The sequence below is a fragment of the Microcaecilia unicolor genome, chromosome 3 (genome assembly GCF_901765095.1).
Source record: "Microcaecilia unicolor chromosome 3, aMicUni1.1, whole genome shotgun sequence".
NCBI classification, from domain to species: domain Eukaryota; kingdom Metazoa; phylum Chordata; class Amphibia; order Gymnophiona; family Siphonopidae; genus Microcaecilia; species Microcaecilia unicolor.
The window spans coordinates 155,924,024-156,406,034 of record NC_044033.1 but is presented as its reverse complement, the minus strand read 5'-3'; the positions used below and the strand labels follow the sequence as shown (position 1 = coordinate 156,406,034).

General features: G+C 44.6%; 2 protein-coding genes across 2 annotated transcripts; one reads left to right on the top strand and one right to left on the bottom strand.

Moving 5' to 3' along the window:
• Nucleotides 1–21,614: 21,614 nt before the first annotated feature.
• Nucleotides 21,615–367,160, bottom strand: MTR (5-methyltetrahydrofolate-homocysteine methyltransferase). The gene is given in 37 exon segments (XM_030196515.1): nucleotides 21,615–21,783; nucleotides 23,824–23,936; nucleotides 34,908–35,100; nucleotides 52,106–52,306; nucleotides 59,207–59,396; nucleotides 64,741–64,747; nucleotides 76,959–77,114; nucleotides 92,207–92,214; nucleotides 96,995–97,062; nucleotides 113,008–113,106; nucleotides 127,882–127,963; nucleotides 135,674–135,794; nucleotides 139,987–140,054; nucleotides 142,637–142,715; nucleotides 142,718–142,736; nucleotides 154,850–154,861; nucleotides 157,630–157,725; nucleotides 171,492–171,644; nucleotides 188,100–188,189; nucleotides 194,332–194,472; nucleotides 197,598–197,714; nucleotides 201,264–201,443; nucleotides 213,794–213,979; nucleotides 224,730–224,870; nucleotides 244,118–244,230; nucleotides 245,475–245,554; nucleotides 251,443–251,510; nucleotides 252,297–252,358; nucleotides 260,150–260,250; nucleotides 275,679–275,773; nucleotides 283,185–283,244; nucleotides 295,778–295,884; nucleotides 297,492–297,584; nucleotides 312,048–312,117; nucleotides 331,631–331,720; nucleotides 347,400–347,614; nucleotides 366,957–367,160. Coding segments are annotated over 37 exon segments (3,804 nt in total). The 5' UTR covers nucleotides 367,000–367,160; the 3' UTR covers nucleotides 21,615–21,696.
• A 327-nt stretch (nucleotides 367,161–367,487) lies between these two features.
• Nucleotides 367,488–455,616, top strand: YIPF4 (Yip1 domain family member 4). Its single transcript, XM_030196514.1, is given in 7 exon segments — nucleotides 367,488–367,995; nucleotides 374,308–374,361; nucleotides 374,364–374,460; nucleotides 402,626–402,797; nucleotides 416,688–416,765; nucleotides 430,423–430,536; nucleotides 454,278–455,616. Coding segments are annotated over 7 exon segments (744 nt in total). The 5' UTR covers nucleotides 367,488–367,904; the 3' UTR covers nucleotides 454,416–455,616.
• Nucleotides 455,617–482,011: the final 26,395 nt, after the last annotated feature.

Below are 482,011 nucleotides of genomic sequence, written 5' to 3'. Positions count from 1 at the left end.
TGGGAGGCATAGGTCCCCAAAGGATCCTCCTCCTATTGTCCAGCATCTCTCCCTCCCCTCTACCCCAGGTGCATTATCTCTCTTCCATCTCTCGCATCACCCCCCCCCACCCGAGTCTAACGCCTTTCTTTCTTCTTTCCCTCCACCCTCTTCACTCCCAATTCCATTATTTTTCTTCCCTTCCTCCCTCCGAATCCAGCATCTCTTCCTCTCTCTACTTGTCCCTCCATCCTTCTGTCAGTCAGTTTGGTATCACTCCCTCCCTCTCTCCTCCCTCTGCCCCCCCCCATGCACAGTCTAGCATCTCTCTCTCCCCAGTCCTGCCCGTGGTTCCGTAAAACTCAATCCCCCCCATTAAAAATCAAGTGTTCATTCCGGCAGCACCATCTGCAGCAATATCATAGGTGGCCAGCACCAGGCCTTTTCCTCTGACCCCTCCCACCCTTGCATAAACAGGAAGTTGCATCAGAAGGGGCAGGATGGATCAGAGGGAAAGGCCTGGTGCAGGCCAAAGGCAGTCTATGAGTATTGGTGCTGCTGGAGCAAAGACTTGATTTTTATCAAGTGCGCTGGAGGGAAGGGGGAGTGAGAGAGTTTTACGGAATCATGGGTAAGGCTGAGAGGGAAGGGAGAGATACTAGACTATGCATGAGTGATGAGTGAGAGAAGGGAGGGAAACGTGCAGAGATTAATTTTTGTAATCGTGACTATTAATCATCACATTGATTGAGGTGTTAATCGCAATTAATGTGCAGCCCTGCTTACTGAGATTAATTATCAAACTTTTAAGAAGTTGCTTAAGATGAAGCTATTTAAAATATTTTTCACTTGACTGAAAATGTTTATATTTGTTTTGCTATGTTAGGAATGTTAACATTTTCACTTTTGTAACCCCCCCCCCCCCCCCAAGCCACTTTTCGCTAGAAGCGGTATAGAAATTCTCATATTATATTATGCTATAAACATGACTGCAGCCAGGGTCCCCCCTGTCCCCCTGGTTTCCCAGGAATCTGCAGCTCTAGTAAGTGCTGCAGAAATTTTTGCTTCCTACAAAGTGGCAGGAAATGGTTACACTGTCCTGCTTCCTCCAGCCACTGTTCTTGCCTGTGCCATAAGCATCTAGCATTTGCAGCTTTCCCATCCTCAGGACATGCTTTCCTCAGTTTCTCCAAGCATCCTGGACTGCTATTTTCTGATGTGTTTCCCATCCCATGCCCTCACTCTGGTTGATCGTCTGCTCTCACCAGGTAAATGAGCATTGCATCCTGCCCAGCCTGCAGTAGTTGCTGCTCCAGCCTTACCAGCAACCATTGATTGTTGTTGATATACTGTTCTGTTCAACACCATGGTGTTACAAAGGGATGTGGAAAGTGCCTTGGGGGTAATTCTAGAACAACTTGCCTATATTTAGGTGCTTATGTGGCACCTATTCTATAGAGAAAAGTAAGCACCTATTTTCCTTTATGGAGCATTAGCCTAATAGATGAAATACATGCCTATAATTTAAGGCTTGGTCACTTATTCTAGTCCTAGAGCTGGTGTAAGCACTTGTACCTAAATGCCAGAGATCTATAATTTATATACATGTGGGTTGCACCCATATTCCACCACCTGTAAAGTGCATGCTATGTAAGATTATGCATAATTACAGAATAGAGCTTAAGCAGATTTTTGGCATTTTGTGTGTCATTCTAAAGGGGTGTAGCCAGGAAACAGATTTTGAGTGGGCCTAGACATATCTCAGCTGGCGGGAAAACGCTTCTTTCCACCTTGGCAGTCTGCAGCAGGCATATGCTGAAAAGTGAGCATGCACAGGTGCCGGTATCGTGGACAGTAGTGTTTTTATTACCGTCAGAGGGAAGTCTTCATCTGGTGGAGCTTGGGATCCCCACCAGTTACCACTAAATGTGTGCTACGGTTGGGTGGGCCTGAGCCCTAAATGTGTGGGGCCCATCTCTATTTGTTCACACCGGAGCTTGCAAAGGCCTCTCCGGTACTATGTAAGCCACATTGAGCCTACAAATAGGTGGGAAAATGTGGGATACAAATGTAACAAATAAATAAACTACTACATTCATAATTGATGCATCAGTGTTAGCACCCATTTTATAAAACTGCCCTCCTTGTGTAGAAGGAGGAGAAGAGATGCAGGTGTAAGAGGTGGGAGATATGATTAACGGTGTGAAAAGGAGAGGGTAGAAAGATGAGCAGTGAAATGGTGGTTTGAGAATGGATGTGGAAGGAGGAAATTAGATTTGTTTATTTATTAGTATTTACTGCCTTTTTGAAAGAATTCACTCAAGGCGGTGTACAGTAAGAATAGATCAAACATGAGCAATAAGCAATTACAGCAGATGAAAGGGAGGGTATGGAGAGGCAAAAGTGAACAAATCTTTATGGAGTGGGAAGAAATATAGGAGGGAAGAGATGGAAGGGCAAGAAGAACAAGGGATGAAAGACTGGAGGGGCAGGTCGCAACCAAAAAAGTAGCTAAAAGGGGAGGGGGAACTCTGCCGGTGCAAGGGTTTCTGGCGCTCCCCTGCAAACCTATAAATTGGCACTCTCAGAAGATCATAGGGGATGACACAGGGACAAAGTTTGTCCCTGCTCCTGTGAGCTCTGGCCCCGTCAGCTCTGACCCCATCTGCACAAACCTCAAAACAGTATGTTGTACAACACCAGAGGTATAGAAAGACGTGCATTTATTCCTGTATTGTGAAAAATATAAAGATCGCACATGCCAGGAATGGTGTTAGGGGAGTGCAACTAGGGCATCTGCCCTTGACCAGGGAGAGCCCCAAGCTTCCTGGAAGCTGAAGAAACTGCAGCTTGTTAGTGGGCTTTGGGTTCCCCTCCCAAATTTCTGCCCTGGGTCCCAGCCATGTCTAACACTAACCCTGGCAGGATGTGCATTTCAAATCTGACATACTCTAAATCACAAAATAGAAAAAAAATAAATATATTTTTTTTTCTACCTTTTGATATCTGGTCATTTTATTTTTTAAATCATGTTGGTCTCAGGTTCTGGTGTCTGCTTCCAGAGGTCTTCTCTTAACTCACTCATCAGGTTCTCCTGTCCATTTGACATCTCTTCTCTCTCCATGTCCACCATCCATCTTCCATTTCTGTCCCTCTCGTTCCCCCCTCCCCTACATTCACCATCTCCCTTCTGTGTCCCTAAACTTTCCTGTTCAGTATTTCCGCTGTGTTCATATCCCTGCATCCATCATCACCTGTCTATCTCCCTATCCTCTCCCCATCTGTTGAACAAAATCTCCCTTCTGTGTCTGCGTTGCCTCTCTGTGTCCATATACCATCCCCACACAGCATCTCCCCTTTGTGTCCCTGTTCCTGTTGCTCACCCCTCATGCACATAATTTCTTCTCTGTTTTTTTTACCTCCCTGTGTTCAGCTTCTCTCTCTCTCTCTTCCCCCACCCCTTTCAGCATCTGGCTCACCTGCCTGCCCTCTTTCACTTTCTCCTTCGCACTGTGTGTTCAGTATTTGACTCCCATTTCTTTCATCCCCTTGGTCCTGCATTTCTTTCCCTTCATCCCCTTGGTCCTGCATTTCTTTCTCTTCCCTCTAGGAACAGCCCCTCTTCCCATGGGTCCAGCCAGCACTTCTCTCCTTTCCCTACAGCTGCCCCTCCTCCTCCTCCCATGGGTCCAGCCAGCACCTCTTTCATTTCCCTCCAGCCACTCCCCCTCCTCCTCCTCCTCCTCTCCCTCCCCTCATGGATCCAGCCAGCACCTCTCTCCTTTCCATCCCCCTCCCATGGATCCAGTCAGGATGAGACTCCTTTCTCTCCAGTCCTCCTTCTCTCTCTTCGTCCTCCTCCTCCCATGGGTCCAGCCAGCACCTCTCTCCCTCTTCTCCCCCTCTCATGGATCCAGCCAGCACCTCTCTCCTTTCCCTCCAGCTGCCCCTTCTCCCTTTCCCTCTCCTATGGGTCCAGCCAACACCTCTCTCCCCTCCAGTCCCAGCCCTAACCCGACCCCCTCCTCCCATGAGTCTAGTCCAGCCTACCCACCTCTCCTTTCCCTTCCATGGGTCCAGCCAGTACTTTTCTCCCCTCCTTTCTTCCTCTCCAGAGGTCTTGCTTACAGGTTCCTGCAGCTGACAGCGATTCACAGAGGCGGTCTCCATGGCCTTCCTCCTACCACGTCCCATCCTCTCTACTGCAACTTTCTGTGTTGACGCTAAATAGGACGTTGCAGTAGAGAGGGTGGGATTCAGCAAGAGAAGGGTCACGGAGACAGCCTCTTATAGTGAATTGCTGCAGGCTCCTGTACATGAGACCTGTAGGGAGGAAGATAGGAAGGGAGGAAAGGATTTTTACTGAGGGAACAAAACCTCTTACCGTTCCTGCAGGGTGGTAAAAAGTTTTGTTCCCACATCTACAGTGACTGTCATGTGACAGCACCCTCTGAAGGCCAGCACCCCCCCCCCCCCGCCATGTTTACTGCACTTTCTGGGTTGCACCAGCTCTGGGGGTATTTGTTGGGGGGGGGGGAGAGAAGTAGACTGTATTGAGAGTGGGGTAAGAGAAAAGTAGAAAGAATAAGAAAGAAAAGAATGAACTAATTTAGATTGTAAGCTGCCTCGATGGTTCCTCCCGTATGCAGGATAGAAAGTCTTAAATAAACTTGAAGAAGTAAGTCAGACAAGCATCAGCTTGATCTTTTTAGCATTTTAAAAAAGGAACATTTTAAACACAAGTTTTAAATAATTGTATACAAATATGTACAGATGTGCCACAAAAGTATTACAGAATCTTCCCATGAGCTGCCCACAAGAAACAAACTTTACTGTAGAAATTCTAGGTCTTTAATTCTCAGACAGCTATGGGATGTGGCAGTGAATATGTCAGGTCAAGCCATGGGTAAGATTAACAGCTAAGAATGTATGATAGAATAATAAATCCATGGTCAACACTCAATATTTAAAAGATGTGAATCTACCATAACAATCCTTTTAAGGTAATATAGTCCATTGGGTATGTTCTCCAAAGATAAGGGGTCATTGATACTTGATTACAAGTGCTTAATCTTGCACGGTGTTGACATCAACTCAATCTTAATTATATAGGCATGTTTCAACTTGCATAAGAACCCGGTATCAAGAACACACTACAGTTAAGTTGCAGAGGAGTATTTGAGATGAGATTCACCTTGGTTTTGCATGAGATGAGAGATATTTGTTGATCTCAGATTAGCAGAATTTGATACTGCTGTTCATGGATTGTTGCTTGGGTGACTTTATTCATTTGGTATCGTGGGTAATATTCTAGCTTGGTTTTGGTCTTTTTTGATGGATTGTACTTTTCAAGTGGTTCAATGTGCTTCTATCTCACAGAGGGCATCAGTTTTATCAAGGGTACCTCAGGTTGCTTTCTTGTCATCACTATTGCTTAATTTGTTCATGCATCCTGTGTGTACGGTATTAGCTGATCTAGAGGTCAGCTGTCATCTTTGTGTGGATGAGTTTCAACTTTATTTTGCTCTTCCCCCAGTGGTAGGGGATAGTGTTGAATTGGTGGGGGCCTATTTCTGGGCAGTGCAAATCCTGGATGCGGGGAAATGGATTGTCTTTGAATATGGCAAAGACGCACATCTTATGGTTCAACCCGAACAGTTGAACCATGTCCAGTTTCTGGGTTTCACTTTGAGTCGACGTCACCACTGGAATCTATGTTTGGGAGTGATTTTGGATACCATGTTGTCTTTTAAACACAGACCAAGAAAGGGATCTAGGTGTTGTCGTTGATGGTATGTTGAAACCTTCTGTTCAGTGTGCTGCTGTGGCTAAGAAAGCAAATAGAATGTTAGGTATTATTAGGAAAGGAATGGAAAACAAAAATGAGGAAGTTATAATGCCTTTGTATCGCTCCATGCTGCGACCGCACCTCGAATATTGTGTTTAATTCTGGTCACCGCATCTCAAAAAAAGATGTAGTGGAATTAGAAAAGGTGCAGAGAAGGGCAACGAAAATGATAAAGGGGATGGGACGACTTCCCTATGAGGAAAGGCTAAAGCGGCTACGGCTCTTCAGCTTGGAGAAAAGGTGGCTGAGGGGAGATATGATAGAGTCCTATAAAATTATGAGTGGAGTTGAACGGGTAGACGTGAAGCATCTGTTTATGCTTTCCAAAAATATTAGGACTAGGGGGCATGTGATGAAGCTACAAAGTAGTAAATTTAAATGAATCAGAGAAAAAATTTCTTCACTCAACGTGTAATTAAACTCTGGAATTCGTTGCCAGAGAATGTAGTTAGCTTAGCTGGGTTTAAAAAAGGTTTGGACGGCTTCCTAAAGGAAAAGTCTATAGACCTTTATTGAAATGGACTAGGGGAAAATCCACTGCTTATTTCTGGGATAAGCAGCATAAAATGTTTTGTACTTTTTTGGGTTCTTGCCAGGTATTTTTTACCTGGATTAGCCACTGTTGGAAACAGAATGTTGGGCTTGATGGACCTTTGGTCTGTCCCAGTATGGCAATACTTATGTAGTTACTAGTAAAAAAGGCCCGTTTCGGACACAAATGAAACAGACGCTAGCAAGGTTTTCCTCGGAGTGTGTATGTTTGAGAGAGTGTATGTGAGAGTGACTGTGTGTGAGAGAGTGAATGTGCGAGTGTGTGTGTGAGAGAGAGAGAGAGAGAGTGAGGGTGCAAGTGTGTGTGTGAGAGAGTGAGTATGTGTGTGAGAATGAGAGTGTGTGCAAGTGCGTATGTGAGACACAGTGTGTGAGAGAAAGAGTGTGTTTCACACAGATACAGTTTGTGCGAGAGAGAGAGTGTGTGAGACACAGACTCTCTATGAGACTGAGTGTATGAGACCTAGAGAGTGTGTGTGTGAGTGAGTGTGTGACAGAGAGAGTGAATGTGATACAGTGTGAGACATAGAGTGTGTGAGAGACAGTGTGTGAGAGTGAGAGAGAGAAAGACATTGACTGTGAGAGAGAGAGAGAGAGAGAGAGTGTGTGTGAGAGAGTGTGTGTGTGACAGAGATGCCTCCCCCCCTCTGGTGTCAGCCCCCCCCCCCTCTCTCTCTCTCTGGTGTCTGAGCGTTACTGTGCAGGACGCTGAGCTCTGGCTGTGCTTCAAATAACTGACCAATCCTATTTAATAGAATGCACCTCCAACATTCTGAAGCCAAGAAACCTCGTGTGGTTGCTCACTTCTGCTTGTGACGAACCCGGAAGTACGTGATGTCAATTCAGGAGATGGATACAGAGAGCAGGAATGCCTCAGCCATGCAGTCAGCTTCAGAATGTTGGAGGTGCGTTTTATTATATAGGATGTAGCTATGATAGTTAAAACTGTTTTGTTTTGTTTTTAATTGGGTTTAATGTTTCAGTTTAGACATTTTTTTCTCCCCAGAGAATTTTCTTACTGTGCTGCAGTTATGTGCTTTGCTTTCTCATTTTGATTATTGTAATATTCTTTTGTGTGATCTTACACGTTCAACATTGCAGGTAGCACAGAACTCCGCAGCACAGCTCCTCACAGGTGCATATTACATGGAGGTGCATATTACACCACAGTTGAAGATGTTGCATGGGCTACCTATAGCATTGTGCATTGAGTTTAAGCTCTTGGTGGTGGTTTTGGGCACTTCATGAAGATGCTCCATTGGCCTTGGTCCGAAGCTTGCAGACATATTGTCCTTCAAGGGCCTTGAGGTCTCAGGATCTGGATCTGTTGGTTGTTCCCTCATTTTGTCAAGTGCATTTAGAAGAAATTCAGGTGCAAGTTTTTGCTGTTACTGGTCCTCATTTATAGAATTCTATTCCTTTTGTTATGTGTCATAATTCTTCTGTCTCTCAGTTTAAGAAGCAGTTGAAAACTTTATTGTTTTGTAAAGCTTTTGCCTGATGGGAGAGGGGTTTGGAATCTTTTGGGCACTGGGTGTTGTACGTTCTATGTGTTATTTTTATGAGGTTTTTTTTGTACTCCACTCAGATGTTTGGATGGACGGGCTCTAAATGTATTAAATAAAATAAATAAATTACACAGCACCTTTTCTTTCCTGTTTCTCAGTTTTTTCCTTCACTATGTTTCTGCACTTACAACACACAGGGGACCAAAATCTAGCAGCTTTCACACTGGTTGCGTCAAACTACAGCTGAAATGCTCTGTTTCACTTAGTGAACAATGTCCTTCATCTTAAATGTCCTACATCCTTAAAAATAATCCACTGAGGGAACAAACACTTCAACTAAGATAAATCTGAGAAACACATAACTTCCCCACCCCCCCGCCCTTCGTGACAAGAAGTGCATAGGGTTTGATAAGCAGAGGTTATCAATGTGGGCTACTGTTAAGTTGGGTTATTTTACCACAAGTTTGAGACCTTGTGCTAAAATAACCCAACTTGTAGTAAAATAACCTTACTTAACGGAAGCCTATGTTGAGAACTTCCTCCTCACCCCCCTCCCCCAAATGCAAGTAATTGTCAGACAGTTTTACATACCCAGTCACATTTGGAAGTCTTTGCACATCATTCATAGTAAATTCTATCAATGAGAATCTTGTGTACAATGGCCTCCTGGTGGAGGTGATGGAGAAGAATACCATCCTCTAAGAGAGAGGAAGGGATAGTAGATAGTATGGACTATGGATGGGCAAACGATAGGTCATATGGCTTTTAGCTACTGTCATTTTCTATATCTATTAATGAGTCCCTATGTTGTAAACCACCACCTTCATATCTGAGCTAATTTTGAACTGCTTTTCCAAACTTGAATTCAAGGTGGTAATTCCAGTACAGCAGCTATTTCTATTCCCCAGAAGGCTTGCATTCTTAGGGCCCTGTTTACTTAGGCGTGCTAGTGTTTTTAGCACATGCTAAAATTTAGTGCGCATGCTGCTAAAAACACTAGTATGTCTACGATGCAGCTTAGTAAACAGAGCCCTTTGTTTGTAGCCAAGGCAATGGAGGTTGAAGTGACTTGGTGGTTAATGTGACATTGTCAATGGAAAAACCAGGATTAAAACCCTGGTTTCCCTTTTCTAATCACTAGGCCAGTCCAGCTTGCTGCTGGAGAAAAATTGTCTTTTTTTTACCCTTGATGCAGGTGTTTGCCGGAACAGCTAAGAGGGTTTTTAAATTGTGATATTTCTAATCAAGGGGGTTGGTAGCTGGCACATCCTCCCCTGGACTACATTATGTACCAATTCTATACACCTTCTGGCCAATATTCATAGTTATTTCAGTGGCCAGGAATGGCTCCTGGCTGGTCAAATAGCACTAAGTTGGCTAAGGGCTAATATTCAGCATGAGATAGATGGTTATCTCCTCTGAATATTAATGCTTAGCAGCTAACTGGCTATATCACTTGCTTTATAGCAGGCTACCATGTATGTTCAAACTCTGGCTGGCTAAATTTAACTGCCAAATCGGACTACCTAAATAGCAGTCTTATCTTTGGCCGCTATAAGCTTAGCCACTCGGCACTGAATATTGACTTAGCCGGTTAAGTTTGAGCCGGCCAAAAATACCCTGGATATTTAATGCCTGTCACAGAAAATGGTCCAGCATTGAATATCCCAGGTCAGTGCCAATCGTGGCCCTTATGCGGGCTACCTCCCATGGTTTGAATATTGGGCCCATTGCCTTTATTGACCACTATTCTAGTGTCCTTTAAGGTTATTACATGGAATATAGGGGGTATCAAGATTCTGCAGATTTTAAATAAACAGCATGAATAGCTTTCTTACAGGAGACACATTTGGATGCAGTAGAACACAGTAAACTCCGCCAATGGTGGGTGGGAGCCTATTTTGAATCCTCTGCACAGGAAAAGAAGGCAGGAGTGATCATATTACTCAAAAAGAGCACCCATCTAATCATTAAGTTCTCCAGGACAATGAGAGTAGATTTGTCATTGCTCATGTAACATTGGATCGAGAACAACTTATTCTGTGTAACGTATATGCTCCTAATACTTTTGATAGGCATTTCTATAATCACATATCACAGATAATTGCACAATTTGGGGAACACACCAATTCTGATGGGGGGGGGGGGGGAGAGAATCTTCAATGAAGACACTGATCCTTCCCTAGACAGATCGCATCCCTTAGGAAGGGAGCGGTTGAGAACTACAGGGGGAGTGTCAATGTTATACACCTTACTGGACAAGGTGGATTGATGGATGTGTGGAGAATTCTACATCCTACCAAGAGGGATTATACTCATCACTCCAGTGCACACTCCACCATGTCTAGAATTGACTATATACTGATGTCAAGGAATATTTTCACTGCAATGGTAGATTCAACTAAACTCAAGCGTGATCCGATATTTCTATCGGGCCTGTGTCTGTATCTAAGTTTTGATTCATCTGAATCAACAATTTTGCAATGGAGATTCCCTTCCCATCTATACAAAGATGCACATTTTAGTGCATTTTTGCTATCAAAATGGAAGAGTTATGTTGAATGTAATCAGGAACATCTGTCTGACCCCATTCTTTACTGGGAGGCTGCTAAAGCAGTTTTAAGGGGAGAAATACTAGTGTATTCTAGTCATAAGAAAAAGTCTAGAGCCCAAAGAATACTGTGGTTAGAGAGCAAAGTCACACATCTGTGGTGCCTATATGGGCGTCATCATTACTTAATTTCTAAACCCAACTCTTGAAATCTCAGCAAGCTTTAAATGAACTTTTTTACATTAAAATTGCATATTATAAAGTATCAATTATATAAATATAGAAATGGGCAGTACATTATTAGCCAAACAAAACTGAGGCCTGGATAAGATTACCACTCTGAGGGATTCGAAAGGAAAGTTGGCGCAATCGATGTAGATATTAATATCATTCTTACAACATTTTTTACGGTTATATTCTATAGCCAGAGACTGCCCCGCTAGATAGTAAAATCTCTTTATCTAGTCTGAATCTACCTAAAATATCAAAATTATTTAGATATGCTAAATGCTAGGATTCAACAGGAAGAAGTACACTGGGCTTTTCAACAGAGAAAAGCCCCCAGAACAGATGGGTTTCAGAGTGAATTTTATAAGTTGTTAAAAGATGAGCTTGCATTCTCTCTCACATCTGTATTTAACAGATTCCCTCAATAGTGCCTTGATTAGAGCCTGCAAATAGGTGCTAGCCCTCCAGGAATGGCTCTTGGTCGGTTAAATAGCACTTAACCGACTATTCACGAGTATTAAGTGGGAGAGAGTTGGTTATCTCCTGCTGAATATTCCTGGTAAGCGCTTAGGACCTTATTCTATGAAGATTATGCTCCTAAATTAACGCTCCAAAATAGATTAGGCTCACAATTTAGGAGTATAGACTTTAAAGAATAACGCCCTTAGGGCCTTAAAAGGTTACAGTGGTGGAAATAAGTATTTGATCCCTTGCTGATTTTGTAAGTTTGCCCACTGACAAAGACATGAGCAGCCCATAATTGAAGGGTAGGTTATTGGTAACAGTGAGAGATAGCACATCACAAATTAAATCCGGAAAATCACATTGTGGAAAGTATATGAATTTATTTGCATTCTGCAGAGGGAAATAAGTATTTGATCCCCCACCAACCAGTAAGAGATCTGGCCCCTACAGACCAGGTAGATGCTCCAAATCAACTCGTTACCTGCATGACAGACAGCTGTCGGCAATGGTCACCTGTATGAAAGACACCTGTCCACAGACTCAGTGAATCAGTCAGACTCTAACCTCTACAAAATGGCCAAGAGCAAGGAGCTGTCTAAGGATGTCAGGGACAAGATCATACACCTGCACAAGGCTGGAATGGGCTACAAAACCATCAGTAAGACGCTGGGCGAGAAGGAGACAACTGTTGGTGCCATAGTAAGAAAATGGAAGAAGTACAAAATGACTGTCAATCGACAAAGATCTGGGGCTCCACGCAAAATCTCACCTCGTGGGGTATCCTTGATCATGAGGAAGGTTAGAAATCAGCCTACAACTACAAGGGGGGAACTTGTCAATGATCTCAAGGCAGCTGGGACCACTGTCACCACGAAAACCATTGGTAACACATTACGACATAACGGATTGCAATCCTGCAGTGCCCGCAAGGTCCCCCTGCTCCGGAAGGCACATGTGACGGCCCGTCTGAAGTTTGCCAGTGAACACCTGGATGATGCCGAGAGTGATTGGGAGAAGGTGCTGTGGTCAGATGAGACAAAAATTGAGCTCTTTGGCATGAACTCAACTCGCCGTGTTTGGAGGAAGAGAAATGCTGCCTATGACCCAAAGAACACCGTCCCCACTGTCAAGCATGGAGGTGGAAATGTTATGTTTTGGGGGTGTTTCTCTGCTAAGGGCACAGGACTACTTTACCGCATCAATGGGAGAATGGATGGGGCCATGTACCGTACAATTCTGAGTGACAACCTCCTTCCCTCCGCCAGGGCCTTAAAAATGGGTCGTGGCTGGGTCTTCCAGCACGACAATGACCCAAAACATACAGCCAAGGCAACAAAGGAGTGGCTCAGGAAGAAGCACATTAGGGTCATGGAGTGGCCTAGCCAGTCACCAGACCTTAATCCCATTGAAAACTTATGGAGGGAGCTGAAGCTGCGAGTTGCCAAGCGACAGCCCAGAACTCTTAATGATTTAGAGATGATCTGCAAAGAGGAGTGGACCAAAATTCCTCCTGACATGTGTGCAAACCTCATCATCAACTACAGAAGACGTCTGACCGCTGTGCTTGCCAACAAGGGTTTTGCCACCAAGTATTAGGTCTTGTTTGCCAGAGGGATTAAATACTTTTTTCCCTCTGCAGAATGCAAATAAATTCATATACTTTCCACAATGTGATTTTCCGGATTTAATTTGTGATGTGCTATCTCTCACTGTTACCAATAACCTACCCTTCAATTATGGGCTGCTCATGTCTTTGTCAGTGGGCAAACTTACAAAATCAGCAAGGGATCAAATACTTATTTCCACCACTGTATGCTCCTAAATTTATGAGCAAATTTTATGCTCCTAAATTACAAGCATAATCTATTCTCCAAAATAATTATGCTCGTAATTTATGAGCATAAATTATAATCATAAATTTAGAAGCATAACCTTTATAGGGCCTTATTCTATAAAGACTATGCTCCTAATTTATGAGCATAATTTACGCTCCAAAATTACGAGCATAATCTATTTTGAAGCATAAAGTATGTTTGTAATTTAGGAGCATAACCTTTATAGAATAAAGCCCTTAGCGACTAACTGGCTACATCACGCAATATAACCGGCTATCCTCTAATATTCAGTGCATCACCAGCTAAGTTTGGCGGATAAATCTGGCTGCCCAAATAGCAGGCCTTTCTTTGGCTGGTTTAAACTTAACTGGCCGGCACCGAGTATTGGCTTGGCCAGTTAAGTTTAAAACAGCCAAAATTAAACCAGATATTCAATGCTGGTCACCAGAAACAGCTCAGAATTGAATATCTGGTCTCACCTCTGACCGCGGGAGTTAACTGGTCTGCCTCCTGTGGTCTGAATATCAGCTCCGCTGTGTTTTAGCTATGTCTTGGTGTAGATCAGTGCTTCTCAACTCTTTCCTTGAGGCACACCCAGCCAGTCAGATTTTCAGGATTACCACAATGAATATGCGTCGCATATAATGATGTTGCTTAGTTTGATCATATTATATCTGTACTGAAAGACTTACTTTGAACCCACCAATGAATTGGAGCCAATTTAAGATATTGATGTTGGTCTTCAAGGCTTTATGTAATGCAGTACCTCTAAATATTGTCTCCTCATTATGGATTTATAGACCATCTTGACAATTATAGCCACTGAACAGGGGAAAGCTCGTAGTGCTTTTATTTCAACATATATGCAAGAATTCTTTTAATAGCAGGGCCTGAGTTATGGAACTCCTTGCTGCAGGAGTTGAGAGCAATTACATCACAATTACTGTTTCAGAAACGTTTAAGAAAGCTTTTCCTGAGTGAAGAAATGGCAGTCCTATTATGCAGAGGCAGTTGGATAGTATGTTTTTTATGTTGAACTGTGTTTTATAATTAGTGATTTTGTTATATAGGTTATTTGTACTCCACATAGAAGGGAATTCATCAAGCAGGGTTATGGCTTTATTGCACTTTAATGTGTTAAGAAAATTAGCACCCACTAAATGCTAAAAGCCCATAGGTATAGATTTAGCACACGCTAATTTCTTTAATGAACATGTAGGCCATAACGCCGCTTGATGAATTCTGCCCCTTAGATTTTTAGATAATGTGAACTATAAATCTTGTAAATAAATAAATATACACAATTATCTCATGCATATTCATTGTAGCAATTCTGAAAACCTGACTGGTTAGGTGTGATTCCAGGAGCACACTGAGAAGCACTAATGTAGACAACATGGCATGAAAAGTAGTAGTAGGAATTTTGTACGATAGAGACACTTACATTATTATAAGTACAGCTGATGTTTTGGGGGGATATTTTAATTTGGAAGCCACAGAGCTCTACAGGGGTATTAAGCTGCCAGCAATACTGGCTTCCTGTTGCTGGTAGCTGTCAAATCATGGTGGTTTCAGAATCAAGACGGCTCCGCTGCTACAGAAGGAATTCCGGTCAGACTCTTTGGTTTATGAATTTAAAATCCCCATAGAATATCAGCTTGACTTGTAAGGAAAGCCAGAAAAATAGAAGCTGGAAGATCAATCATCATGGCAACTGTAAGAGAAAGGAGAGTCACAAATATGTGGATGTATCTGTCTAATGAAAATGATTTCAAGTGTTGAAGGCATTTAATTGATTTAGTCCAACAGTTTTGTCCTCTTTGGGGTTCCTGATGGAGGCCGCTTCCATGAGCTTTCATTTACAGCTATCCAGGGGTTTCCCTCTTGTTTTTATATCCACCGTAGCCCAAACCATTACCACAATAGCTCTAGGCCGGGGTCTACAAAGACCGGAAGCTACCTTTTGAACTCAGCTAACACGGTCCTCAATCTAGCCTTTAAGCATCAATGCTGAGCAATGGCCAAGACATCCTCCAGCTAATAGCTGTGAATTATCCCTCCATAACATCCCCAGCCAACATGGAGAACAGAAGCCTGACTTGGTAACTGAACCCATGTTTTCTGCATGTCAATGTGTAGCACTCCCAGTGGGCTACCTGGGCAGCCCTATTGAATGGATATTTTAGTGTTGACACTGGTGCACAATAATAAGTTGTTTTTTTTGTTCACTGCCACATTTGTTTGAGCTGTAGGAAGCTCCGCTCCGTGTACTAGATATCTTATCACTGAGATTGTGGAACTGATATAAGAAGCTTTGAACAGCGCTTACGTTTTTATGACCCTTGATGCAGGCATTAGCCTAAACACGGACCGTGTTGGGTCCTCCAATAAAATCTGCTTCCTCAGAGCCTTGGCTTTGCCTTGTTGTTTCATCTGTGGCCTTCTACACTATTCACTGCTTCAAGGTTATTTTTGTTGTTGTTTCCCTCTGGTCTGCTTGCAGTACAACAACATGTAAAACATTTTGTTTGGTATATATATATATATCCAAACTAAGAAAATGGAGAGTATATGGCAGAATAATGCCTTTGGAAGGTCTCTGCAAAACTTGGCAATGGTATGTATATAACTCTGCCAGTATACATCACGGAAGTCGCTTGCAAAACAGACCGGAATTGTGCTTTCATAATTTGTCTAGGTCATTTATACATCTCTTTTCCTGAAATCACTCTTCAGTCATTTATTTTTGGTCATACTTGAGATTTACTAGAGCTCATTTATTTGTTACATTTATATCCCACATTTTCCCACCTATTTGTAGGCTCAATGTGGCTTACATAGTACCAGAGACGTGTTACAAACTCCGGTGTAAACAAATACAAAGTGATCCTGTGGTAAGATAAAGTTCATGTGACACAGCCACACTAGGGAATCGTACAACGGAAGAGTTGTGTTATGTCCATTACGTTCTTTAGTTTTGCTGTGTTGCAGAGATCAGGCATTTATGTTGGATCGGTAGGGTATGCCTTTTTAAACAGGTTAGTTTTTAGTGTTTTCCGGAAGTTTAGGTGGTCGTTCGTAGTTTTCAAGGCTTTTGGTAATGCGTTCTGACATCAATCAGCTCTCTAACTTCAATCCACATTGCAGGGCAATTTGAACCAGTTGAAGTGATGGCATAAGTAAACAGGATTAAAACAGAACTGAGGAACTGTGTTTTTAGTTTGTATTTTAATTATATTCTGTTTGTGAATTATATAACACTAGTAAAAAAAAGGCCCGTTTCTGCCTTTGATGAAACGGGCCCTAGCCGGCACCGGACTCCCTTCCCCTCCCCTTACGGTTGTGTCCCTGGTGGTCTAGAGATACCTGTTTGGTTGGGGCAGGAAAGAAAGACCCCCTCTTTCCTGCCCGTAGCGGTGCTGGTAGGTGCCTTGCTGCATCGTGTTGGATTCCGGCTGTCGGCGTTTCAAAATGGCTGCCGAGAGTTGAAGTCTCGCGAGGCAGCTTCAACTCTCGGCAGCCATTTTGAATCGCCGAGAGCCAGACTCAGGCACATCGTTGCCTGGCAGCTAGCAGCAGCGCTCCAGGCCAGGAAACCGGGGGTTCCTTCGTTCCTGGCCGTGCGAACAGGTACTGCTAGACCACCAGGGATACTGGCGTAAGGGGAGGGGAGGTGAAGGGGGGCGGGGAGGTGATGAGTGGAAGAGTTTGCTACTGGGTGCGGGGCGGTACGTTGAAAGGGGCGGTGCAATGGGGCGAAAGGGGGCGGGGTGATGGGCACGTCGTCGGCTGCAGGTATTTTTTGGAAGGGGAGGAGTAGGGAAACATGCTCGCCCTCGATGTCATCACGTGTGACGCGAGGGCGGGGCATGCAGACATGGTGAGTGCTGTGGCTTCATCACCATGAAGTTATGAACCGGTGTGAGTGCCTGCAGTGACGTCAGTGTCCTCAGAACGTTGAGGGTGCGTTTTATTATAGTAGATATAAACAATTAAACATAACAGTACACTGCCTGGAGCTAGAAGGGTTGGGCACTCATGCAAATTGAATTATAAGTGTAAGTAGAGATTTTAGAAAAGGGGCTACATCAATGTGGCAGTATGCTGAGATTTAAATGAGACCTATTCTGGACATGGTATTCTGTACTTTAGAATGGCAACCGATATATATCTCGAGAATTTCCACATTGGCATTAACACTTGTTCCAAGTCACGCATAACCCCTGGCAAACTTATTGTTTTGACTTCAGGTTTGAAGGGATACTTGAGGGGGAATTGTACTCATCTGTCTGGTACTGAAAACTATCTTCATTTGCCAAAAGTAAATGTTTTAACCCTGGCTTCTTAAAAATCCATCACATGTGTAAGAACCAAAATCAAGTGGTAGATATGCAAATACCGTTAATTACACCTACAAATCTCCAATGATGTGGTGTTTCATAACATGCCCTCTCCTGTGTGACACCATATGGTAGAAATATACATGCAAAGTGGTGATGAGATATGTATTTTATAAAGGCTCTCTCTATGTTTGCTAAGGCTTTTATAAAATACTAGCATCTTTCTGAAGCATAGACTTAAACATCCATTTTACAACCTAGATGACATATACAAAGTTATCACCTACATGTAATACATTTTACGCCAAACACTACAGTTGTGCTTCAAAAGCCACACAAAGAGTTTGTATTAGATTTTATTCTAAAATCAGCAGCATCTCAAAAAGAATTGAACAGTAAAGAGTAAACATTGCTATAAGAACTGGAGAAATCAAGGCACAAATGATGGCAAAGGAGATAGAGGACACATTTCCAGTGGCCTTCTGTGATCCACCAGTTTCAGGTCTGTGAGCATCTACATGACCAATGACTCATTACGGCAAACTGATTCTACACAAACAGATCAAACTTCAAACATATTAGGAAAGACTGAAAACTTGTCCTTATTAAAAGAAAACATTTTAATTGCACTAGTAATAAATGCTGTGCTTTATCATCAGGCTGAACAGCACGTGCAGGGAAAAAAGACAATTAAGATATTAACAAAATATAGCAAAGACTGGCATAGCAGCTCAGCAGTACAGCTGTGATCTGTTCAGCAAATTTGGGTTCACAGCCTTGCTCTTTGGACTGGAAGAAACCAAGAGCTAGTGTTTTGAGAAGGACGCAGACACTGTTCTTTAACACTACCTACTAATCAAAAGGTGCAGCTTAAGATAATGGCAACCTGAAAGATTTCTAAGTGTACTGCTGTTCTTAAGCTCTAGAGCCCTGATCACTAGAGCCCCTGTCCATGATCAGTACAGTAGAGGAAAAGAATTAGATAACACACAATATGTATTTACATACTGGTCTTTGTCAGGAGTGGTCAAGGGATTAAGCAGAGATTTTCAACCCAGTCCTTGGGCCACACCTAGTCAGTCGAGGATTTCAGGATAACCCCATTGAATTCAACCCTGACTGGCTAGGTGTGCCCCAAGGACTGGGTTGAAAACCTCTGGATTAGAGAACCACCAGCAATACCAACCCATGCTGGTGTGACATATTTCAGCTACCATCTAAGCTGAACTGTACTGCACCAGTATTAACCAACTGATGGGCAGATGATCAAAAGCCCCGTGCTGTTCCAAACAGCACTCTAAAAACAGCGCTGGAACAGCGCGGGGCTTTACCATACCTATGATCAGAGTTAACTGCATGCAAATTTAACCACGCAATTCTCTCTGATCATGGGGTAGAAGTGCGAGAGGATTGTGCCTGAGCACGAGCATTTTCCAGGTGGCACCGTTGGAAAAAGTAGGCGGTCATCTCCCTCCTCCAACAAGGTAGGGTGTGAGGAAGGGCCGCTAGACCACCAGGTGGGGAGTGGGCATTGACCTGCGGCCCACTGGGCCACCAGGGACATCTAAGGGATGCTGGGGAGGGGTAAGGGGGGCTGGAGAACCATTGAATCTCCAGCCCCCCAAACCTGTGTCTGGGGGGGGGGGAGGGGTCGGGGGGACAGGTCAGGATTCCTGTGGGGGGCTGCTTCATTGGGGGGGGGGGGGGGGGAATGGGGGCCTGCTAGCATGCAAATGCATGCTGGACAGGGCTCACTATTCCTCCCCAATGGTCTGCAAACTCTAATGCCAGCTCTGAGCTAGTGTAGGGTTTGCCACAGCCAGCGAGCCAATCTTTGGCTCGCTGATCATTGGGGATGAATAGGTTTAGCATGCATTTGCATGTGCTAAGAGCCCTGTTTTGCATGCATTTGCATGCTAGTTACATTCAGAACCCACGAGTGCATTGTTTCACGTGCTCAGGGGCTCTGATCATGGAGTGGTAGCAAATGCAGGCGCTAGTATAGTGCTAACAGCCTCTAGCGCCTGCGTTTGCATCTGATCATCAGCCCATGAGTGTTATCCAGCAGTACTCAACGCTAACAGGTGAAGTATAAGATACCTGTTAATATTTATAGAGAATTTCATAGGAAAAGCCATGCTTGGTCAGACCAAGGTCCACTGAGTCCTACATCATGTCTCTGATTCTAGCTAGTCTGAATCACAAGTACCTGTAGATCCCAAAAAGCAAATCAACTCTCTCATAGCAAATCAAATTTCCCCATAGCAATGCCAGAGAAAAAAGTACTAGAGTTGAAAACATTGTTCCACCATTAAAATCTATTGCAAAATGTACGCAGACCTCAGCGGTGCAACTCCAAGATTAGGGTTTTAGCTTCAAGAATCAAGCACTCAATTTGTCATCAGTCTTGTTATTTATCTTGTTTCTAACTAATTCAAACTGCACATTTATATTCTCTTAAAGATGTTATCAAATAAAGTTTTAAATAACGACTTAGCATTTTTCGGCTCAGGGGCAAGCAGTTTGACATGGTATATGTTTCGCATAAAGCTGTTTCAAGGACATACTACCATTAAATCTTGCTCCTTCTCTTGCTGACCAGTGATACTTTGGCAAGAGGAGGAGCAAGATTTAACGGGAGTATGTCCTTAAAACAGATCTATACGAAATATGTGCCATGTCAGACTGCTTGCCACTGAGCCGACAAAAGCTAAGTCTTTATTTAAAACTTTATTTGATAAGTTCATTAAGAGTTTGCAGTTCGAATTCGTTAAAAACAAGAACAACATTGATGACATATTGAGTGCTTGATTCTTGAAGCTAAAACCCTAAGCTTTGAGTTGAACCATCGAGGTCTGCATACATTTTGCAATAGATTTTAATGGTGGAACAATGTTTTGAATTCTATGATATAACGTCATTGCTAAAGTTGGGAAATTTCATTGCCATAACCACTGGAGTTTAAGAGAAAAAAGTACAGCATAAAAAAAACAGTATCTTAGAAACAACAAACATGCATAATAAACAAAACACACAACTTTCATAAGAAAAAGCAAGGCTGTATACCTATTTAATCTACAAAATCAAAATTATTTGGGGTAATATTTCTAAATATCCACTTGCTGAATGAAACAAACTCCTACTTAAATGTATTTTGGATTGTATTTTTTAGACAGCAGCATGTAAAAAATGGATAAGGGTGTGAAGAATTCTACAAGGCACTGTATATTTCTGACATTTTTGTATTACAGTTTTATTATTTAGAACAAATAGGCTGAAAACTAGTGAACATGCTAAGAAATTTCTTATGCCAGAATTTAGTTGCTGTATCAATTCCTGTACAGCCAAAAATTTGTTTGAGAGAGGAACAAGAGCAAGACTTTCATAGTGCTGTAACTCCATATTCTGTTCAGATAGAAGCAGATCACTGAATTTTATTTGCTAGTCCTTAAGGGTGTATTTCATATTATTGCAAACCCTGGACCCTTCTGCTCCATTGGTGCCAAGATTTCAATATGAAACCTCTGTACTCCTACGGAATTTCATGGTACTACCATTAGGTGTCAAACTATCATCACCTCCAGCTGTACAATCATTTATGTCTCTGGAAGTGATTTTGTTTTACACATCACTTGGCTTAGAAGCACCCACTTTTGACTACCCTGTAGCTATAGTCAATTATAGCGGTGCTGAATATATTTATTAAGTTACATATCAGTGCTAGCATTTAAATTAATAGAGCCACCGCAGCAGCTCAATATCGGGCCCATTGAAGCATATGCCCTTCCTTTTCAAGGATGAAAAACCTATGTACTACTTTTTACACCAATGTTTTTATGCTTGTCACACATTTTTAGCACCTATTTGTGTCACTGCTAGAACACCTGTTGGTCACAATAAGTTTTCTAACCACAGATGACAAGGTGTATCCTTTTTGTGCACTTGTCTGGCAGCAAAGAGATCATGCTGAAAGACAGCGTTACAAAACAAGTAATCTGATAACATTTAACCAATGAAATACAGTTCCAGGCTTAACACAGTTGCAGTGGTTTCGCTCACTGACTATGCAGATTTGTGCCAGTTATCTGCAGGAAGGCCCACAGGAATAAGATAAGTCCTATGGCAGATAACTTGTGCTTACCTCTAGTAAAAGACCCCCTGTGAGAGCTGTACAGTATTTTAGTACCATCAGGTAAATAAATAAGTAAAGGATAAATTAAGTAGAAAATTATTTTGTCAGCATTTATAGAACTACCTGCAATTTCTGCAAGGTAGAGTCTTTAGCTGATTCAAATTACATGTTTTCTGTTTTTTTTTTTAATAATATACAACAAACATTATCTGTAGTGTTCTCTTAGAAATCTAACACTCCCATCGCACTGGAAAGCTGTTACTCTGTGTCATAGCTCAAGATGGGTCCCAGCCACTTTTCAACCTCTGCAACTGGCATCTTTTTCCTGTGTGCATAATCTTCAACCTGGATAACAACCATGACAAAATAAAGCATTAATATGCAACAGGTCTGCATACCACTTACAAAGCCCCAACTAATAGGAAGAGACAGTACACATAGAAACATTGAGACTTTCCTACCAGGATAAGAGTTATTGAAAGATGTTGCTGGACATAAGATTTTGGGACCATCTAGGCTACTTTTAAATGAGCTTTGGTCAGTTCATGCCACAGTGGAAAAAGATCTCTAAGTAGCCTCAAAGCTTATGCACATCACTGCCTTTGGACAGTTTTCATGTTCTTTGTCTAATACAAACTTCAGTACAGCCTGTGCAGAATCCAGATTTTTCCAGAACTGGTAACATGTGCAGTGACTATGGAGTTTTAATGCCTAAGAGTAAACACACTGAATATTACATTTCAAACATGAAAACAATTTAGTAGTTGAGAAAATCTAAATCTCCCTCCTCTTGCCTCTCAACGGAGCATCTGTGCAATGCATGTTGGGATTAATTGGTTCTCTGTTCTAAAGTTCAGGTTCTGAAATCTGCTCTGAAAGAGCACCACAGCCTGTTCAGTTTTCAGGGTAACTACAATAAATATGTATGAGACATATTTGCATATATTGCATTCACTGCAAGAAAATGTGGGTTCTGTTTACTAAGGTGCGTTAGTGTTTTTAGCACGTCTACACTTCGCATGTGCGCTAACCATATAGGTGCCTACAGGGATATTGTAGGCACATACATGGTTAATGCGTGTTAAAAATGTTAACGCACCTATTATGTTGCTTAGTAAACAGGGCCCTGCATCTCATGCATATTCATAATGGATATCCTGAGAATTTGACAGGCTGGTGCTTTTCCAGGACAGTTCTGAGAATCACTGTTCTATGCGAGAATTTATGGTACTACCACTTTAAGATGTGAAAAATTATGGACCCTGTGTTCAAAGGAAATTAACCAGTGAACATTTAGCTTCTTTATCCATAACAAGATACCGCCCAAAGTCTAATAACCTGTTAAGGCCCTTGAGTGTTGCATAGCATCTGTTAATGGCTACCTGGAAATTCAGTTCTAGTGTTTCTAATGTTCTTCCAATTGGGGGAATTTGGATTTTCCTTCATGTATAACAAATGTGGTGTTTCGGACATTGGCTGAAAGCAGAATTACTATTCTAGTACATGTTCTACAAGCCGATGGGATTATTGAGCCTTTTCAGGTCTTCTGCAGTACTCTCTAATACATCAATGTGATTTATACGCTTATATACAAATTGCTCATTATGTACAAGTGTTAAAAAGGGGCAGGTCCTGGCTACAGGAGTACTTCCTACTTCACCAGGGTGATGCTCTCCTTTTAGGAGACCTCCCTCCTCCAAGGTAGCATAGGGGCTACCAGACTGGAGGTGGGACTTCACTACAACATCCCTGTAGGTCTCCTCTATGTACCTCTCAGTCTCCCTCAGCTCCACCAAGTCTGCTACTCTAGCCTCAAGAGATATTTGCAGCAGATATTTCTCAGAGGTGTTTTTAGAACTAACACCTATGTGCAAGATCTGCTACTGGAGCTGCTGTAGATACTGATACTATGGTAGGGTGTGAAGAGAAATCAGAATTCTAATGCCCAAAGCTTAATTTGTAGACAAAACAGCACTGTGGAACAGGAGGAGTGGAGGGGAGAGGGAAGGCCAGGGGTGGAAGTAACAGGAGGAGAGGGGTTGGATTAGGGAATAGAGTAACTATTCTATGCTGTGCTCCAGGCTCACCCCTCCCCCTCCCCCTCCTCTTCCTTGCCGGCTAGCTGGAGGGAGGGGCTGGAGCAGAACACCCCTACTGAAGAAATAAAAAGGAAGAGGCGGAATTGCGCTTCAGGCTGTCCCCCCAGAAATTAAATCCTACGATAACATCATATTTTCTGGTTCCAGTACAGGAGCAAGTCTACCACAACCATTCAGAGTAACAAGTTCTTGATGCAGATCACGAATCCCTACACCACACTTTCTGACAGTGTTATGATCCTGATTCCTGCTCCATACAAAGTTCATTACACCAAACAGCCAGTACCTGATCCTTGGAGATTTTACCAACTGCAAAGTATTTGGACTTTTGGCTGGAAAAGTAAAGCCCAGAAACCGCAGCAGCAGGGGACATAGCCAGGGATTCTGTTAACTTAATGCCTGGAGAAACGATAAAGAATAAAAGCACAATGACTAAGAGTTTTGTTTTTGCTTGGGCCCTTTTATTTAACCCCCCCCTGCTGGTTTTAAAGCCACTAACTGCCATGGGCTCAATGATCTAACCTGGATATTCGGTTCTGGGACCATGTCTGGGCACCTGCAGTGAACTCGGAAGTTATACAGCTGCCAGTTGATATTCCAGTGCCAGCACCCACATAGCTAATCTGGCAAAGATAAGATTGCCTTTTCTGTAGTTCTATCTGCAGGGCCGGCTCAACCTACAGACCAGGTGAAGCACTGGCCCAGGGCGCCTGTGATGAAGGGTGCAAAAATCCCAGTCTGGTCTACCTTCAAACTCCTAAAGGGGTAGATGCTTGACTGAGATTTTGGCACCCTTAACGTTGGTGACCTGAGCTACTACCTCACATGGTCCAGCAGGAAAGGAGGACTTGAGGAAGGGGAGATACTGGATCACAGGCAGGTGGATGGGGGAGTGGAGAGAGAGTATCGCTACTACCTCACATGATCCAGCAGGAAAGGAGGAGTTGAGGAGGGGGAGATACTGGATCACAGGCGGGGGAGCGGAGAGAGAGACACTGTGGGGGTGGGGCAGGCACCAATGCAAAATTTGGCTCAGGGCGCCACAGTTGCTTGAGCCGGCCCTGCCTATCTGCCTGGTTAGCTATACGGCCTGGCACTGAATGTTGCACTGCCACTTCCTCACCAACTTCACCCACAGACTGTCCCCGGCACTAATCACATAGTACTATGCCAGTCTGAGGTGATATTCAGTGGCACTGTGTGGTTAAGTACTGCTGAATATTCTTAAACCCATTTCAATATCTACCCCTATGCTGTCATATCTCTTTAGGCAGTGCGGAAGGCTAGACAGCTACTTGTGAAGGTTTTGTGTGCATCGCTAGCCAGAAGAGCTAGAGGAGGTAACTTCACATGTACAGTTCAAGGCTCAGAGGATCCAATGCCTTTAAGACTAGGCTGCCTCCTCACTTCCCAACACAGAACAGGTGATGAATTAGGAAGACAAGAGATTACAAAAGCTAAGACAGCAAACTCTGCTGAATGTTATAAAACATACTAGAAAGAAAGAATGCAACTTCTCCAAATGCCTTCTGTTGAAAGAACATATGTTACCAGTCCCCAGTTCACGTTTGGATGCTAAATCTTGCCCTAAATTAGCAGCATGTTATATTTTGTTTCTCTGTCCATGTGATTAAGGCAAAGATACTTACCTGAAGCTGATATACTCTGTGGACAGCAGGCCTTATATTCTCACAAGTGGGTAACGCGATCCCGTGTTGCACGCTCCGGAGATTAACTGAGCTTTGTGGAGCGCGAGACACGTTCCACCATGCATGCAGACCTGCCAAGTCTCCTGCATTCAGCGGAAGACTCCCCGCTTTGGCGGATCATCTCCCGCACTTCAGTCAAAGCAGGAAAGTCTCTAACTGAGAAACACTGTACGCCAGGGGATCTACTGCTCCTCTTGATGAGCAGCAGCAGCGGCGGCAAAACAAGAAAAGAAAGCACAAGGCCATAACAGCCTTCAGGCATGCACTGTCGGCTCTGCCGGTCCTCTGTCCCCAGAACGGGAAGTTGGCATCTGAGGGGAGAAGAGGACGAAGTCAACATTGCATGCCTGAAGGCTGCTGCAGCTCATCGGGAGAAGCAGCAGTGGCCAGGAAACACTGCATACTGGGTGGAAAGGGGAAGAGGGAAAAGGCACAAAGAGGGAGCCAGGAGGTTCTAAATGGAGATCAGAGGGGAGAAAATGAAAGAAAAGTGAGAACAGAGTGCTGGATGGAAGAGGGGTACAGAGAAAGAGATGAGTGGAAAGATGGGAGAGAAAGAGGGGACATGGAAAAGGGCAGAGAGAAGCTGCTGGGGCGTGGAGAAAGGGGGAGACCCTGGTTGGTCAGATGGAGAAAGAGGAGAAATGCCGGATGAAAGGAGGGAGAGAAAGAGGAAAAATGCTGGAAGGAGGGGGCAGAAAGAGGAAAAATGCTGGAAGGAGGGGGCAGAAAGAGGGAAGATGCTGGATGGAAGGGTAGGGAGAGAAAGAGAAAAGACACTGGAAGGATGGGGAAAGAGAGAGGGAACATGATGAATGGAAAAGGGTGGGGAGAGAGACACTGGATGGAAGTATTGGGAGAGAGGGTAGATATTGGATAGAAGTGCTGGGAGAAAGAGGGGAGACACTGGATAGAAGGATGCAGAGAGAAAGGGAGACAATGGAAGGATAGGGAGAGGGGACAAGCTGAATGGAAAAGGGTAGAGAGACAGAACTGGCTAGAAGAAAGGGGAGATAGAGGGAGACACTGGATGGAAGGACTGGGAGTGGGTAGATGGGTAGAAGGATGGAGAGAGAAAGAAAGAAAGAAAGAGGGAAAACACTGGATGGAAGGATGCAGAGAGAAAGAGGGGGAGAGACACTGGAAGGATAGGGAGAGAACAAGGGGAGATGCTAGATGGAAGGGTAGGGAGAAAAAGAGGGGAGCTGCTGGATGGAAATGGGTAGAGTTAGTGAAAGACTGGAGAATAAGAGGAAGGCACGGGAAGAACAAGGGTGAGGAAAAGATGAAAAGCCATAGGTAAATGAAGTAAAAAGAGGGAAATTATGACAAATGGACAGGAAACTCTGGCAAGAGAGATAAGAGAAAACAAGGAAAGCAGAATCAAGAGAAACACAAACAGAAAAAGTAAATGGCCAGACAACAAAGGTACAGAAAATAATTTTATTTTTAATTTAGGATAACATAATGTGGTAGCTGTGTTAATAAAGGTTAATAAATGCAAATAAAACACAAAATAGAAAATAAGGTGATATCTTTATATTGGACTGATTTTAATAAAAGAGCAGAGGACCTGAGGAATTGTGAGACAGTTTTGAGTGGCTTCAATACTATTATGTGAGACCCTTAGTTCTCTCTTCCAAAGGCCTTTTGATTAGTATATACTTTATCTTGTGTGTGTTTGTGTTTTATTTCTCTTGATCTCTCCGGGAACAAGAATAAAGAACTGGTAGGTCCTCTACCTGGTGGGGGAGGGCACAGAAATCAGCTTGGCCCAAACTAAACGCTTTCACTCACTGACTCTATGAGCTGAAGTAACAGTCACCAAGAAAATGACCTTCCAGGTCAAGTAATTCAGATGACAGGAATTCAGTGTCTCAAAAGGAGCTTTTATCAGCTGGGTGAGAATGACATTGAGGTCCCATGACACAGGCGGAGGCTTGACAAAGGCTTTGAGAAAAGCAGCCCTCTCATGAAGTGAACAACTAGAGGCTATCCAGAGATGGGCTTACCCTCTACACTGTGATGATTAGCACTAATTGCACTGATGTGAACCCTTATGGAGTTGGTCTTGAGACCAGACTCTGAGAAGTGTAGAAGGTATTCAAGCAGGGTCTGTGTAGGACAAGAAAGAGGATCTAGGGCCTTGCTGTCACACCAGACAGCAAACCTCCTCCATTTAAAAGAATAACACTTCTTCTTGGAATCTTTCCTAGAAGCAAGTAAAACCTGGGAGACACCCTCTGAAAGACTCAAGGAGGCAAATTCTAAACTCTCAACATCCAGGCCGTGAGTGCCAGAGACTGGAGGTTGGGATGTAGAAGCGACCCCTCGTTCTGGGTGATGAGGGTTGTAAAACACTCCAATCTCCACGGTTCTTCGGAGGACAACTCCAGAAGAAAAGGGAACCAAATCTGGCATGGTCAGAAGGCAACAATCAGAATCATGGTTCCACGGTCTTGCTCGAGTTTCAGCAAAATCTTCCCTAATAGAGGTATGAGAGGATACGCATATAGAAGGCCTGTTCCCCAATGAAGGAGAAAGGCATCTGACAATAGTCTGTCATGGGCCTGAAGTCTGGAATAGAACTGAGGGGCCTTGTGATTGAACTGAGTGGCAAAAAGATCCACCAAGGGGGTTCCCACGCTTGGAAGATCTTGTGGACTACACCCATGTTCAGTGACCACTCGTGAGGTTGCATTACCCTGCTCAGTCTGTCGGCCAGACTGTTGTTTACGCCTGCCAGATAAGTGGCTTGGAGAAACATGCCATGATGGCATGCCCAAAGCCACATCTGAACGGCTTCCTGACGCAGAGGGCGAGATCCGGTGCCCCCCTGCTTGTTGGTGTAATACATGGCAACCTGATTGTCCGTTTGAATCAAGATGATTTGGTTGGACAGCTGATCTCTGAAAGCGTTCCAGATCGCTTGCAATTCCAGGAGATTGATCTGAAGACCTTTTCCTGAAAGGACCAGGCTCCTTGAGTGTGAAGCCCACCTACATGAGCTCTCCACCCCAGGAGGGATGCATCCGTCATCAGCACTTTCTGAGGCTGATGAATTTGGAATGGCCGTCCCATTATCAAATTGGATCGGTTCGCCCACCACTGAAGAGAATTCCGAAAGTCGGTGGACAGTTGGATCAAATCCTCTAGAGCCCCTGCAGCTTGACACCACTGGGAAGCTAGGGTGCATTGAGCTGATCTCGTTTGTAGATATGCCATGGGAGTAACATGAACTGTGGAGGCCATGTGCCCCAGAAGTCTCAACATCTGCCGAGCCGTGATCTTCTGAGACGCTTGAATTATGGACACCAGGGACAGGAGACTGTCTGCCCTTGTCTCGGGGAGATAAGCTCGAGCTGGTTTTGTGTCCAGCAGAGCTCCAATAAATTCCAATTTTTGGAGTGGGGTGACGTGGGACTTGGAGTAATTTACTACGAACCCCAGTAGCTCTAGCTCCTGAATAGTTATTCGCATGGACTCCAGAGCACCTGCTTCCTAGGCGCTCTTTACCAGCCAATTGTCAAGATAAGGGAACACATGCACTCCCAGTCTGCGTAGAGACGCTGCAACTACCGCAAGGCACTCTGTAAACACCCTGGGCACAGATGCTAGACCGAAAGGCAGTACACGGTTCTGAAAGTGTTGTTTCCAGGCGAAATCGAAGATACCTCTTGTGAGCTGGAAGTATCGAGATGTGAGCGTAAGCATCCTTTAAGTCCAGAAAGCACAGCCAACCGTTTTTCTAAATCATAAAAAGAAGGATGCCTAGGGAAACCATCTTGAACTTTTCTCGATCTATGAATTTGTTCAGGGCCCTTAGGTCTATGACGGGACGCATCGCCCCTGTTTTCTTTTGAACAAGCAAGTGCCTGGAACAGAATCCCAGCCCTTCTTCCCCTGGTGGAACGGGTTCGACTGAATTGGCATGTAGAAGGGCGGAGAGATCCTCTGCAAGTACCTGCTTGTGCTGGGAACTGTAAGAATGAGCTCCCGGTGGGCAATTTGGAGGTCTGTAGTCCATATTGAGGGTGTATCATAACCGGACTATTTGAAGAACCCACCAATCGGAGGTTATGAGAGGACGCTTTTGGTGAAAAAATATTAACCTCCCTCCAACCGGCAAGTCGCCCGGCACGGACACTTTTACTGTGAATATGCGCAACTGAAGCCAGTCAAAAGCCCGTCCCTTGCTTTTGCTGGGGAGCAGCTGGGGCCTTAGGCGCATGCTGTTAACAAGAACGAGCACATTGGGACTGAGCCTGGGCGGGCTGCTGAGAAACTGGAGTGTACCTACACCTAGCATAAGAATAGGGAGCACTCCTCTTCCCTCCAAAATACCTCCTAGTTGAGGAGGTTGTAGCAAAAGAAGCCTGGCGGGAGAGAGAATCCATAGCATCATTGTGCTTCTTGATCTGGTCAACAAGATCCTCTACTTTCTCACCAAAAACGTTATCCTCCCAGCAAGGAACATCTGCCATTCGCTGCTGGACTGAATGATCCAGGTCAGAGACACGCAGCCATGAGAGTCTGCGCATCACTATACCTTGGGCAGTGATTCTGGATGCTACATCGTAAGTGTTGAACGTACCCCTGGCCAGGAATTTTCAACACACCTTCTGCTGCCTGACCAACTGGTGAAAGAGTTTGGCCTGCTCCGGAAGGAGGGCATCAACCAAGCTGGACAGCTGCCTCACCAAGTTCTGCAAATGAATGCTCGTGAAGAGCTGGTATGACTGAATCCTGGCGGCGAGCATAGTGGCCTGATACGTCTTTCTCCCAAAAGAGTGCAAAGTCCTAGCTTCTCTGCCTGGGGGCGCCGAGGCATAGTCCATAGTGCTTTTGGCTCTCTTGAGGGCGGAGTCCACCACCACAGAATTGTGGGGTTACTGAGACCTCATCAATCCAGGTTCACCGTGGATCCGATACTAGGATTCGGCTTTCTTCGGGATCACGGGGCCAGACAGAAGGAACGACCAGTTCTGCATAAGGACTTCCTTCAGTACCTTATGCAGAGGAGCCGTTACAGCCTCTTTAGGTGAAGAAGAATAGTCCAGGACTTTGAGCATCGCAGCCCTGGGCTCATCCTCAACCTCCATAGGGAAGGGAATAGCCGTAGTGTGACAAGGCTACTGCCAGGGTGGCTAGGATGAAGCATTTAGACCCTGAAATACAAGTACCAGAAGCCATTGCAAGGAGGGAGGCAGAGAGTAATCTGGAAACAAGGGAATGGATTCCCAGCTCCAGCAGAGGGAGCCATGGGAATAGCCAGGCTGAGCCTATAATTTCGTCCCCCACTAGGGGGAGGCGGAGGGAAGAAGCTCAGTTCCCCTGGATATGCAATCAATATACCATGCGGCCCTGCTGGAATAGAGAGGGGCCCATGGAGAGGGAAGAAGATGATTGGCTGGATTATATGGAAAGGAGGGGTAGATCAGGGGGGATAGGAATCCCAGGAAGGGGGAGAAGGCTCTATGGAGTGGGAGAGTTCCAAGGCAGGGATGGCCAGCTCCTGAGGGTTTGGAAGGGTGCTGGAGGTGAGAGTAACCTGCTTTACTGAAAGCCTGATGTACTTGGAAACCTGCTTTATTGAAAGCCTGATGTATTTGGAAGCCTGCTTTATTTACTTGCTTTACTGGAAACCTATGTGGTTGGAACCTGTTTGTTTGGGGATAACCTATGTACTGAAGTTTGTGACAGCTGTTATTGGCTTGATAATAAAAATCGTTTGACCAAGCCACTGTCTGCAATTGTGGTGAGATTTGGAAAAACAGCTGGTGGACGGCTCCACCTTGCTGAGAAGCAGTAGACCCTTTTCACAGTAGCCATTTTTCAGACAAAGGAGGCAAAGGACAGATTCTCCAGTGGAGATAGTCTCCTTTCTGGTGGAGGGGAAGGTTCAGAGGGAATCCCATACGACTCATCAGAAGAAAAGTACCTGGGATCTTCCTCTGACTCCCACGAACGCTCCTCTTCAGTATCAGATAAGACCTCTCTCAGGGCACTCCGAGACTGAGCCTGACGCTGAAGAATGATGTCCTTGATGGGGATGTCGAGAGGCCGACGCCCGCCTGGACTGCGGCAAAGCTTCCTCCACCGACGTCAAAGGGGAGTCGACCTGGGTGGTAGTAGAGGCCGGGGACCTCACCGCAGGAGAAGGGCCAAATGCCGCTGCAGCAGATGCTACGGATGGCGCAAGCACCCCCGACACCGAAGCAGACTTGCGCAGCAATCCTTCCAGAAGTTCTGGAAGCAGGGCCCAGATGTGCTCTTCGAGAGCCGCCATTGAAGAAGGCTGCAGGGACGATGGAACAGCCAGTGGCAGAATCTGCCGAAGCTCGGGAGCAGGTACCGAGCTGCCAGAAGACCGATGCATCGGCACCTCCTGTATAGAGGGGGAGCGGTCCTCTCGGCGCCGACGCTTCTCGGGTGCAGATTCTCTCAACGCCCCGGAGTACTCGGCACCGTGTGTCGAAGGAGAATGCTGACTGTGCTTCTTCGCTCAACGCCTGTCATCGAGACTCCTCGGTACCAATGAGGATGTGGAATCCTCACTTCTCCTCGGGATCGGGTTCGAGTCGGTCTCGGGGGGCCTTACAGAACAGGAGGCCTTGAGGCAGGTGGAGACCCACTCGACGCCTCACTGCTCCCAGCACGGATTGTTCTCTCGGCAGCCATTACCCTCTGCTCCCGACGTTGATGCTTCCCTCGCCGCCGACCTCGGTACTGAAGTCGATGTTGAAGGACCAGACAGATCCAAAAAGCTGTTCACGTCGAACTTCTCGAGACACTTCAGTCCGTTTCTTCATATGAAGACACAGACAAGCGGCTGGGCTATGATCAGGCCCAAGGCACTGGATACACCAGGCATGGGTATCAGTAACTGAGATGGTCTGGTTGCACCGAGTACAACGTTTGAAGCTGCTGGATGTCCTCGATGACATGGAAGGAAAAACGGCTTTGCCGAAACTGAAAGACGCAATTGTGCCTACCAAAAGAAAAAAAGGGCACAAAAGAAAAAGGGAAGGAAACAACGGGAGATGTTTGTTTGTTTTTTTTAAAGAAAAAAAATGAAGAAAAAATAGAAAAAATGGACTATAAGTCATCAGACTCTTTCCTGGGCCGTACGAGGAGAACAGGGAAAACCCTGTAACCTTGTCGCGGAAAAGAAAGAACTGAAGGGGCACGCTCATGTGATGGGCGGGAAGTTGTCTGCGCATGCGTGGTGCGCGCTGCACAAGCACCAGAAGACTCTGACAAAACTTTAGTGTGTTTTGCTTGCAAAATTTGCCGCTTCCTGGGCTGACGCGGACGTCAACCCACATGTGAGAACAAGCAGCCTGCTTGTCCTCGGAGAAAGCTTATATCAAGCATTGTGTATTATTACGCAATAGTATGCACTATTAGCAAAACTGAACCAAAAATATTTTCAAAAACTAAACAACCTCCCCCTCCCCAAATCAGCAAAACCACCGCTAATAGCACATGTACATTGACTTTTTTCATTGCCTTTCTACTTAGAATGATTTTATATACCATTCATTGCTGGCACACAGCAGCGAAGTCTATATAGAAGAACTTAGATGTAGGTGCCCTGATGCAGCACAGGGTGCATCTATAATGGCATCTGGGTGCCCAGATTCAATTACAGAATGCTAGCGTAAACCTGCATCATTGCACTTAAATGTATGCATGTCCACTTATGCCATGTTTCAGGCATATATGGGTGAACCTAAGTGTGGCAAGAAGCACGCACCACTTATTCTATGAGTTAGGGTAAAAGGTCATGGATTATATGCTGCCTTTCTGTAGTACAACCAAAGTGGTTTACATTTATTATATTGCCACGTCCCTTACCTCAACGACGTCCTTTAGGGTCGCGGGGCTCCGCTGCAGTGCCGCCGTAACCAGTGCAGCACACTTCCAGCCTCCTCGGGCAGCGCTGCCCTTTGCCTGCTTGGCATCTCTGTGTCATGATGCACTGCGCGTTACTTAGCTCCGCCCTATCATCCCGCGTGGCCTTTCAGGGTGCTCCTTTCCTATTGGCTACTGCTTGTGCCCTCCTCCTGCTCTCTCTCTATGGCTGCTCTCTCTCACCCTGCTAGGCTCCTGTTGACGTCAGATGCCAGCAATTTATCTGCTGATCTTCCCATGCTTTGGCTTCTACTCTGGGAGGTGTTTGTTTTGCGATTTTTGCCTTGTTTGCTTGATTACTCATTGCTGATCTCTGTCTGTACCCTGACTACTCTTCGTGTTTGCTGCCTGCCTATTGACACAGCGTGTTCCCTGACTACTCTCTGTGCTTGCTGTCTGCCGATTGACCCAGCATGTACCCTGATTACTTTCTGAACCTGCTGCCTGCCTATTGACTCAGCGTGTTCCTTGACTACTCTCTGTGCCTGCTGCCTGTCTTTTGACCCAGCGTGTTCCCTGACGACTCTCTGTGCCTACTGCCTGCCTATTGACTTAGTGTGTACCCAGACTCCTCTCTGTGCCTGCTGTCCGCCTTTTGACCCTCTCAGTGCCTGTTCTCTAAGTCCAGTTAGTCGCCTCCACTTGGGGACTCAACCTCCGGGAAACGGTGGTCATCGCAGGTGAAGCCTCAGGCTTGTCCAACAGCCTAGTCAGGACCTGGGTCCTCCTCTTCTCCAGGAAGCATGAGTGTTCTACTCAGCCCAAGGACTCACGAGTCTGACATATATGAAGGTACTTTCTCTATCCCTACTGAGTTCGCAAAAGGTTTTCTACCTGGTTGTGTGCGTAAGTGGGAGACATACCCATGTACTGCCTTCCTGATAAGTTGCATGCTATGCCACTTACACATGCTCTTATCGAATAGCACTTAGGCATTTGTGCAAGTAAGTGATACTTTTTGCTTCATTTACACGCACAAAGTGCATATAACTTCATACACATAGTTACAGAATTGCCCTGACTATTCTATTCTCAGGCACAGCTGCCAAGAATGTCCCTGTCCAGAAATTGAGTCCTGTGGCAGTTCTGCCGGTGGGAAATGTTAGATAGGATTCTGTTAACATTTTTTAATCAATAAAAATGACAAAAATCTTGCACCTGCTAATCCTTACTATACTCATTATCACCTCGCTTTTGTACAGTGATGGCACACCACTCTGATATTTGAGAAATTACATTTTCTGAAGATGTGTTGCTTGGGTGGAAAACTATGCCAGGCCACTATACAAATATAGATGCACTACCCTAAGAGTCCTGATTTGAAAGTTTTTCTTCAGATTAATCAGACATGTAATATTTAGGTATCCAGAAATATTCAAGAAGGACAGAAAAGCACATGGACCCAAATATCAGGATTTTTTTTACATGTTTGTTCATGAGTCATTGATTCATTTCCTATTAGTCTATGGCAGTGCTTCTCAAACCAGTCCTCAGGGCACACCAAGACAATCAGTTTTTCATGATATCCACAATACATATACAAGAGAGAGATTTACATACTAAAGAGGCAGTGTATGCAAATCTCTCTCATGCATATTCATTGTGGGTATCCTAAAAATCTGACTGACTCAGTGTGCCCCGAGGACTAGCATGAGAAGCACTGGTCAATGAAGCCAACTCAGTAAGTATCTTTGCCACAGTTAAAACACAGAAGCACGCTTTAGAGACTGTCCTCCACACATACCTGTTTTTTCCTCAATGTTTGCTAGGCGCCACATGGTTAGTTTCTCAGTGTGGTCAGGTTGGCTTGGGTATCCTGGAGCTGGCCGTATCCCCTCATAGTGGATCTTGCGTAAGTCCGAAACATCCAATTCTTCATCAGCGCAGTATCCCCAGAATTCTTTGCGAACTCTTTCATGGAGTTCTTCTGCAAACGCCTTGAAATTAAAGCATAAACACTTGTTTCAATGTTAAGTTAGGACTGTATATACTAGCTAAACTGTACTTCACTTCAAGGCCACCTAGTCATGTGTCTACTTCAAGGCCACTCCTGACTGCATATCGAGTTGTAAAATGCCTCCTTCAATTTTAAGTCAAATCAGCTCTGTTTTATTCTGTTATACTCTAAAAATCATCACATACCTCCCCAGTTAAGGTTGAGTATTAGAAACTTAAGACGCTGCTTCTTAATCAGCTGACTCTCAGAAATATGTTCTTTAAATCATTTCTTCACTGTCCAAGGTAAAAATGAAAGGCTTGTGTTCCATACAGTGGGGGAAATAAGTATTTGATCCCTTGCTGATTTTGTAAGTTTGCCCACTGACAAAGACATGAGCAGCCCATAATTGAAGGGTAGGTTATTGGTAACAGTGAGAGATAGCACATCACAAATTAAATCCGGAAAATCACATTGTGGAAAGTATATGAATTTATTTGCATTCTGCAGAGGGAAATAAGTATTTGATCCCCCACCAACCAGTAAGAGATCTGGCCCCTACAGACCAGGTAGATGCTCCAAATCAACTCGTTACCTGCATGACAGACAGCTGTCGGCAATGGTCACCTGTATGAAAGACACCTGTCCACAGACTCAGTGAATCAGTCAGACTCTAACCTCTACAAAATGGCCAAGAGCAAGGAGCTGTCTAAGGATGTCAGGGACAAGATCATACACCTGCACAAGGCTGGAATGGGCTACAAAACCATCAGTAAGACGCTGGGCGAGAAGGAGACAACTGTTGGTGCCATAGTAAGAAAATGGAAGAAGTACAAAATGACTGTCAATCGACAAAGATCTGGGGCTCCACGCAAAATCTCACCTCGTGGGGTATCCTTGATCATGAGGAAGGTTAGAAATCAGCCTACAACTACAAGGGGGGAACTTGTCAATGATCTCAAGGCAGCTGGGACCGCTGTCACCACGAAAACCATTGGTAACACATTACGACATAACGGATTGCAATCCTGCAGTGCCCGCAAGGTCCCCCTGCTCCGGAAGGCACATGTGACGGCCCGTCTGAAGTTTGCCAGTGAACACCTGGATGATGCCGAGAGTGATTGGGAGAAGGTGCTGTGGTCAGATGAGACAAAAATTGAGCTCTTTGGCATGAACTCAACTAGCCGTGTTTGGAGGAAGAGAAATGCTGCCTATGACCCAAAGAACACCGTCCCCACTGTCAAGCATGGAGGTGGAAATGTTATGTTTTGGGGGTGTTTCTCTGCTAAGGGCACAGGACTACTTCACCGCATCAATGGGAGAATGGATGGGGCCATGTACCGTACAATTCTGAGTGACAACCTCCTTCCCTCCGCCAGGGCCTTAAAAATGGGTCGTGGCTGGGTCTTCCAGCACGACAATGACCCAAAACATACAGCCAAGGCAACAAAGGAGTGGCTCAGGAAGAAGCACATTAGGGTCATGGAGTGGCCTAGCCAGTCACCAGACCTTAATCCCATTGAAACTTATGGAGGGAGCTGAAGCTGCGAGTTGCCAAGCGACAGCCCAGAACTCTTAATGATTTAGAGATGATCTGCAAAGAGGAGTGGACCAAAATTCCTCCTGACATGTGTGCAAACCTCATCATCAACTACAGAAGACGTCTGACCGCTGTGCTTGCCAACAAGGGTTTTGCCACCAAGTATTAGGTCTTGTTTGCCAGAGGGATTAAATACTTATTTCCCTCTGCAGAATGCAAATAAATTCATATACTTTCCACAATGTGATTTTCCGGATTTAATTTGTGATGTGCTATCTCTCACTGTTACCAATAACCTACCCTTCAATTATGGGCTGCTCATGTCTTTGTCAGTGGGCAAACTTACAAAATCAGCAAGGGATCAAATACTTATTTCCCCCACTGTATGTAAGTGCATATTTTAAGCCAGATACATCCAGTGTTTTATGTGAATGGACCTTTAACACTGTTATTAGTGGGTGCTGATTTTCTACTTATGGAGGTCATTTTAGAGGTAATGTGGTGCCATGAAGCAGAGAGGAGGCTAATTGATCTGCTCCTAATCTACACCACAGTTATCAGCTAAAACAATGGCAATGTTAGGCTCACTTCCCATTGAAGCTGATAGAGGTCAGTATCGCTGATCCTCTCCCACTGTATTTTGGCGACAGTGAGGTCCAATGGTAACAAAATCGGTGAAGAAGAAAGAAAAAAAAAAAAAAAAGTGCTGCCCTGGAGAAAACAAGATGGCAGAGAAAGGCATGCCTCCTTTGCTGACACCTGGCTCGGAATGGGCCATGGAAGTGAAAGCGGCCATGGAACACACTATTGGGACCAAAGGCTTCCAGGAGCCAGTTGCAGGTGTATAAATAATTATTAGCTAAAGCACCTTATAGGATGGGACCTGACATAGAACCGTGTTTTGGCGGGGTAAACGCCTGCCTCAGGGATCACAAACACCGATTCCATAGTGATATCCAGAGGATTTATCTTGACAGATGAAGCAGGGCTCGTAAACACGAGGGGCGGGGGGGAAGGAGGATTTGGGACCAACTCCTCAGAACTTGTACTCTGCGTTTCAATTGCAAACTCACAATGAATGCGGTTATGGAGCAAATAGCTTGCAGGTGCAGTCAACTGTAACAGTGCTCAAATAATAGTCTTGTCAAAGTCAGGGAAAGATCCAGAACTGCTGGAATCCTATTGCCCAATTTTGCTGCTTGAATATGAAGCTAAGGTGTTCGCAAAACTTCTGGCTAACAGATTTTCCCATGTATTGCCCTCTGTGATAATGGAGCCTCAGCTGGGCTTCGTGAGTGGGCATTACATGGTTAAAAATATATGCAAGATACTGGTTATGTGGAGATGGCTAAAAATAGACAGCTAAACAGTGGCAGTGACCAAATAAGGAGGAGGCAGTCCACAGTAACGGTGCTGCAATCTTCAATAGACTCAACACAAATCGTGTTTCAGCCCAGGAAGGCCTCTGAAGACCCAAGAGGTTTGTGAACTTACTATATCTTGTCCGCAAATATTTCTTCAAGAAACCCTACATCCTTGTGGTTTCTTGAAGGAATATCTGAGGACATTTTGTTAAAGAACTATTGATACTGGTTTCGTACAAGATATAATGAGTTCACAAACCTTTGTTAGGTCTTCAGACTCCTCATGAAGGTCTTCCTAGGCTGAAACACGATTTGTGTCGAGTCTATTGAAGATCAATAAAGATTTTACAGTTGAACGGGTAGATGTGAAGCGTCTGTTTACGCTTTCCAAAAATACTAGGACTAGGGGGCATGTGATGAAGCTACAATGTAGTAAATTTAAAACGAATTGGAGAAAATTTTTCTTCACTCAAGGTGTAATTAAACTCTGGAATTCGTTGCCAGAGAATGTGGTAAAGGCGGTTAGCTTAGCAGAGTTTAAAAAAGGTTTGGACGGCTTCCTAAAGGAAAAGTCCATAGACTGTTATTAAATGGATTTGGGGAAAATCCACTATTTCTGGGATAAGCAGTATAAAATGTTTTGTATTTGTGACCTGGATTGGCCACTGTTGGAAACAGGATGCTGGGCTTGATGGACCTTTGGTCTTTCCCAGTACGGCAATACTTATGTACTTATGCACACTTGATGTGGACTGCATCCTCTCTTGTTTGGTAAATCCACTGTTTTACTTTTTCTGTATGATCCCTGTGGAGGGTAGTTCTTCTGTTTTTATTGCTAAAAATAGACAGCTATCTTCAATGTTAATAAGCTTGGATGCTGAAAAGGCGTTTGACAGGATCATTTGGAATTTTCTCTAAGGGGTTTTGGACGCTTGTATGATAAGAGGCTTTTCCTGGATGCTATTAGAGTGCTATATCATGACCTCAAGGCAAGGATATGGTCAATTGGGATTCTCTCGGATTTTTTCTCTATACTTTGGGGGGCCCAGTAGGGTTGCCTGGCCTCTTTCCCTTACTTTTTGTCCTAACCTTAGATCCCCTAATCAGGGAGATTCAGAGCAATCCTGAAATATGGGTTTTTAATATTGGACAAACAGTATTCAAAATTTCTGTGTTTGCAGACAATTTGTTGGTACATGTCATGGAACGTTGCAGACCTTTTCCAGTACTTTTAGAAAGTTTTCAGGAATTTGGAGACTTCTCAGGATTTAAATGAAATGTGTCAAAATCAGACGCTTTGGATGGAACCAAGTCCCTATGGAGAGCATGGAGAGAAAAGGAGAAAAGGGCAGACAGCAGGAGTCGGCAGAGTCAGGTTCAGGCCAAGGTTCAGGCAGGCGGCAATCAGAAGGCAGAGTCAGGCTCAGGCCAAGGTTCAGGCAGGTGGCAATCAGAAGGCAGAGTCAGGTTCAGGTAGGCGGCAATCAGAAGGCAGTCAGGTTCAGGCAGGTAAGACAACAAGAGTAAATGCACCAGTGCTATCCAATGAAGTAGTAGCTGAGAAAAAAAAACACTGAATGATTCGTTCCTTAACAGCCGAAGGTGTCTGATGTCAAAGGAGGACCGTGCCCTATCTGCGCGCGCCGCAACCTGAAGCTGCACCAGGATGACATGCTTTAGCCTGAGGGTGTGCCGAGATGACGCACCTAGAGAAGGCAGAGCTACGCGTGTTGTGTCCAGCGCATCTGAATCAGGAATGCCATGACCACACATGCCTGACACCTTGTGTCTGATTCCAGGTTTGTGACACTCTGTATGAGAAATGCAGATATTCGTTCGCCATTTACTAAAATTTGCACCTAGGCTGGTGATACAAGGTCTTAATGGCATCCAAAAACCACCCACTATCCCAGACAGCACTGTGTACATATAATACCAGCTCACTTTGTCAAATGCTTTCTCTGAATATAGGCTTACTTGCTAACGCTAGTAATCCCTGAAGTTTACTTCTTGACATAGCCAATATTATTTTCCTGACATTGCGTACTGATGGTCTATCTCTGACAAATCCAGCTTGTTCATCCCTTATCAGGTTAGGAAGCTGTGCCGCCAAGCAATTAACCAGCAGCTTGGCCAATATCTGCATTAATAAGTAATATCCGACTGTAAGAATCTGCTGCGTCTCTAGATTTCCCAGGTTTTGGTAATAATGTAATTAAAGCTGTATTAGCATGCAATGGAAATTCTTTATGATCTACCACTGATTGAAAATATGCTAGCAGAGGAGCCAATAGTGAGATCTGCAATATTTTATAGAAGGCCCCAGAGAACTCACCAACTCCAGATGCCGACAGGGGTTGCAGGGACCTAAGTGCTGTTTGAAGTTCTTGTGCCTGAAAGGGTGCATTCAATAGCTCTACTTCAGCTTGTGTTAGTTTGGGAAGGTGTGCCTAGTCAAAGAATTCATGCATGGAGGAGGCATTTAAATTGCCTTCCTCCGTGTAAAGGGTGTGAAAGTGAGCTTGGAAGATTGATGCTATTCGATCACTGCAATTGGGTATACCTCCCCTTTTGGTCTTTCAATGCAGATACCATTCAGAGTACCTCCCCAAGTTTTAATCAACCTTGCTAGCGAGCGTCCAGGTTTGCTACCAAAACGATAACGTTTTTTACCGGCAATAAATCAAACTTCTAGTGGTTTGCTCATGGATGTAACTATTCAATGCCACCTGAATCACTACCAGATTATCTTTATTGGCCATGCTGTGGTTCTATGTATATAGTTTCTGTGCTTTCTTCAACTGACGTTCCAACCTCACAATCTCTGATGATGCTACTTGTTTCTTCCTGTGACTTGTATAGGCTATAATTTTACCCTTTAATACTGTCTTTGCCATTTCCCAAAACAACTGCAGCTGTTCTAGGTGGTAAGAGTTAAGATGAAAGTAGCCATCCCATTGTTATTGCAAGTAATTCTGAAACTCTTTAGAGTGAAAGAGGTATGAAGGAAAGCGCCACCCTGGTGTGTAATGAGTAGGCGCAGACAACTCAATCCATGTCACTGCATGGTCTGAGACAGACTCTGTCCCAATGTCCACTTTTTGTATATCGGTGAAGATGCCTTGAGACACTAATATATATTCTAAGCGTGATGATGTATTTATTATGTGCCCTAGATCTGTGTGTAAAATTTAGCTCAGATGGGTGTAGAAATATCCAGGCATCGACCAACCCGAGAGCTTGTGCAAAAGATTCTAATATTCCTTTGATTGGTCAGGACTCCAAATGTAGTGCTGTACTATCTCGTTCAGGGTCCATCACTAAATTCATATCTCCCACTACCAACATTGGCAGATCCATGTAAGATAGTAATTTACTAAGGAGATCAGGGTAAAAGCAAAAGGCGTGAGTCTACAGATCCCCAAAAGATTTAGTTTTAGAAAGATATATTGTCCCCCAGTGTCGGTAAACAGTACTTTAGATGTACATGCCAGTGTTTTCCTAATTAAAACCGCAATGCCCCCTTTCCGTGTTCCCAGATGATAATGTTCTTCCCCTACCCACTCTCTACTAAGTTTCTGGTGATCGGCATTGGTGAGCCTAGTTTCTTGGAGGCAAATTATATCACTCTTCCTCCTCTGAAGTGCTGCCAATATTTTTGATCTCTTAATTGGGAAGTTATCCCTCCCGCATTCCAGGAGGTGATCTTGCATGTTGGTGCTATCTTATGTGATTGTATGAGAGATTCACCCCTGGTTCAGAACCTGATCTTTGCTCTCCAGGAGCACCCAGCCTCACCCCAATGAGACACACAATTGTAAATTTTCCATATTCCACATAGTATTCTGCACATACAAACTTTTTCTTCCTTTTTGTCTCCTCCTCTCTTGTCTGAAAAAAAACAAAAAAACAAAAACCACACACCAGTTCACTATCACTAACTTTGCTGCAAAGTTGCATTCCCCATTTTCACTCCATGACTTCCTCCATGAGTATGCACCATCCCCCTCCCCTTCCCACCCATCCCCAAACAGCCAACAGAAAAGTAACCATGTTATCATGTGGCCAAGTCTCTGAGAACATAGGACGTGCTGGGAGCCTTCCCTTAACCTTTAGATAAATGTGTTTTTTCCTTGCTGAGTGTTCAGAGAATATGGTTGCTAGGCGTGCTCAACCTTTGAGGACGCCAATACTAATATGCACTTTAGGAGGAGATTACTGCACACTAGCGTGCAAAATATCTTAAATGTATGTCTTCCTCTTTTCATGGATATTATTTGTGGAAGACATACCCCCCCCCCCAAGGCAACATCTTAATCACTTAAAGTTGTGCACTGCTCTCCCTTGTTGCATTGGTGGGTGGCTCTAAGTCAATATGTACTAGACTATAACATCCCGCTCCCAACAATCTCCAAAGTTTAGTATCACAATATAGTGAATACACGAAATTATACAGAACATTGAACATGAAAACAGTTCCAGTGAGGCCTCAAGTACTTACTAAGACTGCGAGTTATTCCCAAGCGGCACATGCCAATTATCAATTCAATTATAGTCAACTGCTAGATTCTACCTCACTCCCCACTTCTGTGAATACCTCAAACAAGACCATGTTCTTTGTCATCAATATGTGAGATGTTTAAGCTCCTTCATAGTATTCACTCTCACATAGTACGGTGACCAGATGTAAGTAAGCCTGCCCATAGCTTTACTCTGTAGTAAGGGTTCCCCTCTTATTCTAGTGTACTGAGTAGCTGTCCATTCTGTGCTGTTACCATCAATCTAGAAAATAGTATCGCTGTGGGGATGTCTCAAGTAACACAAAATATAGGTCACTTTCCTTCTTCTGCCCTTGCATAATCGAGGTTAGGATTTATATTTTATGATGATGTGGCCTTTCTGATCAATTGCCATCGTTTACAGTCTCCTCTATACTAGATACAAACTCTTGTACCGCTGCGAGGGTCTTAAACGATTGCCAGCGGCCATTTACATAAACTTTCAGCATCACTGGATAAGTCAGCATGAAGTGGTAATGTTTCTCATGTAATATGGCGCATAGCAGTGTACAGCGCCGTCTCTTCTCTTGCAGCAAAATTGAGTAGTCTTGAAATATTTGTATGGGTTCCCCCATGTACTGTAAGATATCTCTCTTTAGCCTGTACCCCCGGAGTATCTCTGTGCACGTAATTGTGTACTTTTATGAGCACTACTCGGGGCCTTCATCTGCCATCTTGTTGTCTCCCAATGCGATGGACCCCCTCCAAGCACAAGGGCCCCAGGCTGTCCTTCAGTGCAAACTCCTTTGAAATCAATTTTTCTAGTTCGGACGCAAGCACTCTGTCCCCCACTGTTTCAGGGATTCCCATGATCCTCAGGTTTTGCTGGCGGGACCTGTTTTTGAGGTCCTCCAACTTCTCCGCATGTTCTTTGATGTATTTTTCAAGGGCCGCAACCAGTGCAGAGGTTTATGGGACCTGGTCCTCAAGCACCGACACTCATCTCTAATTCTCCTGCCCGGCACGTGGTATCTACTAGAAGTGACTCCATACTGGATAACTGTTTGGGTATTTGGCTGAATATGTGTTCCGGGGTATATTAAATGATGGTTATTTCCAAATTCCGTGCGGAGGGCTCCCTGAGAAGAAAACACATCCTTATCCTCTCATGGCATCATATGATCTCCTTTAGTTAATTTATTTTCTTTAGAATTTTATTGGTCTCGTTTTGAACAGTTCTCTGCTCTTTTTTTCAGACAGGACTTTCTCCTTATATTTTTTATATTTCCCCATTCATTGTTACAGATGCTAGAACCAGTACTTTTTATCTCACGTCTTGTTTTGCTATTTGCAGTACCTTGCTTTCACTGACATTGCTTGGAGACTCACTGTTGCTGCTTGCATTATCCTTCTGCTGTTACCTGGTATGTTTACTAGAATCTCTACACATACGGTGTTTTTGTTCACTTTATCATACCATTTATGATTGCACAATATACTGATTTAAACTTACTTTTGATCATCCCTTGAGCACTATATACTGTTTACACTCATATTAATGTGAAAATGCACCTTTTATTTACTGATGTCTATACTTTTATCAGCACCTTCACTGCATGCACCTTTTATTCACTGAGATTTATATTTATGAGCACCTTCACCATATTCACTTTTTTACACCACACTTATAGGTTATCCACATGTGCTATTTTACTCCTCGGTAGTGGCATACTGAGGGTGGGGTGGTGGAGGCGGCCTGCCCTGGGTACAGATCGTGAGGGGGTGCTACCTTGGAGGTACGTCTAGTAGCGCTATAGAAATGATAAGTAGTAGTAGTAGTCTTTCTCCTGCCCCGACTGGTGCGGTGCTGCATGGGTGTCCCCGTCCCCCCGACTGGTGCGGTCCTGCATGGGTGTCCCATCCCAACCCCAACTAGTGCGGTATCACTCTCCCCCTTCCTCGCTCCATGCCCGCCCCACTATGCAGGTCTTTAAACTTCGAGGCTTCCGACAGCATCAGCAATGTAAGCGCTGCCTTCGGCCAACCCTGGAAGCCTTCTCTGGACAGCGTCCCGCCTACGCGGGAAGCTGTATAGAGGAGGCTTCCGGGGCAGGCCAAAGGCAGCACTTTCATCGCTGAGACGCTGCTGGCGGGCCTGAAAGCTTGGAGGCATGCAGGAGCAGAGCAGGCGTGGAGGGAGGAGGGGGGAAGCGATGCCAGCCAGACCATAGGGAAAGGGAAAGGAGGTGGAGAAAGGAGGATGTGATGTGATGCCAGATCTAAGGGGAAGAAGGGGTAGAGAGAGCGATGCCAGACCTAAGGGGAAAGGGTGGTAGAGAGAGGAAGGAAAGCAATGGCAGGGGAATGGGAAAAGTGGGTGGAGAAAGGAGTGAGAGTGATGCAAGATCAAAGGGAAGAAAGAGGGGGAGGGAAGAGAAAGATGGGATGCATGAGGGAGAGGAGACTGGATAAAAGCTGGATCTGGGGAGGGGGAGAACGAGATGCAGTACTATGAAGACGAGGAGAGAGATACTGGCCCTGGGTTTGGAGTGCAGGAGAGAAGGAAGGGCGAGGAACATGGGAAGGGATAGGGCCACAGATGCTGAACATGGGGGGAAGAGGGATGAGAACACAGAGAGCAGATGCTGAACATGGGACTAGGGACAGGGACACAGAGGGGAGGTTATGGATAGGAGAGATAGCGAGTCAGAGGGACATGGAGAGAAAAAGTCAAATAGACAGAAGATGGATATGGATGGGGAACAGAGAGATGAGAGATAAAGATGGAGAGAGGAGAAAATGCTGGAATGCATCGTGTAAAAAGGAGAGAGGGAAGGGGCAGAGAAAGCTGGCAGACACCATATGGAAAGGGGGAGAGGGCAGACAGTGGATGGAAGGGGCAGAGACAACAGACAGATGCTGGATGGAAGGGAGAGAGTGAAGAGAAGACGAGAAAAGCAGAAACCAGAGACGACAAAGGTAGAAAAAAAAGTGATTTATTTATTTGCTTTAGAATAAAGTAGTACTGTAGCTGTGGTGATAAATAGAAAATGAAATAAGGTGATCTTTTTGTTGGACTAATTTTAATACATTGTTGACTAACTTTCAGAGACCAAAACCTCCATCCTTAGGTCAGGACAGAACCGTAACAGCAGTATACTGTACTGACCTGAGGAAAAAGGTTTTGGCCTCTGAAAGCTAATTGAAAATGTATTAGTCCAATAAAATGGTATTATCTTCTTTCTATTTTTGTTTTATTTCTATTTGTTAATTTGTAAAGTGGTGATTGGTATTTGTCGTTTTTTTTTCAAATTTACGCCTGCTATCTTTATATTTTGCACAGTACTAGGGGACATGCATCACTGTTTCTGTGGTGTTGCATGGTATGCGGAATCTGGCCTCTTGGGGGTTCAGTTTTCTGTTTGCAGGATCATTTTTACTAATGTCTTGTTAAGTTTTACAATGGGTGTATTGATGTTCTAGTGCTCACTGCAGTGTTTAAGATGCTGCCTTTCCTAGGTACACCCTTGTTGTGTGACTCGTGGATTTTACTAAAAATAATATTTTCATATAGAGGAGGGGGGTGTTAAAAAGTGATCGGCCCGTGAGTGTCAAATACGCTAGGTACGCCACTGCTCCTCGGTTCTTTTTTCCTCTGCTTTTTATTAAGGTTTTAAGGGCTGCTCATTTGGTCTTATTATTTGCACTTTTCATTGGTATTTATTTATTCATTTATTTACTGTTTTATCACTCTTCCATCATTTTTATGGATAGCCACATCTGTCTCTTTATACACTTTTAATTCTACACACATTTTATATAATATTATTTTAATTTGACTGCTTTTAATTCACTGCAGAGAGTAGCATATATTCTTATATTTATTTTATGTCTGTTAAGGACTCCTGACAAAGGCACTAGCTGAACACGAACCGTATAGAGTCCTTTCCTCCAGTGACTGTTGTAACCTGGCTTGATTGCTCTATACTGAAGCGAAATATATAATTAAAACCAAGACAAAAAAAAAAAAAAAGACATATCAACTTTTCTTGTTTCTTCGTCCTTGGTCTTTCCCACTCTGTGACCTGCTTTTGCTGACCACGACTGTTTTTAATCGCATGATCCAGGGTATTTAATTTTATAAAACTCAATTTGCAAACAGCTCTGATGTCATCAAGCACTGTTAAAATTGGCGCCCTTTAAATAAGCGTGACAAACGACTGTTCTGTTTACAATTTCCGATCCGGGTCTACCCTCGAGATTAGAAAGTAGACAAGAGGTAAGGTTTGTGTTCCCCCTCTCCATGCTGTTCAAGATAACATACGATGGAACTTGTGCAGAGTTTGCTACTCTCTCAGTAGATAGCCGGGCGTTATTTTTGCTGAAGCGCTAACCTTGACAAGTGCAAGGCAATCCAGATATCTGATGTGGACCAGAAGCACTTTAAACATCATATAAAAGTAAAACGCAACTGGTGCACAATGCAGCCATTTTATCTGAAGCATTATTTTTGTTCAATTAGGCGCCATTCAAAATAATTCATGCATATTTCAATACACAGTACTTTTTTATTCTGACGCAATAGATGTTGCAGCTCCATTACAAGTTCCACTATTGTATGACTAGTAAGTTCATCTCTATCCTCTCTTCTATCTTACAAACACTTACCGCTTCCTGTCTAATTTTGGGTACTATCAAGTTTAAACACCACACAATTTAAGATTGGGTACTAGGATGATTGTGGACTCACAGAACCTCTTTTTTCACATATCCTTTTTGTCATTACACTATATTATGAGATATCAATTGTTTTTGTTTCACTCATTTGTTTGGATGTCAAACCATTGTAAATCTTAACTAATACAAGCACATATGTTTTTGATTAGACACAAGGATTGATTGTTCTGATCGCAAAAGGTTAATAGTGCATTTAATTATATTTTCCATAGTAGTACACACATACATTTATATCCAGTCTATAGCTTCTGATAACAGTAGTATATACACATAGAAGCGATTTGTATAAATTCTAAAAGATGCAACTGGTATAAATACATGCTTTTTTTCAGACTAATATCGATGTTTTTTATGACACCATTTAAAAATGGTCTTATATGACCTTCCTTTGCAAGCTTTTTATCTATTCAAATATTTTATTAATTATTATTTTTATTGTACTATTATTTAATTTTATATTCTACTTATAATGTTTTGATCTCTTACATCTGTATTTTATGTCACTTATTGTCTATGTTGTTTTTAAAAATAGACTCCTGATGCAGTCCCTTTAGGTCATAACACGGCTGTGTCGAGTCTTGTTCATCGATTGGGTTTTTATCTGGAGCATCGTCCATTTACTTTTAGTCATCTTCGCTGTTTTGTTTATCTTACATACTGATGTGAACATTGACAGCAGCTCAGTAAAGTACATTAAGCCACAACATGGCTGCAGTTTCAGGGGATCCGACTAGGCATCACATATCACCTGCATGTTCATAGAGTGATATGATTTTCTGTTCCTATAGGTCTCTTTGTGTGCCCAGGAGGGAGGGTGTCTAAGTGCAGTTGATGCCAATAACTGAGGGGAAGTGGGTTATGACATAGAACAGAGCCATATTTTTTTGGAGGGCTTGGGCAGTAGTGGGGAAGGTAATATAGTTTGAGGTGGGGGTAAAGAAGGCATCAAGAAACTGGATAATGCAGTTGGAAATGGCAGGCTGGGTAAGGCCTACATTGACTGCTAGCACTGACTGAACAGTGTTGGTGGCAAGAAAGGCAAGCGAGGCAGTGACTTTAAGGTGTGCTGGCACTGGATTATTCCTGTGTGTCCTGTTCTGGAGGAGGGATTGTAGCTGGTCACCGAGGTGCTGAATGGCAGCCTTATCAAAGCGGTACCTAGTAAGGCACTGCTGGTCAGTGAGGTCCATGAAGCCTAAATACTCTGGGATTGGGGTATCTCCTCCCGGGCCTCCCCTCCAAACTCTCATTCACATCCAGCAAAGTGTCAGTCTCCAAGAAGTAATCTGGCTTCCCATCAGAGTCCCATGACCGGTCCGACTCTGACTCAAGGAACTCTTCCTAGAAGAAATTAATCCTCACCTGCCTCGGTCTACTGCAGGAATGTCCAGGCCGGTCAGGGCACCAAGGTACGGCTCTGCCACCTGACCCCGAGGAAGCTTCCTCCCCTGACATCGAGCAGGAAACTGCATAGGCTGGCCCAGACTCTGAGGAAGGCTGGAGTTGTGCTGTGGTTGGTGCAAGCGCCCTCAATGCCAATGCAATGTGCTGCTGCAGGAAGACCACCAGCTCCTCCCCAAGCATGGCCCGGAAATGATCATCGAGGATAGCCATTAGCAAAAGCAGGACCAGTGCTGGTGTGGTGACAGCCTACGAAGGTGTTGGTGGCAAATCGGAAACCTGAGCCCGGCTGCAAGGCGGTAGCACTGGCACCTCTTCAAAAGAGGGGGAGTGCTCCTCTTAACGCCAACGCTTCTTGGGTACCGGCAATGCTGATGACCCAGTGCTCCTGGTACCAAGCTTCATGGGGGATTGATGCTTACTCTTCTTGGGTTTGCCTCAATGTTAAGCATTGGAATCCCGCAGTACTGACAGTAATGTCACTGAACCCTCATGTCGCCTCAGTATTGGGTCCAATGCAGACTGGTCCTGGAGCCCTAATGCAGTGCCTGACATCGAGGCAGGGGGAGACCTTCTCAATGTCAGTGCACTCACATTGTCAGAATGAACCACCTCAGCCATCGGAGTTGATGCTTCCAATGTCGACGTCAATGGACCGGACTTGGTGCCAAATAGATTTTCGCGCTGGATCTCTCTGGCTCTGAGGGTCCTCTTTTGCATGTGTAACTAGAGGATACAGGTATGAGTGTTGTTGTCCAGCCCCAAGCACTGGAGACACCAGTTGTGGGGATCAGTCCCAGAGATGACTCGATTACACTGGGAACAGTGTTTGAAGCCACTGAGAACCTTCTGGGACATGGAAGGAAAACAGCTAATGCCAAATCAAACAGCTCAGTTGTGAGAGATAATAAAGTCCACTCATCCCTGAAAAATGTTGATGCAATCTGGCCAGAGCTCAGGTCTAAGGAGGCCTTTGGAGCTGAAAAAAAAGAAAATTAAAACAGGGCATAAATGACTAAGGACACTAAGGGAGGCAAAAAAGGAATTTAATGAGGAAAATAAAGCAAAAAAAAAAAAAAAAAAACCTCACAGGGAAGGCACTAATACAAAAGTGAAACCAAACTCGCTCTCTTATCTGTGGAAAAAGGAAGACTGCTGGCCCTGTGCTCACACATTAGGTGGGATGGCACCTGTGCATGTGTAGTGGGATGCTGCCAAAGGCCTCTTAAAGAGACAGTGCACTGGGCAGCATCCACACTGGGCTGCGTCGGATGACATCACCCAGTTGTGAGATGATATGGCCTGTTTGTCTTTGGACCCGTTTCGGGTCGTACCTCTGATTGCACCATATTTGTGATGTATTTGGAATAAATGGAAGGGACCAATGACTGATCTCATTGGTTTTTTCTTCACTTTTTCCTCACTTTGCTTACTGTGTATTACACACCCATGAGGAATTTCTTCTCCTATTCTGCGATGATGTCACAAAGGAACAGCACAGTATGCACATACAATTCCTTCCCAATAAGTGGAACTGTGAGGCTGAAAACCAGACTTTATTGGGAAATCTAAAACATGAGATGGAATTCATGCAGCAGGCATACTGTGGACAACTTACTTTCACAGTATAGAGAAACTTTAAAGAAGAGTTAAAGAGACTGTGTATTCACATGTAGCCAAAGGAAACAAACATCTACATATTGTACTAGGCTGCGCAATTTGGTTTGCTATCCGCTACAACACTTATGAACTATCACAAAATAAAACAGAAATATTTACATGAATTAAAGAGAATTAAAAGTCTTTGTTAATTCCTCACCCACCAGCACAGCATCACACATCAGTTTCAAGTTATAACAAAATTACAAAATCTAACATCAGTACCTCTGGTAATTTATTTATTTCTGTTACATTTGTAACCCGCGCTTTCCCACCCATAGCAGGCTCAATGCAGCTTACATATTGTATACAGGTACTTATTGTACCTGGGGCAATGGAGGGTTAAGTGACTTGCCCATTATAATTAGACTAATTAGATAAAGAAGGAAGAAATGTTTGTTCCTCATACAAAGGTCACAGAACAGAAAGAAAGCAAGCAAGCAAGCAGAGAAAAGGCAGAAAGAATGATGAATGAAAGAAAAGATTCATAGCTATAGAGAATTCGTTTCTATCGGGGGGGGGGGGGGGGGGGGGGGGGGGGGGGGAAGTAAAACCCCCTTGGGAAAAACCATAGGTCATTGGACGGATCTGAAACTCTCTCCCTCCAAGCATGCCTGGTTTTTCAGAGTTCCTTTGTCTGCAGCAGGGTTTGTAGGCTGTTGTGAGCATCCACCTCTCCTCTACCCTGGACCAATCATAGGTGCTGCACATGGGCTGGAGACTTGTAATTGGGACTTTCATATATGCTGGAAGCCTGCAGTTTGTCCTTGCCACACTTCTAACTCACTTTAGTAACAGGGTATACCAGGCATCTGAATTGCCTTAGCAACATGAGACCCCATCAGAGCATGTGACCAGCCAGAAATTCCTTCATGTGGCTGATAGGAAAAAGAGTTTGGGGGATGGGAAATAGTGCAGTATACCTGAAATAAGTTAAATAGTGCAGTATACCTGAAATAAAACTTAATTATAGACAATATCTCATCATGTCCTCTTGGAGCACTACACTGCTTTTTGAGAACTGAGACAATTTCATCTAATTTTGCAAATTTTGGACTTTGTGAGTGTAGTACCAATATTTATTTTTCGGCAAGACGACCGCTGATGCAGGGTCAGTCAATAAAGAAATTCCATTCATCTTGTGGTTTTGTCTTTGTTTATTGGCCACCTCCACTCTTTTTGGGTTCTATGTATATCCTCTACTCTGTGTTATGCCTAAAAATAATCAATTTCAAGAAATTGCCCCAGCAGAGAACTTTGCTATTTTTCAAGCAGGGGCAAATTTATAAAAAAAAAAATTACAGCCAACTTCTGAACAGCTGTTCTGTTTTTTTCCAGGACCACATAGCTTACAGTGAGTCTGAACTACATAGTGTAATTTCCATCTTACAATAGAGGTGGGATTTTGGGGAGCACATAACAAACTCAATGAGAGCTGTGTGGTACGGGTATTGAACAGAATAAAGGATATGGAGGTACAATATGTCAAAAGAAAGTCTGAGGTAAAGGTGAGCTAGTACTGAAAAAGGTGAGAGCAAAATTAATTAATTAATTAACTAACCAACCAACCAGGGAAAGAGTCAAAAGGGCCATACTTAGGATCAATGGGGGGAGCACTAGACCCCCAGCCCTTCCAATAAACAGCACTGCCATTGAACATAAGGAGATTCCTGAATACAGGATGCAGACTGATAAAGCCCACTGTAAAATAAGCTTAGGCAACTAAGATGAATAGATGCCAACACATGGGACACATGAAAATTGCTGAGTTCTTCCTGTAGTACAAACACCTGCTTGTGACCTTACCTCTGCTAATCTGTCTCCCAGTGCTTTAACCATGATGCTACTATAGTCATCACACTCTCTCTCATAAGCCTTGCTCATTTCCTCAACTCCAAAGCAAGCAACAGCAAAGAGACCCAAGTAATCACGAACACCAGAGTCCTTTGGGGCTATGAAGTCAGAAAGGCAGAAATACGGATCTGTACTGGAAGAGTCTTTTTCTGCCTATAAATTAAGGAGAAAAAAAAACAGGAATAGAATACATAATATACCAAAAGAAGCTGAAGTTGAAATGACCAGGAAGAGTGCATTTTCTTACGCTTTGGAACCAACTCCCTAAAGAAGCCCAACTGACCAATAATTTACTGCACATTCAGAACCTAAGAATTTTGTTGTTTTTGCCAGCTTTTAGTCCAGAAACTTTTTTTTTAATTTATGCATTTTCAAAAATATATTACAAGATAAGCACTTCAGAAATAATAGAATTGCTCAGGAAAGATTAACAAATGAAGAATCAAAAACAGAAGAAGAAATCATCATTAAGCATATTCTGTTGTTAAATTTCACAAAAAGAGGGATTAAGCATATATTAAAGAACTATAATATCAGTACTAGAGAGCTTAAACCAGGGGCGTAGCCAGACCGGCGGGAGGGGGGTCCAGAGCCCGAGGTGAGGGGGCACATTTTAGCCCCCCCCCCCGGCACCGCTGTCCCCCTGCCATTGCTGACCCCCCCACCCTGCCGCCACCCCTCTTGACCCCCCCTCCCGCTGCCAACCCATGCTTTGTGGGGGCCCCCAAAACCCCGCCAGCTGAGCTGAGGTCCTCTTCTTCCTAATCCCGCACAAGGCTTCGTTCTAGTCTGACGTCCTGCACGATGTCAGACTCACAGAAACAAAATGACGCCTTGCAGGCTTCGTTCTGTTTCTGTGAGTCTGACGTTGGAAGCCTTGCGCGGGATTGGGAAGAAGAGGACCTCGGCTCGGCTGGCGGAGGTTAGGGTCCCCCGCCAGCAAAGGTAGGCGAAGGCGGGTTGGTGGCGGGAGAGGGGGGGGATCGAGAGGGTCATCAGCAGGAGGGTCCAGGGGCAAATCAATGGGGGCCCAGGCCCCCGTGGCCCCATACTGGCTACGCCACTGGCTTAAACAGAATCTGAGCCTCTATTGGCAACCAATGCAACTGTACATAGAGTGAGGATATACTATCATATTTACAAGGAGAGTATATCAGACAAACTGAAGTATTTTGCACAGTTAATAGTTTATTTTGTAATTGCTTTGAACAACTTAAAAAAACAATATTGCAGTAGTCCAATTGTGATAGTAACAAGGCTTAGAGGGGTATAATCGAAAGGGGCGCCCAAATTTTCCTGAGGACGTCCTCGTAGGATGTCCCGGCGAAGGGGCGGGGAAACCCGTATTATTGAAACAAGATGGGCGTCCATCTTTCGTTTCGATAATACAGTCAGGGACGGCCAAATCACGAAATTTAAGTCGACCTTAGAGATGGTCATCCCCGATCTTTGGCGATAATGGAAACCACGAACGCCCATCTCAGAAATGACCAAATCCACGCCCTTTGGTCCTGGGAGGAGTGAGCATTCGTAGTGCACTGGTCCCCCTCACATGCCAAGACACCAACCGGGCACCCTAGGGGGCACTGCAGTGGACTCAGAAATTGCTCCCAGGTGCATAACTCCCTTACCTTGTGTGCTGAGCCCACCAAACCCCACTCCCCACAACTGTACACCACTACCATAGCCCTTATGGGTGAATGGGGGCACCTACATGTGGGTACAGTGGGTTTGTGGTGGGTTTTGAAGGGCTCACATTTACCATCACAAGTGTAACAGGTGGGGGGGGGGGGGGGGGGGGATGGGCCTGGGTCCACCTGCCTGAAGTGCATTGTACCCACTAAAACTGCTCCAGGGACCTGCATACTGCTGTCATGGAGCTGGGTATGATATTTGAGGCTGGAAAAATATTTTTTACATTTCTTTTAGGGTGGGAGGGGGTTAGTGACCACTGGGGGAGTAAGAGGAGGTCATCTGGTCATTTAGGACACATTTTTGTGGCTTGCTCGTAAGAAAAAAAGGACCAGGTAAAGTCGTCCAAGTGTTCATCAGGGACGCCCTTCTTTTTTCCATTATTGATCGAGAATACCCATGTGTTAGGCACGCCCCAGTCCCGCCTTTGCTACGCCTCCAACATGCCCCCGTGAACTTTGGTCGTCCCCAAAAAGGAAAGCAGTTGAGGACGCCCAAAATCAGCTTTCGATTATGCCGATTTGGGCAACCCTATGAGGACACCCATCTTGCGATTTGTGTCGAAAGATGGGCACCCTTCGCTTTCGAAAATAAGCCTGTTAGACTACCAATTTAAATTGGTCTAACTAAATGTATGTTTGGAGTCTCCTTAACTTCTGTAGTATTATAAATGATTTTTTAATCAGTGAGTTAAACTTGCAGTTCCATTGACTGACTACTGTCAAATGTTATCACTAATATTTTCAATGTAGGTTCAAATTTGTACGACAAACAGAATCTAAACCATCTTTAGCCCCTACCAACAGAACTTTGGTTTCATCCTTGTTTAATTTTAGAAGATGGCTTGCCATTCTGGTTTCTATTAAAGCAAAATATTGGTTGATCACAGATTTAGTATCGCTGATTGTATGAAAAACCAGGATCAGTATAGTGATATTGTCTGCATATACAAAGGCTTGGAATCCTATATCTCTAATGAATGCATTAAAATATTAAATAGAATTGGTGATGAGCGAGCCCTAAGGGATGCCACAAGGGCCTTGCCATACCTCAGTCAAATTTGCATCCATTTTAACTTTATAAGACCTATTTTTGAGAAAACCTTTGAATCAATTCCATGCATTCCTAACAATTCCAATGTCATTTAATATATGCAATAGCAATCCATGGTCTACGAAATCAAAAGCACTCAATAAATTGAGTTGCATAATGATTGCCTCAGGGTGAGTACAATGAGGAAACACTTCAGAATGAACTTGAGGAGATTTATCACACAGAAAGTTTGCTAAATAGGAAGTTCAAAAATATATATATGAAACAGGCGCTAGCAAGGTTTTCCTCGGAGTGTGCATGTTTGAGAGAGTGTGTGTGAGTGACTCTGTGAGAGAAAGTGAATGTGTAAGTGTAACAGAGAGAGAGTGAGACTGGGTGCGAGTGTGTCTGTGAGAGAGAGTGTGTGTGTGTGTGTGTGTGAGAATGAGAGTGTGTGCCAGGGCCCCCCCCCTCCCTCCCAGTTCCAGGGTCCCCCTCCCCACCCCCCCACCCCCCGTTGGGTGCCAGGGTCATCCGCTCCCTCCCTCCGAGTTTCAGGGTCCCCCCTCCCTCCCTCCGAGGTTCAGGGTCTTCCTCCCTCCCTCCCAGTTTCAGGGTCCCTTCCTCCCTCCGAGTTTCAGGGTCCCTCCCTCCCTCTCTCTTCCCCATCCCAATTCAGCATCACCCTTCTGTCACCCTACTTCCACCATGTCTACTATCTACCCTTCTCTCCCTAAGCAAGCATATTTCCTTTCTTTCCATCCTTCCTTGATCCAGTATCTCCTGTCTTTCCTATCCTCTCTACTCCTCTATCCAGCATCTTCTCCTTGACCAGTGGCGTAGCAAGGGCGGGGCGGTGGGGGCAGTCCGCCCCCGAGTGCACGCTGCTGGGGGGGGGGGGGGGGGGGGGGGGGGTGTCGGCTCCGCTTTTTCCTGCTCCCTCTGCCCCGGAACAGGTTACTTCCTGTTCTGGGGCAGAGGGAGTAGGGAACCAGTGGAACCGACACCCCCCCAGCGGTGTGTACACAGCAGGCAAGAATGCACTCGTGGGGGGGCTTGGATGATGCGCCGAGGGGGGGGGGGGGGTTGATGCACCGAGGGGCAGTGTCATGCTGCACCCCCCCCCCCAGGTGTTTCGGGAGGGCGGCTATTGAGCGTTTCAGTGGCGTCAGGCAGGCTCAAGCCTTTTTTTTTTTGTGCTGCTGTCAAGCTGTATGGCAATTTGGGAGGGGGAGGGGGGGTTGGATCAGCTGTGAGGCATGGTTTTTTTTTTAACCTCAGGTTCTGATGTTGATATCACAATGCGTTTGCTGACGTCAGCCTGTGCTATGGAGCCTAGCAGACCAAATCCGAAGAAGTCACGAACACAGGCAGCAAGACCAATAGAACGTTGGAGGTGAGAATTATTATATAGGATTATGAAACCAAATGGTACATTTACGGGGAAATTTCAAAAGGAAATGGGCATGCACCCTAGGTGCAGGTAAATCGCTCTTATCTGTACCCTTCTCCTCCACTGCCAATTCCAGGCTCCTTTCCTTTTATCTTGCTACACCATATGCCAGGAATAGACTTCCTGAGCCAGTACACTAAGCTCCATCTCTGGCAGTCTTCAAATCTAGGCTAAAAGCCCAACTTTTTGAGGCTGCTTTTAACTTCTAAACCCTATTCACTTGTTCAGTATCCATGTATGTTTTATCATTCCCACCTTAAGTAATTCCCTTATCCGTTCTGTTTGTCCTGATTAGACTGTAAGCTCTGTCGAGCAGGGACTGTCTGTTCATGTTCAAGTGTACAGCGCTGCATACACCTAGTAATGCTATAGAAATGACAAATAGTAGTAGTACTTCTCTCCTTAGTGATCACTCACCTCGATTACTGTAATTCTTTGTATGCAGGACTTCCACTTTACTCCTTAAAGAGACTTCAACTATTGCAATCCACTACAGCCCATCTTCTTCACTATGCCAAGCCCTTTGATCATATCACTCCTTTACTTTCTCAGGAACATTGATTGCCTTTGTCAGCATGAATTCAATTCAAACTCCTAGTTCTGGTTTTCAAATCCCATCTCCCCGCAGCCTCAGATTACCTCTCCCACCTTATCATACCCTACTACTAATAATAATTTCTATAGCACTACTAGATGTATGTAGCGCTGTACACACTACATGCAGGTACTTTCTCTGTCCTTAGAGGGCTCACAATCTAAGTTTTGTACCTGGGGCAATTGAGGGTTAAGTGACTTGCCCAAGGTCACAAGGAGCTGCACTGGGAATCAAACCCAGGTTGTCAGGATCAAAGCCTGCTGCACTAACAATTAGGCCATCCTCCACTCCCCCACCCATTTTCTCTGCTCAGCCAACATTGGACTATTACAGCTTCCACCTCCTACTATTGTCTGACTTGACTCCACATGGGTGTCTGCCTTTAGCTATATTGGTCCCAAGCTATGGAACTTACTCCCCCCCCCCCCCAGTCTCTGGTCTGAACCCTCCTACAGCTCTTTCAAATCTGCCTTGAAGACTCACCTTTTTACCCTTGCTTATGCTGCTCCCCATTAGTCTCTGTTTCATTCCCTTCCTCTAGCGCTCCTATAATTGTTAATTACTTTTCTGCTTTCTCTAGCATATCTTGCATTTGTAAAATCGCTCTAAAGCTATTTCTTGGCAACTGGCAGTATATCAAGCCTTGTAGATAAATAAATAAATAAGTTATTATAAGAAGTCAAATCATGTTTATAAAGACAATGGGGAGATGCCGCAGGAGATACATCCACTTTGGCAGGAGCACTATTTTCACAAGAGCTATTTTGCCCCAGAGAGAAACAGGTAGCTGCTGCAAACGATTGCATAAAGATTTTGTGATACTCAAAAGTCTAGTTATATTAGCAGTGTTTAGGTGAGGCATATAAAGGCCCAAATATTTCAAGTGAGTACCCGCCCAACAAAGAGGAAAACACCCTTATATCGACAGTCCAGACCCTCTGTCAAAGGGCCTCTGATTTACCTGTGTTAATCCACAAACCTGAGATCCTCTATTAATAACTCTAGGATCCTAGGTAGAGATGTCTCTGGTGAGATGAATGCCATCAATAGGTCATCAGCAAAGAGAGATAACCTAAATTCCTTATTCCCCACAGGAATACCCTGGATCCCCCCCATCTCCCAAGATCTTCAAGGCTAGGAGCTCTATGCAGAGTACAGAATGCGGGAAAAGGGGGAACCCCTGTCTTGCCCCCTTCTTAATGTGAAACCAGGAGGGGGGGGGGGGGGGAGAATGCCATTCAGCAACACCTGTGCCCATGGATCAGTAAAAAGTATGCAGATCATTTGAAGAATGGGTCCATGGGAGCTGAGCCTTTGAAGAACCTCCCACAAAAAGGTCCCAGTATATAGAAAAAGCTTTTGACACTATATCAAAGATGACTAGTATGGATTATAGGCATTTGGCACACACTTTTGCCATGCAATAGCATATCTCTCACATAAGTTGCTGTATTATGCCCCTTAATGAAGCCTAGCTGGGGGGAACCCACAAATTTAGGGACAATATCTATCAGCAGATTCATGATTTTAGCATACAGCTTAAGGTCTACATTCAGTAACGAGATGGGCCAATAGGAGCTGATCAAGAAAGGATTCTTACTAGGCTTCAGGAATTGGTAAGACCCTAGCTCCCCGTATAATATTAGGGAATTGCCCGGAGAGTAAAGCTTCATTATATACCTCCAGAAGCGCAGGAATCACATGAGGCCCCAATAGCTTAGAAAAGTCAAGAGGCAGACCATCAGGGCCAGAAGCTTTCAAGGATGCAGAGGTTTTAATTACATACTGAATATCCCCTGGGTGAAAAAGGGCATTCAAGAGTGCCAGGTCATTTAATAATTGTTTTTATTGTTGTACTATGTTAATATATTATTCTCCACTGAGATTAATTTAGGTTATATCAACTGGAATATAAACACTGATTTAAAAAATTTAAATAAAAAATTCCCCCACTTCTTTGGCTGAATCAAGACAGCCATCTTTTCTCCCTTGACTGTGAAGCTAATAGGACCCCCCCCTACTTAGCACTGTTAAAAAAGTATTATTTTCTGTTCATTTTAACCTGTTGTGTGGCTTCACTTTGTCCAGGCTCTGGATCCACCCTCGTTCATGTTACCACAGCAGGCTTTAATGAAGTACTGTTGAATGAAACACTGCAGCTCAACAATGAACAGTAACTTTAGGTTTAAGAATACAAGCAGAGGCAAAAGAACTACAAAGAGTTTTAGGTCATGTTTCTATGGACTGAGCTAACATCTGTACTCTAATTCCTTTTTCTCACCTGCTGCCTTAGGCCATAAAATGTAGCAATAGGTGCTGCAGATTGTGGCAGGGCCTCCATAGTGTAGACATGAATGTCATCCTGCTCACTCTGAGCAGGCCAGAACCCCAGGATGCCTCTAGCTTGAAGTTTCCTTTGAGTAATCAGAGCAGTAAGTAGTCTCTGGGCATCATCATACACTTTTTAGCTTCTTTGCCTGTCAACAAAACAGTAGAGAGCAGAATCATTTCTTATTATGACAACTTCAAAACAAACCCTTGCTTAAAATTTGTTCCCAACTCAACTGCTCGGTAGAGAGTTCGTCCCCTCAATATTACTTTGAATAGCAGAACTAAGAAAATGCAATCATCACATGTATGGATAAGTGCTGGGGTGGATTATCCTATATAATAATTCTCACCTCCAACGTTCTGAAGCTGCCTGGGATCCTGGCTTCCGCCGTGGTCTGCTAGGTGCTGTAGATCAAAATGACGTCATGAATCCCACTGATTGGCTGCGCCTCGGGTGACGTCACCAGCCGGACGCATAGCAACAAACTGCGACCCGGTCAGCAGTAAACAGCGACCAAGGCAGGGGGAGGAGTAGGGAAACATCCTACTCCTCCCCCTGTCTAGGAATCACTCGAGACTGGCTGTTAACATCCCGAAACACCCGAGCGCAGAAACCGCCATCAAAAAACTGCCGCTGCCCTCCCTCTCCAAGTCTGGATTCGGACTGTCGGAGAGGACGAAGAGGAAGGAGAGTGCCTGCGACGACTGTCCAATGTGGAGGAGGCGGGTGAGGGCTCAGGGCGGCCGTCGGGGTCCAGTGTCGAATCGGAAGAGGGGGGACGGACAGAGCAGCGGGTTCGACCCCAGCGCAGCCGTCATTCACATTCACTCAAAACAAACGAAGCAAACCTACGAGATGCTGCAGTACGTTTAATGCACAAGAGTGGAAGTGAGCAACGCAAGTCTACGGTAAGCAAGGAAGCCCATTGGTTAATCTCTGTTTCCACTCCCCTACACAGCCGTCATTGGTATACATTCAAAACCAAGCAAACCTAAGAGCTGCTGTTTCACATTGGCATTTTAAAATTGTTGTTCCATCTGAAACAAGTCTAAAGCTGTTTCAACTGGATAGACAGTGCCTTAAAACGTGGAGGACAAAAGGAGGGAGGGAGACCCTGCAACTGGGAAAAAGGTAGGAAGGAAGGGAGGAGGGGACCCCCTTGCAACAGGGAGGGAGGGGGAGACCCCCCTGCAACTGGGAGACAGACCGGGGGGGGGGGGGGGGGGACGACCCTGGAACTGGGGGGGAGGGGGGACCCTGGCACGTACTCTCATTCTCACACACACACTCGCACCCAGTCTCACTCTCTCTCTGTCACACACACACTCGCACATTCACTCTGTCACACACAGTCAATCTCACACACACTCTCTCAAACATACACACTCCGAGGAATACCTTGCTAGTGCCCGTTTCCTTTAAAACAGAAATGGGCCTTTTTTACTAGTAATTAATATATAGAAATTGATATAGGGGTCCTTTTACCAAGTGACAGTAAAAGGACCCCCACGGTGAGAAACCAGCGTGCCAAGGCCTCCTTTTACCTCCACCGGTAAAAGGACTTTTTTTTGTTTTAAATGGAAATGGTGGTGTGTTAAGTATAACACTTGCTGCGTGACCATTTCCAGGAGCAGCCCTTACCGCCTCCTATTTAGGAGGCAGTCAAGGCTCCAGTGACAAAAAATTTAAAAAACATTTTTGGTGCCAGAAATGCTGCACAGTGGGAGTTGGCACTACCATTGGGCTTCTGCGGTAGCTGGTGGTAGGGACGAATTGCTGCATGCTTGGTAAAAGGGCTCCATAGAGAGTTTGATCTGGATAGGATTTATTACCTTAGATGACGGGGATAAGCAGCCTTCACATGTTTATTCAGTGCAAGAGAAAAACAAGTTATTCTTCCCCATTCTTGATCCACTTCGTGGCCTATTTCCTAATCTGACTTTCTCTGGTCTAGAGTCCTGTTTTTTGTCTTCACAGGAAACATTTTCTTCCACCTGCTGAACATGCCTAATCTCCTTATGAAATAAATTACTGACAGGAACAACTTTTTGTCCCACAGACTTATTTCTTCACCCATTATCCTTAATACTATCATTCCCTATGACGAAAGGCTAAAGTGGCTAGGGCTCTTCAGCTTGGAGAAAAGACGACTGAGGGGAGATATGTTAGAGGTCTATAAAATAATGAGTGGAGTGGAAAGGGTAGACGAGAAGCGTCTGTTTACTCTTTCCAAAAATACTAGGACTAGGGGGCATGCAATGAAGCTACAAAGCAGTAAATTTAAAACAAATCGGAGAAACTTTTTTTTCACTCAACATATAATTAAACTCTGTTATTCGTTGTCAGAGAATGTGGTAAAGGCAGTTAGCTTAGCAGAGTTTAAAAAAAAAAAGGTTTGGACGGCTTCCTAAAGGAAACGTCCATAGACCATTATTAAAATGGACTTGGGGAAAATCCACTGCTTATTTCTGGGATCAGCAACATAAAATGTTTTGCATTTTTGGGGGATTTTGCCAGGTATTTGTGACCTGGATTGTCCACTGTTGAAAACAGGATGCTGGGCTTGATGGACCTTTGGTCTGTCCCAGTATGGCAATAGTTATATACTTATTTCTCTATCCTGAAAGTAATCCTGGTCCTCGCTCTGTCTGAGGTTGTGTTACATTTTGATTAACACTGCTTGTACTTGTGGATGAGTACAGCGAAAATCTAACTAATCTTGGTACCACACTTTTGCCAGTGGATGTTGCTATATTAGCTTTTCTTTTCAGTAGTGCTGCATTCTCAGATTTTGTATCTAGCAATTATTCTTACTTTCTCCATAAGTTCCTCAAATTCTGCAAGCTCCCTTCTTCCCAAGGAAGGAACGGATTCAAAATTTCTGAATTCAATCATTTGCTCTCTCTCTCCACGCCACATAAGCCCTTAATTCACCATAATAACTAGCAAACTCATACTGATCATCATCATCTTCCTCACTTCTTACTGGTACTTTAGCAGAAATTGAACCAGTCGTTAGGCCTGTATAATTATGGTACAGCTAGAGACCCCCCCACTGGAATGGTGGTGGGCCCAGTCATAGAGCTCAGGCCATTACAGACCTTGGCTGAGTCAGAAATCTGATGGCTGACATAACTGGGAGCTTACTGGAAAAGTATGGCCTAGTTTGTAGCCCGGATTGAGGCCTAAATAAGCTAAATTAGGAAAAGTTAGGTCAATAGATATGGAAACAAAATGGAGGATTTCAGCACAAAATGGAAGCCGTGTCTGTTGCAAAGTGGAATTTTCTCTAATGTAAGTTAGAAAAACAAGTTGAGAAATGAGACTTTCCTGTGAGCAGGATTGTGGTCAGCCATGGTGTGAGAAAGGAAAGGTGTAGCTGGATGCAGGGTCTTGCTTAAGATTTGTGGTCAAGTGAGCTAAAGACAAAACCATGTTAGCAAGATAGAAGCTACTCATTAGCATGAGCCAATCAGTGACAACCATGACATTAGCATAGATCCAATCAGTTATATCTACTGTCATATTATCCATATCCTGAGGGCACCTATAAAAATCAGGGTATTTCCTGGTTTAAGAGAGAGAAAAGGGTTGCCACTCTCTCTCTCCAAGGGAAACCAATGTGTCTAGCAGAATTGACAAACTACCTAATTGCTTTCCCTTGTAAAACCTTTAATTGGTAAGAGAAATTATAAAAGATTAGGAACTAATTAACACCTGTTTGCAGCTGGATTATTATATTCCTATAACTAATTGATTTTACGTGCCTGTTGTCAATCACTGATTTGACTTGTACCTTGGCAAATAAACTCCTCATTCCAAATGATGATCTGTGGGCTTCACTTAATGATGAAAGGCTGTAAGTATAAATGCTTTTGCTGTATCAGGCTATCTTTCTCTGCATTGTATAACTTGTAATCTAAATCCAGTTTGTCATAAAGCTGGTATCTTTTCCTTAGACCTAACATCTCTCTTAGTGGCAATTCCTTTTAGAACTTCACAGCTCCTTGATTACCCCAGTACTAGTGCTATTTAGAGATGGAGTCAGATTTAAGGTCTCTCCAGCCTTCTTGGGGGTCTCTGTACCCCAAAATTTACAACAGGCCCCACATAACTGCTATTTTTAGATATTTTTCAGGATCTAAATCACCTTGTTTAAATATGACTGCCTGGCCTCAACGTTGCCTGAAGCCTGGACTCAGAAACAAGACTGGTCATTTTTCTGGATAGGACAATCTCTTCCATTTAACTCATCCTCATTGGTAGATATTTCTACTGCTTTGATCAGACTGTAATGCTATGCCACCTTGAAAATTCTTATACCCAGTGAGATCTTCAGCTTGGGCAACAGCTGCTAGGAAGGATAGGAATAACCCTGTATCCTCAAAGCTTTCCATGGGGAAAGAGTTGTAATTAATGCCTTAATTTCACTAGAACTTAAGGGTACTAAGGTTATCTGAGCTCCATCTTGGACCCTGGGCCTACTTAATTGTTGTAGTGCTGCTACAGACTTATGATTTAATTTCTCATTCACTTTATTATTCTCTACAATAAGATCAATTACTGTCTCATTCTTTTTTCTCTGTGCTATGCTGCATGATGGCAATACTGAAGTGACTACCGCTTTTCCCAGCCTACACTCAGCAGCATGCTCCTTATCTTTACAGTCAAGCTGTCGGATAAAGCGAAGATACTTACCTGTAGCAGGTATTCTCCGAGGACAGCAGGCTGATTATTTTCACATGTGGGTCGACGTCCGCGGCAGCCCGGGATTCAGCATTTTGCAATACCAAAAACAAACATTTTTGTTGCCAGAGTCTTCTGGAGTGCGTGCAGTGCACACTGCACATGCACGGAGTAACTTCCCACCCGCCGCGTGAGCGAGTACCTCAGTTAAATTAAAAAGCATAACAATAACAACTCCAAAGGGGAAGTGGGAGGGATTGTGAGAATAACAGCCTGGTGTCCTCAGAGAATACTTGCTACAGGTAAGTATCTTCGTTTTCTCCGAGGACAAGCAAGCTGCTTATTCTCACATGTTGGGTATCCCTAGCATCCAGGCTCACTCAAAACAATGAACATTGGTCAATTGGGCCTCGCAACAGCGAGAACATAACATAGGTTAACCTGAAAGTATATACAGCTAGCTGAGAGTGCAGCCTGGTACAGAATAAAAAAGGGCCTAGGGGGGCTGGAGTTGGATTCTAAATCCCAAACAGATTCTGCAGCACTGACTGCACAAAACGACTGTCGCATCGGTTATCCTGCTGAAGGAAGTAGTGTGATGTGAATGTGTGGACTGATGACCACGTTGCAGCTTGCAAATCTTTTCAATGGAGGCTGACTAAGTGAGCCACCGATGTAGCCATGGCTCTAACATTATGAGCCGTGACATGGCCCTCCAGAGTCAGCCCAGCTTGGGCATAAGCGAAGGAAATTTAATCTGCTAGCCAACTGGAGACTGTGCGTTTTCCGATGGTGACTCCCCTCCTGTTGGGATTGAAAGCAACAAACAACTGGGCGGACTGTCTGAAGGGCTTTGTCTGCTCCACGTAAAAGGCCAATGCTCTCTTGCAGTCCAAGGTGTGCAAGCTGCTATCGCCAGGGTGGGCATGAGGTTGGAGAAAAAATGTTAGCAAGACAATTGACTGGTTCTGATGGAACTCTGAAACCACCTTCAGCAGGAACTTAGGGTGCGTGCGGAGGACTACTCTGTTGTGATGAAACTTAGTATAAGGTGCATCCATCACTAAGGCCTGAAGTTCACTGACCCTACGAGCTGAAGTAATAGCCACCAAGAAAATGACCTTCCAGGTCAAGCTTTCATCAGCTGGGTGAGAACGACTTTGAGATCCCATGACACTGGCGGAGGTTTGACAGGGGGCTTTGACAAAAGCAAATCTCTCATGAAGCGAACAACTAAAGGCTGTCCAGAGACAGAATTACCCTCTACACGCTGATAAGCACTAATTGCACTGAGGTGAACCCTTATTGAGTTGGTTTTGAGACCAGTGTAGAAGGTATTCAAGCAGGGTCTGTGTAGGACAAGAGAGAGGATATAGGGCCTTGCTGTCAGGCCAGATGGCAAACCTCCTCCATTTGAAAGAGTAAAACCTCTTAGTGGAATCTTTCCTGGAAGCAAGCAAGACCCAAGGAGGTGAATTCTAAACTCTCAACATCCAGGCCGTGAGAGCCAGAGACTGGCGGTTGGGATGTAGAAGCAACCCCTCGTTCTGAGTGATGAGGGTTGGAAAACACTCCAATCTCCACGGTTCCTCGGAGGAGAACTCCAGAAGAAGAGGGAACCAAATCTGACGCGGCCAGAAGGGTGCGATCAGGATTATGGTTTCGCGGTCTTGCTTGAGTTTCAGCAAAGTCTTCCCTACTACAGGTTTGGGAGGATGCGCACACAGAAGGCTTGTTCCCCAATGAAGGAGAAAGGCATCTGATGCTAGTCTGTCGTGGGCTTGAAGCCTGGAACAGAACTGAGGGACCTTGTGATTGATCTGAGTGGCAAAAAGAACCACCGAGGGGGTGCCCCAAGCTCGGAAGATCTATGCTCATATTCAGTGACCACTCGTGAAGTTGCAATATCCTGCTCAGCCTGTCGGACAGACTGTTGTTTACGCCTGTCAGATAAGTGGCTTGGAGAAACATGCCATGACGGCGCACACAAAGCCTCATTTTGATGGCTTCCTGACACAGAGGACGAGATCCGGTGCCCCCTTGCTTGTTGGTGTAGTACATTGCAACCTGATTGCCCATTTGAATCACGATAATTTGGTAGGCCAGCCGATCTCTGAAAGCCTTCAGAGCGTACCAGATTGCTCGTAGTTCTAGGAGATTGATATGAACACCTTTTTCCTGGAAGGACCAGGCTCCCTGACTGTGAAGCCCATCTACATGAGCTCTCCACCCCAGGAGGGATGCATCCGTCATCAGCACTTTTTGTGGATGAGGAATTTAGAATGGTTGTCCCATGATCAAATTGGATCAGATTGTCCACCACTGAAGCGAATTTCAAAATTCGATGGACAGTTGGATCATATCCTCCAGATTCCCTGTAGCTTGATACCATTGGGAAGTGTAGGGGTATTTCCCTGTGATCTAGCCTGAGCTGGTCTTGGCCTATACAAGCCTATGACATCTTGGTATAGTAAGATGGCTGCTGCAACATCTCTGTGTCAGCAAGATCCAGCTTCAGCTTGTGGAAAATCACTGACAGGCTTGCTGAAGCCAAGGACATTCTGTGTTCCAACCATCCCCCTTCTATCTCTGAGACGCCGGGAAGGGAGTCATACTCATGGCACCAGAAGTTACCAACTCCAAGGTCACAAAACAAAGAACTCTTCTTACCCATGCACTGTACTGTATGAGAGGGGAATTGGTCCAGGCTATCACCCGAGCGAGAGGTCTGGAAGAACGCGGGGAGAGTGAGAGAAAAAGTTAGTTGGAGACCCTAGGAGGAGGAGTACCTGGTAAGGACCTGAGAAATCCAGCAAGGCTTGGGGTGAGCTAGAGACTGTATGATACCAACCTTGTGACCTGCATAACTGGTGCAAATACCTGTGGCAGAGATTTTGGCTCTGAGAACCAAAGGAGAGACGGGAACCTGCTTGTTTGCTGAGAAAGACCTGCACTACATAAGACACAGACAGCTGAGATATCGTCTGGGGAGATTCTGCTCCGGTCTTACCTGAAGCCGTCATCAGGACAGAGTGGTAAGATCACAGTGATATATTTCCAAGTCTGGGGTTAGGCAGTGGTTTTATCTAAGTACGACTGGTTTACGTCAGCTCTTGGTCAGGGAAAGCTGCTAATGTGTATTTTGCATAAGATGTGATAAGTTTTCATAAGGATCATTAGGATATCATTTGTACTGTTCTAATCATTACTGTACGTAGTCTCAGGAAAATCAGAGTGTAGTTAGACAATATATTTTATTAGTGTGCACATCAGTAAGACATGCCTTCTGCTGCCTGACCACCTGGCGAAAAGGCTTGGCCTGCTCCAGAGGGAGGGCACTGACCAAGACTGACAGCTGCCTCACCGAGTTCCGCAAATGGACGCTCGTGAAGAGCTGGTAGGACTGGATACGGGCAGTGAGAATTGCGGCCTGACATGTCTTCCTCCCAAAAGAATCCACGGTCCTAGCTTCTCTGCCTGGGGGTGCCAAGGCATAGTCCCTAGTACTCTTGGCTCTTTTGAGGGTGGAGCCACCACCTTGGAATTGTGGGGTAACTGAGACCTCATCAATCCAGGTTCACTGTGGATCCGATACTGGGAATCAGCTTTCTTCGGGATCATGGGGTCAGATAGAGGGAACGACCAGTTCTGCATAAGGACTTCCTTCAGTACCTTATGTAGAGGAGCTGTCACAGTCTCCTTAGGTGGAGAAGGATAGTCCAGGACCTCAAAAGCATCTCAGCCCTGGGCTCATCCTCAACCTCCATAGGGAATGGAATAGCTGTAGCCATTTACTGGACAAAAGATGTAAAGGAAAGACTCTCAGGAGAAGACAGTCTCCTTTCAGGTGGAGGGGAAGGTTCAGAGGGAATCCCATATGACTTATCAGAAGAAAAGTATCTAGGATCTCCCTCTGACTCCCACAAACGCTCCTCCTCAGTATCAGATAATACTTCCCTCAGGGAACTCTGAGACTGAGACTGCCTTGAAGCCGAAGATCGACATCCTTGATGGCGATGTTGAGAGGCTGACGCCCAAATGAACTGCGGCGAAGCTTCCTCCACCAACGTTGAAGGGGAGTCGACCTGCCGAGGACAGGGACCGCACCACAGGTGAAGGGCCAGATGCCACTGCAGCAGACGGTATGGAAGGCGCAAGCATCCCCGACACTGAAGCAGACTGGCCCAGCAGTCCTTCCAGAAGCTCTGGAAGCAGGACCCGGATGCTCTCGTCGAGTGCCGCCATTGGAGAAGGCTGTGGGGTTGGTGGAACAGCCGGTGGCAGAATCTGCTGAGGCTCAGGAGCAGGTACCGGGCTGCTAGGAGACCAACGCATTGGCACCTCCTGTATAGAGGGGGAGTGGTCCTCTCAGTGCTGACACTTCTCGGGTGCCGAATCCCTCGACACCCTGAAGCTCCCGGCACAGCGTGTAGGTGATCGATGACATAGACTACAAGCATCTGGGCTGTGGGCGGGCCCAAGGCGCTGGATACACCAGGAATGGGTATCGGTACCTGAGATGGTCCGGTTGCACCGAGTACAATGTTTGAAGCCGCTGGGTGTCTTTGATGACATGGAAGGAAAAACAGCTTCGGCCAAAATGAAAGGGCATAAAAAGGGGAGAAACCTGACTGCGTAAAAAAGAAAGAAAACTTAAAATTAGGAAAAAATACTAAGAGGGAACTAAAAGGATAAAGTTCTTTTTTTTTTTTTAAAGAAACCAATGATGAACAGCGAAAAAAGTTGCGAAAAAACAAGACTCCTTTCCTGGGCCTCAACGAGGAGCACAAGAGGAACCTGCCACAACTCGTCGAAGAAGAAGAAAAACTGAGGTACTCGCTTGCACGGCGGGCGGGAAGTTACTCCGCGCATGCGCACCATTGGACTCTGGCAAAACGTTTTCTGTTTTTGCTATTGCAAAATGCCGATTCCCGGGCAGACGTCGACCCACATGTGAGAATAAGCAGCTTGCTTGTCCTCGGAGAATAGCTAGCAATCCTGGCATCTTTTTTGCTTCCTGATTCATTTCTGCCATAGCTTTTTCAGACGGTTCAAGTATCTCATTTTGTATTTCGTGCTGTTCTATCAATCTAGCATGTTGTCCTTTCAAAAAAAAAAAAAAAAAAAAAAGATTTAAAGATAAATGCCTCTTCAGTTATCTTTCTCAGATCATTTACCTGGTTATTTAAATCTTGTTCTAGCATATCAATTTCCCCCCCCCCCCCCCCACTCTTTTATTATATTTAAAAGTGTTCTGTCCTCTGACAGCCTTTCCCTGATTGTAATGTGGCTCTGGGGTGAGTGTGACACTTTTTCTGTCATTCTCACTGCAGAGCCACATGAGCAATGCATTGTGGGGGGTGTAGTTATCAGAAAATGTGACTTCACTAGGAGAACATCTAGGAAGCTCAGTGTTCCAGACCACCAAAGATGATGACAAACCTGCTTTCTCCATAGAAGATAAAGAATTCTTGAACATTATGAACAAAGAGCTCAGAAAAGATGAGTCAAACAGCTGGGTAGCACCCCTACCATTCCATAAGCCCAGGTTTCAACTCCCAAACAACAGAAGCTATGCTCTCTCCCGACTTGTCTCGTTGAGGAAAACCTTGAGGAGGAAACCAGAGATGAGGCAGCATTTCATAACCTTCATGCAGAACATGCTCATCAATGGTCACGCAGAGCTGGCCCACCACTGAAAGAGAACGAAGAGTGCTGGTGGTATCTACCTATCTTTGGGGTATACCACCCTCAGAAGCCACAGCAAATCCGAATCGTGTTTGATTCTAGCGCGCAGTTCCATGGCATCTCACTTAACAATGTGCTGCTCACTGGGCCCGACCTAACCAATAGCCTACTAGGGATCCTAATCCGCTTCAGGAAAGAACCCATTGCCATGACGGCTGACATTCAGCAAATGTTCTACTGCTTCACTGTCCATGAATATCACAGAAATTATTTAAGGTTCCTGTGGTTCCGCCGTGATGACGTCAACGGAGATGTGGTTGAATACAGGATGCGAGTCCATGTCTTTGGGAACAGCCCATCACCAGCAGTGGCCACCTATGGCCTTAGACAAACTGCAAGAGAAGGAGGGAAAGAACACGGGGCTGATGCCAGACAGTTTGTAGAGAGAGATTTCTATGTGGATGATGGGTTGAAGTCCTTGCCTACTGAAACAGAAGCCATTGACCTGCTGAAAAGGACGCAGATGATGTTAGCGGAAGCTAATTTGAGGCTCCACAAAATTGCATCCAACAGCGCAAATGTAATGAAAGTGTTTCCTACAGTAGATCATGCCACAAACTTGAAAGATCTAGACTTAGGAGTGGATACACCCCCACTACAATGCAGCCTTGGCCTGAATTGGGACCTGAAGAGAGACACCTCCATCTTCCGGGTCTGTATGCAAGAGAAACCGTACACCCGACGAGGGATCTTGTCTACAGTGAATAGCCTCTATGACCCACTAGGATTTGTGGCACCAGTCACCATCCAAGGGAAAACATTGCTTCGTGAACTTTCTTCAAGCTCAAATGAATGGGATGTTCTACTACCACAAGAAAAGATGAAAGAGTGGAACGCATGGAGAAACTCCCTAAAGACACTTGAAGAACTTCACATGCCTCCATGTCCCTCATGAATGCTTGCCACAAGGAGGTTTGCAGCTTCTCTGATGCCTCAGAGAAAGCCATAGCTGCAGTGTCACACCTTATAACCAAAGATGCCTGCGGCAATGTCCATATGGGATTCATCTTCGGCAAAGCCAAGTTAGTCCCGCAACCTAGTCAGACTGTACCACGCCTAGAACTATGTGGAGCAGTCCTGGCAGTAGAAATAGCAGAACTGGTTGTGAGTGAAATGGACACCCACTTAGATTCAGTTAAGTTCTATACAGATAGCAAGGTTGTACTTGGCTATATATATATAACCAGAGTAGAAGATTCTATGTATACGTGAGTAACCGAGTACAACGCATCTGAAGATCTACCAGACCTAACCAATGGCACTACGTGTCTTCTGACCAGAACCCAGCAGACCATGCCACAAGAGTTGTCTCAGCAGTGCACCCAGTGCAAATGACATGATTAACAGGGCCAACTTTACTCACAGAACCAGCGACCCTCTAACTACAGCAAACTCCTTTGAACTAGTGAACCCTGAAGACGAGGATGAAGTTTGCTCAGTTGTAACTACCCTTGCCACAAGTATTTCAACTGATAACCTGGGGGCTCACCGCTTTAAGTGATTTTCGCGATGGGTGACACTGAAAAAAGCCATAGCCCATCTTATCCACATCATACGTTCTTTCCAGCAAAGACCAGAGTAAACAGGTGTCACCACTGGCACCTTTGCACCAAGCCCTAGGCAGTAGAAGAGTTTGTGCAAGCAGAGAAGGTAGTCCTGCATTGTGTGCAGCGGGAAGCATATGCTACAGAGTTTCAGTGCATCAGTAAAGGGGAAGTTTCATTGTTATATTGGAGGGTTGCTATGTGCTGCTACCCTCCCCCCTCCCCAAACATAAAGAACAGGCTTCCAGTATAGTATAGGGTTCAGTTTAAAATCTTGACTTAGCAAGGGACGTGGGTCACGTGGTGCTATGCAGGAGGGAAGTCGCGTCTGAGCGGAGCTCCTGCGTTTTCCCCTTAACTTTGTCAATTATCTGACCTCCCCGGGATCCTAAACTCTTAGGGAGTACCTGGATTGAAGTGCTGGTTGGAGCGAAAAGAGTTGTCGAGTGGAAACGAATCGCAACTGGGAGATGGCGGCGAAACTCCAAAAAAAGGACAAAAACAAAGTAGCGGAGCCCAAGATGGCGCCCGCTCCGCAGTCGCCGAACACGAGCGTCTGCTCAGTGTGGACTGCCGAAATTACAGCAGAAGTAACGGCGGCTGTGGAGGCGGCATTGGATAAAAAACTACAGGCGATTTTGACAGAGCAGACTCGGCTCATGAACGCCTAGACGGATTTCACCTGGACTTAGATCATGTTCAACAAAGGGTCAGCGATATCGAAGACCGCATGGTGAACACCGCACAACCTACTGAAGCCTTACAAAAAAAAATAACAGACCTGGAAAATAAAATTGACGACTTGGAGAACAGATCTAGACGCAACAATTTGCGATTGATTGGGCTATCAGAACAGATTAAAGAATCGGAGCTGGGCAGATTCCTCGAGTCCTGGATCCCAACGGTGTTGAAAATGAATAATCAGTCAGGACCTATGCGAATTGAACGCGCACACCGATTGGGACCGAAAAATCAAGGCCAGAACCGACCAAGGGCGGTGATTATGAAGCTTCTTAATTATGGGCATAAACAAGCTATTTTACAGGCCCTGCGTACAGGAGCGGAACTTAAGCATGATGGTCAACGTGTCCTGTGCTTCCAAGATTACTCGGCGAGGGTGGCAGCGGCAAGGAAAGAATTCGCGCCGGTTTGTGCGGCACTTCATGGAAAAAGATTAGATTTGCTCTAATTTACCCGGCGAACTGAGGGTGCAGCATGGAGGTACCGAGAAGTATTTTGTGGACGTACCAACAGCTAAAGATTTTATTCGAAACCTAACACCGGTGACAACAGACTGACGGAGGCTGAAAGGACAGAACATAAATTACTGAGGTTTGACGTACATTTGTATGTACATGCCTGAGGCAGACATGCAAGAGAACTGGCTACCCTTGTTGGAGCTTGGGGGTAAAACTGTTAACTGTATGAAATTGAAAATGTTTTTCTTTTTCTCTTTCCTTCTCTTTAATGGGTTTATACAGTATGTTGTTTCTACATTGTATTAATATAGAAGGTAGACAATGGATGTGGAAGGTCTCCTGGAAGGCCTTGGTTTAGATCTTGATAGGGGATCCCCGGAAAGGGGTTAAAGGATCATGCAAAGGGGATCAAGCACCTTTACGTGACGAGTTCAAAGGTGAACTCAGGGATGGGGGAGGGGGTTGGGAGGGGGGGAGGGAGGGTAGAGAAAGAGCTTTGGAGAAGCAGGGGATTGGAGGGGAAGGGAAAGAGAGGGTGGGCGAGGGTGGGGGGAGGGGAGATGATATACCAAAGTGCTTTAGACCTAGAACTCAGAAGTAGGAATGGGAGAACACGGGAAGATGAGGAGGAAAGAAGGGAGAGGTGGAGGCTGGGTCACCTTTCCCTTGATATAAGTGGTATCAGCCTAATTGGAGTAATGCTCAATGACCATGGTTAAAGTGGTTTCTTGGAATGTTGGGGAGTGACATCTCCGGTAAAACGCAGTAAGATATTACAGACCTTAAATAGGAAACGGGTCCATATAGCCATGCTGCAGGAAACGCATCTAACTGCCAAGGAACACAAAAAACTATGTAGGTGGTGGGTGGGAGATTATGTGGACAGCCCCTCCCCAAACAGGAAAGCGGGTGTGATTATTTTGTTCCGTAAAGGGCTTACATTAGTAAAGAAAAAGGTGGTTGTGGACCCTAAGGGTAGATTTGTTATGGCAGAAGTAAGGGTGCACAATCGGAATGTACTTTTGGTAAATGTATATGCACCGAATCAATACGACAAGCGATTTTAACCGAGAGTTGATGAGGCGGGTGCACTCTTTGATCACATGCCCATTATTATGTGTGGTGACTTCAACTCAGTTGTTGATCCTCTGATTGATAGCACAGGTACCTCGAGGGTGGGGCCCATAGACCTTTCAAGGGGGATCCCGAGGCTGTGTTCTTCAATGGATTTGGTGGACACGTGGCGTTTGTTCCACCCGGGGGAGAGGGATTACACTCACCTTTCTAGGGCGCATGGTACACTATCGCGTATTGATTATATTCTGATATCAGCTAGTGAAGTTAGCTCATTGCTTCAGGCGGAGATAGGAGCGACCCAGGTGTCAGATCATGCCATGGTGTGGGTGCTCCTGTCCCTTGGGGGAGGGGGGAGTCGGAGACCTGGATGGCGCTTCCCCAGGGAACTTTACTATGATAGACAATTTTTGCCCTACATACAGGCCCAATGGAAGGAATATACTGAATTTAATGAGGACACATATCTGAGCGACCCGGTGCTGTTTTGGGAAGCAGCCAAGGCGGTACTGAGAGGCTCCATTATATCATATCATGTACATAAGAGAAGGTCTAGGGACGCAGAGATCCTCCGTATGGAGAAAACAGTAAGACATGCTAGACAGAGGTTTGGGGCCATGCCTTCCAGCTTACACAAGACACAACTGTTGGAGGCTCGGGCTTCCCTGAACCAATTAATACATGCCAAGGCACAAAAATCAAATCAATTCTATCGCTTCCAGTTATATAAATATGCCAACAAGCAGGGGAAAATGTTGGGCCGCTTAGTGAAACAAATAGGGGGCTCGCGATTTATATCTCAAATAAAAGATACAGAGGGAGGGCTTCATCACACTTCTGCAGAGGTGAATGAAGTCTTTAAACAATTTTATGAACAGCTGTACTCAGTCCCTGAGGAACAGGGTTTGCAGGCGGAAGGGTATATAGAGGGTCAACAGTTGCCCCAAATTACTGACCAGCAGCAAGAAAGTCTAAATGCAGACATTTCGGAAGAGGAGGTAAGCTGGGGTATACGAAACAGCCCATTGCATAAATCACCGGGAGGGGACGGACTTACGGCTGAATTTTACAAACTTCTCAGCCAAGAGGTTGTGCCTTGCCTAACGGAAGTGTTTAACCGATACGTACAGACAGGAATTCTGCCCGAGTCCTTGCGAAAGGCACAAATCGTGGTGCTGTTAAAAGCAGGTAAAGATCCTCTACAAGCTGGTTCGTACAGACCTATTTCCCTTCTGCCGTTTGAGACCAAACTGTTTGCCAAGATCTTGGCAAACAGATTAGGAAGAATTCTCCCAAGCATAGTAGAGGAATCTCAAGTGGGTTTTGTGCGGGGGAGAACAGTGATACGAAATATGAGAAAAATCTTGGGGGCTTTGGAGACATTGCACCGATATTCAACCCCAGCTTTAATAATAAGTTTTGACGCCGAAAAGGCTTTTGACCATGTCAACTGGGATTTTATGTTCGCTATATTGAGGGCCTATGGGGTGATGGGATTTTTCCATGCAGCAATAAAAGCCCTATACCAAGATAATACTGCTGAAGTTCTAGTTAATGACCAGATGTCAGAACCATTTGAAATATCTCGGGGAACTAGACAGGGCTGTCCTCTTTCACCCCTCCTTTTTGTAATGGTGATAGACCCCCTGATTAGGGATATTAAAGGAATGGAGGAGGTGAAGGGGGTACAGATAGGGGAGGAATCCTTTAAGATTTCTGCGTTTGCGGATGACCTATTGGTGATAATCGAAAATCCACAGGTGTCCTTGCCAGCTCTCATGGAAATATTTGCCGAGTTCAGAGATTTTTCTGGGTTTAGTCTTAATCTAGATAAAACAGAGGTAATGTCTCTATTTATGAGGGATCACCAATGGGAGAGCTTACATTGCCCCTTTAGGAGGCAGGCTGAGGCGTTTAAATATTTGGGAATATTACTTACTAAGGATCCTAGACAACTAGGCGAATATAATATAGCGCAGCTGCTGAAGAGTACCAGGGAAATATTGGAGAGATGGGATGGATTGCCGTTGTCGTTGATGGGGCGGATTGCTCTGTTTAATATGGTGTTGTTTCCCAAGTGGCTTTATTGCATGCAGACGATCCCACTTTACCTCAAACAACGGGACTTAAGAGCACTTCAAAATATGCTTTCCAGATTCTTTTGGGCTAGGAAAAGGCCTCAGGTCAAGTTTGAATTTCTCAAGGGAAAAGCGGGGAGGGAGGATTTGGAGTCCCAGATATTAAACTTTATAATATGGCTTGTCTCTTGCGTCACTTGGGGGACTGGTATCAGCAGACGGAGAGTTTCACTCCCCTGGCTATGGAAGTGGAGCTGTGTGGTCCCCTACATATTTTTTATGTACTGCAGGCACTGCGGAAAGATCTGCCCACATACATACGGTCTAGTGTCTTGATAGAGCCCTTAAGAGGAGTATGGAGAGATTTGGCGAAGATCTGGTCTTTTGACTGCAGATGTAGTGGCTTGCTCCCCCTGCAGGGCAATGAGGCATTTCGTCCGGGCATGGATAACCAAGTGGTGAGGTCCTGGGGTGAGAGGGGGATACTGTTCCTGCACCATGTGTTGGGACCAAATGGCGAGATGAAGTCCATGGAAGACCTTGGGTTAAATTCATTAGACTGGGGTAACCGTTTCGCATATGAACAGATACGACACTATGTGACTTCTCTTACGCGCAGGGCATTGGGTGTTGATTTGACCACCAAATTGGATGCCCTGTTAGAGATGCCGACGGGAGATCCTGTTTCCATCTCCATGTTATATAAGAGACTGATTATGACCAGGCCGCAAAGAGACCTGGGCTTGTTTAAAATCTTGACTTAGCTCATAAAGTCTTGCATGCTGGTGTTCCCTCTTATTTTGTCCCTGCAATTTTATATACTCCCACCTGTGCACCTGGCTCTTTATACCTGCCATATCTCAAGATAGATTAGAATCTACAAGGCACTATGCCTACTTTTTTTTTTTTTTTTTACAGCATCTTCTTTATGGAAGGAACTGTCTTTCCCCTAGCGAGCAGAACTTTCCTACAACTAGTTTAAGGTGGCCCGCAAAACCCATTTTCTTGCTGAACTACACAGGGTACCCACAAAGACAAGCTTCCATCTACAGGTCAAATACCTATAGATTTGCAGCTCAGTGCATGCTTTTTTCTTCATACTGCAAAAGAGACACTCAGGGGGATACTAGATTCTGGCCCATGCAGCTCTAATGCTGTGCATGTTATTCTAAAAAGTAAAAGTCACAGACAATACAAATGCATCTTTCACTTGAAATTTCTCCAGTGCCATTCCCCAATGAAAGGATCTAGGAGGTTCTGTCATATTCCATCATTAAATCTAATTAAAATGTAACGATAGAACCTATTTCACCTCTCCCAAAAGATAGTTCAGATAATGTTAATCTAGAGAAGAAATAAATCCTTTACTTACCCACTGTCTTGTCATTGAAAATCTTGGGAAATCCTCGGTTGGGATATTTTCCTCTCAGCTGCCAAACATCAAAGAAAGGTTTCCAATCAATGTAACTCCGCAGACGCTCAAGATCATAGTCCTCAAAGACATGTGTACCGATAAATTTAGGTGCAACTGCATAACAGGAGAAAGCATGATTAAAGGCAGTATTCTTAACATACCATATGTATTTATACACCACATAAAAAACAAAAGCACACAGCAGATTACAAAAGAAAAGATACAATCTTCATAAAACATATTAACTAGAAAACACAATTCTCAAGATTTCAACACATAAGCTACCTCACTAATATTACATTATATTATCAATACAGGTAATGCTTAATCAGGCATCTATAAGAAGGAGCCCATATTTCTACATGTCTACCTTGCAACTGTATAACATGCATAGTAATGATACTGTAGTGCATATTAATGAAAATTAATACTATATAACCTTGCTTTCAGAGCCCTACTTTGAATTGCTTAGGAGAGGCTTTTCTCACAGTAGGCCTACTCTATATATTAATAAACAGTGATAGAACACTCTTGCTTTGGAGTCCACTATTTCCAGTTTCTGGTCACAACAACGGCACAGACTGTTTATCATAGAGGGCATGAAAAGGTTGCAAACAGCAAACCATACATATTTCTAGCTTTTCTTTTAGCTATTTTGCTTTTCTTGAGCTGGGAGCAGACTTAAGAGTTGCAAGAGAGCTATAATGTGTTTTTTCTGAAAGCTACCCTTCTAAGGTTGTGGTTTGACAATGCTATGCTAACTTGTGATAAGTTGCTGGTTAGCAACTAAGACAGAGACTCCTATGACTAAGGACATCTGCTGTATCCAGATAAACAATCAAAAGAAGAAGTAAGTGGGTGTGAGTAAAATTTTACCCTTAGCAAGTGGGTGGGGGTAGTAACAGAGTAACTTTACTCATTTTCTAATGAAAACTTACATGACAGGCCCTAACTGTCAATTTAAGGGAATAAATGATAGCATTTGATGGAACATGATTCATAACAGAAAACAGAATATTCTGGAAAGATGCATATTCATTAGGTAGGAAAGGTAATTATAATTAAGATAATGAAGAAAGGAAGAAAAAATATTTAAGAGGAAACAAAACTGAGGATGGCGAGCCTCAATTTATCCACTAGCAGGTGGACATATTGACAGCTCCCAGGGAAAACTCTGTTTTTATTTGCTACATATTATACTGAATTGGGAGTTTATTTGTTACTATTTCAATAATTACTGATTGACTTCTTTGACAATTTAAATAAACATTTATTATGTCCAATACTTATTTAGTAGCCACAGCTTTTCTTGCCTGGAATTCTGCCTGGGGGAGTAAAGATTTACTCGAGGGTCCACACCTCCCCCCCCCCCCCCCCAGGAGACCTCCAGAAGGTTACTTCTGTCTCAGAGGCAAGACAGAAAGTAGATAAAACCCACTCAGTTTATGTCAACAAGGTATTTACAAAGGGATCAATGTTCAAGTGAGTTAACTGGATAAGAGGCACTTATCTGATTAACTCACTTACTTGGATAGTGCCACTGAATATGCCCTCTGACCACTAAAGCTCAAACCATCTATTTTAAGGTGATATGGGGGCACAGTCGACACGACACTTTACTGGGTAAGTACCAATACTCAGCCCTTAACCGGATATATTAACCAGGCAAATAGTCTGGGAAAAATAGAAGTCTTGTGTTTGTCCAGTTTAACTTATCTGGTTAAGCGCTGAATTTCTGGACTTATCTACTTACGTGCTGGCCATCAGCACATACCCAGATATTTAATGCCAGAACCCAGACATGGCCCAGCACTGAATATTCAGGAATAATTTTGGTGGTGGCAATCAGCGCTTAAAAAAACGCTGACCTCCACCTGTTGATTATTACCCCCTTGGTATTTTAGTTTCAATAATTTATGAAACTGTAAATATGATGCCACCAACTTAAGTTAAATTGGAAGACGATTCCAGTAACTAGAGGCATAGCCCCAGGGAGTCCAGATTTCTATGCAGGCTATAATCTGAAGCAGTAGGAAAATTCAACATAAAAGAAGTATATAAGAACACAAGAGTAGCCATACTGGGTCAGACCAATGGTCCATCTACCCTGTTTTCCAAACAGTGGCCAATCCAGGTCACAAATACCTGGCAGAAACCCAAATCGTGGCAACACTCCATACTATAAATCCCAGGGCAAGCAGTTGCTTCCCATGTCTGTTTCAATAGCAGACTATGGACTTTTCCTCCACGAATTTGTCCAAACCTTTTTTTAAACCCAGATACACTAACCGCTGTTATCACGTCCTCTGGCAAAGAGTTCCAGAGCTTAACTATTGTTGAGTGAAAAATATTTCCTCCTATTTGTTTTAAAAGTATTTCCATGTAACTTCCTCGAGTGTCCCCTAGTCTTTGAACTTTTGGAACGAGTAAAAAATCGATTTACTTCTACTCGTTCTACATCACTTAGGTAGAGTTATGTAAATTTCTTGTAAAAGTCTGTATCTCTACTTGAGATCAGTTGTGTAGCCAGAAGGCATTTTTGGGTGGACCACTGGGTAAGCTGGGTGGACATGCATTTCCTCTTCCTTCCCCCTAGGACTTTAAAAATTAAATACCTTAGCTAGTGAAGATCCCCCCCTCCCCCCAGCTTAAGATATCCACAACCCATCAGCTCTTGTAAAATGCAGAAGTCAAAGGCAGTGCTCTGAGCTACTGAGAGCAGCACCCCAGGCATGCTCAGTTCTCATGAATGAACTGAACAGGAATGAGAATATTCTCATGATGCCAGTGTCAGTGGTTTGGAGCAGCACCACTGACTGCCATGGTTTTTTGATTGGGGGGGGGGGGGGGGGGTTGTTGGGCTGTAGATGTCTTCAGTTTGTGGGGTTTGGAGATCCCTACCAGCTACATGAATCGTATGCCTAGATTTGCTAACTTTTTGAAAATTTAAACTTGACACCTGCCACTTCTCTGCTCCTTGCCGCACCCCGTTCTGCTCCCAACAGTGAGGACAGTAATACAGGACTGAGTGCCTGCAGGCCACATTGAGGGCTGGGTATCTGCCCTCCAAGGGCAAAACGCATTAACTCCTCATTACGTGAGATGGAATTCATGCATTTTACCTTTGAAGGGTAGATATTCTTCCTTCATACAGTATTAAATCCATACATACTGCATTCATAGAAGCACTTGGCATCTCCTCCAACATTTGGTGTACAACAGAGCTAAGACATTTCCCCATAAAATATGCTATACACAAAATATTTGTTTCTAACACAATCCCTATAATAGCAACATAAACTCTGTCAGTACCAGTCATATTGTAAAGTAATACAAAACTATACAAAATTCACTCAGGACCTAGAGCAAATCTACCACTTTGCCATAACTTTTAAAACTCACATAACAAGGACCTAATCTAGGGGAAGGGGAGGGAGAGGTAGTTGCAACCAGGGCAATTACTCTGGGTCCCCAGGTCAGACAGGGCCTCAAGTCTGCCTGAAGCTGAAGAAGGCACAGCTCCCAGAGTTTAATGTTCAAGCTCAAACTTAACAAGGAAAAAATGCACTGCCTGATACACACATCAACACACAACACCGATCACTTCCCAATCATCAATGCCATGGGCACATCTCTCCCAATATCTGACAATCTAAAACAGGGGCATAGTCAGACCTGGGCTGGAGGGAGAGGATCCAGAGCCCAAGATGGGGGGCTGTCTATGGTGACTCCTAGGATTTTTAGATCAGGGGCGTAGGTAGGTGGGGCCACGGTGGCATAGGCCCCCCACAGATTTAGCCCTGGCCCCCACTACTTTCGAACCCCCGCCGCCGGCCCGACCCTCTCCCGCCACTTTCGCCCCCCCCTCCCGCCACCAATCCTCCCCCGTCACCGCCAGGTACCTTTGCTGACGGGGATCCCCAACCCCCGCCAGCTGAAGTCTTCTTCAGCGCCGGTCTCCAGCGCGTTCGCTGATCTGTTTCTGTGAGTCCTGATGTCCTGCATGTGTGCATGCAGGACGTCAGGACTCACAGAAACAGATCACTGAACGCGCCGGAGACAGCGCTGAGAAGACCGGCTGGCGGGGGTTGGGGACCCCCACCAGCAAAGGTACCTGGCGGCGATGGTGGGGAGGGCCGGTGGTGGCAGGGGGTCAAAAGTAGCGGAGGAGGGTTGGCGGCGGGTGGGGGTCGAAAGTAGAGGGGGCCAGGGCTAAATCTGTGGGGGGGCCTATGCCACCGTGGCCCCACCTACCTACGCCCCTGATCTAAAAATCCTAGGAGTCACCATAGACAGCATCTCATTACTATGCAAATACCCTAACACAACTTGCAGTGAAACACTGCAAGTCCTGTTAGGAACAAAAAATAATGGTAAAATAACCCCAGCTTTTTACTGAGGTTATTTAAATGTCTGGTAGCATCAGGCTGGAAAGATGAAGCCCTATGATCCTTGGCCGGCACAAGCAGAGTCGCCCCAGCTTACTGTCCCCCTTCCAAAGGCCATACTGGTACCCCCTTAGCTCAAGAATCTCTAGCTGAGGCTCTGCCTATCCCCCACAAAATGCAAGCCCCCCACTCTCCCCACCACGCATATGGTGCCAAACCCCTAAAGAGGCTATCTTTGAAGTACTGGTGGTCCAAGAATTTTCAGGCATTTTACAGATAGTGCCACACTGGGCAGGTAGTAACTGGACCACTAGTGCTTCAAAACATAGCCTCTTTAAGGGTATGGCACCATAGGGGGAGTGGGGGTGTGTGTGGGTAGGCAGGGCCTTGCCGAGGGTGTGTGTGTCTTGAGCTGAGGAGAGGGGCTTTATAGCATTTGGGGGGGGAGGGCGTAGGCCGAGGAGGACCCTGCTCTGCCGGCTCGGTCCAAAATAATGCTGCTTGTGAAGTGGCTTGCAAGCAGCATTATTCTTTTAAAACAGTAATCAGCAATCTGCAGAGTTGAGAACCAGCAGGTTGCTTAATCCGGCAATAACTCAAAGTACGGTCAAGGTGCTCTTTTAACACACCTCGATAACTAGCCCCCTTAAACCACCATAATAACCTGTAATGAAATACAAAATTGTTAACCAACCAAATTACAGAGAACTCAAAAATAGTTTATTGTATGTTTATAAATATTATGTAACAAACTATCCATTTAACATTACAAAATAAAATCATTTTTGTGAGCTCAGAATTGTAACAAGTGTATAAAATAATGAGTGGAATAGATCGGGTGGATGTGAAGCGACTGTTCACGCTATCCAAAAATACTAGGACTAGAGGGCATGAGTTGAAGCTACAGTGTGTAAATTTAAAACGCATCGGAGAAAATTTTTCTTCACCCAACGTGTAATTAGACTCTGGAATTCGTTGCCGGAGAACGTGGTACGGGCGGTTAGCTTGACGGAGTTTAAAAAGGGGTTAGATAGATTCCTAAAGGACAAGTCCATAGACCGCTATTAAATGGACTTGGAAAAATTCCGCATTTTTAGGTATAACTTGTCTGGAATGTTTTTACGTTTGGGGAGCGTGCCAGGTGCCCTTGACCTGGATTGGCCACTGTCGGTGACAGGATGCTGGGCTAGATGGACCTTTGGTCTTTCCCAGTATGGCACTACTTATGTACTTATGTACTTATGGGTATCCAATTCAAGCACTGTGCATAGAAAAAATACAAATCAAAGAACATATAACCATCTTAATAGTTGGCACTTGAATATGATCACAATATAAAAAGAGTACTTGAATATGGTCACAAAATATCAAAATGGTATCCACAATCCAAATTCAAAAATCAATTCAGTCATTTCAGGACCAGTAAAGTAGTGTCATATGTGCTCCAACCCAGATAATCCATTGGATGCAGTTCAACACTTGCTTTCAAATTGTACGCTCCACTTCTTCACAAACTTTCTTGTCTCTCAATAAACTTTCATTAAGTCTCCAAAACCCTGTTAGATTTTGTCTCTCCATATCTCTCTAAAGAGATCCAAATGTGTGCATGATCATAGAGTATGAATAACCTCAAAACCATATCTCTCAATTCCCCCCACAGATTTTCTATGGCACCACGATCAATTCTACTAGTGTGTGTGTCATATAGGGTGGAATAACTAGGTACAATTTCACTGAGTTCCATGTTGAGGTGCCACACATCTAACAAGTCCAACGATTCAATCATATTCATAAGCACCTTGTGGTATGTTTTCCTATAGTCCTCCTCCCTCCCTTAGCATATGGTGCCATGTTAAAATTCCCACCTAATATAACTTCTCCCTATAAAGAGAATTCAATTACTTCTTTATTTATTAAAAAAAAAAAAAAAAAAGAACCCCCCCCCCCCCCCCCCCCCCCCACCCACCCCCCCCCCCCCCCCCCCCCCCCCCCCCCCGCCCCCCCCCACCACCCCCCCCCACCCCCCCCCCACAACCCCCCCACCCCCCCCCGAGCCGGTTGCTGTTTTGGCCATAAAGATCAACAATTAGTGAGATCACCACCCCTTGCAGCTGTTCCCTTAACCACCTAAACAGCAAACTGCAAGATCTTTATAAACTTCCTCTATAAAGAAAAGTTAAGAAAACTGCAACTCCTCTCATCTTACTCCCTCCAGAGCTGATGTGTGCCAAAACTTGATCATATTGAATAATATTAAGGTGATGTTGATCCCTCTTTTGCAAGTGAGTCACAAATTGACATGGGATACCATTCTGTTACAATGATATCCCATGTCAATTTGTGTAACTCGTTAAATATAATGCTCCTCTTACACAAATCACTAATTCCATACACATTCCAGGATCTTATGATCAGTGAATGCGTAGAGAAATCACCTAAATCCCCCCTCCAACTCCCTACTGTACAGCCCATTATAACCTCCACTCCCACTCACACGCAGAATCCTCTGTCCCCCTCCTCCCCACTCCTGCCCCTTCCCATTTAACCTCTGACCAATTAACAGATTAGCCAGGACTTTCCAGAGAGGATGTTACCCATCGCAGGAATGGTTTACCCACTACTATATCTCATAGTAACATAGTAGATGACGGCAGAAAAAGACCTGCACGGTCCATCCAGTCTACCCAACAAGATAACTCACATGTGCCACATTTTGTGTATACCTTACCTTGATTTGTACCTGTCTTTTTCAGGGCACAGACCGTATAAAAGTCTGCCCAACACTATCCCGCCCCCCCAACCACTAGCCCCGTTTCCCACCACCGGCTCTGGCACACACCATACAAGTCTGCCCAGCACTATCCCCGTCTCCCAACCACCAGTCTCACCTCCCACCACCGGCTCTGGCACAGACCCCCATACTCACCCCCATTTGGGAATCTGCTTCCAGAGGCAAGTTTGAGCCTCACCACCACAGTGCTAATGAGGTCGTGAGGTGCTTGCTTGCTTTTATTTATTTTTATAAAAGGCAGGAGAGAGCCAGAACAATTAACAGAGCTGGTGCGGACACTGCCAAGTTCACTGTCACTTTAAATCTTTGAGACAGTGCCCTAACTGCACATGCGTGGATGCCTTTCTGCCCAACCAGCAGAACAGTACTAAAGGTAAGAATAACACTCCAAAGGGAGATAGGAAGGATGTGAGAATAGATGCCTGCTGTCCTCTGAGAAAACCTACTACAGGTAAGAAACTACTTCCCCTCATGCAAAGTAGTCTATTCAGGGCAAACCCATATCCACAGTAACCAGCTTTATTAACTCCACTTCCCAAGGCTCCCTATTAACACATATGAAGTTGAACCCTAAAGCCCCCCTTTCCTTCCTCAACTCACAAAACATTTACTATATTGACTATTAGCACAACAGGTCAGAACTTCTTCCACGTTCCTGAATTTCCTCCATGAATTCCTCCTTCCAGTTTTGACTCACTGCCATGCGTGGTCTACCACTGGTCCTCATGAAGACACTGTCAGCTGGCTTCTCAGTGGGAGATTAGTGAACTCCTGTCTTCTAAAATTTTTCAAGCTTCGTGATTGAACTTTTTTTGGAGGTCCCAGAAACTGTGATCCACAAACCAAACGGAAATAACCATTTGTACTGTAGATTAGCTTGCTGCATATAGCAGGTGACGGTCATGGAAGCTCCTTCTTTTTCTAAGGATTTTCTCACCAAGTCCTGATAAACTGTTGTTTTACAGTTTTCCTATACGACTTCCTTCATCACTCTAGCTTTATGAAGCATTGCTTCTTTGGTAACAAAATCAGTAAAGCATGCAATCATATCCCATGGTGCTGAGTCCTTATGTTGTCCCAAGCTACAATGTGCATGATCAGCTTAACTGGGTTTACTATACCATTTGCAGGACTGTTATGTTTCAGGGTAGTGAACCCTTGCTACGTAGTGGAAGTCTACGATAGACTGAAGCCCAGTAGCAGAATTGTAACAGGCCCATAATAGGGTAAATATCTGGAATTGGAGAAGACTAGAGATGACTGAGCAAGCAAGCCAGGAACTCAAAGACACACAAAGCAAAGCACAGGGCTGCAGGAACCCATACTACAATGAAGTGTAGGCTAATGAAACCCACACACACAATGCAGCGAAAGACTACTGGAACCCACACATACAATGAAGAGAAAGGCTACTGGAACCCACACATACAAAGAAGCGAAAGGCTACTGGAACCCACACATACAAGAAGCAAAAGACTACTGGAACCCACACACACAATGAAGCGTAATGCTACTGAAACCCACACATACAATGAAGCGAAAGGCTGCTGGAGCACACACACACATGAAGCGAAAGGCTGCTGGAGCCTACTCACAAACAGATGCTGGAAGCGTTTACAGGAACCCACTCACACAGACAGACGCTGGAATACATCACAGTGGGAACCCACACATACAGTGAGGTCAGCTGTTCACTGGAATCTGTTGCACAGTGAGAGGTACAGAACGACAGCTGTTGGGCAGGCCAGAAGGAATGGTGTCTCAGGACCCACAGGAGCAAGAAAACAAGAAGGGAGGCAAGGTAGGATCGTGACACAGACAAGTCCATGTGCACCTTGTGAAGTATGGCTGCACAAATTTCCTGTATCACACAGACACACAATTCTTATATTGATCAAGTTGGGGGCTCTGGAAACTCAAGTTATTGCGCCAAGATCTATTTTCTAAATCTACATGGGAATCCCGAAGAACCTAATGTTCAGTTTCGTCATGCTTCAATTTCACCTGCCAATCTTTTATTTTGAGATCATGCACATCAGCGTGCTCTTCCACCCGATTCCCAGTATCTCTGAGTTCATGCTGAATTTCTCCCAATTAATTCTGCAAATCTGCTCTGACTGCTCCCATTTCAGCTTTTAGTCCTTAACCAATTTGCAACTTCACATTTTGGAGACATCATAGTCACTAACCGTGCTTTCCATCTATTCATCTTCCAAAATCGGAGGGCTCTGGCACCATCTTATTGTGATCCATCACTTCCATACTTAAACTGGAGCCTTGGCGAGCCATATATTTAAACTTTACCAAGCATTTTCGAGTCACCATAAGATAACCCACTCTCTCATCTACAGGTAGTCAGCTCATGAGGCAAATAAATGGGGAGATTCTTCAGAGAGTGTCAAAATAAATGTGGTACTTTATTTCACATCCTGAGGAAAATATTGCATTTTTTCCAAATAAGAAAAACTATTCTAAGCACCAACAAATTATTTTATTTTACTTTTTAAATGCTTTGCTATGCTATTAGGGTTTTATATCCCACAAAATCCCTAAAATACATGTTCAGAGAAGGTAATTAGACCACAAAAATAAACAATAAACATGCACAGCACTATATTCATAATATCACCACACATTCTAATCAAAGAATTTTCAAAAAAACATGTTTTCAATCTCTTCCTAAAAATATTATATGCTGGACTTTGACATACAAAGTAATAAATTACAAAACTCAGCTACATAATAATAATATGACCCTAAATGGACCCTCTTATACATATACTCTTAAGAGATGGAAAAGATAAAATCAAATGCTCAATGACAATGAGCTTCAGATTGACCACTCAACAAACAAATTAAAAAAAGACAATTATCAGGAACATCGCCACATAATGTCTTAAATACCAAACAACATAATTTGAATTTAACACGTACTTCAACTGGCAGCCAATGTAGCTCCAGCAACAAAGGGGTCACATGATCAAACCTAGATTTTCGATGTATTAATCTTCCTGCCGTATCTGAATCAAACACAACTTCCTCATAAGCAGGAAAGATCAGAATAGGGTGGTGTGGACTTCAACCAGCAACTCCAGTAGTTGAAAATAAAGCCCAGTGCTGTGTGGACTTCTATATTAGATGGCCATCCAAATCTCAAATTCACAAAGGCAGTATATAGCATATAGCTCCATATAGCGAGGGAGCATGGTTTAAGCCGTGTTTTGGCTGGATTAGGGAGGGCCCAAATACAGACGTCCAATTCTGATCACAGAAGGGGAGGAAATGTCAAGTGTCAAACGATGGATGTTGTTATTTAGCCTGGAACTTCCCAATCCAGGTTACAAAAGGAGCTCTGATTGATCAGCTGTCCACTGGAAGTATTACGACACAACATCTCCTTAATCCATTAGTGCCCAATGTTCCCATAATAAGCCATATTAACCAGTGGGTTAATCCTCAGTGGTTGCTGCTCTCCTCCCTCTTCCCTGAATGTGAAACCAACAAGAGATACCAGGCTCTGTGACAGTTTTAGTTTAGGGACATTCTTACCATCTGTGGATTAGCCTAATAGTTCGGCAGTGGACTGAGCATCCAGGGACCAGGTTCAAATCGCACTTCATCCTCTCTCTCTCTCTCTTGTTTCTTAAATTGTGAGCCCCCCCAAGGGTCAGAGAAATATCTACTGTACCCGGACTATATAAGACATTTGCAAGCATGAAGGCTTTTGAAACTGGTGTATGTTCAGGTACAGTAGGAATCTTCTGTTCTTGAAAGCCTCACAATTAAAAAACACCTAAACAAATTACAAACAGCTGAAGTTGGATTTGAACCGGGTCTCCTGATTCTCAATCCCACAGCTCTAACCATTAGGCTACCTCTCAGCTCTTCATGAACATCTTTTTGGCCATTTTATAAGATGGATGTTCCTATTCTATCACACAGACATCCATGTCCCTGTTCAGGCCTGTTCTAAATACATGTGATCTGGATGTCCATTTGTGACACACTGACTTAGACGTTGTTGAACAAAGTATGAAGATTTGTTGAATAAAAGTATGAAAAATGCGGAGTGGAAGGCTCCATGATTACAACCAGCTGTTTTAACACTAACCCTCCTGAGGCATGAAAAGGAATGTGGCAACACATTAGCCAAAGGCAGGCTCCAGAAAGTCTGTGGGCTAAAAGGTAGGGGGGTAATAGAAAGCAGATGTTCTGCACATGATTAACAGTTTGTGGTATTCAGAGACTTGCACAGGAATGTTGTATGACGAGAATTAGGTCAGAGGCCCGGTATAAAAACTAGAGGGGAACAAAGAGGTAGTAAGCATTTTGAATTTTTCTTCTGTCTGTCTAGAGCATTTTTGATTTGCCTTAAGCTTGCTGTATATTGCTTGTGTGTGTAGATGTGTTTTGAGTAGAAATGCTTCCTGACTACCCCTATTGATGGTAATCAGCTTGTACACTAAACAAATGAGTAAATTTTTTATATTAAATACGAAATTCGTCTAGCCGTCTCTTCAAGTGGCGAGCCAGCCAGGAGTAGGCCGCACACGGAAAAGAGAAGGCGAGACGAAGGACAAATTAAGTTGTTGTTAATGAAGTTTTTTACAGGATTCTGAGAGAGAGCAAGCGTTGTTTACGCCTGATTTCTGTGCTCCACTGATGTGGGATTGATCAAACTACTGACGTGGACATACAGGTGATAACTCCTGGGCTTGCTAAAAAGAGAAATAAGAAGACGCGTGAGTAAGCTTACACTGTGGCCTTATTACCGATATATTTGTTTAGCTTTGTAGTTTTCTTTTTTGTATATTTTCTTTGTTTAAGTGCATTAGTATATTTTTGTAGATTTGGCTTTATAGGAGAAATGTAATAGTCAGAATAAAATGAAAGGGAAAGGGGCAGATAAGAAAGGAAAAGCCTCCTGTAATGCTATGTATTTAGATTTAGATAGTTCAAAAAAATGCTCCCCTTTGCAGCATATCATAGAATTATTCCCATTAGAAAAAAAACAGCATTGAAAAGATACATGAGAAATGGATCAACTATGATGCAAAAGATTCTGTTTTGAGCTTGGTCTCAGGATGGGTCGTTTGATCGTCCAAAATTATATCTCTCCGAGCTACTTACACGAAAATAAAATAAAACTAGGCAGAAGAAAAGTTAGAAACGCATCTTACAATTTGGAATTTTATTTCTTTAGCAGCAGATCTGTTTCATGCTGATGTAGATAGGATACAAAAAGAGGCAGAAAGAAAATAATCCCCCGTCATATGAATCTAGCAGGGACACGTTGTGCCCCCTAAGGGCGACTGATAAAATGAAGGAATCCAAGGCAAGCGCTCTGTGCCATGCGCTGGGTATTCGGCTCTTGATGACCCCCCCAGTGATTCAGAAAGTGAAAAGGGAGGGGATAATGAGGACAGTGATGTGGGGACTAGGGAACAGAAAAAGGAGAAAAAACGGGTGAGACAGAAAGAAAAAGGAAAATCTAGTGCAGAATCAGGCACTTACCCTGATTTGAAAACCCTAATTACATCAGAACAATATGACTTGGCAACACAATTTGAAATTGAGGGACGACTGCGGATGTACTCCGAGCCTCCCATGACCATGTCAACCCCAACTCATAAGCGAACAAAAACTATGCCAACATCTTTAACCCCAGGGCCCCCCAGGCCAATTTTTCGAGGCACGCATGTGGCTGCAGAGCTTATGAGACTGAATAATACTAGATATGGTGAGGAATGGTGGGGGGCTACTAGACACTTGTTAGATGTAAAACGGCTCCCCTTGCCGTGCGATGAAAATGGTCCTAGTACACATGAGGACATTCAGGAATTATTAAAGGCTGTCCACAAAAATTGCCCGGGGTATAGGGACTGGAACATTTGTAAAGAGGGATTGGAATTCTGGGATAATGGTTCCACAAATATAAAACGTGATTGGAAGAAGAGGTGGAAGAGGAAGGTAAACAGGAGATTTGCAGCGCTCTTAGATAGTAGTGCTTTACACATGCCAGTTATGACGCGCTTAGACGCAGCTGGCAATCGAATACGTCATTACAAACCATACACCCCGTAGATGTTACAACTTTAGTTGCAAAAATTCCCAGTATAGTGAAAGGAGTCGTATGTGGTTAGATGGGATAGAACAGGCAACTGCAGGGACTCAATTGACTATTGGAGATTTTAAAGCCCTGTGTGCAAGCGTCAGGTATTAGTATTTCTCAACTGGCAGTGCAGTGTGGATATCAGCGCCTGCCATCACATACTGTGGATGGGGATGTATACGCAGGGAATAGTAAGGCTGCTCTTTTCTGCAGCTCTGCATGTGATGTATCCAACACGATTGATTTTTCAGCCATAACGGCAACATAAATGGGACCCTAAAACTGATTTTTCGGCACATTGACAAAATGTATACATTGTATAAGGCTCAAAACAGGGCAAGTGCAGATGTGGTCATAAGTAGCAGTATTTTTACACCTATTTATGTCCACACTGCCTGATAATATGCGTAAAACTTAGACGCTGTCATTGCCCTGTCCTCAAAGCCATGGCCAGAAATAAGAGAGACATTGATGCCATTTTGTTAATGTGCATCGTAAACTGATAGAGACCCCACAGAACAAGAACAGGCTAAATTAACTTCTAAGTTAATGGACTATGCAGTTAAAGGATCTGGAAAACAAGGAACCGGAAGAAACAAAAACAGGAAAACAATGGTGATGCCCTCTGCCTCACCTCCATAGGTCATTTACTATGTACAACCGGGATATAGCCGGCCGTACCCACAAGGGGACGAGGTATGGTTAGAGGCAGGGGTAGAGGTCGAGGGATGCAAGGATCAGAACTATCACCTAACAGGAGGGCACATGTACAATGTTGGGGCTGTAATCAATTTGGTCACTATGCCTCAGAATGTTATCAGAATGCAGGAATGCCCCAAGTACAAATGCAGACGCAGCAAGGATTAATGCCACAAGTAGTAGGGATACCTGCGAGTGCCCTGCAGACTGCAATACAGCAGCCAGCGACGCAATCACAGGGACCAGGAGCGGCAGTACAGAGACAGGGTACTGTAAATGCTTTTCCAACTTGGCAGAATACTCCAGACCAATGCTATTGACTGGAAGCAGACCAGTGTCAGGAAGAGGGAATGATTTTCAGATTAGACACAAGGGAACCCTTTATTACATTGACAATTGGCAAATATGGAACTCCTGTGAGATTTTTGATAGATACAGGGGCGAGTACCTCTGTATTGTGTGCAAAACCACAGGGAGTTAAACTTTCAAATCAGTATAGAACAACAGTGGGATTTACGGGGATAGATCAAAGAAAAAGGCTAACAGAACCAACTCTGGTGCGATTGGAATGCCAACCGCACGGTTCAAGGGAGGCTGTGGTACCCTTCTTAGTGGCACCTGATTGCCCAGTAAATTTGTGTGGTAGAGACTTATTGTCTCAATTAGGATTGTGTTTAGATTTTGGAAATAAAGAAATACCAAGTTTGCTCACCATGGTTCAACAGTTGAATAATGAAAATAAAGTAAGGGTTATGGAAGAATTACCGCAACATATTTGGAGTACAAGTGAGTCACCATATGGACTAGCCGTAAATGCAAAACCCCATAAGATAGAATTAATAGAAGGGGCAAAGGGGCCGAAGCAAGACCCTTACCCCATACGACCTAAATTAGTATCCAAAACCTTGGAACACATTGATAAATTATTGAAATGTGGTATTATTGAACCTTCAGTATCCCCGTACAATACCCCATTGTTTCCGGTCCCGAAAGGGGAAAACAATGTAAGGATAGTACATGATTTAAGAGAGCTAAATGAGATTACAAGAAATCAATTTCCGATTTGTGCAAATCCTGCTACACTTTTGCATACCCAGAATATATATGCATATAACACTGTTATTGACTTGTCTAATGCATTCTTTTCAATACCTCTTCATCCAGAGTCTAGGGATTTGACGTCATTTATAGTACAGAATGAGGCATACAGGTGGACTAGGATGCCTCAAGGCTTTACTGATAGTCCATCGGTATTCTCAAAACAACTAATGATGGATTTAAAGGATTTCAGGAGTCAATTGCCTGACACGGTGTCATTGTTTGTCTATGTAGATGATATTCTACTGTCTGCTGAGACTGAAGCAGAATGCCTAGATTGGACTAGAAAATTATTTTTGTTATTAGGAGAGTTAGGATATAAATGTAACAGGGAAAAATGTGTTATAGCTCAGTCTACTGTCACCTTTTTAGGACAAAATGTTTCAGCAGAACATAAGGTCATTATACCTGAAGTTATATCTATTTTAAATGAGACTCCGGTACCGCAAACAGTTACCCAGTTACGTGCTGTTTTGGGAATGTTAAATTACTGCAGACAATGGATACCAAATTATACACAAAAAGTAATGAGACTTTATAAACATTTGAAACTGCCCGCAGCCACACCAAAGAATACACTAATTGTGTTGGAAGAACAGGATAAAATAGTGCTGGCTAAGATTGTGAGGGATTTGTTATCCCCAGGACCCTTAGCAGTAATAGATATCCAATCACCTGTGCATTTGTGGGTAAAAGACATGGGAAACAGTTGGGCAGCTATGATTAATCAAAACAATGAAGTAAATGCACCAGTAGCTTTTTTGTCAGGCTCTTTTAATCATGTGGAAAAGGGAATGAAAGAAATACCAAAGTTACTGACAGCTATAGTGGCTGCAGTAGGCAAATGGAGAGCACAAATGCCTTTTGTTCCTATTGTAATACATACTAACCACACGATTAAAACGCTGTTGAGCCCTAGCCAAACAGCATTGACAGCCACTAGATTTGGAAAATATCAAGCAGTACTTTTAGGACAAGATATAAGAATAATACCATTAACTAAAGAACAGAGAAATAAGATAGATCTGCTTTTTCCTGTCGATCAAGAGGGTGAGATTGATACTATAGAAATCCCTACATTTCACTGTCTTACTTTTGAACCCTTATCTGATGGATTAATATGGTTTACAGATGGAGCTTGTGAAAGGACTGTTGCAGGCTTTGCCTGCGTGCAGGTAGATGAGAATCTAAGAAAGATAATGCAAGTACAATATAAAACCCCTCCTGACCATACTGCACAGCATGCTGAACTTTTAGCCGTTATTACGGCCTTACAACACACTGATATGATTCAAAATGTCACTATATATACTGATAGTGGTTACGTTGCAAGTTCACTACAGTATCATATATTAAAATGGCAGCGTAGGGGGATGATAACCAGTGCAGGTAAAAATCTACAACATTACACATATTGGAAATTGCTGTTTGAAATTTTGGCAAGAAGGGAACGTGAAGGTAGAAAAACTGCAGTTGTGTGGACCCCGGCCCACACTGAAAGGCCAACCTTTGAAGCACTAGGTAATGCAATGGCTGATGCAGCAGCAACGGAGGTGGTTAAGCAAAGTGAAAAGATTTTGTATAATACTAGACAGACACAGGAAGGGCCACTTACGAATGTAGATAAGATTGAAATGTGGCAGCCAGAGGGACAGGAAAGTGAAAAATGGTTGAAGAGAGGATGTATGAAATTGGGAAGTGAATGGTTTAATGCAGAAGAAGGATTACCTTGTATGCCAATGAGCCAGGCGATTAAGGTATTGGCTGGTTGGCATGCAACCATGCATTGGAATAAGGAAACAATGAGACAACAGTTTGAACAAAGGTTTTGGACCTTGAAAATTGATAACTTGATTCAACAGGTTGTGCAAAATTGCATGGTATGCAATATTAACATACCTAAACGAGGTCCTAAAATATCACCTGGGACACTTCCAATACCAGAAGGCCCAGCAAAAGAATGGTATATCGATTTCACTGATATGATTGTTCCAGTGCAGGGAAAAAGATATTTGTTAGTTTGGGTGGATGCTTTTTCAAGGTGGATAGAAGCATTTCCATGTAAAAGGGAGACAGCACATGAAGTGGTACAATGCCTGGTAACTCATATTATGCCAAGACATGGGTGTCCGTCTAGAATAATTTCTGATAACGGGACACATTTTAATAACAGTGTTTTGAAAGAAATGGAAACAATTATGGGTTTAACACACAGAAAAGTATCAGTGTATCGCCCCACCTCCAATGGTTTGGTGGAGCGCTACAATGGTATTTTAAAAACTAAATTGAGAGTATTACTGAAGGCTTTAAACAAGGAAACAGCAGGTAAACCATATACCTGGCTTGATTTGTTACCATTAGCTTTGATGGTTATAAGGGCCCAACCTAATGGGCGTACTAAATTGACCCCATTCCAAATTCAGACAGGACGTCATTTCTTCCCGATGCAGACAGCAAGTACTGATAGCACAGCTCAGTACTGGCAAAAGCTACAACCTATGTTGAACCTGACAAGTGATATGATCCGAACAAATGTAGCATCACAGGCAGGGACTACTAATGATGTTTGTGCTTTTAAAGTAGGTGATCTAGTACTGCGAAAGAACTTTACACATAAAACATGGAAAGATCCTGAGTATGTAGGGCCTTTTGCTATCACGGCCCTTACTCAGACCGCTGCCCGTCTGGAAGGTCATACTTCTTGGATACATTTAGCAGATATTCGACGAATTAATAACATTGAAATGGACAAAGAATAAACAAACATCATGTCCCTAAACATGATGGTATTGGACTGTTGTTGTTTGTTAATGGACAATGAACACATATGAGAATAGACTTGTTACAGTGGCCAAAATGTTGAATTTGACTGATTGTATCATATGTGCCCACTGATTGACATCATCCTTGTCCTTGCCAGCTATGATGAATGGGACTACAATGATAAAATTGAGTGGGCACCATGACTGTGATCCCAATAATACCTGTGTAAGAGATGATGAAAACCTTCATTGGACAAATGAGACTATTTATAAGCAAGCCTTGCTTATGGACAAGTACCCACAGACATCATGTTGGTGTCTGATTAATAGTATGACAACTAAACACATTCCCCCGATAAAGTGCACTTACATACAGAATGTTGTAACAACTGATTTAATGAATGTTATGCTTTTAATTTGTGTAATTTTTAATGCCACATCAGCTAATGAAAAGTAAGAATGAATGACAGTGTATTCCCCTGTGATGAAGCTCACTGTCCTATAAATTATATACCTCAAGAGATATAAAGTTTGTACCCTAGTACACTGATCGTTTAATGCTGTGTAACATGTGTATTAGCATGTTTGCAATGATGTGCCAGGAGCTTTTAAAATAAACAATGATAACTGAAATCAAGAATAAATAAAACTTTAATATGTCAGCCCAAAATATTGAAAAAGCGTGCAGAAACTGAATGCCCAAACAAAGGGGGAGGAAATTTAGAAGGGAGGTAAGGAAACAGACTGGAGCTAAAACAGATGTTTGAGGTCCTGGAATACCAGGCCTCAAAGGGAGAATTTGTTGAACAAAAGTATGAAAGATTTGTTGAATAAAAGTATGAAAAATGCGGAGTGGAAGGCTCCATGATTACAACAAGCTGTTTTACACTAACCCTCCTGAGGCATGAAAAGAATGTGGCAAACACATTAGCCAAAGGCAGGCTCCAGAAAGTCTGTGGGCTAAAGGTAGGGGGTAATAGAAAGCAAATGTTCTGCACATGATTAACAGTTTGTGGTATTGCAGAGACTTGCACAGGAATGTTGTATGAGAGAATTAGTCAGAGGCCCGGTATAAACTAGAGGGGAACAAAGAGGTAGTAAGCATTTGAATTTTTCTTTGTCTGTCTAGAGCATTTTTGATTTGCCTTAAGCTTGCTGTATATTGCTTGTGTGTGTAGATGTGTTTGAGTAGAAATGCTTCCTGACTACCCTATGATGGTAATCAGCTTGTACACTAAACAAATGAGTAAATTTTTTTATATTAAATAACGAAATTCGTCTAGCCGTCTCTTCAACGTCCATCTAGAGTTGCATGTCCTTTCTAAAACGCCACTCCACATTACGTGACTAGTTTGTTAAAATGTAGCTTCTTACATGCTCATCTATTTTGGAGAAACAGGCCAGATGCTTAAGACAAGATTCTATCTGCCACAGACATCACATTGAAAATAGCCAGTGCCAGTCAGGCTCCCACCCCTGTGGGCCAACACTTTACAAGGCCAGAACACTGTACCAGTGATTTCACAGTAAGAATACTGAAAGGTTAATTTTTAAAACAATACAGGAACGTAAGACCTTTGAAGTAAGAATGATGAATATTTTGACACCCAACAGACAGGACTTCATAAGAGATCTGGGTTTTTCTAGCCCATTATAAACCATTAAAGTTGCATTTCTCTATTTCTCTGTTTAAACACCCTCCTCTCACCTACCACACCCATCCTGTTAGAATACAATGAAAGCTTTGATGTACCCTTGCATACCCCCACCCTCCCACTGTCAGACTGTCAAAGTAATGCTTTGATGTTTCTCTTATATGTACTGCTACCACATTTGCTTATTTCCGATCTGACGAAGGGCAACCTTCGAAAGCTAATCAAAAAACGTATTAAGTTATGTCCAATAAAAAAGGTATCATCTTATTTTCTTTTCCATGTTTTATTTTGTTTGATTTCTATTGATAACATTTAAGAGTGGCACTAACACGGCCCACACACTCTCTATAAAACATATACTTAAATTATATTTGAGTTCCTGTACTTTGGTAGTTAAAAAAAAAAAAAAGATGAACCCACACACATATAACAACTTAAAAAAAATTGAGAGACAGAAATGACATTTTATCTGAACACCTAACCTGGTACCGGACAGACAGCCAGTCAATATGGAACCCTTTTTTCCTGGCTTGATCTAGCGTCAGATACCGCCTTTCCTATTCAGAAAAATTGCAGTGTTTATGGTTTGGAATCAATTTTATCCTGAGCTATTGCACACATAGTCCTACCTTTGTTAGAGACCCAGGGTGAGGGGTAGTGACAGTGGTAACAAAGATCTCCTTTCAGAACAGACTAAAATTAAATAACTTTAAACAGAGACTTAGATAAGGATAACAGAATGTTGGATGCAATTTTATGGGGTTGTTTTTACTCACTGTACTAGTTACTTATGCTGCTGGTTTGGTCTCCTGACATTATTTTTGTGCTATGTCTGTGGTGAAATGGGAAGTACATATACTTTTTAAAAGTCCACCCAGAACATGCCCCCTTGAAAGCTTTGTAGTTTTTAGAAAATTGCTATAGTAGCTTTTTATGGGTCTGATTTTATAATAGTATGCATATGTGAAGTCCTAAAAGGCATCTGTTTGAAACCTACTTATAAAGACTATATAAAGTGCCTTTATAAAACAGACTCCAGAACCAGCCCAGTAGAGTATAAATGCCAATGCGCACCATTACACCTGCATTGAAGTAGGTGTAAAGTATGCCTGTGATCTAGGCATATACTTGTATATTTTAGAACATGCTTGGGAACACTGCAATTCTATCCCATTCCAATCAAAATGCATTCCCAAGAACACACCTACATGCGAGGTGTATATAAGTACATGCTGTCTTGTCGCCATGTGTGCTATACATGCCCAAGTATAGCATGTATGTCACCTGATACACTAATACTCTATTTAAAAAAATTAGGTGCCCAGTTATAGAATTGCCCTGTGTGCATATAGTATACACATTCTTTTTGGCACATGCATATGGCCGGCAATATTATAAACTCACTTTCCTACATTTAAAACCAAGCTTGACACATAGAAAACCTTTATAGATTACCTCATAAATTAGTAAAATAGTACCATGGAGAAAAAAAGACACTTGTGTAACGTAAAATGCACTAAATCGCATTAACATACATTAGAAAATTGAGTTGTGTGTTTGAACAGGTATTGCTACTTTAAAAACATTTCCTCAAAAGAAGTGACATCATTGTTGTGAAAGGCGGTCTGAGAGGGTAAGCTCCTGAGCAACCCTAATAAAATATCCACCGACCTCCAAATTCACAAGCCCCAAGTGAGATTGAAAGGGCTGAAGAGAATAGTCAAACTGAGATTTGTTAATTGTCTATGAAGCATTAGATCAATCAACTTGGGAGCACTCACATTTGCACGGAACGAACCAGATTGGTATACTGGCTCCAAAATGGTGGCAACTGAGCCAAAAACCACGACACTTGAGGGACCTGGGCACAGTGAGGATTGCATGAGGGATGAAATGCTAAATTAGCCACCAGGGTGAATCAAGTTAGAGGAGTAATTTGGTAAGCTTAAAAATGAATTTGGGACCATCAAAAAGGAGATACAACTGTGGGGCCAGAGTTGCACGATAACATACTGGAAAGAGGAAACTGGATAAATGAGATGGAAAAGAGGGTGGAGGAGTGTGGTGAAGACATGAACACATTACAGTTCTTTCGAGAATGAACTGCCTCTTCATGTTCAAGTGTACAGCGCTGTGTACGTCTAGTAGCGCTATTGAAATAACAAATAGTAGTAGTAGTAGTAGTAGCATTACAGTTGAAAATAAGAGAACTAGGAAAGAGAACTGAGGATATGCAATTACAAAATAGGAGGATCTGGAGAACTGCTCCAGAAGAAATAATTTCTGATTAAGAGACATACCTGAGACAGAGAAAACAGTGGATTAAGAAGGACTGGTCTGGAGGATTTGTACATTGAGAGCAGCTGAACAGGAAGAACAACCCTCAGAGACGAAAATGGAAAGAGCACATCAAGCATTGGGTCCAAAGTTAAATAAGAAACCACAGGATATCAAAGTGCATCTCCACGAGTATGTGGATAGAGACAGGGTGCTCCGTGAAGCATGCAAATTGGGCTGAGGTCAACGGAAGAGTAATCAGATTGAAATATTTGAGGACATTTCCTCTGGCACAATTAGGCAGAGAAGAGAACATAAAGAAATAACTAAGCATCCACAAGCAGAAAATATACAGTAAAGATGGCTGTACTCAATTGGCCTGTCTACAACTACTACTACTATTACTATTCATCATTTCTAACATAGTAAATGTTGGCAGACCTGCATGGTCCATCCAGTCTGCCCAATAAGATGGCCAGAGTTGAGTGCACAGGTTCCACTTCTTCATGATCAAACACTAGTTTTCTTAATCTCTCTCTCCATCTCTCCCTGCCAATTTTGGGGCACAGATCATAGAAGCCTGGTTGGCACTGGTCCTACTTCCAACTACTGGAATTGCCACTGAAGCCCACTCTAGCCCTGATCCTGATCTGTTTACGTCATTTATGAGACCCAGACTGTAGAAGTCTGCCGGCAGGGACACTGAGGAAGAAGGAGGAGGAAGGAAACAACAAATGACAGCGGACACCATTAAAACAGCCACAATGGTCACGTGATGCTCTTTAGCTGAGTAGACGTCTCTATTCCCGGCTCCACTCCTACTACCCCCAATATTTTAAATTGCCTGCATAAAAACTCCTAGGGAGATTCCACAGTTACCCAATCGAGGAGCGTGGGGAGCATGGATCCCTTTCGCCAGATCTGAACGGCTCTTGGAGCTGTGGACGGTTGTTATGCACGCAAAGACCCCGCGCGCATCAAGAAGCCCCGCGCACAGGGACTCACGTTTTAAATGGCAGCGATGCAGGAGAGTCCCCAAGGCAGCAGGCTTGCCTGCGGAGGCCATCCAAGAGCTGTCCAAAGATTTCAACAATCCTAGAAGAAAAATTGTCTAAACTTCAGGCTTCCTTAGATCAGATTCGAGAATCAGTGGAAAGGCAGGGTGCGCGTTTGCAAGCAAGCTGTAAACCGCATCTCGTGCCAAGAGGACCGTACTGAGGCAGCAGATGTGAGGATCGCAGCACTGGAGCAGAGGTACCCGCACCTAGAACAGCAGGTCAATGACCAGGAAATAGAAGTAGAAGGAACAACCCTCATGAATTATAGGGGTTCCAGAAACAGTGAAGGAAAAAGATCTATGCAGTTAGTTTATGGCTGGTTGCCGGATCAATTGGGCCTGCAGTTCCCAGGCAGTGTGCTGCAGGTTGAAAGAGGTCATAGAGTAGGCATGTTGCGTGAGGGTGAAAAATGGCCAAGACCAGTGTTGGCCAAGATTCTTAATTACGCAGATAAGGACAAAACCTTACAAGCATTCAGAGGAAAGAAGCAGATGGAATATGAAGGCAATAAGTTTCTGCTCTTTCAGGATTACTCAGCGCTTGTTCAGACCAACGAAAGTAGATGGGGTGCCATTGTAAGCACCTTTTTGACAAGGAGTGTGCTTTGTGCTGTTGTATCCAGCTAAAGTGCGAGTTCTGCAAGATAACAAAGCTCTGTATTTCACAGACCCCAAGGATCTTGGTGCCTTTTTGGATAAACTACAATGATTTTCACTGTTACAAACTTTGATTTTGGAGAGTCCTCAGTGGAAGCTGTAAGTGCTGCTAATGGGTTTGCGGTTTACATACTTTGTGTGTCAGCTACTAAGTTTGTGTGTGCACTGCTAGGATCCCAATATCGCGGGTCCTTGGGGGGCTGGAGGCCTTTGAACGGTGCCCGAACCCTGAGAACTGCGTAGTGCACTAAAGTCTTAAAGCCAGGATATCGATGAGGGAGTGGAGCTCCCAAGAAGCCCTAGTGGCATGGCACGATGACTTGTGTCCCCAAACTCGGCGTGGTGACCCAGAGGACCCCGACTTTCTCGGTTTGCAACATCAGTGACATTGACGGATTCAGGGCTGACCAATAGGTAGCCAGTTGGTTTGGAACTCTTTACTGTTTGACTAATTAATGTTGCCATAAGGTTATGGGGGCGGGACAGTGGCATTTAGGGTTGGGGAGTCTTCCTTGTGGAGTGGTATCTGGGAGTTAGGGGGTTGGGTGGTAGGCAGCAAGGAGTACGGGGGGGGGGGGGGGGGGGGGGTTTGTGGGGGGAGTAAAGGGGGATGAATGTGGTGAGCTGGTTGTGCGTGTGTACTGAGACTATTTTCAGGTTGCCATAACTAGTAGTGGGCGGGAGGGAGGAATAAGGGTTGTTTGTTTCTTCTGGGGGAGGGAGGGGGTGGGGAGTTGGGAAGGATCGTCTAGTTTACTCCTACTACTACTACTACTACTATTTAGCATTTCTACTAGCGCAACAAGGCATACGCAGCGCTGCACAAACATAGAAGAAAGACAGTCCTGCTCAAAGAGCTTACAATCTAATAGTGTCCGGGTCTTCCAAGAGGCCACGAAAGGCCATGCTCCTCACTGTCATAAAGGGAATAATTTCTTTATGCTACACCTTGATGGTTATAAGCCTGTCTGGAGGGTCCAGCTGGGAGACCCCCTGGGCATTTTAAAGTTTTCGATACCTTGTTCAGCATTTCATCATCAATGTTACTGTATGGGTAGCCTCAAATTGTCTCCCTTAATGTTGATGGCACCCACTCCCCCATAAAGAGGACCAGGGTGTTGCAGACACTCAAAAGGCAGCATGCTGATCTAGCACTGTATCAGGAAACCCACTTAGGGAAATCAGAGCATCTCAAATTAAAGCAGGATTGGGTGGGAGATCTATATTTTGCTACTTTCAATAGCAGGCAGAGGGAAGTAGCCATATTAATAAGAAAGAATAGCGTTTTGAGATGCATAGGCTTTACCAAGACCCAGAGGGCCGCTTTGTGATTGTCGCGGGACTCCTGCAAAGGGTCAAAGTGGCTCTGTGCAGCATATATGTGCCTAACATTTACTCACACAAGTGACTTTTGACGAATACCCACTCATATTAGGAGGCGATTGTAACATCACAGGTGACCCACTGATAGATTGCCGACCTCCAAAGCAGCCAGGCAAATATCATGAAGGGCTGGGTGGGGGGGGGGGGGGGGGTGAATTTCATGTCGAAGGAATTGGATGTGATAAATATCTGGAGGCTCCAGCATATAGATGAACGGACTATACCTTTTTCTCCCAGCTTGAGGGGAGCTGGCAGGCGGGAGATAAGACCTTGGCCAGCTTGGATGCGGAGAAAGCCTTTGATAAAGTAGTGTGGGACTATCTGTTTTGGGTGCTGCAGTGCTTTGGTATTGAAGGGGAGTTCCTAGAGTGGATTCGGGTGCTCTATAGTAACCCCACGGCCCAGATCATCCTGGGGGGAGGCACTAGGCAGGGGTGTCCCCTGTCCCCTCTCTTATTCATTCTTACCCTGGAACCTTTGGCATCCAGAATACGGCAAGACTCGACTCTGAAGGGAATCTTTGCTGAGGGGTGGGGGTGTGGGGGGGGGGAAGGCGTACCGTATAAACTTATTTGCAGATGACATGTTGTTACTGCTTGATAATGCGTCTTCAAATATACCTTTGGTGATGAATATATTCGAGACTTTGGCACTTTCTCAGGCCTTTGTATAAATTCTGGGAATCGGAGGCCTTACCTATAAGTAATCCTTGTGCTAGCACTTCGATGCCCAACTTTCCTCTGACCTGCGCTAGGACTGGTATCAAATATTTAGGAGTGTACCTTAGTGTGGATCACGTATGGGTTTATAGGAAAAATGTACTGGATAGACTGGAGGAGGTGAAGTGGCTTTGCCATCGGTGGACAGATCTCCCAGTAAGTTTTATGGGGAGAATCGTTCTAGTGAAAATGGTATTACCTCCAAAATTATTGTACCCTCTGCAGATGCTACCTCTCTGGGTGTGCAAGCAGGAGGATAATTTGTTTCGAAGTATAATCAGTTCTTTTATTTGGCATGCTAAACGTCCTAGAATCTCCTTTGCTAAATTAACGTTAGACAGGGCCCGGGGGGGGGGGGGGGGGGGGGGACTTTGATTACCTGATTTACGGTCTTACAATGTTGCTGTGCTCCTGTACTGGATCCATGAGGCACATACGGGGGCCAGTTTCTTTTCCCCTGTCGTTTTTTGGGCAAGTTGGTGCGCACCCCTACGATCCATTTGTCGTATTAGAATTTAAGTATCTCCGGAGGTTGGGGGAGCTGGGGGGAACCCTTTCTTAATCGCGCTGAAACGCGTTTGGAGGTGGTGGAGAGAACATGGCGGAGCGGTCAGAGGGTTGGGACCCTTCTTAACTTTGACGGGCAATATTGACTTCCTCGCTGGTATGGAGGCATCCGTGTTCAGACAGTGGAGGGGAAGCAGGTGTAGGTACCTGGAGCACTTTAGACAGTTGGGAGGCGATAATTTTCATTCAGTTGAGCAAGTCAAGCGTGCATGGAAAATCCCCAACTCACAATTTTTTAAATTCCTTCAGGTGAGAGACTATATTTTGGTCGCTGAGCGCCAGCAACGAGGGACAAGCGATTTTTACTCAACTGGATTCTCTATTTTTACAAATTCTCCTGGGTTTAAATAAACTGGCACAATGGCATCAGCTGATTTTGAGCCACCAGGAAAGGGCCCCTACTTGGCGCAGTTGGCTGAGGCTTGGAGCACAGGACACAGCAGATCCTGTATCAACAGAAACACTAGAGGGCTGCATTTGGGAGCCTTCACTCTGCGACTCCTAACGTGGCGCTACAGGACATTCAATTCCGCCATTATACATAGAGTACACATCACCAGACAAAAAGGGAGAGCCATGGGGTTATGGGCAGATGATACCTGTGTTAAATGTAGGGTACATGTAGGCACTGTCTTACATTCTTCATGGACTGCCGCACTTTGTTGCCACTCTGGTCGGATGCTTTGGGGGACCATTGAGAAAACTTGCAATGCACAATCGAGCCGGTCATATTCCCGGTAGTGCTGTTGGGTTGTGCAGCTCCACTCAGAGAGCAGGGGCTGGGAGATGCGCAATGCAAGTTCATTTTGGTAGCCACCTCGCTTGTCAAAAAGTGCATTTGCAGGCCTGGCAGACAGCACACCCCCATCAATAGCTGCTTGGTATGGCCTTTCGAGAGAAATGGCTATGCTGGTTACTTATATCCCTTAGGTTTTCCACTGCTTTAGGGCAACGTCAGTAGCGAGACCTGTGGAGCAGAGTCTCTTCCGCGCTTATGACAGAGCAACAGAATGAAGATGCTGCTCCCTAATAGTCATTCCAATAGTTGGTGGGGGTAGAAGGGGGGATGATCGTGATCTCGGCAATAACTCATGTGGAAGGGGCTGCCTCCTAAGGTTGTTGTAGATGGACAGTGGGGGGAAGGGTAGGATGGGGGGGGGGGGGAAGTTTCAACTCAAAACTGAGTCAGGGGCGAATCTGTTTCTAGTTTATTTGCATAGTGTGCTGTATACATAGGCTAAGCAACCATTTGTAAACAAAAACTCTTCTGCAATGCCTGTGATGTAATAATTTTGATATACCCTTTGTGTACGTCAGTGTTTTTTGCTTCTCACTTAAGATATAAAAAAAAAAAAAAACCAGCCACATTTAATGTTAAGTGGCTAAATACACAGAGAAAACAATTTATATTATTTTCTATTTTTTGTAATTGAAATTTAAACATATACCATGAGAAAACATTATAAAACCGAAACCCCTATACCCACATTTACCCTCCCCCCTGACATCTAAACAATACAAAATGTCTATACCATACACTGTAGAAGCAGATCCATCGTTTGGAAGCCAACGCGGGAGCTGGATCTCGGCTGATAGGATGCAGGCGCATCAGTACCTCCAGTATGGAGGGGGAGTGGAACCTCCTGGTGCCAACGCTTCTCGGTGCCGAGGTCCTTTGATGATCCGGAGCTCCCCGCACCATGTGTTGAAGGAGACTGATGACGATGCTTCTGGCCTTCGCCCCGAAGCGGTTGTCACAAAGGCTCTTCGGTGCCAACGAGGATGACGTTGAATCCTCATGTTGCCTTGGGTAGAGTCCGGACAAGGACTGTCCCGGGGGCCCTACAAGCAAGAGGTCTCGAGGCAAGTGGAGACCCACTCGATGCTTCACTGCTCCTAGTGTCTACGGGTCTAGTAGCAGCCATGTTTACCAACATTCCCGATGCTGGTGTGATGCCCAAAGTTGATGCCGATTCCTCCGACCGGCTCCAAAAATCCTCTCTCATTGAGCCTCTCTGGAAAGCTGGGTCCTCTTCACGCAAAAGAAGAGAATACAGTTAGCAGAGCTATGGTCGGGTCCAAGACACTGCAGACACTATAAATGAGTGTCCTTCCCAGAGATTGTCAAATTGCACCAGGTACAGCACTTGAAGCCACTGGGAATCTTCGTGACATGGATGGAAAAATTCTGTTGGCTAAATTAAATGATGCGATGGTGCCTGAAAAAGGGGCATGGAACTGAAAAGGAAAGAGAAGATCCCGGTCCGAAGTCAGGGCCTAAAAGCGGCCTGATGACGGCACGAAAAACTATAATGAAATTAAAAGAAAGGAAAATGGAGGTTCCAACAACAGGAACACAATTAAGAAACGAAAAATAGCACAAAGGCACAAAAAATAGCTAAGACCAAGAAATGAAGAGATGGTAAGAAAAAGTACCTTCTCCTCACGTGGAAAAAGAAGACCATGTTCATGCAACAGGCAGGAAGGCGAACACGCTACACAAAGCTCTCATTAGCTTTGGTAAATGCCGGACTGGGCGATGCGGATCAGCGTCACCCATTTGTGAGAATACAGAAGCCTGCTTGTCCTTGGAGAAAAGGTCTCCATACAGCCACCATGTCCAACAACAAGTATCAATATTCCCCTCTGGGTCCTAGCCAGCTCTCTCCCCGATGGACTGGACCTACCTATAGTAGGCTCTGGAGCCACGTTTAGGTCTCTACCCAATAAAATAGGAAGATTCCCAAAGTCACATATCTAACAAATAAGTTCCTGAAAAAATGCCTTCTCAAAAATGTTAGGCGCATAGACATACAGAACAGAAAAGGTATGCAAACCAATAGCATGGAAAGCAAGAATATACCTACCTGCTGGGTCCCTGAACTACCCTATGAGTCTCCAGCTGAGTACCCTTCCTGATTAGGATAATTACTCCTCCCTTATTCCCAGAAGCAGGAGAATTAAAAACATTGCCCACCAGCCAACGATGTAACTAAAGCGAATGCTACATACCTGTAGAAGTATTCTCCGAGGACAGCAGGCTGATTGTTCTCACTGATGGGTGACATCCACGGCAGCCCCTCCAATCGGAATCTTCACTAGCAAAAGCCTTTGCTAGCCCTCCGCGCGCCGATGCGCACCGCGCATGCGCGGCCGTCTTCCCGCCCCGAAACCGGCTCGTGCCGGCCAGTTTCATATGTAGCCAAGACAAAGAGAAGGGAAGACACACTCCAAAGGGGAGGCGGGCGGGTTTGTGAGAACAATCAGCCTGCTGTCCTCGGAGAATACCTTCTACAGGTATGTAGCATTCGCTTTCTCCCGAGGAAAAGCAGGGCTGCTTGTTCTCACTGATGGGGTATCCCTAGCCCCCAGGCTCACTCAAAACAACAACCATGGTCAATTGGGCCTCGCAACGGCGAGGACATAACTGAGATTGACCTAAAAAATTTACCAACTAACTGAGAGTGCAGCCTGGAACAGAACAAACAGGGCCCTCGGGGGTGGAGTTGGATCCTAAAGCCCAAACAGGTTCTGAAGAACTGACTGCCTGAACCGACTGTTGCGTCGGGTATCCTGCTGCAGGCAGTAATGAGATGTGAATGTGTGGACAGATGACCACGTCGCAGCTTTGCAAATTTCTTCAATAGAGGCTGACTTCAAGTGGGCTACCGACGCAGCCATGGCTCTAACATTATGAGCTCGTGACATGACCCTCAAGAGCCAGCCCAGCCTGGGCGTAAGTGAAGGAATGCAATCTGCTAGCCAATTGGATATGGTGCGTTTTCCTACAGCCACTTCCCCTCCTGTTGGGAATCAAAAGAAACAAACAATTGGGCGGACTGTCTGTTGGGCTGTGTCCGCTCCAATAGAAGGCCAATGCTCTTTTGCAGTCCAATGTGTGCAGCTGACGTTCAGCAGGGCGGATATGAGGACGGGGAAAGAATGTTGGCAAGACAATGATGGTTAAGAATGGAAACTCCGGACACAAACCTTTGGCAAGAACTATAGGGTGAGTGCGCGGAGGACTTACTCTGTATGATGAAATTTTGGTGTAAGGGGCCTGGGGTATTCCAAGGCCTGAAGCTCACTGACTCTACGAGCTGATAGTAACTGCCACCAAGAAAATGAACCTTCCAGGTCAGTACTTCAAATGGCAGGAGTTCAGTGGCTGAAAAGGAGGTTTCATCAGCTGGGTGAGAACGACATTGAGATCCCATGACACTGTAGGAGGCTTGACAGGGGGCTTTGACAAAAGCAAACCTCTCATGAAGCGAACAACTAAAGGCTGTCCTGAGATCGGCTTACCTTCCACACGGTAATGGTATGCACTGATCGCACTAAGGTGAACCCTTACAGAGTTAGTCTTGAGACCGGACTCAGACAAGTGCAGAAGGTATTCAAGCAGGGTCTGTGTAGGACAAGAGCGAGGATCTAGGGCCTTGCTGTCACACCAGACGGCAAACCTCCTCCATAAAAAGAAGTAACTCCTCTTAGTGGAATCTTTCCTGGAAGCAAGCAAGATGCGGGAGACACCTTCTGACAGACCCAAAGAGGCAAAGTCTACGCTCTCAACATCCAGGCCGTGAGAGCCAGGGACCGGAGGCTGGGATGCAGAAGCGCCCCTTCGTCCTGTGTGATGAGGGTCGGAAAACACTCCAATCTCCACGGTTCTTCGGAGGACAACTCCAGAAGAAGAAGGAACCAGATCTGACGCGGCCAAAAAGGAGCAATCAGAATCATGGTGCCTCGGTCTTGCTTGAGTTTCAACAAAGTCTTCCCCCCCAGAGGTATGGGAGGATAGGCATACAGCAGACCCTCCCCCCAGTCCAGGAGGAAGGCATCCGATGCCAGTCTGCCGTGGGCCTGAAGCCTGGAACAGAACTGAGGGACTTTGTGGTTGGCTCGAGATGCGAAGAGATCCACCAAGGGGGTGCCCCACACCTGGAAGATCTGTCGCACTACACGAGAATTGAGCGACCACTCGTGAGGTTGCATAATCCTGCTCAACCTGTCGGCCAGACTGTTGTTTACGCCTGCCAGATATGTGGCTTGGAGCACCATGCCGTGACGGCGAGCCCAGAGCCACATGCTGACGGCTTCCTGACACAGGGGGCGAGATCCGGTGCCCCCCTGCTTGTTGACGTAATACATGGCAACCTGGTTGTCTGTCTGAATTTGGATAATTTGGTGGGACAGCCGATCTCTGAAAGCCTTCAGAGCGTTCCAGATCGCTCGCAACTCCAGGAGATTGATCTGCAGATCGCGTTCCTGGAGGGACCAGCTGCCTTGGGTGTGAAGCCCAATCGACATGAGCTCCCCATCCCAGGAGAGACGCATCCGTGGTCAGCACTTTTTGTGGCTGAGGAATTTGGAAGGACGTCCCAGAGGCAAATTGGACCAAATCGTCCACCAATACAGGGATTTGAGAAAACTCGTGGACAGGTGGATCACGTCTTCTAGATCCCCAGCAGCCTGAAACCACTGGGAAGCTAGGGTCCATTGAGCAGATCTCATGTGAAGGCGGGCCATGGGGTGTCACATGAACTGTGGAGGCCATGTGGCCAAGCAATCTCAACATCTGCCGAGCTGTGATGCTGTGACGCTCGCACCCGCGAGACGAGGGACAACAAGTTGTTGGTTCTCGCCTCTGGAGATAGGCACGAGCTGTCCGAGAATCAGCAGAGCTCCTATGAATTCGAGATTCTGCACTGGGAGAAGATGGGACTATTGGGTAATTTATCACAAATCCCAGTAGCTCCAGGAGGCGAATAGTCATCTGCATGGACTGCAGGGCTCCTGCCTCGGATTTGTTCTTCACCAGCAATCGTCGAGATATAGGAACACGTGTACCCCCAGTCTGCGAAGTGACGCTGCTACTACAGCCAAGCACTTTGTGAACACCCTGGGCGCAGAGGCGAGTGCGCCCAGCTGAAATCGCAGATACTGTCTGTGAAGCTGGCAGTATCGGGATGTGCATGTAGGCATCCTTCAAGTCCAGAGAGCATAGCCAATCGTTTTCCTGAATCATGGAAGGAAGGTGCCCAGGGAAAGCATCCTGAACTTTTCTTTTACGAGATATTTGTTCAGGGCCCTTAGGTCTAGGATGGGACGCATCCCCGTTTTCTTTTCCACAAGGAAGTACCTGGAATAGAATCCCAGCCCTTCTTCCCCGGGTGGTACGGGCTCGACCGCATTGGCGTTGAGAAGGGCGGGAGAGTTCCTCTGCAAGTACCTGCTTGTGCTGGAAGCTGTAAGACTGAGCTCCCGGTGGACAATTTGGAGGTTTTGAGGCCAAATTGAGGGTATATCCTTGCCGGACTATTTGAAGAACCCACTGATCGGAGGTTACGAGAGGCCCACTTTGGTGGAAAAGCTTTCAACCTCCCTCCGACTGGCAGGTCGCCCGGCACTGACACTTGGATGTCGGCTATGCTCTGCTGGAGCCAGTCAAAAGCTCGTCCCTTGCTTTTGCTGGGAACCGAGGGGCCTTGCTGAGTCGCACGCTGCTGACGAGAGCGAGCGCGTGGGGCTTAGCCTGGGCCACAGGCTGTCGAGAAGGAGGATTGTACCTACGCTTGCCAGAAGAGTAGGGGAACAGTCTTCCTTCCCCAAAAAAATCTTCTACCTGTAGAGGTAGATGCTGAAGGCTGCAGGCGGGAGAACTTGTAGAATGCGTATCCCGCTGGTGGAGCTGCTCTACCACCTGTTCGACTTTCTCTCCAAAAATGTTATCCGCACGGCAAGGCGAGTCCGCAATCGCTGCTGGAGTCTGTTCTCCAGGTCGGAGGCACGCAGCCATGAGAGCCTGCGCATCACCACACCTTGAGCAGCGGCCCTGGACGCAACATCAAAGGTGTCATACACCCCTCTGGCAGGAATTTTCTGCACGCCTTCAGCTGCCTGACCACCTCCTGAAAAGGCTTGGCTTGCTCAGGGGGGAGCGCATCCACCAAGCCCGCCACTGCCCGCACATTGTTCCGCATATGTATGCTCGTGTAGAGCTGGTAGGACTGAATTTTGGCCACGAGCATAGAAGAATGGTAGGCCTTCCTCCCAAAGGAGTCTAAGGTTCTAGAGTCTTTGCCCGGGGCGCCGAAGCATGCTCCCTAGAACTCTTAGCCTTCTTTAGGGCCAAATCCACAACTCCAGAGTCATGAGGCAACTGGGTGCGCATCAGCTCTGGGTCCCCATGGATCCGGTACTGGGACTCGATCTTCTTGGGAATGTGGGATAGTTAGAGGCTTGGTCCAGTTCGCCAGCAATGTCTTTTTCAGGGCATGGTGCATGGGTACTGTGGACGCTTCCTTAGGCGGAGAAGGATAGTCCAGGAGCTCAAACATTTCAGCCCTGGCTCGTCCTCCACAACCACCGGGAAGGGGATGGCCGTAGACATCTCCCGGACAAAGGAAGCGAAAAGACAGACTCTCAGGAGGAGAAAAGCTGTCTTTCAGGAGAGGGAGTGGGATCAGAGGGAAGGCCCTCAGACTCCTCGTCAGAGAAATATCTGATGTCTTCCTCTTCCTCCCACGAGGCCTCACCCTCGGTGTCAGACACAAGTTCACGAACCTGTGTCTGCAACCGCGCCCGGCTCGACTCTGTGGAACCACGTCCACAATGGGGGCGTCGAGAGGTAGACTCCCTGGCCCGCATCGGCGAAGCTCCCTCCGCGACATAGTCGGGGAGCCTTCCTGGGAGGTGACGGCAGTCGGTACCGCAAGCGGCACCGACGCCGGCGACCCTCACCACGGGCGATGGACCAGCCGGCGCCACGCTCGACTGGTACCCGGTGGCGCAAGCAACGCCAGTACCGGAGGGGTAGGGCGCAGCAGCTCTCCCAGAATCTCTGGGAGAACGGCCCGGAGGCTCTCGTTCAGAGCGGACTGCAGAAAAAGGCAGGGAAGTCGATTAAGGCGTCGACGTCAGAACCTGTTCCGGGCGTGGAGGCTGTTCCGGCCTGTCCAGAGTGGAGCGCATCGACACCTCTGAACAGAGGGTGAGCGGTCCTCTCGGTGCCGATGCTGCTGGGTGCCGACTCCCTCGGCGACCCAGAGCTCTCGGTGCCGACGCGGGAAGGGGACCGGTGTCGATGCTTCTTCGACTTCTTCCGAAGCATGTCACCGGAGCTTCCCGGCACCGACGAGGAGGACGTAGAATCCAGCCGTCTCTTCCTCGGGGCCGAGACAAAGAGGGTCGGTCTCGGGGGGGCTGTACCGCAGGAGCCCTCAGGGTAGGGGGAGACCCACCCGAAGGCTCACCGCCACCAGCAGGGGAATGGACAGCCCTCACCTGCACTCCAGACGAAGCACCACCGTCCGACGACATCAGCAGACGATGGTCCCGGTACCACCGACGTCGATACAGTCGTCCGATGTCTCAGCGCCGATGCAGAGGGTCGATGCCTCGATGCACTCGATGCACTGGCAGCCGAGGATGAAGGTCTGGACGCTGAAGACGTCGATGCACTCGATACCCCCAGTGCCGATGCCGACGAAGAGCTCGAGAACAAAATGTTCCACTGGGCTAACCTCGCTACCTGAGTCCGCTTTTGTAAAAGGGAACACAGACTACAGGCCTGAGGGCGGTGCCCAGCCCCCAGACACTGAAGACACGACGCGTGCCTGTCAGTGAGCGAGATTACCCGGGCGCACTGGGTGCACTTCTTGAAGCTGCTGGAAGGCTTCGATGTCATGGGCGGAAAAATCACGCCGGCGAGATCAAAAGTCGAAATTGCGAAATTTGGCACCAGAAAAATAGCGGAAAGGAAATTTCGACCGGGGCCTAATAAAGGCCTACCCCACGACGAAAGAAAACTTACCGGGGCGAAAAACACGAAGTACAGGAAGGGAAAACCAAAAGAGGTCTTTCCGAAACAATTTACAAAGTTTCTCACGGAAACGAGTCGAAAACGCCACGCGGGTCGACTTTTCGGGGCACGAACGGCAAACACAACCGTACCGAGCGCGGAGAAAAGAAGACTGGCCGGCACGAGCCGGTTTCGGGCGGGAAGACGGCCACGCATGCGCGGTGCGCATCGGCGCGCGAGGGCTAGCAAGGCTTTTGCTAGTGAAGATTCCGATTGGAGGGGCTGCCGTGGACGTCACCCATCAGTGAGAACAAGCAGCCTGCTTGTCCTCGGAGAACACCCCATACTTAAGATGTTTACTGACACTTAGTAAACCACATTATAATGAATGTTTCAATTTTTATGGTCAGTGTGCTAATATCAGAGTACAGCAGATGTCTAGTGTGATGGTGCAGGATAGACACTGATGTCGGGAGGAAAGGGAGGCTACAGAACTTGTCTAGTTTCTACAACTGAAGTCATCATGAATGCTATGTTCAGACTCGTAAGCCTGCTTTGGTAATAGTTATTTTATTGTCTACTCCAATTATTGCTTGTCTGCTCTCCTTGTCCATCTTGTCCTCTAGATTGTAAGCTCCTTTGAGCAGGGACCGTCATTCTTTGTTTATTGTACAGCGCTGCGTAACCCTAGTAGCGCTCTATAAATGTCAAATAGTAGTAGAAGTAGTATGAAAGAAAAACAGTTTGTAATGTGTTCAATGAAATACCTTTTAGGCATGTTGTCTTGCTGAATCTCTCTGGTCAATTTTATTCTCATTTCTAGCACATAAAAATTATGAATTCCAGGTTATTTTGTCAAAATAAAGTATAAGGACTTGGTGCTGGAACAAATCCTCCATATATATGAATATTTTTATGCGACAGTCAGTTTTGAGTTACAATTTGATTTAAAGACAAGTTTTCAGGAACCAGTTTGTCATAGGGCTTCCTATACTTGAATAAAACCCAAGAGCAAAAGGTCACCACTCATCACATCTACCTTGAGAGTCTCATAGTGGTCTTGGCGAATGTCCTCGTACTCCTCTGATATCTCTTCAAAGAAGTCTTCTTTCAGGTTGTCATCAAGCAACTGAGAGCACTGCAGTGGAACAAAAGGTTTAACCATCACTATCAGTTGCTGCAGCCTTTTATTATTATTTATACATTGAGTTTCATGGCACAGGGAATTCGTTTCCAAAATTATAAACTACCAGCAGCTGACAAAATAGCAAAAGAAATGTCTCCTTGATCCTAAAATCTGCCTGCTCACTGGCAACTCACTATCCTAAAGATCAGCATGCTGAAACATATTCTGAGAGGATATTTCAAAGAATCCTTTCCATATAATTGTATCCCAAAATGCTGTTAGAAGCGCATTAAAATACCATGATAGGGTTTCCAGTGAAGGAGGACACTTTGAGAGGAGAAAAAGGTAATGACTAAGACCATCATTTTAGAAACATATCCATATACAAATAGCAGCATCTACTCACGTATATTGAATACATATGTTATTAGTGATTTCAGAAAGCTGCTATGTATACATGGAGATCCACTGCATGCAGAGAGTTCAAGGGATTACATGTGTATGGAAAACAATTTCTACATAGAAGGGTAGTTAGTGGGGTCCCTCAGGGGTCTGTGCTGGGACCGCTGCTTTTTAACATATTTATAAATGACCTTGAGATGGGAGTAACTAGTGAGGTAATTCAATTCGCAGATGACACAAAGTTATCCAGGGTCGTCTCGTTGCGGGAGGAGTGTGAAGATTACAAGAAGACCTCATGAGACTGGGGGATTGGCCGTCCAAATGGCAGATGAAGTTCAACGTTGACAAGTGCAAAGTGATGCATGTGGGAAGGAGGAACCCGAATTACAGCTATGTTATGCAAGGTTCCGCTTTAGGAGTTACGGACCAAGAAAGGGATCTGGGAGTCATTGTGGATAGGACATTGAAATCTTCAGCTCAATGTGCTGCGGTGGCTAAGAAGGCAAACAGAATGTTGAGTATTATTAGAAAAGGGATGGAAAACAAACATGAGGATGTTATAATGCCTTTATATCGCTCCATGGTGCGACCGCACCTGGAGTATTGTGTTCAGTTCTGGTCGCCTCAACTCAAAAAAGATATAAAGGAATTGGAGAAGGTGCAGAGAAGGGCGACAAAAATGATAAAAGGGATGGGATGACTACCCTATGAGGAGAGGTTAAGACGGCTAGGACTCTTTAGCCTAGAGAAAATGTGGCTGAGGGGTGATATGATAGAGGTCCACAAAATAATGAGTGGGGTAGAGCGGACTGATGTGAAGTGTTTGTTTACACTTTCTAACAATAATAGAACCAGGGGACACAAGATGAAATTAGAATGTGGTAGGTTTAAAACAAATTGGAGAAAGTTTTTCTTTACTCAGCGCGTAGACAGACTCTGGAACTCATTGCTGGAGAAGGTAGTGATGGCAGCTGGTCTTGCTGAGTTTAAAGGGGGTTCTGGATAGATTCCTGAAGGAAAGTCCATTGATCGTTATTAAATTTTGGGTTTTTGCCAGGTTCTTGGGGCCTGGATTGGCCGCTGTCGGGGACAGAGTGCTGGGCTTGATGGACCTTTAGTCTTTTCCCAGCATGGCGGTGCTTATGTGTGCTTGTTTCTATCACAGTTTTACTTGAGGGATTAAGGGAGTCATCTTTCTTAATCCCTTCTAGTTTATTTCCTCCTCCAAAATGAAACCAAATTAAAATTGCAGCCTCACTACTTAATAGGTGGCACTTACACTTGTGGGTTTGTATAATGGAGCAGCTACAAGCGGAGTGGTGCCACTTCCCCTCTATTTTGCGTTTAATATTTCAATAGTTTTTATTGAAGAACAAACGAATAAACACCAATTAAACTGTTGTATAAGAACATTTGAGTAATTCCTCGTTTGTACCCTTCTATACATTTCGTCTGTCTTGTTGTCAAGGTTTTATACTTCTCCCTCCCCCCTCTTTCTCGAACCATCTTCAGTTTGATTGATGATTATCAAAAGTAGGGCAATCCACCCTTAGCTTGCACAAAAACCTTGAAAGTCTGCAGACTAATGACATCATCAACCTTTTTTCAAAGACTCGTGTTGTAAATCCCGTTCCTTCCCCTTCCCAAACCTCCCTTTCCCTCCCAGTTCTCCCCTCTCTGATCTTCCTTGTCCTTCCATCCCTCCCCTCCCCCTTGTTAGCTCTGCCTCATCCAATCCTCCGTGATTCTCTGGACTCACTCCAGGCAGTGTCGACCGTGCCATCTGGGCTTCTTTGTCCCTCCTATGTCCTCTGTTCCCCGCTTACCTGTACATTAAACGAATTCAATACTTGACTACGGGCTTTGTGTGACAAGAATTGGATATATTTATCCCAAATAGCCAGAAATGTTTTCTTTCGTTTAAAAGTTAGACTGGCATATCTTTGTTCTAGTAGCATTAGCGCATTGTAGCTTATTCCTCCAGTGCCAATATGAGGGGATTTGATCACTAATCCATTTTCCTAGTATAGTTCGCTTACCTAACATCGCTGCCTTCCTAATTAGCATTTTAAAATATTTTTTGGGGGGACCAAAATATTCATATTTATCCAGAAGGAATCTTTTAATCGTTCTGCCCCCCAGGTTCTCCATATAAGAAATCACTGAGTTCCAGAAAGCTTGGACTTGCGTACACTCCCACATCCCATGCATAAATGAATTTATTGTTAATTGACAATTCCTACAAATCGGGGAATCAATTCCTCCTATTTTGAATAGGCGTTCTTGTGTAAAATAAGCTCTGTGTGTCACTCTAAAATTACTTTCACGAAGTTCAGCGCTAATCGTCCCCGACATAGTGCGTCCTGTCAATTGGGCTATCTTTATCATGTCAATTGGTATCCCTAAATCTTTACTCCACCTCTGTTGTATCTCTTGAAAGCTTGCAGCGACATAGGGGTTCTGAGAGAGAAAGGGAGGGAGTTCCAAAGCTTTGGGCCAAGGAAACTGAAAGCAGAATCTCGAGTGGAGGACAGTTACAAGACCAAAAGAGAAGAAATACAGAGAAGATTATCAGAAGCAGAGCACAGCGCATGTGCAGGGGAATAAGGGATCAGAATGCTGTCTAAGAAAGCAGGGGATGCAGGAAGCTGATATTTAAAGACCAACAACAGTAATTTATAATGGATATGTGATGAAACCAGAAGCTAGTGCTCGAGATACAGCATAAAGAGTCCAGCATACAAAGAATTACAGTAGTCAATGCGGGAGATTACTAAAGCCAAGATAGGGGCATGGACAGAGAAGGGAGAAAGGAAGGGATGAATGGATCTGATGTGGTGAAGTGAGTAGAAGGCAGATGTAGAGCATTCTGAGCCTGAAGCAACGTAGCAATGACTGAACCAGAATAACCTTTTAGTCTCAACTGAGCCCTTTCAATGGCCAAGCCATAAGACCAAAGGGGCACGGATCCTCCATGAGAACTGCATGTTGCTTCAGTAGGCCATGTAGCCACGGAAGACAGAGAGGACCCCTGTACAGCAGTTGAATTAGGTCGACATACCATGGCCTCCATGGACAATTTGGGGCTACTAGAATTTTTCAAGCCCAGTATAATGCAATCCTGAAGAACTTGGGCATTCCTTTTCATTGCCATTAAGCCCAGAAGCAGAGAACCTCATCAGTCCATCATCAGCTGAAACGCCTGGCTGGATATTTCCCATTCTCCCGTGTCCAAGGAGTGCCTGCTGAGAAAGTCCATCTCCACATTCATAGACCCCGCAATGTGAGCTGCCGACAAGCAGAGGTCTTTATCCAACTCATGAGGAAGGCTGCCTCCACCGCCATCATACAACTGTGGGTCCCACCTTGTTTGTTGATATATGCCACTGCTGTCGCACTGTCGAAGAAAACTCGGACCGGGGCCCCCACCAGAAATGGAGCGTTCACTTAAGTCATTCTGCACTGCTCTGAGCTCCAAGTGATTTATTGACCAGTCCTTCCAGGTGACCTGTGCCAGATGGAACTTGTAATGCACTCCCCAGCCTGACTTGCTGGCATCCATTGTCACCACCTCCCATTGTGCTATCGGACCGGGAGTTCAGACAGTTAAATTCCTGGCGACAACCACCACTGCAAACTCTGTCAGGCAACCAGCATCCAAGATGAAGGTTGTACTTCTGTGACACCGGAGACCAGCAGCTGAGAAGAGATTCTGTAATGGCTGCATAGGAGCCCTTGCCCATGGCACCACTTCCATTGCCAATCTCACTGACCACGGGCCTGCCTTGATTGAGGAGAAGACGAATCTGTTGAATCAGCTTCTACCTCCTGCACTCCGCGAGGAAGATCCTCTCCCAGGCTGTGTCAAATAGAACAACCAGATACGCCAGCATCTGCAATGGAGTTAGTCTACTCTTCTCAAAATTGATCACCCAACCCAACTGCAGAAGATGGACAACTTTGTCTGTTGCTGCCACACTGTCCGAATAGGACGACGCATGAATGAGCCAATAGCCAAGATATGGGTGATTCCCTGGTGCCGAAGGAATGATGATGTTGCCGCCACCACCACCATTTTTATTTATTTGTTTATTTTTATTACATTTGTACGCCGTGCTTTCCCACTCATGGCAGGCAATGGAGGGTTAAGTGACTTGCCCAGAGTCACAAGGAGCTGCCTGTGCCGGGAATCGAACTCAGTTCCTCAGTTCCCCATGACCAAAGTCCACCACCCTAACCACTAGGCCACTCCTCCACCATAACCTTGGTAAACATTCTTGGAGCCATGGTGAGACCAAAAAGGGCAAAACCCTGAACTGGAAGTACAAGCCATGAACCTACAGTGGTCTGAACCTCAACTGTCTTGGTTCCTTTTTGACAAGGAGACTGCAAGAAGAGAAGAACAACCAGGCAGGAGAACTCCAAATTGTAAGCTTCTGCAAGAATATCCAGAATACACTGGTCTGATGTGATTTTGTCCCACTCCTCCCAAAACTCCTTAAGATGCCTCCCTCTGAAGGAAGAGAAGAGTGGACCCAGCCATGCATCACTGCGAAGCTCTGGATACATTGGGCACTCCAGCTGACTGAAAGGAGAACTTCCTGTCCGCACAAAAGGAAGACTGGCGTGCCGGAAAGCAGGACTTCTTTTCTGACCATATTGTTGACGACGAATACGGTACCTTCTGCTGTCTCGAAATTAAGATTGACGACCAGAGGTTTTCAGCTTATCCTCCAGCACCCGATGTGGCTTATTTTCTCCCAGTTCTTTCACCAAGTTAGTGAGAAAGGCTGAAGACTGATACTCTGTTCCAGCTCTCCAGCAAACCTCTTTCATTCTCCTTCTTTCTTTTTTTTTAAAGGTTGTTGTGCTGGAAAAGGAGAGCTCCATAGGAAACAGGGGAGAGATGAAGGAAGAGAGGAAGTAAATTTGCAGGAATCAGCTGACCAACTGGACAAGGAGTAAAGCACTCAGAACCAGAGGCTAAAAAGTGTTTCCATCCAGCTGTTGGAGACAAAATATACCAAGGAGCTGTACTGGATGCCAAGAGAGATAATGCCTCAGCTCAGTTTTCAGTTCTCTATCTCTATCTGCTGGTTGATGGACACAGTTATACCACAGGTTCTGGAATAGTGGGAAGCTACATAATGGAAAACATATTGCTCTTGTGCCTGAAGTCCAATTGTCAAAAGGACCACTGTGTACTCCTTATGCCTCTGCTGAAATCTCTCCAGGATCAAAACTATAAGACAGAAAGGAAACATGTTGAACAAGAAGACCTCTCTTGTATGGATGCCACAACTATCTCCCATCCTGAACATGACCAAGTCCATGTACCACAGCTCTTGGATGAATCTGGTATTACCCAAACAATCTGTGCCTAGTGCGATGCAATTTGGCAAGAAGCTTGCTGAAGAAGTTATCAAACATATAAACGGCGAGTGACCGAACTCACTCGCAAAATGCGCAGTAGAGACTTCCCTCTTTGTCCCGCCCTCATGTCAATACGTGATGACGAGGGCGGGACAGAGAGGGAAACTGCGCTCCCCCCCACCGAGGTCGCCGCCACCAGTAATCCCCCCCCCCCCCCGCCCGAGTTGCCGCCGCCACCCCTCCACCCGGCCCGGGCCCTCTGATCGCAATTAATTCAACTTACATCTCGGCAGCACGCAGATCAGCTGAGCTCCGGTCGGCCTTCCTTCCCTGCCTGTGTCCCGCCCTCGCCGACGGTACGTCACAAGAGGGCAGAGAAGGAAGGTCAGGCCGACGGGGGCTCAGCTGATCTGCGTGCTGCGGCGATGTAAGTTGAATTAATAGCGAACAGAGGGCCCGGGCCGGATGGAGGGGTGGCGGCGACCTCGGGGGGGGGGGGGGGGCCTTGAAAAACCCCCATTCCAATAGTAGCCCGTTTTAACGGGCTCAACGGCTAGTCATGACAGAAAACATACAGAGGACCCCCCTTCCAGGGGGTTTGTGCCCTTTTGCTGCAACAAAGCATCCAGGCCAGTGGAACGCCACTCATTTGACTAAAATTTACTATCAATTAAAATGTTCTATTACGTATTGTGTTGACATTGTAAGTAGTATACTATCTAGCTTATAATCGAAAAAGAAAAACACTTATATTTCGACCCAAATCGGGAGATGGGCGTTTTTCTCGCAAAAGCGCCCAAATCGGTATAATCGAAAGCCGATTTTGAGCGTTTCCAACTGCACTCCGTCGCGGAAATGAATAAAGTTGATGGGGGCATGTCGGAGGCGTGGTGGAGGCGGGACTGGGGCGTGGCTATCAGCTGAGGAGAGATGGGCGTCTTTAGCTGATAATCGGAAAAAAAAAGGCGTTTTGACCTCGATTTTGGGTCACTTTTTTTGGACCCTTTTTTCTCACAAACAAGTCCCAAAAAAGTGCCCGAACTGCCCAGATGACCACTGGAGGGAATCGGGGATGACCTCCCCGGACTCCCCCAGTGGTCACTAACCCCCTCCCACCAAAAAAACCCCACTTTAAAAACTTTTTTCCAGCCTGTATGCCAGCCTCAAATGCTGTACCCACCTCCATGACAGCAGAATGTGTTCGATCCTGTCACAGCCTTTCCCTGGGTCAGATGTGGCTCTCGGGTGCAGTACAGGGTCACATCAACATTGCATTGTGGTGGGTGTAGGGTATTGGGCTCCGTGATTTCATTAGCTTGTGTTACAGTCTCACGATGTTGGTAGGCTCTTCTCCCATGGTGCTTTTCCCCCTGCCTACTGGGTCAGAGTGTGCCCTGTTGTGTTTCCTGTTGTAGTCCATGCGGTAGTGGCCATTTTTGTAAGCCAGTTTTAGTTCCCTTTCCTGTGGTAGCCACGTTAGAGAACTTAGTTCTTACCTTGAATGTGGCTGAAAGAGGGCATTGTACAGCATTCTGCCAGCTCTGACCTACTGCTAATCTCAGTACCAGGGAGACTCGTTGCCAGTGGGGCAAAACCTCTGATCTGCAGTTAACTGAGTAAACGCGGTTATTCCAATAAAGGACGTTTTTGGAGAGATTAGTCTTCAGGTGTCAACTGGTGTGCCAATGTTATACAGCAGCAACAAGTCCTAGAGGCCTGCGTATATGCAGGTCCCTGGAGCACTTTTAGTGGGTACCGCAGTGCACTTCAGCCAGGTGAACACAGGCCCATCCCCCCCTACCTGTAACACTTGTGCTGGTAAATGGGAGGCCTCCAAAACCCACTGTACCCACATGTAGGTGCCCCCTTCACCGCTAAGAGCTATGATAGTGTTCTACATTTGTGGGTAGTGGGTTTTGGGGGAGGGGGGTTGGGAGCTCAGCACCCGTGGTAAGGGAGCTATGCATGTGGGAGCTTTTTCTGAAGCCCACTGCACTGACCTAGGGTGCCCAGTTGGTGTCCTGGCATATCAGGGGGGCCAGTGTACTACGAATCCTGGCCCCTCCCACGACCAAATGGCTCGGATTAGGATGTTTTTGAGCTGGGCGTTTTTAATTTCCATTATCGCTAAAAAAAAACAAACGCCCAGCTCAAAAACGTCCATTTTTCAAAAATACGGTTTGGCCCGCCCCTTCACGGACCCGTTCTCGGAGATAAACGCCCATGGAGATAGGCGTTTGCATTCGACTATGCCCCCCCACGCCATACTTTGTGTTATTTGAATATTTTTACTGCTATAACTGCCTATTGCTCATGTTTGATCTATTCTTACTGTACACCACTTTGAGTGAATTCCTTCAAAAAGGCGGTAAATAAATCTTAATAAATAAATAAAAATAAATTTAAAAATTGAGGGGACTATGTCTTCTTCTTTGTTGCCACAAAGTCTCAAGTTGGACTGTCCCCCACTGGCAGAGGAGGAAAAAAACACCTTCTTTGACAATTCACTGCCATTCCTCCCTGCAGTGGTGATCCAGGAAACTCCAGTTTCCAATCTCTTTTTAGGATCTGGAACCCAGAACACTAAGCTAGATTAGCCAAAATAACACTCTTTATATCCAAACTTGGAGTAGCCTAGTGGTTAGTGCAGTGGACTTTGATCCTGGGGAACTGAGTTCAATTCCCACTGCAGCTCCTTGTGACTCTGGGCAAGTCACTTAACCCTTCATTGCCCCTGGTACAAAATAAGTACCTGAATATATGTAAACCGCTTTGAATGTAGTTGCAAAAACCTCAGAAAGGCGGTATATCAAGTCCCATTTCCCTTTTTCCGTGGACCCCTGAGGCATCAGAAGCATCTGCCCTTGCCTTACACCTTTGGCATAGGAGGAACTGCTTACAATTACAGTAATCTATCCAGCGGGATCTCCAATGACTCCCTTTTTGGAGGAATCATAGCAGGAAAGACAAGGCAGTTGCTATAGGGCATATGCAAACTTGCTTTCGTCCTGGCACTATCACTGTGTGCCCTGAAACCTGCTTTGCTTGATCCAGAACATGAGCCACCCCTGAGCCTACTCAGGCATCTTTGAGGCTTAATCTCATCCAAACCATTACCAGTTTCTCCAGGTCTTCTCTCAGGCGCAGCCTGCTCACAAACAAAACCTGCTGTCTAGCTCTCTGCATCCACAGCCCCAAGAGCTGTCTGGCCAATGCCGTGATCACCAAGTCCCCAGCGGAGGTTCTAAAGAGGTAATAAATGGGCTCTGCCCTGTACTTTTTCCCTGGCCCTCAAACACTGCCCCATAACAAAAGCTAATTCTACTGAGGTTTTACTTTCTAGACATCACACTCCTCAAAAAGCCATACCACCTTCAACAAGGACATCAGTCTTCCTTTATACTGTTGCAGGAATGGATGCATGAATTTATGATACTTCAGGAGTCAGACAGCACACCAGAATGAGAGAGAAATCTTCTTTATTTGCCAGCAAACAAAGTAGAACATCAGCATTAAGTCTCTTCTTCTCTTTCTCAGCTCTCTTTGTCTCTCTCTCAGCTCTCTGTGTCTCTCTCTCAGCTCTCTGTGTCTCTCTCTCAGCTCTCTGTGTCTTTGTGGCTTCTGTCTCAGCTGCTTCTCTTCTTATGCTGTCTTCTCCTTCTTCTGTCTGTTCCTTCTGTCCTTCTTTTTCTTCTGAGCTCCTTCTGACGTAAACTGCTTCTTCTCCCACTTAAATACAGTTCTATCTAGCCTAGCCTAGCCCCCTTACTCTCCAATTGGTTAAGGAATAGATTGATTATCTTGCCTCAGCCAATCAGCTCTATACAAATATCAGTTACATAGGTTCCAGACATCCTAAACTGACCTATGACCTGGGGGCCCCTCAAGCTAGACATTTGGGCTCCAGAACTCCTACATGTTATTATGATTGATTTCTCATCTATAGCTTAACCTGGGTTCACTTAGAGGATAATGGATATTCTTACATTTATTATTCTCATATTCCTAGTACTAACTGCTAACTAAACTCTGGCATTCATTAAAGGGGTCAAGGGCCAGTCTTACTTAATGGCATACATATCAGTTATTACTTTCAAGACCATTCCTACATTTTACCTATAATTAATCAAGGAGAAGAGAGCTGACTAGTCCTGACCTCTTTTCACCTATCAGCTCCATACATCAAATCAGCCAGAACTATGGCTAAGTCAAACCATATGTTGATCTCTTCAACTACAGTTTTGCTTAGAAAGTCAGACAAAGAGTAATACAGAATTTAAAAAGGTTTCCTACATATTAACTACACAGAATACATATTCTAAAATAAGCATAATCAAATTCCCTATAAAACAAATCTAAACATCAGGAATATCTACATATTAAGCACTTCTAAATAGTATTTCAGCCTATTCCTTAAACTACAATATGTCATATGTCTGGCTCATGCCTGCTTGCAAAACTATTCAGTATGCCTAATAGTATACAAATGTTGAGCTAGCCTTCATCATTCACAAGGGACAGAGTTTCATTTCTCACTGACCTTTCTAACCTTTGGCTTAGCCAAGCTAGACATTGAAAATAATCTGAACCATCTGGCATTCCTTCACTTTAGTTGCAAGGTAAAAAATTGAACTTTTTAAACACCAGACTTTTAATATCATTTCTTTGTCCACTGCCTCAATACCACTGCTCCCAAGGCATCCATCTTGAGAATTTTTAGTTTCCTACTGCTTCCTGTTCTGAGGCCTGCCTCTGAAGTATACTTGATAAGCAGGGAAAGCATTCCTGGTTTGAACATCTTAGCTCCTGCAGGTCTACCCTTACCAGGTCTCACTGTCTGCTGAGCCACAGAGGCCCCCTTTGTAAGCCCTCTAAAATAGGGTCCCCAGACACCAACTCCTATCTTAGCCATTTTGAAGTGCCAAGAATCTTCCCAACTTGTGCAATTATGAAGGACATCTCCCTCCAGAGGAGAATCAACACCTAAGGAGCACTGCCTTCTAAACCAGGAAACTTGCTCCTCTCCTAAGGCTGCTGAGGGGATCACACCCCCACCACCGCCCCCTAGGGCAAGAGGACTGAACCATATTCAGTCTCTGTTTTGCAGTGGCCTGAGCTGAATCCCTCCAAAAATAGAAAACCAAAACTCACGAAACAAGTCCCCTGAACACTGAACTTCTGTATCACCCCCTCCCCCCTTAAAGAGATTGTTCAATTCCCTGCAAAACTCCAGGCATGATGGGAGATGGGGGGTGGGGGGGAACAGAGAGATCAAGAGAGAGGAGAGAGGAGAGAAAGTCTCAGAGGAAGACACAGCTTTTACATTTGAAAAGGCTACAAATGTCTGTCTTACATACTTTAGCTGGTCTCTGAGACCAAGTGACATGGGATTACATATAACATATAGTAACATAGTAAATTACGACAGATAAAGACCTATACGGTCCATCCAGTCTGCCCAACAAGATAAACTCATTTTACATGGTATGTGATACTTTATACCCGAGTTTGATTGATTTGTCCTTGCCATTCTCAGGGCGCAGACCGTAGAAGTCTGCCCAGCACTTTTCTTGTACTAAGCTTTGAAGCTAACATCGAAATTCCTTAATATTTACACTCAAGCCCATCCATATCTATTCAGTCACGATCAAGATGTAGACCGTAGAAGTCTGCCCAGCACCAGTTTCACTTCCCAATTACAAGCGTTGTCATCTAATCTCTGCTAAGATTCCGTGGATCCATTCCTTCTAAAAAGGATTCCTTTGTGTTTATCCCACGCACGTTTGAATTCCACTACTGTTTTCATCTTCACCACCTCCCGTGGGAGGGCATTCCGCATTTCCACCACCCTCTCTGTGACATTACTCCTGAGTCTGCCCCCCTTCAACCTCAACTCATGTCCTCTAGTTCTACCACCTTCCCATCTCCAAAAAAAGATTCATTTGCAGATTAACACCTTTCAAATATTTGAACATCTATATCATATCACTCCTGTTTCTCCTTTCCTCCAAGGTATACATGTTCAGGTCGGCAAGTCTCTCCTTGTATGAATTGCAACACAAATCCCATACCATTTTTGTAGCTTTTCTTTGCACCACTTCCAGTCTTGTTACATCTTTTGCAAGATATGGCCTCCAAAACTGAACACAATAATCTAAGTTGGGCCTCACCAACGACTTGTACAGAGGTAACAACACCTCCTTTCTTCTGCTGGTTATACCCCTCTCTATGCAGCCTAGCATCCTTCTGACTACGGCTGTCGACTTGTCGCATTGTTTCTTCACCTTTAGATCCTCAGACACCAACACCCCAAGGTCTCTCTCCTGAGTTGAGCTTACTAATCTCTCCCCTCCTATTCAGTATCTCTCTTTTGGGTTTCTGCACCCCCAAGTGCATCACTCTACACTTCTTGGCATTAAATTTTAATTGTATCTTCTGGGATGTTGATGTCTAGTAGTGCTTAGTTATGCTAGTAGTGCTTAGTATCTGGGTATGCCACATGCAAACTGACTAGCAGTGTTATTGTGAGTCATGCCCAACCAGCCATCATCGCACCAGTACCTCCTCCCTACCCACAATGATGAAGTAAAAGTAATTGATGAGACAATATCGTGCATAAAAATGCTCACAAAACAGATCAATGGTAAGATCACTACTCCGCCTTCACCCTTACAGTATATCAAACCATACAGTGTGATAATCACTATTACATAGGTGGGCACCCACCCGGATATTGGAAACACTTCTTCCATTTGTGAGCACTAGATCCAGCATCGACCCTTCCTTCGTCGGTTCCGTCACCATATGTCTGAGCAAGGCACTTTGACAGGCATCCACAATCTCCCTACTTCTTTCCGATTCTGCAGATGGGACATTCTGATCCACATCAAACTGAAATCTCCCTTTTCATACCAATCTTTTGAATATCTTCCATCAGATCCTTGTCTAACTTCTCTGTTTGTGCTGGAGGTCTGTAGATAACCCATGTGTGGATACAGGTTCTGTCTTTTCTTTCCAGGACGATCATAAAACTTCTTCCTTTCCCTAGGTTCCCCGCATTTCAACCGCTCTGATATTGTCTCTCACATACAGCGCCACTCCTCCACCTCTTCGGCCCTCTCTATCTTTCCTAAAAAGATTATAGCCCGGTACGGTCACATCCCATTCATGGGAATCGTTGAGCCACGTCTCCGTAATAGCAACAATATCCAAGTTTTCTTCAAACATCAGGGCTTGCAAGTCTTGAACCTTTTTACTTAGAATATGAGCATTTGTACTCATTGCTTTCCATATGCTTAATGATTGCTACTTTGTGTCCCATCCCTGGCAAGAAGAGCCTCTGGCAATACTGTCATGGAAAGGACCACACTCTTTGAACTGGCTCTGTGTCTCCTGCATCGAGAGCCACAACTCTCGCTTGACCTCAGGAGGTGCCCGATATGACCACTTGCTCCTATGGATATCGATCACTGTGGGAAAGCAATAAAATGCTGCTCATGGCACACCATACACAGCACTCTCCTGCATACTATTCTGTTGTGCATCCCTATACCTCCTGGCTCTCCCAACAAATCAGGCCTGACTTCCACTGACAAGTGCTGAAGCACTGCTCCCAATGCGCACATGTGTGCTCACACACATACACACAGGCCTCCCTTCTATTCCCAGCTGGCCTGCAGCAGCTAACTTCCACTCACAAATCTGCTGCTACACACAGTGCTGCTCCTCTCAGCTCCTGACCATTACTGTAAAGTGCTGAAGTATCAGTCCCAGCCCACACAAACATATGCTTCCTTAAGCTCCATGAAGCAGCTACTTCATACTTTCTGACATGCCACTACCTATATAGCATTGTACCTCCCAGCTCCCTCAGAAGATCTGAATTGAGCACTTCCGAAAGTGTTAACGCACTGCTTTTGGTGTGCACAAACACTGGCTTACTTTCAGTTTCTCAAATAGCTTTGAGCAGCTGCCTCCAGTTTACTATTTTGGTTACTACACACAGCACTGCTCCTCAGCTAGCTCTGGCTCAATGGCTTCCCTAGAGCATGTCCTGCCCCTTAAGACAAAGGCTTCAAAATGCTGCAGGGAGGGGAGGGAAAAGGGGAAGAGAAGGGGGATGTAGAAAAATTAGCAAAGAAAAACAGAAAGAATTATCTTGGGGTCTGCTAGGAGAAGGACTTGGACGCCTTCAGCTATCTTCCCAGGAAGCTTGCGACAGAAACCCTTTGAGCCAGAATCCTTCTGTTTGCTTATTCTCAACTGGGCAACCAGTTCTCTGAGACCAGAAGTACACTTCTGTCTGGAAGTGTATCCCGTGAAAATGCATTTGGAATTCACAGGATACACTATCTACTGGAGGCGAAAAACTGAGGGTCATGGCTGCATGATGCCCTATATAGAGCAGGGCTCACAAGTGTTCAATCTCTGCCTCCATCTGCTGGCTGGAAGGCATAATTCATGCATCTGGACATCTGGACTGGTCAAGTCTGGTAGACCATAAGGAAACTGTTAATTTAGAAACAATAATTAAGGGGACCTCCTAAAAATGTATAAAGATTAGGGCAAGAGCAAATGATATTAAAGCACCAAGTGATTAAGGGGAGGGTGGTAGGCTCTGCAATACTGGATTACGAATGGGTAAACTAGATAGGTACTGTAGTCCTTACATATACATACACACATGCATCTCTGTTGAGAAAATCTACCAAACACCATTCTGTTCACAGCTGGCATTTATGCTTCTCTTTCCCAATACTGATCACAAAGATTTGTAGCAGCAGTAGTAGTAATAACTTTCATTAGCATCAGAACCTCACCCTTTATAATTAGCCACTCTCTCCTTCGGGTCACAAAGCAATGTTTTTTTACATCCTTCATTACATGTCTTTGATGCCAATGGACTATAACATCATCAAACAAACCAAGCAGCACCCATAAGGAGATTATGTATCCCAGAGTACTTTAAGCAAGTTGCAGATTCTTAGCTAATAAAAAAAAGTGAGCACTCACAACCACCACACTCTTGGATGCATCCAGCACATGGATCACTGGTGCACTGTAGCGTGGTGCAATCTTGACAGCAGTGTGTGTTCTGAAAAGCATAAATAGGAATACTCATTAGTCCATCTGCTAGGCAGTGGAAATTAGAAACCAGCAATCAAGGGCAAGTTTCAAGTTACAGCCTGATATACTGCCTAATTATAGACTACCTAAGAGGTACACTTTAGCCTCCCCAAATAGCTGTCACTGACCACCTATGTTTCTATGCCTCTGCAATGGAAATACACCTATACATCTAAAAATTTTAAATGTGTGCATTTACAACTACTTCAAAGCACGAATACATATCAGGAAACCACTAGTTTGCACTTGGGATCTGAAGAAGTAATTAAAGAGACAATTGTTCTTACCTCTCTGGCACCTAAAAAACACCTTACAAATCCAAAAATTTTAGTTTTGGAGCTTGACTCCACAACTGTTACCTGTGGAATGTGCAATCTTGTAGAATCTGCTACTTACATGTGTAATTGCTGGCTTTTCAAAAATATAGATTTTTTGAAAAATAGCTGCTCCTGATGTACATGCCACCAAATGTACATGTTTTTCCTGTAGCCTTATATGTATTTTACAATAGGCTATTGACTTCAACATCTCTTTTCCTACCTATATGACTTTTGCAAGGTTGGGCTTCAAACTGGTCATCTTGAACTGGAGCACTGAATATCGGTGCTAGAGAAAAGATAACCAGTCACCCACCACACATCCGATCCCTCCTCTTTTCAACTGGTTATATTTTTGCTGGACATTGAGTTGTATGTAATTGGGCTGTTTTGGCAGGAAATTTTAAACTAAAGATTTGTCAGGTTAACTCTGAGAAGTAACTGGACAAATATTTTGAATACTGACCCCATGATTCTCTACCGGTGTTTAGGGACATTGTAAAATTTTAGAGTAAGCAATGTCTTTAGAACAAAGATAATTATTTAGAAAAATTATTAGCCTTCCCAGTCAAGTACCATTTCACCTTCTTTGCTCCACCCTGACCCTATATAAGAAAAGTTTAGTGGGTATGAGGATACAGATTTAGTAATGCAGCAATTTTATGGCAATCACTGCACCTGGAGTTAGCAAGGAGGGTTTTAGTTTTTTTTTTCTTCACTATTACAGATTTGAAGGAGGATGTGCAGTACTTTACTTCTTCCCAAGAGTATCATGTGGAGAGAGCAGTTAGGCAAGAAGAAAAAGGCTGAGCTCCATAAGTCTTCGTTTTTTTCTCAACCTAAACCTAATAGATAAGGTAAAATTATGTATAACCATACCTGATAATTTTCTTTCCATTAATCATAGCTGATCAATCCATAGACTGGTGGGTTGTGTCCATCTACCAGCAGGTGGAGATAGAGAGCAAACTTTTGCCTCCCTATATGTGGTCATGTGCTGCCGGAAACTCCTCAGTATGTCGATATCAAAGCTCCATCCGCAGGACTCAGCACTTAGAGAATTACACCCACGAAGGGACACTCTGCCCAGCTCACCACCGCCGAAACGGGGGAGGGGAATTAACCCAGCTCATCCCCACACAAGTGGGGGAGGGGAATCCGTCCAGCTCATCCCCGCGGAGCGGGGGAGGAACACCACACCCGCCGATGCGGGGGGATCTGGCTTATCCTGCAACCGCAACCGCGGGAGGAGCTGACTGACCCTAACACCGCCGAAGCGGGAGGGGTACAAAGCTGCCCTACAGCCGCACGAAGCGGGAGGGAGTGCCGGCAGAATTTATGTCTCAATCCAGCCCCGTAAAACGGAGGGGAGAGGAATGCAGCAGCTCACTGTAACACAAACTCGTCTCAACTCTTGAAGAATCCAAGTGAAAGAACTTGAACACGAAGTCTTTCTGAAATAACTGAAGACTAAACTTGAACCTGAAATGCAACCAGAATAAAAACAGAACAGATATCTGGGAGGGGCTATGGATTGATCAGCTATGATTAATGGAAAGAAAATTATCAGGTATGGTTATACATAATTTTACCTTCCATATCATCAAGCTGATCAATCCATAGACTGGTGGGATGTACCGAAGCAGTACTCACCCAGGGCGGGACATTGAAATCCCTGACCTCAACACTGAAGCTCCAAACCGGGCCTCCGCCCATGCAGCCACAGTCAAACGGTAATGCTTGGAGAATGTATGAGCCGAAGCCCAAGTTGCCGCCTTGCATATCTCTTCCAAGGAGACGGATCCGGCCTCTGCCATCGAGGCCGCCTGAGCTCTCGTGGAGTGAGCCTTCAGCTGGATAGGCGGCACCTTCCCCGCGGCCACATAAGCCGCTGCAATGGCTTCCTTGACCCATCTTGCCACTGTAGGCTTAGCAGCCTGCAGACCCTTACGAGGACCTGCAAACAGGACAAACAGATGATCCGATTTCCGGAAATCATTGGTCACTTCCAAGTATCTGAAGATGACTCGTCTCACATCCAGATATTTAAGAGCAGAGTACTCCTCTGGGTAGTCCTCCCTACGAAAGGAAGGGAGACAGAGCTGCTGATTCACATGGAAGCGAGAAACAATCTTGGGCAGGAAGGAAGGCACTGTGCGAATAGTCACTCCTGCCTCAGTGAACTGCAGAAAAGGCTCTCGACATGAGAGCGCCTGGAGCTCGGAAACTCTTCTGGCTGAAGTGATAGCCACCAAAAAGACTGCTTTCAACGTCAGGTCTTTCAGAGATGCCCTCGACAAGGCTTCAAAAGGCGGCTTCTGCAATGCTCTTAGCACCAGGTTGAGATTCCACGCAGGCACCACTGAGTGCAGAGGAGGGCGCAGGTGATTAACTCCCTTGAGAAAGCGCACCACATCTGGCTGCGAAGCCAGGAAAGCACCCTTCAGGCGGCCCCTGAAGCAAGCCAAAGCCGCTACCTGGACTTTAAGGGAACTGAGCGACAGGCCTTTCTCCAGACCTTCTTGCAGGAACGTCAACACTGAAGAAATTGGAGCAGTGAAGGGAGAAAGTGAGCCTGCTTCACACCACGCTGCAAAGATACGCCAAACCCTGGCGTAAGCAGTAGAAGTAGAGCGTTTCCCTCGCTCTCAGCATAGTGGCGATGACCTTGTCTGAGAAGCCCTTCTTCCTCAGACGCTGCCGCTCAATAGCCAGGCCGTAAGACCAAAGGGAGAGGGATCCTCCATCACCACGGGACCCTGATGTAACCGGCCCTGCTCCACTGACAGCCGCAGAGGATCGTCGACTGAGAGCCTGATCAAGTCCGCATACCAGGGACGTCTGGGCCAATCCGGACCCACCAGGATTACCCTGCCGGGATGCTTTGCCACCCGGTCTAGCACCCTGCCCAACATGGGCCAGGGCGGGAACACATAGAGGAGCTCTTGTGTCGGCCACTGTTGGAGAAGAGCATCTACTCCCAGGGATCGAGGGTCCCGTCCTCTGCTGAAAAAGCGCGGCACTTGGCCATTGGCCGATGACGCCATCAGATCTAGGCTCGGCTGGCCCCAGCGCTTCGTGATGTCCAAGAACGCCTGAGCAGATAGTTGCCACTCTCCGGGCTCCAAGGTATGGCGACTGAGAAAGTCCGCCTTGACATTCATGACTCCGGCAATGTGGGCCGCTGAAAGCTGCTCCAGGTTCGCTTCCGCCCACTGGCAAAGACTCATAGCCTCCTTGGCTAGAGGGGCGCTCTTGGTACCCTCCCTGGCGGTTGATATAGGCCACAGCCGTGGCATTGTCCGACAGGACCCGTACAGGCTACAACACCAGTACCGGGATGAACTCCAATAACACCAACCGAATGGCTCTGAGTTCCAGGAGGTTGATAGACCACTTGCCTCTGCAGGAGACTAGAGCCCCTGTGCTGTCCTTCCCAAGCAGTGGGCTCCCCAGCCCATCAAAGAGGCGTCTGTCGTGACGACAATCCACTTCGGGGTCACCAGAGGCAATCCTGCAGACAACTTGTCTGTCTGCGTCCACCAGCTCAGCGCCTTGCGCACTGCTGGGTCCACGGGAAGGCGCACAGCATAATCCTCCGACATCGGAGTCCAGCGCAGCAGCAGAGATAGCTGTAGTGGTCTCATATGAGCCCTGGCCCAGGGCACTACTTCCATCGTGGCCGTCATAGAGCCCAACAGCTGCACGTAGTCCCAAGCCCGAATAGGAGAGGCTACTAGGAACTAGTCCACCTGAGCCTGAAGCTTGACAATCCGATTGTCTGGCAGGAACACTCTGCCCACTTGGGTGTCGAATCGAACTCCCAGATACTCCAGGGACTGAGTCGGGCGCAGCTGGCTCTTCTTCCAGTTGATGATCCATCCCAGGGAGCTCACAAGAGCAACTACCCGGTCCATAGCTTTGCCGCACTCTGCATAAGAGGGGGCTCGGATCAACCAGTCGTCCAGATAAGGATGGACTTGTACTCCTTCCTTTTGCAGGAAGGCCGCTATGACCCCCATTACTTTGGAAAAGGTCCGCGGAGCAGTAGCCAACCCGAAAGGGAGGGCTCTGAACTGGAAGTGTCGTCTCAGGACTGTAAAACGCAGAAAGCGTTGGAGAGGAGGCCAGATGGGAATATGCAGGTACGCTTCCTTGATGTCCAAGGAAGCCAAGAACTCTCCTGCCTTCACTGCCGCTATAACAGAGCGGAGAGTCTCCATGCGAAAGTGCCTCACTTTCCAGGCCCGATTGACCCCTTTGAGGTCGAGGATAGGCCGGACAGAACCTCCTTTCTTTGGAACCACAAAGTAAATGGAGTAACGTCCCTTGCCAATCTGATTTTTTGGCACCGGAACGACCGCACCCAGGCGGATCAGGTTGTCCAAGGTCTGCTGCACTGCCACAGCTTGACCGGAGACTTGCAGGGAGAGAGTACAAACCCGTCTCTTAAGGGTTGGCAGAACTCTAGCTTGTAGCCGTCTCTGATGACTTCCAGCACCCACGCGTCTGAAGTTATAGTGGTCCACTCGCCCAGAAACGAGGACAGCCGTCCTCCAATCTGCACTGGGGCGTGGACCAAGGCCCCGTCATTGGGTACGAGACCCTGGGGGAGGACCGGAGGGAGCACCTCCGGGACGGCGGTCTCTGCGAAAGGAATGCTGCTTGGGGGAGAAATTCCTCTTGAAGGAAGAGGGGGCAGAGGAACCCGACTTGCCCGGGCGGGTACCGACGGGCTTCCAGCAACCGTCCTCTGGAGGTACCGGGACGAGTACTAGCCCGAGCCCTGACCTCTGGTAATTTCTTGCCCTTAGACGTGCCGAGATCGGTCACGATTTTGTCCAGCTCGACCCCAAAGAGCAGCTTGCCTTTAAAAGGCAATCTAGCCAGGCGGGATTTAGAGGCGTGGTCAGCAGACCAATGTTTCAGCCAAAGCCACCGCCGCGCAGAGACTGTCTGAGCCATGCCTTTAGCTGAGGCTCTCAAGACATCATACAGCAAGTCTGCCAAATAGGCTAAGCCCGATTCCAGGGCCAGCCAATCAGCCCTCAAGGAGAGATCCGAGGGGGAAGCCCGCTGCACCATAGTCAGGCACGCCCTGGCCACATAGGAGCCGCAAACTGAGGCCTGCAAACTTAAAGCAGCTGCCTCAAAGGACGACCTTAAGGCCGCCTCCAATCTTCTGTCTTGGGCGTCCTTTAGGGCCGTGCCACCTTCCACCGGCAACGCCGTTTTCTTAGTCACCGCAGTGATTAAAGAATCCACGGTAGGCCACAGATAGGCCTCACGTTCACTCACAGCCAAAGGATAGAGGCGGGACACAGCCCTAGCCACTTTAAGGCTCGTTTCCGGGACATCCCATTGAGCCGCAATTAAGGTGTGCATGGCATCATGCACGTGGAAGGATCTAGGCGGGCGCTTCGTCCCCAGCATAATGGCAGAGCCAACAGGGGCTGAGGGAGAGACGTCCTCCGGAGAGGAAATTTTCAAAGTGTCCATGGCCTGTAAAAACAGGTTGGGCAAATCCTCTGGGCTAAAAAGCCGCGCTGCAGAGGGGTCATCCGCTCCATCCGAGCGGGGATCTATCTCCTCCAAGGAAACCGCAAAGGACCGTTGGGAGACCTCAGACACGCTGCCCTCATCTACATCGGAGGAGACAAAGTCCTCCAAGGCCTGGAAATCAACCCGAGGGCGGTTTACCTCTGGGAACCTCAACCTCTTTATCAGAAGAGGGAGCAGGGGCAGCGTTTTGCATGAGGAAAGCCTGATGCAGCAGCAAAACAAACTCGGGGGAGAAACCCCCCAGACTGTGCACTTCCGCAGCCTGGGCAACAGCCCTAGACGCACTCTCAACCGGCGCTCGCAATAGCGGGGGGAGAGACATGCTGCGCATCCAAAATGGCGTCCGGCGCGAAACTCCGCGAAGGAGCCGCGCGGGAAGAACGGCGCTTAACTTTAGCCGCTTGTGCCGTCGCCCAAATTAAGGACGTTCATGGCATTAATGTCTCCAACCTCAAGGGCGGCCCACGAAGAAGCCGTCCGAGCCGCGTGGCCGGCCAGATGGCGGAGGCGAGGAGTGGGGGATGGGCGTTTATGGCGGGAAAAAACCGCCACGCCGGAGGAACGACCGGGACATTCATCGGTCACTAAACTGTCACCCATCAAGGGCGAATCAGGTTGTAAAACCCCCGCATCCCCTCTAGAAGCGCTCCAGCGATCCGGGGAGCGACCCTTTGCGCCCTCGCCCTCCGACGCCATATGCCACGAGGAGAAGAATCGGGGAACCCCCTGCCCGCTATAAAAAGGTTAAAATTACCTGCTTGCCGCTCCGAGCTGTAACGAACTGGTGTCCCAGTGAGTAGCTGCAATGAACGTTTAAAGAAACGTCGAATTAAACGCCTTTAAAGACGTTTAAAATTTTTTTTTTTTTTTTAAACGGAGCCAGCGGGAGGGGGGAGAAAAGGAGGGACCTGGCACCACCAGGTTTGCACTTGCTCAAAAGAGCCCTCAACCCCAGGCCTCAACAAAACCTAAGGATTAGGCTTGGAGGCCTAGCCAGAGCTGCTGCTGTGTGTGACCACCACCTGCTGAGATAGAGAACATACTGAGGAGTTTCCGGCAGCACATGACCACATATAGGGAGGCAAAAGTTTGCTCTCTATCTCCACCTGCTGGTAGATGGACACAACCCACCAGTCTATGGATTGATCAGCTTGATGATATGGAACCATCTTTACATCTCTCCCTTTTTCTTGTAAACTGGTACCATACACACAGGTTATAGAAGCACTGATTTGAGCAAAAGAGGTAGTAATAGATCAATTAAAAAGGAACGGAGAAACCAGCATGTGCCCATACCACCAGTCAAGCAGGTTGCAGTTACCCTATGAGCATCTTTCAACACCCTGACTGACAAGGAGAACTTTATCCACTGCGTACGTCTAGTAGCGCTATAGAAATGGTAAGTAGTAGTAGTATGTGAAGGAGATATTTTTTAAAAGCCAGAAAGCAACCGTATGTGCAGGCTCTATCAGGCAGAGCTCGCGGCCTATTGGTGAACTCACTCACTGGGGGGGGGGGGGGGGGGAGGAACGGAAAGTTAAAAAATGATATGTATGCCTATTTGAATTATGTTGATGTGACAAACATTAAAGCAAGGGTATAGGGGGGATGGGGGTGGGGAGAGGGAGAAAAATTCACAGAAAAGTTTGATGACACTTCAGTTAAAGGTTTTGTTAAAGAAGACAGAGATCTGTATTAAGTATATGTTTATTGATCTATGCATGTTGTAAACTGTGACATCAATAAACAGTTAAAACATAAAAGCCAGAAAGCAAAGTCATTTTCATGATCAGACAGACCTAGAAGTAGTTGCTCCTCCAATCAGCAAAGGAATCTTTAAGGCCAATCTTTCCATCTCCTTGGCAACAAAAATCATTTCATCCAGTGAAGGTGTGATGAGGCCAGAAAGGCCAATTATATCTGTTTTAGATTTGACAAAAATATATATATACAGTGAAAATAATATAATCTTCATCAGAAAACAGTTTCTGAGTCTCAAATTAATCATGTTTTGAGATCTATACTACTCCTCAATTTCCCTTCCTTTCACTGCACCTACTTCAGGCTTCATCTCACTTAGGTAAAGCATGCTGAAGATTCTGTCTCCCTTTCTTTTATGTGGTAAAATTTTCCTAGGGTACGCCCCCCAGTCATTCCATTGCTCAATAGGACCCTGATGCTCAAAGCTCTGGTGATAAGCCAAAAGGGCAAACACCACAGTGCGACAACAGCGCAGAAACCTAGCCCTCCTATGCTCAAAGCAAATGGCATTCAAATTTCATGCATGCTAGTAAAGCAAAAGCAAGGAGGCGGAACGTGTCTGGTGCATGTGCACAAAAGATTTGCCGTAAGCACAGCGCCTGTGCACATACCCAGGCAAGCACACATCGACACTGTTCTTCTGTGCCTTTAAATATAAAATTATTTGCAACTGAATTTTGAAAGGCTCATATTTAAGCACTGAAAAACAGACGCCAATGAGTACTTTCACGTTGCTTGGACTCACATGCGTTTGTTCCTCACTATTAACGCTTACAGGCTGCAAAGGCTTCCTTCTGCTTCCAAAACACCATAAAACCAGCAGTTTAAGGTCAGAAATTCAGAAGAAATCCTCTCCTCTAAACCTACAACATTCAAGGCCGGTCTTAGCAATTGCAGGGCCCTGTGCAAACCAATTCGGTGGGGCCCCCTGTCCCACCTAGCCCCGCCACCTGTTGACAAGATGTGATTTAAACATTTTTTAAATTTCAAAGACAAACTAAGCAAAACTTGTACAGAAAAAAACTAATTCAAATATGCACAATGCTATCATTAGAAACCTTTGGGTTTAAAAAGCAAAACCATGTGCATCCAAGGACTGGATAAATGAATTAAAACAAATCCCATTAATATGTAATACTTGGTAGCAATAATGAAACAGTGGTTGAATATTCACATAGCAAGCAGCCTGAGGCAACAGATTTATTTTCCACTGACCATAATTAACTTTGTATCAACTTGGCTTCTAATAGTGTGCTGAACTGGACAATGTTGGCACATTAGACTGACTCTGCACAGTTCTGCATGAAGGAAACCCTTCCCTTATTAATCAATACCTTCCCTGTGAAATAGTAATAATAATAAAAAAGGCAAGTGCATTTTTGTAATATACCACTGCATTCCACAAAGCAAAAAGAGCAAGTTCCCACATGCCATCTTTTTTTCTTCTGATGTAGGCACAGGAAAAAAAAACAGATTTTAAAAGCTCCCAGGTTCAATCTAATTCATGTTTAATGTGGGATAAAATGCCATAAATAAGTAAATAAATAGATAGATAGAAACTCTGAATGTTGAGCACCTAATTCTAATAACATGTCTGTTTAGTGGCCCTTTACCAGGAGAAAAAAAATGTTTGCACGAATATATAGTACCAGGGTGTCCCTTTAACCAGCCCCTACAATTGAGACAGATATTACCTTGAGTTTTCTACAGTATCCTCCATTCCCCTTTAACCAGTCCCCTCCAAATGACACAGATGTTACCTTTTTTTTTTTTTAACAGTATCCTCCCCTCCCACCCATCTACCCACCTATTCCAGACCTCCCCCACGCTGCAGAGTGACCTCCCAGCACATACCTGAAGCCACCCTGGTGGTCTAGTGGAGTCTTCGGGGCAAGAAAGATCCCCAGTCTTTCCTGCCCGCTGCCGGCGCTGACCCTCTTGCTGCATCTTCTTTAAAATGGCTGCTTAGACTTCCAACGGCGGAAGTCTCGGTAGTCATTTTTAAATAGCAATGCGGCAACAAGGGCATCAGCGCTGGCAGCGGGCAGGAAAGACTGGGGATCTTTCCTGTCCCAAAGACTTTACTAGACCACCAGGGAGGCTTTGGGTATGTGCTGGGAGGGCACCCTGCAGCTCAGGGGAGGGGAGGCAAGGAGTCAGATTGCGGCAATGGTGGGAAGTACCTGGAGGCACAGGGCCCTATGCGACCACTCCTGTTGCCCCTGTCCAACATCATCCCTGAGCTGTGGGTAAGTTTTTAGCATTAAGGACAGCATTTTTTTCTGTACTGTTGTCTGAGCATTGGGAGTAATCTGATTAACATCCGTTTCAATACATTGAAATACAATCTGCAGCCATCTTTGGCATGCACGTTAATACTGCACTAGAGCACTCTGAAATTCTAAACACATCAATGTGCATGCTAGTACTGCCTAATGGTTAGTGTAGTGGGCCGAGAACCTGGGGAACTGGGTTCAATTCCCACTGCAGCTCTTTTTGACCCTGGGCAAGTTGTTGAACTCTCCATTGTCCCAGGTACAAAAACTTGGGGACTCTTTTATTAAGCCGCATAAGTGTCTACGTGCGCCAAAATGGAGTTACCACCTACCGTGTGGCTCTTGCAGTAATTTCATTTCTGGTGCACATCTGATATGCGCGTCTGAAAAATATTTTTTATTGTCGGGCGTGCATAACGGATGCACACAAAGTGGTATTAGGCACGCGTAGGTCATTACCGCCTGGTTACCGCGCGAGTCTTTACTGCTAGGTCAATGGCTGGCGGTAAGATCTCAGACCAAAATGGACGCGTGACAATTTTGATTTTGCCTCACATCCATTTTTGGCAAAAAAAAGGCCTTTTTTACAGGTGCGCTAAAAATGGATCAGCCCAAAACCTGCACCTACACTACTGCAACCCATTTTTTTTGCACGCCTTAGTAAAAGGACCCCTTAGATTGTGAGCTCACTAAGGATAGATAAAGTACCTGCATATAATATATGTAACCACTTTGGCTGTATCCACAGAAAGGCAGTATATCAAAATCCATGACTCTTTATCATAGGCATTAGTTTTTGAGCATCGGCCCCTGGAAGCTAGACAGCAAATTATTCACCCTTCGGACAAGGAGGACAGGGCAATTGACATTCTACAGCTGACAAGCTCTGAAAGGCCAACCAATCAACCAACTTTCACAATGGGGGAAATTCTATAACAGGGGTTGACAGAGTTTATATGATGTTAGGGTGCAAGCACCTATGTCAGCCATAGAGCCTAAATGCCAGAGATATATGCATAACTTACAGTACTCTATAAGGTACATGTGTGATTGAACGTCCACCCTAGCTCCGCCCCTGTGTACATTCACCATGCTGTAAGATACACGTTTACAAAATAGTGCTTAGGTAACCATTTGGCATATATACATGTACGAGTGCACATATGCGCTTATATGCTAGTATCCTAGACATTTAAATGCTTAAATGTGCTCATAAATGTTAGTTTATTTTATAGAATAGCCTTAAGATGTAAATAGGTGTGGAGGCTCATTTTCAAAGCACATTGACTTACAAAGTTACACATGTACTATGTAACTCTGTAAGTATATGTGCTTCCAAAATGAGCACCTTAATGTTTTGCCATGACACATTATGCTACACACCCTTTTGCTGCCATTAACCAGCTCAACAAGGATAACCAATGATGCATTTCACATTCCTTTTTCCTTTTACTTGGTCTTTTATCAACTTTCTTCCCTTCCTCATTTCAATCTGCTTGACTGTTATGTATGCCTTTTGCTGGTAATAATAATTTATTTATGGTCTGCATTATCTACAAATTCTAAGCGGAGAACAATTCACATATATAATAAAACTAGTAAAAAAGCCCCGTTTCTGATGCAAATGAAACGGGGGCTAGCAAGGTTTTCTTCTGTGTGCATGTGGGAGTGTGTGTGTTCCTGCCCTCTCTCCCCTCCCCCCTCTGAGTCCTTCATTGTTACAGAGAGAGCGATTTGATTTCCTGCTTTGCTGTTTTCCTTCACTGTTTGTGTTAGAGAGAGAGCGAGGGCGGGGCAGACACTCATGGGGAAACCGGATATCTCTCCCTCTTCATACTTCCGGTTGGAGGCTTCATAGAACGTTGGTGTTGCCTTTTATATATAGAGATAAACAAAGCATTAGGATAGGATAGGATAGTCATCTTAAAGTCTGAGACCTTCTTGGATGTTCTGGAGTCAGCAGATAATTCCTCACCAGTGGCAGCCATTCTATTTCCTATTCATGTGATGCACAGAATCCTGCTACATAACATATAAAAATATAAAATGACAGCTCAGTAATACCATTCACTCACCTGCTTTCGTTTCAACAGCAGTCCTTAAGATTTTATCACATGGAGTCATGACACCTAGATCAATAACTCTGGTAAAAAAAATGGAACACAAAGGAAGCCAGTGAAAAAATTAATTCATGTTAATACTGCATCTATCAGAATGACATCTGAATCTATGAGGAGAATCTGTGAGGAGTTCAATGAAGAAGAGCTAAAAATATCTGGAGACTGCTCTATGTAATTATGTTTATATTTGTTATTTTCTTATGCACAGCCCTTGTCAGATGGTATAGAAGCCTTCAGCGCTGAGGGTGAACTCCTAGGGTTTCCCTGTACTGTGTACGTAAGGGACCAAAATGTTATGTGCCACTTGTGTGTTGAGGGTGGAACTCCTCTAGGGGAAGTCCTAATATGGCTCATTTACGTCAGGGATGCTCAGTGATGTTTTGGAGTGGGTGGAGACTTTGGTTCTAAAGGCAGAATGTTTTCAGGGGGACCCCCACACACTGCGGTGCTTTGAAGTGGGCAGAGCATATTTTGGGGGAGCCCCTCACTGAGCAGCTTCAGTGGATGACAAGAATGCTAAGCGTCATGTGGCCACATCAAGAGTGAAGCCATTTGATGTCACACAGCCCAAGGTATGCTGTTTGTCAGCGGGTAGAGAGCTGACAGTTTTCTCTTCTTCAATCTTTAGGATCCTTTGTGGTTTTATCCTGTGCAGTTTACACAGTGAGAGAGAATGCCATTTTGATCCTTTTTTTATAGGGTGTACACAGGCTGATTTATGTTTTTATAACCCGGTCATCTGCCAATCATCTTCTGTGTTTATGAGGACTTCTGCAGATCTTTTTTGCTGTAGAAATTTGTGGAGCTTAGATTTCCTGCCCCTTGGTGACAAAAGACAGTTTCTTACATTGTGTGCTGGTCACAGACTGCAAACACACACGTCATATGTGTCAGTGACTGACATTTGATTTTTATAGCCTGGACAGCACTTAAACCCCAGTTTCTTCTCCATAGTGAACATAAGTGCTGCCAGATCAAAGTCAATCTTTGATTTATAAATATAAGTATGAAGATGGGACTCAAACTCAGCAGACCTCTATGGCCGCTGAAAAGTAATTGAGGTGTTCTAAGGCAATCTGATGATCAAGAGCTCTTGCACATACTCAGAAACATTGTCCAGAAGATTCTGAGCTTTGGAATAAAACTGGCTAGGTTCCATCAGGTAGTGACATCACTCAGATGGGCAGCTGTTGTCCATGGAGAAAGCCCGATATAAAATTACCTTTTACGCCTATCAAATGGATATTCAAATGTAATACAGCACTTATTTATATAGCAATATACAAGGCAAGCTGAAAGTACCATATTAGCATAAACAAAATATTAACCACTCCAACAGCTTCATTCTGGAACTGGCATCTTTTTTTCCACCATATTATGTTGCTGAAGGAGGAGAGGGTGGGCTTGTCCTTAAAACACAAAAAGCAATTTTTATCTGTGTGGAGTCCCTATATACATTCCCTTCTCCTCCCAGAGCCTGCAGTTTGATACTGAATACTTTGGAATTTTGAATGGAAACAAATTTTTTTTTTTTTTTTTGGGGGGGGGGGGGGTGTTGATGTGTTGTATTCGTTCTGGGACAGATGTTATTTGCCTTTCAGGGGGTCTTTAAGATACAGTAGAGGAGTAGCCTAGTGGTTAGTGCAGTGGACTTTGATCCTGGGGAACTGAGCTCGATTCCCACTGCAGCTCCTTGTGACTCTGGGCAAGTCACTTAACCCTCCATTGCCCCTGGTACAACATAAGTACCTGAATATATGTAAACCGCTTTGAATGTAGTTGCAAAAAACTTCAGAAAGACAGTATATCAAGCCCCATTTCCCTTTGTGATTTTGCTTGATTATGTATATTGTTTCCAAAGCTGGTTGCTCTGTTCTGTTGATTACTGTTCTCTTTTGTATAATTTAATAAAAAGATTTAAACATAACTGCTCCAACAGCACACAAATGCCAACATACATTTACATCTGTTCCAATGCTGGTGCTAATGTGCACATGTACTTTAGGCATGTACTCACATATTTTATGATACAGACATACATTGCAACTTCACTCCTACTCTGCCATTGGAATGCCACAATCAGTTATCAACCAGGCTACTGGATTTTGCACCAGCTTCCAATACTTCAGGGAGGAATGCCACAGAACAGGGTTATTACAGTAGTCCAGCCAACTGGTTATTAGGGCATGAATTCCTGTCTTTAAATCTTTCTACTCTAACCATGGGCAAAGTTGGCAAATATGCCTAAGCAGGAAACAAACAAAAAAGCACAAACGCTTAAAAATGGGGGATCGTTGACCATTCCCTATCCACCCAAACCCTAAAATCTTTCACTTGCTCCTTCAGCAACAGAGAGGCCCCTTCAGTCACAATCTGGTGGCCCATATTCCATTGCCAGTAACCTTGTATTTTAGAGACAAAGACTGTATGAGTACCTCTAAAGAAAAAGACTTATGGATAAAGCCCTATCTATGTATTTTCTTGGGCGGCTAGGAATCAGAGTGCATCATTTTAAGGCTTTACTCTGCTGCTTTGAGTGGGAGTACTATGCCCCCTTGAGCACTTTGGAGAAGTGTTTATTTTTGCTTTCTACTCACGTCTTTACCTGAAATTGTTGCAGCCCAGCACCACTCCCACAATGTTCTTGCCAATGTCGTGCACATCTCCTTTCACTGTGGCCAGACAATTGTGCCTTGGTAAGGGTCCTAAAGCAAAATAAATGAGGAAGGCATGCATTTCAGATTCTTTCAGCTCTAACAAGTGCTCTAGAGCAAACAGAAACAAGACCTGGGTGTCAGCAATGGTGGCAGGACAAACAAGTTAGTCTTATCTAAAAGGGAAAAACTAGGAAGACACAAGTTACAGTCAAAACAATCCACTTTAGAATCATGACTGCAGTTAGTTTTATTTACTTTGGAATAACTTGATTCTGTCAGTGAAGGGGAGACAGAAACTTATGAACAGTAAATTACAGTACCAGAACATGAAGCAATGTTTGGATGAAGTACGTGCAATACAAAGACACTGTATACAAATTGTAGGGTCAGTGTGTGCTTCTAGTATTTGTACTGATTGTATGTTCTGCAGTGGCTGTCTGGATTCCCTAGTGCTTCTATGGCACTGCCTTGTTAGTGAATGATACATACTTGTAGCAGGTGTTCTCCGAGGACAGCAGGCTGATTGTTCTCACGACTGGTTGACGTCAACGGCAGCCCCCACCAACCGGAACAAAAGCTTCGCGGGCGGTCCCGCACGCAGGGCACGCCCATCCGCGCATGCGCGGCCGTCTTCCCGCACGTGCGCAACCGTTCCGCTCAGTTGAATGACAAGCAAATTAATGAGTAAAACGCAACTCCCAAAGGGGAGGAGGAAGGGTAGGTGAGAACAATCAGCCTGCTGTCCTCGGAGAACACCTGCTACAGGTATGTATCATTCGCTTTCTCCGAGGACAAGCAGGCTGCTTGTTCTCACGACTGGGGTATCCCTAGCTCTCAGGCTCACTCAAAACAAGAACCCAGGTCAATTGAACCTCGCAATGGCAAGGATATAACAGAAATTGACCTCTTGAGAGCAGAGTCCACGACCGCCGAGTCATGAGGCAATTGGGGCCGCATTAACTCTGGGTCTGAGTGGATCCTGTATTGGGACTCCGCTTTCTTGGGGATGGTGGGATTAGATAAAGGTCTCAACCAGTTCCGAAGCAGTGTCTCTTTGAGGACATTGTGCAACGGTACCGTGGAGGACTCTCTAGGTGGTGATGGATAGTCGAGGATCTCGAGCATCTCGGCCCTCGGCTCATCCACAGAGACCACGGGAAAGGGAATGCAGATAGACATATCCCTGACAAAGGAGGCAAAGGAGAGGCTCTCAGGTGGCGAGAGCTTCCTCTCCGGTGAAGGAGTGGGGTCGGAGGGAAGGCCCACAGACTCCTCTGAGGAGAAATATCTGGGGTCCTCCTCCTCCCCCCACGAGGCCTCTTCCTCGGTGTCGGACATGAGCTCCTGTAGCTCAGACCTCAACCGGGCCCGGCTCGACTTTGAGGCACCGAGTCCTCGGTGGCGGCGTCGAGCGGTGGACTCCCGCTCCGGCGGGGATGAAGCTCCCTCCATCGACGAGGAATCCACCTGTGTGGCGGTCGAGACCGGCGCCGCAAGCGGTGTCGAAGGCCTCGGCACCGGGCTAGAGCACGCCGGCGCCTCCATCAACGGCGCCAGGGGCGCAAGCACCCCCGGTGCCTGCACAGTCTGCCGCATCAGCCCTTCCAGGATCACCGGAAGGATGGCTCGGAGGCACTCGTCAAGGCCCGCTGTCGGGAAAGGCGAGGGGGCCGGTGGAGGTGCCGGTGCCAGAATCTGCCTGTGCCCTGACGTAGCGACACCTCTACCACCGAGGGGGAACGCTCCTCCCGGCGCTGCCGCTTCCTCAGCGTCGAGTCATCTCTGGAGCCGGAGCTGGTAGCCACATGCGCTGTGGGCGACCGATGACGGTGCTTTTTAGCTTTCTTCCGGTACCCGTCATCGGCGCTCGGCTGGTACCGAAGAGGAGGAGGTAGATCCCCCTCGGCCTCGAGGGATCGGGTCTCCGACAGGGTTCGGTCTCGATGGCCCTGGGTAGAGGGAGTGACACGGGGCCGATTGCCCGTGCGGCCGCTCACCCCTGCCATCTCCGGGAAGACCGGCGGGCCAACGGAACCTGTGCTCCTGGGGTCGGTGCCGTCGGTGCTGATTTCGTGGACATCGGTACCGGGTACCGAAGATCCCGGCCGTCGACACTGATGCCGTCTAAGGTCGAGGGGCCGGCGCAAGTTCCAAAAAGAAGGTCCCGCAGAACTTGCCTCGCCACCTGTGTCCGTTTCCGTAAACCGAGACACAAGGTGCACGTCTTGGTATCGCGCTCCGGCCCGAGGCAATGGAGGCACCAAGCATGAGTGTCGTTCTGCGAGATATGCCAGCCGCATAGACCACACTTCTTAAATCCACTCGGGACCCTTCGAGGACATCGACGGAAAAAATCGCGTCGGCGAAGTCAAAGTCGTCGATGGTGGCGATAAGCACACCCGAAAAGAAATCGAACCCGCGCGGCCACCGAGGCGCCCCCACTAACGTACGAGGGGAGTAAAACAAAGTTTTCTTTTTTTTTTTTTAAAAGAAAAACAGCACGAAAAAACAAACGAAAAGAAGAAAAACTCGCGTCTAAGGCGCGATCCGGTTGCCGGGGCTGACAGAGAGAGAGAGAGACGAACACAGCTCTCTCCAGCGTGGAAAAGACTGAGCGGGGAACGGCCGCGCACGGGCGGAAAGACGGCCGCGCATGCGCAGGGGCGTGCCCTGCGTGCGGGACTGCCCAACGAAGTTTTTGTTCCGGTTGGTAGGGCTGCCGTGGACGTCAACCAGTCGTGAGAACAAGCAGCTGCTTGTCCTCGGAGAATGTATGGTACCATAGTTAATATGTATTGCCACTGAAAGGCTTGTATGTTCTGCAGCAGCTGTGTGAGTGTTATACACCAAGCAGAGGCACATACTTAAGAGGCACATAAATTATTACAAATGCTGCTGAACCACTAGTTGAGTTTTTGCCCCTCTCAGAGAGTGGTCATCACTTCCTCAAATTGACATAACATTAAGCATGGCAGTACAACCAACTAGAGAGAAGACTGTTCTTTTGTAATTGCCAGGACAACTCTTTGATGGCAGTGCCAGCTGAATTGGAGGTGTTGGTGGAGGTGTACATGAATTCTTAGATATTAGATACTTAGCAGCACTGAAACTGCTTGGTTCAGGCCTTCATAAGTACAATGTACACCTCCACCCAAGCAGAGGCCAGACAGAGTTTCTGCTCCAATGCAGTACTTATAGATCACTTGCAAACCTGCAACTGGTGCCAAGTCAACGTGTCAGGCATGAGCTGGTCTTGAGCAAGTGCTCTAAGAGGTTCTGAAGCATCCTGGGAATTTTATTATAACTAGCTCCTTATTAGCTCTGTCATAAGCTGCATGTGTATTATTGGGCTTCTATGTGCAGATTGGTCCAAGGCAGAGTGACGTGGTAAATGGGGAAATTTTTTTTGATTCTAGCAGTAACACCGTGGTAATGGTAAACCATCATGCAGTATTGCCGCACGAACAGGGACCAAAACTATGGTACTCTCCGCAGTAATGGGGATAAAAGGCTGACCAGCCCACCCTGCCCTGAGCCTCAGGCTATCCCCAGGACTAACTTTATGAACCCTAGTGGCCTCTTGGGGGCAGGAAAGAACCCTACTCTTTCCTGCCCGCTGCTGCTGCTCTGCCTGGCACTGCTGCTTCTTCAAATAGTGTCAACTTGAAAGACTGGTTTTGTTGTGGGATGGTGAGGAGGGAGATATGAGGAACTGGCATTTAAATCTAAATATAGGTGGGGCTATTCCGACATTACTACTGCATTATGAACTTTTATGGTGTTAACTGAAAAATAATTGAAAAGAAAGATATTAAAAACAGGACTAATTAATGCGAGGTCAGTAAGAAATAAAACAGTCTTCATTTATGAACTGATTAAGAAAGAGGATTTTGATGTAACTGAGCCATGGCTGTTGGGATCAGATATTGTAATTGTTAAAGAATATTCTCTGGAAAACTATAGGTGGGAGTGGGTATGTAGAGAGAGAACAAGGGGTGGGGGAGTGGTTGCAATTTTTTTTTTTAAAGGTTTTAGGAATGTACTGATTGAGAGAGGAGGAGGGTTGAAAATCTAGTGCTGACAAATGCTGATGTAGCAATCTGTACTTATATTGTCCACAAGGGTGTTAAGAACTGATTGCTCAGTATTACTGGATTTCTTAGTGTCATTGTTCCGAATTTTAATAGACTTTGTATTTTAGGACATTTTAATATTCCCTTGTTCAAGTCAGTTCGAGAAGCAGGAGCATGTGTTATTTGATGCATTTATGGTTCAAATTTTATTTGATAAACTAGTATTCATAAATATACAGTATAGTGGTTCACAATTTTAAACAATTCCTTAAAACAGAAATTAACTCCATTATTTAGACGGGATAGAGAAATAAAGACAGCATCATTCATATCAGCAAAAGACAATTTAGGAATAAAATGATATTATCCACATTCTATCAGAACAGAATGAAGTTCACAGATGCCCAGCACCAGACAATGCTCAACAAGCATCTCTGAATGCAAGTTTAAATAATTGGGTCTTAAGGACTGCCTTGAATTTAGGAAATGAAAGTTCAAGATGGAGCATAGGTGATAGTGAATTCCATAAGGTTGGGGCCACACAATAAAAAGCCGATTCCTGGTAGAATCTAATCTTGCAAATGATGGTGAGATGATATGTAATCACTGATCATTTAATGACCTAAGAAGTCTGGGGGTGAGGGGTACATATGTAACTATTACAGTAGACAAATACAACAGAATTCCTGTGGAAAGGGTTCTACAAGTAAGAGGCAAAACTTTATGTTAAATATGATGAATTACTGGAAGCCAATGATTTTGAATAAAAGGAGGAGTGACATGATCATATTTTCTAGCTCAAGCGAATATACTCAAAGCAGTATTTTGTACTGATTATAATCTCCGAAGATGCATTTGTGCAATGCCAGAGTAAATGGCATTATAATAAAAGCTAAACATAACAGAAGTGTAGCGTAGAGTAGGGCCATTTGTGATTTGTTCTGACTAGATAAGGGCAAATAGCATGAAACTGTCTCAAAGTAATATAACAAGACCTGGTTAGAGTTGACATCTATGGGGCAAATGATAACTCACAATCAATAATAATGCCTAAGTATTTATACTGCGAGACCAACTTGAACAGAACGCCTTGCAAGAAAGGTGAAAGTAATGGAGCATCTTTACATAAGAACATAAGAAAAGTCATACTGGGTCAGACCAATGGTCCATCTAACCCAGTATCCTGTTTCTAACAGTGGCCAATCCAGGTCACAAGCATCTGGCAAAAACCCAAATAGTAGCAACATTCCATGCTACCAATCCCAGGGCAAGCAGTGGCTTACCCATGTCTGTCTCAATAGCAGACTATGGACTTTTCCTCCAGTAACTTGTCCAAACCTTTTTTAAACCCAGATACGCTAACCACAGTTACCACATTCTCCGGCAAAGAGTTCCAGAGCTTAACTATTTGTTGAGTGAAAAAATATTTTCTCCTAGTTGTTTTAAAAGTATTTCCAAGTTACTTCATTGAGTATCACTTAGTCTTTGTACTTTTTGTAGGAGTAAAAAAATCAGCTCACTTCTACTCATTCTACACCACTCACTTTTGTAGTTCTCAATCATATCGCCACCTCAGTCATCTCTTTTACAAGCTAAAATCCAACAAGCAATAGTTTTGACAAGTTAAGCACTAATTTGTTTTGGTGAAGCCAAACAGATATTCTGTCTAAACTCATTTGAAGGGAAACGATATCAGGACGTAAAGAGCTTCACTGGTTACCAGTAACGTACAGAGTTATCTTTAAGGTTTTGTCTGTGATTCATCAGTGAATCTATGCTAATATAGCAGTGTATTTTCTTAATATTCTGAACATGTATCAGCCAAGGCGATTCTTACGATGATCTGAAATGGCAAAACAATTGTGTCATCCGGTAATCTCAACATATCACCTGAGACTTGTACAAGTGTATTTTCAATTGCAGGACCTACTATGTGGAATAAGCTTCCAGGGCATTTGAGGCTTTGTGGGAATGTCCAGCAGTTTAAAAATACTTGAAAAGTCAATGCTTTGTGAAGGCTTTTCTGGAAAAGTAATTTCAGACTGGAATCAAAAATTTCCCATTGACTTGCTGGATGTATAGATGAAGGTTGGAAATGTGGACTGATTTGTCTTGTATGGTATTGTTTAAATTATGTATGTTTGATTGTAACCCGCATTGGTTAAAGCGGGATATAAATGTGGAAAAGTAAATAAATACCATATTGCACTTCCCTGACTTGCTCTCAACCTGCTGGTTCCCCAAGTTTCCATAAGCCATGTTGCACTTCCTCCAATTTGTCTGCTCTCAACCTGCTGGTTTCCCGAGGTTCTATACGCCATACTGCACTTTCCCCGACTTGCCTGCTCTCAACCCACTGGTTCCCGAAGGTAACACCAAATCTCCTCTGATTACATAAAGAACTTCACTACAAGGCGCTTGCTTGTTTCTGTTGTATTATGTTCATTGTACTGCTCTGTTTAAAGCTCGGTTTTTCTCTTTTTTTTTTTTTTTACATTTTTACCCCGCGCTTTCCCACTCATGGCAGGCTCAATGCGGCTTACATATTGGGGCAATGGAGGGTTAAGTGACTTGCCCAGAGTCACAAGGAGCTGCCTGTGCCTGAAGTGGGAATTGAACTCAGTTCCTCAGTTCCCCAGGACCAGAGTCCACCACCCTAACCACTAGGCCACCTCCTCTTTTCTGCGCTGCAGGTTCCATAAGCCATATTGCACTACCACTCACTTGTCTGCTCTCAATCTGCTGGTTCCCCAAGGTGATGTCAATCCTCTGATTATTTAAAGAACTTCACTACAAGGTGCTTGCACTGTTGGCGCATGCCGAAGGAGTGTGTACAACGAGTAGATCCTGCTCCTTGAGCAATCCTTAGGGCACCTCCTTGAGCTCCTCTGGGTTGTCTCTTCTTCTCTCTTTGTTCCGTTTCTGTGTCGCTCATTGTGGTCTTCCTCTGTTACCATGTCCTCCTCTTTTGCATCCATAGCCGCTCATACCCTCCCTTATTGTTTGCATTTTACCCCTCTCCTCCCTGACAGCCCTTCTATCGCTTACTCCCCTCCCGTCTGGTCTGCCGTCAGACTTTTCTTCTAACTGCCTTATCTTTTCACCTCATCAGCTTAAAATTGACCTTGTTATCGTACAGTCACTTGGATATAAAGCGCTCCTTATTACTGACCTTATCACCTCTCATCAGCTTCACATTCTCTATATCACCAAGACCTGGCTCTGGTCGGGTGACACAGCAACCCTTCTGGAGGCCTGCCCACCTGGTTTCTCCCTTCATACCCCAAACCTCACCTGTTGTGGTGGGGGCATTGCCTCTTTTTTCTCATCAAAGCTTCATGTTACCCCTTGCCCCATTAAAGTGTTGTCCATCTCTAAGGCACTCATTCTTTGCGTTTCTTCCTCCCCATTTTTCCTTTCACTTGTTATCACCCTCCCCTCCTTTATTTCTCTCCCTCGACAAATTGCTTGCGTTCACATCTGAGTGTGTTGCCCTCTATCACCACTTGCTACTACTGGGCAATTTTAACCTTCCCCCCACAGATGCTGCTTCTGTATTCCATTCTTTTGCTTCTAACACGGGCCTCTTCCAACGCATTCAATTCCCTACTCACAGAGCTGGTAATAGTCTTGACCTTGTTTTTACCTCCTCTGATCTTGCCCTTGGTTCCCGTCTATAGCGACTTCCTCCTACCCTAGACCGATCATCTTCTACTCATCTTTGCCCATCCCCTCCTTCTACCTCCCTCCTTCTCTCCCCATCCAGTCTTTCCTATTTGAGTCCTTAATGAACATGCCATTACTGTTTTAGCCACCTCCCTAGCAAATCTACCTGCCTCCATCAGATTCTTTATCCCTCTTACATCAGGTCACTGACTTCATTCTTCTTTCTCCTCCATCATTGACTCACATGGCTCTTTTAAGCTTCACAACACTCTCTCCACCCCCCCCCCCCACCGGTTCTCCCTCCGTCAGCTGAAAAGTTATGTCTGCAAAGCGGAACACCATTGGCACAAAGACCCGCTCTCCTTCGCCCCTAACACCAGTTTCTCCTGATTACGATTCTTGCTTCTTCATTTGGACTTCTTTTTGCACTGGCTCAGCAGCAAAAGATTTCTTCTCTCCGCCAATCACTCTATCTTCCATTTCCCCTCCCTCCCGCCTGCTCCATCTTCTTCATCTATGTCCTTGTCTTGACCTGGTCCTCTTTAACTTACCCAATTCTCCTCTCTGTCTGGTATCAGAGCCTCCCTTAATCCTAATTCCTCCTCCGTCAAATCCTTGGCCTGCTACCTTAGTAATGAGACTCTCCACCTACACGATCCCCATCTTATCCCCCTTCTACACTACAGCCTCTCCTAGGGTGGTGTTCCCTCTATTTGGAAAACATGTCCTTGTCCATCCCCTTCTTAAAAATCCCCAATCTGGACCCCTCCCTTCCATGTAACTTTCATCCGGTTTCCAATCTTCCTTTTTTCTCAAAGGTCCTAGGAAAACGTTGTTCTTGTTCAGTTTCAACAACATATGAACACATGAATATTCTTCATCCTTTGCAGGCAAGTTTCCGCCCCCAGCACAATACTGAAAACACTCATATTGGCCCTTAATGATTCTATCCATAGTTCACTTGATAATCATCACTCAGTGGTTCTGGTCTCCCTCAATCCATTTTCCGCCTTTAATTTGGTTGATCATTTCCAGCTTCTTCACCGGGTATTTCCGGCACAGTGCTTTCCTAGTTCCTCTAGCTATCTCGTTGGCTGAACTTTTCAGCTCACCTTCAATCACACCTCTACAGACACTCTTGATCTTCTATCAGGTGTACCACAGGGCTCAATCCTGACTCTTTCCCTCTTCAGTATCTTTCTCTTGCCTCTCCTCACCATCATACAAGGTCACAAGTGTACACCATTCTGTTATGCAGACATTATCCAGATTCTTTGCCACATCACTGACCCGTCACACTCCATGTCTCTGATTACTTGACTAAAGTCTCTGCCTGGCTTAAAGCAAATCTTCTTTCTTAATGTTTCAAATTTGAATCCATCTGTTTTTCCCACCATGTGACTCCATTTCTTTCTCCCCTTTAATAAATACCTAACCTCTTACCTTCGAAGATATCATCAAGATCTATGTGTCATCTTTGAAAACAATTCACTTTCAAAACACAAACTGACTCAGTCATCCATGCCTCATTCTTTTCTCTTCACCCTATCCGTTCAGTACACCCCTTCCTTCCAATCTCTCTTATTCACCCATTCATCTTGGCCTTGGTTATCTCTCATCTTGACTACTGTAACTCTCTCCATGCTGGCACCTCAACTCAGTCTTTCAAGCACCTACAGCTCATTCAATCCACATCAGTTAAGATGCTCTACAATGAATGCCATTTTGACCATGTCCCCTCCCTGCTTAAACTTGGTTTCCAGTTACTGCTCATGTTACTTTTAAAACTACTCACACTGGTTGACAAATCATGTCTGCCTTCCGCCCCTCCTACCTCCATAACTCCTCATTCCCCTCTATTTTCTCTGCTCTGCTGATCACAATCTCCTCCGGCTGCTGTTAACCTTGGAACTCCATCTCACTTCTTCACACTTCACCGCTTTTCGCTATGTTGGTCCAAAACTGTAGAACGAGCTTCAACTTCATATTAGGAACTATTCAGTCTTTCTGCGTTTAAGAAATCACCGAAATGCCATTTGTCACTCAAGTCTTTGCTTCGGATTCTCACTAGTTTTTTTTCTCTCTCAATTTATTGTATTGTAAACCACTTTGAAGCCTACTACAGACCATATGGTGGTACATCAAGCAGAAATAATAAATAAATAAATAAATGTAATGCTGGTGGAAGGCTTATTAATTGGGTTGTCACCTTGGAGGGGGAGGGGGATGGGATAGTCTGGTCTCCGCACGAGTTGGAATAGCCAGTAGGGCAGCTGAACCCTAGCAGAGGGTGACTCCACCCAGGCAGTCAGTGACAGGCAGGGAGGCCAGGACCCGGTCACCAGATCTAGAACAGACTCTAATGGTAATAATTCATAAAGAGCAACATGGTGAGAGAAGAATTGCTGTCAGTCATACTTCTTGATAACGCAACAACAAGTGGATATTTGGAAGCCATTCATCAAGAAATGGATAAGCATGGACTGGTTAGCTTCCAAGCGACTGTTTGGTATTAGTTCTGATGGTGCAGCAAGCATGACTGCAACAGAAAACCGATTAATAACTAAAATTTGTTAGAATCTAAGCCATGTAGTTGGTGTTCACTCTATTGCATATAGATTAAGTATAAATATGTCAAGTACTGTGAAAATGCAAAAAATACTGACGATCTCAATTCAATTTTAAAAAGAAATTGTATACATTCTATCACTATTCCCAAAGAGGAATGCAACAACTGAAGAAAGTAGCAGAACGTCTGGAAAGTAAAATATAAAAATTTGAATCCATACACAGTGTATAATGGGTGGCCAGCAAAGTAGGTGCTCTCTCTGCACTTGTAACACACTGGAAATGTGTCATATTGCACCTCGAAAGTATTGCAGAAGAAAAAGATAATACTTCTGCAGTTGCAAAAAATTTCCTGAGAAAACAGATCACTTTTGTTAATATGCTCCATTTTCTCTTAAAACCCTGTCTCTCTTGTTTCAAAGGGAAGAACTTTTTCTTGGTACAGTGGAATTGCATTAAGAAACAAAGTACATCTCCTGCATCTATGAAAGATGTTCAGGGCAACATGAAGACAGATTTATTGCTATCACATCCTTAAAAGGAGTGTATCAAGATGTACAATACATTGACTAAGCTTTGCTTTAAGTTCTTCTACAAAAGCTGAGAAGGAAACTTGATTGTGCATGAAATCAAGTATTTGAAAGAATGGTTTCTAACTCATCATGGAAAGCAATGAAAGGTGTACCACAGTTTTTCAATACTTTTGCTTGGCCAACAGGAACCAATCTGGAAGAGTACGGTGTCAGTGAAATAATAATACTGGTTTCAACAACTTTCACAACCAAACATGTATAATGAATACATACAAGCTGTCTGTAATCAGTGGTATGAATTCAAAGTCTTTGGAAAGAGAAAGAAACTAAGTGAGCTGCTGAATTTAGCACTGACTAATAATGAAAGATTTCATGTTTTGGGGAAAATTGTTGTCCTTAGTGCCTGTGCTGCCTGTTTCCACTATGAGTTGTGAAAGAGGTTTCAGTTTAATAAATTTTGTGAAAAACAGATTCAGATCATCAATGGAAACAGATAGCTTAAAAGACTTGTTGATGATCAATATGAATGGCCCCTCCAAGACAGAATTTGATCTTTCAAAGGTTTTGGACCAGTGGTATTTCAGTTCAAAAATTACACGACATGCGGATGGCCACAAAAGACCACATGAGAAATAGGTCTGAAGGCATAGGAACATTTTCCTGAATATCTTTTTTCAGATATATTTTAAATCTACTTTTGGAGATTTTAAGAAATGTTCTTATGCAGCTTTGGAGAGGAAAAGGAGACACAGATGTAGAGTCCTATATGTTACAGATGTAACTTGTGAAGTAAATTGTTGCTTCCTGCATTCTGGTGACATATACAGGCTCATTTGGAAAGAAAAGGGCGTCCAAAAAGCGACACAAAAGGCACATGGGTGTCCCCATGAAAGAAGGTCGCCCAAATCCAATAATTGAAACAGGGCCGTAAGGGCGTCCTCAAAGCGAGGACACCCATCTATGGTTGTCCCCATAGGGGTCTGTTAGGGGTGTGTTATGGGCGGCGTTACAAGATGGGTGCCTCAAACGTATAACGGCTAGCAAATGGTTTCGCATGGGTCAGAACACGGGCTTCCTTAGTTAGACCTGAAATAAAAGCGACCAGGGTAGGGGGGAAGTCGTCTTTAGACCCATTAGCGATTTTGTGGAGTTGGAGAGTGGTGAGAGCGTTGTTGGGAGAAAAAGCTGAGAGTTTGTTGAGTACCTGTTACCTTTGTCTGTGTGCCGTAGTCGGAACGTTTTCACCCTCACCTGCCTCATTTGTGTTTTACTTTTTCAGCTTTCCTTACCCCTTCTAGCCCTAAAACCCAGACACCACTACTCCTTCCTCTATCTCCCCCATCCCCTCCCCCTATCCCTCTCCATTCACTGTCCCCAAGTTCATATTTCATTCCCTTACCTGTTTGTAGTCTCTGTCTCTTTGTCCTGTGTACAGCTGTAGCGTGTTTGTGAAGACTGCTTGGAGAGTGAGTGGCTAGAGGGTGTGGCAGGAGACTTTGTACTGGTCAGACAGTGCTTGCAGTGTGGCTCTGCTGTGTGTGACCGCATTGTTTGTCGGTGGTGGGAAAGTAAGTGTCAGCTTCTGTTTGTTGCTGCTGTATTTCACCAAGTTGGTAGGGAGAGGTGAGCACTGGTGGCACTGCATTGCACCTGTAGTGTGGGGAAATGGAGGCACTAAATGCATAGGTGGCTTACATGTTGCAGGAAGAGAGAAGGCACCGCAGGAGGTACTCACGCCCCAGAGTTTTCAGGCCCCGTAGTAGTTTCCTAGACCTCATTGACCTGTAGTGTCTCACTAGGTACCGCTTTGATAGGGCTACCATTCAGCACCTTTGTGACCATAGGTTCCTATGTAACTTTGTAAGTTTAAGTGCTTTGAAAATACGCCCCTATACCATAATCAAAGGAAATTCCAGAAGAGATGAGAAAAAGGTTGTTGTAATATAGTCTATCTGGATAGGGTTACAAAGCTATTTCTAAAGCTCTGGAACTGCACCAAACCACAGTGAGAGCCATTATCTTCAAATAGAGACTACTTGGCTCAGTGGTAAATCTTCCCAGGAGTGGCTGGCCTGCAAAAATTACTCAAAGGACACAGCAACAACTCACAAAACATCTCAGAACAACATCCAAAGAATCGCAAGCCTCTCTAGCTTCAGCTAAGATCACTGTTCATGACTCACAATAAGAAAGAGAATGGGCAAAGTCAGGGCCGTGCCAATGCGGTAAGTGAGGTAAGCGTGGCAGGGAGGCGCCGTCCTCTGGGGGGAGGCGCCCCGCCGCGCCATGCTTGCCTCGTCCTCCCGCCTCCCATGTCCCAACTGCCTGCCCTCTTCTCCCTCCAATAAAATCTCTTTTAAATTTACCTCCTTCCGGCTGGCAGCGAAGGCGCAGCGTCAGTAAAGGCGGCGCTCCCGACATCTCTACTAGTCTTCCCTTTGCGCAATGTCCCGCCTTCTTCTGACGTCATTTCTTTGACGTCAGAAGAAGGCGGGACATTGAGCGAAGGGAAGACTAGTAGAGACGTCGGGAGCGCCGCCTCCTATAGTGACGCTGCGCCTTCGCTGCCAGCTGGACGGAGGTAAATTTAAAAGAGATTTGTTGGGGGAAGAAGAGGGCGGGCAGTTGGGACATGGGAGCGGGAGGGCAGGGGAAAGAGGACAGCGATCATCTTCACGGGGGGGGGGTGGGGGGGGGGGGGGGCACGGCCCTGAGCAAAGTTGGAATTCATGGGAGAGGAGCAAAGCAGAAACCACTGCTATCCAAAGGTAGCATCAGTGGTCATCGCACATGTGCAAATACATACCTGGATTGTCCCAAAGCCTTTTGGATTAATGTTCGATGGACAGACAAGTCAAAGTGGAACATGCCTCCACTACATGCAAATCTCCTTCATGAATATTCATTGTGGATATCCTGAAACCCTGACTGGCTGGGGTGCCTCCATGACCTGGTTTAGGAACTACTGCTAAAGACCCATTTCGACATGCCAACGGTAGGAAAAGTAATTGAGTATATGGTGTTAGGACAATTAACAATGCATGCCAATGATAAGCATGTGCTGGATCTATTTTAATATGGTTTCCGTAAAGGACATAGTGTGGAAATATTGTTGGCTTCAATGGTAGATGAAATGAGAAGAGGAATGGATGAAAAACAGTCATACTGTTTTTTTAACACTGGATTTCTCAGCGGCATTCAATACAGTTAATGTAGAGGTTTTCTTGTCCAAACTGGCCCATACAGGAATTTGTAGTACTGTGTACGACTGGTTTGCAGCATATTTGAAGAACTATGCAGGTAAGGATAAATGGGGTACACTCTTCTGTTTATCCAATATGTATGGGGGTGCCATGGGGATTCACATTAACAGTCCTGCTATTTGATATTTATATATACAGGAAATAGACTTAGGAGGAATCTAAGAAAGTATTCGTTCATGGAAAGGGTGGTGGAAGCATAGAACGGCCTCCAAGTGGAGGCATGGAGACAAGGACTGTGTCAGAATTTAAGAAAGAATGGGACAGGCACATGTGATCCCTTAGGAAAAGGAAGAGTTAGTGGTTATGGAGGATGGGCAGACTGGATGGGCCATTTGGCCTTTATCTGCTGTCATGTTTCTATGTTTCTATATAATAACTGGGGCAAATATTTTGAGAGTTAGGCGTGAGTTATAGGATATATGCGGATGATGTGCAGTTTTCTTTTCCATTAATGGCTTATATAGATGAGACATCAGACAAGTTGAATTGTGTTAGATAGATTCAATTGTTGGATGACAAAGAATAGGTTGGCACTGAATATATAAAAAACTGAAATAATGCTGGTGGGAAGAGATGTGTATTTGTTGCCACCAATGGCACACAATAAGAGGGGGTACCTTCGAAAGCTATTCAAAAAATGTATTAAGATAGTCCAATAAAAAAGGTATCATCTTATTTTCTTTTCTATGTTTTGTTTTATTTCTATTTATTACCTGTATATAATATATAAACTGCCTGTAACCACATAAAGGCGGTATATCAAATCCCATCCCCTACCAAAATAAGACATTCGGAAGCTTCCCTCTGCCAAGGCAGCCCACACGTACCTCCTCCTTACACTGCCAGACAACACCCTCATTTCTGCTCGCTCCTTCTCCATGTAGGGAATAAGGTACCCCACTGCCTTCTTCATAACCCTGGCAGACTTTATCACCTGAGGCAATAAATCATGGAAAAGGAGAAAATAATCAATAAGACAACATGCATATGATACAACCTCAATAGTGAACATCACTAACATTAGTCAAATTTGACAGGTACCACACCCACTTCCAGGTTCTCAGCCACAGGACATGTCCAAGCTCCACCCAGTCTCCTGCCCCTTTTGATGTCACCACTCAAGCCATACCTACCCCAAGGATGACACCAAGATATGTCATGCCCCCCGCCCAAGACCCACTCCTTTTGCATAATCACACCAACCATATTTGCATAGCTCTGCCCCAAATCCTGCCCACTTCCAGGTTGTCAGCCAAGTAGAACATGCCCAAGCCCCATCCACTCCGCACCCCTTTTGATGGTGTCAACATCCAAGCCACATCACCGGACATGTCATGCCCCCCCCGCCATTGCAAAACCATGCCAATTGCCTCGCCTTATTTGCATAGCCCCACTCCAAACCCACCCCCTTTCTGCATAGTCCTGTCCCTTTTGGTGGTGTCACAGGAAGTGACATAACCACATCCCCTTTTTAAGATGACAGCCACCACTATATGCATCACGTCTCTTCCTGTTTCACTACTAGCCGCCATCTTGGATAGGGTCACATAACAGGAAGTGACATCAACCACCCCACACACACCACTGCCCCCTACAGCCTTGGCAGAATTTAGTCATGCCTGGGCATTCTCAAAGGAATGAAAAAAAATAGACATTTGTTTCTTTAAAAAAAAAAAGCTTTTTAAAGCTGCTTAAAATGGACACCTTTTTAAGCTGAATCGTCTTTTTTTTTTCAGCCTGCTGTTAAGGACAGGCTTTCCTCTTTGTCGTTCTCTGTTGAGGTCTATAGCCTCCACCCTGAGACCCCTCCCTCTCTGCAGTATGAAAAGGAAAGCTTTTTTTTCCACAATGACACTGCGAGATCCATTTACAACACGGAATCACCACACAACCCTCCCTCTTCTCTGTAGCCGTTCACCACATAAAGAAAATAGAAAACAGGCATTATATGAATGCTTTTTATTAAGCATTGAGCACTAAACATTCAAGGTGCAGATCAGCAAACCTCTCACACAATCATATGTAACCAATTGTTTATCTACTCTTGATTGGTGCGGTTATGATGATATATTATTGTAAGCCACATTGAGTCTGCAAATAGGTGGAAAAATGTGGGATACAAATGCAACAAATAAATAAATACGTATAAAACGTAACAATACGCGGCAAAGCTAGGCATGGTCAAGTAAAAATAATATTAATAACCATCCAAAATTCTGGGCAGAGTACAATACAACAAATATAATCAAATCACATAAAATACAATCAATACACTCAATAAACATAAACAGAACCTTAATCTTGAAGCACAAGCCCCCCACCAACTATGCTTCAGAAAATGCTCTCTGAAACAGAAAAAGCCTTTATCTGTTTCTTAAACACCACCAAAGATGTCAATTGTCCTACATAAAGAGGCAAAGCATTCCACAATTGAGGTCTGAGAACAGAAAAAAATTTGCATATGAACAATCTGCAGTCGAATACTGCGGATAGAGGGAACAGTCAACAATTTTTGATCCTGCAATCGCAAAGGATCTTGTAGGATAATCCTTCTGCAGCTTTTGAACCACAGCATAAGGAGCCTCATCATGTAGTGCCTTAAAAACCAATACCAGTAGTTGTAATTGAATCCGCCAGGTAATGGGCAACTAATGCAAGTTTTGTTAAATGTGGGGTAATATGTTCAATCTTGCTTGCTCTAGTATGGGACATTTTCAGAGAAATAATAACAAAATAAAGAAAAAAATAATTTTTTAAGAGAAAAAAAAAAAAAAAAAAAAAAAACAATGTTAGATGCACATAATAGTGGAAAAAAACCTCTTCAATGCAAGACAATATTAATTGAGGTTCTAGGAGTAATCCAGAAAACTACAGACAAATAAGGCTCATGTCAGTGCCAGGCAAAAGGGCAGAAACTACTATAAAGGACAAAATTATTGAACACATAGACAAATATTATTTAATGGACACAGTCAGCATGGATTCAGCTAAGGGAAATCTTGCCTTACCAATCTGCTATAATTTTTGAAGGCAAGAGTAATATGTGGATAAACCTGAGCTGGTTGATGAGGTGTATCTAGGTTTTCAAAATGTTTTTGACAAGTCCATCATAAGGCCTTTTTAAGAAAATTAAAAAGCCATAGGATAGGAGGCAATGTTCTGTTGTGGATTGTGAAATAGTTAAAAGATAGAAAGAGTATAGTTAAATGGCCAATTCTCTCAACAGAAGAAGGTGAATAGCAGAGTGCAGCAAGGATCTGTACTAGGACCACTGCATTTTTTACATATTTATAAATGATCTGGAAATGAAATATGAATGAGGTGATCAAATTTACAGACGACACAAAACTATTCCAAGTTGTTAAATCGCATGCAGACTGTGTGAATCTTTAGGAGGACCTTTGGAGACTGGAAGACCGAGCATCCAAACGGCAGATGAAATTTAATCTGGACAAGTGCAAAGTGATGCAGCACAGGAAGAATAACCTAAATTATACCTACATGATGCTAGGTTCCACATTAGGAATCACACCACCAAGGAAAAGGATTTAAAATTGATCAATGAGAATATGTTAAAATCTTCTGAACAGTATGCACTGGTGACCAGAAAAGCAAGTAGAATGTTAGGAATTATTAGAAAAGGAATAGCGAATATCATAATGCCACATCTTTAATATCCAGACACATCTTGAGTATTGTGTGCAATTCTGGTTAGTGCATCTCAAAAAAGATGTAGTAGAACTGGAAAAGATACGAAGAAGGGCAACCAAAATGATTAGGGGATGGAACGACTCTCATATGAGGAAAGGCTAAAGAGATTAGGACTCTTCAAGCTTGGAGAACAGATGGCTGAGGGGAGATATCAAAGAGGTCTATAAAATCCTGAATAGAGTGAAAGAGGTAAACGTTAATTGATTGTTTACTATATCAAAAAGTACAAAGGACTAGGGGGCACTCCATGAAGTTACATAGTAGCACATTTTAAACAAATAGGGAGGAGTGGAAAACATGAAAAAGGATCTGTGGAAGCTAGAAGAATGGACTAAGGTTTGGCAATTAAAATTCAATGCGAAGAAATGCAAAGTGATGCACTAAGGGAGTAGAAATCCACGGGAGACGTATGTGTTAGGCGGTGAGAGTCTGATATGTACGGACGGAGAGAGGGATCTTGGGGTGATAGCATCTGAGGATCTGAAGGCGACAAAACAATGACAAGGCGGTGGCCATAGCTAGAAGGTTGCTAGGCTGTATAGAGAGATGTGTGACCAGCAGAAGAAAGGAGGTGTTGATTGCCCCTGTATAAGTCGTTGGTGCAGGGCGTAGCCAGACAACAGATTTTGGGTGGGCCTAGGCAATGAAGTGGGGGGCACCAAATGTTCTCCCCCTCACCACCAAAAGATATCTCAGCTGGCAGGAAAATGCTTCTTTCCACCTTGGCAGTCTGCAGCAGGCATGAGCTGAAAACTGAACATGCGCAGGTGCCAGTATCATGGAGACTAGCGTTTTTTCATTACCATCAGGGGGGAGTCTTCAGCTGGTAGAGCTTGGGATCTCCATCAGCTACCGCTAAACATGTGCTACTGTTGGGTGGGCCTGAGCCCTAAGTGGATGGCCCTGGCCACCTGTGGCTACGCCACTGCGTTGGTGAGGCCCCACCTGGAGTACTGTGTTCAGTTTTGGAGGCCGTATCTTGCTAAGGATGTAAAAAGAATTGAAGCGGTGCAAAGAAAAGCTACAAAAATGGTATGGGATCTGCGTTACAAGACGTATGAGGAGAGACTTGCTGACCTGAACATGTATACTCTGGAGGAAAGGAGAAACAGGGGTGATATGATACAGATGTTCAAATATTTGAAAGTTATTAATCCGCAAATGAACGTTTTCTTTAGATGGGAAGGCGGTAGAACTAGAGGACATGAAATGAGATTGAAGGGGGGCAGACTCAAGAAAAATGTCAGGAAGTATTTTTTCACGGAGAGCGTGGGGGATACTTGGAATGCCCTTCCGTGGGAGGTGGTGGAGATGAAAATGGTAACGGAGTTCAAAAATGCATGGGATAATTATAAAGGAATCCTGTTCAGAAAGAATGGATCCTCAGAAGCTTAGCGGAAGATTGGGTGGCAGAGCCGGTGGTGGGAGGCGGGGCAAGTGCTGGGCAGACTTCTACAGTTTGTGCCCTGAAATGGCAGATGCAAATCAAGGTCAGGTAACACAAAAAGTAGCACATATGAGTTTATCTTGTTAGGCAGACTGGATGGACCGTACAGGTCTTTCTCTGCCATCATCTACTATGTTACTATGTAAATAGGAGAAAATATTAAGCTCTGGAACTCACTGCTGAAGCAAATTATAAAAGCAATTAATGTAGGTGGGTTAACCCATCAGTGCCCAATGTTCCCATAATAAGCCATATGGGAACTAATTGACATGGGAACGTTGGGCACTAATGGGTTAAAAAAAGATATAGACAAATTCCTGGAGGAAGTCCATAAACCATTACTAAGGTAGAACTGGGGAAAGCCACTGTTTATCCTTGAGGTTAAAATAACATGGGCTCTTGTTACTTTTTGGGACGCTGCCAGATACTTGTGACCTGGACTGACCACTGCTGTAAACAGGATACTGGGCTTGATGGACCCTTGGTCTGACCCAATATGGCAACATACATTCTGTTTCTGCAGCCATTTAGAAGAGTAAAAAACAAAACAAAACTGGTGGGACTGAGCAGACAATTGCACGCAGGAAGGGCCATACATGCTCAGATTTCTAGATGAGCTGATCCATTCTGGTGTTGTCAGATTATATCACTCACTTGTCTTACTCAATCCTGCTTGCCAATGGGAAACAATCATTCCTCTCACCCACTGAGCACCACCTCTTACCAACCTCTCCCTCCACCAGCCATCCACACCCTTAAAAGTTCCCCTAATCAAAAAACACAGAATTTCCAAAAAAGAGAAATAAATCACACACATCTTCCTGTCTGCACATTCCACCTTACACAAACCATCTCTCTGGGAGCAGCAAAACCAGTAACCCAAACAGTCAGTCTCATAGAACCCGAACATTCAAAAATAACTGTTTAGTTAACTACCAGATTTCTCAAAGTACTCAGCATCTCACACAATGTCCAGTACTACTAAAGAGTTACATGTAAGTGTTTCTGCTTGCATTCAGATAAATTCAAAGCATGCTGTGGCCCATTTCAAAAGGCATATACTTGGTTACAGTCATCCATTTCTCTCCATCACTATGGCATCCATTGAATTTCTTCCGATCCACTTGCCAGCCTTGACAACCTGTTACCACTTACGGAGCTCTCACTGGGGCAGTTGGAAGACACTTTGATGGCTCTGAAGTGCCTATGATACTAACACCCATCTTCAGCCACTGCCTGCATTTTGGATGTGGTTCCACTAATAATGAAGGCAAGTCCAAAAGGGAAAAGCCACTAGTTGATATGCTTTGAATGCAGCCTAAGTATGATGTACTAAAATTCCTTTCTCCACACGAGTGAAGAGACATCGGCATAATTCTCAATCTTGTGCCTTTACCACAATCATACTCAGTTCCAAGGCATTCTGAAGCATCAGTTTCTTTATCCCATATGTTGTGGAAACAAGCTATGTTGTCCCTGGACAGGTTGTTACATGGTGGAACAATGAGTACGATCAATTTAATCTCAGGAGATGCTGATGAGACCTCTCTCATGGTCTGATGTCTCAGAAGCCTCACAAGGCCTCAATTTACACTGTTGCAACCAATTTTCCAAATTCTATAGCTTATCAAAGAGTTCCATGTTAGATTTTTCAAGGCACTGTGTGGCTTGCACTACAACTACAACACACTCTGTACTGAATTTTCTGACAGCTCCAGGCTAGAGTTTCCTTGTTGCTCTGACAGTACTCCCAGCACTGCAAACTCCAAACAGAAAAAAGAAAAGCTCCTGCCTGTTTGGCACTGCCTCAACTTCTTCAGGTCACTCTCAGGAGCAAAGCTAATCTTCTTAGCCCGTGTACAAAACCCTATACTACTTTGGTAAGGCCCTAAACACCTGGAGGTAAGTAGATTTTCTTCTTTTACAGAGAAGCATTTATCCTACCACCAGAACCATTTGTGGTAATGTCATCAAGGGTGTGGCTTGAGCCGTCATAACCAAAGTCATACACGCAGGGTTTGCAGCAAAAGGAAATACTTTATTACTATAATTCAGTATGTGCATACTTGTTACTTCACAGTCTTTAATCCAGCACTAGTAAACTCTTTCTCTCTCTCTCTCTCTCTCTCTCACTATATAGTCCCAGTCAATACTCTTCATGAGGTTGGCTCCTAGCCAGGCCCAAAGACTGTAACTAATGCCATCTCTCAATGGACACACCCCCAATTCGTATACTTCAGGAATATTCTGCAAGGTCCTCTTCTACCTTGGTAGTCTTCTGTCCATGTATAATCAACTATTACTACTACTACTATTTGCATACGCAGCTCCTGGAGGCTGACAATTAAATGCAGTTTCCTATCCCAGGAAACTACTGGCTCTGGTTACTTCTTTTCCCTGGCACTTCCTTTAAGTACTGTAGCCTCAGATGCTATTCCCTTGACCTCTTGCCTCCCTGATCTGTTCTACCTCAGGGCATTTAACCACCTCCCTGCATTAGCCCCACCTAGGATATCATATTTTTGTCCCCCAAAAAGGAAGACACATGCCCCGCCCCACCACACACCACGCCCCCTTTCACGCTTTTGCTCCGCCCCCGCCACATTTTCCCCTCCCCCCTGTCACACACCCCGTTACTCTCCTCCCCTTACCTTACTACTGCCCTGGTGGTCTAGTGATCTCTTCGGGGCAGAAAAGAGCACCCTCTTTCCTGCCCAGAGTGCTGCCCTGCATGCATCCTTCCTGTTCCTGATCTCGGCACTGATTCAAAATGGCCACCGAGAGTTGAAATCTCATGAGGTCACTTCAACTCTCGGCGGCCATTTTGAATCGGCGCTGAGATCAGGAACCGGAAGGATGCATGCAGGGCAGTGCTCCGGACAGGAAAGAGGGAGCTCTTTCCTGCCCCGAAGGCGGAAGAGGTCACTAGACCACCAGGGCAGTAGTAAGTAAGGGGAGGGGAGGCTAGCAATCTGCCCGTTTGTCCAGAAATCTGGACAATTGGGCAGATTGGCAAAACCCGCCCGGTTGCCCGGACATGTCCGGGTAAATCCAGACATATGGTAACCCTAACCCCACCCCTCTGACAAAGCAGGTGTAATTCCACCTATCCTAAGGTGGCTCGCTCAGTGAGGGAGTGATCCTATGGGAACCTGGCCATATACCACCTACTCCTTCACAGTCCGCTACTTAACCTTCCAATCTATTCCCTTCTATGATGTCCAATTCCCTTGTGGGCTTCTCCCCCCAATCTGTGTCTCTCAGTTGCTGTGAGAGCTAATCAGCTGTTCCCTCTTAAGCGAATGACCTTAATAAAGGCTCTGTCCAAAATGCAGAATCCATAATGCAGTTAGATAAAGCAGTTTAGCTCTCTGTGATTCAAGTGAGCTGATTTTCAATTTCAAACCAATTCACTTAGAATAACAAGTAGGATAGTCAGTCTTATTTGGGGCTTTGGATTTGCTTTCCCAATTCCCTGCTCAGAGGGACGGTTCAGATGTGATGGTAACCTCTAAAGAGGTCCTGGGGATTATCTGGCTTTGGCGTCTGGCAAGTCACTAGATCTGGACGGGCTTCTGATTGAATTTTATAAAACCTTTGCACCTAAACTGTCTTCTCTAGTTGTGAGACTTATAAATGTATTTATTTATTACATTTTCCCACCTATTTGCAGGCTCAATGTGGCTTACATAATACCTTAAAGGCATTCGCCAAGTCCGGCAGAGAAACAAATACAGTGTGATGTTAAGGTCGAATAAGGTAGACAAATACAATGTGATGTTAAGGTTGAATAAGGAAGGTATGTTTTCAGGCACATTAGGGGTTAAAGATAGGGGAGGTTATATAGTGTCCAATACGATCTTTGGTTTTGCTGTGTTGCAGAGTTGAGGCATTTATGTTGGGTCGGTAGGGTACGCCTTATTGAACAGTAGGTTTTAGTGATTTACTGAAGTTTAGATGGTCGTAGATTGTTTTCAAGGCTTTGGCAGTGCATTCCATAGTTGTGTGCTTATATAGGAGAAGTTGGATGCATAGGTTGCTTCGTATTTGAGTCCTTTGCATTTGAGTCTTTTTGTAGTTTGGGTAGTGGAGGTTCAGGTATGTTCGTGATGATCCAGTTGTTTCTGGTTGGTAGATCTATGAGGTCTGTCATGTATCCTGGGACTACACCGTAGATAATCTTGTGGACCAGGGTGCAGATTTTGAAGGTGATACATTTCTTTGATTGGGAGCCAGGGCAGTTTTTCTCGGAAGGGTCTGGCACTTTCGAATCGTGTTTTACCAAATATCAACCTGCCTGCTGTGCTTTGGGCTGTCTGGAGTTTCTTTGTAAATTGTTCTTTACATCCCGCATAGATTCCATTGCAGTAATCTGCATGGCTTAGTACCATTGAACGTATTAGGTTACAGAATATTTCCCTCAGGAAGAAAGGTTTTACATGTTTGAGTTTCCACATTGAGTGGAACATTTTCTTTATAGTGGAGTTTACTTGGCTCTCAAGTGTAAGATTGCGGTCAACTGTAACGCCGAGTACTTTGAGGCTATCTGAAATAGGGAGGGTGTGGTGTGGGGTGTTTATGGTTGTGGGTTGTAATGAGGTGAGAGAAGGAGGGCTGCATACCGCCTACCATGCTGGATGCTTGGATCTCAGTCATTCCTAAAGAGGGTAAGGATGGGACAGATTGATAATCTTATAGACCCATATCGGTGCTTAATGCAGATGTTAACATCTTGCTAAGGTGTTGGTCATAAAACTTAGGAGGATTTGCTTACCCTGGTTCATCTGGATCAAGTGGCTTTGTCCCTAAGAGGCAGGCAGCTGACAACATTAGGAAAACCGTTGATTTTGTGCTACATCTCAACACACTGCACAACAGGCCTTTTTGTTAGGTATAGATGTGGAGAAGACCTTTGATAGGGTCCACTGGGGCTTTTTAACAGTAAGCTTTCTAAAGTGGGACTGGGGGGTGCTTTTGTGGTTGGGTCCAGGAACTGTACTCGGCTCCTCGGGTTTGTGTTCGAGTAAATGGAGGCAATTTCCCTCTGTTTCCTTTGATTTGAGGCACAAAACAAGGCTGTCCATGTCTCCTTTACTATTTGCTTTAATGATGATGCCTTTGGCTATGGCTATAAGGACCAATCCATTCATCCTGGGGCTCCAGGTGGCAGAGAGAGAATATAAGATTATTTGCAGATGATGTGCTGTTGTCCTTGACCTACACACTGACCACTCTCCCGAATGTACTGAAAAAGAGTTGCACACCTTTTCCTAGGTTTTGGGTTTTAAGACTAAGGGATTTAATCTCACCATGTCTACGGATGTCCTGCAATCTCTGCAGTCATCTTTATCTTTTTGTTTGGTAGTTAAAGGTTTGAAATACTTGGGTACTTGGCTGCAACCCACCTATAACCATCTCTATGAGGCTAATTATCCTAAATTATTTTCAACTATAAGAGCTGAGTTAGGGTGGGGCTATCATTCTCATGGATTGGCAGGGTATCTACTATTAAAATAAATGTGCTGCCTAGGTTTCTATATTTGTTCCAGGTCTTGCCAGCGGCCATTCCAAAACAGGCCCTAGAGTCATTGCAATCTTGTATCTTGTGATTTATTTGGGGTGGAGGTAAGCCTAGGTTCGCTAGGCGGGTTTTATATAGAGACCCAGCAAAGGGCAGTCTTGGAGTCCCTAACCTCTGGCTTTACTATTGGGATGCCCAAATTAGGGCGGAAGGAATGGTACCAAAATCATTCCTATAAACTATGGGTTCATATTTAGCATCAGAAGGTGGGCACTGTTCCTTTGAATTATTTGCTATGGCTGCCTAAGAGATAGCATAGGTTGGGGAGTGATGTTCCTCCCATGATTCTTCATACCTTTAAACTGTGGTATATGATGAGTAATAAGCGAGACCTCTAACTGTTCTGATATACTTCTATTTGTTCTAATGTTTTATTCCCTCCAAGAATGATAACATTTATAGAAATTGGGAGTCCCGGGGTCTTGCTCGTTAGGGGCAACTATTTAATGAGGATGTCTTCCTCACTTCTGGGGAGCTGGCGTGAAATTACGGTTTACCTCCCTCTCACCAATATGCTTATAAGCAGTTGAAAAACCTTCTAAGCATTATAAAGATCATTTGACTGGGGATTAAACCTTTTTGGAGGATGTCTTTTGAAGATTTTTAGCATACTAGGTATTTGGTGGGTACACTCTATGAATACCTCCAGAATTCTCTTCCTGCCCCTGTGTCTCACAGGCAGCAGTGGGAGCGAGAATTGAATGTAACCTTCTTGCCAGATTATTGGGATAGAATGGAGCAATCTTTACGAAAATTGCTATTGCTTCCAATACAAAAGAAAACAATGTGAAGATATTATATTGTTAGTATGACTCCAGACCAACTTAACAAATGGTTTCCCCAGTCTAGTTCAGACTGTTGGAGGCATTGTGGCCACCGAGGAACCCTGGGACACATTTCATGTTCTTTTTGGAAATCTGTTCAGTTTCAGATTTTATGGATTATAGGTTTCTAGATTGGGGGGGGGGGGGGGGCTAAAATTTATAAATAGGGAGGTTTTATATGTTACTCCAGCTATTTGTTTACTGACACTGACTGTAGTTGACTTCAATACTGTTTTGTATGTGTTGATTTAAACTTTAATAAAGACTTCCTGTTACATTTTAAAAAAAAAAGAAGAAAAACAAATAGAGAAAGCATGTGGAACGTGGCTCTTATAATTCTTTCTAATCCACGTGTGTGCATGTGTTGTCTCTATGTATGTTTCTGACCTGGAGGGGAGAAAGGTTTAGTCAGTCTGAATGATCTGGTATCCAAACATTCCAAGAGTTTGGAAAGAATAATAAAATGAAACAAAGTGAGATAACATATCATACTATTACATGCTAGTTTCAACAGATCTCAAAGGATGGATTTTACAGTTTAACCACAGGGTACCACAGTTTCAAGGCACTGATGAGTTCCTCCACCACTAGGAGGCCGAACACAATGCAACCTACAGCAAACTGTATTGTTCAGTCAGTAGACAACACTGAATATATAAGCCATTAAGAAAGCTATAAAAAAGTCACTAAGTTTCACAGCAAAATTTTAGTAAACAAAATGAAATACACACCTGAATCACTGAGAATCGCCCAGCAGAGATAGGGAAGAAGTAATAGTGGGGAGCCATTTGGGGTGCATTTCTATAACTGGGTACCATCAGTTAGGAGCCCCCATCAGCAGGATGGAAGCCTATTCTATAAAGACACCTGGGTGCCCAGGTGTCATTAAAGAATACCAGCATAACTCAGAATGGGTGTGTCCAAAATTAACATGCTCACAGTTACATCAGCCATAGACATGGTGTAACTGAAGGCATCTAAGAGCAGTAGGGACACGTGTACTGGTAGTCCTGCTCTTGCTCTGCCCACATGTACTCCTCCCTTGTAGCTGCTCGTTTTGGCCCTTAGAAGCACCCTTGTAGAATACTGCTTAGGACACATATGCATTAAGTGCTAATTTCTGGTGAATATATGCATGCAAGGGACTTGTATCCATGGGCACCTAGTTATAGAATTGGTCTTTACTTGGGTAAGTGTGTGTGGGTATATATTTTGTTGGTGGAGGGTGGAGAGAGGGGCTGTGTGTTCATGTGGGTGTTGTATGCCTTGGTCATGGTGTGGGTACACTGTGAGGAGGAAAATAGAAAGGTACTTTAAAAATAGCAATTCCTAACTACTTTGCTTCAATATATCAGTTTCTACGCTAGAAAAACTAACATTACTTATCCCATAGAAATAAAATGGGCTTTTTCTGACCTCCTCAGGCAAAAACTATGCAAGCCACATTGAGCCTGCAAATAGGTGGGAAAATGTGGGATACAAACAAAACAAACAAACAAATAAATAAATAAAACTAGTATCTGACAAAACTGTTAAAACATGAGTTTGAGCTGGTTTTGCAGATACTTGGTTTTGTCTCATGCAGAGATGCACAGCAGCTGGACGAAAACAGTTCAGTTCTACTTAAACTTGGAGTTTAGTTTCTATTGATGAAATAACTAACTTCCGCAAATCTCTGAAGACACATCTATTCAACAAGGCCTACAAAGAGAACCCACAGACTTACAAAACTACCTCACCAACTCACCCAATTATTACAGTCCACCTTATATCCTGCATAACACCTTCCTTCTCTATTCCCTCACCTAATCTTTGTACATCACTAATTGTGTCTGAAATCATGGAATGATTATGTCTTAACCAAACTCTGTAAGCCACATTGAGCCTGCAAATAGGTGGGAAAATGTGGGATACAAATGCAATGAAATAAATAAATAAATCTGCATGAAATTGTAACTGAACTTACAGCAAAACCTAGTAAGAACCATATATAAATATCTTTTATTTCCCACATATTTGTACTAGGCTTTGCCATTGGGGAGGGGGGGGGGCAGATTTGTTGGGGGCTTCATTTCTCTAGACCCCTTGGTCCAATCTGATCCATTTTGAATTCATGTCTTTTCACCAGTTTTTCCTAAGTGCCAAAACTGTTCTCATTCTGTTAAATTGAGTTATTTTGCCCCCACACACAGACTTTTGACCCCTTTATATAACTTTTTCCCAAACTCCATGGTGTTGGAAAGAATAACATTGAACAGCATTAACCCTTAGCAACGTCACATCTCAGCAGCAAAAACTCACATGGGGAGACCTAGTAGATTTCTGTGTGTTATGTTTTTATCAGGGAGACCACATCCAACCCTCTTCCTCAGGTTTCCTAGCTAAAATAGTTCTCAAGGCTATCTGCCGGCAGTTTTCCCTTGGTAGTTCTTAAGGCTTTCCCCTGCCAAACTACTACTACTATTTAGCATTTCTATAGCGCTACAAGGCGTACGCAGCACTGCACAAACATAGAAGAAAGACAGTCCCTGCTCAAAGAGCTTACAATCTAATAGATAAAAAATAAAGTAAGCAAATCAAATCAATTAATGTGTACAGGAAGGAGGAGAGGAGGAGGGTAGGTGGAGGCGAGTGGTTACAAGTGGTTGCGAGTCAAAAGCAATGTTAAAGAGGTGGGCTTTCAGTCTAGATTTAAAGGTGGCCAAGGATGGGGCAAGACGTAGGGGCTCAGGAAGTTTATTCCAGGCGTAGGGTGCAGCGAGACAGAAGGCGCGAAGTCTGGAGCTGGCAGTAGTGGAGAAGGGAACAGATAAGAAGGATTTATCCATGGAGCGGAGTGCATGGGAAGGGGTGTAGGGAAGACGAGTGTGGAGAGATACTGGGGAGCAGCAGAGTGAGTACATTTATAGGTTAGTAGAAGAAGTTTGAACAGGATGCGAAAACGGATATGGATTATTCAACCTTTTGCTCCAGATTTACCAATGAAAGTATTCCAATTTTCTTGATGGGGGAAAAAAATGCAAAACTAGAACCAACATTTACCCCCCACCCCCCCCAACATTTAGGATGTAAAAACAGGCATCCATCAGCTAGAAGTGGAGAAATAAAAAGCATATTTTCCCAAGTCTGCAGATCACCTGTGGCAAAAACATTTTTCCAGTGCCAAACAGCTCTCCAACAACCTTCATGCCCTTCATCAGAGGTCCTTCAATGATGTGCAGAGGCCGGGAATACTTCACATGGTTCATTCTGGCCTCTTCTGTGTCCTCTATGATGTATTTCTCAATGCCCTGAGAAAACAGAAACAATGTCAGCAATCTGTTGTACAAGGACAAAAGACTCCGGGAATGTGCTGATTGGTGGCCAAAAGAGTTATAAATTTAAATAAATTACATTACGGGCAATTTTGTAACTATGCACTACCATTTAGGTGCCCAAATTAAGCACCTAAGATAGTACTCTTATTTTATAACTGCACTTATGTGTGTAATTGCTGATACAGAATACTAACATAAGTTGGTATCAATGCACCTGCATTTAGGTGCCAACATTTACACTAGGTCTGTAGATGGTGAAAATGTTAGCATGTAAATGCAATATTAAAATGTAATTTACGATATTCAATAAGCTATGTGCCTAAATGTCAGTCCTGTCTTTGAATGCCCCCTTACAATTACACACTAATCCCCAGATTCTATATATGGCACGTCGAGTAGCATGCATAAATTTCTGCATGCGGCCCATTTACATGCGCTACTAAATTAAGTAATAAGTTAGCCTTGAAAACTGGCTGATAACAACCAATTATCAACACTAATTGGGCATAACAGGAATTTATGTGCACTTCTTTTTAGGCTAAAAAGTGACACATGTAAATTCCCACGAGTGCAGCTAAAGGGGACGTGGTCATGGGAGGAGTGTGGGCGTGTTGAGCCAATTAAATATACGCAGGTGGTTATAGAATTTGGGGGAGCACGCCTAGATTTTGACACAGGTATTTACACCAGCTTTTAAACTGGCTACTGCCGGGTTAGCGCGGGAGCCCTTTACTGCCACTTCAATGGGTGGTGGTAAGTGCTCCCCCCCCCCCCCCCCCCAAAATGGCCACGCGGCAAGTGGTTCACTTACCACATGGCTATTTCTTTGCCTGCAAAAAAGACAGCCTTTTACCTGCTGCGGTAAAAGGGGGCCTCAGTGAGCGTCAAAAACATGTGCTGACGCTTGTGCAGGCCCCCTTTTACTGCAAATTAGTAAAAGGACTCCTTAGTGCATAATTATAGAGGTTGATTGCCCTACTGCCATTTACATGCCTAAATGCATATAAATGTCAGTATTCTAAAAATTTAAGTGCACAATAGGCACTTAAAAGTTATGCGACCTGTTACAGAATGAGAGAGATTATGGTCACAGTTAAAAATCGATCTGTTTACAAGCTGAACTACTAAATAACATTTCAGGTATTCTGTCACTTTTCTTTAGTGGTTTTGGACATTTGCATGTGACAGTGTTTTCACCAATGCTGAAAGCACAGAATACAGAAATTATATTTTTGGCTTCTTATCCCAATCTCTCAACTGTAAATTGCAGCTCACTACAACTTATGGATCAGGATTTAAATTGTTTTATGATTCTGAAAACAAGTACTGCTACAATAATCCTGTTCATTTTGAACAGATCTCACAAAAGGAATTCAGTTTCACAGTGGTAATGACACACATGCCAACTGAACCTAGTATAAAAATATCATTTGAATGACATTTATATGTCAGAGAAAGTGCATATGCATCTACTGAAAACACGTAGAATTCACAGCAAAACAAATTAGATTACTCACCTTCTCCAAACCCAAGCTCAAGGAAAGTTACATTCAAGTGCCCAAATTATTTCCCTGCCTCAGAGTGCTTACGATCAAAGTTTGGATTTGGAATTACTTACTCACCTTTCCAAACCCAAGCTCAAGATGAGTTACAAACAGACACACAAGTTATTTTCTTATAAAAGTGGGTTTACAATCTAAGTTACATCTGAGGGATTGGAGGGTAAAATAACCTGCCAAGAATAAAAGAAGTATCAGTGGGAGAAACAAGATTTAAACTCCAGCTTCTTTGGCTCATTGCCCACTGCTCTAAACACGACATTACTAATTTATTTTCTTGCCTCTCTGTAGCAAGACTTCAGGTTCTTAACAAGAACACCTCTTGGCTGCTAAGTATTTTTTTTTTTAACAAACTCTTATTAAGAAAATCAAATAACACAGACTGATTGCCAACAAACGCAATAAAAAAAGAAAATCAAGCCCCCCCGATACCCTCCCTTCCCCCCACCTGGAGAGACCAAGCCAGAAGTCCACCAAAATTGGGTGAAATTAGGGGATGCCACGCCATTGACGACAGGGCCTCCATATCATATAGAAGTGGCCCATTTAGTCCTTTTTTAGCACTGTCAGTTTAGATATCAGATATAAATGATCCATATTAATTAGCAAATGCTCTTGGACTGAGAGGATCCACCTGATGCCATGCAGAGGCCAAGCAAATTCAAGCCACCATCACCACAAAGGCCATCAACTGATGTGAGTCCTCTGATAATGAACAAGTATTTCTATTTAATAAGAAAGCGCAATTAGTGGGTGGGACAGCCACTGCCAGCAAGGCATGGAGTACTTAACAAACCATGTTCCAGTAAGCCCCCAGCTTAGGGCAAGTCCACCAAATGTGCCCTCCTTCTGGCATCCCCGCCAGCAGTATCACGTGCCAGCGCCAAAGATCTGCTTAATCATGGAAGGTGTATAGTATCATTGAAAAAGCATTTTAAACCCACACTCCAAAGCAATCGATACTGCCAAAGGCTGAGCAAAAGTTTGTTGCCACTGTTGTTTATCCAACGTTTGAAGGACAGACTCCCAGCGCCTTTCATAACTGTCATCAAATGAGTGACACCCATATGAAAAACTTTCAATAAGGCCTGATCTCCCCTTCCCCAATCTGGAAGAACTCGTCTATGATTGAAATCTCTCAACCGACATCATGAAAAATAGTCAGTATCCCGCAAACCATATGCATCCCTCAAATTCTCAAAAGAAATCAGAGAACCTTGCAAATACAGTTTACCCAAGACCTTTAAACCATTGCCCTCCCACCGATAATACACAGAAGTAACAGAAGATAGTGTAAACCCCGGAGCCAACCTAATAGGTGTATCATAAAAATAACATTGATGTTGAAAAAGTGATGAACGGACAGCACACTGCACAGTGCTAGGGTACCAGATGCCCCATAAGGTGCAGCCGTCACCCAAAACTGCAGTTGGTTCAGAGACACCCAAGGCAGATAACACAAGGGGATACAGCCAAAGAAACCCTACTCCAGCTGCACCCATTGCATATGTGGGAATGCTGCCCATTCAGAAAGTGTCCCCAGCTGCACTGCTTGGTAATAAAAGACAAAATCAGGCACTCCCATACCACCTCCCCCCCCCCCCCCCCCGCCGATACACATATATGAGTGCTCGACACGCTCTTCAGGGCTTGTGCTTCCAAATGTCTTTCCTCTGTAACTTCACCAGAAACTTCTTCGGAACAGGCAAGAGAATACCGGCAAACAAATATAAAAATACAAAGTAAACACATTTTAACCACACTGACCCGTCCCACCCAAGAAACTCACAACCCCATCCAATAATCCAAACTCTCTACCACCTATCTAAGAGGGGGGTCAGTACAAACCCCTAAATAACGAATACTCGAGGAAGCCCATCGAAAAGGGAACCATGTCCTCAATATTGTCTCTAGAGGTTGGTACATTAATATTCAATATTTCCTGTTTAGCTGCATTGATAGTAAAACAGGACAACCTTCCATAACGATGTAAAAGTTGTAAAACGCCCGCAACAAACTCTGTGGGTCAGTGATGGTAAAAAAGATGTCATCTACATACAATAAAATCTTATGATCTTGGTCCTCCCACTGAAATACCATGAAGCTCTTTACTGGCTCAAATTACATGAGCCAATGGCTCCATAACTAATGTAAAAATTAAGGGAGATAGGAGACACCCCTCTCTAGTCCCTTTATGAATAGAAAAGAAAGCGAATGCTACATACCTGTAGAAGGTATTCTCCGAGGACAGCAGGCTGATTGTTCTCACTGATGGGTGACGTCCACGGCAGCCCCTCCAATCGGAAACTTCACTAGCAAAGTCCTTTGCTAGCCCTCGCGCGCCCGCGCGCACCGCGCATGCGCGGCCGTCTTCCCGCCCGAAACCGGCTCGAGCCGGCCAGTCCAGTATGTAGCAAGACAATACACTTCAAGGGAAGACACAACTCCAAAGGGGAGGCGGGCGGGTTTGTGAGAACAATCAGCCTGCTGTCCTCGGAGAATACCTTCTACAGGTATGTAGCATTCGCTTTCTCCGAGGACAAGCAGGCTGCTTGTTCTCACTGATGGGGTATCCCTAGCCCCCAGGCTCACTCAAAACAACAACATTGGTCAATTGGGCCTCGCAACGGCGAGGACATAACTGAGATTGACCTAAAAATTTACCAACTAACTGAGAGTGTAGCCTGGAACAGAACAAACAGGGCCCTCGGGGGGTGGAGTTGGATCCTAAAGCCCAAACAGGTTCTGAAGAACTGACTGCCCGAACCGACTGTCACGTCGGGTATCCTGCTGCAGGCAGTAATGAGATGTGAATGTGTGGACAGATGACCACGTCGCAGCTTTGCAAATTTCCTCCATGGTGGCTGACTTCAAGTGGGCTACCGACGCTGCCATGGCTCTAACATTATGAGCCGTGACATGACCCTCAAGAGCCAGCCCAGCCTGGGCGTAAGTGAAGGAAATGCAATCTGCTAGCCAATTGGATATGGTGCGTTTCCCTACAGCCACTCCCCTCTTGTTGGGATCAAAAGAAACAAACAATTGGGCGGACTGTCTGTGGGGCTGTGTCCGCTCCAGATAGAAGGCCAATGCTCTCTTGCAGTCCAATGTGTGCAGCTGACGTTCAGCAGGGCAGGAATGAGGACGGGGAAAGAATGTTGGCAAGACAATTGACTGGTTCAGATGGAACTCCGACACAACCTTTGGCAGAAACTTAGGGTGAGTGCGGAGGACTACTCTGTTGTGATGAAATTTGGTGTAAGGGGCCTGGGCTACCAGGGCCTGAAGCTCACTGACTCTACGAGCCGAGGTAACTGCCACCAAGAAAATGACCTTCCAGGTCAAGTACTTCGGATGGCAGGAATTCAGTGGCTCGAAAGGAGGTTTCATCAGCTGGGTGAGAACGACATTGAGATCCCATGACACTGTAGGAGGCTTGACAGGGGGCTTTGACAAAAGCAAACCTCTCATGAAGCGAACAACTAAAGGCTGTCCTGAGATCGGCTTACCTTCCACTTGGTAATGGTATGCACTGATTGCACTAAGGTGAACCCTTACGGAGTTGGTCTTCAGACCAGACTCAGACAAGTGGAGAAGGTATTCAAGCAGGGTCTGTGTAGGACAAGAGCGAGGATCTAGGGCCTTGCTGTCACACCAGACGGCAAACCTCCTCCAATGAAAGAAGTAACTTCTCTTAGTGGAGTCTTTCCTGGAAGCAAGCAAGATGCGGGAGACACCCTCTGGCAGACCCAAAGAGGCAAAGTCTACGCCCTCAACATCCAGGCCGTGAGAGCCAGGGACTGGAGGTTGGGATGCAGAAGAGCCCCTTCGTCCTGCGTGATGAGGGTCGGAAAACACTCCAATCTCCACGGTTCTTCGGAGGATAACTCCAGAAGAAGAGGGAACCAGATCTGACGCGGCCAAAAGGGAGCAATCAGAATCATGGTGCCTCGGTCTTGCTTGAGTTTCAACAAAGTCTTCCCCACCAGAGGAATGGGAGGATAAGCATACAGCAGACCTTCCCCCCAATCCAGGAGGAAGGCATCCGACGCCAGTCTGCCGTGGGCCTGAAGCCTGGAACAGAACTGAGGGACCTTGTGGTTCACTTGAGATGCGAAGAGATCCACCAGGGGGGTGCCCCACGCCTGGAAGATCTGTCGCACCACACGGGAATTGAGCGACCACTCGTGAGGTTGCATAATCCTGCTCAACCTGTCGGCCAGACTGTTGTTTACGCCTGCCAGATATGTGGCTTGGAGCACCATGCCTTGACGGCGAGCCCAGAGCCACATGCTGACGGCTTCCTGACACAGGGGGCGAGATCCGGTGCCCCCCTGCTTGTTGACATAGTACATGGCAACCTGATTGTCTGTCTGAATTTGGATAATTTGATGGGACAGCCGATCTCTGAAAGCCTTCAGAGCGTTCCAGATCGCTCGCAACTCCAGAAGATTGATCTGTAGATCGCTTTCTTGGAGGGACCACCTTCCTTGGGTGTGAAGCCCATCGACATGAGCTCCCCATCCCAGGAGAGACGCATCCGTGGTCAGCACTTTTTGAGGCTGAGGAATTTGGAAGGGACGTCCCAGAGTCAAATTGGAGCAAATCGTCCACCAATACAGGGATTCGAGAAAACTCGTGGACAGGTGGATCACGTCCTCTCGACCCCCGGCGGCCTGATACCACTGGGAGGCTAGGGTCCATTGAGCAGATCTCATGTGAAGGCGGGCCATGGGAGTCACATGAACTGTGGAAGCCATGTGGCCCAGCAATCTTAACATCTGCCGAGCTGTGATCTGCTGGGACGCTCGCACCCGCGAGACGAGGGACAACAAGTTGTTGGCCCTCGCCTCTGGGAGATAGGCGCGAGCCGTCCGAGAATCCAGCAGGGCTCCGATGAATTCGAGTTTCTGCACTGGGAGAAGATGGGACTTTGGGTAATTTATCACAAACCCCAGTAGCTCCAGGAGGCGAATAGTCATCTGCATGGACTGCAGGGCTCCTGCCTCGGATGTGTTCTTCACCAGCCAATCGTCGAGATATGGGAACACGTGCACTCCCAGCCTGCGAAGCGCCGCTGCTACCACAGCTAGGCACTTTGTGAACACCCTGGGCGCAGAGGCGAGCCCAAAGGGTAGCACACAGTACTGGAAGTGGCGTGCGCCCAGCTGAAATCGCAGATACTGTCTGTGAGCTGGCAGTATCGGGATGTGTGTGTAGGCATCCTTCAAGTCCAGAGAGCATAGCCAATCGTTTTGCTGAATCATGGGGAGAAGGGTGCCCAGGGAAAGCATCCTGAACTTTTCTTTTACGAGATATTTGTTCAGGGCCCTTAGGTCTAGGATGGGACGCATCCCCCCTGTTTTCTTTTCCACAAGGAAGTACCTGGAATAGAACCCCAGCCCTTCTTGCCCGGATGGCACGGGCTCGACCGCATTGGCGCTGAGAAGGGCGGAGAGTTCCTCTGCAAGTACCTGCTTGTGCTGGAAGCTGTAGGACTGAGCTCCCGGTGGACAATTTGGAGGTTGAGAGGCCAAATTGAGGGTGTATCCTTGCCGGACTATTTGGAGAACCCACTGATCGGAGGTTATGAGAGGCCACCTTTGGTGAAAAGCTTTCAACCTCCCTCCGACAGGCAGGTCGCCCGGCACTGACACTTGGATGTCGGCTATGCTCTGCTGGAGCCAGTCAAAAGCTCGCCCCTTGCTTTTGCTGGGGAGCCGCGGGGCCTTGCTGATTCGCACGCTGCTGACGAGAGCGAGCGCGCTGGGGCTTAGCCTGGGCCGCAGGCTGTCGGGAAGGAGGATTGTACCTACGCTTTCCAGAAGTATAGGGAACAGTCTTCCTTCCCCCGAAAAATCGTCTACCTGTAGAGGTAGAAGCTGAAGGCTGCCGGCGGGCGAACTTGTCGAATGCGGTGTCCCGCTGGTGGAGAGACTCTACCACCTGCTCGACTTTTTCGCCAAAAATGTTATCCGCACGGCAAGGCAAGTCCGTAATCCGCTGCTGGATTCTATTCTCCAGGTCGGCGGCACGCAGCCATGAGAGCCTGCGCATCACCACACCTTGAGCAGCGGCCCTGGACGCAACATCAAAAGTGTCATAAACTCCTCTGGCCAGGAATTTTCTGCACGCCTTCAGCTGCCTGACCACCTCCTGAAAAGGCTTGGCTTGCTCAGGGGGAAGAGCATCAACCAAGCCCGCCAACTGCCGCACATTATTCCGCATGTGTATGCTCGTGTAGAGCTGGTAAGACTGGATCTTGGACACGAGCATAGAGGAATGGTAGGCCTTCCTCCCAAAGGAGTCTAAGGTTCTAGCGTCCTTGCCCGGGGGCGCCGAAGCATGTTCCCTAGAACTCTTAGCCTTCTTTAGGGCCAAATCCACAACTCCAGAGTCATGAGGCAACTGAGTGCGCATCAGCTCTGGGTCCCCATGGATCCGGTACTGGGACTCGATCTTCTTGGGAATGTGGGGATTAGTTAATGGCTTGGTCCAGTTCGCAAGCAATGTCTTCTTCAGGACATGGTGCAAGGGAACAGTGGACGCTTCCTTAGGTGGAGAAGGATAGTCCAGGAGCTCAAACATTTCAGCCCTGGGCTCGTCCTCCACAACCACCGGGAAGGGGATGGCCGTAGACATCTCCCGGACAAAGGAGGCAAAAGACAGACTCTCGGGAGGAGAAAGCTGTCTCTCAGGAGAGGGAGTGGGATCAGACGGAAGACCCTCAGACTCCTCGTCAGAGAAATATCTGGGATCTTCCTCTTCCTCCCACGAGGCCTCACCCTCGGTGTCAGACACAAGTTCACGGACCTGTGTCTGCAACCTCGCCCTGCTCGACTCCGTGGAACCCCGTCCACGATGGGGGCGTCGAGAGGTAGACTCCCTCGCCCGCATCGGCGAAGCTCCCTCCGCCGACGTAGTCGGGGAGCCTTCCTGGGAGGTGGCCGCGGTCGGTACCGCACGCGGTACCGACGTCGGGGACCTCAACCTGGGCGATGGGCCAGCCGGCGCCACGCTCGACGGTACCGGTGGCGCAAGCACCGCCGGTACCGGAGGGGTAGGGCGCAACAGCTCTCCCAGAATCTCTGGGAGAACGGCCCGGAGGCTCTCGTTTAGAGCGGCTGCAGAGAAAGGCTGAGAGGTCGATGCAGGCGTCGACGTCAGTACCTGTTCCGGGCGTGGAGGCTGTTCCGGGCTGTCCAGAGCGGAGCGCATCGACACCTCCTGAACAGAGGGTGAGCGGTCCTCTCGGTGCCGATGCCTGCTGGGTGCCGAATCCCTCGGCGACCCAGAGCTCTCGGTGCCGACACGGGGAGGAGACCGGTGTCGATGCTTCTTCGATTTCTTCCAAAGCATGTCACCGGAGCTCCCCGGCACCGACGAGGAGGACGTCGAATCCATCCGTCGCTTCCTCGGGGCCGAGACTGAAGAAGGTCGATCTCGGGGGGGCTGTACCGCAGGAGCCCTCAGGGTAGGCGGAGACCCACCCGAGGGCTCACCGCCACCAGCAGGGGAATGGACAGCCCTCACCTGCACTCCACCCGATGCACCACCGTCCGACGACATCAGCAGACGAGGTCCTGGTACCACCGCCGTCGATGCAGCTATCCGATGTCTCGGCGCCGATGCAGAGGCCCGATGCCTCGATGCACTCGATGCAGGGGCGGCCGAGGAAGATGGTCTGGACGCTGACGACGTCGATGCACTCGAAGATCCCGGTGCCGATGCCGACGAAGAGCCCGAGAACAACACGTTCCACTGGGCTAGTCTCGCTACCTGAGTCCGCCTTTGAAGCAGGGAACACAGACTGCAGTTCTGAGGGCGGTGCTCGGCCCCCAGACACTGAAGACACGACGAGTGTCGATCAGTGAGCGAGATAACCCGGGCGCACTGGGTGCATTTCTTGAAGCCGCTGGAAGGCTTCGATGTCATGGGCGGAAAAATCACGCCGGCGAAATCAAAAGCCGAAATGGCGAAATTTGAAGCACCAAATTTAGAGGGAGAAAAAATCTCGACCGAGGCCGAAAAGAGGCCTACCCCGACGACGAAAGAAAACTTACCGGGGCAAAAAAGCTGGAAGTACGGGGAGGATTTACACGAAACCCGGCGGGGGGTTTCCGGAGCACTTCCCGACTAGGACAAAGCTTTCCCGAAGGAAAAAAACACGTTCAAAACAAATTGGACGCGCGAGGTCGACTTTCCGGGGCTCGACACGGCGAAAACACGACCGTACCGAGTGCGGACAAAAGAAGACTGGCCGGCTCGAGCCGGTTTCGGGCGGGAAGACGGCCGCGCATGCGCGGTGCGCGCGGGCGCGCGAGGGCTAGCAAAGGACTTTGCTAGTGAAGTTTCCGATTGGAGGGGCTGCCGTGGACGTCACCCATCAGTGAGAACAAGCAGCCTGCTTGTCCTCGGAGAATTTGGAATACACACCATTTACCCACAGAGGAGCCACCGGGGTATCATAAGAGAAATCTAATCCAAAAACTGACCCAAGAATCCGAATTTTCAAAGGGTAGCCATCAGAAAGGGCCAAGACACATTATCAAATGCTTTTTCTGCATCCAATCCCAACACCACAGTCGGGAGCATCCCCCGACAAGCCACCCAGATCAAATCCAGCAACCTCCTCACATTATCACTCGATTGCCTCTCCGTAATAAACCCCGTCTGATTGAAATGCACTAGCTCTGGAAGAAAACTCTGAAGTTGTGCTGCCAAAATCCATGTCAAAATCTTATAGTCCACACCCAGCAAAGAAATCGGCCAGTAAGCAGCACAATTTTCTGGATCTTTCCCAAGCTTGAGTAACAAAGTCACCCCAGTCTGGCACAGAGAAAGCGGGAGAAGCGACTCATCAATCAAGGCATTACACATCCAAGGTAAAGGGGCAGCCAACAAGTGCACAAACTTCTTATAAAATAGGTTAGAAAACCCATCAAGTACATAAATGTTGCCATACTAGGACAGACCAAAGGTCCATCAAGCCCAGTCTCCTGTTTCCAACAGTGGCCAATCCAGGTCACAAGTACATGGCAAGATCCCAAACAGTACAATACATTTTATGCTGCTTATCCCAGAAATACTGTCAAAGTTAAATGGCGATAATCTACAAATCCACCTTAAATATATATCAAACAAACAAATGGTAGATAATGGGATAGTGAGATAATGCCAGCCGGTCTTACTAACAGTCCTAACGGGGAAGTCTCATATATATTCACTGAGGCTGTTTATTTACACCTGCCAGGTGTGCCTTCTTACGTGATAGTTGTAATCATAGACTGCCCCCGACCATCCGTGCCCGTTTGATTCAATTAATTTTTAAATTATACATTTTTTGTTATTTTTATTACTTATATAGTTTTTGTTTCTCCTTAATATATCTAGGCACGTATTAATCTCCAATCACTATGTTGGCGTTGTACGGCCACTCTGTATCTCAATAAAGTGCTTTTACTCGTGGAGACAACTTAATATATCTATTGATAACTTATCAGCATAAGCTCCCGGGTATAGCTGTAATCCTGACAGGTGCCTGTTTCGCATTAATTGCTTTGTCAAGGGAAAGTCCTATGGGAGCAAAACAGAGAAAAAAATTAGTAGAATACTGCAGAAATGTTGTTCTCCAGTTGGTTGCTACTGGTTCAAGGCTTACGGTTTGTCTCCTACAGCGTCTGGCTCTTACCCAGGAACCCTAACATGGCGGTAACGTGCTTTTAAATACCGGTAATACCAGAAGTATCTCAACCTCCAAAAAAGCTTCCGGGTAGATGTCATCATTACGTAAATCTGCTTTACATGAAACAGGCCCATTGAATGTATGTGTTCAATCCATTCGGTTCTGTAGTGTCCAGATGATAAATCGAAAAGGTTTCACGTTGTAGTAATTTTCTATTACGGTCACCGCCTCTGGAGATGGGCGTGACATGATCAATCACCATGCAGCGTAATGATTCAATGGTGTGTTTATTTCTCAGGCAATGCTGGACGAGGGGAGCTCCCAAGTTCTGCGCTGTTATCCGAGATCTGTGTTCGGTCATTCTGGCATTAAGAGATCTACTTGATTTACCAATGTAAACCTTGTGGCATGGACAAATGTAATAAATAATATATGCTGTATGGCACGTAGTGTGGTGTTTAAATTGATAAGTCCGTCCATTGTGGCACAGGCTGTCTCAGCTGTGAGTTCACATGTCCTACAACTTGGTTTGTTACATCTGAAATGACCGATCTGCGCTGTAATGGTATTTACAGTTGGTAGCTCTGCAGGACTTAACAACTCCTTGAGGTTTCTTGCTCGTAAAAATGCAGTCCTCACCCCACATTGTCTGAACAGGGGATGCACCTGCATAATATCCCAATGCTACTTAACGACCTTGGCTATCATCTCACCTCCAGGGGCATATCGCATGACAAAAGTCATGATTTGTTGTTGAGGTACATCTTTCTTTTTGGGCATTAGAAGTAAGTCCCTGTTAGTGTATTTGGCCCGTAGAAACACTCATTTAAGAACATGCTTAGGGTATCTTCTTTGCATAAGATTCATCCCAAAAGTTTGTGCCTGATGTTTGAAATCAGCTTCTGTTGGACAGATTCTTCTGAAACGGAGAAATTGGGAGAATGGGAGACTGTTTTTCAGGAGCCTAGGTTGACAGCTCCCACATTCTAAATTGGTATTCCGGTCTGTGGGTTTTGTATACACTTTAGACCTGAACCCTTGTTCTGTCAAGAAGACCTCTACATCAAGAAAATGAATCTATATTTCTGAATGAGATAAAGTGAATTGAATTTTAGCATGACTTTGATTTAACCATGACTCACGTAATTCTCTCAAAGATCCGTTCCACAACATAAAAACGTTGTCAATATATCGACGCTACAAAACAATTTTTGGATAGTACGGGGACCCAGTCAACCACTTATCTTCGAATGCAGCCTTAAATAAATTTGCTAAAGTAGAGGCAAAGGTCGCCCCATAGCCACACCTGAAACTTGTAGATAAAGTTTGTCTTGAAATTGAAAAAGGTTTTACATAAAGCCAGTTCTGTCAGTGTCATTAAGAATTCTGAAGGAACGTCATGCAGATTTGGTCTCTTGTCCAGTGTGTCTTTAGCCACAACTAACAATTCGTCCTGTGATATCATTGTGTATAGCAATTTAATATCAAGTGTGACCATCACCAGGTTTGCAGGCGGTAATTGTGTATCGCGTAGAATGGTCAAAAAATGTGTAGTGTCTTTGATGTAGGATTGACACTCAATTACAGAATCTTTCAAGAAGCTTTCTACATACACAGAAAGGGGTTCTAGAAGTGACCCTCTAGATGACATAATAGGTCTTCCTGGTGGATGTACAGGATCTTTATGTACTTTAGGTAATAAAGTACAGGGGTCATCGGAGTCGTATTATTCAGATATCTATACTTTTTTTCGAGTAAGAAATCCCTGTTCAAGTCCATCCTGCGTAACTTCCTTGATGGTTCGTTGAATCTCTGGTGTACAATCTTCTTGTAATTCATCTATCATCCCAATCAGAACACTCAACCATTTACCACAGATTCCCTAATCACACTCTACTCCTTCCCCAACCCAAAGACAAACCTCCTCCCTCCACCCCCCAGAAAAAAAAGAGTAGGGCCTACGTTAAGAACAAACATAGGCCCTCACCAGAGGAAGCTTAGATCCCAAATAACAAGGCAAATTCCACAACAGAAAACGCAGATATGAACAATGTAGTATTCAACAGCTTTATGCATATCTCCTACTAAGGCATATAAATTGAGGCCACAATAGAGACCAGGCTCAGCCATGTTTTTAGGCCACCCGATGTGAAGAACTGTGGAGAACTAGTCGAGGCCATAGATGCCGGCTCAGTCCGAGAGAGCTGCGTAGGATTTCCCCTCCAGCCATGAAGGAGAGACTGATGGGAAAAAGCCACCAGTACCTGATTTGCCGTTCCCGCAGCAACCGGGTTCACTCTTTATATTCTCGTTGCTGAGTTAAAGTGGAAGGGGCGATGTCAGGGTAAATCTCTATGTCAGCCTCTTCTCAGCGCACCATCCCACCTTGATGGCGTGCCGCATGCAGAACTTTCCCCTGGTCCAGGTACTTGTGCAGGGACGACAAGATTTTTCTGGGCCGATTGCCCAATCGAGCACCCGCTACCCGATGAACTTGCTCTAAAATAGGAGCCTGAACAATGGAAGAGTCTCTGTCTTGCTGCAAACATTTAGCCAGAATAGATCCCACAGGTTCCGCCATACAACAATCCATCACCGTCTCAGGCAAGCCTTGTAAGCGAATGTTGCAGCGGCAGGTAAGATTCTCCAGATCTTCCAATTTCAGGAGGTTTTTTACAAAGCCGTGCTAGCATGTTTAGCTCGTGGTAAAAATTAGCTGGCAGTAAACGCCGAGACACCCATAGGAATATAATGGGCATCTCAGCATTTACCACCAGCTGACATGTACTGCGAGCTAAAAATGCTAGTGCGGCTTTGTAAAAGACCCCCTCAAAGTGGTAGAATCATTGCTGTTCCAGTTGCGCCACCTGAGTGCGGAGATGCTCCAAGTCCTCGCCGTGAACCTCCATATCATCTACCCACCGTCCGATCTCTCCAATATCTCTTTTAAGTTCCTCCAGCGTATCTTGGAGTTCCGACCTGACCAAAGTCAGATCAGACTTCAATTCCTGAAACCAGGCCCACATTTCAGATCGAGGGGATGTAAGTTCTACTTTGGTGGGAACCGCATGGCAAGGAGATACCACATCACCCACTGCCATCTTGGACACATGGCTCAAACTGTGCACCGGAGGGGAGCACTGTACTGCCGACTTCATTGGCTGCCGCTTCCGAGTAGATATCCACTGTTAGTGGATCCCCGCAAAGAGGAAGGTGCAAGTACTCAATGAAAATCTGTAAAAAGGGAGCTATTTCATGTGCTTTCAGTGAGGATCTCCCCAGAGCAAACAGCTTAAAGCTGCCATCTCTTCAAGTGATGTCACTTCCTCTGGCAGCTAAGTATTTTAGCTCCTTATTGCTTTATCTCTATGTCATGTATGTGTATGTATCAGCACTTGCTTCTTCTTGGAGGGAGACAATGTCTCCAACTGGATTCGTTTTGTTTATATCATGACAATAATGAACCTCACTCCTAAGCAAGGGTATTTGATTCCTTGTGTGAACATCTCCCAGATATCTTAGCAAAGAAACACTCCTGGACTCTCTGCCTTATTCAGAAGATACTATGTCTGTATTTCCAGTTTCAGAAGCCACAGTCCAACACAGATAGTGTAGAATAAGATACAAGAACAGTGGCACAATCTGTTGCAAAACTATTTCATTTCACCATCAAGGATTTTATTATCTTTTTCACTGTTTTCGTGTCTCCATCTTGCATGGGTTCATCTCATCTGGTCTTCTAAGATAATGACTACAATGTTCACATAGCAGTTTAGTTGTTTATTCATTCATCACGCCTCTTGTTTCCTGTTTCCCCTCTTAATATCGACTTGATTCCACTCCAGTCCTGCCTTCCTGCTGTGGTGTCCTGGTTAACCGCCCATAATCTAAAACTAATCCCTGGATCTCTGGGACCTTATCACAACCCTCTATTGTTCCCGTATTTTTTGATCTTCCTATCACACCTGTTCCTTCCTTCTGCTATCTGGGGGTCTGGATACACAGCAAATTTCCAGTGTGGTCAAATCAGATTTCACTGTTCTTCGGATGCTATGCTCTCTTCGAGAACTTATTTGACTTTGATTCTCGTCACATGCTTATACACGCCTTATATCTAGACACAACTATTGCAATATTGTCTACATTGGACTTCCCTTGTCTCAAATTAAACATCTACAAACTCTTCAGAAATGCACAGCCCGCTTCCTTTTAAAGTCCAGGAAATTTGACCATGTCACTCCTTTATCTAAGTTACATTGGCTTCCAGTTCATTTTCGATTCTCTTTTAAGACCTTGGATTCTAGCACATAAAACATTTCACTTGGGTGTTCTGGTTATCTTTCTTCCATACCCACTCCCTATACCCCATCACAGGCTCTACAGTCTCTTGATGTCAATCATTTGACCATTCATGGACCTCGTCAGCTTCATTGCCAAGTTCACATTCTTTTGATACTTGCCATACCTGCTGCAGCTCCTTAAACCATGCCCACATTTCACTCTAAAGCTGTGGCACATCATCTGTGCCACTTAACAAGGGCACCTGGCCATCCTTTTATCTCACACTTCTCTTCCCACAGCTTCTGCCGCCATCTTGCCATGCTCCTCTGTAGCAGTACCCATGCCCTCATACAAAAATTCACACAAGTCCATCTCTTTACATAACACTGTTATGCTCCAAAGGGGCTCTCTATGCAATCTCTGCCTGCCAAGGTGAGTACCTTAAGACCACCACTGCTTGTAATCACATGACTAGCGTCTTTTTGCTTGAGGAGACTGCAGTTTAGGCTTCCACCCTGATCTATAATGTTACTTTCTCCTGATAAAAGTATTTAACCTTGTTGCAGATGTTTGGCTATATGATATAATTTCACCTTATCCATTCCATCTCTGCTTTCTCTTATTTTTCAGCTAAGACTGCAGTTACACCTCCGAATTCTGCAGAGAAACTCCCAGAATCATATGAAAGCTGATGAAAGATGAGTAAATAACAATGCACAGACCCTGATGAAAGAAGGATGAAGGTGACAGGAACACAGAAGCTGAAGCCTCAATGATAGGCACTAATCTTATCTATGCCAATCCAGATGCATTACTCTTGTGTTACACCTCATAAAAACACTTACCAGCCCAGAGACTCCAGCCCTAATGTTTTGGTACAGTGGGTTAAGTAGGAGCTCTCACCTTAACAAGTGCATACTCCAGTCTCTCCTCCACCGTGCAATTCCTCCACTCATCACTCTGCACCAACTTCTTTCCTCCTTTTGCATGTGTCTAAAATAAAAGCAGAGACAGAGACTTACAAAAAAAAAAGCTGAAGCTTTAGGGCACCAGTCACCATATATAGAAAAACTAGGAATTACCCCACTTCCCAAAAAAAGGTTGGTGAAATGCCTAGCTTGTGGCTTATAAGTAATAGATCAAATTAATACACATAAATTAGATTATGTATGTTAGAATCCAAACGTTTTAACTTAAAATACAGAATTAAAAATGCAGGCCCTGATATTCAGCAGCACTTGTCTGGGTAGTAATGGCTGCTACCCATATAAGTGCTCCTCACTGGGGCCATACTAAGATATTCAGCAGCAATATCCAGATAATGCCACTGAAAATCTTTACGGACCATCCTGGCACTATCCAGGTAGTACTAGGCAGTCCAGAAGTTTCCTAAATATTGCTTATTCAACACCAGTCCCTGGACAGCTGTCATAACTGTCATAACTTGTCCAGATAGTTATCTGGGTCATAACTGTCATAAGTTAACTGTCATAACCTGTCAGGACAGTTATCTGGGTACCGGTACTCACAGGAGCCAACTTTTCTAAATGATTAGGGGTTCTTATCTCAGCACATATTACCAAGTCCATATAAAGGAAATTAAAGTATGGTGGGTTGTGAATACAACTGTTCAGGCTGTCTTTAAATGAAGAACATAGAAGGTGGCACACACACAGGGAGGACTTGTGGGTAAAAGTAATGCTAGAGGCAGCATTGCACGTCTTACCAGTTTCTCTTCCTCCCCAACCCATTGCCACAGTTTACCATCTTACTCCCAACCCATCTATAACCAGTGCTTTTTTTGTAGAAAAAAAAAGGTGCCAGTAATCATTATGGGCGGGGTCATCACAAATAACTCCACCCCTATTATAGCCACACCCACATTAGCCACACTCCTTATACCAGCCATGGCGCATATAAATAGACATCAATGAAAATATTATACTAGTGTAGGAGAAAAATATAACGTGATTTTTTTTCATCAGAAATAATTTCTGTAAGCTGTTACAGCTCCAGTATACCCAGTGCAAAATAAGACAGCAAATGTAAACACTCAAATTGGACATATTCCAAACACTAAAATGAAAATAAAATGATTTTTTCTACCTTTGTCTGGTGACTTTGTTTTTCTATCCATATTGGTCCCAGTCTCTGATTCTGCTGCTCTCTATCTGTTTTCTTAACTCCATTTCCAGGGCTTCCTTTCCATTTATTTCTTTACTTTCCTCCTTTCTTCTTCATTTCTTACCCTACATCCATAAGTAAAAGCTGGGTCCTCCTCCGAGGAATTGACTGGAGGAGGTATAACGTGGATCCAGCTTTTGCCTATTTTCTCCATCCATATGCAGTTTTTCTCCTCTCTTCCCTTTCCCTCATCTCCATCCATGTGCATCTTCTTTTTTCTTTTCTCCCCTCAATCCATGTCCAGCACTTCTCCTCTCTCCTCCCCTCCATCCATGTCCAGCATTTCTCCTCTCTCTTCTCTCCCCTGTATCCATATAATTATTCTCTCCCCGCAAACTCCTCCATCCATCCATGTCCAGCAATTCTACTCTATCTCCTGCCCTCCTCTCCATCCATTTCCAGCATTTCTCCTCTCCCCTGCCCTCCCCTCTCATGTCCAGTGATTCTCCTTTATCCCGTCCTCTCCTGCCATCCATGCCCAGCGATTCTCCTCTTCCCTGCCCTCCCCTCCCATCCATGTCCAGCGATTCTCCTCTCTCCCCTGCCCTTCCCTCCCCTACCATCCATGTCCAGCAATTCTCCCTTTACTGCCCTCCCCTCCCATCCATGTCCAGCATGTCTCCACTCCCCTGCCCTCTCCTCTCATCCATGTCCAGTGATTCTCCTCTGCCCCCTGTCCTCCCCTGCCATCCATGTCCAGCAAATCTCTCTCCCCTGCCATCCCCTCTCATCCATGTCCAGCGATTCTCCTCTGTCCCGTCCTCTCCTGCCACCCATGTCCAGCGGTTCTCCTCTTCCCTGCCCTCCCATCCATGTCCAGCAATTCTCTCTTCCCTGCCCTCTCCTCCCATCCATGTCCAACATGTCTCCCCTGCCCTCCCCTCTCATCCATATCCAGCGATTCTCCTCTTGCCCCTGTCCCCCCCTGCCATCCATGACCAGCGATTCTCCTCTTCCCTGCCCTCACCTCCATCCATGTCCAGCAATTCTCCTCTCTCCCCTGCCCTTCCCTCCCCTCCCACCCATGTCCAGCAATTCTCCCTTTACTGCCCTCCCCTCCCATCCATGTCCAGCATGTCTCCACTCCCCTGCCCTCCCCTCTCATCCATGTCCAGCGATTCTCCTCTGCCCACTGTCCTCCTCTGCCATCCATGTCCAGCAAATCTCTCTCCCCTGCCATCCCCTCTCATCCATGTCCAGCGATTCACCTCTGTCCCGTCCTCCCCTGCCATCCATGTCCAGCGATTCTCCTCTCCCCTGCCCTCCCATCCATGTCCAGCAATTCTCTCTTCCCTGCCCTTTCCTCCCATCCATGTCCAACATGTCTCCCCTGCCCTCCCCTCTCATCCATGCCCAGCGATTCTCCTCTTGCCCCTGTCCTCCCCTACCATCCATGTCCAGCGATTCTCTTCTCCCCTGCCCTCCCCTCCCATCCATGTCCAGCAATTCTCTCTTCCCTGCCCTCCCCTCCCTTCCGTCCAGCAATTCTTCTCTCTCCCCTGCCCTCCCCACCTATCCATGTCCTGCAATTCTCTCTTCCCTGCCTTCCCCTCAAATCCATTTCCAACGATTCTCCTCTCTCCCCTGCCCTCCCCTCCATGTCCAGCAATTCTCCATTCTCCCCTGCCCTCCGCTCCCCTCCATGCCCAGCAATTCTCCTCCCCTCCCCTCCATGTCCAGCGATTCGTTCAAACCCCAGCCCACCCCCGCACCCCCAGCTCCCCGACTTTCCGTTCGTGCACCTGTGCTCCCTGCCTTGAAATCTTTAGTTTACCCAAAGTCGCGGCGAACCGGCAAAGCTGCAGGCAGGCTCACCTCCTTGTCGCTTCCCTTCCCTCTCAGCATGTCCCGCCCTCGCAGAAAGGAAATTACATCAGAGAAAGGCGTTTTACAGAAACGTCCAAATTCTAAACAGGAAAGAAGGTCATTTTCGAAAAAGATAAACATCTATCTTTTGTGTTAAAAAATGCTATGGACGTCTTGTGATTTGGACATCCTTTTTTTGGTCCATTTTCGAACAAAAAACGTCCAAATGCAAAACATCCAAAACAGACGAGGAGTGGCTTAATGGTTATTACTGCAGCGGGCTTTGATCCTGGCAACATGGGTTCAATTCCCACTGCTGCTCCTTGTGACTTTGGGTAAGTCAAATGCACAAGGGGCATTTCTGGATATGACATCTAAGTCTGAATTTGGATGTTTTTTGTAAAACGTCCAAAATCAGAACAGGAAAGGTCATTTTTTACAAAAAAAAGTCTATCTTTTCCTTTTGAAAATGCTGTTTGGAAAAACGTTTTGTGATTTGGATGTTTTAATTTTTGGTCCATTTTCAAACAAAAAACATCCAAATGCAAAACACACAAGAAAATCCACAATAGAGTGAAACTGTTCACATGTTCTAAGTGTGGTAAAAGCTTTGGTTGGAATGTAAATCTCAAAGTGCATCAGAAAGTCCACAAAGGAGAGAAACCATTTGCATGTATAGAGTCTGGTAAAAGCTTTGGTCAGAAGGTAAACCTCACAATGCACCAGAGAATACACACAGGAGTGAAACCATTTATATGTCCTGAGTGTGGTAAAAGCTTTGGTTGGAAAGAAAGCCTCATATGACATCAGAGAATCCACATAGGGATGAAACCATCTACATGTACTGAGGATGTCACGCTCCTCACCTCGGTAAGGGGCGTTTTTGCCACGCGGAGCACCGGCCATCTTGGCTGGTCCGGCGCTCCGGGGATTTCCAGGCCTGCTGTGACACTTCCCTGCCTGCTGGCTCTTCTGTTCCCCTGCCGGCTCACGTCGCTCCGGAGGGCTCCTGCGATGCAGAGCACCGGCCACCTTGGCTAGGCCGGTGCTCCGGGTATTCCTCGGCCTGTCCACACTTGGGATGCCGAGTTCCTCGCCCCGCCTCCTGCTCCTCGGGGTTGGTCCCGGCTCTTCCTGCTCTTTTGGCTGGCAGACAATGACAGCCTCTCCCGGTCAGCTGATGGCGCTCTCCCTGATGGTGGGCGAGGGGCTCTCCCTACCAGCTGATCCTACTTCCCCTGATACTGAGGGTTATTTAAAGGGCAACTCTACTCCACTTCTTTGCTTTGGCTTCTACTTTGGTAGGTGATAGCTGTGGTGTTGTATCGTTTCCTAAGATGGTTTCTTCTCATTCCTGACCTTTGCCTGGACACCAGATTATCCTCTGCCTGCTGCCTGACCTGACCTTTGCCTGTACACCAGATTATCCTCTGCCTGCTGCCTAACCTGACCTTTGCCTGAACACCGGATTATCCTCTGCCTGCTGCCTGACCTTTGCCTGAACATCGGATTATCCTCTGCCTGCTGCTTGACCTGACCTTTGCCTGAACACCGGATTACCCTCTGCTTGCTGCCTGAATCGACCGCTGCCCGTATCCTGACAACTCTCTGCTTGTCGCCTGACCTGACTGCTGCCTGAATCCAGTTTCTTTCTGCCTGCTACCTGCGGCCATCTGACCCCAGCCAGCATCCAAAAGCCCTGTCGGCTGCCTGCACCTGGGGGCTCAACCCTCGAGGAACGGCAGTCATCACAGGTGAAGCCTCGGGGGTTGCTTGGCTGCCCAGCAGAGCGCAGGTTCAAGTCTTCGCCTCCATGCTCCACCTGGGCACAAGGACTCACAAACGCGACAGAAGAGGTAAAAGCTTCAGTTGCATTGGGACAGGAAAATAGCACTGTGGTATTTAGATATATGTAATGAGACCTCCTTTTCATCTATAGATCTGAATTCAAAGCCCAAATCTAATGATAAACAATAGACACATGGCTCAGATGATACAAAAAAAAAAAAAATAGAAACTTGGCATCAGGTAGAATAGTGGAAAAGTGACATCCCAGGAAAGCAATAGGGCATCCTTGGGGGCACTGCAGTGGACTTTATAAAATGCTCCCAGGTACACATCTCACCATTGCTTTCTTACCTTGTCTGCTGAGCCCCCGAAAACCCACTACCCCCAACTGTACACCATTACTATAGCCCTTACAGGTGAAGGGAGCACCAATATGTGGGTACAGTGGGTTTCTGGTGGGTTTTGGAGGGCTCACAGTTTCCTCCCCAAGTGTAACAAGTAGGGGGAGGTAGAAGCCTGGGTCCATATGTCTGCAGTGCACTGCACCACTACTAGACTACTCCAGGGACCTGCATGCTATTCTAATGGACCAGAGTATAACATCTGAGGCTGGTATAGAGGCTGGTAAGTAATATTTTTAATCACATTTTTTGGGGGTGGGAGGGGGATAGTGACCATTGGGGGAGTAAGGAGAAGTGATCTCCAATTCCCTCCAGTGGTCATCTGGTCATTTGTGGCACCTCTTGTATGGAGTAGAGGAGTAGCCTAGTGGTTAGTGCAGCAGACTTTGATCCTGGGGAAGTGGATTCAATTCCCACTGCAGCTATCTGTTATAAAAAGAGGTCTAGCTCAAAACGTCTGTTTTAGTCCTGGACGTTTTTGTTTTGTTCCATTATTGCTGAAAGACGTCTAAGTCTTAGGAACGCCCAAGTCCCGCCTTGAACACACCCCTGGCATGCACCCTTGAGATTTAGACGTCCTTCTGACGGACTTCATAGAAAAATGTCTAAAAAGAGGTTTTGAAAATACTGATTTGGACGTTTTTGCGAGATAAACATCCAAATGCAGACTTATGTCACTTTTTGGACTTTTTTCTCTTTTGAAAATGAGCCTTCAAGTCAACTATTTTTCAAAGCATGATACAATGTATCTAGTTCTAGGACAGAGGAGTTCTCAATTACAAAGAGGGTGGATCATGCTACATGGGTGTATGGAAGTTCTCTATTATGCAGAGAATGCTCTGTGCCATGTTACCTGAGTATGGGGCAGATCCCCTTCATCCATAACTCTATGGATGCCAGGTTCTTTTGAATATGGAAATATTCCCTATCACACAGAGATACTCATGTTATGTTACCTGGGTGTAGCGGAGGAGTTTTTCTGTTGCTTCTGGATCCTTGTTCCAGATGAGGGCCTCACACAGTTGCAGAAGCTCTTTGTCAATATCATCATAGACAGGAAGGTTGCCCGCATTCACTATGCCCATGTCCATGCCAATCTGAACAGCAATAAAAATACAAGTTATTAATTCAAGCTTCCTTTTGGACAACAGTCATGCTTTCTGACTACTGAATGCCCCGGATACTCTCTGCCTAAGGAAGAGCCACTCACATAACCATCATTCAAGAAATCAACTTTATAGAGCCAGATTTGGAGAGCTGTCAAGAACAGAAGACACATATTCCTTAAAATGAACTTCCATACTAAAACAGGCTCCATTCTCTCTGACCATAGACATCAAGTGCCCCCCCATCACGAAGTCAGAGGTTTAATACTCCACCCCAGATGGAGTGGAAGGGTCAGAGATGTAGATGGGTGGAGTGCTAAACCCAGGTTTAGAAGTTCCCCAGTTTTGTACATCAAAAACTAGATCACCATCAGCAAGCCTCATATGCTAAGCAATTCAAAAATGATTTATTGGTTTTATTTACCTGCAGGAAAGCACTCATGCAAAGTCAGAATACCACCTTTTATTCATTTTGGTCTCTGTAAGGCAATGAGATGTCATGTAGTGAATTAGATACAGCTTCAGTGGATTCCTCGCCTAAATATAGTAATATTTAAGCAGCAATCTGAGGTAATGGGAAGTAACATGATTTGCCAAAGTCACAGCAGGCATCAATTGGCTCCTCACAGTACTAGAGGTGACCCACTCATAAGAATATGAGAATTAGTATACTGGGTCAGACCAATGGTCCATCTAGCCCAGTATCCTTTTTCCAACAGTGGCCAAGCCAGGTGGCAAGTACCTAACAGAAACCCAACATTCCATGCCGCCAATCCCAGGGCAAGCAGTGGCTTTTCTCATGTCTGTCTCAATAGCAGACTATGGACTTTTCCTCCAGGAACTATCAAAACCTTTTTTAAACCCAGATATGCTAACCGCTTTTACTACATCCTCCAGCAAAAAGTTCCAGAACTTAACTATTCACTCAGTGAAAAAATATTTCCTCCTATTTGTTCTAAAAGTGTTTCCATGTAACTTCATAGTGTGTCCCCTAAAGAGTAAAACATTGATTCACTCATTCTACACCACTCAGGATTTTGTAGACCTCAATCATATCTTCCCTCAGGCATCTCTTTTCCATGGGCAGTGAGGCTGTACAAAAGTCCAGTTTCACAACACCAACATCTTTCCAAACAAAAGAAAGACAAATTCAAAAGGACCTACAAAGTAAAAAGTCTCCACAAGCATATTCACAGGACTAAATCTCCCGAAAATAAAAGTCAGCTACCCCTTTAATTATTATGATTTGCCTCAACTCAGTGGCACAGGCTTCTGAGGAGAAAGTAATCATGCCATTTCTTGCAGAGTGGTGGCAGGTTGGTTACTATGATGCTCTGTACTCTTGATGGTCACTTTACAAACTCTAGTAAGATGATTTGAAGAAGAACAACATTTCAAGTCTTTGTATTCCTGTGTATAGATACGGGGTTTTTTTGCATTACCATAACTCCTAGCTAGCCTTGCATACAAGGGATGGCTGGGATTGGTCACTTCTGACACAAGGTGTGAAGCCGCTATTATTCCTCTTCACTGCTAAATTCTGGATAAACTTTGAGAAGACTGCGAAGGGAGGAAAAACAAGATCATTATCCATTTAGTACTTTGCACCATGTGAGATCCACTTTTGCTGTAGATAGTGTGGTAGCTTCCTCAGGATTAGCTTATGCCACAAGCTGTGTCCTAGTAGGTGAGTCTTTAGAATTATGGATCAGCTGCCTCCAGTTCCAGCAGTAGGTCTCCAAGTTCTTGTACCATGTGAATTTTGGAAAAGTTTCAGTCTTTTTAAAGAAATAGGTTTTCATTTTACGAGGTATGACCATGGACCTCTATGGCGCACATCTCAGGGTCTGTTTGAAGATTACCGATTTCATAAGTTTTTAACTACAAAATGGGAGGACTTTGGCCTAAAAAATCAGCAACATGTTAATGCCCCTGGACTATTCTAGGAGACAGCCAAGGCAGTCTTAAGAGGCAAGATTATTTCTTCTTTGAAATTTCGATATAAGAAAATGAACCACCAAATTATTGTCTTAAATATACAACTTAGAAAGGCCCAACAAGATTTTGCTCTCAACTTTAGAGAAAACAGAGAACAATATTTTATGTTACAGTATGCTGAAAATGAATTAATTCACCAGCACACGATGAACACTCTTCAATACAGCCGGCATCGTTTCGATATGGTAACAAAATGGGAACTTGTTTAGACAGATTAATTTGTACTACTGATGTACCCCATTTGTCTTGATATTGCATGACTGTTCTTATGTTCTTATGACACATTTATAACATAGAGAATTCATGATAATCTATGTTCTTGTGTTTATTGCTCTTTGTGTTCTATCTGGCTCTAGCCTGCTGTTAATGGCACTTTCTAGGGGAGGATATTTTTTTTGGGGGGGGGGGGAGGGCGGGAATGTAATATTTGGGCTTTTATTTTCTCATTAGAGGGGACTATGGGGTTTTACTGCAATCATTTATGCTGTTTGAGTATAACTGAGATTGATATTTCTTAGTTGACTGTTGTTTTTTTGTTTATATAAGAATTTACTAAAGAGAGTTAAAAGATAAGTTTGTTAGACATTATGGATGATATTGTGGAAGAGGTACATGTCTCCACCTTATTTCTTCGCAAAGCATGCTCGGTAGTTAAATGTTGCATCTTGATGCAATGGATGAAGCACCAACCTCCATAATCGGATGCACAAATTAATTCGAATGGAGAGACTTTCTGTTGACACTGCAAGTTTGTGTTCCAAAAACGTTTTCTAAAACTCTAAGATCCTTATCTGAGTACATTAACAATGTGCATTCAATCTGCTTTGTTGAATGATCTGGAAGTGTAAGGACTATATTTTATTGGGGCTCTGGGAAGCTCAGAGAATACAGGGGTTGGACTAAACCTCGGCATGGCCAGAGGGGAGTAGGGTTTAACAGATAGTAGAAGAGTATTATAATTAAAAAAAAAAAAAACTCACCTTTCTATTCTGTGTTTTGTTGCTATTTTGCATGATGCTCACTTTTGTCATGTTTATTATTATCGTTATACGGTTGAGTGACATAATAAAGATACTCACTACAGACCCCAGTAAACTGAAAGTGGTATTAAGACGTACCTTAATTGCATGGTAAAGGAAGACTCCATGCATTGCCTCCCTGATGGCTTCCATGCCTCGAAACGAGAATGAAAGGTTTGAAAGGCCACCACTAACTTTGGCTCCAGGGAGAGTTTTCTAATTAAGATTTTAAAAAAAGAAAAAAAAAAAAAGAAAACAGAGCTAAACCCATTTCAAGCTCATACATTTTATTAAAGTACAGCAAGTCAGTTAAGATCATGAAGAAAGAGCACATTTTTTTAGATGTCTATATCCAAAATTTTATTAATAAATACATGGTTCCTGAAACACTAAAGTAATTGGAAAAACAGTATTGAATGCCAATCATATGTATACATAATCATCTAGAGCCTGATTTTCTAAGACTCCCTCCACTCCCCCCCTCCCCGAAAATACAGAATGGAAGCAAAGCCTTATGAAATTAAGGAGTATGTTTACTAAGGTGAGCTAGCGTTTTTAACGCAACTGTAAATTTAAGGCACGTTAAACATTAACGCACCTATACATTTCTATGGGCGCGTTAGCGTTTAAAGCGCGTACCCCATTTATGCATGTTATGAACACTAACACGCCCATAGCACCGCTTAGCAAACATAGGTGTAAACCTTAATGAGAAATTTACTGGTTCAAAACTATCTGTGAACTGCCTATTCATCTCTAGCAGCTGCAGCATTAACCTCTCCTTCAAAGCCCTAACAACCATAGACTAAAGCCTCTCTCCATTGCCAGATACATTGCAGGTGGGTGGGCAATGGGGAGAGCAGTAGCCTCTTATCCACGCCTTCCCTGCTATTGTAATACATAGCTTGCTGTACATCACAATCAGCATATTATGAATATGCAATTTATTAATGTGCATACATAATTCCAGTTGTTCCTAGATTTTTGGTCTGACTCCTAGATTCTATGAAAGTAGGCAAGGCCTGCTATAAGGGAAAGTAGGCATGTGCTTTCCTTTATAGAGTACTAGCCTAACAGGTGAGATACATGTATATAACTTGCAAACACTTACGCCAGCCATAAAGCTGGCATGTCTACACCTAACTTCTTGCGATATATGCATATCTTAGTTTCTGTAAGTTATGCACATAGGACTAGATTCTACATATGATGCCTAAAAAATCAAAACAAAATACACATAGGCGTATTCTATAAAGTATATCAGAATGTAGGCATACTTTACAGAATAGGCCCAAATTTCCATGAGGTTTATAGAACACACTGAGCTCCCGTCCGCGTGACTAAATTTAGTCGCGGGCAGTTACGCCAAGTAAAACTTGGTGAAAATGCTAATGCTTAAATTACGTGTGTTCCGGGTGTATTCTATAACCACATGCATAGATTTTAGAAATGCCCATGACCCGCCCATTCCATACCCCCTTTTCAACTACGTGACTTAGAATTTACACGCATCACATTATAGAATACGCTTAGACAGTTCTGCGTGTAAATTCTAATTAATGCTATGTGAACACCCACCCTTCTACCTCCATACTATCCACAATATATGCATATTTATTATTACGTGCATATTTATTACATAGTAAGTAGATGCATATTTGGTATATACATGCATATGTGCACACATACCTGCATATATGCCATTATTCTAATGAAATACATGCATATCTGTTGCTTAAATGGAGGCGCCTTCTTAGAGAATTACTCCCATAGGGTGTTATTTTATAAAGCATTTTCCACACGTAAAACATGTTTGATATAGAAAAATGACTTTATAAAACTGCACAACCAAATTCACATGTAAACAAAACTTGCACATAAGTGTTGCCATAGGTGCAGTTTGGGCAGATTTGCAATGAATACTCATATTTTATAAAACACACATATTCATGCAGAGTGTCACATACAAACTTCAACCAAACATGTCATTAATAAGGTTCTCAAGAAGCCAAATATATCTTTTAAAGGATCATCATACATAAAAGTCTAATGAGATTTGACAACTCAGTTTTCCATTACCAATGGAAGTTGTAATCATAGATCCATCTCAATTATTTCCCCATCCACCACTGCACATTTAAATTTCCCCATCTATAGTTGTGTATTCAAACATTTAGCACTCAGACATATATAACTCCAAAAAATAAAATTTTTAAATTTTAAAGGAAGCAGTCCCCTTAGATCAAGTCACCAACACAATCACTTTTTAAGCCATGCCCTACATCAGGATGGGGTATATCTTTTTAATATAAATGGAATTCCTCTTTGTCACCCATGACTGCTCAGTGTCATACCATAATTTTAATGAGATGTTTGGTGAAGTTTGATATTTATATTTATCTCTTTGGAACATGTTTTTTCTATTGTATTTATAAAATACGTATCTTTCTGGCACTTTAAAACAAGCATCCTTATATAAAAAAAAAAGATAGTCCCATAAAGCTTGATTTTATAACAAAGCACTTCCAAGTTTCTAAGTTTATTTCAATCTTGCTATCCCCAAATCATAATAATATATCTATGTGGCTTACAATTCTAAAAAAATCAGAAAGAGAAAGAACAAAAGAGAAGGGAAAAATTGGAAAAACAGCGAAAAAGGGAGAAACGGAACTACAATAAATAATAGGAAAGAGGGGTATAAAGCAAGGACAGAAGGGAGGGTAATACCTCTGCACTGACTTCCTAGTCCAAAGGCCGAACCCACAGTCAATCTTATGCAAGTGCAAAAGCATCTTCAAAAAGGAATGTTTTAAGATCTGTTCTGAATTTAGCTAAAGAAGTTTGTGATCTAAGATAGAGAGGTATTGCATTCCATAGTGGGACCTACAACTGAAAATATTGACTCACGTGTCACATCATGTCTAATATGGTGAAAAGATGGAACCACCAGAAGGTGTTGCTGAGATGAACGGAGTACGAGAAGAGACATACAAGATTAAAGTACGAGCCAAGAAGAGGTCTCTGAACTTTTGATTTTAAAAATCAGAAGAAGAATTTTTTAAGTGATTTTGTGTGTCATAGGTAACCAATGAGTACTGAGAAGTCCAAAAAAGTCATTTTTTATGAAGGCAATATAGTTGCCCATGTGCCTTTACAAAATAGAATCTCAGATCCAAATTCAATAGCACCATCACATAAAAGCCTGTCTGGCCAATATTCAAAGTGAGTTAACCAGCCAGGAATGGCCACCAACTGGTTAACTCACTTGTATGTGGCTATCTGGTCATTTTCAGCGGCACTTAACCAGTCAGTGGCACTGAAAATGACCATTTAGCACTGAAGTGGAAGCCGGCTACACTGGGGGCATTCCAGGGGTATAGTCCAGTTAGTTTCCCATATTCAGGGCTAAATAAATAGCTGTCCTATCTTTATGCGCTGGCCCATGGCTAGTTAAGTCTAAATATTGACTTAACTGGGCATGTGCTAGCCAGCTTTTAAAAAAACAGAAATTCAATGCTGAAGCCTGCAAAGGACCCAGCATTGAATTTCTGGTTTTAGAAATGGCAGCAGACAAAAAAAAATGCTGTCCGTCACAGGTTGAATATTGGCTGGTGTGTTTATAAAAAGAGAGAAAAAGAAGGAAGGCAAGTGAGAAACAGGCGAGCACGGAGGCAGGCCTAGAAGGTCCACAATGGAATACACAGAGAGGAACAAGAAAAAGAAATTCAAGGAGCTCACCCCACCAGCAACTCCATCTGGGCTCACCTTGATGTTCTTAGTAGCTTCAATGAAGTTGACTGCATACAGATTGTGCTCCTCCATACCAGTGCCTATAGTCAGGATGTTGGGATCAAAGATGATGTCACTGGGATTGAAGTGAAGCTTCTGCACCAGCAAGTTGTAAGCTCTGGTGCACACTTTGATCTTTGTCTCTGTGTCTGTGGCCTGAAAAAGCAATAATTTCTTTTTAAGCCATTCAATTTCCTTCTGCTTCTATGGGCTTCCAGCTCAGTCTGGATCAGCTTCTTGTGGCCTATATTCTCATATACCTAGGAATTTTGCCCTTATTTTTTTATATTTGTCTCATCTTACTTAATCCAGCAATTGCTTTGACAGTATTAGTCATATGAAACCAAGCTCCCTCTGGATTCATGCTAATGCAGAGGACCCTGACTCTGACTACTAGGTATTGCTACTGACTGAAGGCTGGACCTCCCTTTTCCCAGGAGTTGTGAACGCTCTTCCTAAAACACTCCCCCCCTCTCCCCATCCCATGAAGTGAAAGATCTGAGCAAGAAATAAAATTCAGGTTCTGCTACCTGGCAATGCATGCATATAAGAACAAAATGTCAGGCACAATGCCAGTACAAATACCTAATTCTGCCATATCATTCCCTCAATAAAACTGTCAAGAGGTTCTACAGTGGATGCCCTAACCTAATACTCCTAAAAATTTCAGATAGACTTCTACAGCTTCCATTTATCTTATTAAATACAACAAAGAGGATGAATAAGTTGGGAAAGGAATAGAATTATTTCCAACCACTGCGTGTGTGTTTGTAGTTCTGTTGTCACTGTGTGTGTCTTTAACATAGAAGATAAAGGTCAGGCAGCAGTTGAGGGTGATAGGATAGTTGCGGAGGAATGTTTTGGGGGTGGGGGTAGAGTTGCATGGGGTAGTTTTGGAGTGGAGAGGAATTTTCAGGGGGTAGTGGGTAATTATGGGGGGTCAAAAGCAGATGCTTGGGGAAGTTTGGGGTAGCGCAGCTGCAGGAAACAGTTTTCAGGGGGAAATTTGGAAGTTTGGGGAACGTACAGAACAAGGGGAAATCAGTTTGAAAGGAGGCATCCCTTAAATGCTATTTTTCACTGTATGTAAGTTTCTATGCTACGGAAGGTGGAACTGCTTCTCTAACATACATGCACTGGGTCATTTTCTTCTAGAAGGGAGACATTTCTCTAGAACCTTTGGTCCAATATGGCTCATTTTCAAACTATGTGTATTTTCACCAGTTTTTCTCCAATACCAAGTTTTAGCCTATTCCATTAAATTTTCAGTAATCAATGTGTGACTGCGTCAAATGAGCACGTCATAAATGTGTGTAATCTCTAAGTGTGGGGTGTAGGACCCGGCAAACATCTATCAGGTCTAATGCACTGCAGAGAAAGGGCAGGCCTCTAGAGTACTGGCTTAAGCTCTGGGCCACGGAGGATTTATCCATCTGAGGGTCAAATACCAAATTAAAATCCCCTCTCAAAATAATATTGCCCTCCTGATAAGGTGTCAAGAGAGCAATTAAGCTATGAAAACATTTTTGTCTAAAATATTAGGAGCATAAAGATTACAAAGTATTAATTGTTCACCTTCCAACACTACTTCTGCTAAAACGTACCTACCCTCTGGGCAACGTTTAACTGACGTAATCTGTACATCCAGTCCTATACGAAAAAGAATCATTACTAATGCCCTCCTCTGCACCACCAGGGCGTCTACCAAGTCCCACCCAACCTTTCTGAAATTTAGCATGCTCTACTGAGGTAAGATGGGTCTCCTGCGGTTCAAAATGGCCGCCGTGTAGGTTGGATGCATTTTTAGAGCTCCTGCAAATTTTCCTTTTTTTTTGCGGGTTTATCCTAGCAAACTTACATAGAGATGCCGAAGAGGAGAGGGAAGGCAGCTGCCGTGGCCCACCAGCGCCCGATAACCCCCACCCGAAGCAGCCCACTTGATGTCTTTTTGCAGCGCGCTCAACAAGATGCGAGTACGCCGGTGAGCAGCTCGCTGGGATCATCCGCCGGTGGTGAAGGCGTGCGGGAATCCCTTGAGCTTGAAATATCTTTGAGCCCCGACGCTCGAACACCTCCTCCCCCTCCAACACAACACGGGTTTGCTCCTCCACAGGCGGCGTCAGTGAATCCTAACCCGGAAAGGGAAATGGACGAAGGTAGACCGAGGGCAAGAGAAGAACATGAAGGAGAGAGGACCGTGCTGACTGGGATACCAACGGAGGGAGAAATTAACCCCAATCGGGCTGGACGTTCCCTGCAACAGGAGGTAGGAAGCTTTTCAATTGCTCGATTTCAGCATAAACCTCCCGAAGTTACACTTGACTGTTTATGGAATTTGATAGCAGATCTCGGCAAAGCTCTGCTTCCACAGATACATAAACTTAAACAAGATGTCGAAAATGTTGAGGATAAAATTAAAAGCTTAAACACACAGGTGGAAAATCAAGCCAAGGAAATGCGACAGTAACTTTATTACCCGATAAAATCTGGATTTTGAGACTATTTTATAAACATCGTGATAAAATATTTAAGGGATTAAAGATTAATATTTTCCCAGATGTGTCAAAAGAAACACAGCTACGTCGACGGAAATTTCTGCAGAAGAAACAAGAAGTGATTAACATGGGAGCTACTTTTTTCTAAAATTTCCATGCAAGTGTTTAGTAACCTACCAACAAGAAAAATTTATCTTTTTTGACCCATCCCAATTGGAGTTGTTTATTACAGCAAGAAAGACTGATGGAACAGCAGTTCCAATTAGTGAAAGCGTTTGAAATAGAATTAAAGCGTCTTATATGGGTCCGACCCACCATTTGTTAGAGTTTTTTTTTCCTTGTTAAGCTTCACACATTGTACATTTTGAACTCCCTGTTAGTGGACTTTTGACTGAGACAAGAAATTATTATGTAAAATGTTTTGCTTTATGAAGTATTTTTCTTTCTTGATCACTCTTTCCTGTTACAAGATTGATATGCTTGTATAATTAAAATTGAATAAATAAATAATAATAAAAAAAAAAAGATGGGTCTCCTGCAAAAACGCTACATCTGTTTTATGACATTTCAAAGCCTGCAGAACCTTCGTTCATTTAATCGGCGAGGAAATCCCCCCCCCCCCCACTTCCAGGATATAAAAAGTGACCCCAGGACCCCCAAGGATTACACACTTACTACCGTAGTAAATACCAAAATTTAGAAAGGGGCGCCACCCCCCACATCCAGGAATACAAGCCCTCAGCATTCCCCAACCATACCCAAAAACACTTACATACATCTTTGACTCTCATCCCCGTCAAACAAAACACCAACCCTCCCCCCACCCCAAAAAAACACAACTCCTCCTCCTCCCCTCCCTCCCCACACTTCCCCTATCCCTGACCCCTCTAGATAAAAATTCTAAGACTCTGATCAAGAGTCCCTCCCATTTCCCCTCCCCCCATGCATCATTATTACATTGCGATATTATCATTATTACATTGCGGAGTGGAGGAGTGGCCTAGTGGTTAGGGTGGTGGACTTTGGTCCTGAGGAACTGAGTTCAATTCCCCCTTCAGGCACAGGCAGCTCCTTGTGACTCTGGGCAAGTCACTTAACCCTCCATTGCCCCATGTAAGCCACATTGAGCCTGCCATGAGTGGGAAAGCGTGGGGTACAAATGTAACAAAAATAAAAATAAAAATAACCTTTATTAAACTTAGCAAGAAAATACACTTGTATATAAAATTGCAATAGCATTGCTCCTTCCAGTAAAAAAAAAAAAAAAAAAAAAATTGCCCAAAGGAGTGTTCTATGTAGAACTGCTTCCTATTTTCCACTTGAAAAGTAAAGTTCTGAAAACAAACTGCAATCAACGCTCCTTGCTGCTCTTGAGACTCCTATAATCCAAGTAATCCAAAGTAATCCAGTAATCCAAAGGAGTGCTCTGTATGGAGTTTCATCCTACACCTTTCATTTCGATACATAAAAAAGTGAAACTTCCAGAAATAAACTTTAAACAATGCTCCTTGCTGCTCTTGAGCCTATTACATCCATAATTCAAAGGTGCATTCTGTGTAAAGATTCGTTCTACTGCTGTAATGACTATAGACAAAAAAAAAAAACTGCATTGATAATCCAAAAGAGTGTTCTATGTGGAATTACTTCCTATTCTTCTGCTTGCAGAGCAAAGTTCCAAAAATAAATTGTAAGTACAGCACCTTGCTGCTCTTGAGGCTCCTATAACAATAATCCAGAGGAGTAGTCTGTGTGGAATTTCATCCTACTCCTTTCATTCCTATACGTTAAAAAAGTGAAAGGTCCAGAAACACACTGTAAGCAAAGCTCCTTGCTGCTCTTGAGACTACTATATCAATATTCCAAAGGAGTATTTTGTGTAAATTCGCACCCTCCTCCTCTCATTCCTTTACAAAAAAAAAAAAAATTCTCTCTTACTGTCTTCAGTCGCCAACTTTGTATACAGTTTTCATAGGGAAACTACTTATGCACTGTCACACTCAGTTACTTCAACAAGTGGAGACCCCCATTCTCAGATCCCACCTAAGTCCAGTGGCCAAAATACTGAAAGAGCTAAGATCTCGCCTCAGGTCGCACCCGGCCCAACATCCGTTGCCAGCTCTGAGGTCAATTCAGTAGCATATTTTGAGACCTCACCAGATGTGGGAGATTCTGAGGCGCACTGGGTAAAGTAAAACAAAAGGTATTTTCCTTGCATACAACAACTTACAGGTCTTGGAAAACAAACGAACGATGTTATGCAGCTAGCGCCACTGAAAAGTCTTGGAAGCAAAAGATTCGGTTATTTTCATAAGTCAGTGTTCTCATCATTCGCAAAGCCCGCATAATTTCCATCTTTTCCACATAATGTAGTTTAAGAATCACAATCCTTGGGCACGACTCATCTGGGTGAGTTGGCCCCAGTCGATACGCTTGCTCAATTTTCAACGGACCCTCTGCCGATTTTAAATTTAAGACCTTTGGTAGCTAAGTGGCTAGGGCTCTTCAGCTTGGAGAAAAGACAGCTGAGGGGAGCTATAACAGAGGTCTATAAAATAATAAGTGAAGTGGAACAGGTAGATGTGAATCATTTGTTTACTCTTTCAAAAGAATACTAGGACTAGGGGGCATGCAATGAAGCTACAATGTAGTAAATTTAATACAAAACGGAGAAAATGTTTCTTCACTCAACGTGTAATTAAATCTGGAATTTGTTGCCAGAGAATGTGGTAAAGGCGGTTATTTTAGCGGGGTTTAGAAAAGGTCTGGACGGCTTCCTAAAGGAAAAGTCCATAGACCATTATTAAATTGACTTGGGGGAAACCCACTGCTTATTTCTGGGATAAGCAGCACTCAGGATCTTGTCAGGTATTTGTGACCTGGATTGGCCACTGTTGGAAACAGAATGCTGGGCTTGATGGACCTTTGGTCTGTCCTGGTGTGGCAATACTTATGTACCTTCTCTAGCCCCATTTAACAATTCCCATCAACAAAAATCAACTGAGTAAATCTTTCAGTGAACCTGCCGAAACATCTGTGAGCTTCCTTGAGATCCCACAATGTATCCCACAATGTATCCCAAAGCTGGAAAACAAACTAGCATAAGGTAAAATTATGTATCATACCTGATAATTTTCTTTCCATTAATCATAGCTGATCAATCCATAGACTGGTGGGTTGTGTCCATCTACCAGCAGGTGGAGATAGAGAGCAATCCTTTTGCCTCCCTATATGTGGTCATGTGCTGCCGGAAACTCCTCAGTATGTCGATATCCAAGCTCCATCCGCAGGACTCAGCACTTAGAGAATTACACCCACAAATGGACACTCTGCCCAGCTCACCACCGCCGAAACGGGGGAGGGAAATTAACCCAGCTCATCCCCACACAAGTGGGGGAGGGGAATCCGTCCAGCTCATCCCCGCGGAGCGGGGGAGGGACACCACGCCCGCCGATGCAGGGGGATCTGGCTTATCCTGCAACCGCAATCGCGGGAGGAGCTGACTGACCCTAACACCGCCGAAGCGGGAGGGGTACAAAGCTGCTCTACAGCCGCACGAAGCAGGAGGGAGCGCCGGCAGAATTTAAGTCTCAATCCAGCCCCGTAAAACGGAGGGGAGAGGAATGCAGCAGCTCACTGTAACACAAACTCGTCTCAACTCTTGAAGAATCCAATTGAAAAAACTTGAACACGAAGTCCTCCTGAACAGGAACTGAAGACTAAACTTGAACCTGAAATGCAACCAGAATATAAACAGTACAGATATCTGGGAGGGGCTATGGATTGATCAGCTATGATTAATGGAAAGAAAATTATCAGGTATGATACATAATTTTACCTTCCATATCATCATGCTGATCAATCCATAGACTGGTGGGATGTACCGAAGCAGTACTCACCCAGGGCAGGACATTGAAATCCCTAACCGCAACACTGAAGCTCCAAACCGGGCCTCCGCCCGAGCAGCCACAGTCAAGCGGTAATGTCTGGAGAAGGTATGGGCCGATGCCCAAGTTGCCACCTTGCAAATCTCTTCCAAGGAGACGGACCCGGCCTCTGCCATCGAGGCCGCCTGAGCTCTAGTGGAGTGAGCCTTCAGCTGGATAGGCGGCACCTTCCCCGCGGCCACATAAGCCACTGCAATGGCTTCCTTGACCCATCTTGCCACTGTAGGCTTAGCAGCCTGCAGACCCTTAAAAGGACCTGCAAACAGGACAAACAGATGATCCGACTTCCGGAAATCATTGGTCACTTCCAAGTATCTGATGATGACTCGTCTCACATCCAGATATTTGAGAGCAGAGTATTCCTCTGGGTAGTCCTCCCTACGAAAGGAAGGGAGACAGAGCTGCTGATTCACATGGAAGCGAGAAACAATCTTGGGCAGGAAGGAAGGCACTGTGCGAATAGACACTCCTGCCTCAGTTAACTGCAGAAAGGGCTCTCAACATGAGAGTGCCTGGAGCTCGGAAACTCTTCTGGCTGAAGTGATAGCCACCAAAAAGACTGCTTTCAACGTCAGGTCTTTCAGAGATGCCCTCGACAAGGGTTCAAAAGGCGGCTTCTGCAAGGCCTTTAGCACCAGGTTGAGATTCCACGCAGGCACCACTGAGTGCAGAGGAGGGCGCAGGTGATTAACTCCCTTGAGAAAACGCACCACATCTGGCTGCGAAGCCAGGGAAGCACCCTTCAGGCGACCCCTGAAGCAAGCCAGAGCTGCTACCTGGACTTTAAGGGAACTGAGCGACAGGCCTTTCTCCAGACCTTCTTGCAGGAACGCCAACACTGAAGAAATTGGAGCAGTGAAGGGAGAAAGTGAGCCTGCTTCACACCACGCTGCAAAGGTACGCCAAACCCTGGCGTAAGCAGTAGAAGTAGAGCACTTCCTCGCTCTCAGCATAGTGGCAATGACCTTGTCTGAGAAGCCCTTCTTCCTCAGACGCTGCCGCTCAATAGCCAGGCCATAAGACCAAAGGGGGAGGGATCCTCCATCACCACGGGACCCTGATGCAACAGGCCCTGCTCCACTGGCAGCCGCAGAGGATCGTCCACTGAGAGCCTGATCAAGTCCGCATACCAGGGACGTCTGGGCCAGTCCGGACCACCAGGATTATCCGGCCCGGATGCTTTGCCACCCGGTCTAGCACCCTGCCCAACATGGGCCAGGGCGGGAACACATAGAGAAGCTCCTGTGTCGGCCACTGTTGGAGAAGAGCATCTACTCCCAGGGATTGAGGGTCCCGTCCTCTGCTGAAAAAGCGCGGCACTTGGCAATTGGCCGATGACGCCATCAGATCTAGGCTCGGCTGGCCCCAGCGCTTCGTGATGTCCAAGAACGCCTGAGCAGATAGCTGCCACTCTCCGGGATCCAAGGTATGGCGACTGAGAAAGTCCGCCTTGACATTCATGACTCCGACAATGTGGGCCGCTGACAGCTGTTCCAGGTTCGCTTCCGCCCACTGGCATAGATTCATGGCCTCCTTGGCTAGAGGGGCGCTCTTGGTACCTCCCTGGCGGTTGACATAGGCCACAGCCGTGGCATTGTCCGACAGGACCCGTACTGGCTTCAACGCCAGTACCGGGAGGAACTCCAAAAGCGCCAACCGAATGGCTCTGAGTTCCAGGAGGTTGATAGACCACTTTGCCTCTGCAGGAGACCAGAGCCCCTGCGCTGTCCTTCCCAAGCAGTGGGCTCCCCAGCCCGTCAAAGAGGCGTCCGTCGTAACGACAATCCACTCCGGGGTCACAAGAGGCATTCCTGCAGACAACTTGTCTGTCTTCAGCCACCAGCTCAGCGCCTTGCGCACTGCTGGGTCCAAGGGAAGGCGCACAGCATAATCCTCCGACACCGGAGTCCAGCGCTGCAGCAGAGAGTGTTGTAGTGGTCTCATATGAGCCCTGGCCCAGGGCACTACTTCCATCGTGGCCGTCATAGAGCCCAACAGCTGCACATAGTCCCAAGCCCGAAGAGGAGAGGCTACTAGGAACTGGTCCACCTGAGCCTGATGTTTGACAATACGATTGTCCGGCAGGAACACTCTGCCCACTTGGGTGTCGAATCGAACTCCCAGATACTCCAGGGACTGAGTCGGGCGCAGCTGGCTCTTCTCCCAGTTGATGATCCACCCCAGGGAGCTCAAAAGAGCATTCACCCGGTCCACAGCTTTGCCACACTTTGCATAAGAGGGGGCTCGGATCAACCAGTCGTCCAGATAAGGATGGACTTGTACTCCTTCCTTTCGCAGGAAGGCCGCGATGACCACCATTACTTTGGAGAAGGTCCGCGGAGCAGTAGCCAACCCGAACGGGAGGGCTCTGAACTGGAAGTGTCGGCCCAAGACTGCAAAACGCAGAAAGCGTTGATGAGGAGGCCAGATGGGAATATGCAAGTACGCTTCCTTGATGTCCAAAGATGCCAGGAACTCCCCTGCCTTCACTGCCGCTATAACAGAGCGGAGAGTCTCCATGCGAAAGTGCCGCACTTTCAAGGCCCGATTGACCCCTTTGAGGTCGAGGATAGGCCGGACAGAACCTCCTTTCTTTGGTACCACAAAGTAAATGGAGTAACGTCCCTTGCCAAGCTGATTTTCTGGCACCGGAACGACCACACCCAGACGTATCAGGTTGTCCAAGGTCTGCTGCACTGCCACAGCTTTGACCGGAGACTTGCAGGGAGAGAGTACAAACCCGTCTCTTAAGGGTCGGCAGAACTCTAGCTTGTAGCCGTCTCTGATGACTTCCAGAACCCAAGCGTCTGAAGTTACCCTGGTCCACTTGCCCAGAAAAGAGGACAGGTGTCCTCCAATCTGCACTGGGCCATGGACCAGGGCCCCGTCATTGGGTACGAGACCCTGGGGGAGGACCAGAGGGCGCACCTCCGGGACGGCGGTCTCTGCGAAAGGAATGCTGCTTGGGGGAGAAGTTCCTTTTGAAGGAAGAGGGGGCAGAGGAGCCCGACTTGCCCGGGCGGTACAGACGGGCTTCCTGAAACCGTCCTCTGGAGTTACCGGGGCGAGCACCACTGGCCCGAGCCCTGACCTCTGGTAACCTCTTGCCCTTAGATGTGCCGAGATCGGTCACAATTTTGTCCAGCTCGACCCCAAAGAGCAGCTTGCCTTTAAAAGGCAACTTAGCCAGGCGGGACTTAGATGCGTGGTCAGCAGACCAATGCTTCAGCCAAAGCCACCGCCGCGCAGAGACTGTCTGAGCCATACCTTTAGCCGAGGCTCTCAAGACATCATACAGTAAGTCTGCCAAATAAGCCAGGCCCGATTCCAGGGCTGGCCAGTCAGCCCTCAAGGAAGGATCCGAGGGGGAAGCCCGCTGCACAATCGTCAGGCACGCCCTGGCCACATAGGAGCCACAAACTGAGGCCTGCAAACTTAAAGCAGCCGCCTCGAAGGACGACCTTAAGGCTGCCTCCAATCTTCTCTCTTGGGCGTCCTTTAGGGCCGTGCCACCTTCCACCGGCAACGCCGTTTTCTTAGTCACTGCAGTGATTAAAGAATCCACGGTAGGCCAAAGAAAGGCCTCCCGTTCACTTTCAGGCAAAGGATAGAGGAGGGACATAGCCCTAGCCACTTTGAGGCTCGCTTCCGGGACATCCCATTGAGCCGAAATCAAGGTGCGCATGGCATCATGCACGTGGAAGGTTCTAGGCGGGCGCTTCGTCCCCAGCATAATGGCGGAGCCAACAGGGGCTGAGGGAGAGACGTCCTCCGGAGAGGAAATCTTCAAAATGCTCATGGCCTGCATTAACAGGTTGGGCAAGTCCTCTGAGCGAAAGATCCGCGCTGCAGAGGGTTCATCCGCTCCATCCGAGCGGGAATCCGTCTCCTCCAAGGAATCCCCAAAGGACCGTTGGGAGAACTCAGATACGCTGCCCTCATCTACATCAGAGGAGACAGAGTCCTCTAAGGCCTGGAAATCCACCCGAGGGCGTTTACTTCCGGGGGCCTCAAGCCCTTTATCGGACAAGGGAGCAGGGGCAGCATTTTGCATAAGGAAGGCCTGATGCAGCAGCAAAATAAACTCGGGGGAGAAACCCCCCAGACTGTGCACTTCAGCAGCCTGGGCCACAGCCCTTGACGCACCCTCAACTGGCGCTCACAAGAGTGGGGGAGAAACATGCTGCGCATCCAAGATGGCGTCCGGCGCGACACTCCGCGAAGGAGCCGCGCGGGAAGAACGGCGCTTAACTTTAGCCGCTTTTTTGCCGTCGCCCAAATCAAGGGCGGCCATGGCATTAACGTCTCCCACCTCAAGGGCGGCCCAAGAAGAAGCCGTCCGAGCAGAGTGGCCGGTCAAGATGGCGGAGGCGAGCAGCGGGGGATGGGCGTTTATGGCGGGAAAAACCGCCGCACCGGAGGAAGAACCGGGACACTGACCGGCCTCCAAACTGACACCCAACAAGGGCGAATCAGACTAACACCCCCGCATCCCCGCTAGACGCGCACACGCGGTCCGGGGAGCGATTCTTTGCGCCCTCGACCTCCGACGCCATAGGCCACGTGGAGATCGATCGGGGAACCCCCTGCCCGCTACAAAAAAGGTAAAAATTACCTGCTTCTCGCTCCGAGCTGTAACGAGCCGGTGTCCCAGTGAGTAGCTGCAATAAACGCTTAAATTAACGTTGAAATAAACGCCCTTAAGGACGTCCAAAATTTTTTTTTTTTTTTTTTTTAACGGAGCCAGCGGGAGGGGGGAAGAAAAGGAGGGACCTGGCACCACCAGGTTTGCACTTGCTCAAGAAGAGCCCTCAACCCCAGGTACTCAACAAAACCTAAAAATTAGGCTTGGAGACCTAGCCAGAGCTGCTGCTGTGTGTGACCACCACCTGCTGAGATAGAGAACATACTGAGGAGTTTCCGGCAGCACATGACCACATATAGGGAGGCAAAAGGATTGCTCTCTATCTCCACCTGCTGGTAGATGGACACAACCCACCAGTCTATGGATTGATCAGCATGATGATATGGAAACAAACTATCTAACAATCAAAACCAGTCAAATTTCTGTGAATTTCCCCTGTTGAAGTGATAAAACAAGTTAAAGCACATGCACATGACACTCTCATTCTAACGCACTACCTATCCTAATGCTAAACAAGTTATGACCTTAAGCACTGACAATATCAACAGTTCCTGGCCGGTTACATCGGCTGTTCAGGGCTAACTGCTAATTTTCAGTGGCACTTAACCGGATTAGTGCCACTGAAAATAACCAGTTGGTACTCGACTGAAAACCAGCTATTTAGCACTTGGACAGTTAAGTACCGATATTCAGCACTTAACTAGCCAGGTTAACCGCATAAACAGGAATGCATTTAAGTCAATCCTATCTGTATGCAGTAACCCATAGCCGGTTAAGTGCTGAATATCACACTTAACTGGCTATTTATTTCATTAATTTATATTCCACCTAAACACTAGGTGGATTACAATAAAACATCTACAAAATTTACAAATATCAATAACAAAAACAAAAATAAAACAAGATGTAAAATCTGTCTACACTGCACATACAGTATTGCCTTACACCAGCGGATAGGCCAATAGAAACAAATGGGTCTTCAACAGTCTCTTAAACTGTCCAACATTGCTAGCAAGACGTAAATGACCAGGTACATTGTTCCACAAACGTGCCTTCAATAGAAAATGCAGTTACCCGTGTGTCATCATTGAATTTCCAAGTTTAATGCCAGCGGTGGTCAGCAAAATGCTGATTGCCTCCAGCCAAATATCTGGCCCATAATATTTCAGAAGTTACATAATTGTGAGCCCTGCCCATGCTCCACCCATGTGAGCATCCACCTGGAAACTATGCACTATCAAAGATATGCACAGCATTAAAGAACAGCGCATAGACAGATTATTGGCTGGTCATTTCCAAGCATATTTGGCACCAAGTATTACCCTCTATGTCCACATTACAACACCTCAGTAATTGGCAGATGCAGTGGCATGTTCTTACATTGCCCTTCCAATGATGCAAAAAATGCAGAGAAGCACTTACTTGCCCTACTTCATCAAAAGCCATGATGACCACCGCTGCTCCATACTGCTTAACAAGTTGGGCCTTTTTCAGGAAGTCCTGCTCTCCTTCTTTTAAGCTGATGCTGTTCACAATACACTTGCCTTGAGAGCACTTCAGCCCAGCTTCAATCACAGAGAAACTGGAGGAGTCAATACACAATGGCACCTGCAAACAGAACAAAGCCTATTTACAGCACATTCCTGGGAACACAAAACAGCTATGTGGCAGAACATCTGCTAATTTGCTTCAGCCAGTTGAAGGGTTATGAAGAATGAAATGAAAAGGAAACTGTTTATTGTATGTGTGTGTGTGTGTGTGTGTGGTGGGGGAGGGGGGGAGATTGAGGATGGACATGAGAGAGAGGGGGTGTCTGGATTTGGTAGCAGAGGTTGGGAATCCAGGATCATAGCGTAGGAGGAAAGGGACAAGAATAGAGGTGAAAGAAAACAGAAAAAGAAATGTGGAAAGTTGAGCAGGCAGGAAGAGGAAACAAGCAGAAGATAATAAAGGCAAGAAAAAGAAAAACAGGAGGTAAAAAGAGAGAGTACACGTCAACAAAGCTAAGGGCTGCTTAAAACTGGATCTCTGGCGAAATCAAAAACAAAATAGTGCAGTCTGGCCCTGGAACGCTGAGAAGTGCCGCTGCAGAGGTTGTGCAGGCAGTTTAAAAGGAATGGATACCCTTTATGATGACCAAAATTGTCTATTATGGGTATTATGCAGGCCTGACATCCTACCTTGGTTCAGGCTCTGAATTGACAGTAAAACTGACAAGGCCCAATTCTAAGTGACTTTCAGCTGAACTTCAGAGTGAGTCAAGAACTCATGATCTGTTGAGCCACTTTCAGGCTTATTTTCGAAAGTGATCGCCGGGCACCTTCCGACATAAATCGGGAGATGGCCGGCGATCTTGCAAAAGCGGCGAAATCGGTATAATCGAAAGCTGCTTTTTTGACACCATCGCCGCTTTCCCGTCGCTGAGGCGGCAAAAGTTCAAGGGGGCGTGTCAGCGGCGTAGCGAAGGCGGGACATGGGCAGGCATGGGCGTGGCTACCAGATGGCCGGCTTTCGCGGATAATGGAAAAAAAAGCGGCGTTAATCAGTATTTCGCCAGTATTTTCACGACCAAGCCTCAAAAAGGTGCCCCAACTCACCAGATGACCACCGGAGGGAATGGGGGGTGACCTCCCCATACTCCCCCAGTGGTCACCAACCCCCTCCCACAATAAAAAAATAAAAATCTTTTTTTTTGCCAGCCTGTATGCCAACCTCAAATGTCATACCCAGCTCCCTGTCAGCAGTATGCAAGTCCCTGGAGCAGTTTTTAATGGGTGCAGTGCACTTCAGGCAGGCAGACCCAGGTCCATCCCCCCCTACCTGTTACACTTGTGGTGCTAAGTGTTGAGCCCTCCAACCCCCCCCCCCCAAAATCCACTGTACCCACATGTAGGTGCCCCCCTTCACCCATAAGGGCTATGGTAATGGTGTAGAGTTGTGGGGAGTGGGTTTGGGGAGGATTTGGGGGGCTCAGCACCCAATGTAAGGGAGCTATGCAACTGGGAGGTATTTGAATATTTGTTTTAAATTTTTATAAGTGCCCCCTAGGGTGCCCGGTTGGTGTCCTGGCATGTCAGGGGGACCAGTGGACTATAAATGCTGGCTCCTCCCATGACCAAATGCCTTGGATTTCACCGGGTTTGAGATGGCCGGCAATTTTTTCCATTATCGCTGAAAAACAAAACCAGCGATCTCAAACCCGGCGAACTCTGGCATTTGGCCAGGCCAAACCGTATTATCGAAAGAAAAGATGGCCAACCATCTTTTTCGATAATACGGTTACGGGCAGCTGTTGCGTCGCCACCAAAATAGATCGCCGGCACCGGTCGATTATGCCCCTCAATGTCACAAGTGGAGGTGCAAGAAAATAGCTGACCACCGGGGTTTAGTAATTTGACAGTTAGTGACAGATGTTCAAATGGAAAAATGATCAATGTGGTTTCACGGGTAGATGGCAAGGCTTCCAGGAAATGTTGGCCTCTTCATTATCATACAACCAATTATCTGTAACCAATTAATTATCATATAACCTAATTATATGTGACCAATTAACATATAGTCAATTACCTGTAACCACAATATTATCATATGTTACTGAAATTACCTGTATAAAAGTGATTGTACCAGGAAACTGGAGTCAGAGTGCCAGATACAGCCAATACTTTTGTATAAGCAGTTCTGTACTCTCATGAGAAATTCCAATTTCTTATCTGTGCTTGGTGAATAATAAACAATCGCATTTCTCATTCTAGCGTAGCCTTGGTTTATTTATTCCACCTATTAGGAGGTGGCTGGTCCATACAACTTTAGTAACGGATAAATAAACCTAAATTAATTCATTGATGACACCGATGTGATTTGAACACGTAGCCTCTAACAAGCATCTTCACCTACAGGAAGACACAGTTGGCTTCAGTGTACGCAGCTAAGATGGTGGTGACAAGGGCCAGAATAGGGAAAGTGGCAAAGTAAGCTGCAAGGGAGATCAAAGAGACAGTGGAGGAGGAGGAGGCAGGATACACATTTCTATCAGGAGCAAAATGATTCTGCTAAGCACTCTCCTACTGTGGTAAGGGATTGTCTTAAGGCAAAGGTGAGGAGAAAACTTATAAGGATGAGTGTACACAAGAAAAAAAAAAAGAGAAAGAAAAGAAACAGGAAGACCTCAGAAGGCAAATTTACCCAAGTCCAGCAACATTATAAGCATATAAAGGATGAAAAGGCTATGCTAACTAAGCTAGGGCAATTGAGAAAAAAAACTGAGGCTGCTGGATCTGGGCAAGATTAACCCACAGTTAGCTAAATTAAAATAAAGATATTTTGTACAGGGCAACAAAGCCAGTATGATAGCAGCAATAAAACTGTCAAGTCAGCTTAAATAAACATCCATTATTTCATGTTGGCGTCCTGAGTCTGTTCTTGAAGAGCCTGATCCAGTTCCCACTCCTTGTTGTTATCAGCCGCCTGCCATCTTTGTATAAAAGCTGTCTGGTCCTCCTGCACCAACTACAGCATAATTTTCTGGAGCCAGGCTGCTAATATTTTTGTTAGGTTTTTTTTTTATTTTAAATATTCGTTACCTAGTAAAGAGATGGATATATAAGACCCATGCTCCAATACATTATTCCCAGCTTTATGGATCACTCCTGCATAGAACTTTCCCACAGAGTGAGGGGCTACAATCCAACTCCAAGCACGATATCAACATTTCACATGCTACTTAACGATTATTTCTTTTACCAACAGTCTTTCTAAAGAACAGCTCATGCTCTTTTCGCAAGAAGCATCATGAACAAATAGTTTAGGGAAACAGGCAAATTAGAGAAGACTTTGTGAAATAGTATAAAAAATTGTACAGACCAGATCATGACATCTCTGGGTGAGAAACTGAATATGAGTATCGTTAATCCAAACAAACTGACTTTGTTTTAAAGAAACTGTTTCAGACAAGTTCAACTTCTACAAGGGTTGCCAAACAGCAAATGTGAAGACCACCAGTCCTAAGCATTTTTACTTTGAGTGACAAGGGCCGCCAAAGGCAGCCCTTGTCCCAGAGCATACTTTCAAATACAGCCAGACACTTTGTGAAAAAACACAAAATCCTGGCAAAAAGACACTCAAAACCTATACTGAAAACTTACTAGACCATAACAGCCCTAGCCCACCTATGAAAAGACAGTGATATTAAATATTACACTGGGCCCTAGAGCACCAATACATCTGCTACTGGGAATCCGGAACAAGCTGGACTGTTGTAACAGATTCCAACACAGACACTACATGCTAGCACAGGGGTGGGAAACCTTGATCCTCAAGGGTTGCAACTCAGTTGAGTTTTCAGGATTTCCCCAATGAATATGCATGAGATCTATTTGCAGGCACTGCCTCCATTGAATGCAAATGGATCTCATGCATATTCACTGGAGAAATCCTGAAAACCCAATTGGGTTGCAGCCCTTGAGGACCAAGGTTGTCCATCCTTTTGCTAGCAAAATCTTTCCCCTCAGAATATGGACAGACCCTCATCTAATAGAAAATAGGGGACCACAAAAACATGCAGACAAAACATGAACTGGAGAACCCCAAGAAAGCCAGACTCCTTAAGAAACAGAAATTAAATTAATTTCCCCCTGTTGTTCTGCTTTTATTACATAAACTTTATTCAAGTAAGTAAATCATAAATCATACAGTACATTACCGCTTGAGTTGCAGACATCTCCTGTCAGCAGCTGGGAGGTTCTAATGCAGCCAAACAGAGAGTCTCAGCAGGCAAAAGGGGCCTAGGCAACACGCCTGCTCCTGGCTCAAACCTCTCTTTGTCCGCCCTTAACTCCCAGCTTTTATACTGACCAATAAACATGATCTCATTTAATTGAATAAGGCTGACGTGTAGTTAAGGATATGAAAGTTTCTTAATGCATCCCCAGGAACTGGTCAGGTTTCAAGAGATTCATGTGAAACATCATCCTTAGCCCTAAGCATGTTGTCATTCCATTTAGTACAAATTACTTCATCATTTAATATGATAATGCTATCAATTCCTGTCCTGAGAGTCCATTATGTACTTTCAAGAGAGCACTAAATATCCATATGGGAGTCCATTATGTACTTTCAAAAGAACACTAACTATGATATCATTACTTCATTATGTACTTTCAAGGAACATTAAATATGATAACAATACTTAGGCAGAACTCAATGTCAAGCACAAACTTTTCCATTACACCTGCACTTTTCAAAATAAAAATAGAAAAAAATGTACATTTAACAAAGCATGTACATCTCAGCTCTTTAAAGTATTAAATAAAAAAATATTTTTTTCTACCTTTGTCATCTGGGAATTTTATTGTTCTACTTCAGCTGGTCTCAGTCTCTTTTCCATGATTCTTTTCCAGGTTGGCCATTCTATTTCTTCTCTCTCCTCTTGTTTTCTATCTTTCTTTCTGTCTGGCACTGATCTTTTGTTTTATTCCACTCCCCCCCCCCCCCCCCCCACACACACACACTTTTCTCTTCTCTGCGTTTATATCCACCCATTTGATTTTACTTTCATTCTCTCAAGTCCTTAGACTCCTTTTCACATCTCCCTCTCATCCCCTCCAACACTCCCTTTGCCCCTCTGTATCTCTCCTTCTTCAGTCTCCTAGCCCCCCATCTTTCTTCCACTTCCCTACTCCCCCATTCCCATCCCCTGAACTCTACCCTCAACTGCCTCTCATTCTCTCACCAGCCAAAGCTCCATCCCTATCTTTCCTTCCTTCCCTTGACTCCAAGCCATAATCTCTTACCCTATACCCCATATCCTATTGCTTTCTCTTTCTCCATCTTTTAAACACTATTTCTGAGCTTACTCACCCCCTTCAGAGATCCATCCCCTTCCTCTCATACTGGTAACCATAACATGATTTGACTATCAGTGTTTTTAGTACATTGCCAAATGGCCACCAGATTTCAGATTTGCTGTGTTTCTCTCCTCTCTCTCTCTCTTCATCTGACAAGCAGGACTCTCCATCTCTTCTCCCCATCCAGCATTAACCTGCCTCTCTCTCTGTCCTTTCTCCCCTATCCAACATTAACCTGTCTCTCTAAGTCTCTTCCCCACCCAGCATTATCTTTTTTCTCTCTCTCTTCTATCATTAACCTCATCTCTCTCTCTCTCTCTCTCTCTTTCTCTGCTTCCTCTCCGCCTCCCACTCCAGCATCACCTGCTTTCTCTTCTCCATGCACCACCACTAGCTCTGCCAATCACACCCCTCTGACACAGGAAGATTACATTAGAAAGGGTGTGACTGACACAGCTAGCAGGCATACGGAGGAAACTGGTCCCGCGTGTCTTTGTATTGTTTTTACTGCTGCCGCCAACCCAGGAAGACAAGAACCTTGCAGCAGAGCCAGCAGAAAAGAAGAGAAGGTGACGGGGGGATGGGGAACAGGGTGCATAAGCGCCATTTTATTTGAAAATCTGTTTGGGGGAGTGACTGCTCCCCTTGCGCCCACCCTAGCTACGCCTCTGAGCATCAGCCCCATTTCTAAAAATTACATCAGCAGTTTTAAAGAAAGTGAGGGAGAAATAGGGTTTCCAACTAGGATAAGCAGAATAAAATGTATTGCACTGTTTTGGGATCTTGCCAGGTACTTGTGAACTGGATTGGCCACTGCTGGAAACAGGTTACTGGCCTTGATGGACCTTCAGTCTGTCCTAGTATGGCAACTCTTATGTTATGTTCTTAACTAGATCCAGATTCGCCTGACAGGGTTGATCCAGTCCTGGGTTGTCCATTGGGTAAGGTACTTATAGTTCTAATTTCCCCACTGCTTATAATAAAATCAAGACTACAACTTCCTGCATGCAATGGGGTAAACCCAGGACTGGATCAACCCTGTTGGACGAACCTGGATCCAGTTGGCAACCTTAGGGAGAAACAGAAAATCAAAACATTTTCCCCAGTCCAGCTTTCTTAAATATGGGCCAAATGGGTTAAAAACAGAGCTTCACTCTATGAATAAAATGGGCTCTGGGGAAAATACAGTGGCAGCTCCTATTTCCTTTCTGTGATCCCCTATGTACTACTCAGAGGCCTGACCAAGACAAAAACTGGAGGCAGTTGTTCATTTTCAATTTAACAAAACACCTAAGCCTTTAAGCAGCAGACCAATGAAAGCTGCCTTACTTTTGGCCAGTGGCTAGAAAGAAACGCCAGACACGGGGGTTTAAATTGGGGGGGGGGGGGGGGGGTTAGTTTGTAACAATGTTGATTGTACTATTTTGCTGGTTTGGATTTACTATAAACATTTCTTTTCAATAAAAATGGAAAGTTAAAAATAATAAAAAAAGAAACACCAGCGACCATGGCAACTGCTACTCAGGAGGCTTGTGTCTATGGGGAAAACAGCAAGTAAACAGGGTCCCACTTAACATTAAGGGCTCCTTTTACAAAGCAGCGCTGCAGATTAACTGCATGATGAATACAAAACAGCCCATTCAATTCCCATGGGCTTCTTCACATTCAGCACATGCTAATCGGAAGCACCGCTTTGTAAAAGGAGACCTGAGGTGAGGTTAAATGTGAAAACAAGGACACAGATTAATTTAATTTTTTTTGACATCTATGATGATTGAAGACAGCGAACTAATAGACTACTTCTCATTCTGAATATAGAAATACACACACTGTATGCTTCTACCCTGGTAGCAGAGTTGAGCTGCAGTGTAAGTGACAACTGCACACTGAATCCCTAGTCTGAAGGAAAGAAACATGGTCCCTAACTGCAGCGAAGGAATTCCAGGGGCAGAGAATTCTAGTTGTACACTTAAAATAAATTTTGTAATTGAAGGATTCCTTTTCCTTTAGGGAGATAAGCAATATGGTTCACTAATTGTAAAGAACTTTACTTCTAGATTTTTTAGCAGTTTACAATCCACTATAACAAAGACAGGGTGGTATATAAAGTTGCCAACTCACCTGAGGTCAATTGAACAGGCTGATCTAGTCCTAGTTCTTCTCCATGGCATGCACAAATTTGTAGTTCTATCTATGGGAAATCAATGGTATAATTAGAACAATAAATCCATGCATGCCATGGGCCAAAAACAGGAGGTAGACGCTGATGTCAGCTCACAGAGATGAGGCATAAGTACATAAGTATTGCCGTACTGGGACAGATCAAAGCTCCATCAAGCCCAACATCCTGTTTCCAACAGTGGCCAATCCAGGTCACAAATACCTGGCAAGATCCTGAAAAAGTACAAAACATTTTATGCTGCTTATCCCAGAAATAAGCAGTAGATTTTCCCCTAGTCCATTTTAATAATGGTCTATGGACGTTTCCTTTAGGAAGCTGTCCAAACCTTTTTTTAAACCCCACTAAGCTAATCGCCTTTACCACATTCTCTGGCAATGAATTCCAGAGTTTAATTACATGTTGAGTGATGAAAAAGTTTCTCCAATTCGTATTAAATTTACTACTTTGTAGCTTCATCGCATGGCCCCTAGTCCTAGTATTTTTGGAAAGAGTAAAAAACGATTCACGTCTACCCATTCCACTCCATTCATTATTTTATAGACCTATATCATATCTCCCCCTCAGCAATCTTTTCTCCAAGCTGAAGAGCCCTAGACACTTCAGCCTTTCCTCATAAGGAAGTTGTCCCATCCCCTTTATCATTTTCGTCACCCTTCTCTGTACCTATTCTAATTCCACTATATCTTTTTTGAGATACGGCGACCAGAATTGAACACAGTATTCAAGGTGTGTTCGCACCATGGACCAATATAAAGGCATTATAACATCCTCATTTTTGTTTTCCATTCCTTTCCTAATAATACCTAATATTCTATTTGCTTTCTTAGCCACCGCAGCACACTGAACAGACGGTTTCAACGTATCATCAACAACAATGCAGAGATCCCTTTTCAGTGACTTCTAAATTGGAACCTTGCATTACATAGCTATAGTTTGGGTTCCTCTTTTCCACATGCATTACTTTGCACTTGCTCACATTAAACGTCATTTGCCATTTAAACGCCCAGTCGCCCAGTCTCGTAAGGTAATTTTTCCACAATCCTCTTGCAATGTAACAACTTTGAATACCTTTGTGTCATTAACAAATTTAATTACCTCACTAGTTACTCCCATCTCTAGATCATTTATAAATATATTGAAAAGCAGCGGTCCCAGCACAGACCCCTGGGGAACCCCACTATCTATCTACTCTTCTCCATTGAGAATACCGACCATTTAACCCTACTCTCTGTTTCCTATCCTTTAACCAGAGGTACTTTGCCAAACGCCCTTTCAAAATCCAGATACACAATATTAACTGGCTCACCTTTATCCACATGCTTGTTCACCCCTTCAAAGAAATGTAATAGACTGATATAATGGAAGATTTTAAAGATTGTTTTTCAACTCTGCCTTGACCGACAGTGCACTCGGGGTCTGTATTTTTGATTAGAAGTAATTCTGTTTGTGTGAAAATGATTTGGAATGTGGAGGAAGATAAGACACAGCTTTAATTAATTTGGTATGTAAAGGGAGAGGTGGCGCCTGTTTCGAGTTCAGATTGGCCACCTGGACTGAGAAACATGTCACCACATTCCCACATGTCTCAAGCATTCTGTAATTTTCCTTAGCTCTGAACATGAGTTCTAAGCCACATGAGTTCTAAGCCTAATAAAAAGGAGAATTTCTGCCAGTGAAATGGGGAGATCGTCTGTGAGTAATGTATGTACTGCGCAGAGAACTATATTTCCTGGTCAAAGAAACTCCTGGCTTTCGCTGTGAACAGGGCCCCCCCAGCTGATAAGAGCCTGGATGTAAAGATTAATGACCAATGATGTATATTATGATGTATTATTGCTTCTTTTCCTGGTCTAGAAACTAGTAACTTTGCTTGGATGTAGTGACCAGTGATGTAATGATTGTATCTTTTAACTATAGATAGGTATTGTTTCTTTTCAGTTATATAGTTTAATCATTGTGTATATATCTTAATCATCGTGTATCTTAGACAATAATGACTTATACACTCTGCGTTTGAAGTAAACCTCTAACAAAGAGTCTCATTTACCCAATACGAATCCAAAAGAATCCACAGTAATTATTGAGTAGTCTGTGTTAGTGAGGCAGGCTGTAAAACCAGGTCAGAACAATTGGTGAGGCAAGATTTCCCTTCACTAAATTCATGTTGGCTTTCTCTCATTAATCCATGCTTTTGAATATGCTCTGTAATTTTGTTCTTTATAATAGTTTCTACAATTTTGCCTGGCACCGACATCAGGCTAACGGGTCTATAATTTCCCAGATGCCCTCTGGAACCTTTTTCAAATATCGGCATTACATGGGCTACCCTCCAATCTGCCACTACCACGCTCGATTTTAATGATAAATTACTAGTTACTAACAATAATTCCACCAGTTGATTTTTCAATTCTATCAGTACTCTGGGATGGACACCATCCGGTCCAGGAGATTTGCCACTCTTCAATTTGTCAAATTGCTCCATTACATCCTCCAGGTTTATAGAGATTTAATTCAGTTTCTCTGACTCATCAGCTTTGAATACCATTTCTGGCACCGGTATCTCTCCCAAATCTTCCTCGATGAAGACCGAAGCAACAAATTCATTTAATCTCTCCGCTATGGCTTTGTCTTCCCTGATTGCTCCTTTTACCCTTTGGTCATCTAGCAGTCCAACCGATTCTTTTGCCGGCTTCTTGCTTTTAATATACCTAAAAAAAATTTTATTATATGTTTTTGCCTCCAATGCAATCTTTTTTTCAAAGTCCCTCTCTGCCTTCCTTATCAGTGTTTTGCATTTGACTTGAAATTATTATTATTTATTGCATTTGTATCCCACCTTATCCCACCTATTTGCAGGCTCAAAGTGGCTTACATAATTTGTTACACATTCCTTATGCTGTTTTGTTATTATTTTCAGTCAGTTCCTTCTTCCATTTTCTGAAGGATTTTCTTTTAGCATGTTGTACATGCATGTTTCAGAAAGAAGAATCACAGTCTGAAGATAAAATACAGCCTGAAAACCCCACAGCCCCAGAGACCAGCACCTCAATGGTATCCTGCTTCCAGCAGTGCTGAGTTGAAAACTGTGTAAGAACCCAAGATTTGATCCTCCAGATTAAAATAATTGGAATTTCTATTTGATATGAATACGCTATTTTTTAAAGCCTGCATTAGGAAATACTGATGTTTTTTTAGATGTTCCTTTTTATCTCACTATGGATAACTAGATACTTTCTCTTTAACAAATACTCATTACTTGCCATCAATATGTTTTGAGCTGAAAAAAAAAAAGTAAAGTTACAGTCTGTGTTTTGCGATAAACAAGGAGAACAACCTTGGCAATGTCCGGCTCAGAAGCAATAAAGTTGCAAAATCTGGTCATAGCAGTAGGTCCATCCAGCATGCCATCATCCATGTTGATGTCTAAAACCTGGGCTCCCATTTCCACCTGGGACTTGGCTATGCTCAGCGCTTCCTGTATTGGGAAATAAATAGATGCAGGACATTAGAGTCACTCACTGTGGAATCTATTGTTCACTTTCTTCAGAAAGATCAAACCTCAGCCTGAGATGTAGATGCAGCCCTCTGCAATTGTTTGGAAGAGCTATCCAGTTTGATTTCCCAAATCAGTGTGGCAACATTCTCATTTTTATCTGTGCTTTCATGCGCATCATTACATTGTAGGTCTACAAAATCCTGAGTGGTGCAGAACAGGTAAACGTGGATAGACTTTTTACTCTTTCTAAAATACAAAGACTAGGAGATTCAATGAAGTTATATGGAAATTTTTAAAAAACAAATACGAGGAAATATCTTTTCATTCAATGAATAGTTACGTTCTGAAACTGGCTGCTGGAGGATGTAGTAACAGCAGTTAGCGTATCTGGGTTTTAAAAAAGGTTTGGATAAGTTCCTGTAGAAAATGTCCATAGTCTGCTATTGAGATAGATATGGGGAAGAAACTCCTTGCCCTGGGATTGGTAGCATGGAATGTTGCTACTATTTCTAAAAGTTATAAGGGAAACACCAGCACTCCACAATAATCAATACAGTATAAATGAGTACTATACAAAATATATGGCAAAATACCTAGAACATGCAACTTACTTTATACTTTTATCTTTTAATGTAGCAAAGAGGTATCATATAACAGTAATATAGGCTACTGAAGCTCTCATAGGCCACAGCTTTTTCAGATCCGTAGAGCTTTCAATTAGCAACAATGAGCACTAATTGGCAATAATTAGAATTTACACACACAATTCACTAAGCGTATTCTGTAATGAAATATGCCTAAATTCTAATGTGCACAGTTAAAAATGGGCGCAGCTATGGGCATGGAAATGGGTGCTTCATGGGCATTCCAAAATTTACACACGCAGTTACAGAGTATGGTCCAGTGCGCTTACATCTACACACAGGCATTTAGGTCCCATTTTCGTTGACGTACCAAAAGTGGGCATGTGAAGTTTTGGTGTGCCAACAACCTTTATGTTAGTATTTAATAATAGCTTAGACACACATAAATGCTTGTTATTCACACTAACCCCCGGATTCTATATAGCACAACCGAAATTGCGCGCACAAATCCGGTCTTATTCTGTATTTGCATAAGCAACTTAATAATTTAACTACCTAATCAGCATCGATAATTGCCACAAGCAATTATTGACACTAATTTGCATTAATTAGAATTTACACGTACAACTTGCTAGCTATTCTGTAAAGTGGTGCGCATAAATTCTAATGTGCACTGCCAAAAAGGGGGCATGGAATAGGCAGACCATGGGTGGACTGAAAATCTAGTTACAGAATATACCTGCTCTGCACCTAACTTAGGTGCTGGTATTTACACCAAGCTTCACTTCGTGTAAATGGATGCACCTAGAGATAGGCCTAGGCATGGCCGATAGGCATAGTCTATAAACCGGCTAAACATATTCTATAAACCGTGCCTAAAACTAGGCACGGTGTACAGAATACACGTAGGCAGAAGTATTTAGGAACAGATTTTTCAGGCCCCATATACAGAATCTAGTTCTAAGTACACCTCATTGTGGCACCTATCTTGAGGTCAATCCTACTGATAGGGGATAATAAATCTATACCGGAGTTATACCGATACCTTAACACACTAAAAAACTCCAGTAGTATACCAAAAACCTTACTTTTTATTGTTACAACACTATGTTTTTACAAATCAGACTACACTCACATCCATCAACATTCATTCACCACTCACCCTTACTGCCTACCCGTATCAATTTCAAGAATCGGTAAACAATATAAACATACGCGCATGTAACATGGGCATAGTATATCACATAATATACATATCACAATTCACCAATATTTACTTAAAAGCAGTAACAAATGTCTTTGCAAGAGTTGCTGGGATCAAAAAGCTATTCACTTCAGCTGCGCCTCCACTCGCACAGCCAGTGATTTAGCACTTGTTTTACGTTGCTTGAACCGTTACAAAGTCCTCACAGTTTATATGTGTGAAAAAGTCCTTTGCACTTGAACTGGAAGCAAATACACATCCCGCCAGCACGCTGCCAAATCTCCTCTATCACAGTTGGTATAAGGCCTGGGTGAGAGGCTACTGAAGCTACCATCACGGCAGACACACTCTACTGTTCATACTCAAAAGCGGTTCCCCGATGCTGGACCGCATTTCGACACTTCCTCAGGAGGAACCAGCGTTTCATCTACAATATTACAATAATAATATCGCTATTAATATAAATTCTATACATACCTTATCAGCACAGTGTTAATCATCACTTACTGTTATACTCATATGCGACTGCCTGCCAAAAGAATACTCACCCCAGCGGGGGTCAGGGATCGCATCGCTGCGCTACTAGGGCAGAAATTTCCCGTTTTCAACATCTGGCGTGTAAAGCCACGCCCACAACTTTAAAGGGCCACCACATCAAACCCACGCAACCTTGCGATTGAGGCCGAGGGGGGCCACCGTGCCCCAAGTGAAAATATAACGCTGTTCAAGTACCAGCAAACGAGCACTAATACCTCCTTCATGTGTAAGGGGAGGCACTTGCATCAATATGACACAGCGAAGCTGGTCAATCGAATGGTTACATTGTTGCCAATGAGCCACTATTGGATTTTCCTGTTTGTTATGACGCAAGTTGCTGATATGTTCAGCTAATCTGCTTTTCAGTTGCCTTTTTGTATGGCCATATTGTATTGCAATAAATATAATTGTTTAATTAAATTATACGTCTCCCCCATTGTTTTGATAGAGCCTATCTTCCCCACCCTTCCTTTGTTCCCTCCTATGAGCCAAGACAGCACATACTTATATGAGGACTCCTGTAGGCATTCCCATGGGCATAATCTTGATGGAGCAGGGGCAGAGCTTTGATGTACCCATGCACTTTACAAAATATGTGCGTACATGCACACTATTACACCAACTTTGCAGAAGGTGTAAATGTATGTATTGGCATCTGTGCACACCAGATGCTGGTCACATAAATGCTTATACAGTAGAGCCCTGGTTAACCGATCTTTGGTTATCCGACAGTCTGGATTAACCAACAGTCGGGTAACTAGGCTCCGCCTACCCACCCATCCAAACAGCCAGCATGAATTTTTGATGGTTACATTGCTTTTGACTCGTAACCACTTGTAACCACTCGCCTCCACCTACCCTCCTCTCTTCCTTCCCGTCCACATTAATTGATTTGATTACTTTATTTATTTTTTGTCTATTAGATTGTAAGCTCTTTGAGCAGGGACTGTCTTTCTTCTATGTTTGTGCAGCGCTGCGTATGCCTTGTAGCGCTATAGAAATGCTAAATAGTAGTAGTAGTAGTAGTAGTAATTTGAAGGCTGCTGAGGGGCTGCTGAGGGGTTTTTGTTGAAATGAGGCAGCTCCTGAGCTGACCCATCCCCTTCCCCCTCCCTACCACTGGTAAGTTGTGCCGGGAGTGGTGCGTTATGGATCAGGGTATTTTTGGAGGTGTTTGTTAGTGGGGGTAGCATCCACTTTCTCTAGCCTTTGTGATTGCTGGGCATGTCGTGGATCTCTCAGTGTCGGGAGAGATCCACGAACTGCGCCAAGCCCAAAATTGTATGGCTGGCACTGGTATGGCCCTGGAGTTCTCACCTTTGTTGCTTCACACTGGGTCAGCCTTATTTAAACAGGAATGGAAGACTTTTTTTTTATTTGGCCAGGCATTTAGTGGGGTTTAGCATGGCATCATGAGACTTAGTAGGGAATGTTTTGTAATACAATGACAGAAATAGTTATTTTATATTTTAAAATTTTTTATGTATTTTTAGTGTTTTAAATATTGTTTTTCATGTTTTTTGTTTTAACAATTATGTATGTAAACATTATGAGCTCTGTCGAGCAGGGACTGTCTCTTCATGTTCAAGTGTACAGTGCTGCGTACGTCTAGTAGCGCTATAGAAATGATAAGTAGTAGTAATGTATGTAAACATTATGATCCGCCAAAAATTGCTGAGATAGAAAAGAATGCAAAAATCATGTCTTAACTGATAATTTTCTTTCCTTTAGTCACAGTAGATGAATTCAGAGACTTGTAGGTTATGACCATCTACCAGCAAGTGGAGATAGAGAGTACCAAACTGAACTCTTCTACATAGGATGGTATGCTTTTTGGTCAGTCAGTATTTCTCGTAACAAAATAGAAGGAATAATAAGGTAAACATTTCTCCCTCCTAATAGAATGAGGCATAAGCCTGTCAACTAGCAGAACTATTCACAGGCAACCATAGCAAGAAACCTAAGCACAGAAACACACTGAACTGCTGGTGTCAACCTTGTGAAAGGGTGGGACTTTGGATTCATCTGCTGTGACTAAAGGAAAGAATATTATCAGGTAAAACATAAATTTTCTTTCCATGTCATCAGCAGCAGACGAATGAACTAGTGGTTAGTGGAGAGGCCTGAGAACCACTGAGTTTGATTCCCACTACAACTCCTTGTGACTCTGGAAAAGTCACTTAACCCTCCTTTGCCCCAGGTACAAATTACCTATATAAAATATGCAAAATCCATTGATTGCAACCACAGAAAGGCGGAATATCAAGTCCCATCCCTTCCCCTTTCCAGAACCCTAGAGACATAGGACGAGCTGAAATAAGACATGAGGTAGCAGCATTCCGCACAGAAAGGGCTGAGCTGTGCACTACAGAACACCAGAATCGTACTCTCCAGCTAGAACAGATTCACCAACAAAGTGGGAAAGTCACAGATGACAAGGATGATACTAGTCCGAGAATTAGATATGCAACAGTGTCAAAGCTGTTGTGCACTTCCACCTCCATGCATGGCCCACTGCTCCTCATCCAGAGATGCAGCTGCACCCAGATCCAGAGACAACTGCATCCCAATGCCAGACAAGGGTGAACTACGCACCCAGAGATGGCGCTTTGGACAACTCTAAGGATGAAGCTATGAGGCATAACCACAGGAAGAAAGCGATCCACTTCCTGCAATAAAACCTCACCTCATGCTCAGAAATGGAGTTGGGGATTCATGTAGAGAAGGGGCTATGCCACAAAACCCAGGAGAAAGCTGTGTCCCATAGACATAGATGGAGCCAAATGTACCGGATTGATATGGAAAAAGCAGAGAACAAATCATGCTTTGCACCCCGAGATAGCACTATGGAGCCTTGCTGATTTTCCCAGGTGAAGAAGTGCTCTCCCTCAGAAAGGAAGCCATGCTTCTACAGTCCAAGATGCAGCCGTGCTCAAAATTCTGAGATGTTGCTGTGCCCCACATTTACAGACAGAACTGTACTGTACATTCTGAGATGGAATCATGCTCTATACTCAGAGATGGTGCTGTGCCCCACATTCAGAAACAGAGCTATGCTCTACCGTACAATATGGCACAGTGCTCTACATTCAGAGAGGGTGCTGTGCACTCGATTCAGACAGCGAGAGAGAGAGAGAGAGAGAGAGCACTTTGATAGGCATATAGAGATGACACAGAGACAGAGATGTGCTCTACATGCAGAGATGGAGCAGTGGTCTTCATTCAGTGATGGAGATGCATTCAACATGCAGCGACAGAGTCATGCTCACCAGACAAAAATGGATCCATGCCAAAATGGCATATATGGAACTGAGTTCAACAGTAATAGACTGAGCTGCACTCACTAGGCACAGAAGGCTCACTACATAAAGATGAAGCAATGCTCAATGAGCAGTGATGGAGCCATATCCATTCATCAGAAATGGAACTGTGCACCACAAAGGAGCCACGGCCAGCAGGCACAAGCAGTTGTGTTCAGTCAGGACTAGGGCTGCATTCCACACAGGAAAAAAAGGAGGGGCTTGCTCCCCGTTCAGATATGGAGCCATTCCAATTGACAGAGAGGAAACTTTATTAACTAGTCTCCATACCCTTTCTCCCATAGTTTTAAAACTTGACCTTTCTACCACAGAATTAACAGATAGCTTCTAGAAGGAACAGTAGGGCCTAGTTCAGTCTTCATTCCCATTCCGTTCCCCAGCTCCTGTCCATCTATAGCACATCTCCTCATTTATAGTCAATTATTCTAATTAAGATGAGAAGAGTTTTCATTACAGCTTCAATTACATTTAATTAGTATCTGAAAAGCAAACACTAAATAAATTACACATTATACCAATAATCTTAACACTCTTTATATTAATATAATAATCCTAGTACCTTAAGAAGTTTTAATTAAATAATTCTTTAATACTAAGATGCAGACAGCAGTCCAGCAGCGAGAGGGGTGCTATCCAGTTTTGTCACATGTATGATTATCTCCCTGTTGGTGAGAGGTTTTATGTGTGTGTGTGTGTGCTTCATGCAAAGAGCTCCTAGCTCTCAGAGAATGAGTCCATTCTCTTGAGACTAGAGTAGTAGACTTGGAGGAGCTGAAGTAGACAGAGAGGTACATAGAAGAGGCCTAGACGGATGTTGTACAGAAGATCCACCTCCAATCTGGGAGTCCATCTGCTGCCTTAGAGGAGGGAGAACTCCTAAAAGGAAAGCATCAACCTGGTGAAGTTGGAAGTAATCCTGTAGCCAGGATCAGCCCACTAAGGGAATGCAATATCCTCTTGCACTGAGGATCTGTCTCCAGGAGATTCTACCCTTGAGGGAAGGGTTAGGACGGCTGTTCTAGTTGGTGATTTGATTATTAGGTATGTAGATAGCTGGGTGGCTGGTGGATGTGAGGATCGCCTGATCACCTGCCTGCCTGGTGTGAAGGTGGTGGACCTCAGGGATCACCTAGATAGGATTTTAGATAGTGCTGGAGAGGATCCGGCTGTCTTGGTACATGTGGGTAACAATGATATAGGAAAATGTGGTTCTGGAAGCCAAATTTAGGATCTTTGGTAAAAGATGAAATCCAGATCCTCCAGGTTAGCATTTTCAGAAATGCTCCCCATTCTAGGCAAAGGACCCAAGAGACAAACAGCTCTGACGTCTCAATGCGTGGTTAAGATGATGGTGCAGGGATGAAGGATTTAGAGTTGTTAGGAATTGGAAACATTCTGCTGAAGGGGAAGCCTGTTCCAAAAGGATGGGCTCCACCTTAACCAGGATGGAACCAGGTTGCTGGTGCTAACATTTAGAAAGGAGATAGAGCAGCTTCTAAACAAGTGGGGGGGGGGGGGGGGGGGGGGGGGGGGGGTGGGAGGGGGGAACGACAGTCGCCCAGGAGTGCATGGTTCGGTGTGGAGCATCTTTGAAGAATACTAGTCAAACACGTTCTTTAGGGAATCCCAATAGAGAGGTTTCAATAATGGTGAAAGACAGCCGGAAGTGTTAAATGGGAGAACAGAGTAAAGGATGTAAATTATCGTTAACTTCAAAGCAGCCTGTTGATGGAAGGAAAAAAGAAAAATTGAAGTGTCTATATACAAATGCTACAAGCGTTAAAAATAAGATAGGAGGGAGTCACGTGATGCTAGGCGAGGGGTAGGACGCCGCAAGACTGAGCTCTGAGGCCCCGATGTAACATCGCCCCCCTAGCAGCTTAAATCGGCGAATTTGAAATCTGTATAAGAAGGAAATACAGACGGGACATCCCAGACTAGCGAACTGTGGAATTTACAAGGAGAAAAACCAATAATATGTCCTCCAAAACGATGCGGAAAGACGGAGCACGAGGGAGAACGGGAGAAAGTAAAATGGCGGATCCCGGCCCCTCGGGGGAAACAGTGAGCTCCGCTTGGGCCAATGAAATTGCAGCGGAGGTATCACAATTACTGGAATCCTCCGTGGACCTGAAATTGCAGAGAATTTCCGAGAAACTCGATGCCATGGATGAGAAATTAGAAGGTTTAAAAACCGATCTGACGGGATTCCAACAACGGCTATTGGAGTTGGAAGACCGGAGTGCCCAGCAGAAGGGTCATCATAAAGAATGGCAGCGGAGGATTACCCAGCTGGAATCAAAAGTGGAAGATCTAGAAAATAGATCACGAAGAAACAATATCAGGCTGGTGGGGATCCCAGAGACTGTACGGGAAGTAGACCTGCGGGCCGTGCTGGAAACGTGGCTGCCGAAGGTGCTCGATGCGCAGGATTTGGCGAACAATTTAAAAATTGAAAGAGCACACCGTCTGGGTCAACTGAGACCCGAAGCGCAAAGACCTCGAGTGGTAATTTGCAAAATACTAAATTACAACCACAAACAGGAGGTTTTGAGGTTATGGCGATCCCAGGGCACGGTGTGCTACGAAACGCACAAGGTGTTGTGCTTTCAAGATTTTGACTGCAGTGGCGGCACAGCGAAAGCAATTCGTGGGAGCACGCACTGAACTCCACAACAGACGGATTCGGTTCGCACTGCTCTATCCGGCAAGATTGAGGGTCCAACATGAAGGTCGGACCCGCTTTTTCGACACCGCAACGGAAGCGCTGCAGTTTGCCAAGCAGATACAAGGAGGCACGGAGCAGACTGTCGAGGATGAAGCACGCTGAAGGAAAAGTGGAAACCATCGCAAGAACGAGGGCTAAAGAATTTTCACAGTGTTCTGCCGAAGAGGCGGAGGATATTTAAAGCAGTAGCGGGAGCAGAGCCTTGAGTGCGCTACTGTTGTGAGACACTCTGTACAATTGCTTCAACTTCATGTGAGTTGGGGACTTGCGGTTGGGCAAAGAGTTCAATATGTATAAAAAGTTGTTTCAAGAGATATGGTTGAGGTTTTAATTGAAGGTTAACTAGGATGGGACTCCTCAAATATGTTTAAGGGAGGAGGAAGTTTTCAATATAAAGATGTTTAAACTGAATGTTGTTTGGGATGGGATTTCCCGAATATGTTAACGGGAGATGAGAGTTGTCAATATAAAGTGGCACAGTGGAGTGGGCCCTGTACATCTCGATAAAGAGGAAGCTGCAGGGGGGAGGGGCAGGGCGTTAGCGTGACCGGTTCTCAGAGAGAACAATGTGTAGTGTATGGAAGAGGGGGAGGGAGGGTGGTAGGGAGGGAGGGAGTGAACAGTGGGTAGAGGAGAGGGGGGCCTTCAATTCGTTTCTTTTGGAATTTATTTGGTTTATTTTATTCTATTTAAATTTTTTTCTATCATTGGCTTCGCGCACTAAAGAGCGGCAGGGGAGGTTATTTTGGATAAAAGGAGGGGTACCTAAGGGCTGGGAGGTACGCTCTCTGTTCAACAGGAAAAGGCTGAGACAGTGGAAATGGATGAAGTGGTGTGTTGGGGTCAGTTAAATTGTTATCTTGGAATGTAGGGGGGGTTTCTTCGCCCATAAAAAGGAAAAAAATTTTACAGGCTTTGCAACGCCAGGCGGCTGATATTGTGTTTCTTCAAGAAACACATTTGACGACACAAGAGCATGATAAATTCCAGCAGGGCTGGGTGGGTACTGTAGTTGGCGCACCTGCTAATAATAAGAAGGCGGGAGTATTGGTACTATTTCGAAAGGGGCTACCAATATCTATAAAATCGGTTAGGAGGAGCGCAATGGGTAGATATGTCTTGACAGAGGTGGAGCTGGGGGGAATTCCCTACGTCTTCTGTAATATATATGCACCGAATGTATATGATAAAAAATTTTACAAAGAAATTGTAGACCTGCTGTCTCCATATCAGGTAGGCAATGTGGTGCTGGGAGGAGACTTTAACATGGTATATGACCCAGAGATGGATAAGACTAGTAAGGGAGGCCCGGGGCCTCGGCACTACTTAAGGGGGCTACCATTCTTGTGTTCTACTTTGGAATTGGTAGATGCTTGGAGGGTGTTACACCCAGGCAGTAGGGATTACACTCATTTATCCCGGGCACATTCTTCACTATCCGGAATAGATTACATATTTATTTCACGTCCCCTTTTTGCTAAAACAGTGGAGGCGGAGATTGGTCCAAGTGAAATCTCAGATCACTCTCCCATATGGGTACAGCTGGAATTGGGAGGAGATCGGAGAGGGCATAGGGGGTGGTCTTTTCCATTTGAGCTGTATAAAGATGTGAAATTTCGGGAAATGTTGCAGAGCAAATGGAAAGAATACGAATATAACAACAAAGACCATAAAGACCAATATGGGTTGTACTGGGAAACGGCAAAGGCAGTCCTGAGAGGAGAAATTATTAATTATAGGGCTTGGATGCGGAAGCGAAGGGATAAAGAAATATTACGCTTAGAAAAAGAAGTCCGAACACACCGGCTGAAATATGGGGCTACACAAACAGAAGAACAGAAATTAGTCTATCTGACAACCCAGAGAGATTTAAATGAGCTCCTGCATGAGAGGGCTAAGAAATCTATAATGTATTATAAACACCAGTTGTTCCAGTATGGGAACAAGGCAGGAACGTTGCTGAGTCGATTGGCTAAGGGGGAAAAAGGGACGACTCGACTTTTACAAGTAAAACGCCAGGATGGCACAGTAGTTAGACGTGAAAAGGACATAGTAGAGAGCTTCCACAGATACTATGAAGACCTGTATGGGGAGCCATCGGGGATAATACCAGATATCACATTGTTTTTGGATAATATTGACCTGCCACAGATATCGACGAAACAGGAGGAAATCCTTGACGCCCCTATTGGGGAAGGGGAGTTAATGCTGGCCCTGCAACAGAGTGAGGTACATAAGGCACCAGGACCAGATGGTTTTAGTATGGCCTTTTATAAGATTCTACAGGAACAGGTGACTTTACCTCTATTAAATTTATTTAACTTTATGGCTAGTACTGCCACGGTTCCTGAGACTCTTGGATTAGCTAAAATTATTGTTCTGCCTAAACCCGGCAAGGATCCAGGGGACATGGGATCATATAGACCGATCTCCCTATTAAACTGTGATGTCAAACTTTCTGCAAATATTTTGGCAAATAGATTGGCCCGAGTGCTGCCAGACTTGGTGGCCTCTCCGCAAGTGGGGTTTGTGAAGGGCAGATCGGTGGTAAGTAATGTCAGAGCTCTTATCGCTTCTTTGGAGAAAGTGAAGGAGCAGAAACGGCCTTCTCTGCTAATAAGCTTTGATGCAGAGAAGGCCTTTGATCGGGTGGTATGGCACTTCATGTTTAAAGTTTTGCAGAGGGTTGGTATTGGGGGATTTTTTAGGAATGCAGTGGGGGCTCTTTACTCAGACCCCCAAGCGTACATGTGGATAAATGGGGTAGGTCGCAACCGTTTTTGATAAGGAGGGGAGTGAGACAGGGGTGTCCTCTCTCTCCGCTATTATTTGTTCTGACTTTAGACCCATTAATACGAGAGATTGAGTCTCACCCGGAGATCATGGGGGTTACCTGGGGTTCTGTTGGCTTTAAAATATCTGCATTTGCGGACGACTTATTAGTGCATCTTACAGAACCCAAGAGGTCGCTGGGAGCCCTGTTGGAATTGTTTCAGGAGTATGGAGACTTTGCTGGCTTTAAAATAAACTATTCCAAATCTTTGGCATTAACAGATACAGATAGCGTGAGGATGGAGTGGGGGAATGATTTTCCTTTAAAGTGGGCCAGGGAGTGCTTCACATATTTAGGAGTACAGGTGGCCATGAGCACAAAGGACTTTTACACTCTCAACTTTACTAAACTACTGGATAATATAAGATGTCGGCTGAAGCAATGGGAGGTCTTGCCACTGACGTTACACGGGAGGGTCCAGCTGTTCCGCATGGTGGAGTTTCCCCGATGGCTCTATACACTACAGGTTTTACCGTTGCGCTTAAAAAATAAAGATGTTAAGCAGTTCCATAAGTACTTACGACAGTTTATTTGGGGGGGGGGGGGGGGGGGGGGGGGGGGAAGCCTAAAGCACCCTTAGACATACTGGTAGGCTCTTGGAAAACAGGAGGCATAGGGCTCCCAGATATTAAAAAATACAACCAAGCGTGTTTGTTGAGGCATCTGGGGGACTGGTTATTAGATAAACAAGACTTCACCCCGTGGAAATTGGAAAAATAAGATTGGAGTATATAGCTCTAAATGATGAGGTAGATATAATAGGCATTTCAGAGTCCTGGTGGAAGGAGGAAAATCAATGGCACACTGTGTTAGCAGGGTATAAATTGTATCGCAATGATAGAGAGGATCAAATTGGAGGGGAGGGTGGTTGCGCTATATGTAAAAGAGGGAACTGAGTAAAATAAAATAAGCATTATATACGAAACAGATAGCAGAGTGGAATCTTTATGGATAGAAATTCCAGGTGTGAAGGGAAGGAGTGTAGTGGTAGGGGTGTACTATGTTTATATTGTTTATAAAGGTTTATATGTTTACAGAAATTAGGAAAGCTGGCAAATTGGGCAACATTATAACAATGAGTGATTTCAATTATCCTAATACTGACTGGATAAATGCTACATCAGGGAGTGCTAAGGAGGTAAAATTTCTAGATAATAAATGTCTATTTCTTGGAGAAACGGTCCAGGAACCAAAGAGAGGGGGAGCTATTTTGGATCTAATCCTTAGTGGAATGTGGGGCATAGTACAAGAGATAACAGTGTTGGATCCGCTGGGAAACAGTGATTTTTGAAAGGGAGACTATGACAAAATAAGGAGAATGGTTAAAAAGAAGCTGAAAAAATCAGACGCAAAGGTTAGGACTTTAAATCAGACATGGAAGTTGTTTAAAAATACCATCGTGGAAGGCCGGACTAGATAAATTCCACGTATTAACAAAGGTGGAAAAAAACAAAAAACAAACAACAGCCAACATGGTTAAAAGGTGAGGTGAAAGAGGCTATTAGAACCAAAAGAACATCCATCGAAAAACAGAAAAGAGAAACCAATGAAGAAAATAAGAAGCAATAAGCTCTGTCAAGCCAGATGCAAAGCATTGATAAAGAAGGCTAAAAGAGAATAAGAGGAAAAATGTGCCTGCAGAGACGAAAACTCATAATAACACTTCTTTCAGGTATATCAGAAGCAAGAAGACTGCAAAAAAATATGTGGGACCGTTAGATCAGGAAGAAGCAAAAGCAGCACTCAGGGAGGACAAGGCCACAGCAGAGAGATTGAATGCTTTGCTTTGGTCTTTATGGAAGAAGATGTAAGAGATCTACATATATCAGAAATGGTTTTCAGGGGTGATGCAGACGAACTGAAAGAAATCTCAGTGAACTTGGAAGATGTACCGAGCCAAATTGACAAGTTAAAAAGTGATAAATCACCTGGATAGTATACACTCCAGGGTATTGAAAGAACTCAAACATGAAATTGCTGATCTGTTGCTAGTGATCTGTAACCTGTTGTTAAAATTGTCCTTAATACCTGAAAACAGGAGGGTAGCCAATGTGACGCCGATTTTTAAAAAGGGTTCCAGGCATGATGGCCTGAATTTAGTGATGGACAAAATAGTGGAAACTACTATAAAGATTAAAATTACAGAACATGTAGACAAACATTATTATTCTTATTTGTATAGCGCTACCAGACGCACGCAACGCTGAACACCTGACACAGAGAGACAGTCCCTGCTCAATTGAGCTTACAATTTAAAAATACAGACAAACAAGACAATTAAGGGCCAGGGAAGTACTGGGTGAGAAAGGAACAAGGGGAGGGCAATTGAGTAGTGGCTAGGAGCCAAAAGAAGTGGTGAAAAGGTGGGTTTTCAGCATAGATTTGAAAACAGGTAGAGAAGGAGCTAGACGTACAGGCTCAGGAAGTTTATTCCAGGCATAAGGTGCCGCGAGGGAAAAGGAATGAAGTCTGGAGGAGAAGGGGGACAACAAGAGAGATTTGTCCAGTGAGCGGAGTTCACGGGGAGGAATGTAGGGACAGCAGGGCTGCCGAGAGGGGGGGACAGGGGGGACAAAATTCCCCGGGCCTGGGCCTCCAGGGAGGCCTGGCGCCACATGTCCTTTGCATGCATAGGCGCAGAGTCCGTAGCTGCTCGTCCCACCCTCCCTCCGAGTTCCAGGGCCCGCCCTCCATCCCTCCCTCCCTCCGTCCGACTCCGAGTTCCAGGGCCCGCCCCTCTGTCCCTCCCCCCGAATATCAAAAGCGATCTTCTTACCGCGTCGGAGTTACGGCGAGAGCAGCACGCCGTGAAAAGCGTGCAGGCTCGCGCTTCAGCCTTCCATTGTCTGTCTCTCAGCTCTGGTCCCGCCCTTGCGGAAACAGGAAATAAGGGCGGGACCAGAGCTGAGCGACAGACAAGGGAAGGCTGAAGCGCAAGCCTGCACGCTTTTCACTGTGTGTTGCTGTCGCCGTAACCCCGATGAAGATCGCTTTTGAAATTCGGAAGGAGGGAGGGAGGGACGGAGGGGGGCCTTGGAATTCGGACGGAGGGAGGGAGGTGGGCCTTGTATCTCGGAGGGAGGGGAGGGCAGGGGGGAGAAAGAAGAGATCGCTGGACAGGAGGGCAGGGCAGGGGGGAGAGAGAAGAGATTGCTGGACCAGAGGGCAGGGCAGGGGGGAGAGAGAAGAGATCGCTCGACAAGAGGGGAGGGCAGGGAGGAGAGAGAAGAGATCGCTGGACAAGAGAGGAGGGCAGGGGAGAGAGAGAAGAGATCGCTGGACAAGAGGGGAGGGCAGGGAGGAGAGAGAAGAGATCGCTGGACAAGAGGGGAGGGCAGGGAGGAGAGAGAAGAGATCGCTGGACAAGAGGGGAGGGCAGGGAGGAGAGAGAAGAGATCGCTGGACAAGAGGGGAGGGCAGGGAGGAGAGAGAAGAGATCGCTGGACAAGAGAGGAGGGCAGGGGAGAGAGAGAAGAGATCGCTGGACAAGAGAGGAGGGCAGGGGAGAGAGAGAAGAGATCGCTGGACAAGAGGGGAGGGCAGGGGAGAGAGAGAAGAGATCGCTGGACAAGAGGGGAGGGCAGGGGAGAGAGAGATCGCTGGACAAGAGGGGAGGGCAGGGGAGAGAGAGAAGAGATCGCTGGACAAGAGGGGAGGGCAGGGGAGAGAGAGAAGAGATCGCTGGACAAGAGGGGAGGGCAGGGGGGAGAGAGAAGAGATCGCTGGACAGGAGGGCAGGGCAGGGGGGAGAGGAGAATTGCTTAACATGGATGTATGATTGGAGGGGGCAATCTAGACTGCCCCAACTTGACATTTCGTCCTTTAGATTGTAAGCTCCTTTGAGCAGGGACTGTCCTTCTTTGTTAAACTGTACAGCGTTGCGTAACCCTAGTAGTGCTCTAGAAATGTTAAGTAGTAGTAGTAGTAGGGGGCAGGGGAGAGAGGAAATTTACTGGATATGGGTGGATGGAGGAGAGGCCAGGGGAGAATGGAGAGTTGCTGGACATGGATGGATGGAGGGGAGGGAAGTCAGGAACGAGATGCACATGGATGGAGGGGAGGGAAGAGAGGAGAAATGCTAGACATGGATGGATGGAGTGGAGGGCAGGGAAGAGAAAAGAAATGTTGGACAAGGATGAAGGGAAGGGAAGGAAAGGAAAGACAAAGGAAGGAGATGCACACGGATGGAGGGGAAGGGAGATAGGAGAAATGCTGGACATGGATGGAGGAGAGGGAAGACAGGAAGTACATGCACATGGATGGAGGGGAGAGGAGTGAGGAGAAATGCTGGATATGGATGGAGGGGAAATTGCTGAATTTAAGGGCTGGATCGGAACACTTTCAGGACAGATGCCGAAACTTGAGGAAGGATACGGACAGGGCTACAGATGGTAGGACGCATAAGGACACAGGAGGATGGTGGACATGGTGAGAAAAAATAGCAAATGGAAAGAAGACACTGCATAGAACAGAAGACGGGACCAAAGCAAATAGAAAAACTATGACAGACAACAAAGGTAGAAAAAAGTATTTTATTCACAATTTATTAATTGGAATATGTAGGCTTTTGGAAATGTGTATCTGTGATATTTTTCATGCAAGTTTCAATTTTTCTAGTATTGCTGCATGCTGATTCTGACTTCTTGAGGTAGCTTTCTAGTTCAGTATTTTGCCTTCATATTTTTTTTTTATTTCTAGTTCCTTGTGTCATATCTGTTGCCATGTGTTTTTCATGTGTGATCAAGATACAGTATTCTGCTAGTGTGTAGTATTTGCAGCCCTTTTTGTTTTGTTTTTCATTAGGTTGTGTACTGGTGTTTTAGAGCCCGCTGTAATTATAGTGCTGCCTTTCCACGCATAAGGTTGTAGCTCGTCCTGTCCTTGGAATTAGTGCTGTTATGGTTTGATAAAATTATGAGTGGGTTTTTGCACAAGTTTGTGTATAGTATTTTGCAGTGGAGAGATTGTGTTTTGGCCTTAGTGTGGTGGCACCAGAACATCAGAAAAGGTGTAGAGCCTAAATCATGACACACTACCTCTTGAAGGATCTACATATAGTGCAGGGGCCTGGCCTGGTGGTGGACGGAGGGGAGCGGGTGGAGGGGGGAGCGGCAGTGACCTCAGGGGGGGGGGGGCAGGGGCGGCCTTGTCCCGGGCTCAGCCCAGTCTCTCGGCGGCCCTGAGTAGAATCAGTTATACTTGCTACAACACAAGTTAGAGAGTTCCCAATTTAGTTGAAAATCCAACATAAAATTATCTGACCATATCACTGATGACCAGGATGGGCATAATACAGTTAAAGATGTCTGTAATACAGAGACATTAGAATAGGCCAGTAGATCCAAATGATGTGGCTTGAAAATACGGCACGGAATAATTCAATGACGATAGAAAATCACTGAGATATTTCACATTAGCATCGTCCTTATTTTACAAATGTATATTAATATCACCTAATATGAGAGTAAACTGTGAATGGAGAGAATTTTTAAAAACAAAATTTAAAAACGTATCCTTTGCTCTAACCCATTGACCTCAGGGACAGTAGAAGAAGATACAGTTCAGAGTATCTTTCAAATATCCTTAATTTCACAAGAAAAAATCTACAACTCCGGAGTAACTTATAAATCTAATAAAGTTACCTTAAAAATATCTCGGTAAATTAAAGCAATTCCACTCCCCCCTTTTCCCTTCTTGGGAGGGGGACAGAATTTTATATTCCATCGGACAGATGTCATTAATAATAGGGTCAGAGGAGGAAGTCAGCCAAGTCTCTGTTAAAAATAGACATCCTGCTGAGATTCCTCCAGGCAATCTCTCAACAAATAAGCCTTATTACAAGCTGAGCGAACGTTTATATAATTACATGGAATTGTGACAAACTGCTTTGAAACGACTGGTGTTAAATTTATATGCGTTAGATTTTGGATTTGTCTACCTCTTGAACGATACCGAGGCCTAGAGTTACGATGATATCTTATTATTACCTCAATAGACCTTTCTGAATTTCTCTCATTGCCACCATATACATCAGAAATTGCATTTAATCTTCCATGCAAGCCCCTGGTAGTGAGACAAATGTGTGCGAGTCACAGCAAACCCAAAAGTGAAAGCACACATTGGTGCCTGTTTCCTGCAATTAAATATAAACCTTCCAAGTGAAAAAAAAAACCCATTAAAATGCTTATATTTAAAGGTGCAGAAAAGACACCAATGTAAGCTTCACTTTCAGGTTTGCCAGGCACATGCGCACAGGAGCCGAGTTTACTGCAAAACTCTACTGCATATGCACCAAACACATTCCCCCCACTCCTTGCGTTCACTTTCACAGTGCACATATAATTTGAACACCATTTCCTTTGAGCATTGGCGAGCTACTTTTCTGCGCTGTTGGGTTACTGTGGAGTTCTGAGCATCAGTCTCTCAAAGTGCAGCTCTGCTTCTTCACATAATCAAAAACAAAAATGACTGTAATCAGCACACCAAAAGGAGTATAACTGAGTGGAATCACAGCAGTGATAGAAGCCTTGGTGTAGTTTGTGAACCGCTGTTTGTGCTGTGGAGCCAGATGCAGTTCTTCAGGACAGTGCAATGCCTAATGTAGGAACACAGCAGGCCAGTTCCGCTTCTGAGGATTCAAGAGTGGGTAAATTTGGAGTGACCTTCTTCTAATCTCTAATGCACCAAGGCACTTGAAACATCGTGCAAAATGGTAGTACAGGTGGCCATTTCCAGGCGTTGGCCTGTTGAAGCAGGGGTATCTTGGGGGCATTGGTTTCACTCACCCTCACCTCAGAAGAGGCTTCTTTCTCTCAGGTTCTGCCTGTTCATAAAGGAGGTAGAACATGGCAGAGGACAGTGTAGTTTGTAGTCAGCACACAAGCACTCCAAAGGAGCAGATCACACTTTAAGGTAATGATAAAAAGGATTTTATTCAACAATGAAAATCTCACAATAAAATGTCCAACATGGACCACAGTTCGCACAAACAAAAGTCTACACCAGGGTGAAAGGAGATCACTAGGTCATAGTAAAACAGGATTCCAACAAATCACATAAAATAGGACCACTGAAAATCAGTAACTGCTCTTTTGGAGTGCTTGTTCATATAGGAGTGCATGAGACTAAGGCACTTTCGTGGACACAGCAATAAATCTGTTGTTTTTCCCCCCTGAGTTTATTCTCCTCTTTCATCAAGCATTCTTTGTGTGTCAGTCTGGCAGAGGAATCTGTGTTGCAGGCTAGCGGGTGGGCAGATGCAGTGAGTCTATACATTATCAAACTTTTCTGTTATCTGACAACCTGTCAGTCCCAATTAAGTTGGATAGTCAAGACTCTACTGTATTCCCCTAATAAAATAGCTTAAATTGAGTGCCTTTTTGGACTTTTCACATAGGCTTCCTGTTATAAATTCAGGCCCTCGGTGCTTTAAGCAGAATCTCACTGTTCCTCCTCCTCCTCCCTAAAGCATCTTACCTTTCATTTGTAATTAACAGAATAAATCTCCTCTGTAGTCTCAACACTTCCTTCACTGATCTAGGTCATGCAGTGACAGTCCTCAAGTTGAGGAACCTAGACTTCAATTTCTTCCACTACATTAGGCTACCTAACAGGTGTGTCAAGCCTCTTGGTCCAGGACTAAGATCTGGTAATCAACCCAGGCCTTGGCTCCATGGTAGTAATAAAACATTATTAGCATCAAATTTCATTTTGTTGAAGTGACTTTGCCACCCTGTACAGCTTTTATTCATGTTCAAAACTGAGGAAAGGCGTTTTGGACAAGAATCTTTCAGGGTTATATCTTCCCAACCACTCACTTGCTACTGCCCTTCCATCCTTAAGAGAAAAAAAGAATACATGATAAGTAGTAGTAGTAGTAGTAACTTATATTCCTATAGTCTTGCTTATGGAATCAATGATTTCTGAAAAGGTAAAATACATTTTATCTTAGAGAGATAGCCTGAGCACAGTGCATTTAACAAGAACCTGATTTAAAAAAAACATACTCCTGCATACTTACTTCATATTTTCCTGCCATGATGAGTTTAGCAAATCGCTTAGACCCAGCCACATTACAGCGCTCTCCAATGTTAACAAAATTAGTATATGGGCCAATCTTGAAGGGCTCCAGGCCTTAGGACAAAAAACATATCAGCATTACATAGAACTGTATATAACATTCAGATAGACATTCTAACCTTAGGGCTCCTTTTACCAAGCTGCGGTAAAAAGGGCCTTGCGGTTGCAATGAGGGCCGTTTTTGCCACGCACCTGGGCCCTTTTTATGTCAGCGGGTTAAAAAAAAGCCTAAAAAAAAGACATGGCCATGCGGTAAGATTATTCTTACCATATGGCCATGGGGGGTAGGGCACTTACCACCACCCACTGAGGGGGCAGTAAAGGCTTCTACAGTTACCTGGCGGTAACTGGGCAGCGATTACCGCCGTGTTAGCACCACACTAGAAATTACAGAATTATTTTCCGTAACACTGGAAATGGCATGCACTCGAGGCGGAACTACCGCTGGCGGCCGTGTTGGGTCAGCAGTAGTTCCGGGTTGCCATGTGGCAACCCTTTAGTAAAAGGGCCCCTTAATTTGATAAAAGTAGTGACACCACACTAAAGAATAACTCCAGCCAATATTCAGCGCAAGTTAACGAGCTGGGAATGGCCACCAACCAGTTAACTCGTGTCTCGGTGGATAAGCAGTCATTTTCAGTGGCATTTAACCGGTTAGTACTGAGGAAAATGCTCAGTTAGAACTGAAAATAAAGCCGACGACGTTGGGGGCGTTCCAGGGGCATGACTGGATAAGTCTTGATATTCAGAACTTAACCAGCTAGGCTTAGAGGCCAAATAAGGCCGCCAAAAACGCAGGTCTATCTTAGTCCACTAAGCCATGGCCGGTTAAATCTGAACATCGACTGATCATGCACTAGCTGGCACTGAAAAACCCGGATATTCAATGCCAGTCACTGGAAACAGTCAGGCAGTGAATTTCTGGACTAAACACCGGCAGTGAGCACTGCCTGCCATCTGCTGAATATCAGGCGGACTGTGCCTTATAAGTTTCCTTGAGCAATCAGAAACTAGAATTTCTACTATCTAGTTCTGAATCACAGGTTAAATAGCCTTTCTGTGGCAAAAGGAAATTGTTACTCATAAATCTACAAATTAATTTTCATATTTTTTTAATCAAAAATGACAGAAAGCCTTCAATATATTCTTTGAAATGTAACTCGCCAAAAAAGAGTAAAGGGCACTTTCTGACACTATTACTACTAGACAAGCTAAAATTTCACATCTTAAGCCCTGTGGTTAAGTTGGGCCTTTCCACATTCTGTGCCAAAGGGAACCTGTTTCGTTCCCTGACTTACCTGCGAGCAGCATATACCCATCAAAGACTGATGAGGGGGGAACTCTTGGTTTGCACATTCTGACAGCTTCAGCAATTTCCCTAAGAGAACCAAAGATAAGGCTTAAAAAGGAACCCTATTAATTTAAAATCAAAAGCCCCACGTAAATTATTGCATTACAAAAAGAAAATCATTAATAAATAGAAAGAAAAAGGAAAATAAGGCAATATCACTAATTTATCTAAAAAGAAAATCACTGTTAGTTTATTATAGTGTATAAAGGGTTACCCTTCTCACTTTGGGAGATTGTGGCTGCTAGTACTTAACCACTAGCAAAAGATATTTCAATTCACAGCACAGATAGACAGTACAAATAAAAACTTCAACACCCATGATTTTTCAATGGAAGTCAGCTTTGTGACTCTTATTTGTTTTTCCCCAAGATTAATTTTATAAAGATTTTGCCACATCTGAAGCCTGTTTTACATGCAGGACTTTTATAGAATAGTACTACCACATAGGCATGTAAAAAATACATGCATGGAAAGCTTGCACCTATATATATGATCTGCATCTAGGCATTCCCAGGGGTATAGTTTGGGCAGAATAGGGGTGGACTTGTGATATATATGTGTATTTTATAAATAGGTGTGTAGGCTTTTGCACATTAGAGCAGGCAAGATTTCCTGGGTCCAACCAATAACAAAATAAAGCACCACCAACACAGTAAACAAAAAATTCTGCAACCTTTCTAGGGCACCAAGTGTCAGAATATCTGGCTAGTTGACAATATTGTTTCTGGAAGATTCTTACAAAAATGAGATTCAATGAAAGATTTTAAAGCAGGATTAGTAGTCCTTTGAAAGGACAAATGAAATAATTGTATTTAAACCTGGGTAGTCCATGCAGTTTCTTATGAGAGCAGGGGATTTTTATATGATTTGCTTATTTTTCCATTTGCTTTTAACTTTCTTGGAATCAAAGCCGTTTGTACTGCACCCATCTTTTAACATGTCAGGGTAGTTTGAATTTAATTATTTTATTACTTGACCTATCACCAATGTCTTTACAACATGTCAAGTCATTACTTCATTGACCGTGGAGGCTCAGTTCTTCTTTAGATTTCGGAGTGAAATATTCTGTGCTGTGGTTAGTTTTAAGGAAAAAAATAGTTATCAATAGTGTTCCATTAAGACTGAGTTAATCTCCTCTCAATTTAGTCTACAAACTACTTTATTTTGGGCCCAAAATATTAAGTTGTGTCAAAAAGGTAGTCCTACAGTATCAGCATGAGCTATCATAAATCAGGATCTGAAAAATGTCAAGAGGAGAAAAATGTGATGAAGCTAAAAAGGTCCAGCAGTCTATTCAGAGCTTAGGATTTTCATTTGCAATAAAGAAGGTTCAAGAAATAGACAAGCATGTACTGCAAGCAGATATAATAAGTAAGGACGATAGTCACATGCTAAGTACATCAACAACAGTACTAATGACAGAAGAAACAACCTCAAGTGTCATTTGTATTGAAAGTGAGTTCCAAAGTACGATTGATGAAGGACAAGCTGGAGCTGCTATTTTGCTGAATATAAGCATTAACACATTTGATGCAGGAACTCTTACAGAAGAAATTCCTACTAACCAGGAAATAGAAGAAGCAGCAGACAAGTTCTTAGCCTCACCCCCATAGTTCTCAATTCCCTAGAGATTCAGAAAAGTGGCAGCTCCTAACGTCACTCCTGGAAATCAAGCTACTAAATGGGGAAATTATACCAAAGGACTGGTTAGTGTGGAGTCCAGCAAAGCAGGTATTGTACTGTATTTTCCTAGTCACTTTTTCTCAAATCTCAGTCAAACTTTTTGTCCCACTATTGTCATCAATTTCTGGCTGCTACAAAAACCTCAAATGGAAGAAGCCATACAAGAAAGCCACAGATGTCATTGTATATGGTACAGAGCAGGAGACGAGGAGCGCAGTGTACTACAGAGACTGATGTGGAAGAGAGCCACACAGGCATGTGGGTAGACATAGAACTGTATAATGAGTGCAGAGGACACAGTGGCAACAGCACAGAGATTTGGGAAGGAGATATGCAGAGTTTGGTGATGGGAAAAGAGTTGGGAGTGGGGAAGGCCCCCAAAGCTGTGAAACAGTGGTAACCTACACACACATTGCTGGAAATCCTCCCCCTCACTCCTGCTACTCCCTGTGTCATGGTCTGTAATGAATAGTGATTTGTATCCCCTACTGAGGAGCACCACACTGTCCCCCACTTGTGTAAAACAGTGTAGTGCAGCACAACAGATACCCCAGCTTCCTAATGGAAGAACGCGATGGGTGTCCCTGAGATGGGCATCCTAGTTTCGATTATTGAAAAAATCCCTAAACGTCCCCAGCTGCTCTGGTGATTTGGGCGTCCTCATTTCAATTATAGGTAGGGAACTATGGACGTCCCCAGCTGCTCTGTGTTTTGGACGTCCTCGTTTCAATTATGGGTGATAATGATAAATGTCCCCAGCTGCTCTTCCCATTTGGAAGTTTGCATTCCCTTTATTGGCGCCTCTTTAAAACGGCTTTCTCTGTGCTTGCACTTTAGAGATTTTTCTTTAGATTATGGGGTGGTATTTCAAAGCGTTTTAGCTTCAGTTATAGTAAACTTTGTTTTTGCCACTGTGTGTTTTTGTATACCTGTTTGTTTTTTTGGGTTTATTTTTTTTTTGGGGGGGGGGGGGGGGGGCTTTTGGGCCAATTCTTGAAAGATAACTGTGGGCTTTGTTTCAGACTGGGTGTTAGCTGGTAGCTTAGCATATACTCTGCATTTTCTACATCTGACCAACTCTCCATTCTCTACCCTCCAGGAGCTCCTTCCTGTGTGTGATGTGCTCCCTCACTGCCCCCCATTCTCTCTCTCCTTTGCTGAAGCAGGCAGCCTCTGGTCCCTTGCAGCCAACAGATTCTTGCACCACAAGTTCAAGGTAAGCTCATACCTCTCAGCCACCTCTTCCCTTTCTGCTATGCAGGTGCTAAACAAACACTTCTTGCATCTTGCAGGACAGCTAGTCAAGAGAATTGCAATAGACAGCAGTGGACTGTAATACACTGCACTCTGAGAGCAATGATTGTTTCTACCCAATTCATTGTATAGATGTCTTGTTCTCTATTGGACACACTCAGTTGTGGCTGCCTGTGGGGTGGGGGAGGGGAAGAGGCCCTGAGAATGGATATGTGCATTCTTCAAGGGCTCCCCATTCTCTGTATGTTCTCTGCATTCAAATCTTACCTCTATTTTCACCAGGTTCACGGGTATCCACAGCAGGTAGTTTTTCTCCTGCTTTCCACCTCATGTGTCTCCCCGCTAGGTTCCATCCTTCTTTATGTGATGAACCCCAGTCCCCTTTTATGAAGTGCCCACCCATTCTCAAGGTAGCTGGGGGAGGGGGGAAGCATATATGCACTGAATGTCTTTTCCACATTATTCAACACAGTCCTACAATCCTCCATAGTTATGGAACAACATTTCTATATTCTATCCTGCAAATTAATTTCAAGGTGGCCACAGGTGCGTGCCTACCACGGCCTTGAGCCCTTAAGTCATGGTGAGAGAGAGGGGTTCTGGTTACAGTTCCTATTCTAAATTACCTGCAGGTGGCTACAGCCCGCTGCCTATATAATTCCCCTAGCCTGTGCCCTTCTGTACCTGATGTATTATATTGCAATTGTGATGAAGTAAACATCCATCTAATGCTTTTACTGTTGTTTTCTCTTTTCTCCTCATCACTATATACCATTGCTGATACATTCAATGTGAAAAGATGACCCAGCTATTTCTAGCTCCTTCCTCACCCTCACCAATGTGGTTTGGTTGTGGGTAAGGGTGTCTGCTGATCAGAGAGCAAACATAGTCTATGCGCTACCTACGGTTATCTGCAAGTTTCTACTTGGCAGATCACTAGTGCTAGACAACATACCTATTATTTACACAACTCTGTGCTGTGGGGCTCTATGGTAAGGAGGGAGAGGCTGGATGGGCATTTCTGTTCCTCAGCAGAAATGCCCACCCAGACTCCCCCCCCCCCCCCCCCCCCCGCCCTTACCTTACAGCCATGCAGTTTGGAAGGAACAGGTGACCTTCTGTATGGCCACACTTATGACACATATGTACCAAAGTTTCTTTGTCACACTTCACCTGTCATACAACCCAGCTTGCCGACTCCTCTCACATCAACCCCAGCATTTGATAATATGTAGGTTGAGACACACACCGTTATATGAAAAAATATTTCCAACGTGTATTTAACAAAACAAATAGAACTCCTCCCTGCATCCCCCCCCCCCAAGTCCTTACTGGGACTCCATTGGAACTTCTGCGCATGCCCTAAGCGCCATTTCCTGGTTTCCCACCTTGAGCTACATGTTCTGGGAATGTCCTCGGATTCAGTCTTTTTAGACACAGGTGTTGACCGTTGTTTCTTTCCAATGGTCACAAATGGTGGGGCTGTCTCCAACATTATTGTTTAACCAATCTGGACTTTTGCTACCAACCCCACCGGGCATGCAGGGCTTTCTCTGAAGAACAGTTCTCCTGGGGAAGAAAGTGATCTTGTTGTCTTGGTGGAATTCGGTTGCTCCCACTTATGAGACCTGGATACAAATGATCACCTTGCTGTCTCTGGAAAGACAGGGAGTAAATGATCTTATATCTAAACAAGGTGTAGCTTTCCAGCGCACCTGGGAACATTTCTGGGACATTCTTCAGCCTGCTGCTTGAAGAAGAATTCTCAATTAAAGCATGCCACTGATTATGGGTCAGTTATTCTCTTGCAGTGCAGGGAGGGGATGGTTCAGGGGGGTTCTACAGAGAGGTTGAGTGTTAATAAGTGTTTTGTACACTTAAGTTACTTATTACTGATCCTGAATGGTTTACAGGAAAATGATTGAATCTTTTTTCATTGTTCTTGGATTGTGTTCTTTAATAAAGATGATTTAAATATAAAATCAGGTCCAAGCCCACATCCATGTGTTTATCAGCATTTGATGTGCTTCTGGTTACTTAGGATATGCAGTCTATATTTTTATGTATCAATCTTCATTGTTGAGTGGTGTGATGTTATTTTTCTTGAGAGCTTCAATAAAAAGTAATTCAATATAAAATCAGGTCTATAGGGTCTGTAGTAAGTATCTCTCCAGCTGTTAAGAGAGTGGAGAGGAGGGTGTTCAGGAGGATTCCAGAATACAGATCAACACTCATTGTCAAATATAATCCAAAATTCTCTTTATGCATCAGCTTATACTTAATACTGTTTTCCTACACACAGATGATCTGAGCAGACTGTACACCAAGATGCCCTATGTTCTTTGCAAAGGAGGCCACAAGTTAAATGTCTTCAAGGATATATCTTTCTTTATGTGGCTTCGGAACTTTGCAGAACAAAGGCCACCAGCTGCTAGCCCCAAGAAGAAGGGTCCTACAACCTTCTGTATCTATCTTTACTTTGAGATAAATTTTATAAGACACTTTTGTGACTAAAACTGCCCAAAATGTAGGGGCCTGAAACTCATTAACACAAACCCTAGAAGCATGAGTCTGTTCAGTCTAGTCAGAGACATTCCTGGGGGCAGGGCTTGCACTTATGCACGTATGTTATAAAATACATGTGTTGGTGCATAAAATAAAATTTGTACATACAGGTATAAACACATGTGGGTACTTTTGGTGGGGTAATTGTAAAATGGGAAATATGCAAATTTTCTATTTTAAAACCGCAACTGATCCACATTATACAAGTCAGACAGCCTGTTAAAAAAAAAAAAAATCACCATTTATATGTTACTTCAGCATCACAAAACAAGCCACCATCTCCTATGCCCTTGGGTGTCTGATCACTGGAAGGGCATGCCTTCTCTTTCTCTCTGTTTATGGGCATGACAGAAGGAAATCAGAAAGAGGAGAAAGAATTACTCCTCCTTTAGTACTATAATACATGGAGTTACCTGATGTGTGCAGGAGTGGTTCCACAACAGCCTCCAGCTATATTGACTAAACCATCCATGGCAAAACTCTGGAAACAAACAGGAAATACTTGGTTCAAACAGGATAGCAGTATAACTTGTACTAATTAGGGGGTGGGGGAGGCTGTGCTTTGGAGCTATGAAGTGCAGCAAGAGGGCTGTCAGCCAAGAGAAAAAACAAAGATGTTGCAATAACTTCCCACATCCATGGTTAGAAATGAAATGAGCACATTACCGTGAAGGCGCACACACACACACACCGCTGTGATCCGTCCGTCATTTTCAGCGGTATATCAAGTCTTGAATAAATAAATGTGTGGGTCCTTACCTTGCACAATCCCTTAGCAATCCTGACATTAGGGTTACACTACAAATGTTTTTCGCATGCACAAATTTAATCCCAGCACTACAGTAAGAGAAATAGCAGCAATAGATTGCTTTGCAGCCAAAGGAAGTAAACATGTCCCACTAACATGACAAAGAAAGCAGAGAGGAGGCTTCTAGAAAACTGCATAGACAAAAATACAATGACACTCTAACAACTACAGCCCAATAATAACCCACAGAGAGGACAGTATGTGAAAATAAGACTCCTGCCACTGGCATCACTTGAAAACTAACCTCTTTAATGTGCCCTGTCATATCAAACAGTACAGTAGAAGAGGTGGTGTAGGAAGTTGGGAAGGAGCCAGGGGGAGCAAGATCCAGAAATGGAGTCTAGTTCTGGAAGGATTGCTATCAGAGTTTGCAAACCACCACAGTGTGCACATTTAACATCAAGCACCAATGGAACATCATTTCTTATGTGTATTATCATTACCGAGAAAGCTTTATACCTTTATATGACTAGCAGTCACTTCAGGAGTTTCATCGTATCCTCCAAATGTGTTGGGCAGACCTTCACAAACAAGTTTTTAAAAATGGAATTAGTCCAGTCTTCACAGATACACATTTCTAATTAGCGCCAAGAAAGTAAATATAACATCAGTGGTGAGAAGTGTGTGAAATTGCAGCATGTGTTTACCTGGAAAAGAGCAGGGTATAGTTTCAAACAGCACAATGTATGGTTTACAAAATCTTGCTTTAAAAAAGGCATTCTGCCGCTAAATCAAAAGAAAGACTAAAGGGCAGGCAATGTTCAAATTAATGCACATTAGCTATTAGTGAACGAGCATAGTTAACTGTTACCATGCTGGCATGACTGTTAGTGTGCACTAATTGAGAACTAGGTAGGTTATTGGCAGAGAATGGACACAAATTGCACATTGTAGTTAGAGCACGTTACTTACTGCGTGCTTTCACATGTGCAGTTGGCGCAGGTACACTTACTGCCTCCTCCAGAGGAGAATTTAAGTCGATACTAACTGCTAATACTGATAACATGTGGTAAGCAATGTTCCCTCTAAGCTGCATGACTGCGCACCATTTCTTGAGCTACCACACAGCAGTTTTCCACTTCCATGCAGCAGCAGCAGCACCAGAATCTTCCCCACCTCGCTCCCACTGCTGCTGCTTCTCTAGACCAGCAGCAGTGGCAACAGCAAAAGAAGCTACAGTCACCAGGGGGTCAGACTCTCCATTGGCGAGGCTGATGGTCCCACCCCTTCCAACATCACTTCCTGTTCTGGGGCAGAGCAGGCAGTCAAATGAATGGAGAGCCTGATCCTGCGGTGACTGTAATTTGTTTTCCGCCGCTACTGCTATCTAAAGAAGCAGCAGCAGAGGTATTGGGGGGAGGGGGGGGGTAACAGATAGGAAGTAGATGCTGGATTGGAGAGGGAAAGCAGAATACTGGACTGGATGGACCACTGGTCTGACCCAGTATGGCTGTTCTTATGTTTTGAGGGAGCAGAGGCTGGAAGGAAAAGAAGGGACGGGGCAGATGCTGAATGTAATGGGGGAGAGAGAGGGGGCAGACACAGGATAGGAGGGCAGAGGCTTGAATGGAAGTGGAAAGAGGAGGGCAGAGGCTGGATGTAAGGGGGAGAGAAGAAGAGCAGACACTGAATGGAAGAGGGCAGACACTGGAAGGAAGAGGAGAGAAAGAGGGCAGACGATGGATGGAAGGAAGGGGAGAGAAAGAGCGCAGACAATGGATAGAAGGGGGAGGGAAAGAGGACATATGCTGGATGGAAGAGGGGGCAGGAAGGAAGCTGGATGGAAGAGGCGGAGAGAAGGAGGGCAGACGCTGTATGGGAGGAAGGCAGGCAGATGCCTGATGGAACGGAGAGAGAAGGAGGGCAGAAGATGGATGGAAGGGAGGAGAGAAAGAGGGCAGAGGCTTGAATGGAAGTGGGGACAGGAGGGCAGAGGCTGGATTGAAAGGGGAAGGAAGGAGGGCAGAAGATGGATGAAAGAAGGAGGGCAGAAGCGAAGGAGGGCAGACAGCATGGAAAGGGGGAGAGAAAGAGGGCAGATGCTGTGTGGAAGAGGGGGACGAGAAGAAGAGCAGAAACTGGATAGAAAGGGGAGAGAAGGGCAGAAACTGGATAGAAGGGGGAAAAGAAAGTCAGAGGCTGGAATGGAAGGTGGAGAGAGGGAGGGCAGACACTGTATGGAAGAAGAGGGGAGAAAGAAAGTCAGAGGCGTGAAGGAAAAGGGGGGCAAGAAGGAGGGCAGAGAGGCTTGATGGAAGGGGGGAGAAGGATGTCAGAGGCTAGATGGAAGAGAGGGGAGAGACAGAGGTCAGAAGCTGGATGGAAAGGGGAAAGAGGGCAGATGTGGACTGGGGGAGAAAGAGGACCGAGTTAGTGAGATACTGAGGAATAAGAGGAAGTGGAATAGCAGAGCTAAAGAGATGGAAATTTTAGGTAGTAAAAAGAGGTAATCAATAGAAATAGAACAAAATAAAAAAATTAAAGACTGGATAGGAAGAAAAAATTAAATCTGGACAGAGGCAGAAAAATAAACTGAATAAAGCTGAAGGGAAAAAGAGGAGAGAGGAGAGAAAATGACAGATGGACAGGAAATCCTGGCAAGAGAAGACGAGGAAAGCAGAAATCAGAGACTGGGATCAAAATGACCAGACAATGAAGGTCAAAAAAACAATTATTTTTAGTTTAGGATAAAGTAGTGTTGTAGCTGTATTAATAAATGTTAATTAATATTATAAATAGAAAATGTTAATAAAGTGATATATTTTAATGGACATATTTTAATACATTTTTGACTGGGGACAAAAACCCATTCCTCAGATCAGGACAGAATACCATAACAGCAGTATACTGTCCTGACCTGAGGAAGGAGGTGGCATCTGAAAGCTAATCGAAAAAAAATTCATTTAGACCAATAAAAGGGTATCATCACATTCTCCAATTGTTTTATTTGTACTTGTTAATCTGTATTTGTAGTAAATACAATACATTAGTTTTTGAAATTTACATGTTATCTTCATATTCTGCACAGTAAAGGGGGACATAAATCACTTTCTATTTCTCTGGTGGTAAACTGTATGTAGCATCTGGCTTCTTGGGGGTTCAGTTTAATTTTTCTCTACACAATTCCATTTTTAGTTTGTGGATATTATTCTACCCAAGGTGAGAATCTATCAGTGTTCTGCATGCGCAAAAGAGACATGGGGCTAATATTCAGACCGTTGGAATTAGCCGGGCTCCTTCCCGCAGTCAGCGGTGAGTCTGGATGTTCAATTTTGGGTAATTTCTAGTGATCGCCATTTAATATCCAGTTTATTTTTGACTGGTTTAAACTTAACTGGCCAAGCCAATATTCAGTGCCCGATTTGGCAGCCAAACTTAGCCAGCGATGCACAAAATACTACTACTAAACATTTCTAAAGCGCTACTAGGGTTACGCAGCGCTGTACAATTTAACATAGAAGGACAGTCCCTGCTCAACGAGCTTACAATCTAAAAGACAAGTGTACAGACAAAGTGGGGCAGTCTAGATTTCCAAAAGGTTAGGTGCCGAAGGCAGCATTGAAGAGGTGAGCTTTGAGCAAATATTTGAAGATGGGTAGGGAGGGGGCTTGGCGTAGGGGTTCAGGAAGTTTGTTCCAGGCATAGGGTGAGGCGAGGCGAATACTAGTGGTTAGTCAGTTATATTGAGCAATATAACCGGTTAGCTGCTACGAGCTGACCGGGAATATTCAGCGGGAGATAAGCGGGGGTTAAGTGCAATGGGGGGATGATTTTCTGTTAGCATTGACTGTGCAGGATCGATTTGTACTAATCTGCCTTGTTCAGTCTTCCAATAGGTTTATTAATGTTCTAGTACCCACAACTTCTACTACTACTTGACATTTCTAAAGCGCTACTAGGGTTACGCAGCGCTGTACAATTTAACATAGAAGGACAGTCCCTGCTCAAAGGAGCTTACAATCTAAAGGACAAATGTACAGTCAGTCAAATAGGGGCAGTCTAGATTTCCTGAAAGGTATAAAGGTTAGGTGCCGAAAGCAACATTGAAGAGGTGGGCTTTGAGCAAGGATTTGAAGATGGGTAGGGAGGGGGCTTGGCGTAAGGGCTCAGGAAGTTGATTCCAAGCATAGGGTGAGGCGAGGCAGAATGAGCGGAGCCTGGAGTTGGCGGTGGTGGAGAAGGGTACTGAGAGGAGGGATTTGTCCTGTGAGCGGAGGTTACGGGCGGGAACGTAAGGGGAAATGAGGGTAGAGAGGTAATGAGGGGCTGCAGACTGAGTGCATTTGTAGGTAAGAAGGAGAAGCTTGAACTGTATGCGGTATCTGATTGGAAGCCAGTGAAGTGACCTGAGAAGAGGGGTGATATGAGTATATCGGTTCAGGCGGAATATAAGACGTGCAGCAGTGTTTGTGGTGCTGTTTTTTCCTAGTTAGGTCCTTCTTGTGTGACTCAGGGAAGTTACTGCTATTATGGTATGGTAGAATTGCTCCACAGGTCCTGAGTGACATTTGTAGTGTTTTATACTACTTCACAGTATGCCCAGTACTGGATTTTGGATTTAGATCACATCTTTCTCAGTAGTACTCAAGGCAAATTACATTCAGCTAGGGTAGGTATTTTCCTGTCCTTGGAAGGCTTATAATTTAAGTTCGTACCTGAGGCGGTGGAGGGTTAAGTGACATGTCCAAGATCTCAAGGAGTGGCAGTGGGATTTGAATCCTAGGTTCCCTAGTTCTCAGCTTGTGCTCTAACCATTAGCTACAGACAATGTATATTATCTTTATCAACTGTACCTAATGTTTGGTAATTCAATAGCAAACAGAAGGCGTTTGACAAAGTACCTCATGAAACACTCCAAGGAAATTGGAGAGTCATGGGATAGGAGGTAGTATCCTATTGTGGATTAAAAACTGGTTAAAAGATTTAAAAAAAAAAAAACAACAACCAGAAAGTAGGGTTAAATGGTCAGTATTCTCAATGGAGAAGGGTAGTTAGTGGTGTTCCCCAGGGGTCTGTGCTGGGACCACTGCTTTTTAACATATTTATAAATGACCTACAGAGGGAAGTAACTAGTGAAGTAATTAAATTTGCTGATGACACAAAGCTATTCAAAGTCGTTAAATCATGGGAGGATTGTGAAAATTTACAAGAGGACCTTATGAGACTGGGCGTCTAAATGGCAGATGACATTGAGAGGGGCATAATCGAACGCAAACGCCCATTTGTAAAAACGTCCATCTCCGAGAACGGGTCCGTGAAGGGGCAGGCCGAACTGTATTTTCGAAAAAAATGGACGTCCATCTTTTTTTTCGAAAATACATTGGATTAGGGCGTGTTTTGAGCTGGGCGTTTTTGTTTTTTTAGCGATAATCGAAACCAAAGCGTTCCATCTCAAAAACGACCAAATCCAAGGCATTTGGTCGTGGGAGGGGCCAGCATTCGTAGTGCACTGGTCCCCCTGAGATGCCTCTATGCCAGCCTCAAATATCATACCCAGCTCCATGACAGTAGTATGCAGGTCCCCAGAGCAATTTTACTTTAGTTGGTGCTGCGCGGGACCCATGCAGAGAGGAAAAATCGGAAGAAACAAAAAACAAGCAAGCAAGTGCAGTCAGGGACGTCCAAATTAAAAGATAGTAAAAGGGGGAATTGAACCAGCAACCTTTTGATTACAAGCTCAGTGCTCTAGCCAGTGCACCACTGATTAGACGTCCTTCCCTTTCCATTAAGTCTCTCCAAGTTTCTGTCAGCCAATCACAGCTCATTTAGCTGACATCTGTGTCAGCTAAACAGCGGTGATTGGCTGACAGAAACTTGGAGGGACTTAATGGAAAGGGAAGGACGTCTAATCAGTGGTGCACTAGCTAGAGCACTGAGCTTGTAATCAGAAGGTTGCTGGTTCGATTCCCCCTTTTACTATCCTGGTAATTTAGACGTCCGACTGCACTTGCTTGTTTTTTTTTTTTTTTTTCTTCCGATTTTTCCTCTCTGCATGGGTCCCGCACAGCACTAACTAAACTAAAATTACTTCGGGGACCTGCATACTGCTGTCATGGAGCTGGGGATGACATTTGAGGCTGGCTTACAAGTTGGGAAAAAAGTGTTTAACATTCATTTTTTTTTGGTGGGAGGGGGTTAGTGACCACTGGGGGAGTCAGGGGAGGTCATCCCCGGTTCCCTCCGGTGGTCATCTGGTCATCTAGGGCACTTTTTTGGGACCTGTTCGTGAAAAAAACGGGTCCAACAAAAGTGACCTAAATTCTCTCTGAAAACGCCTTTCTTTTTTCCATTATCGGCCGAGCACGCACATCTCTGCTCAGCCGATAACCACGCCTCAGTCCCGCCTTCACCACGCCTCCTACACGCCCCCGTCAACTTTATGCGTTCCCGCGACGGAGTGCAGTTGGAAACGCCCAAAATCGGCTTTTGATTATACCGATTTGGGCACCCACAAGAGAAAGACGTCCATCTCCCGATTTAGGTCGGAATTTGGGCGTTTTTCTCTTTCGAAAATAAGCCTCTTAATGTGAGCAAGTAGTGATGCACGTGGAAAAGAGGAACCTGAATTATAGGTATGTCATATAAGGTTCCACGTTAGGAGTCACCGACCAAGAAAGGGATCTAGGTGTCGTTGTTGATGATACATTGAAACCTTCTGATAAATTGATAAATTATCTAAGTGATGTAAAATCATTAAAATAAAGGGGGAGGATTAGGAGGGTAGAAAAGAGTGAAGTGGGTGAGAGGTAATGGTCAAAACATAAGGAATTAATTTATATGTTGTCATAGATTTAGTGTTGGTTTGCTCATTAGACAAGGGAGCAGGAAATGAAAAAAACAGTGCTGCATTAGCAAGCAAAGGAAGTCCAGTAAAGAAAAAATAATCCAGTCAATATTTGGTCAATAGCAGTCAGCATTTTTGTATGTACTGACCGTTGCCAACTAAATTTGACCCAGATATTCAGTTCTGGGCCGTGTCTGGGCACTAGTATTAAATATCCTAGTCTGACTAGATTGCTCCTGGCTACCAGGACTTATGCGAATCCTGGCCAGTATTTAGCCAGGACCTGTATAAGACTTTTATAATGGTCCTGGCTAAATATTGGTTTGGACCTGTGTAAGTGTATCGCCACTTTCCCGCCCTCCTCAACCCCCCTTCACCCACTACTACTACTTGACATTTACTACTACTTGACATTTCTAGAGCGCTACTAGGGTTACGCAGCGCTGTATAGTTTAACAAAAAGGACAGTCCCTGCTCAAAGGAGCTTACACCCAAAGAGTAATAGCCCCCCTTTCCTCCTGGTTTCCAAAGAGCAGTAGCCTTTTTCTTCCTACACCCTGACCTCTGTAGCCACACCCCCCCACAAGGCCTACATTAAGTTTCCCTGGTGGTCCAGCAGGGTACATAAGTATTGCCATACTGGGAAAGACCAAAGGTCCATCAAGCCCAGCATCCTGTTTCCAACAGTGGCCAATCCAGATCACAAATACCTGGCAAGATCCCAAAAAAGTACAAAACATTTTATACTGCTTATCCCAGAAATAGTGGATTTTCCCCAAGTCCATTTAATAACAGTCTATGGACTTTTCCTTTACGAAGCCGTCCAAACCTTTTTTAAACTCCGCTAAGCTAATCGCCTTTACCACATTCTCTGGCAACGAATTTCAGAGTTTAATTACAAGTTGAGAGAAGAAAAATTTTTTCAGATTTGTTTTAAATTTACTACATTGTAGCTTCATCGCATGCCCCTTAGTCCTAGTATTTTTGGAAAGCGTGAACAGACGCTTCACATCTACCCGTTCAACTCCACTCATTATTTTATAGATCTCTATATCATCTCCCCTCAGTCGCCTTTTCTCCAAGCTGAACAGCCCTTATGTTTTGACCATTACCTCTCACCCACTTCACTCTTTTCTACCCTCCTAATCCTCCCCCTTTATTTTAATGATTTTACATCACTTAATTTATCAATTGGCAGTATATTAAATAAATACAAACTATGAACTATTAAGTAGGCTAGGAGATCATGGCCTTCAGTCCTCGACAGAAAATATGAAAATTATTCTGCTCCTGGACCAGTGGTTCTCAGACTTGATCCTTGAGAACCAAATTCATGTCTGATTTTTGGGATACTCCAAATTAATTTTTCTGGTTTCTTTCTCTGCTTGCTGGAAAATAAATCCAGCTGAGGACCCTGAGATGAATCAGAGTTCAAGAACCACTGCAATGGACCAAACAGGTTCAGCTCCTGAATTCTTCTGACATTCCCACTTGATTAATGGAATTAGTCACACACACACCCACCTACCTGCATTTGGATAACAGATGACGTAGGCCATTGTGTTTTTCCCGATCAGTTCAATGAAAGGTCTCATTTCACTTGCCCCTAAGGCACAATTTAGCCCTATGCTGAAAAAAATAATATATTCTCTGTTTTAGTTGTGTAAGATGCTCAATACCACTCCCCCCACCCAAATTATCTATCATAACATTCAGGCTGTTTTCCCAGTTCTTTGTTACACTGACCACCATTAAATAATGCTGACAAGTTATCAAAGCAAAATCACAGTTTGATACAATTGAGAGATAAGCAAATTATACATAGCAACATCCCTCCAAGCTGACACAAAATATTTTTGCTCCAGTATTAAAAAATAAAAATGAGGGTGTCAATATTCAAAGTGATTTAACTGGCCAGAAACAGCTCCTGGTCGGTTAAATCATTTATTCGGGGCTAACCAATCATTTTCAGCAGCACTTAAACGGTTAGTGCTGCTGATAATGACTGGTTAGCGCCTACCACAAAACTGGCTTGGCGAGGGTAGAGTTGGCACTTGGCTGGTTAAGTGCCAATATTCAGCACTTAACTGGCCACGGTCACTGCATAAACAGGACTGTATAAAAGTCAGTCCTATCTTAGCAGTGCCCCACATTTAACCAGCTATGCTGTAGCCAGCTCTGTAAACCTGGAAATTCAATGCCGGAGCCTGGACATGGCCCGGCATTGAATTTCTATGCAGAATACCAGCAGCAGTCAACAAAATGATGAACACCGCTGGCTAAATATCGATCCCGACATAATTTGTCTTTTATTCGATTTGGGAAATTAGCAGCATGGAGACCTAAAAAATTCCAAACAGCAGAGGCTACTACTGAAATGATCCCTGCTAGCTGATGTTGAGAGATGGTCTTGGAGTTTACTTCCCCTCAGCTCACAAGAGTGCATATTTGTACATCAAGTGTTTACCTAAGCCGACTGACAGGTACAAAATTCTACATCTCTGCCGATGATGTACAGTTACTCATATTACCCATATGCATTGAACCAGATCCACTTACAGTTTGAGTTAAACCAACTGTCTGTCTAACAAAGGCAACCCAATGAGCAAAAAACAACAACTGTCTGAACACAAGTAAAGATTTCTGATACCCAGGCCCCTTGCTTGCCCACAAAAAAGTGTATGTTGATTTCAATTGTTACAAAATACCGCAGCCAAGATTATTCATTTTAAGAATGAATATGATAGGGCTACTTTTCTGTTGCATCAACTTCACTGGTTGCCAGTTGCTGCCCGTACAGAATTTAAATTGATTTATTTTACATCCAAATTTCTGGGGGGAAGTTATCAAGGTACGGTACAAGGCTAGCTTTTACCATTATTCTAATGGCCTAGGAACATCAAGCCTCAAAGCCCCAATGCTCCCAGGCTACAGCCTAAAGATTTGCATATAATGGTGGTGAAAGGCATGCAGATCTGTCTCATGCATAATCATTACTTTAACTCTCCAGTAACCAATCTAGTATTAATCATCAAAATGTTTCTTTATTCTTACAAAGTTTTTATAATACCTACAAAATCGTTAAAAATAACCCTAATCCTGTTGATAAGGGGATTTGGGGGATTAGTATAATTAGAAAAAAAAAAAAAAAATTAAAAATGTGTGAAGTAGATTAAGATTGAGATAAGCTATTGTTATAATGATGGTTATATTGTTTGACACACAGTCTTCGCTAACGGTAATCCTTGTATTATGCTGAGATGTGTAATGTTCTTATTTGAATAACAATTTTCAATAAAGACTTCCAATAAATTAAAAAAAAAAACAACCCTAATCCTCACATTCACTCACACACTTCAAACATATCACTAATCATACAGCTGTGTAGTTTATGGCTACATCTTATGTTGTTTGCACCCATTGCACCCAAAATTACATATTCATTTTCCTCATCCAAATGATTTACCATAAACAGATCGTTCTCATGATCTTATATTAGGAATCCTCAGCATTGTTCTGTTATGCACTATTGATGCAACAACCAAATGATTACTGCCCAGTTTTACTTCTTACTTTTTCAATTATTTGTAACAAGTGATTTTTCTCCACATCTTAACCTCAGTAACCATATCCGTACCACAGCGTTCAAAACTTTCAACAGTTCCAATGAAGAGTATTCTCTTATCTGTTCTTCAGCTTGTTCTCTCTTAATTCTCTCCTCAGTTCAATGTCCAGCCCTTTCGCTGAAAATATAGTTCCAATCAACTGTCACACCCTACACAAATTTGTGTTTCGCTGACCGCGTCTTCAGGGGTAATGACTACAACACAAGTAAATGAGGACGTAGAGATAATACCCCCCTCTACACTATCTTACTAACTCATCTCAATCTAATATTGCTTCTTACCTTTAACAACAAGAATCTTTTGGCCAGACCCTAGAGGAACCTTCACTGGCTGCAGGAGAAAATGGTGCCTCAACTCCACTTGACGCCTTGCCGATTAACTTCCTATTACTCAAACTATAAGCTCTGGAGGAAATACATCATGTCAATAAGCCCATCCATTCCATCCCTTTGTTTAAACCCCAGCGGAGCCACTGTCCGCCACTCAAAAATTAATCTTTGTTCAAACCGCATCACCTTACGTAAAGTGTTGCCTCCCTGATTGTCCGCAAATTCAGCCAAAACCACAAATTTTAAATCTTTCATGGAATGATTTTCTTTAAACCAATGTTCTACAAGTGAAGTATCAATTTTTTGTAACTTGATGTTACTCAAGTGCTGCGCTAATCTGTATTTTATTTTTTTAAATAGTTTGGCCAATGTAGAACAAGCCACAAGGGCACTTTATAGCGTAAATCACAGCGGACGATTCACAATCAGTTCTAGATCTTAAATAAAATCTACGAGACTTACTTTGGTTAGGAATAACTACCCATTGGGTCTCTATTGCATGCTCACAGTATCTGTGAGTGTACAGGTTCAAAAATCCTACTCCAGAATAGATTTAGTGCTGGTTGACAGCTCCCTTGTGAGAGGGCTGGAAGATGTAGATATTAAGTCTATCAGATGGTCAGATAATGCACCAATCTGGGTATAAGCTAAACTCTTCCAGGGGAGTAGATCAGTGTAGTTTTGGCACTTGAAAAGTCCATAGTCTTACTGAGACAGACATGGGAAAGCCACTGCTTGCCCTGGGACTGGCAACATAGAATGCTGCTACTATTTGGGTTTCTGCCAGGTACTTGTAACTTGGATCGGTCACTGTTGGAAACAGGATATTGGGCTAGAAGGGCCATTGGTCTGACCTAATATGAATGAGACCCTCCTGGGAAATAAAGGGATATGTAATAAGGTAACCAAGGAGTTGGATAAATAGGGTAGCATTAATAATAATGGGTTAGTGGGCCTGATGGGTTATGCACTCCTACAGCAGATAGAGACTGAAGAACTGACTTCTGAGAACCCTGTAACTACCTTGTGCAATCCTTAGCAAGTCAGTATTTTCAAAACAAAGCAAGAGGAACTAAACCATGAAACTTCTCCCCCTTCTACTTCCATAATTTATTTCCCTTGTCATCTCTCTTTTTCTTCATACACTTTTCTTATTTTAATATGCGAGTGCAAAAGGCAACACACACACACAGACAGACAAAAAGAGTATATATATCATATATATCCATCGACTCCCAGTGAAAAACTCTGCTGCATGGAATGTTACTCTCAACACAGAAATACCACACTGCAGACAGAATAAAAGGCCTCAATTAGAGAGCGTTCCAGACTGGTCTAGGGGGACTAAAGGAACAAAATTAACAGGTAAACCCTAAAATCTCCTTCCTCAGCATCCCTCCAGAGCGTGCAGATGGATAGAAAGTTATCAATGAAGTGAAAATTATTGGTGGACCCTCCCTCTTGAAACCAGCCGCCAACACCCCTGCACCGATGGCTTCATCTTGCCTAGCTTGCATATCCACCAAATAATGCCCCACAAAGGAATGCAAGGACGACCAAACAGTTGTGCTGGCACTTGGCACCCCTTGAGAATATAAGCAGAGGCAATGGTTTTGTTAATCCATATATTATGGGCTACGGTCCTGATTTGCAGAACAAATTACCATGTCATTTAAGAGGGATTAAAAATTATTATACATTAAGGAGGTTAGTTAAAGCCTGCCTATTTGGTTCCTACCACTCTAATTAGGTAAATCAATGTTTTTATCTTGACTCACTCATTGTATACACTATGATATAGTACAACAACAAAGAGGCAACAATCTGCACGTGAACAGTCCACAGACAGAACAGCAGACCACTAGATCAAAGAAACAAATATTTATTGCTCAAGATGCCCATCATGGCCACGTTTGCCTTCCAAGAGGCTGCGTCAGGGGCTAGACTGTTTAATCAGAACATATATAGCAGTTAAAATTATATAATACATAGTCTCATAACCAAAAGTTTAGAAAGCTTAGAACTACAAAAAGGTTTTGAGTAAAATTTAGAGCCAGTGTGACTTACAAAACAAACAAAATGGTTAATTGAGATACAGCTACTCACAGATAGCAGCAGTGTCTCTACAAAACCTAAAAAGCACTGAAAATAAGCATAAAGCCAATAATTTAAAAACAAGAGAGCATAAAGCCAATCATCTTTGGAAAAAAGAAATATATGAAAAAAAAACAGAAAACGGAAGAAGTGACATCACAGACCTGAATGGCTGCCTGAGTCTGTAGCTCCGACGTGTCCCTGCCTTCTTTAAGCAATATCAGCACCCATCCACCCCTGAATTGGACATTTTTCATCGGGGAAAGGCGTTTGACTTGAGTGAGAGCTTTTCTGGTCTTATGGAAGTCATGTCAACAGCTCGGAAGGAGAGCGAGCACCAACCGGTAAGGCAACCGGGTAAGGCCTCCTATCGCCCTATTTCCATTCTTAATTTTGATGTTAAAATTATAGCTAAGGTCCTAGCGAATCGACTAGCGAAAGTCCTTCCTGATCTAATCCATCCTGATCAAGTAGGGTTTGTTCCCCAAAGACAAGCTAAACATAATGTTCGCCGTATGGTTAACTTACTGCATGTAGCTAACAAGTTTAAAAAACCCTTGTGTCTTATAGGATTAGATGTTGAAAATGCATTTGACCGAGTTAATTGGCCTTTTATGATCAGTGTTATGGAGCAATTGGGATTTGGGTCGGGCTTTAGGGATTGGACTCAAGCTCTTTATAACTCTCCTAGCGTGTGTGTGTGTGTGTGAATTAATGGTGGTAATTCTCCTACTTTCCCTTTGTCTAAGGGGACCCACCAAGGATGCCTTCTCTCGCCAATGTTATTTGCCTTGGTTATGGAACCCCTGGCTATTGCTAGTCGTTCTAATCCTAATGTCTCGGGCATTAAGGTAGGCGGTCAGGAATACAAGTTGGCAATGTTTGCTGATGATATCTTGCTTACCTTAACCAAACCGTTACTCTCCCTGCCTAACTTAATTAAGCTTTTAGCTGATTATTCCTCTGTTTCGGGGTTCAAGCTCAACATGACTAAATTGGAAGCTCTGGCTATTGGTATTTCTGGTCCGATTTTACAATCTATACAACAAGCCTTTTCTTTTTGTTGGGTGACCCGAAATATCAAGTGCTTGGGAATTCATCTTACCAAGAATTTTTCTGATCTATTTTCAGCTAATTACCTTCCCCTCCTGCGGGAGCTATACAAAGATCTGGAGGTTTGGGTTTCCATTGAGTTATCTTGGTTTGGCCGGATTGCTACTCTGAAAATGAATGTGTTGCATCTCTTCCAGGCTCTCCCTCTTCATTTGTCTCGTTCCTTTCTCTCAGGTCTCCAAGACCGCCTTCTTTGCTTTATTTGGTCCAATAAACATCCACGTCTGTATAGAATGTTGCTATATCGGGATCAGAAAAAAAGGTGGTCTGGGGATTCCGAATGTGTACTGGCATTATAAAGCTGCTCAGGCCCGGGCTGCGATTGAATGGTTTCATGCAAATCCTCAGAAGCGGTGGATAGGATAGAAGCAGGACTCTACAGGATCGTGTCCTTTGCGTTCATCAATGTGGCTTCCTCGGAGATATTGTGTATTGGGTAAGGATGTTTGTCCTTTGGTTTTGACAACTTTTTACTATTGGGATAGTATTTGCCAAGCCTGATCTGGTCCTCTCTAAACTTACACCAGTAACAAATAACCCTCTTTTTCCACCTGGTTTAGACCCAGGGCCTTTTTCAAATTGGTTCTCTGTCGGTCTAGAAACTTGGGGTCAATTTTTTGATGAACAGGCCTTCATTCTGCTCAACACATTGGATGATACATATGCAAGTTCTCCTAAGGATATTTTTACATACATCCAAGTGAAACATTTTCTTTCTGCTGTTGAAATAAAGGGTAAGGTTTGGAAGATTTGTGTGAGGACTCTAAAGGGACGAGGGGTCTTATCACTTGCTTGTATATTTACCAGAGTAGGTGGGTGCAGCCTCCCACTGAGCACCGATTGCGTTGGTGTCAGGAATTGGGCTTGACATTGGGTGATGATGATTGGAATTTTATGGAATATGCTTTATCGAGGATCACTATTTCTGTTCCTTTGAATGTAGTTGCAAAAACCTCAGACAGGCAGTATATCAAGTCCAATTTCCCTTTCCCTTTTAAAGAAAATGCTGTAAACATTTTATATAGGTGGTATCTGACTCCAGCGCACCTTCATCACGTTTCCGAAGTTATCCCCATTGTGCTGGAGGGAATGTGGGCAGAAAGGTACCATGGGTCAGCTCTGGTGGTCATGTGTTATGGTTCGGGCTTTCTGGAAAGCAGTTCAACATAGACTCCAGAGCTGGCTCTCTAAGCCTATAAAGTGGTCACCTGAATTTTTTCTTTTCCTAAAAAACCTCCTGGCCTTACTACATCCCAGTCCTTATTGGTTTGCCATGCTACGTCGGCTGGAAGTCTCCTCATGTTCCTTCTTTGGTAAAATGGTTAAACTAGCTATGGTATATTTGTGAAATGGAGAGGCTTTGGGCAATACGTCGCAAACAATTGTCCAAGTGGGAAGCTATTTGGGAACCCTTTGTGTCACACTGTTTGTTTTGAGAGTCTGTGGTTGGAAGGTGGGGGGGGGGGGGGGGTGGGAGAGGGGGCGTATAATTTTTCTTTTTTTTTTGCTGTCTTTGGGGAGAGGTCATTTGTAAACTCTTGTTAAAAAACCTAAGGAGTATATGGTAAGTGGTTACCTTAGCCTTGAGAGATTATTACACTATTAGTCTCTAGTGTACTTTGGACTTTGTAATGTTTTACATCTGCGTTGTATTTGCTGATGTTGTTGGTTGTGACTTATCTGCCTCTGTTATATCTCTCAGATCTTAATAAAGACTTCTACAAATTAAAAAAAAACAACAGAAAACATGCAATTACATTGCTTTTGACTCGTAACCACTTGTAACCTCCTCTCCTCCTTCCTGTACACATTAATTGATTTGATTACTTTATTTTTTTGTCTATTTGATTGTAAGCTCTTTGAGCAGGGACTGTCTTTCTTCTATGTTTGTGCAGCGCTGAGTATGCCTTGTAGCGCTATAGAAATGCTAAATAGAAGTAGTAGTAGTAGTACTCACAGACAGCAGTAATATCTCTGCAGAGCAGAACTGCTCCCCTTTAATCGGCATAAAAAAAACAGCCACACTGAAAAAATAGCAAGTTTAAATACTGCATGCTGGAGGTCAAATGTACAGAAACCCATAAAAAGTTCAAATAACACAGTAAAGCCCCTGTTTAAAAAGTCGCACTAGCGGCTGGAGGTGCAATACTGAAGACACAGCCCATTCGCTTTGAATGGGCTATGTCGGGAATGCAGCAGCTTCCATGGCTTTGTAAACAGGGGGTAAATATGCTAAAAAATCTTATGGCATCTTGCTAAAAAAAAAATCTGTCATTTAAAAACAGTAATCATAAAAACAGATCGATTCGTGAAAATTTTAAAAAATGAAAACCGATCATAAATTTGGGTAAAGTAAACTCACCCCATCTGGAATCGGTACATCTTAAGTAAACAAACTGTAAAAAAATGATGCATTCCAGGAGGCCGTTTTGTATGCGTTCCAATGACAGTGATGACATTATCAGAATGGGGGAAGGTTGGAGAATCATATAGTTATATTGGGAAGACTCAAAAATACTTTTTAGAAATACCCTATCATAGAAAAAAAAAACTTAATAAATAGCTTATTCAATCAAAACAGTGTTTTAAAAGATGGTTATGTGCAAAGAACAGACAGGAATAAATAATTAGGGCTCCTTTTACAAAGCTCTGTTAGCGATTACGGCGCAGCAAATTTGCCATGCTGGAATCGCTAGCATGGCTTTGTCAAAGGAGCCCTAAATCACCATATAGATATGTGAATGATAATGAAAATCAAAAATACAAAATATAGTAAAATCATAGATATAAAAAAAAAAAAAGGTAAATAAATAATCAAATAAATATATGAATAATAGTGCATCTTAAAAGTACATTATGATAAAATCATAAAGGCAGAACACGGTAAAATCATAAATATAGTACAGTATTACAATCATATTTAAACCTTACAACATCAATATTGGGTGAATGACTGACCATTACATACCGTATTTTTCAGACTATAAGACACACTTTTTTCCCCCCAAATTTGGGAGGAAAATGGGGGGTGCATCTTATAGTCCGAAGGCAGAGAAATTCGAGTTCCGGGATCCCCTGCCCGCCCTCCCTTCTTCTGAGTTCTAAAAGTAATTTTACCTAGTCGGGGCAGCAGCAGAAGCGAAAGCCACGCAGACTCGGCATGTCACTCTTCCCTTCTGTCTCTCTCAGCTCTGGTCCCACCCTCATTTCCTGTTTGAGGGCGGGACCAGAGAGACAGAAGGGAAGAGTGACGTGCCGAGTCTGAATGTTTTTCGCTTCTGCTGCTGCCCCGACTAGGTAAAATTACTTTTAGAACTCAGAAGAAGGGAGGGAGGGGGATCTCGGAAATCCGAGGGCGGGCGGGCAGGAGACGGGTGGACCCTGGAAACGGGAGAGATTTGGACAAGACACACCGGAGCACCTAGGTTTTAGAGGAGGAAAAAGGTGCATCTTATAGTCTGAAATTTTTTTTTTCCTATTTCCCTCCTCTAAAACCTAGGTGTGTCTTATGGTCCGATGCGTCTTACAGTCCGAAAAATACGGTATATGTTATGCAATTGTACTTATGTCCTTCTTTGTAGCTAAAAGTGCATATGTCCCTTTTAATGATAAGGCTATTAGGTGACGTGGAAGGGCATTTTCAATATGATGTCTAAATCCAATTTTGGACGTTTTGCTGAAAACGTCCAAAAATCAAGTGGCGAACATAGCAATTTTCAAACCAAAAGAACATCTATCTTTTTTTTTTTTTTCCGAAAATGGTCATTTGCTAGATGCATCTATCTTTTCATAATATTTTAAAAAATAAATGTCCAAGAGAAAAACACAAAAATAAGCCATTGGAATGTATGGGGGACCATCGTTCTTAATAGACTGCCCTCACAGTCTATTAGAGCCATGAGGTCACCTTGGGGGCAATGCAGTGGCCCTTACATATCTCACCATTACTCCCTTATATTATATGGGGAACCCTCCAAATCACACCAAAAACCTACTGTACACCACTACCTATAATAGCCCTTAATAAGTACCTGAATATATGTAAACCGCTTTGAATGTAGTCCCATTTCCCCTTCCCTTATGTCTGCAGGTGTCACCTATATATGAGTATAGTAGGTTTTTAGTGGGTTCTGGAGGGTTCACACTTTCTACCACATGTAGCAGTTAAGAGTGGGATATGAGCAGTGGTCTGCTGGTAAAGTTTTAACAATAGGCTCTCTCCCCAGCCCACCTCTGCACCCCACCCCCACCCCCAAACTGCATAAGTACTTAAGTACATAAGTAATGCCATACTGGGAAAAGACCAAGGGTCCATCGAGCACAGCATCCTGTCCACGACAGCGGCCAATCCAGGCCAAGGGCAACTGGCAAGCTTCCCAAACGTACAAACAGTCTATACATGTTATTCCTGGAATTGTGGATGCAGAGCTGGCTATACCAGGGGAGAGTGCCTGGGGGGCAATGCATTACTCTCTCTGGGAATTTTTTTTTTTTTTTAAATACTCCCAGGTTCTAATCTAATGCATGTTTAATGTAGGATAAAATGCCATAAATAAATAGATAGAAACTATGAACGTTGAGCACCTGAATCCCATAACATGATGCCTGTTTTAGAAGCCCTTTACCAGGAGCAAAAAAAACTAAACTCTCTGCACCAATAACAGGGTTAGGTGTCCCTATAACCTGCCCCTCCAAATGACACACTGATTATGATTTATAACAAATTACTACTCTACCTATGAAAAGTTATTCCCTTATTATACTTCCTCTGTGTATATCCCTATGCACAAGATGGCGACATTTTTACGAATTTAACTTTTTTTCTTTTTTAACAGTATCCTCCCCACCCCACCTATTACAGACCTGCTCCCCCGAGCCAAAGAGTCCCACTCCCAGCGCATACCTGAAGGTAGCGTCCCTGGTGGTCTAGTGGATTCTTCAGGGCAGGAAAGATCCAAAGTCTTTCCTGCCCGTTGCCGGCGCTGACCCTCCTCCTGCTGCATCTTCTTTAAATTGGCTGCCGAAACTTACAAGGGTGGCACGCAAGACATCTTCTTCCTCTTTCTTCTTTCCCTCCATCCATATGCATCTCCTTCCTCTTATCCATCCATGTCCAGCTTTTTTCCTCTCTCCCCTCCATGATCCATGCTCAGCTTTTTTGCTCTCACCCCTCCATGATCCATGTCCAGCATTTCTCCTCTTCTTCCCTCCATCAATGTTCATCTCACTTCCCTCCCCTCCATCCATGTCCAGAAATTCTCCTCTCTCCCCTAAATCCATGCGCATCTCCTCCTCTGTCTTCCCGCCCCTCCATTCATGTCCAGCCTTTCTACTTCATCTGTCTTCCCTCCCTCCATCCATGTGCACTCTACTACTACTACAAAACATTTCTATAGCACTACCAGTCGTACGCAGCGCTTCACAATTCAACATGAAGAAAAGACAGTCCCTGCTCAAAAGAGCTTACAATCTAAATCAGGACAGACAGGACAAATAAGGGATAAGGGTAGGACAGACAGATAGGACACATAGGGAAAAGGGACTATTGAAGAGAGGAAGACAAGATAAATGTTACGAGCAGGTGACAAGTTAGGAATTCCCTCTCCTCCATCCATGTCCAGCATTTCTCCTACCCTCCCCTCCATCCATCCATGTCCAGCAACTCTCCTCTCTCCCCTGTCCTCGCCTCCCATTCATGTCCAGCGAATCTCCTCTAACCTCCCCTCCATGTCCAGCGATTCTCCTTTGCCCCTATCCTTCCCTCCGTGTTCAGTGATACTCCTCTCTCCCCTGCCCTCTTCTCCCATCCGTGTCCAGCGATTCTCTTCTGCCCTCCTCTAACCATCCATGTCAAGCGATTTCTCCTCTCTCCCCTCCATATCCAGCAATTCTCCTCTGTCCTCCCTTCCATGTCCAGCGATTCTCCTTTGTCCCCTATCCTCCCCTCCCATCCATGTGCAGTGACTCGCCCCAGCCTACACCTGCCCCCCTTTTCAGCACCCGAGTTCCAGCTCCAACCCTAGAACCGGCTCACCTGCCTGCCCTTGGCTCCCTGATAGCCTTCCTTTTCTTCCTGCTGCCGCCCTGCGTTTAAATATTTTAGTTTAGCTCAAGTCGCAGCAGCAGCACTGAAAGCAGCAGGCTCGGCTCATCTCGCCTCCAGCCTTCCCTTCGCTCTCAGTGTCCCGCCCTTGCTGAAACAGGAAATACATCAAAAGAAGGCGGGACACTGAGAGAGAAGGAAAGGCTGGAGGCGTGTTGAGCCTGCTGCTTTCAGTGCCACTGCGCAACTTGAGCTAAAATAAAAAAATTTAAACGCAGGGTGGCAGCAGGAAGGAAAGCAGGGCTATCTGGGAGCTGAGGGCGGGCAGGTGAGCCAGCGCTGGGAGTTTGTGACCTTGCAGCTCACGGGGGGAGGGGAAGGGAAGAAGAAGAGGCAAGCCGGCTCGCACTCCCAAAACAACTGGCTGGCAAGATGCCAAAAAATTTAAAAACCAGCTCTTGTGAGCCGGCTCCAGCACACCACTGGATATGGGCCTGGGTCCCCTTCTTCACAGTGCACTGCACTGACCACTAGGCTACTCCAGGAACCTGCTTACTACTCTAATAAGACTGGCCATGAGATCTGAAGATGTCATAGAGGCTGGTATGTACTGCTTCTTTCACATCTTTGAGAGGGAGGGTGGGAGGGGGTCAGTAACCTTTGTGACCAGCTCCAACCCTCCTGCAGCCCAGGATCCGTAGGAACAATCCCATCCCTGTGCACCTAAAGATCACTGCTTCTCTATCTTTTCTGGCCACTGGGAGTTTCCAGTCTGTCCTTTCTGTGAACACGGGTCTCACCCAGGCTTCCATTTCTAACTGCCTCACCCAGTTCCTTGATGCCTTCCTTACTCACACCTCTGAATACATCACCTTCCCCACCACCCCCCAGGCCCTGAAGAACAACATGGCTGAATTCTATGCCGTAGCTCGCTTCCCCTTGTTCAAAGGCGCCATTGACTGCACACATGTAACACTCAGACCCTATCCTGAGCACGAGAGGCCACCTATAGAAACAGGAAAGCATTCAACTCCCTCAATATGCAAGTTGTATGTGACGCCCAGGGGGAGATTCTAGACGTGTGTGCCCGATACCCAGGTTCCACCTATGACGCCTATATATTGTAGCACTTAGGAATCTTCTGCAAGTTTGACCGAGGGGAGATCACCGGCGGATGGCTCCTAGGTAAGTGCAGCATGGATCTGCCCAAACTATACCTCCTCCACCGGGCAACCCTCAGCACTATCTCCCTCCGGCTCACTCCACAACACACTATTCCCCCCCCCCCCCCACACACAAGGTACCCACTCCAAACAATACACACTCATCTTTCTCATCCTCTTTCTCCCCAAAGGTGAGAGGCTACTCACAGCGGCGTTGGCTCATGACCCCCATAGTGCACCCAGAAACAGGGCCGGAGGAGAACTACAACAGTAGACATCGGACCACAAGTGGCATCATCAAGCACACCTTCGGACAACTTAAGAATAGGTTCCAATGTCTGGACCGTTCTGGAGGGGAGCTCCTGTACAACCCCCAAAAGGTGGCAAAGATATTCCTGGCCTGCTGCATGCTACATAATTTGGCAAAGCGCAGAGGACAGGCTCTCCCAGAAGAGCACCACAGCAGCAGGCCCCAGATGAAGAGGATAAGGAGCTCCCTCCACCTCTCGCCCACAGAGCAGAGCAGAGTGCACACCAGCTGGGGGTCAGAGCCAGGCAAAGACTCATTGAGACAAGCTTTGTGTGAGAGTAAGTTGACATTTATTCTATCACATACTACTTACACACCACCCCCCTCCACCCCCCCCCCCCCCAGCATGTCCCATCACTTTCCCCGCCCCCTCCCCTGGCCCCATCCCCTCCTACCCCTCCCACCGTGATCCTGAGCAGCTGGTGGCAGTCCAGCTGTCAGTGCTGCAGGGGAACTCTGTTCAGAGTCCTTCTCTGATTTTTTTTGTTACATTTGTACCCCGCGCTTTCCCACTCATGGCAGGCTCAATGCGGCTTACATGGGGCAATGGAGGGTTAAGTGACTTGCCCAGAGTCACAAGGAGCTGCTTGTGCCGGGAATCGAACTCAGTTCCTCAGTTCCCCAGGACAAAAGTCCACCACCCTAACCACTAGGCCACTCCTCCACTTTCCTCCTCTATGTCCACAAAACAGCCTGCTGCCTCGGCTGCCCTGCGAAAATCCAGCAACCTTGTGGTCTGTGGTTTACCCTGCAACCTGGGCACAGGACTCAGAAGGGGAGCTGGTGTGGTGGCTGCTGGACCAGTGGCTGGGGGGGGGGCTGAGGATCTCAAGCTCCTCTTCTTTGCGGGTGGTTTCTGTGCAGTGGTGGAAGTAGACACCACCTGTTGCTGCATCAGGGCTGTACTATGTGCTTTCAGGTCACGGCGTAGGCCCTCAATGCTGTGCTCCAGCCATTGGAGCTGCTGTACTGCTTCACATTGGGTGTGTACCACTTCCTGTTCCACCTGTAGCGCTTCCCGTTTCAGCTCCAATTTCTGGCGCTGGTAATCTTCTAGGTGCACATTGTGGCCCAGAAATTGTGTTGCCAGGCGCAGTACTATTTTTCGATTATACTTACCTGATTTTGGACGACTTCATGAGGACGTCCAAATTCTGACTTGGATGACCTTTCGAAAATGCCCCTCTAAGTGTGCAAGTTGCTTCTTTTGAAAAGTTAATATATTTGGTGACACTTTATTGGAATTGTATCTAATAAATTTTCAATAAAGACGATTTAAACATAACCGCTTAGGTCTAAGAGGTATATAAATACTGAAATGAAAATACATCTTTCCTCATAGACCCTATAAGGCCAACTTTACGGCTAGATGTTAAGTGCCCAGTATAACAAAGAGAAATGTAATGCTGTGCCATATGTTCTGGTATTGTGTATCAATAGTGTAGTTTTGGAGAGTGCTTGGTTAACATCTTTCAGCATTGTTGGGTATCACATTAAGAATCATTCCTGATTGATATTTTAACAGTTATAGCAGGCAGCTCTGTTTGTGAAAAAGTTCTTGGTGTTTTATTAGAAAAGTAGCTTCGATAGCACCCAAGTGAATCCTGCAGAAACGGCTTACTTCAGACACCCCCACCACCTTGGACACTGGAGATCGTAAGCTAGCCATTTCCTTACAATGGAAAGGCTGGGAGTGAAAGGATGTACATCTTGACAGTGGTTGCTATTTCAAGCAGTATGGGACCTTTCTGGGCAATAAGTAAAATACTGAATTGGTAAGGTGGGATAGAACTCACTAACCGGGGAAATCATAACTTAAAAAGGATAACACCAAAGAGCATCGAGTTGTTTTTTTAAGGGGGGGGAGAAAGGGGGTAGTGTGGATAGGGAAGTGTTTTGTTCTTACAATGTTTGTTACAATTGAATATGGTGAATTAGCTGGAAGGTAAAAGAAACAACTACGCATCCAGCTGAATTTTTGCCCTTTATTTGTGCTGGATTATTTTACAGTGTACTGCACTGGTTAATAAATAGATTTAAACAAACATTTTATAAAAGGTTCTGTGCTCAGAGAGTATTTTGTACAATATGTTGCAAATTGTAAATGTCCCAATTTGGCCATCCCTTTTTCAAAATTTAAACGACCTATAGAAAATTGAGCTTCGCATTGCTTGCATTTCTTTTCTCAAGGGGGTGAGAGAAAATGCCTGCTACTAGAGAGATGCAAATGGTGGTGCAAAACTACAGTAAAACCTGATACAATTTATATATGCCTAGCAGCCAATGCTGCCTTTATGAAAGTACAGACTCAAGACACAACAAACAAACAAAATTCTTTCAGAAGTACATAAAAATAACAAAAAGTCATTATCTTCTCACCAAAGTGGCTCTGCATGGGATACACTAATGACAAACGCCTCTGCCGTCTGGCCAGAAAGGGTACGGCCACTCTTGTCTACAATTGTTCCTGAGATCTAAAATCCACAACAAGAAAAAAAGAATATTCAACAGAAAAGGAAATGCAAGAAAGTAAAATCTACATCAACTTCATTGAAGCTAGGTAAGAACTTGTAGTTAAGGTTGCATGCCAACAGAGTGTAGGGAAGTAGGAGTGTGCTGGGAAGAGTCTGCAATTTGCCATGTTGCTGTCAACACTTCTACCGCCTGATATATTCCAATGCATAGCAAGAGTGTGCTTAGAGGCCTGAGATCCCTTGGAAGGTACACAGATCTCCTTTTATGCACACCCTGATTTATTAAAGTTTGTATAAAGCATACAGGGATCATTTGACAACCACTAAGTACCATGGGCCCAATATTCAGCTGGTGGCAGACAGCGCATTTGCTGTCCGCTGGTGGCATTAATGCATGGTAAATAGTGGAGTTCCTCAGGGATCTGTACTGGGACATGTTCTTTTTTTAAAACTTTATTTATTAGGTTTTCAAATGGAAACAACATAACAATGGGAAAAGTCAAGCAAATGATATACTGTGGTTCTTCAGTACATTACAGATTCTCCAATCTCTCATCTTTCCAACTCCCACTCAAATAATTACTCCCCCTCAAGAGCAACCAAAGTTTAGTCTAAATGTAAGCATGACAAGGAGCTTGATAAGTCACTGTATATTAAAGTCCAACTGTAATTCAACCAGACAATCTCAATGTCGTTCGCCTCCAGGCCCGAAAGGGTTCCAACACTTTGGTAAAAGTCCATAACCAGTTCCAGAGGAGAGCAATCAGCATAATCATTAAGTATATATATTGCAATTTATCTATTTCTTGAGCTTGAAATGGTACTATGAGTTGTTTCCATACTGCAGCCAGAACCATATGACTGGTTGTGACTATGCAAGCCAACAGATCACACTCCTTAGCACATAAGCCTGGAGGACTCATGTTTGGCAAGTATTCCAGCTGTTTGGGGAACTGTACTCCTAGAATTTCCACTGACAAAGCAAGAACTTGATACCAAAACCTATGAGCTTGTGGAAAAGACCACCAGACATGCTGGAGGATACCTTGCTCTTCACAGTTTCTCCAACACTCACCAGTGCCCATATGTTTCAATTGCATAGGTATATAGTACCACATATACAACATTTTTATAGCTGTTCTCCACCATAGTGTAAGTCAAGGATATGTTTTAAAAACAGCAGAATATTTTGCCTCATGCTTTTAACTACTCGGAAATGTGCATTTTCTTATGCTGTCCCCATCTGTGAAACTCTCTGCCTGAGGAACTTCAAAATGCTTCCTCATATACAACATTTCGGAAGCTCTTAAAAACCTGGATATGTCATCAATATTTTGTCTGAACAATTACAGACTTTAACTGCCGTGACTGTTAATTTTTTTTTAATATAATTCTGATGTAATTACTATTTATATATGTAGTGGCATATTGTTATATTTAAACACTGTGAACCACTTTGACATTATGGTATAAAGCAGTATATAAAATTGACATGATATAAATCAGTTTCGCCTAAATACCGACTTACGCTAGTATTCTATAATGGTAATTGTGCAGTAATTGTCGACACAGAATTCACACTTAATGTGCAGCATCCCAGCACCTAACTTTTTTTTTTTTTTTGTCAAAGGTCATTTTATTAAATTATTAAGAACAAGCATACAAACAGCATCAAACCACAACACAGTGAAGAGCACAACTTTACTGCTGTCTACCAGTTCTATTGTTTGGGAGGTATTTGTGGATGATAGGTGGTTATGGAGATGGGGTCAGTTAGGGGAGAGGGGCTGAGGAAGCTTGGGGGGTGGGACTCTCTGGTGTTGTCATGATGATGTTTTATACTCAAGCTAATTCTGAAATAATGTACTTGGATTGTAAAGTTACATACCATTGACAGTATGCTGTTATACTATTTAAAAATGTTCTCAATAAAAACAATGGGAATGGGAAATGGGACTTGATATTTCGCCTTTCTGAGGTTTTTTTGCAACTACATTCAAAGCGGTTTACATATATTCAGGTACTTATTTTGTACCAGGGGCAATGAAGGGTTAAGTGGCTTGCCCAGAGTCACAAGGAGCTGCAATGGGAATTGAACTCAGTTCCCAAGGATCAAAGTCCACTGCACTAACCACTAGGCTACTCCTCCACTCCACAATAGTAAAACAAAAACAAACAAAAAAAAAAGGCCTACAGAATAGATGTTCCTGATTACCTTTCTTGTCTTATCATCCTCTATTTTCCTATCAGGTTACTCCACCCTTTAAACAATCATCACCTGGTTTTACCAAGCCCTAAACTGGAACAACTAGAATCTACTTGTAAAGTATAAGAATAGCCATACTGCTTAGACCAATGGTTCATCTAGCCCAGTATCCTGTTTCCAATAATGGCCAATCCAGGTCACAAGTACCTGGCAGAAACCCAAATAGTAGCAATATTCCATGCTACCAATCCCAGCAGTGGCTTCCCCATGAACTGTTCTGGGATCTTGCTAGGTACTTGTAACCTGGATTGGCCACTGTTGAAAACAGGATGCTGGGCTTGATGGACCTTCCGTCTGTCCAGTATGGCAGCTCTTATCTAACCTGTCCAAACTTTTTTTTAAACCCAGATACACTAACTGGTTACTATTTACTTTTTTCTCTCTCCCTACATCTAGAATAATCTTCCCTTTTCTCTTCAGTGATTTTTCCATTAAGAGCTACAAATCCAATTTAAAAGCCTGGCTTTTCAGGCAAGCCTTTGAAGAGTTAGCGTAGCCAGAGATTTCTCCAGCTGTAGCAAAGTATATATACTTTTTATGTTAGCCTTCTCTGTGTTTTAGCCTTCCTGGGTGTTTCTTTCCTCTGTGTATGAATGAATATCTTTCCTATTTTTAATGGAGTTCCCTTTCTTTTTCTAAATGTAATTTTTAGCTTGTACACTGCTCTGCTCAGGCAGTTAGAAGTGGTCTAGCAAATCCCAAACTAAATATCCATCCCCTCACCTACTCCCCATCTTCATCCCGTGATGCAACTAAAGCAAGGACGGATTAAAGAAAAGGTCAAAATCAGTGAAAGAAAATCCCAGAGAACCAAATAAGGTAACAACTCCCCAGTACTGCAAACAGAAAGGAGTCACATAAGAGATCTGCACAGTCAACCACAAGTGGAAACAGACACAAAAGGTGACCAAATCTTCTCCTAAGTACCCAGAGTACATCTATTAATTGATAATAAATGTTCCATTTCACATACATACCAGAGTTTGTTATACCATTTAACTATAGATGGAGTGTCAGGCTGCTTCGAGGTGCCAGCAGTAATCAACCGGGCAACATTAAAACTTTGTTGAACAAACTGCTGCTGGACACGCCTGAGAACAGGAAGCAACACCTAATTTTACATGACCTGCACTGAATTACCCCCTATACTTGGTAAGTCATTTGTTGTTATTGGCTAGATTACAATCTATTAGAATTGGGGGTTAGGTGTTGGACTGGTTTACCTAATTTTTATCAGGGCAGTCATTTAGGGTTAAGACTGAGAATGAGTTATCTGAGGTTAAGCAGCTCCCCTGTGGGGTACCAAAGGGGTCAGCACTGTTTCCTATTTTATTTAATATTTTTCTGGTCCCTTTCATGCAGTTGATCTATTATGTCAAAGGGGCCAGAAAAATATTAAATTAGAGATTTTTTTTAATGTATGTAGTTGACATTTTGTTGATAGCAGAGGCTTCTCCAGATGATCTGGATTTGGGAGCAATACAGAATTATTTGGATAAGGTGTCAGCTTGGCAGAAAGAACATGAGTTCGTATTGAATGTAACTAAATCTGTAGCCTGTTGGGTTAGGTCTCTCGTCCTAGTCTGCAACCTTTGTTGGTGGGAGTACCTATGATTCTGGTGGATTCTTTTTCTTATTTGGGGATAACAGTTGATTATCAGTTGATGACTAATGCTCCAATCTCTCGGATTGTTAGGAGGGGTTACATTCAGTGCAAGCATTTTTAGAAGACAATGCCTTACATACTTTGATGCATGCATTTGTAATTTCACGCTTGGTTTATGGAAATGTAGTTTATGTGGGACTTACACAAGTCTGTTTGCGCCGGCTTCAAACTCTGCAAAATGCTGCAATACAATTGCTGGGTAGAGTGGGTTTAAGGGATCATGTGACCCTTTGTTTGTGAAGTATCACTGGCTTCCGGTCTGATATTGTGTGGATTTTAAACTGTTCATTTTTGCGCATCGGGCATTTTATAATTTGACTCCATACTATTCGGCATTATTGGCGATCTTGTACATACATGTACCTAAGACACATGACAAAATATCTAAATTTTGAAAGCATTTCAAAGCTTTTCTCTTCAGAAAATTCTTCCCCAAAACAAAGCCTGCATAGCCGAAACTAAGAATCGTCTGCTCCACACACCTCTTTCCCTATACAGGATAAACAACTCCATTGAAAATGTTCTTTAAGCTTTTGCTAGCCACATTGAACCAATTCATTAAATGCTGTTACAAATAAAATAAATAAATAAATGGAGGTCTCAAGCAGACAGTACAATAGTAATTCCTGCTCTTTCTTTAGCACGGACCTTCACGAGAAAGAGGGCTTTTTTTGGGTGGTTCCCTCACTATGGGATTTCAGGTAGTAGTGTGGAGTCTTTTATCAAATTTAAGGTGCTGTTGAAGAGTCATCTTCTTCGATTTGCTTTTAATCTATCTGTGCATTGATTCTGTTATGACATGCTGAGGGCGGTCTCTACAATTATTATGTTTAAATATATTTTATTGGAGAGACAACTTCCATTTTGCAACTAACACAGAGAAATAGAAAAACTACCTTTGCTCTCCAAGAACATTTTACATTTTTCTTCCCTCCCTTCCTCCCCCCTCCCCCCCCCCCCCCCCCAAAGTCTCCAACAGTTTATTGATGGTACTTCAGAAAGAACATTTTCAAGTAACAAATGGAGATAAGACATACAATACAAATGCGTATGCGACTCTCATAGAATTGAACAATCTACCATCAAACATTTCTCCCAGTATTCTCCTCCCCCCTCCCAAAAGTCCCTCATAAACTGCTTTTCACATTATATTGAAGTCCATTTATGACCCTCTAACATAAAACTATATTGCAATGCTGCATCACAAACATAAATAGTGGAACCTTCAACTCTCACAGCAGTATTTAAAAGTCGCTGCTCTAGCAGAGTGCCTGAACTCTGATGACACTCCACCCTAATTTAGTAACCATCTATTAACCCCCCCCCCCCATGACCCTATCCAAACCCTCACTATGAATGCAATTTCCATTTTCTGTGTCTTTATTCTTCCTGACTGTTCACCAAACCAAAAAAAAAAAAAAAAAAACCCCACACATCTCTTCCTATCAGAGCTTGTTAAATATTAAACTGCGAGCTTTATGTGACAAGGATCGTAAGTAGGGTTCCCACACCGCCAAAAATGCTTTTCGCCTTCTGGGGGAAGACCCAACCCCCCTGCGCTCCAACAATAAAAGTTCATGTAATTTGTTCCTCCAATGCCAGTAATCTGGTGCTCTCCAATTATTATATAAGTGCATAAGTGTTGCCCAGACCAAAGTATCCTGTTTCCAACAGTGGCCAATCCAGGTCACTACTACTACTACTACTAGCATTTATATAGCGCTACCAGACGCACGCAGCACCTGGCAAGATCCCAAAACAGTTCAATACATTTTATGCTGCTTATCTTAGAAATATGCAGGGGATTTTTCCCAAGTCCATTTTAATAATAACTTATGGACTTTTCTTTTAGGAAGCTATCCAAACCTTTTTTAAACCCCACTGCTTTTACCACATTCTCTGGCAATGAATTCCAGAGTTTAATTACATGTTGAGTGGAGAAATATTTTCTCTGATTCGTTTTAAATTTACCACTTTGTAGCTTCATTGTGTGCCCCCTAGTCCTAGTATTTTTCGAAAGAACAAGCGATTAATGTCTACCCGTTCCACTCCACTCATTATTTTGTAGACCTCTATCATATCTCCCCTCAAACGTCTTTTCTCCAACCTGAAGAGCCCTAGCCGTTTCAGCCTTTCCTCATAGGGAAGCCGTCCCATCCCCTTTATCATTTTCAATGCCCTTCTCTGTACCTTTCCTAATTCCACTATATCTTTTTTGAGATGTGGTGACCAGAACTGCACACATTATTCAAGATGCAGTCACACCATGGAGCAATACAAAGGCAAACATTCTATTTGCTTTCTTTGCCACCACAGTACACTGAGCAAAAGGTTTCAAAGTATCATCAACGATGACTCATAGATCCTGGTTGGTGACTCCTAATGCGGAAAATTGCACCACATAGCTATAGTTCGGGTTCCTCTTTCCCACATGCATCGCTTTGCACTTGCTCACATTAAATGTCATCTGCCATTTAGACGCCCAGTCTCCCAGTATTGTAAAGTCGTCTTGCAGTTTTTCACAATCCTCTTGTGATTTCCCAAATTTGAATAACATTGTGTTGTTGGCAAATTTAATTACTTCACTAGTTATTCCCATATCTAGATCATTTATAAATATGTTAAAAAGCAGCAGTCCCAACATGGACCCCTGCAGAGCCCCACCTATCTATCCTTCTCCATTGAGAATACTGACCATTTAACCCTACTCTGTTTTCTATCTTTTAATCATTTTTTAATCCATAATAGAAGACTCTCTCTTATCCCATGACTTTCAAATTTCCTCTGGAGTCCTTCATGAGGTACTTTCTTGGTTTGATGAATGAGAGAGTTTATTTTGTGCTGTACTTCTTGGAATGAATGGATACTATCCTATTTGTAATGGAGTTCTTTTCTATTCTTTTTTTTTTTTTTTTGGGGGGGGGGGGTGGTTATGATATTTTGTAAACCACTGTGATCTATTATTTTTAGTTAAGAGGTACAGTAAATTGTACAACAAACAAATTTTTTTCAAAATTTAAAATTCCCCTAAAATTTGTTTTTTAGCGTGGCCTTCAGGGGAGCAGCAGTACAATTGGCAAGTAGGATTTGAATCACAGGGCTCACTTGGTGCCACACTTTTCTTGTGCCCTTTGTCTGAATGTATGACTTTTTCTTTCCTACTCACTTTTGGCATTCTTTTTCAATTTTTATCTTTGCAAACTACCTTGACCCACATGCCAAATTAGGTTATATATCAAACGCTTAATAAATGAGTGGATAAACCACAACAGTATCCTAACCTAGTCAGAAACTGCAATTATAACTACCTTTTATTATTTCTGTAGCCCTAGTAGATGTACCCAGTGCTGTACAGATACACCCATGGAGCAGGGCCACTCCCTTATAACTTACCATTAAATCAAGACACACAGAAAACACAAATAAGAGGCTTCAGAAAATTACAAAACAAACTGTAGAAGGGAATATATTCTACTTACAAATATCGGTCTTGGTTCATAATGTTCTTCGAAGAGTTGCTGAATAGCAAAGAGAGCTGCCTGTTTAAAATGTTTAAAAAAATAACAAAAATTATGCTTATGTTATAGGCACGGATGTGGATGAAGAACAAGTAGCAATAACAACAATTTAAATTTGTGAGGTCAACTTATTCCTTGCATTTTGAATAGGGGTGCCAACTGTTAGTAAAACGTACTGACAAGCTAATAAAAACGCCACCAAAAACAGAATATGTCCATAAAAATAACTTCACATCAGTAAAAAGGTTCTGAAACTCAGGGCCTGTCCCCAAAGCCTTGAACTCACACCACCTCCTCACATATAGGGGTCTATTTACTAAGCCACAGTAAAACAGTGCACTGGTGTGCTATTTCACTACAAAAAGATTTACTGTTGGATTCACTAACCCATGGTACCTCACTTACCTGATAGCCTGACTGCTAGTGATAATTACACAAGACTACTACTAAGGGCTCAGGTGGCACTATATTGGAAGAGGGAGCTAATAGGGCAGGAGCAACCAGGAATTGCTACTGCCCCCCACCAGACCCCAGGGATAACTAAAGCATGCAAGAGGGCTACACGAGATGGGGAGGGTAAATGGAGAGCATGCTATAATTTATAAGAAAGGGATCAGGAGCTGGAGTTCAAGAGGGTCAGAATATTCATTTTAACAACAGATTGGAGGATCAGAGTTTGGCAGTGTGCTATTTTTCACTAAGCACCAGCTCTTTAAGCTCTCTGGGAGTATCAGACCATGTGTTAGTGGCCCCAATGCTCCCAAGGGGAGCGATGAGGAGAGGAGTTAACCTCTCTTGAGGTGTTATTAACTTTGAATGAATAAGGCAGCTTGCAAAATCTATCAAAGTTACATTATACATTTTGCATAACAACAGGTGCTTTACAGTAAAAAGTGCAGATTTAAGCTGCATTATTGACAAATTAATGCAGATTATTGCCATAACACAGCTTAATAAACAGAGGTTTCTCTTTGCATACTGGCAATTAGCTCCAGAAAAGGCAAGGATGAGAACTAGAAACATAAAATCAGCCCCTGAACAGAAAAGCAAAGAAAAGGGCATGGAATAAACCCTAACTGTAAAATCAATTCCTGGAGAGAAAGGCAGGGAACTGGAAAGGGAGGGCTGAGCACATAAGCAGTCAATTAAGATCATCCAAACAGGTCTGGGGTGAGACCCAGAGGAGGAATCTACAGCTCTAAAAACAGAGAAGCCAGAGCAGAGGTGGGTCTTCCTGCTTGAGAGGCTGAATGGCGCAAAGGTGCAGACCAGCGTGAACTAAAACCTGTTTAACGAAAAAGATTATAGTTTTTGTATCTTTTCCAGTTTGACTTAAATGGCCTTTATCTGTAGCAGATGGATTTAGTTGAATGGAGAAGCCACAAGTGTGGTGACAAGTGGGTAGGCTGTTTCCAAGATCTGACCTAATGTCCTTTCATTATGCTTTGCATTATTTCAAACCATTGAAATTTTTTAAATTCCTCTTTATTTGTTTTGGTGATTGCTGTGTTTCCTAGTTTTATCCCAGTTGGACTACTGTAATTTTCTTCCTACCACATAATCAGCTTACTATTTTACTATCTGTACACACCCTTCTCTTTCACTTCCATAATTTAATCTTTAGAAGTCCAATAAGAATTCCATTTCATTCTTTTTTTAAGCATGTGGTTTTAAAAGCTAAGATGGACAATCATTAGTATAATCTCTGCTGTTATTTACAAAAGGGACCCAGAAATAATAACTTAAAACATGCCAAAATGAATCAGATCAATGGTCCATTTGGCCCAAAATCTTGTCTAACTGTGGTAAACAATGAGTAACATTAAAAGACACAAATATAGAAAAAAATAGCATGTATGACTCTATCCACCCCCAGTCAAACCCTATTGCTTTCCAGCAGCCATGGTTCAGGCAAACAAACTAAGATGACATCTTTAGTTTTTTATGAATATGTTATTTTATGCCACATAAAATTGTCTTGATTGAATTTGTGGCTTATAAATATTGTAAATAAAAAGAAAATAAATAGATACCTATGACTTTTATGTTAAGTAGTCTGTGAATGGTTGCCCACAGATCTGCCTAATCCCTTTATGGACCTGGTTGTACTATGTTTCTACAATATTCCATATCAGTAGGTTTCCACAAATCAAGGTGCTAATTGAAGAACTATTTTCTTGTCTTCAATAACTTGGCACCTGACAGCTTTATCAGATGCTTTACAGTCCCTGAAGCAAGGCAAGGAGAAATTAGGGCTTATTTGCTAGTAATTTTCTTTCCTCAAGTCCCTCCAGAGCAGTCCAGACATGTGGGTATACACTCTCTTGCCTACAGATGGAGATTGAACTAGTAGTTCAATGCCTTTCACCCTACAAAGGATCTTATGCAATCCACAAGCAGCCAGTATTTCTTTTAACAAAGCACAGATGTAACTAATCTCCACCGGAACCAGGGGAAAGAAAGAACTGAGAAATTTATTTGTTGCATTTATACCTCGCTCTTTCCCGCTCGGTAGCAGGCTCAGTGCGGTTTACATAGTATGGAATAAAACAACAATTAGAACGCTCAGAACTGAAGACATTTTGCAGACTGGAGAGCCTGATCTAGCTAGACCTAATCTCCCCCCCCCCCCCCTTCTACTTTCGAACCCTTTCAACCTCTTCTGGAGTAGTCTGGAGGGACTCAAAGAAAGAAGATTAGCAGGTAAGCCCTAATTTCTCCTTCCTTATTGTCCACAAGACCAGTCCAGATGTGTCGGCAACACAATGCAGTAATCAACAAGAGAGGGCTCCAGACAAGACTGCCCTCGGGACACTAGCCCCAAAAGACCATATCTTGATTCGCCTGTACATGCAACCAATAGTGCCTCACAAAGAAATGCAACGATGACTATGTAACTTCCCTACAAATGTCCTGCGGCAGAATCAGGCTACGTTTTGCCTGATGTCACTTGCACCCTCATAGAATGTGCTTTAAGGGATGCAGGCATAATGTACACAGACTCTATAGCTTCCTTAATCCATAGACATCATGGCCTTAGAAGTCGCTTCTCCTTTTCTAGCTCCGCCAAACACAAAAAATTGGTCTGAGCACTGTAAATAATTGTCACAAATTGAATACAGTGAAAAACAGGTTCAGGCTTCCTAAAGCAAAGTAGGCCTGTAAAATCATAGCATCTCTCAGTCCTGATACTTCACTGAAGAAATGTGACAGCCTGATTAAGCTTGGCAGAGTTACAAAGTTGGCAAGAGTTGTGTACAGCTGGACATAGGCATGCGGAGAAACTATAAGAAATAATTGGGCAAAGATAAGGCCAGGTGCAGAAAAGTTAAATTTAAGGATGAGCAAAGCTTGGAGAGAGAAGAAAGTTGAAACTTGGTCCTAATTGGATGAGAGATAAGCAAACTCTCTGAAGTTAGAACTTGGTCATAATTGGATGTATGTGCCAATTATGACGAAAGTGCAGGTGGGAAAGTAAAATGTTCATAGGGATCTATAGGACAAAAAAAAGTATAAAAGGTCTGCTACCTAAGCAGTGCAGAGGGAGAAGAAGCCAGTAACCTTTGAAGGCACATGTCATCTGTCGAGAAGTGCTGTTCTACCATGTGAATACCTGATTGCCTGTACTGCCCTTGGGTAAGATGTTTATGCTAATAAACTATCTTATTATTTCTACTGAATACTGGGTTTCTTTCTAATTACTGAATTTGATACTGCCCAGACTGTGTAAAACTGTCATGAGCAGATACAAGGTTGGGGTAATTATGTATTTAGAGGGAGCTTGCAATCCTTTTCAGGATAGTAGAAAGCCCATGGCTTCCGCTGCCCAAACAGAGGTGGCAGACCTAATTTTATTCAGCACCCACAATGTAAAGCTCTTCTAAACTACATTTGCCTCTGTCATATCCCCTTCCTCTACAAACATTGAAAGCATATTGACTGATTAATGTGGAAGGGAGAAACCACCTTAGGTTAAAAGGAAGGAAGTGGACGCAGCACACCTTTTTACAGGAACTCATCAGGAAGGGCTCTCAAAAGGAGAGTTTGCAACTCCAAAATCCTCCTACCAAACAAGTGTACTTTTATCAATCCCTAGCAGGCTCACAATCTAAGTTTTTGTGCTTGGGTCAATGAATGGTTAAGCGACTTGCACAGGGTCACGAAGAGTGCAGTGGGAATCAAACACAGTTCCCCAGGTTCTCAGGCCACTCCACTAAACATTAGTTTACTCTTACATATAACTCGGTCTATCAAGTGCCTTGGTAGAAACGTACAACACCCCACTTTTCAGCCACAGTTACACCAAAGAGTGAATGTTCTGTCCTCCGACAGCCTCGCACTAGTTTATAACGTGATCCTAAAATGTGTGTAACGCTTTTACTGTTATTCTCAGTTCTAAGGACTATCATTGCTGCAGTTTCTCACTGCAAAGATACATGAGCAATGCCCCGTAGTTCACAGGTAGTGCAACCACACTTGCTTGGCTGTGCAAGAATTGTTACCACTGGTTGTGAGGCTGCCCAGACCTCCTCTCTCTGCCAAGCTTGGCTCTTTTGTCTTCCTGCTATCATTTCCTGGTCATCCTCACTATCTCTGTCCTGGGAGGTCAGCCAGGCATGACCTTTCCCCCAATCGAGAGCCGTCCTCTAGGACCACCCCTTGCTACCCCATGGCAGGCTCTGTCCCTGCTGGTCTCTATCTGCTCCTCCCTGAGCCTGTGTGAAGCCTCAACATCTCTTTGTCCTTTCAGCCATGAGGCAATTCCACCACCATCTAGCCAGAGACATGGAGCATGTCTTATTCCAGACAGCTCTGTCCTGCTGAAACTCCCTGTAACGAACCTGTTTTTTTACCTTGAAAATATCTCCTCCCTAATGAGTTCTCTCACATTCAAGTCACCCAGCATTTAATCATTTCTACCTGTTCGACTATCCTTCCCCCTCTGCAATATTGCTACCTCTACTCAGATCTCCACCCCCAACAACTCTCAGATTAAGGAGTCTCTCTGTCCTGGAGCAGCACCTCTGAACATCTGTCTGTGAGTAAATTATCTGTGATTTATTCAATAAAAGAGACTTCACAAAAATAATAGAGACTTCGGGTGATTGGTGTGCCAAGGTTATACTCCAAGATATTGAGGCCTCAAGTTAACAAGCCTCAAGAGTCTTGACAGTGAATGCTTTCCAAAAGACGCTCCCTCCTGCAACTTCCAAGGTTCCACAGTTATTCATTCTTGGTAACTGCCATCAAGCTCACTACCAGCCTTCCCGAAACACCATACAATGATCCAGAAGGCCTCTTCTACCAATTCCACTCTACTGGATCCAAAATGTGTCTGCTCAGGTAGCCTCCTGTTGTCCACTCTGGCCACCTGCTCTAAGAGTCAGACTTAGGTCCTATTCTGCACAGGACATGAGCACCTGCACTTCTTCTGACAACTGACAACTCTTGGTGCCACCCTGCTGACTAACATATGCCACTGCTGTTGCATTGTCAGATAGCATGTGCAGAACCTTGCCTTGAACTAGTGGTTGGAAGGCCAGAAGGGCCAGACATATGGCTCTCATCTACAAGCAGCTGAACAACCATGTTGCCTCCATCTCCAACTAATGTCCCTGAGCCCCTTTGCCTAGGCAATAAGGCCACAACCAAACTATTATCTGTTATCACCAGGATCCAGTCCAGCACCTCTGGATACATTAATCACATCAGATTGACCAAGCACAGCCACCATAACAGACTGCCCTTCACTTTAAAAGACCAGCAAAACAAAATGGCCTCCTGCGAAGGTCACATGTGAACTTTAGCCCACAGCACCAGTTCTATCACCACCACCATGGATATCATAATCGAGATAGTCCTAGGCTGTGGGCCTCAACTATCCACAGAGATTCCTGACCTGAGATTGTAGCTTCTGCATCCTCCCCTCTGGGAGAAATATGCTGCCCTGATGCATTTCCAAATGTGCTCCTAGATACTCTATCATCTGAGAAGGATTCAGCTTGCTCTTGGTTGTGTTCCAACTACTGCAGAAAATGGACCACCCGCACAGTGGCCTCCATGCTCTCATAAGATTTTACTTGAATCAACCAATCATCCAAGTACGGGTGTGTTAATACTTCTGATTTCCACATCATGGCTGCTGTCACTACCATCACCTTGGAGAATGTTCCTGGTACAGTGACTAAACCAAACAGGAACGCTCTCAATTGAAAATGTTGTCCCGGGACTGCAAAAAGGAGGAACTGCTTCTGTCCAAATGAATATCAATGTGCGAACAGATTAAGAGAAATTAAAAACTCCCCCTTACAGATTGCCACAATAACCAACGTGAGCATTTCCATTCAAAAGGAAGAAACCAGCAATGGTCTGTTTACCTGTTTGAGATCCAGAATTGGTTGAAAAATGCCACTTTTTTTGGAACTACAAAGTAAATGGAATATCTGTCCTTCCCCTACTCCTCCCAGGGGACCAAGGTATCCACCCCTAGCTGTATGAATTTGTCCAGGGTTGATCTGACCACCTTCACTGCCTTTAGAGGAAATTAGCAGGGCAACTCCAAGAAGGTGTCAGACAGAAGAGAAGAAAACCCAAGAGTATGCCCTTCTCTAATGGCGACTTTTGGGGTGTGAAGCGAGGGGCCTGGACAACTTGCGATCAGACCACGCTGTCACGTGTTCCAGACCAGACCAGTCGCCAACCGCTGATCTGCGAGCGAACTGTTACCACCTGGAGAGCGACCCCGAGTATCCACACCCAAGTACAAAGGACAGTGAGTCAGACCTAAGGCGACTACCCAGTGAAGGAAACATCAGAAAGTGGGGAGACTTTGGGTATCTGCTGGTGCTGAAGGCGTCCGAGGATTGCCCTTCTTCCCAGTCTAAGTACAGCAGAAATAAGGTTCCACAGCACCCAAAGCAGTCCTAAACAAGCTAAGTCAAGAACAACACAGTTTATGCCTAGTTGTTTCACCACCCTTAAGATTTCACCTTTGGGTTTGAAAAACAGAACCATCACCACAGCACCCAGAATTACAGAGTCTCTGCGTCCAGGGAACATCTGACATAAGTGCTCCAAAGACATCAAACAGATAAGAGACACCAAAGACCAAACTTAAAACCCGTGATGCCACCTAGCCCTGCTGAATATTACGAAGAACGCCGACCAGCGGACCGCTAGACCGGGACTGCAGGAAAGGAGCAGCACAAGCGTACCACACCGTAACACATGCCAAACGAACCGAAATCACAATGAACACCATCACAGTACTCCTAATAATCTACTCCCTATCGCTAATCCACCTAACATTCACCACCCCACTCGCAGAAATGAACACAATACCCATACTGCACAACCACCTAAGACCAAACAGATACACCACACTGCACCGCACCGACGACCACCAAAACGAAGGATGACCACAAACAAACGGACACCCTCAACAGAAGGGAAAAAAGACCTTTAAAAACCCTCACAAACTATGAAACGACAACTGAAAAAGTCCACTTAAAACCGAACACAGAAGACCCACACCACAATATTCAAGTAGGCTATGTTAATGCCAGATCTGTAGTGAACAAAACAACAACAACAACAGACTGGATCGTGTCAGCAAAACTTGACCTACTCTTTATCACTGAAACCTGGATCCATAATCAAGAGGACCCAATCATCCTAAATCTATGCCCTCCAGGATATAAAATCACTCATTGGACTAGAAAGGAAAAGAGAGGTGGAGGCAAAGCGCTTATATACCGATCCCATTTCACCGTCAAAACCACAGGCAAATCCATAACAATCCAACTCGAAATAGCCTCAATTAGAATTCAACACAAAACACTGCTCGACCACCTAAACTGTTTCCTGTTTTACAGACCACCAGGCAACTGGAATGAAAGCCAGTCAAACTTCATGGACTTCATATCAAATACTTGCGTACCCAACTCCAATGTACTAGTATTAGGAGACATTAACCTCCACCTAGAAGACCCAAACTCTACCAATGCATGAAAATGTATGGACTTCCTTCATCTATGTGATCTGAAACGGCCAAATATGCAATCAACTCATGCAAAAGGTCACACACTCGACCTTATCTCATATAAATTGCCCACGGACAAGAACCTAATAATAACAGAAACTAACTGGACAGAAACACCATGGACCGACCATTACAAATTAAACCTATCCCTAAAATGGCGGAAAAAAGGTTCTCCCCACATATGAGAACACACATCCTACACCACAAGAGGCCAAAAAGACACGGAAACATTCTGGAAACAGATATACAATAACGACTGGACAACATAAACTGATTCCATACACTACCTTTCAGAATGGGACAAAAGATGTAAACACATATTAGACGAAATAGCACCCTTAAGAACAAGAACCTCATGCAGACAACTCGATACCAACTTACTCTGAGTCCAGAATCCTATATCTGCCACTCTGCATCAGTCATCTCATTGATCACCCTATACAATGGCAAGACTCTGGATAGAATCTAAATTCCATTCAGAAGCGGATTCAGCTTAAGTAGAGGAGTGTGGTAGCCGTGTTAGTCCACTCTTAAGGTTATCAATAAAAATCAAATAAAATAAAACATGGAAAAGAAAATAAGATGATACCTTTTTTATTGGACATAACTTAATACATTTCTTGATTAGCTTTCGAAGGTTGCCCTTCTTCCTCAGATCGGAAATAAGCAAATGTGCTAGCTGACAGTGTATATAAGTGAAAACATTCAAGCATTACTATGACAGTCTGACAGGGTGGGAGGAATGCATGGGAACATCAAAGCATATCATTGATATTCTAACAGGATGGGTGTGGATAATTGAGGGGTGGGGTGATCAACAGAGAAATACAGCTTTATGGTTTATAATGGGCTAGGAACCCCAGATCCTTGTTAAGTCCTTTCTGTTGGGTGTTAAAATATTCAATCATTCTGACTTCAAAGGTCTTACGTTCTTGTATGGTTTTAAAGTTACCTTTCAGGATTCTCACTGTGAAGTCACTGGTACAGTGTCCTGGTCCTGTATAATGTTGACCAACAGGCGTGGGAACCCTACTGGCACCAGTATTGTTCATGTGATGTCTATGTAAATTGAATCTTGTCTTAAGCATCTGGCCTGTTTCTCCAATATAGCATCCTTCTTTACATTTTTTACACTGAATGATATATATACCACATTGGAAGATGAGCAAGTGAAAGATCCCTTTATGTTGAATATCTTTCCTTTGTGGGTAACTGTGGGGTCCTGTGAAATATTTTGGCATAGTTTGCAACTGGATAAATTACAGGGACGTGTGCCCTTCTATTCCTTTTCAGTCTGTGATGGAAGTTTACTTCTGATTAGCTTGTGTTTTAAGTTGGGTGGTTGTCGGAAGGCCAGTACTGGTGGGGATGGGGATATCTCTTTCAGTAATTCATCACAGTGAGAATCCTGAAAGGTAACCAAAGGGATATAATCCTTAGAAAGTTTCACAAAAACACAAAGAATCAGTCCCACTAAAATTGATGCTTAGCAGTCTCCCAAGGACCTGTACTTAATATAAATCCACAAATCTCAGACAAAAAAAAAGTGTCAATGTGTTTTTATATTTCGAGGAGGAAAAGGAGAATTCAGTATAGGCTGTAATCCACAGCCGAGCTTAATCTCAGTAATTGGGAAATAAAGCCAATTCCAGGCAGACTTCTTCGGTCTGTGCCCTGATTATGGCTAGACACATCTGGATGGGCTAGAGTGGACTTTGACAGCAACTCCAGTAGTTGAGAAATATATCCAGTGCTGGGCAAGGACAGATCAAGAGTATATATGTTGTATTGCAAAACATGCTATGAGTTTATCTTATTAGGCACACTGGATGGACTGTGCAGGACTTTATCTGTCATCACCTACTATGTTACTGTGATAATGTGGCTTGCGGCTGGCTGCAGGACCTCAGAGACACAGGCAAAGGGCAGTATAAAGTCAAAGAAAAAAAAGACAGTCTATGCCTGTTAGAGACTCACTTCCACCTTGGGCAACAACACATTAACATTTACTTCCTTCTCTATCATTAGTTCTATCTTCTTCAGTACAGTTCCAGTTACTCATACATAAATCCAGGCCTGGATGCAACTGGGACACTCAGTACCTAGGTCTTCACAAAAAAAGGCACTCCTTTACATTTAAAGTCTTCTGTTTCTTCTCATGCAATACCTGGGTTTCTACAGCGTGTATACCTCTCACCTAGGGCCACTCCTTATTTTCCAGGGACTCTACCAAAGGTACTGCTTCCCAATCATCACTTTAGGGAGAATTCCTTCACTTGGAGCCTCCCTCCAGATCTCTGCACTTGAGATCTCACTCCTGGAGACCTCTTCCCTTGGGGCTCTCTGCTCCAGAGCATTTAACCACCTCCCGGCCTGAACCCCACCACTCTGATTCAGTGTCTGACATGGCAGGTTAGCGCCACCAGCCGTTGTGCTAAACTGCAACCTCAGTGAGGGAGTAGAGATGTAGCCTAGTGGTTTGACTTTGATCCTGGAGAACTGGGTTCAATTCCCACTGCAGCTCCTTGTGTATATACTGTAAACCACTTTGAATGTAGTTGCAAAAAGCACAGCACGTGGTATATCAAGTCCCCTTCCCTTTCTTTGGTATAGAGGCAAGGGTCCCTCTCACTTCCTAATGCATCTTTTCTTCCTGATATAAGATTTATACTTTATTCATTCAGCTTTTCTGTGTGTTTACTCTTGGTTGGATTGTGAAAAGCTTATAATGAAAAAAAAAAAAAGAAATGAAATACTGGCTGGTTGTGGACTGCAAAAAAACCCTTTACAGGGTCAAAGGCACTGAACCTGTAGTGCTCAGTCTGCATCTGCTTGGCAGGAGGGCATATACCCACATATCTGGACAAGTCTGGAGTGATGATGAAGTAGTAGCTGCCAATTTATTATAATCACAATTTTCATGTTGCCACATACATCTAACCATATTCCCATTTGCGTGCTTCTTTGCCAAAGGAATCCTAACCAAATTCACCTATCAGCCAATATCTAAGCTTGTTATAGGTGTTATGTTAATCCAATACAGTTTTCTTTCCAAAAATACTTCTTAAACAAATTATTAACAAATACATTTCTTTAACAAACAAGGTCTTCAGCATACTGAGCCGTACCCACGGCACAACTGCATAGACAAATATGTCTAGAAAACCCAACTCTACTTGTCAATATTAGCATATATACATCATTGGTCACGCCCTTATAACCACAGTGTGTAACACAACAAAGTGTCCAAAACATGTACAATTAAAAATCTGCCTACAATATAAAATACTGAATATAGTGTCCAAAAGCACTTTTCACATAGTAGCTGTAAAAGACTTATCCGAGCTAGATGCAGTAGGCTGTGGCTTCTGTCTGACGAGCTGGCCCCCTTTACTTACTCCATTTTGCAAAATGTGATTGAGTGTGGCAGCTGGAGCCAATAAAGAGTCTCTGAGGAAGAGAACAAAACGGAGTACCTCGTCAGACCGAAGCCACAGACGACCGCGTCTAGCTCACATAAGTCTTTAAGTGGATTACAGCTATTATGTGTAACGTGTTTTTGGACATTGTCCACCTGACATTCAAAGCTATTTAACTGGGTAGACATGGCTGCTAACCAGTTAAAAAGCATAACAGTGTCTAACCACGAATATTCAGTGGGAGATAACCGGTTATCTCCGTTAAGTAGTCACAATTAGCAGCTAGACACTAACTGGCTATATTACACGATACAACTGGTTAGGCACGGATATTCAGCACGGATATTCGGTGGTTAAATCAGACTGCATAAATAGCAGGCCTATCTTTAACCCTAAAAAGTTAACAGGTTAACACTGAATATCAGCTTAACTTTTCAGCGGTTAAAATAACCCCGGATACTCAATGCCAGTCACTGGAAACGGCCCAGCATCAAACATCCAGGTTTAACACCACTACAGGCCTGTCACTGGCCAAATATCAGGCCCTATATTTAGTATTTTATGGGCAGATTTTTAATTGCACATATTTTGGACACTTTATAAGTTGTGTTACTACTACTACTACTATTTAGCATTTCTATAGCGCTACAAGGCATACGCAGCGCTGCACAAACATAGAAGAAAGACAGTCCCTGCTCAAAGAGCTTACAATCTAATAGACAAAAAAAAAAGTGTTACACACTGTGGTTATAAGGGAGTGACCGATGATGTATATATGCTAATACTGACAAACAGTTGGTTTTTCCAGACATAATTGTCTATGCAGTGATGCCATGGGTACAGCTCAGCACACTGAAGGCCTCCCTTTTTCACAAAAAAATGCATTTGTTTCTTAAAGAAATTTATGCATTTGTTAATAATCTGTTTAAGAAATGTTTTGGGGAAGAAAACAGTTTGTAATGAGACCTTATTTAGACCTGTTGGTATATGGACTGAGGAATTTTCATGTTGGTGACTAATGGTTCTCCTCTTAAAAAATCTTCTGGTTATTTGGAAATGTTTAATCCGATGCCATGCTTACTAATATTTCTTACCTTTGAATTGGCTGTATCAAAAACGGTTTCCACTAACAAGATATCAACACCACCATCTAGAAGACCTCTGGCTTGCTCCCCATAAGCATCCACAAGTTCATCAAATGCTATGAAACAGAATGGATTCCTTAAGACCTTGCAGACATTAACAGAATTAAAGTAATCTACTAATCAGAAATATCATATATTTTTTGAGCAAATCATTTTTAAAATGTTTTGGATTTCTTTCCCGAGACCTCTTCCAACCCTAGCAATTGTTCCAGATCTAACCAGGGCTTGAGCCAGATCTTCAAACAACTGAAAAAAAGTATGTATCTAGAAATGGGGGAAATAGGTAATAAGAGTAAAGTACTACCATACCACATATTACCTCAAGACATACCTTTGTGATTCACACATTAATGGGGCCTGGTCCAAGGCAATGGTTCTTAACCTAATCTTCAAAAGCACCCTAACTTGTTTGGTTTATAGGGCTGCATTTCAATTAAAATATTTAATCACAATTAATCACACAATTGAAAGGTATGTATGTATTTCCCACTGCATCTCCTTGTGACTCTGGGCAAGTCACTTAACTCTCCATTGTCCCAGGTACAAAATAAGTACTTCTATATAATATATAAACCACTTTGATTGTAACCACAGAAAGGCAGTACATCAAATTCCAACCCCCTTCCCTTCCCTAAAGGAATGAATCTTCCTCCATCCCACAACACATCCAATATCTCTCCCTTTCTCTTCCGCTCCTCTTCCCCCAGGTCTCTATCCTGGGGTGCACTCTCTCTCCCTCTATCTTCCCTTCCCTCCCTCCCATTGTCTAGCATCTCTCCCTCTCTCCACTCCGCCCCCATGAGCAGCAACACACATTTGGTGGTGAGCAGCATCAAGCTCTTCTCGTGGCTGCTGGAGCTCACTGCCTTGGTCATAGCTTCCATCAGTGGCCCCTCCAGTTCTGCTTGTGGGTCTGCAGCTAACTCCCCTCCCCCACCTGGGATTCAGTGTCTGCTCCCCCTCTCAATATCCTCTCCCACCCACAGCTGGTTTGCCTTAAAGGTAGTCTTCTGTTAAACCCCAAAAGTAGCGGCATTGAATATATGCTGCCTATGGCCTGCTTTGAAGTTTTCCCTCTGGCCTATCCTGACTCCTCTGACATCACTTCCCGTTTCTCTCTGGGTGGATGGGTCAGAGAGAAAACCTCAGATCAGGCTATAGGCAACATATGTACAACACTGGCACTGGTGAGAATCAACAGAAAACAACCTTTAATGTAGACTGGTGGGGGAGGAGAAGGCAATGTTGAATCACAGATAGGTGAAAATATGATGGATTGCGCAGAGAACTAGGATTCCAAATGGAAGAGAGCAGAACAGATGTTTGGAGGAGACAGCAGACCTGCAATGTGATTGTTTTAAATTGTGACTAATGATTAATATATTAATCTCAGAGTTAACTGCAATTAAAATGCAGCCATAATTTTCCAGCTATCCACAATGCCCAGTAAATACCTTGAACATAAAAACAAGTTCATGTATGAAAATATAAAAAATGAAAACCAGACTGGCTAGGGTACTCTCAATGACAGCTAAGATTCAGGACTTCATTCTGGAGTCCAAACTCCAGCATTTTGTTTACTTTTTATGCCATTTACTACACTTATATACTGAGAATACCAGTGATAATATATCTCTTGGCCAGTGAGATTAGAGGTACTCACTAATATTCCTGTAGTCTGGTCTTTCCACAGATGGGGACACAGAGAGTGTTCGATTTGTTGGACCCATGGCACCTGCAACATATCTCTTAATTCCTGAAAGAAGAGAGATTCAGTTACTCTGCAATCCAGAAGCAACTCGTGTATCGATCTCAGCTGTCACAAAGGTAATGGGCCATTGCACACCTCACTCTTTCAAGAGAATCTGCAGCAGTCACCAGTGACAATCACTTAAAACTCTTAGCTTGTAATGGGCGGATCATTGGTGATTCTAATATCTATGTGCGAAGTTATAGAATATACCCGGTGTGCACGTAATATAAGCATTGGCATGTACACCAGGCTTTACTTGACGTAACTGCCCACGACTAAATTTAGTCATGCGGACCAGCACTTGATGTATTCTATATAGAATAAGCTTAAATTTCCATGCACTTTAAAGTATGTCTAAATTAAGGTGTACTTTTTAGAATGCGCTTAGGCGAAACTCATTTCAGCACTGAATTTTTAGACGCGATATATAGAATCTAGTTCATAACACAGCACTGAAACCCACAATACAGCACTGCAAATAACAAAGCAAGCTCTGAAGCACTGACAAAAAAACATTTTGAATATAACCCTTTCCCCCTTCACAAACCCATCGAAAACTTACCAAACCATCCCCCTTCCCAATCCCCTCCTAACAAAGAATACAAAACCAAGGAGATTTACTAAAGCAATTATAAACCTCACAAGTTTGCTACTGTTTTCAATAGCAAATGTTTGGAGGTCACTCAATATGGCAGCAAGTTCTGCCCACTGCATTCAGCTCACAGAATGGGCCAGAAAGGCTCATGCCGCCTCTTGTCATACAATCTCTTTTGTCTCCCCTTAACAAAACCTTCAACAAGTATGCCTGGTCATTTGCTTTATGTAACAGTGACTTGTAGGCAGAGTGCTCTGAAGCACTAGCATGTGCAAAAGTAAGCAAGAACCCTCTTGTAAGGAACAGGAAGTTTTCACAAAACACTCTTTATGCTAATAGTACAAACACTATTCCAAAGGAAAACTTGCTAGTGAGCAAAGATAGAAATCATGCTGGCCTGGGAACAAGAAAACATGCTTCTTGATGAAAGCATGTGTGATGAATGTCCAATCCACTATGAGGCTCATTTTCAAAGCACTTAGACTTGCAAAGTTACACAGGTACTCATTTCCAAAGCACTTTGACTTCCAAATTTCATAGGTTACTATGGAATTTTTAAGTCTAAGAGCTTTGAAAATGAGCCCCATAGTAACCTATGGAACTGTGTAAGTCTAAGTGCTTTGAAAATACACCTCAATACCAGCTAAAAAAACACACTTGAACAATTTCTAGAAAAGCAGGGTCCCAGCTTGGGACTATGCAAATTAGATAGAAGATACACCTTGACCACTCGCTAGAAGTATACATCAATCTTCAAAATGTACAACTCAAACTGAGAAGAGATAAAAATAGAAAAATTATTTCAGACTGTATGAAAGGACAATCAGTGTGTATGCAGGGAGGGGGTGTCAGACTTGTGAGTTCCTGTACCAAGTAGAGCGCTGAGCCCGGTACTCGGACCAGGTTCTGCTTGGCAGCCGCACAATCCCAGGTTTCACCTCCGCTGACTGCCGTTCCCCAGAGGTTCAGGCCCTAGGTGTGGGCAGCCTGCAGGACTTATGAGACGAAGCTGGAAGTGGGGTGGTGAACGTATCGGCCAAGCAGGCAAGAGACTGATCCAGGTACAGGCAAAGTCAACAGGCAAGAGAGTAATCCAGGTGCAGGCAAAATCAATAGGCAGGCAGCAGGCAAGAGAGTAATCCAGGTGCAGGCAAAATCAATAGGCAGGCAGCAGGCAAGAGAGTAATCCAGGTACAGGCAAAGTCAGCAAAAAGGGACAAAGTAGAGAAGAAGCAAACTACAGAGCAAGTCACACCTACCAAAGTAGAAGCCGAAGCATTGAGGCAGGAAAAGGTTCCACAAAAATAGTGCTGACATCAGGCATTCACTAGAAACAGCTAAGAAGGAGAGTAAGGGAAGCAGCCAGGCATCCAATAGGGAAAGAGCAGAGGAGGCAAGAGAGAGCCCATAGGTTAAGGGCTGAGAGATGGACAACTAGGCCACCAGTCAGGGGGATCCAATCCTCATGGAGCAAAAAGGCAGGGCAGAGAGCCCATAGGTTAAGGGCTGAGAGATGGACAACCAGAACACCAGTCACGGGGATCCAACCCCCATGGAGCAAGGAGGCAGGGCAGAGATGCTGTGAAGGGAACCCCGGCTCTACACCGACGGAGGGAGTGCCATTACCGGCAAGGTGAGGGGCATGACAGGGGGTTCCATATTTAGCTATAAAAACAGAGAATCATGAAGGCAGATAAAGACCATCCATGTCATCTACTATCCTTCCTCTCCCTTAGAGATCCTATCAAGCTTGCTTCAACTCAGATACAGTCTTTGTCTTCACCATCTCCACCAAGAGGCCTTTCCACAAATTCACCATTCTTTCTGTGAAGAAGTACTTCCTCAAGTTACTCCTTAGGCTGGTCCCTTTTCACCTTCATTTTATGCCCCCTCATTCCAGAGTTTCCTTTTGATTGGGCAAGTTCAGTTACCCTGATATTGACTGGGTAAATGTAACATCAGGGCATACTAGGGAGGTAAAATTCCTTGATGAAATCAAGGACTGCTTTATGGAGCAGTTGGTATAAGAGCCAACAAGAGGAGGAAAAATTCTAAACCTTATTCTTAGTGGAGCGTATGATCTGGTGCATGAGGTAATGGTGCTGGGGCTGCTTGATAACAGTGATCATAATATAATCAGATCGATATCAGCTGTGGACTAAGTACACACAGGAAATCCAATACGTTAGCATTAAACTTTCAAAAAAGAGACTATGATAAAATGAGAAGAACGGTGGAAAAATAATTTAGAGGAGCAGCTGCGAAGATCAAAAATTTACATCAGGCGTGGATGTTGTACAAAAATACCATCCTGGAAGACCAGGTCAGTTATATTCCATGTATTAAAAAAGGAGGAAGGAAGGACAAATCACAGCTGGCATGGTTAAAAAGTAAGGTGAAGGAAGCTATTAGAGCAGTGGTTTCCAAACCTGGTCCTGGAGGCACCCCAGTCAGATTTTTAGGATAGCCACAATGATCAAGCTCGCTGAGGCTGTGCCTGAGTAGGCTGGCAAGCCAAAGGAGTGTACCTACGCCTAGAAGAGTAGTAGGGACCGCTCCATGGCTTGCCAAAAAACATCCTAGGTGAGGAGGTGGATGCATAAGGTGTCCAGCAGGAGACAGAAGAGATGGCATTAGTGCATTTCTTGATTTGGTCAGTGACCTCCTCAACCTTCTCTTTAAAAAGGTTATCCCCCAGCAAGGGGCATCTGGCAACCTCTGCTGAACAGAATATTCCAACTCAAACACGCAGCCATGAGAGACTGAACATTGATATACTTTGAGCAGATATCCTGGATGCCACCTCAAAAGTGTCGTAAGTGCCCCTGGCCATGAACTTGTGACACGCCTTCTGCTGCTTGACCAACTGGCGAAAAGGCTCGGCCTGCTCCAGAGGGAGCGTATCAACCAAATCTGACAGCTGTCTTACCGAATTTCGCAAGTAAACACTCATGAAGAACTGGTAAGACTGTATACTGGAGATCAGCATTGAAGCCTGGTATATCTTCCTCCCAAAAGAATCCAGGGTTCTAACTTCTTGCCCTAAATGTGCCGAGGCATAGTCCGTAGTACTACTGGCTCTTTTGAAAGCGGATTCCACCACCAAGGAATCATGATACAACTGAGGCCATACAGACCCAGGTTTACTGTGGATCTGATACTGGGTGTCAATCTTCTTGGGCACGACAGGGACCGACAGAGGGGACGCCCAGTTCCTAATGAGGACTTTCTTAAGTACCTTGTGGAAAGGTGCAGTCACAGCTTCCTTAGGAGATGTGTAAGCCAGGACCTCGAGCATCTCAGCCCTGGGCTCATCCTTCACCTCTAAAGGAAATGGAATGACATCAGCCATTTCCTTAAAAAAAAAATGGGAATGAAAGGCTCTCCGGTGGAGACCATATCCTTTCAGGTGGTGGAGAGGGTTCAGGGGATACCGTAAGACTCATCTGAGGAAAAGTATCTGGGATCTTCCTCTGACTCCCAAGAGTGCTCCTCCTCAGTATCGGACAGTATCCCCCTATGGGACATCCAAGATCGAACCTGCCTCGATGCCAGCTCCCGTCTTGACTACGGTGAAGCTTCCTCCACCGACGTCAAGAGAGTGCAGACTCAAGTGGCAGTCGACAAGGGCCACAAGCTGCGTTGGCGTCGGAAGCCACACCACAGGCTGAAGACCAGGCGAGGCAGCAACAGAAGGTATGGCAGGCGCAAGCACCTCCAATATGGATGCACGTCACTGCATGATGCCATCCAGCAGATCAGGGCCGTCGAGGGCCGACACTGAGAAAACCTGGGGTGCCAGCTGAGGTGCAGGTTGGAGAATCACTGGGGTCGATAAGGGAGCTGGATCTCGGCTGCTTGGAGACAGGCGCATCGGCACATCCTGTATGGAGGGACAGCGGTCTTCCCGGCACCGACACGTCTCGGGTGCAGAATTCTTCGACGCCCCAGAACTCCTGGCACCATGTGTCGAGGGTGACCGATGATAATGCTTCTTGGCATTCACCCAAAGCATCTCATCCTGACTCCTCGCTGTCTACGAGGACAACGTGGAATCTTCACGCCGCCTCAGGGTCGGGTCCAACGATGGACTGTCCCGGGAGGCCTGCACAGCAGGCGGCCTCAAAACAGGTGGAGACCCACGTGATGCCTCACTGCTCCCGGTGTCTAAAGGTCTCAAAGTCGGTGCGATGCTCAACATTGATGCCGATGCCTCCGACCTCAATGGGGATGCCGACATCGAGGAACCGGACTTCGCTCCAAAAATCTTCTCTCATTGAGCCTCTCCGGAAACCTGGTCCTTTTCTTCAAGCGAAGACAGAGAAAACAGTTAGCAGGGCTATGGTCAGGCCAAAGACACTGCAGACACGTCCTTTCCCAAGATCGTTCGACTGCACCGGGTACAGTGCTTGAAGCCACTGGGAGTCTTCGTGGACATGGACGGGAAAACCTCGTTGGCCAAATTAAACGAATCGATGGTGCCTAAAATGGGCAAAGACAAAAAAAAAGAAGGGAGGAACCCAACTGGAGTCAGGGCCTAAAAACGGCCCATGACGTTGAACAAGAAAGAAAACTTAAACCCGGGCAAAAGTCACTAAGAAAATAAAGGACAGGTTTTAAATGGAGAAAATAAAAAATCTACAATAAAAGTAGGAAAGAAAATAGCCGAAAAGCACTCAAAGCTCTTTAGAAGCGGGCAATTGAGGAGAGGACCGAAAAGACGCACTTTCTTCTCACACAGAAAAGAAGTGAGAAGACCGCATTCATGCGATAGGCGGGAAGGTACTCGCGCAAGCACTGTGGAGTGCGGCTTTTGCTTCACCAAGCTCTTTTTTACTCTGGCGTAAATGCTGAACTGAGCGACATGGATCGGCATCTATCCACTTGAGAATATGCAAGCCTGCTTGTCCTCTGAGAACGAGCAATTCTCACAGAAAAAAAAAATCTCATGAATATGAGCTGCACAGACTTTTACCATGCAGCTTGGGTTGGGAAAGCACCAGTGCATGCGCATAGTGGTCAATCAGTAAGCGTGGCTGTTATGCATATGCCCAGAACAATCTCATTACATACGGCTTTAACACTCGCAACTAACTGGCGTGTAAGAAAGCCGTATATAAAGTGATTGACACAAAACACCAGCATAATTCACGCTTATCATCTTGTTTATTAAGATGTACAACATTGAAAACTGTTCACCACAAAAAACACCCGTCATTGAGTTAAAATAAAAGACGAATTTGGACTGGAGTTCCTATGGAGGAAGATTGAAATCTGTGCCTGTGAGGTCAGACAGCAGATCTCATGGTCAGTGATAGTACAACACCATGCAGTCACCAGTCCCACACACCAGCAAACAGCGGGTGTGTTCAATCCTCCTGGAAGGTCCATTCCATGAGAAAGAAAAAAAAAAAGAACGCTGGCCACACTTTTTCCAGTAATTCTGAAGCTGTCTGGCAGCCCATTCAAGTCGTATGATTCCTCCTCTTGTCCCCTTGAAACAACACCCATAGCCACTCTCCTTTACAGATACTATTGAATGCCAGAGCTACAGGAGGCATGAACATGCGGTTGGGGCTCTGCTGGGAGAAGAGAAGTCCACAGACAAGGAAGGAAAGCTGCATCACCTCTGATGATCACACTGCCTCTGCAAATGACCACTATGACAGCTCCTGACCTCCTGTAAAATTTCCCCTGGTAAAGGAAGGAGGGCCTTTCTGTGCATCGCTTGTAACAGCTGTGCATCCCTCAGAATGTACATTTGAATATTGAGCAGCTCATTTAAATAAATTACCATGATATTCCTGTTGTCTGCGGCAGTGAATGTTAAAAAGCCCACAGAATGACACAATCCAGTTGATGGCAGCTTAAACGGAGAGCTCCTCCAAGACCGAGAAATAAGCAATTTTATGGGCAACCGAGTCAGAAATGGGCAAAGACGATAACCTTGGATGGCTACAGGCAGTGTCTCTGGTCGCAGGTGGACCTGAAATCCTTTGCTTTTCAAGCACAGAGCGCGGCAGATCGTGGGGCTGCTAAGATGGGGCCAGCTCCTTCCTCACCACGCAGTGAGATCATGGCTGCAACGCGAGAGGGTAATCAGCTGAACACGAGGCAAGCAGCACCAGACCAGCCTAACTTGCAATCGCTGATGATGGAGTTAAAGGAGACCATGGAGAGCCTTAAACAAGATCTTCGAGCAGATGTTACAACTCTCCATAAAAAAAACAGATAACGTAGGCCAGCACTTGGATACATTTGAAGAGCGAGTAATTTAGCACTATCAGGACTTGGTTGCTTTGGGCAAACAAGCTGATGCACTGGATAATAACTATGAGGAACTTTGGACTTACATAGAAGATGGTCAAAACAGAACGAGACGAAATAATCTACGTGCACGGGGAATCCCTGAGGAGCTGCAAGAACAGGACCCGGCTGCCCTTATGTTGCAGGTTTGCCAACAGTTCCTCAGTGTGGCATCCCCGATGAGGGAATTACCTATGGTGGAATTTGAAAGAGTCCATAGAGGTCTGGGGCCTAAGCTGGTGGCCAGACCCCAGGATATTATTGCATGTTTCTTGAAATTTCCTGTTAAAGCACAGATTCTCCAGGTGTTGAGGAAAGTGGGCCACATTACATGGCATGGGGCCAAAGTGAAACATTTTGCGGATGTTTTAGCCATTACTCTACGCAGGCAGAGGGACTTTCGCCCTATCACGCAATGCCTAGTGGATCATAATAATGAATATCGCTGCCTATACCCTTTCGGCCTTTCTTTTGGGTTACTTAATAATCAAGTCAAACTTGCCCAACCCTCTGAAGCGATAGCACTCCTCAAAGACGCTAAAATATTGTGGGATGACACAGCAAAATCCACTGCGGAGGAAGGAGTCATCCCTCAGCTAATATGAAGTGGCAGAGAGGCGACCAGAAGAATCAACATCGCAGTCCTTCCCAGGCAACATAGCTGGCCTGAACATCTCAGCTGGTTCTGCCGAGAGTACATCCTCGTGAGGATCTACATATCGTGGAGGCCTTGTTTGAGTGTGGGCTGGAGAACTGTTGACCATATACACTCTGAACCTCCCTGGGGGTTTTTCCCCTTTAATACAAGATATGTTGGACTTGGTCTACTCAATGGGTGACATATGGCATGTGGAGAAAGTGATGAGGGAGGGGATCAGGGGATGGCATCCTTTTTCTCTCTTAGGCCTATTGACCATAGGGTGGGTGAAGGAGAAGGGGGGTGGTAGGGGGGTTGGGGTTGAGGGGGTTGTGTGATGTGTTGGAAGGGGTCAGTATGGTGAATAGTATGATTGGAGATGTATGTCAGGGTAGTGGTCAGGGCTGGGGTGGTGTCTCTGAAGATGTGGAAATTTACGATTTGATAGGTTATAGATTTTGCAATGTTAAAACGTTTGTCTTTTAATGTTAGGGGCCTTAATGCTCTAAGTAAGAGACAGCTCCTTTTCAAAGAGGCGGAGAGATTGCAGATAGATATAGGCTTCATTCAGAAAACATATCTCCTGCTGAAGCATGAGTCTCTCCTTTGTCAACAATATTCTAAAATACTGTTTGCCTCTAATAGAGTGAAATCCAAAACTAATGGGGTGTGCATATTACTTGCCAACTCCCTATCCCCTATGATATATGAGGTGCTTAGAGATAAGGAGGGGAGGTACTTGCTTCTTAAAGTGGAGATTGAGCGGCAGCTTTATGCCCTGCTAAATATATATGCTCCCAATGTGGAGCAAGGTCATGTTTGGGGGTCACTAGGCAAAATTCTCCTGGAAAAAGCTGAGGGTCAGCTATTAGTGTGTGTGTGTGGGGGGAGGGGGGGTACTTTAATATGACCATGAATGTGACACGGGATAATATGGCCAAGGTGGTGGGTTATGGACGAGCAGACAGGAAGCAGTTGCTTAATTTGTTGTCACACTGGGATCTGGTGGATGTTTGGAGATTTTATCACCCTAATGAAAGAGATTATACATTCCCTCGAGGGTTCATGATTCCTACTCTCGCATTGATATGTGGCTGGTAGGCAAGGAGCTGGTAGCACAGGTGCAGGCTGTCTCTATTGAGGCGATGACCTGGTCAGATCATGCACCGGTCCTATTGACTGACGAAATGAGAGTTGTCAGAAGAGTAGGGTGTGGCAGATCCCAGAGGCACTACTGCGGGACCCCATGCATGCACAGCAGGTGTAAATAGATTTAAAAGAATATTTTGAATTTAATAACCCGGAGGTCTCTCCTGAGACTTTTTGGGAATGTCTAAAAGCAGTTATGCGGGGGAAGTCGATTGCCCTAGAAGCCAAATGCCATAGAGAACGGGTTCCAAGGCACTCAGCCATACTACACCACTTATCTACTCTAGAACAAGCACATAAATGTGGAGGGGATGGGGCATCATTGTTACCCTGGATTGATAAGCTTAGAACTGAAATTAGGGAGCTTGATTTAGCTGCTATTAATGAGAAATTGCTTGCTTTGTATCAGGAATATTTTGAAGGGGCTAACAGAGCTGGAAGATTGTTAGCCCATAAACTGAGTATGAGAACACAACGTAATATGATTTTTAAGATACGTGATTAGTCGGGTGATGAGCAGTGCTCCTCAGAGAGGATCAAAGAGGTTTTTGTGCAGTTTTATCGCCAGCGGTATCGGCTGGAGTGGGAAGCAACTTCCGAGGAGCTAGAGCAGTTCTTTGCGTGATTGGAGTTGCCAGGGTTGATTTCGGCAGAGGCAGATCAGCTCTCAAAACCCATAACGGAAAAAGAGGTTGACTGGGCTATTAGAGACCTACCCCAGGGGAAGGCTCCAGGCTTAGATGGCTTCACCTCTAAATTTTATAAACTATTTAAGGGTCACCTGGTGGGCCCGCTGGTTCGATTGTTACATTTTTTCACGGAGAGATCAGTGCTCCAACTCTCTTGGCGACTGGCCGGGGTGACCTTGATTCCAAGCCTGGGAAGAATCCCATTGAGTGTGGATCCTACCGCCCATTTTCCCTACTAGGGGTAGACTATACAATTTTCACCAAAATACTAGCCAGTAGATTACAGCGTTATATGCCCAATTTGGTATGGGATAATCAATTGGGCTTTATCCACGGCTGTCAGACATTTGATAACATAAGGTGGGTTTACCATATAATCTGGCAGGCTCATCAGAGACCCACACCTGCAGTGATTATCAGTATAGATGCAGAAAAGGAATTTGATAGAGTTTCTTGGTCATCTCTCTTCCAGGGTTTTGAAAGAAGTGGGCATTACTGGGTGGTTTTTAGCCTGGGTCCTGACCCTGTACACTCAATCCCTCGCGAGCTTGCGGATCAACATGACTATACAGAGTTCTGAGCTGGCCCAAGGTACTAGGCAGGGCTGTGCGCTTTCTCCAGTTTTGTTTGCCTTGGCGATGGAACCTTTGGCCCTGTTGGTCAGTATGTCGGACCAGATTGGAGGTATCCGATGCGGGTGAGTGCAGAACAAGATTCTTTTGTTCACAGATGATGTTCTGTTTACGCTTTCGAATCCCATGGAATCCCTACCAGCAGGAGGGGCTTGGACTTATTTGGGCTGGTGTCAGGATTTAAGATTAATAAATCTAAAGCGGAGGTGCTTGGACTTATTTGGGCTGGTGTCAGGATTTAAGATTAATAAATCTAAAGCGGAGGTGCTTAACCTTACGGTGGTTGAGTCAGAGCTGGGACAATTACAAAGGTGTTTTGCTTACAGTTGGGTGGTCAAATCGATTAGATATCTAGGGGTCAATTTAACGCCTACACTGAAGGGACTGTTCCCTGCTAACTATCCGGGGCTATTAAGAAAATTATGGGAAGATTTAGATAGATGGCATGGTTTGTATATTTCTTGGTTAGGCAGAGTATATGCCGCCAAGATGGTATTGCTTCCCAAGCTCTTATACTTATTTGCCTCCCCGCTCATTCCAGTACCCAACCAGTTCTTCAGGAAACTGCATAGATGTATTTTCCACTTCAGTTGGCAGGGGAAGCCACCTAGAGTGCAGAGACAGATGCTTTTTCAGCATTGGGGGGATGGGGGTGTCCAATTTTAGAGCATATTATCAAGCTGCTCAACTTAAGTATTTGGTGAATTCGCAATGTGATCGGCTGGGTCAGAGTGGAACAATCCTATTTCGAAGGAATTGTGCTGTGGGTTTTGCCCTGGCTCTCGGCTCTGCATTTTAGCAAGCTTATGCGCACTACTAATCCTATAATCAACCCAGGCCCTTAAAACTATGGCACACGATACACAATCGGCTCCTCCCGGGTCAAACTTATTTTATAGCTACCCCCAAACGCTTTGCTGAGGGGTTTACCCCGGGAAAGGAGGACCGTACCTATACACTCTGGGGAGGTCAAGGTCTATGTACACTGGGGCAAGTCTAGGAGGAGGGGGTACAGGTAGATTTTTCAGAGCTACAGGAGGAAAATGGGTTGGGTCGAAGGGGCACCTTCCCATACTGGCAATTGATAGATTTTATACAGCGTTGTTGCAGGGGAGTTGCAGCTTACGATTACACCACTTGAACAGGCAATGGAAGGGAGCAGTGGTAGGGGATGCATATCAGTTTTATAGAGCCCTACTAGAAAAGCTGCCTCCTCCTCTAAAATATGTGAAACAATGGGAGGACAACCTAGGCACCCAATACTCTGAACGGGAAGCGATATACAAAAATCTACTGAGAATATCTGTGTCTAGTAGTATCATAGTGAATGGTTATAAATTGCTGTACCATTGGCATCTCACCCCGGTACGCCTGAAAGCTATCTATGGGGGTGGGTCTGATAGGTGTTGGCGTAAATGCAGGGGTCAAGGCACTTCCATGCATATTTGGTGGTCTTACCCTAAAACACAGTTGTATTGGGGAGCAATAGCAGGTTGCGTATCAGAGATACTGGGAGCCCGAGTAAATCCAACTAGTGCTAGCTGCTTACTCCACTTCGGGCCCAGTGAAATGTGTGTGCAAGACCGCTGACTGGCTCATTATATATTCACTGCTGGGCGCTTGCTGTTAGCTTCAGCTTGGAAGCAGCAGGAGGTACCTTCACGCCTTCAGGTTCAAAGCAAGGTAAACTTTGTATACCTTATGTCTAAACTTACAGCCCTTCGCAGGAATAGACTGATGCAATTTCATAAGACTTGGGAAGCTTACATAGGTTGGATGGAGAGGTCACTTGTGCCACCATTAATGTGATGGGGCCTTGCTGAGTTTGGAGGGGAAGGTTTGTATTGTTCACAGGGAATCAGTTCATGATGTAGGGAACAGTGAGTGTATGTGAAGTGGGATGGAGAAGCCCACAGAAACCCTTTGTGCATCTCTCACTGAATACTGTGCTTGCTAAACCGGATGGACCCAATCCAAAACTCACATTGCTGGCCCGACAAGTTCTGTTCATTGGGCCCTTTGTCAAACGCTTTCTGAAAATCTAGATACACTACAATAGCTGACTCACCTTTATCCAAATGTTTATTCATGCATTTAAAGAAAATAAGCAAATTAGTGAAGCAAAACTTCCCTTGGCTGAATCCACGTTGACTCTGTCCATTAAACCATGTTTGTCTACGCATTCAGTGATATTATCCTTTATAAAAATTTTGCCCAGCACTAGTTAGGCTCACTGATCTGTACTGTTCCCTCAAAGCTGAACGAGAGACCTCCACATATAGTCTCGCAGTGGGGGGAAGGGGGTGTTCTTTCATTAGAACATTTTTCCAATAATGAGGGGCACTTTCTAGCCCTAGTGATTGAAAACACAATACTGAAGTACACACCTCACACCCCTGCAGAAATGCAGTTGGAGGAATCCTTTCAGCTTAGATGGAACAATGATGGTCAGTAATTTTTCCGGATCACCCCTGGATCCCTTTTTAAAAATAGGCACTACATTGGCCTCCAATTTATGGACGATTTTAACGACAGATTGCTGTTAGTTCTGTGTTTGAGTATTTCATATTAACAGCCACTGACAGTTCCTCCTCTCAGGAAGAGTTAATCACAGGCACATACTCACTCTGTATGTACAGAATCCCTAATCCAGCTCTATTCAACTGTAGGTGATTTATCTTGTCATCAACTGTATTAAATGAATGAAGAACTGGCTTAAGAATTGGAGTCTCCTCTTTGATAATAAGCAGCCTCAGGTTTAACTCTATGAACATATTCAGTACAGGAATGCTGGGTATAGGTCGGAATACTAATAAAAACCAGCTTATTACAAAGCTAACCTCAATGTAAAAGTGTATTCACAACATACCGTGACCTTTGAGTATTACAGACAAAAAAAAATGCACAGCATGACACTTCTTCTTGTGGTTAAGGCATGTTTTCCCGGGGCTTGAGGAAGGTATTACTTCCCATGGTACACATAACATATAAAAACATAAGCGTAGTCATACTGGGTCAGACCAATGATCCATCTAGCCCAGTATCCTGTTTCCAACAGTGACCAAGCCAGGTCACAAGTAACTGGCAGAAACCCAAATCTTGGCAACATTCCATGCTACCAATCCCAGGGCAAGCAGTTGCTTATCCATGTCTGTCTCAAAAGAAGACTATGGACTTTTCTTCCAGTAACTTGTCCAAACCTTTTTTAAACCCAGATACAATAACCGCAGTTACTACATCCTCCAGCAAAGAGTTCCAGAGCTTAACTATTCGTTGAATGAAAAACTATTTCCTCCTATTTGTTTTAAAAGTATTTCCATGTAACTTCCTTGAGTGTCCCCTAGTCTTTGTACTTTTGGAAGTAAAAAATCAATTTCCTTCTACTCATTCTATACCACCCAACAGAGCCAGACTGAACCCAGAATTTTTGATTTGTGCCGAAACCGAATCTGTGTCCGAAATTGGCTGGTTTTGGCATAAACTGAAACCGTACACAAAAATGCCCACCCCAACCAAAAAAGCTCCCCCTCACCCAACACCGGTAGGTCACCCTCCCTGGCGGTCTAGTGGCTCTTCTGGGGCAAGAACGAACCTCACTTATTCCTGCCCCATACCGTTGCACCAATGGAAATGGCTGCTGACACTTCCCGAAGCTATTTTACGACAGGAACCAGCGGTGTTCTTTCCTGCCCCCGAACATGACACTAGACCACCAGAGCTTGCTATGGTAGACCCAGGGAGGGCCTACCTGTGTCAGGTCGGGTGGGGGGGCAGGGATTAATCGCAGTGAGCGGCAAAAGTGATCACAAGGGGGGGGGGACCCTAAGTTTTAGTTTCAGCTGAAAATGCACAGCCACTTTCGGCCAAAACCTGAACCCGGATTTTGGGTCGGTTTCTGTACCAAAACCGAAATTCAATCGGCCTCTAGTGCCCAATATTGTAAGAGACTAAGCAATAAGCAAAAATGTTATAATAGGGACTTTGGGGGTTGAAGGTTGTTTAATGCAGGTAAAGAAGGGTGATGTCTGCTATTTATAAATAAAAGTTCATCAAAAAGTTTGACATGTTTGAGGCTGAAGTCCTTGTCTACTCATAGTGCTAGTGTTCCTGCAGTACACCCACCAACAGGTTCTGGTGGGAAGAGCAAAACTGGGAACCTAACAGCAGAGGTGGCCAAAGGAAATCGAGACTTGAGCCACAGATGTCAAGTAATAAATCTTTATTAGCTAGCTGATCCGACATTGCCATGTTTCAGCACAATGCCTGCAATATGAAGGTAGTTAATCAACAAGCAACAATATCTTGCAATTGAAAAAAGTGCAGTGCTCTGTAGACCACAAATCTATGAGTCACAATTCTCTCTTTTTTTTTTTTTTTTTTCTTGTGTTGCTGGGAACACAGAAACAGCAATATGCAACACTACTTAAGAGTTCTGAAGACATAAAAGGGGTTGGTTACCAGTCTCAGCTCCAACCTCCTCAGCAGCTTTTCTGGCCAGTTCTGCTGAAATCTTGTTTAGCCGATACACCTACAATAAAAAGAGTTTACTTGAGGATGGCATGTGGGGATTTCTTTATATGGCACAACATTTTTCTGATCGCCACAGTTTCAGATCCTTTGTTTTTAAATGTTCTTTTCCCCACCAATCATATCAACAACATTTATCATACCATTTCCAAACACTTGTATCATGCCTCTGTTGAACCTTTACTCCACCCCTTCATTGCCCACCATCCTAAACCCAATCCATTTTCCCTATTCCAACATATATAGTTTACTTATTCTTATAAACCCCCTACCTTCACTATCCTTTTCCACTCCTCAGCTTCAGCACTATATTTTTCATTCCATAGATCTGAGTTTTTCCAACTGTCTAATTTGGCTCAATCTAATTCTCCATCATTAAAGGTTCCATAATTTTGCATCTTGCAGCCACTATACCTCTTTTTATTAATCTCTTTCCCCCTTTCATCATATGCTGACGCTAGTGATCTTGGACAGAGTTCATGTCTAATAATTCCCAAGATATTACAAGGTTATTGATATGTTGAATACTTCAAAATAGTCCATTAATACAGGCTCTACTATTTATTTATTTAGATTTTGCTCACACCTTTTTCAGTAGTAGCTCAAGGTGAGTTACATTCGGGTACACTGGATATTTCTCTGTCCCAGGAGGGTTCACAATCTAAGTTTGTCCCTGAAGCAATGGAAGGTTAAGTGACTTCCCAAGATCACAAGGAGCAGCAGTGGGATTTGAACCGGCCACCTCTGGATTGCAAGACCGGTGCTCTAACCACTAGGCCACTCCTCCACAAAGTGTTCGTCAAAAAGTGTTTTAAAAGCTTTAAAACTAGACATAGCCCCTCCTATGACTAAATTATTAATTACAAACTAAACATATAAACACAGGGGTACTGGTTCCAAATCTTCACAATAAATCCTATATATATATAGAACTCAGCTCTCCAAAAAGTCAAAGTATATCTAATATGAGGAGGAAATCGCCTCAAGAAAAAGCCCCTCCCAACATTACTTAATATATGAAACGCCCATGATGATGAAGCACAGCCTTTGTCCCATATATTAAGTAATGTTGGGAGGGGCTTTTTCTTGAGGCGATTTCCTCCTCATATTAGATATACTTTGACTTTTTGGAGAGCTGAGTTCTATATATATATAGGATAAATTATTAATTATTCATTTGAGACAGAGAAGTTCCTTCATTACGAAAAAGTGCTGCTGTTAGGCCTTTGCTGAAAAATCCTTCATTACATCCAAATAAAGTTCAGAACTTCTGTTCTATTTCTAATCTTATGGTTTTTTTTTTTTTCAAAAGTGATGGAAACGTGAATTTCCATCAACTGACGGATTTTGTTGAGCCGATTTTGTTGGCTTTCATTTAAAGCATAGCACAGAAACCTTACTGATTAACACCTAATGAAATACAGTTGGGCTTTGATAGAAACAAAAGGATTTTTTTTTGTTTCACTAGAAGCTGCTGCGTGTGATACTGTAAATCAGAAGATTTTACTCTCTCGATTGGTCTCATTTGAAATTTCTGGTAAGATACTTTTATGGTTTAGGTCATATTCTGCAATCAGTTTCAAGCTGTACAAACTCAATCTAAATCGAATTAGATGTCTTTGGGTTCAGGCATACCACAAGACTCATCACTGTCTTTTTTGTTAATCATGTATGTTTATGTTTATTAATAAAATTTTATATACCACCTAGCCAATATAGATAAAGGCAGTTTACTATAAAAAAAAAATTCAAATAGAAAGGAATGCAATTTAATTCAATAGGAAACACCTGATAACCAACACCTAGGTTTGCTAAAAGCTTGCACACTGGTGAATGTTATCGGTTTTACACTGATGGTTTACAATTTTATTTTCCCGTACCCGAGAGGATACATGAGGGGTTTAAATTGATCAAACTTTATATGCATACAATTTAAGCATAGATGTTTTTGAATGTCACAAAAACACAAAGGGGCCCTTTCACCAAGGAACGCTGAAAAACGGCCTGCAGTAGTGTAGATGCATGTTTTGGGTGTGCGCAGAATCAATTTTCAGCACACCTGTAAAAATGCTTCTTTTTTAAAATTTTTGCCCACAATGGACGTGCGGCAAAATGAAAATTGCCACGCGTCCATTTTGGGTCTGAGACCTTACTGTCAGTCATTGACCTAGCGGTAAGGTCGCACACGGTAACCAGGAAGTAAGTAATGGTCTATGCGCATAAAATGCTAGTTACCGCCCATGCGCCAGAAAACAAAAATTTTCTGGTGCGCGTAAAAAATGAAATTACTGCACAGGCGGTAACTTGGAATTGCTGCGCATTGGGCGCACATAGGCACTTACGTGGCATAGTAAAAGGGCCCCAAATTTTTCGGTTATGACATAGTGATCAAGTACCACTCCCTTTAAATTAATTTTGAGGGTATTACGCTATCTGTTCTGACTTCAGTTAGAAGTCTGGGTGTGATTTTAGATTCTTCCTTATCTTTTAAATCACAGATTTCTATTAAGGTAAATGGTGGTTACTCCTCCCTATTCTCTATTCAGAGGGGGACTAGGCAGGGCTGCTCACTTTCACTTATGTTATTTGCATTATCGATAGAACCTTTCGCCTATAGGATTAGCCTCCTGTCCGATATCGGGGGGATTTGGAGAGGGGGAAGGGAGCATAAAATAGCTCTGTTTGCAGTTGACGTTTTGTTTTTTTGTGAACTCACCTCTGTTGACCCTACATATTATTTGAGAGCTGAATAGCTTTGGGCAGTTGGTTTTTAAGGTTAATTCTGATGTCAGAGTTTTTAGGGGTTACTATTACAGAGTGGAGGAGGCGAGGTTGTGGCTCTCTTTTGCTTTTCGAAGGGCCACTGTAAGCTTCCGCTACATGGCCATCCAGATTCCTAAAGATTTATCTAAACTTCATGCTCTGAATTATACACCTTTGTTGCTGCAGTTACATCGGGAACTGGTGGGATGGAAAGAGGGATGGCCGTCGTGGTGGGGCAGAATTTTGGCGGTAAAAATGAACTTATTGTCTCGCTTATTGTTTTTGTTTCTATCTTTATCCTTATTGGTACCAAGATCGGAGCTTCTGAAGCTTCAGTCTGAAATTTCTGGCTTTCTTTGGGGTGGTCGTAGGTCGAGACTAGCTAAGAAAGTAATGTGGGGTTCTACGGATTTGGGCAGGAGAGGTATGCCCAACTTATTATGGTATTATTGGGCGGCGCAGTTAAAGTTTGCTCATCACTGGACTGATGGGGCGCAGTCTCCTATCCATCTCCTATCACTATTTTGGAACAACATTTTGTGAAAGATTATTCCCTAGACGCTGCGCTGTGGGCCCCTCTTTAGGTTGGGCTTATAGGCGGTTGACCTCTAATCCATTTATATTTCATCTATCACTGTGGGGTTTCTTGAAAAACAAGATGCGAGGTTCGCGTGGTCCATCATTTGCACACATTCTTCAGGATCCGGGGTTTTTGGTGGGTAGGATGCATGCGAATTTTAAGGATTGGGCATGTCGAAGCGTTTTAGGGATTTTTTGGATGTGGGAGAAATGCGCTCTTTTGAAGAGTTGCGGGAAATGAATGGGCTGTCTCCTGATTTATTTCCTTACTTCCAAATTAAGCATTACATATCTTCTCAGGAGTAGTTATGTGATGTCATGTCTGTGGTCGTGACCACCCTCAGACTTACCTTGTTTCTGGGGGTCAGCTTCTTAGCTGGCTCCTGTCTCTTCTGCCTGTCCTTTGAGCTAGCTCTGGCTCTCTGTGCTGGCTGCTTCCAGCAGCATGACTCTAATTGCTTCACTATACTGCACCTGTGGGTGTTGCCAGAGTTAGCTCTCTGTGTATGTGCTGGCTGCTTCCAGCGTGACTCTAATTGCTTCACTACACTGCACCTGGGTGTGGGGAGCCTCTCTGTGTTTCACTGTGCATTCTGCCTGAGTGCTGTGCCTGTGACCTCATCAGTGAGGGCCTTCATAAGGAAGTGCTGTGCTGGCATTCAGGGCCTTTGCATGGTGTGTGTTCTATGCCTACAGGCCGTCAGGTTAGTGAGTGCACTGCTGCGCTGCTACTTAGCCTTTCTCTGGGGCTCTTGCCCATCTGCTACTTGTGTCTGTGGACTGCCAATTCTCCCGTAGGGGGCTCTGCCCTGCTACTTTGTGTCTGTGGACTGTTAGTCCTTCTAGTGCTTGCTCTGTGTTTGGTGTCTGAAGCTTCCGCCATCTTCTCTCTGTCTGTTTGTCTGAAGCTTCCGCCTTGACCCTATTATCCCTGGTGAATTCCTCTGTCTGCTGCCTGCCCAAAGACTTGGTTAGCCCCTGCTTTATTCTTCTCTGTTAGCTGCCTGTCTCTGACTATTGCCTGAACCCGGATATTCTCTGCCTGCTGCCCGCCTCTGTCTATAGCCTGTACCCTGATTCTCTCTGTGCGTGTTTGCCAAGCTTGTCTGCATATCCCGAACCCCACTTCAGCCAAGCTTGTATGTAGGTCCTGACCCCTGCTTCTGACCAGCTTATGTGTCTACCCCGAAGCCTGTTTCTGCCAAGCTTGCTTGTATTTCCTGAATCCTGTCTCTGCCTAGCTAGGACGTATATCCTGAGTGTATATCCTGAGTCCGGTTTCTGTCTAGCTAGGACGTATATCCTGAATCCTGTCCCTGCCTAGCTAGGGGGTATATCCTGAGTGTATATCCTGAACCCTGTCTGCCTAGCCAGTGTGTACATCTTGTCTCCTTCGTCCGTCTTGTGTTTCTGGCTTAGTGGCTGCGTGCAGCTTCCAGTCCTAGTCTAGTTCTGTGCCTTGCCTCCCTCGTGTATCCCAGACCCAGGGTGGGTCCTCTGGATCTTCAGTTCCTGCAAATCCTGCCAGCCACCTGCACTCCGGAGCTCAACTCCAGAGGAACAGTGGCTAAGTGCAGGTGAAGCTGTTCCTGTTTCGTTTGTTCTAGCTGCCTGCCTTAGTACTACTCCAGTCCAGAGTTCCAGTCCTGTTCTTCTGTGTATCCAGTTACAAGGTGGTCTTGCCTGCCACTGTCGCTCCTCGGCAGAGGCCCAAGGGCTCACAAACTCGTCCTGCCTCAAGGACCTGACAATGCAAAGGCCCTCGAGAATCAGACACGTGATGATCCGGATGACACTGAGAAATTGTGGGGTTCCTTGGGGAAGTTAAAAGGGACTATAAAGCTCCTTTATCGCTTCCTTACAGGAAGCACTTTTGTTAAGTTCCCGCATATGAGGGGCTTGGGAGGGGGATCTGCGGTGTGAATTAAAGTGTGAATGAATGGAAGGTGGTGTGTATGGAAGTGAAAAAAAAGCATCTGTGTGTATTGATCAAAGAAAATGCATGGTAAAGTTTTAAGTAGATGGTATCACACTCCTGACAAGATTAAAGCTATGTTCCCTGGATCTACAGATTTGTGCTGGAGGTGTGGCAAAGCTATGGGCACTTTTTTCCATATCTGGTGGACATGCAACATATTGCAGTAAATTTGGCACGATGTAACTCAGTGCTTGTCCGCAACCTTGGGATTTGTGTGCCCTTGTGACCCTAAATGGTGTTTGCTTGGATTGGGTAATCGTAGGGGTCTAAAGTGGCAAAGCAGACTTAACGCCTCTGCTTCGCTGCAACCAAGATGGTGATTGCTGCACACTAGAAGAAGGGAACGGGTCCCTCCTTAAAGAGTTGAATCTTGAAAAATTAGCGGATCGTTGAATGGGCCGCTTTGACCCTACAGCTAAAGAATGGCTACACCTGGATCATATCTTGCAACAGAACTGAACGTGAGGGGAAGTGGGAGAGTTTCACATGGGGGGGGGGGAGGAAGGTGGTCAACACTGGTACTGCAGGTTCGACTTGTCTTGGGCAGCCGAGTGTGAATCGTCATTGATCCAAAAATCTGTTTTTGAAATTTGAAGCTAAGTAGCATTATTTTTTTCCTGCAGTGTTATTTAAACAAAAAATTCTTGAAAAATTATTTTGGATAAAGGGTATGATACATACCTGTAGCAGTTGTTCTCCGAGGACAGCAGGCTGATTGTTCTCACGACTGGGTTGATGTCCGCGTCAGCCCCCACCAACCGGAAGAAGCTTCGCGGGACGGTCGGCACGCAGGCCACGCCCACCGCGCATGCGCGGCCGCCTTCCCGCCCGTGCGCGACCGCTCCCGCCAGTTGAATGACAAGCAATAAAATATGAAACACACAACTCCAAAGGGGAGGAGGGAGGGTAGGTGAGAACAATCAGCCTGCTGTCCTCGGAGAACAACTGCTACAGGTATGTATCATACCCTTTCTCCGAAGACAAGCAGGCTGCTTGTTCTCACGACTGGGGTATCCCTAGCTCTCAGGCTCACTCAAAACAATAACCCAGGTCAATTGAACCTCGCAACGGCGAGGGTACAACAGAAATTGACCTACGAAGAACAACTAACTGAGAGTGCAGCCTGACCAGAATAAATTCGGGTCCTGGAGGGTGGAGTTGGATTTACACCCCAAACAGATTCTGCAACACCGACTGCCCGAACCGACTGTCGCGTCGGGTATCCTGCTGGAGGCAGTAATGTGATGTGAATGTGTGGACAGATGACCACGTCGCAGCCTTGCAAATCTCTTCAATAGTGGCTGACTTCAAGTGGGCCACCGATGCTGCCATGGCTCTGACACTATGAGCCGTGACATGACCCTCAAGAGCCAGCCCAGCCTGGGCGTAAGTGAAGGAAATGCAATCTGCTAGCCAATTGGAGATGGTGCGTTTCCCGACAGCGACCCCTAGCCTGTTAGGGTCGAAAGAAATAAACAATTGGGCGGACTGTCTGTTGGGCTGTGTCCGCTCCAAGTAGAAGGCCAATGCTCTCTTGCAGTCCAATGTGTGCAACTGACGTTCAGCAGGGCGGGTATGCGGCCTTGGGAAGAATGTTGGCAAGACAATTGACTGGTTAAGATGGAACTCCGACACCACCTTCGGCAGGAACTTTGGGTGAGTGCGGAGCACTACTCTGTTGTGATGAAATTTAGTATATGGAGCATGAGCTACTAGGGCCTGAAGCTCACTGACCCTACGAGCTGAAGTAACTGCCACCAAGAAAATGACCTTCCAGGTCAAGTACTTCAGATGGCAGGTATTCAGTGGCTCAAAAGGAGGTTTCATCAGCTGGGTGAGGACGACGTTGAGATCCCATGACACAGTAGGAGGCTTGATAGGGGCTTTGACAAAAGCAAGCCTCTCATGAATCGAACGACTAAAGGCTCTCCAGAGATGGCTTTACCTTCCACACGATAATGGTAAGCACTAATCGCACTAAGGTGATTCCTTACTGAGTTGGTCTTGAGGCCAGACTCTGATAAGTGCAGAAGGTATTCAAGCAGGTTCTGTGCAGAGCAAGAACGAGGTTCTAGGGCCTTGCTCTCACACCAAACGACAAACCTCCTCCACTTGAAAAAGTAACTCTTTTTAGTGGAATCCTTCCTAGAGGCAAGCAAGACCCGGGAGACACCCTCAGACAGACCCAACGCAGCGAAGTCTACGCCCTCAACATCCAGGCCGTGAGAGCCAGGGATTGAAGGTTGGGGTGCAGCAACGCTCCGTCGTTCTGCGAAATGAGCGTCGGAAAACACTCCAATCTCCACGGTTCTTCGGAGGACAACTCCAGAAGAAGAGGGAACCAGATCTGACGGGGCCAAAAGGGCGCTATCAGAATCATGGTGCCGCGGTCTTGCTTGAGCTTCAGTAAGGTCTTCCCCACCAAAGGTATGGGAGGATAAGCATACAGGAGGCCGGTCCTCCAATGAAGGAGAAAGGCATCTGACGCTAGCCTGCCGTGTGTCTGAAGTCTGGAACAGAACAGAGGCAGCTTGTGGTTGGTCTGAGAGGCGAAAAGATCCACCGAGGGGGTGCCCCACTCTCGGAAGATCTTGCGTACCACTCTGGAATGGAGCGACCACTCGTGCGGTTGCATGACTCTGCTCAGTCTGTCGGCCAGACTGTTGTTTACGCCTGCCAGGTACGTGGCTTGGAGAAGCATGCCGAACCGACACGCCCAACGCCACATACCGACGGCTTCCTGACACAGGGGGCGAGATCCGGTGCCCCCCTGCTTGTTGACGTAATACATTGCAACCTGATTGTCTGTCCGAATTTGGATAATTTGGCAGGACAGCCGATCTCTGAAAGCCTTCAGTGCGTTCCAGATCGCTCGGAGCTCCAGGAGGTTGATCTGCAGATCCTTTTCCTGGAGGGACCACAGACCCTGGGTGTGAAGCCCATCGACATGGGCTCCCCACCCCAGGCGAGATGCATCCGTCGTCAGCACTTTCGTGGGCTGCGGAATTTGGAATGGACGTCCCAGGGTCAAATTGGTCCGTATGGTCCACCAGAGCAGTGAAGTGCGGCAACTGGTGGAGAGGCGGATGACATCCTCTAGATTCCCGGTGGCTTGGAACCACTGGGAAGCTAGGGTCCATTGAGCAGATCTCATATGAAGACGAGCCATGGGAGTCACATGAACTGTGGAGGCCATATGACCCAGAAGTCTCAACATCTGCCGAGCTGTGATCTGCTGAGACGCTCTGGTCTGCGAAGCCAGGGCCAAGAGATTGGTGGCCCTCGCTTCGGGAAGGTAGGCCTGAGCCATCTGGGAATTCAGCAGCGCTCCTATGAATTCCAGAGACTGAGTTGGCTGGAGATGGGACTTTGGGTAATTTATCACAAACCCCAGCAGCTCCAGAAGTTGAATAGTGCACTGCATGGACCGGAGGGCTCCTGCCTCCGAGGTGTTCTTGACCAGCCAATCGTCGAGATATGGGAACACGTGCACTCCCAGCTTGCGTAGGTAGGCCGCTACCACCACGAGGCACTTTGTAAACACTCGTGGGGCAGAGGCGAGCCCAAAGGGCAGCACACAATACTGAAAGTGCCGTGCGCCCAGGCGGAATCTGAGATACTGTCTGTGAGCTGGCAGTATCGGGATGTGAGTGTATGCGTCCTTTAAATCCAGGGAACATAGCCAATCGTTTTTCTGAATCATTGGCAGAAGGGTGCCCAAGGAAAGCATCCTGAACTTTTCTTTGACCAGGAATTTGTTCAGGCCTCTCAGGTCTAGGATGGGACGCATCCCCCCTGTTTTCTTTTCCACAAGGAAGTACCTGGAATAGAATCCCTGCCCTTCCTGCCCGGGTGGTACGGGCTCGACCGCATTGGCGCTGAGAAGGGCGGAGAGTTCCTCTGCAAGTACCTGCTTGTGATGGGAGCTGAAAGACTGAGCTCCCGGAGGACAATTTGGAGGCAGGGAGGCCAAATTCAGGGCGTATCCGTACCGCACTATTTGGAGAACCCACTGGTCGGAGGTTATGAGAGGCCACCTTTGGTGAAAGAATTTTAACCTCCCTCCGACCGGCAGGTCGTCCGGTACGGACACTTGTAGGGCGGCTATGTTCCCATGGATCCAGTCAAAAGCCCGTCCCCGGCTTTTGCTGTGGAGGCGCAGGGGGCTGCTTAGGCGCACGCTGTTGACGGGAACGAGCGCGCTGGGGCTGTCCCTGTGCCTGACGAGGCCTTCGGGCCGGCTGGTTGTACCTACGCTTCGCAAAAGAATAGGGTGCAGCCTGCCGAGCCCGGGAAAAACGCCCGCCCGCGGGGGCGGGTGCTGAAGGCGCCCGGTGGGAGAGCTTGTCGAGAGCGGTTTCCCGCTGATGCAGTTGGTCAACCATCTGCTCGACCTTCTCGCCAAAAATATTATCCCCCCGGCAAGGGACGTCAGCCAGTCTCTGCTGGGTGCGGTTGTCCAGGTCAGAGGCACGCAGCCATGAGAGCCTGCGCATCACTATACCTTGGGCCGCAGCACGAGATGCCACGTCACAGGTGTCAAAAATACCCCTGGACAGGAACTTTCTGCACGCCTTCAGCTGCCTGACCACCTCCTGATAAGGCCTGGACTGCTCCGGCGGGAGCTTATCGACCAGGTCCGCCAGCTGTTGCACATTGGTCCGCATGTGGATGCTCATATAGAGCAGGTAAGATTGGATGCGGGTCACGAGCATGGAGGATTGGTAGGCCTTCCTCCCAAATGAGTCCAGAGTGCGAGACTCCCGCCCCGGGGGCGCCGAGGCGGTATCCCTCGAACTCCGTGCCCTCTTGAGAGCAGAATCCACGACCGCTGAGTCATGGGGCAACTGGGGCCGCATGAGCTCTGGGTCAGAGTGGATCCTGTACTGGGACTCTGCTTTCTTGGGAATGGTGGGGTTAGTTAGTGGTCGCACCCAGTTCCGAAGCAGCGTCTCCTTCAGGACATTGTGCAGCGGTACCGTGGAGGACTCTCTAGGTGGTGATGGATAGTCGAGGACCTCGAGCATCTCGGCCCTCGGCTCTTCCACAGAGACCACGGGAAAGGGAATGCTTATCGACATATCCCGCACAAAGGAGGCAAAGGAGAGACTCTCAGGAGGTGAGAGCTTCCTCTCCGGTGACGGCGTGGGGTCCGAGGGAAGGCCCGTAGACTCCTCTGAGGAGAAATATCTCGGGTCCTCCTCTTCCCCCCACGAGTCCTCATCCTCGGTATCGGACATTAGCTCATGTAGCTGAGTCCGGTACCGGGCCCGGCTCGACGTCGAGGCACCAAGGTCTCGGTGTCGTCGAGCGGTGGACTCCCGCGCCGGCGGGGACGGAGCTCCCTCCATCGACGTCGACGGGGACTCCACCTGCGTGGCGGTCGAGACCGGCACCGCAAGCGGCGGCGGTGTCGACAGCCCCGGCGCCGGGCTAGAGCTCGCCGGCGCCACAGTCATCGGCGCCGGGGGCGCAAGCACCCCCGACGCCGGCACAGCCTGGCGCATCAGCCCTTCCAGGATCCCCGGAAGGATGGCTCTGAGGCACTCGTCCAGGCCCGCTGCCGGGAAAGGCGGTGGGGCCGGTAAGGGTGTCGGTGCCAGAAGCTGCTGGGGGCCAGAAGACGGCACCGAGGTGCCGGAACCCCGACGCGTCGGTACCTCCACCACCGACGGAGATCTCTCCTCTCTGCGATGACACTTCGGCGTCGACTCCTCTTCAGGGTGCACCGAGGGCTCCCGGTGACGGCGCTTCTTATCTTTTTTCCGGTGCACGTCACCGGCGCCGGAGGGCATGGAGGAGGAGGAGGTCGATCCCCCTCGGTCTCGAGGTACCGGGTCCGACAGGGTTCGGTCCCGTGGCTCACGAGTTGAGGGAGTGACCGGGGCCGACTGCCCACGCGGCCTCTCAACCCCACTCTCACCGGCGGACCGGCGGGCCGACGGGACCTGTTCTCCTGGGGTCGCTGCCATCGGTGCCGATGTCTCGGGCATCGATACCGGTACCGAAGAACCGGCCTTCGATACCGATGCCGTCGAGGTCGACGTCGAGGGGCCGGCGCAAGTTCCAAAAAGACGGTCCCGCAGAACTTGCCTCGCAACCTGAGTCCGTTTCCGGAGACCGAGACACAAAGCGCACGACTTGAGATTGTGCTCCGGCCCGAGGCACTGGAGGCACCAAGCGTGGGTGTCGGTCTGCGAGATCGGCCGGCCGCAGCGACCACACTTTTTAAATCCACTCGGGACCTTCGAGGACATCGACGGAAAAATCGCGTCGGCGAAGTCAAAGTCGGCAATGGTGGCTAAAATCACACCACGAAAAAATCAACCGACCGAGCGGCCACTAGGCCGCAACGTGGCGTCCCCGCTAGAAAGCGAGGGAAAAAGGGGAGAAAATTTCTTTTTTTTTTCTAAACAATACAAACAAAATCAGAGGAAACCGAATGGGAATCCAAGCGACGATCCGCGTAAACGCGGTCGAAAATCCGGCGGCTGAACAGAGAGAGAGGCAAACGCACCACTCTCTCAGTCGCGGAAAAAAAGTAACTGGCGGGAGCGGTCGCGCACGGGCGGGAAGGCGGCCGCTCATGCGCGGTGGGCGTGGCCTGCGTGCCGACCGTCCCGCGAAGCTTCTTCCGGTTGGTGGGGGCTGACGCGGACGTCAACCCAGTCGTGAGAACAAGCAGCCTGCTTGTCCTCGGAGAAATGATGATTCACACTCGGCTGCTCGGGATGAGTTGATTCTGCAGTGCCTGTGGTGTTATATCTGAAGATCCATATTATCAAAATGATATGTTTTGCAAAGTAGTCAAATATATGTGAGTTGTGTATGATGCTGGGAATAATTTTGGGCGTGTTTTAAGGGGCCTGCACATAAAATTTTTGTCCTGATTTGTCACACAATGACAAACAGCTTGCTAGTACATGTAAATCCCACATTCATAAAAGCAGCCTTCAACTGTATACTGGTTAAACCTTAGGAACACAGTATAAACGTTCAGGTCAGCAAGTCTCTCCTTGTATGGTTTGCAACACAAAACCCATACCATGTTTGTAGCTTCTAGAAAGTTAATTATCCTTTGAGCAGCGACTCCATTATTTTTCCTACCACCGACATGAGACTTACCTTCGCCACTACTGCCAACTCCAGACCGCGCCTTCTGTCTCGCTGCACCCTACGCCTCGAATAAACTTCCTGAGCCCCTACGTCATGCCCCATCCTTGGCCACCTTTAAATCTAGACAAAGCCCACCTCTTTAACATTGCTTTTGACTTGTAACCACCTACCCTCCTCTCCTCCTTCCTGTACACATTAATTGATTTGATTACTTTATTTTTTGTCTATTAGATTGTAAGCTCTTTGAGCAGGGACTGTCTTTCTTCTATGTTTGTGCAGCGCTGCGTACGCCTTGTAGCGCTATAGAAATGCTAAATAGTAGTAGTAGTAATTTTGTTCTGGGTTGATGCATGTAATTGTAGTGTGCTTCTAAAGTTATTGTAGAGTCATTGTACCAATAATGGTTGTAATTGTGTGTGTATAAAAATCTTCAATAAAAATTCAAGGTAAAAAAAAAATAAATAAAAAATCACAGATTTCTGCAATTGTTAAAACTTCTTTTTTTTTTTTAATCAGGCGACTTAACATTTTAAGTTTCAAGTTTATTCTTATTTTTCTATACCGTCATACAGACATGACATATAGGCGGTTCACAATATTTAATATAACCTATTCATTTGTGTGGCTGTCCAGTTCCCCAGTTAACTTCCACTGTATTCTAGGTGTCCTACTGGACAAGGATCTCACCTACGGACCACAGGACAGGTAGTTTTCCATACATTTTATCGTCTTCGATTGATCAGATCTATTCAGCCTCTACTGCAGTTTTCAGCATTAAATATCTTTATTCATTCACCTGTAATTTCCAAATTAGATTACTTTAATTCAGTATATAAGGGTAGTAGCATTAAAGATATATGAAGACTTCAGTTAAGACGGAGAACTGTATTCTGAACTATCAGTAGAATAGGCAAATTTGACCGTATTACTCCCCTCCTAAAATCTGCCCATTGGCTTCCCAGAACCCACAGGATCACTTACAAACTACTCCTCCATAGAATCTAAAACTTTAGCTTCAGGCGAACCCTCCTATCTTTCTTGCCATCTTACAGTACCTTCCCCCATGCAGTTTCAGATCACTTACATAGACCACAGAAGTCTGCCCAGCTCCCGTTTTGTTTCCCAATTACCGGCGTCGCCAACCAATCTCTGCTAAGATTCCGTGGAACCATTCCTTCTAAATAGGATTCCTTTGTGTTTATCCCACACGTTTGAATTCCATTACCGTTTTCATCTCCACCACCGCCCACGGGAGGGCATTCCACATATTCACCACCCTCTCCGTGAAAAACTACTTCCTGACATTAGTCCTGAGTCTGCCCCCCTTCAACCTCAATTCGTTTGCGGATTAATACCTTTCAAATATTTGAACGTCTATCATTTCACCCCTGTTTCTCCTTTCCTCGTATGGTTTGCAACGCAAATCCCATACCATTTTTGTAGCTTTTGTTTGCACTGCTTCCAGTCTTTTTACATCTTTAGCAAGATACGGCCTCCAAAACAGAACACAATACTCCAAGTGGGGCCTCACCAATGACTTGTAGAGGGGCATCAACACCTCCTTTCTTCTGCTGGTTATGCCCCTCTCTACGCAGCCCAGTATCCTTCTGGCCATGGCCATCAATTTGTCGCAATGTTTCTTCACCTTCAGATCCTCCGACACCAAACACCCCAAGGTCTCTCTCCTGAGTCGAGCTTACTAATTTTTCCCATCTTATTCGGTATCTCTCTTTTGGGTTTCTGCACCCCAAGTGCATCACTCTACGCTTCTTGGCATTAAATTTTAACTTTTGTCTATTAGAAACCCTTGTGTTACTTTTTTCTTTTTTTACATATGATGTGATGTGAGTGGACGGTAATAAAATATGTTTATATTGTAGAGCACATAAGTTCTCCTGACGACGCAAGATACTGCGAAACACAGCTTGTGTTGGGAACAAACACAGTGAGCGGAATACATGGACTCTAGATGTTAAGTTTATAAAAGCGGCACAAGCACAACCTCACGCCAATTATCTACTCTGAAGATTTTATCACATCACAAACACGGAAAAACGTTGACCCGAAGGCCCACCTCGAGATAAGTACATTTGCAAATCATAAATATTAATGAAGTGAAGGAGATTGTACAAGCAAAAGAAATCATTAAGAGATTATAAGGAGGTAGAGAGGGTCACAGTGCAGTGATGTGTGAGTGATTATATTACTAAGTCAAGCACTCGGAGTGATATGTAATATGCACAACTGAGCACTGTTCAATTTAAATTTAAAGTATCAAGAATTGTATGAAAATAATACTTAAGAGCATATGTAAAAAAAGAAAAAAAGTAACACAATGGTTTCAAATAGACAAAAGTAGAACTGAATACATGAAACCAGAAGAAAACAAGGTACCCCAGGAATAACCTAATTGATTAAATTTGAACTGCCTTCTAAAGTTAGGAGATCCCTTCTTATCGTTTCTACTCCCTCCAGGGTATCCACTCTATTGGCTATTTTTTGTGTCATCCGCAAAAAGGCACACCTTTCCTTCCAGCCCTTCAGCAATATCTCCCACAAATATATTAAACAGAATAGGCCCCAGCATCGACCCCTGAGGAACTCCACTGCTCACCTTTCTTTCCTCCAAGTGGATTCCATTTACCACCACCCTCTGTCACCTGTCGATCAACCAGTTTCTTATCCAGTTCAACAATTTTGGTCCTAAGTTCAACCCTTTCAGCTTATTCACGAGTCTTCTGTGGGGGACCGTATCAAAGGCTTTGCTGGAGTCCAAGTAGATTACATCTAGCGCACATCCTTCATCCAGTTCTTTGGTCACCCAGTCAAAGAATTCAATAAGATTCATTTAGCAGGATTTTCCTTTGGTAAAGCCATGTTGCCTCAGGTCCTGTAACCCGTCGGCTTCCAGAAAGTTAACTATCCTTTCTTTCAGCAGCGACTCCATTATTTTTCCTACCACTGACATGAGACTTACCGGTCTGTAGTTTCCCCACTTCTTCTCTGTCTCCACTTTTGAGAAGAGGGACCACATCCGCTCGACTCCAAATCCGCAGAACCTCTCCCATCTCTAAAGATCTATTAAATAAATCTTTAAGAGGTCCCGTCAGGACCTCTCTGAGCTCCCTCAGTATCCTGGGATGTATCCTGTCCGGCCCTACTACTACTACTACTACTACTACTATTTAGCATTTCAATAGCGCTACAAGGCATACGCAGCGCTGCACAAACATAGAAGAAAGACAGTCCCTGCTCAAAGAGCTTACAATCTAATAGACAAAAAATAAATAAAGTAAGCAAATCAAATCAATAGCTTTGTCCGCCTTCATATTCTCAAGCTGTTTATAAACTCTTTCTTCCGTAAACGGTGCAGTATCCACTTCATTCCCAGACGTTCCCTCAGCAGCCGACTGCGGCCCTTCTCCAGGATTTTCCTCCGTGAACACCGAAGAAAAATAATTGTTTAGCACGTTCACTTTATCTTCATCACTCTCCACATAGCCACTCTCATTATCTTTCAGTCTCGCAATTCCATTCTTATCTCTTCTCCTTTCTACTACTACTACTACTACTATTTAGCATTTCTATAGCGCTACAAGGCATACGCAGCGCTGCACAAACATAGAAGAAAGACAGTCCCTGCTCAAAGAGCTTACAATCTAATAGACAAAAAATAAATAAAGTAAGCAAATCAAATCAATTAATGTGACCGGGAAGGAAGAGAGGAGGGTAGGTGGAGGCGAGTGGTTACGAGTCAAAGCAATGTTAAAGAGGTGGGCTTTCAGTCTAGATTTAAAGGTGGCCAAGGATGGGGCAAGACGTAGGGGCTCAGGAAGTTTATTCCAGGCGTAGGGTGCAGCGAGACAGAAGGCGCGAAGTCTGGAGTTGGCAGTAGTGGAGAAGGGAACAGATAAGAAGGATTTATCCATGGAGCGGAGTGCACGGGAAGGGGTGTAGGGAAGGACGAGTGTGGAGAGATACTGGGGAGCAGCAGAGTGAATACATTTATAGGTTAGTAGAAGAAGTTTGAACAGGATGCGAAAACGGATAGGGAGCCAGTGAAGGGTCTTGAGGAGAGGGGTAGTATGAGTAAAGCGACCCTGGCGGAAGACGAGACGGGCAGCAGAGTTTTGAACCGACTGGAGAGGGGAGAGGTGACTAAGTGGGAGGCCAGCAAGAAGCAGATTGCAGTAGTCTAAACGAGAGGTGACAAAGGTGTGGATGAGGGTTTTGGTAGAGTGCTCGGAAAGAAAGGGGCAGATTTTACGGATGTTGTAAAGAAAGAAACGACAGGTCTTGGCGGTCTGCTGGATATGAGCAGAGAAGGAGAGAGAAGAGTCAAAGATGACCCCAAGGTTTCGAGCTGAGGAGACAGGGAGAATGAGAGAGCCATCAACAGAAATAGAAAACGGGGGGAGCGGGGAGGTGGGTTTGGGGGGGAAAATGAGAAGCTCGGTTTTGGTCATATTTAATTTCAGGTAGTTGCCTCTCTTTACATCTTTACCCATTTTTACTTATTTTTATTTCCGCTCGCACTTTTGCTAGCCATAATTTTCCTCTTCACTTCTTTGAGTATAATCTGATAATCTTTTCTGTGATCCTCTCGTCGATTTCTTTTGTATTTCTTCAATAAAGCCTCTTTTGCTCTTATTTTTTCAGCTACTTGTTTGGAGAACCATAAAGGCTTCCTGCTTCTCTTGTTTTTGTTTACTGATTCTCATATCGTTCCAGCTTGCAGTAAATCAATATTTTGGCATCCTTCACCAAAATTTGCAATACATTCGCATTTGCTTTCACAGATTTCTCCAGATTTTCTAATCTGACATGATGATAAATCTCTAAATTCTCAAACTTTTTAGCCAGAGAACTACAGGAGAATTTAAGAGATGCAATATCCAAAGAGCAATTGACAATAGTTAGCTCCAACTTGGTAAGAAGACCAAGAGTTACCTCTCCTGAAGACTGAGCTGTCCCATTCCTTCTTGGATCCTCGGCTCACACCACCAATGACAAACTAGGAGTCTCAACCACAGAGGCTAATGGCACCATCGGGGAACCCTGTCCACTACAGTAAGGTGTGTTCCATTCTGACTCGAGGAAGGGCTCAGGCTTACAGCTGAACCCAAGCCATTCACTCCCAAGAGAGGAGAAGGGAATCCCAGAGACCACAGCTGTGCGTGTCGGTGTCAAATGCTCATGAGGGCTGAGGGAAACCTCGCTCCCAAGCGGGTCCACACTTCCACCAACGCTGCTGGCAGCAGGGGCCTGGCCTTCACTTTTTCCTTCTTCTTGAGGCTAGACAAAAAACCCGACAATCATGGGCTGAAACGCAGAAGACGCAGGAAGCGTCAAGGACATATGCAGTGGGGCTCTCACCATCCCCTTCTGTTTGTATGGCATCCAGTAAGGAAAATTCAGCAGACAGGAAAAAAGCTTGTTCATTGAGTTCTGCCACTAGATCTCAGACGTCTTAGGTTGCCGCCATCTTGACTCCTCCCCTACCTATAAACGTTTTAAACGCTTTTTGGTCATTTGGATTTCCTATGCTCAATCTCTTAATCCAAGAGTGGAGTTTAGTTCCGAATAGGCTACATCTCACTCCATGATAATGCTTTGTACTTGAGATTAGTTACTCCTGTGATTACAGCTCTCTAGGATCCTAGGGGGGGAGGGGGGAGGTGTTGGGTGGGTAGTTAAAGAGTAATACCCAACCCCCATGTACTCTTTCAAATTGTACATTTTGTTCAGACTTCTCAAGAATACTATTTTACAGCTGCAAGTTGTTTACCTATTCATTATCTACTTTCTATTGTATATTACTGTCACAGTTCAGTTTGCTTTTTGTATTCTTGCCCCCTTGTGTCAATATTGCAATAAAATATATTTACAATAAACTTGGTGCTGCCAATGAACACTGTGTAAAAAGAATTGTGAGAGATGAGACTTTTTACAACAGGATTAGCCATTATAAGGATGTACGAACTGTTAAGACTGACATTAAGAAGGGCTCTAAAGGTTAAAAAGAATCAAGTTACCGCTGGTTCCCTCATTAGTGAGTTGGATTACAAAGGTGCACTATATATGTGAGATGGAGCAATTGACGGCAGTTAAAAAGAAAACCCTGCCTAAATGGGATAATGTGTGGAGACCCTTCTTGAATGCTTGTTCTGGATAATTAGTTGATTGACTTGCAAGGGCGGGGTGGAAGAGGGAGGGGGGGACGTAGGAGAGGGTGGGGCAATAGGATATGGGAGTTATAACTCTAAAAACTGATAAATCTTGAAGTATAATTGGCTGCTGGAATGGTATTGTTATTTCGTGTGCTTTTTATTGTAATGTACTTTGATATAGTTTCTGCAACTTTGTTATGGTTTGAATTGTGATACATTGTGCTTGGATTATTTTGTCCTAACAATGCTTAATAAAGACTTCTATAAATAAATAAATAAATAAAAAAGAATCAAGTTGAATGCAAAAACAGACCAGTATTTCTGCATCAGAAGAGATTTGCATGGTCAAATCTTTTGGCTCGGCAGAGGAAATGGACTGAAGTATTATTGAGACTCTGTAGTCTTCACACATTTGCCCAAGTAATACCTACATAAATGACAGTACAATAGTCTAAACATGAGATTAGAAGGGCATGAGGAAGGGTTTGCATGGTTGAGCCATCAAAATTATTGTGAACAGAATGTAATGGACATGAGGCGAAAAAGTTCTTTTTGACTACTGAAGATAATTGTGGAGTGAATGACAGTTGGCAATCAATAACCCTCAAATATTTGAAGGAATCTACAGTCTGTACTGGATGGCCAAACAGAGTAGAGATAACTGAGGGACAATCAGAACAACCTGAGATCCAGCAGGCCACAGTTTGTTCAGCATTTACCACCAAATGATGACAGTGCAACCAAGAGGACCCTCACCTGTACGCATTATGACAGTGCACAGTGTGCATCATGATGGCTAGTACTGTAGTGACTTAAAGCAGACACTAACTCAGGCCCTACAGTAAAAGTACAACTAGCAGACTGGCATCCTGTCATGAAAAGTAATATCTCCCTTTAAAATTCCTTACCAGATGCTCCAGACCATAATCAGCTTGGGCAACGCTGGTGCTGCTGAATGTGTTGGTTTCGATAATGTCGGCTCCAGACAGCAAGTATTCCTGCAAAGACAAGTGGGGAGGGGGTAAGCACTGATGCTGTACACTCTCCAGCACAGACTACAGTTCATAATTCACTATACCAGGTCTTAGATGGCACTAGAAACATTTGCAAAAATGTAGGTTTGCTTGAGAATAAAATATAAATAAAACAGGAAGCTACTAAATAAAAATAAACGATGAGAACTTCTACTACAGTAGCTGCACCAATTCTGAAAAGATTCAAGCACTATCAAGTATGAGGGGTGTAAAAGCCCAAGTACTAGGTTGTCCCGAGTCTAAAATTTAGTGCAAGGGCCACTATAACTATCTTCACCACCAGAGGGGTCCCACAAGTAAATATGGCCCTGAGCATAGGACCCACGCCAGTCCAGCATTGTACATTCTTTCCCTTCCCCTTCCCTTTATGCTGCCTTTTTCTCCAGGAAGAAACTAAGATGGTAAGGAAATAAGTTGTGCTGCTGGACTATGGGAAGGAGGGGAAAGGATTGAGAGGGCACTACTGGAGCGGAGGCAGGGGGAAGAGCTGTGCCCCACAAGTGCTCAATGCAGCCCTGCACACAGACACTATGAAGCGTGAACTCTCTTTACTACATTGTAGCTTCATCGCATGCCCCCTAGTCCTAGTATTTTTGGAAAGCGTAAACAGACGCTTCACATCTACCCGTTCAACTACATTCATTATTTTATAGACCTCTATCATACCTCCCCTCAGCCGCCTTTTCTCCAAGCTGAAGAGCCCTAACCGCTTTAGCCTTTCCTTATAGGGAAGTCTTCCCATCCCCTTTATCATTTTTGTTGTCCTTCTCTGCACCTTTTCTAATTCCACTATATCTTTTTTGAGATGCAGTGATCAGAATTGAACACAATATTCGAGGTGCGGTCACACCATGGAGCGATACAAAGGCATTATAACATCCTCACTTTTGTTTTCCATTCCTTTCCTAATAATACCAAACAAATATTCTATTTGCTTTCTTAGCCACAGCAGCAGCACACTGAGCAGAAGGTTTCAACGTATCATCAACGACACCTAGATCCCTTTCTTGGTCCGTGACTCCTAGCGTGGAACCTTGCATGACGTAGCTATAATTCGGGGTCCTCTTTCCCATATGCATCACTTTGCACTTGCTCACATTATACGTAGAGGAGTGTGGTAGCCGTGTTAGTCCACTCTTAAGGTTATCAATAAAAATCAAACAAAATAAAACATGGAAAAGAAAATAAGATGATACCTTTTTTATTGGACATAATACATTTCTTGATTAGCTTTCGAAGGTTGCCCTTCTTCCTCAGATCAGAAATAAGCAAATGTGCTAGCTGACAGTGTATATAAGTGAAAACATTCAAACATTACTATGACAGTCTGACAGGGTGGGAGGATGGGGGTGGGTGGGAGGTATGCATGGGGACATCAAAGCATATCATTGATATTCTAACAGGATGGGTGTGGATAGGTGAGGGGTGGGGTGATCAACAGAGACATACAGCTTTATGGTTTATAATGGGCTAGGAACCCCAGATCCTTGTTAAGTCCTTTCTGTTGGATGTTAAAATATTCAATCAATCATTCTGACTTCAAAGGTCTTACGTTCTTGTATGGTTTTAAAGTTACCTTTCAGGATTCTCACTGTGAAGTCACTGGTACAGTGTCCTGGTCCTGTAAAATGCTGACCAACAGGCGTGGGAGCCCTACTGGCACCAGTATTGTTCATGTGATGTCTATGTAAATTGAATCTTATCTTAAGCATCTGGCCTGTTTCTCCAATATAGCATCTTTCGTTACATTTTTTACACTGAATGATATATACCACATTGGAAGATGAGCAAGTGAAAGATCCCTTTATGTTGAATATCTTTCCTTTGTGGATGACTGTGGGGTCCTGTGAAATATTTTGGCATAGCTTGCAACTGGATAAATTACAGGGAAGTGTGCCCAGCCATTTAAACGCCCAGTCTCATAAGGTCCTCTTGTAATTTTTCACAATCTTCCAGTGATTTAACAACTTTGAATAACTTTGTGTCATCAGCAAAATTTAATTACCTCACTAGTTACGCCCATCTCTAGATCACTTATAAATATGTTAAAAAGCAGCGGTCCCAGCACAGACCCCTTGGGAACCCCACTAACTACCCTTCTCCACTGAGAATACTGACCATTTAACGCTACTCTCCGTTTTCTCTCTCTTAACCAGTTTTTAATCCACAATATAACAATAGCTCCGCAAGCTCATTTTTCAGTTCTAAAAGTACTCTGGGATGAATACCATCTGGTCCAGGAGACTTGCTACTCTTCTGTTTGTAGAACTGCCCCATTACATCCTCCAGGTTTACAGAGAATTCATTTCCTCCGACTCATCAGCTTCGAATACCATTTCTGGCACCGGTATCCCTCCCAAATCTTCTTTGGTGAAGAACGAAGCAAAGAATTCATTTAATCTCTCCGCTACGGCTTTGTCTTCCCTGATCACCCCTTTTACTCCTCGGTCATCTAGCAGTCCAACCGATTCTTTTGCCGGCTTCCTGCTTTTAATATACCTAAAAAACTTTTTACTATGTGTTTTTGCCTCCAATGCAATCTTTTTTTCGAAGTCCCTCTTAGCCTTCCTTATCAGCGCTTTGCATTTGACTTGACATTCCTTATGCTGTTTCTTATTATTTTCAGTCGGTTCCTTCTTCCATTTTCTGAAGGATTTTCTTTTAGCTCTAATAGCTTCCTTCACCTCACTATTTAACCACGCCAGCTGTCGTTTGGTCTTCCTTCCTCCTTTTTTAATACGCGGAATATATTTGGCCTGGGCTTCCAGGATGGTGTTTTTGAACAGTATCCACGCCTAATGTAAATTTCTGACCCTCAGTCGCTCCTCTAAGGTTTTTTTTCCACCGTTCTTCTCATTTTATCATAGTCTCCTTTTTTAAAGTTAAATGCTAACGTATTTGATTTCCTATGTATATTTACTTCAAAGCTAATATCAAATCCGATCATATTATGATCACTTATCAAGCGGCCCCAGCATCATTACCTCCCGCACCAGATCATGCGCTCCACTAAGGACTAGGCCTAGAATATTTCATTCTCGTCAGCTACCAGCTGCTCCATAAAGCAGTCCTTGATTTCACCAAGGAATTTTACCTCCCTGGTGTGCCCCGATGTTACGTTAACCCAGTCAATACCGGGGTAATTCAAATCACCCATTATTGTGTTGCCCAGTTTGTTTGACAGGAGCCGAGTAGGGGAGGGTGCGTGAGACACGGAAGCATCCGCGGAGGCCGCAGCCTTCAGAGCCAGGGAGATGCTGTCCGTGAGAGTTCCTCCCCCCCCCCAGGACAACGCACTCTTCAACCGGATTCTGGTAAGAGCAAAGTCCAGCCAGGGAGGGGGATGGGTAGCCGTGTGACTCCTTCATTTGGGACCGCTTCCCGCAAACCGAAATTTCACTGTCACATTCCCCTTCCCGGGGGTAGGAAGGAGCTGTTGCTCACAACTGACCCTGTCACACCTCTGGGGCAAGAGATGTCACCCACTTTTATGCAACCTCACCTATCCCATACACATGCTGGTACCGGAGGTAGGAAGGAGCTGTTGCTCACAATGACTGACCCTGTCACACTTCTGGGGCGGGGGCTGTCGCCCACCTTTATACAACATCCCCTCCCTCACACACATGCCGGTACGCTCTACTTAAGGCTTTGATTCAGTGTCATTTGTTGTCACTCCTTTTCGCTATCACTGTGAGCGTTGTTATCCATCGGAATCACAGTCTCCATTCTAGATTGATCAACCCCAGTCACATATGTACCTTTGGGTGTAAATCTTACACCTCTTCTTTGTTCCCCCAGCCTGAGGCTATCATTATATTCCCAGTCCCATTCCCACGTGAGCTGTTCCAAATGCATTCATGCTTGCCATTCAAGGGTTGTCATCCGTTAATATCCCCAATTTTATCTTTACCTATTATCATCTACCGTGTGAATATTTCTGTTTTCAAGTGAAGGTACTTTTGTCATTTCTGAAGAAAAAAAAAACCAGGTGTTTTAATGTTAAATCTTGGTATTTATAAGGGTTGAGAAGTTAGGTCAGTCCCTAATTTCCTTTAACATTTCTGCATCCGTCTGTTCATCCTGGCCAGGCAGACGGTAGTACACTCCTATCACTATCTTTTTCCCCTTTACACATGGAATTTCAATCCACAGCGATTCCAAGAAGTGTTTTGTTTCCTACTGAATTTTCCATCTATTAGATTTAAGGATCTCGTATATACAATGCTACCCCTCCACCAATTCGAGCCACCCTATCACTACGATATAATTTGTACCCCGTATGACAGTGTCCCACTGGTTATCCTCCTTCCACCAGGTCTAAGAGATGCCTATTATATTTGTTATGATTCTGCTTAACTCTGCTAGTCAGACAGGGGAATGCCTGGAACTGTTCCCGATTGGCCCATCTGGGCTGAGCTGACGTCAGTCTGATCTACTTAAGCTTACCCTTCCCTACAACCCTTGCTTTGGCGTTGCCCTTTGTTTTTTGCTGAAGCCTTACCTTGCGCTGTTTGAGCTTTTGCTCTGTGTGTTGTGGAGTTTGTTTTCTCCTTCCTTGCTGTAGCCCTATATTGCTCTGTCTCAGTGTGCTTGCTGCTTCCAGCGTGTGCCTGATTATCCATCTTCCCTCACCTGTGATTTCCTCTGTTTGACTCTGGTGCTTTGTGGTAAGCTCGTTTATCATTCTGTTCCAGGTTGTTTGTTTTGTTTCCCTTGGAGTTACCCTTTGTGCTCTGCTTGTATTTTGTCGTGCTTCTTGTCTTTGTGGCAGACTCGTTTCTTTCTGTGGGGGTTGCTCGTTTGTTCTTCCCTGTGTTTATGTTAACCCTTGTCTGCAGTGTTCCTGCCTCTGGCAGCTGTGTGTTCAGAGCCTGGTTAACCCTTTGACTGCAGTATTTTGCCTGCCTCTGGCAGCTGAGTGTTTGGAGCAGTCTTTCCCTTGTGACTGTTTTAATTCTTTTTTGCTGTCACTACCCTTGCTATTACTATGTACTGCTCTTTCTGAGCGGGGTGCGTCTCAGGCCCGGCTCTCTATTTTTTGTTGGCTTTTCCCTCTCCTGTCAGCTGGGGGTTTCTGCTCTCTGTATACATATTTCTCAGTGCCTCATTTCCTGTGTGTGCTGTGGGGTACAGCCTGACGTGTTTCCTATAGTTAACTCTTAGTTCATTTTTCCCTTCTGTCCTTAGTGAGCACTTAGCATGTTAGTGCACTTGTCCCCGTGGGGACCCCTCGTTTTTTTCCCTTTCTCCCTTCCCTGGGTTTGAGTCAGTTCCGGTTAGGCTGTGAGGCCTGTATGACTGTAATCTGAGCAAGTGGGTTCCCGATAGGCCGTGAGGCCCGCCTGAATGCCATATCTTCCCCTTTCTGGTAGTGCCAGTTGGTCGTGTGTGTGTGTGCAGGGCTTGGTAGCTGGGGTGGCGTATAGTACTTGTTCGGTCCATCCTGGGCCTTGGTCCTAAAAGCTATACTAGGCATTGGCCTAGGCTCAAGGGCTCATAACCAGCCTGACAATATCTAGTTTTCATTTAGTGCAATATATTCTAACTCTCCCATCTTATTTCTTAGCCTCCTGGCATTCGCATATAGACATTTCAAACTATGTTTGTGTTCCTATTTACATCACACTTAGTACTTGACAGTATTAATTTGCAATAGTTTGTCCGAGTTTTATTTTTATTTAAGGACACCTGATCTACTACGGTCTCTTTTGCAACCTCACTATCAGGATACCCTATCTTCCCTGTTTTGGTGATATCTTTGAAAGATTTATCCCGAACCATGCGCTTTTGAGTAACTGTCTGCCTTCCCCCCGTTTCTAAATTGAAAAGGTAAAATTATGTATCATACCTGATAATTTTCTTTCCATTAATCATAGCAGATCAATCCATAGACTGGTGGGTTGTGTCCATCTACCAGTCTATGGATTGATCTGCTTGATGAAATGGAAGCTGTTCTATCTCCTTTTTATTTTTTAAATGCCGATGCCAGTAGCCTGGTCCCACCCTGGTTAAGGTGGAGCCCAACCTTTCGGGATAGGCTCCCTCTTCCCCAGAATGTTGCCCAGGTCCTAACAAATCTAAAACCCTCCTCCCTGCACCATCATCTCATCCACGCATTCAGACTCCGGAGCTCTGCGTGGAACGGGTAGCATTTCAGAAAATGCGACCCTAGAGGATCTGGATTTGAGCTTTCTACCTAAGAGCCTAAATTTGGCTTCCAGAACCTCTTTCCCACATTTTCCTTTGTCATTGGTACCCACATGTACCAAGACAGCCAGCTCCTCCCCAGCACTATCTAAAATCCTATCTAGGTGACGTGTGAGGGGGATGTTCACTCATTTTGTGGAGCATGAGGAAATGTCTGAGTCATTAAAATCTGTGCAAATTGTGGTTTTATTGAAACCAGGATGGGACCTAGAACAACCAGCTTCATACATACCTATTTCTTTATTGAATGTGGAGGCCAAAATGTTTGCTAAGCTGTTGGCAAATAGACTAGCATTAGTTTTACCTTCTTTGATTGATGATTGCCAAGTAGGGTTTGTCCAAGGGCATACAGCTTCAAAAAAATATACGTAAAGTATTGGCCTCAATGGAATGCGTTCAGCGGATGGGAACGCCTTCTTTGCGCATTAGTTTCGATGCAAAGAAGGCGTTCGACAGAGTGAATTGGGAATTTTTATTTGCCACATTGGAGGCTTATGGCTTTGATGGGTTCTTTACGGCAGCGATATGAGCACTATATGATTCACCTCGGGCAGCTACCTTGATTAATGGCATACCTTCTGATTATTTTTCGATTCAAAGAGGGACTTGACAGGACTGGCCACTATAGCCTCTACTCTTTAGCTTTAACTTTAGATCCCCTGGTTCGAGAGATACTATCTAATAAGGATATTCAAGGGGTTAGATCAGGTACGTAAGAATTCAAAATATCGGCATTCGCAGACTATCTCTTGATGCATCTGGTAAACCCAACTGAGTCCCTGGCAGCTTTAATGGATAGTTTTGCAGAGTATGGTGATTTCTAGGGTCTCAAATCCTTGGCATTGCCTACGCAGAAATCAGTAAGACGGTTCTGGACAGGTCAATTTCCTTTGAAGTGGGCTTCTCGATGCTTCCCGTATTTAAGTATACAACTTCCTTATAGGACATTCTTGAGCCACGATTTGAAGGTCTCTCACCTTCTAGATTATACTAAACAATGTTTAGTGCAATGGGCTTCAATGCCGTTATCATTGTATGGTAGAATTCAGTTATTCTGGATGATTCTCTTTCCTAAATGGTTGTATATCCTGCAATTATTGCCCATAAAACTGGTATCTTTACGCAAATTGATATCTAATTTTTGCTGGAAAGGGAAAAAAATGGTACGTTTAGGTGTCTACAAGGCTCTTAAGCAACAGGGGGGACTCTGGCTTCCAGATATGCGGAAATATAATTTAGCCTGTCTGCTTCAATATATGGGAGACTGGATTCTTGACAGTCAGATTTACACACCCCAGACATTTGAACAGACCGCATATCATCCCTGGAATTTTTTTTTCCTTGATGCACTGTTCTGCAGGTGTGCTGCCAGAAGGCCTAAGAAATAGTTTATTATTAAAGTCGCTACGGGAGACATGGAAATATTTAATATCATTGTTAGGAGGGAATCTCCAGAGGTCAGATCAATTACTTTTATTAGGTAATCCTGACTTTAATAAATTACAAAAAATCAGGAAGATCAAATCCAACCAACCAAGTTAAACCTTAAACTCACTATAGTAAACTTGGGTTCAGAATAATTTATCTTTTTATATTATATATATATATATATATATATATATATATATATATATATATATATATATATATATATATATATATATATATATATATATATATATATATATATATAGTGGTGGAAATAAGTATTTGATCCCTTGCTGATTTTGTAAGTTTGCCCACTGACAAAGACATGAGCAGCCCATAATTGAAGGGCAGGTTATTGGTAACAGTGAGAGATAGCACATCACAAATTAAATCCGGAAAATCACATTGTGGAAAGTATATGAATTTATTTGCATTCTGCAGAGGGAAATAAGTATTTAATCCCTCTGGCAAACAAGACCTAATACTTGGTGGCAAAACCCTTGTTGGCAAGCACAGCGGTCAGACGTCTTCTGTAGTTGATGATGAGGTTTGCACACATGTCAGGAGGAATTTTGGTCCACTCCTCTTTGCAGATCATCTCTAAATCATTAAGAGTTCTGGGCTGTCGCTTGGCAACTCGCAGCTTCAGCTCCCTCCATAAGTTTTCAATGGGATTAAGGTCTGGTGACTGGCTAGGCCACTCCATGACCCTAATGTGCTTCTTCCTGAGCCACTCCTTTGTTGCCTTGGCTGTATGTTTTGGGTCATTGTCGTGCTGGAAGACCCAGCCACGACCCATTTTTAAGGCCCTGGCGGAGGGAAGGAGGTTGTCACTCAGAATTGTACGGTACATGGCCCCATCCATTCTCCCATTGATGCGGTGAAGTAGTCCTGTGCCCTTAGCAGAGAAACACCCCCAAAACATAACATTTCCACCTCCATGCTTGACAGTGGGGACGGTGTTCTTTGGGTCATAGGCAGCATTTCTCTTCCTCCAAACACGGCGAGTTGAGTTCATGCCAAAGAGCTCAATTTTTGTCTCATCTGACCACAGCACCTTCTCCCAATCACTCTCGGCATCATCCAGGTGTTCACTGGCAAACTTCAGACGGGCCGTCACATGTGCCTTCCGGAGCAGGGGGACCTTGCGGGCACTGCAGGATTGCAATCCGTTATGTCGTAATGTGTTACCAATGGTTTTCGTGGTGACAGTGGTCCCAGCTGCCTTGAGATCATTGACAAGTTCCCCCCTTGTAGTTGTAGGCTGATTTCTAACCTTCCTCATGATCAAGGATACCCCACGAGGTGAGATTTTGCGTGGAGCCCCAGATCTTTGTCGATTGACAGTCATTTTGTACTTCTTCCATTTTCTTACTATGGCACCAACAGTTGTCTCCTTCTCGCCCAGCGTCTTACTGATGGTTTTGTAGCCCATTCCAGCCTTGTGCAGGTGTATGATCTTGTCCCTGACATCCTTAGACAGCTCCTTGCTCTTGGCCATTTTGTAGAGGTTAGAGTCTGACTGATTCACTGAGTCTGTGGACAGGTGTCTTTCATACAGGTGACCATTGCCGACAGCTGTCTGTCATGCAGGTAACGAGTTGATTTGGAGCATCTACCTGGTCTGTAGGGGCCAGATCTCTTACTGGTTGGTGGGGGATCAAATACTTATTTCCCTCTGCAGAATGCAAATAAATTCATATACTTTCCACAATGTGATTTTCCGGATTTAATTTGTGATGTGCTATCTCTCACTGTTACCAATAACCTACCCTTCAATTATGGGCTGCTCATGTCTTTGTCAGTGGGCAAACTTACAAAATCAGCAAGGGATCAAATACTTATTTCCACCACTGTATATATATATATATATATATATATATATATATATATATATATATATATATATGCACTTTAAAAAAATGCTAAAGTGTTTTAAATTGTTTTAAATGTGCTCAGACCATACCGTTTACACCCATTATATCCCCAAGACGAATATGTGGTGGTGTCACAATGGAACCATCATTGCACATATGATGTTCCACCTCCTAATATTTGTGTATGTACATACAGCTGCGCCCAAGTAGATCTTACTCACCGATGTATGCGTATATCTATAATACATATGTATAAGTCATGGACTATTCACATTAAATATTGTTAGACTTGAGCTCAAACCTCCGCCCATAAATTATGGTACATTCCATATTACCTTCTGATACATGGATAATAAAACATACAGTTCAACATTTGTTTAAACCTAAAGGAGGAATATGTTAATTCATGACACCCTGATTTCTCTTCCCCCACATATCTTACACAAACCAACCCACAATGCGATATACACACATATTCACATAATTATTTCACTTCCCTTGGGGTATATTGTGCTCGTGCTTCATTAAAATCACATATCATTCATCCATTCCAATCTTGCCATCAAAATAACTGCTCCCTTTAAGCCTGAGACAGAGAATGCTAGTTTCTGACGTTGGGAGGCCAAGGGGTTGTTATAGTTGAGTGATCTTATGGATTCAGAAGGGAAGTTGCTGATGTGGTCTGCTTTGCAAGATAGTGGAAAGGTAGAACCCCCAGATCTTTTTGTGTATAGGCAGGCAAAATTATTATTTAGTAAGCTTGAACCCATCAGACCCAAGGTTTTTATTACGGAACAGGTTACTGGAATTTTTTGAACCAATACAAGATAGGGGCATCTCGGTATCTAATTTACAAAAAGCGTTGGAGAAATTGCAGGGAGACCCAGATAGGGGAGAGAATCGGAATCGATGGAGTAGGGATTTGGGAGTATCACCAGAATCCCTTGATATTTGTAGACTGATTCGTCAGATCCCATCAGGTTCGGTTAATGCCGAATTGCGTGAATGTAACTTTAGAGTGTTGCATAGGGCATATTTTACCCAAGAGAGTCTTTAAGGAAGGAGGGACAGACTCTTCTATATGTCGGAAATGTCGTCGGGAAGTTAACTCTATTCATGCGTTTTGGACGTGTCCAATTATACAAGCATTCTGGAGAAAAATGATTAATTACTTGGAGACATTGGGAGGAAGGCTAATTGAGGTGACACCAGCAGGTTTTCCACTAGATAAATACGAAGACATGGGACCTCAATACAGATCTTTTAAGCTCTTGATTCATAAAGCAGGGATGGTGGACAAACATATTATTTTGGGGGTGTGGATTGGCGACCAGGCTCCTTCATAATGGCAATGGAGGAATAGATGCCATACTATGATGTTAATAGAGCTGCAATATGCACGCTCTTCTTATAAAAAGAAACAAAGGTTCTTGGCTATTTGGGATAGTTATCTCCAGTCCATGTCGCATAGAGCTCGCAGCCTTAAATTCTTTTAAAATTATATGCCATGAGGGTATGCTTGTGGAAGGACTTGGTGATGGGAGGGGGGGGGGGGGGGAGTGGACGGAGGGGTCCGGATCGCGTTCATGAATAATTTTTTTTTTCCTTTTCTCGTCCTGTTGGGAGTGCAGAGTCGGGGATGGGTGGGGACAGATGATTGTTGGTTAGTAGGTTACAGTGGTAAGGTTTGGGGAGAGGATAGCTCTACAGCACCTTGAAAGGTGTAAGGAAGTGTTGGGGATGTTATAAGAAACCAAACATTCCCCTTCTTTTCAAGTGTTAGCATTGCGTTACGAGACATACACTTGAGAGATGGTACAAGATGGAAGATAGGGATTGGCAGATCCGTTATTTTGGAGGCATTTGTTTTAGGATTTACTGTAACTGGTTCTAATGGTTGAGAATATATTATTTGGACGTAGTTTGGGGAAGCAGATAAAATATAAAACTTGGGACGATTGCTCAACAGAATGCTGTGATTTACTGGATGTTTTGTAAATGGTTGAATGGTTGCTGCTGAAATCTGCGACTGATTTGTCCAATAAAAAGATTTAAACATAAAAACAGTCTGGATGGCTTTCTAAAGGAAAAAGTCCATAGATTATTATTAAATTGATTTGGAGAGAATCCACTGCTTATTTCTGGGATGAGCAGCATAAAATGTATTGAACCTTTTTCAGAATCTTGCCAGGTATTTGTGACCTGGATTGGCCACTGTTGAAAACAGGATGCTAGGCTTGATAGACCTTTGGTCTGTCCCAGTGTGGCAATATTTATGTAAAGCCGTAAAGAACTCTCCCGGCTGTACCGCCACCAGAACCAAGAAAAGCATTTCCATGAAGAAATACTTGACCCTCAAAAACTATTCACCTTCTTGAGGTACATTAGACAATGAAAACTGCCCTTATTTGGAACCTCAAAGTAAATGAGGCATCGGTCCTGGCCGATCTCTCTGCAGCAAACTGGAACCACCGCCCTGAGCTCCTGCAACCCTCGGAGCACGGACTACCACCACTCTCTTGGAAGTAGCGGTGCACAGAGACTCTATGAAAAAATCTACGACGGGAGAGGAGAACTAAGTTGTAACCTATGATAATCTCCAGGACCCACTGGTCTATAGTGATCTTGGACTGCTCCTCATAAAAGAGAGACAGCCAACCCCCATGCTGAGTTTGGAAGAGTGGACCAGAGCCCCTTCATTGGGAAGAGCGAGCAACGGGTTAGGATGCAATCGCCCCCACAGATTATCAGCTCAAATGAGGCATGCCCCAAATTGTACTGTCTCGCCTCCAAGAAACGAGGTCTAGCCACTCCTGACCAAGAGGGCATCCGCGGTTTCTCCTACAGCAACCGCTGTATCTTTGAGTCCCCTAAATCCTTAACCATCTTTTCTACAACCTCTCCAAATAAAAGCTTGCCCCGAAAGGGCAACATGGTGAGATGCTGCTTGGACGCTGTATCCGTCGCCCAACAGTGAAACAACAACTGATGGCGCTCTATAACCGCTAAGGCCATCTGCCTGGCAGAAGCGCATACCAAATTATAGAGTGAGTCCACTGGATACGCCAGCCCCGATTCCATCTGCGGAAAGACGGAGGACTGGGAGGTCTGTCACCCAGAGGCTTTCTCCGCCTCCTGCTGTACCCAACTAAGGCATGATCCAGATGTGTAAGAACTACAAATGGCTTGCAGGAATTGAAGTTTCTGTTCTATCAAGAGCTTCAGCGAAGCCTCCAATTTCCGATCCTGTACATCTTTAAGGGCTACCCCTCCCCCTCCACATAGGGTGGTCTTTTTGGTGACAGCCGTAACCAGGACATCAACTTTGGAAAATCGAAACCTCTCCAGCTGGTCCACCGGCACCAGATACAGATCTGACCCCCCCCCCCCCCCAGCCCCCAAAAGCTGGGGCAGCCAAAGAGGGGACCGGATTTGCTGATGGGTCCTCTTCAGCATGTAAGCCTGGTGCAATAACAAAATCCAGAGTAAAAGGCTCCACCATTGCAGAAGCTCCAGACCCACTACCCTAGACCCCAATGAGGAACACTGCGAATCTGACTTGAAGAGGGAGCCTGGAGCCAACAACAGCTGACTCGGCAGGGCTAAGGCAGAATCAAGCGGGGCCATGTCGGCAGCAACAGCCAGAGACGAGAATGCCTGAAAATCAGCAGCACATGAACTTTCCCATGCTTCAGAGGGAGCAGCAACAACCCCCACCAAGACTTCTAAACCTGCTGCAGAATAGAACCTCGATGCTGCTTGACGCTTCCCACAGCAGGTGCAGCTATTACGGTCTCTGCCTCCTACCACGGAAATTAGAAAATAACCATGATCCCTAACTTCAATTAAAGATTTCAAGGGCCACGCACCCAAACACCCGATGGTGGCCTCTGGTAAGGGTCTCCATGCCCACAAGCTGCCCCCAGCTCACAATGGATAACCAGCTAAGCCAACGGATCTAAAAACTCCCAGCAACACCTCACTGCATTAAACTCTTTTTTTTTTTTTTTTTTTTTTTTTTAGCAGAGGCAGGCAAGGAGCACTAGGGGAAAGAGGAGTTCACGCGATGAAGGAGGAACCTGGTCTCATCAGGTATTGCCCCTAAAGTTGGCACCACAGAGCCAGACAGCCCCTATGCTCAACTGAGCTAAGAAACCTACGATAGGAGCCCCTTCCAGAAGAATCCAGGAGCTGATGAGAGCCCGTCCACTGCCTTCTGGAGATAGACACATACTGAATGTCTGGACAGCTGGCTATCCTATAATACTGAGTTCAGTGCAGTGTTTTCTACCTGCTGGTAGATGGGCACAACCCACAAGCCTTTGGATTCATCTGCTGCTAGTGCTAAGGAACTGGTGTCAGCTAAACGCACTTGGCAAGAAGTGGCAATTGGAGCCTTCCTGGGAAAGAAGGTGGAGTGTGGCAACAGGAAGCATTTTGCAGAAACGTTTATTAAGCTGAATAAAGGTACATAAGTACATAAGTAATGCCACACTGGGAAAAGACCAAGGGTCCATCAAGCCCAGCATCCTGTCCACGACAGAGGCCAATACAGGCCAAGGGCACCTGGCAAGCTTCCCAAATGTAGAAACATTCTATACATGTTATTCCTGGAATTGTGGATTTTTCCCAAGTCCATTTAGTAGTGGTTTATGGACTTGTCCTTTAGGAAACAGTCTAACCCCTTTTAAAATTCTGCTAAGCTAACCGCCTTTACCACATTCTCCGGCAACAAATTCCAGAGTTTAATTACGCGTTGGGTGAAGAAAATATAAATGCCTTCTACAGGCTTTTTTTTTTTTTTTTTTTACATACAGCTTGTCTGTGTGTATGAAGCAGTCTGTGGCATGTGCAGCGTAGCCACGCTTAGCAACTGGCTGCTCTGCACATGCTCAGCTGGCTGACTTCCCTCCCCCCACTGCATGCAAATGAGCCAAGTTCGCAATAGCAACGAGCAGCTCATTTGCATGCAATTCTTTTTGGGAATACCTCTGTATTTCCAAATCAGTAATTTTTACCGATTTTAAAATACAGACAAATTCGTAACAGGGATCTTTGTGCATCTGGGCCAAAGTGGACTAAAGCACTAGGAAGCAGCAGCCTGGAGAGGAAAGCAAAAGAGCAGGTAATTAAAAAAACAAACAAAAAAAACCCCACAAACAACAACAACTATGGACTGGCTCACTCACTACTACTGCAATGTTTGGGCATCCCTGCCAGTCATTTGATATCTACTCTAGTTGTGGAAGTGGGGAGGGAGCAGCCCCCCCCCTCCCCCCCGTGGCTACACCACTGAATAGAAAATATCCTATATAATAATTTGCACCTCCTACGTTCTACATCTAGATGCCTGGGTTCATAACACAATTCCCATTGGTCTGCCCTTGCGTCTAAACATGACGATGTCAGAGGGCGGATCAGTGAGAGAGAAGGGAAGCCAGCACCAGCCAGCCACAGAACGTTGGAGGTGAGGATAGAATCGCCCCCTCCCTCCCCCCCATCCTCCGAGTTCCAGGCCCCCTCCCTCCCTCTCCTCTGAATGCTAGCCTGACCTGCTTTGCCCGCCCTCTTCTCCCAGTCCTCCGCCTGCCCCTCGCCTTCCTGCGTGCCGCTCAGAATTTAAAAGTTCTTACCTCGGGGTCTGGCAGCAGCAGTGAAAGGCAAGCAGGCACAGCGCTTCAGCCTGCCTTCCCCTCTGTCTCAGCTCTGCCTCTGGTCCCGCCCTCATTTCCTGTTTCCGGAAGGGCAGGGCCAGAGACAGAGCTGAGAGAGAAGGGAAGGCAGGTTGAAGCACCGTGCCTGCTCGCCTTTCACTGCTGCCGCCGGACCCTGAGGTAAGAACTGGGCGGCACGCAGGAAGGCAAGGGGCAGGCAGAGGACTAGAAGAAGAGGGCGGGCAATGCAGGTTGGGCTGCCACTGGAAAGGGAGAGAGAGAGAGAGGGAGGCGCGGGGGTCTGGAACTCGAAGGAGGGCCTGGAACTCCAAGGAGACAGAGGGAGGGGGCCAAGCTGGAACTCTGAGGATAGGTTGCTAGCGCCCGTTTCATTTGTGTGAGAATGGGATTGTTTTACTAGTATAATACTAAATGCAATCAAAGCTCAATAAAACTAAACAAAAGCTGAAATACCTTATGAATTTGGTAAATAATATCAGGCCGTGTTATGCTCAGAATATCATTATTTCCTTTCAAAAGCTTAGCATGGTCCTTAAATTCTTGCCCTCGAAAATCTTCTTCCATCAGTGTATGTTGCTGGATCATGGTCCCCATCCCGCCATCCAAAACCATAATCCTCTCTTGCAAAATCTGTTCAATTTCATCTTTCAGGTTCATTTTCTTATTCACTTAAAAACAGAAGGGAAGGGAGAACACATATTTACAAATCCAAACCAAACATTTTTAAAATAAAAAAAAATAAAAAAAGTGTTGGAAAGCAATGCTTCTATTCAAAGCCTTCAAAAAGCAAATGCCAACCTAAGCTCAGAATTATTCATATGGACTGCGCCTATGTGGTATTTCCAAAAAGATCTTCTGGTGGGTTATAAGGGGAGAAGGGAAGCACTTCGCACTCAGAGAACTCATAGCATTAATGCAGGAACTTACATCTCGACTGTGTGATGCATTTTACTACAAGTGACCCTTAGCAAAATCTGTGCTTAACCATAGCAGTATAAAAAGGAATTTTTTTCAGGTCCCATACATGCTAGCTGGATAATGCTTCCATGCCCATTCCCCATCCATGCCACCCCCCCCCCCCCCCCCAAAAAACAAACAAACATGCAATTACCATGCATTGAGGCAAACTACCACAAAACATTTTAATGCATCTTGCGGTAGGTCTTATTTTTCCCGCACTTATCAAGGTTTAGTAAAAGGGCCTCTAAATGATGAGTCTTCATAACAATGGAGGGGATGATCACTCTGATGTGATGTCAAAGAACAAGCCCACCAAACATATCACAGATACCCCATTTAATATAATCATTGATGTGCTTACAAACTTTACAGCAAGCTTACTTACCCAGTTTTAAACCTCACCATTCCTAGGTGCAAGCCTACTTCACCTAATGGAAAATCCCTAGCCCACAGGCTATGCAGCCATTTCTAACCCAGTCCTGATAACCCAAAGGGACTAGGTGTGCCCCAAGGACTGGATTAGGAATGACAGGGCCATGGTATCAGTGCTGGGCAGGAGAAAAGAGATGGATATGCTGCAGCACCTGTTTTCTGATATTGGTATGTATTTCTTTTATATATGTTTTAATGTTGGAACCCTCTTATGTTTTAATAGGACTATTTGTTACATTTGTATCCCCACATTTTCCCACCTATTTGCAGGCTCAATGTGGCTTACATAGTACCGTAAAGGCGATCGCCAATTCCAGTATGAACAAATCCACAACATCACTTTTTGTAAGAGAAAGTTCATGTGTAATTCTAAAATGGCTGCAGCATGCAGGTCTTAAGAATCGTTAGCTCTTGAGCCTGATTGTAGTTTGACCCAATTTTGCTGTTACCTGCCTCATTAGATCCCGCGATCTATTGGAAACCTCTTGGCTTGCTGTTTTTTTTTTTTATAAGTAAATAAAAAACAAATACATTTCATATTTATTCAATATACCACATATTACAAAAGTATCTAAATGGTTTACAATAGAATAAAAACTATGTATATGGGGTAGAAGAGGAAATGACAAAAGAGACCTAGGTTACAATCTTTTTTTTTTTGTTTGTTTTTTAATAGAGGAATAGGGTGGGAGGAGGTAAATTACAGCTAAGATACAAGTTGGGAGGAAGGAAGTGAGCAGATAACATGTTGTGAAAGCTGTACAGTACTTAGATTGCAATGAGGCAGGTGTCAAAGTGCTTCGTATTCATCTAGGATTGTAAGGATAGCAGAAGGAAATGTCGGTCACAGCAAAATATTGGGGCAGCAGACACCAACCCCCTAAGGCTGATGAAATTTAGCACTGCAGCAAAACTAGCGCAAAAGTGCACCAGAGAAACTTGTTTTTGCTAAATCTGACCCAGGAGTTAAATTTGGACTGGTACTGGATTTGAGTGGAGAATAGAGGCTTGTTCTCTCAAAAACATCAATATGCACATTCTGAGAGGTGAAACAGACGCGATACGGTGATAGATATAAAGTGAAAGTAGAAAAAGTTATTTCCATAGGTTGTCAGAAGTTGTTTGGAGAGGCTAAACTGGACAAGGCTAGGCAGAACAGAGCAAATTAAAATTCTTGGGGTGGGGGCAAAACCTAAAATTTGCAGGAAAGAGACTGGGGTACTTTTAAACACAGCAAGGAAGGAATCCCTCACTGTGTGGCTCTGGTGCAGCTGCACCAGCAGGTCTCCCTCATTGTAATATGCAAACTGGAATACACTCCAGGAATTATATTTCAAAAAATCTAAATAATGCACAAAAGCAACATAATATTTTAAGGTGCTCATTTTCAAAGCACATGGATTTATAAAGTTCCATAGTAAACATAATATGTAACTTTGTAAGTCTATGTACTTTGAAAATGAGCCTCATAATGGAATAATATTTGCAGTATTCTGGAAATATATGTAAGCATTTTAACACTTGGTTCCCAGTCAGCCCTAGCCCTGCAGTCCACCATCTTCCAGTTGGCCATGTGAACAGAGGTGTTCAGCAGCACTGTAACAGAAACCCTGTGGTTAAGGCATCCACAAAAACAATTTATCAATTATTTTGGAAGGTTACCAAATGGCCACTAGGCTTCAGATCTTCTGGTCTTTAGTTTATCGTTGAGTTACCAAGGGGCTCATTTTCAAAGCACTTAGATTTACAAAGTTCCATCAGTTACTATGTAACTTAAGTGCTTTGAAAATATTCCTCTATATATGTTTTATCTGTATTAACTGTGCCTAATGCTTCGAGCAGCAGTCCAAGAACCAGGGAAGCCAAAGTTCAAATCCCACTGCCACAAGTCACTTAACATTCCATTGCTTCAGGTACAAACATATAAACATATGTCCTTCAGGGATAGGAAAATACCTACTGTACTTGAATTCTCACACTGAAAAAAGTGCAAGCTAAATCTGAATCCAAAATCCAGTACCAGGCATATTGTGAAATAATAAAAAAAAAGCCTACAAAAGTCACTCAAAGCATAAAAGGCAATTCTACCATACCATAACAGCACTAACTCCCAGAAATCACACAATAAGGGCCAACTTAGGAATAGGCAGTGGGCATTAGAACTTCAATTCACCTATTGGAAAACTAAACAAGCCTGATTAGTATAGTATTGAATATCTGTATAGGATCAATCCAACAGAGACCGCTGTCTCTTTCACACATGCAGAACACAGATTGTCACCAAGTACAGAATAAGTAATCACAAACTAAAAATAGAAATATGTACACAAAAATTAAATTGAACCCCCAAAGAGCTTGACTCTGCATTTAATGCAACAACCAGGGAAAGAGAAGCAGTGATGCATGCCCCCCACCTGCAAAATATAAAGCTAGCAGATGTAAATTTCAAAAACAAATAAAACACAAATGGAAAACAAGGTGATACCTTATTTATTCAAACCACACAATTTTTGACTAGCTTTCAAAGGCCAAAATCTCTTTTCTTAGGTCAGGACAGAATACCATAACAGCAGTATACTGTCCCAACCTGGAAAAGGAGGCTTCGGCCTCCAAAAGAAAACTAGTCAAAAATGTATTTAGTCCAATAAAAAGGTATCATCTTATTTTCCATTTTTTTCTTATTTATCAGCCTTTAAAGTGGGCTAACACGGTTACCACATATTTACTAAGCCGTGCTAGTGGCTGCAGTGCACAAATGACGACACAGACCATTCACTTTGAATGGGTTGCATCGACATTAACACACAACTTAGTAAACACAGGGGAAAATTCTCTTTCTACTTTTGTTGTCTGGCCATTTAATTTTTCTAATTATGTTGACCCAGGTGTCTGATTACTGCTTTCTGTTTCCATAGGTCTCCTGTCCATTTATTTTTTCACTCCATCTGTTTTCTTCACCTCCTGCACTACATCCAGCTCCAACACTGATCTGTTCCTTTCAGCTTTCTTCCATTTAGGTATCATTTATTCAACCATATTATCCAGCATCTACCTCTTGTTATTGCATCTACCTACAGCTTTCCATCTCTTTCCAGCACCCTGGCCCTCCTATTCTCCTTTTTCTTATTCCCCAGTCTTTCACTAACTCTTTCCTCTCCCCTCTACCTTCACACCCCCCCCCCCCCAAGCCATCCAGCTTCTCTCTCTTGCTACCATCTGCAATCCAGAAGCTCCTCTCTTGTCTTCTTCCCACCCACCTCTGTCCCTGGCATGGCACTTCCCCGTCTGTCTCTCTTTCCTCTGCACCATTTAGTATTGACCCGTTCTCTCTCTTTCTCATGCAATATTGCCTGTCTCTCTCTCATCTCCATCCAGCATTGCCCCATTTTTTCTCTCCCCATGTAGCATTGCCTGTCCCTCTCTCTTCTCCTTGCATGCACTACTGCCTCTGTCTCTCCCCATCCATCATGTCTCACCCTCTCCATCCATCATCTCACCCTCCCCCACACCATTCAGCAGTACCCTGCTTGTCTCTACTGCCCACATAGCATTGCCCCTGCCTATCTTTCTCTGTACCTCCACCTAGAATTGCCCTTTTGAGTGTGTACCCCCACCTAGCAAGCACGGGCCCTTCCCAGTGTGTGTATGTGACCACCCCGGGCACTGCTCCTGCTCCTTAAGTGCCCCAGCTGGCATGCAGGCGTTTTTGTTCCCTTCCTCCTGTTACCATAGCTGCCAACCCGCGGTGGTAATTATACAGCAAAGCCGCGCAAGGACCACGGCTCTCTGCACACTACAGCTGCGCTATAACTTCCTCTTTCGAAGGAGGCGGGGCTGGCACTGAGGAAGCAGCTACAGCATGCAGAGATCCGCAGTCCCACACAGCTTTGCTGTATAATTATCACCATGAGCCTGGCAAAGATGGCAGCTGGAGGAAAGGAACAAAAACTGCTGCATACCAGCTGGGGAATTAGGTGGAAAGAGGGGAAGGCAGCAGCCGAGGAAAATCACAGTTTGAACTGAGGAGGCCTTCCCCAAGTCTCTTATGCTGGGCACCTATGCTCCCCCTCTACTACCAGACACTGAGAAGTATCAAACCATTGTAAATACACTCTCAAACAGCACTAACCTGACCTCTAAAGTAAAAACTGCAAAATTATGAAACACCAGTACACCTCCAGTTAGCAAAAGAGAACAAGTCTACAAAGAATTTATATATTAAAATAATCCTCCTCTGTGGTTACAAAAGGAAAACACAGAGTCACCTAGTAAAAAAGAGACTATAGATTAGACACAAATACATAGAGAAAAAAGGAAACTGAAAACCCAAGAAGTTAGCCTGTGAAGAGCAAAATGCTGATAAAAAAGGAAGATGTTCTTCCTGTAAGAACAAAATACAAGATATCCACATTTTCAAATCTGACATCTCATTTTTTTTTAAATAATAAAAATCAAATTTTTTTGTACTTTTTTTATTTATTGCATTTGTATCCCACATTTATCCCACCTCTTTGCAGGCTCAATGTGCCTTACAATTCTTCAAGGGTGAAGGAGGTAGAAGGTGATCTGACCTTTTTGTTTTTCCACTTGGATTGGTCCTGGTCTCTCTCTTACTACATCTTCTTGTTGGTTTTCTCCTTTTCCAGGATCTAACTTCTAATTTCTGTTTTTTACTGCTAGTCTTCCTTCTCCCTTTACATCTAACTCTGACCCTTCTGTTTCATTGTTTTTTTTACATTTCTACTACTACTACTAATTTCTAAAGCGCTACTAGGCGTACGCAGCGCTGTAAACTTGAACATGAAGAGACAGTCCCTGCTCGACAGAGCTTACAATCTCTCAACTGCCTTTTTTTTAAATCTACTACTACTACTTAACATTTCTAGAGCGCTACTAGGGTTACGCAGCGCTGTACAAAACAACAACTAAGGACAGTCCCTGCTCAGAAGAGCTTACAATCTAAAGGATGAAATGTCAAGTTGGGGTAGTCTCGATTTCCTGAGTAGAGGTGTTGTGATTAGGTGCCGAAGGCGACATTGAAGAGGTGGGCTTTGCGCAATGATTTGAAGATGGGTAGAGAGGGGGCCTGGCGTATGTACTCAGGGAGTTTGTTCCAAGCATGGGGTGGGGTGAGGCGAGGCAGAAAGGGCGAAGCCTAGAGTTGGCGGTGGTGGAGAAGGGTAGCGAGGTAAGGAGGGGCTGCAGATCGAGTGCATTTGTAGGTTAGTAGGAGAAGCTTGAACTGTATGCGGTATCTGATCGGAAACCAGTGAAGTGACTTGAGGAGAGGGGTCAAGGCGGAAGATAAGACGTGCGGCAGAGTTCTGGATGGACTGAAGGGGGGATAGGTGGCTAAGTGGGAGGCCGGTGAGGAGTAGGTTGCAGTAGTCAAGGCGAGAGGTAATGAGAGAGTGGATGAGAGTACGGGTGGTGTGCTCAGAGAGGAAGGGACGAATTTTGCTAATGTTGTAGAGGAAGTAGCGACAGGTCTTGGCTATCTGCTGGATATGCGCAGAGAAGGAGAGGGAGGAGTCGAAGATGACTCCGAGGTTGCGGGCAGATGAGACGGGGAGGATGAGGATGTTATCAACTGAGATAAAGAGTGAAGGGAGAGGAGAAGTGGGTTTGGGTGGGAAAACAATAAGTTCAGTCTTGGCCATGTTAAGTTTCAGGTGGCGGCTGGACATCCAGGCGGCAATGTCGGATAAGCAGGCCGATACTTTGGCCTGGATTTCCGCAGTGATGCCTGGTGTGGAGAGATGCAGCTGGGTGTCGTCAGCATAAAGATGATAGTGGAAACCATGAGATGAGATCAGGGAGCCTAAGGAAGAGGTGTAGATTGAAAAAAGGAGGGGCCCAAGGACAGACCCCTGAGGAACTCCAACAGAGAGCGGGATAGGGGAGGAGGACGAACCATGAGAGTGTACTCTGAAGGTACGATGGGAGAGATAAGAGGAGAACCAGGAGAGGACAGGGCCCTGGAACCCAAAGGAGGACAGTGTGTCAAGAAGTAGGTTGAGACTGACAGTGTCAAAAGCAGCGGATAGGTCGAGGAGGATGAGAATGGAGTAGTGACCTTTGGATTTGGTGAGGAACAGGTCATTGCAGACTTTAGATAGTGCCATTTCTGTCGAGTGTAGGGGGCGAAAGCCGGATTGATGCGGGTCGAGGATGGCATGAGAGGAGAGAAAAATCAATGCAGCGGCTGTGAACGGCGTTCAAGTATCTTGGAGAGGAAGGGTAGGAGGGAAATGGGGTGGTAGTTGGAGGGACAGGTAGGGTCAAGAGATGGTTTTTTGAGGGGTGATGTGACCACAGCATGCTTGAAGGTGTCCGGGACAGTTGCAGTGGAGAGAGAGAGGTTGAGGATACGACAGATGGTGGGGGTGATAGTAGGAGCGATGGTGCTAAGTAGGTTGGTGGGGATGGGGTCTGAGGAACAGGTGGTGGATTTCGAGGAGGAGAGGAGATGGTCGGTTTCCTCTTCGGTGATATCAGGAAAAGAGGAGAAGGAGGCCTGGGTTGGTTGGTTGAGAGAGTGGGTTATAGGATGAAGAGGAGGAGAAGGTTTGGTGGTGAATTCGAGGTTGATCTTCTGGACCTTGTCACGGAAGTAGTCGGCCACAGATTGAGGAGAGAGTAAGCATTTATAGATGAATAAAGCTATATTTTATTCCTTCTCCCCTCCTCCCAATCCTTAGTCTCCATCTTTCACCTACTTACCAGCTTTTTACTTCCTGCACTTACTCCCTAATTTTCATTCTCACCCGTGTTGTATTCTTCCCACAGTCTCCTATTTCCTGTCTGTCTGTCACCCACTTCCTAGTCTCCTATTTCTACATTCTGTATTCATTACCTCCCCAGCTTCTCTCTTCCTCTTATCCCTACCAATGCCAGCTCCAGTCCCTTTGTTTCTTATTCTGTTATTCGGGCTCCCCTTTTCCCTTCCCTATTTCACTCTCTCTTACCTCCTTCAAAGATCTCTTCCATTCCTTTGCCCCTCATCCTCTCTTTTTCCCCCATCATCCTTTGTTTCTGCCTGTTCTCCCATGCTTCTCCCTTTCTCTAGCATCCATCCATCCACCTACCTCCTTCTCCAATATTTTACCTTATCTTTTCTCCACCTTAACTCCAGTACTCACCCCCTCTGCCCCTCCAACTTTACTTTTCTTTGCTTCTCCCCTCCCAAACACAGTTTCTGTCCTCCTCTTCCTTCTTCCACCCCCTGTATCAGCCACCAAACCCTTATATCCATCTGCCCCTTGTAAGATCCCAGTTCCCTTCACTCATGCTTAGCATTAGCTCCCATCTCCCACCTGCATCCACAACTACAGACCGATAGCTGAATCCCCCCCACCTTTCTCCCTACCCAAGACCTAGCATCAGCCCCTTCTTGCATCTGCCTATTTCTGTCATAGTCTGTCACCCTACCATCTCCCAGCATCAGCCCCCTTTTTCTATATACCCAACCACTTTCTCCTAGCCCTTAAATCAGGTCCATTTTCAAGATCCAGCCCCATTCACCCACCTGGCTGCCCCTTTTCAGGACCCCAACCCCATTTTTTGGTATGGGTAATGGGACTTAACCTTTCTATGGTACACTTCCCACCTGGCTCTCTTTTCAGCCCCAGCCCCTTTCTCCCACCTGGCTCCTCCTTTTCAGTCCCCAGCTCCAGACCCCTTCTCCCACCTCCAGCTTCAACCTTCTCCTACTTGGCTTCCCCTTTTGAGCTCTCCCCAACCCTCTTCTCCCACCTGGCTCCCCTTCTTTCAGCTCCTAGCTCCAGCCCCCTTCTCCCTCCAGCCCTGCATTTAAAAATTGTTTGCAGAGCAATGAGAGTGTCTGTTTTTGCTGCTGCCACCACTCTCTCATCTGTTGGTGTGTTTTTTTTTTGTTTGTTAATTTTATTTTCAGTCATTCAGATGGTGTAACACAGCGATGTTATCCATTTTACAATCTGATAAGTGTACTGAATAAAACCATTTATAGGTTTTCTATGTTTTATTGGCTTCCATTGGAGGCTCAGATTATATTTAAAAAATTTACATTTTATTTTGGGTTATTTATGGTAATGCAGTTTTGTATATGCATGATCTTTTCCATTTTTCTTACGGTCAAAGGCGTTCCTTACACAACAATTCTATATTCTCCATTTCAACTTCAAAGGGGAAAATTTTTTTAAAATTATTTACTTCCGCCTTTGCTTTTCAGGCAGCCAAAATGTGGAAAACATTATCGATTTTAAAGAGATATGTAAAACCTTTTTATTCCGTAAACATGGTCTGCATAATAGAAAACTTAAATTTAAGCTACTGAGTTTTTTATTGTAATTTTTTAATGTTGGAACTTATTGTGATTCCTAGATAACTTTCCAGATCTCTTCATATTGACTTCTACCTCCTAGTATATTATCCATTATCCTTTCCTATACTGTTGTTGGTCTCATGCATTACACCAACAGTCTCTAATTGTTCTCATACCTCACACTAATATTATTGGGTTTTGTCTCACCTAGAATGCAAACTGCACTGAACCCTGGAAAAGGGTATTAGCAGTATACAAGAACTGATTCGATTTATGATCCGCTTAGAACGGTTTCTGGTATTAGTGGAATACAAGAAACAATGTTAATTCAGTTGTTTTGCAAAGTTCAATTTGGTGATACCAATTTCTTTTCCTTCTATTGCTTATTTCCTTTAGACGGCTTGGGGCCAGATGTATGAATATGTATCCCATAGACACAAAACAGGAAAAAATTCTTTACTATACATAGGGTTTTGGTGTTGTTGCTTTTCAGAGGATTCTGAAACTAACCAAGCAGAAACTACTTGTCAAACTCTGTTCTGGCCTGTTAATTGTTTTAACAAAGAGACATCTGTGGTATTGGTATTTGATATACCACCTTTCTATGGTACAATCAAAGTGGTTTATATTATATGCAGTTAATTTTCTCTGTTCCTAGTGGGCTGTCAATCTAACCCCCTCCCCCTTTTACAAAGCCACGCTAGCAGCTGTTGGTGCGGTAATGCCGACACAGCCCATTCAAAGTGAATGGCCCACGTCGGCACTACTGCGTGGCAGTCACTAATACAGTTATGTAAAAGGGGGTGGGGGTAAGTTTTTGCACCTGGGACAATGGAGGCTTAAGAGATTTGCCCAGAGTCACAAGGAGCTGCAGTGGGAATCAAATCCAGTTCCACAGGTTCTCAGCCCACCGCACTAATCATTAGGCTACTCCTCCACTCTAAAATTATGAAAGAAGCATACATTTTATTTTTCTACTGCGTATTCAATAATGAATAAGAAAAATACGCATTTCCTATTTTGAGGCTGAGAGTAGTGAATGATCTGCACACGTCTCTGGTGTTCTTTATAAGTAAATATAGGTGTTTGGGGAAATAGCTAATGAAAATTTCCAAGTTATGGTACCTTCCCTTCTAGAGGAATCTAGTGTTTACTGGAAACATTTAACATCATTTGGGTCTTTTTTTCTACTAAGATTTTTTTTTTTAACTGTAGACAGATGTGTTGGGGGGAGGGGGGGAGATGCCTCAGTCAATCAGGACCTTAGTATGCAGACTTCAAAGTAGCTTTATTTATTAGTTACTACTACTATTAACATTTATATAGCGCTACCAGACTTCTGAGGAACTGAGTTCGATTCCATGTGACTCTGGGCAAGTCACTTAACCCTACAGTGCCCCATGTAAGCCGCATTGAGCCTGCCATGAGTGGGAAAGCACGGGGTACAAATGTAACAAAAAAAAAAAAAAACCACATTTATATAGCGCTACCAGACGCACGCAGCGCTGAACAATTGACATAGACAGTCCCTGCTCAAAGAGCTTACATTTAAATCCCACATTTTCCCACCTATTTGTAGGCTCAATGTGGCTTACATAGTACTGGAGAGGCGTTACAGACTCCGGTGTAAACAAATACAAACTAATGTTGTGGTAAGATAAAGTTCATGTGGCACAGCCACACTAGGGAATCGTACAATGGAAGAGTTGTGTTATGTCCATTACGTTCTTTAGTTTTGTCGTGTTGCAGAGATCAAGCATTTATGTTGGATCGGTAGGGTATGCCTCTTTAAACAGGTTAGTTTTTAGTGTTTTCTGGACGTTTAGGTGGTCCTTCGTAGTTTAAGGCTTTTGGTAATGCGTTAAACAGTTCTGTGCTTATGTAGGAAAAACTGGACACGCAAGTTGATTTGTATTTGAGTCCTTTGCAGCTTGGGTAGTGCAGATTTAGGTACATTGTGTTGATTTGGATGTGTTTCTAGTTGGTAGGTCGATCAAGTCTGTCATGTATCCCGGAGCTTCACAGCAAATAATTTTGAGAACCAGAGTGCAGATTTTGAAAGCGATGTGTTGATTGGAAGCCAGTGTAGTTTTTTGTGAAAGAGTTTTGCACTTTCAAATCATGTTTTTCCGAAGATAAGCCTAGCTGCCGTGTTTTGAGCGGTTTCTTTAAGGTTTGTTCTTTGCATCCCGCATAAATCCCATTGCAGTAGTCTACATGGCTTAGTACCATTGATTGTATCAGGTTGCGAAATGTTCCCCTCGGGAAGAATTGTTTCACGCATTTGAGTTTCCATACTGAGTGAAACATTTTCTTTCTTGTGGATATCACTTGGCTCTCTAGTGTCAAGTTGCAGTCCATTGTAACGCCGAGGATTTTCAGGCTGTCTGAGATAGGGAGGGTGTAATCTGGGGTGTTGATAATTGTGGTGTTATCCACGCTGTGTAGTGATGAGAGGATGAGACAGTGTGCTTTTTCTTTGTTTAGATTTAGTTGAAATGCTTTTGCCCAAGAGTCCATGATGTTCAAGCTGATCTTGATTTCGTTGGTGATCTGTCAGGAATAAATATTGCGGCATCCTCTGCATAAATGAAAGGGTTAAGGCCTTGGTTGGATAAGGACTTGGCTAGTGGGGTCATCATTAGGTTAAAGAGGATCGGTGATAGCGGTGATCCTTGTGGTACTCTGCAGTCTGCTTTCCATGGTGATATATTTGAGTTTGATTTTACTTGATATGTTCTTGTGGCTATGAAACCCTTGATCCAGCTAAGTATGTTTCCACCAATCCTGAACTTACCTAGTAATCGAGGCAGCCAGCGTTGAAGCGAAGGCAGCAGGGCTCAACTCGGTTCCTGCCTTCGTTCCATTCCTTCGCATCATGGCTCCGCCCTTGCCTGACGTATTTCCTGTTTGCGCAAGGGCGGAGCCATGATGCGAAGGAACGGAACGAAGGCAGGAACCAAGCTGAGCCCTGCTGCCTTTGCTTCAACGCTGGCTGCCTCGAGGGAAATAACATTTTTTTAAAGGCAGGGCGGCGGCGGCAGTGCAGAAAGGAAACCAGCAGGGCTACTATCGGGGAGCAGAGGCGAGTCGGCTCGCACGGACCAACAACCGGCTCGCAAGATGCCAGAAAATTTTACAAACGGCTCTTGCGAGCCGGTGCGAGCCGGCTCCAGCACACCACTGGATATACAGGCTAAGAGGAAAATAATACGTTACCTTATTACTTAATATTATGTTTGTTAGCCTTTACTTTTGTGCATTCAAGTGGACTAACATGGCAACCATATTTTACAGTTTTGTGTAAAAATTATAACCTATCAGCTTTTATGGAAGGTTTTAATCTGAGCTCTTTTTTTTCTGAATTTTAATGTAAATGTTTTTAAAGCTTTTATGTCACAGCCTCTAATCATTGCAGCAGGGTGAGACCTTGGGTATATTAAGAGTCAGCCAAAAATACAGATTAACTCTTATCACGTCGGACACTAGGAGCAAAGTACAATGGAGATTTTTAGTCTAGAAGGGTCTCAGCTAGTCTTTATATTGGTGAAGCAAGAGTTATGCAATGAGCCTAAGTCTGATGAAATTTATTTTGCTGCTGCAAGGAATGAAACACCAGTGCCCCTGGCTGCAAGTGTACATTGCTGCCAGTCTTTGTAATATTGAGCCCTTCATTAGGGCTTACCGCACGCCAATCCGGAACTATCTCCAGGCTACCACAGGAGTTCCCACACCTAGCGTGTGCCATTTCCGGTGCTATAAAAATGTGATCTATTTTTCTATCACCAGAACTTAAATGGCAGTAATCACTGCCCGGTTATTGCCGGGTTAGTGCAGGAGCCCTTACCGCCATCTCAATGGGTAGCGATAAGGGCTCGGTCGCCCCCAAAACGGCTGCACGGTAAGTGTTTCACTTACTACACAGCCATTTTTTTTTAGGAGACACCCCTTTACCCACTGCGGGTATTTATCACTGATATGTATTTAAGGGCCCTTTTACTATGCTGTGGTAAAAGGGCCCTTAAATACATATCAGTGATAAATACAATATCAACATGTCAGATTCTGTTCCCAAAATGTGATGATTTACAAGGCTGCTATGAAGTTGTTCATACCAACAAAGGTTTTCTTTTATTCCTTGCTGAAGATGAAGCTTTCCTAAGTAATTTTGTTGCCTATTTCTTAGGTATAGCATAGATTGCATTAAAAACAGAACAGGGGCTACTGAACAGAACCCAGATACCTGAATGTGCCTTGACGTATCAGAAATCATGTTACAAATGGCGCCCACAGATTTTCTGTCCCCAAAACAGGGAAGATAGGGTATCCTGATAGTGAGGTTGCAAAAGAGACCGTAGTAAATCAGGTGTCCCTAAATAAAACTCAGACAAAAGATTGCAAATTAATACTGTCAAGTACTAAGAATGATGTAAATAGGAGCAACAAACACAGTTTGAAATGTCTATATGCGAATGCCAGGAGCCCAAAAAATAAGATGGGAAAGTTAGAATATATTGCACTAAATGAAAAATTAGATATAATAAGCATCTCCGAGACCTGGTGGAAGGAGGATAACCAGTGGGACACTATCATACCGGGGTACAAATTATATTGTAGTGATAGGGTGGATCTAATTGGTGGAGGGGTAGCATTGTATATTAACGAGAGCCTTGAATCAAATAGATTGAAAATTCTGCAGGAAACAAAACACTTCTTGGAATCACTATGGATTGAAATTCCATGTGTAAAGGGGAAAATGATAATGATAGGAGTGTACTACCGTCCGCCTTGCCAGGATGAACAGACGGATGCACAAATGTTAAAGAAAATTAGGGACGCAAACAAACTGGGCAACACAATAATAATGGGTGATTTCAATTACCCCGACATAAACTGAGTAAATGTAACATCATGGCATGCTAGGGAGATAAAATTCCTTGATTAAATCAAGGACTGCTTTATGGAGCAGCTGATACATGAGCCAACGAGAGAAGGAAAAATTCTAGACCTAGTCCTTAGTGGAGCACATGATCTGGTGCGGGAGGTAATGGTGCTGGAGCCCCTTGATAACTGTGATCATAATATGATCGGATTTGATATTAGCTTTGAAGTATACATAGGAAATCAAATACATTAGAGTTTTAACTTTAAAAAAAGGAGACTATGATAAAATGACAAAAACTGTGATTTAAAAAAAAAAAAAAACTTAGAGGAGCGACTGCGAGGGTCAAAAATTTACATCAGGCGTGGATGCTGTTCAAAAACACCATCCTGGAAGCCCAGGCCAAATATATTCCGCGTATTAAAAAAAGGAGGACGGAAGACCAAACGACAGCCGGCGTGGTTAAAAAAAAGTGAGGTGAAGGAAGCTATTAGAGCTAAAAGAAAATCCTTCAAAAAAATGGAAGGAACTGACTGAAAATAATAAGAAACAGCATAAGGAATGTCAAGTCAAATGCAAAGCGCTGATAAGGAAAGCTAAGAGGGACTTCGAAAAAAAGATTGCATTGGAGGCAAAAACACATAGTAAAATTGTTTTTTTAGGTATATTAAAAGCAGGAAGCTGGCAAAAGAATCGGTTGGACCGCTAGATGACTGAGGAGTAAAAGGGGCGATCAGGGAAGACAAAGCCGTAGCAGAAAGATTAAAATGAATTCTTTGCTTCGGTCTTCACCGAGGAAGATTTGGGTGGGATACTGGTGCCGGCCTCACCCAGGAGTATCAGGATCTTCCGTGGGCCATCTTTATTGGCAGTCAAGCGAGCTAAAAGCTTGCCAGCCTTAATACCATGTCAATAAAGCATATACTTATAGTATACTTGAGACTTCAAGGCATGCTGATGGATAAGTTCATTTAAGGCTGTTTGAAGACCTAATACCTGTTGCTTATTGGCTACAGTTGGCCCCTGCCCAAAACGTTTCCTAACCATGGGTAATTGATCTCCTAAACAAACTTTGTCAATCTCTAGTCTTTTTGACATAGGAAGTAATAATCTCCCCCCACAGAACCATTCGCTGCCTCCCAATACAGTACGGGAGATGTGATGTGTTCATGATTATTCACTTTGTAGTCCCTCCAGCACTAAAGTAGTCTCTCCTGGAAGCGAGAATCATAGTATAAAGTTAGCGGAAAAACCCAGAATTTGCAGGGCATAGAGGCTGGATTGGGACTCCAGTCCAACCACACCCAAGCATGGTCTGAAATAACATATGGGCCAATCTCCACTAGGATCAAAGAGCCAAACAGTTCTTGAGAAAGAAAAAGATAATCAATACGAGATTGTGAAGAGTGCGCAAAAGAAAAGTGAGAGTAATCTCTCTCCATGGGGGTGCAAGAGTCTCAATGAGATTTAGATGTTCAGATAAATGGGGAAGACTTTTATAAGTAGCTGCCCGATCAGAAGTAGAGCAAGAGGACCTATCTAACGTAGAGTCCCAAACTGTATACAAATCCCCCCCCCCCAAACAAAAAGCGGCAGGTGTTGGTACAGCAACAAAAGATGTGTCACTGTCTTTAAAAAAATCTACAGTCACAATAGTTAGAAACATTTTCCTATGCAATGTATATGCCCCTATCAGCCACTCGAGCCTTACACAAAACATATCGTCCCTCCAAGTCAGCAAAAAGTGTCTGGACTTGAGCTAAGCCTTTTCAAAATAAGATGGCCACCCCTCCTTTCTTCCCTTGGGCGTGTGCAGCCACCATATCCCCCACCCATCACGTTTTAAGTTTAGCATGTTCAGACGCGCTAAAATTAGTTTCCTGCAGGATGCTAAAGGTGTTACAATATTTTGTTATCTTTTGAGATTAATACTCCATGTCACTATATCCACCTTATATCAGCATTAATACTTATACCAGCCAATGATAAAATCTGTCCAGTATCACAGAAGGGGAACTGTCCCAGCCACCACCTCCCCCACCCCCATCACTCTTCTTAGCTCTAACAGAAATAGCTACATTTTGAACCTGAATACAATACCATCTGTGGCACCTCAAGCAAATCAGCAACAAAATCACCCTACTTTTTCAAACAAACCCATCCCAACCCTCCCTTCCTCCATCCACCCCCCCAAATTAAACAGACCCCTACCAATCTGCCTTAGAGCTCCCCCCTACCAATCTGCCTAGAGCTCCCAAAAGAAGAGCCATCTGAGCAGTGGTAAAAGATTGCCCTATTGCGCTACCTCCTAGCTAACATAAATCCGGTGTGTAGCTTATAGAGAAAGGACCATCCGGGGGGGGGGGGGGGGGGGAACATACAAGTAGGGTAAATCTAAAGTAGAACCATGGTAATGATCGACACTGGGTAGCAACCAGCAAGAATGCCCTAAGTGAGCCTTTACAACATACAGCAATGTCCCCAGTCTGAGCACCCCCCTGGGGGAAAAAAAAGCCACACACACAGAATCCATTTGACAGAGCAATAAGACTCCCCAGTCCAGTAAATAGTCAACAATCTTCAGGATCTCTCCCCCCCCCCCCCTAAAAAACAAACACAAAAAAACCCACACACACATAGCTCAATCCATATTTCTCTGTGTTCACAAAGTAGCAGGGAGCTACACCGCAGTAAGGTAACTAACCAACATGACATGCATTTATTGCCACACCTGCAGACAAGTTATCATGCTCAGCAAAAAGGGCAAACCAGTCAGAGTTTCAAACTGAAGCATCAAGCAACACAACAGCGTCAAAGCTGAGTAAAGAACAAGGAACAAATAAACCTCTCAAAATGAGTCAAAGGCATAAAGGGAAACAACAACCGGCACAGCAATGCCAAGTTGAGTGAAGAGCAAATAATTCATCTCAGGGACCAACCAGACAGTGAAGTCTCAACTCCAACTGATGTAAATAGGTAGATTTTGCCTGGTCAGCCCTGCAGAGACACTGAAGTGCCTTCCCCTGCTGCTATGTACTCTAGGAGACCCTGCACCTCTGCCACTGTGTCATAAAACTGGGTAGAGCCATTATAGGTGATCCGGAGCTTGGCGGGGTAGAGCAGCGCAAAACAGTTAAAATAATTTAGAATAGGAGTGAAGGCTTTGCGTTGGGATGCAACTGTAGAAATCCTGATGAAAGAGGACTCATTTGTTCTCATAGGACAGCGTCTTTCCAGAACGTATAGCTTGTAATATGGCACTTTGGTGATATTGAAGCTACTGAATTTTGCCCACTATTCTGAGTCTGGCAGATGTAGCGGTCGGATGCTGGCCCAAATAGTGTGTTCTCTACCCACAATGGCCCATAACACTCCAATACTGCAATTCTAGTTGCAGCCATCACTCTAGAAAACAATTAAGTTCACTGTCTCTGATGGATTCAGAGAGTCCCACCAGTCTGAAATTATTTCTTCTAGACCTAGTTTCAAGGTCTTCCACTTTTTCTTCCAAGGCTGACAACTGTTTAAGGAAATGCGCTTCAGTATCCTCCACGGCGGTAGCACGATATTCCACCTCTCCAGTACGTGCTTGAAAAGAAGCAAGGTCTAAGCTTAGGTTCCCCACTTGTGTTTGCAAATGTTCTAGTTTCATGTCAGTGTGGCTAAGTCACTTGTCTAGCAGGAGTTCCATTGTGGATGTCATCTCCGCAGTTATCTCTGTGACCCATACTGACAAGATGGTGTGCTCCGCCGGGCTGGGTGGCGCTGCCATTTTGTCCTAAGGCGCCTTCCCCCGGTCTCAGTTCGCAGTGCCTTCACTGTCATTATCTTGCACGCAATAATTTTCATGGGGTGCAGAAGCATTCAGCCATTGTTCAGATGCAAAAATGAAACACTTTGGGGAGCCCAAGTACAATTACACTTGAGATTTTGTGGCAGAGCAGCAGGAGAAGAGCTATTCAACCTTGTCTCATGGCCAAGGCATCACGTGATTCCCCCTCCCCCCAAAATGGTATTTTTAAACAATGTCTATGCCTGATTTAAAGTCCTAACCTTTGCAGCTGAGTCTTTTAGGGTTTTTTTTTAACAATTTGCCTAATTTTATCATAGTTACCCTTTTCAATATTAAATGCTGATTTCCTTAGTGACTGCACTCCAGTTATTAAGTCAAATTTGATCATGTTATGATTAGCGTTTCCTAGCGTACTCAACACCATTAATCTCTATCCATGATGATTCCACATTGCTGTTTCATGCAGAATTTTTATTTTGTTTGGCTCAATTCCCTCTTTAACATACAGCTCAACCCCTCCTCCAATTTGATCCACCCTATCATCATGGTCAAATAATTTATACTTGTTGTAAGTGTCCCTTTGATTGTCCTCCTTCCTTCAGGTCTCTGAGATACCTATAATAATATCTACCTCTTCATTTAGTGCTGTATACTCTAATTCTCCTATCTTATTATTTTAGGCTTCTAGCATTTGTATACAGACACTTCAAAGTGTGTTTTTGTATTGCATCTATTAGCTGCTTAGAAGTTAACAGGGATAAGTTGCAACCTTTGCTCTGTTCTGCCCTTAAACACTTCTTTCTTTCACCTTTGTTGAAACCTCTCTACTGGGATTCCTTGAGTGTCCTGTTTTAATAAGATCCTTCAAGGATACCTCACTCCATGCCATACACTCCTGAGCAATGGATTCCCTCCCCCCCCCCCCCCCCCCCACACTTCTAATTTAAAAGCTGTTCTAGACTAGTGGGAGAGGGTACCAACTAATATGTTGCAGGGAGGGTTAGAAACCCTAGCACCAGTCCCAATGTCCATTTGTACACCCCCTTGCATTTACACCTATGTCACTCACGTATGCCATTACAGAATAGTCTTGTTAGCAATTACACAAAGGAGCATACAATTAATCTACACAAGTCGAATTATTCTGTGAATTTATGAAACCAGGGCACTGGTTACAGAATTGTCCTTTAAACGTATTAAGGTAATGAAATATGCCGTATCACCTGACATTTTGTTTTATTATTAACTATTATTTCAGATTGGCTGCACTAGCAAGCTGCTAACGTGCTTTTCCAGCTTCCTATGTCTCTCCTGATGAGCAAAGGCTCCTATTCTATACTTATTTATATTCGATTCCCGCATAAGCTAAGCATTCTGGACTTTCATATTGCCCGCGGTCAATTCAGTGAAACTCTTTTTAAAAAAATGTCGTCGGTCCCCCCTTAAAGTGACGATAGCGGGGGGGGGGGGGGGTGGATCTGGCTATCACCTTGCTACACCATACAATCCCCTCTTTTCAGGAAGAAAGCGAGAGGGACTCAAGTTCGACCTATTTTTTTCTCAGGGCGCGTTCTGACAGCAAAGTGCAGGCAGTGCCTGCTCAATGACGTCACACACAGCAACTAAGCAGTGCTTTACCTGCTCCTGGTAGCTGGCACCGCTGAAGGATGATGGGTGACATGTTAGTTTCCACGGGGACTTCCAGATGCGAGAAGAGACGAATAGCGATGGGTCACCAGCAGCAACACGTGTAACCGTCTACGGCTCAGCTTCTCGCTCAGTGGACAGTCGGCGAACCACGAGCAAAAACCGCATGCCCAAGTGCCAGTGCGCATGCGCCAACTAAAGTACAGCCCTATGGTAGTCGTAATGCTGCTGCTCTTATATCTGGGCGGCCGCGGAAGGGGCGTTTATTAACCCCCTGATAGCTACAGGACCTAGGCAGACAAAGTACAATGTTAGTGTATATATTCTTCTTAAAAGATAATATGGAATAATTAGGACATGAAATACATCAATTACCATACAGTTTAGGGGGAAAGTCCACAAAAGAAGAGCCCGGAAACAACCAATCGGTGATATTCACCTAGAAAACCTATCAGAACACAGCTTACAGCGAACCAATGGCAACAAAAGACCTAAGCAATAGACCAAGGCGGTTATATGTCTCCTTGCTAGTGACAATAAAAAGAAACCCATAGCCAGTAACAATCTCCGAAAAAAAAAAAAAAGGGTTGAAGCCATCATCAACCGATTAAAAACGTTGCAAGGCAGCCAATGGAAAGACAATTGCTACCTGTTGTCGTTCCGAGGCCGGAAAGGTGTCAGGTTACCTGCGGGGGAGTGGGAGAGTGATGTCACAGGGCCTCGCCAGTCACGTCACGTCACTTGCGTTTCTGGCTAACGATCTGGTCGCTGAAGTGTTGTTGTGATTTACAGTTCCTGTGAAACTAATTCTAGTGTGGTGTTATCGTCCTCTCTCCTGTCTCCTCTCTCTTTTACCAACAAACTCCCCTCGCCCGCCACGTCTTCAACGTTCCGCTTCTCTGTCTCCTGCTGTCGCTGTTCCCGCGGTGGCTGAAGATCATGCAGACCGCAGCCCCGCAGCTCTACGTCCCCGGCGGAGGAGGTGGTGGTGGTGGTGACTTCACTTTCGTGTCTTCCGCAGATGCTGAAGGTAAGAGGTGGACGGGCGGGCTTGGGGATTCTCTCTTGGCTGTGGGGCCTGCAGATCTTCCCTTGTTTTCCTTCCTGTTTAGGTTTTAGCTTTACTTGTTATATTGCCTATCAGAGTGATGTATAAGTGGTTAATAAGAGCTTAAAATAGGTTATGAATGCATAATATAGGTGTTCTGCTCCCAGCAGCCTTAGTGTAGTCCTAAAATGGACTTAATGCCTTTATTGTTATTCTCACTTCTAAGGATTTTCACTGCTGTAGTCACTAACTGCAAAGATATGTTACCAATGCATTGTGTGTAATGTAATCTCACATGTACCACAGCTACTACAAGTTTGTTACTAGTGTCAGCGGAGCATGGTTCCTTTGTTTACCTACTGTCATTTCCTGATTAGTCCTACTGCTTTTGTCCTGATGGGTCAGCTAGGATATGACCTTTCTCGCCAGTTGAGGACTGCCTTCTATCACCACCTCTGCTACCTGGTCTCAAGTTCTGTTGCTATTGTTCCTTCTGTCTCTCCCCAGGGGGGCGTGGGTACCTTTCTGGGCCTCTGTGGCCTATGAGCTCTGACACCATCTTGCTTGGATGCACATGTTCCTGCTCCCCTGAAGAGAATTTGTCTTTTTACCAAGTTCATTTTCTCTCAAGATATTGCATGAATCTGCATCCCATCTCTAAACCACCTTCATTAACCTATCAGCTCTCCCACCTCTGCCATAAAGCTTCTTTCTCTTCAAATTAACCTTCTCCATCCTCCATTACATCTCTCACAACTATGAAGTCTCTTGCCTCGGGGCAGTAACTTCTGAGAATCTACGAACAGTTAGTAATTTGGCAATATTTATTCAAAAGTAAATTTCAGGAAAAGAGACTTCTAGTGTTTGTTGCCATGCCAAGGTTATACTATCAGGTTATTTTAGTACACATCTGCTTTAAGAGGATATTACACTTTAAGAGACCAGAAACAATAGAATAGATAAGAACTAACCGCATCAAATTAAGAAGAGCATTATTTCTGTTTTCATTTGCAAGAGGAAAGGTTCAGCAAGCTTGGAGGTGCAGTAGAAAGAGGAACCGTTCACCCTCTGCCCCCCATATGACAATTGGTCAGAATTTATATATCTAAAAACAGTTGATAAACCTGCTCATCTCGGGGGGGGGGGGGCATCTCACAGCAGAACACAATTTCCTTCTGTGGCTGTGGGAGAAAAGTTTCTGTTGTGTGTGGTTATAATGGTTAACGCAGTGACTTTCAAATTGTTTTATCTCGTGGCACACTTACAAGGTGCAGAAATTACCAAGACACACCAGTGGAATCTAACCCATACCAGCAGGTCCCCATTAAGATTTGTTCCATCCCCACAAGTAATCTCCATCCCCACCAGTGCCTGAACCCTTCAGAAGTACTTATAGTTATGCTACTGAAATACATTAGAGCAACAATATACCTGCTACTAGGAAACTGGAACAAGATGGACTGTTAAAGATTCCTACACAGACACCATATGCCAGCAAAATCCTTCTCCTTAGTTACAGATACAGAACATGACTCGCTTAGTATAAAATACGGAACCATAAAAACAGAGATACCAGACTCTGCATGTCGTGCAACACCAGAGAATAGAAAGAAATGCTTATCCTGTACAGTGCAAAATAACACTGGCAGATTTTGAATGGCCCATCCAGTTTGACCGGCAAGGTATTTACTCACTGTGCTGCTCCCCAGTATCTCTCCACACTCGTCCTTCCCTACACCCCTTCCCGTGCACTCCGCTCCATGGATAAATCCTTCTTATCTGTTCCCTTCTCCACTACTGCCAACTCCAGACTTCGCGCCTTCTGTCTCGCTGCACCCTACGCCTGGAATAAACTTCCTGAGTCCCTACGTCTTGCCCCATCCTTGGCCACCTTTAAATCTAGACTGAAAGCCCACCTCTTTAACATTGCTTTTGACTCGTAGCCACTTGTAACCACTCGCCTCCACCTACCCTCCTCTCTTCCTTCCCGTACACATTAATTGATTTGATTACTTTATTTTTTGTCTATTAGATTGTAAGCTCTTTGAGCAGGGACTGTCTTTCTTCTATGTTTGTGCAGCGCTGCGTACGCCTTGTAGCGCTATAGAAATGCTAAATAGTAGTAGTAGTAGTAGTACAGTGCAAAATAACACTGGCAGATTCAATTTCTCAAAATTGACATAATTGAATCACTAAAAAAGATCATTTTTCATACCTTTTGTCTGGAGATTTTATTTTTCTAATCATCTTGTTCCCAGTCTCTGTTTTGCTTCCCTTTATCTGTGAGTTTAGCTCTGTTTTCAGGACCTCCTGCCCATTTGCTGTTTTTCTCTCCTCCTTTCTTCATTTCCTGCCCTACATCCATCTTTAGCCCTGATCTTTACATTCAACTTTCTTCCGTTTTATGTTTTCCTTCTCAAATGTAGTTTTCTGTTCCATCAATGTGCAGCATTCCCCCTCATTCTTTCCTCTTCCGGCCATATGGACCTTCTTGCCCCCACCCCTTAAGGTCTGGCATTCCTTCCTACCTCCCACTGCTCCCTGCGGGCCTACAGATTTGCAGCATTGGCTGGCAGTGATTACATCTAGCTCACTCTGGCTGGCCTGAAGCTTTCCCTCTGATACATAGTAACATAGTAGATGACGGCAGAAAAAGACCTGCACGGTCCATCCAGTCTGCCCAACAAGATAACTCATATGTGCTACATTTTGTGTATACCCTACTTTGATTTGTACCTGTGCTCTTCAGGGCACAGACCGTATAAGTCTGCCCAGCACTATCCCCGCCTCCCAACTACCGGCTCTGGCACAGACCGTATAAGTCTGCCCAGCACTATCCCTGCCTCCCACCACCGGCTCTGGCACAGGCCGTATAAGTCTGCCCAGCACTATCCCTGCCTCCCACCACCGGCTCTGGCACAGACCATATAAGTCTTCCCAGCACTATCCCTGCCTCCCAACCACCAGTCCCGCCTCCCACCACCGGCTCTGGCATAGACCATATAAGTCTGCCCAGCACTATCCCCGCCTCCCAACCACCAGCGCTGCCTCCCGATCTCGACTAAGCTCCTGAGGATCCATTCCTTCTGCACAGGATTCCTTTATGCTTATCCCACGCATGTTAGAATCCGTTACCGTTTTCATTTCCACCACCTTCTGCGGGAGGGCATTCCAAGCATCCACTACTCCCTCCGTGAAAAAATACTTCCTGACATTTTTCTTGAGTCTGCCCCCCTTCAATCTCATTTCATGTCCTCTCGTTCTACCTCCTTCACATCTCCTGAAAAGGTTTGTTTGCGGATTAATACCTTTCAAATATTTGAACGCCTGTATCATATCACCCCTGTGAATCTGGATTTTCAGAAGGCGTTTGACAAAGTACCTCATGAAAGACTCTAGAGGAAATTGGAGAGTCATGGGATAGGAGGTAGTGTTCTATTGTTGATTAAAAACTGGTTAAAAGATTTATTTATTTAGTACATTTATATCCCACATATTCCCAACATAGCAGGCTCTATGTGGCTATCAGCAGTTAAAGAAATAACAACATACTAATTCAGGGTGGAACAGAGAATAGGGATCAACATGGGGGGGAGGGAAACAAATGAGGGACGGCAGGCAGTTAAGTAACAGTGGAGTAGGCTCTGTCACAGAGATAAGTCTTGAGAAATTTCTTATACAGATTTATAAATGATCTAGAGATGAGAGTAACTAGTGAGGTAATTACATTTCCTGATGACACAAAGTTATTCAAAGTTGTTAAATCACAAGAAGATTGTGAAAAATTACAAGAGGACCTTAATGAGACTGGGCAATTGCAATGGCAGTTGATTTTTAATGTGAGCAAGTGCAAAGTGATGCATGTGGGAAAGAGGAACCCAAACCATAGTTACATGATTCGAGGTTCCACATTAGGAGTTGCCGCCCAAGAAAAGGATCTAGGTGTCCTCTTTGATGTTACGTTGAAACTGTCTGCTCACTGTGTTGCGGCGGCTAAGAAAGCAAATAGAATGTTAGGTATTATTAGGAAAGGAATGGAAAACAAAAATGAGGATATTATAATGCCTTTGTATCGCTCCATGATGCGACTGCACCTCGAATACTGTGTGCAATTCTGCTCACCGCATCTCAAAAAGATATAGTGGAATTAGAAAGGTACAGAGAAGGGTGACGAAATGATAGAGGATGGGACGACTTCCCAATGAGGAAAGCTGAAGCGTCTAGGGCTCTTCAGCTGGAGAAGAGACGGCTGAGGGAGATACGATAGAGGTCTATAAAATAATGAGTGGAATGGAACGGGTAGGTGTGAATTGCTTCTCTTTCCAAAAATACTAGGACCAGGGAGCACTCAATGAAGCTACAAAGTAGTAAATTTAAAACAAATTTGAGGAAAATGTTTCTTCACTCAACGTGTAATTTAAACTCTGGAATTCATTGCCAGAGAATGTGGTAAAAGTAGTTAGGTTAGCGGGGTTTAAAAAAGGTTTGGATAGCTTCTTAAATGAAAAGTCCATAAGCCATTATTAAGATGGATATGGGGAAAATCCGCTGCTTATTTCTAGGTTACCTCTCAATTTGTAATGGCACTGTTCTACTTCCAATGTGTGAACACACTTCTATCGAACCAGTAGAACAATTATGCTTGAGTCTTCTATGTGGCGTTTATTTTAAGCAGGGAAGTCTAAGTCACCGGGCGTCGGCTGGAACTCTTACATGCCCCTCTTACGCGACAGTTGTAATCATAGACTTTCCCTAACACCTTCCTCTTTTTCAGTATTTTCGCTGTGTAATTCAATAATTATCAGGTGACCACAGAAATTAGACTATTCTGAGTGCTGTGAACTAGGAGCTTTTCATTCACAACCAACTTGTCTGACTAGGCTGTAATACAGTTTGTAAAAACTTTTAACTTAGCTTTTTCTTAGCTTGGTTCTCGGTAGTGCTCCGGTCTACATGTCGGACCTTATTGACCTACCACCCAGGAACACTAAAAGATCTTCGCGCACATTCCTAAATCTTCACTTCCCTAGCTGCAAAGGACTAAAATATAAATTAATACATGCATCCAGTTTTTCCTACATAGGAATGCAGCTTTGGAATGCATTGCCACTTGATGTGAAAATAATAAGCGACCTAATCAACTTTCGGAAATCACTGAAGACTTATCTCTTCAATAGAACATACCACAATGACCCATCACCTGAACTTTAGTACATTACAACTTTAACTGTCATTTTATTATTGATCCTGTTATAACTAATGCTTTATCTCATTTGTTACAAATATTCTTCTGTAATTATTAATTGTATCTTCACTCTGCTATGGCAATAACCAGAGCAGAATATTGTAAGGCCACATTGAGCCTGAAATTGGTGGGAAAATGTGGGATACAAATGCTACAAATGTTTTTATTTTGAATTGCATTAAGACTTTTTATTTTTGCTTTGGAGTCTTTCCTCCACCTATTTTGGACTGTGCTATATGCAGGATTATATACATTTGTGTTAAATTAAAGTTATTGTCCATATGCCTAGCATTGTTTTCACCCTATGAGTCATATAATATGAATATTATTATTGAGAATTTTTTTTATTCAAATAAAAATCCTAACCATATAGAGCCTTTATCTTATTCAAAGCTGTACATTATGGCAATAATTTTATTTATTTATTTGTTGCATTTGTATCCCACATTTTCCCACATATTGATTGGCTCAATGTGGCTTATTATTATAAATAATAATTATATTTATTTGAACTTTTCATATCTTGACAGGGTATTGTAGTTCATGCTTTGAATTTGTGAATGTATTGTGGAAACCTGTGTGGTAAAGCTTGCATTCTTACTATTTTCATTTTTATATAATTAATTTTAACGATGATATTTCTAATACTTTTATTATATTGTTTGTAGACCTCTGATGAAGGTTTTTCTGAAACTTGGCCAGTTGGGTCCCATTTCTATTAAAGTTTACCTTTGGATAAACTTTGCTGTGGTTCTCCTTCCTAGGATCACTGCTGCTGTTTGGTTGTCTGTTAATTTTTCACCAGCCAGTTGTATACCTAAGCTTCCCTCTACATGTTCATATTCTTGTTTTATTCTACCTACTTTATGTAAATGGCTTAGAATTTTCAGATTTGCACAGTATTAAATAAAGATAGGGTACAAAGTATACAACTTAAGTTAGTATTTTCACAACACCATATATATCGCTAGCATCATGACTTAACACAGTATTTCAGATTGTGTTCTATATGCTGAGACTTTTTTTTTCCTTTTCTTTCCTGTCTGAAGATCTGAGTGGTTCCATTGTGCCCCTGATGTTCAAGCTAAACCTTGGTGGCGAGTTTCCAAAGAATCCACAGCAACTACGTTTCTCAGACAGAGAGGCTATGGCTGGCTTTTGGAGGTGGAAGAAAATGATCCAGAAGATAACAAGCCTCTCTTGTATGTGAAAATAGAGAATTTCCTTTTTAGTTTTTTTTCTCTTTTTTTTTCTTATATTTGATTATTCAAAAACTCCAGGGTAAGGTGTTAGTCTGTTGTACTTGACCTTGATATCTAATGAATGCTGCCACATTCTGTTATGTTTATTCTAGAGCATGGCTTGCTCTCCTCTCCTCAGCTTTTCCTTTATCCTCTCTGCTTATGTCTTCTTTTCTCATTTCCTTTTATCACCATGTTCTTGAAATGCCATTCAATGTTTCTAGTTTGGTTTCCTGTTTGGGCCAGGCCCTGTAAATGGGACATGCTCTCTCCCCACCTTCTTCCTGGTCCCTATGACACAGGCTGCTTTGGGCCACAGCAGTGGAACTGCTTCTGGTAATCTTGCTTCCTCTACCTACCTTTAACCTGACCACTTCTTTTCCCACCTCAGATTAGTCCTGCTTTTATTCTCCAAATCCCCGTCAGCTCATGTTTCATCCCTTAGCATCACTAATTGGGCAAGCAGAAGAAGGAAAGTGGTAGTACATTGAGCTTTATAATCCATTTTTGTAAGATGGGGCCTCACTAGTACATAGAATGGTATAAGAAACTGTGCGATGTAGACACAGAGGAACACTAATATTCGCACACTCAAAATCACACAAGACACAGCGAAGATGACAAAAAATGTCCTTGATAATGCTCGATAAGTCCAGATTTATTGTGTAACATGAAAGACTTGACACGGCCATGTTTGGCCAACCAGCCTGCCTCAGGAGTCTTTGCAGTGCTATGGGAAAACCCCCCTCCTTTGGTGGGAAGGAGAAGAAAAACCGCTATAATTTTTCTCACAAATGTTCAAAAATAGGCTGTGCAGAATCGACAGCAAAGCGTCACCTTTGCACGGCGACAATACGATTAAGGTATCGTCTTTTTTTTATTATTATTTATGAATTTTAATTGTACATTCACATAATAAACATAAATGCATTAGCAATGTCTGCACTAAATAAAAAAAAAAAGAATAAAATAGTTCTACAGAAATTATCCATCAACTTTGTCCACAAATGTTTGTATCCAGATAACAGGAAAAAGAAAGAACAAAGGAAAATACATCTTAATCAGTGGAGCAGTGGAAGGCAAACAAACACGCACAACCAAAATACAGCATAGTTTAACTAGTGGATGCAACTAAGGGAACATCACTAACACCTTCTTTAGAATGAATAAATTCCTGCAGTTCTTTGGGCCAAAAAAAAACTTAATCAAGTTTAGAGACATTAACATCTGCAGGGAAATTTTAACACAAATACTCCACCTAGGTTGCGAACTTTTGTTTTAAGGCCAAGATTCTGTCCTCCTTTTTGGCGTCTCCCTAGCTAGATCAGGGAAAACTTGGACTTCAGATCCCAAAAAAACAGCATTTATGTGACGGAAATAAGAACGAAAAATATTATTTCTGTCTGGCTCTGTGGCAAAAGTCACCAGAAGAGTAGTCCCGTTCCGTTATAACTTCTAAAGAACTTTCCAAAAACTCATTCAAGTTAAATCAGGTTGAGGTTGCTCAGGTGAAGGTCTTGAAATTCCCATTATATATTGGCTCTAACTATGGGCGGAGAGCCTCAGCCAGAATACCCAATATTTCACAAACATATTTTTCAACATATCCAATGCTGGAATAAGAGGTGATTTAGGAAAATTTAGAAATCTCAAGTTATTCCTTCTTCCTTGATTTTCTAAGTATTCAAGCTTACAAGCTTGAATATCTCTTTCCCTGATGACTGTTAAGGCAAAGTTCTGTACTTGTTTAACTTCACATTTTAATGAATCAGTTTTATTTACTTGCACTTCAATTTTACCAGACAGAGACTGATAAGTTTGTTTTAACTCCAAAACCTCTCCCTTAAAGGAGTTAGTAACTTGAGAAGGGAAGAGTTCAAACCTTGAATTGCATCCCACTGTGATTCCATTGTCAACACAGCTGGTCTCGTCAAACCTCCATTCCCTCTGGAAGCATGGCCCTGGGTAAGAAAAGAGGAAGGCTGAGTAGCCTGCCTATTTCCTCTGAGGAAGGCGACCAACTGCTTTCCCTAACATACTGGATCCTAGGAGGCCGGAATCTAGGGCGACCACCCCTATGGGCGGACTTAGGCCACCCTGAAGGAGCCCTTCACTCCTTTCCCTGTCCATTTCCCACTCCATGTCCTCGTACTCTTCACAATAAATGTCTAAATGTTAATCACAGTTGACACCATTGTATACAACCAGCATAGATTTTCCGTATGTCTTAAAGATAATGATGAACATTGGCTACTGTTAAGTTTTGGAGCTTTCTTTTGTCACGTTTGTTATCACCACAATATGCAACCTGGAGTAATGTTCAGCTCGAGTCAGTTCAGTGGTTTCAGTAGTATTACTTGTGGCTTGTTTACATTACATATATCTTATGTCTCTTCATTAACTCTAAATACACAAAGTGTGTATTATTTTTCTATACATTTTTTAAGGATTTGAGTTCAGCTCGATCTGTATTCAGCCACTAGCTCAATTTAAATACAGATAACAGCAGGAGAACTGATTTTAGACAATTTTAATTGGATGTTGAGTGGCATATTTTTTAATATTAAAGATTTTGATTTTATTCCATTCACATCGTGATTGGTGCAAGATAATTACTGTCACTGTTTAGTCATAAGCATTTATCTTATTTATCATTCTCTGTATATGTAATTTTTGTAAAACAATCATTTTTAATTAGACAATTTTACACACTGCTATCTATTGTTTGACTTATATTTGGACCTTTTAAATTTGAATGATTTAATACCAACCTCACCTTCTAAATATATTTTGGTGTTCTATTGGTGTGCACATCAAGTTGTTAAATATGCATGATGGTACACTGATGGTTCACGAACATCTAAGATTGTTTTATGTCCAAAAATATTTTTATTCCTTTGTTTAATTATGATTAATTTTGTTTATATTTACTATAGACCCCTGATACAGGCGCTTCACACAGAAACACGGCCTGTGTTGGGTCAATAGTAAAAGTTTCATATACAGGACATATAAAGTGTTAAAACGTTTTGTGCCACTTGTAAAGGCCCCTGGAATTTCTTCTTTTGTGGTTTGGATTTTGTTTTTATGCTTTGAATCCCTCTCTTCATTGCTGCTTTCCCAAATGAAAGCACGCACATGCTCTCTTGCTGCCAAAATTGTTTGGCAGGGATCTTAATAGGCAGTTGTGCAAATAGATCGTTATCCTTAAGGCAGCCACCCTACCCCACCAGGACAACTACAATGTGTTCCCCAGGTCTAGATCCTGTTGCTCTTGCTTTGTGAGTGTATCATAGTTAATCCGACATAAATCTTCCAGTGAGTTCAAGGTAAATGTCCCTAAATACCGAAACCCTTTAGAGGTCACTTTAAACGGAAAGGAAGAAAAAATCAGAAGGAGCCACATTGAAGAATAATGTTTCCATCTTCTCTATATTAGTTTTGAAACCCGAAACCTCCCCAGAGTAGTCTAACTGTGTCAACAAATTAGGCAAAGCATGCTGAGGATCAGCCTTAAATATGAGAGTATCATCCGCATGTAGTAAAATTTTGTCCATGAACCATAATGGGGGCTGTCTGAGACAACTGCCGAATACACGCTGCAAAGGGCTTGTATGGTAATGACAAATAAAAGTGGAGACATGGGGCACCCCTGACAAGTTTGTCTTTCAAAGGAAAATTCTTCCGATTGAACCCCATTGACTAAGATGACACTATGAGGTGAGCCTTATAGAGAGCGGACCCTGGTCCCATAGGTGCATCTCAAACCCATACTATCCATCATGGTGATTTATGTTTAAATCTTTTTTTATTGGCTGAAAATTATTAGAAACATAGCAGAACACTGATCCAGAAGTGTTATTAAACAATCAACCAATAGATCTACAATTAGCCAAGAATTTTCTTTATCTCCCACCCACCCCAACTCCCGTCACTCATTTTACAGTATGTTGTGATTATATTCTTTAAACCAACTACCTGTCAAATTCAAATCACCACTCTCCAATCGAGCAAACTAATACATGAACGTACTATCCTTGTGTTACTACTAAACAGTTTTACCCCAAACCCCGCATTCTCCTCATGTACCCACCCCTGCTACCCGGGAGTCTGTTCGAAGTTCAACTTTTTTGGAGTGACTGCTCGCTAGCCAATTACATATTTAGAATACGGGCTCTGCCCCGTGGAGGTTTGGTCTGCCAGAAGGGTGTCCATATTCGGTAGAAGTCCTTTTCTGTGAATCTTGTGTCATGCTTGAGATCAGCCATTCGTTTCTCAAATTTCATGTATTCCAACATATAGCCTCGCCATTGCTGTACAGTAGGTGCCTTATTTGTAATCCACTCTCTGAGGATTAGCTTTTTCGCTATCATTGTAGCTCTATTGATGAAACCCTTGAATCCTGCAGGAACAGGGTGGATCACTGCCGCTCGCCCAAACAGTAGCTGTGGGTCTCTCCTCCATGTCGCCTGCCACATGTCTGATACAGTGAATAAGATTAATTTCCAAAAGCGCTGGATCAGCGGGCACATCCAGAACATGTGTCCTAGCGTCCCTCCTGGCTCTTCGCATTTGGGGCACTCCCCATCCGGGGAAACCCCCATATGCAACGCTCGCCTCGGGGAGATATAAGTCTGCAGTGCAAATTTGTACTCCATTTCACAGTATGTAACCATCTGATGTCCTCTGGATCGAAAAAATGTAGTCCTTGAGGAGGTGGTGTGACACTGGTTGCCAAGTCTTTGCTCCAAGCTTGGGCCAGAGTCTGAAAGTCTAGCTCCTCAATCATGTCTCTGAGGTGTCTGTGGTGCATTTTGAGCAACACCTTATTCTGTGACTGAAACGAATAAGCAGATGATATCTCTTCTTGCACATCTTCAGTAAGGCATTCCCAAGGCAAACTACTTATGTAATGACGTAGTTGCATGTAGTAGAAATAGTCTCCCCTGCGCAAGGAAAACTGCCTTTGAAGTTCTTCAAATGGCTTTATCTGCCCCTCGTCTGTCAAAACCTGAGAGATATACACTAGTTCGTTCTGTTGCCAGCGTCTAAAAGCTTGATGCAAGAGGCCTGGGCAGCAAGTGTTCATTGCCGCAGATTGCCAAGAAGGGCATGACTCTTCCTGAAAACTTATGGTACCTGCAAACCCACTGCCACCCCGCCCTAGCTGTGGGGAGTATAGCTGATTGTTTTAGTGTGCTTGGGACATGTCCCCTTCCACTATGTAGTAAACTGCTAAAATGCACCCCCTGCATTAATGATATTTCCAGCTCCATGTCTGAGAAATCAGATGTCGATCTGTACCAGTCTGATATGTGGCGCATTCCACTAGCCACCGTGAGATGTCGAATGTTTAAAAGTCCCAAGCCCCCGAGCTCTCTGGGTATTTGTAAAGTCGATATTGCAATACGTGGTTTTCTTCCTCTCCATAAAAATCTTTGCAAATGTTTATTTAGTGTTTTTTCATCCTCCGGTCTAAGAAACATTGGCACCGTCTGAAATATATATAGCCACTTCGGCACTATCATCATATTGTAGATTGCAATACGACCCATGAGTGACAGGGGGTATTTTTCCCACAGTCTCAGCTTTAATGTTGTGGTTTCCAGCAATGGTTCGACATTCTCCTGGTATAGCCTAGACATGTCTTGTGTGATTCGTGTGCCTAAGTACTTAATCGTATCCCCAGCCCACGTTAATGGGAAGTCATTTTCTTCTGTTCTATATCTGTCTGGATATATTTTCATAGCTAAGGATTTCCGGGTATTTAAAGTGAATTCCGAGAGACTCCCATAGTCCTGCTTCACCTCTAACACCTTGGTCAGGGAGCTGTGGGGCTGTGTAGTAATGATCATTAAATCATTGGCGAAAGCCAGGGCTTTCACCACCTTTTCTCCCATCTGCACCCCAGAAATTGCCTCTGTGTTTTTAACCATTCTCAGCAGCGGTTCTAGCGAGAGTATGAACAGTGCTGGGGAAAGTGGACATCCCTGTCTTGTACCCTGTGATACCTTAAAAGGAGTAGCCCTAATTCCATTCACTAACACCGATGCCCTGGGATCTGCATACAGTGCCTCTATAGCCCTATAGAACCATCCGTTAAATCCCATGTATCTCAAGACTGCGAAGAGGTATTCCCATCCCACCTGGTCGAATGCCTTTTCAGTGTCGAGGGAGTAGAGGGTAGTTGGGGTCTTATTTAACTGCCCTGTGGCCATTGCTATTAATAGGCGACGGACGTTTTTTGCTGCTTGTCTAGATTTTATAAAGCCTACCTGCTCCTCACCCACCACCCTCGGTAAGATCTGGATTATACGGTTTGCTAAGACCTTGGCTAGGATTTTCACATACCCTGTTTCCCCGAAAGTAAGACATCCCCCGAAAATAAGACCTAGTAGAGGTTTTCCTGAATTGGTAGATACAAGGCCTCCCCCGAAAATAAGACCTAGCAAATTTTTGTTTGAAAGCGGGGCTGCTGCCCCCCCCCCCCCCCCACCCAAGGTCGCCGGGCCCCCCCTCCACCCACCCTCCGTCGCTCCCGGAACTAACCTTAAACGCCTCCTTTCACCTTCGCAGCAGCAGGGCAGACCTCTCCTTCCTTCCGTGCCCCGCCCTCACGAACGTTACATCAGGCGAGGGCGGGACACGGAAGGAAGGAGTAGCCTGCCCTGCTGTTGCTTGCTGCGAAGGTGAAAGGAGGCGTTTAAGGTTAGTTCCGGGAACGACGGAGAGCAGGCGGGCCAACCCCGAGCCAACCCTGATGTTTCCCCGAAAAATAAGACAGCCCCTGAAAATAAGACCTAGCGCATTTTGGGAGGCAAAAATTAATATAAGACAGTGTCTTATTTTCGGGGAAACACGGTATATGTTTAAGAGGGATATTGGTCTATAAGAGTCTGGTTGGTTGGGCGTCCCGGTTTCAGAATCAATGTAATCAAAGCTACATTTGCGTGTTGCGGGAATTGTCCTTTCTTAATTACATGTTCATAATAATCGCATATCACGGGGTAAAAAGAACTGGGTTACATCTTATAAAATTCCCCTGAATATCCATCTGGACCTGGGGCTGAACCAGTTGACAGAGATATAATTACAGTTTGAATCTCCTTCGCGTTCAAGGCCTCTGTCAAGTCTGCCTGCTCTTCCTCGGTCAATTTAGGAAGGCCTGCCTTTTCTAGGAAACTCTGAACTGTTACTTCTTCTGGTGTCTGGGAGGGCCTGTATAAGCTGGAGAAAAATTTATTGAGAATCTCTGCTATTTTCTCACTTTTGTTTTGTAGTTTTCCTGTCTCATCCTTGAGAGTGACTATGTGTCGACGCGGCCCCCACGCTTTTATCAGTCTCGCTAGCATTGCTCCTGATTTGTTACCAAACCTATGTAGTTTAAATTTCCCCCACTCTAAGGCCCTAGTGCTACGATCATGCAGCAAAGAGTTTAGGGTCACTTGTATTGCTCTTAACTGCTCTTTCTTTTCGGATGTCAGGTTTTTGACATATTGGGATTTAGCTTTCCGTAAACTCTGCTCTAACCTCTATTTTGCGTTAGACTGTTTTTTATTTGCATGTACAAAGGCTATTATCTCGCCTCGTAAGACTGCTTTCGCTGCGTCCCAGAACAACCCGGGCTGGCCTTTATGTTCCTTGTTATTATGGGTGTAATCTTTCCATTTTTGTCTTATATAGTTCTGAAATTCTCTATCCCGGTTGAGATATGCGGGAAACCGCCAACCTCTTTGTTGTTGATAAAATAGTGGCGCTTCCACATCAATCCACACTATTGAGTTGTCTGAAATTTCCTCTGGGCCTATCTCAGACTTGATCACCCATGGGAAGGCCGATTGGGCTACTAAAATATAATCTATTCTGGATAGGGTCCCATGCGCTCTAGATATATGCGTGTAGTCACGTACTCCCGGGTGCAAACAATGCCAAGAGTCCACTAGGTTGAGTGAGCGTTGGAAAAAGGACAAGGCATGTGCTCTCGGGCCTCCCCTATGGGCTATTCTGGGATTTGAGCAGTCCCAGGTAGGGTCTGCTACTAAATTGAAGTCGCCCAGCACTAGCAATGGAAAAGATTGGTAGAGTGAGCAGAGTTGTACTAACTTTGCATAGACTTTGGCATCATATATATTGGGACCGTAGAGCCATAGTATAAGGAGTTCTCTCTGCTGTATCCACAGTTTTACTAGTACATAACGGCACTGCGTGTCTGCAGTTATTAATTCTGATTTGGTTGTTAGGCCTTTCCTTATCAACACCGCTACTCCGTTTCTCCGATCCCCAGATGACGCCGCGTGTACTTCTCCCACCCGCTGTCTCTTTAACTTCATATGTTCTGCCATTGTCAACTTAGTCTCCTGGAGACAACCAATATCTACCATGTGTCTTTTGAGAGCAGCTAAGATTTTTGTTCTCTTTACTGGAGTCGCTAGCCCTCCTACATTCCATGTAGCGTAGCGTGTAGTCTTAATGGTTATACAGTTGTATGCATATAAGCTAGGCTACACTCTGTATTTTTGTACCTCGGGTGTCCAGCCTCACCCAAGGATCTCCGTGTTATGCATTCTGTTCTTGCTGTAGGGTTCGCCTGTGGTTTGCTGTGTGTGTGTGATCGGGGTACCGGCCCTAATATCAAATTCCACTCCTGTTTCATGCCCTTGACTCCCTGCTTCCTAACCCATCCCCCCCTCTCTCCCTCTTCTTCCATCCCCCCTGCCCGATCCCTCCCCTCTCCCAATATTCCATCCTAATCTCTCTAACTACTCGTGAAGGATAAAACTAATAGAGATCAATGACATGTAGCCTCCCCCTCCCCCCGCCGCTTTTCCTGCCCTGTGTTGTGCAGTTTAATGCAGCACCTTCGTTTGTATGGCCCTTCCACCGAGGCTCTCTTCCAAGACTGTATTGTTTGGTTTGCCCCTGATCTTCATTTAGGATGTCTGATTATCTGCAACTTTCAGACTTAGGGTTTCTGTGAGCCACTCTTGCGCTTCTTTCGCTGTTTTAAAGACAAACCATTTGTCCTGGTGATGTATTCTCATTGTTGAGGGGTATACCAGCATAAATCTGTGGTTCGCGTCTGCCAGCGCTTTACATATCGGTCCATAGGCTCGCCGCTTCTCTTGCAGTGAGGCTGAGAAATCTTGAAAGATTTTGATTGGGACACCGTCAAATGTCAATGAATCACGCTTCAGTCTCGCCCTCTAAGTCTTTCTACTTTGTGTATAACATTATGTACCTTTAGCATGACTACTCTGAGTATCGCGTACCTTCTGACTTCCGACCTACCAATGGGCTCGCTCAAGGCATAGAGGCCCCACACTGTCTGAAAATGCCAATTCCTTCTGTGGCCATTCTTCCAGGACGCTGGGCAGTAAATGGTCTGGTGTGCTCTCAGGAATGCCAACTTATTCGCAAATTGTCCCTTCTCGACCTATTCTCCAGGTCGTCAAGCTGCAGTGTCTGCTTTTGGACTAGGGCTCTTAGCTCTTTCAATTGCGCTGCCGCGCCCCAGCTCCATCATCCTCAAACGCTGAGACCTGCGCTCTAATTCTCCGGTGCGTGGTGTTGTGCCTTCTAGTAGGGTCTCCACTGAAGTAAGTTGATTTGATAATTGCTGTAATTGGGGGTCCAGGCGATTGCACAGCATCGGTTAATTGCTGCAGCTGAGGTGTCATGAATCGTGTTGCAAGCTTCTCTCGTGTGGGGCTCGCCGCCATCTTTGTCTCCGGCAGCGCGGGGCCTTTCCAATTCTTTTTTTGCGCTTTTCGCTGGCATATTGGGTCGAAGCGAGCTGACAAGTGGTCCATACACTCGCTTACCGTTCCCTCTCCGATTTTGCTAGTTACTGTTCGGGTTGACGATGTTTATCAGCAGCGGAGAGGAGCGAGGCCTAAGAGAAGAGCTTTTTCACCAGGGCTGTGGAGTCGGAGTCGGCAGCAATTTTGGGTACGTTGAGTCGGAGTTGGAGTCGGCAAAAATGTACCGACTCCGACTCCTCATACATTTGAATAAAGTACTTCTCTGTTGTGAATAAAGCTTAGTACCTAGTTGTTTCACTAGTGTGAAGTCCAGCTGAACTATTTTGCTGGAGAGCTTCCCTCTGCTCAGTCTCCCTTTGCATTTACTGACCTGTTGTAGAGCCCCTCCTCTCTGACCCACAGTGAACTTAAGCTCAAGAGAAGATCTTCAGCACACACAGATAAGGCAGCAGAGAGACTCCACTCAACTTCCTCTCTCTCTGCAAGAAGAGCTTTATATTTTAGTGGAAGTGGCACACAATTCACAATGGCAAAAAGAATGTCAGGAAACATGACAAAGTCTGCTGTTTATGAACACTTTACAATATCAAACAGATGGGAAACATTATGTATGTCAGTGTGTATAGAAGATGATGATGGTGAAAAAGCATGTGATGCAAAATTAGCAGTTTCAGTGGTTATGAAAAAAATGCACCTACAAGAGCATCAAATTTAAAAAGACACTTGCAGTGTTTCCATCCTAAAGTGTTAGAAGCTGTGAATGAGAAAGATAGCATGAAAACATTCCATCTACTTCAGGGTCAATAAAAGATCAGAAATTACTGGAGGCAGACACAACTATCAAGATTTTTTACAGCTGACAAAGTTACTATAACCGTGCCACCAGAAAAATTCAAAAACCACATCATTGAAATGGCAGTAAAGAATAGTATACCACTATCTTTTTTTTTTATTTTTTCCACAACAGGCCTTTAGGCTTAAATGGAGAAAATGGCTAAAAAGCTTGGAGTTTTTCTGGAATGAGAAAGTATAAGGAAACTTATACTTGAAGAGGCCAAATGTAAGAGGAAGAACTAAGAAAAAGTCTGAAGGGACGTTTTGTCTTTATTAAAATGGCTGCATTGCACAAGTCACAGAGTCAATTATTTTGCAATTAATGTTAGATTTGCTGATGAAAACAAAAACAATAACCGGACATTAGGAGTAAAGGACACTAGGCACATCATACCAGTGAGTATCTGCCAGAGTTAGGGGAAGGTGTTTTAGAAGATTTTGAAATTAAAAAGGAACACATTCTATGTATTGTAACTGATAATGCTTCAAATATGTTAAGCACAATTGAAAAATGAAGGAAGTTGATGAAGAAAGCAGCAAACAAATATCAGAAGATGACAGTTCTGCAATTCAAGAAAGCTGTGAAAGTTTGGATGATATTGCTGAAGAAGCATCTAAGCTTATTACCATTCAAACATATGCGTTGTGCTGTTCATACTCTGCAACTAGCAATAAGAGATGGATTGAAGGATCGTCATGCGACTACACTAATTAGCAAGTTGAGGCAAGTAGCTGTTGCAGCCAGGATCCCTAAAACAGATGCTATTCTGAAGAGACGTGCTGGAAAAGGAGCCATTTGGATCAAGCAATGCGCTGGGGGAAGCCACTTACTTGATATTAAAGCGTTTGCTTGAACTAAAAGACTTTCTTGAAGAACTGGACAATGTAAATGTTTCATTTAAAAGAAAACCAGTGGGCTCAAGTTACAGAATTAGGCTACTTTCTTACCCTTTTGCTGTTACAAGAAGCTGCAATATGAAGATTTAACACCAGGTAAATTCTTCTTGGAATGGAAGGGCTTGATATAACCTTAACAAAAGTGGGGGTTTAATTGCTGATGGCATTGTATCTTCAATGTTGAAAAGAGAGGAGCTCTTGCTGGATAATCAAATTCTCTTAGCTGCTATTTATGTTGATCAATGAGCCGAATTTTGTTGAGCAGTGACCAAATTGCTACAGGAAAACAGGCACTCTATGACATAGCAGTTCGCATGAAAGGGTTGCTACCTGAAACTCATAACCACTGGATGAAGCTAAAGCTATAAATACTGGTGGTAATGGTAACTCAGGTTCATCCTCTTCAAATGAAGAAGAGAATTTTCAAGCCTATTTGGACAAAATGGAAGCTTCAAAGCAAAGCAATGTCGGTTAAGCAGGAAAAGCAACCTGTAAATGTCCATATAAAGAAATTCATGCAAGAGTTTTTTAAAGGATTAAAAGAAGTGGAAAAGTTTGACCGCTCATCAAACTGACTATAGAAGAAGCCATCATTGTTTATCCAGAGATTGTCAGTGATGCAGCTAGAACCGTAACAGCAATGCCACCCACCCAAGTCAGTGTTGAAAGACTGTTTTCAGCACTGAAAATAATCAAATCAGATTTAAGGGCTTCTATGAAGGAGGATCTGGCAGAAGCAATTCTGTTTCTAAGCAACAATATATTAGTTATTTGGATTATGTTTAACAGCTATTCTACAGCTATATATGCCAAGTTTTAAATAATATATAAGTTGTTTAGGTTTTCCAAATGTTTTTGGTTTATGTAGGTTAACTTTGATTTTGTTTCTAATTTCCAAAGGATGTTGTTGTCGAATTTCCAAAGGATGTGGTTGTTCCAGATTTTTATACTTGTTAATGCTATGATGACTTTATACTTGATAAAAAAACAATAAACATAACCTTGTTTTTTATGTGTGTTTTTTGTTTAAACTTTAGGATTAATGAGTATTTATAGTTTCTTTAATAAATAAAATAAAAGTCACAATGACATAGATTTTAAACCCAAACATTAACATGCAGCCTTGCATGCTGCACTCTTTCAGTCAACATGCAAAAAAAAAATACATATTAAAAACTGAGGAGTCGGAGGTACCATAAACTGAGGAGTCGGAGTCGAAGGATTTTTGTGCCGACTCCACAGCCCTGTTTTCCACCTCTGCTCTCCTCAGCACCTCACGTGATCTCCCCATCATGGTAATTTAAATACTCCCACTCAACCCTATCAAAGGCTTGAGCATTTTAGACCACACACATAGTTTTTTCCTTCCTATTAATAATGTCTATCAGATTAACGTCCTTTGAACCTATCCCCTAATTGGCAGCCCTGCCAAATCCCATTTCATCATAATAAGGTTGGGGAGAATGCTGTATAATCTATTTGCTAAAATTTTAACAAAATTTTCATGTCATCCTATATAATATTCTTACCACCAACGTTCTAATGTTGGGACTGCCTGTGTCCGTGGCTTCTGGAGTTGCTGAGCTAGGCTCGCGTAGCCGGATGGACATCACTAATAGCTGATTTCCCAGGCAGGGGGAGGAGTAGGGAACGCGCGGTGTTTCCCTACTCCTCCCTTCCTGGGAATCAGCGACAGTGCACCACTCCCTGCCACTTCAGAGCAAGTGGCAGGGAGTGGCACATCAAAAAACTACAAGCGTGGCACCACAGAACCCCCCCCTCGGCGCATCACCCAACCCCCCCCCCCCCCCTCCAGCCAATCAACCCCCCCCCCCCCCCCCCGGCGCATCAAAACCGCTCGCCACCTGCAGATGCCCGTAGCAACACTGTCCGGCCGCTGCTGCTTCTCCTGTTGAGCAGCAGCAGCCGCTACAAAAAGAAAAGAATCGATAATGTTTTTAACCCAGCCCAATCATTCACAAATGCCCGCGTCTTAAACGCAGTCTCTGCAGCCGCTCCTCCTCTCGCCTCCACCTCACTGCCCCTGGAGTAAGACCCCAGAGGAGCACAGTGACGTGACAGGCGAGAGGAGGAGCGGCTGCAGAGACTGCGTTGTAAGACTCGGGCATTTGCAAATGATTTGGTCTGGGTTTAAAAACATTTATCACTTAAGCAGCAGCGTCTGGACAGCGTTACTACAGGCATCTGCGGTGGCGATGGGGTTTGATGTGCTTTGGGTGAGGGGGAGGGGGGCGTTTGATGTGCCGGGGGGGGGGGGGGATTGGTGATGTGCCGGGGGGAAGGGAGGGTCGCTGGACATGGATGGCTGGAGGTGGGGCAGGGGAGGTGGGGGCTCACACTCACTCACTGTCTCTCACATGCACTCTCTCTGACACACTCCCTGTCTATCACACTCTTATCTCTCTGTCACACATACACACAGTCTCTCACACAAACACACACGCTGTCACTGTCTCTCTCTCTCTCTCTCTCTCTCTCATTCTCTCTATGACACACACACTCCATCTCTCACACACACTCTCTCTCAAACATACACACTCCAAGGAAAACCTTGCTAATGCCCGTTTCATTTGTGTCAGAAACGGGCCTTTTTACTAGTTGTTCAATAAAGCAATTGAACGATTACCAGCACAGCTCGTAGGATCTTTCCTCGGCTTGGACAATATATCTACATTAGCCTTATACGCGGACAAAGGTAACGGGCTCCTTCCACAATTTTCACCAACAACCTAGCCAGAATAGAGGATACTCTAGGATTTAATAGTACTCGGTGAGAAACCCATCATCTCCCAGTGATTTCCCCTTGGGAAAATTAGCTATGACCTTACTCACTTCCGCTTCAGTGATAGGGGAGTTCAAAAAGGCTGTATCTTGCTGATCCACTTGCGGAAGGTTCAGCCCTCGGAAGTAATCACTCCTAGAGCATTTAAGTTCCGATGAATAAAGAGACTTGTAAAACAGCTGTTACTCTTGGGCTATCTCTTCATGAGCAACTTCACATCCCCTGACACAATAATTATCTTAGTGACCCACCTCTCACTTCTTCTTCCTCAGTTGCTAAGTCAATAGTTTACCTATCCGGTTGCCTGTCTCTATATAATCCCCTTTTGTTTTGCGCATACCATACACAATTTTCCCAGTATCCAACTCAGTCAACTAGGTTTTAAGTAACTTAAGCCTGACCCGCAACAAATTTGATGGATATCTCTCATACAGTTTCTGAAGAGAAATAAGTTTCTCTACAGTGTCCTGACATTTTTGCAGGTAAATTTTTCAGACTCGAGCCACTTCTTGGATAAGAATACCCCGCATATATGCTTTCACAACATCCCACACCATTCCTGTTGGAACCTCCCCAGTGTCATTCCATTTAAGGTATTTAACTCAGCCCTTCACCGAGACCCTCTAGCCGCCCTATGATTGAACACTAGCTTCCCAGTGAGCAGGGTGTGATCTGAAATGCTTATGGGATGAATACGATATCTTTCTATTTACCAGCTAAGGATTTAACCACCCACAAATAATCCAACCGGGAGAAAGACCTGTGCCCAAGAAAGCACAAAGGCAGACGGTCTGCAAACTCCAAGATGGAAAACAAAAAAAGCAGATCGTGTAAAAGTGAAATGTAATTTATTTAAACAATATATCAATACTTATGTAAATACAGACAGCTGTCTGTATTTACATAAGTATTGATATATTGTTTAAATGAAAGACCTGTGCCTCCCTGAATAACAAGTGTACTACTGCCTCGCAGTGGGATTATAAAGTCTCCGTAGATATCTAGGTCATTCTTTAAAAGCCCTCTCTTTAAAATGGCCCCCTCCTTAACCTATGCCTGACTTCTTTTGCGTGTTCTGCCCATCTTCCCCAGAGCAATTTTCATGTCATCCCACCCCCCTACAATGAGCTCATCCTTCGTAATGAGGTCGATGTGATTCAGCAAATCTGTGAAAAAGAGCCCTTTGAGCCCACAGGAGCATAAACATTCAATAATGTGAATTCCCATCTATTAATTCTCCCTGATACCCAAGCATATTGCCCTTGAGCATCCCCCTCCCCCCGCCCCCGTACTATATTCTACAAATGGCACATTCTTGTTCACCAAGATCGCCATCCCTTTCGATTTGGATCCTCCAGAAGAAAAATAAATACTGGGTCAATTACCCCTCCTAAGTTTTAACATTTCAACTCCTGCAATAACGCTATATCCGCTTTGAGATCCCTTGACTGACACAGAATTCACTTTCATGTAATAGGGTGGTTGACCCCTCCTACATTACAAGTAGTTAAGCTAACCCCCTCCATAAGGTTCTGAGCAGCAATAATAGCACCACTGACCCTCCCCTCCAAACCAACACCAATCCCCATGTCACCCTCACTCCCCTTCTCCCACCCTCCCAGCTTCCCCAATCCATCCCCTCCCCATACCAACCAGAGCTCGTTCTGCTTCCCTGGTCTTCCCCCCTCCCCATCACATATCGTCAGTGAAAAAATAAGATCCTCCAAGTGTCGCTACTAGTAGAATTTGACCAAAGGAAGAAGATATGCTTCCAAAAAAAAAAAAACTCCTATGCAAAAATCAACTTTCTTCTTCCACAAAGGCACCTGATCAGCACTTCAGTCACGTGAGGAGTGCAGTAATCCACCATCAAGATCACACAACCTTTGTCTCCCTTCTGCATCCTATAATCTAGTGATTTATAGGTAGAGGATTTCTGCTGTCGAACAATTCGCAAAACGTGGTCTGCTTCGGAGCATTTTAACTATAAATTCTCTGGGAGAGAGATAAATATCGGGCTTGGGTCGCAGTTCCCGGTGGGCCCTCTTTATTTCATATGCTAGCTGAGACACTTAAGCAATAGTTTCACTCAGAAAGGTAATGCTTGCTGCTCCATCTGGTATGCCATAAATTTGAAGATTTGACCTTCTGTACCGGTTTTCTAGCTATTCAACTTTGGTACTCAAAAACTGCACTTGTTTGCTCATTGCCACCATGAGGTTCATGCTTGTTTATTGCACTACTTCCACTTCATATATTCACCCTTCTATCTGATCCACCTGTTCAGCAAGCTTTTCCAGGCGTGCTTTCGACTTAAGAACTTCTCTGCAATCTCTAGTTTGGCAGCCCTAAATTCTTCCAACACCAGCACAAGGGCATCATCCATAGGGTGCTCGAGGGGTTTCAGAAGCAGGGTTTTATCTGCTTGTACACTTCTGGTTTGAGACGCGTCACCGATGTCTCCCAGCTTGACGGCCTTATCAGCCTACAGATCTTTAATTATTGGGGTGCTCTTCCCTTTGAGTATGTGCGGCATTATACCAGTTTATACGGAGTCAGAGTGACACAAACTCCAAACTGCACCCACAATCAATATTGCAGCAACACTGGTAAAAGGGGCAGGGAGAAGAATTCGTGGAGCACTGTTACCTGCATCCACCCAGCTTGGAGGCTATACCGAAAGTCCAGTAGTTAGAATTTTTGTTGTCTACAGAGCCTCCTCGGTCCTGGTCCTTCGTATCATCTATCTTGTGTGGGCAGATCCTTGATGTTAGCACCATGTTTTCTAGGGTGGTCGTTTTAGGTGATTTTAGCCTGCACATTTTAGCCTGATAATGTTAATGATAGTTTAGCAAGTGATTTTTTTTTATTGTTATGAATCATTTGCAATTTGACATTTGTATACTGATTACGGGGAGATCACGTTATGACCATATTACTCCCATTTTGAAGTCCTTACAGTGGCTTACTGTAAAGTTTCACTTTCAGTTCAAAATTTTGCTGCTGGTTTTTAAAGTATTGAATGGCTGTATTTCTCCAACACTTAGTTCCACTTTTAAGATGTTATCAACCTTGATGTACTTTAAGATCGCTTCAAAAGCAACTGCTTGAAGTTCCCTCTTTCAGACAGGTTCATTTAGAAGAGTTTAGATCTTCTGTATTTTATGTTAAAGGCCCTAAATTGTGAAACAGCCTGCCTATTGAACTTCATTCTGTGCAGAACATTGCCCAATTTAAGAGAGATTTAAAAACCCATTTGGTTGTTCAAGCATATGGGTTATTACATTTAATGAGATTGTACTGTATTTTACTGCTTTGTGTGCTTTTACATTAGAGTTGTAGCAATGGATGGATTTGTATTAGTGTATGTCATGTATTTTGTTGTACTGGTGCATTTTGTATGTAATTTTGTTCCCCACTTAGAATAATTCGGATATAGTGGGTTAGAAATAAAGTTATCCATGAAAAATGTCATGCATTAGATTTAGTGTCTGCCTTTGATTCTTCATTGCTGACGTTTTACAATTGGGAGCCTGGACTGTGGTCAGATCATTACTGTTGCACATTTACTCTTAATTTTTCCTCTTCTCAGTTGAAGTTAACTCCTTTTCGTAACACCAGAACTGGGAGAGGAAAAATTGATAAGGTATCCTACTGGTTTTCGTTGTTCCAATTTGAACAAAACCAAAAATGATCCAGGTATTTTACTCTCAAATTGGAAGTCTTCTGCTTTGAAAGTTTTAGATGCTATTGCTCCCGAGTGTGAAGTTAAACTAAATAGGCTAATTCTCCATAGTTTTCTGTTGAGATATTGGTGCTAAGAGATGCCGCTGTAGACTAGAACGCTGTTGGTGAAAATCTAAGGAGGAGTCAGTTTTAAAAACAACTGGAAAGAATTGTTAAAACAGTATAAATCAACAGATGAACAAAGTCCCTTGCAAGGCACACAAGTGTAAAAAAACAAAACAAAACCCCACAGTGAAGGTGCCACCAAAACAGAAAATGACTAGATGAAGTAGATAAATAAATGCAGCTTTGATAAAAACATCCAAAGACTTGACACAAATCATGTTTTGGCCACACGGCCTGCCTCAGGAGTCTTAGAAAAGGATGAATTCAACTGTTCTACTACTCAAGTCTCGCGCAGTAATCTAATGCACCTTAAACACAATTCCGGTTAGGCAGAGTCCTGATTGAATCTCATCTATTTATTCATAAAAGTATCAGTAAAATTGTAGATTGGTCCTTTCTCATGCAACTTATATTGAATGCAGATAAAACTAAGGTTTTATGGTTTGGTTTATACATCATTCTGATATTCCTGATTCTATTTTTACTGAAGAAGGGAAAATTCTAAAGGTGGAAAGGGACTCTGGAGTTTGGGGATATGCTTCTTGACTCTTCGTTGTCAATGGAACCACAAGTTAATAATGTAATTTTGAAGTTAATAATGTAATTGTCCAGTTGTCTATTTTAGCTTTACTGAACTATGGTAACCCTAGGGGTGGCAGCAAAGTATATTTCCAAACTCCAGTTGATTTCGGAGCTCTGCAGCTGAATTGACTTTCAGTAGGTCTAGGTTTGACCATGTCTCTCCTTTGGTTGCTGGTTCAGGCAAAGATCTCTTGTAAAGTACTGTATTTTGTATTTAAACTATTATACAAAGTTTGCTCTGAGGACTTATCATAAATAATCTTTTAAACACCAATTCAAGTTCTCGGACTTGTAATTATCTTGCCTTGGCATTTCCATCTGCAAAGCATGTTGGATTTAAGGCAGCCTTTTCGCACTCTATGTTTTTTAGTTGTTCTTCTTTGAAACAGCCTTCCCGTTGAGATTTGCCTCCTGAAGGATTATTTTATCTTTCCTAAGGCTTTGAAGACTTATCTGTTTTCTTGATATTGTAAATGATGTATTTTTAATTTTTTAGACTCTGTTTATTGTTTATAATTTTTTTCTATTATTCCTGATGATTGTATCAGTGCTATTTAGTTTGTATCTCGCCTTGAATCTCATACAAGGGAGTTGGTGGGTTATAAACCCTCTATAACATAACAGAGTAGAACTTATGATTAGGGGCATAGATGTTACAGAAAAGCAATTTGCGACCCCATAGTTCCCCAGTGAGTAGGCGTACCAGCTCTCTCCATCTTGAATCAACTTATGAAGGTGGAAGGGTAATTGTTTATGGTTCAGAACTGTAACACCTCTTTGTCTCCCATTAAAAGCTTAATAACCAATGTCTGTCAACAATCCCCTCTTTCGCTTATCATGCTCATAAGCAGCAAGGTGCATTTTTTGGAGATAAGCAATATCTACTTTTCTGGAACCAGGAAAAAAGTTTCTTCCTCTTGATGGGGGAATTTATACCAGCTACATTTAAAGTAAGCAGTTTCAAATTAACCATTATATAGATCTAAACAATGTATAAAAACAGACAGCCTGAATACAGATTACCCAGCAAGTCCCCCAGCTAGGCTTACCAGGCATGGAACTCGTAGGATACTTAGGAACATCCAGAGGATCTAATAATAATCCCCTTATAGCACACATATGCTAAAACAATGCCCCCAACCATGCCACCATTAAGAAAAGAAAAAAAAACTCCCTGACATCCAGTCTCTCATGCACACAGTCTGTCACCCAAACCCAGACATTCCCCGTTCCTAACCCCCTTCCATGCTTCTTCTGCCTCTATTCGTACCTCCTTCTTACCCCAAACCCAATACAGAAACCCAATCAGAAAAATATTAACGCGTTCCCAGAAAAATCTGCATTATCTAGAGGATAGTGAATACGTTGAACACAAATGAACACTTGGACTGTACCTAGAAATCATGCAAACCAACCATTCACAGAGTATCATATTGTGACTTGGTATACAGCATGAAGAAATATGTTTAAGAAAATAACATCGTCCATGGTAAAGAAAACATGTAGGAACACCCGATAAAGCTCAGAATCACAATATCGCAATCCGAAATCTCCTGAACCCACTCTCCTGCCAGTGCAGTAACCAGCAAAACTACCAAACCAAAAACGTAATACTGATAATCAGGACTGCTAGCACTTCACAGATCAAAACACATGCAAAAAATAGTTGCTTCTTAAGCCTGAATATCCCCAAGCTACTGAAAGAGAGCCCTCAGAACATACCACCACGTTTAAGGCAATATCATTTGTTTTTTATCCGGTGGGACAGCACCTCTTTCATAGGGCTTTCTCTTATGTGTGTGTATTTCTCCGAGGATAAGCAGGCTGCTTGTTCTCACGACTGGGTTGACGTCCACGGCAGCCCCCACCATCCAGAACAAAAACTTCGCGGGCGGTCCCGCACGCAGGGCATGCCCATCGCACATGCGCGGCCGTCTTCCCGCCCGTGCGCGAGCGTTCCCACTTTTTTTCGATTTCGCGCTGGAGAGAGACGCGTTATCGTCTCTTTCTCTGTCAGCCCCGGGAACCGGATCACGGCCTAGCCGTGAGTTTTTTTCTCTGAGTTCTTCTCTTTCTTTTGTACGCGTTCGCGTTTCTTTTTTCCAAAAAAAAAAAAAGTTGTTGTTCCCTCGTCATCTTAGCCGCGGGGGCGCCTCGTTGCGGCCTTGTGGCCGCGCGGTCGTTTATTTTCGGGTGTGCTTTTCACCGCCACCATAGACGACTGCGATTTTTCCGTCGATGTCCTCGAAGGTCCCGAGCGGATTCAAGAAGTGTGGTCGGTACGGCCGGCAGATCTCGCAAACCGATACCCACGCTTGGTGCCTCCAGTGCCTTGGGCCGGAGCATAATACCAAGACGTGCACCTTGTGTCTCGGCTTGCGGAAGCGGACACGGGTGGCGAGGCAAGTTCTTCGGGACTGTCTTTTTGGAACTTGTGCCGGCCCCTCGACGGCATCGGTGTCAACGGCCGGATCTTCGGTACCGGTACCGATGTCGACGAAATTGGCACCGACCCCAGGAGTACAGGTACCGTTGGCCCGCCGGTCTGCCGGCTGCGCGGGCAATCGGCCCCGGCCACTCCCTCTACCCAGGGCCATCGGGACCGAACCCTGTCAGACCCAATTCCTCGAAGGCCGGGGGGGTTCTACCTCCTCTTCATCTTTACCACCCAGCGCCGATGACGGGCACCGAAAGAAAGCCAAAAAGCACCGTCATCGGTCGCCAACGGTGCATGGGACCACCAGCTCCGGCGCCTTCAGAGATGACTCGATGCCGAGGAAGCGGCAGTGCCGAGAGGAGCGTTCCCCCTCGGTCGAAGAGGTGTCGCTGCGTCTGTCCATGGGTGCTTCGGTACTGTCTCCTGGACCCGAGCAGCTTCCGGCACCGACAACCACACCGGCCCCCCTGCCTTTCCCGACAGCGGGCCTTGACGAGTGCCTCCGAGCCATCCTTCCAGGGATTTTGGAAGGGCTGATGCACCAGGCTTCGCCGGCACCGGGGGTGCTTGCGCCCCCGGTGCCGTTGATGGAGGCGCTGGTGTGCTCCAGTCCGATGCCAAGGCCTCCGGCACCGACGCCGCTTGCGGCACCGGTGTCGACCGCCACGCAGGTGGAATCCCCATCGACGTCGATGGAGGGAGCTTCATCCCCGCCGACGCGGGAGTCCACCGCTCGACGCCACCATCGAGGACATGGTTCCTCGCAGTCGAGACGGGCCCGGTTCAGGTCAGAGCTGCAAGAGCTCATGTCCGACACCGAGGAAGAGGCCTCGTGGGGGAAGGAGGAGGACCCCAGATATTTCTCCTCAGAGGAGTCTGAGGGCCTTCCCTCCGACTCCACTCCTTCACCGGAAAGGAAGCTCTCGCCTCCTGAGAGCCTCTCCGTCGCCTCCTTCGTCAGGGACATGTCTATTTGCATTCCCTTCCCCGTGGTCTCTGTGGATGAGCCGAGGGCTGAGATGCTCGAGGTCCTCGACTATCCATCACCACCTAGAGAGTCTTCTACAGTGCCGTTGCACAGTGTCCTCAAAGAGACACTGCTTCGGAACTGGCTGAAGCCATTATGTAACCCCACCATCCCTAAGAAAGCGGAGTCCCAATACAGGATCCACTCGGACCCAGAGTTGATGTGGCCCCAAATGCCTCATGACTCGGCGGTCGTGGACTCTGCTCTCAAGAGAGCACGGAGTTCGAGGGATACCGCCTCGGCGCCCCCGGGGCAGGAGTCTCGCACTCTGGACTCGTTTGGGAGGAAAGCCTACCAATCTTCCATGCTCGTGACCCGCATCTAGTCGTACCAGCTCTACACGAGCATTCACATGCGGAACAATGTGAAGCAACTGGGCGGACCTGGTCGACAAGCTCCCTCCGGAGCAGTCCAGGCCCTTTCAGGAGGTGGTCAGGCAGCTGAAGGCGTGCAGAAAATTCCTGTCCAGGGGTATCTATGACACCTGTGATGTGGCATCCCGAGCTGCGGCCCAAGGTATAGTGATGCGCAGACTCTCATGGCTGCGTGCCTCTGACCTGGACAACCAGCAACGGCTGGCGGATGTCCTTGCCGGGGGGATAATATTTTCAGCGAGAAGGTCGAGCAGTTGGTGGACCAACTACATCAGCGGGAAACCGCCCTCGACAAGCTCTCCCACTGGGCGCCTTCAGCATCCACCTCAGCAGGTGGACGTTTTTCCCGGGCCAGGCAGGCTACGCCCTATGCCTACAACAAGCATAGGTACACCTAGCCGGCCCTAAGGCCTCCTCAGGCACAGGGACAGTCCCAGCGCGCTCGTTCCCGTCAACAGCGTGTGCCTAAGCAGCCCCCTGCGCCTCCACAGCAAAAGCCGGGGACGGGCTTTTGACTGGATCCATGGGAACATAGCCGCCATCAAAGTGTCCGTACCAGACGACCTGCCGGTCGGAGGGAGGTTGAAAGTTTTTCACCAAAGGTGGCCTCTGATAACCTCCGACCAGTGGGTTCTCCAAATAGTGTGGTGCGGATACACCCTGAATTTGGCCTCCACTCCACCAAATTGCCCATCGGGAGCCCAATCCTTCAGCTCCCATCACAAGCAGGTACTTCCAGAGGAACTCTCCGCCCTTCTCAGCGCCAATGCGGTCGAGCCCGTGCCACCCGGGCAGGAAGAGCAGGGATTCTATTCCAGGTACTTCCTTGTGGAAAAGAAAACAGGGGGGATGCACCCCATCCTAGACATGAGAAGCCTGAACAAATACCTGATCAAAGAGAAGTTCAGGATGCTTTCCTTGGGCACCCTTCTACCAATGATTCAGAAAGACGATTGACTATGTTCCCTGGATTTAAAGGACGCTTACACCCACATCCCGATACTGCCAGCTCACAGACAGTATCTCAGATTCCGTCTGGGGACACGGCATTTTCAGTATTGTGTGCTGCCCTTTGGGCTCGCCTCTGCCCCATGGGTGTTCACGAAGTGTCTTGTGGTGGTTGCGGCGTACCTACGCAAGCTGGGAGTGCACGTGTTCCCATATCTCGACGATTGGCTGGTCAAGAACACCTCGGAGGCAGGAGCTCTCCGGTCCATGCAGTGCACTATTCATCTCCTGGAGCTGCTGGGGTTTGTGATAAATTACCCAAAGTCCCATCTCCAACCAGTCCAATCTCTGGAATTCATAGGAGCTCTGTTGAATTCACAGACAGCTCAGGCCTTTCTTCCCGAAGCAAGGGCGCAGAATCTCCTGTCCCTAGCTTCCCAGACCAGAGCGTCTCAGCAGGTCACAGCTGGGCAGATGTTGAGACTCCTGGGCCATACGGCCTCCACGGTTCATGTGACTCCCATGGCTCGCCTTCACATGAGACCTGCTCAATGGACCCTAGTTTCCCAGTGGTGTCAAGCTACCGGGAATCTAGAAGATGCCATCCGCCTGTCCTGCAGTTGCCGCAATTCGCTGCACTGGTGGACCATTCGCACCAATTTGACTCTGAGACGTCCATTCCAAATCCCGCAGCCCACGAAGGTGCTGATGACGGATGCATCTCGCCTGGGGTGGGGAGCTCATGTCGATGGACTCCACACCCAGGGGCTGTGGTCCCTCCAGGAACAAGATCTTCAGATCAATCTCCTGGAGCTCCTAGCGGTCTGGAACGCACTGAAGGCCTTCAGAGATCGGCTGTCCTACCAAATCATCCAAATTCGGACAGACAACTAGGTTGCAATGTATTACATCAACAAGCAGGGGGGCACCGGATCTCGCCCCCTGTGTCAGGAAGCCGTTGGGATGTGGCGTTGGGCCTGCCAGTTCGGCATGCTTCTCCAAGCCACATATCTGGCAGGCGTAAACAACAGTCTGGCCGACAGACTGAGCAGAGTCATGCAACCGCACGAGTGGTTGCTCCATTCCAGAGTGGTACGCAAGATCTTCCGAGAGTGGGGCACTCCCTCAGTGGACCTTTTCGCCTCTCAGACCAACCACAAGCTGCCTCTGTTTTGTTCCAGACTACAGGCACACGGCAGACTAGCGTCGGATGCCTTTCTCCTCCATTGGTTTGGTAGTTTTGTTGGTTATTTTTTCCAAAGACTTTGGAGAGGTTTAGTATATAAGTGCAGTAACCAGAGCAGGACCCCCCGCCATCTTGGGATCTTTTGGAATAGATTTACCCTGTGTTGATTTTGGTTCTGGGGTCTTTACAGGCATGCCACTTTCCAACCTCCGCAAAATGATATTTGCAACAAAAACAGGCACAAGATTAGCTTGTAGGCACAAGCCACACAGATAAGTGTTTTTTTTGTTACTGTAGTACATTCGATGTACCATTCAGCTTGCAGCTTGATCTACAGTTTTTGATTGAGTCTATGTATTCTGTAGCAACAATTCATGAGTAACCACATGCAGAGGTCTGTGGTCAGGACTCTACTTTTGAAGGTTTTTTTAAGTTTCCTTTGATGAAGAGAGGATCTATTTGATCCGGTTTAGCTCTAGAGATAAGTTATATCCATGAGCTCTTTGAGGACGTTTTTTCCTTCTATAAATTATACAGTGTAGATAGCTGATTACATAAAAAATACTCTGGTGTGGAGGGGCATTTTTTTCTTCTTCTTTTTTTTTTTTTTTTTTCTTCCGAAAACATCCACATCCTAGATAGTTTTGTGCTCTAGGCTTTCCATTTTTGAAAAAAAAAAAAAAAAAAAGTCCAAGTGCAAAACGCACAAAATCAAGCCATTGAGATGTAGGAGGAACCAGCAATCGTAGTAAACTGGCCACACAGACATCCCAGAAGAGCAATGGGGCACCATAGGGGCATTGCTCTGGATTTAATATAAAAGCTCCCAGATACACATCTCACTGTTACCCCCTTATACTGTATGCTGAGCCTTCCAAAACCGACCACCCCCAACTGTACACCACTAAAATAGCCCTTATGGGTGAAGGGGTCACCTATATGTGGGTACAGTAGGTTTTTTGTGGAGGGCTCACAGTTTCCATGACAAGTGTAACGTGGAGTGAGGTATGGGCCCAGGTTCCCTTCTCTGTAGTGCACTACATTGACTACTACACTACTCCAGGGACCTGCTTGCTGCTCTAGTAGAACTGGCTATAACATCTGAAACGGTCATATAGACTGTTAAGTACTATTTTCATTCACATCTTAGGGGGATGGGAGGGGATCAGTGACCACTGTGGGAGTAAGGGGTTGTCATCCCTAATTCCCTCCAGTGGTCATTTATGGCACCTTTTTGTGCCTTATTTGTTCTGAAAAAAGGTCTAGACCAAAACATTGAAGTTTAAACCTTGACGTTTTTCTTTACTTCCATTATGGCTATAAAACGTCCAAGTGTTAAGAACACCCTAAGCCCGCCTAATCCTGCTTCTAACATGCCCCCTTGTGATTTCGACACACTGCAGATGAATTTCATCGATAAACATCTGCAAAATAGGTTTTGAAAATACCGATTTGGATGTTTTGAGAAAAACGTCCAAATGCTGCTTTGTGACAGTTTTTGGATATTTTTCTCTTTCAAAAATAAACCCCATAGCGTGCAGGGAGTAAATGCAGTTTGTAAAACACTTATAACCTGTGTTTTATATGTGTAAGAATATTGTACATTTTCTGTTTCATAGAATGTGCTAAGAATCCCAAGTTGGCTATGATAGTTCCAAAAAACCCAAATATTGATTCTTTCATGCTTTTTTCTTTTTCTTTTTTTTTTCAGTCACCCTTTTTAAGATCATATCTTTTCAAATTACATTTTGAGGTTGTTATCCTTTTATTATGAAAAAGAATTTGATGTGGAAAGATTGTACTGCAACTCAGGAGACTTATTCCTTTTCCTTGTACCATGGGGTTTGCAGAACTGGGTCATGCCAGCAGGTGATGCACTCGAGCCTAAGACAGTGGGAAATTAACAGAGGAGCAACCTGCAACCTTTAAGCCTATCAAAGACAGCTCTTTTAAGGCTGGAAAAGTGTACAATTTTTAGGTGACAGCAGGAAAAATATTTTTATTAGAATCAAGGATAAAAACTGACACCTCTTTTCTTACCTTATTTCTCTTTAACTCGTTCATCTCCATCACCTGTAATCATCCACTCTTGGGCCACAGCAGGAGCAAAATCACCAAGGGGCAGATGCACTAAGGTCCTCTGAAGAGCCCTTCCCTTACCGATTCCAAAGGGAAAGGGAATGCAAATGATCTGCTCGTTGTAGCTTACTTGCATTCTCTATTCCCTCGGAAGCCAGTCGGCCGGTTGAGCATGCGCAGAGCGCATACCTTCACTAAAAAAACAATCAAACCCCGTACCTCACAGCTGATCTCTCTCCTCTTTCCCTGAGCCGGCAAGACGAGGAGTGACCCAGCTTCCACCCTTATGCCTAGGGAAGAGGGACCAGCTGTGCACCAAGAGGTGGGGAAGGAGATGAACCCGACCCTCTCGCGAGTCGCCCACTCTGAAACAGCAGGGCAGGACCAGACACAGGCTGCCTCACTCAAAAAAACAACAAAAAAAAGGACGTCCCTGATGGGACTTTTTTTTCCCCTGCATATTTTTTGATAAGCGTCCTTCTTGGACGTGTTTTTCTTATGATTATGCCCCTCCTCCAGGTCTCTCTCAGCCAATCGCAGCGCATTTAGCTGTCACTGGTGTCAGCTAAATGTGCTGTGATTGGCTGAGAGAGACCTGGAGGAGGGGCATAATTGAAATAGAGGTCCAAATAGTTTTTTGATTTGGACGTCGTCGCACGTCCCAATTCTTTCCGGCGGTGGTCAGTATAGGCAGTAGAAGGACACCCATCACAAAAAAATCTGGGGGAAAAACGTCCAAATGCTTGTCAGGAACGTCCTTTTTTTTGTTTGTTTGTTTGTTTGTTTTAGTGAAGGACGTACATGTTAGGCACTTTAGACGAGCACTTGGACGTTTTTTTTTCCAATTTTTTTTTGTTGTTAAATTTATAGAAGTTTTTAAAGGCGAATAAATCCTGCACAGCCCCAACGAGAGGTGCAGACCTCCCGTTAGATTTTGCACGGTTTGGCAATCGGAAAACGGTAGTTCATCTCATTACAATACGATTTCTACACATTATAATACTAATTTGCTCATCTGCATTCCGTTTTCGTTAGCTGCTACCATGATCAGAAAATGGCTCGGAGAAGCCTTTTCTGCATGCCACGGTTTACTACTTAAGGAAAGCTTCTCTTCAATATTCCTTTATTCCCGGACATAAATTGTGTCATTCCAAATCTATGTAAAAAGATTTGTTTCCATAAAGACCAGAATTGTAGGACCAGTGTGCATTTTAATTAGCAGGTTTTTAAATATATCATCAGACTCTTATTAACTAATTTACACTGTTTTAATATAGTAAACTAAACAGGAAACAAAGGATTCTCAACTTGTCCTCTTACTAATGAACTTTCTTATGAAATTGCAGGGAGGAGTTGGACATTGATCTGAAGGATATTTATTACAAAATACGATGTGTGTTGATGCCAATGCCCTCTCTTGGGTTTAACAGACAAGTTGTGAGAGATAATCCTGATTTCTGGGGTCCTCTAGCAGTAGTCCTGTTTTTCTCAATGATTTCTTTATATGGACAGTTCAGGGTAAGTACGTTGATATGTTTGTCGTAGTCTTCCCCATCCATTACAGAACATAGAAATTGTTTTAGCCATGCCGCTAATAACCCATTGAATATCAATAGAGACAAAAGCCCAATTTTTGCTTAGTATTTTACAAAAGATTCACTTAAGATGAAACCTTTGTAAAAATATGTATAAGAATGCAGAAAATAATTCATGAACTTTGTAAAATAGCTGTTCCTGCTATCCATTTTGCAAATGTGTGCTAAAAATTGTGTTGTGGTTTTGAATATGAAAATCCTGGTGTTTACATGTGTAAGAATTAATTTTACAACCTATGCATTTTGGTGGAAATGCCAGATTTTACAAAATTGGACATCCAAGGGAGTCAGTAAATAAGCAAATCTAGAATACTCTGTTAAATACACTTCCCCCGAGTTGCTCATCAAAATGAAGAGTTAACTGACATGCATTCCTCAGAATAGGCATAAATTCCGATTTCTAGTGTTTATATTGCCATTGAAAAACTGGAAATGCAAGCATACTTTTTCTGACTTGTTAAAATCACACCCACAACTTTCACACTTCAAAACCACACATGCTGTGGGCCCAACTATATAAATAGTGGTTTTTAAAAATCATCTATTTGTATACAGTGGAAGCAGTGCATGCAAGTTTATCACATAGATATTCATTGTGGATATCCTGAAAACCTGACTGGCTGGGTTTGTCTCAAGGACTGCACTGAAAACTCTGGTACAGAGGAAAGATGTTTGTCTTCTATTTGCTTTGGTATGGAGAGCTCTTAAAGGTGATTCTAAGAATTCAGTTACCAGTAAGTAAGGATAAGACTAATTGACAAACAGAAGGGACTTTGGAAGATCAGGGTCCTGCTGCAAATATATTTCTTAGCTGCTTTCAGCGAGCATCTCTTACAACTGGAGTCCATAATTTTTTTATGGCACCATGATCAAATTTAATAACCAGGACTTCCACATTCCTTAACTGATGGAAGGATTTTGAGACAAAGGTTTTATAGTTGTCTTGTGAGTACAGAAAACAGCAGTATTGTAGAATGGTTGAATAAAATACAGGGGAGTTAGTCTCCCAGTCTGGTTTGTGAACTTGAATCCCAGAGCACTAATATTTATAGTCCTGTTTCTGCCATTTAAAATCTGCCTTAGAGGTATCGTAGCACATCACAAGGGTATGTCCAAAAAACAGAACTCCCACCTCCCAAAACCCAAGCCATGTGGCTTCTGCTTTGCTGTTGTCATAACTTTTTGGGTGGGGCAAAAAACCCAGGTTCTTAAAATTAGTCAGTTGCCACTTGGCCCAGAGTGAGTGAAGTTATGACTACCCCAAGTCACAAAGGGTAACCATCATTCTACGAGGACAAGCAGGCTTCACATTCTCACAAGTGAGTAGACTATCCTCATTGCCCTGGATTCGGCACGTTAGCCAGTATAGAAAAAAGTTCAAAAGCCTTTTGGAGCGTGAGCTGTGTCCCACCGTACTTTCGCAGAGCACCTTCCTGCCCACAGCATATCCGCTTCAGTTCTTTTCCGCAAGAGGAAGTAGCTGCGCTTTTTGTTGCAACTCACATGCCCGGGAAGAGCCCTCACCGCGCGTTTTTTCTTCTTCTTCTTCTTATTTTTTTTATTATTTAAAAAATAAAATCCTGTTCTTAGTTTTTTTTTACCACGTTTAAGTTTTCTTTCTTTTTTCATCGCAGGTTCCATTTAGACCTGCCCGAATGGGTTTATTATTTTTGTGCCTTTTCCTTTTTTCAGGCACAATCGCGACTTTTGATTTTGCCGGAGCCATTTTCCCTTCCATGTCATCGTAAGACTCCCAGTGGCTTCAAGCATTGCTCCCGGTGCAACTGGACCATCTCAAGTACTGATACACATTCTTGGTGTATTCAGTGCCTTGGGCCCAACCATAGACCGGCAAATTGTGTCCTTTGCTTTCGTATGAAGAAAAGGACACAAATTTCCCGAGAAGCCCAACAAGAAAAACTTTTTGGAGCTTGGTCTAGTTCTTCGACATCAAGGTCGGCGACGTCAACATTGAAGGAAGCATCAGCGTCAGGACTCCAGGTAGGGATGGCTGCAGCAAACACTGGGACACTGGGAGCAGTGAGGTGTCGAGTGGATCTCCACCTGCCTCAAGGCCTCCTGCTATGCAGGTCCCCCAGGACCGACCATCATCGAATCTAACACCGAAGCGACATGAGGATTCCATGTCATCTTCATCGGCACTGAGGAGTTTCGATGAAGTCAATCTCCTTCGACTCACAGTCCCGGGAGCTCCGGGACACCAAAAGACTCGGCACTTGAGAAGCATCGACGCCAGGAGGGCCGCTCCCCCTCCATCCAAGAGGTGCCAATGCATTTGTCTCCCAGCAGCCAAGATCCTGCTTGCGCACCCCAGGCAGTTCGGCAACCAGACCCCACACCAGCCCCCTCTGCCTTTACCGATGGCAGCTGTCGATGAGCATATCCGGACCCTGCTCCCTGAGCTCTTGGAGGGCTTGATGCAGCGATGTGCATCGGGGGGTGCCTGCCATGCCTTCCGCTGCAGCCCCGCTTGGCCCTCAGCTCCGGTGTCGATTCCCTCCCAGGCTGGTTCTCCTACGATGTCGGAAGCTTCGTCAGAGTCGAAGCAGGAGCTGGCTCCTCAACACCGTTCTCGAGGACATGGGTCCTCCACATTGAGACGGGCCTAGTCTCGGACATTCCTGAGGGAAGTGCTGTCCGACACTGAAGAGGAGCACTCGTGGGAATCAGAAGAGGATCCCAGGTACTTTTCTTCCAATAAGTCCTATGGCATCACCTCTAACCCTTCCCCTCCACCTGAGAGGAGACTGTCTCCACCTGTCTCTCCTTCACCTCCTTTGTACAGGAAATGGCAAAGGCCATTCCATTCTCCATAGAAATGGAGGATGAGCTCAGGGCCAAGATGCTCGTGGTCCTGAACTACACCTTTCCACCTAAAGAGGCAGTGATGGCTCCTCTCCACAAGGTACTCAAGGCAGTCCTCGTACGGAACTGGGTATCCCCTCTGTCTGTCCCTGTGGCCCCCAAGAATATTGATACCCAATATCAGATCCACGGGGAACCTGGGTTGTTGAGATCTCAGTAACCCTACAACTCCATGGTGGTGGATGCCGCTCTCCAAAAAGCCATGAGTACTAGGGACTATGCCTCGGCTCCCCCAGGCAGAGAAGCTAGAACCCTGGACTTTTTTGGGAGAAAAATGTATCAGGCCGCTATGCTCATCACCCGTATCCAGCCATACCAGCTCTTCACGAGCATGTACTTGCGGAACTCGGTGAAGCAGCTGTCGGACTTGGTTGATTCTCTCCCATCGGAGTAGGCTGAACCTTTTTGCCAGTTGGTCAAGCTGCAGAAGGCGTGTTGCAAGTTCTTGGCCAGGGGCACTTAGGACACTTTTGATGTGGCATCCAGAATCTCTGCCTAGGGTGTAGCAATGCGCGGACTCTCCTGGCTTTGTGTTTCTGATCTGGACTGTTAGGCCCAGCAGAGAATGACGGATGCCCCTTGCTGGGGGAATAATCTTTTCGGAGAGAAGGTCAAAGAGGTCGCTGACAAGATCAAAAAGCAAACTGAGGCTATGTCTTCAATCTCCCGCCGGACATCTTCTGCAGCCACCTCCTCCTCCAGGAGGTATTTTGGTGGGTTGCGGAGTGCTTCCTATTCCTACTCCAGGCCTAGGTACATTCCTGTGGCTCGTCAGCCTACTCAGCCCCAGTGCACTCGTTCTCGTCAACCGCGTGCGCCCAAGGCCCCTGCTGCTCCTCAGCAAAAGCAAGGGACGAGCATAGCCACAGTCAAAGTGCCATGCCAGATGACTTGCCGTTTGGAAAGAGGTTAAAATTTTTTCACTGAAGTTGGCCTCTTATAACCTCCAACCGGTGGGTTCTTCAAATAGTCTGTCTTGGATACACCCTCAATCTGTTATCCAAACCTCCAGATTGCTTACCGAGAGCTCATTCATTCAGCTCTCAGCACAAGCGGGTACTTGCAGAGGAACTCTCCGCCTTTCTAAAGGCCCAAGCGGCCAAACCCATTCCAACAGGGGAAAAAGGGCATGGATTCTATTCCAGGTACTTCCTTGTACAGAAAAGGACAGGGGAGATGCGTCCCATCCTAGACCTGAGAGCCCTGAACAAATTTGTAGTCCGAGAAAGTTCATGATGGTTTCCCTAGGCATCCTTCTTCCTATGATTCATAAAAAAGATGCATACACTCATATCCCGATCCTTCAGGCTCACAGGAAGTATCTTCAATTTCATCTGGGAACACATCACTTTCAGTACCGCGTATTGCCCTTTGGCCTCGCTTCAGCTCCCAGGGTTTTTACAAAATGTCTAGCAGTACTACTACTACTACTACTTAGCATTTCTATAGCACTGCCAGGGTTACGCAGCGCTGTACAAGTTTAACATGGGGAAGGATAGTCCCTGCTCAAGAGAGCTTACAATCTAAAGGTTACAAACTATGTAGTCAGTGTAGGTACTACTACTATTACTACTATTTAGCATTTCTATAGCGCTACAAGGCATATGCAGCGCTGCACAAACATAGAGGAAAGACAGTCCCTGCTCAAAGAGCTTACAATCTAATAGACAAAAAATAAAGTAAGCAAATCAAATCAATTATTGTGTACAGGAAGGAGGAAGGTAGGTGGAGGCAGGTGGTTACGAGTCAAAAGCAATGTTAAAGAGGTGGGCTTTCAGTCTAGATTTAAAGGTGGCCAAGGAAGGGGCAAGACGTAGGGGCTCAGGAAATTTATTCCAGGCGTAGGGTGCAGCGAGACAGAAGGCGCGAAGTCTGGAGTTGGCAGTAGTAGAGAAGGGAACAGATAAGAAGGATTTATCCATGGAGCGGAGTGCACGGGAAGGGGTGTAGGGAAGGACGAGTGTGGAGAGATACTGGGGAGCAGCAGAGTGAGTACATTTATAGGTTAGTAGAAGAAGTTTGAACAGGATGCGAAAACGGATAGGGAGCCAGTGAAGCTACTTGAGGAGAGGTGTAGTATGAGTAAAGCGACCCTGGCGGAAGACGAGACGGGCAGCAGAGTTTTGAACCGATTGGAGAGGGGAGAGGTGACTAAGTGGGAGGCCAGCAAGAAGCAGATTGCAGTAGTCTAAACGAGAGGTGACAAGGGTGTGGATGAGGGTTTTGGTAGAGTGCTCGGAAAGAAAGGGGCGGATTTTATGGATGTTGTAGAGAAAGAAACGACAGGTCTTGGTGGTCTGCTGGATGTGAGCAGAGAAGGAGAGAGAAGAGTCAAAGATGACCCCAAGGTTTCGAGCCGAGGAGACAGGGAGAATGAGAGAGCCATCAACAGAAATAGAAAACGGGGGGAGTGGGGAGGTGGGTTTGGGGGGAAAAATGAGAAGTTCGGTTTTGGTCATGTTTAATTTCAGGTGGCATTGAGACATCCAGTTAGCAATGTCAGACAAGCACGCTGAAACTTTGGTTTGGATGCAAGGTGAGATATCAGGGGTAGAAAGGTAGATTTGGGAGTCATCAGCATAGAGATAGTAGGAAAAGCCATGGGATGAGATTAATGAACCAAGGGAAGAAGTGTAGATAGAAAAGAGGAGGGGACCAAGAACAGAACCCTGAGGTACGCCGACAGGCAGAGGGATAGAAGTAGAAGAGGATCCACCAGAGTGAACACTAGAGGTGCGGAGGGAGAGGTAGGAAGAGAACCAGGAAAGGACAGAGCCCTGGAATCTAAGTGAGGACAGGATATTGAGGAGTATGCTGTGATCGACAGTGTCAAAAGCAGCGGAAAGATCAAGAAGAATGAGGATGGAATAGAGACCTCTGGATTTAGCCAGTAATAGGTCATTGGAGACTTTAGTAAGAGCAGTTTCGGTTGAGTGGAGAGGGCGAAAACCAGATTGTAGTGGGTCAAGAATAGCATGTGAGGAGAGAAAATCAAGGCAGCGGCGGTGAACAGCACGCGCAAGTAATTTGGAGACAAAAGGGAGGAGGGAGATGGGTCGGTAATTAGAGGGACAAGTAGGGTCGAGTGAAGGCTTCTTAAGGAGAGGTGTGACCACAGCATGTTTAAAGGCAGTAGGGACAGTTGCAGTGGAAAGTGAGAGGTTGAGAATGTGACAGATAAAAGGAATAAGAGCAGGTGAGATGGCATTAAGAAGGTGGGTGGGAATGGGATCAGAGGAACAGGTGGTACATTTTGAGGAAGAAAGGAGAAGTGTAGTTTCCTCTATAGTAACTTCAGGAAAGGAGGAAAAAGAATGAGGGGAAGGAGAGAGAGCGGAACGGACTAGTGGAGGGGAGAGGTGGCGAGGTAGAGAATTCAAGGTTTATCTTTTGAACCTTGTCGTGAAAGAATTCAGCAAGGGTCTGAGGAGATAATGAAGGGGGAGTTGTGGGAGGGGGCACCTTGAGGAGAGAGTTCAATGTGGTGAAGAGAAGTCGAGGGTTAGAGCCAAGAGAGTTGGTCAGTTGGATATAATAATCCTGTTTGGCGCGAAAAAGAGCAGATTGGAAGGAGGTCAGCATGAACTTAAAGTGTAGGAAATCAGCAAGGGCCCGAGATTTCCGCCAGAGGTGTTCGGCGGAGCAGGTACAGGAACGTAGGTAGCGGATATTAGAAGTCAGCCAAGGTTGGGGTTTTGTGCGCCTTATAGGGCGGGTCATCAAAGGTGCAAGAGTGTCTAAGGCAGAGGATAGAGTATTGTTGTAAGAAGAAACAGCCTCGTTGACAGACGTGGATGGTGCCACAGTAGAGAGGAGGTTTGAAACATGGGAGGATAGAGATGAAGGGTCAATATCGTGAAGATTCCTAGATAAATTAGATAAGATATGACGGGACTGGGAGGGAGGAGATTTAAGTGTGAAAGTTATAAGATGGTGATCAGAGGCAAGGAAACTAGAGGGTGAACAGTTGGAGGAGAAGATGAGATCAAGACAGTGACCATTTTGATGAGTGGGGGAGGTGGAGCATAGTTGGAGATTAAAGGAGGATGTTAAAGCGAGTAACTTGGAAATATAAGAGTTGGAAGGATCATTAGCAGGAATATTAAAGTCACCAAGGATGAGAGAGGGGGTGGAAGGATCATGGAAGAAGGCAAGCCAGGCATCAAAGACTACTTATGTAGTCAGTGGAGGTAGCTTACAATCTAGAGGTTACAAACTCTGTAGTCAGTGTAGGTAACATGAATGGGGAAGGTGGTTAGGCGCCAAAAGCAAGGGAGAAGAGATGGGCTTTGAGTAAGGACTTGAAGATAGGCAGGGAGGGCGCATGGCGTATGGGCTCGGGAAGTCTGTTCCAGGCATAAGGTGATGCGAGGCAGAAGGGGCGGAGTCTGGAGTTAGCGGTGGTAGAGAAGGGTACAGATAGGAGTGATTTGTCCTGAGAGCGGAGGTTACGGGTGGGAACATACGGGGAGATGAGGGTAGAGAGGTAATGGGGGGCTGCAGATTGAGTGCATTTGAAGGTCAATAGGAGAAGCTTGAACTGTATACGGTAGCGGATCGGGAGCCAGTGAAGCGACTTGAGGAGAGGGGTGATATGAGAGTATCTGTTCACGCGGTAGATAAGACGTGCGGCGGAATTTTGGACAGATTGAAGGGGGGATAGATGGCTAAGCAGGAGGCCAGCGAGAAGAAGGTTGCAATAGTCAAGACGAGAGGTAACGAGCGAGTGGACGAGGGTTCGGGTGGTCTGTTCAGAGAGGAATGGGCGAATTTTGCTAATATTATAGAGGAAGAAGCGACAGGTCTTAGCTGTCTGCTGGATATGGGCAGAGAAGGAGAGGGAGGAGTCGAAGATGACTCCGAGATTGCAGGCTGAAGAGATGGGGAGGATGAGGGCGTTGTCAACAGAGACGGAAAGTGGGGGAAGAGGAGAAGAGGGTTTGGGTGGAAAGACAAGGAGCTCAGTCTTTGCCATGTTCAATTTCAGATGCCGGTTGGACATCCAGACAGCGATGTCTGAGAGGCAGGCCGAAACTTTGGCCTGGGTTTCGACTGTGATGTCGGGAGTGGAGAGATAAAGCTGGGTGTCATCAGCATAGAGATGGTACTGGAAACCATGTGATGAGATCAGCGAGCCCAGGGAAGAGGTGTAGATCGAGAAAAGAAGCGGTCCAAGGACAGATCCTTGAGGAACCCCAACAGAGAGCGGGATGGGGGTGGAAGAAGAGCCATTAGAAAATACTCTGAAGGTGCATTGGGAAAGGTACGAAGAGAACCAGGAGAGGACGGAGCCCTGAAACCCGAATGAGGACAGTGTGTCACGAAGTAAATTATGGTTGACGGTGTCGCAGCGTTGCTACGCAAGCTGGGAATGCATGTGTTCCCTTATCTCAGCGATTGGCTCATGAAGAACACCTCGGAGGACTGTGCTTGGGAGTCAATGCGGATGACTGTTCAGGTGCTGGAACTACTAGGGTTCGTAATAAACTACCCGAAGTCCCATCTCCATCCAGTTCAACAATTGGAGTTTATAGGAGCCCTGCTCGATACAAAGAATTTCCGAGCCTTCCTCCCAAAGATGCGTGTGGACAACCTCTCCCTTGCATCCAAGGTTCGGAGGTTACAGCTCGGCAGATATTGAGATTATTGGGCACATGGCTTCTACAGTATATGTTACACCCTTGGCACTTCTTCACATAAGATCTGCTCAATGGACCCTGGCTTCTCAGTGGTATCAAGCCACAGGAAGTCTGGAGGATGTCATCCGAGTGTCCCCGGAGCTTGTGTGCGCTCTTCAATGGTTGAAAATTCGGTCCAATCTGATTTTGGGACTACCATTCCAAATTCCTCAACCACAAAAAGCGCTGACAACGGATGCATCTCTCCTGGGGTGGGGGAGCTCACGTAGATGGGCTTAACACCCAAGGAGCTTGGTCCCTCCAAGAAACGAATCTTCAGATCAATCACCTGGAGTTCCAAGCGATCTGGAACGCTCTAAAGGCTTTCAGAGATCGGCTGTCTAGTCAAATTATCCTAATTCAAACAGGCAATCAGGTTGCAATGTATTAAGGCACCGGATCTCGCCCTCTGTGTCAGATGTGACTCTGGGCACGCAATCACAGCATGTTCCACTTATTTGGCAGGCGTAAACAACAGCCTGGCCGACAGACTGAGAGGAAGGATAATGCAACCTCACGAGTGGTCTCTGAATATGGGCATAGCCCGCAAGATCTTATGAGTGTGGGACACCCCCTCAGTGGATCTGTTTGCCACTCAACTCAATCACAAAGTCCCTCAGTTCTGTTCCGGGCTTCAGGCCCACAACATACTAACGTCAGATGCCTTCCTTCTTCATTGGGGGACAGGCCTTCTGTATGCGTATCCTCCCGTACCTCTAGTGGTAAAGACTTTGTTGAAACTCATGCAAGACCGTGGAACCATGATTCTGATCGCACCTTACTGGCTGCAGCAAATATGGTTCCCTCTTCTTCTGGAATTGTCCTCCGAAGAACCGTAGAGATTGGAGTATTTTCCGATCCTCATCACTCAGAACGAGGGGTTGCTTCTACATCCCAACCTCCAGTCTCTGGCTCTCACGGCCTGGATGTTGAGAGCATAGAATTCACTTCCTTCGGTGTTTCAGAGGGTGTCTCTCGGGTCTTCCTGGCTTCCAGGAAAGATTCCAATAAGAGGTATTACTCTTTTAAATGGAGGAGGTTGGCCATCTGGTGTAACAGCAAGGCCAAAGACCAACTCCCTAAAGGTTCACCTTAGTGCAGTTAATGCGTATCATCAAAGTATAGAAAGTAGACCTATTTCTGGACAGCCTTTAGTTGTTCGCTTTATGAGAGGTTTGCTTTTGTCAAAGCCCCCAACCAAACCTCCACCAGTGTCTTGGGATCTCAACGTCATTCTCACCCATCTGATGAAAGCTCCTTTTGAGCCACTGAATTCTTGCCATTTGAAGTACTTGACCTGGAAGGTCATTTTCTTGGTGGCTGTTACTTCAGCTCGTAGGGTCAGAGAGCTTCAAGCCTTAGTAGTGGATGCACCTTATATTAAGTTTCATCACAACAGAGTAGTCCTCCGTATGCAACCTAAGTTCTTGTCGAAGGTGGTGTGGGAGTTCCATATGAACCAATCGATTGTCTTGCCAACATTCTTTCCCAGACCTCATGCCCACCCTGGCGAAAGCAGCTTGCACACCTTGAACTGCAAGAGAGCGTTGGCCTTTTACATGGAGTGGATGAAGTCCTTCAGACAGTCCGCCCAGTTGTTTGTTTCTTTTGATCCCAATAGGAGGGGAGTCACCATCGGTAAATGCACCATTTCCAATTTGCTAGCAGATTGCATTTTCTTCGCTTATGCCCAAGCTAGGCTGACTTTAGAGGGTCATGTCACAGCTCATAATGTTAGAGCCATGGCTGTGTCAGTGGCCCACTTAAAGTCGGCCTCCATTGAAGAGATTTGCACGGCTGTGACATGGTCTTCTGTCCACACATTCACATCTCACTACTGCCTTGAGCAGGATACCCGACGTGACAGTCGGTTTGGGCAGTCAGTGTTGCAGAACCTGTTTGGGGTCTAGAATCCACCTCCACCCTTCTAGGCCCATTTTTATTCTGTTTCAGGCTGTACCTTCATCTAGTTGCATTTGGTTTCTGGTTAATCTGCGTTTAGTCCTTTCCGTTGTGAGGCTCAATTGACCATTGTTTGTTGTGTTGGATGAGCCTGGATGCTAGGGATTCCCCACTTGTGAGAATGTGAAGCCTTGTCCTCGGAGAAAGAGAAAATACTTACCTGTAGCAGGTATTCTTCGAGGACAGCAGGCTTCACATTCTTGCAAACCTGCCCACCTCCCCTTGGAGTTGTTTCTTTGTAATTTGTTTTATTTTTGCGTTATTGTATTAAACTGAAGTGAAGCAGATGTGCTGCAGGCGGGAAGGCGCTCCGCGCATGCACGGTGGGACGCAGCTCGCACCCCAGAAGGCTCTCAGACTTTTTTCTATACTTGCTAACGTGCCAAATCCCAGGCGACGCAGATCGTCTACCCACTTGTGAGAATGTGAAGCCTGCTGCCCTCAGAGAATACTTGCTACTGGTAAGTATCTTTGCTACATTGTTGAAGCCCATAGCTGCTAGTACTGCTGCTGGGCCATACAAAAAAGGAATAGGAAGGAGAGAGCCCAGAGAAAAGCAAGAAGGGGAAGAAATAGCATGATGAAAAGGAAGCAGAGAGCAAAGAAAAGCCAAAAATAAACTTAAGCACAATTTGGTATCACAAAATGAAGTAGCAAAAGAACAAAAAAGTGGCTATTTTTTTTTCTAATTACTTTCCAGTCATATAATAATCAAAGGTCATTGGTGATGTCATTCACTTTAAATGGGCTGTGTTGGCATTGCTGCGTGGCTTAGTAAACAGTGGGGGTTATTGTTTGTGTCTATATGGCCCAATGTTGACTGAGGTTTGAACTCATACTTAAGCTCATATATTACTTAATTTAGAAGGGACCAAAAAAGCACCTTTAAAAATAATAGTAGGCATTAAAAGCATTGATGAGCCAAAGGGTAAATTCATATTCAAACATATATATGAATTTTATAGTAACACAGTAAATGAAGGCAGATAAAGACCTGAACGGTCCATCCAATCTGCCCAACAAGATAAACTCATTTTATATGGTATGTGATAACTTTATTTGTATACCCGAGTTTGATTTGTTCTTGCCATTCTCAGGGCACAGACCGTAGAAGTCTGCCCAGCACTGTTCTTGAACTAAAAGTCTTGAAGCTAATGTCGAAGTCCCTTAAATTTACACTCCGGGCCCATCCATATCTATTTAGTTACAATTAGGGTGGAGACCATAGAAGTTTACCCAGCACTGGTTTTGCTTCCCAATTACTGATGTTGCCAGCCAATGTCCGCTAAGATTCTGTAGATCCATTCCTTCTAAACAGGATTCTTTTGTGTTTATGCCACGCATGTTTGAATTTCATTACCGTTTTCATCACCACCTCCCACGGGAGGACATTCCACATATCTACCACCTTTTCCTTGAAAAAATTCTTCCCGACATTACACCTGAGTCTGCCCCCCTTCAACCTCAGTTCATATCATGTAGTTCTACCGTCTCTGGAAAAGGTTTGTTTGCGGATTAATACCTTTCAAATATTTGAACGTCTGTATCATGTCACCCCTGTTTTTCCTTTCCTCCAAGGTATACGTTTTCCGGTCGGCAAGTCTCTCATACGGTTTGCAACTCAAATCTTATACCATTTTTGCATCGCTTCCAGTCTTTTTACATCTTTAGCAAGATACAGCCTCCAAAATTGAACAAGTGGGGCCTCACCTCTCTTTACACCTTTAGCCATTTTTATTCTGCTCGCACTTTCGCTAGCTGTATTTCCCTCTTCGCTTCTTTTACTTTAATCCGATAATCTTTTCTGTGATCCTCTCGTTGCATTGTTATGTATTTCTTGAACAAAGCCTCTTTTATTTTTTCAGCTACTTGTTTGGAGAACCATATAAACTTCCAGTTTCTCTTGTTTTTGTTTACTTTCCTCGTGTAAAGATCAGTCGCCATATTTATAGCAGCCTTTAGCTTTGACCACTGATTTTCTACTTCTATGCCTTCCCACGCCAACATCTCCTTCTTCAGGTATTCCCCCAGCACAAACCCCAATATAAACAGTTCACTTTCATCACAGCACAAACCCCAATTTAAACAGTTCACTTTTCCTCTTCAACCTTTTTTTTTTCCCCTGTTCACCTATTACCAGGCCAGGGGAATGCACCAACTGCTGTCCCTAACATGCTGGATCCTTGGAGACTGGACTCTACGGCGACCACCCCTACGGGCGGACTCAGGCCACCCCGAAGAAGCCCTTCTCTCCCCTTCCCTGGCCATTTCCCACTCCATTTCCTCGTACTCTTCACACTAGGACAATCCATAAAGCTTCTTCCTTTCCCCAGGTTCCCTACATTTCAGCCGCTCTGATATTGTCTTTCACATACAGCGCCACTCCTCCATCTCTTTGGCCCTCTCTATCTTTCCTGCAAAGATTATAACCCAGTATAGTCACATCTCATTCATGGGAATCATTGAACCACATCTCTGTAATAGCAACGATATCCAAGTTTTCTTCAAACATCAGGGCTTGCAAATCTTGAACCTTAATATCTAGACTACGAGCATTTGTGCTCATTGCTTTCCACCCTCTGCAAATGAAAAGACAGCTTATTGGTTTTTTTAATAAGATAGAATAAAAAGCAGGTAATCAGGAAGATATTAAGACACAGGTAACATCAGTTTACAATCAAACCAAGTCTGAAAACGTCCTGCGTAGTTCAGACAGCTCACTAGGTAAACTGTTTTTTCTTTTACCACACAGCTGTATACAAATTGCCCCTCCTCTGGAGGTATGAAGTCTGATGCTGTGTAACCAAATCGACTGAATTAAGTCTCTGGCACTGAAGATTCAAAACACAATTCTAATAAACACACCTTTAAGACAGTCACCAGAGTCACCAAATTCTGTGTAACCAAATTGATTGGATTAAGTCACTTGTCACAGGTTCAAAACACAGTTCTAATGAGAGCACCTTTAAGACAATTCTAGCATAATAATATGAAATCACTGGCACAGACGTTCAAAACACAGTTCAATAAAAGCACCTTTAAGATAATACCAGTGTAAAAATAATATGAAATCACAATGCAACAACAGTTTTAAGTTATAGGCAGTAGGATGAAGACCATTTAGAAACTTTTACAGGTCAGACCCTCTTCAAGTGAAAAGACAGTTGTTGGTTTTTTTATATTATTTATTAATTTAATATATAAATAAACTTGAGGGTTTTGTAATTTTGCTGAGCAAAACAATTGTGGAGATGGTTTTTTGGTTTATTTTTTTATTTCCTTTTAAGGTTGTTTCATGGATTATAACTATTTGGATATTTGGATCCTTGACTATATTCTTATTGGCCAGAGTTCTGGGTGGTGAGGTAAGTAGCTGTATAATGTTTTGTTTTGTTTTGTTTTTTTTAAAGTAAGGTTCTTATCCAAATAAAGCAGAAGTTTACTAGCTGCTCATTATTCTGCTTTAGGGCTCATAGGAATATAAGAGGTCTTTTATAAAGGCATGGTAGCATTTTGGAGTAGCCTAGTGGTTAGTGCAGTGGACTTTGATTCTGGGGAACTGAGTTCGATTCCCACTGCAGCTCCATGTGACTCTGGGCAAGTCACTTAACCCTCCATTGCCCCTGGTACAAATAAGTTCCTGAATATCCTATGTAAACCGCTTTGAATGTAGTTGCAAAAACCACAGAAAGGCGGTATATCAAGTCCCATATCCCTTTCCCATTTTTAGCGCACGCTAAACACTAGAGATGCCCATAGGAATATATGGGCATCTCTAGTACACGCTAAAAAGACTAGTGCACCTTTGTAAAAGGACCCCATAATGTATCTTTTCACCAATAACTCACATAACTATTGATAAATGCCCTACTTAGTTGTAACCTTTATATTGAAACTATCTCAAAAGAGAACCTTTGGTAGAATGTGAAAAGAATAAATAGGAATGCATGTCTTTAGTAGTGAAAGCAATTTAGTCTAAGGCTGGATGAGCAGTGCAGTTATGAAAAAGTGTACCTCGAAAAATCTTTGCTACTGCTTTGAGCCTTCACTTTGTACTGAAGCTGCCAAGCTCACCTAGGGGAGGATTTTCAGATCTTGCCACTGAAAAAAACCCAGTAAATGTCCCTAGCAACTGTAGTGGGGTATCCTCAGTGTAAACAAGGAGATTACAATATGCTCATGTCTAAAATCCATGAAAGTATAAAATTTGAAATGGTTAGTGTCATATAATGCCTGTTGAACATTAAATCTTTCATTATTGTACATGTCAGACCAGTCCAGACAAGTGGGCAATAACAGCTCAGACTGACCACACCCCTTATCGGGAGCTGGTGCTGCATCCAGCTAGTCGGTATTTCTCTGTCTCCAGCAGACAATTCAGAGATATGGCCTGGTACAACAACTAGGAGCAGACCACTCCTGGTGGAGCATAGACCAAGTCCAGGGAAGCTGAGAGCCATAGTCCATTGGAAATAGACTGGAGGACTAGAATTGGCTGAGGCTGGATCACAGAGCCCAGTGGTGTTTAAAGCTGTTGTGCTTGGTTCTTCTGCTTTCTCCCTCTTGGATCCTTGTTGGGGAGGGGGGGGGGGGTGTTGTGGCTGCAGTGCCTAGTGTCGTCCTTCCTACACAGGGGAGGGGACCTGAGGTAAGTTTCCCTAGTGCCAGCCAATTAATTTTTTTTTTTTTTTTTTGGAAGAAGAAGAAAAAAAGCCTTCAGTGCAGCTTCTTACCAGACTGTCTCTGGGTCCTCTATGGTGCTGTGTTGGATCAGACCCCTGCTCCCCCCCCCCCCCCCACCCCCACACACTTTTTCTCCACTTGTTTCCAGTATGTCTGGGAGGAGAAAGGAAGTGACATGGTGCAGGTAAGTTTTAGCAGTTCAGTGTGTGTGCCGGTGCATTTGTCCTGTTTGAAAATGAGCAGATAAGTAGGCATCAAGTGGGGTGGGTGTGCGATCTGTGGAAGTTTAGCACCCAACTAAAACCAAAGCTGAAGAGGTTCCCCAGATTGAGCTGTGCCCAATAGAAGATCTAAGTGGTTTACAATGCAATAAAAATGACAAATAATTAAAAAAGTACTCCATAAAAAAAATACAAAAGACGTACTGCATTCAAAACTTTGCTAAACCATTCCACAAGGAAGAGGCTAGCCAAAAGAAAGCCCTTTCTCGTGTTACTCCCCAATGAGCTCTTGATGTATGTGGGCATACCATCTGAGAATCTTGAAATGATCGCAACAGTCTTCTCGGGGTTTAATGAACAACCAAAGAACCCAAATAAGAAGGCTGATGTAAATAAAAGGCTCTATGGGACCAAACTCAAAATTAATTCTGTATTTAACCAGAAGCCAATGATCACCAGAAACAATGGTGTAATGTGATCAAATTTACATAAATTCCCCAGAAACCTAAAAGTAGTATTTTGTGAAGTCTGCAATCTCTTTAAATTGCCACTAGAAATACCTGCATAAAGAACATTACCATAATCTAATCTAGAAAAAAACAATGGATGAATTAAAGTTTGTAAAGCCTTTTCATCTAATAAATGTTTATATGAATTTGCTTCAAAGTAAAAAAAATCCTATCTTCATCAAAGTAGATATTTGCTCATGGAAAGATAATCAATTACACCTAAGTACTTAGAACTATCAACAACCAGGATTGGGTCACCAAAAAGAATAGGAATCAAACTTGGTCACTCCAAGTGCCCAGTAATCCAACAGTCAGTAGTTTTATTTATATTTAATAACAGGTGATTTTCCTTTAACCAAACTGATACAGTATCTAAGCAGCTCTGAAAAAAAGAAAGATCAAGCTTTAATGGAGAAAACCCTTGCCAGTATTAAAGTATCATCTGCATAGCAAAAAAAACCCTAAACCAAAACTCAGTATCAATGTAAGAAGAGGACTAATAATGTCAAATAATAGGAGAGAAATAGCAGAGGGTCTAAAACAAAACAAATATAACACATAATAACATATATAATATAAACACATCTAAAAATTGTTCCATACAATATATATGATGCGTAACCGTGACATTAAAATTAAAACCATAAAAATCTAAAAACATATAATACCACAAATCATTGTAAAAGATAAAAGATTTTGTTTTAGACTCCTGAGGAAGGCCTTTTCGGCCAAAACACGGATCGTGTAGGGTCCCAATAAAACTTTGGTGCTCTTACCATCTGTGGTTTCAGTCTAGTCTTTTTGGGTTTCTTCAACTTTTCTTGTTGTTTTGTGTGTTTTTGCGGGAGATTTGGATTCTCTTTTTGTTGTCCTGGGTTGCAAGGTCTGCCAGTAGACTTTCCATTTTGCTCATTTGACCACTAAGCTTCTCTAGTCTGGGTTCAATGGCTATTTCTACAGCCACTGTTAATTGTATCAGCTGATGTTCTGAGAAGGCTGCTGTTTCTGACAGCCCCGAGTCTGCCATCTTAGAATCTCCAACTTGTGGCTTGTCAGCTTCTTTTCTTAATCCCTTGGAAGGCATAGTTTAATCGCGGAGAATGAAGTATTTGTAAATAAACAATCACCTTACTCAAAACTACAAGTTCTTCTCTAAAATCCAGTCCAAACTGCGGTTTTCTGTGGGAATAGGGTGCAGGGACTACAGCCATTCTAATCCACATCTGACTCCTTCAGTGCATCACGTGGTCTCCTGAAATAGCCTTTATGAAAGTATACACCAGGTTACTTCTGTTGTTAAATTACAACCCAGCCTGAAAGCTCTCCTTTGAGGTTGCATTTAATATCGGAACATAAATTCTTCCCACTCATATAACAGATCATCAACCTGGACTGAAGAGTGCATCTCTTGGTTTCTTAGAATAGGACCTGATGCTCCATATTTAACAAATGGGAAAAGGTTGTATAGCTGGCAGGCTTCTCCCGGGAGCACTGGGTTGTGAGCCCTTGGACCACTGCCGTGGAGCGGCAGTGGCAGGCAAAATCACCTCCAAAACAGCGACAAGGCAAAACAGGACTGGAACCCCGGACTGGAGTTGCAGCTGAGGCAAACAAGCAGGAACAGGCAGAGCAGAATCAGTTACACTTCACCTGTGCTTGACCGCCGTTCCCCGGGAAGTTGAGCCCCCAGGTGCTGGCGGCCGGCAGGACTTTCAGGACAGGGCAGGAACTGGATACCAACAGGGAACCCACGGGATCTAGAATACCCAAGGGAGGCTAGGCAGAATACTAGATTAGGACCCTCAAACAAATACCACACTAGGTAGAAGCAGACAGGGTTGGAATGAAGACAGGGGTGCAGGGCTATGGCTGAAGCTCCAGTAGCTAGAAATACAGGCAGGGAGCAGGGCTATGGCTGGAGCTCCAGTAGCTGAGAAATACAGGCAGAGGACATGACTATGGCTGAAGCTCCAGCAGCTAGAAATACAGGCAGGGAGCAGGGCTATGGCTGGAGCTCCAGTAGCTGAGAAATACAGGCAGAGAGCAGAGCAATACTGAAAGCTGCCAAGCAGCCACTAAGAAAGAAACCCAAGCCAGGAATACAGACCAGAGGCAAGAGAACCAAAACTAGCTACACACAGACTAACTAGAATTAAGCTACACACAAGCTAACTAGAATTAAGCTAGAAACTCAGACTAGAACTGGTCTAGGCAGAAGCGCACAGCGCACCCCAACATACTTAGGGACCTTAGACAATGCAAAGGCAAAGCAGAGAGTTTCCAAATGGCTAATAAGCCCAGCAGCAGCTGAGATTCAGCTGCAGCAATCACTGGGCAGCTATGGGTGCTGTGCAGGCTCAAACAAGACAAGCAAGCCTGGCAGGCCGGAAGATCCGGACTGGACTGGGCTGAAGTCTGGAACAGGGAAACAGCACACAGACAGTCCAATGCAGCCACCAGGGCTGGCCACCAGAAGGCAAGAGGAACACAAACCAAAACACAGGCAGAAAGCATACTGAAGCACAGAGAGGCTTAACACACACAGGTGCAGTATAGTAGAGTAATCAGAGCCATGCTGGAAGCAGCCAGCATACAGCGACAGAGACAGAACTAACTCAGGAAGAACAGACAGAAGCCAGCTCAGAAGCTGACCGCCGGAAATAAGGTGAGTCTGAGAGGGGTCACGACCACAGACGTGACAATAGCATAGCTCAAAGAATTCTTTCCAACCCTGTGTGTTTATGTTCGCATGCATGTGCATACTTGTATTTATGTGTGTGCATGTGTACATTTGTATTAGGGTGTGTGCTGCTATAACTAGCAACCCTTAAAAAAAAAAGCTACATGGTCCATTAGGTTAGTTTCACAGTAGGATTAATAATAAAGAACATGCAATACATATGAAAGGTATTGAGCTATTTTGGAAGGGTTTCAGGTTTTACAGTTACCACAGTGACATCCCCTACGGAGCCCCAGTGTGGACTCTACCCAGTGTTCATATCTCTTTAAGAAGTCTTTTGGATTTTATGAAAAAAATCAAACTTTTGGCCATCCTGGTTCCTTACTTTGGTGCCTTCCATTCTTTTTCTTTGTTTATTTTTGTGGAAGGTATGTTTTCCTTCTTGTGTTTAACCTAGTAACATCAGACCAGTGTGTTCTCCAAATAGTCCTGGTCAGTTACGCTCTCAGTTGACAATAAAGTCCTCCAAATTGCCTACCAAGAGCGTCAAGACTCGGCTCTCAGCACCAAGAAGTGCTCACAGAGGAACTGTCCTTCCTTCTGAAGACCCATGCAGTCGAACCCATTCCACCAGAGGAAGAAGGAAAGTGATTCTATTCCAAGTACTTCCTTGTGCCCAAAAAGACAGGGGAATCCTGTCCCATCCTAGACCTAAGGGGACTGAATAAATAATCTAATCTAATCAGAGAGAAGTTCAGGATGATTTCCCTGGGCACCCTTCTCCCTTTGATTCAGAAAAATAATTGGCTATGCTCTCTGGACTTAAAAGATGCTTATACCCACATTCAAATATTTCCAAATCACAGGAAGTATCTCAGATTTTGGGTGGGGAAATATGACTACCAGTATCACGTCCTGCCTTTTGGCCTCACATGTGGTCCCAGAGTATTCACAAAGTTCCTCGCCTTAGTCGCTGCATTGCAACACTGACTGGTAATTCATGTGATTTCCTGCTTGGACAAGTAGCTGGTCAAGAACACATCAAAGGAAGGTACTCAGGAGTCAATGCAGAGAACTATTCAGATGCTGGAGTTACCAGGGTTCATTTATTAACTACCCATCTGATTTCCAGTTCAGCAATTTGGAGTACATTGGAGCCCTACTAGACATAGTTCTGGCTCAAGCCTACTTGTGTCTGATGCATCGCCACTCAGGTTCAGAGAAGCCAACAGGTCACAGCTCAGCATTGGCCCAGTCGCTTCTCTGGATGATTCGGCCCAGTTTGACCCTGGGACTCCCATTCCAAATTCCTCCGCCCCAGAAGATTCTGACTATGGATGCACCTACTCTGGGGTGGGGAACCCACATAGATGGACTTCCTACCCAGGGGACCTGGTTCACTCAGGAAACTGATCTTCAAATCAACCTCCTAGAGCTACGAGCAATCTGGAACACTCTAAAGGCTATCAGAGATAAGCTGATGAGCCAAATTGTAATCATTCAAACAGACAAATCAGGTTGACATGTACAGCATCAATAAGAAGGGAAGGTACGGGATCCTATCCCTTGTGTCAAGAAGCATTCAGGATGTGGTGTTGGACCAATGCCCACGGCATAGTGCTCCATGCCATATAACTGGTGGGGAAAGATGACAGACTGAGCGGGGTGATCCAACCACATGAGTGGTGTCTCAGCATGGGCATTACCCGTGAGATCTTCTGAGAGTGGGGCACCCCCTTGGTGGATCTCTTCACCACTCACCTCACAGCAAGGCCCCTCAGTACTGCACCAGACAAAGGTGACACGACAAACTAGCATCAGATGCCTTCCTCCTAGACTGGGGAGAGTGTCTTCTGTGTGCTTATCCTCTCATTTCTGTGATAGGGAAGACTTTGCTGAAACTTAACAAGGACCAGTGAACCATGATCCTAATCCCACCCTACTGGCCGAGGCAGATCTGGTTCCCTCTTCTTGTGTAGTCCTCTAAAGATCTGTAGAGACTGGACTGCTTTCCAACCCCTCATCACGCAGAACATGGGGTCTCTTGCATCCCAACCACCAGTCCTCTCCGTTGTTGAGAGCATAGAATTTGCATCTCTGCAGCTACCTGAGGGTATCTCTAGAATCATGCTGGCTTCCAGAAAGATTCCACCAAGATGAGTTACACTTTTAAAAGGAGGAGGTTTGCTGTCTGGTGTGAGGGCATGGCCCTAGACCCTTTCTCTTGCCCTACACAAAACCTGCTCAAATACCTCCTATACCTCTCTGAAAACCAATTCTGTAAAGGGTTCACCTCAGTGCAATCAATGCTTATATCACTGCATGGGAGGTAAGCCCATCTCAGAGTAGCCTTTAGTTGTTCGCTTCATGAGACATGTTGATGAAGCCCCCTTTCAGACCTCCAAATGTGTTCATAGGACCTCAACTTTGTTCTCTCCCAGTAGATGGAAGCTTTTTTTTTTTTTTTTGAGCCATTTGACTCGTAATCTGAAGTACCTGATCTTGGAAGGTCTTGTTTATGGTGGTGTGGTCACTTTAGTTCACAGTGTTAATGAGCTTTAGGCCCTAACAACTGATCCACCTTAACAAGGTTTCATCATAACAGAGTATTCTCTGCACACACCCAATGTTTCTGCCTAAGGTGGTGTTGGAGTTCCATCTTAATTAGTCAGTTGTTCTGCCAGCATTCTTCCCAAAACCTCATACCCATCCTGGCAAAAGTGCACTGCACACCTTGGACTGCAAGCGAGCCATGGCCTTCTGTCTGGAGCAGACTAAAGCCCATAGACAGTCCACCTAGCTTTTTGTTTCTTTTGACCCAAACAGGATGGGGGCAGCCAATAGAAAACACATTATCCAATTGGCTGTCAGACTGCATCTGTTTAACTTAAGCCCAAGCTGGGCTGACTCTGGAGAGTCATGTCACAGCTCACAATGTTAGCGCCATGGCGGAGTTGGTAGCCCACTTAAAGTCAGCCTCCGTTGAAGAGATTTGCAGGGCTACGACATGATCCTCAGTCCTCATTTCATTACTGCCTTGATCAGCATACCTGATGTGACAGCCAGTTTGGTCAGACAGTTTCCTGCAGAATTTGGTGTCTAGAATCCAACTCCACCCTTCTAGGCCTATTCTTTTCTGTTCAGGATGCACCTTCACAACAGGCCTGTTTTACTTATTAGTGTCATTGATTTCCTGTTGGCCTTGCTGTTGCAAGTCCCTATTGACCATTTGATGTTTTTGGTGAGCCTGGTAGCTAGGGATTCTCATCTGTGGTCATTTTATTTATTTATTTTGTAGTCCTGCTTGTCCTTGGAGAAAGCAAGGTTACTGACCTGTAGCAGGTGAATGCATATTACCACATCCTTTCCATCACCCCTTGGAGTTGCATTCCTTTCTGTGCTTTTTGATCAGACAGGGTACCGTGTGACTTGCGCTGAGGACAAAGCACTTGCACATTCATGTGGCGGGCCTACGAAAGACTTCTTTAAGAGAGATAAACGCTGGGTATTATTCACACTTGGGCTCCGTTGGGAGGTCATCCATCTGTGGTAATGCCCTCCTGTCCTCAGAGAACACCTGCCAAAGGCGAATAAGTTTGCTATTTTTAATTTTTTTTAAATCTCACATAAAGCAGGAGAGGATTATACTGAAGCAGACGTTTTAGAGGGGGGTTAGAAATAGTGGGGACCTAGTGGAAAGTATACAGTTGCATGAGGTACATTGTAAAATGATGCATCATTTTATATATGCATCCAACTTGGACTAGCAAGGTGTGGAGAGGAGTGCTGAGTATATGCTTGAAATGTAATGCCTCTGAAGGCATCTATATATATTGTTTGTGAAATTGTCCCATAATAGAGGAATACTGGTGAAAATTATGGGTTAATTTGTAAGTTGTTGATCAGTCTATCCCCAGAACTGTGAGTGATTTTAATTTGCCATTGATTCCAGGTGCTGAGCCTTCACTTGTATATGATGCTCTTTCTTCGTTGGATTTATGTCAGGTTGTGGGGCAATCCATGCATTCAGCAGGTCATATGTTGGGTCTTGTTTTTATACTGGTTAAATGGTCCTCTGTGGTTTCTGTAGATGCTCTGCTGCTTGCCTGGACTGACCACTTTTTGTTTCAGTTGCCATTAACTAGGCCAGTAAATTTACAAAGACTGTAATACATAAAGTAGATCCGTTAAATTTAATAACTACTTAGGTCCCTTTATTGAGCGAGGTGTCCACTGTTGGAGTAGAGAATGTGGTAGCACATTGGAACTCTATATTCACTTTAGCACTGGATATGGTTGCACCTAAGAAAATGGTGAAAATCAAGGTTGCTGTTAAGTGTTTGCCTTGGTTTACATCTGGCTTGAGACAATTGTGTTGCGAACTTTGCCATATAGAGAGAAGTGGATAGCTATGATTCTTACCAGATAAAGGTGAATGAGTATAAGCTAGTAATAGCTATAGAGCAAGGACAATTTTATCAGGAGCGGATCAGGGACTCACTACATCATCCTATTATTCATTTTTAAAACTCTCACTGTCTCTGACCCCCCCCCCCCCCCCCCCCCCCCCCCATCTCTTGCGATACCTTACTCCTTGCACTCAGTCTTGGGTCCTCCGATCCTCTCAAATCAACCTTCTGGTAATACCTACATACCGTGAAATATTTCATGAACATAGCAGAAACACCATGTTCTCCTTTCAAGGTCCAAAACTGGAATTCCTTACTATCACACCTCAGACAGATTATTTCACTGCCTCTCTTCAAAGCAGATCTGAAGACCTTCCTTTTTCAAGACGCTTATGCTTAAATTCTTTAGGACATGCACGACGCTTGGCAGACAGCTCTTCCCTCCCCTATTTGTTTAATCCTCTCCCCTCTTTTTCCTATCTACATTGTAGTTCTCCCCACTTACCAATTATACTCATGTTTGTTATGTTTGTCTCTTCTCAGTTCCATCTTTTCTTTTTAGACTGTACACCACCCCGATAACTAGTTCTGTTGGGCGGGATAGAAAGTTCATAATAAACTTGAAACTTAGTAGCCCTTTTTCTCCTGATGATTTTGTAGTGTTTTTTTGAGTCTAAGATTCAAGCTATTGTGGGGTCCTGCCCGGATAATATTTGAGGGACTCTGGTGAAAGTTGGGATGCATTTGAAGGCAGTAAGTGAGTCGGAGGTGAAATCCAATTTAAAGTCATGTAATCCTTCATAGTCTTCGGTTGATGTTTGTAGTCCTTTTTTATTGCAGAATATAGATAGACTTATTGTACTGGCTTTGATGTCTCTTTTAACATGTTATTGAAACATGGAGTTTTTCCATATGAGTGAGTTAGTCACTATCTGCTGGATTCTATATATTGTGCCTAGTATTCTGCGCCTAAATCTAAGTGTATTCCATAACTACTACTACTACTTATCATTTCTATAACAATGCACGTAAATTATTTGGCTTAACAAGAAATAATGAGCACTAATTGGCTATAATTAGAATTTACGTGCGTAACTCGCTAAACGTATGCTGTAACTCACTGCGCATAAATTCTAATGCGCACTTCCAAAAACGGGTGTGGTGGTATGTGGGGAAATTGGCGCTTCATTGGTGTTCCCAAATTTACACACGTTATTATAGAATATGGCCCAGTCCACATAGATCTATGCAAAGGTATCTATATGCAAAGGTATTTACACCATGTTTTTGTTGGTGTAAATAGATGCGCATAGTTTTAGGCACTGGGATATCAGCTAAGCATATTCTATATACCATGCCTAAATCTTATAGAATAAACTTGGGTGAAAATGATTTCCACACAGATTTTCTAGGCAACATATATAGAATATCCCCCTATGTGCCCAATGCAGAATTCTGCATTGGGGTTTGACATGCTCTCTTTTAGTCCTGTATCTACATTGCCAGTGTTGGTGAAAATGTTGAGAAAACTGTTTATCAACAACTTGATGAATATTTAACTAGAGTTTCTATTTTGGACACATTTCAGTATGTTTTCCTCAAGGCCCATAATACTGAGGGGTTAGTGGTTGCTACCCTGGATGAGGTACACCAGGGATTGGACCAGCATATCGGCTTCCTCCTCGTTTTTCTTGACATCTCTGCTGTGTTTGATACATTAGACCATCAAATATGGTTGCGGTGTTTGCAGGGACTGTGCATAATTGGTTCAAGTCATATTCCTCTGTTAGGAAACAGGTAGTATGCGTAGGTGAGCAGTTTTCTACAGTGCAAACATAATGTACAGAAATGCCACAAGGATTGTCACTGTCTGCAGTTTTGTTTAATTTGTATTTGCTTCCTTTATGTAATCTTCTTTTTTTTTTTAAATTTACAGAAGTCTTTATTGAGCAATATGAACATAACACCGAATAAGCTTTACGCGGCTCGTTACATCTTATTCCAAGTGAGCTAACCGTAACACTGAACATTAAACGAAGAGTACCTTTAACAGTCATTAGTCCCACTTTTAACATATTTTATACTTCAATTTTATCCATTTTATTGAAACCCTTCCCACCCTCCACCCTATTTACCGACCTCCCCTTCTCCCACCAAGAAACTCCCACCCTAATCCCCCCACCCCCCTTCCTCCCCACTCAGACCATTCAGCTATTCTCGCGAACTTTCAGTCAAAAATGGCAGCCATACTCTTTCCCACTTGGGCATAGTTCTCCGTTTCGCAGCTGTCAATCTCTCCATCTCACATATATATTTCACCTTCGTAATCCAGTCTATCAGCGAGGGGACTCTCGATGCCTTCCAATGCCTTGCCAGGTTAATCCGGGCGGCATGCAAGGATCCTCTCATCAACAACCATTGATGTGATTTTAGGCCCACTGGCCGCCAGCCCAGTACAAAGATCATGGGATGCCACTGCACAGACCGTCCTACCCATTTTTGGAGCCTGTACTGAACCCCCCTCCAGTACGCCTGTGCCTTACGGCAGGACCACCATATGTGCCCCATAGTTCCTGCTTCCCCACACTGCCTCCAACATGCCCTCGGCACTTTATGTAATCTTCTGAGAACAGTTGGAGTATCATATTACATTTATGCAGATGATATTCAGTTTCTTCCACTAATAGGTTCGGTTCCTGCAACAATAGCATGGTTGCAGTTGATATTTGATGGTATTTTGACATGGTGACCAGGCTATTATTGAATTTTCTAAGTATTGAATGTTTCTAAGACAGAATTGATTTTGGTTACGTTTGATTTTCCTACAGATGTTTTGGTATCTGGGACTTCTGTAAAAGTGTCCAATTGTGTCCAACTGGGTTTGAAATTTGGGCATTTATGTGGACTCTTGTTTGTCTTTTTGAGTTTCAGGTACAAGCAGTGATTAGGAATTCATATTTTAAGTTGCACCTGTTGAGCAAATTACATCCTTTGTCAGAAGGTTTTGTAAACCATGGTATTAAGTGGATTAGTTTGCCTGCTTCCTGTATATAGTCAATGAAGATTATGTAAAACTCTGCTGTGCACCTTTCAGTATGAATTGCTTAAACTTGAGCATGTTACTCCCTATTTTATGATGCTGTGTTGGTTGCCTATGGTTTATCGCATCAAGTTTAAATTGCTGTTCATGGTTCATCAAAGACTGTATCGGGACCATTCCTACTATTTTTACATTCTACTACTACTACTATTTAGCATTTCTATAGCGCTACAAAGTGTACGCAGCGCTGCACAAACATTCCGACTTGAATCTTGCCCTCTGTGTGCTGTGAATATTGGTACGCTTGTGGTGCCTCCTTTTCAGCATTCTTGGCTTATACAGCCAAGGAGAGAAGTGTTTTCAATTGCTGGACCAAATGAATGGAATAAATTTCCTTTGGATCTCAGAACACATGGAAATGTGACTACCTATAAGTGTTTATTGAAGCAACATCTGCTCTGTTTAGCCTACAACTTGATTCGATGTCTTTATTATGAACTTTCTTAGTGTTTTGGGAGCTGTTTAGTTATTCTATTTATTTTGTTTAGTATGGGTTTTTTTTTGTTCGCTGCTTTGGGTAAAGGCAAATTATAAATAATCTAATCTAGATCTAAAGATCTGTGCCTTTTAGATTTAGAGGCCGATTTAGAACTGGAATCAGATGAAAATTGTCTTTTTGTATGAAAGTCATGTAAATTAACAAAAGTTTATCATTATTTTTTTTTTTGTGGGGGGGGGGGGGATCCTATCATAACACTAGCTTTGACTCTTTTCCTAAGGATCTATTATTGATAATTTGATGAGAGGATTTTGTTGTTGTTTCCTGTTTTCTTATTCTTATAGTATTATTGGCTGTTTCTCTAAGTCTTAAGTTGGATTTGGTAGTGTTCTCATTATTGTGCTGTTATATAAAAATCTTTAGTAAAAAGTGAATTATAAAATAAAAATATCTTATTACAATGGATATACCTGAACCTCTAACTATAACATTGTGGGGAAATTGGATGCATGTACTTTTATGTATGGAACATTCATCAATTCTGCATCATGGAACAAAGAAGATAGTGCATTTTATCAATTTACAGACCCCTTTTCTGAATTCCCTAACCAGTCGTAAGAGAAGCATGCTCTTAAATGGCTTGAGGATTTGTGTTATTTTACTTTGTTTTTCTTATAGAATGTGCTGTTTGATTCAGATTCCTGCCACATTCCTGGACATAACTGATGTCAAATATGAGGGGAAAAATAGGATGAAAGTTGTATCTTTTGAGGTGGGGGGAGAGGTTGAATAGTTAAAATTTGTAATAAATATATATTGGTGTGTATTCCTTATTGTGCTCTATTATGATACTGTTTCAATGTTTTGTAAGATTCTTTCTTGACATTTTAATAAGGATGATATTACACTAAAAAAATGAAATAAACAAGTTCTGTGCATGGTGTCTTTTATTCATATCTATTTATCTTTGTATTTTTTTAGGTCGCTTATGGGCAAGTTCTTGGAGTCATAGGCTATTCATTGCTTCCACTTATTGTAATAGCGCCTGTGCTTTTAGTGGTTGGAACATTTGAAATTATATCTACACTAATTAAAGTAAGTTGAATAATGTTAACTTAAGGGGCAAATAGTCTTTGGTCCATAATAGCAACAATTTACTGTAACTTTTCATTATCCTTTATCTGTCATTGTCACTGTGGACAGCTGAAGTTATGATGTCATATTATGCTAATTTCATTTTTAATTTTCGTTAATTCCATCTTTTGTAAAACAGTTTTAGGTGAGATTACTAAGACTTACCAATAATAGAATAGATGGGAGCTCCTGTTAGAACAGGGAAGGAACAGATAGTTGAATTAGAAGCCTAGTGTTCAGAACAGTGGACTGAGAACCAGGGAAGGCAAGACTAAGTTTCCATTTTTCCCATGGATGCTTATTGTGATCTTGGGTGAATCATTTCACCTTCCACTGCCTTAGATACAAACTAAGACCCTCATTTATCAAAATGCCTTAACAGGATGTGACTTGCATTAAATTCCACAATCCCATTAATCTAAATGGGGTCTATACATTAATCATGCTTAACTCAAATTAACATGCTTTAGAGTTAAGGCCCTCATTGCTAAGCTGTATTAGGTATTTCACCATCACAGAGGACTTGCAGTCTATTATACCTGAAATTTGACTCGCCTTGAGATTAGGTTTGGAAAGGCAAGTAATTAAATCCAAACCAGACAAATTAAATACCTCTGTTTTGGAAAAAAGTGGTCAAACATTAGAGAGGTGTTTAAGTTTCTTGTGTTTGCTTGAAATGAGATGGAAAAATAAAATGATCAGATAACAAAGGTACTGTTACGTTTGTGCTCACCTCGCCCTCTGGTGGCCAGAACCGGTGGCTGCTGTGGACCGTCACCCGTTCCAGATTTCAGGCCAGTCCGATCCGGATCTTCCGGGCTGCCAGACTTGCTTGCTTGGGTTGAACCTACACAGCACCCGTAGTTTCCTGGTGATTGTTGCAGCCGAGCTCCAGGTGCTGCTAGGCTTATTAGCCATTCTGAAACCTTGCTGCTTTGCCTTTGCATTGCGTCTAAGGCTCTGGTATGTTGGTGCTTTTGCACTTCAGTCTGACTTTGCTTCCTTGCTCTAGTTCTTGCCTGAAGTCTTGCCTGTTCTAGTTAGTCTATGTTTAGTTTAGGGTATTGCTTGTTTACTGTATTGCTTGTTTACCAGTCTTGTTTGTATGTCTTTGTCTAGTTCTGGGTTTATCTGTGTTTGTTCCCTGCTTCAGTGGCTGCTTGCAGCTTTCAGTTCAGTCTCCTGTCTAGCTGTATTTGTTTTCTGTTTCAGTGGCTGCTTGCAGCTTTCAGTCCTGTCCTTTAGCCTATCCTTTCCCTGCCTTGCTGTCCCTGTGCTGCCTAGCTGTTAGCTAGTCCTGCCCTGTCCAGTAAGTCCTGCCGGCCACCTGAAACCTTGAGCTCAACTCTTGATGGAAAGTGGCCAGGTGCAGGTGAAGCCTACTGTTTGTCAGAGATCTGCCCTGTCTCTAGCGTGGGATGGTTTTGCCTGCCACTGCCGCTCCTCGGCAGTGGCCCAAGGGCTCACAAACCCAGTTTCCAGCTTTGAAAACGTGACAGAATGCAAAGGTCATGAGCTCGGCAAGATCACCCTTCCAGCTGGGTTTCCAGCCTAAGACTTTTTCCTTTGTTGGTAATCCGGGTCTAAGCCCAGGTCCAGTCTCTAGTCCCAGGTTGGATTTCGGTCCGGACCCAGTTTCCGCTCTTGATGAACTGATGACGCTCCGAGATTACCGTGATAAATATTATTTTCAGTTTTAAGTCCAGAAACAGGGTAAAGCAAAGGCATTTTAAGCTAAAACAAAACTTTCTTTCTGATGTGGAGCCATTCTTGTGATATGAGCCCCAAAATCTATGCAGTTCATACTACAAGATTTGGCCCCAAGATAGGGGTACAAAAGTAAAGCTGACTCAGGATGCTACAACCCCCTTCAACTGGCCTTGCTCCAATCCCATCCTTCCCTTCCTCTTTTTATCTGTTCCCTGGGGAATGAGTAAATGGCAGGGTGCTGTAGTACACTCTCTTCCATTCGCCCATGCCACTCATACCCTCTCTTGATCCATTTATTTCCTTCCCCTGTCTCACTCCTCCCTTCCCCTCACCTGCGAGTCCCTCTCCTTTTGCCAGCAGGGGATGGGAACCCCACCAATCCTGCCACAGGAAAAGTAAAACATCACAAGGCAAACCTTTCTATAAGCCAATCTGGCTACAGGAAGGGCATCTGACAGGCCATAATTAAAGGTACATTCCATGGGCTAGATCCAGTCTAGAAGCTATAGTCTGGGGGACCCAGCACTAGGTGTTTGAGAGAGATCCCAAGAATACATCCTGCCACAGCAGTAAATACATTAAAATAGCTGGTATTTCCCCGATAACAGGGTAAAATAATGATACAAAAGGAATTCAAAGTAACCTGGAAAAATTGGTGCCTATTTTCATTGTTAGATGGGATTAACAGATTTAAAATGATTGCACAGGCTCAACTAAAACACGTGGGTTCTTGCTTTCATTTGTAGATCCATAAAAATAAATTTCTAATAAATAGACTGCTTGTTTTTCTGCGGTAAGAAATCTTCAAGCTCCCTGGGAAAAAGGAGTCCAGGACTTGACGTATCCCGGCATTAGTATTGTGTCTTTAGCTTCATGCACTGTGCAGTGTGAAACACCCAACAAGAAAAAACACCTGGGTAGATCTGGAGAATCTTACATTATATCCATCAGCTATTTCAACAAAAGATCCTGGAATCATTTGTTGGGGTTACAAACAGCATGGACCTCAAGAAAAATAATGACAGGAGATCTGGGAGAAAAAAGAATGGGATAAATTTTCAGCCTGTGAGATCTTCAATGCTTACAGTGCTAACAACAGTAGGTTTGGCCAGACAGTCATCCAGAATTTATTTGGAAATTAGAATCCAACTCCATCCCCCTCCTTGGTCCATTTCTTTCAATTCTAAGCTACTTTTCTTTTAGAAAAGAAAAAAAGAATTCTGTCTTCGTTTTTTAATCGGGAAAAACAATACATCTGCCTGTTGAAGCATGTATTTGTTTTTACCCCCTTTTTGTTGTTGTTGTTGTTGAAATCAACCTCTAGCTAGGGAGTCCATCTTGTGAGGGCTTTGTATCTTGCTTGTTCTTGGAGAAAACCAAATTATAACTGTAGCTGGTGTTCTTCAAGGACAAGACTACAGGTCCTTGCATATCCTCCCTCCCAACTCCCCAAGGCGTTACATATTCTATGCTAAATTAAAACTATGAGGGAGACTGAAGTGCTCCCTCTTGACAGCAGGAGGTGGGAAGTGACACATATGCATGGTGTGCCTGCTCAAAAGTTCTGGAAAACAAGGCTGGAGTAGTGTTTCTGTTAAGTGCAAAGGGAAAGCATGAAAACCTTTTTGTAAGTCCAAAGATAATCTCCAGAAAAGTAGAGGATGACTCACAGTTTCCACACGTGGTTGGAGAACAGACATTCTTTATTTGAAGCACTGAATAAAGACCTGATACGGGGCGGTGTTTCGGCGGTCAGTCTGCCTGCATCAGGGGTCTGATACACACACACTAATGTGATTCTGGTGCTGGAAAAAGGTGTCTCACATAAGGAGACAGACATAACCTAAAAAAAAGTCCTGCCACAGCAGAAATCATAGGTCCACTGTGAATTGCTGCCCTGCTATAGCCAAGTGCTAAAAGTTCTAGAAAACTATGCTGGAGTAATGTTTCTGTGCCAGGATCCAATCAGTGACATTGTTTGTTTATTCGGAATTTGCTATACCGCCTAATCTGGTGCACAGGTCAAGGTGGATTACAGTATTAAAAAACAAATAAAAATTCAAACTAGAAAAGAACACCATTTAATAAATAGGACAGAGCACACACATCCATTGACAAAGAAGAGGGTTGGATGAGACATAAACCTGTAGGGGTATCAGGCAGTGCGACTGCAAACCATTAGCAAGGAACAAAAGAAACAAACGCTAAACCAACAAAACATGCGTTTTAAGAAGAGGTTTTTTTACACTTTTTAAAAGATTGTTCAGAACACATGGGTGCTGGTAGATCATAGCTTGAGAGCAAGAAAAGAGAAAGTAGAGTGGTGGATTCAGGGTGGGCTTGTTTGGGAGGAGGCAGGACCATCAAGAGAATGAAGAAAATGAGAGGGAATATATGGAACAAGGTGGACAAGTATTGCAGGAAGCCAACATGTAAGGGCGTTATAAACAATGCACAACACTTCAAACTAGTATGGGATGGGCGTCCATTGTAGATTAAAGAGAAGAGAGGCGGCTCAGACATATCTATAGGCACCATAAAAAAAAAGACATGCAGGCAATCCTATGTTGTGAGGACTCATATCCTGTTGTCCATAAAAAAAAACCACCTACCACAGGTAAGTAACTTTAGTTCTCCGAGGACAAGCAGGCTGCTTGTTCTCACTGATGGGGTGACGTCCACGGCAGCCCCTCCAATCGGAAACTTCACTAGCAAAGTCCTTTGCTAGCCCTCGCGCGCCCGCGCGCACCGCGCATGCGCGGCCGTCTTCCCACCCGAAACCGGCTCGAGCCGGCCAGTCTTCTTTTGTCCGCACTCGGTACGGTCGTGTTTTCGCCGTGTCGAGCCCCGGAAAGTCGACCTCGCGCGTCCAATTTGTTTTGAACGTGTTTTTTTCCTTCGGGAAAGCTTTGTCCTAGTCGGGAAGTGCTCCGGAAACCCCCCGCCGGGTTTCGTGTAAATCCTCCCCGTACTTCCAGCTTTTTTGCCCCGGTAAGTTTTCTTTCGTCGTCGGGGTAGGCCTCTTTTCGGCCTCGGTCGAGATTTTTTCTCCCTCTAAATTTGGTGCTTCAAATTTCGCCATTTCGGCTTTTGATTTCGCCGGCGTGATTTTTCCGCCCATGACATCGAAGCCTTCCAGCGGCTTCAAGAAGTGCACCCAGTGCGCCCGGGTTATCTCGCTCACTGATCGACACTCGTCGTGTCTTCAGTGTCTGGGGGCCGAGCACCGCCCTCAGAACTGCAGTCTGTGTTCCCTGCTTCAAAGGCGGACTCAGGTAGCGAGACTAGCCCAGTGGAACGTGTTGTTCTCGGGCTCTTCGTCGGCATCGGCACCGGGATCTTCGAGTGCATCGACGTCGTCAGCGTCCAGACCATCTTCCTCGGCCGCCCCTGCATAGAGTGCATCGAGGCATCGGGCCTCTGCATCGGCGCCGAGACATCGGATAGCTGCATCGACGTCGGTGGTACCAGGACCTCGTCTGCTGATGTCGTCGGACGGTGGTGCATCGGGTGGAGTGCAGGTGAGAGCTGTCCATTCCCCTGCTGGTGGCGGTGAGCCCTCGGGTGGGTCTCCGCCTACCCTGAGGGCTCCTGCGGTACAGCCCCCCCGAGATCGACCTTCTTCAGTCTCGGCCCCGAGGAAGCGACGGATGGATTCGACGTCCTCCTCGTCGGTGCCGGGGAGCTCCGGTGACATGCTTCGGAAGAAATCGAAGAAGCATCGACACCGGTCTCCTCCCCGTGTCGGCACCGAGAGCTCTGGGTCGCCGAGGGATTCGGCACCCAGCAGGCATCGGCACCGAGAGGACCGCTCACCCTCTGTTCAGGAGGTGTCGATGCGCTCCGCTCTGGACAGCCCGGAACAGCCTCCACGCCCGGAACAGGTACTGACGTCGACGCCTGCATCGACCTCTCAGCCTTTCTCTGCAGCCGCTCTAAACGAGAGCCTCCGGGCCGTTCTCCCAGAGATTCTGGGAGAGCTGTTGCGCCCTACCCCTCCGGTACCGGCGGTGCTTGCGCCACCGGTACCGTCGAGCGTGGCGCCGGCTGGCCCATCGCCCAGGTTGAGGTCCCCGACGTCGGTACCGCGTGCGGTACCGACCGCGGCCACCTCCCAGGAAGGCTCCCCGACTACGTCGGCGGAGGGAGCTTCGCCGATGCGGGCGAGGGAGTCTACCTCTCGACGCCCCCATCGTGGACGGGGTTCCACGGAGTCGAGCAGGGCGAGGTTGCAGACACAGGTCCGTGAACTTGTGTCTGACACCGAGGGTGAGGCCTCGTGGGAGGAAGAGGAAGATCCCAGATATTTCTCTGACGAGGAGTCTGAGGGTCTTCCGTCTGATCCCACTCCCTCTCCTGAGAGACAGCTTTCTCCTCCCGAGAGTCTGTCTTTTGCCTCCTTTGTCCGGGAGATGTCTACGGCCATCCCCTTCCCGGTGGTTGTGGAGGACGAGCCCAGGGCTGAAATGTTTGAGCTCCTGGACTATCCTTCTCCACCTAAGGAAGCGTCCACTGTTCCCTTGCACCATGTCCTGAAGAAGACATTGCTTGCGAACTGGACCAAGCCATTAACTAATCCCCACATTCCCAAGAAGATCGAGTCCCAGTACCGGATCCATGGGGACCCAGAGCTGATGCGCACTCAGTTGCCTCATGACTCTGGAGGTGTGGATTTGGCCCTAAAGAAGGCTAAGAGTTCTAGGGAACATGCTTCGGCGCCCCCGGGCAAGGACGCTAGAACCTTAGACTCCTTTGGGAGGAAGGCCTACCATTCCTCTATGCTCGTGTCCAAGATCCAGTCTTACCAGCTCTACACGAGCATACACATGCGGAATAATGTGCGGCAGTTGGCGGGCTTGGTTGATGCTCTTCCCCCCGAGCAAGCCAAGCCTTTTCAGGAGGTGGTCAGGCAGCTGAAGGCGTGCAGAAAATTCCTGGCCAGAGGAGTTTATGACACTTTTGATGTTGCGTCCAGGGCCGCTGCTCAAGGTGTAGTGATGCGCAGGCTCTCATGGCTGCGTGCCGCCGACCTGGAGAATAGAATCCAGCAGCGGATTGCGGACTCGCCTTGCCGTGCGGATAACATTTTTGGCGAAAAAGTCGAGCAGGTGGTAGAGTCTCTCCACCAGCGGGACACCGCATTCGACAAGTTCGCCCGCCGGCAGCCTTCAGCTTCTACCTCTACAGGTAGACGATTGTTCGGGGGAAGGAAGACTGTTCCCTATACTTCTGGCAAGCGTAGGTACAATCCTCCTTCCCGACAGCCTGCGGCCCAGGCTAAGCCCCAGCGCGCTCGCTCTCGTCAGCAGCGTGCGAATCAGCAAGGCCCCGCGGCTCCCCAGCAAAAGCAAGGGGCGAGCTTTTGACTGGCTCCAGCAGAGCATAGCCGACATCCAAGTGTCAGTGCCGGGCGACCTGCCTGTCGGAGGGAGGTTGAAAGCTTTTCACCAAAGGTGGCCTCTCATAACCTCCGATCAGTGGGTTCTCCAAATAGTCCGGCAAGGATACACCCTCAATTTGGCCTCACAACCTCCAAATTGTCCACCGGGAGCTCAGTCCTACAGCTTCCAGCACAAGCAGGTACTTGCAGAGGAACTCTCCGCCCTTCTCAGCGCCAATGCGGTCGAGCCCGTGCCATCCGGGCAAGAAGGGCTGGGGTTCTATTCCAGGTACTTCCTTGTGGAAAAGAAAACAGGGGGGATGCGTCCCATCCTAGACCTAAGGGCCCTGAACAAATATCTCGTAAAAGAAAAGTTCAGGATGCTTTCCCTGGGCACCCTTCTCCCCATGATTCAGCAAAACGATTGGCTATGCTCTCTGGACTTGAAGGATGCCTACACACACATCCCGATACTGCCAGCTCACAGACAGTATCTGCGATTTCAGCTGGGCGCACGCCACTTCCAGTACTGTGTGCTACCCTTTGGGCTCGCCTCTGCGCCCAGGGTGTTCACAAAGTGCCTAGCTGTGGTAGCAGCGGCGCTTCGCAGGCTGGGGGTGCACGTGTTCCCATATCTCGACGATTGGCTGGTGAAGAACACATCCGAGGCAGGAGCCCTGCAGTCCATGCAGATGACTATTCGCCTCCTGGAGCTACTGGGGTTTGTGATAAATTACCCAAAGTCCCATCTTCTCCCAGTGCAGAAACTCGAATTCATCGGAGCCCTGCTGGATTCTCGGACGGCTCGCGCCTATCTCCCAGAGGCGAGGGCCAACAACTTGTTGTCCCTCGTCTCGCGGGTGCGAGCGTCCCAGCAGATCACAGCTCGGCAGATGTTGAGATTGCTGGGCCACATGGCTTCCACAGTTCATGTGACTCCCATGGCCCGCCTTCACATGAGATCTGCTCAATGGACCCTAGCCTCCCAGTGGTATCAGGCCGCCGGGGGTCTAGAGGACGTGATCCACCTGTCCACGAGTTTTCTCGAATCCCTGTATTGGTGGACGATTTGCTCCAATTTGACTCTGGGACGTCCCTTCCAACTTCCTCAGCCTCAAAAAGTGCTGACCACGGATGCGTCTCTCCTGGGATGGGGAGCTCATGTCGATGGGCTTCACACCCAAGGAAGGTGGTCCCTCCAAGAAAGCGATCTACAGATCAATCTTCTGGAGTTGCGAGCGATCTGGAACGCTCTGAAGGCTTTCAGAGATCGGCTGTCCCACCAAATTATCCAAATTCAGACAGACAATCAGGTTGCCATGTACTATGTCAACAAGCAGGGGGGCACCGGATCTCGCCCCCTGTGTCAGGAAGCCGTCAGCATGTGGCTCTGGGCTCGCCGTCAAGGCATGGTGCTCCAAGCCACATATCTGGCAGGCGTAAACAACAGTCTGGCCGACAGGTTGAGCAGGATTATGCAACCTCACGAGTGGTCGCTCAATTCCCGTGTGGTGCGACAGATCTTCCAGGCGTGGGGCACCCCCCTGGTGGATCTCTTCGCATCTCAAGTGAACCACAAGGTCCCTCAGTTCTGTTCCAGGCTTCAGGCCCACGGCAGACTGGCGTCGGATGCCTTCCTCCTGGATTGGGGGGAAGGTCTGCTGTATGCTTATCCTCCCATTCCTCTGGTGGGGAAGACTTTGTTGAAACTCAAGCAAGACCGAGGCACCATGATTCTGATTGCTCCCTTTTGGCCGCGTCAGATCTGGTTCCCTCTTCTTCTGGAGTTATCCTCCGAAGAACCGTGGAGATTGGAGTGTTTTCCGACCCTCATCACGCAGGACGAAGGGGCTCTTCTGCATCCCAACCTCCAGTCCCTGGCTCTCACGGCCTGGATGTTGAGGGCGTAGACTTTGCCTCTTTGGGTCTGCCAGAGGGTGTCTCCCGCATCTTGCTTGCTTCCAGGAAAGACTCCACTAAGAGAAGTTACTTCTTTCATTGGAGGAGGTTTGCCGTCTGGTGTGACAGCAAGGCCCTAGATCCTCGCTCTTGTCCTACACAGACCCTGCTTGAATACCTTCTCCACTTGTCTGAGTCTGGTCTGAAGACCAACTCCGTAAGGGTTCACCTTAGTGCAATCAGTGCATACCATTACCAAGTGGAAGGTAAGCCGATCTCAGGACAGCCTTTAGTTGTTCGCTTCATGAGAGGTTTGCTTTTGTCAAAGCCCCCTGTCAAGCCTCCTACAGTGTCATGGGATCTCAATGTCGTTCTCACCCAGCTGATGAAACCTCCTTTCGAGCCACTGAATTCCTGCCATCCGAAGTACTTGACCTGGAAGGTCATTTTCTTGGTGGCAGTTACCTCGGCTCGTAGAGTCAGTGAGCTTCAGGCCCTGGTAGCCCAGGCCCCTTACACCAAATTTCATCACAACAGAGTAGTCCTCCGCACTCACCCTAAGTTTCTGCCAAAGGTTGTGTCGGAGTTCCATCTGAACCAGTCAATTGTCTTGCCAACATTCTTTCCCCGTCCTCATTCCTGCCCTGCTGAACGTCAGCTGCACACATTGGACTGCAAGAGAGCATTGGCCTTCTATCTGGAGCGGACACAGCCCCACAGACAGTCCGCCCAATTGTTTGTTTCTTTTGATCCCAACAAGAGGGGAGTGGCTGTAGGGAAACGCACCATATCCAATTGGCTAGCAGATTGCATTTCCTTCACTTACGCCCAGGCTGGGCTGGCTCTTGAGGGTCATGTCACGGCTCATAATGTTAGAGCCATGGCAGCGTCGGTAGCCCACTTGAAGTCAGCCACCATGGAGGAAATTTGCAAAGCTGCGACGTGGTCATCTGTCCACACATTCACATCTCATTACTGCCTGCAGCAGGATACCCGACGTGACAGTCGGTTCGGGCAGTCAGTTCTTCAGAACCTGTTTGGGCTTTAGGATCCAACTCCACCCCCCGAGGGCCCTGTTTGTTCTGTTCCAGGCTACACTCTCAGTTAGTTGGTAAATTTTTTAGGTCAATCTCAGTTATGTCCTCGCCGTTGCGAGGCCCAATTGACCAATGTTGTTGTTTTGAGTGAGCCTGGGGGCTTGGGATACCCCATCAGTGAGAACAAGCAGCCTGCTTGTCCTCGGAGAAAGCGAATGCTACATACCTGTAGAAGGTATTCTCCGAGGACAGCAGGCTGATTGTTCTCACAAACCCGCCCGCCTCCCCTTTGGAGTTGTGTCTTCCCTTGAAGTGTATTGTCTTGCTACATACTGGACTGGCCGGCTCGAGCCGGTTTCGGGCGGGAAGACGGCCGCGCATGCGCGGTGCGCGCGGGCGCGCGAGGGCTAGCAAAGGACTTTGCTAGTGAAGTTTCCGATTGGAGGGGCTGCCGTGGACGTCACCCCATCAGTGAGAACAATCAGCCTGCTGTCCTCGGAGAATACCTTCTACAGGTATGTAGCATTCGCTTTATACAGCACCTTTTGTATTTTTAATACAGTCAATTTAACTTGACTAGAAATAAAACAATATAGAAATAAAGAAAATAAGGGAAACCCCAATAAATAGACTGGAAATAGAAAAAATAGAGATCAAAAAGGGAAAATTTGGGGAGTAGGAAGAAAAAGGAAATAAAATTAGAAAATGTAAAGCATTTGAGGAAGGACCCTGAAGTTTTGGTGATCATCAAAACTATCTTTATCCTTCCTCCCAGTCTGAAACTTCACAGCTTAGAAGTTTTTGGATGTACACAAAGAAGACATATTTAACTTGTTGAAATACCACCACACATTTGCAAGGAACTGTGTAACAAAGAAAGACAAAACCTCTAGATTCAAACACTCCTGAAAGGATCTAACAATGGTCAGGAATTATCTCAGCTTTATCCCAGAAAGTTGTGCTATCTTTATCAGAAAAAATTCTCAATATATGATCTCTATCCATCAAAATTGCTTTCCTAATATCTCCCTCTCCAGAGTCCTCCAAAATTCTAGTAAGTTCTAAGCTATCTGCAGATACATTGCCCCCCTCGGAAGACTTACCAGGACTTACCATATTTTTTGGCATACAACACGCACATTGGGGCTCATTTTCAAAGCACTTAGACTTACAAAGTTCCATAGTAACCTATGGAACTTTGTAAGTCAAAGTGATTTGAAAATATGCCTCTTTGTCTCCCAGAGTCTATATAACATGACCGAAATTGTGCATGCAAATCCGGTCGTGTTCTGGATTTGTGCGCAATTTAATTATGGCAGTTATTGCTTGTTAAGTGGCAATTATCAGCCAATCAGCACCGATAATTGCCACTTAACAAGCAATAATTGATACCAGTTGGTATTTATTAGAATTTACATGCACAACTTGTTAGGCATATTCTGTAAAGTGGTGCACATCAAGCCACCTCCTGCATGTGTAGCGAGTCCAGTAGGCTAAGCTTTCAAGCCATCTCGGCAGCTTGCTTGCCAATGTTTTCATCATTGTTTATTGTGCCTATCATATGGAGTAGCAGCAGCACTCTGTAATGCTTCTTGAAATTGGCTATTATATCCTGATCCATCAGCTGAGTAAGTGGTTGTGTTGGGTGGTAGGAACACAAGCTTAACGTTTGATAGTCTAACATCATCGTTATGTACTGCACAGCTGTCACACGGCACTAGAATTTTACGCTTCTGCCTGCACATTGTGTTATCCAGTTTTTTTCAGCCATTGTAGCCAAATTTCTCTGGTCATACAAGCATTTTTGTTTGCCTCACAAGCCACTGGAAGTTGTTTAACATTGTTAAGCAACGTGACTGTTTACTTTTCCCAGTTGTCGGTGGCACCAGCTTTTCACTTCCATCCATGTTGCATGAAAGTAGCAGTGTCAGTCTTTCCTTTCGCACTTCTGTTCCGGCCACTTCAGCCTGCTTGAATGTCAGCGTCCCATCTGAAATAACTCTCCAATAAAAACCTGTTCCATCTGCATTAAAAATGTCACATGGTTGGTAATCTTTCATGATGCCTGGTAGAACATTTGCCACCCATTTCTCTGCTCCCTTCTCATCTGCATCTTGTTTTTTGCCATTCTGTTTTTTGAACTTAATGTTGTGTCTTATTTTCTATCTGCCAGCCACCCACCCAACATCTGCACTAAAACTGGCCAGTGCAAGGTTTTTTGTAAAATGATTGGCTTTATCCATGAGTAGGGGGACCACTGACAGGAAGCTGACAGCTTCTTGCTTGTGGAAAACAGTGAAAAAGAGCTTCTTCTACATCTACTTTTCCAGCTCTTTTGCATCTTCTTTCAGGATTGGTGGTGGTCTGCCAATCCTCAAGAAGCTTGTCCTTCTGCTTGTAGATGCCTGAGATTTGGCTTGGAATGTACCACATACTCTTTTGCACTGAATGCCTGACTTCCCTTATTGTCTAGTCTTTTTATAACATCTATCCTATCAGCGAGTGAAAGCGCCTTACACCTTCGTGATGACCCAGCCATTTCACTGTTTGCTTCACTACAGCCGCTGAATCGCATGGGCATTTAGGTTCATGGTTCAACTTTACAGCCCACAGTTTTGGTACTTCACAGCCGCTTGGTCACACAGGCGTTTAGGTACACGTACCTGTACATTATATTTTAGAGCCCACAGGTAGTTGAAATTTTGAGTTATCACTCAATTGCATGGGTGAGAAAAAATATGGCATTCACCCTACTCCTTCGCTCAGAGCCGTGTGACCCATGCAAGGAAGAAAATGGTAGTCATCCACCCTCTTTCATTCAGAGCCATGAGATCTGTGCTGCTGTGCATCACAAGCTGTGAGTCAGACGAGAGAGAGGAGAGAGGCAGGACTGCCCACTCCAACCTCATTGGCTCCCAGCTTCATGATGTACAACTGCCAGTGCATCAGCGATTGCGCATCATAAACCCGGGAGCCATTTATTTTACACACTTCTAGCCTTCCTATATACTAAGCGGTTTCCATAAAAATATACGTATTAAAATACAATATAAAATAACAAAAATACATCTTCATTAACATACATAACAAAGTGCTGCCAGCACAAACTCTCCAACTCCACATTACCCATCAGAAAAAAGCTTGAACAAAAAGCTGTGTTTTAAATTGCTGAAAACCAGTAGTTATACACAGCTGACCAAGCAAAGCATTCCACATAAGCGTTCCTGTAACTGAAAAGGCTGATGCTCGGGTAATAGCATAATGCACAGAAGATATCAAATGCAGATTCAAACATTTAGTAAAATCAGATATTAAAGACCTTCCAGATGAGAACAGAGTGAAAACCTGACCAAAATACCATGGTATTTTGCCATGAACCACTTGGTAAAGGAGAGTCAAATTTTTATACGGCACTCTGTTTCACAGGCAACCAGTGAAGTTGTTTCAACACTGGTGTTATATGTTAAAATTTAGAGATGCCAGAAAACAGTCTAGAAGCTGCATTCTGTACTATTTGTAATGATTTAAGCCTATACTCTGGAACACTCAAAAAGAGATGAAGTTCTCTAGTTTTGACAAACCATTGCCTAAATAACACTCTAAAAATGAACTGGACATAACATAGTTTTTAAATTAAACAACATCCACAGTTGATGAGAGGCTGACTGAACCACATGTACAATTTGATCTTTCATCGAAAGCTGGGAATCCAAAATCACACCCAATAACTTTATCTCCTTTTGTACTGGTATATCAGTTTCACCCACACGAAAAGCCAAAGGCCAACAATTATCCATCATTCTTCCTACAATAAGAATTTCAGTTTTTCCCACATTCAAGTTAATTGCACAGACAACTCCTCTCCCCATGCTACTACTGGGGGAAAAAAATGAATATCATCTGCATACAGCTGACACTCCACATGTAATGATTCCAGAACCTCACACAAATGGGCATTATAAATATTAAACAGGAGCGCAGACAAGGCAGGCCCCTGTGGGACCCCTCTCAAAGCAGGAATGGATTTGGAAACCCCTCGTCCACTTTGATCAAGCAAAGCACACTCTGAGAAACGTCTCCACACTTTCTGAACCCATATTGAAACTTGTTCAAACAATTATTCTCCTCCACATAATCTTCAAGTTGTTGCAAAACATCCTTCTCATTAACTTTCCCCAACAAAGGGACAACAGAAATAGGTCTATAACCACTCATATTTTCAGGATCTAATTTCTCATTTTTTAACAGTGGTTTTATAGTAGCTTGCTTACAAACAACTGGAAGCTCACCCTTAGTAAGAGACTTGTTTACAATACATGTCAAAGGTAATGCATTTGATGAATGACTCCAGGTGAACAAGGGTCCAATAAAGACCAAGTAGGAGTAATCGTAGAAACAATTCTTATCACCTTTTGAACCCCAACCTCTTCAAACTGAAACCCATTTGAACTCTGTAACTGGCAACTCCTGATCTATCACTTGATGTTCACAATCACCCACCTTCTGCTCCAGTGTAGCCATCTTATCCATCAAAAAATCTGCATAAGCCATAGCATCAGACCTATTGACCAAATATTTCACTGTATGATACAATTCTTGTGGTCTATTCAAAGCTCCATGAACCTGCTTTCTAAAATAATTATTCTCATCCACTCACTTAATCATAATTTATAACTATCATAGTCTTCCATATCACAAGATTTCCTTTGTTTCCTCTCAGCCTGCCTTAATTATCTCTTAACTTGCATAACTGGTTCAGTTCTCCAAAGGCACTCTCTATAATCACATTTCTGCACCACCTTTCTCATAGGGCTACCACATCTAAAGCATCACTCAAAGTCCTGTTCCACCTGTCAACAGCATCACTTACATGACTTAGAACACATATCTCTTTTAATAAAACAAAAAGCAAAATATATTAAACAATGATCTGACCAAGCAACTGCCTTAACTACTGGTGACTAATACAGAACCTTTATCAGCCTTGAAGACAGGAAAAGACGATCCAAAATATGACCCGCCTTATGGGTAGCTTCCTTAACAACTTGCTTCAAATGCAAGGCTGATAGGGCACAAAAAAAGAACATGTTCTCTTTTCAGAAACACATCCTCCAAAGCATCAAAAGAAATTCACCATCCATCCCAGCTCTTGGAGAAACTGAACTATTTTAATAGCAGGCCCATCAGTCTGTGCCTAGAATAGCAAATCATCCAAATACAATTGCACCAGATCTTTAAGGCTGCTGCCATGCACTACTGTTACTATGGGGAAAAAAGGGCTGATGGTGCTGTGGCTAGGCCAAAAGGTAGTGTCCATAATTTGCAAGCAATCTATTTCAAATCCAAAACTAAATAAAATGCCCTTTTCCTTCTTGGGGACCATGAAGTAGAACAAATTGCCTTACCCCCCCCCCCCCCTTTTTTTTTCAGGTACCGGTGGCACACACCACAGCTCTTTAGAGGGAAACCTCAGGGAGAATACTACACAAGCATCAGTGACAGAATAGAAAAATTAAGATGTATTTGACTTTCATGTCTGTGTAATGTAATCAACCTGCTTCTAGCAAAACCCCACACCTGCCAGCTAGATTTCTGAACACCAAGTCCCAATATTCAGAGATCTGCAGGAGCTACCAGTATTAACTGTGCTTCCATTTCTAGAACCCTTCTGCCTCCCCTCCCCTAAAAGGGCTGCACTCAAAGTCTTTACACTGTTGGCCCTTGGAGATCTTCCAGGACATTCCCCAAATCAGCTGCTAATGGAATCATGACAGAGGCTTTGAGGTCTGTCCCTTTGCAGTCTGGGAAACTGACTTCTAGATCCTTAACCAGCTTCCCTTAAAAAAAGATCAATTACTAGCCACAGTAAGTGGCCCTATTCTTAGCAGAAGCCCTGATATATGAAGTATCCTCTGGAAAGATTGACCAAGCCTCTAGCCATTCCACTTTTATATGGTCCAGACCCAATTTCCCAGTTAATGAACCCAAAGAAGACAGGCCCTAGCCTCCTGCAAACTACCTTATGTAGCACCACTACCAGGCCAGATACCTTAAAAGGACTACAAAATGAGTTCCTGCTGAAGCAATCCTGAGTACCTTCCATGGAGATGCATTTTATAATATCCACATTCTATAATATCTACTTTCACCACAAAAAAACTATGATTTTATGCAATCTGTTTTTACTGTTTCTTCTGCTTAGAATGGACAGAGCTGCCCTATCCCCTTCAGGCTGGAGTCTGTGAGTTCAGCTTTGAGGTGACAAACTCCTTGATCATCTAAGATTTCCAGTGTGCCCAAGACTTGAGAAACCAAGACAGACAACGTTCCTTTGAGGCATATAACAGAGGGAATGTTCCTTCAACCCAGGCCACCTGAAAAGTCACCAAGTCCAGTCATGAAGCAGTTGTTCAAGATCACACTTTTCCTCCCAGTCACATTCTTCCTCCCCAATGTTGAGGTGAATTCCCCAGGGCAGGATCTTGGATCTGTGAAAGGGCTCCTGACCAACCCCATTTCATGCAGTAGCTCATTGCCACAGTAGACCAGTCTGGGGAGACTGGACAAGCTGAAAAGTATTCCTGCAGAGAAGCCAACTGCCAAGGTGGCGGCCATCCATCTATCCAGGTGAGTACAGACATTAGTAAGGGAGACTTTTTCCCCCTCTCTATAGGAGCACATGGCACCAAAATAGCAGCTGCTCCCCACCACTGACAATGGCCAGATGTACTTCTGCTGAGGGCCACCACTGTCATGTACTCAGCCCCTGCAGAGTCACTGCCACCTTTGCACACAGGTTGAGGATGGTAATGAACTCTTCCACTCGTGGAGGCCTGGCACAGATCACACATGTTGCTCAGTCTGTTATATTTCACACATTCTGTGGACCCTTAACATTCCATTCTTTGCCTTGCACTGTATCTCCAAGGATGAACTTGCTGTCCCCAGATTGCCAGGAATCTTACTCTGCCTGCACCAACCATCCTGCTTTCAGGCTCCTTTGCCTGCTCTTTAAGGCAGAGAAGGAGGAGGGGAATCAGGTTTATTCTGACAACTACTCACCTTTCTCCAGTTGGGTCACCAACCCACAGTGGTCTCAGAGTCCCTTGTGGATTCCTATGCTCTCCTACAGTGGGAGCAGATACTCATCCAAATCCTTACTCTGGTCTAGCAGACCAGGTCCTAGCTATACAGAAATGCTGAGCCTACCATCTGCTGGAGACATAATACTGAAAGGCTACTCATCACCAAACAAGTTGTGTTTATTTGCTGATTTGGAGGGGAGGAGGAAGAAGAAGGAATCATAAACTCCATGAGTCAGGACATTTTTTTTTAATGTAGAAAAACATCCCTGCATCATCTTACTGAGTGCAGCTACTCATACCCATTGAACCTGACTTACCTACAGCCTTGAATAAACTGATTACCTGTCTAACATCAATTCAAGAATGGGCTAAACACAACAAACTTTGCCTGAACCCAAGTAAAACCGAGCTTCTCTGGGTCCCTAACACAAGTGGATACATACCTGACATCAAAATCCCTTTTGGGAAGTATGAACTCCCCCTCAAATCACAAGTCAGAAACTTTGGAATACAGATTCAACACTTACACTGATTCCCCAAATCCAAGAACCTTCAAGAGCTGCTTCTACTATTTGCGACAGCTACGCTGCCCCTCTCCTTACATCGAGAAGGTAAATCTTATCCCAGTTGTACATGCAATGATAACATCAAGACTGGATTACTGCAATGCACTATACAGTGGTCTGACTACAAAGGGCCAGCATCAGCTCCAGTTGATTCAGAATGCAGCAGCAAGACTCATAGAAGGTTGCAAGTGACGTGACCATATCACACCATTTTTGCAAAAACTTCATTGGCTACCAGTACAATACAGGGCTAAATTTTATACTCTATGTCTGATCTTCAAGGTCCTGAGTATCTGAAAGGAAATGGCCCCGAGTATCTGAAGAATAGGATGATCCTCCACACACCGCCAAGGACACTAAGATCATCCCAAGGACTTTCACTAACCACACCCTCTCCGAAAAACATTACACAATACGATACCCGCAAGTGAGCCTTCTCCGGAGTAGCCCCCACACTCTGGAATGCACTGCCTAAAAGGCTGCGCTTAACACAAGACTATCTCTACTTCAGGAAGCAGGTGAAAGCTTGGCTCTTCAACCAGGCCTTTAATGGAAGAAGTAACTAACTTGTTAGTCTCACACACACACACAAGGAGTACTCAGGCTGCATATACTGCAGCAGGACATCTTTATCCACTCCTACCCTTGCTGAGATAACATTTAACCATTTCCCTAACCTCATGTGCAATGTTCTTTAACTCATTCACCTTACTTTCTAACTCCTCCTACTTTCTTACCCTTCTATATGTTACATCTTTACTTTACCCTTCGCTATCACTTATAATGTTCTAGTACGTATTGTGTTGACATTGTAAATAGTATACCATGCCATACTTTGTATTGTTTTTGAATATTTTTACTGCTGTAATTCTCTATTGCTCATGTTTGATCTATTCTTACTGTACACCGCCTTGAGTGAATTCCTTCAAAAAGGCGGTAAATAAATCCTAATCAATCCTATATAATAATTTGCACCTCCAACAATCCATGTCTGGCTGCCTGGGTTTGTAACATCTCCTGACGTCAGCCAGCCTCCAGCATTCCGTTCTCCATCACTGTCCCACCCTCGTGTCAAGATGTAATGATGTCAGAGGGCAGAACAGAGAGAGGGAAGGGAACGCTGGAGGTGAGCTGACGTCAGGAGGGATGTTACGAACAGAAGCCTGCGCCAGCCACCCAGAAAACGTTCGGGTACAAATCGAGGGGAGGAGAGAATCGCGGGACATCGAGGGGAGGGCAGGGAAGAGGGGAAGGCAGGGGAGAGAGACAAAGAAAGCTTACATGACAGCCTTCATAGGGCCCGTTTCGTTGTTGAGGAAACGGGCATGGTTCCACTAGTAAATAAATAAACATGGGATCTCTTAGTACCTTCTATATAGGAAAACCAATAAATCAAAATTAATCCCAAAATAAATGCTCTGGTGATAATCTACTAAATACAAAATAAACCAAAAGCTGAAAACATGGATACTGGGGTTCAATTAAAAGATTGGCTGCACATCTGACCCTTGCTGATATCATTCACTATATCATATATAATGTGTGTTGGAGGGCTCTCAGAGTATTAACACCCAAATACGAGAAATTACACATGTATGTGTAAATCTCAAAGGGTGGTTGAGCTTCTCAATCATAGAGTCTCTCCGTGGTTTTGTATTGAAAATTTTTTTATTTGTGCGCTTCCTTCGCAAAAACCACTTTCCATAGCGTCCCACAGATCAATCCAGAGACTAGTGGGTTATGTCCCTCTACCATCAGGTGGAGATAGAGAGAACTTCAGAGTCTTGATATACAGTGGTGGAAATAAGTATTTGATCCCTTGCTGATTTTGTAAGTTTGCCCACTGACAAAGACATGAGCAGCCCATAATTGAAGGGTAGGTTATTGGTAACAGTGAGAGATAGCACATCACAAATTAAATCCGGAAAATCACATTGTGGAAAGTATATGAATTTATTTGCATTCTGCAGAGGGAAATAAGTATTTAATCCCTCTGGCAAACAAGACCTAATACTTGGTGGCAAAACCCTTGTTGGCAAGCACAGCGGTCAGACGTCTTCTGTAGTTGATGATGAGGTTTGCACACATGTCAGGAGGAATTTTGGTCCACTCCTCTTTGCAGATCATCTCTAAATCATTAAGAGTTCTGGGCTGTCGCTTGGCAACTCGCAGCTTCAGCTCCCTCCATAAGTTTTCAATGGGATTAAGGTCTGGTGACTGGCTAGGCCACTCCATGACCCTAATGTGCTTCTTCCTGAGCCACTCCTTTGTTGCCTTGGCTGTATGTTTTGGGTCATTGTCGTGCTGGAAGACCCAGCCACGACCCATTTTTAAGGCCCTGGCGGAGGGAAGGAGGTTGTCACTCAGAATTGTACGGTACATGGCCCCATCCATTCTCCCATTGATGCGGTGAAGTAGTCCTGTGCCCTTAACAGAGAAACACCCCCAAAACATAACATTTCCACCTCCATGCTTGACAGTGGGGACGGTGTTCTTTGGGTCATAGGCAGCATTTCTCTTCCTCCAAACACGGCGAGTTGAGTTCATGCCAAAGAGCTCAATTTTTGTCTCATCTGACCACAGCACCTTCTCCCAATCACTCTCGGCATCATCCAGGTGTTCACTGGCAAACTTCAGACGGGCCGTCACATGTGCCTTCCGGAGCAGGGGGACCTTGCGGGCACTGCAGGATTGCAATCTGTTATGTCGTAATGTGTTACCAATGGTTTTCGTGGTGACAGTGGTCCCAGCTGCCTTGAGATCATTGACAAGTTCCCCCCTTGTAGTTGTAGGCTGATTTCTAACCTTCCTCATGATCAAGGATACCCCACGAGGTGAGATTTTGCGTGGAGCCCCAGATCTTTGTCGATTGACAGTCATTTTGTACTTCTTCCATTTTCTTACTATGGCACCAACAGTTGTCTCCTTCTTGCCCAGCGTCTTACTGATGGTTTTGTAGCCCATTCCAGCCTTGTGCAGGGGTATGATCTTGTCCCTGACATCCTTAGACAGCTCCTTGCTCTTGGCCATTTTGTAGAGGTTAGAGTCTGACTGATTCACTGAGTCTGTGGACAGGTGTCTTTCATACAGGTGACCATTGCCGACAGCTGTCTGTCATGCAGGTAACGAGTTGATTTGGAGCATCTACCTGGTCTGTAGGGGCCAGATCTCTTACTGGTTGGTGGGGGATCAAATACTTATTTCCCTCTGCAGAATGCAAATAAATTCATATACTTCCCACAATGTGATTTTCCGGATTTAATTTGTGATGTGCTATCTCTCACTGTTACCAATAACCTACCCTTCAATTATGGGCTGCTCATGTCTTTGTCAGTGGGCAAACTTACAAAATCAGCAAGGGATCAAATACTTATTTCCACCACTGTATGTAGACCTGTGCAGTCAACCTACTCTCAGTATTCTCTCTATCTCAGCAGGTGGATAGACACATCCTGTGCAGGTCTCTGGATTGAGATGTGCTCCTAGCCTGTTACTTCAGGATTAGTTGAGCGGATTGAGATGTTCGCCTAGCCTGTTCCCTCGGGTTTAGTTGAGCTAGTGGTTAGTGGCCATGTGGAGCCAGTTAGGGGTACACCTGGTGGTGCCAGGTCCCTCCCCCACCCCTGTCTTGTTACCAGGCTGACTAACAGTTTCTGACCTCTCTGCAACTCCTGCCTTAAAAAAAAAAAATAAAAAGAACAGAGAAGTAAGAGGAAATGAAGCAGAGCATAAGGGGATAATGGCTTTACACCATGGTAATTTCTTTCCTTTGGGGCTCTGTTTTTCCATCCTATTGAGGTGAGTGGTATTTCCTTTTTTCTGTGGGTGTTCATCAGTTTCTCTCACTAAGGACTTCTATATTGACTCATTTATAGTCCTTTTATAGTTCTTATGCTCACGAGGCACTTAACAATATTAATCACTTATCTTTCCTTGGCTTTCCTTGAATTTCCTTGGAATTACTGGTAAGATTGTCTCTTCCATATTTGCTTCCCACAAAAGCCGCTAAGTCAAAGTGAAGGCTTCACACTAAGGCTCGGCAGCGTCTCTATCCTTAATGCATCAAGAGTCAATAGGAGGCAGTACATGCTCTCGCAGTAATTTTTTATTTATTTATTTTTTTTATGGCTGCATGTTAATGGTAATATTAATGCACAGCCATAAATGAACCAAATAGAAAAAAGATCCCTTTTTTGATGGCCACACTAAAAATGGGCTTGATGCATGGGAAAGTCCCTCATAAAGAAGTGCTATGCCAATTTTTTAATGAAGCACAGTAAAAGGGCCCCTTAGACATTTCTTGGATGCTGTCTGTCTGAGGGAAAACTTCTCCTTCAATCAAGTGACTCCCATTTGCATTGTAGGATAAAGTGATTTTGCTAAGGATCATATATTATCTGTAAACCTGAGGGAAAACTCTGATATCAACTCTGATGAAAAGTCATTTTACTCCTATTTAAAGTTTTGACTTCCCCTTCCTTTTCTTGAGACTAAGAACATTGTCAGCACCTCTTTTAAATGTTCACAACTTATACAGAATAACTTCCATTAAATTCCATTATTCGACTTGGAAATTTGATCATATTATGCCACTTCTTTTCACCCATCGCACTTGTTTCCACTTGGCTTTAGAAACCAGTTAAAGACGGGTCCTTTGAACCAACATGTCAATAAAAAACATTGCAAAAAGCTAAAATGAGGGAACGGGGCTTTGATATACCGCCTTTTTGTGGATTTTGCAACTACATTCAACGCGGTTTACATAGTATATACAGGTACTTATTTGTACCTGGGACAGTGGAGGGTTAAGTGACTTGCCCAGACTCACAAGGAGCTTCAGTGGAAATCGAACCCAGTTCTCCAGGATCAAATACCACTGCACTTACTAGGGTACTCCTTCACTCAGTGAACTAATCATACAGAACTTTAAGAACTTTTTGAACTGTCTCTTGTTCAAAAAGTTTTTATCTTAAACTTGAGTATGGTTAGTTTTCTGATTTTAGCTATTTTGCAATGTTTTTTATTGTCATGTTCGCAGGATCTGCCTGTTTAGTCTTTTTGTAATCTGCACTGAACTTTAAGGGCTGTTGTGATATATAAGCAGTAATGTAATGTATAAGACTGGAAAGCAGCATTGCTGCTCATCACTAAATTGAACAAAAATGAGAGGTTGCATTCTTGCAATAATGCCTGACTCTACTGTCTTCACTTTCAAAGCATGTTGGCAATACCTTGATTGATCATTTGAAAAGCAGAACAAAAATTCTAATATATGCTTTTATGGATTCTGAAGTTCTCACCAGTGCTTGCTGTCAATGGAGTTGCATTGTGAGCTGTTTTTTGTATGTGTGTGATTAGACATAGATATATTATTTTTAGAGAGAGAACTTTTTTTTTTGTTCATTAGCATAAAGCCAAAACAAATCAGAGTGAGCACTCAAAAAAACCCCCAAGAAAAAATGATTTAAAAAGATATGTAAACACTTAATATGAATATATTTTTTAATCATTTTTTGTGATTTTTTAATTTATTCAAGAATTTTTCACTGTTGCCAGTATTTCTATATAGTTAACCAGAAATTTGGCTACACTGGAATAATTTGAATTTTAAACAAAATTCCTTATTAAAAATAGAATCTGTATTTAGGGGAACATAAGTAGAAAAACTAATCACATAGAGGGCAGAGTACAAACCTGTTTTTGTGCAAATGCCTCACTATGCAAATGAGCACCATAGTAAGTACCAGTTGCAGCAAGGCACACAAAACATTACCAAATACGCTTTGACTTTATTACTGAAAGGTTGTGGTGGTGAGAGGGGGGGGGGTTCTATCTCATACCAGTTTATTGTAAAACCTTCTGTCTGCATTGCTTCACAGGTGCATATTGTATGGCCACTGTGTAACAGGAAATAAATGGCTTCACTTGAAGATGAAGTGGGCAAAATACTCTTCCAATAAGCATACTTGCAAGGAGCTTTCTGTTCTTTTACGTGATAATGACTTTTCTTTTTCTCTTTTTGTAGCTGTTCGGAGTTTTTTGGGCTGCATACAGTGCTGCATCACTGCTAGTTGGAGAAGAATTCAAGACAAAGAAGCCTCTCCTAATTTATCCCATCTTTTTGTTATATATATATTTCTTGTCTTTGTATACTGGTGTCTGATCCATCAGTATAATGTCTGGAATTGATTCTTTTCAGTTCATCTTAGACTGGAATACTATGACATGAAGAAGGCGGAATACAACAATTACCAGTGTTTTATGGTCCCTGGACCTGGCAGATTTTAAGAAGTCTACCTATATGTGTGTATATAAATTAATGGAACAGGTGTAGCTATTACAGAGGTATAGACTTTCTTTAAGATTCTTCATATTTTAAAAGGAACATATATGATACTTGTGTTTTCCAATATTATGGGGTTCTGGAAAATCTTCAGAGGCATCCAGTCCAAGTTAATGAACTCTGAAAGCCATGACCTATTTTGTACTTCCTTGGTCATATAAAGCATAAGTTATCTGGGCAGTGTAAGAATTTTACCCTTCCTTTTACAAAGGCGCGCATGCTGACACAGCCCATTCACACTTGAGGCTGTGTCGGTATTACCGCACCGGCAGCCGCTAGTGCGGCTTTGTGAAAGAGGGGGTTAGCTTGCTATAAATCTGGACCATGTGCTTACAAAATGGCTTGTTTTGTAAAGAGTGAACAAAACAAACTACATAATAAACATACAAAAGGAAAAAAATCTAGCATTAAGATTATAGGGAACTGAATCTGAACTGTGTGCTGACCCATTGTAGACATGGGTCATGTGATCATGTTCCTGGTACTTTTTTTTTTTTTTTTAAGTAGCAGTGCTGTACGCATTTGGCACTTTCTTAGATGGGAGTGAGAGTGAATGGCTGTGTAATATGTAAATGAGGAAACAGAATGCAGCAAAACATGGATACAGATCTAGGAGAGAAGGTATTTTCTATTTCAAGATTAAACATAGTTTCAATTTTAACAGTTCAACGACATCTTCCTCATTGTACCTCCAGACCTGTCCAGACTCTGGTAGTCTCTTGCCAGCAGGTGGAGACTGAGAACACTTGCTTGTGACATCCTTTGCAGCCTGCTTCAACCAATATTTCCCAGCCTTCAGTAGAGGTGGGCAAGTTTATCGTTGTGGCCTGGGTTCTAGTCTGATAGCTCTTTTTTTCAGTGAGGCCTAATGGAAAGCTTGAACAGACAGTGCTGCTCCAATTAGCCATGGGGGTATTAAACCTGATGTCTCGGTTTCCCCGTCCCCATGCCCTTTACCTAGTTCAGGAGAGTCCAAGAACTCAATTAGGCAGATGATCCACAAGATCTAAGATGGCAAAAAAACAGCAGACTAGTTGAGATGTCCGCATTCAGAGTTTATCCACCACATCAAGGTTAAAAGCATAGAAACCACTAAAAACCTGTCATGGCCATGTTTCACCCTCCTAATGGCTGAGTCAGGGGCTAATAAGAACCAAAAGGTGAGATTCCTAAAATGTCACCTATTTGGTTGAAAACAGCTTTCTGCAGTTGTAACTTGTTTCCTCTCCCCCGTACCTCCTTGGGAGAGAGACCTTGAGTGCCCATCCCAAAGAGCCACAACTGATAAAGCACTGTCAGTTTTTAAATATCTAAGAGTCTAGGAGAGTGCCTGGAGGTAAAAGCAGTTGTGATTGTTGGAGGCTGCTTGTTTTGTCTGTGAGTTGGTCTTTACGCACCCGGAAGAATATTGGAATCCCATGGATCCAGGAGGTGCAGACAATAAAACAGCAATCACCTTGATCCACAGAGGTCTCAGACCATCAATTGAGCACACACTTCATGCGCATGTCGCATCCGTAGCATTGCCCCTCATATGGTATCAGCCACTGTAACATAGCCAAGAACAGGCAGTGGTGAGTGTTTTGAGGCAGACCATGTCAGAACTGCTTCTGGCTCTGTGTGCTTGGGGTGAGTTTGAAGGGACAGCATGGTGGAGCCGCAGAACATGGCTCTTGGTGACAGTAGGCATTCAGATACAATTGAGGATCCTAATTTGGCAGGAGCTACCATTGACTTGAAAAGGGCGATCCTGGGTGTAGTGCAGAATGTGCCCCCTGAGCTGAACCTGATGGAAGTTTATGACTGCAAAAACAGGTCAAGAAGGACAAGCTGAGTGTCGGAGCACCACAGGGGTTTTTTCCAGAGTTTGTGCTGTTGATGTACTGAACCTTCTGTCTAAGGAAGGGCTAGGTTCAGGGGGCTTTGCCTGTTTCTGCTCCTCTGCTGGAACCAAGAGTAAGCAAGATGTGGGCTAAACGTCCATGGTTCACCTTCGGAAAAGATTTGGATGAGGGGGGCCTTAATAGGGTCAGAGGACTCTATAAGTCCTCGGATTTCAGCCAACGTTAAGGCACTACTAGTGGCCACTCGGCTCCTCTGGCATAGGAATTGGTCACAGATGTGACCTTCAAAGTCTACCTGAGTAAGTCCCTTTGTAAGGGAAAGTTGTTGTTTGGTGAGACCTATAGAAGCTAACAGAGTTTAGGTGAGACTATGGGCTCAAGACTCCTGGAGGATTGGCCTAGGGTGTCAGGTCAGGTAGCCTCAACTTGAGGATGTTTCAGAGAGTCAAGAAGCTATAGGTTAGGGAAAATGAACAGTACCCAGCAAAACTATTCTCCATTCTGGAGTCGGTCCTTATGGAACAACCACAGAAGACAGAAGAATCAGGCTGAAGGGGCAATTAAAGTTTTGGGGCCCATCGCCCTGATACATCAGCTGAAACAGTTATAGCACAGGTGGGCCCAAAGAACTTCAAATCAGTGGGTATTGGAAGCCATTTGTGAGGGTTAATCCCTAGATTTTGCCTGTCCCTTGGCGGACGTTTGTGGGTTTCCCATTTGAAGCACTAAGCCATTTGGGCAACACTGGACACGCTTCAGGAGTTTGAAGTTCCTATGCTTGCGAAGAAAGATGCATGGACAGATATTTTATATACTTTGTGTCCAAGAAGGGGAGGGCTCCTTTCACCCTAACCCGGATCTCTAGTGGGTAAACATATGTTGCAAGGGCCCTGTTTTTAGATAGACACTGAGATCTGTCATTGTGGCAGTCCATCAAGGGGGTTTCTGACATCGTTAGACCTTATGGAAATTTACGTATTCTTATCTGAGCATAGCGTCAGCAGTTTCTTTATTTTGTGGTGCTAAGTCAGTATTTTCAGTTCCACTCCCTACTGTTCAGATTAGCCACAACGCCAAGGACATTTACTAAACATAAGGTGGTGGTTGCATTGTGAAAGGAGAGTCCACTCTTATCTAAACAACTGGCTAATTTGGACGAAGTTATATGGAGAAAGTGTAAAGGCCATGGAGCATGTGCTACAGTTGTTGCAAGATTTTAGCTGGATTGTCAACTCGACTAGAACAAGCTGCGTCTGACACAAGTTCTGGAGTATTTAGGGGTGTGCTTCGACATCCAGCAAGGTGCAGTGTTTCTGCTGGAAGGTAGGGTACAGAAGTTCAAATCTCAGACTAGTGATCTAATCAGGTCTACAAGGCTGACTGCATGGAATTATCTAAAGGTATTGGGTTGATGGCAGTGGCACTGGAGCTGGTGCTGTGAACTTGGGTTCACATGTGGGCCCTACTGTCCTGCTGGTACCTTCTAACACGAGCTGGAGACACTCTTGTCTCCACTCTGTTTTGGTGGTTGCACCTGATACATCTAGTAAGAGGCGTGAGTTTGAAAACACCAGAGGATCAATGTGATGATAGATGTCCACTGAAAGCCCACTTCTTTAGAAAATGCTTCTTTGACGAACCCACATAGTTCAACCTGAACCCCAACCAACGCACCAAGATGTTCGACCACTGACTGAAACCGAATAAGACGCGTCATCTCCAAGCAGTGAGTGATGTACCATGTGTAAACTGAACACATGTAACAGAAGTAAACTGTAAACCACATTGAACCGACAACTTGGTTGGAAAATGTGGGGTACAAATGCAGAAAAATATAAATAAATGTCAGCCATGGTGCCTGGGGAGCACATTGTCAGACCAGTAGTCCAGGGTCAATTAGTAGGTTGGAGGCAAGAGTGATTCAGCCGGCCCTGGAAAGCTTTCTACTAATTCCTCACAAGAAGGCAGTTAGTTGGCTGGCATAGACACTGGTGCAGCTGTGGCTGCATAGGCCTACTGTATGTTGTTTCCGCTGTGGCAGAGTTATTCAGATGATCTAGGCTCATGCTGGGCTCCTAGTACTGGTGGTTCTGGATTGGCCAAGGAGACTTTGGTATGGAGATTTTGTGAGATTGACAGTAGCAGATGCCTAGAAGTTGGTGTTCCTAGTTGCCATTTGTTCCACCTGGAGGATTTTGGAATTATAAGCGATATCTTGTTAAGAACTCTTTCTGATTTTCTCCAGGGAAAATGTGGTTATCTGCCTGGCCCCTTCCTTTCTCCCTAAAGTGGTCATATCAGTTGGTCAGCATGTCATTGCCTGTGTTTGGAAGAAGGCAGATGATAAGGGAGCTGGGTGTCTTCATAGGTTGTATGTAGAGTGAGTGCTTTGTGGCTCAAAAGCCATATCATTGGCATACATAGTTCAAGGGCATTCAGTTCCTCTGGTGTTTTAAGGTGCACTTTGTCTCAAACTTCTTTGTTCATAATTCCTACTCAGGGAAATTGGTAAAATGACTACCTGGTCGATATTGTATTCCTTTTGTGCAGCATTACCACTTGGATGTCCACGTTCAGCAGAACGCTAAGTTCAAGGCGAAGGTTTGTTTTAAAAATTTGTATACCACCTGAAGGCCTATGTGGTTTCCAAAATAACATACATAATGCACTCTTTTTGGTAACTGATCTGTTGTCACCCACACATATGAAAACTACTTTGGTGTGTCCCATGCATCTGGATTCGTCTGGAGAGATGATGAGGAAGAGTAAGTTAGAGCTTACGTCCTAATTTTCTTTCCTTTAGTTCTAACAGACCAATCCAGAACCCACGTATATTGGCAAGCAGATAGTGAAGAATAAGATTTTGTGCCTTTATGGAGGATTGTGTCTGGGTTTTTACCGTTTCCACTCCATCAGCTATTCTCTTTTGGTTTGTTGTGGAGTTCTTATAAAGATTCTGCTGTCTATTGTTGGATCCTTGCTTCAAAGGGGGACTGTTTTTTTTTTTTTTTTCCAAATTTCTTTATTGAATTTTAACATAGTGGATACATCCATTCTAAATTACAAATATAAACATGTATACACCTTAATAATCTCTTCTTCTTAAACAAAATTCTCAATCAAATTCTGATAACCTCTCTCCCACCAAAGGGGGACTCTTCATTACTGCTTGGTAATGGCAGTACTGGATGAGGCAGACTGCACAGGATACTTATAAGGTGATATCACAAGCCAATGGTCTCAGTCTCTTCCTGCTAACAGGAGAGCAAATACCCACGCATCTGGACTGGACTGTAGGATCTCAAAGAAAATTAACAGATAGGATCTAATTTACCCTTTTGGAAGTATTTGTGTAACAGAGAATGTTCCACAGGTAGGCACCATTCAAACCCATAATTATTAGTTTTCCATAGTGTATCTGTTGATGGGACAAAACTTCACCCAGACCATTTTGCCAGAGGTGGCTCTGCTCCTGCAGTATAATCATTTAACATGTGTTGGGGGAGGGGGGAACTGCATATTTTCTTTATTTTGCACAATAGGTTTTGTAGATGAGTATTTATAAAAACAATCCTGGTTTTATGCAGGTATAGAATTTGCGTTTTAATTTGGTGTTTAAGATTCCTGTTAAAAATTAGACTTTTATAAAATCAAATGTTTGTTTTAAAAGAGCAGATAATAAAAGGTTGAAAATTTATGAAACTTCTAGTTACTGCTTTACAATTTTATGTTTTTCTTGAAATGTATAAAAAATTAAATGGATATGCTTGAGAGAGCCAGCACTGGAAACAGGTTTGTATTTCTCTTGAATCAGTGATGAAACACGGGTTTATTTACCTGCCTTTCCCCTCCCCCCAGGTCTCTTTATTGAACCAAAATGTAAGCAAGCTACATATATTCATCAAATTACTCATCAAAATCATCAAAAGTTGCATACAGTAGAAAGGAAAAGATCCAGTTGTCTAGCTTATATAATACATATTGTTTCAACTAAAAGTTGTTACATAGTTAAACACCCCCACCCCAGTCTCAGCTGCCATTAATATCAACAGTAAAGAGATGACCCCCCCTCAAAAACAAATAAAAATGCAGGTTTATTGCAGTTTTCAAAGGAAAAGCAAGATATTGAAATCATCACACAAGCAACGCCATCTGACGAGAGCCCTTTGCAGGAATTTCTTCCATCACTGAAGATGGGTTTTGAGATTGCTCAACCACACATGCATATCTCTTCCTGCCTTCTGTTCTCACGTGAGACCTGATTAGTCTTTCATTTTCCGCAGAGTCAGTCAGGAGTGTTGTTTATCACAGTCACCTCAATGTTATTTTTTTCCTTTGGTTGATTGATTTTCTCCAGAACATCTTGTCTTCTGTTTGTGTGCAGAGGCTTTTTAATAGAGTATTCATTGTTGTGACCGTGTCAGTCCATCTTGTTGCTGGTATTCCATACCCTCCTTTTTCTTCAAACTTACCTTGCATGAGTGCTTTTTCCAGGGACTCTGGCCATTGCATAATATGGCTGACATGATCATTTCAGTCTAGTCAAGGACCCAATTTCTTGGCTGTCCACGGTATTTTCTTTTAAAATTTTTATTTCTTCATGTACCGTCATTGTCATGTGGTTCTTTTCCTGCTAACTTCCCCAGTTACATTTGTTGGTTGTTTTTTTTAATGTATTTATATTTTATTTTGTTTGTTCTGTTATTCAAGCTAGCGTGTATTAACAACTCTTATTCCATAACCCTCCCATTTTCCCCATTCTCCCCTATTCAAGTATATCACGGTTCTACCTCCTGGACTGTGTCTATACTGAAATGTTGACAGTCCTTATACTTAGTCCTCCAGTTTTTGTACACTACTCATACCTTTTTTTTTTTTTACTCCTTCAGCTTTTCATGATTCAGGGCCATGAATTGGTTTGTTGATCAATTTTAAATTTCATTTATTTTTTTCTCTCCAGCTCAGTGCAGGCCTTGAATGCCTGACAGGGTTTTTTTTTCCCCAACATCGTCGATTTGATTTCACTGTGACTATTTTTCCAGATAATGTGTCCCAAAAGAAGACGCCCAGCGGCTTCTAAAGGTTGCAACAGGAACTTCCATAGCGTCCTACAGATCAATCCAGAGACTTGTGGGTTGTGTCCCTCTACCAGCAGGTGGAGATAGAGAGAACCTCCAACGTTTTGCTATATGTGGACCTGTGCAGCCAGCTGAACCTCAGTATTCTCTCTATCTAGCAGGTGGAGGAACATCTCTGTGCAGCTCTGGTTTGATCTGGCTACTGGTGTCCTTTGGGCCTAGTTTGGCACAGACAGGGGTTGAGTGGCTGTTTGCAGCTTGTGGTGTACACCTGGTGGTGCCAGGTCCCTCCCGGTCTCACCCTACCTTTCCTCCGTCACCCGGGGCTGTTGGCCTGATAGGGTGTTTCCTTCTCTCCTGACTAAAAAAAAAAAGGTAAGATACTTTGTTTTTGTTTAATCATACGGAGGAACTGGATGTTCTGCCGAGTCAGTTTTGGGCAGGCGTTTGTGGAGCATGTCAGTGCCTTCTGAGGCGGCTAAGCGCTGCTCCCGGTGTGGGGGCCAGAGAGCAGCATCGAGGGAGTGTGAGTCCTGCCACCATCAGCCCGCAGAGGGTGTTCAGCATGATGGGGGTTCCCTCAGGCGTCTGGTGAGTCGGAAGTGCAGGGGATAGTTTCAGCGGTTTCCTCGGGGCAGTTAGTGCAGCGCGCGTTGGTGGGCACCATTTTTTCCTCTCAGGCGCGAACCGCTCCACACATGGCGGTTGATAGACAAGAGGCGCAGCGCGCTTCTGTGGCACAGGCTCCGATGGAGGGAAGCGATATACAGGGAGCAGGGGAGTCCCTTGCCGTTCCTTTTTCCCCGATTTTGTTTTATTAATGCACAATGCCTTTCTTTTGAGGAAGTCAGGAGCTTCTCTTCAGGCAGCCCCATCTCTTCCTCAGCAAACTTCGGTTGCTGCAGCCTCTCAGTCTTTCCTGCCAAAACGACCCCAACGATTTTGGATGGCCCGGTTTTGTCTCTGGACTCACCCTCAGAATCTTTGGATGATCCGACAGCTGCCCGCCTTTTTCACAGGGAAGAGCTTCCCTCACTGATTGTTAGGGCTTTTGAGGTTTTGGCCATTTCCCCCCTGAATCGTCAGGAGGAACAAGTCTGGTGCCCTCTATTATGTCTGACACCAAATGCCCACCTCGTTCCTTTCATGTGCATGAGACCATGAAGATCCTTATTTCAGCGCAGTGGGATACGCCGGACAGTGGGCTCAAGGTTGCTTAGAGCTATATTGCGTCTTTACGCGCTACCTGCACCTGACTTAGACTTGCTGAAGGGCCCTACGGTGGATTCCTTAATCACAGCAGTCACTAAGAAAACCACTCTCCCTGTGGAGGGTGGCATGGCGCTCAAGGACCCTCAGGATCGTAAGTTGGAGACTTGCTTGAAGCTGTCCTTTGAAGTAGCGGCTGTTTTTAGGCCCCTTGTACCCCTTCCCAAATTAGCATGTACCAGCCATCCACAATTTGGGGGGATAAACGAAACCAGGGCTACGTGCATATGAGAAAGTCAATTATTTATTTACTTACTGATACAATTAATAGTTTCTCATGAGAGATCAGTACAGTTACATAAAGAGATGTTCACTGTGACTGCGTCTCTAAAATACTGTTCTGATATGGCTGCTTATATCGTTTGTTTCAGGCAATGATTTACATGACTTTCTGCAGATTATTTTTCTCATAGATTATTATCTGGTTCTCACCATCTGCTTTCCTTAACATGTTAAACCACATTCTTCCTGTTGTTTATACTAGTTTCTTTCCCAAGCCTGCTTACCCGTAAGGGTATCATAATAGATCATAAATTCCAGAGTCATGCAGGCTCATCAATCTCTGATAGATTCTAGAGTCACAGAGGCTTATCAATCTCTGGCCTATTGACCTATTCCATAGTGCATGACTGTGTTCATAATTCTATACGTCCTTTTCCCTGCCTCAGTTTGTGGCTCCTATGCTGCGCGGGCATGCTTATCGTGGGTACAGAAAGCCTCCTCTCCGGAAGATCTTGTGGCTGTTTTGCCGGCCTTGGAGTCCGGTTTAGCCTTCCTTGCGGATCTTCTTTATGATCTTTTGAGGGCTTCGGCAAAGGAGGTTTCCCTAGCGGTCACCGTGTGTCTCTGGCTATGGTTGCGGCATTGGGCTGCAGACGTGGCATCTAAGTCACGTTTAGCAAGGCTTCCTTTTAGAGGAAAGCTTTTGTTTGGGACAGACCTAGAACAGATTGTGAAGGACCTCGGTGTCTCTAAGGGCCAGCGTCTCCCGGAGGACAGGTCCAAGTTTGTACAAACGGCAGGACCTAGACCTAAGTTTAGGGGTACCCGGCGTTACTGTCTAGGTCGCGGGGCCTCTTTTCAGAGAGCAAGGTCTTCTCAGAGGCCTCAGCCCTTTCGAGGTCACAGACGGGCCTTCGTTTCCGGTAAGAGAAACCAGCCCACAGCCAGGTCCGCCCAATGATGGGGCCCTGGTCCATATCCACCTGGTTATTGGGGGCAGACTGTCCTTATTCCTGGTGGAGTGGACCAGGGTAACATCCGACGAATGGGTCTTGGAGGTTATCAGAGACAGCTACAAGTTAGAATTGGCTCGTCCGATAGTAGAATATTCTTGAATCTATTTGCAAATGTCCCGCCAAGGTGTGGGCCGTTCGACACACCCTCCTCAACTTAAAACGGCTGGGTGCCGTCCAGCCTGTACCCCCAGCAGAAGGAGGGTGCGGTCGATACTCCATTTATTTTGTGGTGCCAAAAAAGGGAGGTTCTTGGCGACCCAACTTAGATCTCAAGTGTGTCAACAGGTCCTTACAGGTTCGGCTTCTCTGCATGGAAACCCTCCAATCGGTGATTGCAGCGATATAGCCAGGGGAGTTTTTTTTACCTCTCTCGATCTCAAAGAGGCCTATTTACACATTCCAATCTGGCCTCCACACAGGCGCTTTCTTCACTTTGCAGTGCTCGGTCACCATTTTCAATTCAAAGCAATGCCCTTTGGCCTAGCCACAGCGCCTCGGACCTTCTCCAAGATCCTGGTAGTAGTGGCGGCCTATCTCAGGAAGGAAGGAATTCATGTCCATCCCTATGTAGATGACTGGCTTGTGTGGGCGTCTTCTTTCGAGAAGATTCAGTGGGCAACCAACAAAGTGGTCGGGTTGCTTCAGTCGCTTGGGTGATCGAGTTCCCAAAGTGCAACCTAACGCCTTCCCAAACGCTGGAATACTTGGGGGGTGTGCTTCGATACCCGAACAGGGATAGTTTCTCTTCCTTCAGCTCGAGCACTGTTACTCTCTGTTTCACTCCTCCAGAGGTGCAGCCTGCTTGCGCAGGGTATGGGCATTCGGGGATGCGGCGGCCATTTTGGATGTGGTATCTCCAGGATAGGCCGGCCATCTTGGAGATGGGCGTCTCAGGTTGTGGCAGCCATCTTGGAGATGGTCAGCTTCAGGAAGGAAGCCCATATTTGGGCGTAGGGCATCTCTTCTGATGGAGGAATCCATCTTGGATCAGCTGCACATGTTTGAACCTAATTCCTACACTATTTAAAGCCCTGCCTCCAGTCCTTCCTTGCTTCGGTTTCTAGTGCTAAGAGGTCGTGGTCTACGTCTGTGTTCTACAGCCGGCTATCTTTGTTTCTGTGATTCCTGTGTACCAGAGCCTGGATTGTTGCCTGACTACGCGCTGTGTTGCTGCTTGCCTAGACCTCGGACTGTTTCTCTTACTATTCGCTGCGCTGCTGATTCCTTGGCTCCAGCTCCTGGACGGTGTCTGCTCTCCCTGCCTGTCGGGTCAGTGGCCGTGCAACCCCGCTGGTTGCGGAAGTCCTGGTGGCCGCCTGCACCTGGGGGCTCAACTCTCAGGGAACGGCGGTGCTTCCCAGGTGAAGCTAGGGGTTGTCTGGCTGCCTGACCGAGTGTGGTGTCACTCCATCTTCGCCGTGCTCAGTTGGGGCACAAGGGCTCACATTCCCAGACTTAACAAGCACAGCGGTTTCAGGCTCAGTTACGAGCACTGTTTCAAACTCCGAACCCGTGGGCTTAGGACTATGTACAAGTTCTAGGTTACATGGCCTCCACCTTGGACATAGTAAAGTGAGCCAGAGCTCCCATGCGCCCCCTCCAGTGGCACCTTCTGAGCCGTTGGTCTCCGCTCTCGGAGGATTACGAGGTTCGGGTGCCATGTTCAGCCCGGCTTCACACAATCATGCACTGGTGGTTCATTCAAAAGAATCTGGTGTTGGATATTCCTCTGGCAACCCCGGACTGGAAGATAGTGACCACGGATGTGTCACTGTCTGGCTGGGGGCTCATTGCCTGAAACAGACGGCCCAGGGCGTTTGGACTTCGACGGAGGCGTCACGGTCCATCAACCGCTTGGAGTTAAGGGCGATTCGTCTGGCCCTTCGGGAGTTTTTGTCTCTTCTCTGTGGTTGCCCAGTTCGAGTTCTTTTGGACAATGCGACGGCGGTCACCTACGTAAACCATCAGGGGGGGGCACCAGGAATGCACCCCTAGCGCGCGAGGCGGCTCTGATCTGTCGTTGGGCAGAGACTCTCTCTTTCTTGACAGCGGCTCATATAGCGTGGTCACAGAATGTGCAAGCGGACTCTCTGTCGCCATCAGTTGGAGCCGAGGGAGTGGACGCTCTCCCCTCTGGCCTTCGATCAAATAACTGCCCGTTGGGGGATCCCAGAGTTGGACTTTATGGCCACCGCATTCAGTGCAAAGGTTCCCTGTTTCTTCAGCAGGGGACATGAGCTGGGCTCAGAAGGCATCGTTGCCCTTCTTCAGCCTTGGCCAAGGGGCCTGCTCTATGCCTTTCCCCCGTGGCCAATGGTGGGCTGGTTACTGACTCACATTGCCAGTCATCCCGGTCGAGTGATCCTAGTGGCCCCGGATTGTCCCAGACGACCCTGGTACGCAGGTGTGATCAGGCTTCTGTTCGATTGTCCTTTTCTGCTACTGGCGCAGGACGGTCTCCTGCTACAGGGGCCAGTCACGATGGAGGATCCCTCTCCCTTTGGTCTTATGGCCTGGCCCTTGAAAGGGCGAGGTTGAGAATAAAAGGGTATCCGGACACGGTTATCATTATAGCCTCGGAAAAGATCCACCTCGACAGCTTATGCTAGGGTGTGGCGTACCTTCGATTCGTGGTGTGCGAGTTTGGGATGGTCAGCGGCTTCGGCTGCAGTATCGGTTATCCTCACCTTTCTTCAGGAGGCTGTACAAAAATCACTCTCGTTGAGTTCTCTTAAGGTGCAGGTGGCAGCTCTGGCATGTTTTAGAGGCCGGCTTCAAGGGGTGTCCATCGCCTCCCACCAGGATGTGGTTCATTTCTCGAGGGGCGTAAATCGTTTGCGCCCTCCTCACGTGCCAGTTCTGCCATCCTGGAACCTTAATCTAGTTCTCAAAGCGCTTCAGCGTCCTCCTTTCAAACCCTTGTCAGGGATTACGATTAAGGATCTCACCTTGAAGGCGATTTTCCTAGTAGCCATTACTTCCACTCGGAGAATTTCAGAGTTGCAGGCTGTTTCTTGCAGAGACCCCTTCCTGCGTTTTACGGAAGCGGGGGTATTGATTAGGACAGTTCCTTCATTTTTGCCCAAGGTGGTTTCTTGTTTCCACTTGGGGCAGCCCCTGCATTTGCCGGCCTTCCGCCGGGAAGATTACCCTGAACAATTGCGGGCTCTTCGCTGCCTCAATGTGAGACGGGCTCTTCTCAGCTATTGTCAGGCTTTTCCAAAATCAGGAACTCGGATCGTGAGCCCTTGGGCCACTGCAGAGGAGCGGCAGTGGCAGGCAAAACCACCCCACACAGGGATAAGACAGAACTCTGACAGGGGCGGCTAGTCTTCATCTGCACCTGGCCACCCTTCCCCAGAAGTTGAGCCCCTGGGTGCAGGAGGACTTGCCGGACAGGGCTGGAACTGGATACCAGCAGGATACACACAGGGACTAGAATACACAGGGAGGCTAGGCAGAATACTAGACTAGGACTCTCAGACAGACAAGAGACAGAACTGAAAGCTGCAAGCAGTCACTGAAACAGGAAACAAACACTGCTAGACAGGAGGCAGACCTGAAAGCTGCCAGGCAGCCACTGAACAAGAAACACAGGCAACTAAGAACTAGACAAAGACATACAAACAAGAAACAAGACAGGGAAACAAGCAATACAGAACAAGAAGCTACACAGACTAAACTAGAATCAGGCAAGAATTACAGACTATAAATTGGACTAGGCAGAAGTGCACCAGCACCCCAACATACCAGGGACCTTAGACGATGCAAAGGCAAAGCAGAGAGTTTCCAAATGGCTAATAAGCTCAGCAGCAGCTGAGATTCAGCTGCAGCAATCACAAGGCAGCTACAGGTGCTGCGCAGGCTCAAACTAGCCAAGCAAGTCTGGCAGGCCGGAAGTTCCGGACTGGACTGAAGTCTGGAATGGGAAACAGCAAACAGACAATCCAATGCAGCCACCAGGTCTAGCCACCAGAGGGCAAGAGAAACACAAACCAAGACACAGGCAGAAAGCATACAAGCACAGAGAGGCTTAACACACAGGTGCAGAATAGTGGAGAAATCAGAGCCATGCTGGAAGCAGCCAGCACACAGAGACAGAACTAACTCAGGAAGAACAGACAGAAGGCAGCTCAGAAGCTGACCGCTGGAAATAAGGTGAGTCTGAGAGGGGTCACGATCACAGACGTGACAGGTATTTGGAAGTGACGAATGAATTTCGTCTTTCTGACCATCTCTTCACCCTTATCAAGATGCGGTGTTTGGTTTGTCTGTGATTTTTGCCGGGTTGGAGGTGTCCCGCTGTACTTGAGGACTACTTGGGTACATCCCACAAGTCTCTGGATTGATCTGTGGGATGCTATGGAAGGAAAAATTATCATTTTCTTTCCATTAGTCCCAACAGATCAATCCAGAGGGCCCCTCTGGGTTTACTGTCTGCGGTTTTGTTGAGGTTGTTTAGTTTATTTTCGGGTTCCGTTGTTCTGAATGTTCCTTTATTTGATTAAAAAATAAATAAATATAGAAGTGGTGGAAGTATGTGGAGCAATTGGTCTGACAATGTCAGGAGAGTTTTCTATTGTTTCCATTCCACTGCTTTGGTATTGTTCATACTGAGGTTCAGCTGGCTGCACAGGTCCACATGTAGCAAACCTCGGAGGTACTCTTTATCTCCACCTGCTGGTAGAGGGACACAACCCACAAGTCTCTGGATTGATCTGTTAGGACTAATGGAAAGAACATTATCAGGTAAGAATTAATTTTTCCATATCCATAATGATGCCTAGAACCCAACCATGATCCCTTTTGTTGTCTTTTGTATTCTAAGATGACAAAGGGACCCTTGTAAAAAAAAAAAAAAAGAGCAGCATGAGAAGCTTTGCTGTGCAAATAATACTGGTCCATCAAATTTGGCATCAGAAGCATCGGCCTCTATGGGTCCGAGAATTGCATCAGAAATAGAGATGCACGAGCATCAAGGGTGTCTTTGTCACCTTCAGCAATGAGCATCAATAGAGGTCATCAGGAATGTTGGTCATCAGAATCCTGCCCCAAGAAAAGGAAGGAATCTTCCTAGAATTAAGCGCTATACAGTGTGATGGCAATGGTCAGGCAGAGCTTGAGATACCTTGCCATTCCCCCTAATCGAAGCAGTGGCCTCCAAGCCCCCTCAGTGATAATCAATTATCCTCTGTGAAACTGGAGAGGGTGCAACAGTCTCCATAGACCTGAAACCCTGGTTCCAATACACTCCCAAGTGACTCAGGAGAATGTGGCCACTCCAACTGTGATTCCTATGTCTTTGTCAATGGCAGCCTTTGAGAATCAGATCATGAAGTTTGAGGAGAGCATTCGGTGTTTCTTTACTTGATGCAGTGCTGCAGCTTTGACATTGTCTCTCAAGACTAGAGGTGGTCCAGGTGATCCTTAAGACCCATGCACTGCCTGCTGGATGCACCTTGGCACTGAGACCTCAAAGGGTCTTGATGTTGGCCACACCGATTTTGATTTCCAGCACATTTAAGAATATTCTGTGTCTCAATGGCTCCAGCCATAGTCTGATCCTGTGGTCAGTAGTAGAAGCTAGGCAGAGATTTATTTTTTTTAGTCTGATTCTGAGTTCTGCTAGGAGCCTGAAGAGGACCCAGAGGTCTTGTTGGAAGAGGATATTCTAAGTTCATCTTTAGATCCCTCCTCACTTCACAAGCAGTGTAAGTTTCCCACGACAGGAGCTCTTTTTTATCTTGTAAGGGAAACAGTACAGGCCATCCCATTTCAGTTAGAGATAAAGGAGGAACCAAGGGCAAAAACCCTGGATATTCTCCAATTCCATGACTGAACTAAGGAGACTGTGACAGTGCGTATTCTCAGAATCCTGAAGGAGATTCAGATGAGAATGTGAGAACTCCCCTCCCCCTTTCTGTTTCTCCTAAACAAAGTCAGCAATGTATGCAGCGTCCAGCATGCTTCCAGATTCTAGCAACAACGACGTCCTCACCATCCATGATGCTCAAATCTGCTCTCAAAGTTGCAAGACTCACGCTGTGGTGCCCCTCAAGAAGGAAACTTAAACAAATCTTCTGGTAGAAAACTTTTTCAGAATACTATGCCGACTCCTACATAACATCCTTCCAGCTCTTCATGGGCATTTACTTGCAGGACATTGTGTGCAGTGCAGTGGAGTTTGTTGATACTTTACCAAGAGAGTAGACCAAAGAACTTTCCCTATGGCTAAGAGTCAGAGCGGTGAAAATACATGGTCTATGAAATGTTTGATAAATCATTGAGTGCTTCTGCAAAGGGCAATGATGCCCACAGAATCATCTGACTGAGTACCTCAGACCTGATATGCATGAAAAAGTGCACTGACAGGCAGTGCCATGAGGTGCTGTAGAGAGAATTTCTTCAGAGAAGGTGTAAGAGGCTGTAACCCTCGAGTAGCTTTGTGATACTTAAGACCTTTTTTGCGGCCCACTTCCAACCTTGCTTCCTCTTCCAGGAAGTGCCAAAATTGTGGGCAGCGGAGATCCTATTGCCTTCCGCTCCTCTCAAACTAGACAGGAATCTCGCTCTTGTCCCTAACGACAAGGCTCAGAAAGCTCAAGCAGCTCTGCAGCCAAAACCTGAACTGGAGTTTTGACTGCCTGCAGGAGAATATAACTTCAGTCTCTGCATGTATTCCAGATGATCTGCTAGGAGGGAGGTTAGAATGATGAAATGCATTTCTATTTTGGGGGTTTTTTTTTCCAGTGTTCCAGTCTTCATACTCTGTTTCAGTTTGGTCTGTTTTCCAGATCGCCCAATAGGCTATCCTGGGCTTGCAGTTTCTGCTGTAGTTTAGCTATTTGATCCGCCATTGCTTTTCCAGTATCTTCTGCGTCCGAGAGTCTCTGCTCTATTTCCCCCGTGCGCTGCACTGTGTCATTTATTTTCCCTTCCAAGTTAGTGACTGGCTCTGAAAGCTGTTTTAATTGCAGTTCTAGTGCCGTTTTCACCGCGTCCATGAGCTGTTGCATTTGAGGGGCTGTGAACAAATGCGCGGGCGGAGACGAGCTCTCCGTCATCTTAGTCTCCATGGCGCCCCTGCTTTTCTCCAGTTCGTTCTTCCTGGTTTTCACCAGCATTTCTGCTGCCCCTCTCACCACAAACTCGTCCATACACTGGGGATCTACCGGTAAGGTTTTTTTTGTATTTTCAGGCTGTTTCTTGCGCGGGATCTGGCTGAACGGAGGAGGATGGCCCGGAGAAGAGAGTTCCTGCTTCCTCCCTCCTCAAGTCATCACGTGATCGGCCTTCCAGATCACTTATAAATATGTTAAATAGCACCAGTGCCAATACAGATCCCTGCAGCACTCCACTATTCACCTTCCTTCATTGAGAAAAATGGCCATTTAGCCCTACCCTCTGTTTTCTGTCTAGCTACCAATTCTTAATCTACAGAGGGACATTTCCTCCTAGCTCATGACTCCTTAATTTTCTCAGGAGTCTTTCATGAGGAACTTTGTCAAAAACTTAATGAAAATCTAGATATGCTACATCAACCAGCTTACCTTTATCCACATTTATACCTTCAAAGAAATGAAGCAAATTGATGAGGCAAGACCTCCCTTGGCTAAATACATGCTGACTCTGTTCCATTAAACTATGTTTGTCTATGTGTTCCATAATTTTATTCTTTATAATTGTTTCCACTATTTTGCCTAGCACTGAAGTCAGGCTTAACAGTCTGTAATTTCCTGGATCACCTCTGGAACCCTTTTTAAAAATCAGCGTCATGTTGGCCACCCTCCAGTCTTCAGATGCTACAGACGATGTTAACGACCGGTTACAGATCACTAGCAGCAGATCAGCAATTTCATATTGGAGTTCTTTCAATACCCTGGGGTGTATACCATCTGGCTCAGTACATCTTCTAAGTTCACCAAGATTTCTTTCAGTTCCTCTGCATCGTCACCCCTGAAAAACATTTCCTATGTAAATGTTTATTTAGTTGCAAAACTTTCTATACCGCTCTGCCTGATGGGCAGAACAGATTACTACTGGGTAACAGAGAAAACAGGAAAGGAATTCCATCAATGTAATGGAAAGAAAGGTAGTTGTTTAAAAGCAAACTAAACACACACACACACACACACAAAAAGCAGATGTCTTACATGTTCGATAAAAACTGAAGCACAGAATCATTCAATCTCTCTGCTATGGCCTTGTCCTCCCTGAGTGCTCCTTTTGCTTCTTTCTGATCTAACAGTCCCACTGATTCTCTCACAGGCTTCCTGCTTCTGATATACCTGAAAAAAAAGTGTTACTATGAGTTTTTGTCTCTGCGTCAAGTTTTTCTTCATAATCTGTTTTAGCCTTCTTTATCAATGCTTTGCATATGACTTTTCAGTGCTTACGTTGCTCCTTATTTTCTTCATTCGTAAACTTTTTCCATTTTTTGAAGGATGTTCCTTTGGTTCTAATAGACTCTTCCATCTCACTTTTTTTTTTAATCATTTATAATTTTTCATTTTACAAGGGTCACTTGCAAACAGTAATACAGAGATGACTGCACATTAATACAAGATAAGAAGAAAACAATCCCAACTAGATATATGCACTATATACAATCTTTCTCTTTCTTAGACCACAAAGTGAAGAAAAATAGGGAGAGTGAAATAAGACGAGATCAATTAAACAGTAAACAGAAAAAAAAAAAAACATGGTATTAACCTGATTATCCCCAGATATTACTCATCTAATTCATTATTTCACATTGATCATCTGGTTGGCGTCTTCAAGACCAAATACGGTGTATAGTCAATTCATTTCATTGAAAACATACTTATTGTCCAGATTTTAGTTAGAAATAATACATCTGATTACATTCTCTCTTTTAAAAACCAGAAATTATTTAACAATACATATACTTAAGTCTCTAATTCAAATCCCACTGATTAAAGCAATCCCAGTTTTCACAGGCTTCACTCATTTTCAAAGTAATAATTAAGGAAATATTTCTCAGGAAAACTTTAGGAGTCATACTTGGAACTCTGGGAAAAACAATAATCTCGACATTAATCATCCACTATAACATCCACCTTATCATTCAAAATTTCTGGTCCATTATCATTTTCAGGATCATAACCACTTCTAGCTTGTGTAGAACTTCATTTATTATATCAATTTTTCACTCTCAAAGGGTTCAGTCAAATTGTCCATGTAACTCTCCAATAAGATTATATCTGAAACAAAGTTATTTACTACCGCCGTCAGGTCCCGAAGCGCCTTCCAGATGACATTCAATGTAACCTCCATGGAAGCCAAAAACTCCAAGGTGATTTCTCTTGAGGTGTTTAGGAGTGGTTCCGCCGATTCGGGTTCTGCTGTAAACGTCCTCCATTTCAGCATATGCCTCTAACTCACTCCTCCACTCCTTTGGACATGGTGGTTGAATAATTTGGGAGCGATGGAGTTGTTTTTCCAGGTCCAAGAGCGTCGCCGCTCCTTCGCCAGCACTAATCAAAGGACTCGCCAACCCTTTCATCTGTGGGCAGTTCGACACGCAGTGGTCCCGCACTTGCTGCTCGGGACAAAACGCTGGCCATCAGCGGCTGACCGCTGGTTGTTCCCTTCCTCTCAGTTAAGGAAAGTGCAATTGCAGAGAGGGAATTTACATAAAGAAGACAAAACTTCAGAGGGCAGCTGGGCCGCTGGGCATACAAACTTCAGGTCACCATCTTACCACTCTCCCAGTTTGGGACACTCTTTGTCTGGTTTCTCCTTAGAGGCCTGTCTGATATGGGTAACCCTTCAGCATAGTCCTCTGAGTCATTGAAACACGGAAGCCCTCCACCACTACAAGGTGGTGTCCCTTCGGAGGGGTCCATCTCAACTTTTAACCACGCTGGCTGTGATTTGCTCTTTTTTCCACGTTTGTTAATATGTGAATACATCTAGTCTGGGCTTCCACAGTGGTATTTTTAAACAGGATTCACACCTGATTTAAAGTCCTAACCTTTGCTGACGACCCTTTCAGCTTCTTTTTAACCATTTTCCTCATTTTGTCATAGTCGCCTAGTCGCCTTTTTGAAAGTTAAAAGCTGCAGTAGTAGATTTCCTTAGTAACTTCAATCCAGATATCAACTCAAATTTGATCATGTTATGATCACTATTTCCCAGCGGATCCAACACCGTTAACTCTCATACTCTGTTCTCCTATTGTCATGTCCCCTACCTCAACGCAAGCACACTTGACTGGCACAGCCCTGAGCTATGTGCGTGTAGTTCTTCTCTGGGTTTGTTCAGAGAGACGGTGGTCACAGGCTCCTTGATTGCTTTGCTTCCATGTACCTGTCTGCTCTCTCTCTGCCTGGCTTCCAGGCTCCTTAATTGCTTTGCTTCCACGCACCTGTGTCTGCTGTCCCTCTGCCTGGCTTCCCTTCTCTCCTATTGGTCTTCCAGTTCCTCCTCCACCTGCTCTTGTCCTATGGATGTGCTCCTTCTCCTTGCTGGTTCCTGCTGATGTCAGACGCCAGCACTATCAGCTGAGCTGTTCCTGGACTCCAAAATTCGGCTTCTACTTTGGTAGGTGTTACTTGCTCAGTAGTTTGCTTCTTCTCTACTTTGTCCCTCGTTGCTGACTTTGCCTGTACCTGGATTACTCTCTTGACCTGCTGCCTGCCTACTGACTTTGCCTGTACCTGGATTACTCTCTTGACCTGCTGCCTGCCTATTGACTTTGCCTGTACCTGGATCACTCTCTTGCCTGTTGCCTGCCTGGCCGATACGTTCACCACCCCGCTTCTAGCTCCGTCTCATAAGCCCTGCAGGCCTCCCGCACCTAGGGGCTCAACCTCTGGGGAACGGCGGTCAGCATAGGTGAACCCCCGGGGTTGTCCGGCCGCCAAGCAGAACCTGGTCCGAGTACCAGGCTCAGCAGCGCTCTACTTGGTACAAGAACTCACAGGTCTGACACCCATTGAGCCCTCCTGGCTTTCTTTCACCATTATTGATACCTCTCTATTGGGATTCCCTAAAGATCTTGTTTCAGTAGTATCTTTCAAGAATATTCCACACCGAACCATGCACTTCTGGCGACTGTTGGCTTACCCCCCCCCCCCCTCCCCATTTTAGTTTAAAAGCAAAGGACTATCAGAATTTCCCATGCAGCCTGAGAGGCGCTGTGGCTAGAAAACATTGCACATTGTTTATGAAACCTGTCTCATTGTCAAGGTGACCTCTTCAATGTGGTGCCAGTGAGACAATATTGTGGTCTCATCACATCTAATATCATCTCATAGCATTATACTAAATCTAGAACTGTAATCTGCTAAGCTGACACTAACCACCTCCTATACTCCATTCCGCAAACACTGAACCGCATGGCTAAACACTAAATACACTAACGTCATCATGAATACTAACAAGCTGCTCTTAACTATCTATTGCCTGTACCTAATTCACCACGCACTAACATCCCCTCTCGCAGACAATAATCTTCCCACAATACACAAACCATACACACAACCCATACATAACATGCCTAACCAAAAGATTAAAAAATGGAATGGACAACCTACCAATTACGGAAACAACAAACAGAAAGGAAAAAAGGGACACAACAAATTCAAAGACCAAGAAGACAGACAACTAATAAAAATCGGCACATTCCCGACCCTAAATAACATAGTAACATAGTAGATGACGGCAGAAAAAGACCGGCACGGTCCATCCAGTCTGCCCAACAAGATAATTTCACGTGTGCTACTTTTTGTGTATATCTTACCTTGATTTGTATCTGCCATTCTCAGGGCACAGACCGTACAAGTCTGCCTAGCACTAGCCCCGCCTGCCAACCACTAGCCCCGCCTCTGGCACAGACCGTATAAGTCTGCCCAGCACTATCCCCGTCTCCCAACCACCAGTCCTGCCTCCCACCACCGGCTCTGGCACAGACTGTATAAGTCTGCTCAGCACTATCCCTGCCTCCCAACCACCAGCCCTGCCTCCCACCACCAGCTCCGCCACCCAATCTCTGTTATGCTCCTGAGGATCCATTCCTTCTGAACAGGATTCCTTTATGTTTATCCCACGCATGTTTGAATTCCGTTACCATTTTCTTTTCCACCACCTCCCATGGGAGGGCATTCCAAGCATCCACCACTCTCTCCATGAAAAAATACTGCACACCGACACCGGCAGGGACTGCAGGCACCACCCAGCGAGCCGGAACACACGGACTGGAACACTGGACTGGAATTCCCCGGACTGGAGGACACAGGACTGGAACCCCACGGACTGGAACACTGGACTGGAATCCCCTGGACAGGAGGACACGGGACTGGAACCCCGGACTGGAGCACACTGGACTGGTCCACACAGCTTCACCTGCACTTAGCTACTAAGCCCCCCAGGAGTTGAGCTCCTGGATTTGAGTAGCCGGCAGGACTTACTGGACGACACAGGGACCAGGACTAGAACAGGCTGTATCTGAAATGCGCCTAACTCCTAAACTGACCAAAAGTGTTCCTAAGCCCGGCACCAACCAAAGAGCTCCTAAGCCCTCCACTAACAGCAGTGCTCTTAACAGAAACTAACAGGGGTGCCCCTACGCCCTACACTAACAGAAGTGCAGGGAAGCCACAAGGGAAAAGGAAGGGAAGACAAACGCCAGACCTAACACTGGTGCTTCCTAAGCACCAAGCTGCAGCAGCTAAACATGGGTTCTCACCCCAGTGCTTCCTAAGCACCCAGCTACAGCAGCTAAACACAGGTCACGAGGAAAAGCGGGGAAAGCACAAGGAAACAAGCAGGAAAGCCAAATACCCAAACAACCAAAAGGTGCTTCCTAAACACTTACTAACAAGGGTGCTCCTAGTACCAAACTCCAGCACTGCACTAACAGCAGTGCTACACACCGTAGTAAAAGGGAAAGCAGAGGAGCCAAAGGGAAAAACAGGGAAGTCAAACACACAAGTCACAAGTGCACACTGACTGGACTAAACTAACCTGGACCTAAAGCAAGTAGCCAGAAGCAAACGTTGCGAAGGCCCTGAAGGAAAGAACACCACTTCCTTATCAAGGCCCTCCCAGATGATGTCACTCTCCCTAGAGCCAGGCAGAACACATTGAAACCCCGAGAGGCCCAACCCACATCAATGCAGCACCAATAAGCTCTTGAAGCCAGTACACCCAGGGAGAGGTAGAGCAACTCAGACCACACCCTCAGCTGCAGTGAAGTGAGACAATTAGCCCCATGCTGGCCAGTGTTGCCAGGTGGGCGGTTTTACCGCCCAATTGGGCGGTTTTCCGCGACCCGCCGCAGGAAATTTTTGCCCGTGGCGGGTCGCGGTTTTTTGGGCTTTTTTTTCTTTTCCGCGGTTTTTCAGGCGGTTTTTTCGGCCGCAGGGGGTGGGGTTAGTGACGTTTTGGGCGGGGTTAGTGACGTTCTGGGCGGGGCCGGTGACGGGGGAGGCGGGGCCGATGACGGCGGGGGTGGGGGTGATGACGGCGGGGGTGGGGTGTCAGGGGCGGGGTTTGAGTTTGCGCGGGTTTTGGGCTGTTTTTAGGCTGGATTGGGTGGGAAAAAAATTTTCCACCTGGCAACCCTGATGCTGGCAGCAGCCGGCACAGAGAGAGAGAGAGTTAGCTCAAACAGGACAGAAAAACAGCACAGAAACCAGCTAAAAAGCTGACCCCCAGGCAAAAGGTACGTTTGAGAGGGGTTCTGACCACGATCATAACAATGTGTGGCCTGTGCATTGAGCATAGTAATCACACACAGTGACAAAATTGTTAGTCTTGTGCTGCTTTAATCCAAACATTGTAAACATAAACAAACTATGTACAAAACAAACATTAAGGCTTGAAAGGGGGTGGGTGGGGGGGATGCAATGGCCTGGAGGGTAAGGAATATTGCATTCCTGCTGGAACTTTTGTGAGCTCAGCCTGCTGTGTCCCTTGGTGAGTCTGTAGTCATATTATGTCTGCTTTGCAAGGATACATGCCCTGGAAAGGTTGTGCACTTCTGTAACCAAGGCAAAAACTCACAATAACAACCTTTTCAGGTACATCATATGCAGAAAGCTTGCAAGGGAATTCTGGGACTTCTAGATCATGAAGGAGCAAAAGGGGAACTCAGGGAGGACAAGACCTTAGCGGAGAAACTGAGTTTCATGGAAAACAATACACTGGATATCTTTACAGTGCTGTCATGCCAGTGCAGGATGGCTTTGGAAGGATCTCATGTGACATCTTGAGAGCTTTTACAGTACAAGGAAAAGAGGCCAAGACCTGAGTTTTTCCCTTCCAGTTTCTATACTCAGGCCTGTATGGTCATCTGGCTGTATCATTGGATTATGGAACTTAGTACTAGTCTCAGCTAGTGCTGTGTATACCAACATAGCACAGATATGGAAGTATACGTCAACATGTGAATCTTACTGTCATCACATCAATGTATAGCAATGAAAAGTTTGAGCTTTCTGTGCAGTTTCTATGGATGCATAATATTTTGTTATTAAGGGATACAGATGCAGAATAGTTAGTGTGTGGGCTGCCCCCAGGACATTATTGTGTATATTTAATAGGAATATTATTTGTATAGACAGCACTGTTTACTGGGGCTTTCCCTCCCCCTGTCTACAGTTGCAATGTTCTGTGATTCGCTCCTTGTGAGCTTGTTTCTTTTGGTTGTTAGCTCTGAGCTAAGGCCAGCCCTCTTTCTTTGCCCCCTGCAGGCTGGGTGTGAGGGGGGCTCAATCAGATCAGTCTGTGCCTTGCATGCCATGTCCTAGCAGTTTTTCTGAGAGCTGACCTTTCTTGATTCTACTGTGGTTCCATCAAGGTTTTTTACCTTCTTTTTCTCCTCTCTCTCTCTCTCCTTTAGGTTCTTTCCTTAGAGCAAGTCCCTTCCCAATAAGTCTCTTAGAGGCTTCTCTGTTAGGATGCTGTGAAAGGCATTTTCCCTTTGTTTCTCCATGTTTGAGTTTACAGCTTTGCCTCTCGGCAGTGCTGAGATCTGGCCCTCTCTTTGCATCTGAGGTGGCTGGGTATGGACTCCATGTCGCAATTGGCACAGTTCTTACAGGCAGCTGAATTGTACATTGGATTCTCTTCATAGGCACCCCATATAAGAGGCTTAGCCAAGCTGTGACAAAAGCTGGCGCCACTCCCCCCCCCCCCCCCGCTAAGCCCGCCCTCAGCTCCCCGACCTTTCCATTCCTGCCGTGGCCACCCGGCGTTTAAACCTTTTTAAGTCATAGCAACGGCTCACCTCCGCTCCAGCCTTTTGCTTCTCGCTTTGTGTCCCGCCCTCGCGGAAACAGGAAATACCTCATCAGAGGAAGGCGGGACACTGAGCGAGAAGCGAGAAGGGAAAGGCTGGAGCGGAGGTGAGCCGTCGCCTGGTTTACACCTTTTTGTGACACTGGTTGTATATTTCAGATTAGAATATGCAGTTAGACACTTTGATATTATTATGTGGATTTTGGTAAAGGCAACAGATTGGATATGTTACTATTTACACTTTGTCCAGGTACCAGTTTAATGGCATAATGGGGTGATGTTGGATTGGGGCAGAGAGAGAGAAAGAGAGAGGTTTTATAAGTCAAAATAAAAATCAATATTTTGTTTCATGCAGATCTCTTTTGTTTAAACATAACTAAATGGACTATAAGCCCCTAATGCAGTCCCATTGGTTTTCTTATATTTTGTTTGTGTGATGACTTACAGTGGGGGAAATAAGTATTTGATCCCTTGCTGATTTTGTAAGTTTGCCCACTGACAAAGACATGAGCAGCCCATAATTGAAGGGTAGGTTATTGGTAACAGTGAGAGATAGCACATCACAAATTAAATCCGGAAAATCACATTGTGGAAAGTATATGAATTTATTTGCATTCTGCAGAGGGAAATAAGTATTTAATCCCTCTGGCAAACAAGACCTAATACTTGGTGGCAAAACCCTTGTTGGCAAGCACAGCGGTCAGACGTCTTCTGTAGTTGATGATGAGGTTTGCACACATGTCAGGAGGAATTTTGGTCCACTCCTCTTTGCAGATCATCTCTAAATCATTAAGAGTTCTGGGCTGTCGCTTGGCAACTCGCAGCTTCAGCTCCCTCCATAAGTTTTCAATGGGATTAAGGTCTGGTGACTGGCTAGGCCACTCCATGACCCTAATGTGCTTCTTCCTGAGCCACTCCTTTGTTGCCTTGGCTGTATGTTTTGGGTCATTGTCGTGCTGGAAGACCCAGCCACGACCCATTTTTAAGGCCCTGACGGAGGGAAGGAGGTTGTCACTCAGAATTGTACGGTACATGGCCCCATCCATTCTCCCATTGATGCGGTGAAGTAGTCCTGTGCCCTTAGCAGAGAAACACCCCCAAAATATAACATTTCCACCTCCATGCTTGACAGTGGGGACGGTGTTCTTTGGGTCATAGGCAGCATTTCTCTTCCTCCAAACACGGCGAGTTGAGTTCATGCCAAAGAGCTCAATTTTTGTCTCATCTGACCACAGCACCTTCTCCCAATCACTCTCGGCATCATCCAGGTGTTCACTGGCAAACTTCAGACGGGCCGTCACATGTGCCTTCCGGAGCAGGGGGACCTTGCGGGCACTGCAGGATTGCAATCCGTTATGTCGTAATGTGTTACCAATGGTTTTCGTGGTGACAGTGGTCCCAGCTGCCTTGAGATCATTGACAAGTTCCCCCCTTGTAGTTGTAGGCTGATTTCTAACCTTCCTCATGATCAAGGATACCCCACGAGGTGAGATTTTGCGTGGAGCCCCAGATCTTTGTCGATTGACAGTCATTTTGTACTTCTTCCATTTTCTTACTATGGCACCAACAGTTGTCTCCTTCTCGCCCAGCGTCTTACTGATGGTTTTGTAGCCCATTCCAGCCTTGTGCAGGTGTATGATCTTGTCCCTGACATCCTTAGACAGCTCCTTGCTCTTGGCCATTTTGTAGAGGTTAGAGTCTGACTGATTCACTGAGTCTGTGGACAGGTGTCTTTCATACAGATGACCATTGCCGACAGCTGTCTGTCATGCAGGTAACGAGTTGATTTGGAGCATCTACCTGGTCTGTAGGGGCCAGATCTCTTACTGGTTGGTGGGGGATCAAATACTTATTTCCCTCTGCAGAATGCAAATAAATTCATATACTTTCCACAATGTGATTTTCCGGATTTAATTTGTGATGTGCTATCTCTCACTGTTACCAATAACCTACCCTTCAATTATGGGCTGCTCATGTCTTTGTCAGTGGGTAAACTTACAAAATCAGCAAGGGATCAAATACTTATTTCCCCCACTGTATACTGTACCAAAATTGAAATTTGAAAACTGTTATCTCTGTTTGGTTATTATGAAAAGGAACTCATTCTGAACACTATCCACCCTAAAAGGATATTTTGTGGCTGTACATGAGAATTGTGATATTATGATCCCTTGTTTCATATTGTTGACGGTCTGTGTTTTCCGTATGGGTGGTATATTGGTGTATTAGGGTCTGCCCAGTGTAATATTTATGTTACAGTAAGGTTCCGAGTGTGTTTTTCCACAAGTTTGTGCATAGTGTTTTGCAGTTGAGGGATTGTGTGCTGGCCCCACCCCTAACCCCCGCCCCCTTTAGCCTCCCCAAATAGTTGGGCCACCGACCGCCTATGATTCTCTTTGTGTATTGGGAGAATTGCAATAAAGACAATGTGCCTAAGAATTGATAGGCAGATGATCAAAAGCCCTGTGCTGTTCCAAACAGCACTCTAAAAATAACGCTGGAACAGTGTGTAGGGTTACCATATGGCTCCAGAAAAAGGAGGACAGATTGAACCAGTCTGGATTTTACTTCCATTGCTTTCAATGGAAGCAAAACCCGGATCAGATCAATGTGTCCTCCTTTTTCTGGAGCCATATGGGAACCCTAAGCGTGGGGCTTTACCAGACCTATGATCAGAGATAATTGCATGCAAATTTAAGCACACAATTTTCCTCCTTGAA